Raw genomic sequence first — 557,437 nt, forward strand, 5'->3', positions numbered from 1 at the left:
TAAATGCAATATTTGACTGAGAGCAACATCAAGGGAATCTACCAAAATTGAAGACAATGGAAATCTACTGTCTGGAGTCCTATCCAGTGCAGAAGAAGATGGTTATGGTGGTTGGAGACTAATCATCTCAGTTCCGGGACATCACTGCAGGAGTTTCTCAGGGCAGTTTCCTCAACCCAATCATCTTCAGCTGCTTTATCAATAGTCTTCTCTCCATCATAAGGCCAGATTAGTGAGTTTGCTTGCAGTGTCCTGTCCCATTCATAACTCCTCAAATGCTGAAGCTGTCTATGCCCTTGTACAGCAAATTGTAGACTGTAAAGCAGCCAGTAACAATCCCGCCATGTAATTGCCAGACAATCACCATCCCCAACAAGAGAGAACCTGCGCATTTTCCCTCGACATTCAACGGCATTACCATCACTGAATACTCCAACTTCTTGGGGTTACCTTTGACCACAAAATTAACCAGACAAGCCTCATAGATAGCCTGACTACAAATGCAGGTCAGATTGTGAGAATTGTGGGGAGTAACTCACCTTTTCATAGAATCCATAGAGTTCCTATAGTGTAGAAGGAGGCCATTTGACCCATCAAGTCCGGACCGATGATCTGAAAACACACTACCCAGGTCCACTGCCCCACCCTATCCCCATAACCCTGTACCCTAACCAGCACATCCCTGGACACTAAGGTACAATTTAGCATGGCCAATCCATTTAACCAGCACATTTGTGGGTGGAAACTGCAGCACCCGGAGGAAACCCATTCAGACACGGGGAGAACGTGCTAGCTCCACACAGTCACCCAAGGCTGGAATAGAACCCAGGTCCCTGCCGCTATGAGGCCGCAGTGCTAACAACTGTGCCACCATGTTGCTCCAAAGCCTGTCCACCATCTACAAGGCACAAGTCAGGAGTGTATTGGAATACTCTCCACTTGCTTGGATGAGTGCAGCTCCAACACTCAAGAGATTTGATCTCAACCGAGACAAACCTTGATCAGCACTCAATTCACCACCCAATCCCTCCCCATATTCACTCCCTTTACCACCAGCGCACAGTGGCAGCAGTTTGTTCCATCAACGAAACACACAGCAGCAAATTGTCAATGCTCCTTGAACCTCACCTTCCTTACGCTGAACCATTTATAGCCTAACAAACAAGGAAATATGGGAACACCGCCATCTGTAAGTTCCCCTCCAACCTATAAATTTGAGCAGTACACTAATAATGTTACATATATCCAACCCTTGGATGATCAGTCCAGCATAGCTTGTAGGCCCTTGTAGGTGAGGTGACAGGCCGGGCCACCTCTTTCAGTGTAACCCTGATATCCATTTGTCACTACCTTTTATACAGTTCTTGTTATGCTCATTCCCATCTTGCAGAGGCTGTAAAGGGCATTCCTCTTCCCCATCCCCACCAATGGACTTACGTTGTCGTGTTGTTTGAATTGTCAATCTTTCAAAGCTACACATCCTGTGTGTACCGTTGATGTCCATTGATATCTAGCTTCATCAGATCCACAAGTTGCAAAACTCATTAACTGTGCCCTGTGTTACAAATCTCCTCTCAGCTGCAGATGTCGAGTTTCATAACCTCTGTGGTGCCATCTGAATTATTTACATTGCCTGCTTTACCAACATTTCAAATTATTTACATTGCCTGGCTTTATTAGCCATTCATTCTGATTGCATGATCTACAGCTTCGTAATACATTAGGTTATCTAAAATAAACTTCACCTTGAGCATTGCATAACACTTCTCAAAGCTTGCTGGTGAATTTTGTAGACGTTGTGGTCTTTGTCCATCAAGATTTGTTACCTGCCTCTGTTAAACTTTCAGAATAAGACTTAAAGAATGCTCTTGTTCTACTTTTATCAATGAAAGGCAGATTGTTACATTCAGCAGCTTCATTTTACATCAAAACATCTTTTGACCTTGTAATATTCTTGTCGGATGGCCTGATTTATACAAGAACACGTGTAACTAAAACTCTAAATGATTTATTAACCTTACCTGTGGGTAAACTGTATACAAGACAACAGATGAATAACAATAAGACCAAGCACAAGCAACCTCTCTCTTCAGCTTCCTCCAGCCAGTCTGCGTTCAGCTGACTTTAACATTCACTTATATACTAGTAAGACTCCTAGTGGTCAGTCGGTGAATTACAACACACCCATGATATCACTACAGACCTGATGAAGCATTTTAATATCCACAAGAGCTAAGAGTGTGCACATCCCTACAGTGCACCTTCAGGTTTGTGTGCACCCAGATTTAAGGTTACAGAAACTTACTCAAGCGTATTCTGCTGTTTCTCCTGCAGCCTGGCTGTTTCTTGTTACTGACACCAATTGAATGAATTCCTCTTGCTATCTGTCTGGAACTATCCACTTACCACCTTCAGCTAGGGCTACCAGCAAGAGATAACGTGGGAAAGGAAAAGAAAGATGGAAAAGACACAGACGGACACTATTGAGCTTGGAGTGTTCAAATAATAAGGGTATAGATGCAGAGAGTTCCAGAGAAGGTATGCTAGACCATAAGACTATAAGGCGCAGGAGTAAAAGTAGGTCATTCAGCCATCGAGTCTGCTCCACTATTCAATGAGATCAGTACTGATTTGATATGATCCCCATATCACCTTATCCCTATAACCTCCCATACAGGGAGGTAGAGAGAAAATGGGGAATTATAGACCAGTCATCTGATGTTAGTAGTGGGGAAAATGCTAGAGTCCATTAAAAAAAAATTAACAGCAGAGCACTTAAAAAACAATGGCAGGATCGGACAGAATCAGCATAAATTTACGAATCAAATATGCTTCACAAATCAACTGGAATTCTTCGAGAATGTAACTAATAGAGTCAACGAGGGGGAGCCAGTGGATGTGGTTTATTTGGATCTTCAGAAGGCTTTAAACAAGCTCCCACATAAGAGATTAGCCTGTAAAGTTAAAGCGCATGGGATTAGGGATAGTGTATTTGGATGGATAGAAAACTGGTTGACAGACAAGAAACAAAGAGGAGGAATAAATGAGATTTTTCCATGTGGCAGACAGTGACTAGAGGGGTACCGCAGGGAACAGTGCTGGGACCCAGCTATTCACAATATATATTAATGATTTAGATGAGGGAACAAAATGTAATATCTCCAAATTTGCAGATGACACAAAATTGGGTGTGAGGAGGATGCAGAGATCCTTCTGTGTGATTTGGACAAGTTGAATGAGAAGGCAAATGAATGGCAGATGCAGAAAACGTTGGATAAATGTGAAGTTATCCACATTGGTAGCAAAAACAGGAAGGCAAACGACTTTCTGAATGGCTATAGATTGAGAGGGGAATGTGCAACAAGACCTGGGTGTCCTCATATACCAGTCACTGAAAGTAGGCTAAAAGCAAATTACTGCGGATGCTGGAATCAGAAACAAAAACAGGAAATACTGGACAATCTCAGCAGGTCTGACAGCATCTGTGGAGCGAAAGGGAGCTAATGTTTCGAGTCTGGATGACTCTTTGTCAAAGCTGGAGAGAACTGGAAATGGGGTCAGATTTATACTGTTGTGGGGGAGGCATGAAGCAGTAGGGTTAGATAGAGGGCCAGCAATACATGGAGATTGACAAAGATGTCATCAACAAAAAGACAAAGGGAATATACTAATGACTAAGAAGGGTGCTGGATAGTGGCACATTAAGAGATCAGAATGTGTTAATGGCAAGACAACTTGGAACAGGGAACAGATGACCCGGGTGGGGTGGGGTCGGAGGCACAATGATGATGGGAAAACAGATCTATGGAAGGAATGAAAGTAGATTGATATAAATAAAAATGGGGTGAAGATGCAGGAGAAAGTTCACAGTCTGAAGTTGATGAACTCAATATTAAATGAAGAAGGCTGTAATGTGCCGAATCATACAATGTGGTGCTGTTCCTCCAGTTTGCGCTGGGCTCCACTGGAACGTGAGTTGAAATGGCAAGCGTCAGGAAGGTCTGGGTCCTGCTTGCAGACAGACCGAAGGTATTCTGTAAAGTGGTTACCTAGTCTGTGTTTAGTCTCTGCAGTGTAGAGTACACCGCATGGGTGCAGCAAATGCAATAGACCAGATTGAAGGAGGTGCACGTGAAGCGTGCCTCACCTGGAAAGAGTGTTCAGACTGTTGGATGGTGAGCAGGGAGGAGGTATAGGGGCAGGCGTTGCACGTGGGAATATAGGGGAAGGTGCCGTGGGAAGGAAACATGTGGGCACAGCAGGTGGTAAAAAAGGCAGATGGCATGTTAGCCTTCATAGCAAAAGGATTCATGTACAGAAGCAGGGATGACTTGCTCCAGTTATACAGGGACTTGGTGAGACCATACCTGGAATATTAGTGCAGTTTGGGTCTCCTTATCTGAGGAAGGATGTTCTTGCCATAGAGGGAGTGCAGCGGAGATTTACCAGCCTGGTTCCGGGTCTACAGAGCTGACGCAGGAGGAGAGATTCATAGAATTGTAGAACCTTAGAATTTACAGTGCAGAAGGAGGCCATTCGGCCCATTGGGTCTGCACCGGCCCTTGGAAAGAGCACCCTACTTAAGCCCACGCCTCTACCCTTTCCCTGTAATCCATTAACCCCACCTAACCATTTTGGACACCAAGGGGCAATTTAGCATGGCCTACACATCTTTGGACTGTGGGAGGAAACCGGAGCAGCCGGAAGAAACCCACGCACACACGGGGAGAAAGTTCAACCTCAATACAGGCAGTCACCCAAGGCTGGAATTGAACCCTGGCCCCTGGAGCTGTGAGGCAGCAGTGCTAACCATTATGCCACCGCACCACAGAAACCAGTTGAGACCAAAACATTGTGGGCGGGATTCTCCGGCGGGGTTCTCCATTGCGCTGGCAGTGCACCCACGGCCATGGGTTTCCTGGCAGTGTGGGGTGGCCACAATTGGAAATCCCATTGGCAGGTGGCGGAAACGGAGAATCCCGCTGCTGTCGCTGGCGCGCCGCCGAGGAAGACGTAGTTGGCAAATGGGAGAATCTCGCCCTGTATGTCTTCAATTTAGCTCTTGGGGTTAAAGAGAACACAGGATATGGGGGGGAAAGTGGGAACGGGTTACTGAGTTGGATGATCAGCCATGATCATAATGAATGGCGGAGCAGTGGCGAAGGACTGAATGGCCTCCTCCTGCTCCTATTTTTTATGTTTGGAACTCTTGACCCTTACTGATTAAAAGCCTGCCTATTTCAGCCTTGAACATACTTAACGGCCTAACTTCTACAGCACTCTGTGTTAAAGAATTCAACAGATTCCACAGGTTCACTACCCTCTGAGAGAAGAAATTCCTCCTCATCTGTTTTATTGGGCGACCTCCTATTTTGAGATTATGCCTTCTGGTCCTTGACTCTCCCACAAGGGTGGTATGGTGGCACAGCGGTTATCACTGCTGCCTCACAACACCATGGACCCGGGTTCAATTATGACCTTGGGTGACTATGTGGAGTTTACACATTCTCCCCGTGTCTGCATGGGTTCCCTCCGGGTGCTACGGTTTCCTCCCACAGTCCAAAGATGTGCAGGTTAGGTGGATTGGTCATGATAAACATTGCCCCTTGGTGTCCAGGGATGTGTAGGTTAGGTTAAGGAGTTATTGGGAAGTGGATTTGGGTGGAATGTTCTTTCAGAGGGTCGGTGCAGACTCGATGGACAGAATGGCCACCTTCTGCACTGTAGGGATTCTATGATTCTATGATTCCATGAACCTCTCAGCATCAACCCTGTTAAGCCCCCTGAGAAACCTATTTGACTCAATAAAGTCACGTCTCATTCTTCTAAACGCCAGTGAGTCCAGGCCCAACCCATTCAACTCTCCTCATAAGAAAATCTTTCCATACGTGAGATTAACTGAGTTAACCTTATCCGAACTATATCCAATTCCCATAAATTTTTCCTCAGATAAGGGGACCAAAACTGATCACAGTATTCCAGGCGTGGTCTAACTCATACCTTGTATAGTTTTAGTAAGGTTTCCCTATTTTTATACTCCACTCCCTTTGAAATAAAGGTCAATATTCCATTTGCCTTCCCTGTTACCTGTTGAACTTGCACGCTATCTTTTTGTGATTTATGCATGATGAACCTCAAATCCCCCCGCACTCTTTCTCCTTTTAAATAATACTCAGCTCCTTTATTTTTCCTACCAAAGTGCATAACCTGTCTGTATCCCTTTGTAGACTCTTTGTGTTATCCTCACCACTTGCCTTCCCACCTATTTTTCTGTCATCCGCAAACCTGGTGATAATATATTCACTTCACTTGTCCAAGTCATCAAAATATATTGTAAATAATTATGGACCCTGCACTGACCTCTGGGCACTCCACAAGTTACAGGTTGCCATCCTGAAAATGCCCCTCTAATCCCAACTCTGTCTTCAATTGGTTAGCCAATCCTTTATCCATGCAAATGTGCTACCCCCAACACCATGGGCTTTTATTTTATTAAGCAGCCTTTTTGTGTGGTACCTTATTGAACCACTATTTGGAAATCCAAGTAAATTGCATCTACTTGTTCCCCTTTATCCCTCCTATTCATTACCGCCTCAAAGAATTTTATTACATTTACCAGGCATTATTTACCCTCCATGAAGCTATTCTGACTTTACTTGATTGTATTATGCATTTCTAAATGCTCTGCTTTGACATCCTTTGTAATGGACTCTAATATTTTCCCGATGACAGATGTTAAGCTAACTGGCCTATGGTTACCTGTTTTTCTCTCCCTTCCTTTTTAAATAAGGGTGTTACACTGCCAGTTTCCCAATCCTTTGGCTCTTTTCCAGAATTTTAGGATTCTGTCAGTGCATCCATTATCTCTGTAGCTACTTCCTTTAATTTTCTCGGATGCAACCCATCAGGTCCAGGGGACTTATCGGTCTTTAGCCCCATTAGTTTCCCTGGCACATTTTCTGTAGCGATAGTTGTAGCCATTTCCATCTCCCCTTTTGCCCCTTAATTATTTGGTATTTTTTGAATGTTTTAAGTGGTTTTCACCGTGAAGACTGACGCCACGTATTTAGTTAACTCCCTGCCATTTCCTGGTTCCCCATTATTATTTCCCCAGTCTCATTCTCTATGGGGCTTATGTTTACCTTGGCCTCTCTCTTCATTTTGTATATTTAAAAAGAAGCTCCCAATCCTCTGGCTCACCACCAATCTTTGCCGTATTGTGTGTTTTTTCTTTCAGTTGAATACTATCCTTAACCTCCTTGGTTAACCATAGTTAACTTACCCCCTTCCCAGAATCATTCTTCCTCACTGGGATATGTCTTTGTTGTGAGTTATGAACTATTTTCATAAAGGTCTGTCATTGTTGGTTACCCATCTTTTCTGCCAAAGCCTTTTCCCAGTCCACTCCAACAAACTCTGCCCTCATTCCTTTATAATTATCCTTATTTAAGGTGAGCACAGTTGTTTCTGACCCAAGTTTCTCACTCTCAAACTGAATGCTAAATTCTACCATGTTATGGTCACTGTTTCCTAGGAGTTCTTTTACTCTGAGATTGTTTATTAAAGCTATCTCATTACACATTACCAGATCCAAACATTCCTGATCCCTGGTTGGTTCCACAATATATTGTTCAAAGAAACTGTCCTGAATACACTTGACTATTTTTTTCCTCATCTCTACTTTTGCCAATTTGATTTTTCCAATCCACATGAAGATGAAAACATTCACGATTATGGCACTACCTATTTTACATGCCCTCATTATCTCCTGATCTATTTTCCATCCTACAGTATAGCTACTGTTAGGGAGTCTGTAAACTACTCTCACCAGTATCATCTTCCCCTTGTATTTTTCTTACCTCCACCTATTTAGATTCTACAGCTTCTGATCCAAGATCATTTCAAGCTATTATACTTATTACATCTTGTACTAACAAAGTTGCCCTCCTACCCTTTCCTTCTTGCGAGACCTTACGAAAAGTCACATAACCCTGAATATTTAGTTCCCAGCTTTGATATCCCTGTAACCATGTCTCAGAAATGGCTATAGGATCAGAGAATAGAATCACTACAGTGCAGAAGGAGGCCATTTGGCCCATCGAGTCTGTACTGATCCTCCAAAAGAGCACCCTACCTGGGCCCACTCCCCTGCCCTATTCCCGTAACCCCACCCAACCTTTGGACACTAAGGGCAATTTATCCTGGCCAATCCACCTAATCTGCACATCTTTGGACTGTGGGGGGAAACCAGAGCACCCAGAGGAAACCCACACACACACGGGGAGGATGTACAAACTCCGCACATACAGTGACCCAGGGTCGGAATTGAACCTAGCTCCCTGGCGCTGTGAGGTAGCAGTGCTAACCACTGAGCTACTGTGCCACCCCATTAATCCATTAACCTCAATTTGAGCCATGAATTAATTTATTTTGCGTTTTTTACCATTTTTTTCCCCCTTTGACCCTTTTTGCTGCTTTTTAAATGTTTGTACACTCTGTCCCTTCATGTCACACTCTGGCTATCATTATCTAATTAGCTGCCTATATTATTTTGCTTTGTGAGCCTGCATTATCCTCTCTCCAGAAACAGCCCCATCTCTATTAAGTTTAAAGCCTTCTTTACTTTCTTAGTTATGTGGTTTGCAAGAACACTGATCCCAGCACAGTTCAGATGTAGGCCCTCCCAATGGTACAGTCCCCACTTTCCCCAGTACTGATGCAAGTGCTCCACAAACCAAAATCCACTTCTCCCACACCAGTCTTTGAGTCACGTATACATCTCTCCAATTTTATGTAACCTATACCAATTTGCATACGGCTTGGGTAATAATCCAGAGATTATAGCTGTTGTTTAATTTAGTGCCTAGCTCCTCATCCACTCCATGCAGAACCTCTTTCCTCACTCCACCTATAACGTTGATACCTACATGGACCATGACATTGGGACCCTTCCCCTCCCACTGCAAGATCCTTTCCAGCTCAGAACATGTCCCAGCCCCTGGCACTAGGCAGGCAACACAGCCACCTGGACTCTGGCTCTTTGCTGCAGAGAACAGTGTCAAATCCTCACTATACTGTCCCCTATTACCACTGCATTCTTGTGCGATTACCTCCACTTGAATCGTGCCATGGCCAGTCAGAAGCCCCCCACTCTCATCCAAACAATCTGAGAGAATCTCAAGCCTGTTCCTGCACCTCTGGGTCCCCATACCTGCTGCAGTCACCTCTCCCGTTCCTGACCCCCTTCCAAACCAGAAGATCTGATCTGAAAGGATGAGACTGCCTCCTGAAACAAAGTTTCCAGGCAACTCTCTTTACCTCGATGTGTCACAGTGTCTGCAGCTCAGCCTCCAGCTCAATGACTCTGAGCTGAAGCTCTTCAAGCCGCCGTCTCCGACTGCAGACATGTTTGGGCAGGATCACATTGCTGTCCAGGAGCTCCCACATGCTGCAGCCTTGACCAAAGAGACCCCACAGTGGACAAGGAGGCCATTTGGGCCATTCTGTCTGCACCAACCCTCTGAAAGAACCCACCTCCACATCTAACCTGCACATATTTGGTGTGTGGGAGGAACCCAGAGGAAACCCACACAGACACGGGGAGAAAGTGAAAACTCTACACTGAAAGTTGCCCAAGTCGGAATTCAACCCGGGTCCCTGGCACGTGAGGCAGTAGTGCTAACCCCTGTGCCACCATGCTGCCACGGCACATCATCTGTCCCGCCATCCTTAATGCGTTTGAAATAATTACTTAATTATATTTTTTACTTATTTATGTTAGTTTTAATATATTTTATTGAATAACCACCAAGTTGTGCACTGTTTTAAATCCTAGTGAAAGAGTAGAACTTGGGGCGGCACGGTGGTGCAGTGATTAGTGCTGCTGCCTCACGGTGCTGAGGACCTGGGTTCGATTCGGCCCCGGGTCATTGTCCTTGTGGAGTTTGCCCATTCTCCCTGTGTCTGCGTGGGTTTCACCCCCACAACCCCAAAGATGTGCAGGTTAGGTGGTTTCGCCACTCTAAATTGTCTCTTAATTGGAAAAATAAATAATTGGGCACTCTAAATTTATTTAAAAAGAATAAAGAGTAGAACTTCCCACCAAACAAATTCACTTTTCCCTTCCGTAGAATAACAACTAATCCAAACTCCAAGCTTGCACTTTGATCCTTGGCGCACTCCGTTTATTTATCTTATGTTAACTCTGTTCTGTTTTGGATTACTTGCATCCCCTTACTATATTAGGCCCTTGTAGTGATTTTTGTATATGTAGATACATAAAGTGTGAATGTGTAGTCAGTACAGTCAGATGATCACTAGAGGGCAACACTAACAGGGAGTATAAATACAAGCTCAATTTGTTTTCCCGCTCTCTTCGGGTGTGTTGTGACTAGAGAACAGAAGTGTATAGTTAGCTCAGACTGCAAGTATAATATTCATAGTTTAATCTAATTCTACCTTGTTTAATTTAACTGCTCGTAAAAGTATTGAAGAATCAAACTCACAAGTTCACTGATCCTTTGGGCAGCACGGTAGCATAGTGGTTGGCACAATTGCTTCACAGCTCCAGGGTTCCAGGTTCGATTCCCGACTTGGTCACTGTCTGTGCGGAGTCTGCACATTCTCCCCGTGTGTGCGTGGGTTTTCTCCGGGTGCTCCGGTTTCCTCCCACAGTCCAAAGATGTGCAAGTTAGGTGGATTGGCCATGCTAAATTGCCCTTAGTGTCCAAAGTTGCCCTTAGTGTTAGATGGGGTTACTAGGTTATGGGGATAGGGTGGAGGTGTGGGCTTGGGTAAGGTGCTCTTTCCAAAAGCCCGGTGCAGACTCGATGGACCGAATGGCCTCCTTCTGCTCTGTAAATCCTATGAAATTAATCTATGAAATCAATACATTATTTGTCATCACTGGATGACTTTGAGTATTCATCATCATCAAAGTTAAAAACTTGTCGGCATAAGCAAATGAGTAACATATTTTACTTCAAGTAATATAACAGCCCCATCTTTCCTTTATTCCAGACGCAGGTTTCTCACGCTTCACCCCTGACATCGAGCACTTACCGGCTAATCAACTGACCAGTTTCTTGTGAATTCTCAGTTGTCTTTTTGTTCCTCTGTTGGTGCCTCACAGCAGCTGAAATCCTCACCAAATAACTCGCCTCTTCGCTTGCAGCAGTGGAAGACCATTTTTCGGATAGTTCGATTCTTCAATACAGGATAAGGCCTCTCCCACTGCTCGTGCGCCCACTTACTGATCATTTGATTACATCAAGACACAATGTAAATATGAAAAGATGTTGTTTTGCACAGAGAAAAAGTTGTTTTTGCATTTTTAAATATACTTTACAGATACTTTATAAAGATTACTTGAGTACTCCCAGTGAGTTCTCCCAGTGAGCCAGAGAGAAGACAGAGCCAGGAGTGAGACACAGCAAAGAGTGAGTTTGGGAATTTGAATTGAGGTGGGAATTGAATTGAATTGAATTGAATTGAATTGGATACAAAAGGTGTGGCTGAAGTGCCTTTAGAAGCGGAGTGCTGGAAGCAAACAGAGTGTATCTGAGTTTGGGTAAGGCTGAGTTCGGGTAAGAGGTGAGTCAGGGCTGTGTTTTTTTTGGAGTTTGGTGTTTGGGGTTGAGTTTCCCCCCCCCCCCCCAAAAAAAACAATTGATTAAGTAAATTAATTAACTGGTTAAGGGAATTTGGTGCTCATCTCAAGGAGGTGCAGAGAAGCAGACCTGTGAGGGAGTCTCGGGAGCAATTACATCACAGCCAGCAGGTAAGTGATTGGCTTGTGACTGGTAAGTGATTTTTTTATCTTTTCTCTCTTTGACTTTCTCTTAGCTGTGTAGTGTAGTTCAAATTTAACTTCAGGTTTAAGTCATGGCAGGAGAGCTCAGACCCGTGTCATGCTCCTCTTGTGAGATGTGGCAATTCAGGGACCCTTCTGGTGTCCCTGACTCCTTCATCTGCAAGAAGTGTATCCAACTGCAGCTCCTGTTAGACCGCTTGACGGCTCTGGAGCTGCGGATGGACTCACTTTGGAGCATCCGCGATGCTGAGGAAGTTGTGGATAGCACATTCAGTGAGTTGGTCACACCGCAGATTAAAATTACTGAGGCAGATAGGGAATGGGTGACCAACAGACAGAGGAAGAGTAGGAAGGCAGTGCAGGGATCCCCTGCGGTCATCTCCCTCCAAAACAGATTTACCGTTTTGGAAACTGTTGGGGGAGATGGCTCACCAGGGGAAGGTGGCAGCAGCCAGGTTCATGGCACCGTGGCTGGCTCTGCTGCACAGAAGGGCGGGAAAAAGAGTGGCAGAGCTATAGTGATAGGGGATTCAATTGTAAGGGGAATAGACAGGCGTTTCTGCGGACGTAAACGAGAATCCAGGTTGGTATGTTGCCTCCCTGGTGCAAGGGTCAAGGATGTCTCGGAACGGCTGCAGGGCATTCTGGAGGGAGAGGGTGAACAGCCAGCTGTCGTGGTGCATATAGGCACCAACGATATATGTAAAAAACGGGATGAGGTCCTACAAGCTGAATTTAGGGAGTTAGGAGTTAAACTAAAAAGTAGGACCTCAAAGGTAGTAATCTCAGGATTGCTACCAGTGCCACGTGATAGTCAGAGTAGGAATGATAGGATAGCTAGGATGAATACATGGCTTGAGAGATGGTGCAAGAGGGAGGGTTTCAAATTCCTGGGACCGGTTCTGGGAGAGGTGGGACCTGTACAAATCGGACGGTCTGCATCTGAGTGGGACCGGAACCAATGTTCTCGGGGGTGTGTTTGCTAGTGCAGTTGGGGAGGGTTTAAACTAATATGGCAGGGGGATGGGAACCGATGTAGGAAGTCAGTGGGGACGGAAACAAAAGGCAGGAAGGGAGAGTGTGTAAAGCATGATCAGAGAAAGCAGGGCAGAGAGCAAGGAAAGTCTACATTAAACTGCATTTATTTCAATGCAAGGGGCCTGACGGGCAAAGCGGATGAACTCAGGGCATGGATGGGCACATGGGACTGGGATATTATAGCTATGACTGAAACATGGCTAAGGGAGGGGCAGGACTGGCAGCTCAATGTTCCGGGGTACAGATGCTATAGAAAGGATAGAACAGGAGGTAAGAGAGGAGGGGGAGTGGTGTTTTTGATTAGGGAGAACATCACGGCAGTACTTAGAGGGGATATATCCGAGGGTTCGCCCACTGAGTCTATATGGGTGGAACTGAAAAATAAGAAGGGAGAGATCACCTTGATAGGACTGTACTACAGGCCCCCAAATAGTCAGCGGGAAATTGAGGAGCAAATATGTCAGGAGATTACAGATAGCTGCAAGAAAAATAGGGTGGTAATGGTAGGGGACTTTAACTTTCCCAACATTGACTGGGACAGCCATAGCATTAGGGGCTTGGATGGAGGGAAATTTGTTGAGTGTATTCAGGAGGAATTTCTCATTCAGTATGTGGATGGACCGACTAGAGAGGGGGCAAAACTTGACCTCGTCTTGGGAAATAAGGAAGGGCAAGTGACAGAAGTGTTAGTGAGGGATCACTTTGGGACAAGTGACCATAACTCCATTAGTTTTAAGATAGCTATGGAGAATGATAGGTCTGGCCCAAGAGTTAAAATTCTTAATTGGGGCAAGGCCAATTTTGATGGTATCAGACAGGAACTTTCAGAGGTAGATTGGAGGAGACTGTTGGCAGGCAAAGGGACGGCTGGTAAATGGGAGGCTTTTAAAAATATGTTAACCAGGGTTCAGGGTAAGCACATTCCCTTTAGAGTGAAAGGCAAGGCTGGTAGAAGTAGGGAACCCTGGATGACTCGAGATATTGAGACTCTGGTCAAAAAGAAGGAGGCATATGACGTACATAAACAACTGGGATCAAGTGGATCCCTTAAAGAGTATAGAGATTGTCGAAATAGAGTTAAGAGGGAAATCAGGAGGGCAAAAAGGGGACATGAAATTGCTTTGGCAAATAATGCAAAGGAGAATCCAAAGAGCTTCTACAGATACATAAAGGGAAAAAGAGTAACTAGGGACAGAGTAGGGCCTATTAAGGATCAACAAGGACATCTATGTGCAGAGCCACAAGAGTTGGGTGAGATCCTGAATGAATATTTCTCATCGGTATTCACGGTGGAGAAAGGCATGGATGTTAGGAAACTAAGGGAAATAAATAGTGATGTCTTGAGAAGTGTGCATATTACAGAGGAGGAGGTGCTGGAAGTCTTAAAGCGCATCAAGGTAGATAAATCCTCGGGACCTGATGAAATGTATCCCAGGATGTTGTGGGAGGCTAGGGAGGAAATTGCGGGTCCCCGAACAGAGATATTTGAATCATCGGCAGCCACAGGTGAGGTGCCTGAAGATTGGAGAGTAGCGAAAGTTGTGCCCTTGTTTAAGAAGGGCAGCAGGGAAAAGCCTGGGAACTACAGACCGGTGAGCCTAACGTCTGTAGTAGGTAAGTTGCTAGAAGGTATTCTGAGAGACAGGATCTACAAGCATTTAGAGAGGCAAGGACTGATTCGGGGCAGTCAGCATGGCTTTGTGCGTGGAAAATCATGTCTCACAAATTTGATTGAGTTTTTTGAGGGGTGACCAAGAAGGTAGATGAGGGCAGTGCAGTAGACATTGTCTACATGGACTTTAGCAAAGCCTTTGACAGGGTACCGCATGGTAGGTTGTTGCAGAAGGTTAAAGCTCACGGGATCCAGGGTGAGGTTGCCAATTGGATTCAAAATTGGTGGTTGTAGAGGGTTGTTTTTCAAACTGGAGGCCTGTGACCAGTGGTGTGCCTCAGAGATCGGTGCTGGGTCCACTGTTATTTGTGATTTATATTAATGATTTGGATGAGAATTTAGGAGGCATGGTTAGTAAGTTTGCAGATGACGCCAAGATTGGTGGCACAGTGGATAGTGAAGAAGGTTATCTAGGATTGCAACGGGATCTTGATCTTGATCAATTAGGCCAGTGGGCCGACGAATGGCAGATGGAGTTTAATTTAGATAAATGTGAGGTGATGCATTTTGGCAGATCGAATCAGGCCAGGACCTACTCAGTTAATGGTATGGCGTTGGGGAGAGTTATAGAACAAAGAGATCTAGGAGTACAGGTTCATAGCTCCTTGAAGGTGGAGTCGCAGGTGGACAGGGTGGTGAAGAAGGCATTCAACATGCTTGGTTTCATTGGTCAGAACATTGAATACAGGAGTTGGGACGTCTTGTTGAAGTTGTGCAAGATATTGGTACGGCCACACTTGGAATACTGTGTGCAGTTCTGGTCACCCTATTATAGAAAGGATATTATTAAACTAGAAAGAGTGCAGAAAAGATTTACTAGGATGTTACCGGGACTTGATGGTTTGAGTTATAAGGAGAGGCTGGATAGACTGGGACTTTTTTCCCTGGAGCGTAGGAGGCTTAGGGGTGATCTTATAGAGGTCCATAAAATAATGAGGGGCATAGATAAGGTAGATAGTCAACATCTTTTCCCAAAGGTAGGGGAGTCTAAAACTAGAGGGCATAGGTTTAAGTGAGAGGGGAGAGATTCAGAAGGGCCCAGAGGGGCAATTTCTTCACTCAGAGGGTAGTGAGTGTCTGGAATGTGCTGCCATAGGTAGTAGTAGAGGCGGGTACAATTGTGTCTTTTAAAAAGCATTTAGATAGTTACATGGGTAAGATGGGTACAGAGGGTTATGGGCCAAGTGCGGGCAACTGGGACTAGCTTAATGGTAAAAACTGGGCGGCATGGACTGGTTGGGCCGAAGGGCCTGTTTCCATGCTGTAAACTTCTATGATTCTATTGCTGAAAAAAGAGAAATGCCGTCGAAGCTTTTTGTCTTGCACTCATCCGGACAGATTGCAAGGTTACCAACAGTAAAGGGAATAATAATCATGATAATAATAACAATATGCATGCAGTATAAATTGTTGGACTCTTTACTGTTGGCATTCTTACATCTGTTCTGGATGGCATTGTGGCACTGCTGCCTCACGGCGCCGAGACCCAGTTTAGATCCCGGCCCCATGTGGAGTTTGAACATTCTCCCCATGTTTGTGAGGGTCTCACCCCAACAACCCAAAGATATGCAGGCTAGGTGAATTGACCATGCTAAATTGCCTCTTAATTGGAAAAAAGGAATTGGGTACTCTAAATTTATATTTAAAAAAATTCTTACATCTGTTCTGATGAGTGCAAGATGAAAAGCATACACAGCATGTTTCTTTTTTCAGCAATACTTAAGGTCTGTTCTCCCAAACTACTGTAAATATTACTTGTTCAAAGAAAAATATCACTGATGTTCATGTACTCAAAAGGTCATTTATTATTTTTACAAGAATTGCAAAAATGGTTTCAAATCATTAAAAGCACAATTTGCACAGCTGACAAGATAGGTATCCTCCCTTTTCAGAGAGTGTTTAACCGTGCTTCCTGCACCTTGTAAGCTTCCGGAAGGCTAACTTGAAATCTTCATTGAAACTTGTGTACAAGAGAGGGTTAATTACTGAATTGACATAGCCCAGCCATGTTAGACAATCAGCCACCAGGGCAGAAGCAGCCCAAAGGTGAAGACCAACAAGAAGCTCTTTGATGAAAAAGGGCAACCAGCAGATAATGAAAGCCCCGAGAATGAGTCCCAGGATGCGAGCTGCTTTCCGCTCCCTTGAGCTGGAGATCTGCTGGCGCTCACACGTGCTCCCCACCCCGTTGTCAAGCGCCGGGATCCTGACTGTCACATGATCGTTTTGAAACTTCAGTGCGGGCTCAGAGCTGGGTAGATCGGACACACAGAAGGTGTGTGTCAGTTTGTAGCTCATATAAGTGGAGATTTGGCTGTCACTATTGCGACCACTGAAGTGGCGGCTGGAGCCACGCTTCTGGTAAAGGTTCTTGGCTGCGTGGTAGATGCGGTAGTAAAGGATAAGAATTAAAGCTAATGGAACATAGAAGGCTCCAAAGGTTGAGTAAATGGTGTAGATCACGTGGTCGTGCTGTATGATGCATTTCTCCCCAGTACTGTTAACATTGTGGCTCCTCCAGAACAGGGGAGGCACGGATATGAAAACGGAAATGGCCCATACAGCCAGGATCATGACTCCTGCACGCTTTGCAGTTCTTTTTCTAGTATATTCTACGGCATCTGTGATGGCCCAGTATCTGTCCAGAGCAATCACGCACAGATGGAGGATTGAGCATGTGCACAACGTCATGTCCAAGCTCAGCCATGCCTCACAAACAATATAGCCCAGAAACCAGGTCTCTGTAGTAATGTACATAATACTGACAGGCATTAGTAAAATGGCAACAAGGAGGTCTGTCAGAGCTAGGGAACATATGAGATAGTTTGCAGGTTGGTGCAGTTTCTTTGTAATACAAATAGCAGCTATTACAGCAGTGTTCAACAAAGTGGCCAATATTGTAATCAAGGACAGGACCAAAGCAATGACACACCTTTCAGTGAATGTTTTTGTTTGTCCTGCGCAAGATTCATATGAGCAGTTTGTGAAGTTCATTGTTTTAAATGTCCAGAACACTAATGTTTACAATTTCCAAAACATAACAGAAGCTGCCACTTTCCCAATCGACTTATTCTTTGAAGAGTAGGATTTATTATTTTTATTGCTACAATGCCAAGTCACAGAATCAAAATCCTGGGTGTTCATCTCAAACAATCTTGCTGTTGTTTAAGACCGATCCAATTCTTTTCCTAAAAGAGAGAAAGAAAAAAAATCAGTCTAAATCTCTTGCTGGATAAAATTACCACACCATTTCCTCAGTGTTATGATGCAGGGTGTCCACCCAAAACCAGACTCCTTTGTTCTCTCCACGGATGCTGAGTGATTCCGAGTGAGGTGGACACATGACCGTGCTTGTGAATTTGAGCATGTTATCAGAGGTGCAATCTCCAACAGGTCGACCTTGTGCATGTGTGCAGATTGGGCAGTTCTTTTGCAGATGTGCACATCTGTAAATATGTACAATGACACTATTGAGCATGTCCCCTTGTGATAACATCACAGATGTGGGGATATGAACCTACATTTGGAGGGAGTTTCAAACTCTTGATCTTGCACACTCAACAAAAAGATTGCACGAGAGAGGCTAAAAATGTTTAAATCATGATTACTTGAGCATTATCTACTCTTTATTGTGCACCTTTACCTTCCCTTATTTTACTTATTTTCAGAACGTTTAGTACTTTTTGCAAGAGGTTGCATAACTGCGCCTGCTGTGTTCCTTTCCTGTAAACGTGAGTCCTCCTCCGCTCTATCGCTCACAATCTCTTCTCTTTCATTGCCTAAGTTCCTCTGCCTCTAAAAATAAATGTATTTTAGCCAAACAGCAATTCAAGTTTAATGTTAATTGTGCCTGATGTGTTTGGTGTTCTGGATCACAAACAGGTCACCAACACTGGAAGTGGTGCAACTCTATTTTATTATAAGGTTAACTATATTAACATACTTGAACTGTGGGTAAATGCAATACCAGCTTTAACTGTTGACCCTTGCCTAGTCCTAACCAGGTGATGCACTCAGCACATGGTGAATGTCTGTGTTGCAGGTTGTGAGCTCTGTGCTCTGAACTGGCTGCTACTAGAATGAGCGGGAACTCTCCTGTCCCCTGTCTTTATAGTGCGTGTGCTCTCACTGGTGATTGGCTGTGGTGTTGTGTATGCTGATTGGTCCCACTGCATGTCCATCAGTGTGTGTCTGCACCATAATATACTAGTGTATATTATGACATCCCCCCTTTTATATAAAGAACATGTGCCTGCGTGACAATAAATATCGTGTAGTGAATGGACCTGACTATGTGAGTGCGTGTTATTTACATGACTATGTACATGAGGCTAATCTATTTACACGGGAAGGTGCCTGGTGCAGAGTAGGGTGTCACACCAACAACGAAATGAACATTATATACAAACTACTGGAACGATGAAACAGGATAACAGAACAGATCAAAGAGTCCAACATTGTAAAACTCGTAAGTCAAGTCTCTGAGGTGGGCGACAAATTCTGGTTGACCGCCTCAAGGGTGGGTCAGGAGCCACCGGCTGAGGAACGGGCTGGGCCACGGCAGAGTGAGGAGGATGCAGAGTATTCGGAATCTCCACATAGTCCAGGTTGGGGACAACAGGAGGGCGTGGTACCGGTGGAGGATCACGTAGCGAGCGTGGAACAAGACGAGGGGCACGCCGATTGCGGCGGCGAATGGAACCATCTGGCAGACAAACCAGGAAAGAGCGGGGAGACACCTGCCGAAGAACCACAGCAGTTGCAGACCAGCCACCCTCCGGAAGATGGATGCAGACGTTGTCATCCGGCGCCAGAGCAGGGAGATCAGTCGCCCGAGCGTCATGCACCGCCTTGTGTTGTGCACGAGACTGTTGCATCCGCTGAAGGACCGGAATGTGGTCGAGGTCTGGGACGTGAATGGACGGCACCGTGGTCCTGAGGGTGCGACCCATGAGCAGTTGGGCTGGCGATAGGCCCGTGGAGAGTGGGGCCGAACGATAGGCCAGCAAGGCGAGGTAGAAGTCGGATCCTGCATCGGCAGCCTTGCAGAGGAGCCATTTGACGATGTGGACGCCCTTTTCCGCTTTGCCATTGGATTGCGGGTGCAGGGGACTGGATGTCACATGCACAAAGTTGTACCTGCTGGCAAAGTTAGACCATTCCTGGCTCGCGAAGCAGGGGCCATTGTCCGCCATCACAGCGAGTGGGATGCCGTGACAAGCAAAGGTCTCCTTGCAGGCACGGATGACCGCCGATGATGTGATGTCGTGCAGGTGTACAACCTCCGGGTAGTTCGAAAAATAGTCTACAATTAGAACATATTCCCTGCCGAGTGCATGGAACAGGTCAACGACTACCTTAGATCAAGGGGACGTAACCAACTCATGGGGCTGTAGGGTCTCACGTGGTTGGGCCGGCTGGTACCGCTGACAGGTGGGGCAGTTGAGCACTGTGTTGGCGATGTCCTCATTGATGCCGGGCCAGTACATAGCCTCTCGGGTCTCCGTCGGCACTTCTCCACACCAAGATGGCCCTCGTGAAGCTGTTCCAAAACGAGCTGGCCCATGCTGTGCGGGATCACGATGCGGTCCAGCTTTAGGAAGACACCATCGATTACTGCCAGATCATCTCTGATATTGTAGAACTGCGGGCATTGGCCCTTGAGCCACCCGTCCGTCATGTGGCGCATGACACGCTGTAGTAGGGGGTCAGCCGCAGTCTCGCAGCGAATGTGGATAAGGCGTTCCTCCGTGGCCGCTGATTGGAGGCCGTGAAGGCCACATGGGAGTCAACCTGGCAGATAAACCCCTCTGGGTCACATGGGGTGTTGACTGCCCTGGACAGAGCGTCGGCTATGATCAGGTCCTTGCCCGGGGTGTATAGGAGCTGGAAATCGTACCGCCGGAGTTTAAGCAGAATGCGCTGGAGGCGAGAGGGTCATATCATTCAGGTCTTTTTGTATAATGTTGACTAGCGGGCGATGGTCGGTCTCGACAGAGAATTGGGGGAGGCCGTACACGTAATCATGAAATTTGTCGACCCCAGTCAACAGGCCCAGGCACTCCTTTTCGATCTGCGCGTAGCGCTGTTCCGTGGGGGTCATGGCACATGACGCATATGCAACGGGGGCCCATGATGAGGCCTCATCGCGTTGCAGGAGCACCGCCCCAATGCCAGATTGGCTGGCATCCGTTGAAATTTTTGTTTCCTTCGTGGGATCAAAAAATGCCAATACCTGGGCCATGGTAAGCTTGGTCTTAAGCTCCTCCAATTCGCGCTCGTGGGCGGGAAGCCATTGGAAGTCTGTCGTCTTCCTGACCAGGTTCCGGAGAGCTGTGGTATGGGAGGCGAGGTTGGGGATGAACTTCCCCAGGAAGTTGACCATGCCCAAAAAGCGGAGGACCGCCTTCTTATCCGCTGGCTTCTGCATGGCCGTGATGGCTGCCACTTTGTCCGCATCCGGCCGCACACCCAACCGGGAGATGTGGTCTCCTAGGAACTTGAGTTCCGTCTGGCCGAAGGAATATTTGGCTCTGTTGAGGCGAAGGCCTTGGTCCCGTATTCGTCTGAAAACGCGCTGGAGGCGACTGATATGCTCCTGCGGTGTGGTCGACCAAATGATGATGTCGTCAACATAGACGCGCACACCCTCAATGCCCTCCATCATTTGCTCCATGATCCGGTGGAATACATCTGATGCCGATGTAATCCCAAACGGCATCCTGTTGTAGCAGTATCTGCCAAACGGGGCATTAAAGGTACACAGATTTCTGCTGGACCTGTCTAGTTGAATTTGCCAGAATCCTTTCGAGGCGTCAAGTTTGGTGAAGATGTTGGCCCGATCCATCTTGCACGTGATCTCTCTTGGGGATATGGTAATGCTCCCTCATTATGTTGCGATTCAGATCCTTTGGGTCAATGCAGATCCGGAGCTCGCCGGAAGGCTTCTTTACGCACACCATGGAACTGACCCAGTCGGTTGGTTCTATCACTCTGGAGAGCATTCCTTGGTCCTGGAGGTCCTGCAGCTGCTGTTTGAGGCGGTCCTTGAGGGGTGCTGGGACTCTGCAAGGTGCATGAACAACAGCCCCAATGGGCCGAGTGGCCGTCCAGCTTTGGCCAGTTCTGCCGGTGTGAATTACTCACCTCACGCACAACGGGACCTGGCAGGCAAGTGTGCGGGGGTGGTCCTGGGGAGGGGCGCAGGGAATCCGACCCCAGGGGTGCCTCCACGGTGGCCTGGCCCGCAATCGGGGCCTACCGATCCTGCGGGTGGGCTGTTCCCGTGAGGGCCTTCTTTCCTCCACGCCGGGCCCCTGTAGGGCTCCGCCATATTGCCCGGGGGCCGGCGCGGAGAAGAGAACCCCCGCGCATGCACGGTAATATGCCGGGCGGTCTGCGCATGCACGGAGATACGCTGGCTGGTCCACGCATGTGCAAGATCACACCGGCCGTTCTGAGCATGGGCAAATTCGCACCAAATTCTCCAAAGTTGACACCGGAGTGGTGGGTGCCGGTTTTTCCCACTGGCGTGGGGACTTAGTCCCCAGAAGGGATCATCCCGCCCAAGGTTGGTGGAATTGCGGATAGTGATGAGGACCTCGCCAATGGCTGGCAGAAAGTGCAGTGCCCTCAATTTTACAATGTAAAGGACGACCTGACGGTGATTTATGGTATCCTCCTCAAGCTGGACTGGATTGTCATTCCACTCAGTCTCCAGAGCTTGGTGCTCCGCCAAATCCATGAGGGACACCTGGGCGTCGAGAAGTGCAGACGCAGAGCCAGGCAGGCTGTCTACTGGCCCAGTATTAGCCAGGACATCTCGAACATGGTCCTCAACTGTGTGACCTGTCAACGCTTCCAGCCATCGCAGAGCAAGGAGACGCTCCAGCAGTATGAAATCGAGACAGCTCCGTGGTCCAAGGTTGGCATCGACCTCTTTCGTGCGAATGGTCGTGACTACGTGTTGATTATTGACTATTTCTCCAATTACCCTGAAGTCGTGAAGCTCTCAGACCTCACTTCTCGGACCGTCATCAAGGCCTGTAAGGAGACGTTCTCCAGGCATGGTATCCCATTCAGTGTCATGAGTGACAATGGCCCGTGCTTCAACAGCCCGAGTGCTCTATGTTTGCCAAGTCATACCATTTCAAATATGTACTACAGGCCCCCAAATAGTCAGCGGGAAATTGAGGAGCAAATATGTAAGGAGATTACAGATAGCTGCAATAAAAATAGGGTGGTAATAGTAGGGGACTTTAACTTTCCCAACATTGACTGGGACAGCCATAGCATTAGGGGCTTGGATGGAGGGAAATTTGTTGAGTGTATTCAGGAGGAATTTCTCATTCAGTATGTGGATGGACCGACTAGAGAGGGGGCAAACTTGACCTTGTCTTGGGAAATAAGGAAGGGCAAGTGACAGAAGTGTTAGTGAGGGATCACTTTGGGACAAGTGACCATAACTCCATTAGTTTTAAGATCGCTATGGAGAATGATAGGTCTGGCCCAAGAGTTAAAATTCTTAATTGGGGCAAGGCCAATTTTGATGGTATCAGACAGGAACTTTCAGAGGTAGATTGGGGGAGACTGTTGGCAGGCAAAGGGACGGCTGGTAAATGGGAGGCTTTTAAAAATGTGTTAACCAGGGTTCAGGGTAAGCACATTCCCTTTAGAGTGAAGGGCAAGGCTGGTAGAAGTAGGGAACCCTGAATGACTCGAGATATTGGGACTCTGGTCAAAAAGAAGAAGGAGGCAGATGACGTACATAAATAACTGGGATCAAGTGGATCCCTTGGAGAGTATAGAGGTTGTCGAAATAGAGTTAAAGGGGACATGAAATTGCTTTGGCAAATAATGCAAAGGAGAATCCAAAGAGCTTCTACAGATACATAAAGGGAAAAAGAGTAACTAGGGACAGAGTAGGGCCTCTTAAGGATTAACAAGGACATCTATGTGCAGAACCACAAGAGTTGGGTGAGATCCTGAATGAATATTTCTCATCGGTATTCACGGTGGAGAAAGGCATGGATGTTAGGAAACTAAGGGAAATAAATAGTGATGTCTTGAGGAGTGTGCATATTACAGAGGAGGAGGTGCTGGAAGTCTTAAAGCGCATCAAGGTAGATAAATCCCTGGGACCTGATGAAATGTATCCCAGGATGTTGTGGGAGGCTAGGGAGGAAATTACGGGTCCCCTAACAGAGATATTTGAATCATCGGCAGTCACAGGTGAGGTGCCTGAAGATTGGAGAGAAGCGAATGTTGTGCCCTTGTTTAAGAAGGGCAGCAGGGAAAAGCCTGGGAACTACAGACCGGTGAGCCTGTAGTAGGTAAGTTGCTAGAAGGTATTCTGAGAGACAGGATCTACAAGCATTGAGAGGCAAGGACTGATTCGGGGCAGTCAGCATGGCTTTGTGCGTGGAAAATCATGTCTCACAAATTTGATTGAGTTTTTTGAGGGGGTGACCAAGAAGGTAGATGAGGGCAGTGCAGTAGACATTGTCTACATGGACTTTAGCAAAGCCTTTGACAAGGTACCGCATGGTAGGTTGTTGCAGAAGTTTAAAGCTCACGGGATCCAGGGTGAGGTTGCCAATTGGATTCAAAATTGGCTGGACGACAGAAGACAGAGGGTGGTTGTAGAGGGTTGTTTTTCAAACTGGAGTCCTGTGACCAGTGGTGTGCCTCAGGGATCGGTGCTGGGTCCACTGTTATTTGTGATTTATATTAATGATTTGGATGAGAATTTAGGAGGCATGGTTAGTAAGTTTGCAGATGACACCAAGATTGGTGGCACAGTGGATAGTGAAGAAGGTTATCTAGGATTGCAACGGGATCTTGATCAATTAGGCCAGTGGGCCGACGAATGGCAGATGGAGTTTAATTTAGATAAATGTGAGGTGATGCATTTTGGCAGATCGAATTAGGCCAGGACCTACTCAGTTAATGGTATGGCGTTGGGGAGAGTTATAGAACAAAGAGATCTAGGAGTACGGGTTCATAGCTCCTTGAAGGTGGAGTCGCAGGTGGACAGGGTGGTGAAGAAGGCATTCGGCATGCTTGGTTTCATTGGTCAGAACATTGAATACAGGAGTTGGGACGTCTTGTTGAAGTTGTACAAGACATTGGTATGGCCACACTTGGAATACTGTGTGCAGTTCTGGTCACCAAAGTATAGAAAGGATATTATTAAACTAGAAAGAGTGCAGAAAAGATTTACTAGGATGTTACCGGGACTTGATGGTTTGAGTTATAAAGAGAGGCTGGATAGACTGGGACTTTTTTTCCTGGAGCGTAGGAGGTTAGGGGTGATCTTATAGAGGTCTATAAAATAATGAGGGCATAGATAAGGTAGATAGTCAACATCTTTTCCCAAAGGTAGGGGAGTCTAAAACTAGAGGGCATAGGTTTAAGGTGAGATGGGAGAGATTCAGAAGGGCCCAGAGGGGCAATTTCTTCACTCAGAGGGTAGTGAGTGTCTGGAATGTGCTGTCAGAGGTAGTAGTAGAGGCGGGTGCAATTGTGTCTTTTAAAAAGCATTTAGATAGTTATATGGGTAAGATGGGTATAGAGGGTTATGGGCCAAGTGCGGGCAACTGGGACTAGCTTAATGGCAAAAACTGGGCGGCATGGACTGGTTGGGCCGAAGGGCCTGTTTCCATGCTGTAAACTTCTATGATTCTATGATTCTATGTCACTTCCAGCCCACACTATCCGCAGTCCAATGGGAAGGTTGAAAAAGGGGTGCACATTGTGAAACAGCTCATCTGCAAGGCTGCGGATTCTGCTTCTGACATCTACTTCGCGCTGCTTCCGTACAGGGCGACCCTACTGTCCACTGGCTTGTCGCTGGCTCAAGTTCTGATGAACAGGGACCTGCGGACGACACTTCCAGCCATACACTTGCCCAATCTGGATCACCTCCCGGTGCTGCAGAAGGTGCAGCAGCTCCGAAACCAGCCAAAGCAGGACTATGATGCTTATGCAACCGATTTGCCCGTTATCCCCGGAAGACACGGTCACGATCAAGATACCGGATGGTGGTTGGTCTCCTCCAGCTGTCGTTGTTCGACAGGCTGCGCCCCACTCATATGTTGTGCGTATGGCTGATGGTTCTGTTGTGCGACGGAACAGACGGGCACTGCGCAAGGTTGCCTGCCCACAACTGCTTTCTTCTCCGTTTCCGTCTGTTGTTTTGCCACCTCCTGATACCTCGAACGACGAGGCCACCAGTCAGGCTTCCATCCTGCCTGTCAAGGCGCCGTCGACCCCACCACCATCTCTCCGGCGGTCGACAAGGATCAGACGCAAGCCCCAGAGACTGGACTTATGAACATTTGTTTTGTTTGCTATGTTCTGTTTTCTCACATTAGACAGCTGTCTTCACATGTAAATACGTTTACATATACCACCGCTTGTAAATATGTTAATATATGCCACCACATGTAAGTACGTTCCCATGTGCCAACAAAACATTAAAAAAAGGGGAGATGTCATGATATGCAGACATGCAGATAATGATATACAGACAGGCAGCTAATGAACACAGAGAACAGGACATGACCAATGAGCAGACAGGACACTCAGGGGTGGTATCTCACTATAAAAGGCACGAGGCACTCACATTCCACCTCTTTCCACTGATGAACATCTACAGAGTGAGTCAGGATGTTTGTACAGTATCACAACTCCAGCACATGGCTAAGAGCTAGTCTGGTAACTAGTAACCACACTTAGGTTAGCAGAGAGTCGAACTCATAGAGAACTGTGCTAACTGTGCTACTGGTTCAATAAATCAGATTGAACTAACTTCAAGGTCTGGAGTATCTTTTGGTTAAAGCTGCATCCACTTGCAGCCTGTGTTATCCCAGAGTACATAACACAACAAGTGCTGGGTTACATTCTTGTTAATTGGGGATTTGAATATGAAAATTACTTACCTGACAGCTCCAATGGGGTTTTCCCCACACCTATAAACCTGCCCAGGTTAAACTCGGATGTGGGTGGGATTGTGTCAAGTTTCTGACCTGAAATGAACCTGCCTCCCCTTACCATGTTTCTCCCTTCACAGCTCCTGTATTTTCAGTATTTTCAGTGAATACTTTTGAAGTTCCAACCAGCTACATGGTGACATAGATTTGAACTTGTGGTAGCGTGGCCCCTCTAAGGGGCCGAGCTCCACTGACCATGTGACCAACTCAGGCCAATCACGCAGGAGCGCGCAAACCCTGGCCAATGCGGAGTTTGCACCAAGCCCTGGAAGCAGGACCCCGGGCAGTGTTGAAAAGGAAAGACCTGTTGTGTAGTGCTCTTTGCCTATTATTGATCTGCCTTCGCCTTTCATCAATAAACTATTTTATTTCCTACTGGAAGCCTCCAGTGTATGTCTTGAGCCACCACATTGGTGATGAGGAAAAACATTTTGATTGCAGCAGACAGACGTCGTGCATCGAGGGGGGAAGAAAAGATTGGTTGAGAAAACAGAAGCTCCAGCAAGATTTGGAACCATTGAAACTGTGAGTGGAAATGCCTATCATCCAGAACCCAAAAGTGGGAAGGAATTGGTGCGGCAAACTGAATCCGAGGCGGACTGCTATCGTTCCTAGGGTGGACCATCCCCAAGAGACCTGCCATGTTTGGGAGTTCATGTGTTTTAATTGCAACCAAAGGGGCACATTCAGGCATGTTGCCGTGTGAGGCAAAACACGCCAATGCAAAAACAAAACAGCAGCAGCAGCAGTCCACAGTGCCACTGAACATAAGGGAGAAGAATTCTGGAGAAGAGAATTTGATGCATTGGTTGAATGCAGTGCGATTGAGAAAAACAGCTCTGATTGAAATTGTCTTAAGTGTGAATGGAAGACTCCTTAAAATGGAAGTCGACACTAGGGCTTCAGTGACCATAGTGAATGAACAGACCTTCTGATATCTCCGTGCAGGAGCACAGTCTTTAAGCTTATAAATATTACAGCCAAATGTCCGACTTACACCGGAGAGATTTTGAAGATCCTTGCTTGAGTGATTGGAATGTACTTGCCTCTCTTTGATGTGGTTAATGTTTGTATACATTGGGGTTTCAGCACTTAAGAGTCACTGATCCATGAAGGGAGATGAATGAATCAAGGCTGCAGCTGTTTTTTAGAAGCTTTCAATCACAGCCCACTGCTGAAAATGAATGAATGACTTGCAGCTAATGGATCTAAGGGGTTGAAACACAGGTCACAGCTGTTCTCCTTCCAGGAATGGACACGTGAAGCTGCCAGGTAAGTGTTACAGCTGTAATTTTTTTCACTGCTCCTGTGTGTAAATTAAAGCAGATGGGTTTAGGTGTAGTACATTGAGATGGATAGAAAACTGGTTGGCAGGCAGGAAACAAAGAGTAGGAATTAACAGGTCTTTTTCAAATTGGCAGGCAGTGACTAGTCAGGTACCGCAGGTATAGGTGCAAGGACAATACATATTAATGATTTAGATGAGGGAGCAAAATGTAATATCACTACATTTGCAGATGACACCAAGTTGTGTGGGTGGGTGAGCTGTGAAGAGGGTGCAACGATCCTTCAGCATAATTTGAGTGGGCAAATGAATGGCAGATGCAGTATAATTTGGAGAAATGCAAGGTTGTCTACTTTGGGAGCAAAAATGAGAAGGCAGATTATTATCTGAATGGCCATAAATTAGGAGAGGGGAATGTGCAATGAGACCTGAGTACTCCAGTCATTGAAGGTAAGAATGCAGGTACAGTAGGTGGTAAAGAAGGCAAATCTTATGTTGGCCTTCATAGTGAGAGGATTCAAGTGCAGGAGTAGAGATGGCTTGCTACAATTATACAGGGCCTTGGTGAGGCCACACCTGGAGTATTGTGAGCAGTTTTGGTCTCCTTTTCTGAGGAAGGATGTTCTTGCTCTAGAGGTAGTGCAACAAAGACTTACCTGGCTGATTCCTGAGATGGCGGGATTGCTGGACGAGGAGAGATTGAATCAGTTAGAATTGTATTTGCTGGAGTTCAGAAGAATGAGGGGGATCTCATAGAAACTTATAAACCGAAAGGACTAGACCGAGTTGATGCAGGAAGGATGTTCCTGATGGTGAGTGCATCCAGAACCAGGGGTTACAGTCTGAGGATGCGGGTAGACTAATTAGGATAGAGATGAGGAGAAATCTCTTCACACAGAGAGTTGTCGGCCTGTGAAATTTGTTACCACAGGAAGTAGTTGAGGCCAAAATATTGCATGTTGTCAAGTAACAGTTAAATGTAACACTTAAGGCAAAGAATATCAAAGGATACGGGGTAGGAAGCGGGATTAGGCTATTGAGTCGGATGATGAACCATGTTCATAATGAATGGTGGAGCAGGCTTGAAGGGCTGAATGGTCTTCTCCTGCTCCTATTTTCTATGTTCCCATGTCTGGATTGCTCGCTAGCTTCCAGATAGGGCTCTCTTTTCTAAGGAGGGGGCAGTGGAGGGGGTGCCTTCAGTCAGGGGATCCACATGGGGGTCCCTTTAGTTAGGGGTTCTTTGTGGGGGTCCCTTTAATTAGGGGATCTCTGTGGTGGATTCCTTTAGATAGGGATCCCTGGGGATGGTCTCCCTATTAAGGGTGTCCTTGTGGGGGTCTTCCTATTCAGGGTATCTTTTGGGAGCTTCCCCCATTTTGAGAGTCTCTGGGGGGTTTGGTAAAGGAAGGGTGGGCCGGGAGTGTATAGTGTGGGGTGAGGGTAGCCCTCGGATGGACTTTTCCCACCACGAGGTCCACCATGGCAGGCTTGCTTTTGGTGAGACCTGTAGTAATGCCCGGCCAGGTGATTCCCAGCCCGGGGGCGTGGAGCATCACGGAGAGCCGGAGAATAGAGCGCCGGGCCAGCTACATAGATGCAAATTGGTCATTAAGACCTATTTGCATTCATTTACATTCTCCCCTGGCGCACAGGCGTGAATCCCGATCCCACCGCCAGCAGGATATCGGAGCATCACGCTTGGATTGTGGCCTGCTGATGCCGATGCCAATTTTTCAATTCTCCATCCCATCGGGAAATACGCTTTGAGCATCACGGGGTGGAAAATCCACCATATGACCTCTTGACTGTCCCCACTTATAGTGCGAGTATTCAGGAAACACAATTTATTCTCTACACATGATGGGCGAGATTTAATGGGAAAAAAAGCAGAATCACGTTTTGGGTGCGTTTAACGGGGTATTTCCCGGTGCTTTCAGCGCCAAGTTCGATCCCACTATTAAGTGGGACTCTGCTTCTTTTTTGAGGAAGTCCACGCCAAGGATGCACTTAGATTAATTTCCTGCAGTAACAAACTCAGCTCGCCAGTGCAGGAAGAGATCGGAGCGCCAGTTTCAAACAGCACCCTGATCTCTTGAACCCCCTCCCCGCGGTCTCCGGACCCCCCCCCCCCGCCTTCTCCCCCCCCTTTCTCTATCCCCCCCCCCGCCTTCTCCCCCCCCCCTTTCTCTCCCCCCCCCCCCATGCTCTAGCTTACAATTAGGGAGTCCTAGAGCCCCACCTCATAAGAACAGGGCACCCCCAAGCCCGTGGACAACTGGCACATGGCACCTTGGCATAGTGTAGGTTAGATGGCTTTTGTTTCGGTGCAACATCGTGGGCCGAAGGGCCTGTACTGCGCTGTATTGTTCTATGTACCAGGGTGCCTTGGTTGCTGGGAATGCCAGGGTACCACACTGGCCAGAACCCGACCACCTGGGGACCTCCAATCACCTGGGAGCCCCCCTAGTGCTGTTACGCCTAGTCCACGTTTGTGGAAACCAGTGCTAAACGGCGCCATGGTAGGGTCTCCGAGACAAGGCTCTTGGGTAACTCTGGCGTAGATATATTCAAGTGAGACTAACTGGTCACTTGAATATGCAAATCTGGATCCCATCCATTTAGGGCTAGATCCAGATCCCGACATCTCATTGGATCTCGTGAGGTGTAACGAGCATCGTAAGTCTCGCGAGAGGCCTCTCGTGTGATTTAACGGCCTCGTCGCTTCACTGGGTCAGGCGCGACGAGGCCAGTCAATCGCGCACGATGTCTTGCATAACATGGCAGCCTCAGAGAAATGAGAAATAATTTTGGTTGTAGTGTTCCGCACTTTTGTGGAAAATAAACAGTGTGGTAGCTTTTGTGCACTTCCAGAGGGAGGACAGTTAAGATTCATGCTGCAGCAAGTGCTAAAGACACATCAATAAAAAAGAAATATAACAAGAAAACAAGAAATAGCGTGGGATAATGAGTCATAACTGGTGAATGGGAACAGCTGTTTGTACCTGAAATAAATGGAACACTTAAAACGCTCCAGTTGACAATTGTGAAATTGACGTTAGAGCAAATGACTGACGGTTATTTCTTTCAGGGCAATATAAGTAAGTGACCATTTTAAATGTAGACGTTTTAAGTAATGGGCACTTCACTCCAATCTTTTCAGGAGAACCATTCAAGAACTACCAATTGATGCATCTTAAAAGGGGATCAGAGGTTTATGGGGAGAAGGCAGGAGAATGGAGATGATCGAATGGCGGAGCAGACTCGATGGGCCAAATGGCCGACTTCTGCTCCTATGTCTTATGGTCTAAAATATAATTCTCAATCATACCTTTACAAATTGAGCCGCATGGGAACCTCATGTTTAGTAATACATTTTAAAGTCTAAATTAAGTCTGAGTAAAGTCTGTTGAAGTTAGCACATCACCAGAGACTTTTCATACACATCGTTTGACAAACAAATAACTCCACAATCTGGGAAGAAAATGCATTTCTCGGGAATTAAGAATAAACTCCATTTGGTGATGTCAGCTTTATCAGCTAGTGAGATTACTCTGCATCACAGCAGATTGAAGACATTGATGGACTGGTGTTGAAATGGAAGCAGAGGATGGATTGATGGACTGTTGTCAGCGGATCAGCCAACAACCCAACCCGAGATATTTAAAAATGGCATTTAATCTGTCATCAAAATATACAGGCTTAATGCATTTGTTGCAATCCCATTTATCTTGTCGCATTAGTTAGATCAGTTATCTTCTTTGGTGCACACTTCCACTAGTTTAAATTCTATGAGCATTTCAGAGAATGGAATCTTACAGCACAGAAGGAGGCCAATTTGGTCCTTCACACCCATGTTGGCTCATTGAAAGAACTGCCCAATTAGTCCTGAACATCCATTCTTTCCTCATAGTCCTGCGGATTTTTCCTTGTCACCTTTATTTCCAGTTCTTATTTGAAAGTCACTTGATCGACACTTTCAGATTCCAGGTTGTAATGACTGTACTACAACAAATCTCAATTTCTTTCTGGTTCTTTGGCTGATTACCTTAAATCTGGATCCTCTGATTATTCATCCTTCTGCCAGTGGAAACGATTTCTATTTATTTATTCTATCCAAACACTCCCGGATGTTGCCGGGACTTGATGGTTTGAGTTATAAGGAGAGGCTGGATAGACTGGGACTTTTTTCCCTGGAGCGTAGGAGGCTTAGGGGTGATCTTATAGAGGTCTATAAAATAATGAGGGGCATAGATAAGGTAGATAGTCAACATCTTTTCCCAAAGGTAGGGGAGTCTAAAACTAGAGGGCATAGGTTTAAGGTGAGAGGGGAGAGATTCAGAAGGGCCCAGAGGGGCAATTTCTTCACTCAGAGGGTAGTGAGTGTCTGGAATGGGCTGCCAGAGGTAGTAGTAGAAGCGGGTACAATTGTGTCTTTCAAAAAGCATTTAGATGGTTACATGGGTAAGATGGGTATAGAGGGTTATGGGCCAAGTGCGGGCAACTGGGACTAGCTTAATGGTAAAAAACTGGGCGGCATGGACTGGTTGGGCCGAAGGGCCTGTTTCCATGCTGTAAACTTCTATGATTCTATGATTCTATGATTCGTATTATTAAACCCTTCATATTCCTGAACACATCTATTAAATCTTCCACTATTTCTGTTGAGGAAAGAAATCCCAACATCTCCATTATAGTAAGTCTCTCAACCCCGATATATTCTAACGAATAAAAACATTGGGCAGAATTCTCCGTTACCCGATACCGAATGCAATCGCCGATTGGGCGGAGAATTCCTTCCGACGCCCAAATCGGGGGCGGTGCCGGCTTGATGCCAGTTTTTGAGTCTCCACCCTCTCCAAAATGGTGTCATCCTGTTGCGCGTCGCACGTTGGAACGGCGTTGGTGCGTCATTGGAAGGCCCTTTCCTGATGCTCCGCCACGATGGGCTGGGTTCCTGACCGCACGGTTGACATGTGGTCTGAGCGGTCAGGAACCTGGGGCGAAATTCTCTGTAATCGGCGCGATGTCCACCGACCGGCGCCAAAAACGGTGCAAATCAGTCCGGCATCGCACCGCCCCAAAGGTGCGGAATCCTCCGCATCTTGAGCGGCCGAGCCCTAACCTTGAGGGCTTTGGTGTCCCGCCAGCTGGCGCGGAAATGACATTGCCGGGCGGCGCATGCGCGGGAGCGCCAGCGGCCGCTCACGGCATCCCCGCGCATGCGCAGTGGAGGGGGTCTCTTCCGCCTCCGCCATGGTGGAGACCATGGCGAAGGCGGAAGGAAAAGAGTGCCCCCACAGCACAGGCCCGCCCACGGATCGGTGGGCCCCGATTGCGGGCCAGGCCACCGTGGGGGCATCCCCCGGGGCCAGATCGCCCCGCGCCCCCCCCCCCCAGGATCCCGGAGCCCGCCCGCGCCGCCTTGTCCCGCCAGTAAGAGAGGTGGTTTAATCCACGCTGGCGGGACAGGCATTCCAGCAGCGGGACTTCGGCCCATCCAGGCCGGAGAACGCCGGGGGGGGGGCCCGCCAACCGGCGCGATTCCCGCCCCCGCCAAATCTCCGGTGCCGGAGAATTCGGCAACCGGCGGGGGCGGAATTCACGCCAGCCTCCGGCGATTCTCCGACCCGGCGGGGGGTCAGAGAATCCCGCCACTGGTGTGGCAGCTGCGGACTGTGTCCAGCAGTGCCACAGTCATCTGGGAGCCATCTTTCCTAAAGTGCAGTACCCCAAATACTCCAGCTGAGGTCTAACCAGTGATTTATAATGGTTCAATTATCTTAATACTAATTACAGTAAAGGACTGTAATACTATTTCTAAAATTGGGTCTCTGCTGATGTGTTGTGAGTGCCATGAATGAGGCCCAGTGGCCCAGATTTCTGTTCCCAAGACAGGTAATGCGAGTTGGCAAATTTCCTGGCTCGCCATACCTGCCTCAGGAGAAACACCCCTGGTTGGCGCCATCTTTGTTTTGGGAGGGTGGGAATGGGATAGAATTGGGCCCATTACCCCACCAGATGCAGATCATAGGCGCTGTCTGGTGCCGAGGCAGCATGTTTAAAAGGTCTACCTTGGTTCTCTAGGGCTTTGTCCCAGTGTTTCATTACTTTTTAAGCCCTTTAGCCATCACGCCCCATTGCAACATCCACACCCTGTCCATATGCCGCCTCTACATCCCCCTGCCAACTTAAAGACAACTCACGCCTACCCGCCCATTACCCTTATAGCCACCATGCCACCCCATATCCACTGTAAGCAGACCTCAGGAACCAGATTGAGGTGAATAAAATGAAGGTCTAAATATCTGATACAGCCTTCACTATAGAAGTCATAGAAGCTTACAGCATGTAAACAGGCCCTTCGGCCCAACTTGTCCATGCCGCCCAGTTTGTATCATTGAACTACTATATTAAAAAAAAAATTCTCGTCATGAAATTCCAATTCTGTCCCTGCACCTAGTGGTGCACTAAGACAGACTTTTGTCTGTTTCCATCGCTAGTAATTCCCTTAATAGGTCGCTAGTCCATCACTAGGGGCGTATAGCTTGAGGGGCACCATTCCACATGACTGACCAGGGGTTTCTCCTGCTCTTATTGCCAGCCATTGGTGTGTTTGGATGGATTTGCAGGTTGACACACTCAACCTGTCTGACCATTTGATTTGATTTGATTTATTATTGTCACATGTATTAGTATAAAGTGAAAAGTATTGTTTCTTGCATGCTATGCAGACAACGCATACCGTACATAGGGAAGGAAGGAGAGACGACAGAATGTAATGTTACAGTCATAGTTAGGGTGCAGAGAAAAGATCAACTTAATACGAGGTAGGTCCATTCAAAAGTTGATGGCAGCAGGGAAGAAGCTGTTCTTGAGTCGGTTGGTACGTGACCTCAAATTTTTGTATCTTTTTCCTGACGGAAGAAGGTGGAAGAGAGTATGTCCGGGTTGCGTGGGGTCCTTAATTATGCTGGTTGCCTTTCTGAGGCAGCGGGAATTGTAGACAGAGTCAATGGATGGGAGGCTGGTTTGCGTGATGGACTGGGCTACATTCACGACCTTTTGTAGTTTCCTGCGGTCTTGGGCAGAGCAGGGGCGTCATTCTCCGCCGGCGGGAGTCTCCGTTTTGCCGGCGCCCGGGGGTTTCCCGACGGCATGGGGCTGCCCCACAATGGGAAACCCCATTGACCGGCCGGTGTTACGGAAACTCCCGCCGGCCGGTCGGAGCAGAAATGTGGCGGGGCGGGTAGGAGAATTTCGCCCCAGGAACCATACCAAGCTGTGATACAACCAGAAAGGATGCTTTCGATGGTGCATCTGTAAAAGTTGGTGAGCGTCGTAGCTGACATGCCAAATTTCCTTCGTCTTCTGAGAAAGTAAAGTCGTTGGTGGGCTTTCCTAACTATAGTGTCGGCATGGGGTTCCAGACCAGGTTGTTGGTGATCTGGACACCTAAAAACTTGAAGCTCTGGACCCTTTCTATTTCGTTCCCATTGATCCAGACCACGGTATGAACTTACCTTCCTGGGCCACTAAGTCCTGTGGTGGGACTTGAACCCAAAGCTTCTGACTCAGAGGCAGCGATGCTACCCACTTTGCCACAAGACCGCCATCCCATCCATGAAAGATTATTCAAAACTATTATATTTCCTCAAGTGCTTAATCCCTTATCAAAAGAAACAAACTGCTATTAATAACCTCATATCAAAGACAGTGAATCCTTTTAGCTCTCAAACTGCTGAGATAATTATTGATTGTGGAAAGAAGTCAACCTTTGACAATGCCACATATATAGCCTTTGGGGAATGTTAATAAACTGCTATTGCAACAGCTAGAATAGATTTTTTTCAACTCTCACTGACACAGGTAGCCTTTCTTTTAAGGGGTAGGGTTATGAATGGCTTCACATCGTGACAGTTCTACAGATCTTATTCTCCCTTCAAGATAACTCATGTCTAGTCTAAAAATTCAGCCCTGCCTTCAAATGACCTTGCTGAGTTCAGGGCTGGGATTCTCTGGTCTGAATTTGCCCCGCTACCATTGCCAGCAAGTATTTTGCACTGAGCCAAAACTCCATTCACCGCAGCGGGAATGGAGAATCCCACCAACATGAATGGGCGGATAATTACGGCTCATGTGTGAATCATGTCCAGCCCCTTTCCCCAACTGGTGAAAATGGGATATGGGAAGTATTTCCACATCCAGATCCCGCCATCCTTGGAGTCTCCAGGACGACACCTGTAGCCATCGGGGATGGCCACTTACGACAGGAAACATGGACGTTCGCAAAGCCTAAAGGGAAATGTGGGCAATGTAAGATTCAGGCAGGCTCAGAGCCTGAATGTATATTTGTGAGCAAAGAATCCAGACAGCATCGAAACCCCCAACCGATTAGCATTTTGATGGCCCATCTCTGTAAGACAAAGGACTGATACTTGAGTAATCGATACAATCCCAGACATTTCGGCGCCACTCCCATACTCAGGAAACCTAAACAACAGGGTCAATGACCGTTTAGGACACGCTCGGCCATCAAGGCACTGCCCCTTTATTGGCTCAGATCAAATACAGTGATCGGGAACTACCCAATTAATGGGGCCCAAACCGAAGGACCACCCAAAAGAGCGCGAAACTCCCCAAGGATAAAGAGAGAGACTGTCATGTGTTCGATCTCTCTTGGACCTGGCGCTCCAGCAACATCCACCTCCAATTGCAGCACCACCAGAAGCAAGTTCAAGTTCAACGCCCGCTACCAGACAGATGAGCCCAGCTGAGCAGCAGTTACTTCTTCAGACCCAGTAGATCCAGATTCGAACAAAGGCCACTGTTCCTCTGACCTAAGCCGGGTGCCTGAAGTTAAGTACAGGTTGTCATTGTTGTTAGGTGTAGTTTAACTTTATGTTGCATGATTAATCTTGTGTGTAAATAAAGCACCATTGATCTTGAACTAACTAACTGGTGTTTGGCTCTTTGATTGATATCCGGTTGAACCTTGTGGTGGTATCGTTTGATACCTGGCGACTCTGAGCAATATAATGTCGATAGGGCAGCACGGTAGCATTGTGGATAGCACAATTGCTTCACAGCTCCAGGGTCCCAGGTTCGATTCCGGCTTGGGTCACTGTCTGTGCGGAGTCTGCACATCCTCCCCGTGTGTACGTGGGTTTCCTCCGGGTGCTCCGGTTTCCTCCCACAGTCCAAAGATGTGCAGGTTAGGTGGATTGACCATGCTAAATTGCCCTTAGTGTCCAAAATTGCCCATAGTGTTGGGTGGGGTTGCTGGGTTATGGGGATAGGGTGGAGGTGTGGACCTTGGGTTGGATGCTCTTTCCAAGAGCCGGGGCAGACTCGATGGGCCGAATGGCCTCCTTCTGCACTGTAAATTCTATGAATCTGTAAATTCTATGATATCTAAAAAAAAGGCAACCTTATTGATTGCCATATTTACAGCAGGTAAAAAAGGCAACACACCAAAATCTGGGCTAGTGAGTTCTAATCTAATGTCTGAGGTATAAGAATGGTAACTGTAATGGTGCAGCGTGGTATTAACACTGCACTAGTAATCCAGGGGTCCGGGGTCATTCCCCCGGAAACACAAATTTGAATTCCATAACAGGATCTGGTGAAAGTTCAATTTAATTAATTAATCTGGAATAAAAAGCCAATCTCAGTACTGAATGGTAACCATGAAACATCAGTTTTACATAAATTCCCATCTGACTCAGCAATATACTTCAGGGAAGGAAATCTACTGACCTTAGCTGGGTCTGGCCTGCGTTTGACTCCAGACAACAGCAATGTTATCAACTCAGCTGCCCTCAGAAACGGCCTAGCAAACTACTCAGTTGTATAAAACTGCAACAGAAGAGTTGAAAAAAAATAAAACCAGTTGTAACACCTGGCATTGACCTCTTCATTAATATATGGGGATTTGTGCCTAAATTTGGAGAGCTGTCCCACAGACTAGTCAAGCAACCTCCTGAAATAGTCATACTCATGGAACCATACTGTACAGAAAATGTTCCAGAATCTTCTATCACCATCCTTGGTTATGTCTTGTCCCACCAGCAGGACAGGCCACCAGATATGGTGACACAGTGGTTGTACTGTTGGAAGGGAATGGCCCTGGGAGTCTGCAACATTGACTCTGGACCCCAGGAACTCTCATGGCATCAGGTCAAACATGGGCAAGGAAACCGCCTGCTGATTACCACTCACTGCCGTCTCTCAGCTGGTGAATCAGCAACCCCCGTGCTAAACACTGCTTGGAAGCAGAAGCAATGTGGGTTGCAAGGTCACAGAAATGAACTCTGAGGGGGGACTTCAGTACCAATCACCAGAAGTGGCTCAGCAGTACCACGACTGACTGAGAAGACCAAGTTGTAGGGTCATAGAGGTTTACAGCATGAAAACAGGCCCTTTGGCCCAGTTTTTACCACTATGCTAGTCCCAATTTCCCGCATTTGGCTCATATCTCTCAAGATCCAGCTTTCCCATATAACTGTCTAAATGTTTTTTAAAAGACAAAATTGTACCGTCTCTACTACTGCCTCTGGCAGCTCGTTCCAGACGCTCACCACCCTCTGTGTGAAAGAATTGCCCCTTTGGACCCTTTTGTATCTCTTCCCTCTCATCTTAAACTCTAGTTTTAAGGAACTCTACCTTTTGGAAAAGATAGACTATCTACCTTATCTATGCCCCTCATTATTTTATTGACCTCTATAAGATCACCCCTAAGCCGCCTACGGTCCAGGGAAAAAAGTTCCAGTCTATCCAGCCTCTCTTTATAACTCAAACCAGCAAGTCCCGGTAGCATCCTCGTAAATCCTTTCTGCCCTTTTTCTAGTTTAATAATATCCTTTCTATAATAGGGTGACCAGAACTGTACACAGTATTCCAAGTGTGGTCTTACCAATGTCTTGTACAACTTCAGCAAGACGTCCCAATTCCTGTATTCAATGATCTGACCAATGAAACCAAGCATGCCGTTGCATTCTTCACCACCCTGTTCATCTGCGACTTCAAGGCGCTATGAACCTGTACTCCTAGATCTCTTTGTTCTATAACTCTCCCTAACTCTCTGCCATGAACTGAGTAGGTCCTGCTCCAATTTGATGAACCAAAATGCATCACCTCACATTTATCTAAATTAAACTCCATCTGCCATTCATGGGCCCACTGGCCCAATTGATCAAGATCCCGTTGCAATCCTAGATAACCTTCTTCACTGTCAACTATGCCACCAATCTTGGTGTCAGCTGCAAACGTACTAACCATGCCATTTAAATTCTCATCCAAATCATTAATATAAATAACAAATAACAGTGGACCCAGCACCGATCTCTGAGGCACACCGCTGGTCACAGGCCTCCAGTTTGAAAAACAACCCTCTACAACCACCCTGGATATATTCGTCAGGCTGGGCCTGGGAAAAGTGGAAATAAACCTACTTGACCTCATCCTCAGTAATCTAATCTACTTGTTCCAGATGCATCTGTCCATGACAACATTGGTAGAAGTGGCCACCGCATAGTTCCTGTGGAGGACAAGTTCTGTCTCTACACTGAGGATGTTCTCCACTGTGTTGTGTGGCATAACCACCATGCTAAATGGATAGTTTAAGAACAGATCCAGCAGCTGGAAAGAAGTAGAAGGCATACATCGGATAAGTAAGGTCGATGTAAGCGAGGTAGAAAAGGAGAATTTAGACTTGAGAAGGAAGCAAAAGATGGAGAGGTGGATGACGCCAAAAGGGCTCACCAGTCTTGCCTGGCGCACTTAAGCAGCTCCCAGTCTCAATACGAAAAGGCCTATCAGGAAACGCAACGTGCAGTCCTGGTACGAGAAGAAACAGAAAAACAGGTAGAGGCATTACAGAAACAGTGTAGTGACCTGAAGGCAGCATTAAGAGCACTCCATGCTGCCACCACAGAACAAAGACAAAGCACATTAGACCACGCAAAGTGCCGGAAGCAGATTGCAGAGCTGCAATCACTGCTTTCTGTTCAAAAAGGTTTTCAGGAAATCTTTGGAGAAAGATTAGATCAGGAAGACGGCCCTGATTGGGAAGAGTTGAATGAAACAGCGCAGAGATATGTTCAGGGAACATGTGCGCAGGGAAAGCCACAAAAGAGAAAAGCGCCCCAACCCCCCACACAGCAGATAGTTCACGCTCCAATGAACCCAGTAACCACCCGCCACACAGCCATAGTAGACGACACGGAATTTCTATACTACACCCCCTTAACAGTGACCCAATTACGGGACGCGTGCGATAAGATCACACCGTTCCTCCCCACCTCAGACCCCCACCATTTCTTTGCCACAGTCAAGCATCAGGCGACCATGTACGGCCTGGATGAGTGAGAGCATGTAAAGCTCACAGTTTTAAGTTTAAATCCGTCGGTAGCAGCAGCCCTTCCCGACCCACAGAATGTAGGAGGAGGCACCCTTGCAGAAATGCATACCGCGATCCTGGATGCGATCGGGTATAACCGGGGTGACCTCGTAGATGGCCTTAACAAATGCAGGCAGAAGAAATCCGAGCACCCCACAGCGTTTGCTGCACGCCTGTGGATCCACTTTGCAGCAGTCTTTGGAGACGTAGACCGTGCCCATTTGGCCCCAGACAACAACATCTCCCATGCCACAGAAACAGGACAGAAAGCTTGTACGAGTTATGATCCCTCAGAGGAGGCCCATAACGAGAAGTGGGTAGTGAAAAGATAGTCCCGCGCTTGGGAACAATCTGTTCAGAGCAAACCCGCAGTTAAGGATAGCGAGGAAAAGCAGGCCAGCGCTGATATGCAGGCAGTAAAAACCCACCAGAACCCCGCATGGGTGAATGAGGGAAAGAACAGCCCCCCACCCAAGTCACAGGAGTGTTACAACTGCGGACAGTTGGGACACTTCGCAAGAGAGTGTAATGCCCCTAAAAAGCCACAGAGAGCCCAGCAGACGGGCACTCTGAGTAAGAAAAAGACAGAGCCCATTCATAGCGTTAGCGCCCGTTCAGATCAGACGGACTTGACCGGAACGGACTGACGGTGTACGGGCTCCCCAGTGGGTCTGTGACACCCTTTGGGATAGGTTAGGACGACCGGTAGTTGCAGCAAAAATTCGGGGACAGCCCATCGAATTTCTCTGGGACACAGGAGGGTCCCGCACCACAATCAATTCCCCCACCCTGTTTCAAAAAGACACGTGGCCCACTACAGCCACTATCACCCTCAGCGGCTTTACAGGCCACTCACAGCAGGGACACATCACAGCCCCTGTACCCATTCAAATCGGTACCATCACCACCAAGCACCCCGTAGTTTTAGTTGACCTGCCCCACACAGCGGAACACATTCTGGGAATTGATTTCATGAATTCCCACCACCTTTCATTCGATCCAGTCAACCAGTGTGTCTGGAAGATGGCAAAATCCGCAAGAGCCCCCGCAACGCTCAACATAGGAGAGTATATGAACAAAATTAGCGCCATAGGCGAATTTTGGTTCAATCCGACCACGCTGAGTACAGACAAGCAGGTTAGGGCAGTTCTGCAAAAGAACAGGGCAGCATTCGCGACCCACAAGCACGACTGCGGATGGATGACTGGCTCCGTACAAGTAACAGGACCTGACCCTAGACCCCAGAAACAGTACGGATTTCCCCAAGAGGTAGAGGGACAAATCTCCAAGGTAATAGAGAGCTTATTAGAGCAGGGCGTACTTAGATCAGTAGCCTCCACTAATAATGCCCCGATTTGGCCAGTGAGAAAGCCCGATGGATTATGGCGACTGACCATCGATTACCGGGAACTCAACAAAGTCACCCCCGCAGCAGCCCCCACAGTAGCAACAAGTCCCGAGACCATGCTCAAGCAATTCCCGATACTTCACGGTTTTGGATGTCAGTAATGGATTCTGGTCCATTCCATTGGCAAAGGCGTGCCAGTACAAATTTGCCTTCACCTTTAAAGCACAGCAGTACACGTGGACATGTTGCCACAAGGATTCTACAACTCCCCCTCCATTTTCTACCGACAGCTGGCAAATGGTTTAGCCAAATTCTCTCGCCCACAGACTGCAGCAGCAGAGACAGCGACTGTGAATCGGACGATAGCCACAGCACACCTCCCTACTATCCCCATGCAACAGAACCCACACCCAGCGATTCCGACTACGATCACTTTCCTGAACAAACCCCACCACCGACCACCGAACCACACTGACGACCCTGATTTTGTCCCCACACAAGACACCAATTACTGGCACCGTGACAACTCATACCGACTCGTCCGCAACGACGAGAGCAACCCCACCTCACACCATGCAGCCCTTTCAGCCCTAATCCACTCCAGAGTTTGGCACCCGGGAGAAGAGGACGACCTTGGGTCTGACTCCCAAACCAAGAACCCCTTTGCGACCCTGTTCGCAACTAAGAACTGAGGTGGCCAGATGATGTTTTAAAGGAACCGCTTGGGAGAAGTGTTGTCCTTTCTGATGGAACCTGCAGAATGTTTTATGTTGATTGTATGTTTGTTAAATGTTGTATGTCCGACGGAGAATTTTTTCTCACTGCCCCACGCCTATTCGGCCGAAACCTCTGAGGACTTGCCTACAGAGACTCACCAGTTCAGCAGAAACCTCTTGAGAGCTTGTCTGCAGAGAATGGTTACGCAACCAGATGCCCGTTCGTAACTGCCCTTCTTGTTCGAAGGATAGAACCACTACGGCAGCCCCACCACGATGACTACATTGTTTGCCCGTTCTTGTCGGTTGCTCAGGCAGTGCAGAAACGGCTTGAGACCCGCCCTGCCTGGGAACCCCCCCCTCTGGTCAATTATGCTCGGGTAGGAGAGACACGGCATTGGTAGCCCTCCTACCCGGGGACTCCATCCAAATCGTACCCGTCGCGTCCCATACGCACCTCATTTTGGCATTTTTTATTTCAGAAAGTTTTGTTTTGTTTAGGTCACCTTTAGGTTGCCGGCCATCTGCTATTTACATCCTAGAACATTTGGATGCTAAATCAGCACTGGTCCGTCATTGGGAAGTGTGTCGTGTCCTAAAATTTGTTTTTTGAAAAAAAAATGAGGGAGTCACACATAGTGACCAATTATAAAGGGAATAATTGGCACCAAAGGACAGACACACTAGCGTACAAGATATTAAACAAAGATAGTTACAGAAACTATGCTTGTTTCTGCAGAACTCCAGAAGCTCCAGGACCGGAGAAGACAAAGAAAGAAAAGGAAAGAGAAGAGCCATGAGGACTTCCTTCAAGTGGATCACCCTTGTGCTTTTGGACATTTGGTTGCGCGTGACCACGAACACCATGACTTCAAGCCCCCCAGCCGTTAATGTTTCACTATCCCGCAGTACCCAGAGCCCAGTCACCAGCGACACTACAGCATCTTGGTGTGCCAGGTTTATAACCTGGTTCTCTGTCCTATGTAATTGAAACATTACTAGCATTAGCGATACTCTGCTGCTTAGTGCAGACTATGCGTCTACAGAAATGGAGAAGGAGAGCCTACCGCGCTCGAACCCCGGTATATAGGATCAGATCCCCTATGTTCGGTTACGACCAGACCCCCGACTCCCGCGATCTATAATAAAGTGCATTCACTTGCATTTATTGTTATTGTAAATAAAGAACTGTAAAGAACTTTTTCATGAGCAAATTGTATGATCCTGAGCTTGACTGCCAAGCCAGGAACGACTGTATGAAATGCTATGATTTTGTTGTATGATTGAGGAAGGTAGGATAATGGAATGTTTAAGTGAGTGTAGTGTATTAAGAATAAGTTAGAGGTTCCCAGTTTATTGATTTGTAATGCATGTCCCTGTCTGACATAGCGCCCTTAGAATTGTTAGTTAAAATTTCTTTGCATAGCTATAGTCAGTGCAGAGGCCATGAAGGAAGTGTCCCGTCCCCCAGGTCAGGGAATGGGAAGCAACATAGTGATGTGATCCTTCACGCTTTGCGTTAGGATCACAAGGAGGGTATGTAGCCAGTTAAAATGGCCAACTCCCAATTTAGAATGGCTAACCCCGATTTAACATGGCGAACGGCAAAGGTTGTTGGGAAAATCAGCCAACAGGACTAAAACAACCAGCTACAGGTAGACTGTGTATTCACCTCTGGGAAGGCCAGACAAGATCGATACCGGAAACCATCAGCACAACAAAACACCAGCCATCAGCATACTAATGAGCAATCCCCGGGAACAATGTGCAACATTTTAGACACAAAGCCAACCCAGACTCATCGGCACCAACAGAAGCCTACACAAAGGGAGGTGAATGATCACCTCAAGACCGCCCATCGATCAAGGAATAGCTCCAGCATTGGAGAATATCGAACCAAGTGATTGGGACAAAGTCCAATCACTTGGAACCAGGTACAGGGTCCGCCCCGAAAGGCAGGAAGCCCCTGGGGACTATAAGAAGAGAGTCCAAGTTCAAATCGACCCTCCTGCACACCTTCAGCATCCTCCTGCACCCTTCTGCTTCTTCTTCTGACCGGGTCACTCAGCAACGCAGACCAACCCTTGACAGTGACCGGTCCAGCCATCGCGAAACATCCCGTAAGTCTTACTTCAACGCTCGCAACGAGATAGACGCTCCTAGCTATCAATCTGCACCAGCTTTGAATCCCACAGGCTCAGAACCCGAATGAAAGGCCATTTGTTTCCCTGACCTGGTGGGCCATTTCCAAGTTAAGTATTGGCCTGTTAGTTGTAGGAAGTAGCTTAGACGTAGAATTTATGCATGAGTATTGATTACTGTATGTAATAAATGTGCTTTGATTTAACTCTTACTAAGCGGTGTATTGGATTATTGATCATTACTCAGACTTGAACCACGTGGCGGTATCAGAAAGATACCTGGCAACTCAAGAGCAAAGGTGATAGAACAGAGCAATTAAACTAAGGCTAAAGTTAGCAACAACACACCATACCTCAGGCAAGGGGCAAGGTCGAGAAGGCAGAGCATTCATGAATAACCTTAAAGTAAATTATGTTTCACTAACTTGAGTTTTCGTTCTTTGATAAAGTAAAATAAAAGGTTGATGAAGGTAGTATGGTAAATTTATGTACTTTGATTTGCAAGAGGCATTTGACAAAGTTCCAAAAGTTAGCAAAATTAAAGCTATGGATTATATGGACAGAGGCAGTATAGATTAAATTTTAATTTCTAATTAACTTTTAACTAACTGGAACAGAGGTCAAAGAGTAATGATGCATGGTTTATGAGACTAGAGGGAAGTATATAGTTGTGTTCCTTTTGTAAGGGCCACGAAGAATCCAGCACGAGTTTTAAGGATACAAAGTAATAACATTTATTTACCAATACATATATACATAACAGTAGCAGTAACTTCCCTTGCTACATACTCCTTCCTGCTGGTTCCTGAACTGGCCAGCTTTATTTATACTAGGAGTTTACGCGTGGTTTCTCCGCCCCCCTCATTGGGGAAGCTCATACTCCCACAGGATTGTGGGATAGTCATTAGTCCCCAGCCAATGGTAAGTAGGCAGGTTATAACATCCCTCCCCCCCGCAAAGTCCAAGGAATCCACCGAAGACCCTGGCGAAGGAGGGCGTCGGACTCGTTTGGCCGCAGGCCGGACACCATTTGCACGCGGCGTTGGATCAGGCGGCGTGTAACGAGATGGAGACTGGCGCTTCCGTGATGAACGGCGCAACGATTGTACATCCACGGCCCGTGGACCCGAGGATTCCCCCTCTGATGCATCCTGTGTCTCCATCTCGGAGTCAGAGTCTGCTGCTGCCGTCATGTCAGCGTCTCTATCTCCATTCGGTCCCGTAACGACCTGCGCAGGCTTCGAGTGAGGCACGAGTGTAAGATTGTGAGGATTACCTTCCCTTGTCTCTGGTCTCTGCGGCTGTTGAAATGAGCTCCGGGGGCAGGGAATCTTTTCAGGGGATAGTCTTCTGGACCGAACATGGTCTACATGTTTTCGCTGGAGATGACCCTGGGCTTGCACTTGGTAAGATATAGGGCCCGTTTGGCGAAAGATTACACCAGGAACCCATTGGGCACCACCAGCAAAATTCCGAACGTACACTGGGTCACCGGGTGCAACCTGCCGAATCGGCCGATGCCGAGAAAATCCCTGTCCCTGCCGTTCTTGTGTGCGGCGTACTTTTGCGCCAATGTCCGGGAAAACCATACTAAGGTGGGTGCGAAGTCTCCTGCCCATTAGGAGTTCTGCGGGAGCTACCCCAGTCACTGAATGGGGGGGTGGTCCTGTACGTAAACAAAAAGCGAGCCAGTCTCGTGTCCATTGATCCGGAAGACTGCTTCTTTAGGCCTCTTTTGAATGTCTGCACTGCGCGCTCTGCCAACCCCTTTGAAGCCGGGTGGTAAGGGGCAGTGCGGATATGGCGGATGCCGTTCATCGTCGTGAACCTCGCAAACTCCTCACTCGTGAATGGAGTGCCGTTATCCATGACCAGCACCTCGGGGAGGCCATGCGTACTAAACGATAAACGCATCTTTTCAATTGTTGCGCAGGACGTTGTCCCCTGCATCTTATGCACCTCTAGCCATTTAGACTGGGCGTCAATTAGTAGAAGGAACATGGATCCTTGAAAAGGGCCTGCGAAATCTGCATGCAAGCGTGCCCAAGGCCGCCCTGGCCATTCCCAGTGATGTAGGGGCGCGGCCGGCGGAAGCTTCTAATGCTCCTGGCAAATGGAGCAGTTTTGGGCCACCTTCTCAATGTCGGTGTCGAGGCCTGGCCACCATACATAACTCCGGGCCAACATTTTCATTTTGGTCACGCCTGAATGCCCATTGCGCAAGTCTGTTAGTATCAGCTCCTGGCCTTTTTCCGGGACAATCACACGCGTCCCCCACAAGAGGATGCTGTCTTCCATGCTGAATTCTGACAGCTTGGAGGAAAATGCCCGCAACTCGCCTGGGAGCTGTCTATGCTGCCCACCATACAGGACTATGTGCCGAACCTTTGACAGGATTGGCTCCGTCTGGGTCCACTCACAGATCTGTGATGCCGTGACAGGCAAGGTGTCCATAAAATTTAGGGTTGCAACCACCTCACCGGTCGTGGGGGTCGACATGGGGCCGGTCGATAAAGGCAATCGGCTCAGTGCGTCGGCATTTGCTATCTGCGTACCTGGTTTGTGCTCCAGAGAATACTTGTATGCAGCAAGCAACAAAGCCCAGCGCTGGATCCGTGCAGAAGCAATGGGCGGTATTGGCTTATCCTCTCTGAAAAGTCCCAGCAGGGGCTTATGATCAGTCACGATAGTGAAATGGCGGCCGTACACGTACTGGTGGAAGTGTTTCATCGCAAAAACCACTGCCAGGCCCTCCTTCTCAATCTGCGCGTACTTTTTCTCCGCTGCAGTCAATGTGCGGGAGGCGAAAGCTATCAGTCGCTCGGCCCCGTTCTCCATCTTGTGGGACAGGACGGCCCCAATACCATACGGGGATGCATCACATGTGACGAGCAAAGGCTTTCCCGGACCATAGTGGGTTAGTAACCCAGACGACGACAATTGTTGCTTTACCCGCCGGAAAGCGGTTTCTTGCGGCTGACCCCAAACCCAGGTGTGATTTTTCTTCAGCAGAAGGTGCAAAGGGGCCAGCGTAGTTGCCAGATTGGGGAGGAACTTCCCGTAATAGTTTACGAGGCCGAGAAAAGAACGAAGATGCGAAGTGTCAGTCGGGGCGGGGACATGTTGAAATGCACGCACCTTCTCTGTGACGGGGTGTAGACCTTCGCGGTCCACCGGATAACCTAGGTAGACTACTTCCTTTGCCTGAAATACGCACTTTGTGCGACGTAAACGGACTCCAGCCTCCAAAAGGAGTCTAAGAACAACCTCCAGATTTTCCAAATGTTCCTGCTCCGACGTCCCTGTAATCAAAACGTCATCTAGGTAGACAGCCACACGTGGTAAACCTCTCAAAATGCCCTCCATAACACGTTGAAAAATTGAACAGGCAGAGGATACTCCAAAGGGCAACCGTGTATATTCATACAGGCCCCGGTGTGTATTAATCGTTACATATGGTCGGGAGGCAGGGTCCAGCTCCAACTGCAGGTAGGCGTGACTCATATCTAATTTTGTGAACGAGAGTCCACCTGCAAGTTTCGCGTAGAGATCCTCTATGCGAGGCATTGGACATCGGTCGAGTCGGGAAACCGTATTCAATGTAAGTTTATAGTCACCACACAAGCGAACTGTGGCATCTGGCTTCATTACAGGTACAATTGGTGCTGCCCAGTCAGCAAAACGGATGGGCCTGAAAATACCCAAACTCTCCAAACGAGTGAGCTCCCCTTCTACCTTCTCGAGCAAGGCGTAAGGCACTGGGCGCGCCCGGAAATAGCGTGGCGTGGCTCCTGGTTCAACTTGGATACGGGCTACGGCCCCTTTTATTTTCCCCAAACCAGGCTGGATTACATCTGTGTATCGTCCTAGCACCTCAGTCAACCCTCCAGAAACTGTTTGGAGGATGTGCTGCCATTGCAACCGCAAATGGCGCAACCAGTCCCGACCCAACAGGCTGGGCCCATGGCCGTGCACCACGATAAGTGGGAAACGCCCCTCCTGGCACCCATAGACAACAGGGGTCATTGTAGTTCCTGCAATGTCCAGTGGTTCCCCCGTGTAGGTGGCCAACCTGGCCTGTGAGTCTGTATACCCTGCTTGATGCGGTCGAATGTCCTCTGGGCGATCACGGAGACCGCTGCGCCAGTATCCAACTCCATCTCAAGCGGGTGGCCATTGACGCGTACTGTCACCTTAATGGGGGCCACACGGGGAGCTGCCACACAATGCAGCTGCAGGCAGTCGTCCTCCGTCTCCACGTCCTCAGGAGTAGTCGCCGCAGGTTCATCCACATGGAAGGTACGGCCTCTGGGCTGGTTCCAGTTACGGCCCCTGGGCTGGTCCCAGTTTCGGTCGGAACGATGGCGCCCCCAGGACCGCCGTCCGCGACGGGGTCGGCGCCTACAAGTCTGACATGGACATGGCTCCTCATCCATTGGCTCTGGAGAAGGCTCCCTTCGGGGAGGAATGTCCGACGGCCACTGGCGTTGATCCGGACGTTGCCTCGCCCAAGGTACCGCAGGAGTGCGGGGGGGCGTTTTCGGATGGAAGGGGTTGCGCCCCAAGGCATGCACTTCCATTCCCTGTAGCTCCTCGCTCTGCGCTCTCTTGGGACAATACTATTTGAATGGCCTGTTGAAAAGTCAATGTTGGCTCCGCTAACAACTTTCTCTGGGTGGCCGCATTGTTAATACCACAAACCAAACGGTCGCGTAACATTTCTGACAAGGTCTCACCATAGTCACAGTACTCCGCAATCCCGCGAAGCCTGGATAAAAAATCGGCAAGGGATTCTCCAGGGGTCCTCTCAGCGGTATTAAACCGGTAACGCTGGACTATCGTGGACGGAGTTGGGTTAAAATGTTGCCCCACTATATTCACAAGTTCATCAAACGTTTTGGTGTCCGGCGCAGCTGGGTACGTAAGGCTCCTAATCACCCCAAACGTATGCGGCCCGCAGGCGGTGAGCAATATGACCACCTGGCGCTCGTTTTCGGTGATATTGTTTGCCTGGAAATAGTAACGCATCCGTTGTGTGTACTGGTTCCAGCTTTCCAGCGTAGCATCAAAAACATCCAAACGTCCGTACAGAGGCATGGTATAATAGAAAACAACTTCCAACCTGTATCCAACAAAAATCCAGGGAGGTGGCTTCAGCAGTGTAGATAGCAATTCACTTTAACCTTCGTCGCCAGTTTTGTAAGGGCCACGAAGAATCCAGCACGAGTTTTAAGGATACAAAGTAATAACATTTATTTACTATAACATATATACATAACAGTAGCAGTAACTTCCCTTGCTACATACTCCTTCCTGCTGGTTCCTGAACTGGCCAGCTTTATTTATACTAGGAGTTTACTCGTGGTTTCTCCGCCCCCCTCATTGGGGAAGCTCATACTCCCACAGGATTGTGGGATAGTCATTAGTCCCCAGCCAATGGTAAGTAGGCAGGTTATAACAGTTCCCCAGTGAGCAGTATAAGGACAGCTGCACCTCTTGATATTTATAAATGACTCGTGTGTGTGCAGTGCATTATTTCAAAGTTTGTGGAGTTTGTGGAGACTCATACATTATAAATAATGAGGCAAATAGTAAAATTCAGAAAAATCACAGACAGGTGAAATGAGCAGACACATGGCAGGTGAATATTAACATAGAGAAGTTAACACAGAAATGTGGTTGACTCTTAACTGCCGTTGAAATGACCTAGCAAAGCACTCAGTTGTTTCAAATCACCACGAGACCTTAAAAAAAGAATGAAACTGGATGGAACACCCTGGCATCAACCCAGGAACCAAAAGTGGCAAGGGCACAACCAACGCTTTTGACCCTGCAAATTCCTCCTTACTAACATCTTAAGGCTTGTGTCAAAGTTGGCAGAGCTGTCTCTCAGACTAGTCAAGCAACAGACTGACATAATCATAGTCACAGAATTATACCTTACAGACAATGTCCCAGACACCACCATTACCATTTCTGGGTATTTCAGAGATGGCAGCAGACTGCTGAACAGTCGAGAGGGAGTTGCCCTGGGAGTTCTCAACATCAACCCCGGACCCAATGAAGTCTCATGGCATTAGCTGTCAAACATGCGCAAGAAAACCTACTGCTGGTTACCACCTATCGTGCATCCCCTCCTATAGCACATAGCTGCTTGACTGGGTCTGCAGCAGGTACTAAGAGAACCAACAAGAAAAAAAAAACATGCTTAACCTCGTTCTCACCAATCTGCCTGCTGCAGATGCATTTGTCCATGACAGTATCGGTAGGAGTGACCACTGCACAGTCGTTGTGGGGACAAAGTCCCGTCTTCACATTGACGAAACTACAACACAGGACTACTTGCATGCCAAAGTAATAGTCAGCATTCCCACAACCAATGGATCAGATCTAAGCCCTGCAGTCCTGCCGCATCCAGTTTGTTTTTTAATAATTCACTCATGGGATGCTGTTGCCAGGTCAAAATCCTGTAACTCGTTGGTTAGGCCAGCATTTATTGTCCATTCGTAATTGTGGTGGGGAGCTGACTTCTTGAACCGCTGTGGTCCATGTGGTGTAGGTACACCAGCAGTGCTGTTAGGGAGCGTGTTACAGGATTTTGACCCGGCATTAGTGAAGGAACATCGATATATTTCCAAGTCAGGATGTTGAGTGATTTGGAGGGGAACCTCCAGGTGGTGGTATTCCCATGTATCTGCTGCTCTTGTCCTTCTAGATGGCAGTGGTCGTGGGTTTGAAAGGTTTTGTAGATGGTACACACGGCTTCTACTGTGCGTCGGTGGTGGAGAGAGTGAATGTTTGTGGAAAGGGTGCCAATAAAGGTGGCTGCTTAGTCCTAGATGATGATGAATTTCTTGAGTGTAGTTGGAGTTGCACTCACCAAGGCAAGTGGAGAGTATTCCATCACACTCCTGATTTGTGCCTTGTAGATCGTGGACAGATTTAGGAGGTGAACTGCTCGTCGCAGGATTCCTAGCATCTGACCTGCTCTTGTGGCAACAGTATTTATCTGACTGGTCCAGTTCAGTTTCTGGAGTTAATGATAACCCCCAGGACAATGATAATCGGGGATTCAGGGTGGTAATGCCATTGAATGTCAAGGCGTGATGGCAAGATTCTGTCTGGGAGATGGTCATCATCAGCTTCTCAAGGGCAATCAGGGTGGGCAATAAATGCTGGTCCAGCCAGCCATGCTCATGTTGAGTGAAAGAATTTTTAAAATGTCCAGTAATACATTTTGAAAGGATGAATGAGGAGAAACTAAATACTACAATTTTAACATAGTTGCAGAGAAGAGTCCAGTTGTCTATGTACACAAATCCATGAGGATGCCAGGATTGTTCAGAAAGTTGTTAAAAGAGCACACAATACCCCAGGTTTTCTTTATAGAAGAATGAAATACATAGTATTGAAGTTACACTTAAAAGATACACATAAAATATTGGTTAAGCCTCAGATGGAGTATTGTGTTCAATTTTGGCACTAAATGCTTGGAAGGATATCATGGAAGAGGGTGTGGAAGAGTTTACTGAATCATCGCAGTTATAAGAGATTTCAGTTAGGTAGAGCACCTGGAGAAGTTGGGAAGGTTCTCACTAGAGCTCAGAAGGTGAAGTGATTTTATAGAGATGTTCAAAATTCTGAAGGATAGAGTAAAGAAAGAGAAATGCCTGAGGCCGTAGGACCACTAACCAGAAGACATAGGCTTAAGGGATCATGAAAACAAAGTAATTGTAATATTATTCTGTTGGTAATATAATAATAATCACTTATTGTCACAAGTAGGCTTCAATAAAGTTACTGTGAAAAGCCCTTAGTCGCCACAGTCCAGCGCCTGTTCGGGAAGGCCAGTACGGGAATTGAACCCGCGCTGCTGCCTTGTTCTGCATTACAAGCCAGCTATTTAACCCACTGTGTTAAACCAGCTCTTATCTATTTCTTAAAATATTGGGGATTTGTGTGTTTAAAATAATTATAGTTTAACAACTTACTCGGGCTATAACTTATTGAGCAGTCAAAGGGCCAAAGATTCTGTGAATTTTATATGAATTATTGGTTAATTCACTTGTGTTGGGACTCCAGGGTCTGTGGGGCTGGAATTGATCACGCACTAGCCCAGAGTGTCATAACGAGACAGAAAATTATCAAAATGTAAGACTGACTTAAGGAAGCAAAAGACCTAGAATTCGTTAAAAAAGCCAGAGCTTTAAAAGCTCTGTGAATGGATGGGGTCTTCCTTACTATCTGGCTTTTTTGTGAGTTCTTACTGTTATTTGAGAATGATTAGGGCAGCACAATGGTGCAGTGGTTAGCATGGCTGCCTCACACCTTCGAGGACCCGGGTTCGATCCCGACCCCAGATCCGTGTGGAGTTTGCACATTCTCCTGTGTCTGCGTGGGCCTCACCCCCACAACCCAAAAAGATGTGCAGGGTAGGTGAATTGCCCCTTAATTGGAAAAATAAGAATTGGGTACTCTAAATTTATTTAAATTTTTTTAAAAAAGAGAATGATTGAGCAATCTTTCCACTAAACAGCAAGTGCGGAAGTACGTATCTGGGGCACGATCCAATGGTCACCCATGGCCGATAAAAGCTGGGCGACTTGTTCCCAGAATCTGAAACCAAGAGAAAAAATGCTGGAAAATCTCAACGGGTCTGGCAGCATCTGTAAGGAGAGAAAGAGCTAATGTCTCGAGTCCCGGAATCTACCCGGTTCACAATGCCATTGTGGGCGGGATCATATTTTGGCAAATCTACATATTAAAGCGAGACAGCTGGTCTCACTCTAATGTGCAGATTCCTGAGGTACCTGAGGCCTTGGAATTTATCCTCTTCGCCTTGGAGACATCGCGCGAGCACCGTTTGTTTTTGGTCTCCCCAAATGGGAGCCAGATAGAATGGCATTCATGGGGGTGTTCCAGAAGATCAGCGGCCCCCAGCTGCATGCCCTTTGGGAATGGTGGTGCCCTGGCACTGCTGGTGCCACCTGGGTACCCTGGCAGTGCCACTTGGGGCCTGCATGGCACTGCTAAAGTGCCCTGGTGGCACTTCCAGCTGGAAGGGGCACTGCCAAGGTACCAGGTTGGCACTGCCAGGGTGGCAGGTTGGCACTGCCAAGGTGATAAGCTGGCATTTTTTTATGTGCGTGCAATTGGGCTGGGGGTGGTCTGCGTGGGTGTTGGGGGGGTGGGGTCGAGGTTGTTTCAGGGGCTCGGACGCCATTTTTAAATGGAGCCCCGCTCTCTCGCCACACTGGGCATTTCTGACGAGTGGAGCTTCCCACTTTACAAAACGGGGCTATGTGGGGCCTCGGCCGCACGTTCTCTGCTGAGGCCCTTGTACAACGTGAGTTGCGTTGTATAACCATGTGTTTTTGGCGCTACGAGTGCCGGGAAACATGCGGCTGAACACACTCGCGATGGGACTTTGTTCCCAATTAGTTGAATCACACCCCTGGTTTCAGAAACAAATCATCAGTAGGACTTTAAGCTCCTATCATGGGACAATAATTTAGTTTATAAGCCCTATATTTCTCGGACAATAATTATTGTCCGAGAAATACAGGGCTTATAAACTGCTAGGGTTCTAACAATGTTTCTGAATAGGGCACGTTAAATAGTGAAGTGACACCAAATATATGAGTTAATGGGGATTATTTTGATCTTTGATGATAGGATAAAAACAATCTGTTACATATTTTCGAGCTTGATGTTAAGAAAATGAAGAGAGATGGATATAGCAAGCAACTGATTCAGTATCATCCATTTTATACTACCAGCCAAAGTCACAATTACTCCGGCCTTCCAGCTATTGAGCTCCAGCCTGGTGATCTCTGGACAACACAACATTGCAGCTCTGTATTTTTTAAACTAATTAGTGTGACGGCTGGACTAATGGCAGCTATCAAATACTGTAAACATCGAGAAGTAACTCCCGGAGGAGTGAATATGTCGGGCATTACTTAATCTGTCCTCTGCCACCAAAGCAGCAGCCTGTTATGCCTGTGGCGATGAGGCATCAACCCTGTTCCAGGTCACTTATAGGTGAATGGCTGTTGCGGAATCCAATGAAGTTTCATTGATGTCTGAACCAAGTTAAAAGTCTCTATGATTTCCTGCTAATGAAGGCTGTGTACTTAAACACCACTCCTGTTGGAAGCTGACTGCACAGCCTGTATTGTAGGTGTGATGTTTCTGGGCAAGTACTCATGAGATCTTGATCATAGAACTTCAAAGTCACCGGATGCTTACAGCTCTGATATTTGAAAAGGTGGCACATCCTCAACCCTCTTGTTCTCAATGAGTCACCAGTGCAAGATCCGTACTGATACTAAGCTAATCATTAGCCACCCCCCTCCCACCCACTGGATGATAATATCTATGGGAGTGCGTGGCACTGACAAGCTAGAGATGAAGGAGGTAAATTTGAGATGGTTATAGCAAAGGAACCTGGGGGAGCAACATGTCATCAACATCTTCTTCCTCTGTATCGTCATTATTATTGGTGATGAAGAAGAATCTTCTTCCTTCCTGGTTCTCCTTATCACCAATATTGTTTTCCTCTTCATCTTTCTTATTCCCCTTCCTCATTGCTGTTATAATAATGTTTATTAGTGTCACAAGTAGGCTTACATGAATACTGTAATGAAGTTACAAACACAGATACAAATAATTGTTATGGGCCAGGGTTTAGAGAACATCAAAGTATATCAAGGAGTTCACCTTTTAATAGATTTTGGTTATGGGGAGCACAAGGGCTCACTTTCCAGGTGTGATGCAACAGTATTTTTAAACAAAACAATGTTTATTCTGTGAATCCAGTTAACATTTTATAAACACACAGAAAACATCTTATCAACTACCAACACTGATATCCCCCCCCCCCCCCCCGCGCAAAGATACAGTACTCTATAGGTAACCCTTAGTAACTTTCCTAACAATATCCATAAGCCAACCACCCCTTTTTCCTACAAAAACAGTAGGTTTGCATTCCTTACAGAAACAGGTATTACTTTGAAATTATCAAGTGATCTGGAGACATTCTTTAGCATGCAGAACAAGACCAAAATACACCTTCTTGGTTTGGATGCAGCTCCCAAACTGAAAACCGAAAGTAAAACTCAGTGATAGAAACAGTTTCCAGCTCAAAACGAAAGTGAAAAGCAGAGCCAGAGTCCAGCTCCACCCACACACTGACAGTACTGCAGCCACTTGAGAAGACAAACATTTCTTAAAGTGACATTCCCATGACATAATCTTTACTGTCACAAGTAGGCTTACATTATAATACTCCAATGAAGTTACTGTGAAAAGCCCCTAGTAGCCATATTCCGGCGCCTGTTCGGGTACTCAGAAGGAGAATTCAGAATTTCCAGATGATCTAGTAGCATGTCTTTTGGGACTTGTGGGAGAAAACCGGAGCACCCGAAGGAAACCCACGCAGACACGGGGAGAATGTGCAGACTCCACACAGGCAGTGACCCAAGCCGGGAATCAAACCTGGTACGCTGATGCTGTGAAGCCATAGTGCTAACCACTATGCTACCGTGCTGCCCTGTTACTGTGAAAGTTACTGTGAAAACCCCCTAGTCACCACACTCTGGCGCTTGTTTGGGTACACAGATGGAGAATTCAGAATGTCCAATTCACCTAACAGCACGTCTTTCGGGACTTGTGGGAAGAAACCGGAGCACCTGGAGGAAACCCACAATGACACAGGGAGAACGTGCAGACTCCGCACAGTGACCCAAGTGGGAATCGCACCTGGGACCCTGGTGCTGTGAAGCAACAGCACGAACCACTGCACCATTGTGCCACCCATAGATCCACGGGAAAGGAGAACATAAACTAAAATTGAGTCAGGATCAATTCTTTGGGATTAAGGAGACAGAGAGAAATTTTGCTGGATGTTTGCTGCTTCAGAAAGATGCCATGGAGGCTATATAAATGTGCACTCTGGGGGTAGGCAGTGTTGGTATGGATGAGCAATCTAGAGGTCTATAATAATAATAATCTTTATTGTCACAAGTAGCCTTACATTAACACGGCAATGAAAATCCCCTAATAGGCTAATGCTCTGGGGACATGGGTCAAATCCCAACACAGCAACTGGTGGAATTTAAAATCCAATTGGTAAATCCAGAGTTAAATGATAGTCTAAGTAACAGTGACCGCAAAACCATTCTTGTGAAAACCCATCTGGTTTATCAATGCCCTTTAGGGAAGAAAATTTGTCACCTTTTACCTGGCCGGCCTACATGTGACTCCAGACCCACAACAATCTGGTTGACTCTTAACTGCCCTCTGAAATGACCCAGCAAGCCACTCAGTTGTTTCAAATTGCTACGAGTCCTGAAAAAATGAATGAAACTGAACATACCAGCCAGCACCGCTAGGCACCGGAAGTGACAAAGACACACCCAGCAGGACTGGCAACTCAATATTCCAGGGTATAGAAGCTTCAGGTGTGATGGGGAGATGCAAGAAAGGAGGGGGATTGCATTATTGATAAAAGAGACCATCACAAGGAAGTAACAAGGAAGGATGTCATAGGAAGCTCTTCAAATGAGGTCAGATGGGTGGAGTTTAGAAATAAAAATGAGGCAATCATTTTGCTGGGATTATACTGCAGGAATCCCAGCAGTTAGAGGGAGATAGAGGAGTCAACTTGGAGGCAAATCACAGAGAGGTGTGAGAGGAATAGGCTTACAGTAGTAGGGGATTTCAAATTCATCAATATTATCTGGAATCACCTTTGTGTGAAAGGACTAGATGGGGTGGAATTATTAAAGTGCATCAGGAGAGCTTTTGTGTCAGTACGTGGATAGCTCAACGAGGGATGGAGCAATGGTAGACCTAATTCTCGGAACTGAAGCTGGGCAAGTAATCGAAGTGTTGTTTGGCGAGCATTTGGGGGATAGTGACCAGAACTCTGGAAGTTTCAAAGACATTACGGAAAGGATAGTCCAGAAATCAAGGATGGAAAAAGGCTAAAGTGCTGTTTCGGATGGGTTTGGTAGGGGTGTTTCTCGGCGGCTGCAGCACAGAGAATAATGGTTCATAGAATATAGAACATAGAACATAGAAAATACAGCGCAGTACAGGACCTTCGGCCCACGATGTTGCACCGAAACAAAAGCCATCTAACCTACACTATGCCATTATCATCCATATGTTTATCCAATAAACTTTTAAATGCCCTCAATGTTGGCGAGTTCACTACTGTAGCAGGTAGGGCATTCCACGGCCTCACTACTCTTTGCGTAAAGAACCTACCTCTGACCTCTGTCCTATATCTATTACCCCTCAGTTTAAAGTTATGTCCCCTCGTGCCAGCCATATCCATCCGCGGGAGAAGGCTCTCACTGTCCACCCTATCCAACCCCCTGATCATTTTGTATGCCTCTATTAAGTCTCCTCTTAACCTTCTTCTCTCCAACGAAAACAACATCAAGTCCATCAGCCTTTCCTCATAAGATTTTCCCTCCATACCAGGCAACATCCTGGTAAATCTCCTCTGCACCCGCTCCAAAGCCTCCACGTCCTTCCTATAATGCGGTGACCAGAACTGTACGCAATACTCCAAATGCGGCCGTACCAGAGTTCTGTACACCTGCAACATGACCTCCCGACTCCGGAACTCAATCCCTCTACCAATAAAGGCCAACACTCCATAGGCCTTCTTCACAACCCTATCAACCTGGGTGGCAACTTTCAGGGATCTATGTACATGGACACCTAGATCCCTCTGCTCATCCACACTTTCAAGAACTTTACCATTAGCCAAATATTCCGCATTCCTGTTATTCCTTCCAAAGTGAATCACCTCACACTTCTCGACATTAAACTCCATTTGCCACTTCTAAGCCCAGCTCTGCAACTTATCTATATCCCTCTGTAACCTGCTACATCCTTCCACACTATCGACAACACCACCGACTTTAGTATCGTCTGCAAATTTACTTACCCACCCTTCTGCGCCTTCCTCTAGGTCATTGATAAAAATGACAAACAGCAACGGCCCCAGAACAGATCCTTGTGGTACTCCACTTGTGACTGTACTCCATTCTGAACATTTCCCTTCAACTACCACCCTCTGTCTTCTTTCAGCTAGACAATTTCTGATCCACATCTCTAAATCACCCTCAATCCCCAGCCTCTGTATTTTTTGCAATAGCCTACCGTGGGGAACCTTATCAAACGCTTTGCTGAAATCCATATACACCACATCAACTGCTCTACCCTCGTCTACCTGTTCAGTCACCTTCTCAAAGAACTCAATAAGTTTTGTGAGGCATGACCTACCCTTCACAAAGCCATGCTGACTATCCCTGATCATATTATTCCTATCTAGATGATTATAAATCTTGTCTCTTATAATCCCCTCCAAGACTTTACCCACTACAGACGTGAGGCTCACCGGTCTATAGTTGCCGGGGTTGTCTCTGCTCCCCTTTTTGAACAAAGGGACCACATTTGCTGTCCTCCAGTCCTCTGGCACTATTCCTGTAGCCAACGATGACATAAAAATCAAAGCTAAAGGTCCAGCAATCTCTTCCCTGGCCTCCCAGAGAATCCTAGGATAAATCCCATCAGGTCCCGGGGACTTATCTATTTTCAGCCTGTCCAGAATTGCCAACACTTCTTCCCTACGTACCTCAATGCCATCTATTCTATTAGCCTGGGGTCAGCATTCTCCTCCACAACATTATCTTTTTCCTGAGTGAATACTGACGAAAAATATTCATTTAGTATCTCGCCTATCTCTTCAGACTCCACACACAATTTCCCATCCCTGTCCTTGACTGGTCCTACTCTTTCCCTAGTCATTCGCTTATTCCTGACATACCTATAGAAAGCTTTTGGGTTTTCCTTGATCCTTCCTGCCAAATACTTCTCATGTCCCCTCCTTGCTCGTCTTAGCTCTCTCTTTAGATCCTTGCTCGCTACCTTGTAACTATCCATCGCCCCAACCGAAACTTCACACTTCATCTTCACATAGGCCTCCTTCTTCCTCTTAACAAGAGATTCCACTTCCTTGGTAAACCACGGTTCCCTCGCTCGACGCCTTCCTCCCTGTCTGACCGGTACATACTTATCAAGAACACGCAGTAGCTGATCCTTGAACAAGCCCCACTTATCCAGTGTGCCCAACACTTGCAGCCTACTTCTCCACCTTATCCCCCCCAAGTCACGTCTAATGGCATCATAATTGCCCTTCCCATGCTATAACTCTTGCCCTGCGGTGTATACTTATCCCTTTCCATCATTAACGTAAACGTCACCGAATTGTGGTCACTGTCCCCAAAGTGCTCTCCTACCTCCAAATCCAACACCTGGCCTGGTTCATTACCCAAAACCAAATCCAACGTGGCCTCGCCTCTTGTTGGCCTGTCAACATATTGTTTCAGGAAACCCTCCTGCACACACTGTACAAAAAACGACCCATCTATTGTACTCGAACTATATCTTTTCCAGTCAATATTTGGAAAGTTAAAGTCTCCCATAATAACTACCCTGTTACTTTCGCTCTTGTCCAGAATCATCTTCGCCATCCTTTCCTCTACATCCCTAGAACTATTAGGAGGCCTATAAAAAACTCCCAACAGGGTGACCTCTCCTTTCCTGTTTCTAACTTCAGCCCATACTACCTCGGAAGAAGAGTCCCCATCTAGCATCCCCTCCGCCACCGTAATACTGCTCTTGACTAGCAGCGCCACACCTCCCCCTCTTTTGCCTCCTTCTCTGAGCTTACTAAAACACCTAAACCCCGGAACCTGCAACATCCATTCCTGTCCCTGCTCTATCCATGTCTCCGAAATGGCCACAACATCGAAGTCCCAGGTACCAACCCATGCTGCCAGTTCCCCTACCTTGTTTCGTATACTCCTGGCATTGAAGTAGACACACTTCAAACCACCTACCTGAACACTGGCCCCCTCCTGCGACGTCAAATCTGTGCTCCTGACCTCTATACTCTCATTCTCCCTTACCCTAAAACTACAATCCAGGTTCCCATGCCCCTGCTGCATTAGTTTAAACCCCCCCAAAGAGCACTAACAAATCTCCCCCCCAGGATATTTGTGCCCCTCAGGTTCAGATGTAGACCATCCTGTCTGTAGAGGTCCCACCTTCCCCAGAAAGAGCCCCAGTTATCCAGAAATCTGAATCCCTCCCGCCTGCACCATCCCTGTAGCCACGTGTTTAAATGCTCTCGCTCCCTATTCCTCATCTCACTATCACGTGGCACGGGCAACAACCCAGAGATAACAACTCTGTTTGTTCTAGTTCTGAGCTTCCATCCTAGCTCCCTGAAAGCCTGCCTGACATCCTTGTCCCCTTTCCTACCTATGTCGTTAGTGCCAATGTGGACCACGACTTGGGGCTGCTCCCCCTCCCCCCTAAGGACCCGGAAAACACGATCCGAGACATCACGTACCCTTGCACCTGGGAGGCAACATACCAAACGTGAGTCTCTCACGCTCCCACAAAATCTCCTATCTGTGCCCCTGACTATAGAGTCCCCAATTACTAATGCTCTGCTCCTCTCCCCCCTTCCCTTCTGAGCAACAGGGACAGACTCCGTGCCAGAGGCCCGTACCCCATGGCTTACCCCGGTAAGTCGTCCCCCCCACAAGTATCCAAAGCGGTATACTTGTTTCTCAGGGGAACGACCGCAGGGGATCCCTGCACTGACTGCTTTTTCCCAGTCCCTCTTACAGTTACCCATCTATCTCCAATCTTTGGTGTAACTAATTCCCTGAAGCTGCTATCTATGACCCCTTCTGCATCCCGAATGATCCGAAGTTCTTCCAACTCCAGCTCCAGTTCCCTAACTCGGTCTTGGAGGAGCTGGAGATGGCAGCACTTCCTGCAGGTATAATCAGCAGGGACACTAACTGCATCCCTCACCTCAAACATCCTGCAGGAGGAACATTGCACTCCCTTCCCTGCCATTCCTCTAACTTTCTACCAAGATCTGGCTAACAACTAAATTAAATTTTTATAAAAAATAATTATAATATAATAAAATATGGTACTTACCTCAGACCTCTCAAACTTATTAGGTTAGAGGAGGAGGGGGGGTGGGAGACACTACACGTGTAGTGTCTCGGGTTTCCTCTCCACCAGAATTTATTGGTGAGGGTCTTCCCAGACGTCCGCGGGTCGACTTCCTGTTCCCGCCTAAAAAACTAATTTAAAAAAAAAGAAAAATTCTCAGCTCCTGCTGAAATTGACTAACCAGCCAGCTCCACTCCTGCCGAAATCGACTGGCCTGCCCCTGCAAAGACAAGTGCTTTTAAAGGTTGACTTACCTCCCAGCAACCTCCTTCCGCAATGCTCCCGCTGAAACTGACTCACCAGCTGTTCTCACGCCGAAATCGACTGGCCTGCCCCTGCAAAGACAAGTGCTTTTAAAGGTTGACTTACCTCCCAGCAACCTCCTTCCGCAATTCTCCCGCTGAAACTGACTCACCAGCTGTTCCCACGCCGAAATCGACTGGCCTGCCCCTGCAAAGACAAGTGCTTTTAAAGGTTGACTTACCTCCCAGCAACCTCCTTCCGCAATGCTCCCGCTGAAACTGACTCACCAGCTGTTCTCACGCCGAAATCGACTGGCCTGCCCCTGCAAAGACAAGTGCTTTTAAAGGTTGACTTACCTCCCAGCAACCTCCTTCCGCAATGCTCCCGCTGAAACTGACTCACCAGCTGTTCTCACGCCGAAATCGACTGGCCTGCCCCTGCAAAGACAAGTGCTTTTAAAGGTTGACTTACCTCCCAGCAACCTCCTTCCGCAATGCTCCCGCTGAAACTGACTCACCAGCTGTTCTCACGCCGAAATCGACTGGCCTGCCCCTGCAAAGACAAGTGCTTTTAAAGGTTGACTTACCTCCCAGCAACCTCCTTCCGCAATGCTCCCCCTGAAACTGACTCACCAGCTGTTCTCACGCCGAAATCGACTGGCCTGCCCCTGCAAAGACAAGTGCTTTTAAAGGACAGACTTACCTCCCAGCAGCCACTTCCGCAATGCTCCCGCTGAAACTGACTCACCAGCTGATTCTCCCGCCGAAATCGACTGGCCTGCCCCTGCAAAGACAAGTGCTTTTAAAGGTTGACTTACCTCCCAGCAACCTCCTTCCGCAATGCTCCCGCTGAAACTGACTCACCAGCTGTTCTCACGCCGAAATCGACTGGCCTGCCCCTGCAAAGACAAGCGCTTTTAAATATGGCAACATAGAGGCCTTGGTACAACTTTATAAAACATTGGTTAGGCCACAGATGGAATATGGTGTGTATACCCTGTGGTCCAACACTAGACACTGGCTTCCAGTCATCAAAGCAGCCATTTGTCATCACTCTCTGTCTCCTACAGCTAAGCCAATTTTGGATCCACCTTATAAAGATAGCCTGTATCCAATGTGCATTTTCCTTCTTTATAAGTCTCTCATGTGGAACCTTGTCAAAGGCTTTGCTGAAATCTACGTAAACTACATCAACTGCACTACCCTCAGCTACACACCTGGTCACGTGCTCAAAATTTCAATCAAATTTGTTAGGCATGACCTCCCTCTGACAAAGCTTTATCTTTAAGGCAAGCAGCAGAATTCAGAAGTTAAATGAGAAGTTGCTCTGCAAGTCTCCAGAGGTTTAAGTCGGAGCTCCAGACTTGTTGGCACCAGAGAGAGATGGGGTGGGACTCAGTTTGATTGATTGGCTGGTGGCCAAAGAATTGGCCCAAAAAGCCGCACTCTGTCTGGTAACAGGTGGTGATCAGATCCTATCCCAGTGGAATTATTTTCAGAGTCTCAAGGAGTTTCCGTTTTCATCCTGGCAGCCCAGAGCCAAGATCCGGCTCTTTCCAGAAAGCTGAAGAGACCCGAACAAATCTATCTGCAGAAAAATCATTGCAGGCTGCAAACCAAGATTAGGACTTGCTTTCTCTCTTCAGAAAGGCTGTGACTGCTGTATTTCTGAAGTTGCAGAGAACCTGAATGAATGAATTTACAGAGGACACCATTACAGGCTGCATACCGAGACTTCAACCTGAAAGCTTGTTCTGAAGGAAGATGTGCTCACCATGATTCTCCCCTACCCAGCGGGGTGGGGGATCCCGGCGCAAAGGAGTGGCGTGAACCACTCCGGCGTCGGGCCGCCCCAAAGGTGCGGAATGCTCTGCACCTTCAGGGGCTAGGCCCGCCCAGGAGTGGTTGGCGCCCTGCCGGCCGGTGGGAAAGGGGTTTGGCGACACACCAACCGGCGCCGAAGGGCCTCCGCCGGCCGGCGCGAGTTGGCACATGCGCGGGAGTGCCAGCGCGTGCTGGCATCATCCCCATGCATGCGCAGAGGGATTCGCTTCTGCACCGGGAATGGCGGAAGACCACAGCCTCCGGTGCGGAACAATAGAGTGCCCCTACGGCACAGGCCCGCCCGCGGATCGGTGGGCCCCGAACCCCCAAGAGTCCCCGCGACCCCCCAAGAACCCCGGAGCCCGCCCGCGCTGCCATGTCTCGCCGGTAAGGGACCTACTCTAATTTACGCCGGTGGGACTGGGAAAGAACGGGTGGGACTTCGGCCCATCGCAGGCCGGAGAATTCTGTCAGCCCCGGGGCCCATTTAGTCGCGCCGGACCCCGTCATTCTCCGAGGCGGGCGGCGCGACTCACGCCGGGGCAATATTTGGGGGGGCGGGAGATTTAGGAGGACGACGGGGGCGGGATTCACGCTGACCCCCGCCGATTCTCCCACCCGGCGGGGAGTCGGAGAATCTCGCCCAAAGACTTTCCTTTACATTTGATTTTTTTTACTCCTTTCTTCCCCTCTGTGTTTGTCTGTCTTGTGTTTGTGTTGCGGGTGGGGAGCAAGTTAAATTGGAAATTAGGAATTATATAATAGTTAACCAGTTATATTTGTTGCATATTTCATTATAGTTCTTGTTATAAATACATAGTAGTTGTGCTTACATTTACAAACTGTAATGACTGTAATTATTGGGCCGCCAAGAGCCAAAGACTTCGGGTATTTTTCTAAGGATTATTGGTTAAGTCACTTATGTTGTGACTCCAGGCCACATGGGGCTGGAATTGACCGTGCATTACCCCAGGGTGTTGTAACAGGAATTACAATTGATGAGAAACTGAACTGGACTAGCCATATAACTACTGTGGCTGCAAGAGCAGGTCAGAGGCTGGGAATTCATCCAGAGGGCTGAAATTCTGTACCCTTATTTTCTGCCTCCTTCCAATGCTCTACTCTCTACTTTGAGCTTGTCTGCCAAGTCTTCCTTTGAAAACATCTTTGAAAATAGCACAATATCAAATCAGCCATCCATTACAGCTGGTGGACAGTAACTTACTGTCTCACTCTATTTACTTGCTGCTCCTCCAGCCTGCCGCTTAGCCTGCCGCTTAGCCATTCTTGTATTTTAAAGGCTGCATTCCTAATTTCCAACACATCACTGCACCCACAACCTACAAAATTTACAAGTAATTGATACCGTTTAACCCTCAATATGCTGGTTCCGCAGCTTGCAATTTCCCATCTGGCCCAGAAGCACAATACAGGCATGTGTCTGAAATTGTAACCAAGGGAGCCAAAATGTTTATTGTTACAGAACTCACTATGTGTTTTGTGTACTTGGTTTTTCCATGCTATCACCTACAATAAGCATCCAGTATCTACTGGAAGAAATGGGGCCTTTGACCTTGGAGCAACCTAAGGAATGTTGAGAGCTGAGAGTCATTGGGTGTTTATCTGCACCCATGCTGAGCTAGGTCGTGGCTTCCTCAGTGTTGGATGGACCTCCACAATGACTGTACTTGAATACCTGAGTAAGTGGGAGGAGACCTCAGCTGATGAATTTCGAGGGAGCTAAATATTTTGGGGACTGAAAATCCTCATCCCCATTGACAGAACTGGGGCATATGACGGGAAAAAGGTCCAACAGAAGGGCATTTTCTGACAATATTCTGCCAGCATTTCCCAATTTCGAATTTCCTCAGTCTGGATTTCCCCACTGCGAGAAACCCAGATGTGCAGCGGGATTCTCTGACCCCCTGCCGGGTCGGAGAATCCCCGGGGGTGGCGTGAATCCCGCCCCGCTGCCGGCTGCTGTATTCTCCGGCGCCGGTTTTTCGGGTGGGGGCGGGGTACATGCCAGGCCGGTCGGGAGCTGTTGGCAGCGGCCCCCCCGGCAATTATCTGTGCTCCGATGGGCCGAGCCCCGTCGGTTTTTGGCCAGTCCCGCCAGCGTGGGTTAGACATGGTCCCACACGGCGGGACCTGGCAGGTAAGTTGGCTGGGGCGGTCCTCGGGGGGGGGGGGGGGGGGGGGGGGGGGGGGGGAGATCCGGGCCACCATGGTCTCCTGGCCCGCGATCGGGGCCCACCGATCTGTGGGCGGGCCTGTGCCGTGGGGGCACTCCTTCCTTCCGTGCCGGCTCCTGTAGGGCTCCACCATGGCCGGCGCGGAGAAGACAACTCCCAGAATACCGGCTGGTCTGCGCATGCGCGAACCACGCCGGCGGTTCCGCGCATGTGCGATATCACGCCGCACTTTCGGGGGCTGTTGACGCCGGAGTGGTTCGCACTGGTTTTCCCGCCGGCGTGTAGACTTAGTCCCGCAAATGGAGAATTCTGCCCCCGATACAGAGAGATAGACTCAAAGGCATCAATCAGGTTTACCTCGGCATCTTGGAATCTAATTACATTATTGACATATGCCGCTAATAAAGAGAAACAGTTGGATTGATGGTAGCAGCTCGTCAGCCCTCTTTCCTGTTCAACCCCCCCTTGCTGTGGCAATTGCCCATAGTGACATTGGCTTCCGTTGCTTGCATGGAAAATTACAGACTCCGTTTTGACCTGGGTACATCAGCAAGGTCAAGAGCAGAGGTCATTAACTCTCCTTCTACTGAACTGCTATCAGTGGAATGGGCTTGAATTATTTTTAAACCCAGGGCCAAAATTCTGTCCTGGAGTTCGGACATCCCAACATCATAATCCTTCCTCCTGACCAGCAGTACCCAGTGAAGCTATTTTCATAGTGGGGAGTTGAGATCACTCTCTTTTGCTTGAGCATGGAGGTGGAAATCATGGGTGGAACTATGTCTGGTGTGGAGGTGAGCCCACTTTCTCTTGGGTGTGATAAAAGCCCTGCCTTTGCCGCCATCTTGGTGCCTCAATAATTGGAGGAACTTCATTGAGGAACTTAACGCCTGTAATACTGAAATGGTTGGCTGAATTCTGACCTCATGAGTCAAATTTTGACCTCCTGTCATTGCTGGTTAATAGATTATTGCTTCTGAGAAAATTGGCGCTGGACAAAGGAACGTTCAACAAACTCAATTGCTATCTTGATCTGTTGCCTGTGAAGTTCTGTACTATGTTGCAAGTGGCTATATTCTGCCAAGTGAGCATGCAGCAGGTCAAAGCACAGCTCTACAAATGGACACAGCAGCCCAGTTGAGGGGCAGCTCCCCAAGCTCAAACTTCAACTCTACAGTGCCTTACACTACCCCCTTCCCTACAACCACAACAGAGGAGGCCTAACACTAAGTATTCCCCTTGTTCTCCCCAGCTTTACCTCATCCCAAAGCATGTGTACCCCTAGGAAGCTGTATCCATTTACGATGTTGCTGCATTGTGTCAGTGCATGCCACCCTGGCATTCACACAAAGCAACAGTTGCCAAACCTCTGTACATGACAAACTCATCACTGGCATTCAGACCATTGAATACTATCTCCTCACTGTCAGGTCATCAATCCAAGCTGATGATGCATGACACCCGTGGGCAACACAGAAACTTTATCTATTCCACTGTCAGGATGGCTGAAACAGGATGCAACCAGGAGAGCTGTGACTTACCAACTCTACTCCTCAATGACTACAACCATCAATGCTCAGAGGAGCAGGCATGAAGCTGGGTGAAGTGCTGCAAATGATCAGTGATCTGTTACCTTCCAGGAAGGTAAATGAGACTTTGGCCTTAAATCAAAACGCGTAACACACAAAGAATTTTGGGGGGACGCAGAGTACATGATGCTCCCCAGCCTTGGAGGAGTGTGTGCTCAGGTCACTAATACAATGCCTAGTGCTGACAAGTAAGGCTGCTAAATAGGAGATGCTGTTTTGGACCATGTGGAGAAGATTTCCTTCTCCATGCAGTTTCCAAGCTAGTTGGTGAAGTCAAAATCAAGACAGTGTTTTTTTACTGAGAAGATTTATTGACTTTGCTTAGTCTCATAGTTCTCTTGTCACATGTCCTAGCTGTCCCCTATTTATATGTGCTTTGCTCAGATCATAAGATCATACGAGCAGAATTTGGCCACTCGGCCCATCGAGTCTGCTCCGCTCTAGTTTTTCCTACAAGTGGAAACATCCTCTCCAGGACCACTCTATCTAGGCCTCGCAGTATCCTGTACGTTCCAATAAGATCCCCTCTCATCCTTCTAAACTCCAATGAGTTCAGACCCAAGTCCTCAACCATCCCTCATATGACAAGCTCTTCATTCCAGGGATCATTCTTGTGAACCTCCTCTGAACCCTTTCCAAGGCCAGCATATCCTTCCTTAGATACAGGGCCCAAAACTGCTCACAATAGTTCAAATAGGGTCTGTCCAGAGCCTTATACAGCCTCAGAAGTACATCCCTGGTCTTGTATTCCAGCCCTCTTGACATGAATGCTAACATTGCATTTGCCTTCCTGGCTTCCGACTGAACCTTGTTATTGAAAATATGAAAAGATGTGTCATTTGAAACATGGAAGTCTGGCAATATCTGGTCTGAGCGAAACATGAGAGAATACAGGGCAAGATGCCACAAAGGGTTAACAGCAGCTGCAAAGAGCAGGATTGTAAAATGCAGAAAACCTTGGTCAAGCAGGCTTAGCAAACACACAGGATTTTGAATGAAGCCAAAAACAATGGCTCACACCTTCATTGAAAGTAACTATCTTAGTAAGCATCTGGAAAAGCATGGATGATAGTTTCAGTTGAGCTAGGTGATAAATGTAAACCTTTGAAGTTATAACCAAGTGGATTTTTAGCATACAGCTAAAAGCAATGTTTCACACCTTCGTTGAAATTAACTATCTTAGTAAGCAGCTGGAAAGGAAAGGATGAGGTTCAGTTGAATTTGGTGACAATTCTAGGTATGAAATTTTGCTAATACCAGGTAAATTAAAGAAAACTGGAGACTCAGTCTACGAGAAACATAATTTAAAGCCAAAATCAAAGTCAAAATTATGAGCTGAGCACACAATTTGAAAACAAAACTGTAGAAATGACAGGAATTAAAAGTAACACCTCTTGAAGTCAAAGCATTTTGAACATCACAAAGGACACAATGTAATCAGATCTATGAGATGAAGTCATGTCAAAATGAATACTAAGTTGTATTAGAATGTTTAGATCAAAGATACTTTTTACAATCAAAGTGATGAGTTACTTTACAATAAAGTCATAAAAATGTAACTGTTAGAAAGAGAATATAAACCGAGAGACCAGAGCAGGAACTACACAGAACCAGAACTCAGAGAGGAGCAGAGAGGCGGAGAAGCAGAGAAGGAACAAGCAGCTCAGAGTCAGATTACAGTCAGCTCGGCCATGGGAAAGGGACAGGGCATAGCAGCCGAGCTAAAACAGCTAATACATCTAAGGAAGACTAGAATTTAAAGAGGAGGCAGAGTCAGCTCAGAGTCAGCTCAGAGATAGCCAGCAGAGCCAGCTCTCACAGCTCGGTACATGGGAAAAATAGGACACAGCAACCGAGCTCACCATCGTTACATCTAAAGAAGACCAGATTTTAAAAAGATTGATTGTCAAGTTGGGCCTGAAGGTCCCTTCAACCAACCAGAAGGATCCAGAAGCAAGTTCTTTTTCCTTTCTGTAAAGAAAATATATAATAATAAATTAACTTAATTTAACATGAAATAGTGGTTATTCCAAAGTCTACTTTACTTACTTAGCAATGCGGGACCCAGGATCGATGCTACTAAGTGGTAAGTAGATGAAATCTTCGGTGAAGGTATGGATTATACCGGGGGATAACTTGAAAATATAGTTTGACCTGAATAGTACCCACTGAAGCCTGCATCGGAGTCAGGGAGTGGGAATCCCTGTTCACGATTTAGAATGTCGGCCCTTTTTGGTATAAGGGGACTTCTAAGAATAGTGGTGAGTTTTCAACAACAACCTGCATGTTAACCTTAAGAGAATCATAAACAAGGACCTCAAGTCCCTTTGTGCTTCTGATTTCCTAAGCATTTCCCAATTTAGAATATAGTCCAGGCCTCCATTCCTCCTTCCAAAGTGCATAACCTCACACTTTTCCACATTGTATTGCATCAAGGTAGCATAGTGGTTAGCACAGTTGCTTCACAGCTCCAGGGTCCCACGTTCGATTCCCGGCTGGGTCACTGTCTGTGCGGAGTCTGCACGTTCTCCCCGTGTGTGCGTTGGTTTCCTCCGGGTGCTCTGGTTTCCTCCCACAGTCCAAATATGTGCGGGTTAGATGGAATAGCCATGCTATATAGTGTAGCCACCTAAAATGGCCGATTCCCGAGTAAAATGGTCAAACCCCGATCTAAAATGGCCAACGAAAGAGGCTGATGGGAAAATCAGCCAACAGGGCTCAAACGGACAGCTGCAGGCAAAACAGTGTATTCGGCTCTGGGGAAGTCGGCCCAGACTGATACCTGAAACCATTAACAGCACATCAACCCAGCCATCTGCATAGTAAGCAGCCATCCCCGGGAACAATTGCTACACATTAGTGACAGAAAGCCGATCCAGACTTTTCGGCGCCAGCAGTGGCTGAGACAAAGAAAGGTGGACGACCACCCCCCGATCAAGAAATCGCCCCATTATGTCCAATCACTTGGAACCAGGGTCAAGGTCCGCCCCGAGAGGCGGGAAGCCCCTAGGGACTATAAAAATAGGGGCCAAGTTCAGATCGACCCTTCTTCTCCTACTCGCAACCTTCGAGACCCTTCGACGAAAGAACAAGTAAGTGTTACTCCAGCGATCGCTACCAGATAGGTGTTCCAGACTATCGACTCGTACCAGCCTTTTTGAATCCCGCAGGCCAGACCCAATTCGCTAGACCATTCGTTTCCCTGACCTGGTGGGCCATCACCAAAGTTAAGTATTGGCCTTTAGTGTTAGGTAATAGTCTAGGAGTAGGATTATTGTGTAAGTATTTATTGCTGTATATAATAAATGATCGTTGATTTAACTTTTACTAAGCGGTGTGCTGCATTATTAATCATTACTTGAGCTTGAACCACGTGGCGGTATCAGAAAGATACCTGGCGACTCGTGAGCAAAGGTGACAGAATTAGAGCTAATAAAACTAAGGCTAATAAGAGCAAGATTTTGGCGACATCCTGACGGGACCCGATCTAGAAGTGGAAAAGCACTCCGGGAGAACCCAAGAAATTTTGAATTAGCATCCAATTGGAAACAAAAAAAACCCACAAGTGTTCAAGCGGTTCTGATTAATAATTCATAATTCGGAAGTGTGTGTATGCATGCGAAACTAACAGGGCTATAAGGTAAAACTGATAGATTTTTGTTGCGTCAAAACTGTCGGAAGTCTGTATTTTCGGAAATTAGCGCAAGCCGTACCCGCATCTACGACACCACCTTAGCCCCCTGTTCCAAATTTAACCGAAGCAAGCGGATAGGAGAGATGGCCATGCAGGCAATGCAACGCCTCATGAACCCCGAGGAATTTGCGGTAGCAGCGACCGGCAGCAGTAGAGTGGGACAGTGCCCCACTTGGGAACAGGAAATTCGGAAATACCTCAAGGGCAAAGGATGGCCCATGTGGAATGATTTCTGTAATAATGACGACTCAGGTCCCGGAAGTATAGGGCATACTTGGTGTGAGAACATGAGTGAGATCCATAAAAAGAACATAACAAAAGCTCGCAAGCCGATGGCAATTGTGTCCTGTCTGGCACAATTGCGAGGCACAGAGGAGGTCGTCAGGACGCTCCGCAAAGAAGTAGAGGGCATACATCGTATGAGTAAAGTCGATGTATGCGAGGTGGAGAAAGAGAATCTGGAATTAAGGCAGAAATTAGCAGCAAAGGACGAAGAGGTGGCTGACGCCAAACGGGGTCACCAGTCTTGTCTGGCTCATTTGAGTAGTTTCCAGTCCCAGCACGAAAAGGCTTATCAGGACACGCAGCGCGCAGTCCTGGTAAAGAAAGAAACAGAGAAGCAGGTGGAGACGCTACAGAAGCAATGTAGTGATCTCAAGGCAGCCTTGAGAGCGCTCCACGCTGCAACCACAGAACAAAGGCAGAGCACCATAGACCATGTGAAGTGCCGGAAGCAAATTGCAGACCTGCAATCACTGCTTTCTGTCCAGAAGGGATTTCAAGAAACCTTTGGGGAAAAATTAGACCAGGAAGACGGCCCTGATTGGGAAGAATGGCAGGAAACAGCGCAGAGATATGTTCAGGGAACATGTGCGCAGGGAAAGCCCCAAAGGAGAAAAGCACCCCCACCCCCCACACAGCAGGTAGTTCAGGCTCCCATGAACCCTGTAACAACCCACCGCACAGCCACATCGGACGAGGCGGAATTCCTATATTCCACCCCCCTCACAGTTACCCAATTACGGGACGCGTGTGCAAAGATCACACCGTTCCTCCCCGCCGCAGACCCCACCATTTCTTTGCCACCGTCAAACATCAGGCGACCATGTACGGCCTGGATGAGAGAGAGCATGTAAAGCTCATGGTTCTAAGTTTAGATCCATCGGTAGAAGCACCCCTTCCCGACCCACAGAACGTAGGAGGAGGCACCCTTGCAGAAATGCATACCACGATCCTGGATACGATCGGGTATAACCGAGGTGACCCCGTAGATGGCCTAAATAAGTGTAGGCAGAAGAAGTCTGAGCACCCCACAGCGTTCGCAGGACGCCTGTGGATTCACTTCGAAGCCGTTTTTGGAGACGTAGACCATGCCCATTTGTCCCCAGACAATATGGCCAAATGGACCCGCACCCTTATCTCCCATGCCACAGAGGCAGGACAGAATGCCTGTAGTAGTTATGATCCCTCGGAGGAGGCTCATAACGAGAAGTGGGTGGTCAAAAGATTGTCCCGCATTTGGGAGCAGTCTGTTCACAACAGACCCGCCGCTAAAACCACCGAGGAAAAGCAAGCCGCCGCAGACATGCAGCCAGTAAAAGCCACACCTCACAACCCCGCCTGGGTAAATGAGGGGAAGAACAGCCCCCAACCCAAATCGCAAGTATGTTACAACTGCGGACAGTTGGGACATTTTGCAAAAGAGTGCAATGCCCCTAAAAAGCCACAGAGAGCCCAACAGACAGGCACTCTGAGTAAGAAAAAGGCAGAGCCCATCCATAGCGTTAGCGCCCGTTCGGATCAGACGGACTTGACCGGAACGGACTGACGGTGTACAGGCTCCCCCAGTTGGGTCTGCGATACCCTTTTAGATAGGTCAGGACGACACGTAGTCGCAGCGAAAATTCGGGGACAGCCTATCGAGTTTCTTTGGGACACAGGAGGGTCCCGCACCACCATAAATTCCTCCACCCTTTTTCAGGACACGTGGCCCACTACAGCGACTATCACCCTCAACGGCTTTACAGGCCACTCACAGCAGGGACACATCACAGCCCCTGTACCCAATCAAATAGGAAACATTACCACAAAACACCCCGTAGTTTTAGTAGACCTGCCCCACACAGCAGAACACATTCTGGGAATCGACTTTATGAATTCCCACCACCTATCCTTCGATCCAGTCAACCAGTGTGTCTGGAAGATGGCGAAATCCGCTAGAGCCCCTGCAACGCTCAACATAGGGGACTATATGAACAAAATTAGCGCAGTAGGCGAGTTTTGGTTCAACCCCACCACACTCAGCACGGACCGGCAGGTTAGGGTAGTCCTGCAAAAGAACAGGGCAGCATTCGCGACCCACAAGCACGACTGGATGGATGACTGGCTTCGTACAAGTAACAGGACCGGACCCTAGACCCCAAAACAGTACGGATTCCCCCTGGAAGCAGAGGGAGGAATCCTAAAAGTTATAGAGAGCTTATTAGAGCAGGGCGTACTAAGACCGGTAGCCTCTACTAATAATGCCCCGATTTGGCCAGTGAGAAAGCCCGACAGGAACTCAATAAAGTCACCCCCCGCAGCAGCCCCCACCGTAGCAACAAGTCCCGAGACCATGCTCAAACAGGGACTCAATTCCCGATATTTCACGGTTTTGGACGTCAGTAATGGATTCTGGTCCATTCCATTGGCAAATGCGTGCCAGTATAAATTTGCCTTCACTTTTAAAGCGCAGCAGTACACGTGGACATGCTGCCACAAGGCTTCCACAACTCCCCCTCCATTTTCCACCGACAGCTAGCAAATGGACTAGCAAAATTTTCTCGCCCCGAATGTCTGGTACAGTACGTAGAAGATCTACTACTGCAGACAGACACTAAGGAAGAACACATTGAGCTTCTGTCCGAACTCCTGGAATTGTTACATTCCATTGGCTGTAAAGTAAACCTCAAAAAGGCCCAGATTTTTGAATAAAAAGTGGTATATTTGGGTACAATTATCACACATGGCAAACGCGAGATCGAGCATAAAAGAATTGACTCGATCGCTAAATTGCCCCTTCCCCAGAACGTTTCAGCCCTCCGGTCGTTTTTAGGACTGGTTGGCTACTGCCGAAACCACATTGACGGTTTTGCCAGCAAGGCAGCGCCTCTCTCAGACCTCCTAAAGAAAGGAGCCCCCTGGGGGTGGCTTCCGCAGCATACAGATGCTGTGGAATCATTAAAACAGGCGCTCATAGCCGCCCCCGCACTACAAGTTCCAGACCTGCTTGCCCCTTACGCCATAGAGGTAGCGACCACAGACCGCACCCTTTCAGCCGTGCTCCTGCAGGAACGGCACGACCAGTTAAGACCCGTGGCTTATGCCTCCCGAATTTTGGATGCTGTGGAGCAGGGATTTTCAGCCTGTGAGAGGCACCTGCTCGCAGTTTTCTGGGCAGTCCAGAACTTTTAGTACTTTTCCTATATGACCGGACTGAACCCCATCATCATTCTGACCGAGCACACCCCCACCCAACTTTTACTGGACGGACGACTTAAGGACGGTACCGTCAGCCAAATACGCGCAGCTAGATGGACCCTTCTCTTACAAGGACGGGACATCACAGTCAAACGGACAAAGACCCACACATACTTAGCGGACAATTTACAGTACCCGGGAACCCCCCATGAATGTGAAATCATCTCTCCACACCATAACACAGGCCCCTTTATAGCAAAAACACCCCCCAGGAAAATAGGTACTCCATCTCAGAGCCCCCCTCACCCGGACTCGTGAGACCCCATTAAGATTTATGTGGATGGATCTTCCACAGTCTTAGATGGGCAACGCATTACAGGTTGGGGGTTTATGTTGAGGACGCACAGGGACGCGCCCTCGAGGAGATAGCATTAAAACTCCCCGGACACTTAGGCGCGCTGGCAGCAGAGCTTGCGGCCATCGCCAACATAGTAGACCACCCAGATTCCTTCCCCAGCCCAGCAGATATATACTCGGACAGCCTATATGTCTGCAACAGCCTTACAGAATTTCTGCCCCTGTGAGGATTTGTTTCCGCGGATGGGAAACCCCTCCCCTCAGCCCCATTACTCCGCCATGTTTTACCAAAAGCCCAGAACAGGACATTTGGCATCATAAAAGTCCACAGCCACCATCGTTCCTCCCCCCCTGGAAATGTAAAAGCCGACGCACTGGCTAAGGCAGGATCCAGGCATGGGTATTTCTGGAAACTCCCCGAAAGCATGCCACTGCCAGTGAGTGCAGTTCAGGTCACGCAGACTAGGATCGAGGATCTAGTAGAGGCCCAGAAGCAGGATAGCGCTCTCACTGAGATTGTGAAAGGGAAGTTTCCAGCCTCCTACGAGAGGTTCAGAAATACACTGACCACACATGACGGTGTGGTGTTAAAGGACACCCTTTATATAGTTCCTGAGCAGGATAGGAACCAATTAATCTGTTTATTCCATGATGGTCATGGGCACCAGGGAATCGATCCCACCACAGCCCACCTCAAACAGCTTTGTTGGTGGCCAAATCTCAAGAATGATGTAAGCCATTACATTGAGAATTGCCTTATCTGTGCGCAGAACAACCCCGATAGATATGCCAAAAAGGCCCACCTCAGCCTCACACGACCCGTTAACGGCCCCTGGACTAACCTCCAGATTGATTTTATAGGTCCATTGCCCCCTTGCAGGAATGGCTATAAATATGTTCTGGTGGTCATAGACATTTTTACAAAGTGGGTGGAAGCATTTCCAGCCCGCACCAACACCGCGAAAACCACAGCCAAGATCCTAACCCACCACATCTTTACAAGATGGGGACTCCCCCGCAGTATTGAATCGGACCAAGGTTCTCACTTTACAGGACGGGTCATGCAGAACGTCCTCACGATATTTGGCATTACCCCAAAATTCCACATTGCGTACCACCCACAGTCGAGTGGTATAGTGGAGCGCATGAATCGGACCCTAAAAACAACCCTCCGAAAAATGGTCCAGCAGAACACCACCACTTGGGACTCAGTCCTCCCTTTTGCGCTGATGTTTTTGCGTAACACTGTTTCCATCTCCACAGGTTACACCCCACACACTCTTATGACCGGACGCCCCATGAAAGGGACAGAATACTTGTTAGGTTTAGACCTGACCAGCCCTGTAGGTCGGGCCCTCACCCACGAGAAAGCCGTGGAGCAATTAGTTGGTAATGTAAAAACGGCTCAGTTAGCAGCCGCAGTTAAATTGGGCACCAAAAGGAAACAAGGCCTGTTTCGATAAGGCAGTGCATGTCACGGAGTATGATATAGGACAGCAAGTGATGTTGTCCGGAAAAAACCCCAGCACATTCCTGTCTCCAAAATACTCGGGTCCGTACTCCATTACGGATAAAGTAAGCCCATCGGTATACAAAATACCCAAATGGTAAGACTGCGTGGTTTCATATAAACCAGTTAAAGGCTTATGGAACACAGTCAAACCACGCCCACCACGTCATGCTAGACGCAGCAGACCACACCCCGCCCACAGCCAACGTCCGATGTCCCCTTGCTGTGCATGTCAACTCGAGATCCGTCCCTTTTCCCATGCCAGTGATAAAGGGCGGTGCTGGAAATGGGGGCCAGAATTCCGGACTGGCCGACATAATTCTGCCCCACATCAGCATTGGAAAAACACTTCAGTGTTCAAGAATAAAATCCAACAAATATTTCTCTGAACATAAACATTTAAAAAAAGCCTGACTATTGGAAGTTGGATGTAAAATGTTAAAGTAGTAGTAAATCCTGGAAATACTCAGTAGGCCAGGGAGCATCAATACATAGGGAAAGAGGTTAATATTTTAGGATTTCCAGCATCAGCTGTATTTTGCTTTTATAAAAGCTAATATTGTGGAATAAACAGCACTGAGACCTGAAAAAGAGTTTCTGCCCAAATTGTTAACCTAAGGCTTCTCTTTACAAGTACTGATGTATATTTCTAGCATTTTGTTTCCTTAATATTGGAAAACATGTAAAATTAATTTATTTTGAACAAACCCACTCCTAAATGTTTACCCCTCCCCCTTTCCCAAACTCATAATCCTGGATACTAATTTCTACTCATTTAGTGTTGAAACGGTTTGTATTTGAACTATAAATATTTTTCTCTGCCTTGCTCTGACACTGTCATTCCACTTGCCATCTACATGTCTACATTTACCATCAACATTACAAAGTAAAAAATTATGCAGTCTGAACTTGTGACAGAAAGTCAATCGAGATAATTAATGTTGCATTAAGCTGAAAGTTTAAACAATGTTTCCTCACATTCTCTTCACAGTTCAATGGAAATAATTAGTTTAATATTTCAAACTTTGGGAATACACTGCAATTTCGAGTGGGCGCAGTTTCTGCTTTGAAGCTGGGTTACCAAGTTCAGAAATCCAGCAGGAAATAACTGACTGATTTTTAAAATCCTTTGTCTACACATGACATTTTGAAGTGTATTTGCACTAGATGCAAGACTCTTAAGAATACAGAACTACCACTGATATCTATATCTTCCCTTCCAGCTTTACTCAGCATTCTTGTCTGCTCTTCTCTCCTGAAGGTACTCTTTTGCAGAATTCTTTTGCATGGGCACCACGATAGCACAGCGGTTAGCAATGTTGCTTCACAGCGCCACGGTCCCAGGTTCGATTCCCGCTTGGGTTACTGTCTGTGCGGAGTCTGCACATTCCATCGTGTCTGCGTGAGTTTCCTCCGGGTTCTCCCATCTCCTCTCTCAAGCCCCGAAATACATTCTGAATTCTCCCTCTGTGTACCTGAACAGGCGCCGGAGTGTGGCGACTAGGGGATTTTCACAGTAACTTCATTGCAGTGTTAATGTAAGCCAATTTGTGACACTAATAAGATTATTATAAATACAGAGCAGTGGTCAATATTCTTCCAAATGTACAACCTGTGAATCTAAGCAATGAGAGTCAATAGGCACCACAGCCACGGACTAAAGCTGATACTATCCCTACACAACAGGGGCAATTTTGAGCAAAAACCAAAAATCAAACAAAGCGATTCTCTCTGGCATAATTGAAATTTTCACATCCCCTCTCCGGTGGAGTAGGGTGAATCACACCATGCGAGCCTGGGTACCTCATTTTAATACATTAACACGTTATCAGCGAGCGCGTGCTCCAGACCTTCCCCCCTCATGGAATATTCACTGGGAACACTGGCGTCATTTACAACAGGTTCACAAAAGCTTGAACCTTGCGGCCTCACCTCTGAGAGAGATATTGGAAGAGAGCCCTCAGGCAGCTTTGGGTGCATTGAAGGGGACGTGAGGGACATAGATGTTCAACGTGGGGCAGGGGCTGGGATTCAGTCACTCATTCTCGGGGCGGTGGGGGGGGGGGGGGGTTGCTGGGAGATCTTACTTTCCATTAATTTCAGGGTGCCTCTTGTTTTAAGGGGGTCTGGAGGGTGGCATGCAGGTACCGCTTCCTATTTCCTCCTTGCTGGGCTTGTGACTAAATCACTGCTGAGGGAGTGCCTGGTCTTAGTGGGAGCTGGAAAGGGAGTGGGAGGAGGTGAATACTGAGGGTCAGGACTGGGGGTGGCTGTGCGGTTCCTTGGTGGGGCCCCTTGAGAGGCTAGACTCTGCTACATCCCTGCTTCATAAGGAATGAAGACCCTCTCACTAGGGAAAGCACAACTGAACAGTGAGTAGAACCCCTCAGGCAGCACTCTGAAACCAAGGGTTAAGCTCTTGCGAATTACAATTCCTTTGTCTAGGAGGTTTGTCTCTCAGGAGTTAGTGTGCAGGGCTGTGAAATGGGAGAATGAGGGTGCCCTCTAGATTTATGCTTGTCATGTTAATTTCAGGCTTCATTCTAATCAGTTGTGCCTCATCTGTCTCAAGAGGCAGTCATTTTCTTGATATTCTATTTCGCCCTTCATTGACAAGTCAATTGTGTCAATGAAATATGCAGAGCTAAAGTTCACTGCCCCTGATTGGAGTCCCAAGCATTGAACCCCAATGCTCAGACAAGAGTTTACATCACACAGGATACACTTATGTGGACCCCAATGTAAGGCTTCATGGTGAAATCTGTCATCACTCACCCCATTACAGGTCCTGATAGGGAGGTTCTTTGAGGTGCCCCGTGAGGATTCAGGTGCTGGTCCCTTGCACCCACTCAATTGCCCTGTCACCTAATGCAAGGATTGAGGAGGAGATAGGTTGGGAATGGCCGGGAGAAATGTGTCAGTGAGACTCTTGAGTGTCCAGATGCATAATCCTGATGGACTTGCGAGGGACAGGTGTTGGGATATTCCAGTGTGAGAGGGGAGGGTGTGAGACTCAGTGGAGAGACACTCACTAAAGGGGGAAGCACATGGTGGAGATCCCGAAGGAGTAGAGGGTTGAGGGGCAGGGCTTTCTCAGGAAACTTCACCACTCACTTTGGGTTTCTTTTCTTTTCAGTGAATGATTGTGGCGAATCATGGAGCCTGTCGAGTTGGCTTTTCTACTACTTGTCACGTGGCCAGGACAGCACTGTGCTGAGGAGGGGTAGGCTGTGCCTGATGCACGATCAATTGCACAAAGACTAAAGTTGGGTACAACTGTGGCTTTATTACAGTCAGATGCGTGGCCTCCTGCTGCTGCTGGCGAAATGGCAGGGCACTGGAGGTCTGTGGTAGTATGCATTAGGGGTCATGTGGGACTGTGAAGCCGTGATGTCATTGGCTGACAGATCCCGGGTCCTGGTTGGCTGTTGATCCCTAGCTCCGCCCTGAAGGCGGAGTATAAGAACCAGGAGTTCTCCCCCGCAGGCCAGTCTGTTGCTGAACTGCGGGGAACAAGTCACGCTTAATAAAGCCTCATCGACTTCATCTCTATTTTGGAAGGACAAATATGAATGCGGAATACAGGGTTAACGGTAGAGTTCTTGGCAATGTGGAGGAGCAGAGAGATCTTGGGGTCTATGTTCATACATCTTTGAAAGTTGCCACTCAAGTGGATAGAGCTGTGAAGAAGGCCTATGGTGTGCTCGCGTTCATTAACAGAGGGATTGAATTTAAGAGCCGTGAGGTGATGATGCAGCTGTACAAAACTTTGGTAAGGCCACATTTGGAGTATTGTGTACAGTTCTGGTCGCCTCATTTTAGGAAGGATGTGGAAGCTTTGGAAAAGGTGCAAAGAAGATTTACCAGGATGTTGCCTGGAATGGAGAGTAGGTCTTACGAGGAAAGGTTGAGGGTGCTAGGCCTTTTCTCATTAGAGTGGAGAAGGATGAGGGGCGACTTGATAGAGGTTTATAAGATGATCAGGGGAATAGATAGAGTAGACAGTCAGAGACTTTTTCCCCGGGTGGAACACACCATTACAAGGGGACATAAATTTAAGGTGAAAGGTGGAAGATATAGGAGGGATATCAGAGGTAGGTTCTTTACCCAGAGAGTAGTGGGGGCATGGAATGCACTGCCTGTGAGTCGGAAACATTAGGGACCTTCAAGCAGCTATTGGATAGGTACATGGATTACAGTAAAATGATATAATGTAGATTTATTTGTTCTTAAGGGCAGCACGGTAGCATTGTGGATAGCACAATTGCTTCACAGCTCCATGGTCCCAGGTTCGATTCCGGCTTGGGTCATTGTCTGTGCGGAGTCTGCACGTCCTCCCCGTGTCTGCGTGGGTTTCCTCCGGGTGCTCCGGTTTCCTCCCACAGTCCAAAGATGTGCGGGTTAGGTGAATTGGCCAATGATAAATTGCCCTTAATGTCCAAATTGCCCTTGGTGTTGGGTGGAGGTGTTGAGTTTGGGTAGGGTGCTCTTTCCAAGAGCCGGTGCAGACTCAAAGGGCCGAATGGCCTCCTTCTGCACTGTACATTCAATGATAATCTATGATTAATCTAGGACAAAGGTTCGGCACAACATCGTGGGCCGAAGGGCCTGTTCTGTGCTGTATTTTCTATGTTCTATATTCTATGTTCTATTCGTCTCTCGTGAGTCTTTGTGCGCTACAATTTATTAAGCGTGCTTAAAGGACTATGGAGCTCAGGATCATCCCGGAATGCCTGAGGATCAGCCCCCACGCAGTGAACTCAGCAGCAGTTTTTAAACACTGGCAGACTTGTTTCGAAGCATACCTCCGAACGGCCCCCGGCCGGGTCACAGAAGACCAGAAACTACAGGTCCTGCACTCGAGGGTAAGCCCGGAAATTTTCCCTCTCATCGAAGACTCACGAGGATTTCCAGACGGCGTTCGCAGCACTAAAGAGCATCTATGTTCGCCCAGTGAACCAGATCTACGCACGTTACCAACTTGCAATGAGACGGCAAAGTCCCGGAGAATCACTAGACGAATTCTACGCCGCGCTGCTAATTTTGGGACGGGCCTGCAGCTGCCCGCCGGTAAACGCGATTGAACACACGGACATGTTAATTCGCGATGCTTTTGTGGAAGGTATGAACTCTCCCCAAATCCGCCAAAGACTTTTAGAAAAAGAGTCGCTAGGACTCTCAGAGGCACGGGCCCTTGCAGCCTCCCTAGATGTGGCCGCGCAGAACGCCCGCGCATACGGCCCCGACCGCGCGGCAGCCCCTTGGGCTCCGTGGACCCCCGTCGCGACAACCCCCCCCCCACCCCACAGGCTTGCGCGGTTCAGACGCCAAGTCGTCCCGGGGGGGGGGGGCCCGCTGCTGTTTCTGCGGCCAGGCGAAACACCCCCGGCAGCGCTGCCTGGCCCGCGCAGCGATTTGCAAGAGCTGCGGGAAAAAGGGCCATTTTGCGGCTGTGTGCCGGTCCCGGGAGGTCACCGCTGTCCCCGGAGAAGAAGGAGTTCTGCGCGTTTCTAACGCTCCCCAACCCCCCCAGCGCCCCATGTACGACCCGCAGGCGCAGCCATTTTGGGTCCCGGCCACCACTGTCCCCGGAGAACATGGAGTCCTGCGCGTTTCAAACGTTCCCCAACCCCCCCAGCGCCCCATGTGCGACCCGCAGGCGCCGCCATTTTGGGTCCCGGCCACCACGAGGGGAGGAGGGGCGCCGCCATCTTGGGACCCCCCAGCCCTGTGCGACGCATGGGGGCGGCCATTTTGTCCACCCCCGCCGCCATATTGGGACCCCCCAGCCCTGTGCGATGCATGGGGGCGGCCATTTTGTTCACCCCCGCCGCCATCTTGGACGGCAACAATGGACCCCAGCATCGACGGCTCAACGGGGTTCGAGGAAGACGCTTAAGCACTACGACCACGTCTGGCCTCAATGACGCTGGACCAAGCACGGCCCCGGACGCTCCAGACGACGACAACAACGGTGCTGATCAACGGGCACGAGACACCATGCCTGGTCGACTCCGGGAGCACAGAAAGCTTCATCCACCCCGACACGGTAAGACGCTGTTTTTTGACCATCCATCCCAGTGCGCAAAAGATTTCCCTAGCTGCAGGATCCCACTCCGTACAGATCAAAGGCTTCTGCATAGTGACTCTAACGGTGCAAGGGAGGGAGTTTAAAAACTACAGGCTCTACGTCCTTCCCCAACTCTGCGCGCCCACATTACTGGGATTAGACTTCCAGTGCAACCTGCAGAGCCTAACCTTCCAATTCGGCGGCCCAATACCCCCACTCACTAAGTTCAAAAACTACAAACTTAACGTCCTTCCCCAACTCTGTGCCCCCACCTTGCTGGGATTAGATTTCCAATGTAATCTACAGAGCCTTACGTTCAAATTCGGCGGCCCCATACCCCCACTCACTATCTGCGGCCTCGCAACCCTCAAAGTGCAACCCCCGTCCTTGTTTGCGAACCTCACCCCGGATTGCAAACCCGTCGCCACTAGGAGCAGACGGTACAGCGCCCAGGACCGGACCTTCATTCGGTCCGAAGTCCAGCGGCTACTAAAGGAGGGCATAATCCAGGCCAGCAATAGTCCCTGGAGAGCGCAGGTGGTAGTAGTGAAGACGGGGAGAAATAAAGGATGGTCATAGACTATAGCCAGACCATCAACAGGTACACACAACTAGACGCGTACCCTCTCCCCCGCATATCCGACATAGTCAATCGGATTGCCCAATATAAAGTCTTCTCCACCGTGGACCTCAAGTCCGCCTACCATCAGCTCCCCATCCGCCCAAGTGACCGCAAGTACACAGCCTTCGAGGCAGACGGGCGATTATACCACTTCCTAAGGGTCCCATTTGGCGTCACAAACGGGGTCTCGGTCTTCCAACGAGAGATGGACCGAATGGTTGATCAACACGGGTTGCAGGCCACGTTCCCGTATCTCGACAACGTAACCATCTGCGGCCACGATCAGCAGGACCACGACGCCAACCTCCAAAAATTCCTCCAGACCGCTAAAGCCTTGAACCTCACATACAACGAGGACAAGTGCGTTTTTAGCACAAACCGGCTAGCCATCTTGGGATATGTAGTGCGCAATGGGATAATAGGCCCCGACCCCGAACGTATGCGCCCCCTCATGGAATTTCCCCTCCCTCACTGCTCAAAAGCCCTAAAACGCTGCCTGGGGTTCTTTTCATATTACGCCCAGTGGGTCCCCCAGTACGCAGACAAGGCCCGCCCCCTAATACAGACCACGACCTTCCCTCTGTCGACAGAGGCTTGCCAGGCCTTCAGCCGCATCAAAGCGGATATCGCAAAGGCCACGATGCGCGCCATCGATGAGTCCCTCCCCTTCCAGGTCGAGAGCGACGCATCCGACGTAGCTCTGGCGGCCACCCTTAACCAAGCGGGCAGACCCGTGGCCTTTTTCTCCCGAACCCTCCACGCCTCAGAAATCCGCCACTCCTCAGTGGAAAAGGAAGCCCAAGCCATAGTGGAAGCTGTGCGACATTGGAGGCATACCTGGCCGGCAGGAGATTCACTCTCCTCACTGACCAACGGTCGGTAGCTTTCATGTTCGATAATGCACAGCGGGGCAAAATTAAAAATGACAAGATCTTAAGGTGGAGGATCGAGCTCACCACCTTCAACTATGAGATCTTGTACCGTCCCGGAAAGCTGAACGAGCCGTCCGATGCCCTATCCCGCGGCACATGTGCCAATGCACAAATTAACCGTCTCCAAACCCTCCACGAGGACCTCTGCCACCCGGGGGTCACTCGGTTCTACCATTTTATAAAGTCCCGCAACCTCCCCTACTCCGTGGAGGAGGTCCGTACAGTCACCAGGAACTGCCACATCTGCGCAGAGTGCAAACCGCACTTTTTCAGGCCGGATAGAGCGCACCTGATCAAGGCTTCCCGTCCCTTTGAACGCCTCAGTCTGGATTTCAAAGGGCCCCTCCCCTCCACCGACCACAACACATACTTCCTGAACGTGGTGGACGAGTACTCTCGTTTCCCTTTCACCATCCCCTGCCCCGACATGACAGCGGCCACAGTTATTAAAGCCCTTAACACCAAATTCACACTGTTCGGTTGCCCCGCATATATCCATAGCGACAGGGGGTCCTCCTTCATGAGTGACGAGCTGCGCCAGTTCCTGCTCAGCAAGGGTATAGCCTCGAGCAGGACGACCAGCTACAACCCCCGGGGGAATGGGCAAGTAGAGAGGGAGAACGGCACGGTCTGGAAGACCGTCCTACTGGCCCTACTGTCCAGGGATCTCCCAGTTTCACGGTGGCAGGAGGTCCTCCCGGACGCTCTCCACTCCATCCGGTCGCTGTTGTGTACTACCACCAATCAAACGCCTCATGAGCGCCTCCTTGTCTTCCCCAGGAAGTCCTCCTCTGGAACGTCGCTGCCGACCTGGCTGGCGGCCTCAGGACCCATCTTGCTCCGGAAACATGTGCGGGCGCACAAGTCGGACCTGTTGGTCGAGAGGGTTCACCTCCTCCACGCGAACCCGCAGTACGCCTACGTGGCATACCCCGACGGCCGACAGGACACGGTCTCCCTGCGAGACCTGGCGCCCGCCGGCAACACGCACACCCCCCCGACACCAATCACCCCCTCCCTGCCACCGGCGCACCCCGCGACCGCCCCCTTCCCGGGAGGATCGTTCCTCCTCCCATGTCCGACCAGGAGTGAAGCAGAAGCAGACACCGTAAAGCTCCCGGAGACGACAACACTGGAACAAGCACCACCACCACCGGGGCTGAGGCGATCGACAAGGACGACCAGACCGCCCGACCGACTCGTGGCATCGGTGTAACACTAGAATGTTGTGGACTTTCACGAGAATTTTTTTTCCTTTTTTTTCCCTCTTACGAATACTGTAAATAGTTCAAAACAAAAAACCCTGTACATAGCCCAGTGTAGGGCACTGTGATGACATGCAAAAGTTTTTTTTCCTCCCAGGACCAGCCTTGTAAACCCCTACCACCATGCGAAGCACCACCCCGCCGGGTTCATTTTTAACAAGGGGTGAATGTGGTAGTATGCATTAGGGGTCATGTGGGACTGTGAAGCCGTGATGTCATTGGCTGACAGATCCTGGGTCCTGGTTGGCTGTTGATCCCTAGCTCCGCCCTGAAGGCGGAGTATAAGAACCAGGAGTTCTCCCCCGCAGGCCAGTCTGTTGCTGAACTGCGGGGAACAAGTCACGCTTAATAAAGCCTCATCGACTTCATCTCTATTCGTCTCTCGTGAGTCTTTGTGCGCTACAAGGTCATGCATATTTATACAGTTCCCCGTGGGCGGAGCCAGCCGGCAGGAGCTACCGGCGAACCTGTAGTGCAGGTCCTACCTTACATCTCCTATTACAGTGGTTGACCACATTCACCCCGTTAAAAATGAGTCCGGCGGGGGTGAGGTGAAACTATATACAATTAGTACAATTATGTACAGTGGTAGGGAAAGAAAAGTCCATGTTGATGGTCCGGAGTCCGTCAAAGGTTCAGCCGGTCTGGTGTTTTGGTGCTTTGTTGGGAACAGCGTAACGGTGGCGGCGAAGTCGGTGCTGGCGGTGCTGATGCTGGCCAGTCATTGGGGAACTCCGGGAGCATGCCAAAGTCCTCTTCGTCCTCTTGCGCGGAAAAGGGGAGGAGGGGGGGTTGGTCTGGTGGGGTCAATATTGACGGCGCGGTGGGAGGTGGGGAGGTGCATTGGTGGGGTGGGGGTGTTGTGGTGGGACCTGACGGTGCCAGGTCCCTGAGTGAGACAGTATCTTGGCAGCCGTCGGGGAACTGAACGTAGGCATGTTGAGGGTTGGCGTGGAGCAGGTGAACCCTGTCCACCAAAGGGTCAGCCTTGTGGAGTCGGACATGCCTACGGAGAAGGACCGGTCCTGAAGCAGCGAGCCAAGTCGGGAGCGACATACCGGATGTGGACTTCCTGGGGAAGGTAAAAACACGTTCATTGGGTGTGTTATTAGTGCCGGTGCACAATAGTGACCGGATGGAGTGTAGAGCATCAGGGAGGACCTCCTGCCAGCGAGAGGCTGGGAGGTTCCTGGATCGTAGGGCCAGCTGGACGGCCCTCCAAACCGTCCCATTCTCCCGTTCTACTTGCCCGTTTCCCCGGGGGTTGTTGCTGGTCATCTTGCTGGAGGCTATACCCCTGCTGAGCAGGAACTGACGCAGCTCATCGCTCATGAATGAGGATCCCCTGTCACTGTGGATGTAGGCGGGGAAACCGAACAGAGCGGAGATGGTGCTGAGGGCCTTGATGGTGGTGGCAGACGTCATATCGGGGCATGGGATGGCGAAGGGGAATCTGGAGTACTCATCGACCACACTGAGAATGTAGGTGTTACGGTCGGTGGAGGGGAGGGGCCCTTTGAAATCCACGCTGAGGCGTTCAAAGGGGCGGGAAGCCTACACCAGGCACGCACGGTCTGGCTTGCACTCCGCACAGACCTGGCAGTCCCTGGTGACTGTCCTTACTTCCTCGACGGAGTAGGGCAGATTGCGAGCTTTGACCAGATGGTACAATCGAGTGACTCCCGGTTGACAAAGGCTGTCGTGTAGGGCCCGGAGTTGGTCCACTTGTGCGCTGGCACATGTACCTTGGGTTAGGGAGTCTGGGGGCTCATTGAGTTTACCGGGGCGATACAAGATCTCGTAATTATAGGTGAGAGCTCGATTCTCCACTGCAAGATTTTATCATTTTTGATCTTGCCCCGCTGTGTGTTATTGAACATGAAGGCTACCGACCGTTGGTCCGTAAGGAGAGTGAATCCCTTAGCGGCCAGGGAATGCCTCCAATGCCGCACAGCTTCAACGATAGCTTGGGCCTCCTTTTCGACGGATGAGTGTTGAATTTCAGAGGCATGAAGGGTGCGGGAAAAGAATGCCACGGGTCTGCCTGCCTGGTTTAGAGTGGCGGCAAGGGTGACGTCTGAAGCGTCGCTTTCTACTTGGAAAGGCAGTGACTCGTCCACTGCGCGCATCCCGGCCTTGGCGATGTCTGCTCTGATGCGGGCGAAAGCGTGTTGTGCCTCGGCCGCGAGGGGGAATTGGGTGGACTGAATGAGCGGGTGGACCTTGTCCGCATAGTTTGGGACCCACTGAGCGTAGTAGGAAAAGAACCCCAGGCAGCGTTTGAGGGCCTTGGGCAGTGGGGGCGGGGAAGTTCCATGAGGGGGCGCATGCGGTCGGGGTCAGGGCCAAGAAGTCCGTTTTGGACTATATAGCCGAGAATGGCTAACCGGGTCGTGCTGAACACACACTTCTCTTTGTTATAGGCCAGGTTGAGAAGAGTGGCAGTGCGGAGGAATTTATCGAGGTTGGCATCGTGGTCCTGCTGGTCATGGCCGCAGATGGTGACATTATCTAAGTACGGAAAGGTGGCCCGCAAACCGTACGGGTCGACCATTCGGTCCATCTCTCTTTGGAAGACCGAGACCCCATTTGTGACACCGAAAGGGACCCTAAGGAAGTGGTAGAGGCGACCGTCCGCCTCGAAGGCCGTGTATAGCCGGTCCGGCTTCTGGATGGGGAGCTGGTGATAGGCGGATTTCAGGTCAATTGTTGAGAAGACCCGGTACTGTGCAATCTGATTGACCATATCAGATATTCATGGGAGGGGGTACGCGTCGAGCTGCGTGTACCGATTGATGATCTGGTTGTAGTCCACGACCATCCTGTGTTTCTCCCCAGTTTTAACCACTGCCACTTGGGCTCTCCAGGGGCTGTTGCTGGCCTCGATAATACCCTCCTTAAGTAGCCGCTGGACTTCGGACCTGATGAATGTCTTGTCCTGGGTGCTGTACCGTCTGCTCCTAGTGGCAACGGGCTTGCAATCCGCTGTTAGATTGGCAAAAAGGGAGGGGGGATCGAACTTGAGGGTTGCGAGGCCGCAAACGGTAAGGGGGAGTAAGGGCCCGCCGAATTTGAGGGTGAGGCTCTGGACGTCCAGGCCCAACAGGAGTGCAGTGCAGAGATTAGGAAGGACATAGAGGTGGAAGTTACTAAATTCTACGCCCTGGACCGTGAGGGTGACTGTACAAAAGCCTTGGATCGGGATGGAGTGGGATACAGAGGCTAGGGAGATTCTTTGATTGGCAGGGTGGACCGCGAGGGAGCAGCGCCTTACCGTATCTGGATGAATGAAGCTTTCGGTGCTCCCGGAGTGCAGCAGGTACGAGGTCACGTGGCCGTTGATTTTAACCGGCGTCGACGCGGTAGCCAGGTTGTGCGGGCGAGATTGGTCCAGCGTCATCGAAGCGAGCTGCGGGTAGCTATCGGATGCTTCGGGTGGTGAGCGTGTGCAGTTCCAATGTTGGGATGTCCGGAGACCCTGTGGGGGACAAGATGGTGGCGCCCATGGTGCGCACATTGCGGGGTCGGGACAAAATGGCGGCGCCCATGGCCGAAGGGGGACAAGATGGCGGCACCCATTGGTCGCACATGGACCCGGGAGGAGAAGATGGCGGGTCCCATTGTGCGTCTGGCAGGGGGGGGGGGGGGGGGGGGGGAGGGGGCGATAGCGGGCGCGATCGCAGCGACTGCGCGGGCCTGGCACACAGCCACGAAGTGGCCCTTTTTACTGCAGGCTTTGCAAACTGCAGTGCGGGCCAGGCAGTGTTGGCAGGGGTGCTTCTGCTGACCGCAGAAGTAGCAGCGGGGACCCCCGGGGGTGCGCGGATCGGCGTGCGGCACAGGCATATTGCGAAGGCAGGGCCCCGGCTGAGGAGGTCGTCGGCGGGGTCCAGGAGGGGTAGGAAGGAGTAGAAGGGTGAGCAGCGCGGTGGGAGGGGTACGATTGTACGTTTCGGGATGCGACCATCATGGAGAGCGCCAAGGTTTTCGTCTCCGCCAGTTCGAGCGTGGCCCCTTCCAGTAATCATTCTCGGATGCGGTCCAACGCAATCCCCGTCACGAAGGCATCGCGCATGAGGAGATTCGCGTGTTCGGCGGCCATAACGGTCTGACAGTCACAGTCCCGGACGAGTGGAATTAGCGCCCGCCAGAAGTCTTCGATGGACTCACCAGGTAGTTGCGAGCGGGTGGGGAGTACATGCCTGGCGAAGAGCGTGTTCGCCTTCTGCGCGTAGTGTTCCTTAAGGAGTTCCGTTGTTTTTGTGTAATTCGTGGCGTCTTGGATCAACGGGAACACGCTGGAGCTCAGTCTGGAGTACAGGATGTTTATCTTCTGAGCATCCGTTGGCGCGGGGTCCGCCGCGTTGATGTAGACCTCAAAACATGCTAGCCAGTGAGCAACGTCTTTCCTGACGTCGGGCGAGTGCGGATCCAGTTGCAGGCGATCGGGCTTAATTCGGATATCCATTCTGTGGAAAATCTGACTGTAATAAATTGATGCACGATCAATTGCACAAAGACTAAAGTTGGGTACAACTGTGGCTTTATTACAGTCAGATGCGTGGCCTCCTGCTGCAGCTGGCTCAATGGCAGGGCACTGGAGGTCATGCATATTTATACAGTTCTGTGGGCGGAGCCAGCCGGCAGGAGCTACCGGCGAACCTGTAGTGCAGGTCCTACCTTACATCTCCTATTACAGTGGTTCACCACAGTGCCCTTAGCTGTACAGGGAGCAGCACCATAAAGGGAACATCCCCGTTTCAGACTGTGCCCCGTTTCAGACCGCAAAGGGTCTTCCGAATTCAGACTCCATGGGCAGGATTCTTCGTTCTTGAGACTAACTGTTGACCCCGGCTCAGGATTCATGGAGTTTCATGACAGCAAAACTGGCGCATCACCTGGACCAATTCAGCAACCGTGGAGGGACTAGCACCGGTGCCATGTGGAACACAATCGATTCCAATTAGAAACAGTGTGGAATTTGCCGGGTCCGTGATTGACACTCGGGAGACTGACAAGCTGCAGCCGCATATACACACTTCACTTTCCAGGAAAACCATCCTAGCCAGCAAGTTGGCATTGGTCGCACTGGAGCGCATCCATCCACTGTTGGGTTGGCTGGGGCCAGAGGACATCTAGGGGAGTGCCCTGGGAGAACACCCATAAAACTCGTGGGCTGTTAGCGGTGTGCGTAGCTTCATGGCTGCCTTGCAGGCCATAGCAATAGTGTTCTATGGCCATCCACCCCGAACACACAGCCCACCTCCTGGCCACATGCCTCTACTCCCCCGACCCTGGTAGAAGCCCCCTGGCCAGCTGCATGACTGTCAGCAAACTATAGCAATGTTGGACACTTTCCGTACCCCCTCTCTCCCTCAGCAGCCAGGAGGCTGGTTTAACGATTTTTAAAAGCACAAGTGAACCTCGCCATTGGGAATTCGCCGCAGTGGAGGCGGAGCATCATGGAGGCCCCGGAAAATACCGGGTCAGGCCTGCTAATGATATGCCAATGGCATTTACTGTACGTGCGTTCTGGAGCGCATTAACACCATTGTCGAGGCACGGGAGAATTGCGATTTGCCGTGAAACCGGCGCCTGGTACGATTTTGGGGTCAAAACCGATTCTCCGCCCAATTGCATTTCCCGATTCTGCCGTCTGCCGATGGAGACCCCATATCTACCGATATCAGCGATACAGTGCTGCAGAATGTGCCTTTCCACGTCCAGGGAGACGGTGGACCACTTTTGTCCTGCAAGAGCTGACACCCCTTGAAATGGAAGGACACCCACTGCCCTTAAAATCCCCGCTACTCTGAATTTCTATATGAGCAGCTCGTTTCAGGGCAGTATTGGTGATCTGTGAGGTATCTCACAGTCAGCCACACACAGATGCATTAGGGAGGTTACACATGCAATTTATGCGAGGGCCCACATGTATATAAAGTTTGACTAAGACCAGGAGAGCCAAGGTGCCAGGGCCAAGGGCTTTGCCCGATTAGATGGCATGTCCCGAGTACAGGGTTTGATAGACTGCATTCGCGTGGCCCTGTGATTTCCATGGCATCATACGCTGCCATTTATGAATTGCATGGGATTCCGCTCTTGCAATGTCCAGATTGTCTGTGACCACATGATGCGCATAGAACATTACAGCGCAGTACAGGCCCTTCGGCCCTCGATGTTGCGCCGACCTGTGAAACCACTCTAAAGCCCATCTACACTATTCCCTTATCGTCCATATGTCTATCCAATGACCATTTGAATGCCCTTAGTGTTGGTGAGTCCACTACTGTTGCAGGCAGGGCATTCCACGCCCTTACTACTCTCTGAGTAAAGAACCTACCTCTGACATCTGTCTTATATCTATCTCCCCTCAATTTAAAGGTATGTCCCCTCGTGCTAGACATCATCATCCGAGGAAGAAGGCTCTCACTGTCCACCCTATCCAATCCTCTGATCATCTTGTATGCCTCAATTAAGTCACCTCTTGACCTTCTTCTCTCTAATGAAAACAGCCTCAAGTCCCTCAGCCTTTCCTCATAAGATCTTCCCTCCATACCAGGCAACATTCTGGTAAATCTCCTCTGCACCCTTTCCAATGCTTCCACATCCTTCCTATAATGCGGCGACCAGAATTGCACGCAATACTCCAAATGCGGCCGCACCAGAGTTTTGTACAGCTGCAACATGACCTCATGGCTCCGAAACACAATCTCTCTACCAATAAAAGCTAACACACCATATGCCTTCTTAACAACCCTCTCAACCTGGGTGGTAACTTTCAGGGATCTATGTATATGGACACCGCGATCTCTCTGCTCATCCACACTGCCAAGAATCTTACCATTAGCCCAGTACTCTGTCTTCCTGTTATTCCTTCCAAAATGAATCACCTCACACTTTTCTGCATTAAACTCCATTTGCCACCTCTCAGCCCAGCTCTGCAGCTTATCTATGTCCCTCTGTAACTTGTAACATCCTTCTGCACTGTCCACAACTCCACCGACTTTAGAGTCATCTGCAATTTACTCACTCATCCTTCTACACCCTCCTCCAGGTCATTTATAAAAATGACAAACAGCAGTGGCCCCAAAACAGATGCTTGTGGTACACCACTAGTAACTGGACTCCAGTCTGAACATTTCCCATCAACCACCATCCTTTGTCTTCTTCCAGCTAGCCAATTCTAATCCAAACTGCTAAATCACCCGGAAATCCATATACACCACATCAACTGCTTTACCCTCATCCACCTGTTTGGTCACCTTCTCAAAGAACTCAATAAGGTTTGTGAGGCAGGACCTACCCTTCACAAAACCATGTTGACTATCTCTAATCAAATTATTCCTTTCCAGATGATTATACATCCTATCTCTTATAAACCTTTCCAAGATTTTGCCCACAACAGAAGTAAGGCTCACTGGTCTATAGTTACCGGGGTTGTCTCTACTCCCCTTCTTGAACAAGGGGACAACATTTGCTATCCTCCAGTCTTCTGGCACTATTCCTGTAGGCAAAGATGACTTAAAGATCAAAGCCAAAGTCTCAGCAATTTCCTCCCTAGCTTCCCAGAGAATCCTAGGATAAATCCCATCCGGCCCAGGGGACGTATCTATTTTCACACTTTCCAGAATTGCTAACATCTCCTCCTTATGAACCTCAAGCCCTTCTAGTCTAGTAGCCTGAATCTCAGTATTCTCCTCGACATGATTGCCTTTTTCCTGTGTGAAACTGAAAACTGACGAAAAATATTCATTTAGCACCTCTCCTATCTCCTCGGACTCCAAGCACAACTTCCTGCTACTGTCCTTGACTGGCCCTACTCTTACCCTAGTCATTCGTTTATTCCTGACATATCTATAGAAAGCTTTAGGGTTATCCTTGATCCTACCTGCCAAAGACTTCTCATGTCCCCTCCTGGCTCTTCTTAGCTCTCTCTTTAGGTCCTTCCTAGCTAACTTGTAACTCTCGAGCGTCCTAACTGAACCTTCATGTCTCATCTTGACATAAGCCTCCTTCTTCCTCTTGACAAGTGTTTCGACTGCTTTAGTAAACCACGGTTCCCTTGCTCGACCACTTCCTCCCTGCCAGACAGGTACATACTTATCAAGGACACGCAGTAGCTGTTCCTTGAACAAGCTCCACATTTCCATTGTGCCCATCCCCTGCAGTTTTCCTCTCCATCCGATGCATCCTAAGTCTTGCCTCATCGCATCAGAATTGCCTTTCCCCCAGATATAACTCTTGCCCTGCGGTATTGTAGAAGCCAAGTATTTCAAATACAACTAGTATAGGTAAAAGATAGCTGTTTAAGCATAAATGTTGAGCCCCAGTTTTTAATACCCATTTATACAGCATAATTCACTTTTACTGAAGTCCATTGTTCTGGCAAATGCATATTTTCAAAAACAGTGTGACATTAAAAAAAGCACAGTTGCAAGATAATTTGACACTGTCTTGTGCTAATTGTCAAGGACAGGGACTGAATACACAGCACCATTGTTCATAATGCAGATAACAGCTAGGCCAAAAAAGCTGATGTTGCACATTGAAGATGGACGGCTTGCCATCAAATCAAATGTGTTTGAGTCTAACCCAAACCAATTAGGATTATATTGGGGTGTAATTAGACGACTTAAGACAGATATGAAAGTGTATAACTAAAAAGTTTCTCCCGGCCATTTTAGGTTTGTTAGGTTGGGTTAGGTTAGGTTAGGTTATTTTAGGTTAGGTTAGGTTGGGGTTTTGTTGTCTTTGTGAGTATTGTCTTTGTAAGTTTTGTTTTAGTGTTTAGTTTTTCGTGTGTTGTCTGTGTTTTTATTGTCTTTGAAGGTGTGTTGTGCTTAAGTTTTGTCTTTCTGTTAGTTTAGTCAGTTTTTGCCTTTGATTCTAGTCTCCATTTTAGTTTATGTCTTTTGGGTTCTGTCAGTCTAACAGTCTGTGTCAGTGATGTTAGTCCACTTTTGACTTTGAGTTTGAGTTTAGCTGAAGATTAGCTTTCTCTCTCTCTTCATGTTTCATTGCCAGACTTTGACCTTTTAAAAGTTACTTTCGAGCTGTCTGCCTAAGCAAAGAAAGATAATGTCTGTAATTCTCTGAAAGCTTCGAATTGTCTACGAATTGCCTTTTAAATGACTTTCAAATTGTAATCAAGCGACTACAAATAAAACAATTCTTTTTGGCACCTGAGGAGTTTATACTGCAAATTTCTGCTGAGTTCCAGTATTCGCAAAGTGCTACTGATAACCGAATAGCAGAGATGATATAAATTCCTTCAACTTTACACAGTCGAATAATACAAGGAATCGAATAACAACTTAACACAGTCTACAAATAGTACAAATCTTATAACTTGTCGTATTGCGCCAGGACTTGATTCATCAACTAAGCTTCCCCCAAACTTGGCGTAGTTCGACAGGTTAAGATTCTTATAAATTAAAGATTCCTTTAATTGGCGAGCCAGCCAGGAGTCGAACCTAGAATCTTCTGATTACAAGATCCTACAGTTTAAAGTTTCCTATAATTGGCGTAGTCAGGCAGTCGGGGGGGGGGGGGGGGGGGGGGGGGGAGTACTGAGGACGACCTTCGGAGGCCCAGGTGACGACGGAAAGCTTCGAAGATAATCGGAGGAGGTCGGGAACCTTCGGGAAGCTTCGGAGATAATCGGAGGAGGCCCAGAAGACAGCAGGAACCTACGGCTAGACTGGGGTAAGAAATATCTTTTTCACCCATTAAAAGTCTTAAAGCCGCATCAATCAGTACTTCGACCCTTGAAAAGAACATTTTTTATAGACTGTGTTAAATAAATCAAGTGCCAGTCGGTCGGTCAGACTATCAGACGTGACTGGAAGATGAGTCACTGCAGTAACTAAAATAAAACGTCAGTCAGCGGTCAAGAAAAGTTATGGCTGATCCAATTCAAAGTGTAGATTCAGAGCCTTTAGCAGGCAGAAAATTACTCCCCACTACATCCAAGGGGGGTGCTGGAATACCAGATGTTTCTGTTGAAGATATGTTGGGGGATTGTAGATCTTTCACTCGTAGACATTTTAACCTATGTGAAACCTCAAAAAAAATTGAATCAAAGTATGATATCCCCAGAGGACAGTGGTCCTTCAATAATATCAAGAGAGCATGGGGAAAATGCACACGATTACACGGTGCAGAACGTGTAAAATGGTCCCTGGTAATTACGGGACAGATACACAGTCAGCAAGAGATCATTGTTAAAAATAAAAGTGATCAGCAGCTTCAGTCCACTAAAGACCAACTAAGTGCAGTTCTTGAAGATTTGCAAGATGCTAAATCCAAACTTGAGCATTATGATGAAATTAGAACAGATTTGCAAAATAAAACCTCTGAACTCCAGCAGTTAAATGTTCAAATCGCAGAATTTCAAAATCAAGTTTTTAAAGTGGAGTCAGAATTCCAAAATCAAGTTTTTAAAATGGAGTCAAAATACCAACAGCTGCAATTAAATACTGAACGAAGTGATGATGAGTATAGGTCCACGAAAAAACAATTAATTACAGTTGTTGAAGAATTGCAAGATGCAAAATCCAAACTTGAAACAGATTTGCAAGATGCAAAATCCAAACTTGAGCATTCTGATGAAATTAAAACAGAATTGCAAGATGCAAAATCCAAACTTGAAACAGATTTGCAAGATGCAAAATCCAAACTTGAGCATTCTGATGAAATTAAAACAGAATTGCAAGATGCAAAATCCAAACTTGAAACAGATTTGCAAGATGCAAAATCCAAACTTGAGCATTCTGATGAAATTAAAACAGATTTGCAAGTTGCAAAATCCAAACTTGAAACAGAATTGCAAGTTGCAAAATCCAAACTTGAAACAGAATTGCAAGTTGCAAAATCCAAACTTGAGCATTATGATGAAATTAGAACAGATTTGCAAAACAAAACCTCTGAACTCCAGCAATTTCAAATCCAAGTTTTTAAAGTGGAGTCAAAATACCAACAGTTGCAATTAACTACTGAGCGAAGCGATGATGAGTATAGGTCCACTAAAAAACAATTAATTACAGTTGTTGAAGAATTGCAAGATGCAAAATCCAAACTTGAAACAGATTTGCAAGATGCAAAATCCAAACTTGAGCATTCTGATGAAATTAAAACAGAATTGCAAGATGCAAAATCCAAACTTGAAACAGATTTGCAAGATGCAAAATCCAAACTTGAGCATTCTGATGAAATTAAAACAGAATTGCAAGATGCAAAATCCAAACTTGAAACAGAATTGCAAGATGCAAAATCCAAACTTGAAACAGATTTGCAAGATGCAAAATCCAAACTTGAGCATTCTGATGAAATTAAAACAGAATTGCAAGATGCAAAATCCAAACTTGAGCATTATGATGAAATTAAAACAGATTTGCAAGTTGCAAAATCCAAACTTGAGCATTATGATGAAATTAAAACAGAATTGCAAGATGCAAAATCCAAACTTGAAACAGAATTGCAAGTTGCAAAATCCAAACTTGAGCATTATGATGAAATTAAAACAGATTTGCAAGATGCAAAATCCAAACTTGAAACAGATTTGCAAGTTGCAAAATCCAAACTTGAGCATTATGATGAAATTAAAACAGAATTGCAAGATGCAAAATCCAAACTTGAAACAGAACTGCAAGATGCAAAATCCAAACTTGAGCATTCTGATGAAATTAAAACAGGTTTGCAAGTTGCAAAATCCAAACTTGAGCATTATGATGAAATTAAAACAGATTTACGAGTTGCAAAATCCAAACTTGAGCATCATGATGAAATTAAAACAGATTTGCAAAACAAAACCTCTGAACTCCAGCAGTTATCTTTTCAAATAACAGAATTCCAAAATCAAGTCTTTAAAGTGGAGTCAAAATACCGACAATTGCAATTAAAAACTGAGCGAATTGAACTTGAAAATTGCAAGTTAGTGAAAGAAAGATGTGTTTTAGAAAGAAATATAACCAGCGTGAATGAACATTGTAAATCTTTGACAAACATGCTTTCTGTACAAAAGATTGAACAAACTCAGAAAGCAGTCCAAGCCACCCACCTAGTGGCACAATCGGCAATTGCACAGCCGAGATCAATTGTTAAAAATAAATCATTTTCTCTGTCGGATGAATCAGACGAAGATAGTGTTCCTACAATACAAAATACTAAAGCAATTCGACTAGCCCCTTTAAAACGCAAACGGGTTAGAGTTGGAAGCAAAAAAATAGAAGAAGATGGTGAAACTATCACTAGAAACATATTTGACCACCAATGGGTTCATGAACAAATTGATCCTTCTAAAATTGACGAATGGTCCAAGGGTCTTCCACACCCTAAAAAGGGTGGTAAGATCACATGGGATGGAATTCACAGATTACAAGCCATTTACAGTCTCCACCCATTTGATGGAGTACAAATTCTGACTATCATGCTAGGTACTCGTATAAGTTCAACCCTTAGAAATGAAGTAGAAGTTGCCCTTGGAGACGATTTGCAAAATTTAGAAGCTGGTTGGCTAACAATCAAGAATTGGCTATTACAATTTCGCCCCCCGAGGACCAATTGGTCTAAGATCACAGCTTGCTTTCAAAAAAAGAATGAAGATATTCAGGATTTTGAGGAAAGATTTTTACGTACTTGGATGGAATATTCAGGGATGACACTCGACAAGGAAAATGACACATGGGATGCAAGCACTTTAAGTCCATTAAAAACGGCTTTTATAGCCGGTGTTAAACCTGGAGTTTCTGCTGCCTTGAATTTGGTTTTACCAGCTTGGGCCACAGCTGGCACATACCGAGACATAGTTGACCGATGCATTCAGATAGATCGTGGTTTGCACAATTGACGAATGTGATATAAAATAGTTACTTTAGAGTTACTAGTTAATGTAATGTAGAAATAAGCCACTTTGATTTTTGCAGTTAGGGACAAAGGAATTTGAGACCGCATGGAAAAAGCAGGAAGAGGTGTGTCTATGAGAGTGAGACTGCATTGATAGGGGCCAGAGAAAGGGATTGGAAGTGAGCCAATCAGAATAGATCGAACAGGTCAGGAGGGACATAGGCTGACCTATGTCCGTCGAGTATGTGAAACTTGATACCATTTGAATTGATTTTGCAGAGATCTCTTTGTCTTTTAGTCAGTCGTTTTCTGGAGTGTAAGAGGCAGGATGTCCTGTTACATTTCTGTAAGATGATTCAAGCTTGCAAGCTAAATAAATAACTTCTGTTTACGTGCGAATCCGTCTCAACTTTTATTGAGGCCAGACTGACAGAGAAAGAAATTTGGAGAGATCAACACAATCAGGCAACTTTTAACACTGCAGCTGCTCAAATCCGGCCTATTGCTCAAATCCAGCCCATGTTACCTGCTGCTCCAGCGGCGGCTGTTGCAGCACCTGCAGGAATATCAGCAGTAACTACAATTTCACCACCAGCGCTAGAACAAACATGTACCCTTGCTCCATTAAAATCACGTAAGAAAATACCACAATGTCTTTCCTGTGGTAGAGTAGGACACTGGATGGCAAAATGCTATCAAAAACAACGGATGGATTCGAGAGATGATAATGAAGTAGACAATGTTCACTACAATACATTTCCACCTCATGGTCAACCATGTAACACGTACCAACAAGACACACCCAGTTTGGCTTCTGGTCAGCAACACTGGCTAAGCAACTACAACCATGGTTTGCTTTTACAGTTAATCAACAACAGTATCATAATAGCCCAACTGTTTACCACATGGCTTTACAGAATCATCTCAGGCAACTGCCTGTTCGGCCTTCCACCATTATCCAATATGAAGATGATGTTCTGATAACCTCTATCAATAAAGATGATCATGACAAAGATTTACGGATGGTCTTGAACCACCTCAGTACTAACAGTCGCAAAGCTAGCTTTCACAAAGCACAAATTGCCCAGAAAGATGTTTACTTGGACAGAAAATTTCCAAACGAAAAAGGGAACTTACTCAGAAGAGAACGGCTGCCATCAAAGCAGCTAAAGAAACCTCAATGTATCGCTAAAAAGTTGCCAAGAACTGTCAACTTAAGAAAACTGTCATTCTGAACGTTGCTTTATTAATTTAAAGAAATTAACATATCTTGTTAGCTGTGTTTCCTTTAACAGAATCGGCAAATTCATCTACAGAAAATCAAGATACAGCACAAGATTGGTTCAGTTATATATTTAATAAGTTATTGTATTTGATATTTTAAAATAAATGTTTGGAATTAGCCTGGAAATTAAAACTTCAAACAATGTGGAAGCTGGTTTAAAAAAAAAAACAACAATCTTTGATTAAAAGCCAAAAGAACAGGTTGTTCAAAGAAATTTGATAATGGGAATTTGGCAGCAATCCAACTTTTACTCCCAGTCCATTTGAGTGACAAAAAAAAGTTTAAAGATGCGAATGGCATCATTCCAAGCTATACGCCTCTTTTTGTCTCTGCAAGAAAATTAACCCTTTCAACAAGCTTTTGTGTATTATCCAGAAGATGTCAAAGACTTGACATCAATTTTGATAATCATTTTACCATTTATTACTAGATCATATGTTCAACTTTTATTGTATAATCATTTTACAAGAAGTTATTATTAATTACCAATGTGATCAAATTTGATTAATTTATTAATTATAATAATTATTTTGAAATGCCTGTTGCAATGTTAATTCCATTTTATTGTTTAAAACTGCAATGATTCTTTGCGCTTTTACCTATCCTATCGCATTAATGATGTATTTTAATCTTTTCTGATATATCTCAATTTTTCGATTTATCAAAGGGCCGACTGTAGAAGCCAAGTATTTCAAATACAACTAGTATAGGTAAAAGATAGCTGTTTAAGCATAAATGTTGAGCCCCAGTTTTTAATACCCATTTATACAGCATAATTCACTTTTACTGAAGTCCATTGTTCTGGCAAATGCATATTTTCAAAAACAGTGTGACATTAAAAAAAGCACAGTTGCAAGATAATTTGACACTGTCTTGTGCTAATTGTCAAGGACAGGGACTGAATACACAGCACCATTGTTCATAATGCAGATAACAGCTAGGCCAAAAAAGCTGATGTTGCACATTGAAGATGGACGGCTTGCCATCAAATCAAATGTGTTTGAGTCTAACCCAAACCAATTAGGATTATATTGGGGTGTAATTAGACGACTTAAGACAGATATGAAAGTGTATAACTAAAAAGTTTCTCCCGGCCATTTTAGGTTAGGTTAGGTTGGGTTAGGTTAGGTTAGGTTATTTTAGGTTAGGTTAGGTTGGGGTTTTGTTGTCTTTGTGAGTATTGTCTTTGTAAGTTTTGTTTTAGTGTTTAGTTTTTCGTGTGTTGTCTGTGTTTTTATTGTCTTTGAAGGTGTGTTGTGCTTAGGTTTTGTCTTTCTGTTAGTTTAGTCAGTTTTTGCCTTTGATTCTAGTCTCCATTTTAGTTTATGTCTTTTGGGTTCTGTCAGTCTAACAGTCTGTGTCAGTGATGTTAGTCCACTTTTGACTTTGAGTTTGAGTTTAGCTGAAGATTAGCTTTCTCTCTCTCTTCATGTTTCATTGCCAGACTTTGACCTTTTAAAAGTTACTTTCGAGCTGTCTGCCTAAGCAAAGAAAGATAATGTCTGTAATTCTCTGAAAGCTTCGAATTGTCTACGAATTGCCTTTTAAATGACTTTCAAATTGTAATCAAGCGACTACAAATAAAACAATTCTTTTTGGCACCTGAGGAGTTTATACTGCAAATTTCTGCTGAGTTCCAGTATTCGCAAAGTGCTACTGATAACCGAATAGCAGAGATGATATAAATTCCTTCAACTTTACACAGTCGAATAATACAAGGAATCGAATAACAACTTAACACAGTCTACAAATAGTACAAATCTTATAACTTGTCGTATTGCGCCAGGACTTGATTCATCAACTAAGCTTCCCCCAAACTTGGCGTAGTTCGACAGGTTAAGATCCTATAAATTAAAAATTCCTTTAGGTATACACCTATCCCTTTCCATCACTAAAGTAAATGCAATGGAATTGTGGTCACTATTACCAAAGTGCTCACCTACTTCCAAATCTAACACCTGTCCTGGTTCGTTACCCAGTACCAAATCCAATATGGCCTCGCCTCTCATTGGCCTATCTACATACTGTGTCAGGAAACCCTCCTGCACACATTGGACAAAAACAGACCCATCTAAAGTACTCGAACTATAGCATTTCCAGTCAATATTTGGAAAGTTAAAGTCCCCCATAACAACTACCCTGTTGCTTTCGCTCCTATCCAGAATCATCTTTGCAATCCTTTCCTCTACATCTCTGGAACTTTTCGGAGGTCTATAGAAAACCCCTAACAGGGGGACCTCTCCTTTCCTGTTTCTAACCTCAGCCCATACTACCTCAGTAGACGAGTCCTCATCAAACGTCCTTTCTGCCACCGTAATACTGTCCTTGACTAACAATGCCACCCCTCCCCCTCTTTTATCACCTTCCCTGAGCTCACTGAAATATCTAAACCCCGGCACCTGCAACAACCATTCCTGTCCCTGCTCTATCCATGTCTCTGAAATGGCCACAACATCGAAGTCCCAGGTACCAACCCATGCCGCAAGTTCACCCACCTTATTCCGGATGCTTCTGGCATTGAAGAAGACACACTTTAAATCACCTTCCTGCTTGCCGGTACACTCCTGCAACTTTGAAACCTTACTCATGACCTCACTACTCTCAACCTCCTGTATACTGGAGCTACAATTCAGGTTCCCAAGCCCCTGCTGAACTAGTTTAAACCCTTCCGAAGAGCATTTGCAAATTCCTCCCTCACGATATTGGTACCCCTCTGGTCCAGGTGTAGACCAACCCGTTTGTAGAGGTCCCACCGATCCCAGAATGAGCCCCAATTATCCAGAAATCTGAAACCCTCCCTCCTGCACGTGTTCAACTCCTCTCTCTCCCTATTCCTCGTCTCTCTATCACGTGGCACGGGTAACAATCCAGAGATAATAACTCCGTTTGTCCTAGATCTATGTTTCCACCCTAACTCCCTGAATTCCTGGCACCTAGGAGGCAACACACCAACCACGAATCTCTCTCGTTCCCACAGAATCTCCTATCTATCCCCCTAACTATGGAGTCTCCAATGACTAATGCTCTACTCCTCTCCCCCCTTCCCTTCTGAGCAACAGGGACAGACTCCGTGCCAGAGACCTGTACCCCATGGCTTACCCCTGGTAAGTCCCCCCCCCCCCAACAGTATCCAAAGCGGTATACTTGTTACTAAGGGGACGACCACAGGGGATCCCTGTACTGACTGCTTCCTCCCAGCCCCTCTCACCGTCACCCATCTATCTTTATTCTTCGGAGTAACTACATCCCTGAAGCTTCTATCTATGACCACCTCTGCCTCCCGAATGATCCGAAGTTCATCCAGCATCGTGCAGATGTGTGCCCGTTTCCTGGGGAACGTTTGTGATAATTACATCTTGGGGGTCTCACAGATTCCAGATGTGGTTGAGGGAGAGCAGCCTCTGGAGGGTGGTTCCTCGGGTGCAAGGGGCACCCAATAAGGAGGTGGATGATGATGCCAGTATGAAGGCCATAAACAGAGACAGAGACTCTCTACACGAGGCTCATGTTTCAATGTGCGTGCCAGTCGAGCCGGCGATTCGACAGCTGAAGATGCGGTTCCAGTGCCTGAACACTAATGTGCCCTCCAATAGAGCCCCCAGAGCGGGTCCCACATTATTGTGGTCTTCTGCGCACTCCTCAGCTCGGCACTGCAGAGGGAAAACCACCTGGAGCAGGAGGAGATGGAGAAGCACCACACCCCTTAGGATGTTGAGAAGGGGAGGCAAGGGAAAACCCACGGAGAGGAGGAGGAAGGAATTTTGGCCACGGCCAAGGCTCACATGGGCCATTGGACTAGAGGCGCCCTCAAGTCCGCTAGATTTGGGGATGAGCAGGACCAAGGGTGAGGATATCTCCTACCGTGGGGGCTGTTACCTCAGTGCTGCCAGTGGTAGGTTTCCGTGATGGTGCCCAATTCCATGGGCAGGGCACTAAAGCCATTGGCCAAACTCTGCAGAATGATGATGACTTGCATTGAGGACAGAGCCATGCTCCTCTCTTCCTCAGCGACATGTCTGAGTCCTGCCTGTTGGAGAGCTGAACAAGTCTGCCACGGTACAGACTTATCTGGGGGTTCAGAGATGTGGGATGAGCTCTCACCTGCTACAGCTCCCGCCGAGGTCAGGGATCCTGTTGTGTTTCTTCAACTAACCTCCGAGGTGGGCAGCCTCTCTGCACGTTGTCAGGCCATGGCATCCTCATCACTGGATGCTGGAGGGAGGGCCCCCCTTCCCCGTGGATGAGGGGCTGACGTCAGCAGCGGGTCTACACTGTGGGACGCGGCAGAGACACAGTGCTGCCATTCTTTAAAAAAATATATATATTTATTAAAGTTTTTTAACACAATTTTTCTCCCTTACAAACAATAACCCCCCCGCCCGTAACAAGAAAAAACGAGAAATCGCGAAGAGCAAGATATATACATGGCAAAATGATATATTTACACAGCTTTGTACACTGACCCTCACCCGTACGTGCCAGTTTCCCCAACCCTTCATGTTATCTCTTGCTCATCCAACCTCCCAGGCAGTCCCCCCTCTCCCCCCCCCTCCCAGGACGTCCCCCCGCCCCCCCCCCCCCCCCCAAGGTTGCTGCTGCTGCTGACCGACCTTCCTCTAACGCTCCGCGAGATAGTCTAGGAACGGTTGCCACCGCCTGTAAGACCCCTGCGCAGACCCTCTCAAGGCAAACTTAATCCTCTCCAACTTCATGAACCCAGCCATATCATTTATCCAGGCTTCCAGGCTGGGGGGCTTCGCCTCCTTCCACATTAGCAAGATCCTTCGCCGGGCTACTAGGGACGCAAAGGCCAGAATGCCGGCCTCTTTCGCCTCCTGCACTCTCGGTTCGTCCACTACTCCAAATATTGCTAGCCCCCAGCTTGGCTTGACCCGGACTTTTACCACCTGAGATATTGCTCCCGCCACTCCTCTCTAGAACCCCTCCAGTGCCGGGCATGACCAAAACATGTGGACATGGTTCGCCGGGCTCCCTGAGCACCTTCCACATCTGTCCTCTACCCCAAAGAACCTACTCAACCTCGCCCCCGTCAAGTGCGCTCTGTGGACCACCTTAAATTGTATCAGGCTGAGCCTGGCACACAAGGAGGAGGAATTAACCCTACCTAGGGCATCAGACCTTCCTCGATCTCCTCCCCCAGCTCCTCCTCCCATTTACCCTTCAACTCTTCTACCAGCGCTTCCCCCTCTTCTTTCAACTCCTGGTGTATTTCCGACACCTTGCCCTCCCCGACCCATACACCCGAGATCCCCCTATCTTGAACTTCTTGTGCCGGGAGCAACGGGAATTCCCTCACCTGTCGCCTCACAAAAGCCCTCACCTGCATATATCTAAAGGCATTTCCCGGGGGTAACTCGAACTTCTCCTCCAGTGCCCCTAGGCTCGCAAACGTCCCGTCGATGAACAGGTCCCCCATTCTTCCAATCCCCGCCCGATGCCAGCTCTGGAACCCCCCGTCCATCTTCCCCGGGACAAACCGGTGGTTACCCCTGATCGGGGACCACACCGATGCTCCCATTGCACCCCGGTGCCGTCTCCACTGGCCCCAGATCCTTAGCGTTGCGGCCACCACCGGGCTCGTGGTATACTTTGTCGGCGAGAGCGGCAGCGGTGCCGTCACCAACGCCCCCAGGCTTGTTCCTTTACAGGACGCTATCTCCATCCTCTTCCATGCCGCCCCCTCTCCCTCCATAACCCACTTGCGGATCATCGCCACATTTGCTGCCCAGTAGTAGCTCCCCAGGTTTGGCAGCGCCAACCCTCCTCGGTCCCTACTGCGTTCCAGGAACCCTCTCCTTACTCTCGGGGTCTTATTCGCCCACACAAACCCCATAATACTCCTGGCTACTCTCTTAAAAAAGGCCTTAGTGATCACGATGGGAAGGCACTGAAACACAAACAGAAACCTCGGAAGGACAACCATTTTGACCGACTGCACTCTACCCGCCAGCGAGAGCGGTAACATGTCCCATCTTTTGAAATCCTCCTCCATTTGCTCCACCAACCTCGTCAGATTCAGTTTATGTAGGGTCCCCCAACTCCTGGCTATCTGGATCCCCAGATACCGAAAGCTCCCCTCCGCCCTCCTCAGCGGTAGGTCCCCTATCCCTCTTTCTTGGTCCCCCGCCTGTAATACAAAGAGCTCACTCTTCCCTACATTGAACTTATAGCCCGAAAACTCCCCAAACTCCCTTAGAGTCTGCATGACCTCCACCATCCCCTCCATTGGATCCGCCACGTACAGCAACAGGTCATCCGCATATAGCGACACCCGATGCTCTTCTGCCCCTCGGACCACCCCCTTCCATTTATTAGACTCCCTCAATGACATGGTCAATGGTTCGATCGCCAATGCGAACAACAGGGGGGACAGGGGGCACCCCTGCCTCGTCCCTCGGTACAGTCGGAAGCACTCCGACCTCCGCCGGTTCGTCACTACACTTGCCATCGGGGCTCTGTAAAGGAGCTTAACCCAATTGATAAACCCTACCCCGAACCCAAACCTGCGCAGCACCTCCCAGAGGTACTCCCACTCTACTCGGTCAAAGGCCTTCTCCGCGTCCATAGCTGCCACTATCTACGCTTCTCCCTCCTCCGATGGCATCATTATCACGTTTAAGAGCCGTCGCACATTGGTGTTTAGTTGCCTACCCTTTACAAATCCCGTCTGGTCTTCGTGGATTACCCCCGGGACATAGTCCTCGATCCTCGTGGCCAGCACTTTTGCCAGCAACTTTGCATCCACATTGAGGAGCGAGATCGGCCTGTACGATCCACATTGCAGTGGGTCCTTGTCCCGCTTTAGGATCAAAGAAATTGTCGCTTCCGACATTGTCGGGGGCAGGGTCCCCTCCTCTCTTGCCTCATTAAAGTTCCTCACCAGTAGCGGGGCCAACAGGTCTGCGTACTTCCTGTAGAACTCCACCGGGAATCCGTCCGGTCCCGGGGCTTTGCCCGCCTGCATGCTCCCCAAACCCTTGCTCAGCTCCTCCAACCCAATTGGTGCCCCCAAACCAGCCACCTCTTGCTCCTCCACCCTCGGGAATCTCAGCTGATCTAGGAATCGTCTCATCCCCTCTTCCCCTGCTGGGGGCTGGGATCTGTACAGCTCTTCATAAAAGGCCTTGAATACCTCGTTTATTTTCGTCGCACTCCGAACCGTGGCTCCCCTTCCATAGAACATAGAACATAGAACAATACAGCGCAGTACAGGCCCTTCGGCCCACGATGTTACACCGAAACAAAAGCCATCTAACCTACACTATACCATTATCATCCATATGTTTATCCAATAAACTTTTAAATGCCCTCAATGTTGGCGAGTTCACTACTGTAGCAGGTAGGGCATTCCACGGCCTCACTACTCTTTGCGTAAAGAACCTACCTCTGACCTCTGTCCTATATCTATTACCCCTCAGTTTAAAGTTATGTCCCCTCGTGCCAGCCATATCCATCCACGGGAGAAGGCTCTCACTGTCCACCCTATCCAACCCCCTGATCATTTTGTATGCCTCTATTAAGTCTCCTCTTAACCTTCTTCTCTCCAACGAAAACAACCTCAAGTCCATCAGCCTTTCCTCATAAGATTTTCCCTCCATACCAGGCAACATCCTGGTAAATCTCCTCTGCACCCGCTCCAAAGCCTCCACGCCTTCCTATAATGCGGTGGCCAGAACTGTACGCAATACTCCAAATGCGGCCGTACCAGAGTTCTGTACAGCTGCAACATGACCTCCTGACTCCGGAACTCAATCCCTCTACCAATAAAGGCCAACACTCCATAGGCCTTCTTCACAACCCTATCAACCTGGGTGGCAACTTTCAGGGATCTATGTACATGGACACCTAGATCCCTCTGCTCATCCACACTTTCAAGAACTTTACCATTAGCCAAATATTCCACATTCCTGTTATTCCTTCCAAAGTGAATCACCTCACACTTCTCTACATTAAACTCCATTTGCCACCTCTCAGCCCAGCTCTGCAGCTTATCTATATCCCTCTGTAACCTGCTACATCCTTCCACACTATCGACAACACCACCGACTTTAGTATCGTCTGCAAATTTACTCACCCACCCTTCTGCGCCTTCCTCTAGGTCATTGATAAAAATGACAAACAGCAACGGCCCCAGAACAGATCCTTGTAGTACTCCACTTATGACTGAACTCCATTCTGAACATTTCCCATCAACCACCACCCTCGGTCTTCTTTCAGCTAGCCAATTTCTGATCCACATCTCTAAATCACCCTCAATCCCCAGCCTCCGTATTTTCTGCAATAGCCTACCGTGGGGAACCTTATCAAACGCTTTGCTGAAATCCATATACACCACATCAACTGCTCTACCCTCGTCTACCTGTTCAGTCACCTTCTCAAAGAACTCGATAAGGTTTGTGAGGCATGACCTACCCTTCACAAAGCCATGCTGACTATCCCTGATCATATTATTCCTATCTAGATGATTATAAATCTTGTCTCTTATAATCCCCTCCAAGACTTTACCCACTACAGACGTGAGGCTCACTGGTCTATAGTTTCCGGGGTTGTCTCTGCTCCCCTTTTTGAACAAAGGGACCACATTTGCTATCCTCCAGTCCTCTGGCACTATTCCTGTAGCCAATGATGACATAAAAATCAAAGCCAATGGTCCAGCAATCTCTTCCCTGGCCTCCCAGAGAATCCTAGGATAAATCCCATCAGGTCCCGGGGACTTACCTATTTTCAGCCTGTCCAGAATTGCCAACACCTCTTCCCTACGTACCTCAATGCCATCTAATCTATTTACCTGGAGCTCAGCATTCTCCTCCACAACATTATCTTTTTCCTGAGTGAATACTGACGAAAAATATTCATTTAGTATCTCGCCTATCTCTTCAGACTCTACACACAACTTCCCATCCCTGTCCTTGACTGGTCCTACTCTTTCCCTAGTCATTCGCTTATTCCTGACATACCTATAGAAAGCTTTTGGGTTTTCCTTGATCCTTCCTGCCAAATACTTCTCATGTCCTCTCCTTGCTCGTCTTAGCTCTCTCTTTAGATCCTTCCTCGCTACCTTGTAACTATCCATCGCCCCAACTGAAACTTCACACCTCATCTTCACATAGGCCTCCTTCTTCCTCTTAACAAGAGATTCCACTTATTTGGTAAACCACGGTTCCCTCGCTCGGCACCTTCCTCCCTGCCTGACCGGTACATACTTATCAAGAACACGCAGTAGCTGATCCTTGAACAAGCTCCACTTGTCCAGTGTGTCCAAAACTTGCAGCCTACTTCTCCACCTTATCCCCCCCAAGTCACGTCTAATGGCATCATAATTGCCCTTCCCACAGCTATAACTCTTGCCCTGCGGTGTATACTTATCCCTTTCCATCCTTAACGTAAACGTCACCGAATTGTGGTCACTGTTCCCAAAGTGCTCACCTACCTCCAAATCCAACACCTGACCTGGTTCATTACCCAAAACCAAATCCAATGTGGCCTCGCCTCTTGTTGGCCTGTCAACAAACTGTGTCAGGAAACCCTCCTGCACACACTGTACAAAAAACGACCCATCTAATGTACTCGAACTATATCTTTTCCAGTCAATATTTGGAAAGTTAAAGTCTCCCATAATAACTACCCTGTTACTTTCGCTCTTATCCAGGATCATCCTCGCCATCCTTTCCTCTACATCCCTAGAACTATTTGGAGGCCTATAGAAGACTCCCAACAGTGTGACCTCTCCTTTCATGTTTCTAACCTCAGCCCATACTACCTCGGAAGATGAGTCCCCATCTAGCATCCTCTCCGCCACCGTAATACTGCTCTTGACTAGCAGCGCCACACCTCCCCCTCTTTTGCCTCCTTCTCTGAGCTTACTAAAACACCTAAACCCCGGAACCTGCAACATCCATTCCTGTCCCTGCTCTATCCATATCTCCGAAATGGCCACAACATCGAAGTCCCAGGTACCAACCCATGCTGCCAGTTCCCCTACCTTATTTCGTATACTCCTGGCATTGAAGTAGACACACTTCAAACCACCTACCTGAACACTGGCCCCCTCCTGCGACGTCAAATCTGAGCTCCTGACCTCTATACTCTCATTCTCCCTTACCCTAAAACTACAATCCAGGTTCCCATGCCCCTGCTGCATTAGTTTAAATCCCCCCAAAGAGCAATAACAAATCTCCCCCCCATCTTTGACTCCCCCTATTTCCCTCGCTGCCATCCTCTTACGGAGCTGGTGTGCCAGCATCCGACTAGCCTTTTCCCCATACTCGTAGGTCGCCCCCTGCGCTTTCCTCCACTGTGCCTCCGCCTTCCCTGTGGTCAACAGGTCAAACTCCGTCTGGAGCCGTTGTCTTTCCCCAAGTAATCTTTCCTCCGGGGCCTCTGCGTATCTCCTGTCCACTCTCAAAATCTCCCCCACTAACCTCTCCCTTTCCATACCCTCTGTCTTCTCCCTCTGAGCCCTAATGGAGATTAGCTCTCCCCTGATCACCGCCTTCAACGCCTCCCATACCACCCCCACCCGTACCTCCCCGTTGTCGTTGGCCTCCAAGTACCTTTCGATACACCCCCTCACCTTCCCACACACCACCTCGTCCGCCAGCAGTCCCACATCCAGCCGCCACAACGGCCCCTCTCCTCTCCCAGCTCCAGTTCCACCCAGTGTGGGGCATGGTCCGAAACGGCTATAGCCGAATACTCCGTCCCCTCCACCCTCGGGATGAGTGCCCTACCCAGAACAAAGAAATCTATCCGGGAGTAGGCTTTGTGTACATGGGAGAAGAAAGAAAATTCCCTGGCCTGCGGCCTTGCAAACCGCCATGGGTCCACTCCCCCCATCTGATCCATAAACCCCCTAAGTACCTTGGCCGCCGCCGGCCTCTTTCCAGTCCTTGATTTGGAGCGGTCTAGTGCTGGATCCAACACTGTATTGAAGTCCCCTCCCATTATCAGGCCTCCTATCTCCAGGTCCGGAATGCGCCCCAACATGCGCTTCATGAATCCTGCATCATCCCAGTTCGGGGCGTATACGTTTACCAACACCACCCACATCCCTTGCAGCCTACTGCTCACCATTACATATCGCCCTCCATTGTCCGCGACAATAGTCTTGGCCTGAAATGACACCCGCTTTCCCACCAATATTGCCACCCCTCTATTCTTCGCGTCCAGTCCCGAGTGGAATACCTGTCCTACCCATCCCTTTCTTAGCCTGACCTGGTCCGCCACCTTCAGGTGTGTCTCTTGGAGCATGGCCACGTCCGCCTTCAGTCCCTTTAAGTGCGCGAACACTCGAGCCCTCTTTACCGGCCCATTCAGGCCCCTCACATTCCGCGTTATCAGCCGGATTGGAGGGGATCTCACCCCCCCACGCCCCGCCGACTAGCCATCTCCTTTTCTGGGCCAGTCCCGTGTCCACGCCTCCCTCACCCTCCAGTCCCCCAGAGGGGGGATCCCCGTCCCGACCACCTCTTCTGTGTCCCATTCCCTTTCGGCCAGTGCAGCAGCAACCCTTTCCCCCCCCCCCCCCCTTCCCCCCCCCGGCTAGACCCCTGTCTAGCTTTTTTGCTCCCCCCCATGTCACTCCCGTAAGTCAGCTGACGCCTGCTGACCCCGGCTTCCCCCGCTGTCCCATTGACCTCCCCGCGTGGGAGTCTCCCAATCCATATGCATTCCTTCGTTCCCCTTCCTGCCTTTCTTCCCGCGCGCGGGAAAACACCCCGCGCTTTCCAAAGCCCGCTCCGCCCCCTCTGGCGCAGCTCCTGTCGCGGCCTTGTCTTTCTCCCCCAGCCCATGTAACATTTCCTGCGCGTGCTTGACCCCCTATATACAACAACCATTACACATCAAACCTCAAACATCCCCCCTACCTTCACAAACCCTCAGTTAGAGTCCAACATTTCGGCTTGTACAAAGGTCCACGCCTCTTCAGGCGTTTCGAAGTAATAGTGTTGGCCCTTGTATGTGACCCACAGTCGCGCTGGCTGCAGCATTCCGAATTTCACTTCTTTCCGGTACAACGCCGCTTTGGCCCGGTTGAAACCCACTCTCCGCTTTGCAACCTCCGTGCTCCAGTCCGGGTATATTCGGATCTCTGCATTGTGCCACTTACTGCTCCGCTCCTTCTTGGCCCATCTCAGGACCCACTCTCTGTCCGTGAACCGGTGGAACCTCACCACCATCGCCCTTGGCGGCTCATTTGCCTGGGGCTTCTTCGCCAGCACCCGATGTGTCCCGTCCAACTCCAGCGGCCTCCGTGCCCATCATCGCCTCGAGCATCGTGCTCGCGTATGCCCCGGCATCAGCCCCCTCCACTCCCTCAGGGAGACCCAGGATTCGCAGATTCTTTCTCCTCGACCTGTTCTCCAGGTCTTCGAGTCTTCCCGCCCACCTCTTGCGTAGCGCCTCGTTCTGCTCCACTCTCACCGCCAGGCCCACAAGCTCGTCCTCGTTCTGACTGACTCTTTTCTGTACCTCCTGGATCTTAGCTTCGTGGACTTCTGGGTGATCCCGAGTCCTTCAATTGTCGAAAGCATAGGTGCCAACATCTCCTTGCGCATCTCCTCGCGCTGCTCCTCGAAGCAGCGCTTGATGAACTCCTGCAGCTTCCCTTTGTCCCTGGCCGCCGCCATTTTGTTTTCTTTCCCTCGCTTCTCCCGTTGCTCCAGTGCCGCTCCTTTGGCCGTTACACTTCTGGTCCGTTTAAATAGTCTATGGAAACTCCTGAAAAAGGTCTGAGAGTCAGTTCCAGATGGGAGCTGCCGAATGCGCGACCTACTCCTCCATGACCGCCACCGGAAGCCTCGTCCCTGCTTCTTCAATGGCCTTGGTAGATCTTTTCACAGTTGTTCCCTCTGCTGCTAGAATTCACCTTTGATAGAGTCAAGTCAGATTGCAGCTTTAAGCTTGCCCTTCCCCCACCTGCATGCTGGAAGAGGCTTTTGTCTAAACCTGCAGCCAAATCCTTTACTGTTTCTGCCGGGTCTGGTAGCCAAAAGACATAACATTCCTGGGGGACACTGTCAGGGGAATGCTGTAGTCTTCTTGCCACACCAGGAAATGTCAAACAAATGCCGTGGGGGCCCTGTAAAAGAGCCCAAAAGTCCGTTCCAAGCGGGAGCTACCGAATATGCGACCTAGCTCTGCATAGCCGCACCCGGAAGTCCAGTGCTGCCATTCTTACACGCTGCACATGGATTATACACTGAGTAGGTGCTGGGATTTACGGAGCACGATGCCATGAAATGACAGGGAGGAGGATCAAATGGTGAACAAAGTGATGTTTATTTACATGTGCTTTTTTATAGTGGACATCTATCCACTATATAAATGGATTGGCCATGCTACAACTGCCCCTTAGTGTCCAAAGGTGTGCAGTTTAGGTGGGGTTATAGGGTTATGGAGATCGGGCAGCGTAGTGGACCAACGTAAGGTGCTCTTCCAGAGAGTTGGTCCATACACGATGGGCCAAATGGCCTTCTTCTGCAGCGTAGAGATTCTATGGATCTTAATGGGTACCTCTGCTCACCCATGCCCATGAGGTGCCTACAGTCTCTTACTCTTCCTCACCCTCCCACAATGTCTAGGTGTCTGCCTAGGATCCACAGTTGAGGTTGAGGTGTCCTGTTCTCGTCCATGGCCTGTTACCTCAGATGACATTGGCGGGTGTCCCCTGGACCTCGAGGGTCCGGGTGTACTCTTGAGCAGCGTGGTGTTGCGGTGCTGCCCTACTTGGTGCTCGGGACTGGAGGTGTGTCACTCACAGGGAGGAGGCTGTCAGATGGGCTGGACAACCCCGACGACGCTGGATAGAGTGCCTCAGGTTCCACTCCTGCTGATCCTCTTTCCTTCAGATACCCTTGTGCTCCTCTCGATAGTTAGATCCAGAAGCCCTGCTATTTTCTGGTGCAGACACCCATAGGTTCCAACTAGTGCCTGCACCATGCAGTTGAAGATCACTCCCATGGGGTTCAATCCCTCAGATATGGAGGTCATGAGTTGAGCCCTGGAGCAGACGTTCCCCGCCATGGACTGCACATCCTGCACCAAAATCTCCACTGCAGACACCACACTCACAGTGTTGGCCCATTGCGATGCAGAAGGCGATTGGAAGTGTCCAGTCAGCCTTGCAGTCTGAGGATGGATGCTGTCATACCTTCCTGAACCTCACAACACTGGCTTTGCAGTTCCATCAACTCAAGGTTGACTGAAACAAGGGGCATGTCATCGGCCAGGGACTCAGCAGGGTCCTGAGCCCCTACATCCCTCTGAGTGCCAGATCCCTGGGACGTTCTTGCCTCCACTTGCTGTGGATCATCAGCTGTGAGGTGCTCACCAGTGAGTGACTGAGAAAACTGCCTGCGACTTAATCCCAAATTAGGTGTGTGTATCTGGGCTGGTGTGGGGTGCGGGTGTCAGATGTAATGCCTCCTCGATGGTTATGTCTGAGAATTCCCCTTCTCAGCTGCTCGTGTCTGTGGTTTCCAGGGGGTGCGAGGATGGTCGGGCTGCTCTCCTGATTTCCCTGTAAGCGAAGGGAGATGGCATTAGTACATCACGGGGGATAACTGATGCCAGATGTTTACTTATGTGAGGTTTGAGGAATGACCCTTTGTCTTTAGGGTTCTTACTTTTTCTCGCTGCCCCCCACTTCACCTTCAGCACAGGCGGGTTCATGTTCTTCCCCGGCCAGTTAAAAGGCTCCTTCCTCATAGGGGTGAGGATGCGGAGCTCCCGCATGACACTGAGTGGCTGTACCCACTCACGACAATTGTGCTCAATTGTGTCCTGTAGGGACATAGATGGGGAGAGTGTAGGTGGTTGAGGAGCGGGCTGCATGGGACTGCAGTGGGAGCAGGATGTGAGGAGCAGAGTTGACATGGGGTGGGGGCACCAAGATGGTTGGAGAGGGGAGGGGGGCAGGGGGACGAAGAAGGCCTCGTGACAGGTGGGTAAGCCATGAGGAGGCTGGGTGAGAGATCTCTCTGGAGGTGTGAGGGGAGGGTGAGGGAGCGCATTGAGAGACTACAGGTCGCAGACTTACCCTGGCTGTGCAAAGAAAGTGTTTTTTTTTTCTGTCACGGTTACCCCTTCCGCAGAGCGCTGGTACTGACTAAAGCTGTAATGCCCTCCCAGACCAGGCGGGGGTGGTCACCTTGATGGTTGGCCACTTTCTAGAATGAGAATACAGGACGTCCCTATCATATTACCTTACGTAATATATACATGGATACATAGAAGATAGGAGCAGGAGGCCTTTTGGCCCTTCGAGCCTGCTCTGCCATTCATCACGATCATGGCTGATCATCCAACCTAATCCTGCTTTCTCCCCACAGCCTTTGATCCCATTCTCCCCAAGTGCTATATCCAGCCGCCTCTTAAATATATTCAAAGTTTTAGCATCAACTACTTCCTGTGGTAATGAATTTGACAGGCTCACCACTCTTTGTGTGAAAACGTGTCTGCTTATCTCTGTCCGAAATGGTTTACCCTGAACCTTCAGGCTTTGATCCCTAGTTCTGGACACACCCATCATTGGGAACATCTTCCCTGCATCTACCCTGTCTAGTCCTGTTAGAATTTTATAAGTCTCTTTGAGATCCCCCCTCATTCTTCCGAACTCCAGCGAGAACAATCCCAACCTAGTCAATCTCTCCTCATATGTCAGTCCCGCCATCCCTGGAATCAGTCTGGTAAACCTTTGCTGCACTCCCTCGAGAGCAAGGACATCCTTCCTCAGAGAAGGAGACCAAAACTGCACACCTAGGGTGGCCTCATCAAGGCCCTGTACAATTGCAGCAACACATCCCTGCTTCTATACTCGAAACATAAGAACATAAGAACTAGGAACAGGAGTAGGCCATCTGGCCCCTCGAGCCTGCTCCGCCATTTAATGAGATCATGGCTGATCTTTGTGGACTCAGCTCCACTCTCCGGCCTGTACACCATATCCCCGAATCCCTTTATTCTTTAGAAAGGCATCTATCTTTCTCTTAAAAACGTTTAAAGGAGCCTCAACGGCTTCACTGGGCAAGGAATTCCAGAGATTCACAACCCTTTGGGTGAAGAAGTTCCTCCTACACTCCGTCTTTAATCTACCTCCCCTTATTTTGAGGCTATGCCCCCTAGTTCTGCTTTCCCCGACCAGTGGAAACAACCTGCCCGCATCTATCCTATCTATTCCCTTCATAATTTTATATGTCTCAATAAGATACCCCCGCATCCTTCTAAACTCCAATGAGTACAGTCCCATTTATCCCCACTCTCTGCTTTCTGTTAGTTAACCAATCCTCTACCCATGCTACCACTTTACCCTCAATGCCATGCATCTTTAGTTTATGCAGCAACCTTTTGTGTGGCACCTTGTCAAAAGCTTTCTGGAAATCCAGATATACCACATCCATTGGCTCCCTGTTATCTACTGCACTGGTAACGTCCTCAAAAAATTCTACCAAATTAGTCAGACACGACCTACCCTTTGTGAACCCATGCTGCGTCGGCCCAATGGGACAATTTCCCTCCAGGTGCCCCGCTATTTCCTCCTTAATGATAGATTCCAGCATTTTCCCTACAACCGAAGTTAAGCTTACCGGCCTATAATTACCCGCTTTCTGCCGATCTCCTTTTTTAAACAGTGGTGTCACGTTTGCTACTTTCCAATCCTCTGGGACCACCCCAGAGTCTAGTGAATTTTGATAAATTATGACTAGTGCGTTTACAATTTCCCTAGCCACCTCTTTTAACACTCTGGGATGCATCCCATCAGGGCCAGGAGACTTGTCTACCTTTAGCCCCATTAGCTTGCCCAATACTGCCTCCTTAGTGATTACAATCATCTCAAGGTCCTCACCTATCATATCCTTATTTCCATCAGTCACTGGCATGTTATTTGTGTCCTCCACTGTGAAGACTGACCCAAAAAACCTGTTCAGCTCCTCAGCAATTTCCCCGTTGTAGCGCACAATGACTTACGGGACGAGAAGTGATGAAGTCGATTCAGGCTTTCTTCAGCGAGACTTGTCCCCAGCAGTTCAGCAACAGAATGAAGCGGCGGGGAGAAGCTCGGGTTCTTATACTCCGCCTTTAGGGCGGAGCCAGGAGTCAGCAGCTAACCAGGACCCGGGATCTGTCAGCCAATAGCATCACGGCTTCGCAGTCCCACATGACCCCTAATACATACCACCACATTCACCCCTTGTTAAAAAGGAACCCGGCGGGGTGGTGGTTCGCATGGTGGTAGGGGTTTACAAGGCTAGTCCTGGGAGGAAAATTTCGGACATGTTACTACAGTTTTAGCCCTACACTGAGCTATGTACAAAGTTTGTGAAACTATTTACAATATTAGTAGAAGAATCATAGAATCATAGAAGTTTACAGCATGGAAACAGGCCCTTCGGCCCAACCAGTCCATGCCGCCCAGTTTTTACCATTAAGCTAGTCCCAGTTGCCCGCACTTGGCCCATAACCCTCTATACCCATCTTACCCATGTAACTATCTAAATGCTTTTTAAAAGACACAATTGTACCCGCCTCTACTACTACCTCTGGCAGCCCATTCCAGACACTCACTACCCTCTGAGTGAAGAAATTGCCCCTCTGGGCCCTTCTGAATCTCTCCCCTCTCACCTTAAACCTATGCCCTCTAGTTTTAGACTCCCCTACCTTTGGGAAAAGATGTTGACTATCTACCTTATCTATGCCCCTCATTATTTTATAGACCTCAAAAAGATCACCCCTAAGGCTCCTACGCTCCAGGGAAAAAAGTCCCAGTCTATCCAGCCTCTCCTTATAACTCAAACCATCAAGTCCCGGCAACATCCTAGTAAATCTTTTCTGCACTCTTTCCAGTTTAATAATATCCTTTCTATAATAGGGTGACCAGAACTGCACACAGTATTCCAAGTGTGGCCGTACCAATGTCATGTACAACTTCAACAAGACGTCCCAACTCCTGTATTCAATGTTCTGACCAATGAAACCAAGCATGCCGAATGCCTTCTTCACCACCCTGTCCACCTGCGACTCCACCTTCAAGGAGCTATGAACCTGTACTCCTAATCTCTTTGTTCTATAACTCTCCCCAACGCCATACCATTAACTGAGTAGGTCCTGGCCTGATTTGATCTGCCAAAATGCATCACCTCACATTTATCTAAATTAAACTCCATCTGCCATTCGTCGGCCCACTGGCCTAATTGATCAAGATCCCGTTGCAATCCTAGATAACCTTCTTCACTATCCACTGTGCCACCAATCTTGGTGTCATCGGCAAACTTACTAACCATGCCTCCTAAATTCTCATCCAAATCATTAATATAAATCACAAATAACAGTGGACCCAGCACCGATCCCTGAGGCACACCACTGGTCACAGGCCTCCAGTTTGAAAAACAACCCTCTATAACCACCCTCTGCCTTCTGTCGTCCAGCCAATTTTGAATCCAATTGGCAACCTCACCCTGGTAAGAGAAAATTTTTTTTTTTGTTACAAAACAACATTCTTGGTGTCACGCGGATGCCACGAGTCGAGCGGGCGGTTTGGTCTTCCTCGTCGATCACCTCAGCCCCGGTGGTGGTGCAGGTGCTTGTTCAGGCGTTGTCGTCTCCGGGAGCGTTTCGGTGTTCGTTCCTGTTGCACTCCTGGGCGGGCACGGGAGGAGGACCGATCCTCCCGGGAAGGGGGCGGTCGCGGGGTGCGCCGGTGGTAGGGAGGGGATGATCGGTGTCGGGGGGTGTGTGTGTGTTGCCGGCGGGCGCCAGGTACCGCAGGGAGACCGTGTCCTGTCGGCCGTCGGGGTACGCCACGTAGGCGTACTGAGGGTTCGCGTGGAGAAGGTGAACCCTCTCGACCAACAGGTCCGATTTGTGCACCTGCACATGTTTCCGGAGCAAGATGGGTCCTGGGGCCGCCAACCAGGTCGGCAATGACGTTCCGGAGGAGGACTTCCTGGGGAAGACAAGGAGGCGCCCATGAGGCGTTTGGTTAGTGGTGGTACACAGCAGCGACCGGATGGAGTGGAGAGCGTCCGGGAGTACCTCCTGCCACCGGGAAACTGGGAGATCCCTGGACCGTAGGGCCAGCAGGACGGTCTTCCAGACCGTGCCGTTCTCCCTCTCTACTTGCCCGTTCCCCCGGGGGTTGTAGCTGGTCGTCCTGCTCGAGGCTATGCCCTTGCTGAGCAGGAACTGGCGCAGCTCGTCACTCATGAAGGAGGACCCCCTGTCGCTATGGATATATGCGGGGGGGCAGGGGATGGCGAAGGGGAAACGAGAGTACTCGTCCACCACGTTCAGGAAGTATGCGTTGCGGTCGGTGGAGGGGAGGGGCACTTTGAAATCCAGACTGAGGCATTCAAAGGGGCGGGAAGCCTTGATCAGGTGCGCTCTATCCGGCCTGAAAAAGTGCGGTTTGCACTCTGCGCAGATGTGGCAGTTCCTGGTGACTGTACGGACCTCCTCCACAGAGTAGGGGAGGTTGCGGGACTTTATGAAATGGTAGAACCAAGTGACCCCCGGGTGGCAGAGGTCCTCGTGGAGGGCTTGGAGACGGTCTATTTGTGCGTTGGCACATGTGCCGCGGGATAGGGCATCGGACGGCTCGTTCAGCTTTCCGGGGCGGCACAAGATCTCGTAGTTGAAGGTGGAGAGCTCGAACCTCCACCTTAAGATCTTGTCATTTTTAATTTTGCCCCGCTGTGCATTATCGAACATGAAGGCGACCGACCGTTGGTCGGTGAGGTGAGTGAATCTCCTGCCGGCCAGGTAATGCCTCCAATGTCGCACAGCTTCCACTATGGCTTGGGCTTCCTTTTCCACTGAGGAGTGGCGGATTTCTGAGGCATGGAGGGTTCGGGAGAAAAAGGCCACGGGTCTGCCCGCTTGGTTAAGGGTGGCCGCCAGAGCTACGTCGGATGCGTCGCTCTCGACCTGGAAGGGGAGGGACTCGTCGATGGCGCGCATCGTGGCCTTTGCGATATCCGCTTTGATGCGGCTGAAGGCCTGGCGAGCCTCTGTCGACAGGGGGAAGGTAGTGGTCTGTATTAGCGGGCGGGCCTTGTCTGCGTACTGGGGGACCCACTGGGCGTAATATGAAAAGAACCCCAGGCAACGTTTCAGGGCTTTGGAGCAGTGGGGGAGGGGAAATTCCATAAGGGGGCGCATGCGTTCGGGGTCGGGGCCTATTATCCCATAGCGCACTACGTATCCCAGGATGGCCAACTGGTTTGTGCTAAAAACGCACTTTTCCTCTTAGTATGTGAGGTTCAGGGCGTTAGCGGTCTGGAGGAATTTTTGGAGGTTGGCGTCGTGGTCCTGCTGATCGTGGCCGCAGATGGTTACGTTGTCGAGATACGGGAACGTGGCCTGCAACCCATGCTGGTCAACCATTCGGTCCATCTCCCGTTGGAAGACCGAGACCCCGTTCGTGACACCAAATGGGACCCTTAGGAAGTGGTATAGACGCCCGTCTGCCTCGAAGGCTGTGTACTTGCGGTCACCTGGGCGGATGGGGAGCTGGTGGTAGGCGGACTTGAGGTCCACTGTGGAGAAAACCTTATACTGGGCAATCCGATTTACCATGTCGGATATGCGGGGGAGAGGGTACGCATCTAGCTGTGTGTACCTGTTGATGGTCTGGCTATAGTCTATGACCATCCTTTGCTTCTCCCCGGTCTTTACTACTACCACCTGGGCTCTCCAGGGACTATTGCTGGCCTGGATTATGCCTTCCTTCAGCAACCGCTGGACTTCAGACCGAATAAATATCCGGTCCTGGGCGCTGTACCGTCTGCTCCTAGTGGCGACGGGTTTGCAATCCGGGGTGAGGTTTGCAAACAAGGACGGCGGTTCAACCTTGAGAGTTGCGAGGCCGCAGATAGTGAGTGGGGGTATTGGGCCGCCGAATTGAAATGTTAGGCTCTGCAGGTTACACTGGAAATCTAATCCCAGTAATGTGGGCGCGCAGAGTTGGGGAAGGACGTAGAGCCTGTAGTTCTTAAACTCCCTCCCTTGCACGATGCAGGGATGCAGAACCCTTTGATCTCTACGGAGTGGGATCCTGCAGCTAGGGAAATCTTTTGCGTACTTGGATGGATGGTCAGAAAACAGCGTCTTACCGTGTCTGGGTGAATGAAACTTTCGGTGCTCCCGGAGTCGATCAAGCATGATGTCTCGTGTCCGTTGATCAGCACCGTTGTTGTCGTCGTCTGGAGCGTTCAGGGCCGTGATTGATCCAGAGTCACCGAAGCCAGTCGTGGTAGTAGTGTCGCGGCGTCTTCTTCGGACCCCGTGGAGCCGTCGATGCTGGGGTCCTTTGTTGTCATCCAAGATGGTGGCGTCCATGAATCGCACGCGGTCGGGGGTGGACAAAATGGCCGCCCCCATGGATCGCACGTGGTCGGGGGTGGACAAAATGGCCGCCCCCATGAATCGCACGTGGCTGGGTGGTCACAAGATGGCGGCGCCCATCCTCCCCTCGTGGTGCCCGGGACCCAAAATGGCGGCACCCGCGGGTCGCACATGGGGCGCTGAGGGGGTTGGGGAGCGTTCGGGCTATGCTGGGCTCGTTCTTCTCCGGGGATTGCAGCGACCCCCCGGGACCGGCACAGAGCCGCGTAATGGCCCTTCTTGCTGCAGCTTTTACAAATAGCTGCGCGGGCCGGGCAGCGCTGCCGGGGGTGTTTTGCTTGCCCGCAGAAATAGCAGTGGGCCCCCCCGGGATGGTCTGGCGCTTTAACCGCGCAAGCCTGTGAGGGGGGGGGGTTTGTCGCGACGGGGGTCCACGGAGCCCAAGGGGCTGCCGCGCGGTCGGGGCCGTAGGCGCGGGCGTTTTGAGAGGCCACATCTAGGGAAGCTGCAAGGGCCCGAGCCTCAGAGTCCTAGCGACTCTCTTTCTAAAAGTCTTTGGCGGATTTGGGGAGAGTTCATACCTGCCACAAAAGCATCGCGAATTAGCATGTCCGTGTGTTCGATCGCGTTCACCGGCGGGCAGCTGCAGCCCCGTCCCAAAATTAGCAGCGCGGCGTAGAATTATTCTAGCGATTCTCCGGGACTTGGCCGTCTCGTTGCGAGTTGGTAGCGCGCGTAGACCTGGTTCACGGGGTGAACGTAGATGCTCTTCAGTAATGCGAACGCCGTCGGGAAATCCTCTGCGTCTTCTATGAGAGGGCAAATTTCCGGGCTTACCCTCGAATGCAGGACCTGCATTTTCTGGTCTTCTGTGATCCGGCCGGGGGCCGTTCGGAGGTAGCCTTCAAAACATGCTTGCCAGTGTTTAAATACTGCTGCCGAGTCTACCTTACTCTTCTTCATGGCTTTTTTAGTAGCTTTCTGTTGTCCCCTAAAGACTTCCCAGTCCTCTAGTCTCCCACTAATTTTTGCCACTTTGTATGTTTTTTCCTTCAATTTGATACTCTCCCTCACCTCCTTAGATATCCACGGTCGATTTTTCCCCTTTATACCGTCTTTCTTTTTTGTCGGTATGAACCTTTTCTGAACACTGTGAAAGATCGCTCGGAAGGTTCTCCACTGTTCCTCAACTGCTTCACCATGAAGTCTTTGCTCCCAGTCTACCTTAGCTAGTTCTTCTCTCATCCCATTGTAATCGCCTTTGTTTAAGCACAAAACACTAGTGTTTGATTTTACCTTGTCATCCTCCAACTGTATTTTAAATTCCACCATATTGTGGTCGCTCCTTCCAAGAGGATCCCGAACTATGAGATCATTAATCAATCCGGCCTCATTACACAGGACCAGATCTAGGACCGCTTGTTCCCTTGTAGGTTCCATTACATACTGTTCCAGGAAATTATCCCGGGCACATTCTATAAACTACTCCTCAAGGCTGCCTTTACCAGCCTGGTTAAACCAATCGATATGCAGATTAAAATCTCCCATGATAACCGCTGTACCATTTTTACATGCATCCGGTATTTCTTTGCTTATTGCCTGCCCTACCATCCTGTTACTATTTGGTGGCCAATAGACTACTCCTATCAGTCACCTTTCCGCCTCACTATTCCTGATTTCCACCCAAATAGATTCAACCTTGACCTCCATAGCACCAATATCATCCCTTACTATTGCCCGGATGCCATCCTTAAACAACAAAGCTACACCACCGCCCTTACCGTCCATTCTATCCTTTCGTATAGTCTGATACCCTTGGATATTTAACTCCCAGTCGTGACCATCTTTTAACCATGTTTCAGAAATGGCCACTAAATCATAGTCATTCACGATGATTTGCGCCATCAACTCATTTACCTTATTTCGTATACTACGAGCATTCAGGTAAAGTACACTTATGCTGTTTTTTAATGTCTTTGTTATGAATCCTAACACGTTGATCAGTAACTTTTCGCAATTTATTTTTCCTCTTACCCTTTCTCCTAATTTTCCTCGTCTTTGAACCCATATCTCTACATAATAACCTGCTGCCTTGATCTCCATTAACCATTATACTGTCCATAGCTTTACACTCCCATTCCCCCCAACTTGCTAGTTTAAAGTCCTTGTGACCAACCTATTTATCCTATTCGCTAGAACACTGGTCCCAGAATGGTTCAGGTGAAGACTGTCCCAACGGTACAGGTCCCTCCTGCCCCAGTACTGATGCCAATGCCCCATGAAATGGAATCCCTCTTTCCCGCACTACTCCTTTAGCCACTTCTCTAATTTTCTCAACCCTATGCCAATTGGCACGTGGCTCGGGTAGTAATCCAGAGATTATAACCCTGGAGGACCTGCTCTTTAATTTAGTCCCTAGTGTTTGATAATCCCCAAACAGGTCCTCTTCCCTAGTCTTACCTATGTTGTTAGTCCCAACGTGGACCACAACAACTGGATCCTCCCCCTCCCTCTCCAAAATCCTTTCAAGCCGATCAGAGATGTCCCTCACCCTGGCACCGGGCAGGCAACATACCATGCGGGCCTCTCGATCTGGCTTACAAAGGATGCCATCAATCCCCCTAATTATAGAATCCCCTACAACTACCACTTGTCTTTTTGCTCCCCCCTCTTGAATGGCTTCCTGTACCACGGTGCAGTGGTCAGTCAACGCATCCTCCCGACAGCCCTCTTCCTCATCCACACAGGGAGCAAGTACCTCATACCTGTTGGACAAGGTCAAGGGCTGAGGCTCCTAAACTCAGGATCCCCCTACCTGCCTCCCTTGCAGTCACACCACTCTGTCCCTGACCACTGTCCGAATTAACAGAACTTATTCTACCGGGTGTGACTGCCTCCTGAAACAAAGCGTCCAGGTAATGTTCCCCCTCCCTGATGTGCTGCAGTGTGTGCAGCTCGGTCTCCAGCTCATCAATTCTGAGCCGAAATTCCTCGAGCAGCCAACACTTGCTGCAGATGTGGTCACTGATGGTCTCAATGGGATTCACCAATTCCATCATCATACAGCAACAGCACATCACCTGTCCAGCCATATTCAACTAGTTAATTAATTTAAATATTTAAAAAAAAATATATAACCTCAAGGATAAACCCGAACACCAACAAAAACACAGCCCTCTCTGGCCACTCACCCGAACTCAGTCACTCACCTAAACTCAGGTGCACTCTGTTCCAATCAGCACTCCGTGACTAAAGGCACTCCTGCCACACCTTTTGTGCACTCACCTCTCCCAGCACTGTCCCGGCTCTCTCCCCCCGCGCTTTTTAAATCTCCCGGCTCTCTCCTCCGGCGCTGTTTTTGCTGTCCCGGCTCTCTCTGCTCCTGCGCTGTTTTCGCTGAAACCTCTCGCAATGAAGGCCAACATACCATTAGCCTTCTTTACCACCTGCTGTACCTGCATGCTTACCTTCAGCGAATGGTGCACAAGGACACCCAGGTCCCACTGCTATCTATTACTCTTTTGAACCAGTCGAGTTGTTGAAATGAGTCTTCTTGTAAAGATAAACTAATTTATTGAGTAATATAAATAAATATTGTGAGTTATTTTACTTAATACTCAACTAGTAAAATAAAGAAACAATTGTAGAGATAACTAATTAAATTATACAGTACAATACTTTGATAACTAATAATAGGGGGACATGGCGGACTCACACCATGGAGCAATGTAAGTCCCCCTGAGATCGCGTGTGCCCGCTGATCGGTGCCGCCTGATTGCTGCCTGGCCGTCTATGAGGCCCCCCTTTGGGAAAGATCCCCCCCCCCCGCAACCAGGGAGGCCGCGGACTGATTCGTGATGATTTTCCGGGGACCGCGATTTCGGCGCGGAGGCTCGGAGAATCCCGCCCCAGGTTTTTATTTGATTTTTCAAGCACTTTGCCTTATTTGACGGATTAACCTTTGAATAAGCAGACTTTTACTAGCGCCTTACTGCCATTGAATGAACTCATTTAAATTGAGCTAGCTAACATTACACTTTAGATGAGGACAGCCTGTTGATCCAGTGAAAAGCAAGGGTAGTACAGTCTGTCAGTTGATGACTCCAGCACATCGAGCAATTACTCAATCGTCAGTTTTGTAATACATAATAGATATCTAGTAGTAGAAATCTAGTACGGCACCAACTGATTATCATACTATGATGCATTGATTTTGAATTAGCGGGAGTGTAAATTCAAATCAGCTACAAAATAGGCAACCCCAATTGTGGTCACTGGAACTATACCGACTGGAGCATGTGGCAGAGTGGTGATGTGAAACTACTACAGTAGAAATGACTGCTGCTCAACAAAAACATCCCCTGTGATCCTTCAATATTAACCATGACCTAAAGCCTCAAAAGACAATGAATCATTAATCATAAGATAATAATGGAAGTAGATATTAAAAGGAAAATTTATAATCAATCACAGGCTTAATTTCATGAAACTACTTCTGAAGATTTTCAGACATGTATTTTCTGGGAGCCCAACATCCCCCTGGGAACATAACATTCCTCCGGCAACACAGCATTTCGCCCTGGGAACACAGCATCCTCCTGGGAACACAGCTACCCCCTGGGAACACAGCATTTCCCCCTGGGAACACAGCATTTCCCCCTGGGAACACAGCATTTCCCCCTGGAAACACAGCATTTCCCCCTGGAAACACAGCATTTCTCCCTGGAAACACAGCATTTCCCCCTGGGAACACAGCATTTCCCCCTGGAAACACAGCATTTCCCCCTGGGAACACAGCTTCCCCCTGGGAACACAGCTTCCTCCTGGGAACACAGCATGTCCCCCTGGGAACACAGCATGTCCCCCTGGGAACACAGCTTCCCCTTGGGAACACAGCTACCCTGTGGGAGCACAGCTTCCCCCTGGGAACACAACATTTCCCCCTGGGAACACAGCTACCCCGTGGGAGCACAGCTTCCCCCTGGGAATGCTGAATTTCCAGTATCACTCTCACAAGAGAACTTGTAAGTCCCAATTTCGTGAAGTTGGTGTCAGGTCTCATAAGGGGAATGCAGGCATTTTTTTGTTTCAAGAAGCTAGGTCCCCTTCAAGTGACACAGCGTTGCTGGGATCTATTTCCACATCATTTCATCGCCACCCAGTCAGTATCCTGGAATTCTTTCAGCGTGGAAGCCGCATCACTGCATGGATTGCAGCAGATAAAATATCCACTCTCACCTTCTCCAGAGATTTTGAACGAGGGATGGCCAATAAATAGTAGCCTTGCCAGTGATGTTTGAACCTGAGAAGCAATTTTAAAAGGTCATAAGGCACTCCAATTTAAAAGAGTTGACTGAACAGTAGTTTTGTTGCTGGGTCATATCCGACTCCTTGGAATGGTTGGACCCTGGTATTTATTTATTTTTTGTTACGAATTTAGACTACTCAATTCGTTTTTTCCCCATTATGGGGCAATTTAGCATGGCCAATCCACCTACCCTGCACACCTTTGGGTTGTGGTGGTGAGACCCACACAGACATGGAGAGAATGTATAAACCCCACATGGACTGTGACTCGGGGCTGGGATCGAACCCAGGACCTCGGCGCCGTGAGGCAGCAGTGCTAACCACTGCGCCGCCATGCTGCCCTTGCCCATGGGAATAAACTCTCCTGTTGAAATGAGAAATATTTTCACAGTCCACCCCAGCACAAACTCCTCTCTTATAAAATGGTGCAACATTGGACTGGTTTGCTAAAATAGACTTTCCAAACCATTCCTAAAGTTGACGCGAAGTTAATATGAAATGAAAATTGTTTATTGTCACAAGTAGGCTTCAATGAAGTTACTGTGAAAAACCCCTAGTCGCCACATTCCGGCACCTGTTCAGGGAGGCTGGTACGGGAATAATATAGAAGTGGCAATATTTTATTGCATTTCGCTCTTTGTTTTAGTTTATTTCTGGTGGAGGACACAACCTTTGCAAAATAACATTGTTTACTTTCATGTAGTACCCAGAAATGCAAAACAGTCATTTCTAAACATCTATTTTGACAAAAAGCCATCGACTATTCATTCCTGGAGGAATGACCTGGAGGAGGGCGTAGAAGGAAGAGTGAGTAAATTTGCAGATGACACTAAGGTCGGTGGAGTTGTGGACAGTGCGGACGGATATTACAAGTTACAGAGGGACATAGATAAGCTGCAGCGCTGGGCTGAGAGGTGGCAAATGGAGTTTAATGCAGAAAAGTGTGAGGTGATTCATTTTGGAAGGAATAACAGGAAGACAGAGTACTGGGCTAATGGGAAGATTCTTGGCAGTGTGGATGAGCAGAGAGATCTTGGTGTCCATGTACATAGATTCCTGAAAGTTGCCACCCAGGTTGAGAGAGTTGTTAAGAAGGCGTACGGTATGTTAGCTTTTATTGGTAGAAGGATTGAGGTTCGGAGCCATGAGGTCATGTTGCAGCTGTACAAAACTCTGGTGCGGCTGCATTTGGAGTATTGCGTGCAATTCTGGTCGCCGCATTATAGGAAGGATGTGGAAGCATTGGAAAGGGTGCAGAGGAGATTTACCAGAATGTTGCCTGGTATGGAGGGAAGATCTTATGAGGAAAGGCTGAGGGACTTGAGGCTGTTTTCATGAGAGATAAGGTTAAGAGGTGACTTAATTGAGGCATACAAGATGATCAGAGGATTGGATAGGGTGGACAGTGAGAGCCTTCTTCCTCGGATGGTGATGTCTAGCACGAGGGGACATACCTTTAAATTGAGAGGAGATAGATATAAGACAGATGTCAGAGGTAGGTTCTTTACTCAGAGAGTAGTAAGGGTGCGGAAAGCCCTGCCTGCAACAGTAGTGGACTCGCCAACACTAAGGGCATTCAAATGGTCATTGGATAGACATATGGACGATAAGGGAACAGTGTAGATGGGCTTTAGAGTGGTTTCACAGGTCGGCGCAACATCAAGGGCCAAAGGGCCTGTACTGCACTGTAATGCTCTATGTTCTATTCTGTTTCTGGGTCGTTCTGGTCTGTCTGTTCAACAGCCAGATGCAGCCCCAATATGGCAAATGTCATAATTTCAGGGTTTTGAAGAATTCTGCGTGATCCTAAATAAGCCCATGAACTAACTCAGGTAGCCTGACTTTTCAATTCCCCAATAAATCTCATGTTGTGATGTACATGGGCATTGCAATGGTAACTCATCTATACTCATGTGTCAGGAGTTCACATACCACTGCAATTCAGTAAAATTACTGAAGCAATAATTGACATAACTGAAATGGGCACAAATATTGCACATTGCTAATACTGACATGTATAATTTCACATACACTTCCCAAAATTCATTTCACATGTGACTAATCTACCCCCAAAGCCTCCGATTCCTGATTATTTACATTATGGGCTGCATTTTGCTCTGACAGTAATTGAATGGCATCAGCTTCTTCTCTGCCCATGGCTTTCCCTCTTCAGCTGCTACAACTGCCCTTTTGATTCTTGGAACTTGAAACACAACAGTTGCTGGTGAGAAACTAAAAGCAAAGACACTCCATAGAATCCCTATCGTGCAGAACGAGGCCATTCGGCCCATCGAGTCTGCACCGACTCCACCAAGAGCACCCCACCTGGGTCCACTCCCCCACCCAATCACCGTAACCTCACCTAACCTGCACTTTTTTTGACTGTTGGAGGAACCCGGGGCACCCGGAGGAAACCCACGCAGACACGGGGAGAACGTGCAGAGTCCGCACAGTCACCCAAGGCCGGAATTGAACTTGGGACCCTGGAGCTGTGAGGTAACAGTGCTAACCACTGTGCTAAGCACTGAGCCACCATGCTGCCCCTAACTACAGGGGTCCTAAAGTTTAGGCATCGTGTGATTCAATGTCACATGGTTAGAATGCCACAGAATCAAACCTCCAGCCAGAGTTGGCAAACCTAAGGAAGGCTGTCAGTGGAAGTCGATTGTTGTCCACTGAGCACCTATTGGATGATTTTATGTAACTCATACATGGAAACTGCTTCATTGTGCATATCACTTATTGGCAGAATGATCGAAACAAAGCCAATGTTGCAAAATTAACTGTTACGCTACTCAAGAGAGGGGGATGGGGGAAAGGCAATGGTTATATCACAGCTGCAACTGCCCTTGTTATCAGATGATTCGGGCAGATCAGGGATAACATTCAAGACCTTTCAGCCTGTATGGTTCACTGGTGTACAGGAAGACAGAGATAGTTAGGTTCTTGATTAATAAGGGGATCAGGGGTTGTGGGGAGAAGGCAGGAGAATGGGGATGAGAAACATATCAGCCATGATTGAATGGCGGAGCAGACTCGATGGGCCGAATGGTCTAATTTTGCTCCTATGTCTTATGGTCTTATAAGATGTGTTTACTTTGCTGAGCCATTAGGAGAGCTTTGTCGATGTTCTTTCCATTATCATTCTAATCCTGCAACATGTTACACTGAATACAAGAAAATTCTGCGGGCATTGGATATTCCCCCCGGAGGTAGAAAGCAGAAGTTGGAACTATTACCAATTCCTGAATCGGGCCTTGGGGTGTAATGGTCGCTCATTGAGATTTTCAGAGGAACACCTCCCAATCAGCATGGACATTTTCCATCCAATGGTGGGCTCTTGAAACTGGAAGGCCAATCAGAAATCTTCCAGCTTCAGAGGAGCAGCAAGCTGTAGTGTATGTAACAGGAATGGTGCTTCAACATGGAGGTGCACTTTCTTCAATTTAAAAAAATATCTTTAAGTAAAAGATAGATTCAGCAGCCAGATGACCTTTGACACCGGAGGGCATGGAGGGACGGGGCAGGGGAGGGACTCCCTCTACAGGGCAGCTTGTGACTACACCCACACCCTTTCTGGCCTGCCAATGTCTAAACTGTGGCCCCCGTCACTGCTGGAAACTGACTGGAAAATACCAGTAAATCTCCTTTCATTGGCCTTAATTAGGCACTTAATACTGGACCTGGTATTGGGGAATGAGCCCGGCCAGATGGTAGAAGTTTCAGTAGGGGAACATTTCGGGAACAGTGACCACAATTCAGTAAGTTTTAAAGGGTTGGTGGACAAGGATAAGAGTGGTCCTAGGGTGAATGTGCTAAATTGGGGGAAGGCTAATTATAACAATATTAGGTGGGAACTGAAGAACCTAGATTGGGGGCGGATGTTTGAGGGTAAATCAACATCTGACATGTGGGAGGCTTTCAAATGTCAGTTGAAAGGAATTCAGGACCGGCATGTTCCTGTGCGGAAGAAGGATAAATATGGCAAATTTCGGGAACCTTGGATAACGAGAGATATTGTAGGCCTCGTCAAAAGAAAAAGGAGGCATTTGTCAGGGCTAAAAGGCTGGGAACAGACAAAGCCTTTGTGGAATATAAGGAAAGTAGGAAGGAGCTTAAGCAAGGAGTCAGGAGGGCTATAAGGGGTCACGAAAAGTCATTGGCAAATAGGGTTAAGGAAAATCCCAAGACTTTTTACACGTACATAAAAAGCAAGAGGGTAGCCAGGGAAAGGGTTGGCCCACTGAAGGATAGGCAAGGGAATCTATGTGTGGAGCCAGAGGAAATGGGTGAGGTACAAAATGAATACTTTGCATCAGTATTCACCAAGGATAAGGAGTTGGTGGATGTTGAGTCTGGAGAAGGGTGTGTAGATAGCCTGGGTCACATTGAGATCCAAAAAGACGAGGTGTTGGGCGTCTTGAAAAATATTACGGTAAATAGGTCCCCAGGTCCTGATGGGATCTACCCCAGATTACTGAAGGAGGCTAGAGAGGAAATTGCTGAGGCCTTGATCAGAAATCTTTGGATCCTCACTGTCTTCAGGTGATGTCCCGGAGGACTGGAGAATAGCCAATGTTGTTCCTTTGTTTAAGGGTAGCAAGGATAATCCAGGGAACTACAGGCCGGTGAGCCTTACGTCAGTGGTAGGGAAATTACTGGAGAGAATTCTTCGAGACAGGATCTATTCCCATTTGGAAGCAAATGGACGTATTAGCGAGAGGCAGCATGGTTATGTGAAGGGGAGGTCGTGTCTCACTAACTTGAGAGTTTTTCGAAGAGGTCACAAAGATGATTGATGCAGGTAGGGCAGTGGATGTTGTCTATATGGACTTCAGTAAGGCCTTTGACAAGGGCTCTCATGGCAGACTGGTACAAAAGGTGAAGTCACACGGATCAGGGGTGAGCTGGCAAGATGGATACAGAACTGGCTACGTCATAGAAGGCAGAGAGTAGCAATGGAAGGGTGCTTTTCTGATTGGAGGGCTGTGACTAGTTCCGCAGGGATCAGTGCTGGGACCTTTGCTGTTCGTAGTATATATAAATGATTTGGAGGAAAATGTAACTGGTCTGATTAGTAAGTTTGCAGACGACACAAAGGTTGGTGGAATTGCGGATAGCGATGAGGACTGTCAGAGGATACAGCAGGATTTAGATTGTTTGGAAACTTGGGCGGAGAGATGGCAGATGAAGTTTAATCTGGACAATTGTGAGGTAATGCATTTTGGAAGATCTAATGCAGTTGGGAATATACAGTGAATGGTACAACCCTCAAGAGTATTGACAGTCAGAGAGATCTAGGTGTACAGATCCACAGGTCACTAAAAGGGGCAACACAGGTGGAGAAGGTAGTCAAGAAGGCATACGGCATACTTGCCTTCATTGGCCGGGGCATTGAGTATAAGAATTGGCAAGTCACGTTGCAGCTGTACAGAACCTTAGTTTTAGGCCACACTTAAGAGTATAGTGTTCAATTCTGGTCGCCACACTACCAGAAAGATGTGGAGGCTTTAGAGAGGGTGCAGAAGAGATTTACCAGGATGTTGCCTGGTATGGAGGGCAATAGGTATGAGGAGCGGTTGAATAAACTCGGTTTGTTCTCACTGGAACGATGGAGGTTGAGGGGCGACCTGATAGAGGTCTACAAAATTATGAGGGGCATATACAGAGTGGATAGTCAGAGGCTTTTTCCCAGGGTAGAGGGGTCAATTACTAGGGGGTATAGGTTTAAGGTGTGAGGGGCAAGGTTTAGAGGAGATGTGCGAGGCAGGTTTTTTTACACAGAGGGTTGTGAGCTGTGAGTGCCTGGAACTCGCTACCGGAGGAGGTGGTGGAAGCAGGGACGATAGTGACATTTAAGGGGCATCTTGACAAATACTTGAATAGGATGGGAATAGAGGGATACGGACCCAGGAAGTGTAGAAGATTTTAGTTTAGGCGGGCAGCATGGTCGGCACAGGCTTGGAGGGCCAAAGGGCCTGTTCCTGCGCTGTACTTTTCTTTGTTCTTTGTTAATAAGCCCAAGTGACTACAATTGTCATGGGGGTAGGTAGCTCTACTGGTCCTGAATCACCTTTGTAAAAATGGACAGGGCCAGGAATTATTTTGAGAGACTGGTATGCTGGTTGTATTATAAAGGGTCAACAGATGGGATATGCTAATATATGGCATAAATGATGGTGTGTCGCTGACACTAGTCAGTCATATGTTAGACTGTTAGTAGAGGGGTTGGAATCATGCCAAAGAGCTAGATCCTACTCTGTAACCAGTCTCCATGTAGTACTAACAAACGAGTGTTGAATAATTATCAAGAGTATGTCAATAGTCTGTCTAGGAACCAGATCCCATGCCGAGAGTCCAAGGCAGAGGACCCAATCTCAGAATATGGTGGCAGCTCAGAACATCCGCTGGCGCCTGTATTTCCACGTCCTGTCCGTCCCTATTTCCACCTCCAGTAAGGACAGACAATTCACCCCACAGTGTCTGCTGTGGCTCAGAGTCAGAGGTTCATGGGTTCAAGTTCCAATCCTGAGTCTTGGGTGCAGAATCTCAGCTGTTGTTCAGTGCAACAGTGAGGGAGCAGTATTGAGGGTAGTGCTTCTTTGAGATGAGCCAGCAAACCAAGGCCCCTTCAGCAGGGTATAAAAGATTGTAAGACACTTTTTGAGGAACAGCCTGATATTCTGGCTAAAGTTCACCCTGACTGACACCTAAAACAGATTAACTGGTCATTAATTGGGATCTTGCTGTGCACAAATTGGCTGGTACATTTCCTAGTTTAAAACAGTGACTACAGTTTAAAAATAATTAATTGGCTGAAAGCACTTTGGGACATCACGAATCATCTACATCCCAGTGTGATGAAAGAGGTTGCTATGGGGATAGAAGTTGCATTGGTGATCATTTTCTGAAATGCAATAGATTCTGTAATGGTTCCTGCAGATTAGAAGGTAGCAAATATCACTCCATTATTTAAGAAGGGAGGGAGAGAAACGGGGAACTACAGACCTATTACACTTATATCAGTGGTAGGGAAAATGCTAGAATCTGTTATAAATGATCTGATTTGGCACAGTCAGCATGAATTTATGAATGGGAACCATGTTTAATAAAGCTGTTGGAGTTTTTGAGGAGATTACTAACACAATTACTAAAGGGGAGGCAGTGGTGTGGTGATATGCCTATGGGCAATATCATAGATGGATGGTGTACTACCTCCAACCAGCAGGTGGCGTTGCAGACACACCATGCGCTGTCAAGACCATGGTCAGGTGACTGTCGGAACCGATTCTCTGCCCAATCGCGTTTCCTGATTCCTCCATCAGCTGACAGAGAATCCTGCCCCATGCATTTTGAACTTCTTGACCTTGAAAGTAGGTACAGTACGAAGTCTTACAACACCAGGTTAAAGTCCAACAGGTTTGTTTCGATGTCACTAGCTTTCGGAGCGCTGCTCCTTCCTCAGGTGAATGAAGAGGTATGTTCCAGAAACACATATATAGACAAATTCCAAGATGCCAAACAATGCTAGGAATGCGAGCATTAGCAGGTGATTAAATCTTTACAGATCCAGAGATGGGGTAACCCCAGGTTAAAGAGGTGTGAATTGTCTCAAGCCAGGACAGTTGGTAGGATTTCGCAGGCCAGATGGTGGGGGATGAATGTAATGTGACATGAATCCCAGGTCCCGGTTGAGGCCGCACTCATGTGTGCGGAACTTGGCTATAAGTTTCTGCTCGGCGATTCTGCGTTGTCGCGGGTCCTGAAGGCCGCCTTGGAGAATCTGTTGGAGAAAGTAGGTGGCTTGGAGCTTAGAAATGCATAAAAATTAAGCAACAGCGATAAATAAAATCTGATACACCAATTGTAGATATGTAGGCAAGTGGACGGATGCTTGAAATAGTGTGTGGTTTACAAAAGCCTTGAAATGGACTTTTACGAAAAGCCATGATGGCTATGGAATTTGCCAAACAGGTTAATTATCAACTTGTAAATCCTTTTGGTGTAGCAGAGTGTCCGAGTTCATAGAATCATAAAATCATAGAATTTACAGTGCAGAAGGCCATTCGGCCCATCAGGTCTGCACCGGCCTTTGGAAAGAACACCGTACTTAAGCCCCTATCCCCGTAACCCAGTAGCGCCACCTAACCTTTTTGGACACTAAGGGCAATTTAGCATGACCAATCCACCTAAACTGCACATCTTTGGACTGTGGGAGGAAACTGGAGCACGCGGAGGAAACCCACGCAGACACGGGGAGAACGTGCAGACTCTGCACAGACAGTGACCCAAGCACGTAATTGAACCTGGAGCTGTGAAGCAAATGTGCTAACCACTGTGCTACCGTGCTGCCGAGTTAGCTATGCTCAATGCAGAGTGGTGCCCGTCAAGCGAAAGCTACCCGTTCGAGGGACAACAACTAGCCATTGAAGCTAACATATGCATGCGTTTTGTCTGCTTCATGTGGAAAGAATACGCCTCAGCATCTAGTGTAGACTGATGACTCGGATGGTTTCAGGCTGGGCTACGTGGTCGCTCCGGATTCAGTGACAAGTTTAAAGATGTTGATCTCGCTCATGACCCGCCAAACGCGCCCAAACCATGAAATGTTTCCGTTGAACCGTTCCCGTTGATGGGACGGATCCTCGGGAACCAGCAACTGCTGCGTTGATTCTTGAAACCCTGCCTGCAGTGGATGGTCAAACAACAGACAGGGCTCAGGTTTGCTGGCCGAATGGAGAGTGAGAAAGAGCGCGAGAGAGTATGCACTCAGGGTCCTGCTTCTTGTGTTCTCGCCTTCTTCTACCCCCTTGTCTTGGGAAAGGCAGTTTCTCAAAAACACCAGAGCGTCAGTTTGCTTTCACATGATTCCCCTCTCACCAATGGACCAGCTATGGCAGACCTGGTCTGAACAAGTCGATTCCACATCCAGGATTTAAACATGATTAGACTGGACTCCTTACCCAGGGGGAGTCCATTTTCTTCTCCACCCGGTTGAATACTCAGATCAAGCCTGGATGTTTCATGAATGGGTCACAATTCTCTGAGGTGATTGTCTTTGATAGATTCTTCTAGAGTGTTCTTCAAACTCGGGGGCGCGACTGGCGGGCGGGTGTCCGCGGGGGGCGCGATCGCGCAAATCCCCGCGCCCCAGCCGGATTCTAATAACGCCGGCTGCAAGCTCCCTTTAAAATGGACCCCCATAATAGTCGGCCGTATTGCGCATGCGCGTACGATCATCGACACGCACGCGCAAAACTATGCGCATGCGCAATGCGGCAACAAGTTCCCTGGGTGGGGCTCTCAGTGTGAAGGTTTACGGGGTGAGTGCCCCTCCCTCACTCCCCGGGGGAAGCACGCTGTTGGCGGGGTTTGTTTGACGCGGTGACGCTGCAGCGGGCTGTGCGAGGCGGGGTTTGGAGCGGGGAGGCTGCCTGGGGAGCTCGGGCTGCAGTTTGTGGTGAGCGAAGCCTCGGTGCAGAATTGTGTTGGGTTTGTCCCGGGCGCGGCCCCGCAGCTCCCCCGCCCCAAACACACCGGTCTCTCGGCGGGGCTGCTCCCCCTCTCTGCCCGGATCAGCCACCCGGCCCGGGTAGAATTAAGCGCCCCTCACCCCCACCCCGTGTGCCCTTTGCCCCCCCACCCCGTGTGCCCTTTGCCCCCCAACCCGTGTGCCCTTTGCCCCCCAACCCGTGTGCCCTTCGCCCCCCCACCCCATGTGCCCTTCGCCCCCCCACCCCGTGTGCCCTTCGCCCCCCCCACCCCGTGTGCCCATCGCCCCCCCACCCCGTGTGCCCTTCGCCCCCCACCCCGTGTGCCCTTTGCCCCCCACCCCATGTGCCCTTCGCCCCCCCACCCCGTGTGCCCTTCGCCCCCCCACCCCGTGTGCCCTTCGCCCCCCCACCCCGTGTGCCCTTTGCCCCCCAACCCGTGTGCCCTTTGCCCCCCCACCCCATGTGCCCTTTGCCCCCCCACCCCGTGTGCCCTTTGCCCCCCACCCCGTGTGCCCTTTGCCCCCCCACCCCGTGTGCCCTTTCCCCCCCGTGTGCCCTCCTCCCACCCTGTGTGCCTTCCCCCCACCCCTGTGTGTCCTCCCCCCACCCCCGTGTGCCCTTTGCCCCCCACCCCGTGTGCCCTTTGCCCCCCCACCCCATGTGCCCTTTGCCCCCCCCACCCCGTGTGCACTTTGCCCCCCCACCCCGTGTGCCCTTGCCCCCCCCCGTGCGGCTCCCCCCTGTGTGCCCTCCTCCCCCACCCTTTGTGCCTTCCCCCCACCCCTGTGTGCCCTCCCCCCACCCCCGTGTGCCCTTTGCCCCCCCACCCCGTGTGCCCTTTGCCCCCCACCCCGTGTGCCCTTTGCCCCCCACCCCGTGTGCCCTTTGCCCCCCACCCCATGTGCCCTTTGCACCCCCACCCCGTGTGCCCTTCCCCCCCACCCCGTGTGCCCTTCGCCCCCCCACCCCGTGTGCCCTTCGCCCCCCCACCCCGTGTGCCCTTCGCCCCCCACCCCGTGTGCCCTTCGCCCCCCCACCCTGTGTGCCCTTTGCCCCCCCACCCCGTGTGCCCTTTGCACCCCACCCCGTGTGCCCTTCCCCCCACCCCGTGTGCCCTTCGCCCCCCCACCCCGTGTGCCCTTCGCCCCCCCACCCCGTGTGCCCTTCGCCCCCCACCCCGTGTGCCCTTCGCCCCCCCACCCCGTGTGCCCTTCGCCCCCCCACCCCGTGTGCCCTTCGCCCCCCCACCCCGTGTGCCCTTCGCCCCCCACCCCGTGTGCCCTTCGCCCCCCACCCCGTGTGCCCTTCGCCCCCCCACCCCGTGTGCCCTTCGCCCCCCCACCCCGTGTGCCCTTCGCCCCCCCACCCCGTGTGCCCTTCGCCCCCCCACCCCGTGTGCCCTTCGCCCCCCACCCCGTGTGCCCTTCGCCCCCCCACCCCGTGTGCCCTTCGCCCCCCCACCCCGTGTGCCCTTCGCCCCCCCACCCCGTGTGCCCTTCGCCCCCCCACCCCGTGTGCCCTTCGCCCCCCCACCCCGTGTGCCCTTCGCCCCCCCACCCCGTGTGCCCTTCGCCCCCCCACCCCGTGTGCCCTTCGCCCCCCCACCCCGTGTGCCCTTCGCCCCCCCACCCCGTGTGCCCTTCGCCCCCCCACCCCGTGTGCCCTTCGCCCCCCCACCCCGTGTGCCCTTCGCCCCCCCACCCCGTGTGCCCTTCGCCCCCCCACCCCGTGTGCCCTTCGCCCCCCCACCCCGTGTGCCCTTCGCCCCCCCACCCCGTGTGCCCTTCGCCCCCCCCACCCCGTGTGCCCTTCGCCCCCCACCCCGTGTGCCCTTCGCCCCCCCACCCCGTGTGCCCTTCGCCCCCCCCACCCCGTGTGCCCTTCGCCCCCCCCACCCCGTGTGCCCTTCGCCCCCCCACCCCGTGTGCCCTTCGCCCCCCCACCCCGTGTGCCCTTCGCCCCCCCACCCCGTGTGCCCTTCGCCCCCCCACCCCGTGTGCCCTTCGCCCCCCCACCCCGTGTGCCCTTTGCCCCCCACCCTGTGTGCCCTTTGCCCCCCACCCCGTGTGCCCTTTGCCCCCCCACCCCGTGTGCCCTTCGCCCCCCCACCCCGTGTGCCCTTCGCCCCCCACCCCGTGTGCCCTTCGCCCCCCACCCCGTGTGCCCTTCGCCCCCCACCCCGTGTGCCCTTCGCCCCCCACCCCGTGTGCCCTTCGCCCCCCCCGTGTGCTCTTCGCCCCCGCCCCGTGTGCCCTTCGCCCCCCGCCCCGTGTGCCCTTCGCCCCCCGCCCCGTGTGCCCTTCGCCCCCCACCCCGTGTGCCCTTCGCCCCCCACCCCGTGTGCCCTTCGCCCCCCACCCCGTGTGCCCTTCGCCCCCCACCCCGTGTGCCCTTCGCCCCCCACCCCGTGTGCCCTTCGCCCCCCACCCCGTGTGCCCTTCGCCCCCCCCACCCCGTGTGCCCTTCGCCCCCCCACCCCGTGTGCCCTTCGCCCCCCCACCCCGTGTGCCCTTCGCCCCCCCACCCCGTGTGCCCTTCGCCCCCCCACCCCGTGTGCCCTTCGCCCCCCCACCCCGTGTGCCCTTCGCCCCCCCACCCCGTGTGCCCTTCGCCCCCCCACCCCGTGTGCCCTTCGCCCCCCCACCCCGTGTGCCCTTCGCCCCCCCACCCCGTGTGCCCTTCGCCCCCCCACCCCGTGTGCCCTTCGCCCCCCCCACCCCGTGTGCCCTTCGCCTTCCCCACCCCGTGTGCCCTCCGCCCCCCCACCCCGTGTGCCCTCCGCCCCCCCACCCCGTGTGCCCTCCGCCCCCCCCACCCCGTGTGCCCTTCGCCCCCCCACTCCGTGTGCCCTTCGCCCCACACCCCGTGTGCCCTCCGCCCCCCCACCCCGTGTGCCCTTCGCCCCCCCCACCCCGTGTGCCCTTCGCCCCCCACCCCGTGGGCCCTTCGCCTCCCCACACGCGTGCCCTTCCCCCCTCACCCCGCGTGCCCTTCCCCTCTCACCCCGCGTGCCCTTCCCCTCTCACCCCGCGTGCCCTTCCCCTCTCACCCCGCGTGCCCTTCCCCTCTCACCCCGCGTGCCCTTCCCCCACTCACCCCGCGTGCCCTTCCCCCCTCACCCCGCGTGCCCTTCCCCCACTCACCCCGCGTGCCCTTCCCCCCTCACCCCGTGTGCCCTTCGCCCCCCCACCCCGTGTGCCCTTCGCCCCCCCACCCCGTGTGCCCTTCGCCCCCCCACCCCGTGTGCCCTTCGCCCCCCCACCCCGTGTGCCCTTCGCCCCCCCACCCCGTGTGCCCTTCGCCCCCCCACCCCGTGTGCCCTTCGCCCCCCCACCCCGTGTGCCCTTCGCCCCCCCACCCCGTGTGCCCTTCGCCCCCCCACCCCGTGTGCCCTTCGCCCCCCCACCCCGTGTGCCCTTCGCCCCCCCCACCCCGTGTGCCCTTCGCCTTCCCCACCCCGTGTGCCCTCCGCCCCCCCACCCCGTGTGCCCTCCGCCCCCCCACCCCGTGTGCCCTCCGCCCCCCCCACCCCGTGTGCCCTTCGCCCCCCCACTCCGTGTGCCCTTCGCCCCACACCCCGTGTGCCCTCCGCCCCCCCACCCCGTGTGCCCTTCGCCCCCCCCACCCCGTGTGCCCTTCGCCCCCCACCCCGTGGGCCCTTCGCCTCCCCACACGCGTGCCCTTCCCCCCTCACCCCGCGTGCCCTTCCCCTCTCACCCCGCGTGCCCTTCCCCTCTCACCCCGCGTGCCCTTCCCCTCTCACCCCGCGTGCCCTTCCCCTCTCACCCCGCGTGCCCTTCCCCCACTCACCCCGCGTGCCCTTCCCCCCTCACCCCGCGTACCCTTCACTCCCTCACCCCGCGTGCCCTTCACTCCCTCACCCCGCGTGCCCTTCACTCCCTCACCCCGCGTGCCCTTCACTCCCTCACCCCCCGTGCCCTTCACTCCCTCACCCCCCGTGCCCTTCACTCCCTCACCCCCCGTGCCCTTCACTCCCTCACCCCCCGTGCCCTTCACCCCGCGTGCCCTTCACCCCGCGTGCCCTTCACCCCGCGTGCCCTTCACCCCGCGTGCCCTTCACCCCGCGTGCCCTTCACCCCGCGTGCCCTTCACCCCGCGTGCCCTTCACCCCGCGTGCCCTTCACCCCGCGTGCCCTTCACCCCGCGTGCCCTTCACCCCGCGTGCCCTTCACCCCGCGTGCCCTTCACCCCGCGTGCCCTTCACCCCGCGTGCCCTTCACCCCGCGTGCCCTTCACCCCGCGTGCCCTTCACCCCGCGTGCCCTTCACCCCGCGTGCCCTTCACCCCGCGTGCCCTTCACCCCGCGTGCCCTTCACCCCGCGTGCCCTTCACCCCGCGTGCCCTTCACCCCGCGTGCCCTTCACCCCGCGTGCCCTTCCCCCCCACCCCGCGTGCCCTTCCCCCCCACCCCGCGTGCCCTTCCCCCCACCCCGCGTGCCCTTCCCCCCCACCCCGCGTGCCCTTCCCCCCCACCCCGCGTGCCCTTCCCCCCCACCCCGCGTGCCCTTCCCCCCCACCCCGCGTGCCCTTCCCCCCCACCCCGCGTGCCCTTCCCCCCCACCCCGCGTGCCCTTCCCCCCACCCCGCGTGCCCCCTCTCCCTCCCCCAGTGTACCCCCTCTCCCCTCCCCCCGTGTGCCCCCTCTCCCCTCCCCCAATGTGACCCTCCCCCAGTGTGCCCCCACTCCCATCCTGCTCTCTCCCCCATCCCCATTCTACCCTCTCCCCCCCCCCCCCCCGTCCCAATCCTGTCCTCTCTCCCCCACCCAGTGTGTGCCCCCCCCCCCCTGGGGTGCCCATTCTGGTGCCCGCTCCCTCTGTGACTCTGGCCCCTCCCGTGTCACTATTTTTAAACGGCCGCAGCTTTTTGTTTTTCAAGTTTGGGGGGGGGGGGGTGTTTATTCATTTATTTAATTTATTTAATTTTTATTTCTTTCCTTTATTTTACTCTTTTTTTTACAAGTTCCGGGGGGCGGGGGTTATTCATTTTTTTCATTTATTTTATTCATTTTATTTTTTATGTGTACAAGTTCAGGGGGGTGTTTTATTTGATAACATTTTACAGGATAAAAATGCAGAACTTTGGACAGATGGAGATTCCATACTTTCCGACACCGGAAGGCTTCACCTTCATCCAACAGGTTCCATTGGAGGAGCGTGTACGAGGGCCAAAGGGACCCAAAACCATTTCCTCCATTTTTATCAGCAGCAAACAAGGTAAGAGAAAATGGTGGGTCGCTCAGATCGGCTGGCGTGGGTCGCGAAGGTTGGCTGGTTGATAAAAATGGGTCCCCGGAAAAATAGTTTGAAGGTCACTGGTCTACAAGACAGTGTACATTGTCACATTGTACACTGACATTGACATTGATTAAAAATGGCTTCATCCATCCTCCCACTTTGCAACTTATTTGTGTATATGTATGAATCCTTGAATGCACGTGTGTGAGAGAGAGTTGGAGCAAGTTTTGTTGTTTTTCTTTAAACTGGGTGTTAAGTACTATAAATACAATTCTCTTTCCTTTTTGAAAACTTAAATTAAGCCTGTCTTGTGTGTGTGTTTTTTCACAGTGACAACAAGCAAACAGTTAAACACTCGCACAATTGGTAAGCAGATTCGTTAAAAAACAAACCTGTTGTGGGAAACAAGAGTGGGAGGAGTCATCCTACCCGTCCTCACCTAATCTTGTCACATTTGAGAGGCATTGAGATGCTGTGTTGGGGCACTGTAGGCTTTTCTGGATGAATGAGTTATGCTGAATCAAATGGTTCGCTCATTATCTTGTGATGATGGGTTCCAAGGAACTATCGCACATTTGTATCAAGTCTTTGTTTGAACAGATGTTTCCTCCTATCATAAAAGGGATTTTGTGAATTCATGTGACTAACCAGTGAGATAGATTTAATGAATCCAAGTGAAAGTGCAGGTGAATGCTAATCAGGCGTATTCTCTGGCTGACTGAAGATAAAGATTATATTTGACGAGTTATATTGAAACCTTTACATTACTAAATGGTTAGCATTGAGTAAACACCTTTTCTCATCATGGATTAGTGTTAAAATACTAAATGTACTAAAACTGATCACAGCAGTCACTTCAACTGAGGGCACATTGGCACAGTTATTAGCACTGTTGCCTCATGGTACCAGGGACCTGGGTTCAAATCCAGCCTTGGGTGACTGTCTTTGTGGCGTTTGTACTTTCTCGCTGTGTCTGCGTGGGTTTCCTCCGGGTGCACTGGTTTCCTCCACAGTCCAAAGATGTGCAGGTAAGCTGTGTTACAGGGATAGCCTTAGGCCTCTCTGCTTCTACCTTCAACAGAGACCCGCCCAGTCCCCATCCTTTACCATCCTCTTCCACCTGGCTGAATTTGTTCTTAAATTGGACAATATCTCCAATGTCCCTTTAATAAAGATGAGGAGAGTCAGAAGAGTAAACGAAGAAGACATTTATTTATAATGCATACTATTTACAAAGGGGCCCAGTTGAACATCACCCGGTACTCTCTCTCTCCTGAACGTTGGTTCCTATTTGGCTGAACTAATATACAACATGGTTATTAGCCCCGTAGTTAGCGGGGGAACTCGTACTCCTCGATCCCTCCCCGTGTATCCTGTGCAGATTATTATACCCCTCCCCTCCCAAAGTCCGAAGGTCCGCAGAGGGAATGATGAGGATGATGAAGAAGAAGAAGAGGTTAAGAATACCAATGATGAGGAAGGAACAGAAGAAATGGCGCAGTCCCGGCGGATGACGCAGGCGCTTTAGCTTTGGCACATCGCTGCCTGGTAGTGGGACTGGATTAGCCAGAATATAGAGAGCCGGAAACAATGCTTGCAGTTGGACCGTCTGGGCGGAGCGCCCTCCGAAGGCGTTGTACGACAGCGTCCGAGTCAAAGACCACAGAGATCTGTGCCTCCATATCGGAATCAGACGACCGATATCAGGCATCTCGGTATTACAAGAAAAAGATGATGGAGCCAGATGCACAGGCTTCGGAACCGGAGCAATCTGCAGGTCTGGGGAGGAGGTCCCCCGAAGAGCCTACGAGTGGCAGACCCCCCTGTGCTGCTTCATGACCTCAAACACGGACTTGGTATGATACTGGGCCAGTTTGATTGCCGACAACGCCCGGAAGACAGCGAGGACCTTCACCAAAGTTACGGGTGTGGACTATCTCATCAAGTGTGAAGCATCGTAGAAGATGATGCCTAGTCGGGCAATGGACTTGTAAATCTTGTGTGCGGCTACTTTTTCACCAATGCTGGGAAGCAACAAACCTAACCGAGTCCCAAATCAGTGACTCATCAACATTTCGGCCATGGCCACCCCGGTCTCCGCATGAGTCGTCGTTCTATACAAGATCAGAAAAGGTGCCTGCCGGGTATCCATGGAACCTGCGGTTTGTTTCTCCAATCCCTGGCTTCACTGTCTGCATGTCTTCCTATCCATTCGATGCTGGGTGATAAGGAATGGTGTGAACATGGCGAATGTCTTTCACTTTCGCGAATTCAGCAAACTCCTCACGAGTAAATGCGGCCCCATTATCTGTAAGGAGCACCCCTGGTAAGCCATGGGCCATGAAAAAGAGGCACAACCTTTCGCTGGTTGCGCGGGAGGTGATGGACGCCATTTTGTGGACCTTCATCCACTACGAGTGCACTTCCTCGAAGATGAGAAACATGGATCCTAGAAATGGGCCAGCGGAAACGGTGTGAAAGCAAGCCAAGGGATGCCAGGCCGCTCCCATGGGTGCAGAGGCGCTGTTGCCAGAAGCTTCTGATGTTCCTGTCAAACGGGGCAGTGCTGGGCAACAACTCGAGGTCCGGAATTCCCAGCCACTAGGTGTAAATCCTGGCCAGAATTTTCATCTTGGAGACACCTGGATGTGTCGCATGTAGGTCCTTTAGAACTGTTATGGGCCAGGGTTTAGAGAACCCCAAAGTGTATCATGGAGTTCACCTGACCCACAACTTTTAATAGTTTGTGGTATGGGGGGCACACGGCCCACTTTGCAGGTGTGGTACAGCAGAAATGGAAAAGTATTTTTTAAAAGCAAAACAATGTTTATTCTATGAACTCAAGTTAACCTTTTTAAAACATACAGTGAACATCTTAGCAACCATCAATTCAAATACAACCCCCAAAGAATACAATACTAAGTAATGCTTACGCTATCCTTTTAACATCCAGAAGACTTACAAAAAACATAACCTTTAACAGAAGCACATCAAGTTTGCATTCACTACTGAGAACATTTCTAATTCTGAATTCACCAAATGATCAAGAAGATAGTCTTTTCATGGCAGAGAGAACAACAGTACACCTGCTTTGTCTGGCTTCAGCTCCAGCACTGAAAACAAAACCAAAAAGGCACAGACACACCCAAGCTTTTCTCAAAGTGAAACTAAAAAACAGAGCCAGGCTCAGCTCCACCCACACTCTGACATCACTGCAGTAACATGAGTAGCCAAACATTTCTTAAACACCCATTTCTTAAAGGTACTCTCACATGACACCTCCCCCCAAGAAAAAAAACCCTTCAACTTCAAAATGGTTTTATTTTACACCATTTCACTATCCTTTAATAAATGCACACAGTAAATATACTTTTTCTTATTAAAAAAAACAACACACGCAAACGGGTATAATAATATAGTCCATTTTTTTTTTGTTCTCCAACTGAAATTCCTTCTCGATTGACAGTCTCTTTGAACAAGAAGGTCCTTGCACGATCCGTCCATTTCTCTTATGCCTCAGCATTTCTCTTTAAATTCAGATACTTTAGTTCAATCTGATCACAGAGTCCCTTGTAATTCTCCAACGCAGGAGCATTGGTTATCACAGCTTTCAGGCAGTCAAATGCCTGTTGAAACTCCACTGTCCACCGGAATTTTTTACGTTTCTTCAAGTCCATCAGTGGAGCTTTCACGCTACAAAACCTTTGCACAAATGTTCGATCAAATCCATTCACGCCAAGAAATCGCATTATTTCCCTTCGTCTCGAGGGTATCGGAAACTCCTCAATAACTGTTGGTTTCACATCCTGTGTGACCATTCGACCCTGTCCGATTGTATGGCCAAGGAAAGTGATTTGGGCTTTTCCAAATTCACTTTTGGCTAGGTTTATCACCAAACCCGCCTCCTGAAGTCGATTGAATAACTCCATCAGGTGTTATAAATGTTCTTTCCATGTCTCGCTGAAAATTACCAGATCGTCGATGTATACCGCACAATTGGGTAATCCTGAAACAACTTTGGTTTTTCATGCCAAATGGCATAACTTTGAATTGGTATATACCATCTGGAGTCACAAAAGCTGAAATCTCCTTCACCCTTTCGGATAAAGGTATCTGCCAGTAACCTTTAAGTAAATCCAGTTTGGAAATAAAAGCTGATTGTCCCACTTTCTCAATGCAATCCTCCAAACATGGGATAGGATAAGAGTCCGTTCTTGTAACTGCATTAACCTTTCTATAGTCCACACACAACCGTTGGGCCCCATCTGGTTTTGGTGCCATCAACCCACTTCAACTATGCCATTTTTAAGCATACTCTCAATCTCTTTGTTAACCTGTGCAATTTTAAAGAGTTAAGTCTGTATGGCTGTTGTTTGATTGGAACAGCATTTCCCACAACTACATCATGTTTAGCCATTTTAGTACTTCCCAATTTATCTCCACAAACTTGACCACGTGATATCAATAACTCTTTCAGGTCAGTTCGTTTTTCCTCTGGAAGGTAACTCAACAATTTATCCCAATTTTTAAGAACATCCTCATTTTCCAATTTAATTTGAGGTATGTCAAATTCACAGTCATCTGGATTTGGTTCGTCACTTTGAGTTGGAATCATTAAAACCTCCTTTTTCTCGCCTTCCCTTTCAAAGTACCTTTCAAGCATATTCACATGACACACTCGGTGAGTCTTCCTTCTATCTGGTGTTTGTACCACATAATTTACCTCACTTAATTTCCTTTCAATCTGATAAGGTCCACAAAATCGAGCTTTTAAAGGTTCACCTACCACTGGTAACAACACTAAAACATTATCCCCACTGGCAAAACTACGAACTTTGGATTTCTTGTCCGCTACCCGTTTCATCACATTTTGTGCAACTTTTAAATGTTGTCTAGCCAATTCACCTGCTCTATTTAATTGTTCCCTAAAATTTGACATGTAATCCAATAATGTAATTCCCGATTCCTCACTCACCAATTTTTCCTTAATCAATTTATGTGGTCCTCTTACCTCATGACCAAAAATTAGTTCCAAAGGACTGAAGTTGGTTGACTCATTAGGTGCATCCCTAATTGCAAACAGTACGAATGTAATTCCTTTATCCCAAACCTCTGGATAATCTTGACAATAAGCCCTCAACATTGTCTTTAATGTCTGATGCTCCCTGCGATTCTGGATGTACCAGAATCTGGATGATTCTGCGTACCGCAGTTACATAGAACATAGAACTGTACAGCACAGTACAGGTCCTTCGGCCCACGATGTTGTGCCGAACAAGTCTGAAATAAGATCAAATCAACCTACTCCCAATCATTCTAGTGCATTCCATATGCCTATCCAATAACCGCTTGAAAGTTCCTAAAGTGTCCGACTCCACTACCATAGCTGGGAGTGCGTTACATGCCCCAACCACTCTCTGAGTAAAGAACCTACCTCTGACATCCTTCCTATATCTTCCACCATGAACCTTATAGTTATGCCCCCTTGTAATAGCTACATCCACCCGAGGAAAAAGTCACTGAACGTCCACTCTATCTATCCCTCTCATCATCTTATACCCCTCAATTAAGTCACCTCTCATCCTCCGCTCCAATGAGAAAAGCCCCAGCTCCCCCAACCTTTCCTCATAAGACCTACCCTCCAATCCAGGCAGCTTCCTGGCAAATCTCCTTCCCACCCTTTCCAATGCTTCCACATCCTTCCTATAATGAGGTGACCAGAACTGCACACAATACTTCAAATGTGGTCTTGTACAGTTGCAGCATAACCTCACGGCTCTTAAACTCAATGCCCCTGTTAATAAATGCTTACACACTATAGGCTTTCTTCAAGGCTCTGTCCACTTGGGTGGCAACTTTCAGAGATCTATGGACATGAACTCCGAGATCTCTCTTCTCCTCCACATTCTTCAGAATCCTGCCGTTAACCCTGTAATCCGCATTCAAATTTGTCCTACCAAAATTAATCACCTCACACTTATCAGGGTTAAACTCCATCTGCCACTTTTCAGCCCAGCTCTGCATCCTAACAATGTCTCTTTGCAGCCTACAACAGCCCTCCACATTATCCACTACTCCACCAATCTTGGTGTCATCAGCAAATTTACTAACCCAACCATCAACTCCATCATCCAAGTCATTGATAAAAATCACAAATAGCAGAGGACCCAGCACTGATCCCTGTGGTACACCGCTGGTGATTGAGCTCCAGGATGAAAATTTACCATCTACCACCACCCTCTGTCTTCTATGTGATAGCCAGTTACTGATCCAATTGGCCAAATTTCCCTCTATGCCATGCCTCCTTACGTTCTGCATGAGCCGACCATGGGGCACCTTATCAAACGCCTTACTAAAATCCATGTATACGACACCAAACTGCTCTACCTTCATCTATGTACTTAGTTACCTCCTCAAAGAATACAATCAGACTTGTGAGGCAAGACTTATATCTCACAAATCCGTGCTGACTATCGTATCTTTCCAAATGATCATAAATCCTATCCCTCAGGACCCTTTCTAATAATTTACTGATGACCGAAGTGAGACTAAAACCGGCCTATAATTCCCAGGGTTATACCTATTCCCTTTCTTGAATTTGGGGACAACATTCGCCTCTCTACAGTCTTCTGGCACTATTCCTGTAGACAGTGAGGACATAAAGATCAAAGCCAAAGGCTCTGCAATCTCATCCCTCGCCTCCCAAAGAATCCTAGGATGTATCCCATCAGGCCCAAGGAACTTATCTATCCTCAGGCTTCTCAAAATTTCTAACACATCTTCCTTCCGAATATCTACCTCCTCCAGCCTGTATCACACTATCCTCCTCAACAACATGGCCCCTCTCCTTTGTGAACACTGAAGAAAAGTATTCATTTAGGGACTCTCCTATATCTTCAGACTCCATGCACATGTTCCCGCTACTGTCCTTGACCGACCCTAACTTCACCTCGGTCATTCTTTTATTCCTCGCATAAGTGTAAAAAGCCTTGGGGTTTTCCTTGATCCTACCTGCCAAGTACTTCTCGTGCCCCTCCTAGCTCTCCTAAGCCCTTTCTTAAGCTCCTCCATAGCTATCTTGTATCCCTCAAGTGCCCTAACTGAACCTTGTTTTCTCATCGTTACATAAGCCCCCTTCTTCCTCTTGACAGGATATTCAACCTCTTTTGTAAACCATGGTTCCCTCACTCGACCATTTCCTCCCTGCCTGACAGGGACATACATATCAAAGACACGCAGTATTTGTTCTTTGAACAAGCTCCACATCTCAATTGTGCCTGTCCCTGGCAGTTCCTGTTTCCACCTTATGCTCCCCAATTCTTGCTTAATCGCACCGTAATTGCCCTTCCCCCAGTTATAAACCTTGCCCTGCCGTATGTTCCTATCCCTCTCCATTGCTATAGTGAAAGTCACCGAATTGTGGTCACTATCTCCAAAGTGCTCTCCCACAACCAAATCTAACACTTGGCCCGGTTCATTACCCAGTACCAAATCCAAAGTGGCCCCGCCTAGTGTCGGTCTATCCACATATTGTGTGAGGAAACCCTCCTGCACACACTGGATAAAAAACAGCCCCATCCAAACTATTCGAATTATAGTGGTTCCAATCAATATTTGGAAAGTTAAAGTCACCCATGACAACTACCCTGTGACTACCGCACCTATCCAAAATCTACATTGCAATCTTTTCCTCCACATCTCTGTTACTGTTTGGGGGCCGATAGAAAACACCTAAGAAAGTGACCGCTCCTTTCCTATTTCTAACTTCAGCCCACACTACCTCAGTAGACAGATCCTCCTCGCACTGCCTTTCTGCAGCCATTATACGATCCTTGATTAACAATGCTACTCCTCCACCTCTTTTACCACCTTCCCTAATCTTACTGAAACATCTAAACCCCGGAACCTCCAACAACCATTCCTGCCCCTGTTCTATCCACGTCTCCATAATGGCCACAACATCGTAGTCCCAGGTACCAATCCATGCTTCAAGCTCACCAACCTTATTCCTGATGCTCCTTGCATTGAAGTAGACACACTTCAAACCACCTTCATACCTGCAGGTCCACTCTTGTGACCTTCGTACCTTCCTCAGTACTGCACTACCCTCAACTTCCTGAACTCCAGCAATGCTATCTCCTGAACTACAAATCAGTTCCCCATCCCCCTGCCAAATTAGTTTAAACCCCCCCCGAAGACCTGTAGCAAATTTCCCTCCCAGGATATTGGTGCCCCTCTGGTTCAGGTGTAACCCATCCTGTTTGTACAGGTCCCACCTTCCCCAGAATGTGCTCCAATTATCCAAGTAACTGAAACCCTCCCTCCTACACCATCCCTGTAACCAGGTGTTTAACTGCACTCTCTCCCTGTTCCTCACCTCGCTAGCACGTGGCACTGGCAGCAAACCAGAGATGACAACACGGTCTGTCCTGGCTCTCAGCTTCCACCTTAGCTCCCTGAATTTCTGTTTGACATCCCCGCCCCTTTTCTTACCTATGTCGTTGGTACCGATGTGTACCATGACTTGTGGCTGCTCTCCTTCCCCCTTTAAGGATCCTGAAAGCACGATCAGAGACGTCATGGACCTTGGCACCCGGGAGGCAGCACACTAACCGTGAGCCTCTTATTGTTGCCACAGAACCACCTATCTGTACCTCTAGCTATAGAGTCTCCAATAACTAATGCTCTCCTGCTCTTCCCCCTTCCCTTCTGAGCCACAGGGACAGAATCCGTGCCAGAGACCTGCTCACCATGGATTGCCTCTGGTAGGTTCCCCCCCCGCCCAACAGTATCCAAAATGGTATACTTGTGTATAATTGAGGGGAACAACCTCAGGGGATTCCTGCACTGACTGCTTCTTCCCCCTCCTTTTATACGTCACCCAGCTACCTTCATTTTTAGGAGTAACTACATCCCTGTAGCTTCTATCTATAACCGACTCTGCCTCCCGAATGATCCTCAGTTCATCCAGCTCCAGTTCCCTAACACGGTCTTTGAGGAGCTGGAGATGGGTGCACTTCCCGCGGGTGAACTCAGCAGGGCCACTGACGGTGTCCCTCACCTCGAACATCCTGCAGGAGGAACATTGCACTGCCCTGTCTGCCATCCCTTCCATTTATCCACTTGACAATTACAGAGAGAAAAAAAAAGCTGACCTGATTTTCACACTTCCCTGCAGGTTAGAGGTGTGGAAGGGTGGAGAGAGGAAAAGGAAAGAAAAGCTTAACTCACCACACAGTCTTTTTTTTTGGTTCGAGGAGGAGGATGGGTGGGAGACACTACCTGTGGAGTGTCTCTGGTTTAGCCACTGCCTGAAATATATTAGTTCTAGAACCTCACCCGACAGCAGCTTTCCACAATTCACTCCCCGCAACAGCCAATCAGCGTTGCCGCTCTGCCACCCTCTGCAGGATACTTGCCTCAATTTGTCCCCACAGTCTTTCCTCACTGAGAGCTCCTTCTAGTTGCAGTGGCTGCACCTCAGGCAAATCACTGCCCGCAACAACCAATCAGTGTTGCCGCTCTGCCGCCTTCTGCAGGATCAGAGCAGTTGATTTAAATTGTTTTATTCCTAAGCTATCCATAACTTCTTTGAATAACCTTGAGGTAAAATTTGATCCTTGATCCGATTATATTTCTGTGGGTAGTCCATATCTAGTAAAGAATTTATGTAATTCCTCCCCAATCTTTTTAGCTGTAATATTATGTACTGGAATGGCCTCTGGAAACCTAGGAGACACATCCATTTATAGTCAAAAGATATTGATTCCCACTTTTTGTTTCAGGAAGCGGTCCTATGCAATCAATTAGGACCCTTGTAAAAGGTTCCTCAAATGCTGGAATGGTTATTAAGGGTGCTGGTTTTATCACTGCTTGAGGTTTCCCTATCACTTGACATGTGTGACATGATTGAAAAAATGTAACCACATCTTTATGTAGACCAGGCCAATAAAAATGTTTTTGGATTTTAGCTTGAGTTTTCCTTATTCCCAAATGACCTCCCACTGGTACCTCATGTGCAACTCGCAACACCTCCTTTCTATACCCTACCGGCAATACTACTTGATGAACTTCTGCCCACTTTTCATCCGCCTGCATATGTAAAGGTCTCCATTTTATCATCAAGACATTACTTTTACTGTAATAACACTCTGGTATACACTCAGATTCCTCTTCGGTGTATGCTTTCTGATACATCTGTTTTGTTTCTACATCTTTCTGTTGTAACTGCTAATTTTCCTGAACTAAAAATATCCGCCTCATCCTCCACCTGTTTTTCAACGATCTGATCAAAAATCGTTTCTGATAATTGCACTTCAACTTCATCTTCACTCGTTGATTTCTCCTCTTGTCTTAACCTGTAACTTTGCGATCTTGTTACTACACAATCCAGAAAAATCCCAGGATATTCGTCCTTCAACACTTCAGTTGTCTGATTCTCCACTGGCTTATCAACCACAGTAGGCATCACTCCCACCTGCAATCCAGCTATATCATTACCCAAGATAAACTGTATTCCTGGGCAAGATCGCTTCTCTATTACTCCGACTACCACTTCACCGCTCTTCACTGGACTTTCCAACCTTACCTTATATAATGGAACACTACTCCTCTCACCCTGAATTCCATTTATTACCACCTTTTCTGGCAACTTTCTTCCCAAACTACATAACTCCTCATCTCTTCGGCACAACATCGTGGGCCGAAGGGCCTGTTCTGTGCTGTATTTTCTATGTTCTATGTTCTTACCATTAAAGATTGACTAGCTCCCGTACCTCTTAAAATTGTGACTTCTTTACCTGCTCCTCCTGATGCACATGAGTAAACATTACCCACACAAGTACATTCTTTAAAGACATCTGCCACTTTCTTATCAATCACCTCTTGATCAGGCTGTACAATCTTTTACACCTCCTTCGCTTCACTTGGGCTTTCCTTTACCACTTTAACAAACTGCACTGTCTTTTACCACATCAGCCTTTCCAGTGCTTTTCTTCAACCACCAACACTGTGACTTTACATGGTGTAGTTTATTGCAGTGAAAACATTTGAAATTTTTCATGTCTCTTCCACCCTCCTGGATTTCTTTTTTAATCTGAGGTACACTCTCCTTATCATCTCCCATCAGATCACCTTTACCTTTACCACTTGAGTATTTCTCATGCCCCCAGTTTCTATCCCTCACAGGCTGAAACTGATGTCGGAAACCAAACTTTGATTTATGAACTAATTCATAATCATCTGCCATTTCTGCTGCCAACCTCGTAGTTTTAACCCTCTGCTCTTCCACATGAGTTCTCACTACACCAGGAATTGAATTTTTAAACTCCTCCAAAAGTATAATTTCTCTTGAGAGCTTCATGCGTTTGGTCTATTTTCAAAGCCCTTATCCACCTATCAAAATTACTCTGTTTGATCCTTTCAAACTCCATGTATGTTTGACCAAATTCTTTCCTTAAATTTCTAAACCTTTGTCTGTAGGCTTCAGGCATTCGTTCATATGCACCGAAGGTGGATTTTTTCACCTCCTCATATGTCCTAGATACCTCCTCCGGTAGTGATGCAAACACTTGACGAGCCCTACCTATCAGCTTTGTTTGAATCAGTAATACCCACATGTCCTGTGGCCATTTCATTTGTTTAGCTACCTTCTCAAATGAAATGAAAAAGGCTTCTACCTCCTTCTCATCAACCTCGGCAATGCTTGGACATATTTAAATAGATCCCCACCAAGCCTTCGACTATGACGCTCTTTCTTACTATCCTCATCGCTATCATCCAACTGTACATTTCCCTTTACACTTGCCAATTTTAACTGACTGTTATGTTTCATGGCCATTTTTTGAAGTTCAAACTCCCTCTCTTTATCTTTTTCCCTGATCTGTATCTCCCTTTCCCCTTCTTTTTCCTCTCTATCTCTTTCGTATTCAAGCTGCTTTAATTGTTTCTCATGTTCCATTTGTTTAAGTTGTTACTGAATTTTTGATATTTCCAATGAGTCAAACTGTATCTCAGGCATCTTTAAATGCTTAGCCATAATTGCCTCTTTTCGCATTTTGTCAGGTAATGTTAACTGCAATGTTTTTGCCAAATCTAACAGTCTGCTTTTAGTCTCTGTCCGTAAGGTACTGCGTGTGACCGTCTCCACCCCCAAAAACCTCAGAGCTTCTGAAAGAGCCATTGTCCACAACGCACTCCCTACTTAAACTAGAATACCACACCTGAAAAACAAAAACAATATGCTCACACCTCACTGTCTTTAAGTTCACTAAGCCAATCCAATAGATAGACTTTTATCCCCCTCGAGGCCCCAATTTGTTATGGGCCAGGGTTTAGAGAACCCCAAAGTGTATCATGGAGTTCACCTGACCCACAACTTTTAACAGATTGTGGTATGGGGAGCACATGGCCCACTCTACAGGTGTGGTACAGCAGAAATGGAAAGTATTTTTTAAAAGCAAAACAATGTTTATTCTATGAACTCAAGTTAACCTTTTGTAAAACATACAGTGAACATCTTGGCAACCATCAATTCAAATACAACCTCCAAAGAATACAACACTAAGTAATGCTTACGCTGTCCTTTTGACATCCAGAAGACTCACAAAAAACATAACCTTTAACAGAAGCACATTAGGTTTGCATTCACTACTGAGAACATTTATAATTCTGAATTCACCAAATGATCAAAAGATAGTCTTTTCATGGCAGAGAGAACAACAGTACACCTGCATTTTCTGGCTTCATCTCCAACACTGAAAACAAAACCAAAAAGACACAGACACACCCCAGCTTTTCTCAAAGTGAAATTAAAAAACAGCCAGAGCTCAGCTCCACCCACACTCTGACATCACTGCAATAACATTTCTTGAACACCCATTTCTTAAAGGTACTCTCACATGACAACCAAAGCTTGCCCTTTTGCAGGGATGACAACCCTCGTGCCCCACAGAAGGACCCTGTTCTCGACGGTCAGCTCTGATAGCTTGGTAGAAAATGCCTTTAACTCCACTGGAAGCTATCGTCGTTCACCTGACAAAACCAAATTTTGCATCTTAGCCAGTACTCGATCGTACTGCGTCCACTTGCGGATGCAGGTAGTCATCATGGGCTAGTTACATGGAATGTGGGGTTGCCACAATTTCATCTGACATGGGCGGATTCACCGTAACTAGGGGAAGACGACTCAACATGTCCGTATTCGCTCTCAGCCTTCCTGGCGGTGTTCGAAAGAATACTGGTACGCAGACAGAAGCAGGGCCCACCTCTGGATCTGGGCTGGAGCGATTGGTGGAACTGCCTTATCTTCATGAAACAGAAGATTTATGATCAGTAATGATGAAACAATGGTGGCCTTAAAAATACTGATGAAAATGTTTGACCCCAAATACGACCGTCAGACCCTCTTTCTCTTTGTGCACATAGTTATGCTCCGTAGCCATTACCATCCTGGAGGAAGACTATTGGATGGTCGTGGCTGTCACCCATCCAATGGGAGAGGAGCCACCGGTGCCATACGGTGAGGTGTCGCATGTCAGATACAGGGGCCTTAGTTTCGTCAAAATGGGTCAGTGTTCTTGACAAACCAATGTCTGCTTCACGAGCCGTAACGCAGCCTCCTTTTCATCGCCCCAAACACTGGGCAGGCATTTCTGCAGAAGAAAGTGAAGGGTAGCCAGGACCGTCGACAAGTTTGGAGTAGAACAACCATATTAATTGACCAGGCCTAAGAAGGAGGGAAGTTCTGTAACATAACGTGGCAGGGGGGCCATCTTGATCACCTGTACTTTGTCGGCGACTGGACGCTGGCCATCCCGGTCGACCTGGTAGCCCAAATGCCCCACTTCTTTAGCATTGAAAGTGCATTTTGTCTTACCCAGGTGGACGCATATTCTGAAAGTCTCTACAATACCACTTCAAAGGTTTTGCAGGTGCTCAGCCTCTGTGGCTCCCCTTAACAACACATCATTGGGATAGACAGCAACGTGTGGAAGACAACGTAATATCCCTTCCATTACACGTTGAAACATGGCATAAGCCGAGGATATGCCGAATTGAGGCTGGGTGAACACATACAATCCTTTGAGTATTAATAGTATATCTTCTTGAGGTCCTATATAATTTAGCATTGCTCATATTTAACTTGGAGAATTTAGAACCGCCTGTCAGCGTGGTGCGGAGATGTTTAATTTGATTTAGCGAACGTGAGGCCGCATTGACAGTTAACTTTAAATCAACGCAAAGGCAGACAGTCCGATCCGGATTCATCACCTGAACCACTGGCACGGCCAGTCAACGAAACAAACTGATCAAATTATACCGAGGTTCTCCAATCACTGCAGTTCGGCCTCGATCTTACCGTCAATAGCATAAGGGACCGGTCAAGCACGAAGAAAACCGGGCCGGGCCTGCGGATCCATGTGGACTTTTGCCACGGCCTCCTTACTTTTCCCAAAGCTTGGCCTGAAGACATCTGGAAGCATTTGCAATGTCATATATAAGTGCCCCCCCACCCCCCCGTATCCCCTTGGAGGATATGTTGCCAGTTGATACGGAAATGGTGCAGCCAATTCTGACCCAGCAGATTGGGACTTCTCCCTGAACCACAATGAGGGGAAGGTGTAAGGATTGACGCCTGTAGACAACCGAGGTGAGCGTGGAACCTAATATAGTCAAACATTCCCCTGTATACGTGGCAAAGCCACTGTCTCCCCCTTCTGACCTTTCTCCATATTGAATCTGCACCGTTGCACAATGATGGACGGAATCGGGTTGAAATGATTCCCCGCCAGCACGATGAGTTGGTCAAAACACAAATCATAAAATCCCAAAGTGCAGAAGGAGGCCCCTAATTATGCCAAACGTGTACGCTCTACAGGCCGTCAATAGGATCATTCTCTGGAACTTGTTTTCAGTAATGTTGTTTGCATGGAAGATGTATCTGTGTAATGATTCCAGGATTCAACAGCGGGGTCAAAAGCATTCAATTGACCAAACAAAGGCATAGTGATGTTTTAATGCCATAGCTTAGTCTCAGGGAGAAGCAAAGTCATGGAGAGGCGACATAGTCGGCTGAGTTGCATGTCAACCATTCCAGTTTATCCTTGTCACAACTTTAATAAAGACGAGAAGAATAAACAAGAGAAGATGTTTATTTATAAGAACGTACTATTTCCAAGGGCCCGGTGAAACCTCACTGGGTCCTCTCTGTGTCGGTCAATTCCTATCTGGCTGATACTTTACACAACATGGTTAGCAGCCCCATAGTTAGGGGGGGACCTCATACTCCTTGAGCCACACAGGGAAAACAATCATACCTGCCCCGTATGTCCCGTGCAGGTTATTACAGTCCCCACTCCCATCGTCCACCGAATAGGTGTTGTCATGGGAAGCCATTTAAGTCCTCACGATGTCTGGCTTTTTGTTCCCGATCCACTCGGGTTAATCTTTTTTCCCCATATATTGATGGCTGTATTGCCACCTTGTGCTCTTGCCCCAAATTAGAAATGTTCATCAACTTTGCTTCCAATTTCCATCCATTCCTTGCCTTCACATTATCCATCTCTGATTCTTCCCCTCCTTTCTTTGACTTTTCTATCTCTTTTTCTTGAGATAGGCTGTCTACTAATATCTACTATAATTCCACTGATTCCACAACTGCCTTGGTTACGCACCCTTGCACCCCTGAAGCTCTGTGTCCATCCCCACTATCCTATGAAGTGAAATGTGGCAGAGGACAAGGTAGCAGCTGATGTTGGGACTGCAGCTTTTTCATAAGATTACATCGGATATGTACCATGATATGCGAAGTGAGGGAGGAGCAGCACATCTCACACTGGACTCTCCGCACTTTTCAGAGTAGCTCGCTTTGTATTGGTCCTTCTCTTTACTCAGCTCTCACCTGTGGCTCCAAGTAGTTGTTAGCGGGTGACAGTGGCCACACCTCAGTTAACTGAGATGGACCAAACCAGGTGAAGTGAAAGTGAAAATCGCTTATTGTCACAAGTCTGCTTCAATGAAGTTACTGTGAAAAGCCCCTAGTTGCCACATTCCGGCGCCTGTGCGGGGAGGCTGGTACGGGAATTGAACCGTGCTGCTGGCCTGCCTTAAAAGCCAGTGGTTTACTCCAGTGTGCTGTTGCCATTGGGTTTCCAATCCTCCACCACTTTGGGATTTGTGAAGGATGCTTCCGGCAGACTGGATGGGTGAGGCCAACTTCAGATCCAATGGTCTTCAAAAGTCGGTCAGCACTGTTTTGTGAAAACACTGAGCTTGACAAGACACAAAAAATATTTGTTGCCCACTGTATCCATTCTATCTTCAGCCATCTAAATTCACCTTGTCAAGATAGGTCAGGATGAGAGAGTGAGGCTGACGATGTACAACTCTCCCTTACTATAAGCCAATTCATGTGCAGTTGATGTTCATCATCTTTCTATCATCCATCATTCACCTGTCACAGGTCCTGTGGTGATGGGCAACCTATTAGCAGCAGTTGTGGATTCTGTGGTAGCCATAAATCGGCTCAGGACACAGGGTCGTTTTTCACTGGAATGAAGCAGAAGTGGAATTCAGCACTTCTGGGCAACTGAGCAGCCCTTTTCATTGCCACAGTGGGTACAGTTGTGAGATTTCTGGGATTATTATGTTTTAGGATTATGGTTATTGAGATTTAGTATAGTCCAGGATGGTATCTTTAAATGTAGGTTAAATGAAAGGAGTCATGTGCCCTATACTGGAGTCTGTCAGACAGTAAACCTGTGTGGTTTAGTAGTTAGATCAAAACGAGGTGTTGTTGCGAGGGAGCTGCCAAATGTTAACACCTTGGGATAATGACAGCTGTTTCTATGTCACAATGGGAAGGCATTCTGGGGAGGCAGTGGCTGGACTAATAATCCAAAATCTCAGGCAAATGCTCTGGGCACCCGGGTTCGAATTCCACCATGGCATTTGAATTCAATTAAAAACATCTGGAATTAAAGTCTCATGATGACCATTAAATCATTGTTGATTGCCCTAAAAACTCATCTGGTTCACGAATGTCCTTTAGGGAATGAAATCTGCCATCTTTACCTGCTCTGGCCTACACTTGACTCTAGACCCACAGCAATGTGATTGACTTTGACAGGGAAGTCAGGGAAGGGGTACGGTGTGCCGTAAAATCCGCCTCTAGGACTCCTAAACCCAGAGAGGTGTTTTCAAGTTGAAATAGTTGTGCTGGAATCTGTCCCTTTGTTTTAAGATGAAAAACAGTGATAATTAGCAATAGCAGATTAACATTTCTACTTCTATACAGGACTAGTGTGTTTTCCGTTGCCATGGAGTGAAGGGTACTGGAAGCCATTTTTACATCAGATTACCAGTTTTGCTATGCAAGAAGTCGTACAACACCAGGTTAAAGTCCAACAGGTTTGTTTCAAACACTAGCTTTCGGAGCACTGCTCCTTCATCACCTGAGGAAGGAGCAGTGCTCCGAAAGCTAGTGTTTGAAACAAACCTGTTGGACTTTAACCTGGTGTTGGAAGACTCCTTACTGTGCTCACCCCAGTCCAACGCCGGCATCTCCACCGGCTATAACTGAGAGATGATAGAGAAAAAAGGGCAGATGCAATTTGTTCTTTGTTGATCTGCAGTGACTCGCAGTAGGGGAGCAAAAAGACAGATGTTAACCTGGCCTGCACCGTAAACAGAGAATTTGCTGACATTGTTTGCCATGCAGAATGCAGGTGGGAGCTTGTTCTCAGTATGGAAACCTAATTCATGAGAAGATAAAACAAGCTTGGAGACTTTGCTGAGCTGCAAGTAAAGGGAGAATCCCCAGGACAATCTCACGGTGGAAGGTAGTATTAAGAAAAGGAGAGTAGAAATAAACCCTTGGGAGCTGACAAACTTTCTGAACTGTCTCCAGGAGATTGAATGTCTACTGAAGAGACTGAATACCATAACAAAATTGGGGTTTTCTGTTGTTATTGAAAGTAGAAATGGTTTTACTCTTTTTGTAGTTTGAAGGTTAAGTTGCTTACAAAAAGTGAATAGTGTTGAATTAATAATGTTTTATCATTAGTCATTGTTAAAGTTAAAGTACATCTTTTCAGCTCTGAATCCTTGTGCACAGCAGAATGCCACATATGTTCTCTGAAGGGAGAAGGAATGACTTTCACCAAGACTTCTTTAAGGCAGCTAAGTCTCCTTCTCTGAGAACTGGATACCAGTTAGTACCAGTTGTCTGCCCATATTTATTAACTTGAAAAGGCATTGTGTACATCTTGTTGGTTTCATTGAGGATTTCTCTTAGAAAGTTCAAACTTTCAACACTATCCAACTGATTGGCATCCATCTCAGAAAATACCTTGGGCAGGATTCTCCGTTTGGGAGATGTTGTCCTGCAGAAGCTGAATTGCACCTGATTTCAATCAGGAAGTGATTCCCAGCTGTGAGCCATGCAAACTTTTGCATGGTGTGTATTGCGAGGGATTTCCTACGGAATCTCACTATTGGCCCGCCAATTTGAGCAGACGGCCCGATAGCGAGGTCTGACGGCTGGTCTATCCCCCCCCCCACCCAATCCTCACCTCGCAGCGCAATTCCGCACCACCCCCATGGGATTTTCTGGGTAACCCTTGTCCCCTCCCCCAGTACGGGGGTGACCTGACCACCCCACCAGAGACCCCCTAATTAAAGAGACCCCCCAGAGACCCTCAAATTAAAGATACACCTCCGGGATCCCCTAATTTAAGAGCCCCAGAAACCACCAAAATAAAGAGACCCACCCCAGAGACCCCTCTCTGATGGACTAAAGAGTTACCCCTTGGCGCACCCTAAGGTCTACCGCGTCAGTGACTCGCTTGTCAGGACCTGCACTGATTCTCGCCCATGTGATTCCTGGCCCAGAGCACAGAGAATCACCAGGGCCCAGAGACAATGGTGCCCAGCATGTTAATAGGATGTAAATGGGTCTTAGGCCCTCGCCCTAGACACCAATACCCTTTGACCCAGACTCCTATAGTCCTGCCCCGGACTCCAATACCCTTTGGCCCAGACTCCTATACCCTCGCCCCAGACTCCTGTACCGTCCACAGCGGGGGGCCCAGTGGTTAACACTGCAGCTTCACAGAGGCAGGGACCCAGGTTCAATTCCGACCTTGTGTTACTGATTGTGTGGAGTTTGCACTTTCTCCCGTGTCTGCGTGGGATTCCTCCGGGTGCTCCGGTTTCCTCCCACAGGCCAAAGATGTGCAAGTTAGGTGGATTGGCCATTGTAAATTGCCACTCAGGGTGGGGTTGCAGGAATAGGGCGGGGTTTGGGCCTGAGTAGGGTGGTCTATCAAAGGATCAGTGCAGACTCAATGGGCCGAGTGGCCTCCTTCTGCACTGTAGAGATTCTATGATTCGAATACCCCCACCGTGGATTCCAATACCTTCGCCCCGGGGTTGGATTGAACCCGGGTCCGTGGGACGAGGAATAATTTCTCTTTCAAGCTGATGTCCACGTAAGGAAGCAGATTAATATCTATCGACTTGCATTCCCAAACATTTGTACCGAACAGAGCCAAAACTTTCTTCAAAATAATCGTTCCTGCTGTCGGTGAATCTACCCTTATATCTCGCTTAACCGAGAGCACAATGCGGTCGGTAGATGCCGGAGAGGCCACCTGCAGGATTCGCGGCAACCTTCACACTTCGCGGGAAATACCCAAGTCGCGTGAGGCATTGGAATCAGAATCCCGCCCAAAATAGGCAAGACCAAACGGCACACGCCTACGTAGGTTTTACACCTACATAGGTAAGCGTACCCGGGATCTGCCAGAATGGGATCTACCAGCCTCCCGGGATCTACCAGCCTCCCCAACGAAGCTGCAGCTGGGTGCCATTCAGTACTGGTCCACACAAACGTGGACTAGGTGGAACAGCACCCAGTTCTCCAAAGCCATCAGAGGCCCCTGAGTGGCCAGGGATAGTGCATTGTGGCCCCCTTGCAATCCCATGGAAGGCAGACACCTTGGTGGCATTGCCAAGGGTCAGTGTGTGATGGGGACCATGCTCATGAAAAGAGAGTGAAGAGGGTATGAACTGGGGGAGAGGGTGCAGGGCAGGTAAATAAGGGCCTCTGGGAGGTTGGGGTAGTAACAGGTGGGGGTCTTGGGGGTGGGAGGGGGTGGGGGCTTGAAGAGGGGGCCGCCCAGGGACCTCAAAGTGGGATATCCTGGAGTGGTGAGGGGTAATGCCCATATGTGTGGGGTGTGACATTGCCCATGTGTGTGGAGGACCCACTCGCTCCTTTAGAGATCAGGGCACCCTTTCATAATTCTATAACATGTCTATGAGCAATACCCTGGTTCCTCAGCATGTTCAATAACCCCTTTTGAATATGCAAACTTTTAACCTGTGCCCTCTATTCTTGCCAAATGTACCCAAACAGACTGGTTTCTATGCTGCAAAATGATTCTTTTACCATCTGTGCCTATAATCTTTACTGGACATTTCCACTCGTTGAATCCATCTTTTATCGTAGGTCATGCCTGCCTGTTTGAAAATAGTTCCCGATAGTCGTACATTGTGCCTAAAAGCTCTCTGAATTCTTTCTGAGATTTCTGCTTTGAGGAATGCTCTTCTTCCCATGTGCAATAGAACATTACAGCGCAGTACAGGCCCTTCAGCCCTCGATGCTGCGCCGACCTGTGAAACCACTCTAAAGCCCATCTACACTATTCCCTTATTGTCCATATGTCTATCCAATGACCATTTGAATGTCCTTAGTGTTGGCGAGTCCAGTACTGTTGCAGGCAGGGCATTCCACGCCCTTACTACTCTGAGTAAAGAACCTACCTCTGACATCTGTCTTACATCTATCTCCCCTCAATTTAAAGGTATGTCCCCTCATGCTAGACATCACCATCCGAGGAAAAAGGCTCTCACTGTCCACCCTATCCAATCCTCTGATCATCTTGTATGCCTCAATTAAGTCACCTCTTAACCTTCTCTCTAACGAAAACAGCCTCAAGTCCCTCAGCCTTTCCTCATAAGATCTTCCCTCCATACCAGGCAACATTCTGGTAAATCTCCTCTACACCCTTTCCAATGCTTCCACATCCTTCCTATAATGCGGCGACCAGAATTGCACGCAATACTCCAAATGCGGCCACACCAGAGTTGTTTTGTACAGCTGCAACATGACCTCATGGCTCCGAAACTCAATCCCTCTACCAATAAAAGCTAACACACTGTACGCCTTCTTAACAACCCTCTCAAATTGGGTGGCAACTTTCAGGGATCTATGTACATGGACACCGAGATCTCTCTGCTCATCCACACAGCCAAGAATCTTACCATTAGCCCAGTGCTCTGTCTTCTTGTTATTCCTTCCAAAATGAATCACCTCACACTTTTCTGCATTTAGCTCCATTTGCCACCTCTCAGCCCAGCGCTGCAGCTTATCTATGTCCCTCTGACTTCCGGGTGCGGCGATGACCAGCTAAGTCGCACGTTTCGGCAGCTCCCGGTGGAACGGACTTTTGGGCTCTTGATAGGAGCCCCAACGGCAATTTTAACGGCTAGAAGCACTGTGCGGTAAACCAGAAGGGAATTCCCCCTGGACACGGATGGAAAAAGGAGAGGAAAGTGGCCGGATTGCAGCGGATCCTTTGGAACAGCGGCAAGGAAGGCAAGCAAAAACCAAGATGGCGTCGGAAGGTGGCAGTTTCATATGGGGCCCTGAACAACAAGAGTTCTTGAAATGCTGCGTGGAGGAGATAAAAAAGGAAATGAAGAAAGAGCTGTTGGCCCCGATACTACAGGCGATCGAAAGGCTAAAGGAGGAACAAAAGACCCAGGAGCAGGAGCTTCGGGTCGTGAAGGCGAAGGCAGCCGAGAATGAGGACGATATACAGGGCCTGGTGGTGAAGACGGAGATACAGGAGGCACATCAGAAACGATGTGTGGAGAGGTTGGAGGCACTGGAAAACAACGCAAGGAGGAACAACCTGAGGATTCTTGGTCTCCCTGAAGGTGTGGAGGGGGCGGACGTCGGGGCATATGTGAGCACGATGCTGCACTCGTTAATGGGAGTGGAGGCCCCGACGGGTCCGTTGGAGGTGGAGGGAGCGTACCGAGTTATGGTGCGAGGATCGAGAGCAGGAGAAACTCCCAGAGCCATAGTGGTGAGATTCCTCCGTTTTAAGGATAGAGAAATGGTCCTTAGATGGGCGAAGAGAACTCGGTGCAGTAAATGGGAGAACGCGGTGATCCGCGTTTATCAAGACTGGAGTGCGGAGGTGGCGAGAAGGAGGGCGAGCTTTAATCGAGCCAAGGCGGTGCTTCATAAAAGGAAGATAAAATTTGGAATGCTGCAACCGGCAAGACTGTGGGTCACATATCAAGGGAGGCACCACTACTTTGAGACGGCGGATGAAGCGTGGACTTTTATTGTAGAAGAAAAACTGGAATGAGTGGACTATTAAAAAGAACGTTTGGACAAAGTGGTGGGGCGAATGTGGGGGGCGAAGAGGGGTTTTATGTTCTAGTCCTGCGGTATGGTAACTTTTCTCTCTCCCACAGGTGGTGATGGGGGGAGGTGGGGAGGGAGAGGGGATGGGGCGTTGGCCATGGGGGGCGGGGCCAAGGGAGAAGCGCGGGCTTGGTTCCCGCGCTATGATAATTATGGCGGGAATAGAGAAGCAGGAAGGAGGGGGCGTCGCACGGTGCGAGCCGTGGTCACGGGGGGAAGCCGAGGTCAGCCAGAGTTTGCTGACTTCTGGGAGCAACATGGGGGGAGTAATTACGCTAGCGGGGGGTCTAGCGGGGGGGGGGGTGGGAGGGGGGAATTACTGGGTTGCTGCTGCTGGGGAAAGGGGGGAGTGGGTACGGGAGAGGATGGGCGGGGGGGGCACCGCCTGGGGGAGATACAGCTGCGTGGGAACTGGGTGAGAAGCTGGAAAAAGATGATGGCTAATCGGCAAGGGGGGGGGGTGGGAAGCCCCCCAACTCGGCTGATCACGTGGAACGTGAGAGGGCTCAACGGGCCGATAAAGAGGGCACGGGTACTCGCACACCTTAAGAAACTTAAAGCAGATGTGGTTATGTTACAGGAAACGCACCTGAAACTGATAGACCAGGTTAGGCTGCGCAAAGGATGGGTGGGGCAGGTGTTCCATTCGGGGCTGGATGCGAAAACCAGGGGGGTGGCTATATTAGTGGGGAAGCGGGTAATGTTCGAGGCAAAGACTATAGTGGCGGATAACGGGGGCAGATACGTGATGGTGAGTGGCAAACTACAGGGAGAGATGGTGGTTTTGGTAAACGTGTATGCCCCGAACTGGGATGATGCCAATTTTATGAGGCGAATGCTAGGACGCATTCCGGACCTAGAGACGGGAAAGCTGATAATGGGGGGAGACTTTAACACGGTGTTGGAACCAGGGCTGGATAGGTCGAAGTCCAGGACTGGTAGGAGGCCGGCAGCAGCCAAGGTGCTTAAAGATTTTATGGAGCAGATGGGAGGTGTGGACCCGTGGAGATTCAGTAGACCTAGGAGTAAGGAGTTCTCTTTTTTCTCCTATGTCCATAAAGTCTATTCGCGCATAGACTTTTTTGTGCTGGGTAGGGCATTGATCCCGAAGGTGAGGGGAACGGAATATACGGCTATAGCCATTTCGGATCATGCCCCACATTGGGTGGACTTGGAGATAGGGGAGGAAACAGGAGGGCGCCCACCCTGGAGAATGGACATGGGACTAATGGCGGATGAGGGGGTGTGTCTAAGGGTGAGGGGATGTATTGAAAAGTACTTGGAACTCAATGACAATGGGGAGGTCCAGGTGGGAGTGGTCTGGGAGGCGTTGAAGGCGGTTAGGGGGGAGCTGATATCAATAAGGGCACATAAAGGGAAGCAGGAGAGTAAGGAACGGGAGCGGTTGCTGCAAGAACTTTTGAGGGTGGACAGACAATATGCGGAAGCACCGGAGGAGGGATTGTACAGGGAAAGGCAAAGGCTGCATGTGGAATTTGACTTGCTGACTACAGGCACTGCAGAGGCACAATGGAGGAAGGCGCAGGGTGTACAGTATGAGTATGGGGAGAAGGCGAGCAGATTGCTGGCACACCAATTGAGGAAAAGGGGAGCAGCGAGGGAAATAGGGGGAGTGAGGGACGAGGATGGAGAGATGGAGCGGGGAGCGGAGAGAGTGAATGAAGTGTTCAGGACATTTTATAAAAAACTATATGAAGCTCAACCCCCGGATGGGAGGGAGAGAATGATGGACTTTTTGGATCGGCTGGAAATTCCCAAGGTGAAAGGGTGGGACTGGGAGCACAGATCGAGGTAGAAGAAGTGGTGAAAGGAATTAGGAACATGCAGACGGGAAAGGCCCCGGGACCGGACGGATTCCCAGTTGAATTCTACAGAAAATATTTGGACTTGCTCGCCCCGGTACTGACGAGGACCTTTAACGAGGCAAAGGAAAGGGGACAACTGCCCCCGACTATGTCTGAAGCAACGATATCGCTTCTCTTAAAGAAGGAAAAGGACCCGCTACAATGCGGGTCCTACAGACCAATTTCCCTCCTAAATGTGGATGCCAAGGTCCTGGCCAAGGTAATGGCAATGAGAATAGAGGAATGTGTCCCGGGGGTGGTTCACGAGGACCAAACTGGGTTTGTGAAGGGGAGACAGCTGAACACGAATATACGGAGGCTGTTAGGGGTAATGATGATGGCCCCACCAGAGGGTGAAACGGAGATAGTAGTGGCGATGGACGCCGAGAAAGCATTTGATAGAGTGGAATGGGATTATTTGTGGGAGGTGTTGAGGAGATTTGGTTTTGGAGAGGGGTATGTTAGATGGGTGCAGCTATTGTATAGGGCCCCAGTGGCGAGTGTGGTCACGAATGGACGGGGATCGGCATATTTTCGGCTCCATAGAGGGACAAGGCAGGGATGTCCTCTGTCCCCATTACTGTTTGCACTGGCGATTGAGCCACTGGCGATAGCGCTGAGGTTCCAAGAGATGGAGGGGAGTACTTAGGGGAGGAGAAGAACACCGGGTATCTTTGTATGCGGATGATTTGCTACTATATGTGGCGGATCCGGCGGAGGGGATGCCAGAAATAATGCGGATACTTGGGGAGTTTGGGGATTTTTCAGGGTATAAATTGAACATGGGGAAGAGTGAGCTGTTTGTGGTGCATCCAGGGGAGCAGAGTAGAGAAATAGAGGACCTACCGTTGAGGAAGGTAACAAGAGACTTTCGTTACCTGGGGATCCAGATAGCTAAGAACTGGGGCACATTGCACAGGCTAAATTTAACACGGTTGGTGGAACAGATGGAGGAAGATTTCAAGAGATGGGATATGGTAGCCCTGTCAATGGCAGGGAGGGTGCAGGCGGTTAAGATGGTGGTCCTCCCGAGATTCCTCTTTGTGTTTCAGTGCCTCCCGGTGGTGGTCACGAAGGCTTTTTTTAAAAGGATAGAAAAGAGCATCATGGGTTTTGTTTGGGCCGGGAAGACTCCGAGAGTGAGGAAGGGATTCTTACAGCGTAGTAGGGATAGGGGGGGGGCTGGCACTACCGAGCCTAAGTGAGTACTATTGGGCCGCTAATATTTCAATGGTGAGTAAGTGGATGGGAGAGGAGGAGGGAGCGGCGTGGAAGAGATTAGAGAGGGCGTCCTGTAGGGGGACTAGCCTGCAGGCTATGGTGACAGCCCCATTGCCGTTCTCACCGAGGAACTACACCACAAGCCCGGTGGTGGTAGCTACACAAGATTTGGGGACAGTGGAGACGACATAGGGGAAAGACTGGAGCATTGGGGGGGTCCCCGATAAGAAACAACCATAGGTTTGCCCCGGGGGGAATGGATGGGGGATATGGAATGTGGCAAAGAGCGGGAATAACGCAACTGAAAGATCTATTTGTGGATGGGAAGTTCGCAAGTCTGGGAGCGCTGACCGAGAAATATGGGTTGCCCCAAGGGAATGCATTCAGGTATATGCAATTGAGGGCTTTTGCGAGGCAACAGGTGAGGGAATTTCCGCAGCTCCCGACACAAGAGGTGCAGGACAGAGTGATCTCAAAGAAATGGGTGGGGGATGGTAAGGTGTCAGATATATATAGGGAAATGAGGGACGAAGGGGAGACTATGGTAGATGAACTAAAAGGGAAATGGGAAGAAGAGCTGGGGGAGGAGATAGAGGAGGGGCTGTGGGCAGATGCCCTAAGCAGGGTAAACTCGTCGTCCTCGTGTGCCAGGCTAAGCCTGATTCAGTTTAAGGTAATACACAGGGCGCATATGACTGGAACACGGCTCAGTAAATTTTTTGGGGTGGAGGATAGGTGTGCGAGGTGCTCGAGAAGCCCAGCGAATCATACCCATATGTTTTGGTCATGCCCGGCACTACAGGGGTTTTGGATGGGGGTGACAAAGGCGCTTTCAAAAGTAGTAGGAGTCCGGGTCGAACCAAGCTGGGGGTTGGCTATATTTGGGGTTGCACAAGAGCCGGGAGTGCAGGAGGCGAGAGAGGCCGATGTTTTGGCCTTTGCGTCCCTAGTAGCCCGGCGCAGGATATTGTTAATGTGGAAAGAAGCCAAGCCCCCGGGGGTGGAGACCTGGATAAATGACACGGCGGGGTTCATAAAGCTAGAGCGGATTAAGTTCGTCCTAAGGGGGTCGGCTCAAGGGTTCACCAGGCGGTGGCAACCGTTCGTCGAATATCTTGCGGATAGATAGATGGGGGAAAAAAGAAGGCAGCAGCAGCAGCCCAGGATTTGGGGGGGGGGAGGGATGGGGGGGGGGGGGTGGTGGGCGGGGGGGGTGTAGCTTGTGACAAGGCAGTTGCCAATTAGGGCTAGTTTTTATTTTTGTTATTTAATATTTATTTATTTTTTGTTTATATAAAATAGGTCATTGTTATCTGTATTGTTATAATGTTGTGTAAAGGATGCACAATGTACTGTGTTGGTTGACCAAAAATTCTCAATAAAATATTTATTAAAAAAAAAAATCTATGTCCCTCTGTAACTTGTAACATCCTTCCGCACTGTCCACAACTCTACCGACTTTCGTGTCATCTGCAAATTTACTCACCCATCCTTTCACGCCCTCCTCCAGGTCATTTATAAAAATGACAAACAGCAGTGGCCCCAAAACAGATCCTTGTGGTACACCACTAGTAACTGGACTCCAGTCTGAACATTTCCCATCAATCACCACCCTTTGTCTTCTTCCAGCTAGCCAATTTCTGATCCAAACTGCTAAATCACCCTGAATCCCATGCCTCCGCATTTTCTGCAGTAGCCTACCATGGGGAACCTTATCAAACGCTTTACTGAAATCCATATACACCACAACAACTGCTTTACCCTCATCCACCTGTTTGGTCACCTTCTCAAAGAACTCTATAAGGTTTGTGAGGCACGACCAACCCTTCACAAAACCGTGTTGACTATCTCTAATCAAATTATTCCTTTCCAGATGATTATACATCCTATCTCTTATAAACCTTTCCAAGATTTTTCCCACAACAGAAGTAAGGCTCACTGGTCTATAGTTACCGGGTTATCTCTACTCCCCTTCTTGAACAAGGGGACAACATTTGCTATCCTCCAGTCTTCTGGCACTATTCCTGTAGACAAAGATGACTTAAAGATCAAAGCCAAAGGCTCATCAATCTCCTCCCTAGCTTCCGAGAGAATCCTAGGATAAATCCCATCCGGCCCAGGTGACTTATCTATTTTCACACTTTCCAGAATTGCTAATACCTCCTCCTTATGAACCTCAAGCCCTTCTAGTCTAGTAGCCTGAATCTCAGTATTCTCCTCGACAACATTGTCTTTTTCCTGTGAGAATACTGACGAAAAATATTCATTTAGCACCTCTCCTATCTTCTCTGACTCCAAGCACAACTTCCCACTACTGTCCTTGACTGGCCCTACTCTTACCCTAGTCATTCTTTTATTCCTGACATATCTATAGAAAGCTTTAGGGTTATCCTTGATCCTACCTGCCAAAGACTTCTCATGTCCCCTCCTGGCTCTTCTTAGCTCTCTCTTTAGGTCCTTCCTAGCTAACTTGTAACTCTTGAGCGCCCTAACTGAACCTTCATGTCTCATCTTTACATAAGTCTCCTTCCTCTTGACAAGTGTTTTGACTGCTTTAGTAAACCACTGTTCCCTCACTCGACCACTTCCTCTCTGCCTGACAGGTACATACTTATCAAGGACACGCAGTAGCTGTTCCTTGAACAAGCTCCACATTTCCATTGTGCCCATCCCCTGCAGCTTTCCTCTCCATCCGATGTATCCTAAGTCTTGCCTCATCGCATCATAATTGCCTTTCCCCCAGATATAACTCTTGTCCTGCGGTATATACCTATCCCTTTCTATCACTAAAGTAAACGTAATCGAATTGTGGTCACTATCACCAAACTGCTCACCTATCTCCAAATCTAACATCTGTCCTGGTTCATTACCCAGTACCAAATCCAATATGGCCTCGCCTCTCGTTGGCCTATCTACATACTGTGTCAGGAAACCCTCCTGCACACATTGGACAAAAACGGACCCATCTAATGTACTCTAAGTATAGCGTTTCCAGTCAATATTTTGAAAGTTAAAGTCCCCCATAACGACTACCCTGTTGCTTTCGCTCCTATCCAGCATCATCTTTGCAATCCTCTCCTCTACATCTCTGGAACTTTTCGGAGGCCTATAGAAAACCCCTAACAGGGTGACCTCTCCTTTCCTGTTTCTAACCTCAGCCCATACTACCTCAGTAGACGAGTCCTCATCAAACGTCCTTTCTGCCACCGTAATACTGTCCTTGACTAACAATGCCACCCCTCCCCCTCTTTTACCACCTTCCCTGAGCTTACTGAAATATCTAAATCCCGGCACCTGCAACAACCATTCCTGTCCCTGCTCTATCCATGTCTCCGAAATGGCCACACCATCGAAGTCCCAGGTACCAACCCATGCCGCAAGTTCACCCACCTTATTCCGGATGCTCCTGGCATTGAAGAAGACACACTTTAAACCACCTTCCTGCCTTCCGGTACACTCCTGCAACTTTGAAACCCTACTCATGACCTCACTACTCTCAACCTCCTGTATACTGGAGCTACAATTCAGGTTCCCAAGCCCCTGCTGTATTTAAATGTTCAGAAAAAGTAGATCTGGACTTCCGGGTGCGGCGATGACCAGCTAAGTCGCACGTTTCGGCAGCTCCCGGTGGAACGGACTTTTGGGCTCTTAATAGGAGCCCCAACGGCAATTTTAACGGCTAAAAACACTGTGCGGTAAACCAGAAGGGAATCCCCCCTGGACTCGGATGGAAAAAGGAGAGGAAAGTGGCCGGATTGCGGTGGATCCTCTAGAGCAGCGGCAAGGAGGGCAAGCACAAAGCAAGATGGCGTCGGAAGGTGGCCGTTTAATATGGGGCCCTGACCAACAAGAGTTCCTGCGGCGCTGCGTGGAAGAACTTAAAAAGGAGATGAAGAAGGAGCTGTTGGCCACGATATTACAGGCGATTGAAGGGCTAAAGACCCAGGAGCAGGAGCTTCGGGTCGTGAAGGCAAAGGCTGCTGAGAATGAGGACGAAATACAGGCCTGGTGGTGAAGACAGAGATGCACGAGGCACAACACAAAAGGTGTGTGGAAAGGCTGGAGGTGCTGGAGAATAATGCAAGGAGGAAGAATTTAAGGATTCTTGGTCTTCCCGAAGGTGCAGAAGGGGCGGACGTCGGGGCATATGTGAGCACGATGCTTCACTCGCTAATGGGATCGGAGGCCCCGACGGGCCCGTTGGAGGTGGAGGGAGCTTATCGAGTTATGGCGCGAAGACAGAGGGCTGGAGAAATTCCTCGAGCCATAGTGGTGAGATTTCTCCGATATAAGGACAGAGAGATGGTCCTCAGATGGGCAAAGAAAACTTGGAGCAGTAGGTGGGAGAACGCGGTGATCCGTGTATATCAGGATTGGAGTGCGGAGGTGGCGAGAAGGAGGGCAAGCTTTAATCGGGCCAAGGCGGTGCTGCACAAAAGGAAGATCAAATTTGGAATGCTGCAGCCGGCAAGACTGTGGGTCACACATCAAGGGAAACACCACTACTTTGAAACGGCAGAGGAGGCGTGGACATTTATTGTCGAGGAGAAACTGGAATAGGCGGGCTAGAAAAAGAACGTTTGGGACAAAGTGGTGGGGTGATTACGTGGGGTGAAGGGGGGGGAAAAGGGGGAAGGGATGATTTCCCAAGTTGTTAATCCTGCGACCCTGTAACTTTTCTCTCTTCCCCATGTCGTGGGGGAGGGAGGATGAGGAGCTGGGGGCGCCGGCCATTGGGGGCGGGGCCAAATGGGAAACACGGGCTTTGTTCCCGCGCTATGGTAATCATGGCGGGAACAGGGAAGCAGGAAGGAGGGGGCCTCGCACAGAGGGGTCCGAGGTCACGGGGGGGAAGCCGAGATCGGCCAGAGTTTGCTGACTCTGGGAGCAACATGGGGGGTGCAATTACGCTAGAAAAGGATCTGGCGGGGGGGGGGAGGGGGGGTTAACTGGGTTGCTGCTGCTGGGGAGAAGGGGGAGCTGGTACGGGGTGGGGCGGGAGGGCGCCGTTGGGGGGAGATACGGCTACGTGGGAACCAGGTGAGGAGCTGGATTGAAAAAGGAGATGGCTAGTCGACAAGGGGGGGGGGGGGGGTAAAGAGCCCCCCAACCCGGCTGATCACATGGAATGTGAGAGGGCTGAACGGGCCGATTAAGAGGGCACGGGTACTCGCACACCTAAAGAAACTTAATGCAGATGTGGTTATGCTGCAGGAGACGCATCTGAAACTGATAGACCAGGTCAGACTACGCAAAGGATGGGTGGGGCAGGTGTTTCATTCGGGGTTAGACGCAAAAAACAGGGGGGTGGCTATATTAGTGGGGAAGCGGGTAATGTTTGAGGTAAAGACCATAGTGGCAGATAGTGGGGGCAGATACGTGATGGTGAGTGGCAGATTGCAAGGGGAGGCGGTGGTTTTAGTGAACGTATATGCCCCGAACTGGGATGATGCCAATTTTATGAGGCGTCTGTTGGGACGCATCCCGGACCTAGAGGCGGGAAAGTTGGTAATGGGTGGAGATTTTAATATGGTGCTGGACCCAGGGCTGGACAGATCGAGGTCCAGGACCGGAAGGAGGCCGGCTGCAGCTAGGGTGCTCAAGGACTTTATGGAGCAGATGGAAGGAGTAGACCCCTGGAGATTTAGTAGGCCTAGGAGTAAGGAGTTTTCGTTTTTCTCCGATGTCCACAAAGTTTATTCACGGATAGACTTTTTTGTTTTGGGCAGGGCACTGATCCCGAAGGTGACAGGGACGGAGTACACGGCTATAGCTATTTCGGACCACGCTCCACATTGGGTGGACCTGGAGATAGGGGAGGAAAAAGAACAGCACCCACCCTGGAGAATGGACATGGGATTATTGGCAGATGAGGGGGGGTGTTTAAGGGTGAGGGGGTGTATTGAAAGGTACTTGGAACTCAATGACAATGGGGAGGTTCAGGTGGGAGTGGTCTGGGAGGCGTTGAAGGCAGTGGTTAGAGGGGAGCTGATATCTATCAGGGCACATAAAGGAAAGCAGGAGGGTAGGGAAAGGGAGCGGTTGTTGAAAGAACTTTTGAGGGCGGACAGACAATATGTGGAGGCACCGGAGGAGGGCATGTACAGGGAAAGGCAAAGGCTACATGTAGAATTTGACTTGTTGACTACGGGTAATGCAGAGGCACAATGGAGGAAGGCACAGTGTGTACAGTACGAATATGGGGAGAAGGCGAGCAGGTTGCTGGCCCACCAACTGAGGAAAAGGGGAGCAGCGAGGGAGATAGTGGGGGTGAGAGCTGAGGAGGGAGAGATGGAGCGGGGAGCGGAGAGAGTGAATGGAGTGTTCAAGGCATTTTATGAAAGATTATATGAAGCTCAGCCCCCGGAAGGGAAGGAGGGAATGATGTGCTTTCTGGGTCAGCTGGAATTTCCTAAGGTGGAGGAGCAGGAGAGGGCGGGACTGAGAGCACAGATTGAGACGGAGGAAGTAGTGAAAGGGATTGGGAGCATGCAGGCGGGGAAGGCCCCGGGACCAGACGGATTCCCAGTGGAATTTTATAGGAAGTATATGGACTTGCTGGCCCCGCTACTGACGAGAACCTTTAATGAGGCTAGGGAAAGGGGGCAGCTGCCCCCGACTATGTCAGAGGCAACGATATCGCTCCTCCTAAAGAAGGAAAAAGACCCGCTGCAATGCGGGTCCTACAGGCCCATTTCCCTCCTGAATGTGGATGCTAAGATTCTGGCCAAGGTAATGGCAACGAGGATAGAGGATTGTGTCCCGGGGGTGGTTCATGAGGACCAAACTGGGTTTGTGAAGGGGAGACAGCTGACCACGAATATACGGAGGCTGCTAGGGGTAATGATGCCAGAGGGGGAAGCGGAGATAGTGGTGGCGATGGATGCCGAGAAAGCATTTGATAGAGTGGAGTGGGATTATTTGTGCGAGGTGCTGAGGAGATTTGGCTTTGGAGATGGGTATATCGGATGGGTACAGTTGCTGTATAGGGCCCCGATGGCGAGCATGGTCACGAATGGACAGGGGTCTGATTATTTTCGGCTCCATAGAGGGACGAGGCAGGGATGTCCCCTGTCCCCGTTATTGTTTGCACTGGCGATTGAGCCCCTGGCCATAGCACTGAGGGGTTCCAGGAAGTGGAGGGGAGTACTCAGGGAAGGAGAAGAACACCGGGTATCTCTGTATGTGGATGATTTGTTGTTGTATGTGGCGGACCCGGCGGAGGGGATGCCAGAGATAATGCGGATACTTGGGGAGTTTGGGGATTTTTCAGGGTATAAATTGAACATGGGGGAAAAGTGAGTTGTTCGTGGTGCATCCGGGGGAGCAGAGCAGGGAAATAGAGGATTTACCGTTGAGGAAGGTAACAAGGGACTTCCGGTACTTGCGGATCCAGATAGCCAAGAATTGGGGTACATTACACAGGCTTAATTTAACGCGGTTGGTGGAACAGATGGAGGAGGACTTTAAGAGATGGGACATGGTGTCCCTGTCACTGGCAGGTAGGGTGCAGGCGGTTAAAATGGTGGTCCTCCCGAGATTCCTTTTTGTGTTTCAGTGCCCATCAGTAATGGTCACGAAGGTTTATTTCAAGAGAATCGAGAAGAGTATTATGAGTTTTGTGTGGGCCGGGAAGACCCCGAGAGTGAGGAGGGGATTTTTGCAGCGTAGTAGGGACAGGGGGGGGTTGGCACGACCGAGCCTAAACGACTATTACTGGGCCGCCAATATTTCAATGGTGTGTAAGTGGATGGGAGAAGGGGAGGGAGCAGCGTGGAAGAGATTGGAGAGGGCGTCCTGCAGGGGGACTAGCCTACAAGCTATGGTGACGGCACCGTTGCCGTTCTCACCGAAGAAATACACCACAAGCCCGGTGGTGGTGGCTACATTAAAAATTTGGGGGCAGTGGAGACGGCATAGGGGAAGGACGGGAGCCTCGGTGCGGTCCCCATAACAATATCCATAACAATAAGAAATAACCATAGGTTTGTTCCGGGGAGAATGGATGGGGGATTTGGAGCATGGCAAAGAGCTGAGGTAGTACAATTGAGCGATCTGTTCGTAGATGGTACGTTTGCGAGTCTTGGGAGCGCTGACGGAAAAATATGGGTTGCCCCAAGGGAATGCATTTCGGTATATGCAACTGAGGGCTTTTGCGAGGCAACAGGTGAGGGAATTCCCGCAGCTCCCGACGCAGGAGATGCAGGATAGAGTGATCTCAGAGACATGGGTGGGGGATGGTAGTGTGTCGGACATATATAGGGAAATGAGGGACGAGGGGGAGATCATGGTAGATGAGCTGAAAGGGAAATGGGAAGAAGAGCTGGGGAAGGAGATTGAGGAGGGGCTGTGGGCTGATGCCCTACGTAGGGTAAACTCATCGTCCTCGTGTGCCAGGCTAAGCCTGATACAATTTAAGGTGTTACACAGGGCGCATATGACTGGAGCACGGCTCAGTAAATTTTTTGGGGTAGAGGATAGGTGTGGGAGATGCTCGAGAAGCCCAGTGAATCACACCCACATGTTCTGGTCATGCCCGGCACTACAGGGGTTCTGGGTTGGGGTGGCAAAGGTGCTTTCGAAGGTGGTGGGGGTCCAGGTCGAACCAAGCTGGGGGTTGGCTATATTCGGGGTTGCAGAAGAGCCGGGAGTGCAGGAGGCGAGAGAGGCTGATGTTTTGGCCTTTGCGTCCCTAGTAGCCCGGCGCAGTATATTGTTAATGTGGAAGGAAGCCAAACCCCCGGGTGTGGAGACCTGGATAAACGACATGGCAGGGTTTATAAAGTTAGAACGGATCAAGTTCGTATTAAGGGGTTCGGCTCAAGGGTTCACTAGGCGGTTGCAACCGTTCGTCGACTACCTCACAGAAAGATAGAGGGAATGGAAAAGAAGAAGACAACAGCAGCAACCCGGGGGGGGGAGGGGGGAGGAGGAACCGGACGGACTCTCAGGGATGTCATTGTATATGTATAGACACTTGTTATAGGTAATGTATATTGGATTGTTGGATTGTATCTTTGGAGAGTAACTATTTTTGACAAGGCAGTTGCCACTCAGTTTTGGTTTTGTTTTTGTTTATATATTATTTATTTATTTGTTTAAAACTGGCCACGGTTATTTATATTGTTTTATTGTTGTTCAAAAGAGGAACTATGTACTGTTATGTTTGGCCACAAAATTTTGAATAAAATATATTTAAAAAAAAAAAAGAAAAAGTAAATCTAATCGCTGTCCCCTCCCAAGCTGGAAAATGATCATTCATGACCGAAGGAATTTTGGGATTTGTCCCCAAAACCAACCAATATGAACTGTAGCCCCCAACCATCCATAATGAATTCTTTGCATGGACGGCCCATGCTATAGCCGAAGTTAATTGACAATTTGGCCTCTCTTCCAAAGTTTTACGAAGCATCTCATCTCTCACAGCATGATTTATTTCGCATATCCTGTTACTAAATGGGTTTTCCGCAGCTGTATTGATAATTATTATGTTTATGTTCTCACACATATCCTGAAATTCATTGTTAGCAAATTCCCCCTCCATTATCAGGGAGGAAGTTTGTCGGTGGCCTCAGTCTGGCCCTAATCATTTTTTCCATTATCTGCTCCACAATTGTTTTAGTTTCTTTACTATTATAATCATCGACTGACTAGACCTAGTTACCTTCATTAAAATCTCTCGCTAGGGGCATACTCATTATGGATCATGATGGTGTTCCTCCATATTTCTTACATATATTGCTTATCTGTTTGTATAAATTTGCTGTATTCTTCATCTCTTAAACCTGTCTCCCTGAGCAACATTTTAATCTTTGGAAAGACAGATAGGCAACTTTCCGATGCAACTTTAACACAATCAACTTTTTGTTTTCTAGACGACTATTCATAAAATCCTACAGTGCAGAAGGAGAGCATTAAGCCCATCTCCAAAAGAGGTCCCTATCTAGGCACACAACCCACTCAATCCCCATAACCCCATCTAACCTGTACACCTTTGGACACCAAGGCGCAATTGATCAGTGCCAATCCACCTAACCGGCACATCTTTGGACTGTGGAGGAAACCGGAGCAGCCAGAGGAAACACGCAGACACTGGGAGAACGTGCAAACTCCACAGACAGTAACCCGAGGCCGGAATTGAACCGAGTTTCCTGGTACTGTGAGGCGACTAAAATGATTCCTTCCAGCAACTTTACAAGGAATCACTACTCTTCAGTGATTTAAGAGTATTTTTACCCCAAAATCTGAAACTCGTGAAACTTCCAAATTCCTTTGTTCCATTCTTTGTCACTTGAGTCCAGGTAACATTTCAACCAGTCCACTCCACATACTAATGTACATCTGCTAATATGGCACAATTGAAGGCCTCTGTGACCTGCACTTTCATCACCAGACTGAATTTTCTCATTACTAAGGCAATGCCTTCTCTTTGGTTAATATCTTCCGCTTCTTCTTCAGAACCTTTGGTTTCATGTTTGGTTTCAAATACCCTGGGTGGGATTCTCCATTCGATGACGGCGAAAGCACGAAATGCGATTGGGCGAAGAATAGGTTCCGACTAAAATCGCGGTGGGCGCCGATTTGACACCAAATCACTATTCTCCGTCACCTCGACAGCGGCGTCAATGCGGTCCAGAATGCATGTACAGTAAACACCGTTTGCATATCATTGGCAGCCTGACCCGGTGCTTCCGATGGGCCGAGTTCCTGATGGCGAAGCTCACTTGTGCTTTTAAAAGTCGTGAAACCGGCATCATAGTTGCTGAGGGAGAGGGAGGGGGTATGGAAGGTGCCCAACATCGCCATAGTTTGCTGACAGTGGTGTCCCTGGCCAGGAGGCCTCTGCCAGGGCTGGAGTGAGTAGTGGGTAGTGACCAGGAGGTGGCTGTGGGGTTGGGGTGGACAGACACAGAACACTATTGCCATGCAGCTGCACACGCCGCTGACAGCCCACTGTGAACCTAGGGCCACGAGTTGTATAGGTGTCCCCCCAGGCCACCCCCGTAGGTGCCCTCTGGCCCCAGCCAACCCATCAGCTGCAAGGGCGCTCTCCAGCACAACCAGCGGCATCTTGTTGGCTGGGCTGAGTGTGTGGGGATTGTAATGTGTATATGCGGCTGCAGCTTGTCAGCTTCCCAAGTGTCAATCACGGACCCAGCGAATCCCACACCATTTTTCATGGAATCGATTGTTTTCCACGTCATACCGCTGTTGGACCCTCCACAGTTGCTGAATTGATACAGGTTTGGCGCTAATTTTGCTGTCGTGAAAGTCCACGAACTCTGCGTTGGCATCAACGCTGGATTCTCCGATTTTGAGGCTATGTCCGGAGGAAGTGTCTAGTTTTACAATGAAAAGTCGTCGCCGCCCCCGCACCGATGCTCCGCCCGGTGGGGGGCTAGCAGCTGCGCCACATAAAGCTTTACCTGCAGATACGGATGGAGAACTGCCGGGTTCAGTGGCTGCCCCCGATTTCGGTGCAAAAACGGATTCTCCGGGCAATCGCTGAACGCGATTTCAGCGTCGGCAATTGGAGAATCCCACCAATTGTCTCAGAAACAGAGAATCCAGCCCTCTATTATATATATTGCTTAGGCCAGTTTATTGCATAATGGAATTTTGAATCACACCTAAAATACCGATTGACCATTCCCTGGACATTTCTGGGGTTTATTTTTCTTTTGAAATGTCCCAATTAATTCCTCCTGCTATAATTGAAAAGATGTTTCTATCATGGATATTTTTAGTTATAAATTTACTTTCGTATTGACGCGGCCTGCTTCTGGACCACCTCGCCATCCTGTTAACAGCGAATCCTCCATACTCTGTCTTATTGCCGATCGGCCCATTTGTGTTATGAAGGAATATCTGCCCAGGAAGGCTTTTTAGGGCCACTAATATTTGTTCTAGCAGGATGTGCCTTTCTGAAAATTTAACTCCCATCAAAACTAGAAACCTATTCATATTTGAAACTTTGGGAAAGTTTAATGGCCAGGATTCTCCGATCCCGCGGCCAAATTCTTACGCTGGCGTCAAAAGCGGCGCGAGCCACTCCGACGTAAACGGGCCTCCACGTCCAGTTATTCACCCCTTCCTAGGTGGCTAGTATGGCGCGGGAGTGTTTTCCGCTGTTCCGGCGTGCGGAAGCCGGCACATTACGGCTGGCATGAGTCCGCGCGTGTGCGCGGGTTCCCGTCTCTGCACCGGCCCCCGGGCAATATGGCGGAGCCCTACAGGGGCACGGCGCGGAGGATCACAGGCCTCCCATGGAACTAGCCCACCCGCCTATTGGTACACCCCGATCGTGGGCCAGGCCACCGTTGAGGCCCCCGCCCCCCCCGGAGTCGGATCCCCCCCCCCCCCCCCCAACCAGGACGGCCCCCGCAGACAGAACACTGAGGTCCCGCTGGGTGGGACCAGATGTAAACCACGCCGGCGGGACTTGGCCGAACTCGGCGGGCACTCGGCCCGTCGCGGCGCGGAGAATCGCTGGGGGGGGGGGGGCGCTTTCAATGGCACCCGACCGGCACAGCGGGAATCCCACGGGCACCCGAGAATCGGCGGTGGAAAATCGGTGGACTGGCGTCGGCGTGGCGGGTGCGATTCCCGCACCCCACCCCCCCCTCCCCCCGCCGATCCTCCGACCCGGTGCGGGATCAGAGAATCCCGGCCAATAACTTGAACATCAGCACAATTGAGGAATTTCCAGACTGAAGTTTTGCAGCCTTGTATACAGTCTCCTAAATTCCATTCCATACTCTTCTATGAGGTAGCCTCTGTCTTTCAAAATTTGTCAAAATCTGACCAAGCCTTATAAGCACTTAATAAGTTACCTTTTCTGTAAATCTTATCCATGAAAGTCAATGCTGTATCCAAATCTTCATCTGAGTTTAACTGCTCCGACTCAAATTCTGAAAGCACGTTGCAACTTACCTTTCAAACGGTAGAAAAAGTGCCAAGGCCATTTCTGTGTCTTTCCTTGGGCAAAGACATAACCCTTGTCCACAGGTAACTTCATTCTTCAATTGGTCATAGGGTTAGATCCAGCCATTTGTTTTCCAAGTTACTCTAAATCATTCTTCAGGTTACAGTTCAGAATATAGGGCGGGATTCTCCGTCCAGTGACGCTGAAATTGTGAATCGTGATAGGGTGGAGAATCTGGCGTCAGCCAAAGTTCGAGGTTGGCACCGAGCACCCAGTGGAGTGCCATGCTCCAGCACCTTGTCCACGTGAATGCATTCCATGCCAGCATGAGCATGCAAATCATACAGTAGCACTCATTAACATGTCATTAACGGGCCCAACCTGGTAGTCTCTGGCTTCCCGCGAAGCTCCACCAGGTGGAAGTGACGCTGGCATGATTCACTTGTGGTATTTAAAAACGTGGACCAGGTGCCGTGGCTGCTGAGGGAGTGTGAGGAGGGAAGAAAAGTTTTTGAAGGCACAACAGTGGGCTGAAAGCTTGCTGGGCTGGGGGGGGGGGTGGTGCGGCGGTGTGTGCCAGGGCGGGAGGGAGTAGTGGGGGGCAGCCAGGAAATGGCCGTGGGTTTGGGGCATTCCCCCGGAACCGGGGTGTCTGGGCATGGACCGCCATTTCTGCGGCCTGCAAGGCAGCCATCTGGCTGTGCACTCTACCAATGGCCCACTGCCCCCCCCCCCCCCCCCCCCCTCCCGGCCACTCTCCTAGGAACTCGCAAACCCCAGCCAACCCACCAACGGGATGGTCCAGCACAGCTAGTGGCCCACCAGCAGCTGGCACTTCAGTGCACCATTCCAAGGCGCTGCCCCACCCACTGCAGGGAGAGCAGAGGAAGTGCAAGGCTCACACCGAATAGTGGACGCAGGCACTGCGGTCCTTGCCACACTCCCTGGCACACCGCCCCCAGGGTGGATACCCTCCCAGTAACATTATCAGCTAGCCCACTCCAGTAGGAATACTAGCCGTCATCAAGCAATGCCTGCCTATTGTACCTGTGCGTTGCACACAGGACCCACAGCACACCACTACTATGGTCTCAACCGCATCCATGGGCCCTGCCACACGCATGTCATCAGGCATGGCGCCCTCCCATCTCGCGACAAGGTGCCACCCTGCTGGTGAGGTATCACATGGACCACCCAAGGAGGGCACCCACGGTAGACCCCAAAGGAGGGTTCACATTGACGTTGTAGTGATCTCTGTATATGTTGATACATGGTTAGTTAATGTGCAGTCAGTACAGACAGATGATCACTAGATGGCAACACTAATCAGACTTATGTAAGGAGTTTCCCGCTCTTTCTGTAGGTTAGTACGTGTGTAGTGCAGCTAGAGCAAAGATGTGACAGATCAGAGTGTAGTGTATTATTATAATTGATAGCTTAATCTAATCTTAGTTAATTATATTACTAGTCAAAGTATTAAAGTATTAAAGAACTCAAGTATATTATTTTGTTAATAAATAATTTGTTATCAACTGGAAGACTTTGACTGTTTATAATCAAGTTAAATACAACTCGGCAAGACAAATGAGTAATATTTATATTACATTTTGTAATATAACGGACATTACATTGGTATGAATATTGAGTGAGGAGGGATCATGTGGGCAGGAGGGCTTGTAAATTACATTACAATGTATTCAAATGTTTAACAATGCGGTTCTTGCTCTTTGTGGATGAAAACCTCGTTATACCATCAACTCGGGGCATGGAAAATCGTGAAACACGATCTCACCGGCGGGGATCCCGTTTCTAGACACGTGTCGCCATTCTCGCTGACCGTGTTAGTGTCAAAATACTAATTCTCAGCCAGGGATATAAAAGCAAATTACTGCGGATGCTAGAATCTGAAACCAAAAGAGAAAATGCCAGAAAATCTCAGCAGGTCTGGCAGCATCTGTAGGGAGAGAAGAAAGAGCTAATGTTTCGAGTCCAGATGACCATTTGTCAAAGCTAAAATGCATAGAAAGTGGGAAATATTTATACTGTAGGGTGAGGGAATGAAAGATGAGTCACAGCCACAGAAACCAAGGGAAAAGAGTGCTAATGGCAGTCCCCAGAGAGAATAAAAGATGTGAAAGGCCAAACAGTAGATAAACTACAATCAGAGGGTAAACTGTGACAGATGTAGATGTGGGGGGATGGGGGACATGGGTGGGAGAGAGTTGAAATGAGAAAAAGAGGAAGGGGGAAGGAAAGGATTTCAGGGATATAAAAGTACGTGAGAACTACAAAAGTACTACTTCCTTTAGATTTGGCAATGACAACGCATTGAGATCGAAAACATTTGAAGTTTGCTGTTTCACACCACTATGAGACAAAGCAGAAAGTTCCGAGTGGTGAAAATGTGTCGAGGATGGACAGTGAACATTTGTGAAGGATAATTGTGAAAAGATGTGTGGAAGAGAGCACTGGGAGGAGGGTGAGTGCAGTGTCAGCTGTACAGCTGGAAATTTGAGGAGGTGCCTGGAGTGAGGGGAAAGTATTGAACTGCAAGTCTTGTTTGTCAGAGGAATTCTGTGCAGAAGGAGGCTAGGGAAGTCAGAGAATGGCGGATGCTACCTGCAAGTGCTCTGACCTTCACCTTTGCTGATGTAAGGAGGTCATTAAACTTTTACCGGCACTGAATGTATGTCCTGGTACCACAGTTCAGATGCTCTCATCACTCTAACTCCCGCTACACCTGCTTTGTTTGGCTGGCTGACCCTTCTGGCTGGCCACAGGTAGGGCTGCGAGTGTCATACAAGCTTTTAAAAGTAGTAATGAAAAATGAGTTAGAAATAAACTTTTGCTGCTCAAGGTTGATGCTTAAGGCAGAGAGATTTCAGGGGAGTATTAAAAAGATAGGTGGAGCACACAATTAGGATATTTTGAATCTGTGCAGTGACAGTTTGAACATCACTTTCTCATTTGCATGTCTTTATGCTCCTTTTAAGGCAAAGCAACAAAATAAGAAGGCCCATTATTTGGCAGCATCGCAGCATCAGAGATGGTCACATTCCCTGAAAGGAACTCAGATCCACCCAGTCTGACTTCTTATTTAAACATTATTAGTAGGGCTGCAGGAAATGATGTCCCGAAGCGTGGCACATTAGCAAGACCTTGCAGACGCTGCGACAACGGATGAACGGACATCACGCGACAATCGCCAGCAGGAATGTTCCCTTCCAGTCGGGGAACACTTCAGCAGTCAAGGACATTCAGCCTCTGATCTTCGGGTAAGCGTTCTCCAAGGCTGCCTTCAGGACACGCGACAACGCAGAATGGCCGAGCAGAAACTTATAGCCAAGTTCCGCACACATGAGTACGGCCTCAACCGGGACCTTGGATTCATGTCGCATTACATTCGCCCTCCAGCATCGGGCCTGGGCTTGTGAAATCCTATCAACTGTCCTGGCTTGAGACAATTCCCAGCTTTTTAACCTGGGATTACTCCTCGCTCTGGATCTGTAAAGACTTAATTACCTGCAAATGCTCGCATTCAAAGTATCGTCTTGCATCTTTGACTCTGTCTAAATATATATGTTTCTGGAACCTACCTCTTCATTCACCTGAGGAAGAAGCAGTGCTCCGAAAACTAGTGATTTGAAACAAACCTGTTGGACTTTAACCTGGTGTTGTAAGACTTCTTACTGTGCTCACCCCAGTCCAACGCCGGCATCTCCACATCATCGATTGTTAAAGGCAAGTGTCCCATATGCCTTTTTCACCACCCTATTAACCTGACCTGCCTTCAGAGATCTATGTACAAACATGCCCAGGTCCCTTTGTTCCTTGATACTTCCCAGTGTCAGGCCGTTCATTGAATACTTCCTTGTCACATTACTCCTTTCAAAATGTATGACCTCACACTTTTCAGGGTTAAATTCCATCAGCCACTTTTCTGCCCATTTGACCATCCCGTCTATATCTTCCTGTAACCCAAGACACTCAAACTCACTGTTAACCACCCGGCCAATCTTTGCCATCCGCAAACTTACTGATCATACCCCACATAATCATCTATGTCATTTAAATAAATGACCAACAATAGGGGACCCAGCACAGATCCCTGCGGTACGCCACTGGTGACTAATGCAGCAGTCTGTCATCACCCTCTGAATCCTACAAGTAAGCCAATTTTGAATCCACCTTTTCAAGTTACTACATGAATATGAAAGGCAGACTCTTCAACCATGTTTGGATAAGGTATGAGAATTTTGTTGTCAGAATGGTGCTGCTTTGTGTCCGAGCTGGAAGCTAATTTGAAGTGGAATAGACTTACAGACCACCTCCCTATCCCCAACCTTTCCTCATCTTTCAATGAATGTGCTGTCAAATCTGTGTCCATTTTTCCTGAAACTCCTTATTTCAATCTTTCTAATAGTTGCTTGACAGACCTTTAGATATTGAATGACACACATCTTGACAACAAAAGGCCCCCAAAAAGTTAGAACTTTGAGTATGCTACAGGGCAGTTTAAATGTGGAGTTTATTATTATAGCTGAAGGTTATATTGCCATCTTTGGTTATAGAAAGTATAATCAAGGATTTTCTTGCCATATAAATGTGATATGAATCTCCTGCCAATATTTTGCAGCAAGGCAATAAAAGAGCACTTAGGTCAGACACATTTTGTTTTTCTGTGTAGAAGGATGGACATTTTTAAAGTAGTTTCTTGTATTTATATTTCTGAACTGCTTTCACTCAGTATGTTCTGTAATAGTTGCAGCTACCGATGGTATTAAATTCACTGCGGGATATTTTCCCATCCCTTTTAGGTGGTCAGGCTCGGTGGGAGGGGAAGAGAGTCCCAAAGCACTTTCATGCCAGCAGGATTTCCCCAATCGAGTGTCCTCCCCTCTCGCCAATGGCGTAATGGAAATCCTGACTTTAAAAGTTGGTATTCCCATTTGCATATATTTAAATATGGCACTACGGTAGCATTGTGGATAGCACAATTGCTTCACAGCTCCAGGGTCCCAGGTTCGATTCCCGGCTTGGGTCACTGTCTGTGCGGAGTCTGCACGTTCTCCCTGTGTGTGCGTGGGTTTTCTCCTGGTGCTCCGGTTTCCTCCCACAGTCCAAAGATGTGCGGGTTAGGTGGATTGGCCATGCTAAATTGCCCATAATGTCCAAAATTGCCCTTAGTGTTGGATGGTGTTTCTGGGTTATGGGGATTAGGTGGGGTTATTGGGTTATGGGGATAGGGTGGAGGTGTGGACCTTGGGGGTAGGGTGCTCTTTCCAAGAGCCGGTGCGGACTCGATGGGCGGAATGGCCTCCTTCTCCTCTTGGAGTTTCAGCGGGAGCGGAGTGCGGGGGCTGCTGCTGGGTGAGTATTTAAGTAAACACTTACCTGGTCCCGCTTCTGTCCCTCTTTGCTGTTGTTTTTTTTTAAAAAAAAATATTTTTTAAGGTTGGAACAGGAAGTTCGACCCGCGGACTTCTGGGAAGTGGAGTGCAGGGGTTGCCAGTAGGTGAGTATTTAGGTTTAAAAGAACTTACCTTACAGGGGAAATCAGTTGGAGTTTCAGCGGGAGCGGAGTGCAGAGGCTGCTGGTGGGTGAGTACTGAAGTTTAAATTAACTTACTTGCAGGGGCAGCTCTTGGAGTTTCAGCGGGAGCGGAGTGCGGGGGCTGCTGCTGGGTGAGTATTTAAGTAAACACTTACCTGGGACGAAATTCTCCCCCAATGGCGCGATGTCCGCCGACTGGCACCAAAAACGGCGCCAATCAGACGGGCATCGCGCCGGCCCAAAGGTGCGGAATGCTCCGCATCTTTGGGGGCTGAGCCCCAACATTGAGGGGCTAGGCCAACACCGGAGGGATTTCCGCCCCGCCAGCTGGCGGAAATGGCGTTTGTTGCCCCGCCAGCTGGCGCGGAAATGCGGCGCATGCGCGGGAGCGTCAGCGGCTGCTGACAGTTTCCCGGCGCATGCGCGGGAGCGTCAGCAGCCACAAAGTTTCCCGTGCATGCGCAGTGGGGAGACTCTCTTCTGCCTCCGCCATGGTGGAGGCCGTGGCGGAGGCGGAAGGGAAAGAGTGCCCCCACGGCCCAGGCCCGCCCGCGGATCGGTGGGCCCCGATCGCGGGCCAGGCCACCGTGGGGGCACCCCCCGGGGTTAGATTGCCCCGCGCCCCCCCCCAGGACCCCGGAGCCCGCCCACGCCGCCTGGTCCCGCCGGTAAATACTAGGTTTAATTTACGCCGGCGGGACAGGCAATTTCTGGGCGGGACTTTGGCCCATCCGGGCCGGAGAATTGAGCGGGGGGTCCCGCCAACCGGCGCGGCCCAATTCCCGCCCCCGCCCAATCTCCGGTACAGGAGACTTCGGCGGGGGCGGGATTCACGGCGGCCAACGGCCATTCTCCGACCCGGCGGGGGGGTCAGGGAATGACGCCCCGGTTCTGCTTCTGTCCCTCTTTGCTGTTGTTTTTAAAATTTTTTTAATTTTTTAAGGCGGGAACAGGCAGTTCGACCCGCGGACTTCTGGGAAGTGGAGTGCAGGGGTTGCTGGTAGGTGAGTATTTAGGTTTAAAACAACTTACCTTGCAGGGGAAATCAGTTGGAGTTTCAGCGGGAGCGGAGCGCAGAGGCAGCTGGTGGGTGAGTACTACAGTTTAAATTAACTTACCTTACAGGAGCATCTCTTGGAGTTTCAGCGGGAGCGGAGTGCGGGGGCTGCTGCTGGGTGAGTATTTAAGTAAACACTTACCTGGTCCCGTTTCTGTCCCTCTTTGCTGTTGTTGTTTTTTCAAATTTTATTTTTTAAGGCGGGAACAGGAAGTACGACCCGCGGACTTCTGGGAAGTCCCTCACCAATAAATTCTGGTGGAGAGGAAACCCGAGACACTACACGTGTAGTGTCTCCCACCCGCCCTCCTCCTCTAACCTAATAATAAAACCCATTGTTGTGAGGTAAGTACCATATTGTATTATTATTATTATTTTTTTGTTTTAAATTTAGTTGTTAGCCAGATCTTGGTAGAAAGTTAGAGGGATGGCAGGGAAGGGAGTGCATTGTTCCTCCTGCAGGATGTTTGAGGTGCGGGATGCCGTTAGTGTCCCTGCTGATTTTACCTGCAGGAAGTGCTGCCATCTCCAGCTCCTCCAAGACCGAGTTAGGGAACTGGAGCTGGAGTTGGAAGAACTTCGGATCATTCGGGAGGCAGAGGGGGTCATAGATAGCAGCTTTAGGGAATTAGTTACACCAAAGATTGGAGATAGATGGGTAACTGTAAGAGGGACTGGGAAGAAGCAGCCAGTGCAGGGATCCTCTGCGGTCGTTCCCCTGAGAAACAAGTATACCGCTTTGGATACTTGTGGGGGGGGGACTTACCAGGGGTAAGCCATGGGGTACGGGCCTCTGGCACGGAGTCTGTCCCTGTTGCTCAGAAGGGAAGGGGGGAGAGGAGCAGAGCATTAGTAATTGGGGACTCGATAGTCAGGGGCACAGATAGGAGATTTTGTGGGAGCGTGAGAGACTCACGTTTGGTAAGTTGCCTCCCAGGTGCAAGGGTACGTGATGTCTCGGATCGTGTTTTCCGGATCCTTAAGGGGGAGGGGGAGCAGCCCCAAGTCGTGGTCCACATTGGCACTAACGACATAGGTAGGAAAGGGGACAAGGATGTCAGGCAGGCTTTCAGGGAGCTAGGATGGAAGCTCAGAACTAGAACAAACAGAGTTGTTATCTTTGGGTTGTTGCCCGTGCCACGTGATAGTGAGATGAGGAATAGGGAGAGAGAGCAATTAAACACGTGGCTACAGGGATGGTGCAGGCGGGAGGGATTCAGATTTCTGGATAACTGGGGCTCTTTCGGGGGAAGGTGGGACCTCTACAGACAGGATGGTCTACATCTGAACCTGAGGGGCACAAATATCCTGGGGGGGAGATTTGTTAGTGCTCTTTGGGGGGGTTTAAACTAATGCAGCAGGGGCATGGGAACCTGGATTGTAGTTTTAGGGTACGGGAGAATGAGAGTATAGAGGTCAGGAGCACAGATTTGACGTCGCAGGAGGAGGCCAGTGTTCAGGTAGGTGGTTTGAAGTGTGTCTACGTCAATGCCAGGAGTATACAAAATAAGGTAGGGGAACTGGCAGCATGGGTTGGTACCTGGGACTTTGATGTTGTGGCCATTTCGGAGACATGGATAGAGCAGGGACAGGAATGGATGTTGCAGGTTCCGGGGTTTAGGTGTTTTAGTAAGCTCAGAGAAGGAGGCAAAAGAGGGGGAGGTGTGGCGCTGCTAGTCAAGAGCAGTATTACGGTGGCGGAGAGGATGCTAGATGGGGACTGATCTTCCGAGGCAGTATGGGCTGAGGTTAGAAACAGGAAAGGAGAGGTCACCCTGTTGGGAGTTTTCTATAGGCCTCCAAATAGTTCTAGGGATGTAGAAGAAAGGATGGCGAGGATGATCCTGGATAAGAGCGAAAGTAACATGGTAGTTATTATGGGAGACTTTAACTTTCCAAATATTGACTGGAAAAGATATAGTTCGAGTACATTAGATGGGTCGTTTTTTGTACAGTGTGTGCAGGAGGGTTTCCTGACACCATGTTGACAGGCCAACAAGAGGCGAGGCCACGTTGGATTTGGTTTTGGGTAATGAACCAGGCCAGGTGTTGGATTTGGAGGTAGGAGAGCACTTTGGGGACAGTGACCACAATTCGGTGACGTTTACGTTAATGATGGAAAGGGATAAGTATACACCGCAGGGCAAGAGTTATAGCTGGGGGAAGGGCAATTATGATGCCATTAGACGTGACTTGGGGGGGATAGGTTGGAGAAGTAGGCTGCAATTGTTGGGCACACTGGATAAGTGGAGCTTGTTCAAGGATCAGCTACCGCGTGTTCTTGATAAGTATGTACCGGTCAGGCAGGGAGGAAGGGGTAGAGCGAGGGAACCGTGGTTTACCAAAGAAGTGAAATCTCTTGTTAAGAGGAAGAAGGAGGCCTATGTGAAGCTGAGGTGTGAAGTTTTAGTTGGGGCGATGGATATTTACAAGGTAGCGAGGAAAGATCTAAAGAGAGAGCTAAGACGAGCAAGGAGGGGACATGAGAAGTATTTGGCAGGTAGGATCAAGGAAAACCCAAAAGCTTTCTATAGGTATGTCAGGAACAAGCGAATGACTAGGGTAAGAGTAGGACCAGTCAAGGACAGGGATGGGAAGTTGTGTGTGGAGTCTGAAGAGATAGGCGGGATACTAAATGAATATTTTTCGTCAGTATTCACTCAGGAAAAAGATAATGTTGTGGAGGAGAATGCTGAGACCCAGGCTATTAGAATAGATGGCATTGAGGTACGTAGGGAAGAGGTGTTGGCAATTCTGGACAGGCTGAAAATAGGTAAGTCCCCGGGGCCTGATGGGATTTATCCTAGGATTCTCTGGGAGGCCAGGGAAGAGATTGCTGGACCTTTGGCTTTGATTTTTATGTCATCATTGGCTACAGGAATAGTGCCAGAGGACTGGAGGATAGCAAATGTGGTCCCTTTGTTCAAAAAGGGGAGCAGAGACAACCCCGGCAACTATAGACCGGTGAGCCTCACGTCTGTAGTGGGTAAAGTCTTGGAGGGGATTATAAGAGACAAGATTTATAATCATCTAGATAGGAATAATATGATCAGGGATAGTCATAATGGCTTTGTGAAGGGTAAGTCATGCCTCACAAACCTTATTGAGTTCTTTGAGAAGGTGACTGAACAGGTAGACGAGGGTAGAGCAGTTGATGTGTATATGGATTTCAGTAAAGCGTTTGATAAGGTTCCCCACGGTAGGCTATTGCAGAAAATACGGAGGCTGGGGATTGAGGGTGATTTAGAGATGTGGATCAGAAATTGGCTAGCTGAAAGAAGACAGAGGGTGGTGGTTGGTGGGAAATGTTCAGCATGGAGTTCAGTTACAAGTGGCAAGGATCTGTTCTGGGGCCGTTGCTGTTTGTCATTTTTATCAAGACCTAGAGGAAGGCGCAGAAGGGTGGGTGAGTAAATTTGCAGACGACACTAAAGTCGGTGGTGTTGTCGACAGTGTGGAAGGATGTAGCAGGTTACAGAGGGATATAGATAAGCTGCAGAGCTGGGCTGAGAGGTGGCAAATGGAGTTTAATGTAGAGAAGTGTGAGGTGATTCACTTTGGAAGGAAAAACAGGAATGCGGAATATTTGGCCAATGGTAAAGTTCTTGGAAGTGTGGATGAGCAGAGGGATCTAGGTGTCCATGTACATAGATCCCTGAAAGTTGCCACCCAGGTTGATAGGGTTGTGAAGAAGGCCTATGGAGTGTTGGCCTTTATTGGTAGAGGGATTGAGTTCCGGAGTCAGGAGGTCATGTTGCAGCTGTACAAAACTGGTACGGCCGCCTTTGGAGTATTGCGTACAGTTCTGGTCACCGCATTATAGGAAGGACGTGGAGGCTTTGGAGCGGGTGCAGAGGAGATTTACCAGGATGTTGCCTGGTATGGAGGGAAAATCTTATGAGGAAAGGCTGATGGACTTGAGGTTGTTTTCGTTGGAGAGAAGACGGTTAAGAGGAGACTTAATAGAGGCATACAAAATGATCAGGGGGTTAGATAGGGTGGACAGTGAGAGCCTTCTCCCGCGGATGGAAATGGCTGGCACGAGGGGACATAGCTTTAAACTGAGGGGTAATAGATATAGGACAGAGGTCAGAGGTAGGTTCTTTACGCAAAGAGTGGTGAGGCCGTGGAATCCCCTACCTGCAACAGTAGTGAACTCGCCAACATTGAGGGCATTTAAAAGTTTATTGGATAAGCATATGGATGATAATGGCATAGTGTAGGTTAGATGGCTTTTGTTTCGGTGCAACATCGTGGGCCGAAGGGCCTGTACTGCGCTGTATCGTTCTATGTTCTATGCACTGTAAATTCTTTGTAAATATAATTATCAGACCTTTATGCCTGATGGTCTCCTCATGTTCACAACAGGCCCCCCTCGACGTGCACCTGGTGAGCATAACATGCCGGAAGTGCACAGGTGAGAGAACCTCCTAGGGGAAAGAAGGTTATGCTCTGGCATTGTCCTTGGCACTGCCCCGGCACTTCACCCTGGCAGTGGGGTACAGGGCGGGTGCTGGGGTAGGAGACTATCCTGCCCTTCCTACCCCCCCCACAGATGACACTTTGCCAAAAAATGGAAAATTCCATCCTTTGACTCTTTTCAGTTCCTTCCAGACTCCCTTTCCGACTCCCTTTTTCCTCATGCTGAACTAATGCCGCCCATGGGATGCTCCACCTCTTCATCCCAATCCCACTAAACTGCTGACTGCCAAACTTCCATTCAGATCTCCATGCTAGCCGATGTTATAAACCCTCTCAATAACTCATGTTCCCACTATTTGAAAAGTACAGATATCATCCCCCTTCTCAAAGAATCCACCTTTGTGCCCTTTGGCTTGCCGACCACTTCCCTATCTGCAAACCTTCCTATCCTATTCAAAGTCTTTGTATGTGTTGTCATTTCCCATACCTGCGTCAATTTTCCCTGAAACTCCTTAGTGCAATTTTTCCAATCAGGTCTCTACCACTCACAGCACAAAAATGGCACTAACTAAAGTTACATGATTGTGTCACTCTTGATTCAGTGTTGGCACTCTCAGCTATCAAATCAAAAGGTTAGTGCCTCAAGCCCCACTCACTCCAGAGACATACGTATGTAGTCTAGGCTACCAATTCAGTACAATGCTTGGGGAGTCCCTAAATTGACTGCCTTTTGGATGATACATCAAACCATGGCCCATCTGCTGTCTCAGGTGGATACAAATAAATCTCATGGGACTGTTTGAAAAATCCTGGCCAACTTTTACACAGGATATAAGGTACAGAAACATTCCACCCAAACCAGTCCAAGCAGGTGTTTATCCTTCACCCCAGCCTCCTCCCATCTTTTCTCCTTTAAATCTACCACCACACCCATCTGTTCCCTTCCCCTTCATATGCTTGTCTAATATTCCCCTTAAATACTATTCATTTCAGCCATTCCCTATGGTAACAGCTTCACCTGAATTCCCTGTTGGATTTCTTTGTGACTCTCATATTGATGGCCTCTAGTTATGCTCTTCCCCACAAGTGTTTTTAGTCATCTATTTCTTTGATTATCCTGCCTTCCTTCTTCCCTTCCACTTTCCTACTTTCCCTCCTTTCCTTTCTTCCTCCCTACCATCCTTCCTTCTTGTTTTCTCTCTCTCCGTCTCTTCATGCTGCTGTTTCAGCATCGCGTCCCCAGTTCCTTTGGGAGGCCTGATGCCACTGCACGCCACAGTTTGTATCTCAGCACTACCACTGGCATTAAAGCTGCTGTTTTTGTCAGTTTGGTTACAAAAGAGGGCAAAGGTGTTGTCTCCCTCCCTTTGAAAGGGCATTGCGATGAGTGATCTGAGTTCTATAAAAAGCTACAACTGAGAAGCATTTTCCTTTCTTCCTGAAATCACAGTTTAGCATCTCATCCAAAAGATGGCACCTCTGACGGTGCAAAATCCTGTCTGCACTACACTGGAATGTCAGACTACACTGGAATGTCAGACTGAGTTATGTGCTCAAATCCCCGAGTGGGACTTGTACCCTCAACTTTCTTATCCAGGGTGGTTAAACTGAGTCACAACTGACACTGTTGCCAAAACTGAAATCCAAACTGGCATCAGAAGCATTGCTGCAAAACCGCACACAACACAACATGGAGGGCAGTCACTACATCACGGAAAACCAGTTCTTGTTTCCAAACCTTATGGGTTGGTGTTCTATTTTAAATTAATTAAAGGAGTAATCTAATGATTCTTTTCCATTTGCTCAGTGCAAAATTTCAAGTCATAAATCTTATCCATTCAATTGTATCACTGCATTCTGATGAATAGGCATTATTGCTAATGAGAAAATGGAAATTACTCGAAATGATGTATAATTTATTTTTGTAAAATGGAGCAATCAAAACCCTCCATCATGTTCCTATAATCAGAATCAATGAAATATGCCAAGGTCAATGAGGATCTGACATCCTAGAGGCTATATGTGCTATGTATACGTTTGTACTGCCAAATCGTGACTCCTACTTCGAGATAAATGTAAAAAAAAACAAGGAGTGTAATAGACATGAGATAGGAGTAATTTATTTTGTTGCAAAGTTGATAGAGCACTTATGTGATAAATCATAAGATAAAACACTTTATATGAAATCAACACTAAATCCGTTCAAGTAAATATATTTTAAATGCAGAAAATTCTCATATATGGATAGCTGTATTAAACTGTAATGGTTGTGTCAATAGTTGATACCACTGAGGAAAAAAAGACTGGGCCTTCAGCTGTGATCACAATAACACAAATCTCACGTAGTGAACAGACCTTGGACAGTTAGACATTGGGAGTCATGGACTGATTCTTGATGGGGCCTCACAGAATCACGGTTTTGAGCACCCAAACATGCATTGGATCCTTGACCATCTGCATCGTGACAGCTGGATATAACTAGGGGTGGGTAAAAAAGATTGCTAGATAAAAAAATCCCAAGGTCCATCGATCTAGTTCACCTTCTACCATCTGGTGGTCACCCGATACAAGAACAAAGAACAATACAGCACAGGAACAGCCCTTCGGCCCTTCAAGCCTCCGCCAACCATGGTACCTGCTTAAACTAAAACCGTCTGCACTTACGGAGTCAGTATCCTTCCATTCCCGCCCTATTCATATTTATGTCTAGATGCCCCTCAAATGCCACTATCGTACCTGTTCCCACCACCTCCCCAGGCAGCGCATTCCATATATTTATCACCCACTGAGTAAAACATTTGCCACACACATCTGTTCTAAACTTTTCCTTATGCACTTTAAACCTATGTCCCCTAGTACTTGACTCTCCTATCCTAGGAAAGAGCATCTGACTATTCACTCTGTCCATACCACTCATAATCTTGTAGACCTCTATCAGGTCGCCTCTCAGTTCCAGCGAGAACAGTTCGAGTTTGTCTAACCTCTCCTCATAGCTAATACTCCTTACCAGGCAACATCCTAGTGAAACACTTCGGTACCGTCTCCAAAGCATCCACATCCTTCTGGTAGTGCGGCGACCAGAATTGTGCACCGTATTCCAAATTAGTCCAAACAAAGGTCCTGTACAGCTGCAACATGACTTGCCAATTTTTATATTCAATGCCCTGACCGATGAAGGCCAGCATGCCGTATGCCTTCTTGACCACCTTATCCACATGTGTTGCCACTTTCAGTGATCGGTGGCCATGCGCGTGCAGATCTCTCTGCCTGACAAGTACTCGCAAGAGTTCTACCATTGATTGTGTAATTCCTACATGCATTGGACCTTCCAAAGTGCATTACCTCACACTTGTTCGGATTAAACTCCATTTGCCATTTCTCCGCCCAAGACTCCAACCAGTTTATGTCCTGCTGTATCCTCTGACAATCGTCTGCGAACTTGCTAATCGGACCAGCTACATTTTCTTCGAAATCATTTTTTTTTAATAAATATTTTATTGAAAATTTTTGGTCAACCAACACAGTACATTGTGCATCCTTTACACAATATTATAACAACACAAATAACAATGACCTATTTTATAAACAAAAATGAATAAATAATAAATAACAAAAATGAAAACTAACCCTAATTGGCAACTGCCTTATCACAAGTAACACTCTCCAAAAATATAATTTAACAGTCCAATATATAATTATCTGTAGCAACGACCTATACATACTATACAGTATATATTAACAACCCTGAGAGTCTTTCTGGTTCCTCCTCCTCCCCCCCCCCCCCCCCCCGATCCTGGGCTGCTGCTGCTGCTGCCTTCTTTTTTCCATTCCATCTATCTTTCTGCGAGGTATTCGACGAACGGTTGCCACCGCCTGGTGAACCCTTGAGCCGACCCCCTTAGAACGAACTTAATCCGCTCTAGCTTTATAAACCCTGCCATGTCATTTATCCAGGTCTCCACCCCCGGGGGCTTGGCTTCTTTCCACATTAACAATATCCTGCGCCGGGCTACTAGGGACGCAAAGGCCAAAACATCGGCCTCTCTCGCCTCCTGCACTCCCGGCTCTTGTGCAACCCCAAATATAGCCAACCCCCAGCTTGGTTCGACCCGGACCCCCACTACTTTTGAAAGCACCTTTGTCACCCCCATCCAAAACCCCTGTAGTGCCGGGCATGACCAAAACATATGGGTATGATTCGCTGGGCTTCTCGAGCACCTCGCACACCTATCCTCCACCCCAAAAAATTTACTGAGCCGTGCTCCAGTCATATGCGCCCTGTGTAATACCTTAAACTGAATCAGGCTTAGCCTGGCACACGAGGACGACGAGTTTACCCTGCTTAGGGCATCTGCCCACAGCCCCTCCTCGATCTCCTCCCCCAGCTCTTCTTCCCATTTCCCTTTTAGTTCATCTACCATAGTCTCCCCTTCGTCCCTCATTTCCCTATATATATCTGACACCTTACCATCCCCCACCCATGTCTTTGAGATCACTCTGTCCTGCACCTCTTGTGTCGGGAGCTGCGGGAATTCCCTCACCTGTTGCCTCGCAAAAGCCCTCAGTTGCATATACTTGAATGCATTCCCTTGGGGCAACCCATATTTCTCGGTCAGCGCTCCCAGACTCGCGAACTTCCCATCCACAAACAGATCTTTTAGTTGCGTTATTCCTGCTCTTTGCCACATTCCATATCCCCCATCCATTCCCCCCGGGGCAAACCTATGGTTGTTTCTTATCGGGGACCCCCCCAAGGCTCCAGTCTTTCCCCTATGCCGTCTCCACTGTCCCCAAATCTTCAGTGTAGCCACCACCACCGGGCTTGTGGTGTAGTTCCTCGGTGAGAACGGCAATGGGGCTGTCACCATAGCCTGTAGGCTAGTCCCCCTACAGGACGCCCTCTCTAATCTCTTCCACGCCGCTCCCTCCTCCTCGCCCATCCACTTACTCACCATTGAAATATTAGCGGCCCAATAATACTCACTTAGGCTCGGTAGTGCCAGCCCCCCCCCCCTATCCCTGCTACGCTGTAAGAATCCCTTCCTCACTCTCGGGGTCTTCCCGGCCCACACAAAACCCATGATGCTCTTTTCAATCCTTTTTAAAAAAGCCTTCGTGATCACCACCGGGAGGCACTGAAACACAAAGAGGAATCTCGGGAGGACCACCATTTTAACCGCCTGCACCCTCCCTGCCAGTGACAGGGATACCATATCCCATCTCTTGAAATCCTCCTCCATTTGTTCCACCAACCGCGTTAAATTTAACCTATGCAATGTGCCCCAATTCTTGGCTATCTGGATCCCCAGGTAACGAAAGTCCCTTGTTACCTTCCTCAACGGTAGGTCCTCTATTTCTCTACTCTGCTCCCCTGGATGCACCACAAACAACTCACTTTTCCCCATGTTCAATTTATACCCTGAAAAATCCTCAAACTCCCCAAGTATCCGCATTATTTCTGGCATCCCCTCCGCCGGGTCTGCCACGTATAGTAGCAAATCGTCCGCATACAAAGATACCCGGTGTTCTTCTCCTCCTCTAAGTACTCCCCTCCACTTCTTGGAACCCCTCAACGCTATCGCCAGGGGCTCCATCGCCAGTGCAAACAATAATGGGGACAGAGGGCATCCCTGCCTTGTCCCTCTATGGAGCCGAAAATATGCAGATCCCCGTCCATTCGTGACCATGCTCGCCATCGGGGCCCTATACAACAGCTGCACCCATCAAACATACCCCTCTCCAAAACCAAATCTGCTCAACACCTCCCACAAATAATCCCACTCCACTCTATCAAATGCTTTCTCGGCATCCATCGCCACTACTATCTCCGTTTCCCCCTCTGGTGGGGCCATCATCATTACCCCTAACAGCCTCCGTATATTCGTGTTCAGCTGTCTCCCCTTCACAAACCCAGTTTGGTCCTCGTGGACCACCCCCGGGACACATTCCTCTATTCTCATTGCCATTACCTTGGCCAGGATCTTGGCATCTACATTTAGGAGGGAAATAGGTCTATAGGACCCGCATTGTAGCGGGTCCTTTTCCTTCTTTAAGAGAAGCGATATCGTTGCTTCAGACATAGTCGGGGGCAGTTGTCCCCTTTCCTTTGCCTCATTAAAGGTCCTCGTCAATACCGGGGCGAGCAAGTCCACATATTTTCTATAGAATTCGACTGGGAATCCATCCGGTCCCGGGGCCTTTCCCGCCTGCATGCTCCTAATTCCTTTCACCACTTCTTCTACCTCGATCTGTGCTCCCAGTCCCATCCTTTCCTGCTCTTCCACCTTGGGAAATTCCAGCCGATCCAAGAAGCCCATCATTCTCTCCCTCCCATCTGGGGGTTGAGCTTCATATAATTTTTTATAAAATGTCTTGAACACTCCATTCACTCTCTCCGCTCCCCGCTCCATCTCTCCTTCCTCATCCCTCACTCCCCCTATTTCCCTCGCTGCTCCCCTTTTCCTCAATTGGTGTGCCAGCAACCTGCTCGCCTTCTCCCCATATTCGTACTGTACACCCTGTGCCTTCCTCCATTGTGCCTCTGCAGTGCCCGTAGTCAGCAAGTCAAATTCTACATGTAGCCTTTGCCTTTCCCTGTACAGTCCCTCCTCCGGTGCTTCCGCATATTGTCTGTCCACCCTCAAAAGTTCTTGCAGCAACCGCTCCCGTTCCTTACTCTCCTGCTTCCCTTTATGTGCCCTTATTGATATCAGCTCCCCTCTAACCACCGCCTTCAGCGCCTCCCAGACCACTCCCACCTGGACCTCCCCATTATCATTGAGTTCCAAGTACTTTTCAATGCACCCCCTCACCCTTAGACACACCCCCTCATCTGCCATTAGTCCCATGTCCATTCTCCAGGGTGGGCGCCCTCCTGTTTCCTCCCCTATCTCCAAGTCTACCCAGTGTGGAGCGTGATCCGAAATGGCTATAGCCGTATACTCCGTTCCCCTCACCTTCAGGATCAACGCCCTTCCCAGCACAAAAAAGTCTATTCGCGAGTAGACTTTATGGACATAGGAGAAAAACGAGAACTCCTTACTCCTAGGTCTGCTAAATCTCCACGGGTCTACACCTCCCATCTGCTCCATAAAATCTTTAAGTACCTTGGCTGCTGCCGGCCTCCTTCCAGTCCTGGACTTCGACCTATCCAGCCCTGGTTCCAACACCGTATTAAAATCTCCCCCCATTATCAGCTTTCCCATCTCTAGGTCCGGAATGCGTCCTAGCATCCGCCTCATAAAATTGGCATCATCCCAGTTCGGGGCATATATGTTTACCAAAACCACCGTCTCCCCCTGTAGTTTGCCACTCACCATCACGTATCTGCCCCCGTTATCCGCCACTATAGTCTTTGCCTCGAACATTACCCGCTTCCCCACTAATATAGCCACCCCCCTGTTTTTCGCATCTAGCCCCGAATGGAACACCTGCCCCACCCATCCTTTGCGTAGCCTAACCTGGTCTATCAGTTTCAGGTGCGTTTCCTGTAACATAACCACATCTGCCTTAAGTTTCTTAAGGTGTGCGAGTACCCGTGCCCTCTTTATCGGCCCGTTCAGCCCTCTCACGTTCCACGTGATCAGCCGGGTTGGGGGGCTTCCTACCCCCCCCTTGTCGATTAGCCATCCCCTTTTTCCAGCTCCTCACCCGGTTCCCACGCAGCTGTATCTCCCCCAGGCGGTGCCCCCCCGCCCATCCCCTCCCATACCAGCTCCCCCCTCTCCCCAGCAGCAGCAACCCAGTAATTCCCCCCTCCCACCCCCCCCGCTAGATCCCCCGCTAGCGTAATTACTCCCCCCATGTTGCTCCCAGAAGTCAGCAAACTCTGGCTGACCTCGGCTTCCCCCCGTGACCTCGGCTCGCCACGTGCGACGCCCCCTCCTTCCTGCTTCTCTATTCCCGCTATGATTATCATAGCGCGGGAACCAAGCCCGCGCTTCTCCCTTGGCCCCACCCCCAATGGCCAACGCCCCATCTCCTCCACCTCCCCTCCTCCCCCCATCACCACCTGTGGAAGAGAGAAAAGTTACCACCTCGCAGGATTCGTACATAAAACTCTTTTCCCCCCTTTTTAACCCCCCTCTTCGCCCCATCACTTTGTTCAAACGTTCTTTTTAATAACCCGCTCATTCCAGTTTTTCTTCCACAATAAAAGTCCACGCTTCATCCGCCGTCTCAAAGTAGTGGTGCCTCCCTCGATATGTGACCCACAGTCTTGCCGGTTGCAGCATTCCAAATTTTATCTTCTTTTTATGAAGCACCGCCTTGGCCCGATTAAAGCTCGCCCTCCGCACTCCAGTCTTGATAAACGCGGATCACCGCGTTCTCCCATTTACTGCTCCGAGTTTTCTTTGCCCATCTAAGGACCATTTCTCTATCCTTAAAACGGAGGAATCTCACCACTATGGCTCTGGGAATTTCTCCTGCTCTCGGTCCTCGTGCCATCACTCGGTATGCTCCCTCCACCTCCAACGGACCCGCCGGGGCCTCCGCTCCCATTAACGAGTGCAGCATCGTGCTCACATATGCCCCGACGTCCGCTCCCTCCGCACCTTCAGGAAGACCGAGAATCCTCAGGTTGTTCCTCCTTGCGTTGTTCTCCAGTGCCTCCAACCTTTCCACACATCGTTTCTGATGTGCCTCATGCGTCTCCGTCTTCACCACCAGGCCCTGTATGTCATCCTCATTCTCGGCTGCCTTTGCCTTCACGACCCGAAGCTCCCGCTCCTGGGTCTTTTGTTCCTCCTTTAGCCCTTCGATCGCCTGTAGTATCGGGGCCAACAGCTCCTTTCTTCATTTCCTTTTTGAGCTCTTCCACACAGCATTTCAAGAACTCTTGTTGTTCAGGGCCCCATGTAAAACTGCCACCTTCCGACGCCATCTTGGTTTTTGCTTGCCTTCCTTGCCGCTGTTCTAAAGGATCCACTGCAATCCGGCCACTTTCTCCTCCTTTTTTCCTCCGTATCCAGAGGGGATTCCCTTCTGGTTTACTGCACAGTGTTTTTAGCCGTCAAAATTGCCGTTGGGGCTCCTATCAAGAGCCCAAAAGTCCGTTTCACCGGGAGCTGCCGAAACGTGCGACTCAGCTGGTCATCGCCGCACCCGGAAGTCTCTCTTCGAAATCATTTATGTACACCACAAACAACAAAGGCCCCATAACTGACTCTGTGGAACGCCGCTAGTCAGAGCCTTCCATTCAAAAAAACACTCTTCTACTGCTACCCTCTGTCTTCTGTTCCCAAGCCAGTTCTGTATCCAACTTGCCAGGTCTCTTCTGATCCCATGTGACTTCACATTTTGTACTTGTCTAGCATGAGGTACCTTGTCAAAAGCTTTACTGAAGTTGGGCAGCACGGTGGCACAGTGGTTAGCACTGTTGCCTCATGGCGCCGACGTCCCAGGTTCGATCCCGGTTCTGGGTCACTGTCCATGTGGAGTTTGCGCATTCTCCCCGTGTTTGCGTGGGTTTCGGCCCCACAACCCAAAGATGTGCAGGCTAGGGGATTGGCCACGCTAAATTGCCCCTTAATTGGGAACAAAAAATGAATTGGGCACTCTAATTTAAAAAAAAAAGGCTTTACTGAAGTCCATATATTAAAACATCTACTGCCTTTCCCTCATCCATCATCTTTGTCACTTCCATGAAAAACTCGATCAAATTAATGAGGTATGACCTCCCCTTCACAAAACCATGCTGTCCGTCACTAATAAGTCTATTTGTTTCCAAATGTGAGTAAATCCTGTCTCTTAAGAATCTTTTCCAATAATTTCCCAACCACTGACGTAAGGCTCACCGGCCTATAATTTCCTGGATTATCCCTGCTGCCCTTCTTAAACAATGGAACAACATTGGCTACTTTCCAGTCCTCTGGAACTTCACCTGTAGCCAATGAGGATACAAATATTATTGTCAAGGCCCTAGCAATTTCCTCCCTTGCCTCAAGTAGCCCTCCAACTGCTGAATATTCATTGGAATCAATCTCGATCCACTTCCCCGCAACTGACACAGACACAAAATGAGGGATCCCCATGCCACAAAGCTTTGAGACCGGTCCAAAACCACCTGTTGCTCCCAAGCAAGCTGCACTTGCCATATGCCAAGGCTTATGTACGGTATCCCTAAATGGAATGAACTGTTTCACACAATAATGTCTGGAGAGACATTCATTGAAAAATGACATAATGAATGTGTCATAATATCCACTCGTATATAATGAGATGCAGACAGGCAGTGGTTGACACATACGATGACCAGTATGCATACAACACAGAACAGCCAATCACCAGACAGGACACAACCACTATAAAACCAGAGGGCACTAGGTTTCCCACTCGGAACCCAGCTACTGAGACAGTCAGAGTCCACGAGCTAGCAAGCACAAACACCATGCGGTAGCTAGTAAGTCCGGTCAGGCTACTACAAAGTCACTAGTCACATCAGTATAGTGTCGACCCACAGCTGAATATGTACAGCCATTCATCTAGTTGAATAAAATAGTGTTGGATCTTCTCCTGTGTTAGACGTCTTTTTCTAACTTCCCTGCATCGAGTGCAGTCCCCATCGAACCAACCTGCCTAACACATCATGGTACCAGAGTGATATTGATCTTGACGGACCATCAGGGGATCTCCGCATTTGCGTTGATCCCAAGGATCTAAACCGCAACATCATGCGGGAGCACTACCCGATCCCGAAGCGTGAAGAGTTAACCAGTGAGATGGCTCAGGCCAAATTCTTCACTAAGCCTCCCGGGGTTTTTGGCAAATACAGCTGGACGCGTCCAGTCGCAAGCTGTGCACGTTCAACACCCCGTTCGGTCGCTACTGTTACAACCGCATGCCTTTCGGTATCATATCTGCCTCCGAAGTGTTTCATCGCATCATGGAGCAGATGATGGAGGGCATCAAGGGGGTACGAGTGTACGTGGACGACGTGATCATCTGGTCCACAACGCCCCAGGAACACATCGCTCGCCTCAAGCAGGTCTTCCAGCGAATTCATGAACATGGTCTCCAGCTCAACAGGGCCAAGTGCTCATTTGGTCAATCTGATATGAAGTTTCTAGGTGACCACATCTCGCAACAGGGTGTGCGGCCAGACGCCGACAAGGTCTCGGCGATTAACGCCATGAAGACCCCAGAGGACAAGAACGCGGTCCTCCGCTTCCTTGGGATGGTCAACTTTCTCGGGAAATTCATTCCCAGTATGACATCCCACACCACGGCCCTCCGCCATCTCGTCAAGAAGTCAACGGAATTCCAGTGGCTGCCCACACATGAAGCAGAATGGCGTGAACTGAAGGCAAAGCTCACCACAACCCCAGTTCTAGCGTTCTTCGACCCAACCAAGGAATTCAAGATATCAACTGATGCAAGCCAGGACGGCATTTGGGCGGTGCTCCTCCAGTGAGATGACTCCTCGTCCTGGGCTCCAGTGGCATATGCCTCCAGGGCCATGACGCCCACTGAGTAACGGGGTATGCCCAGATCGAAAAGGAGTGTCTGGGTCTCCTGACAGAAATAGTCAAGTTTCATGACTATGTTTACGGCCTGCCGAAATTCACGCTGGAAACGGACCATAGGCCTCTAGTCCTCATAATCCAGAAGGATTTAAATGACATGACACCTCGGTTACAGCAAATTCTTCTTCGACTCCGCCACTATGAACAAAGAAATGTACAGCACAGGAACAGGCCCTTCGGCCCTCCAAGCCCGTGCCGACCATGCTGCCCGACTAAACTACAATCTTCTACACTTTCTGGGTCCGTATCCCTCTATTCCCATCCTATTCATGTATTTGTCAAGATGCCCCTTAAATGTCACTATCGTCCCTGCTTCCACCACCTCCTCCGGTAGCGAGTTCCAGGCACCCACTACCCTCTGCGTAAAAAACTTGCCTCATACATCTACTCTAAACCTTGCCCCTCTCACCTGAAACCTATGCCCCCCCAGTAATTGACCCCTCTATCCTGGGGAAAAGCCTCTGACTATTCACTCTGTCTATGCCCCTCATAATTTTGTATACCTCTATCAGGTCACCCCTCAACCTCCTTCGTTCCAGTGAGAACAAACCGAGTTTATTCAACCGCTCCTCATAGCTAATACCCTCCATACCAGGCAACATTCTGGTAAATCTCTTCTGCACCCTCTCTAAAGCCTCCACATCCTTCTGGTAGTGTGGCGACCAGAATTGAACACTATACTCCCAAGTGTGGCCTAACTAAGGTTCTATACAGCTGTAACATGACTTGCCAATTCTTATACTCAATGCCCCGGCCAATGAAGGCAAGCATGCCGTATGCCTTCTTGACTACCTTCTCCACCTGTGTTGCCCCTTTCAGTGACCTGTGGACCTGGACTCCTAGATCTCTTTGACTTTCAATACACTTGAGGGTTGTACCATTCACTGTATATTCCCGACCTGCATTAGACCTTCCAAAATGCATTACCTCACATTTGTCCGGATTAAACTCCATCTGCCATCTCTCCGCCCAAGTCTCCAAACAATCTAAATCCTGCTGTATCCTCTGACAGTCCTCATCGTTATCCGCAATTCCACCAACCTATGTGTAGTCTGCAAACTTACTAATCAGACCAGTTACATTTTCCTCCAAATCATTTATATATATACTACAAACAGCAAAGGTCCCAGCACTGATCCCTGTGGAACACCACTGGTCACAGCCCTCCAATTAGAAAAGCATCCTTCCATTGCTACTCTCTGCCTTCTATGACCGAGCCAGTTCTGTATCCACCTTGCCAGCTCACCCCTGATCCCGTGCGACTTCACCTTTTGTACTAGTCTACCATGAGGGACCTTGTCAAAGGCCTTACTGAAGTCCATATGGACAACATCCACTGCCCTACCTGCATCAATCATCTCAGTGACCTCCTCGAAAAACTCTTATCAAGTTAGTGAGACACGACCTCCCCTTCACAAAACCATGCTACCTCTCACTAATACGTCCATTTGCTTCCAAATGGGAGTATATCCTGTCTCGAAGAATTCTCTCCAGGGCAGCACGGTAGCATTGTGAATAGCACAATTGTTTCACAGCTCCAGGGTCCCAGGTTCGATTCCGGCTTGGGTCACTGTCTGTGCTGAGTCTGCACATCCTCCCCGTGTGTGTGTGGGTTTCCTCCGGGTGCTCCGGTTTCCTCCCACAGTCCAAAGATGTGCAGGTTAGGTGGATTGGCCATGATAAATTGCCCTTAGTGTCCAAAATTGCCCTTAGTGTCCAAAATTGCCCTTAGTGTTGGGTGGGGTTACTGGGTTATGGGGATAGGGTGGAGGTGTTAACCTTGGGTAGGGTGCTCTTTCCAAGAGCCGGTGCAGACTTGATAGGCCGAATGGCCTCCTTCTGCACTGTAAATTCTATGATCTATGAATTTCCCTACCACTGAAGTAAGGCTCACCGGCCTGTAGTTCCCTGGATTATCCTTGCTACCCTTCTTAAACAGAGAAACAACATTGGCTATTCTCCAGTCCTCCTGGACATCACCTGAAGACAGTGAGGATCCAAAGATTTCTGTCAAGGCCTCAGCAATTTCCTCTCCAGCCTCCTTCAGTATTCTGGGGTAGATCCCATCAGGCCCTGGGGACTTATCTACCTTAATATTTTTTAAGACACCCAACACCTCGTCTTTTTGGATCTCAATGTGACCCAGGCTACCTACACACCCTTCTCCAGACTCAACATCTACCAATTTATTCTCTTTGATGAATACTGATGCAAAGTATTCATTTAGTACCTCGCGCATTTCCTCTGGCTCCACACATAGATTCCCTTGCCTATCCTTCAGTGGGCCAACCCTTTCCCTGGCGTGTAAAAAGCCTTGGGATTTTCCTTAACCCTATTTGCCAATGTCTTTTCGTGACCCCTTCTAGCCCTCCTGACTCCTTGCTTAAGTTCCTTCCTACTTTGCTTATATTCCACACAGGCTTCATCTGTTCCCAGCCTTTTAGCCCTGACAAATGCCTCCTTTTTCTTTTTGACGAGGCCTACAATATCCCTCGTTATCCAAGGTTCCCGAAAATTGCCGTTTTTATCCTTGTTCCTCACAGGAACATGCCGGTCCTGAATTCCTTTCAACTGACACTTGAAAGCCTCCCACATGTCAGATGCTGATTTGCCCTCAAACATCCGCCCCAATCTATGTTCTTCAGTTCCCTCCTAATATTGTTATAATTAGCCTTCCCCCAATTTAGCACATTCATCCTAGGACCACTCTTATCCTTGTCCACCAGCACTTTAAAACTTACTGAATTGTGGTCACTGTTCCCGAAATGCTCCCCTACTGAAACATCTACCACCTGGCCGGGCTCATTCCCCAATACCAGGTCCAGTACCGCCCCTTCCCTAGTTGGACTGTCTACATATTGTTTTAAGAAGCCCTCCTGGATGCTCCTTACAAACTCCGCCCCGTCTAAGCCCCTGGCACTCAATGAGTCCCAGTCAATATTGGGGAAGATGAAGTCTCCCATCACCACAACCCTGTTGTTTTTACTCTTTTCCAAAATCTGTCTACCTATCTGCTCCTCTATCTCCCGCTGGCTGTTGGGAGGCCTGTAGTAAACCCCCAACATTGTGACTGCACCCTTCTTATTCCTGATCTCTACCCATATAGCCTCACTGCCCTCTGAGGTGTCCTCCCGCAGTACAGCTATGACTTTGAACTTGTCTACACGCCAGGCAAAGAGCTGATCATTGCAGATGCCCTATCCCGGTCCATCACCACACCGTGTGAACAAGGCGACTTTATCTGCCACATAGAAGCGCAAGTGCAATTGGGTGCCACCAACCTCCCAGCCTCTGACGAACGGGTGGTCCAAATTTGTGAGGAAACGGCCAAGGATCCTTTACTGCAGCGTGTGATGCAGCACCTTACCCATGGCTGGCAGAAGGGACAATGTCCCCAATTCTTTAATGTTAAAGACGAACTGGTTGTGGAGGGAATCCTTCTGAAACTCGACAGGATCGTTATTCCTCAAAGCATGCAGACGTGGAATGCCCTACCTGCTACAGTAGTGAACTCACCAACATTGAGGGCATTTAAAAGTTTATTGGATAAACATATGGATGATAATGGCATAGTGTAGGTTAGATGGCTTTTGTTTCGGTGCAACATCGTGGGCCGAAGGGCCTGTACTGCGCTGTATTCTATGTTCTATGTTCTGGTGCTGGGTCAACTCCATGAGCGTCACCTTGGAGTCAAGAAATGCCGACGCTGAGCTCGGGAGTCGGTTTACTGGCTGGGCATTAACCAGGATATTGCCAACACAGTCCTCAACTGCCCCACCTGTCAGAAGTTTCAACCGGCTCAACCCAAGGAAACACTGCAACAGCACGGGATCGTGACCTCTCCGTGGTCCAAAGTAGGTGTAGACCTTTTTCACGCCAAGGCGCGTGACTACGTACTCCTGGTCGACTACTTCTCCAGTTACCCAGAAGTGGTGAAACTGTCCGACCTCACGTCAAAGGCGGTCATCAAAGCCTGCAAAGAAACGTTCGCCAGGTACAGGATACCGCTCACGGTAACGACCCGGGTTCGATCCCCACTCCTGGTCACTGTCCGTGTCGAGTTTGCACATTCTCCCCGTGTCTGCATGGGTCTTACCCCCACAACCCAAAGATGTGCAGGGTAGGTGGATTGGCCACAATAAAATTGCTCATTAATTTAAAAAAAGAACTGTCTTAAAAGCTATGATGGTTGAAGAAGGAAGTCACCTAACAACAACCTCACATGTAGAACAAACCTTGTATCATGCTGTCAGGTGACCAAAGGCAGAGAAGGACCCTCCAGAGTCTGGAGGGCTGCATGAGGTTAGATATATCTGTGTTGTCCTAACAATTCTCCAACTTCATATCAGAAACAAAAATACAGCTACATAAACAGGTCAATATTGTGGAAATATTGCTTTATTGTCTCAAAGACACACAAAGAAGTGGGAGTACATTCTGATGTGTTAGGCGGGTTGGTTCGGTGTGGACTGAACTCGATAGACTACACTCGATACAGGGAAGTTAGAAACAGACATCTAAGGACAAGATCCAACACGGTTTTATTCAACTAGATGAACGGCTGTACATATTCAGCTGTGGGTCGACACTATACTGATCTGACTAGTGACCTTGTAGTAGCCTGACCAGACTTACTAGCTACCGCATGGTGTTTGTGCTTGCTAGCTCGTGGACCCCCTTTTTTTTTTTTAGTTAAATAAATACTGAGGTGTGTGTATATATATATGCCTGACTATATACAAACGGTGACTGAACAAACGTACATACATGGGAAGGTGTCGATAGTGCAGATACATGGCAAACTAAGCAATATTTACAAGAGTTAAGTCGATGGATTCAGTCACAAAATTTTACAAAAGTTAAGTCTACAGATTCAGTCTTTGTGGTGGGCGACAAATTCTTGTCGATCGCCGCAGAGATGGATCAGGAGCCGCCTGCACATGGAGAGGTGGGATAGCTGCCATTGCGGTGGTCGCGTGGGCCGGCAGGATAATCGGTGGCCTCGTGGCAGGGTACGTCCGGAGGAAGCATGATAGCCAGCGGAGCACTGCGGTCAGATGGTGGGCGTGGAACTCTTCGCAATGCCTGTCTGTTGCGCCGTAGCAGGAAGCCATCAGTCATGCAAACCATGAAAGACCTCGGGGCAACTTGTTTGACAACAGTTGTGGCTGACCAACCGCCCTTAGGCAACTGGACCCGAACATGATCGGCTGGAGCCAGCTCAGGTAAATCCGTGGCATGAGCATCATTTGTGGCCTTCTGTTGGGCCCGGGACTGCTGCACCTTTTGTAGTACTGTAAGGTGGTCAAGGTCTGGAACATGGATGGCTGGAACTGTGATCCTCAGCTCCTCACCCCCCACTCCACCCCCTCACCCCATTCCCTTCCCACTGCACCCCCTCACCCCATTCCCCTCCACTCCATACCCTCACCCCATTCCCTTCCCACTCCACACCCTTAGACCATTCCCCCCCCCCCACTCCACACCCTCACCCCATTCCCCCCCCCACTCCACCCCCTCACCCCAGTCCGCGTGTCTTAACGATACATGCTGTCTTGTGTATTCCAGGAACTGCCGCCGGTCGTACCTCGCCCAAGACCAGTGCCAGGTCCAGAGACCCCCCCAGGGACGCACGCCACAGCGGGGAGGGCAGATGGCAAGGAAGCCCTCCCACGGACACTGAGACCCAGGACACTGATGCACAGAGGACGGTCACCCAGGACACTGATGCACAGAGGACGGACACCCCGGTCACTGATGCACAGAGGACGGAGACCAAGGACACCGACAGCCAGGACACAGAGACGCAGGACACAGATGCACACGACACCCAGGACACTGACACACAGAGGTCGGGAACCCAGTTGACGGACAGACCGGACAGTGACCCTCAGACGGGGGCGAGACAAAGACCGTCGGTGCAGGAGACCCCTGACTTTGGATCCGATGAGGACCTGGACCTCGCGTCACTGCTGTCTCCCACACCCTCCACCATCGCAGAGATTATCATCTCAGTTGGGCTCTTTAGTGATGAGGCTTCTGGGACACTCACTGGTGAGCACCACACAGCCACTCCGGTACAGCAGGTGGAGGTAGGAGCAGCCGAGGGACAGGACTGTCGGAGAGCAGACTGGCCCCAGCAACCAGCTGCCGCCCAGACGGTTCCTGGGTTCCTGGAGTTACCACGCCCACCCATAGACACAACTGACACACAGCGACTAGACAACGGGATGACGGCCGGCTGCCAGAAGCTGCAGACGCAGTTGGAGGAGTCCATCCGCATCCAGGAGCTGGGAGTGGTGCCGGTCATGGCTGCCACCCATGCCGACACTGCACGGGTGGCGTCCGCGGTGGACGCAATGGGGGCAATGGTGTCGGACATGGGTTAGGTCATGCAAGGTCTGGGGCTTCATGTGCATGCGTCATCCGTGGCCTAGGATAGGGCTGCCCTCTCACAGGCAGCCATGTGCCAGAGCCAGCTGGACATCTCAGCCGCTCTCCGCAGTTTGGCCGCGTCTCAGCAGGCCTTCGCTGAGAGCATCGGCGGCCTGACCCAGATGCTGGGTGGCGTCGCACAAGCCCAGAGGGAGGTGGCGCAGTCCCAGACAGGGATAGCCCACTCCCTGAGCTCCATCACAGCTGATGTTAGGGCCCTGGTCGATACCACAGCGGGCCTCCAGGACTGGTAGCGCCTGGTGTCGGTGGTGCCTCGGGGCTTGTCCCCGCTCGCACCCCCGTCCCATAGAGAGGCCCGGGGGCCATCGGGCACCCCAAGGGAGGAGGAGGTTATGGGGCCCGTTCCGGTGTCCCCTGCAAGGGAGGGCCCGGAACACCGCGGCACCTCGGACTACCCCAGTTCTGTCCCTGGTGCATCTGGTGGGCAGAGGGCAGACCAGGGTGGCGCCACGCCATCCAGCACATCCGCGGAGCAGCCTGGCCCATCCAAGCTGGGCCGCCCCAGGAAACGAGCGCCAACGGGGAGCCAGGTCACAGGGCAGGAGTCCCAGCAGTCCATCTCTGCTGTACCGCCTGGGGAGGCACAGAGACGTAGTGGTAGGGCCCGTAAGGCCAGGAAGTTAGACACCTAGTAAGTTGGCACGGGTGCAGGGCACAGTTTAGTTATAGGGGATAGGGCACGTGTATGTTACCCTTCTAATTAAACTCACTGTTGCACCAATGCAAGCTGCCTCTGTGCTATGTCCGATGCCTGCGGGGTCGGTTGGGGGACTGAGTGCCACTGTGGTCGAGGGGCGATGGAACGTTGAGCCCAGGTGGGTATAATTCCGCCCCCCCCCCCCCCCCCCCCGACGTCCACGGCACCCTGCCATCACCGATTCAACATGGCCACATGATGGAGTGCACATCTCACATACAGGTACCACCCAGGTGGAGGGTGCAAATGTCGCCATGAGTCAGATAATGTCTAACGATTCTGAGCTCACAGCTCATCGCAGAGCGGGTTGTCATCATCCTCCATGGCATTGTGCACATCCGCTTCCACAAGCAACCGTGTGAGCCCAGCCCGTTGTGCCGCAGGTGGATGTGTAGTAGGGGTGTTGTGCATGTGGTCGTGTGGGAGCTAAAGGTGGTGGGTGGTGTGGGAGGTGGGGTTGTGAGGTGGTGAGGTGGTGCCGTACAGTGGGGTCAGTGCCCGTGCTCAGCGAGCTCCTAATTGGTAAAACGTGCGGCGATCAACGGCTCGTGTGCTCGCTGGCCAAGCCGATGGCGGTGTGCAGCCTTGCGTCCGTATCCAGCCCCCATGTCGCGTAGATTGCCCCCCTCCCCATCCTCCTCATCTGGAGAGGCGGCCCCTTCCTCGGGCTCGCCCTCTGCCTCCTCCAGCACATCACCCCTCTGCTGGGCTACATAGTGGAGGACACAGCAGACCACAATGATGCGGCCGACCCTCTCCGACTGGTACTGGAGAGCCCCTCCAGAGCGGTCCAGGCACCTCAAGCGCATCTTCAGCAGGCCAAAGCACCTCTCCAACACACCCCTGGTTGCTCCATGGGCCTCATCGTAGCGGTTCTCTGCGTCAGTCTGTGGCCTCCGTATAGGCGTCATGAGCCACGACCGCAACGGGTAACCCTTGTCGCCCAGCAACCAGCCCCTCAGCCGGGTGGGTGTCGATTTGAGTCGATTTCAGCGGGAGGGGTGCGCAAGTGATTTCTGGGAGATCTTCACAGGAGCAGGCTAGTCAATTTCAGCGGGAGCAGTGCGCAAGTGATTTCTGGGAGGTAAGTTTCTCCTTTAAAAACACCTACACAGGAGCAGGCCAGTCGATTTCAGCGGGAGCGGTGCGCAAGTGATTTCTGGGAGACCTTCACAGGAGCAGGCTAGTCAATTTCAGCAGGAGCAGTGCGCAAGTGATTTCTGGGAGGTAAGTTTCTCCTTTAAAAACACTTACCTTCACAGGAGCAGGCTAGTCAATTTCAGCGGGAGCAGTGCGCAAGTGATTTCTGGGAGGTAGGTTTCTCCTTTAAAAACACTTACCTTCACAGGAGCAGGCCAGTCGATTTCAGCGGGAGCAGTGCGCAAGTGATTTCTGGGAGGTAGGTTTCTCCTTTAAAAACACTTACCTTCACAGGAGCAGGCCAGTCGATTTCAGCGGGAGCGATGCGCAAGTGATTTCTGGGAGACCTTCACAGGAGCAGGCTAGTCAATTTCAGCGGGAGCAGTGCGCAAGTGATTTCTGGGAGGTAGGTTTCTCCTTTAAAAACACTTACCTTCACAGGAGCAGGCCAGTCGATTTCAGCGGGAGCGGTGCGCAAGTGATTTCTGGGAGACCTTCACAGGAGCAGGCTAGTCAATTTCAGCGGGAGCAGTGCGCAAGTGATTTCTGGGAGGTACGTTTCTCCTTTAAAAACACTTACCTTCACAGGAGCTGGCCAGTTGATTTCAGCAGGAGCGGTGCGCAAGTGATTTCTGGGAGACCTTCACAGGAGCAGGCTAGTCAATTTCAGCGGGAGCAGTGCGCAAGTGATTTCTGGGAGGTAAGTTTCTCCTTTAAAAACACTTACCTTCACAGGAGCAGGCCAGTCGATTTCAGCGGGAGCGGTGCGCAAGTGATTTCTGGGAGACCTTCACAGGAGCAGGCTAGTCAATTTCAGCGGGAGCAGTGCGCAAGTGATTTCTGGGAGACCTTCACAGGAGCAGGCCAGTCGATTTCAGTGGGAGCGGTGAGCAAGTGATTTCTGGGAGGTAAGTTTCTCCTTTAAAAACACTTGCCTTCACAGGAGCAGGACAGTCGATTTCAGCAGGAGCGGTGCGCAAGTGATTTCTGGGAGACCTTCACAGGAGCAGGCTAGTCAATTTCAGCGGGAGCAGTGCACAAGTGATTTCTGGGAGGTAAGTTTCTCCTTTAAAAACACTTACCTTCACAGGAGCAGGCCAGTTGATTTCAGCAGGAGCGGTGCGCAAGTGATTTCTGGGAGACCTTCACAGGAGCAGGCTAGTCAATTTCAGCGGGAGCAGTGCGCAAGTGATTTCTGGGAGGTAAGTTTCTCCTTTAAAAACACTTACCTTCACAGGAGCAGGCCAGTCGATTTCAGCGGGAGCGGTGCGCAAGTGATTTCTGGGAGACCTTCACAGGAGCAGACTAGTCACTTTCAGCGGGAGCAGTGCACAAGTGATTTCTGGGAGGTAAGTTTCTCCTTTAAAAACACTTACCTTCACAGGAGCAGGCCAGTCGATTTCAGCGGGAGCGGTGCGCAAGTGATTTCTGGGAGACCTTCACAGGAGCAGGCCAGTCGATTTCAGCGGGAGCGGTGCGCAAGTGATTTCTGGGAGACCTTCACAGGAGCAGGCTAGTCAATTTCAGCGGGAGCAGTGCGCAAGTGACTTCTGGGAGGTAGGTTTCTCCTTTAAAAACACCTTCACAGGAGCAGGCCAGTCGATTTCAGCGGGAGCGGTGCGCAAGTGATTTCTGGGAGACCTTCACAGGAGCAGGCTAGTCAATTTCAGCGGGAGCAGTGCGCAAGTGATTTCTGGGAGGTAAGTTTCTCCTTTAAAAACACTTACCTTCACAGGAGCAGGCCAGTCGATTTCAGCGGGAGCGGTGCGCAAGTGATTTCTGGGAGACCTTCACAGGAGCAGGCTAGTCAATTTCAGCGGGAGCAGTGCGCAGGTGATTTCTGGGAGGTAAGTTTCTCCTTTAAAAACACTTACCTTCACAGGAGCAGGCCAGTCGATTTCAGCGGGAGCGGTGGCAAGTGATTTCTGGGAGACCTTCACAGGAGCAGTCTAGTCAATTTCAGCGGGAGCAATGCGCAAGTGATTTCTGGGAGGTAGGTTTCTCCTTTAAAAACACCTTCACAGGAGCAGGCCAGTCGATTTCAGCGGGAGCGGTGCGCAAGTGATTTCTGGGAGACCTTCACAGGAGCAGGCTAGTCAATTTCAGCGGGAGCAGTGCGCATGTGATTTCTGGGAGGTAAGTTTCTCCTTTTAAAAAAAAACACCCTTCTTTTCTGTTTTATTTTTTTTCGACCCGCGGCCTTCTGGGAAGACCCCCCCGCCCCCAACCAATAAATTCTGGTGGAGAGGAAACCCGAGACACTACACGTGTAGTGTCTCCCACCCCCCCTTCTCCTCTAACCGAATAATAAGACCCATTGGTGTGAGGTAAGTGCCATATTATATTATTATTATTAGCATTATTATATTATTTTATTAGCATTGCGCAGGTCAAGGAGACACAGCCGGAGTGAGAGAGATACAGACGGTGAGAATTTGCTAGTTTGGTGCAGTAAGGTAACCAGGAAAGGTAAGTGGTTAATCTAATTGTGCTGTTTTCAGTTAAAAGTGCAGGGTAGTGTCTGATTGGCTGAAGCAGCCCCCACCATAAACTTAAATTAAACTAATTAATTAATTGGTGATGGCTGGTCAGGTGATGTGCTTGAGCTGCTTGATGTGGGAGCTGGCATATCCCACTGCGAGCTGCAGCGACCACATCTGCAGTAAGTGTTGGCTGCTCGAAGAGCTCCGGCTCAGAGTTGATGAACTGGAGTCTGAGCTTCAAACACTGAGGCACATCCGGGAGGGGGAGACTTACCTGGACACTGTGTTTCAGGAGGCAGTCACACCTGTCAGAGTAAGTAGTTTAAATCCTGCTAGTGGCCAGGGACAGCAGGGTGTGACTGCAAGTCAGGCAGGTAAAGGGAACCAGCAGTCAGGAACTCAGGAGCCTCAGCCCTTGACTCTGTCCAACAGGTATGAGGCACTTGCTCCCTGTGTGGATGGCGAACAGGGTTGCAGGAAGGATGAGTCAGCTGACCAAGGCACCATGGTTCAGCAGGCCATTCAAGGGGAGGGAGTAAATAGGCAAGTTGTAGTTGTAGGGGATTCTATTATCAGGGGGATAGATAGTATCCTTTGTGAGCAGGATAAAGAGTCCCGCATGGTATGTTGCCCGGTGCTAGGGTGCGGGACATCTCTGACCGGCTTGAAAGGATACTGGAGAGGGAGGGGGAGGATCCAGTTGTTGTGGTCCATGTTGGTACCAACAACATAGGCAAGTCTAGGAAAGAGGACCTGTTTCGAGATTATAAAGAGCTAGGATTCAAATTAAAAAACAGGTCCTCAAGGGTCATAATCTCCGGATTACTGCCCGAGCCACGTGCAAATTGGCATAGGGAGGCAAGAATAACAGAAGTTAACACGTGACTGAAAGAGTGGTGTGGGAATGAGGGGTTCCTTTTCATGGGACACTGGCATCAGTTTTGGGACAGGGGGGACCTATACTGTTGGGATGGTCTCCACCTGAACTGAGCTGGGACCAGTGTTCTGGCGAAAAGAGTAAATAGGGTGGTCAATAGGACTTTAAGCTAAAGATTGGGGGGGAAGGGAAAGTCAGGGAACCAAGAGGTGAAGTAATCAGTGGGAAGCGTAGCTGCTTAGGAATACAAAAAAGCACGAAAAGACAGAACTCAGGAGAGGTTACAATAGTCCCCATCCCACAAAATATGACACAGTGTATGGAAAGGCTCAGTAAACCAAGGTCCACCACACTAAGAAAACAAAAAGGGACGGTCAATAGAGAATTAAAGGTGCTATATTTAAATGCGCGCAGTGTACGGAACAAGGTAGATGAGCTTGTGGCCCAGATTGTGACTGCCAGGTATGATGTGGTAGGCATCACAGAGACATGGTTGCAGGGGATTCATGACTGGCATTTAAACATCCAGGGATTCACAACCTATCGAAAAGACAGAGAGGTGGGCAGAGGGGGCGGGGTTGCCTTGTTAATTAGGAATGAAATTAAATCAATAGCACTAAACGACATGGGGTCGGATGATGTGGAGTCTGTGTGGGTAGAGCTGAGGAACCACAAAGGCAAAAAAACCATAATGGGAGTTATGTACAGGCCTCCTAACAGTGGTCAGGACCAGGGGCACAAGATGCACCACGAAATAGAAAGTGCATGTCAGAAAGGCAAGGTCACAGTGATCATGGGGAACTTTAATATGCAGGTGGACTGGGTAAATAATACTGCCAGTGGACCCAAGGAAAGGGAATTCATTGAATGTTTACAGGAGGGCTTTTTGGAACAGTTTGTGATGGAGCCCACGAGGGAACAGGCCATTCTGGACTTAGTGTTATGTAATGAGCCAGACTTGATTAAAGATCTTAAAGTAAGGGAGCACTTAGGAGGCAGTGATCATAATATGGTCGAATTCAATCTCCAATTTGAAAGAAAGAAGGTAGAATCAGATGTAAAGGTGTTACAGTTAAAGGTAACTACAGGGGCATGAGGGAGGAACTGATGAAAATCGACTGGGAGCAGACCCTAGTGGGAAAGGCAGTAGAACAGCAATGGCAGGAGTTTCTGGGTGTAATTGAGGACACAGTACAGAGGTTCATCCCAAAGAAAAGAAAGGTTATCAGAGGGGGGATTAGGCAGCCATGGCTGACAAATGAAGTTAGGGAATGCATCAAAGCAAAAGAGAAAGCCTATAATGTGGCAAAGAGTAGTGGGAAGTCAGAAAATTGGGAAGGCTACAAAAACAAACCGAGGATAACAAAGAGAGATAAGGAAAGAGAGGATCAAATTTGAAGGTAGGCTAGCCAGTAACATTAGGAATGATAGTAAAAGTTTCTTTAAATACATTAAAAACAAACGGGAGGCAAAAGTTGACATTGGGCCGCTCCAAAATGACGCTGGTAATTTTGTGATGGGAGACATGGAAATAGCCAAGGAACTGAATAAGTACTTTGCGTCAGTCTTCACAGTAGAAGACATGAGTAATATCCCAACAATTCCGGAGAGTCAGTGGACAGAGTTGAATATGGTAGCCATCACAAAGGAGAAAGTGCTAGAGAAACTAAGAGGTCTAAAAATTGACAAATCTCCAGGCCCAGATGGGCTACATCCTAGAGTTCTAAAGGAGATAGCTGAAGAAATAGTGGAAGCGTTGGTGATGATGTTTCAACAGTCACTGGAGTCAGGGAAAGTACCAGAGGATTGGAACATCGCTGTTGTAACCCCACTGTTCAAGAAGGGAACAAGGAAAAAGATGGAAAATTATAGGCCAATTAGCCTGACCTCGGTTGTTGGCAAGATTCTAGAATCCATTGTTAAGGATGAGATTTCTAAATTCTTGGAAGTGCAGGGTCGGATTAGGACAAGTCAGCATGGATTTAGTAAGGGGAGGTCGTGCCTGACAAACCTGTTAGAGTTCTTTGAAGAGATAACAAATAGGTTAGACCAAGGAGAGCCAATGGATGTTATCTATCTTGACTTCCAAAAGGCCTTTGATAAGGTGCCTCACGGGAGACTGCTGAGTAAAGTAAGGGCCCATGGTATTCGAGGCAAGGTACTAACATGGATTGATGATTGGCTGTCAGGCAGAAGGCAGAGAGTTGGGATAAAAGGTTCTTTTTCGGAATGGCAACCGGTGACGAGTGGTGTCCCGCAGGGTTCAGTGTTGGGACCACAGCTGTTCTCTTTATATATTAACGATCTAGATAACGGGACTGAGGGCATTCTGGCTAAGTTTGCCGATGATACGAAGATAGGTGGAGGGGCAGGTAGTATGGAGGAGGTGGGGAGGCTTCAGAAAGATTTAGACAGTTTAGGAGAGTGGTCCAAGAAATGGCTGATGAAATTCAACGTGGGCAAGTGCGAGGTCTTGCACTTTGGAAAAAAGAATAGAGGCATGGACTATTTTCTAAACGGTGACAAAATTCATAATGCTGAAGTGCAAAGGGACTTGGGAGTCCTAGTCCAGGATTCTCGAAAGGTAAACTTGCAGGTTGAGTCCGTAATTAAGAAAGCATATGCAATGTTGTCATTCATCTCAAGAGGCTTGGAATATAAAAGCAGGGATGTACTTCTGAAGCTTTATAAAGCATTAGTTAGGCCCCATTTAGAATACTGTGAGCAATTTTGGGCCCCACACCTCAGGAAGGACATACTGGCACTGGAGCGGGTCCAGCGGAGATTCACACGGATGATCCCAGGAATGGTAGGCCTAACATACAATGAACGTCTGAGGATCCTGGGATTATATTCATTGGAGTTTAGGAGGTTGAGGGAAGATCTAATAGAAACTTACAAGATAATGAATGGCTTAGATAGGGTGGACGTAGGGAAGTTGTTTCCATTAGCAGGGGAGACTAGGACCCGGGGGCACAGCCTTAGAATAAAAGGGAGTCACTTTAGAACAGAGATGAGAAGAAATTTCTTCAGCCTGAGAGTGGTGGGTCTGTGGAATTCATTGCCACAGAGGGCGGTGGAGGCCGGGACGTTGAGTGTCTTTAAGACAGAAGTTGATAAACTCTTGATTTCTCAAGGAATTAAGGGCTATGGAGAGAGAGCGGGTAAATGGAGTTGAAATCAGCCATGATTGAATGGTGGAGTGGACTCGATGGGCCGAATCGCCTTCCACTCCTATGTCTTATGGTCTTATGGTGTCCCTTGAAAATGGCGGGGATGAACGATTGTGCCAGGATAAACGCATCATGTACATTGCCCAGGTACTGGGCGCAGACGTGCAGGATCTTCATCTGGTGGTCACAGACCACCTGAATGTTCATGGAGTAGTACTCCTTCCTGTTCATGAACACGTCCCTGTTCTCCGCTGGTGGCCGCATGGCGATGTGCACCCCGCCGATCGCCCCCTATACCATGGGTATCCTGGCCAAGGCAGCGAATCCCGCTGCCCGGGCATCCTGGTGGGCCCAGTCCGCAGGGAACTGGATATAGCGGTCTGCGATGTCATACAGGGCGTCAGTCACTGCACGGATGCGCTGATGCCTGGGAGATGCCGGACAGGTCCCCACTCGGCGACTGGAACAACCCCGTGGCATACAAGTTCAGAGCCACCAGCACCTTAACGCCCACCGGGAGAGCATGTCTTCCCCAGTTCCACACGGTGCCAGGTGTGCCATCAGGTGGCAGATGTGGGCGACTGTTTCCTGGCTCATCCGGAGTTTCCTCCTGCATGCCCTGTCCGGCAGGTCCTCAAAGGACATGCGGCACCGGTCGACACGAGGCCTCATCGGGCGCCTCCGGTGCCCTGGCACCACCCCCTCCTCCTGCTCCTCATCCACATGGTATCCTTATCCTGTGCCTCGCCCTCGTTGTTGTCCTCCTCCTCCTCCTCCTGCACCTGTAGGGCAGGCGGCCCTGCTGCCTGAGCGGGTGCCACTGGCCCTCTGCAGCCCGTCCCTTTGCTGCAGTCGCCACTGCCGCAGCCTCTCTGAGCTGCCTGCGCCGACGCTGCCACAGGGCTGCATGGAGGGCAGCGGCCCCTGCCACGGCGGCCAACATCGCTGGCTGGTGCCAAACATTATGTTCTGCAGGGGGGCCATACAACATGTTTAACGATGGCGCATGGCCCCCCTCTACAGCCATGTGCCATGGGCTACATGTCTGCCCCAGTTGGCTGATTGCGCCACATGCACCCAGATCCCTGTCCACACCCTCAGTGCTCCGACCACTATTGCCCGTCCCTCCTGATAGCACCACCATTGGATGGCAGTGCCCTCACGGGGGGCTGCCATGGGTGCGGCCCTGGACCTACCCGCCAGTGGGTGCCGCCGGCTGGGTGGGCTGCCTCCTGGGGGAACTGGCACCCATGGCGTCGCCCTGCCATGGCGGGCCGTTCCAGGCCGGCGGCCCTGTCGTCCCCCCGTCCTCCCCCACCCCCAACATAGCGGACCTCCCACCTCGCCCCCAGCCACGGCCGTGCCCGTGTCGCCAGCCTTAGGTCCCCTACACGTCGGCCCCTCACCTCCTGCACCCTCATCGTCAGCCAGCATGACCGGCTGACGATTTTTATTAGCAGGTTAGAAAGGCGCCGGCGTGAGCCTGGGGTCACACCGTCGGGACTTTGTCCCATCCGGGCTGCAGAATCCCCGGGAGCCCGGAGAATCGATGAATGGACCCCCTTGGGCGATTCTCCGGGCAGCGCAGCGCCGATCACGATCACGCCATTTTCGCCAGTTGCGAGAATCGCGAAACGGTGTTTGACCGGTGTCGCGCGAAAAAACTGCGATTTCCGATTCTCCGAAGCGGCTCTGCCTGAGAGAATCCAGCCCAGGATTCCGTTTTACTCTCAGTTCAGAGTGGACTATGATAAACTGAGGACGGCATCAGAGTGAGAATTTTGAACAATGCTGCGCGAAATGTTTGATCAATCAAATGGTGCCAATCCATTATTTACGTATGCATTAAAACATTTGTATCAGTGCAAATCTTATTGCACAACACATTATAACAGCAAAGTGCAGTGACAGAATATAGGTTGATAAAATATAACAGCAAAGTGCCAACTTTAAATGTCCTATGTGGACACAACCTGGATTCCAGACCCGAAAATGAGGTGATTACTAATCTCAAGGTACAGCAGACAATCTCATAATAAATGCATGCATACAATCTGTCTCCAAGGAAAGCACTAAACTCACAATATGTAAAAATGATAGTTGCAACTCATTCACTCATTGTTCATGCATATCAGGCACAATGTGTTCAAGAACCTGCAATCAAAGAAGCTTTTTTGTTTTGAAGGTGGCTTGTACCACGGGAAGGAACAAAAAATACAATGCAGGTCTCAGTGAAGATAAATGAACAAAGTAAGATACTCAAAAAATTGCAATGAATTACCATGAAAAAATGCTGAAATTCTGGTTGCTGTTTTAAGACTGTCTAAATAACAGTCTTAGGAATAGATTTTGTAACTTGAAGATGGGTCAGATGAACATTTTCTGAGCAGTTATAAAAGATTGAGGAGAATTGGGTGGGATGTTATATCGGCAATTGGCTTACTCCCAAAGTTCTGTGCTTTTTAAGGCACGCGTTTGGTTGATACCTCAGTTAAACCTGCCTCTGTGCACGTATTTGTTTAGCTTGTTCTTGCGATAATAGTTTTGTGGCTGAACAGTCTGCACTGCGAGCACTGGTGTCTCTGTCCTCAGAAATGGCAGTAAACTCTACCACAAAAAAATCAATACAATTGTGACTCTTTGGGTTGTGTTCAGTGCTGTTGGCACAGGTCCCACTGCCAGACCTGGAAGGGGGGTGGTGGCAATGACCCTGTTTGAACCAATCAGGGGGTTGGATAGGGTGGACAGTGAGAGCCTTCTCCCGCGGATGGATATGGCTGGCACGAGGGGACATAACTTTAAACTGAGGGGTAATAGATATAGGACAGAGGTCAGAGGTAGGTTCTTTACGCAAAGAGTAGTGAGGCCGTGGAATGCCCTACCTGCTACAGTAGTGAACTCGCCAACATTGAGGGCATTTAAAAGTTTATTGGATAAACATATGGATGATAATGGCATAGTGTAGGTTAGATGGCTTTTGTTTCGGTGCAACATCGTGGGCCGAAGGGCCTGTACTGCGCTGTATTGTTCTATGTTCTATGTTCTATGAACAGTCAGTGAGACCCATGCTCCAGCAGCAGCCAATTAATTTGGAAGTTGCCATATTAAGGACAACCACTCACCCCGAAAACTGCCAGCCAATCAAAGGGCTGGCAGCTGAGCCTCCTCAAAAGCGCCACAGTGAGTGGTGGTTAATACTAGGACTGTGTCATGATATGCAGACAAGCAGATAATGATATACAGACAGGCACAGACAGGCAGCTAATGAACACAGAGAACAGGACGTGACCAATGAGCAGGCAGGACACTCAGGGGTGGTATCTCACTATATAAGGCACGAGGCACTCACACTCCGCCTCTTTCCACTGATGAACATCTACAGAGTGAGTCAGGGTGTATGTACAGTATCACACCTCCAGCACATGGCTAAGAACTAGTCTGGTTCAGTCAGAGTAACCACATTTAGCAGAGAGTCAAACTCATAGAGAACTGTGCTCACTGTGCTACTGGTTCAATAAATCAGATTGAACTAACTTCAAGGTCTGGAGTATCCTTTGGTTAAAGCTGCATCCAGTTGCGGCCTGTGTTATCCCAGTGTACATAACACAACAGATTGCACCTGGAAGAGGACCACATCAATGGACTTGTGCCTTCACAACCAGGTATGTGGGGACTGGGGATGCCAGAACCAGTCAGGCAGGTCCCAGCAAGGGGACGGGATGGGGGCATTGCTTGTTGAGGGGAGATGTTATTGTTGCTGCAGGGGAGTCCATTGTCACTGAATGGTTCCTCCGTAGGCTAAAGAATGCCTGAATAGGTTGGCTCCTCCCGTGAAGCCTGCAAGGGATTACCTGGCAGTCTCTGCATGTGGTAAAGGACCCTCTGCTGACCATTGAATGCCAATGGAGACAGGACGAAGCCCTTAATGGAGAGCACGGTGGTTAGCACTGCTACCTCACAGCGCCAGGGACACGGGTTCAATTCCAGCCTTGGCTGACTGTGCAGAGTTTGCATGTTCTCCCCATGTCTGCGTGGGTTTCTCCTGGGTGCTCCGGTTTCCTCCCACAGTCCAAAGATTTACAGGTTAGGTGGATTTGTCATGAGAATGTTGCTTTACGAAATGGTTAGCTGCTCATGTTACTGCAGTGATGTCAGAGTGTGGGTGGAGCTGAGCTCTGGTTCTGCTTTTTAGTTTCACTTTGAGAAAAAGCTTGGGTGTGTCTGGGTTTTCCAGTGAGCTGCAGCTGAAGTTAGACAAAGAGCTGTCCTGTTGATCTTTGCCATCCAAAGACTATCTCTGGATCATTTGGTGAATTCAGAATTATAAATGTTCTCAATAGTGAATGTGAACCTAATGTGCTCCTGTTTAAAGGTTTGCTAAGTCTTTTGGATGTTAAAAGAACAGCTTAAAGGATTACTTATTGCTGTATTATTTGGGGGTTATCTTTGAATTAATAGTTGCAATGATATTCACGGTTTGTTTTAAAAAGGTTAACTTGTGTTCATAGAATAAACAATGTTTTGTTTTAAAAAATACTGATTTATTTCTGCTGTACCATACCTGTAGAGTGGGCCGTGTGCTCCCCATACCACAATCTATTAAAAGTTGTGGGTCAGGTGAACTCCATGATACACTTTGGGACTCTCTAAACCCTGGCCCATAACAGATTGGCCATGCTAAATTGCCCCTTAGTGTACAAAGATATGCAGGTTCGGTGGATTGACCATGCTAAAATTGCCCCTTAATGTTCAAGGATTAGTTTGGGTTACAGGTTACAGGGTGTGGTAGTCACCACTGATGTATATATTGTATATATAGGATGTTGATATAGGTGCTTTACGGTAAGGCCCCTGTTCTACAGGTACGGGGTAGATCCCTGCCTGTTGGTTCCGCCCAGAAGGCGGAGTATAAATATGTGTGCTCCTCGTACAGCAGCCATTTCGTCAGCTGCTGTAGGAGGCCACACATCTCGGTGTAATAAAGCCTCGATTACACCCTACTCTCGTCTTTGTGTAATAATCGTGCATCAATTTATTACACTGAGTTTTTCAGAAGATGGGCCTCTGCATCAAGCCGGATCGCCTGCAGCTGCATCCGCAAGCAGACAACGCCAAAAAGAACTTTGAACATTGGCGAGCCTGTTTTGAAGCGTACATCGGGTCTGCGCTAGACGAAATTCCAGAAGCACAGAAGCTCCAGATCCTTTACACGCTGCTGAGCTCCAACGTCTTTCCACTTGTCCAGGACGCAGCAACCTACGCAGAGGCCATGGCGCTACTGAAGGAAAACTACCCTCAGTGGACTAACACACTCTACGCCAGGCACCTCCTCTCCACGTGGCGTCAACTTCCCGGTGAGTAGGTGGAAGATTTCTGGCGCACCCTGCTCCTCCGAGTTAGAGACTGTGACTGTCAGGCCGTTTCGGCCACGAAACACTTGATTCTGCTAATGAGAGACGCATTTGTTACGGGCATTGGGTCTGACTACATCTGCCAGCGCCTCTTAGAGGGGGCCACGCCCGACCTCGCGGCGACCAAAAAACTAGCGCTTTCACTTACGGTCGCATCACGCAACATTCAGGTCTATGCCCCCGACCGCGCTGCCCACCCCCCCTATGCATCGTGGACCCCATCAGCGACCGCCCTCAGCCAATCCCAAGCCTGTGCCGCGTGGCAGCCAACCAACCCCGGGGGGTCCAAATGCTACTTCTGTGGGCAGTCAAAAAACTCCTGACAGCGCTGCATGGCGTGGAGCGCCCTCTGCAAGGCCTGTGGCAAGAAGGGAAATTTCGCTGCAGTGTGCCAGGCACGCTCAATTGCCGCTATTGTCCCGACACCCCCCACGTGCAGCCAGTGGGCGCCACCATCTTCACCTCCGAGGACCACGTACGGCCAGTGGATGCCGCCCATCTTGCCCGACTCCCAACACGTGCGGCCCGAGGGCGCCACCATCTTGTTCCTCCCAGGACCAACGGGTGCTGCCATTTGCTTCCCCCACGACATGTGTGACCCGTGGGCGCCACCATCTTACCCGACTCAGGACCCATGACCTCATCTGGCCGCTCATCGCCTGCAACCACCAACGATCAGCCGAGTCTCGCCTCGGTCACGATTGACCAGTCTCGACCACACAACCTCGCGACTGCTTCAACTAAAGTGAAGGGCAAAGGGCATGAGATCTCCTGCCTGCTGGACCCCGGGAGCACTGAGAGCTTCATTCACCCTGATACAGTAAGGCGCTGCGCCCTCGCGGTACACCCCGCTAACCAGTGAATCTCCCTGGCCTCCGGATCCCACTCTGTGGCGATCCGGGGGTACTGCATCGCCACTTTCACTGTCCAGGGCGTGGAGTTCAGCGGCTTCCGCCTCTACGTCCTCCCCAACCTCTGCGCTGCCTTGCTACTCGGCCTCGACTTCCAGTGCAACCTCCAGAGCCTAACCCTGAAATTTGGCGGGCTCCTACCACCCCTTACTGTATGCGGCCTCGGGACCCTTAAGGTCGACCCACCTTCCCTTTTTGCAAACCTAACCCCAGATTGCAAACCCGTCGCCACCAGGAGCGCCCAGGACAGGACCTTCATCAGGTCCGAGGGCCAGCGGCTGCTTCGGGAAGGCATCATCGAGGCCAGCAAGACCCCTGGAGAGCACAAGTGGTAGTGGTGAAAACTGGGGAGAAAAACAGGATGGTTGTTGACTACAGTCAGACCATCAATCGGTACACACAGCTCAACGCGTACCCCCTCCCACGCATATCTGATATGGTCAATCAGATTGCACAGTACCGGGTCTTCTTGACAGTAGACCTGAAATCGGCCTACCACCAGCTCCCCATCCGCAAGGCGGACCGCCCATACACCGCGTTCGAGGCAGACGGCCGCCTTTACCACTTTCTTAGGGTTTGCTTCGGCGTCACCAACGGGGTCTCGGTCTTCCAACGGGAGATGGACCGAATGGTTGACCGGTACGGGCTGCGGGCCACTTTCCCGTACCTGGATAACGTCACCATCTGCAGCCACGACTAGCGGGACTATGACGCCAACCTTGCCAAATTTCCCCACACCGCCACTCTCCTCAACATCACTTACAACAAGAAGTGCGTGTTCAGCACGAACCGTTCAGCCATCCTCGGCTAAGTGGTCCAGAACGGAGTCCTGGGGCCCGACCCCGATCGCATGCGCACCCTCATGGAACTCCCCCTCCCCCACTGCCCCAAGGCCGTCAAACGCTGCCTGGGGTTAATTTTGTATTACGCCCAGTGGGTCCCAAACTATGCGGACAATGCCCGCCCACTCATTCAATCCACTGTTTTTCCTCTGATGGCCGAGGCTCACCAGGCGTTTAACCGTATCAAGGCCAACATTGCCAAGGCCACGATGCACGCCGTCGACGAGATGCTCCCCTTCCAAGTCGAGAGCGATGAATCATACGTCGTCCTGCCGCCACCCTCAACCAGGCAGGCAGGCCCGTGGCATTCTTTTCCCGCACCCTCCAAGCCTCCGAATTTCGGCAGTCCTCTGTTGAAAAAGAGGCCCAAGCCATCGTTGAAGCTGTGCGGCATTGGAGGCATTACCTGGCCGGCAGGATATTCACTCTCCTCACTGACCAACGGTGGGTTGCCTTCATGTTTAATAACACACAGCGGGGCAAGATCAAAAACGATAAAATCTTGAGGTGGAGAATCGAGCTCTCCACCTACAATTACGAGATTTTGTATCGCCCCGGTAAGCTCAACGAGCCCCCCGATGTCTCATCCCGAGGTACATGTGCCAGCGCACAAATGGACTGACTCCGGACCCTGCACGACAACCTCTGTCACCCAGGGGTCACACGTTTTTACCATTTCATCAAGGTCCTACTCCATCGAGGCAGTCAGGGCGATCACCAGAGACTGCCAGGACTGCGCGGAGTGTAAACCGCACTTCTACCGGCCAGACCGTGCACGCCTGGTGAAGGCCTCCCACCCCTTTGAACGCCTCAGCGTGGACTTCAAAGGGCCCCTCCCCTCCACCGACTGCAACACGTACTTTCTCAGTGTGGTCGATGAATATTCCCATTCCCCTTTGCCGTCCCATGCCCCGACATGACGTCTGCCACCGTCATCAAAGCCCACAACACAATCTTCGCTCTGTTCGGCTTCTCTGCCTACGTCCACAGCGACCAGGGATCCTCATTCATGAGCAATGAGCTGCGCCAGTACCTGCTCAACAGGGGCATTGCCTCGACCAGCTACAACCTGAGGGGAAACGGGCAGGTGGAGAGGGAGAATGGGACGGTCTGGAGGGCCATCCAGCTGGCCCTACGGTCCAGAGATCTCCCGGCCTCCCGCTGGCAGGAGGTCCTCCCCAATGCACTTCACTTCATTCAGTCGCTCCTGTGCACCGTGACTAATGAAAACTCCCATGATCATATCTTTGCCTTCCCTAGGAAGTCCACCTCCGGGGTTTCGCTCCCAACATGGCTGGCAGCCCCAGGACCCGTTCTCCTCCGTAGACACGTTTGACTCCACAAGGCGGACCCGTTGGTTGAGCGGGGACAGCTACGTCACGCCAACCCGCAGTATGCCTACGTAGCGTACCCTGACGGCTGTCAAGACACAGTCTCCCTCAGGGTCCTGGCACCAGCTGGTTCCCCCCCCTGCCCCGGCGCCACCCTCCCCTCCCCTGGCGCACCCCACCGCAGCCCCCGATCCGGAACAATCCGTCCTCCCCTTGCTTACACCCAGGGATGAAGAGGATTTCGACACACTCCCGGAGTCACCGAAGACTAAGCCGCCGCCGGAGTCGCCACCAACATTGCGGCGCTCTCAACGACAGATCAAGGCACCGGACCGCCTGAATTTGTAATATTATTTGTACTTTTAAAGCACAAATTTCTGTATATAGTTCTCCACCACCCCCGCTGGACTCATTTTTATTAACGGGGTGAATGTGGTAGTCACCACTGATGTATATATTGTATATATCGGATGTTGATATAGGTGCTTTACGGTAAGGCCCCTGTGCTACAGGTACGGGGGTAGATCCCTGCCTGTTGGTTCCGCCCAGTAGGCAGAGTATAAATATGCGTGCTCCCAGTACAGCAGCCATTTTGTCAGCTGCTGTAGGAGGCCACGCATCTCAGTGTAATAAAGCCTCGATTACATCCTACTCTCGCCTTTGTGTAATTGATCGTGCATCACAGGGATAGGGCGGGGAGTGGGCCTAGCTTGACTGCTCTTTCAGAGGGTCAGTGCAGGCTTTATGGGAAGAATATCCTCCTTCTACACTATAGGGATTCTATGGATTCTAATAACAATAATCTTTAGAATAATCTTTATTGTCCCAAGTAGGCTTACATTAACACTGCAGTTGAAAATCCCAGAGTCGCCACACTCCGGCGCCTGTTCGGATACACTGAGGGAGAATTCAAAATGTCCAAATTACCTAACAAGCACGTCTTTGGACTGGGAGGAAACCGGAGCACCCGGAGGAAACCCACGCACACACTGGGAGAACGTGCGGACTCCGCACAGACAGTGACCCAAGCCGGGCATCGAACCTGTGACCCTGGCGCTGTGAAGCAACAGTGCTAACCATTCGATGAGTTAATTGGTATGTAAGCCGCTCAGTTGGGCTCTCGGTGGGAGGGCCGTCCTCCCCCTTTGCTGCTTCTGGCAAGGTGGTGGAAAGACAAAGAACACACACCCCCTGCCTTCCTGTGCTATTTTATAATCATCCACCCCATCTGTCTCCAACCTTTCTCTAAATGGCTCACTAAAGTTCTAGTCTTTCCTTCTGCAGTGTGAAGCTGCCTTTTACTGTCCACAGTCCGTGCAGAAAGTAAAAATGTGCAACTTGTACAATTGGCTAAATTCCAACAATTTTAGCATTAACCTGCTGATTTTTGGATATGTAATTTTCTTATTGTATCAGAGATTTGGATGGAATGAGCTCAGGGAATATAATCCATTCAAATTCTCTTCCACCCAATCTGGAAAATAGCCCCCCCCATATTTGCTCAGTTAGATATTAGTGTCTTGGCCAACACCTAACTTAGAATCTAGTTGTTTATTTCCGTTTTTGTGGTGTCTTGCTGTGCACAAATGGCTGCTGCATTTCCTGTATTGCAATAGCCAATACGGTTCAGAACCACTTATTTGGCTGTAAAACATTTTAAGAACGCCTCAGGTCAGAAATGATGTGTAAATGTCTTCCTTTTTTAAGATGGAATGTATACTGGGGATATCAGGGGAATCTACAAAAAATCTATAAAGCATAAAATAATGCTGAGGCTTGGAAAAGGGATTTTTAACTTGTTAAATATAAACTTAATTTTGAGGGACGTAAGATTTTCTTTCAAGAAATAGCTTTCAAACAGATACTTTGAGGGGGAATAGTACAAAAAAATGATTTGCATTTACATTGTGTCTTTCACAGCCTCAGCATGTGTACTTGAGTCACTGTTGTAACGTAGGAAGCATTCACTTTTCACGCAGAAAAGGTGTCACAAACAACAATGAGATAATGAGCAGATAATTAATTTTTTAGTAATATTGGCTGAAGGATAAATATTGATCAGGATACTGGAACGAATACCCCGGCTCTTCATCAAAAGAGTGCTTGAGGGACCTGATGGTGGATTGGCTTAATGTTTTATCTGAATAATGACATCTCTGGCAGTGCAGCACTCCTTCATTACTCAGAGGGATATAGAGTCAGAGGTTTACAGCACAGAAACGGTCCTCCTGCTCATCACGATTCTGATCCCACTTTCCAGCGCTTGGCCCATTGTATGCCTTGGCATCGCAACTGTACACCTAAATACTTCTTAAATGTTATGAGGGTCTCCGCCTCCACCAACCTTTCAGGCAGAGAGTTCCGGACTCCCACCACCTTCTGGTCAAAAGGTTCCTCACATCCCCTCAAAACCTCCTGCCCCTTACTTTAAATCTATGCCACCTGGTCATTGATCCCTCCACCAAGGGGAAAGGTTTCTTCCTGTCCACTCTATCTATGACCCTCATAATTTTATACATCACAATCATGTCCCCCTCCGTCTCCTTTGCTCCAAGGAAAACAACCCCAATCTATCAAATCTCTCTTCATAACTAAAACTCTCCAGTCCAGGCAACATCCTGGTAAATCTCCCTGTGCACCCTTTCCAGTGCTATCACATCCCTCCTAGAATGTGGATTCCAGAACTGCACACAGAGGGCGCGATTCTCCGGAACAATTTGCAAGTGCTGTACCGAGCTGGAATTACAGCCAGCTTCCCGGAGCTCAGCCCGGCGAGGCCGGCAACACTATTCAATGTTAATTGGTCCACTTAACGAGGCTTCCCGCCTCAAATGCTGGCTCACCAGCTGATTCGCCGTGACGGCGCTCGCCAGCCTCCCCCCCCCCCTCCCGCTAACAATGTAGAGCAGCACTTAGGCTGCACTTACTCAGCCAACCCCAGCCAGCTCACAACAATGGCGCCGAGGAGACTGGCCCCAAGATTCAGGAATGCTGACCTGGGGAGGTTCCTGGAGGCCAGGAGGGATTTTTTTTTTTTAGAAGATAGGAGCAGGAGGAGGCCTTTTGGCCCTTCGAGCCTGCTCCACCATTCATCACGATCATGACTGATCATCCAACTCAATAGCCTAATCCTGCTTTCTCCCCATAGCCTTTGATCCCATTCTCCCCAAGTGCTATATCTAGCCGCCTGTTGAATATATTCAAAGTTTTAGCATCAACTATTTCCTGTGGTAATGAATCCACAGGCTCACCACTCTTTGTGTGAAAGAAGTGTCTCCTTATCTCTGTCCGAAATGGTTTACCCTGAATCCTCAGACTGTGACCCCTGGTTCTGGACACACCCATCATTGGTAACATCTTCCCTGCATCTACCCTGTCTAGTCCTGTTAGAATTTTATAAGTCTGTATGAGATCCACCCTCATTCTTCTGACCTCCAGCGAGAGCAATCCCAACCTAGTCAATTTCTCCTCATATGACAGTCCCGCCATCCCTGGAATCAGTCTGGTAAACCTTCGCTGCACTCCCTCGAGAGCAAGAACATCCTTCCTCAGAGGAGACCAAAACCAAAACAATACTCCAATGTTCTGTTCTGTTCTGTTCCCCCGAGGGTCCTGGAGGGTGAGCCACAAGGCAGCCAGTGCTGCCTGGGATGAGGTGGGCAGCTGGTTGCCTCCACCTCTGATGACATCCTGGGGTCAGAACTAGATGTAGTGGTAGAGCTATGAGGGCAAAGCACATCGTGGATCACTGAAGGCACTAGGCAGTGGGGACCGGGTAGATAGGGGCTGAAGGGTGAGTGGGGGGGGGGGGGGGGGGGTGTTGTAGCCAGTTAAAATGGCTAACTCCTGATTTAGAATGGCTAACTCCCGATTTAAAATGCCGAACGGCAAAGGCTGATGGGAAAGTCAGCCAACAGGACACAAACGAGCAGCTGCAGGTTGAGTGTGTATTTACCTCTGGAAAGACCAGACAAGTACGATACCAGCAACCATCAACATAACAAAACACCAGCCATCTGCATATTAATGAGCAATCCCCGCGAACAATGAGCAACATTTAGAAACATAAAGCCAAACCAGAATTTTTGGCGCCAGCAGAAGCCTACACAGGCAGGAGTGAGACTATGGCATTGATTGAGGAGAACCAGTGCCCAGCTCTCTGCGGGTTATCATCACCCCCCTGCCCCTGACAGTGACCCGCTGATGGTGCCGACACAGGCCCAGCACACTGGGGTGATGTGACACATACCCTGCAAGGGCGGAAGATGGGGATGGCGGGTGGGTAAGAATGCAACGATGGACCAGGCCACGTCTTCGGTGAGTCAGGCCAGTATGAGGGCCTCCCTGGCCCTCCAGGCTTTCCGGGTCCTCACTGCCGCCGCATGTCCTGCAGCCTCCGGCTGGGCCTCTGGTTCCTCCCCGGCCTCGTACTCCAGCCCCTGCTGGACCGCCGCCTCATCATCATCCTCATCCCCCTCCTCCTCCGAGGTGGCCACATGTTCCTTGTCACCAACCTCCAGCTCGTCACCCCGCTGCTGTGTGAGGTTGTGGAGGACACAGCAAGCCACAGCAAAGCGGGCGGCCTTCCGGGAGGTGTACTGGAGTGCACCTCCGGAGCAGTCAAGGCATCGGAACCGCATCTTGAGGAGTCCGATGCACCGCTCAATGACAGTCAAGGTGATTGCCTGGCCCTCATTGTACCGGGTCTCCACTTCAGTCTCCGGCCTCCGTACTGGCATCATTAGCCAGGTCCTCAGCAGATATCCCTTATCCCCCAAGAGCCAGTCATCCATCCTGGGGTGCTCCTCGAAGAGGGCAATGATGACCAACTGCCCCAGGATGTAGCTGTCGTGGACACTCTCCGGGAGGCGGACGCACATGCGCATTATCTGCATCTGGTGTTCGCACATGAGCTGTATTTTGAGGGTTGACATAGGGCATTTCCAGATGGCCCGGTGAGTGCAGGGCAACATGCGTGGCATCTATTACCCCCTGGACCTGGGGCACCCCAGCGATGGCGGAGTAACCTGCTTCCCAGACATCCTATTAGGCCTGGTCCATGTCAAAAACGATGTAGTCTTCTGCCCGGGCATACAGGGCATTCGAGATCTGCCGGATGCACCTGTGGTCTGTGGCCTGCGAGATACCACACAGGTCCCCACTCGAGCGCTGGAATGATCCTATGGCATAAAAGTTCAGTAAGAAGTCTGACAACACCAGGTTAAAGTCCAACAGGTTTGTTTCGATTCACTAGCTTTCGGAGCGCAGCTCCTTCCTCAGGTGAATCCTCCTTCCTCACCTGAGGAAGGAGCAGCGCTCCGAAAGCTAGTGAATCAAAATAAACCTGTTGGACTTTAACCTGGTGTTGTCAGACTTCTTACTGTGCCCACCCCAATCCAATGCCGGCATCTCCACATCATAAAAGTTCAGGGCTGCAGTGAACTTGACGACCACTGGGAGCAGGTGACCTGCTCCTCCACGTGGTGCCAAGCCCGTAAGGAGGTGGCACAGGTTTCGCACCATCTCCTTGTTGAGACGGAGCCTCCTTTGGCATGTGCTGTCCATCATTTGTTCGAATGACTAGCGGCGCCATAACACCTTTGGTCATCACGGGACTCCGCTTCTGGGTCCCTCTATGGCCTGATGGGTCCTCAGGGTGTGGGGCAGGGTCCGGCAAATGGTCCGTAGCCGCGAGCATCTGCAGACGTCCGGCATCTGACCGTATCGCGTAGCACCAGCACCACTAGGGCAACTTCTGCGACCAACATCCCTGCCATAGCGTTCAATATCAGAAAGGCATTGGGAGATGTTGCTAGACCGACAAACAGCAGTGGCTCTCACCCCGGGACCCTCCATTCCCCATTGATTGCTCCCCCCTCCACCACCACCCTACTCGGAATGCCCTCCCCATGTAGCCCAGGCCGCAGCTGGCCCCCCTGACCGGGCCCCAGACCCTGTACCCTATACACCCGCACTCAACACCACCCGGATTAGGTGCTGGCTCCCTCCCCGTGGCACTCACCCACCCTCCAAATGTGGACATGTCACTGGAGCTGTGCCCCATCCCCTGGGTGTTCAGATGTTGATTGCTGCGTGTGTGGTGTTGCCTCCCGCAGAGATCAGGTATACGGTCCAGGCATCGCGGTCTGTTTGGGATGCCAGGCAATGACTCCCGCATGCTACATAGCCCGCCCACCCACGGGAATACACTTGGGTTGTGTGAAGTGCTCAGTTAACCCTGATTGCCAATTTCTGGTTGGCAGTAGCCTTCAACTGCACGGCCAGAGGCCTCGGCAGCCAGTGGGGGTTATGGGTGGTCCAGGGGCAGATGGGCACGAACAGCCCCAGGAATGGGTACACATGATCCAGGGATTGGCATGATGGTGCACCGAATGGTTGCCCCCTGGTCTCCCCCCCCCCCCCCCCATTTGTCCCCCCCACCCTCCTATGGCGGCCCACCCCTGAAGAAGGTCCCCCACCCCTAGCCGGCGGTCCTCCATCCCCAAAGAGCACAAAGGCAGCAAGCACAGCACCCTCGGGCTCTGTGCCTGTAAGCAGAGATGGCTACTCACCTCATCGGCTCCCACAGAAGCCCTTCCGCCAGGTTCACGTTTTTCAAAAGGAGCACTAATCGGGGAGGCCATGAATGATGGGAGGCCCTTGGATAAAGGGTGGCTCTCGTTAATTGTATGGAAATGGGGCTTAAGTAGTGATAATTGGTTTCTCGCCACTATGGTGAGATTCCGAATTCGCCTACGGGTGCAGACTGGTTGCATCGCAAACTGTTTAGCACCTGGCGCAGTTCCCATTTTTGGCCTCCCGCTATTCACCAGTCTCATTACGCTTGAGCCCGAGTGTAATGCGGCCAGAAGATCGCACCCAATACTCTTGCAGTGGCCTAGCCAACGTTTTATATATTTCCAACATAACCTCCCTACTCTTAACCTCTATGCCTCGGCTAGTAAAGACAAGTGTACCATAGGTCTTCTTAACCACTGCATCCACCTGTTATGTTAAGGGACCAATCTACATGCACACAAAGCCCTCTGATCTTCGGTGCTTCCCAAGGTCCTGCCATTTATCATGCATTCCATTGCCTTGTTTGTCCTGCACGAGAGCATCACCACATACTTATCTGGATTGAATTCCATTTGCCACTTATTTGCCCATCTGATCAGCCCGTCCATATCCTCCTGTAATCAAAGGCTGTCCTCATTTTTTACCATCCAACAATCTTTGTATCGCCCGCAAACTTACTGATCAACCCTCCTACATTTATTTATATAAACCACAACAGCAAGGGCCCAACACTGATCCCTGCGGGACCCCACTGCACATAGGCTTCCAGTCAGAAAAAAAGCCCCCAACCATCACCCTTTGCTTCCTGACACTCAGCCAATTCTGCATACAGCATCAGCCTGGGTTACGCAGATAAAGTTTCTGGAGTTGAACTTTGAAGTCACAAGATCTTGTTTCAGGGCCAAAGGTGCTCCCAACTGAACCAGTTAAATATTCTTTTTGTAAGTGGTAAGATACAGCTCTTGCACAAATTGCCCGGACATCATTCCAGTTCATGTGCATTTGATAAAAAGTAAACAAAACAGAGCACATTTTTGAAAGGACAACAAGGTGTTAATGAAGGAAGAAGAAATATTTTTGGTTGCTGTCTCAGATAACAACATCTGATATGAACATCATTTTTATACAAAGCTTTTAATCATAGCCTTATTTTCAGTTCTATTATAGAGAGGGCTCCAGTTCTGTCTGCAGATTGTCACGACTTCTGCTGCTTCTGTTTCCCTGACATTCCAACCAGCTCCCTCAAGCAATTATTGTTCCTGTTGGCATGGGAATTCTTGTGGGTTTTTTGTTCAAGATTCAAGGTTTTCTTAGTTTAATTAAAGCTGGGATGTCACTAATTCTGGAAGACAGCAGTGGATCAACCTCAGTTATAGTTTGGATTACATTTTCTAATGGCTAATTTTGTATCCAGAAATCCCTGGGCACGGTTCTCCGGAAAGATTTCGAAGTGTGGTAGCAAGCAGGAACTGCTGCGAGCTTCCCGGCGCTTGGCCCAGTGAGGCCGGCAATGCTACTCAACGTTAATTGGCCCACTTAACAAGGCCTCATGGGCTTCCTGCCACAGATGACGGCTAACCAGCTGATTCACCGGCACCGCGCTCGCCAGCCCCCCCCCCCCGCTACCAAGGTTGAGCAGCACTTAAGCTGCATTTGCTCAGCCAACTCCAGCAGCTCGCAATAATGGCGCCGACGAGACCAGCCCCAAGATTCAGGAATGCTGACCTGGGGAGGCTCCTAGACACAGTGGAGGCCAGGAAGGATGTTTTATTCCCCCGAGGGTCCCGGAGAGTCAGCCACAAGGCTGCCAGTGCTGCCTGGGACAAGGTGGCAGCAGCTGTAAGCAGCAGGAATGTGAGAAGGAGAACTGGCCTCCATTGCCGATAAAAAGTCAATGACCTACACTGGGCAGCACGAGTGAGGAGGCATCAACGCCTCCCACTCCCCCCAAGAGAGTATCCATCTCCAACTCGCCATCTGACCCCCAAACCTTCCTCCACCCTCCCCACTTCAACCTCCCCCCACCCCCCCACCCCCAACCATCACTTCCCACCCCCTTCCCACCACTGTGAACCACGCGTGTGGCTAACGATGCCCCCTCTATGCATCCTCAGGAAAAACTCTCCCATAATCGGCGGGAGAGGGTCCAGACTGGTGGAGGGGTACCAGACCTAAGAATCCTCACCACCTTCGAGGAGTGTGTCCTGGAGGTGACTGGGGTGGCCGAGGACAGAGCGGTCACCATCGCGGAGGCTGGCGGACGCCGCAGATGTGAGGAACCAACGCAGATACACACACCTCGATGGAACATGTTAGTAGACAGGCTTCTGGAGCATAATCTGGTGAGCACCACACTACTGACAATGCACATCAGGTGGAGGCAGGAATTCCCAGGCGAAACAACAGTCAGAGGTCTGCTGGATCCCAGGACCCAGCTGGGTCCCAGCCTGATGCTGAGTCTCTGGCACAGAGTTACCCGGAGCTGATGGAGATGATAGAGAGCAGCCGGGATATTCAGAGGGAGACCTCGGCGTCACTCCAGCATATCCATTGCTGCTTGGAGGTGTCCCAGAGGCTACTGGCGGAGGAGATGGCACCACACTACTGGCAATGCGTGGCACCGAGGCCAACACTGCTAGGGTGGTGACTGCAGTGGAGAGCCTGGTACACAACATCGGCACCATTAGTGAAGGTGTACAAGGTGTCGCGCAGTCTGTAATGGCTATGGCTGAGGGAGGGTCTCGGCAGAATGTCTGCCTCGCTGGGGGATGTCACCCAGCACCATGACAGCTGGGAATCTCAGATGGGAATGGCTGAGATGCTGCGGAGTTTGTCCCAGTCGCAGGTGGGCATGGCTGAGGCACTGCAGAGCATGGCCCACTCACTGAGGAGCATCGCCGAGGCCATTGACACGATGGTGCAGACCATGGGAACCACCAAGGCTGGTAGAGCCAGATGATACAGGGACAGCCGGGGCTCAAATGAGCTGCCCTTCCATTCCAAGGTGAACCCCAGCGCCCTATGCGCACCGAGCGGGAGGAGGGGCTGCTGGGTGCTACCCCAGTCATGTCCCATGGAGTGGCAACGGCCACCTGCTCCCTCGAGTTCCACCCCTCTGATGCAGCTACGTCTCGAAGTCCGCACACGGGACAGGGTGGCACGGATGTGTATGTGCCGGCGACAAGTGAGCCGGGGCCTTTGGGCTGCAGTGCCCCCATAGGGCGCCCGCCAGGGGCATCGAAGGCCACGGGATGTGGTAAGCAGCTGGCAGTCTCCACCTCTGATGTGCATCCTGGGGAGACACCTAGACATAGCGGTAGAGCTAGTACTTGGGGGTTGGGGGAGCGGCACCGACGGGAGAGTGGGGGCTTGTATTAAACATGAAACACTTTTGTGCACAACCATTATGACGCTTCTGTCACTTTCTTCTGCAATGCGGCTGACCTCTGGTACTTGGGCCATCTTTCCAGGCATCCCCCCCACCCCGTGGCACCAACCACCCTCCGGCCATGGACATGCTTCGGGAGCTGTGTCACATTCTCCGGTTGTTCGGATGTTGGCTGCTGCATGTGTGGTGTTGCCCCCCTGCAGTGTTCAGGCACAGTGTCCAGGCATCAAGGTCTGATTGGGATTCTAGGTGATGACTCCCACATGCTACATGGCCCATCCACTGGAATCCACTTGGGTTGTGTGAAGTGCTCACTTAACCATGATTACCAATTCCCTATCAGCAATAGCTTTCGGCCGCACGGCCAGAGGCCTCTGCAGTCGGTGGGGGTTATGGGCGGTTGTTGGGGCCGACGGGCAGGGACAAGGGTTGCCCCCGGAATGGGTACACAATCCAGAGTTGGCATGGTGGCGCCGTGAGCGGTTGCCCCCCAGTCCCCCCCTCCCCAGTGCCTCTCCCCACCCTCCTATGGTCACCCACCCCTGCGGAGGGTCCCCCACCCACAGCTGAGGGTCCCCATCCCCCGCCGAGCACCCACGGGCTCTTTATTTGTGAGCAACGATGGCTCCCATCGAAGTGCTCACCTCCTCGGCTCCCCACAGAAGCCCTGCTAGGTTCACGTTTTTAAAAAGGAGTTCTAATCGGTGCCAGTGTGACCACTTGCTGGGGAGGCCGCTGAATGAGGGGAGGCCGTTGGATAAGGGGTGGCTCTCGTTAATTGTATGGAAATAGGGCTTAAATGGTGCTAATTGGTTTCTCCTATGCTGCAGCAAGGTCCCGATTTCGCCTACGGGAGCGGCCGGTTGCATCGCAGACTGTTTGGTGCCTGGCACAGTTCTCGTTTTTGGCCTCTCACGTTATTTACCGGCCTCGTTTTGCTTGAGCGAGATTGTAATGAGACCAAAGATTCACCCTCCTGTCGTGCAAATTTCTGCAGTGACGTTTCTCCCTCCCTCCCCGCACCCTGTGCCTCCAAAACTAGCTTCATCACCCACTCAGAATATTTTAGCTCTTCTCTAAAAAGGGGAATGAACTGAAGTCAACGGTAAACCAAATGATCAGTACAATGAAGATTCATTGCCCTTATGATAAACATCTGAGTCTGTACTTTAGAGATCTGTGTCTGGAGGTAGTCAAAGATCATGCTATCAGTGTTGTTCATCAGGGAACTCCATATAAGTGTAAAAGAAAGTTGCACTTTGTGTATTGCATTAAGAACTCACCGTGTGGATTAAAAGCAGACAGCCATCGTTTAACTAACTTTATTTACACCTCCCCAACAGAGACAGCAGCAAAGAATACTTTACACTATGCTCACTCCCCATGATTTATACATGAAAATGCAAATTGGTGCATGTACATGATCTCCCAGAAATTAACAATGCCTGAAATGTAACATGTTAAGTTGCTAATGTAAGGCTCCTTCCTGTTTATTCCCTTATTTCCCCTTTCTTGTATTTTTGCTGTTACATTTTTCATCAATGGGTGATTAATGGGCATGTGTCTTTAAAGCAAGCAACTTGTATCTTTAATTCAAGCAGATGAATCCAGAAGCCTGTGCTGGTTTAAACTGGAGTTGCAGAATTGCCAGCACCTGTAAGAGAAATGAGCTGGGACTTGGTTTGATTGATTTGGCTGGCAGCCAATGAATTGTCCCAAAAGGCTGTGTTCTGTCTGGTAACAGGTGCTGATTAGATTTTATCCCAGTGGAATGGTTCTCAGAGACCTGGGGCTGAATTCTCCCCATTGGGATTTTCCATTTTGCCGACAGCCCGGGGGTTTCCTGACGGCGTGGAGCTGCCCCACAATGGGAAACACCATTGACCAGCCGGAGAAATGGAGAATCCTGACGGCGCGCCGCACCAAAAATCTGGGGCAGCGGGACGGAGAAACCCGCCCCTGATATTTCATTTTGATTCTGGCAGTATAGGGAACAGACCCAGCTAATTCTCTCTCTGCCCTTGCAAATGGAAAGTTGTTTCATGTGGTGTTCCACAGAGCTCGGTGTTGGAACCCTTCCTGTTTGTGTTATATATTAACGATTTGGATATGAATGCGGCGGGAATTATTGGGAAATTTGCACAAAGATTGGTGGACAGTTTAGAAAACAGCTATAATCTTCAAAATGATATAGATGGGTTTGTGGATGATAAAATGGCAGATAAAATTTAACACCGAGAAGTGTGAGTTCATGCATTTAAGGAGGTCAAACAATTATAGGGAGTACACAATAAATGGGAATATACTAAGAGGGTAGGTGAAGTGAGAGATCATGATGTAAAAGTACACAGGTCCCTTAAGACAGCAGTTCAAGTAGGCACGGTTAAGAAAGCATGGAATGCTCTCCTTCATTGGCAGACGTATAGAATATAAAATTAAGGATATAATGTTAGAATTGCATAAAACACTGTTGAGGCCACAACTGGAGTATTGTGTGCAGTTCTGGTCACCACATTACAGGAAGGATGTTATTGCTCTGGAGAGAGTGCAGAGGAGGTTTACAAGAATGTTGCCAGGGCTAGAAATATGTAGCTATGAGGAGAGATTGGATAGGTTGATGTTATTTTCCTTGGAACAAAGAAGGCTGAGGGGGTGATTTAATTGAGGTGTGCAAAATTAAAGGGAAGAGAGAGAGTGGACAGGATAAAATTGTTTCCCCTGGTGGAGAATTCTAGAACCAGGGGACATAGAGTCAAGATAAGTGGCAGAATATGTAGAGGGAACATGAGGAAGAACTTTTTATTACGCAGAGGGTATTGGGATCTGGAATTCACTGCTCGAGTTGGTGGTGGAGGCAGAGACCCTTGGCCAAGATCGAATACACTGAACGCAGACAGACTGCCAGGACATGTCTGGACTTGCCTTGTCAACAGCACATCAGGAGATAATCGCTCCTATTTATATGGATTGATTGTTTTCGGTCGCCCAGATAGAGCTAGACATTCTGGCACCCAGTTCTCTCACTGTTAGCATATATGGAGAGAGGTTAGAACAAAGAAGAAAGGTTACATGGGAACAATACACCTAGAGATGGACCCCTGAGGGTGGGTTCACGGTCTCCTCTAGAGTTGCAAACGGCAACTCCATTGGGTGTTGCAATCCCGGCCCTGAGATCTCATTGGCTGAGGGCCAGAGAGATTTCTGGAAAGGCGCGAAGAGGGGGATAAAGAGTGACCTCTATGTCCCTCCCCAGCAAAGACTCGGCATCGAGGTCACAAAGAAGATTCAACACCAGACCAGAGGACGGAAGGAAGCAATGTGCAAGACCCAGCTTTACGGAAAAAGGCCCTGAGACATCCGAGACTCAGAGAATTGGATCCACAGCTCGACCGAGTTCATCGGCACGGGTAGTATTAAGAATCTTGAGATTATTGTAGTTGAGATCATTTAAAGGGGATAGTTGTTTTACTGTGTTTAATATCAAATTTTTTGAATCATAAACTTGTATTTGTCCTTTGTTCATCTCGCAAATGAGGGCGCCTGGGTAATAAACTGTTGAAGTGTCTGAGGATTCACAGACAAAACCTTTCTGGATTCTTTCACTTTCTGTGTGGGAATCTCCTTCCATTTCTATCAGCTTGACTCTACTCTCAACATCTGTAACTACATCAAACCTGAACTTTAACTTTGACTGCCAACTCCACTTAATGATCAGGACTGTGATATGGATTGATTTGTCTTGACTCACTTTGCTTTATAGATGGATTCTGTGAAACTGGCAAACTTTCAGTTTCTTACTGACTTTCACTTTGGTCTGTGGGAGGAAGCTAGATTACAGGAGGTTTATCATGCTCTCTCTTTGACAGATATTCTCTTCTAAGCAAATGATGTACATGAGCCTGATGGAACCTCTCCCCAACCTTCACTTGATATTTGAACTCACCTAGCCTCATTCTCAAAACACTAGTTTTTGCACTAGTGGTATTGTGCATAGACACAACATTTATCTACTTGTTATCGTTATCAACTGAAACAAAGTGCTCAGAATCAGAATTACAGAATAATACAGGGCAGAAGAAGCCATTCGGCCCATTGAGACTGCACCAACCCATGAAATACACCTGACCTGCCTACCTAATCCCATTTGCCAGCATTTGGGCCATAGCTTTGAATGTTATGGCCTGCCAAGTTCTCAACCAGGTACTTTTTAAAGGATGTGAGGCAACCCGCCTCTTCCACCCTCCCAGACAGTGCGTTCCAGACCGTCATCGCTCTCTGGGTAAAAAAGCTTTTCCTCAAATCCCCTCTAAACCTCCTGCCCCTGATCTTGAACTTGTGTCCCCTCGTAACTGACCCTTCAACTAAGAGGAACAGCTGCTCCCTATCCACCCTGTCCATGCCCCTCATAATCTTATACTCCTCGATCAGGTCATCCCTCAGTCTTCTCTGCTCCAGAGAAAACAACCAAAACCTATCCGACCTCTATTCATAACTTAAACGTTCCATCCCAGGCAACATCCTGGTGAATCGCCTCTGCACCCCCTCCAGTGCAATCAGATCCTTCCTGCAATGTGGTGACAGAATTGCACACAGTGGCCTCACCAAAGGGTGGCATGGTAGCACAGTAAGGGCGGCACAGTAGTTAGTACTGTGCTTCACAGCGTCAGGGTCCCAGGTTCGATTCCCGGCTTGGGTCACTATTCGTGTGGAGTCTGCATGTTCTCCCCCTGTCTGCGTGGGTTTCTTCCGGGTGCTCCAGTTTCCTGCCACATGTCCCGAAAGACGTGCTGTTAGGTGAATTGGACATTCTGAATTCTCCCTCAGTGTACTGAACTGGCGCTGGAGTGTGGCAACTAGGGGATTTTCACAGTAACAGTTTAATGCAGTTTAATGTAAGCCCATTTGTGATACTAATAAACATTATTATAAAGTTCTTTCCAACTTCAACATGACCTTCCTGTTTTTGTAATCTATGCCTCGATTGATATAGGCAAGTGTCCTTCATTTCCACTTCAGAAATCGACATGTACTTATTCCCATCGGTTTCTTGTTATTGACCATGGAATGAAAGAAAGCTCGGCTAGATTATTTCTCATTCTGCGACACACTTCGTAACATTTCAGCAATTCGTCAATATCTCCATATAAATTCACATACTAAAAATATATTTTTCTGCCGCTTTTATATGCACAACCACTGTGTGCTCTTCATGAATTTCCTCTAACAATCTCTGTCTAAACCTTGACCGAATAAGGGCTCTTCAACCCACAAGAAACTGCCTTGAGCTACATTCCATTCATTCCTATGTGTGAATTACCCTTGCAATGTCTTGTCATCACACGGTTTAGGTCAGCCTTTGATGATATAATTGAACACATTACTGAGCACCACTTTCTTATTCTTGAGAGTTTCTTCGCTGATTTATCTGGCACACACTGGCATGTCATTTGTGTGTGTAAAGTAATTCACAGGTAATTTTGGTTGGCAAATGGGGTGCCATAGGGTCTGGCCGTTGGGCCCCAGCTATTTACAATCTATATTAACGACTTGGATGCAGGTAAAGAAGGTTCTGTGGCCAAATTTACAGATGTCACTAAAATTGACGGGGCAGTAAGTTGCAATGAGGAAATAAGAACCTTACAAGTGAATAGATAGGTTAGGAGAGTGGGCCAAAATTTGGCAGATAGATTTTAACGTGGATAGATTTTAACGTGGATAGTGAGGTCGGCAAAATGGAAAGGCAACTTAATATCTAAATGGAGAGACACTTCAGAGTGCTTCAGCGATCTAGGTGTTCTTGTCCACGAATCGCAGAAACCTAGTATGCAGGTCTTCCTGATCTCTCCAGTAAATAACTTGTCCCAATTTAACAGTATTTTCTTAAGGCAGTTCATTCCTATCAGAATGACTTTGTTCCCTCCTACTGCTGTTAATGACAAGTAATAGGATGTATCATATTTCACACGGTTTTAAAAATTATTTTATGAGATGCATTTATTGCCCATCCCTAATTGCCCTTGAACTGAGTGGCATGATAGGCCATTCACAAGTCAACCAAATTGCTGTGAATCTGGGGTTATAGGTATGCCAGACCAAGTAAGGCTGGCAGATTAGTGAACCAGATGGCTTTTTATAACAATCAATGATGGTTTCATGGCCAGCAATAGACTTTTAATTCCATATTTTTATTGAATTCAAAATTCAAACCCGGGTCCCCAGAGCATTATCGCTGAGTCTCTGGATTACTAATCCTGTGACAATATCATCACCTCCCACTGACACCAACACCAAAATAAGGGAATAAATAAGTGGCGCGATTCTCCACTCCCACGCCGAAGTGGCGGCGCCGTCGTGAAGGCCGTCGAGGTTCATGACGGCGCAGAACGGCCCCGATCCCGACGGATTCAGGGCCCGAAAAAGGGCTAGGATCGGGGCCGCGAGAACCTCGGGGGGGCGTTCCGCGAAGGCCGCGTCGTCAACGTGCGACGCCCAAATGACGCATCGCTGCGTCATAAATTGCACGAACTGCGCACAGAGGACCCGGAGGAGAACTGAGGAGACGGCTGAGCCCCAAAGAGCCGCACCGAGGTTCCGGGATACGGACCTGGACACCCTGGTGGATGAGGTGGAGCGGAGAAGGGACACCCTCTGCCCAAGACGTGGGCATCGCCAGCCATCCAGCGCGGTGAGGCGCGGGAGGTGGGCACTGCAGTCAGTGCTGTGGGGCAGACCCCCCGGACGGGGGAGCAGTGCCGCAAGAAGCTGCACAACCTCACCCGGGCTGCCAGGGTAAGTGCCATGAGGGTGCCCCCAGGCTCCCCCCCCCCCCCCCCCCGGCATGGGGGGGGGGGGGAAGTGGGGTTGGGGGGGGCGTTGGGAGTGTTGGGGGGGACTGGGGCATCAGGGGCGATGTTGGTGGGGGGTCACAGTGCCCAACTATCTACTCGACCCACATGAGCCCCGGGACCCCCCCTGGAGCGAAGCCATGGCGTGCTGTCTCCTGAACCAGCAACAATGTTGTCAATATCTGCATGCCCTGATGATACCCGCCTAATGGTGATGCTTTATCCAACCCCCCCCCCCCCCCCCCCCCCCAGGCCAAGACAGCGCACAACCATGCGCATGAGAACCGGAGGGGGTTCTCCGGTCCTGCACCCCCTAACTATTCACAAGCAGAGGGCCCTGGACCTCGCTGGGGGATCCGCCACCCGGGAGATCGCGCCTTGCCAGGTCGGAGGCGCAGAAGCAAGTGAGAGAATCCTGCATGTCCTCTCCACCCCCAACCCGCCATCGCCCCCCTCACACTCTGGCCACTGCACCCCAGATCACATCCCCCTCACACTCTGGCCACTGCACCCCAGATCCCATCCCCCCTCACACTCTGGCCACTGCACCCCAGATCCCATCCCCCCCTCACACTCTGGCCACTGCACCCCAGATCCCATCCCCCCTCACACTCTGGCCACTGCACCCCCGATCCCATCCCCCCTCACACTCTGGCTACTGCACCCCAGATCCCATCCCCCCTCACACTGTGCACCCACCACCACCATACACCCGGGCCACCGTGTCTAACGAACCCCGAATCTGTTATGTTCCCCAGGGCCATCCGCCGAACCTTCAGGGACATCTCGCCCAGGAAGAAGCGCAACGCCACCCACCGCAACGGCACCCAGGGACGCACGCCAGAGGTTGGCAGTTGGTCGGACAGGAGGGCAGACCTCACAGTCTGGGACACAGGACCAGGACGCTGAGACCTCCGGGACAGACATTAGTCAGGGGCACAGGGTGGACAGTAATGCCGAAGCCCACATCACGGCCACACACCCGCTGGATCGAACTGGAGGTCAAGACGACATGTCCCGCATGGAGCTTGCGCCGGGCCATGAGGGGGACCAGTACACACCAGACTTCTTGACGGATGGTGACCTCGAGCTTGCGGCACTGCTGTCTCCCACACCGTTCACCATCGCAGAGACACTCACCTCGGTTGGGCATATAAGTGATGAGGCTCCCGGGTCACGGTCTGGTGCGCACCCCACAGCCGAGCCGGTACAGCAGGTGGAGTTTGGAGCAGCCGAGGGGCTGGACGGTCGGAGGGCAGCTCAGGCCCAGCAACCAGCTGCCACCCAGACGGTTCCCAGGTTCCTGGATGTAATTGACCCACCCGGACAACCGATGCGTATGGACACCCAGGGACTGAGTAACGGGATGAGGGCCATCTTCACTCCGGGGCGATCCGGAGCTCCATATTCCTTTTTAATTCTGCTCAATAAATTGTAGCACCATCGATCACACACGAGGCGAGACGTAGAGAACTTCAATCGAGGCTTTATTGAGCAGACTTGTTCAGACTTGTTCCCCAGCAGCTCAGTCACAGAATGCAGCTGCGGGGAGTAAACCGGGTTCTTATACCCCGCCTATCTGGGTGGAGCCCAGTAGGCGGCGGATCCAATCGGGACCCAGCGGCTATCCTCCAATAGCTCCTCGGCATTCATGGTGTACCGTATTACCCCTAATACATACCACCACACCCTCATTACTCTTGACCTCCCCAAATATCACCATTCCTCTCCCGTCTGTCACCCTTGAAACATTCCTTTTACCCTGGACCCTATTATAATCCACCTCCACATGCCTCTCCTCCCTCAGAGCCCTTTAATAAGGGCACCGGGAGCCAAACCGAATGAAATAATAAACTTTGATTTATTTACAAATATGATATATATCCCTGCGGGTCTCTTCACGGTCGGTGCCTTACAGGCTGACCTTTTATATAATGCTAAATGGAGTTCCCCTGCCCCTCAGCGGGGGAACTCGTACTCCATGAGAACCACAGCGGAGATGATCATTCCCACTCCATAAGTCCCGTGCGGGATATTGCACACCTTTATCATTCCCATGTCTACTTTGATCCTGCTCCCTCATGTTGTCCGAGCCGCCTGTCTCGACCCCCTCCATGACCCACCCAATGAGACCTTCACCTACCAGACATTCATCCTGGGCTTGCCGCATCCCATTCCCCCCTCTGTCTGTGACTGTTCCCTCCTATTGATAGTCCCCTGAGTCATATCCCAGGACCACATCATAGACACCACCGACCCAGACACTCTCTTCCCTGCCTTCCCTGGACATTTTCTCACCTGCCCCAATTTCAGACAGTCTTACCCCCCCCTGCACTTCCCCAGACACTCACCCCTTCTCTGGACTCTCCCCCCTTCCCCCCCCTTCCCTGCTTCGCCTGCCTCTCATGTCCCACCATGGCACAACATTTGCTATTGGCACTCGAAATGAGTGAAGTAAGTCCACAAGAAAGAGAAAGCAGCATCTACTGGCTTCAAAGTCATGGAAGGCGTCACGCCACATTCTAAATTCTCACTAGCCGGGAACTTCAACTGGAGAGTGAATGTAATTCTGGTGAAATGGCCTTTTAATGAGCATACATGAGATGCTAATACATGCAAATGGCACTCTCAACATTGTTCATTGGGAGGTCCTTAACGTGCCTTGAAAGCCGGGAGAACAAAATTCAAACAGTTTACCCCACTGTCAGTAAACAGATTTTTGTCTCCCGCCAAATTAAGTGCCATTGCCTGCCAAGGTTCCCAATGCTGGCGGGAGTGGAAAATTCAATCCTAAATTTCTGACTCTTAGAACTTGGCTGCCGTGGCCTGGGTCCCACTGAAATCCAGTGGGCTTCCCCTCCCTTACAATTCAGGAAGAGATGGTGGTGTACCGTTAACGAAGTGAACCAGAGACCCAGCCTAATGCGCTGGGGACAGGGATCAAATCCCACCATATTGGTGGAATTTAAATTCAATTAATAAATCTGGAAATCAAATAAAAGCAATCTGAGTAATAAGGATCATGAAACCATTGCCAATTATAAAGATCTAATTTTGTTCAAATCTGCTGTCCTTACCTGGTCTGGCCTACATGTGACGCACAAATCCACAACAATATGATTGACTCTTAAATGGCCGAGCAAGTCACTCATTTCTATTAAACTGCTCTCAACAGTCACTCTTGCCTCAGGTGGCTTCAGCTGTCTGTAACTGACATTTTACCATGAGTAATGCTGGAGAACTTTGGGTTGTTGAATGTGTTGTGTTCCTGTATGTCATCAGGAATTGGCTCAGTTGTTTAAACAATGATCCTTGCTCATGACTTATCTTCAATGAGAATACTTCATTATCTGAACAAACCTTTCAGCCAGCCCATTTGTGGCAGGATGATAAGGAGCGGATCAGATGTATTGGATTCTGTTCTTGAGATAACTTGTGAATTCTTGCGAAATGAACTGTGGCCCATTATCACTAACAAATTGTTCAGGGTAACCAAATCTTGCAAAAATCTCACCCAGTCTTTCTATTGTTCTCTCCGAGGATGTTCTCTTCATAATGACGGCTTCAGGCCATTTTGAGTGTGCAGATACCACAAGGAGATACATTTGTCCGGCATAATCTATATGAACTCGATGCCATGGCCCTTCTCGCCATTCGCATTGGTTTAATGGCGCTAGTGGCCCAGGCTTTGAACCTTTGAACAAACTGAACATATGTCCACTTTCTCCTTGATTTCGCTAATGAGTCCTGGCCACTAAAAACAATTCTGCTATCTCCTTCATCCTTACTATCCCACAATGACCTTCATGAAGTTGGTCTTCAACATGCTTCTCAACAATGGCAGAATGGTGATCTTTATTCCCCAGAGGAGACAGCCTGAATGAATAGTTTGAAACTTCAGGTAGTAGATGGCTTCAACTCTGGGTGTGTTACCGTGGTCTTGCCACAAAGTACCATGGGCGGGATTCTGTGTTTGAGAGACTAAATGGTTTTGCCAGGACTGAATCGGTGGTGTTCCCGGAGCAATTCAGAATCCGCAATGGGCTAGCACCGGCGTCACGTGGAACTACTGCAATTCCAATGTAAAATGGTGTCCGATTCGCCAGGGTCGGGATTGGCTCTCAAGAGGCTGACAAACTGCAGCTTCATTTAAGTACTCCATTCCCCACACACATTCATTCCAGCCAACAAAATGGCAGCACGGAGAGCGGCACCGCGCTTCGCAGATGTGGAGCTCGAGACCCTGCTGGATGCCGTGGAGAAGAGGCGGGGCACCTGTATTCTGGGGTGGGAAGGAGACTGCCACCCGCCGCCATACACTGAGCCTGGGTGCAGATGGCAGAGGCCGTGAGCTCCGTGAGCCCCACCGCCAGGACCGGTCAGCAGCGCCGGAAAAAGCTGCACAACCTCAGGGCGGCCAGGGTGAGTAGCCAACACCATGCCCCTGCCGCCAACTCCCGTCCCACACACCTGTATCCTCCCTCCCCACCCAGAGGACGACTGAACCCCATCCGTCAGCCCGTCTGCTTGTCGTTGCGTAGTGGTATTGTCATTGGACTAGTAAACCAGAAACCTCAGGTAATGCTCTGGGGACCCAGGTTCAAATCCCACAACTACAGATGGCGAAATTTGAATTCAATAAAAATCTGGAATTAAAAGTCTAATTATCATCAAACCATTGCCGATTGTCGTAAAAACCCATCTGTCCTATTGGGGAAGGAAATCTGCTGTCCTTATCTGGTCTGGCCTATATATGACTCCAGACTCACAGCAATGTGGTTGACTCTTAACCGGTCCATCAAGGGCAATTTAGAGATGAGGCAATAAATGCTGGCAAGCCCATGTCCCATGAATGAATTTAAAAAAACATCCTGCATCATATTCAAACACTCATACCGCCCATCATGGCCGGGTGCCTTGTCCACACATGCCACCATTTGCCCACCCCTGTGCTGCCCACGTCGGACTGTTTAATACTCTACACTTTCTGTCCCTGTCCCCCCACAAGGAGAAGGTGGTGCACAACTGCAGGGAGAGAGAGACAATTGGGGGAGGGGCCCGCTGGACCCGTGGAGCGGTAGACACTGGACTTGGTTAGTGGGCACGAAGAGTGGGCAGCCGCCGAGGCGGAGGTTGGCATCGGGGAACCCCTCTGAGTTGCAGAGCCCCATGGCATGCATGGGACAATCTCCACACCACCATCCCCCACAATCCCACCACTCCCATTCCACCCCTCCACCACCCCAACACCCCGCCACATACACCCCATCCCTCCACCACCCCACCCTATGATCCAACCATGCGTCATGTCTTATGTCTTACAGGATCACCTGGCGGAGAGGCGGGACCTTCTGTTGTCCCCTACCCCCGGCCACAACCCAAGGACATGCCAAGCAATGAGGCAGCAATGGACAGTGACATGAGCCCCCTAAGCCAGCCCGCGACACCCCGGGGACCACACCGACTTCCCGCCACAGCTTTCCCCAACACCCTCCGCCATCTCAGAGACACTCACCTCAGTTGGGCATGTTAGTGAAGAGGCTCCGGGGGCACTATTTGATGTGCACCAGACACATGCAGTGGTGCATCAGGTGGAGGTAGGACTCCCTGAGGGGGCAGAAGGTCGGAGGGCGGCGGGCCCCAGGAACTAGCTGCTGTCCAGATGGGTCTCGGGCTTCTGGAAGGGCGGTCCCATCGATAATGGAGATGCAGACCGGAGCTCCCATGAAAGCCCAACCTTTTCCTCCAAAGGGTGCAACCCGTCATTATCGGCGCAGTATCCCAAATATGTGACCTCTTTCACCTGGAAGACGCACTTGCCCCTTTTCAGGCAAACACCCACATCGCAAAACCATCAAAGGACCTCGTCTAGGTTGCCAAAGTCTTCCTTCTCGGTGGCTTATGTGATAATTCATAGAATTTATTTCATAGAATTTACAGTGCAGAAGGAGGCCCTTTGGCTCATCGAGTCTGCATCGGCCCTTGGAAAGAGCACCCCATTTAAGCCTATCCTCTCTCCGTAACCCAGTAACCCTACCTAACCTTTTTTGGACACAAAGGGCAATTTATCATGGTGAATCCATCTAACCTGCTCACCTTTGGACTGTGGGAGTAAACCCACGCAGACACGAGGAAAACGTGCAGACTTCACACAGTCTCCCAAGCCGGGAATCGAACCTGGGACCCTGGAGCTGGGAAGCAACTGTGCTAACCACTGTGCTACCGTGCTGCTCTAAGTACAACATCAAGGTAGACAACCACCCTGGGGAGCTCTTGGAGGATGTTTTCCATCACTCGCTGGAAGATTGCACGCGCTGATGACATCCCGAATGGAAGCCGGTGTACACGTACAGCCCCTTGTACAGACGGTGACATATTTTCTAGACGCTGCGTCTAACTCCTGCTGAAGGTACTGTTCATGTTCAGCGCCATGAAGGAGTGGCCCACAACCAACTTAATGTCTAGATCCTCTACATGTGGCACGTGGTACTTGTCCAGTCAAGCGGTCTTGTTGATGGTCACCTTATAGTCACTACACAGGCAAACGGACTTGGCTGGCTTCAGCACCGGGACCATTGGTGCTGCCCACTCTGAACTTGACCGGGCGTATGATGCCCAGGTTCTCCAGGCAGCTCAGCTCATCATCCACCTTCAACAGCAGGCTGTATGGGACTGGCTAGGCCCTAAAGTATTTGGGCTGGGCTTCTGGAATTACGTTGATTATGGCCATAGCCCCTTTTTATCTTTCCCAGACCATCCGCAAAAACGTTTTCTGAGGACTTTGTACAAAGCGCCATTACCCACCTGGAAGTTTTGTTGCCAGTCCAAGAGGAGTCGCTGTAACTAGTCATGGCCAACAAGGGTGGGCCCGGGTCCCTGCATCACTACCAGAGGTAACCAGACTGACTGCTGTCCATGGATAATGGTTTCCCAGTGTATGTTGCCAACCGAGCCTTTGGTATCCTTCGAGCCCAGGTGCTGGAGCCCCAGAAGGAGGTTATGGAATCTCTGTTGTCCAATAACTGAAACAGCAGACCCAGTATCAGCTTCCATGTCCAAAGGTGACCATTAATTTGGAGCATTAGTCCTATTGGGGCTACTTTGAGAGTCTTAATGCAGTTTGAATGCATGAGGTCGTTTTCCCTGGGCATGGCAATGTGCAAAGCCCTGGCAAGGGGTGTTTCTGTCAGCTGGCCATGGCAACAAGCTCATTGGCGATTCTGGTGGCCTCGAGTGCCACACTTCCTGTGACCCCAAGCGCAGTACAGATGTGGGTATTCCTTGCCATTCTCTGGGGAGATGTCCCAACGGGCTGTGGCACCACTTGGCCAGCGGGCCTCACCACGGCGCTGTTTTGAAGGAGATTGGATTGTACAAGTCCTATTCTTGGAGGGTGCTGCTCGTAGGAATGGGGGCCAGCCAGCTCTGTGCACGTCGTAGTCTATGGTACCCTGGAGTTCCTGAACCACTTTTTCCGCACCCTCGCGGGAGAGCGAGAACTCTATGGCACGTTTCAGATCTAAGGATGGTTCCACTAACAGCTTCCCTGGGTCGCCGTATTGTTTATTCCACACACCAACGGATCTCTCAACATCTCAGTGAGGGATGGGCCATGGGCACAGTGCTCAGCTAACCTGCGAAGGCGTGTCAAAACTCCATAAACAATTCTCCAGGGTTTCGCCCAGCCACGTAAACATTTTATTCCTGCATGATTACCGATGGCTTGGGGGTCGTAATGATTTTCAACAAGTTCTACGCGTTCATTAAAGTTTTTTGAGTCTGGAGTTGCCGGGTAAGTGAGGCACTTAGTTACGTTGAATGTCGGGCCCCCACAGGTGGTCAGGAGTATTACCTTTTGCTGGTCCTCTCCAACAACACCATTTGCCTGGAAGAAATCCCACATCTATTCAGTGTACTGGGCCCAGTCTTCCACGCCTGCGTCAAAGGCCCCTAGCTTTCTGAAAAGTGGCATTTTTAAAGTTTCACCGACTTTGTTCTTGTGCTGGGGAATTCCAGTGTGGTCAGTCCGTCCAGGACCGCAGCCATTGTTTTCTTTGGGGCCAGTATAATAGCTCAGGAGACCCGAGGAGGTAAATTCAAAACAGGTTTAATTTGACAACAAAAGTAAAGGCTGCAACGTGGCTTACAGCACCAAGGTTCAAGCAGGACTAGCCAGTCTCAGTCCAGGCCAATTTCTGTAAGTCGATTTCCACGAGCCCCAGCTGATGGGCCTCCGCCATGGGGGAGCTCCATGGGATATCAATTGGGGTGCCCAGTGGGACTCGTGAGGGTTATTACACTTGCTGACCAAAACAAAAGGTAATTCTGAAACTATTGCCCAACCGTAATACTATAGACTCTGCCCGGCACATTTGACACGGTCTACTGATTCGGAATTTGATTTGTTTTATTTCTTTTCACATCACATGATTTGTCATTTTAAGCACTAAAGCCTTTCTCAATTTTATTTGTATTTGTGAAAGCTATCTTATCTTCCTATCTGCAGTGCTTTCTCACATTAACATTTATCTGCTAATGTTCTGCACTTTATTGATTCTATATAACTCCTAACATCATAGTTTATATCATAGAATTTACAGTGCAGAAGGAGGCCATTCGGCCCATCGGGTCTGCACCAGCTCTTGGAAAGAGCACCCTATCCAAGGTCAACACCTCCACCCCATCCTCATAACCCAGTAACCCCACCCAACACTAAGGGCAGTTTTGGACACTAAGGGCAATTTATCATGGCCAATCCACCTAACTGGCACATCTTTGGACTGTGGGAGGAAACCGGAGCACCCGGAGGAAACCCACGCACACACGGGGAGGATGTGCAGATTCCGCACAGACAGTGCCCCAAGCCGGAATCGAACCTGGGACCCTGGAGCTGTGAAGCAATTGTGCTATCCACAATGCTACCGTGCTGCCCTTGTCAACTACTTGTCAACATGTCAACCACTGACTCAATTCTCTATCTCAATTGCTTTGCATTCAATGTCCTCCTCCATCTACCCCTGGGAACAATTTTGTGTTATCTGGAGGTCTGATCGAAGTTTGTTTTGGGTTTTTTCAGTCCATCTCTATGCATAAAGTTTATTGATTAAGGAGGTCGACCATTGGCCCTGACATTCTTGAAGGTGCCATTGTCTTCATGCATTGTCACTGAAAGATATTGTTATATTTCAGTGGAAATTACAAATTGAGATTACAAAACCTCTGTACATTAGTGTTCAGCTCTGTACGTTCAATGAAAAAACACCATTGCAAGAAACTCTAACCTTATCCTTTAAAAGGTCGTGCGCTTGAATTGAAAATATCCACACTGATTTAACTTTTCAGATGTACAATTATTTTTATTGGAAGTATATTGCTGGAACAGGATCACATAGCATTGTGTAACTGCATCTTTTACATCAGAGTTCTCTACCGCAGGTTTATGCTGACCCATTAACATTCATCTTATTGTTTCGATGAGAATTTAATAGTTTTCATCTGTCTTCACAAAAAGGTACAATATAGATATTGTTGTGAAGGAGGTGGGATCAAGCATGGAATGGGGTAAACATAGTGTGGTAGTATGTATTGGGGGTCATGTGGGACTGGAAGCCCTAATGTCATTGGCTGACAGATCCCGGGTCCTGGTTGGCCGTTGACCTCTAGCTCCGCCCTGAAGGCGGAGTATAAGAAGCCGGAGTCTTCCCCCGCAGGCCAGTTTACTATCGAGCTGTGGGGGAACAGACACGCTTAATAAAGCCTCATCAACTTCACTCTATTCGTCTCACGGAGTCTTTGTGCGTTACACATAGTGAGGGAGGAAATATTAAGTTTAGCATCTTTGAACATGGATAAGTCATCATGTTCGGTTAAAAAAAAGCAATTGATTAAATAGCGGAGGCTTTGATCATCATTTCCTAGTCCTCGATGACTGTCGGCATGGCGCCAGTGGACTAGAAGACAGCTAACATTGTAATGTTGTTTAGAAAGGGGAATTACAGGTCAGTCACTCTAATGACAATGATGGGCAAATTATTGGAAAAAGATTGAGTGGCCGTATAAATTGTAATTTAGAAAGACAAGGACTAATCACAAACAGTCAGCATGGATTTGCTAAAGAAAAGCTGTGTCTGACTCACTTGTTGGAATTTTTGAGGGGAAATCGATGATAGTCAATGAAGGTAACATATCTGATGTAGTTTACATGGATTTTTAGAAAGGCTTTGATAAGGTCCTACTTCATTATATGGTCAGAAAGTAAAAGTCCAAGGGATCCAAGGCAAGTGGTAAACTGGATCCAAAACTGGCTCAATGGCAGGAAGCAAAGGGCAGTGGTCAAGAGCTATTTTTGTGACTGGAAAGCTATTTCCAGTGGGGTCACACAGCGCTTGTTACCAGGTCCATTGCTATACATGTTATACCGTACATCAAAGGTTTGTAAATGATACAAAAGCTGATGTGCTTAATAGTGTGGAAGAAAGCTCTGCACTGTGGGAAGGTATCTGTGGATTGGTAGGTGGGCAGATAAATGGCAAATTGAATTTAATCTGGCGAAGCTTGAGATAATGCATTTCATGGGGATAAACAAGACAGGGGAATACAAATAAATTATACGATACCAAGAATTGTAGAAGAATAGGGACTACAGAGTGCACCCACACATATCTCTGAAGATAGCAGGACAATTGGATAAGGTAGTTAATAGAGTCATAGGGTCATAGATGTTTGCAGCATGGACACAGGCCCATTGGCCCAGCTGGTCCATGACTCCGAGTTTCTATCATTAAGCTAGTCCCACTTGCCTGCATTTGGCTCATATAATAATAATAATCGCTTATTGTCACAAGTAGGCTTCAATGAACTTACTGTGAAAAGCCCCAGCCCATGTAACAATGCAAAAAGCATATTTCTTTTTATTAGCTCTTCGGCATGCTTCCATCTCATGTGACGATGGCTTGCGCCATGATGGTCAACTCTGGCTTAAACACCTGATTTGGCTCCGGAGCCTCGCTCTGGCATTGCCGGCTCCGCTACATTTGTTACAGAGGAAGTCAGTGGGCTGAGAAGATGCACAAATCTCTGACCTTTGTTTTCTGTGGGCCCTCGCCTCCTTCAGTTGAGCTTTTCGGTTCTGCTCACCTCTACCAGTGCCCTTCCAATCAGTCAGCCTCCAGAGGTCATGGTAATCAGCAACTGCCTCCCAAATGTCAGTGTCAATGTCCACCTCTTCAAATCTTGTTACAGGTGTCTTTGTAGCGGAGGTATGGATATCCAGCAGGTTGTGACCCAGTCGTCAGTTCACTGTTTACAAGGTCTTTGTGTATGCAGCTGACACCCATTTGATTAACATGGCTAAGCCAGCACAGAGGTTCTCGGCTTAGCAATGAGTTTATGAGTGGCAGGGACAGGATGGATAGGGAGCAGCTGTTCCCCTTAGCTGAAGGATCAGTCACGAAGGGGACACAAGTTCAAGGTGAGGGGCAGGAGGTTTAGGGGGCATCGGAGGAATGACTTTTTTACCCTGAGGGTGGTGACAGTCTGGAATGCACTGCCTGGGAGGGTGGTAGAGGCAGGTTGCCTCACATCCTTTAAAAAGTACCTCAGAATTTACAGTGCAGAAGGAGGCCATTTGGCCCATCGAGTCTGCACCGGCTCTTGGAAAGAGTACCCTACACAAGCCCACACCTCCACCCTATCCCTGTAACCCAGTAACCCCACTCCACTCTAAGGGCAATTTTGAACACTAAGGGCAATTTAGCACGGCCAATCCACCTAACCTGCACATCTTTGGGCTGTGGGAGGAAACCAGAGCACCCGGAGGAAACCCACGCACACACGGGGAGAAAATGGAAACTCCACACAGACAGTGACCCAAGCCAGGAATCGAACCTGGACCCTGGAGCTGTGACGCAATTGTGCTATCCACAATGCTACCGTGCTAGCTGGATGAGCACTTGGCGCATCATAACATTCAAGGCTATGGGCCAAGTGCTGGCAAGTGTGATTAAGTGGGCAGGTCAGGTGTTCTTCATGCATTAGGGGCTGGTTTAGCACAGGGCTAAATCGCTGGCTTTGAAAACAGACCGAAGCAGGCCAGCAGCATGGTTCAATTCCCGTACCAGCCTCCCCGAACAGGCGCCAGAATGTGGCGACTAGAGGCTTTTCACAGTAACTTCATTTGAAGCCTACTTGTGACAATAAGCAATTTTCATTTCATGCGTTGGTGCAGACTCGATGAGCTGATGGGCCTCTTCTGCACTTTATTGTTCTGGGGGCTGGATTCTTCAAAACGCGATTGGCCGGAGAATATGATTTGACGCCGAAATTGGCTCCGACGACGGTTCGCCGCTGATTTTAGATTCTCTGCACCCCCAAAAATGCCGTGATTGTGGTGGGCGTGGCCCGGTGAATCGCGGGAGATGCCCTGACGACCGATTCTCCGGGCCCTCACACATACTGCGCCCCGGATGGGCCGAAGTCTTGACGGCATGGTTCTAACCACATATGAAAAATCGGCAACCAGTTGTACTGACTGTTGAGGCGTCTGGAGGAGGTAGGGGTCGGCGTGGGGAGGGGGGGACCTCAGGCTCCTAAAACGGACATGGCGCAGCTGCTGCGGGGGGGGGGGGGGGGGGAGGCCTATGGTCGGGGGAGTGTTGGGGATGGGGGAGGGGAGACAGTCTGGGCGGCCGGAACCACCCGCCATCACAGGGCTGTCCAACGCAATGGATGCCATTACGGCGGCCATGTTGAAGTGCACCCACCCCGGGCGCTGGCTCAGCGCAGCCCTCTCGGCTATTTGGGTGGGTGTCGGACTCCTCACGGGGCACCCCACTCAGCCGGCGGCACCCACCGGGGGGAAGACCCAGGGCCACACCCACAGCAGCCCCCAGTGAGGGCAGTGCCATTAAATGTTGGCCTTGGCAGGAGTGACGGGCGACAGGAGCTGAGGCGCCGACGGGGTGGGGGTGGGGGCCATGCGTAGCTGGGGCACGTTGCCAACCAGGGCGACCATGTAGCCCATGGCACCTGGTTGTGGAGGGGTGTATGCGCCATGATAACATTTTGTGTACCCTCACCCCCTGCAGTTTAGGCACCAGCCAGCGACGTTGCCCATCTTGGTGGGGGCCGCGGCCCTGCATGCAGCCCTGTGAGAGCTGGAGCAGGGGCGTCACAGAGAGGAGACGGAGGCTGGAGCAGAGGAGCGGGCCACAGAGGGGCAGATGCCAGTCGCCCAAGCTGGAGGGCCGCTTGCTCGACAGGCGGAGGAGGATGAGGAGGACAAAGACGAGGGGGAGCCACACAATGAAGATTCCGATGAGGAGGAGGAGGAGGAGAGGAAGGGGGTGGAGGAGGAGGTGGAGCCACGGAGGCGCCCGATGAGGACTTGTGTGTACCGGCGCCGCATGTCCTTTCTGGAACTCCTGGACCGGGCATGCAGGAGGAGAATGCGGTTGAGCCGAGAAACCGTCGCCCATATCTGCCACATGATGGCACACCTGGCACCATGAGGGAATGGGGGAGGACACCCACTCCCGGTGGCCGTCAAGATGACGGTCGCACTAAACGTCTACGTGATGGGGTGGTTCCAGTCACCGAGTGGAGACCTGGCCGGCATCTCCCAGGCATCGATGCACTGGCGCATCCCGTGCCATGACAGATGTCCTGTATGACCATGCGGACCGGTACAGACAGTTCCCTGTGGACCGTGCCCACCAGGATGCCCGGGCAGCGGGCTTCGCTGCCGTCAACAATGGTTCAGGGGGTAATTGATGGGGTGCACGTCGCCCTGCGGCCCCCAGCGGACAACAGGCCGATGTTCATGAACAGGAAGAGGTACCACTCCATGAATGTTCAGGTGGTCTGTGACCACCAGATGATTAGCCTACACGTCTGCACCCGGTACCCGGGCAGTGCGCAAAACGCATTCATATTGAGACAATCATTAATCCCCAGCATGTTTGAGGGACCCCCCCCCTTCCCCCCCAGACTGCGGGGCTGGTTGCTGGGTGACAGGGGTTACCCGTTGAGGTTGTGGCTAATGACGCCTATACGGAGGCCACAGACCGCAGCGGAGACCCGCTACAATGAGGCCCTTTGAGCGACCAGGAGTGTGGTCGAGAGGTGCTTTGGGGTCCTGAAAATGTGATTCAGGTGCCTGGACCGCTCTGGAGGGGCCCTCCAGTACGACTCAAGGAAGGTCGGCCGCATTGCTGCGTCCTCCACAATATAGCCCAGCAGAGGGGCGATGTGCTGGAGGAGGAGGAGGAGGATCATGAGGAAGGGCAAGGCTTTCCAGATGAGGAGGAGGAGGGAGAAAGGGACAATGTACGGGACGTGGGGGCTCGACATGGATGGGAGACCGCATTATGCCACCAGCAGGGCCAGCGAGCACGGGACGATTTAACCGCTGCGCGTTTTACCAATTAGGGGAGTTGGTTTGCTGAGCAGGGGCACGGACACCACAAGACGGCACCACCTCACCACCGACCACCCTCACCTCCCACAACACCAATGAGACTCACCTCCCCCACCACCGACCAGCCTTACCTCGCCCACCACCTGCATGCAACCACCCCTCCAGTACACATCCACCTACCCCACAAAGAGCTGGGGTCACAGGGTTGCCCGTGACAGCGGGTCTGATCCATGGCATGGAGGATGATGACAACCCTCTCTGCGATGAGCTCTGAGCTCCACATCGTTAGACAATGTCTGACTCGTGCTCCACCTGGGTGGTCCCTGCATGCGGGCTTGACACTCCATCACATGGCCCTGTGCCACTGGCAGGGCCAGCGAGCACGGGACGATTTAATTGTTTCGCTGGGGGGGGTGGTCCGGGGGGGTGGGGGGCACGTCACCCCCACCGGGGCTCAACATTCCATTGCCCCTCTCCGGCTGGTGTGGTGCCGCCCTGTTCTGCCCGCATCCCACCAGATGCACCAGGGACAGAAGACAGCATGTATGGTTAGACAGATGGACGGGGGTGAGGGGGTGGGGTGAGGGGGTGGGGTGCAGGGGGTGGGGTTGGTACGAATGTGTTGTGAGGAGCTGCGGCCAGGCAGGGGGTTCTCACTTCGTGGCGCGCCTCCGATCTTGGCATTGTCAACCTCCCGTTCCTTGGGTCCGCCAACAATGGTCAGTGCCCTCTGCTCGTGCACGGTGATTTGATTTGATTTGATTTATTGTCACATGTACCGAAGTACAGTGAAAAGTATTTTTCTGCGGCCGAGGGAACGTACACAGTACGTACATAGTAGACACAAGAATAATCAGCAGAGAACATTGACAAATGGTACATCGACAAAACAGTGATCGTTTACAGAGCAGAACAAGGGGCCAAACAAAGCAAATACATGAGCAACAGCAGCATAGGACGTCATGAATACTGTTCTTACAGGGAACAGATCAGTCCAAGGGGGAGTCGTTGAGGAGTCTTGTAGCTGTGGGGAAGAAGCTGTTCCTATGTCTGGATGTGCAGGTCTTAAGACTTCTGTACCTTCTGCCTGATGGAAGGGTCTGGAAGAACGCAATGCCTGGGTGGGAGGGGTCTCTGATAACGCTGTCTCTGATAATGAGGGGACGCAATTCAGGTGCTCCCCCTCCAGTTTTCCCCCGCTCCCTACGGTTATGGGCAGGCTTCTCCTGGTGGTGGGGGGGGCACACAAATATCAACAGTGTTAGACGGTCCGACGCATGCAGCCCAGCAATTGGGTCTGTGATGGCATAGGGCACCCGGCCATAGCGGCCGGCATGGGGGGATGCAGCCATGTGGGTCAGAGCGGGGGTTAGACCGTCCCCCTGGGGGGCGGCGGTGTGTGTTGTGTCACATGTGTGGGACGTAGGGGGTTTGGTGCCGGGGCACAGTGCTGGGTCACTGTCTGCACGTTCTCCCTGTGTCTGCGTGGGTTTTCCTCCGGGTGCTCCGGTTTCCTCCCACAGTCCAAAGATGTGCAGGTTAGGTGGGTTGGCCTTGCTTAATTGCCCTTAGCATCCAAAAAGGTTAGGTGGGGTTACTGGGTTACGGGGATAGGGTAGGCTCTTTCCAAGGGCCGGTGCAGACTCAATGGGCCAAATGGCCTCCTTCTGCACTGTAAATTCTATGAAGTGTGGAATTGTAGAGAAAGAAGGCTTCAGAATAAGAGTTGCCCACGTAAGATGGAGGGGCGGGATTCTCCGTGAATCCCGCGCTGGCTGCCGTATTCTCCGGCGCCGGGGTTTTGGCGGGGGTGGGAATCGCGTTGCGCTGGTCGGCGGCCGCTGGCCGAGGTCCCCCACAGCGATTTTCCGCCTCGCGATGGGCCGAGCGGCTGCCTGTTTTCGGCCGGTCCTGCTGGCGTAAATCGAACCAGGTCCGTACCGGCGGGACCTGGCTCTACGGGCGGCTTGCAGAGTTCTCAGGGGGGCGCGGGGGGATCTGGCCCCGGGGGGTGGCCCCACGGTGGCCTGGCCACGATCGGGGCCCAGTGCCGTGGGGGCACACTTTCCCTCCGCGCCGGCTGCTGTCAACCTCCGCCATGGCCGGCGCGGAGAAAACCCCCTCTGCACATGTGCTGGAATGACGCCAGCACATGCTGGCGCTCACGCGCATGTGCCAACCTGCGCCGGCTGGCAGAAGCCCTTCGGTGCCGGTTGGCATGGCGCCAACCCCGCTGGCACCGGCCTAGCCCCTGAAGGTGCAGAGGATTCCGCACTATCCGGGCAGCCCGATGCCGGAGTGGTTCACGCCACTCCTCGGCGCCTGTATGGCCCGCCCCGCCATGTAGGGGAGAATCCCGCCCAAGGTGAGGAAGTATTTCTTTCCTCAGAGAGTCATGAATCATTGGAATTCTCCAATTCTCCAAAGGGTTGTTGCTTCTGGATCATTCAATATATTCAAGACCGTGTTTAACAGTTATTAGCTACAGGAAAGACAAGAGGTTATGGGACAGGAGCAGAAAAATGAAGTTGAAACCAAGGTAAGATCTTCTGGTTTGATGGAGAGTGCTCGGTTAGGGGGCGTGGCGGGAGGCGAGGGGGATCTGAATCGCCTATTCCTGCTCCAATTTCTCAGGTTCCTAAAACCACAAATCAGGAATTAGGATGAATGGCCCTCTGCCCGTGGAAAGAATTGAAATGAGAAAGACTGTCAGTTGAAGTGCCTACCAATAAACCCATTTTAGCAGGTGCCCTCTGGTTAACTTTGAAACTTATTCATTATTGTATAGACATAAGGAATAAAAACCCAAGCACTGCAGTAAGTATGGAATGCAATAGATTGGTATTAATATGGGGGAAGATGTGTTTAACATGGTCCATCTCGAACATTTACCTTCCTTTCCTTGCACCTCTCTGACTCCATTTCCGGTGATAGTCTGACCACCCACCAACTCCGACAGCCACCTCGACTGCAGCTCCTCTCACCCTGCTACTTTAAAAAAATAAATTTAGCGTGCCCAATTCATTTTTCCAATTAAGGGGCAATTTAGTGTGGCCAATCCACCTACCCTGCACATTTTTGGGTTGTGGGGGCGAAACCCACGCAAACACGGGGAGCATGTACAAATTCCACATGGACAGTGACCCAGAGCTGGGATGGAACCTCGGCGCCGTGAGGCAGCAGTGTTAACCACTGCACCACTGTGCTGCCCCGCTCACCCTGCTACTTGTGAGGACTCAAACCCATTCTCCCAGTTTCTCCGCCCGATCGGCGATTTCGAAATGGAGAATCTCACCCAACTTTGTGCAAGACTTCTCTTTTCCTGCCCTATTGCTATGTTGCAACATAGTTGACATGTTTGCCGATTTAAAAGGGGCATTAAATTCAGGCAAGATATTGCCTGCTGTAGAATTTTGGGAAACTGGTCTTAAAATTTTGGATGCAGTTTAAATACTTTGTAAGTGGCATATTGTGCTGTTTATAATCTGCATATGCATGCTTGGCTTCATCTCACCTCATCCTGATTGGTTGAGCAGCAAGTGTTGGAAACCTGATGAACCCAGAACCCTTTGCACTTTTCAAACCCACAATGGCAACCCTTCCACGTTCACAATTAACCTTTGCAATTTGTAATCTATGTTAAAATTATAGTTTTCACAAGTAATCGCCCTGTTGATGTGAGACTATTCATCACCACATGTACATCCACCAGCTGCATAAGCAAGGCAAACCAGGAGGTGAAAGTGAGATCGGATAGTTCAACATGTGGAAAGAGTATTTTATCCTGCATGGTAACACAAAGAACATGCAATTAAATTGTACTTCTGAGGTCAGGGCCACAAAATCTCACTCAAAAGCCTCACAGATTTCTGCACTAAAGAAGCTGTCGATGTGCTTTTGAGGTTTTATGCTATCCTCTTCACAGTTCACAATACTACCAGGTTTTGTGTCGTCTGCAAATTTTGAAATTGTGCCCCGTACACCAGGACCTAGGTCAGCAACATACAACGGGAAGAGCAGGGGTCCTAACACTGACCCCTGGGGAACTCCACCATGAATCTTCCTTCAGCCGACGAACTATCATTCACCACTACTCCCTAGGCTGGAAATAATGCTTTGCTGCTAGTGGATTTGAAAACAGGGAGGATATGCTAAATCCAGCAGATTCCCAGCTCCTCACCTATCCAGCCGAGGGGCGGCGCTATATCAGTGGTGGGTTGGCATTGGGCAGTCTGCCCACTAGTGGGACAATTTTTGGGATTTAACGGGAGAGAGAGACTCGCGCTCTCAACCGGTCAGCTTGGCTGGTTTTTCAGCGCGGTATTATGGTGGGTGTGTGAGACCCTCCCTTTGCGAGCACCCTGGGCTCATCATAGCCCCCCCCGCAAGTAGTAACCACCGGCCGAAGATTGCCTTGCCCTCACGGTCTCTCAAACCTGTCCCCACCCACCACACTGGCCCCAAAGCCTTACAACCTTCTGATCCGTCGCTGTTCACCTCATCCCACGAGTGCAGGAAAAGCACTGGCCACCGCTCTTGCTGAAGTTACCTATACATCTGCTGCTTTCTGATTGGCTAGCAGTTCTCTGTGGCAGGACGCACTCTCTCTGAGGGGTGGAAATCTTCCTCCTCCAGTCTTCTCCAATTGACCGTTAAATGACTCCGGATCAGCCATTTTCCCCCTGGGTAGATTCCCCTTCTTTTAGTCCGGGGAGAGTGGGGACTATGGCTGCTTATATAATTAAACTCTGTTACTCAGCCAACTCCATATCTATGTTTCTATTGTCCCTTTTATTCCATGACCTAGTCTGTTGTGTGGCATTTTATAAAATGTCATTTGGAAGTCCATGTCTACCACGTTAGCGGTATTACTCCCACCAACCCTCTCTGTTACCTCATCAAAAACTTCAACAAGTTAGTTTGTTATGGGCCAGTGTTTAGCGAATCCCAAAGTGTATCACGGAGTTCACCTGACCCACAACTTTTAATAGATTGAGGTATGGGGAGCACACGGCCCACTCTACAGGTGTGGTACAGCAGAAATGGAAAAGTATATTTTAAAGCAAAACAATGTTTATTCTATGAACTCGTTAACCTTTTTAATGATTTTTAAAACCTTTTTAAAATAAATCATTAGCAACCATTAATTCAAAGATAACCCCCAAAGAATACAACTAAGTAACCTGTATGCTGTCCTTTTACACCCAAAAGACTTAACAAACCTTTAAACAGGAGCACATTAGGTTAAACTCATTACTGCAAGCAGTTATTAGTTTTAAATCACCAAAGGATCCAGAGATAGTCTTTCATGGCCTTTATTGGTAGAGGGATTGAGTTCCGGAGTCGGGAGGTCATGTTGCAGCTGTACAGAACTCTGGTACGGCCGCATTTGGAGTATTGCGTACAGTTCTGGTCACCGCATTACAGGAAGGATGTGGAGGCTTTGGAGCGGTTACCAGGATGTTGCCTGGTATGGAGGGAAAATCTTATGAGGAAAGGCTGATGGACTTGAGGTTGTTTTCGTTGGAGAGAAGAAGGTTAAGAGGAGACTTAATAGAGGCATACAAAATGATCAGGGGGTTGGATAGGGTGGACAGTGAGAGCCTTCTCCCGCGGATGGAAGTGGCTGGCACGAGGGGACATAACTTTAAACTGAGGGGTAATAGATATAGGACAGAGGTCAGAGGTAGGTTCTTTACGCAAAGAGTAGTGAGGCCGTGGAATGCCCTACCTGCTACAGTAGTGAACTCGCCAACATTGAGGGCATTTAAAAGTTTATTGGATAAACATATGGATGATAATGGCATAGTGTAGGTTAGATGGCTTTTGTTTCGGTGCAACATCATGGGCCGAAGGGCCTGTACTGCGCTGTATTGTTCTATGTTCTATGTTCTATGGCAGAGAGAACAGCAGTAGAGCTGCTTTTTATGACTTCAGCTGCAACACACTGAAAAACGAAACCAAAAAGACAGAGACACACCCAAGCTTTTCTCAAAGTGAAACTAAAAAGCAGAACCAGAGCTCAGCTCCACCCACACTCTGACATCACTGCAGTAACATGAGCAGCTAACCATTTCTTAAAGCGACAGTCTCATGACACCTCCCTCCAAGAAAAAAAATAAACCATCAACTTCAAGATGGTTTCATTTTTCACCTTTTCAACATCCTTTAAGAAATGCACACAGTAAATATACTTTTTTGTTTAAAAAAAAACCAAACGCAAACAGGTATAATAATATAGTTTTTTTTTTTGTCTTCTTCCTCCAACTGAAATCTTCTCGATTGACAGTCTCTTTGAACAAGAAGGTCTCTGCATGACCCATCCATTTCTCTACGCCTCGGCATTTCTCTTTAAAGTCAGAAACTTTAGTTCAATCTGATCACAGAGTCCCTTGTAATTCTCCAACACAGGAGCATTTGGTTGACTACATTTGGTTGACTCATGAGGTGCATTCCTAATTGCAAACAGTACGAATGGAATTCCTTTATCCCAATCCTCTGGATAATCTTGACAATAAGCCCTCAACATTGTCTTTAATGTCTGATGCCACCTTTCTAACGTTTCCTGTGATTCTGGATGGTACGCAGTTGATTTAAATTGTTTTATTCCTAAGCTATCCATAACTTCTTTGAATAACTTTGAAGTAAAATTTGATCCTTGACCCGATTGTATTTCTGTGGGTAGTCCATAGCTAGTAAAGAATTTAAGTAACTCCTCCACAATCTTTTTATAATATTTTTTTTTTCAATTTAGAGTACCCAATTCATTTTTTCCACTTAAGGGCCAATTTAGTGTGGCCAATCCACCTAGCTTGCACATTTTTGGGTTGTGGGGACGAAACCCATGCAAACACGGGGAGAATGTGCAAACTCCACACAGACAGTGACCCAGAGCCGGGATCGAACCTGGGACCTCAGCGCCGTGAGGCAGCAGTGCTATCCACTGCGCCACTGTGCTGCCCCACAATCTTTTTAGCTGTAATATTACATACTGGAATGGCCTCTGGAAACCTAGTAGACACATCCATTATAGTCAAAAGATATTGATTCCCACTTTTTGTTTTAGGAAGCGGTCCTACGCAATCAATTAGGACCCTTGTGAAAGGTTCCTCAAATGCTGGAGTGGGTATTAAGGGCACTGGTTTTATCACTGCTTGAGGTTTCCCTATCACTTGACATGTGTGACATGATTGACAAAATTTAACTACATCTTTATGCAGTCCAGGCCAATAAAAATGTTTCTGGATTTTAGCTTGAGTTTTCCTTATCCCCAAATGACCTCTCACTGGTACCTCATGTGCAACTCGCAACACCTCCTTTCTATACCCTACCGGCAATACTACTTGATGAACTTCTGCCCACTTTTCATCCGCCTGCATATGTAAAGGTCTCCAATTTCTCATCAAGACATCACTTTTACGGTAATAACACTCTGGTATACACTCAGATTCCTCTTCAGTATATATTTCTGATACATCCATTTTATTTCTACATCTTTCTGTTGTAACTCTGCCAATTTTCCTGAACTAAAAATATCCGCATCATTCTCCACCTGTTCTTTTTCAACCATCTGATCAAAAATCCTTTCTGATAATTGCACTTCAACTTCATCTTCACTTTGATATTTCCTCTTGTCTTAACCTGTGACTTTGCGACCTTGTTACTACACAATACGGAAAAATCCCAGGATATTCGTCCTTCAACACTTCAGTTGTCTGATTTTCCACTGGCTTATCAACCACAGGAGGCATCACTTCCACTTGCTATCCAGCTGTATCGTTACCCAAGATAAACTGTGGGCGGGATTCTCCACTCCTGCGCCGAAGTGCCCACGTCGTCGTGAACGTCGTCGAGGTTCACGACGCCGTGAAACGGCCCCTATCCCGACCGATTCAGGGCCCAATAATGGGCTAGGAGCGGGGCCGCGTCATTTACACACGCCAGGCCTTGTCGCCACGTAAAGGCGGCGCCGCATACATGACGCGGCTGGCGCCGCATACATGACACGGCTGGCGCCGCATACATGACGCGGCTGGCGCCGCATAACTGGCGTCACCCGCCCATGCGCGGGTTGGCCAGTGCCAACCCGCGCATGCGTGGTTGCCGTCCTCTCCGAGTCCACCCCTCAAGAAGATGTTAGACGGATCTTGCGGGGCTGCACAAGAAAGGAGGTCCTCCTTCAGAGAGGACGGCCCGACGATTGGTGGGCACCGATCGCGGGCCAGACCCCATTTGAGGCCCCCCCCGGTGCGGGATGCCCCCTCCACCCCCCCCGCAGGCGGCCCCCCCAGCTTTCCCACGCTGTTCCCGCCGGCAGCGACCAGGTGTGGACGGCGCTGGGGGGAACCCGCCGTTTTGGCCTGGCCGCTCGGCCCATCCGGGCCTGAGAATTCAGGGGTGCCGGAGAATCGCCATTTTGGGTGTCTCGGGCGATTCTCCGGCCTGCGCCGCGCGGAACTCGATGGGGCCGATCTCGCTGCTTGGGAGAATCGCGGGAGGGCGCCGGACCGGCGTCGCGGGAAAATTCGGCGACCCAGGCGATTCTCCCAACCGGCGTGGTAATGGAGAATCCCGCCCTGTATTCCTGGACAGATAGTTTCTCTAATACTCCTACTACCACTTCACCACTCTTCACTGGACTTTCCAACCTTACCTTATATATTGGAATGCTACTCCTCTCACCCTGAATTCCACATATTACCACCTTTTCTGGCAACATTCTTCCCAACCTACATAACTCCTCATCTCTTACCATTAAAGATTGACTAGCTCCCGTATATCTTAAAATTGTGACTTCTTTACCTGCTCCTCAGTCTGTACAATCTTTTGCACCTCCTTCGCTTCCCTTGGGCTTTCCTTTACCACTCTAACAAACCCCACTGTCTTTTCCTGTTTTACCGCATCAGCCTTCCCAGTGCTTTTCTTCAACCACCAACAATGTGACTTTACATGGCCTAGTTTATTTTAGTGAAAACATTTGAAACATTTCATTTCTTTTCCACCCTCCTGGATTTCTTTATTAATTTGAGGTGCACTCTCCTTATTATCTCCCATTAGATCACCTTTACCTTTACTACTTAAGTATTTCTCATGTCCCCAGTTTCTATCCCTCACAGGCTGAAACTGATGTCGGAAACCAAACTTTGATTTATGAACTAATTCATAATCATCTGCCATTTCTGCTGCTAATCTCGCAGTTTTAACCCTCTGCTCTTCTACAAGAGTTCTCATTACATCAGGAATTGAATTTTTAAACTCCTCCAAAAGCATAATTTCTCTGAGAGCTTCATACATTTGGTCTAGCTTGGTAGCATTGTGGGGGGGCAGCACGGTAGCATTGTGGGGGGTAGCACGGTAGCATTGTGGGGGGCAGCACGGTAGCATTGTGGCTAGCACAATTGCTTCACAGCTCCAGGGTCCCAGATTCGATTCCGGCTTGGGTCACTGTCTATGCGGAGTCTGCACGTCCTCCCCGTGTGTGCGTGGGTTTCCTCCGGGTGCTCCGGTTTCCTCCCACAGTCCAAAGATGTGCAGGTTAGGTGGATTGGCCGTGATAAATTTCCCTTAGTGTCCAAAATTGCCCTTCGTGTTGGGTGGGGTTGCTGGGTTGTGGGGATAGGGTGGAGGTGTTGACCTTGCTCTTTCCAAGAGCTGGTGCAGACTCCATGGGCCGAATGGCCTCCTTCTGCACTGTAAATTCTATGATAATCTATTTTCAAAGCCCTTATCCACCTATCAAAATTACTCTGTTTGAGCCTTTCAAACTCCATGTTATGTTTGACCAAATTCTTTCCTTAAATTTCTAAACCTTTGTCTGTAGGCTTCAGGCACTAATTCATATGCACCTAAGATGGATTTTTTCACCTCCTCATACGTCTCAGATACCTCCTCCGGTAGTGATGCAAACACTTCACTAGCCGTATCTATCAACTTTGTTTGAATCAGTAATACCCACATGTCATGTGGCCATTTCATTTGTTTAGCTACCTTCTCAAATGAAATGAAAAAGGCTTTGAATTCCCTCTCATCAAAGCTTGGCAATGCTTGGACATATTAAATAGATTCCCACCACGCCTTCGACTATGACGCTCTTTCTCACTATCCTCATCACTATCATCCAACTGTACGTTTCCCTTTACGTCTGCCAATTTTAACTGACGGTCATGTTTCATGGCCATTTTCTGAAGTTCAAACTCTCTCTCTTTATCTTTTTCCCTGATCTGTATCTCCCTTTCTTTTTCTTTTTGTTCTGCTAGGGCTATTTTTCTTTTCTCCTTACTTCTCTCTCCTTTTCTTTGTCCTCTCTATCTCTCTCTCTTTCTTTTTACTTTTCCTCTCTTTCGTATTCAAGCTGTTTTAATTCTTTCTCATGTTCTATTTGTTTCATCTGTAACTGAATTTTTGCCATTTCCAATGAGTCAAACTGTATCTCAGGCAACTTTAAATGCTTAGCCACCACCATAATTACCTCAACTTTTCGCATTTTGTCAGGTAATGCTGACTGCAATGTTTTTGCCAAATCTAACAGTCTGCTTTTAGTCTCTGTCCGTAAGGTACTGCGTGTGACCGTCTCCACCCCAAAACACTTCTGAGCCTCTGAAAGAGCCATTGTCCACAACACACTCCCTACTTAAACTAAAATACCACTCCTGAAAAGCAAACACAATATGCTCACCCCTCACTGTCTTTAAGTTCACTAAGCCAATCCAATAGATAGACTTTTATCCCCCTCGGGGCCCCAATTGTTATGGGCCAGGGTTTAGAGAACCCCAAAGTGTATCACAGAGTTCACCTGACCCACAACTTTGAATAGATTGTGGTATGGGGAGCACACGGCCCACTCTACAGGTGTGGTACAGCAGAAATGGAAAAGTATATTTTAAAGCAAAACAATGTTTATTCTATGAACTCAAGTAAACCTTTTCAGAACAAACAGTGAATATCTTAGCAACCATGAATTCAAAGATAACCCCCAAAGAATACAACACTAAGTAACCTGTATGCTGTCCTTTTACACCCAAAAGGCTTAACAAACCTTTAAACAGGAGCACATTAGGTTAAACTCATTACTGCAAGCAGTTATTCGTTTTAAATCACCAAAGATAGTCTTTCATGGCAGAGAGAACAGCAGTAGAGCTGCTTTTTATGACTTCAGCTGCAACACACTGAAAAACGAAACCAAAAAGACAGAGACACACCCAAGCTTTTCTCAAAGTGAAACTAAAAAGCAGAACCAGAGCTCAGCTCCACCCACACTCTGACATCACTGCAGTAACATGAGCAGCCAAACATTTCTTAAAGCGACAGTCTCATGTCAAGTTAAACGTGGTTTTCCCTGAACAAATACATTGTGGTTTTCCTTAATTCACCTGCATGGCTCATATTTAAGGAATAAATGTATGCATCGTAACAGTTATACATTTCTTTCTGCCAGAAAAACCAAACAAGAAAAGCGGACCAACCATGGCTTAAAAAATAAATTAAGGATAGTATTAGATATTAAGAGGAGTCTTATAAAGTTGCAAGAAAACTTAGCGGGGGGTCGGAGAATCGCCGGGGGGCGGCGTGAATCCCGCCCCCGCTGGCTGCCGAATTCTCCGGCGCCGGGGATTTGGCGGGGGCGGGAGGATTCCGCACCTTTGGGGCAGCCCGATGCCGGAGTGGTTCACGCCACTCCTCGGCGCCGGAGTTGCCCACCCTGCCGATTCCCGTAGAATCCCGCCCAGTAAGTCTGAGGATTGGAAGAATTTATTATTCAGCACGGTGGCAACGTGGTTAGCACTGCCGCCTCATACAGCAGGGTCCCGGGTTTGATTCCAACTTGGGTGTCCCTGTGGAGTGTGTACATTCCTCCCCGTGGTCTGCGTTGGTTTCCTCCGGGTGCTCCGGTTTCCTCCCTCAGTCCAAAGATGTGCAGATTCAGTGGGGTTACAGGGTTGTGGGATAGGGCAGGGGAGTGGGCCTAGGTAGGGTGTTCTTTCAGTGGGTGGTGCAGACTCGATGGGCCGAATGGCCTCCTTTTGCACTGTAAGGATTCTAGGATTTCCCTCTTTGATTAAGAGGATAAATATAAAGTATGAGAGTAAACTTGCAAGAAACTTAAAAGCGAACTGTTAAATCTTCTGTAAGTATTTTAAGGGTCAAAAAAGGAGAATTTATAATAGAGAGAAGAAAATAGCAGAGTAATTAAACAATTCCTTTAGTTCTGTCTTCACAGAGGAAGACACAAATAACTTCATAGAAATGCTAAGGAATCAAGGGTCCAGTGAGAAGGAGGAATTGAAGGAAATTAGTATTCCTAGAAAAATAGTGCTGGAGAAATTAACGGGATTCAAAGAAATAAATCCCGAGGGTCTGATAATCTACCTCCCAGGGTACTAAAGGCAAATAATGGATGTGTTGATTGTCATTTTCCAAAATTCTGTAGATTCTGGAACAGTCCAAGCAGATTGGACAGTGGCAAATAAAACTCAGCCATTTAAAAAAGAACATAGAACATAGAACATAGAACAATACAGCGCAGTACAGGCCCTTCGGCCCACGATGTTGCACCGAAACAAAAGCCATCTAACCTACACTATGCCATTATCATCCATATGTTTATCCAATAAACTTTTAAATGCCCTCAATGTTGGCGAGTTCACTACTGTAGCAGGTAGGGCATTCCACGGCCTCACTACTCTTTGCGTAAAGAACCTACCTCTGACCTCTGTCCTATATCTATTACCCCTCAGTTTAAAGTTATGTCCCCTCGTGCCAGCCATATCCATCCGCGGGAGAAGGCTCTCACTGTCCACCCTATCCAACCCCCTGATCATTTTGTATGCCTCTATTAAGTCTCCTCTTAACCTTCTTCTCTCCAACGAAAACAACCTCAAGTCCGTCAGCCTTTCCTCATAAGATTTTCCCTCCATACCAGGCAACATCCTGGTAAATCTCCTCTGCACCCGCTCCAAAGCCTCCACGTCCTTCCTATAATGCGGTGACCAGAACTGTACGCAATACTCCAAATGCGGCCGGACCAGAGTTCTGTACAGCTGCAACATGACCTCCCGAGTCCGGAACTCAATCCCTCTACCAATAAAGGCCAACACTCCATAGGCCTTCTTCACAACCCTATCAACCTGGGTGGCAACTTTCAGGGATCTATGTACATGGACACCTAGATCCCTCTGCTCAGCCACACTTTCAAGAACTTTACCATTAGCCAAATATTCCGCATTCCTGTTATTCCTTCCAAAGTGAATCACCTCACACTTCTCTACATTAAACTCCATTTGCCACCTCTCAGCCCAGCTCTGCAGCTTATCTATATCCCTCTGTAACCTGCTACATCCTTCCACACTATCGACAACACCACCGACTTTAGCATCGTCTGCAAATTTACTCACCCACCCTTCTGCGCCTTCCTCTAGGTCATTGATAAAAATGACAAACAGCAACGGCCCCAGAACAGATCCTTACCCTAAAACTACAATCCAGGTTCCCATGCCCCTGCTGCATTAGTTTAAACCCCCCCAAAGAGCACTAACAAATCTCCCCCCCAGGATATTTGTGCCCCTCAGGTTCAGATGTAGACCATCCTGTCTGTAGAGGTCCCACCTTCCCCAGAAAGAGCCCCAGTTATCCAAAAATCTGAAACCCTCCCGCCTGCACCAGCCCTGTAGCCACGTGTTTAAATGCTCTCTCTCCCTATTCCTCATCTCACTATCACGTGGCACGGGCAACAACCCAGAGATAACAACTCTGTTTGTTCTAGTTCTGAGCTTCCATCCTAGCTCCCTGAAAGCCTGCCTGACATCCTTGTCCCCTTTCCTACCTATGTCGTTGGTGCCAATGTGGACCACGACTTGGGGCTGCTCCCCCTCCCCCCTAAGGACCCGGAAAACACGATCCGAGACATCACGTACCCTTGCACCTGGGAGGCAACATACCAAACGTGAGTCTCTCACGCTCCCACAAAATCTCCTATCTGTGCCCCTGACTATAGAGTCCCCAATTACTAATGCTCTGCTCCTCTCCCCCCTTCCCTTCTGAGCAACAGGGACAGACTCCGTGCCAGAGGCCCGTACCCCATGGCTTACCCCTGGTAAGTCGTCCCCCCCACAAGTATCCAAAGCGGTATACTTGTTTCTCAGGGGAACGACCTGAGAGGGAAAAATCAGGGAATTACAGACTGGTTAACCTAAAATCAACAATGGGAAAAATGCTTGAGTCTATTGTAAAGGATGCAATAACAGGACACTTAGAAAATATCAATGGGATTAGACAAAGCCAACATGGAATTTTGAAAGTGTAACTATATCTGACAAACTTACTGGAGTTTTTTGAGGATGGAACTAGTAGAATAGATAAGGGTGAACCAGTGGATGTGGTGTATTTGGATTTTCAGAAAGCTTTTGATCAAGTCCTACAAAAGGGATGGAATTTTCATTTTATCTTCTAAATGCTGGACCAGGCGAGAAACGTGGCGTGGAGCTCACCAGCTGCACAGCCAGCTTTTCTCGCCATATTGTCCACTTAGAAGAAAAACATCCTGGAGGTGTTGCCATGCCAACACGCTGATGGGCAGGGTCTGTAAAAGCCAGCAATATCAGCGTCCCAGAGATCTGGGCTGGTTTAAAAAAAGGAGAACACACCTATGCGCATATGAAGACCACCCCACATGCACATGGGGAACCCTGCTCCCCCGCAAAGGGGACCCATGCACCTACCATTTTGAAGGTCGAGGCTGACATTAAGGATGGAAAGTTTGCTTTAACCTGTACTAATGTTGCATGGAGTTGGGACGCCTTGTTGAGTGTGCAACCAGGCAGCAGGATGATCATTGAACTGAACCCATTTTCATCAATGTCAGCACGCACATGAAATTTGTGTGCTGCCTGCATAACTGCTATTGGGCACAGAGTAATAGAATGATACAGCCAAAAAGGTGTCCATTTGGCCCATCGTCCCTGCAGCAGCTCTTTGGGACAACCATCAAATTAATCCCATTATAGTGAGATGAGGTTGAATACAAACCACCAAATGGATCTAATTTACGTATAGTTCATGAATGAACAGAATACGATCTTCCAGTGAGCTACATCAATTTCTTGCAAATAATTTTGCCAGAAAATTACAAAGCAGCATTCCTGCTATTGTTCTATGTAGACCTTAATTTACAAGGTAATTGCTCCTCAGCTAATGGTGGCTCTAATTGACAGACTCATTGGTCTGAGAAATCCTCCTCTATCTCTCACTGGTTCACAATTCCCTCTCCAGAAAAAACAAAAAACATCCTCAGATCCTTACCTCAACTTGAATTGTCGAGAATTGGTTATCTGAGCCACCTGTCAAAAAGATCACCTTGAAATCAAACTTGTCCCTTTGGTGTGAAATCTTCCAGCATCTGTCATTTGAGGTAAATCTAATGCTGGACATCTTAAATTAATCCATCTGCCATCAGAGTGCAAGTTATCAGAGGATATCCACAATCACTTCACATTATTTTCTAATTGCCTTCATAAATGTCTCTAAATGTTAAACAACTTTGTATCTCTGATGCTTAATCCTTTCTAAATTAATTATCCCTAAATTGTTTAATTAATATCATAGACTGAATTAAAAATGTAACAATGTGGTAAAAATCCCAAAATGTTGTATTCATTTTCACAACATCCTATTCATTTTGGTGTTCTGATATCAACTTTAAACAAATGAATAGACACATTTGTTATGTAAAATACAAGGTTGCAGGATGTTGCTCATGGCCCTTTTAGAAAGCTTTAAACAGGATAAATGTGAATTAGACTTGCAGGTATTCTTGATCTTGACAATGGCTCACACAAAGTAGCTCTTTTTGGTGAAACACTGGGGGCGAAATTCTCCTACCCGCCCCGCCACATTTCTGCGCCGACCGGCCGGCGGGAGTCTCCGTAACACCGGCCGGTCAATGGGGTTTCCCATTGTGGGGCAGCCCCACGCCGTCGGGAAACCCCCGGGCGCCGGCAGAACGGAGACTCCCGCCGGCGGAGAAGATGTCAGCTCAAGCTTTGTAAATTTGAAATGAATGTTTCAAGTATTTTACCTTGATAAACCTACCATTATTTATTTTATCCTTCTTATTAAGGGATAGTTTAATATTTCTCTAGTTTTGTTAAAGAAAGCACTGACTGCATGGCCAGCTCCAGTGATTGTAGTTGTTGAAGGCCAATTATCATAGTCCCAGGACATCATTGTAGGAGCTCCTCAGGGTAGTGTCCCAGATGCAACAATCCTCAGTTATTTCATCAATGATGTTCCCCCCAAAGTTTAGAAATGAGGATCTTCGCTGCTGATTGGTCAGTGGTTAGTACCATTCACAACTCCTCAGATACTGAAACTGTCCATACTAATAGGCAGTGAAACCTGGACAGTATGCAAACTTTGGCAGATAATTGTGGCAAGTATCATTCATGCCACACAAGTGCCAGGCAATGACCATCTCCAACAAGAAAGCATCTAAGCACTTACCATTGCTTAGATCAATTCCAGCCTCCTCTGACCCAGAGTCACACACAATTGAAGTAACCAATAATTCTTAGAAAAATACCCAAAGTATTGGACCCTTGGCTGACCAATAATTACAGTTACCAGGTTTGTAAGTTTAAACACAATTACTGTTTATTTATAACAGGAACGACAATGAAATATACAGCAAATACAATTCCTATCATCTAATTCCTCATCCCCCACTTTAACTTTCCCCCACCCTTTACACACACACACATGACAAACAACCACAGAGGGGAAGCAAGGGGTGAAAATTATAAGGATGAAGGTAAAAAGATAAGAATATTTGTTTCAGATGGTTGTTTCTAGCCCTTTCTTCTCTTCAAACTTTACTTTCAATCTGAGGTTTTCACTGTAGATTCACGTCTCTGCAGTTTCAGAAACACAGCGGCTTTTCTGGAGAGAACACAACTGAGACAGAGCAGGTCATTTCCTTTGAGTGTCCTGGGTTCCAACTCTTCTTTCCTTAGGTCTCTTGAAAACATCCCACACAAGCAGGATCCAATCACCACCTGTTACTAGGCAGAATAAGACCTTTTGGCCAATTCATTGGCCAACCGATCGAACCAAGTCCCACCCCATCTCTTGCATGCCACAAAGTCTGACCTTTAATATCCAAGTCTAGCAAAGTACTTTCTTTTGTAACTTTTGAATTCCTCATTTCCTCTGCTCGACTTAAAGGTCCATTAGGTATCTATGGATCAAAATTTATAAAAGCAAAGATAAAGAGATGTAAATGAGGGAATCAACAGCGAGGAGCCTTACACTTACCATCGCTGAATCCCTCACCATCAATATTATGGGGATTGTCATTGACCAGAAACTTAACTGATTCAGTTGTATAAACATTGCAGCTCCAAGAGCAGGAAAATAACCCACCTCCTGACTTTCCACAGTCTTTCCATTACCTACAAGACATAAGTCAGGAGTATGATGGAATACTCTCCGTTTGCCTGGATGAGTGCAGCTCCACAACACTTAAGAAGCTCAACACCATCCAAGACCAAGGAAGTTGCTTGATTGGCACCCCATCACCAAATTAAATACTCACTTCCTCCAGCACCAGTGTTCAGTGGCTCTAGTGTGTACCACCTACAAGGTGCAACAATTCACAAAGGCTTCTTCAACATTTCCTTCCAAACCCATGCTCTCTAGCATGTAGAAGAACAAGGGCAGCAGATGCATGGGAACATTACCACCTCCAGATTCTCCTCCAAGTCACACAACATCCTGGCTTGGAACTATATTGCTGGGTTTGATTTTATAGACCCCTGCCAGCATGCATTTGGTGGAGGGGCACATCAAATATGGACGGGTAGCCCATCACCTTCCTGTCCACTCCTGAACTGTCCCCTACAATAAGTGAGGTGACAGGTACCGAAGTCGGCAGCCTTCCCACCAATTTTAAAAAGATAATTAATGACCAATTGAGCTTGTTAACAAGACAATTGATCTGTATATTACACCGCCCATGCCAGAATACAGTTGTTATGGGAAGACTGGTGGGAATGGTAAGCTGTCTTTATTAGCCCAACAGGTTCAAAGGTGGGAAGAAATGGCATTATATCTTTTGGGGAGTGCCCTGTGCACATTTGGGGAAGCCACCCAAGATGTGAAGAACATAGATTGGGGGCGGATGTTTGAGGGCAAATCAACATCTGACATGTGGGAGGCTTTCAAGTGTCAGTTGAAAGGAATACAGGACAGGCATGTTCCTGTGAGGAAGAAAGATAAATACGGCAATTTTCGGGAACCTTGGATGACGAGTGATATTGTAGGCCTCGTCAAAAAGAAAAAGGAGGCATTTGTCAGGGCTAAAAGGCTGGGAACAGACGAAGCCTGTGTGGCATATAAGGAAAGTAGGAAGGAACTTAAGCAAGGAGTCAGGAGGGCTAGAAGGGGTCATGAAAAGGCATTGGCAAATAGGGTTAAGGAAAATCCCAAGGCTTTTTACACTTACATAAAAAGTAAGAGGGTAGCCAGGGAAAGGGTTGGCCCACTGAAGGATAGGCAAGGGAATCTATGTGTGGAGCCAGAGGAAATGGGCGAGGTACTAAATGAATACTTTGCATCAGTATTCACCAAAGAGAAGGAATTGGTAGATGTTGAGTCTGGAGAAGGGGGTGTAGATAGCCTGGGTCACATTGTGATCCAAAAAGACGAGGTGTTGGGTGTCTTAAAAAATATTAAGGTAGATAAGTCCCCAGGGCCGGATGGGATCTACCCCAGAATACTGAAGGAGGCTGGAGAGGAAATTGCTGAGGCCTTGACAGAAATCTTTGGATCCTCGCTGTCTTCAGGGGATGTCCCGGAGGACTGGAGAATAGCCAATGTTGTTCCTCTGTTTAAGAAGGGTGGCAGGGATAATCCCGGGAACTACAGGCCGGTGAGCCTTACTTCAGTGGTAGGGAAATTACTGGAGAGAATTCTTCGAGACAGGATCTACTCCCATTTGGAAGCAAATGGACGTATTAGTGAGAGGCAGCACGGTTTTGTGAAGGGGAGGTCGTGTCTCACTAACTTGATAGAGTTTTTCGAGGAGGTCACTAAGATGATTGATGCAGGTAGGGCAGTAGATGTTGTCTATATGGACTTCAGTAAGGCCTTTGACAAGGTCCCTCATGGTAGACTGGTACAAAAGGTGAAGTCACACGGGATCAGGGGTGAACTGGCAAGGTGGATACAGAACTGGCTAGGCCATAGAAGGCAGAGGGTAGCAATGGAGGGATGCTTTTCTAATTGGAGGGCTGTGACCAGTGGTGTTCCACAGGGATCAGTGCTGGGACCTTTGCTCTTTGTAGTATATATAAATGATTTGGAGGAAAATGTAACTGGTCTGATTAGTAAGTTTGCAGACGACACAAAGGTTGGTGGAATTGCGGATAGCGATGAGGACTGTCTGAGGATACAGCAGGATTTAGATTGTCTGGAGACTTGGGCGGAGAGATGGCAGATGGAGTTTAACCTGGACAAATGTGAGGTAATGCATTTTGGAAGGGCTAATGCAGGTAGGGAATATACAGTGAATGGTAGAACCCTCAAGAGTATTGAAAGTCAAAGAGATCTAGGAGTACAGGTCCACAGATCACTGAAAGGGGCTACACAGGTGGAGAAGGTAGTCAAGAAGGCATACGGCATGCTTGCCTTCATTGGCCGGGGCATTGAGTATAAGAATTGGCAAGTCATGTTGCAGCTGCATAGAACCTTAGTTAGGCCACACTTGGAGTATAGTGTTCAATTCTGGTCGCCACACTACCAGAAGGATGTGGAGGCTTTAGAGAGGGTGCAGAAGAGATTTACCAGAATGTTGCCTGGTATGGAGGGCATAAGCTATGAGGAGCGATTGAATAAACTCGGTTTGTTCTCACTGGAACGAAGGAGGTTGAGGGGCGACCTGATAGAGGTATACAAAATTATGAGGGGCATAGACAGAGTGGATAGTCAGAGGCTTTTCCCCAGGGTAGAGGGGTCAATTACTAGGGGGCATAGGTTTAAGGTGAGAGGGGCAAAGTTTAGAGTAGATGTACGAGGCAAGTTTTTTACGCAGAGGGTAGTGGGTGCCTGGAACTCACTACCGGAGGAGGTAGTGGAGGCAGGGACGATAGGGACATTTAAGGGGCATCTTGACAAATATATGAATAGGATGGGAATAGAAGGATACGGACCCAGGAAGTGTAGAAGATTGTAGTTTAGTCGGGCAGTATGGTCGGCACGGGCTTGGAGGGCCGAAGGGCCTGTTCCTGTGCTGTACATTTCTTTGTTCTTTGTTCTTTGTTGTTTGTTGCCCTCCCCCGAATTTATTCCTTCTCACTTGGCCCCCCAAACCACCCCACCCACCTCATTCTACTCCCTAGGTTGTCCATTTCCTCCTGCCTTTAAAGCCCAGCACGCTGTCATTCCAGATATTGTAGCTCTTTGCCATGGACCTGCTTGAAGTCCCAGCAGTACTCGCCACTGAATTCTGGTGCTGCTGAGGGCAATTAGGGATGAAACAACTGCTGGCCTTACCAACAATGCTCACACCCAATGAAAATGTGTTTAAATAGTTGATAATCTCCATTGGTCACATTGCTGCATATTGTATTTTCATGGCAGTTGGAATAGAACAAAGAGCAAAGAACAATACAACACAGGAATAGGCCCTTCGGCCCTCCAGGCCTGTACCGGTCATGATACCAACCTTTGCCAAAACTCTCAGCACTTCCTTATGCCGTATCCCTCTATACCCATCCTATCCATGTGCTTGTCAAGATGCCTTTTGAACGCCGTTAATGTATCTGCTTCCACATCCTCCCCTGGTAGCGCGTTCTAGGCACTCACCACCCTCTTCGTAAAAAACCTGCCTCGCACATCTCCTCTAAACTTTGCCCCACAGACTTTAAACCTATGCCCCCTGCTGACTGACCCCTCCACTCTGGGAAAAAATGCCTGCCCATCCACTCTATCCATGACCCTCATAATCTTGTAAACCTCTATCAGGTCACCCCTCAACCTCCGTCTTTCTAATGAAAACAGTCCAAGTCTATTCAGCCTCTCCACATAGCTAGCACCCTCCAGACCAGGCAACATCCTGGTAAACCTCCTCTGCACCCTCTCCAAAGCCTCCACATCCTTCCAATAGTGTGGCGACCAGAATTGTGCGCAATATTCGAAGTGCAGCCGTACCAAGGTTCTATACAACTGTAGCATGACTTGCCAGTTTTTATACTCGATGCCCCATCCAATGAAGGCAAGCATTCCATATGGTTTCTTGACTACCTTGTCTACTTTTGTTGCCACCTTCAAAGATCTGTGTACCTGCACAAGCAGATCTCTCTGACTTTCTGTATTCCTAAGAGTTTTACCATTTACAGTATATTTCCCCTCTATGTTAGACCTACCAAAATGCATTATCTCACCGTTGTCCGGATTAAACTCCATTGCCATTTCTCGGCCCTAGTCTCCAACCTATCTATGTCCTGCTGTATCCTCTGACAATCCTCAACACTGTCTGCCACTCCACCACCCTTAGTGTCATCCGCAAACTTACTAATCAGACCAGCTATATTTTCCTCCAAATCGTTTCTGTATACTACAAACAACAGAGGCCGAAGCACCGATCCCTGTGGAACACTACTAGTCACAACCTTCCATTCAGAAAAACACCATTCTACTGCTACCCTTTGCCTTCTGTCACCGAGCCAGTTCTGTATCCATCTTACCACCTCATCTCTGACCCCATGTGACTTTACCTTTTGTACCAGTCTTCCATGAGCCACCTTGTCAAAATCTTTACTAAAGTCCATGTAAACAACATCCACCGCCCTCCCCTCATCAATCATCTTTGTCACCGCCTCAAAAAACTAGATCAAGTTAGCGAGGCACGATCTCGCCTTCACAAAACCATGCTGTCTATCGCTTATGAGTCCATTTGTTTCCAAATGGGTATAAATCCTGTCCCTGAGCATTCTCTCCAATAATTTACCTATTACCGACGTGTGGCTCACCGACCTGTAGTTTCCAGGATTATCCCTGCTACCTTTCTTAAACAGGGGTACCACATGAGCTACTCTCCAGTCCTCTGGGATCTCACCTATAGCCAATGAGAATACACAGATGTCAGTCAAGGCCCCAGCAATTTCCTCTCTTGCTTCCCTTAGTATTCTGGGATAATCCCATCTGGCACAGGAGACTTATCTACCTTAATATCTTTTAAAAGACCCAATTGTGGTGTTAACATGATCCACACACCCTGAATAGTTTATATTCAGTATTCTCTCCTCAACTGTTCCGATGTAATGCTACATTTTCAACATTTAGATCTCCAAGTGTTTGCCATCACCTCCTGTTTACTCATGGACATTATCAGGTTGAGTGTCAATCCAGATAATGGGAATGATACAACACAACTTGGCACAAAGTGGCCTTTATTTCAAACCACTCAGTTGTTCTATCTTTCACTTTATAGAATTCTATAATGCTGCTAACATAATTCTGTGGAAATCCACTCCATAGTATGACATTAAATAATGTGAATTTTAAGGAATTCTAAGTTATCCAAACCAATTTTGAAAATTAATGACGTTACCATTGAAATGCATTCCTTGCTTTCTCTGTGATAGTGCAGAACACAAAAGTGTAACTTCTATGATTTTCTGTTGGTAATTTCAGCTTGTCCTTTGTGTATTCTCTTATCTGCATCTTTACTAAACCCAATCAATAGCATGATCAATGTCATTCCTGCAAATGATCGCAAATTCACCGCTTGGCACAGGAGACAATCTGATAGTTTTCTGTTTGCTTGAAACACCGATGCAATTTTTGGAATTTTTTGTGTGTCCAATGCAAGATTTTAAAACATTACTTTCACATGATTAATCTAATTATGCTAGGGAGGGATGGTAATGAAATGTAACTCCTACTTCCGTGAGTTGAGACCTAATATGATTATAGTCTGAAATAGGAAATCAAATTCATATTTCACTGCTGGTCATTGTGCATTATTTTTGTAGCTCACTCTACATCTTTCAATTGTTTTAACTTGTTTTGTTTCCGCTTATATGTAGCAGTTTTTGCCAAACCTTGTGGTAAAACTCTGAATGGTTGGTTGCCAGATTATATCTAACACAAAACCCTCTTCATTTTTTTGAATAAGTATTTGGAGCAATAATCCCAATTTGACACAAGCACTAATGTGTAACAAACCCAGTGTAATAGTCGAGAGGAATCACCATAATTTCAGCCTGTCACTATTAAAGAAATACTACAGACCCTTACTTTCAAATTTCAATCACCAGCGTTCACAAGTCAAAACGACCCAGGATTAAGTTTGACTTGCTCAGCTGACGTTACGACACATTAAATTGGTTTCTGTCCCAACAATTGGTGTAGGAGTAATTTAAGAGTGCTACAAGTATAGCTGACGTCCATTTTAAGGCAGATAATTTGGGTGATGCGGTTTAATGGTTGTGCCCCCTGTGTAGGCGATGTATTTTTCTCAATGAACCACTTTAGACATCTGGAGAAATTGGTCTACTCCTTTGAATTGCTGATAAGTGCTGCTAATCATAACCAGCAAAGTACAGCTTGATGCATTTTCTTAACATCACATTCTGCTTGATGCTATTTTTAATTTGCAAATTGCCTTGGCAGGTCCTGCTTCAAACATTAAAAATACGATAGTCCCCAAATATTAACCTGAATGAATGATTAGAATTTTTAAAAATCTCATCCATTTATTTATTTCCATAATCATAAATGGAGGTTAAGAAGTCTACATATACGATGACGGCATGTCAAAATCATTGATAAATTATCAGTATACAGTGCCCTGGCAGTAACTGGTGTCTGAAATATGAAGTTATTCTTGTTTTCCTCATTATCGCAAATACAATTAATATATTCCTTTGAAAGATAAGCTTTTTGATTACACCTCTGTACTTGTTTATCAGAGCTGCACACAAAATAACTCCAACGTTCCAAATATTCTGAGACCAGAAGTAACATTTTATCCTTTAAATTATTTGGGAGTCTTTCCAGCCCAGTTTAAAGAGTTTTAAAACCTCTTATATAAACTGTTTCACTAGAGGAGAAAGGAGAACATTACCTTGATTGGGTTCATCACTGGAACGATTTAATGTGCTTCCAAAATAACATCTGGCGTTCCAGATCATTTTGTCATACATTTAATTTAATAATTGCAAAAACAAGTACAACTGCTTTTTTCAAAATGCAGTTAGATATGGCACTTGGGATGAAGGGGATCAAAGGATATGGTGGGGAGGCAGGATTAGCCTATTGAGTTGGATGATTAGCCCTGATCATAATGAATGGCAGAGCAAGCTCGAAGGGCTGAATGGCCTCCTCCAGCTGGTGTGTTCTATGATTCTATGTAACTGAATTCAGTATAATTGACCTTCTGATGTTATTCTCTACATGTGAGAGTGGCTTTTCACCCATCCTGCCTCACCCAATGAGAACCCAAGGTTCCCACATCATACAACCGACTGGTTCTTAACTGTGCCCCTTATAAAGTGCAACCCAGTCCACTATTTACAACCATTCAATTATTTGAATCCTTTAAGTCCTCAACACAGAGAGGACTGGACTAAACTCCACCAATCTTTCCCCGCCACTGGTCTTCACTGACCAGTTGAAGTGACTAGCAAACAGGATACTGCAATTAACCAAACACTGCCTTTCCAAGGTCACTCAGTGGACACTACCTGACCCAATCCTCCCGTTCTCCCTCCTTTCTTCCTGATCTTCAGATTCCCTTTTGGAGTTATGTTTTTGTTTTCTGTCCTCTGGTTAGGCACCGTTGGCTTTGCAGCCAATAATTTGTTGAAACTCCAACTCGCTGCAGTGGCAGATGGAGAATCTGCATTTCTCCTCACCAGCTACCATGTTCATCCTGAACCATCTACTCGCTCTTCCCCCCCCCCCCCCCCCCATCTGATCTCATTTCAACACTTCAATGTCATTCACCAGCCGCCTCCCCCCCCCCCCCCCGCAACCCCAGTCCGAAAAGAAAACTTTCCACAGGGAGAAATGTCAGCTGGAACGAAGCCTTTGTCCTTGTGTTTCTTTCTCGTCACACCAAAGGGACAAGGGCAGTGTTTATTTAAACAGGTAGCTTAGGTGCCATCTGAAGGTGAGCTATTATTACCCTGCTCATTGGTGCATTGGGATATGCTGAATCATGCTCCAAACATCAGTCCCGAGGAATCTTCCCTTGCACATACAGCTCTCACTCAAGGTCACAATATAAATCAGAGGGGCGGAATTTTCTCAATCAATTCCCAATCACCAGACTTTAAAAAAAAATTAACCACACGTCAATAAAATATTAGGGGGGGGGGGGGGGGGGGCGGCGGCGGTGTGAGGTCCAAAGAGATTTTAAACACAAATAACATTAAATTTACCGTGACTATTTTTTGGAAACAAAATAAACTCATACACAGGGAACTAAAAGCCCACATCTATTGTCACACATCACCAATCTTATTTATTCTGCTAAAGAATAATCGTGCTTTATATATAACAGAACTTTACATAGCTCACCAGCTCGCCCAGCTTCAATCTCCAGTTAATTCATGCCACCTTGAAATGTTACTGAGTCCATTGCCAGGATCAGGAGGCAGAGAGAGTCTCTCAGCTGCAGACAGATATGACACAATTCAGAGTTGGACTTCTTGCCCCTTCAGAAAACACCCTGCTGTCTAACTGTCAATCAAGCACGTTTTCTCCAGTGATCTGTAATCCCCCCCCCCCCCCCCCCGCCCCAAGCAACGTTTACAACTCGGGTCGAGAAGCTGTTCAGTTTAAAGATTCTGCTCAGTCCCATCAACGAGCAGTCGCTTCCTTCAACACGGTGAGAGACTGACATTTAGGAGCATCGTCCTAGGTGCCGGATATGATATTTCTATATATATATATTTTAATGGAGCTGGCTACACACTTAGTGCAGAGACCGATAATCCCGCCAAACTCGAAATGCAGAGGAGGAAGAGCTGGAGTTTGGATGCTGGAGTAAAAAGCAGCGGTTCCCAGAAGCTCTGGTCAGTGCCGAGCAGGTTGAATGAATGAATGAATGAAGGAGTCACCTGCAGGACGCCACAGGGAGCACCAGGGGGCAGACGCAGTCTCTTCCAGTCATCCTGGACTCCGGCTGCACCTCTCTCTACGCCTCAATGAAGGTGGCAGTCTAGGAGATATGGGCAAACCAATCCGAGAAATGTAAAACACATATTCAGGAAGACAGCTCCGTGCTCCAACATTCCAGACATCCAGAAAGTCATTTTAGAGGGTGGCCTTTTGCCGATCATTTTAACTTGGTTCGACCCCATCAACATTCCTGATGAGACCTGGGGTGCATTACAGAAATTGTAAAGGATAAAGGGATATTCTGATCGCTGGAAGAAGCAGTTGACTGTATGATTATTTTCTACCTATCATAATAAAAGTCGGTTTTCGAAATGGTGTCTAGAGAGCTAGGACCAAGTGTAGTTTGGTGAAGAACAGAATCAATTCAATAGGTACTTTTTAGTCACTAAAATATAGTGTACTTCGATCTGATACTATCTGGGACAAACTGGAAACATGATTGATTTTGTTATTCATGGAATGTGGCCGTCCCTGGCTAGACAAACATTCATTGCCCTATGTTACCTTCTTGAACGGCTGCAGTCCATGTAGTGTAGGTACACCCATAGAATCATAGAATCCCGACAATGCAGAAAGAGGCCATTTGGCCCATCAAGTCTGTACCGACCCTCTGAAAGAGGGCCTATACAGGCCCATTGCCTTGTAACCTAACCTGCACATCTTTGAACTGCGGGAGAAACCAGAGCACTCAGAGGAAACCCACACAGACACTGGGAGAAAGTGAAAACTCCCCACAGTCACCCAAGGTCAGAATTGACCCCTGGACCCTGGCGTTGTGAGGCAGCAGTGCTAACTAGTGTGCCACCGTGCTGCCCCACAGTGCTGTTCGGGAGTGAATTCCAGAATGTTGACCTAGGGACAGTGAAGGAACAGCAATGTATTTCCAAGTCAGGATGGTGAGTGACTTGGAGGGGAACCTACAGGTGGTGGTGTTCCCAGCTATCTGCTGCCCTTGTCCTTCGGGATGGTAGTGGTCATGGGTTTGGAAGGTGCTGCCTAAGGAGACTTAGTGGGCTCCTGCATGAACATAGAACATACAGTGCAGAAGGAGGCCATTTGGCCCATCGAGTCTGCACCGACCCACTTAAGCCCTCACTTCCACCCTATCCCCGTAACACAATAATCTAACCTTTTTGGCCACTAAGGGCAATTTAGCACAGCCAATCCACCTAACCTGCACGTCTTTGGACTGTGGGAGGAAACCGGAGCACCCGGAGGAAACCCACGCACACACGGGGAGAACGTGCAGACTCCACGCAGACAGTGACCCAGCGGGGAATCGAACCTGGGACCCTGGTGCTGTGAAGCCACAGTGCTATCCCCTTGTGCTACCGTGCTGCCCATCGTAGCTTACAGTGCTTATTGTAAATGGTGCCCACTGTTGCTACTGTGTGTCAGTTGTGGAGGGAATGAATGATCAGAAGCTCAGGGTCCTGCTTGTGGACTGAATTAAGGTGTTCTGCAAAAGAGGTTACTTGATCTGCATTTGATTTCCCCAATGTAGAGCAGACCACATTGTGAGCAGTGAATAGCTCATATTAACTTAAAAGTACACATAACTCACTGTTTCACCTGGAAGGAGTGTGTGGAGAGAGGAGGCAGAAAGGCAGGTCTCCCTGTACTTGTAGGGAAAGCTGATATGAGAAGGAACGAGGGTGCTGGGCGACTCAAAGCTTCTGGTAATTTGAGATTTTAATTCTGCACCTTGCTCTCATCTTTCTGTCTTGGCTTCTTGCAGTGACCCAGTGAATCTCAGTATAATTTTGAGAAACATCAACTCACCTTTGGACTTTGCACCTTCGAATCTTCCAAACTCAACAATGAGTTCAGGAATTTCAAATGAAATACTCTTCCCCCATTTTGTTTCCTTTATCATTGAAAGTTTTGGTTTCACTCTTTTTCCTCTTTTTTACTTTCTGACAGCAGCTTTTCATCATTGGAGTCATACCATGCACAAAGGAAGATGGTTGTGGTGGTTGGAGGTCAATCATCTCAGCTCCAGGACATCACTGCAGGAGTTCCCCAGTGTCAGTGTCCTAGCTCCAACCATCTTCAGCTGCTTCATCAATTACCTCCTTTCCATCATAAGGTAAGAAATGGGGTGTTTACGGAAGACAGCACAATGTTCAGCACCATTCACGACTCCTCAGATAATGAAGCAGTCCATTGCCAACTGCAGCAAGACCTGGACAATATCCAGTCTTGGGTTAACAAGTGGCAAGTTACATTCGCACCACACAACTGTCAGGCAATGACCATCTCCCAGAAGAGAGGATCTAACCACCACCCCTTGACATTCAATGGTATTACCATCGCTGAATCCCCCACAATCAATATCCTGGGTTTCACAATTGATCAAAAACTGAACTGGACTAGCCACATTAATACTGTGGCTACCAGAGCAGGTTAAAGGCTAAGAATCCTGCGGCGAGTAACTGAACTCCTGACCCCAAAGTGCCTCTCCAGGAAAAGCTGTGAGTAATGCATTTCTAAACTACAGAGAAACCTGAATAAATAAATCTATAAAGAAGGCCATTACAGGCTTTTAAAAAAGGTGTTAATCTGCAAGCTTGCTGTGAAGCAAAGTGTTTAAGACAATAATCTGAAACAAAGACTCTCTCTTCCCTCCACTTATTTTTTTTAACCCCTTTCCACCCCTCTGTGTTTGTTTGTCTCGTGTGTGTAGAGAGATTGGAGGCAAGTTACAGTGGGTATTAGGTATTAGCTTGTCATTAACCTGTTGTGTTTACTGCATATTTCATGATGATTCTTGTTATGAATATACAGTAATCGTGTTTACATTTATAAACCTGGTGATTGAGATTATTGGGCAGTCAAGGGCCAAAGACCTTGGGTAATTTTATCAGAATGATTGGTTAATTAACTTGTGTTGTGAGTCTGAGGCACGTGAGGCTGGAATTGACCGCACACTCGCTCAGGGTGTCGTAACAAGGGGAAAATGTGTTTGGTGGTGGCACCATGCTGGAGGTGGGGGATATGGCAGAGGGTGATCAGTTGAATACAGAGACTGGTGGGGTGGGGGGTGGGGTCTGCTGCTCCAGTATCACCTATGGATTCTGCCTCCCACCGGTCTTGCTCCAAACAGCTTTTTTGAACACATGTGAATCTCTCACCATGCTGCCACCAAACCAATGCCAATATCCCTTTAAATGAGCCACGCGGCCAGACAGCTCCCCCCCACTGGACATCCTGCCCAATTGTCTTCAGAGTCCTGCTTCACACAGCGAGGTGGCTGCTTTCCTGCCTTAGTTGTCAGATGTTTGTTTCTCTGTGATGAGTTGGCGGGAGCTGGAGTGAGCAGAGTGGGCACTTACTATTCCACCTTCCTCGGCCTGCCCGAAACCATAAAGCCCAATGCTAAAATACACAGCGATAAAAGCAAGTCACCTTCCATTTTGTAAATGACCTTGGTGTTATCGCAACTCTGCTTCTTAGCAAAATATATTTTTAATTGGAGAACTGCATAATGATGTCATTCTGAATCTGCCAGGCAAACTGCAGCTGATTAAGATCGGAGTGTGACAGATACGGTGTCAGTGATATAATGTCTCCTGGTCCACTACCAAACTGCACAAATCCCAGATCTAATTAAAACAAATCATTCCTATGAATGAGATTGTAATTCTGCAGAAAAGGTAACCAGGCTGGAGAAAAATCACAAATGATTATTATCCCTGACTGAAAATGATGATCACTCACGGGCAACATATCTGAAATGTTCTATTTCTTTGTTGCTTTATTATAGATTTCTGTTATGTTCAGCAATAAATCAAAAATTCTTATTGCTTTTATTTAATTGTTGCTGGGAAGAAAAACGTAACCATGATAAAGCATGTGAGTTGGACGAAGCTCTAGGACTGAATGAAAACAGCCTTAACACAGGTTGTTACAACAGTTATTGAGGTATAGGGAGAGTTTAACCGAACAATGAAGGGTAGCACAGTGGCACAGTGGTTAGCACTTCTGCCTCACAGCGCAGGGATCTGGGTTCAATTCTGAGCTTGGGTGACTGTCTGTGTGGAGTCTGCACGTTCTCCCAGTGACTGCATGGGTTTCCTCCGGGTGTTCCCGTTTCCAGTCCAAAGATGTGCAGGTTAGGTGGATTGGCCATGCTAAATTGACCCTTGATGTGCAGGTTAGGTTCTGGGGATAGGGTGGGGCGGATGGGGGAGTGGACCTGGCAAGAGTGCTCTTTCAGAGGGTTGGTGAAGACTCGATGGACCGAATGGCCTCCTTCTGCAATGTCGGGATTTAATGATGTGGCTGGGTTTGCAAACAGGCAGCCAGGGCTAAAAGAGCTGAAATTGCTGTCAAGTCAGGAAGTCTGCAGGGATCCGCCTGCCTTTGCTTTTAACCTGAGTGTGGTCCACAGCTTGTGCGACCCCCATAGGACAGCCATGTTGGATATTTGCATAGGTAGCATGACAATTATCTGCTTCTTTAACACTGAATTCTGAATGTAACTGTATCTCTGTGGGTTTTCCAGGTTTCCTTGGACGCACCAGGGGATCAAAGTGACAGACATGTCGTGTTGAGGGGTTGAGTGATGAACAGGAAGAAAGGCTTCAAATATTGAGATCTCAGATCCAACTTTCTGGCCTAGGTGAAAGGCTTTCACTCACAAACTTTCTTCTAACATTGTGCTTTCCTTGCTTTTGGTGGCAATTTCCAATACTTTGGCATAGCTTCTACTCATTTGGAGGCTGAATATGTGATAATATGCATAAAACAAGTTTCTACATAATGTTATGCACGACCTCCGACCACTAAGTGGCAGTGTAAACCCACCATGTGACCCTGTAGCCTGGGAGTTGGGAGTAAGTCGTGCTGGAGGATAGATGTATTTTGCAGTAGCTCTATCATAGTTGATTAGTGTTAGTAGTTTATTATTTTATTTATCCTAGTTATCTTATCACGCAGTTGTTCCATGATAGGATACTTCAACTAGATGTTCTGTAGTTCATCATTCACTTCAGTCAGTCTACAGAACATGACATGGTACCAGGATTGATGATTTACTAAGAACTTGAAGATTCTGTACGAAAAAATCCGAACCACTAAAGATAACTTTGAAGAATAAGGAAGAAAATGCATCTTTGCTACTAACCTTGCAAGCTACTGGCATCTGGTGCTCAAAGCGCGGTAAAACCTCGAAGTCTGGGATGGAAGGCATCAAGACACCTGATCAGCTTCGAACTGCCGGTAATGTAGACAGGAATTGGAGGGTGTTTAAGCAACAGTTTAAACTCTATGTTGCAGCCCTTGGTTGACAGGCACAGCCCGATGAGAGGTGTATAGCATTGCTGCTCATTGTAGCAGGTCCCCAAGTAATTGAAATTTTCAACACTTTTGCCTTTGAAAACGAAGCTGACAGCAAAAACTTCAAAGAAATGCTTAAACAATTTGATCGGCATTGCTCCCCTAAAAAAAATAAATTAAACCTTTGAGTGCTATACATTCCGTACGTGCACCCAGAACGTGGGAGAGGCATTCAATAGCTTTCTCACTAACTTGCGATTGAAGGCGCAGTTATGCAACTTCAGCATACTCCAATCGTCAATGATACAAGACCAGATAGTTTTCGGAATGTCCAATGATAACGTGCTCGAGCGGCTTCTGCGGGAAACAGACCTGCAACTTGATAGCGCAATTCAAATATGTCATGCTAGCGAGATTGCAACAAAGCAGCTCAGCACGCTGAATTTCCGGCATTTTGGCGCAAAGGCAGAAGAGGTGGCAGACGCCATTAGTGTGGTTATGCAGATGAATAAGAAACGTGCTCCCAGCGCGGGAGGCCATTTTGAGTGGCCGACCCGATCCTTCATTTTGTATCCGCAGTGTGGCAAACGGCATTTGCCACGGCAATTCCCATGCTTATGGAAAAGCATGTGCCATTTGTAATGGCAGGAATCATTTTGCAATGCAATGTTATTCAAGGAGAAAGCCTGAACAAACAAAGAGTATCAGCGCTATTGATGACGTGTGCCTAGAGGACGCATTCTTTGTAGCCATGATCTTCAGCGAAAAGAAGGAGATTCTCAAGTCATACCAAATAACAAAGTATTTGTACCTATCTGCAGCAATAGTGAATTGAAGGCAGATAATCATAAAGATAAATGGACAGTGCCATTAAAAAAAATGGCACAGTGTTAACAGTCAAGCTCGACACCGGTGCGAGGGCCAACCTCATCAACCTGTCCGATGTAAAAAAGCTGCGGATTCAACCAAAAATAGTTACCAGAGCGGTATTGTTAAGAGATTACAATGGGGATGAAATCTCGTCGTTAGGAGCATGTGAGCTTGATGCCGATGCCAAAAACAAAATTCACAAGTTGAAATTTTCTGTGGCGGCAGCGGACTGCGAGTCTTTAATTGGAGTTGAGGCGGGTGAGGAGCTACAGCTCGTCCGATGGGTCTCCAGTGCAGACAATGCGGCAACAGGCCCTCATCCCTCAGGACACTCCATACTGAATGATTTCCCTGAGGTTTTCCAAGATTTTGGTATATTACCATACACGTACAAGATTCAGTTGAAGGAAGATGCAAAGCCCGTGATTCATGCGCTGAGACGTGTGCCGGCGCCATTAAGGGATAAACTAAATGTTGTGGAGGAGAATGCTGAGCCCCAGGCTAATAGAATAGATGGCATTGAGGTACGTAGGGAAGAGGTGTTGGCAATTCTGGACAGGCTGAAAATAGATAAGTCCCCGGGACCTGATGGGATTTATCCTAGGATTCTCTGGGAGGCCAGGGAAGAGATTGCTGGACCTTTGGCTTTGATTTTTATGTCATCACTGGCTACAGGAATAGTGCCAGAGGACTGGAGGACAGCAAATGTGGTCCCTTTGTTCAAAAAGGGGAGCAGAGACAACCCCGGCAACTATAGACCGGTGAGCCTCACATCTGTAGTGGGTAAAGTCTTGGAGGGGATTATAAGAGACAAGATTTATAATCATCTAGATAGGAATAATATGATCAGGGATAGTCAGCATGGCTTTGTGAAGGGTAGGTCATGCCTCACAAACCTTATCGAGTTCTTTGAGAAGGTGACTGAACAGGTAGACGAGGGTAGAGCAGTTGATGTGGTGTATATGGATTTCAGCAAAGCGTTTGATAAGGTTCCCCACGGTAGGCTATTGCAAAAAATACGGAGGCTGGGGATTGAGGGTGATTTAGAGATGTGGATCAGAAATTGGCTAGCTGAAAGAAGACAGAGGGTGGTGGTTGATGGGAAATGTTCAGAATGGAGCACAGTCACAAGTGGAGTACCACAAGGATCTGTTCTGGGGCCGTTGCTGTTTGTCATTTTTATCAATGACCTAGAGGAAGGCGCGGAAGGGTAGGTGAGTAAATTTGCAGACGATACTAAAGTCGGTGGTGTTGTCGATAGTGTGGAAGGATGTAGCAGGTTACAGAGGGATATAGATAAGCTGCAGAGCTGGGCTGAGAGGTGGCAAATGGAGTTTAATGTAGAGAAGTGTGAGGTGATTCACTTTGGAAGGAATAACAGGAATGCGGAATATTTGGCTAATGGTAAAGTTCTTGAAAGTGTGGATGAGCAGAGGGATCTAGGTGTCCATGTACATAGATCCCTGAAAGTTGCCACCCGGGTTGATAGGGTTGTGAAGAAGGCCTATGGAGTGTTGGCCTTTATTGGTAGAGGTATTGAGTTCCGGAGTCGGGGGGTCATGTTGCAGCTGTACAGAACTCTGGTGCGGCCGCATTTGGAGTATTGCGTACAGTTCTGGTCGCCGCATTATAGGAGGGACGTGGAGGCTTTGGAGCGGGTGCAGAGGAGATTTACCAGGATGTTGCCTGGTATGGAGGGAAAATCTTATGAGGAAAGGCTGATGGACTTAAGGTTGTTTTCGTTGGAGAGAAGAAGGTTAAGAGGAGACTTAATAGAGGCATACAAAATGATCAGGGGGTTGGATAGGGTGGACAGTGAGAGCCTTCTCCCGCGGATGGATATGGCTGGCGCGAGGGGACATAGCTTTAAACTGAGGGGTAATAGATATAGGACAGAGGTCAGAGGTAGGTTCTTTACGCAAAGAGTAGTGAGGCCGTGGAATGCCCTACCTGCTACAGTAGTGAACTCGCCAACATTGAGGGCATTTAAAAGTTTATTGGATAAACATATGGATGATAATGGTATAGTGTAGGTTAGATGGCTTTTGTTTCGGTGCAACATCGTGGGCCGAAGGGCCTGTACTGCGCTGTATTGTTCTATGTTCTATGTTCTAAAGCTAGAGAGAATGACTGCCTTGGGTGTCATTAAGTGTATTGGAGTTCCTACTGACTGGGTTAATTTATGAAGAAGCTCAATAAAGAACCTCCACAATGGATGACCTGTATTGATAGTGTCAAACTAAGAGAAGAAACAAAGAAGGACCAAATGTTGCAAACATTGAGAAAATATCTTCACGAAGGATGGCACAGAGAATCCTGCTTTGGTTTCCACAATGTGAGAGCAGAGTTGAGTGTTGCAGATGGAGTTTTGCTGCGAAAACTAGTGATTAATAATTCTGAAATCTTTTAAGATCGATGGTTCTGAGCGAACGCCATGAAGAGCACACTGGAAGAAAAAAATGTAAAAAGAGAGCCGAAGACACGTTCTATAAGCTGGGCATCCTCCAGGATATCTACACAATGGTATGAAACTGCACACCGTGCAGGAGAGTGAACTCTGCATACAGTGCAGGGAGCAGACCAAGGGCACACGTTGCAAACTGCTTCAGTTCCAAGTGTTGGAGAACTCTGCTATTCCAGAAGCAGAGATTTCAAGCCAAATCCACAAAAGGTTTGCCGATGAGTCTGCGAAACGCCTCAAACCATTTGTGATGCAACCACCAGAAGAAGCATGCAACAGTCCCAATACATCTGAAGAACATACGGAACAAACACAGCAAGAGGATGATACATCGATACATGAGGAACATTAAACTCAAGCAACAAACACTAAAGAACCTGAAGAACCTTTGCAAGTTCAACAGACACTGAGAAGGTCTACAACGATTAGGTGCAAGCCAGAAAGACTGAACTTGTGAAAGAATAAAAACTCTGAACATGTAAATAGTTATGCATATCATGTTGAAATTTAAAAAAGCAATTTAAAGTATGTAAATAATTTTATTTTTCAAAGGAAAGGGGATGTGATGATATGCATAAAGCACGTTTGTACATAATGTTATGCACGACCGCTGACCACTAGGTGGCAATGTAAACACACCACGTGACCCTGTCGTCTGGGAGTTGGAAGTAGGTTGCACTAGATGATAGACATATTTTGCAGTAGCTCTACCATAATTGATTAGTGTTAGTAGTTTATTATTTTATTTATCCTAGTTATCTTATCACATACCCCAGTTATTCCATAATAAATTATTTAAACTAGATGTTCTGTAGTTCATTGTTCACTTCGGCCAGTCTTCAGAACATGCCAGGATCCACTAATGTTCACTACATAGCTGTCTCTTCAGGTCAGCATACAGCTATAAGCAGCTCTACCTTGGACCTCAGATTAGGAACAGCTGTAACACCAACAGCAGCAGGAAGAGCACCGGCAACAACAGCTGCTTTCTCCCTGGCATCCTGCTGCTCCACAAGATAAGAGGGGACAAGCACAGTGTTCCTGCTTAAAGGAGGTGATATGTCCAACATAAGGGTCTGAGATTTATGCTGCTTGGTGACGGGCAGGAGGCCGAATTGGAAGTGCATGGATCAGTGACTCATCCTCCCACCTTTGATTGACGTTTGGTAATGTGCCTTACAGCCAATTAACGGTCGCCAGGCAGGAAACTGGCCAATAGCAGAGAGGAACGGTGGGCAGCCCAACCAACTAGGAATGGAAATGTGGGACATGTGGAGGCAGGAGGGGGAGCTGGAAGTCAGTCTCCACCACCCATTTGAAGATACCCCTGGCACGGGACTGTGACAGCTGCAGCAGAAATCAACATTTGGAGACTGAAGTTGTTACATGATTGTTAAACCCATTGAAACATTGCAGCACTGCCAGTAGGAGCTGGGTTTTAAATGTGGATGACTTTTGTGCCAGAATTCAATGAATCTATGATGAATCATTCAGGACCCTTGCCAGGACATTTGAATTGAGCTGATCCATTCGCCTTACCAATAGCAAGTGTCTAAGAAAAGACTCAAATTCAAACATTTGGCTCTCTTTGTCCCACCGCAGATGAGAGACAGAATGGATCCACTAGCCGGTGAGGGGACCAGGATGCCCCACATTTTGATGATGACTCCCTACAAGTCCTCCTCCAGGCTCGTTGTTCATTGCACGTGATGTCTGGTTGCATTGCAGCATTAACTGGGTGTCATGTTATAGATTTGATTGGGATACACTAGATGCTTTTCTGGGAGTTTGTGTTCATGTGGGTCCCTCTGCCCACCATTATTTGGTAACTCCATATTGTCCTTTGCAGACATGAACCTGGTATTCAGGAGAGAGCAATTACAGGAAAAGGTGAGAAGGGGAAAGAAGGTGCCACTGAGCTGGAGCCACATTGCAGTGTTAGAGAATCCCCTGGGCATCCAGCACCTCCTGTGAACTGGCAGGCACAACTGGCTGGCATGGCTTAGCCTCCTCATGATCAGACTCTTTATCAAAGGATAGGGCTGCTTCCATTGAAACAGCCTCTGCCAGGATGACCCCTTTCCAGAGGGCCATGTTGTGCAAGTCACAGCAGACAATGATCACAAGTGACACTTACATAGCTGCTTTTTGCAGAGTACCACCTGATCTGTCCCGACATCACAATCACATTTTGAGCAGACCAGTGAAAACCTGTCTCTCAATCCTCCCTATCCCCATTCAGCAATGTCTCTCTATCTCTCTACTTTAAGGGTGCAATTCAGCCAAAACATTACTAAGTGTAATTTTGGCCGAGTTTGGCGGGGCGATACGTGCCTGCTTTTTGGGTGAAATCCAAACCTGAATTCACCACCCCCACACTTGGTTTTTCTTTGGACAACCTCCAGCGTTTTCTCACAAGTCAATCCCACACTTGGGGCAGGATCTATTGCCAGCGTCAAACTCGAATGGGAGCGCAAAATGACCGGTAGGCGCCGGGTGAAACCTCCCGCAGGCTTCTTGGCAGCCACTATGCCTCATGGGATCTACCCAAGTCCTGCGAGGCGTGGAATCAGGAACCAGCCCAGAGTGGGTGGGACCAAGCCACGCTCGTGTAAGGAGGCCTTAAGCTTACTAAGGCATACTTACGCCCCAATCTTCCGTACTCCTGGCATCTAACGGCCTTCCCAGGGAGTCCCCAGCCAGGTGCCATTCAGTACTGGTCCACACAACACCAGACTGAACAGCACCTGAAGGTCTCCCAGGCCATGGAGGCCTTGGTCGGCCAGGGAGAGTGCCTGGTGGACCCCTGGCCCTTGCCCTGGAACATGGGCACCTGGCACTGCCCAGCTGGCACCTTGGCACTATCACACTGGCACTGCTAAGATGCCCAGGTGGCATTGTCAAGCTGGCAACAGTGCCAGGGTGGCAGTGTAAGAGTGCCCAGGTGCCAGGGTGGCACTGCTAAAGGTCAGGGTGTAAGAGGGGCCAAGCCCATGAAAGGAGGGTGATGGGGTATGAAGGGTGGGGGGTGTGCAGGGCAGGTAAGGAGGAGCCTCTTGGAGGTTGGAGGCATGACGTGTGGTGGTCCTCAAAGGGGGCCCTGTAAGGAGGTGTGGGGTGCTTGAAGAGGGGGGCCCCCAGGGACCCCAAAATGTGGTTTCCTCGTTTGGGAGGTGTGAGGTAGAGCTCATGTGTGTGAGGGGTGTCATTTCTCAAGGGTGGGGAGTGTGGGGGTCCCACAAGCTCGCTTAGAGAGCGTAGCACCCATTCAAAATGGCGGCTCGGTCTCTGAGTTCAGCTCCCAGTGATGAAAATTGGGCCAAACCGGTGAGAAACCCCCCAGGGCCCAAGAAAGTAACTAGGAGCTGGATTCTCCAGTTCCCCAACTGTGTGTTACTTGGCCGTGCACTGGTGGCGGGATTCTTCGTTGCCATAGCCGGAAAATGAGATTTCCATTGTGGCCACCAAACCACGACTCAGGGAAACACGTGGGCAGGGGTACGATGCCAGCGCAACAGAATCTCTGCCGGCGGAGAATTCACCCCAAAGTGTCATTAGATAGCGGTGGGGAATTCAACGGCAGAGCCGGCGGGAAACTCCCAGCAAAACCCACCACAAACGTTAGAATCGAATCTGTAGCGGGGAACTAAACTCACCGCAAGACCAGCTCCTCAGAGATTGGGGTGCCGTTTTGAAAGGGTGCCCCAATCTCCAAATGAGGTTGAGAGTCCCCCACACACTCCACCCTCAGACAATGTGACCCCCCCCCCGCAGACATGTGCAACACCCTCAACCATTGAACCCAAAGGGCAAGCTACCCCAATTCCAAAATGTTAGGGTTAGCCCCCACCCCCCACAGGAGGATGACCCTGCCCCACACCCGTCCACTGCCCCCCCCCCCGTCATCCCAAGTGAGAAAGTGAGTAGACAGCACTATGGGGTCGCTTAGAGCTCCTTTCAGACCCCCCTTTCAAAAAGGCACTGCCCGGGTGCCCTGGTGCCAGGTTGGCTGTGCTATGGTGACTGCCTGTCCTGTCCCCGACCACATGAGAGTCTCCAATGGCCTCCGAGCCCCCGGCATGGCCATCGCTTCTCGACTCCGTTTGTGGAGTCCAATACTAATCTGTGTCAATGCGAGGTCTCGCTGGTGATTTCCAGGAGCCGGGAGAATGAGGCTTCAAACGGGCCGTGCATATTCAGATTAGCCTAATGGCACATTTAAATATGATTATCTGGATCACAGCCAGCGAGGGCATGATCCAGATGGCGCTGGGCGTAGCGAATCAGGTGACTTGTGATCGGCTCAGCGCTCGGCACAAAGCACATTTTGGTCTCTCCTGTGACGCACCCGGCATAACGGGATGGGTGCCGGGTGGAACACTGTGGGAAAATCACATCCTAAGTCTCTCTCTCTCACTGTGTACCCTCCCCAGTCTCCACCCTCCCTTCTCCTGTGTCCCCTAAACATTATTCTATGTCTCTCCTGGTGATTGAAGTGATTTCTTAATGAAAATCCATTTGACAAGCATTGTCTCATCTTTTAAAATCGTTTTCGTGCAGAAGCAAAATTGCAAGAATTATATAGGTGAAAATTTCAATGGAAATTTGCATGTGTTAAAATGATTGTCTTATTTTAACTGGCTCTTGAGAATAAATTTGCTATTTATGTGAACATTGACAAAATTGCATATCACAAAACAATAAACAGATTATTTCATGATCTCAACCGCAGACTTTGTTATGCATTTTATTCCATTATTATTGACCAGGTTTGCATTTACCCTTGCACCCACCAGGCGCTTTGTGAATATTTCTTGGGTTTAATAACTTGGCCAACAAATTTACCTGCCCGAGAGGGGTCCGGTCCATCCGGGGGCCCCGCCCCTGGCCAGTGCCAGGGCCGGTGCCCCAGAAGGCAGAGCACTGACGGGGAGAGCAGCCGGAACACCAGCCCTCTGTCCGAGACCCAGGAGGCCCCACAGTTCGGGTCAGAGGAGGACAAAGACTTTCCTTCACTGCTATCTCCGCTTCCTCCACCATCTCAAGAGACTATCACCTCAGTTGGGCACATTAGTGAAGAGGCTCCTTGGGACACTCACTGGTGCGCACCACACATCGCATCCGGTACAGCAGGTGGAGGTAGGAGCAGCCGAGGGACCAGACGGTCGGAGGGCAGCCCGGCCTCAGGAACCGCCCAGATGGGTCCCATGCTCCTGGAAGATCAATTCCCACCCATAGTGCAGGTGCAGACAGAGACCCAGGGACTGCAGGAGGGGTTGACGGCCAGCGTCCAGCACCTGCAGACGCAGGTGGAGGAGTCCATCCACGTGCAGGAGCATTGGGTGGTGCCAGTCATGCGTGCCACCCAGGCCGAAACTGCAAGGGTGGCGTCCATGGTGGAGGCAATGTGGATGACAGTGTCAGATATGGGTCAGCGTGTGCAAGGCCTGGGCATTCTGTGCAGGCGGGGGCCATGGCCCAGGACAGAGCTGCCCTCTCACAGGCAGCCATGTGCCAGAGCTACCTGGGCATCGCAGTGGCGCTCCTCAGCGTCGCCCAGTCACAGCAGGCCATGGCTGAGAGCGTCGGTGGCATTGCCCAGGTGCTGGCTGGCATGGTGCAAACACTGGGCAGGGTGGCCGAGTCTCAGAGGGTGGTGGCCCAGAACTAGAGGGAGGTGGCCCAGTCAGTGGCTGATGTGGCAGAAACCTTCAGAGTGGTGGCACAGTCACAGTGTGATGTGGTCCAGTCCCAGACGGAGATTGGCCACTCCCTGTGCTCCATGGCCGCAAACGTGCAGACCCTTGTGTGGTAAACACCACTAGTGGTATATTGTATGTATTACGGCACTGCCCGTATATTACAGGTGCAACGGTAAATCCCTGCCTGCTGGCCACGCCCAGCACGTGGCGTATAAAAGGGTGTGCTCTCCTGCGCTGCAGCCATTCTGGTTCCAGCTACAGGAGGCACAACATCTTGTTCAATAAAGCCTTGATTGTTCCACCATTCTCGCCTTGTGGCTATTGACGGTACATCAATTTATTGAACAAGATTTTTAAAAATGGTTTCCTCATCAAGCCTGATCGCCTGCAGCTGAGCCCTCAAGCAGCCAATGCCACGTCCACCTTTGACCACTGGCTAGCCTGCTTCGAAGGCTACCTCAGAGCAGCCACTGAAGAACCCTTGGACTCGCAGAAGCTCCAAGTCCTCTACTCACGTGTGAGCCCTGACATTTGTCCCCTCATCCGGGATGCGCCCACCTACTCCAAAGCGATGACGCTCCTGAAGGGACATTACGTTAAACCGGTGAATCAAGTGTACACCAGGCACCTCCTGGCCATGTGACAGCACTCCCCGGGGAGACTCTGGACGATTTCTTACGGGCCCTACAGATTCTTGGTAGGAACTGTGACTGCCAGGCAGTTTCAGCAGTCCAACACACCGAACTTTTAATTAGAGACGCTTCTGTCATGGGCATGAAGTCTACGTACGTCCGCCAGCGATTATTGGAAGGGGGTACGCTCGATCTCGCGGGGACTAGGCAGCTTGCTAATTCATGAGAAGTGGCATCCCGTAACCTGCAGTCCTACACCCCCGACCGCGTGGCACCCTTGTGGGCATCGTGGGCCCCACCAGCTGCCAACTCTAGCTCACCGCAAGCCTGCGCCACGCGGCAGCCAACCAACTCTGGGGGGCCCCAAGTGTTACTTTTGTGGACAAAGCAACACCCAAGGCAGCGCTGCCCGGCGCGGAGCGTGACCTGCAACGGGTGTGGGAAGAAAGGGCACTTTGTTTCCGTTTGCCAGGCTCGGTCGGTTGCCGCTGTTTCCAGGCCCGGCATTTCTACACCCGCCACGTGCGACCCAGGGGCGCTGCCATCTTCCCCTCCGCAAGCCATGTGCGCCCCGTGGGCGCTGCCATCTTCGGCGCCATTTTGGACCGCGTCTCAGGACCCCTGCTCATCTGGCCGTTCGCCGCCTACTGCTACCTCCGCCACCGCTGATCAGCCCGGGACCTCCCAGCATCTTCCGCAGCTCGCCTCCATCACCCTGGATCAGTCTCGGCCCCACAACCTCGCGACCGCTACGACGACGGTGAAGATCAAGGGGCACGAGACGACCTGCCTCTTTGACTCCGGGAGCACAGAGAGTTTCATCCACCCCAGTACGGTAAGGCGCTGCTCCCTCCCGGTACACCCCATCACCCAGAAAATCTCGCTGGCCTACGGATCCCATTCCGTTGAAATCCGGGGGTACTGTATCGCGACCCTCACCGTCCAGGGCGTAGAGTACAGCAACGTCCGGCTCTACGGCCTCCCCCACCTCTGCGCTGCCCTGTTACTCGGCCTGGATTTTCAGTGCCATCTCCAAAGCCTTACTTTGAAATTCGGCGGACCCCTGCCCCCCCTCACCGACTGCGGCCTCACGACCCTTAAGGTCGATCCACCTTCCCTGTTTGCGAACCTCACCCCGGACTGCAAACCCTTCACCACCAGGAGCAGATGGTACAGTGCCCAGGACAGGACCTTCATCAGGTGAGAGGTCCAACGGCTTCTGCGGGAGGGGATCATCGAGGCCAGCAACTGCCCCTGGAGAGCTCAAGTAGTGTTAGTGAAAACTGGGGAGAAGCACAGGATGGTCATTGACTACAGTCAGACCATCAATCGGTACATGCAGCTCGATGCGTACCCCCTCCCACGCATATCTGACATGGTCAATCAGATTGTGCAGTATCGAGTCTTTTCCACAGTAGACTTGAAGTCCGACTACCACCAGCTCCCCATCCGCCCGGAGGGCCGCCAATACACTGCGTTCGAAGCAGATGGCCACCTCTATCACTTCCTTCGGGTTCCCTTTGGCGTCACCAATGGGGTCTTGGTCTTCCAGCGGAAGATGGACCGAATGGTTGACCAGTACGGGCTGTGGGCCACCTTCCCGTACCTAGATAACATCACCATCTGTGGCCACGATCAGCAGGATCACGATGCAAACCTCCAAAAATTCATCCATACCGCCAAACTCCATAACCTCACCTACAATAAGGAGAAATGCGTGTTCCGCACCAACTGCTTAGCCATCCTTGGCTACGTAGTGGTAAATGGAGTCCTAGGGCCCGACCCCCACCGCATGCGTCCCCTCCTGGAACTCCCTCTCCCCCACTGCCCCAAGGCCCTGAAACGTTGCCTGGGGTTTTTCTCATATTACGCCCAGTGGGACCCTAATTATGCGGACAAGGCCCGCCCACTCATCACGTCCACAGTTTTTCCCTGACGGCTGAGGCCCACCAGGCCTTCAACCACATCAAGGCGGACATCGCCAAGGCCACGATGCATGCGGTCGACGAGTCCCTCCCCTTCCAAGTGGAGAGCAATGCATCGGACGTGGCTCTGGCCGCCACTCTCAACCAGGTGGGCAGGCCCGTGGCCTTCTTTTCCCGCACCCTCCATGCCTCCGAAATTCGGCACTCCTCTGTCGAGAAGGAGGCCCAAGCCATTGTGGATGTGTGCGACATTGGCGGCATCACCTGGCCAGCAGGAGATTCACTCTCCTCATTGACCAACGGTCGGTTGCCTTCATGTTTAATAATACACAGCGGGGCAAGATCAAAAATGACAGGATCTTGAGGTGGAGGATCGAGCTCTCCACCTATAACTATGAAATTTTGCATCTGAACGACCTGAACAAGATGACCTCTCGCCTCCAGCGCATCCTACTTAAACTCAGGAGGTATGACTTCCAACTGGTCTACACCCCGGGAAAGGACCTTATCATTACGGATGCCCTATCTAGAGCAGTGAGCACACCGCCAGATTCGGAGGGGTTCGTCTGTCAGGTCGAAGCGCAGGTGGCCTTCACATCAGCAAATCTGCCAGCTGCCGACTCCAGTCTGGCCCGTATTCGCCGAGAGACTGAGGCTGACCCCCTTCTACAACGTGTGATGCACCACATGACGGGAGGGTGGCTCAAAGGGCAGTGCCCGCAGTTATACAATGTCCGCGACGACTTGGCCGTCATTGATGGTGTCCTCCTAAAGCTGGACCGGATTGTGATTCCGCACAGCATGCACAAGCTGGTCCTCGACCAACTACACGAAGGCCACCTGGGGGTCGAGAAGTGCAGACGGAGGGCCCGAGAGGCGGTATACTGGCCGGGCTTCAGTGATGACATTGCCAATATGGTGCTCAACTGCCCCACCTGCCAAAGGTTTCAACCGGCGCAACCTCCTGAGACGCTTCAGCCCCATGAGCTGGTGACGCCCCCTTGGGCGAAGGTGGATGTGGACCTTTTTCACGCGCTCGGCAGGGACTATGTAATTGTCATTGACTACTTTTCCAACTACCCAGAGGTCATACGCCTGCACGATTTGACATCGTCCGCTGTCATAAGGGCCTGCAAAGACACCTTCGCTCGCCACTGCATTCCGATTACTGTCATGTCGGACAATGGGCCCTGTTTTGCCAGCCAGGAATGGCCGTCCTTTGCTGCTTCGTATGGCTTCACACACGTGACATCCAGCCCTCTGCATCCCCAGTCCAATGGAAAGGCGGAGAAGGGCGTTCACATCGTCAAGCGGCTCCTCTGCAAGGCTGCTGCTGCCGGATCGGATTTCTGCCTAGCCCTGCTGGCCTATCGCTCGGCCCCACTAGCCACTGGCCTCTCACCAGCCCAGCTGTTGATGGGTCGTGCCCTCAGGACCACTGTGCCATCCATTCTGGTACTCACAACCAACAATGCTCCGGTACTACACAGAATGCAACAGCAGCGCGTTCGTCAGAAGATGGCATATGACACACGGGCAACTGATCTTCCCGCCCTGGCCCCTGGAGACGAAGTCCGCATCAACCTACCAGAAGGTGGCTGGTCAGCACCTGCCGAAGTTCTCCGACACGTGGCTCCCCGCTCGTTCCTGGTTCGCATTCCTGATGGATCCATTGCCACTCGCTACGGGAACTTACGCTGGCACCACGCCCGCCTGTTGTTCCTGATATCGACTTTGTGGAGCTTCCTGCCACCATGCCCCTTCCGTCGTCGCCCGTGGCCAGGCCCATTCCTCAGCCGGTGGATCCAGACCCACCCTTGAGGCAGTCAATCCGAATTCGTCACCCACCTACTAGACTGGACTTATGAGCCTGTTTGTACATTGAACTCACAATACCACTGTGTTAATATGTTTCTGTTCTTCCTTGTCGTTACAGGAGTTCGTTCAGCATTTCCTCGTTCTTTGTTTATGGTACAACCTCGTTGCTATGTTGCACCCGACATCGCCCCTTGTATATAGTTTAGCCCCATGTACATGCTGTAGATATTGCACACACACACACATTCAGCTGCACTCAGTACACATCTCTATTTATAACCACATAGGCACATGTTCTTGTAAAAAAAGAGGGATGTCATGATATTCAGGTAAACATCATGGTACAAACATACATACATACTGATGGACAGATCAACGGACCAATCAACACACACACAACACCACAGCCAATCACAGGCAAGAGCATACACACTACAAAACAGGGAACACGACACTTCCTGGGCATTCCAGCAGGAGACAGCTCAGGGCACAGAGCTCACAGCAAGCCACTCAGACATTCACCATGTGCTGAGTGCCACTCCAAGATAGTATTAGGAATAGGTCCACATATTCTAGGGTTAGGATCGAACCTCAGTAACCAGTTTACCACTGTAAATAAATGTAGTAATAAAACTGAGTTGTACCATTCGCAACCGTGTTGGTTCATCTGTGTAGCAGAGTACCCAACACATCAGTACTGAGGGGATGGTACCCTATTTCTCCAACACAAAATTAGTGTTTGTACCGTTTGGCCTTGTATAATTTTTTTTACTGTTTTAATGAAAAGATATGACCAATCCACCTAACCTGCACATCTTTGGATTGTGGGGGTGAGACCCATGTAGACATGGGGCGAATGTGCAAACTCCACAGTGACCCAGGGCCGGGATCAAACCCAGGTCCTCAGCACTGACAAGTCACCACTGCACCACCGTACTGATCCCAACACCGCAGCCAATATGTGTGCTTAAAGGGATTTTGTGTCAATGAGAATATTGTAGTTTAAGATGTACTTGTAATTTGTGGTAATCTTAAAATAAGACCATAAGACATGGGAGCGGAAGTAAGGCCATTCGGCCCATCGAGTCCACTCCACCATTCAATCATGGCTGATTTCAACTCCATTTACCCGCTCTCTCTCCATAGCCCTTAATTCCTTGAGAAATCAAGAATGTATCAACTTCTGTCTTAAAGACACTCAACGTCCTGGCCTCCACCGCCCTCTGTGACAATGAATTCCACAGTCCCACCACTCTCTGGCTGAAGAAATTTCTCCTCATCTCTGTTCTAAAGTGACTCCCTTTCATTCTAAGGCTGTGCCCCCGGGTCCTAGTCTCCCCTTCTAATGGAAACAACTTCCCTACGTCCACCCTATCTAAGCCATTCATTATCTTGTAAGTTTCTATTAGATCTCCCCTCAACCTCCTAAACTCCAATGAATATAATCCCAGGATCCTCAGACGTTCATCGTATGTTAGGCCTACCATTCCTGGGATCATCCGTGTGAATCTCCGCTGGACCCGCTCCAGTGCCAGTATGTCCTTCCTGAGGTGTGGGGCCCAAAATTGCTCACAGTATTCTAAATGGGGCCTAACTAATGCTTTATAAAGCTTCAGAAGTACATCCCTGCTTTTATATTCCAAGCCTCTTGAGATAAATGACAACATTGCATTTGCTTTCTTAATTACGGACTCAACCTGCAAGTTTACCTTTAGAGAATCCTGGACTAGGACTCCCAAGTCCCTTTGCACTTGTGTTTGTTGAACTAAGGGGGGGGGGGAGTAAAGGGGTATTGTATAATAATACAATTTTTTATGTTTAAGAAAAAAAAAATTCTTGTTGTTAAAACTAATTAGTGGTCCTGTGACGTTTTATGAAAAAAATTATAAGTTACTAGGCAGAATTCTCCATTTGAGAGATTAAGTGCTGACGCCGGGATTGAATGGTGGGTGTTCCACAGTCCCAATGGAGGGCCGGTTCAGGAGCAATTCAGGACATATAAATGGGCTAGCAATCGTGCCATGTGAATCTCGTGCGCTTACAACTTACGCCGGCGTCGGATTCGCTGCGCTCAGGATTGGTACTTGAGAGCCGAATAAGCCACAGTTGCATTTCAGCACTCCACTCCCCACACACTCTCATTCCAGCCAAGATGATGCCACCCTGGAGCGGTCCCGAGATTTGCAGATACAGAGCTGGAGATACTACTGGATGTCATGGAAGAGAGGCGGAACACCCTGTTTCCTGGGCTGGGAAGGCGGCTACCACCGGCCGACGTCAACCGGGCCTTGGTGCAGGTGGCAGAGACTGTGAGCGCCGTGGGCCCCACTGCAACGATAGGGCAGCAGTGCCAGAAAAAACTGCACAACCTCTTCAGGGTGGGCCAGGTGAGTCACCATCCCCGTGTCTCTGGCACACCCCACCCCACCCCTCACCCATCAGGCCCTGCCACCACCATGCAGCACCCACCAGTAGACAGTGCTGTGTTAGGATGGGCACCTCCCCTGGCCAGACTGTTGTAAATCCTTTGTCTGTTCTGTGTTTACATTTTAACCCCTGTCCTGTTGACTGCCTTTAATTTACAGTTCATGCTGTCTACTGCCACACTGAGACTTTTGCTTAAACTACAGACTTTAGGCCAACTGAAACACCCCTGGTCTAATGGACTAGCCAGGACTCCCCATTTGGGTTCTGTGGCAGAGCCCATGATGGCAGTTTGATAGATTTTTCAAGAAGATAATTAGTTGGTCTGGTAAGCTAAGTCAACTCCTGTTGTTGATTGTGATTGGTGGAGTCATTCGGAATCTTCCGTAAGAAAGGCAGGTCATGTGAAGAGTCATTTTGTCTGAGTTCTGTGAGAAGAGATTCAGCCAGGAAGCAGCTGGAAAGCACTCTGGATCTGCTCTCATATCTCTGTCAGGCATTTAAAAAAAAAACTCCTCATAAGACCTGGGAAGTCACTTCTATTTAAAAGAAAGACAGAAAGGTGGAACTTTGAAGGGACCTTCTGGAATGAACGATTGCAGACAGTTTCTCATCAGGTCTGTAATACTATAATCCTCTGTCTGAATGGCTGGGAAGAACCCTAATGAGAACTCTCTTTATAACACAGCTAGAGTCCCTGAACACAGAACAGACGAAGGGAAAAGTCTGTAGAATTCTCAGGTATAAAGCTGCAGTAATATCTCAGGAGATGGAGGCTCCCTCTGATGGTCGGACATCGGGCGACATTCTCCGACCCCCCGCCGGGTCGGAGAATCGCCGGGGGCTGCCGTGAATACCGCCCCCGCCGGTTGCCGAAGTCTCCGGCACCGGATATTCGGCGGGGGCGGGAATCGCGCCGCGCCAGTTGGCGGGCCCCCCCGCTCGATTCTCCGGCCCGGATGGGCCAAGGTCCCGACGATAAATTGCCTGTCCCGCCGGCGTAAATTAAATCACCTACCTTACCGGCTGGACAAGGCGGCGTGGGCGGGCTCCGGGGTCCTGGGGGGGGCGCGGGGCGATCTGACCCCGGGGGGTGCCCCCACGGTGGCCAGGCCCACGATCGGGGCCCCTCCGATCCGCGGGCGGGCCTGTGCCGTGGGGGCACTCTTTCCCTTCCGCCTCCGCCACGGTCTCCACCATGGCGGAGGCGGAAGAGACTCCCTCCACTGCACATGCGTGGGAAACTGTCAGCGGCCGCTGACGCTCCCGCGCATGCGCCGCCCGGAGATGTCATTTCCGCGCCAGCTGGCGGGGCACCAAAGGCCGTTTCCGCCAGCTGGCGGGGCGGAAATTCCTCCGGCGTCGGCCTAGCCCCTCAATGTTGGGGCTCGGCCCCCAAAGATGCGGAGCATTCCGCACCTTTGGGGCGGCGCGATGCCCGTCTGATTGGCGCCGTTTTGGGCGCCAGTCGGCGGACATCGCGCCGTTTCCGGAGAATTTGCCCCAGAATTGTGCTGATCTGAATCTCCTGTGTAAAGCTCCATCTGGTGGTCAAAGTTCAGAATTGGACCGACTTGAATCTCTTGCATAATTTGGAAAATACTGGTGCCTTCAGAGGCCGCAACCACAGCAGCAAAGATTAACCTCAAACCTATTCTATTCATTCCCATTATTCTAACCCTTTTCCTATCTCTTGACCATCTGTCTGTTTTGTGTGTGTCTGAGTGGAAGGTGGGATGGTTTTTTTGTGAATAGGTAGACTAGCAGACCATAGTGCCAGTTATTTCCTTTATATTTAGAAAAATTCAAAGTGCCCAATTCTTTTTTCTCCAATTAAGGGGCAATTTAGCGTGGCCAATCCACCCTATCTTGCACATCTTTGGGTTGTGGGGGTGAGACCCCCACAGACACAGGGAGAATGTGCAAACTCCACTCGGACAGTGACCCGGGGCCAGCTCCGCATTGAGGGAGTGGGACCCCATCATGCGCCGCTGCTCATTGGGGAACATGAGTCCCGTCGATCACCGAGAATCTCAGAATCACAGAATAATACAGCACAGAAGAGGCCCTTTGGCCCATCAAACCTGCACCAACTCATGAAAAGCATCTAACTTACCTACCTAATCCCATTTGCCAGCATTTAGCCCATTTTCTTGAATGTAATGAGGTGCCAAGTGCGCATCCAGATATTTTTTAAAGGATGTGAGGCAACTCGCCTCTACCACCCCTCCGGACAGTGCATTCCAGACCGTCACCACCCTCTGGGTGAAAAGGTTTTTCTTCAAATCCCCTCTAAACCTCCTACCGCTGACCTTGAACTTGTGTCCCCTCGTAACTGACCCTTCAACTACGGGGAACAGCTGCTCCCTATCCACCTGTCCATGCCCCTCATAATCTTGTACTCCTCGATCAGGTCACCCCCTCAGTCTTCTCTGCTCCACAGAAAACAACACAAGCCTGTCCAACCTCTCTTCATAACTTAAATGTTCCATCCCAGGCAACATCCTGGTGAATCGTCTCTGCACCCTCTCCAGTGCAATCACATCCTTCCTATCATGTGGCGACCAGAATTGCACACAGTACTCCAGCTGTGGCCTCGCTAAAGTTCTGTACAACTCAACATGACCTCCAAACTATTGTAACCTCCCTGGACCTGGGGCATGGCATGCCTCCAATGGTGGCGATCCCCACAACCTGGGCAACCTGCTGGGCTCGGTCCACGCTAAAGGCAATGTATTGTGCCGCCGGGTATAGGGGGCATCCGTTACGGCGCGGATGCACTTGTGAAATCCCAGACTCGGTGCTCAAAGGACCCCATGGCATAGAGGTCTCCCATCCAGGCTGATTAGGGGGAATGTGAGAGGTTTGAATGGGCCGGTCAAAAGGGCTCGCGTTTTCACGCATTTAAAGGGGCTGAATGCAGACGTAGCAATGCTTCAGGAGACACACCTAAAGATTATTGATCAGACGAGATTGAGAAAGGGGTGGTTGGTCAGGTGTTTCACTCGGGGCTGGACTCAAAGACCTGGGGGGTAGCAATATTGATCAGCAAGCGGGTGGCGTTTGAGGCTGGAAGAATTGTGGCAGATAAGGGGGGTAGATATATAATGGTGAGTGGGGAGTTGGAGGGTGTACGGGTGGTGCTTGTGAACGTATATGCGCCGAAGTGGGACGATGTAAGATTTATGAGACGGGTGTTAGGCAAGATCCTGGACTTGGAGTCTCACGGCCTGATCATGGGAGGGACTTTAACACGGCCATGGATCCCGATCTGGACCGGTCAAAATCCAGGACTGGAAGGAGACTTGCCGTGGTGAAGGAGTTGAGGGGTTTATGGAGCAGATGGGGTGTGTAGACCCGTGGAGATTCGAGCGGCCGAGGGTGAAGGAGTTTTCGTTTTTTTCGCATGTCAATAAAGTTTACTCCCACATTGATTTCTTTGTTCCGAGTAGGGCGCTAATTCCGAAGGTGGTGGGGACGGAATATTCGGCAATTGCAGTCTCTGATCATGCCCTGCATTGGGTGGATTTGCGATTGAGTGAGGAGAGTGGGTAGTACCCGCTCTGGAGACTGGATGTGGGGTTGTTAGCGGATGAAGCGGTCTGCGGGCGGGTGAATAAGTCCATCCAGAATTACCTGGAAACAAATGATACGGGTGAGGTAAAAGCAGCGACGGTGTGGGAGGCTCTGAAAGCAGTTGTAAGAGGGGAACTAATTTTGATTCGGTCCCACAGATAAAAGGTGGAACGAGCAGAGAGGGAGAGATTAGTGGAGGAGATACTTCGAGTGGATAGGAGATATGCGGAGGCCCCGGACGCGGGGCTCCTGAGGGAGCATCGTAAACTACACGCAGAGTTTGAGTTGATGATCACAGGGAGGGCGGTGGAGCAGTTGAGGAGGGCAAGGGGGGCGGTCTACGAATATGGGGAAAAGGCGAGCAGGATGTTGGTGCACCAGCTTAGGAAGAGAGAGGCGGCCAGGGAGATTGGGAGAGTAAGGAATAGGGAGGGCAACATGGTCTTGGACCCACGGGCGGGTGAACGACGTTTTTAAAGAATTTTATAGCAAATTATATGAGTCGGAGCCCCCACCTGGTGTAGAAGGGATGAGGCAGTTCCTTGATCAGTTGAGGTTTCCGAGGGTGGAGGAGGACCTGGTGGAGGGGCTGGGTGCCCCGATTGAGGCAGAGGAAATTGTTAAAGGACTGGAGGGCATGCAGTCGGGCAAGGCTTCGGGGCCGGACGGTTACCTCGTAGAATTTTATAAGAAGTTCTCAGCGGCGTTGTGCCCACTGCTGATGAGGACCTTTAACAAGGCCAGAGAGAGGGGAATCTTCCCCCCAACAATGTCGCAGGCCTCGATTTCACTTATTCTTAAACGAGAGAAGGACCCGGAGCAATGTCGGTCATATAGGCCGATTTAGCTTTTAAACATAGATGCCAAGCTGCTGGCTAAGATTTTGGCCGTTAGGATAGAAGACTGTGTCCCGGGGGTGACAGGGGAGGACCAAACCGGATTTGTTAAGGGCAGACAGCTCAATGCTAACGTTCAGAGGCTTTTGAACGTAATTATGATGCCCTCAGAAGGAGAGGATGCGGAGGTGGTGGTTGCGATGGATGCGGAGAAGGCCTTTGATCGGGTGGAGTGGGAGTATCTATGGGAGACGCTGGGAAGGTTTGGGTTTGGTGAGGGCTTCATCGACTGGGTGCGATTGCTCTACCAGGTGCTGGTAGTGAGTGTGTGCACCAACCAGCTGAGGTCGGGGTACTTTAAGCTACACCGAGGAATGAGGCAGGGGTGCCCCCTCTCCCCGTTGCTGTTCGCTCTGGCTATGGAGCCGTTGGCCATGGTGCTGAGAGCAACAAGGAAGTGGCAGGGGCTGGTTCGAGGTGGGGGAATGGAGGACTGGGTTTCGCTGTACGCGGACGATCTGCTCTTGTACATCTCGGACCCGGTGGAGGGGATGGGGGAGGTTCTGCAGATCTTGGGCGAATTTGGCAGTTTTTCGGGATACAAATTGAACATGGGAAAAAGTGAATTGGTCGTGATCCAGGCAAAGGGGCAGGAGAGGAGACTGAAGGAACTGCCGCTCAGGATGGTAGAGAGGAGCTTTCGCTACCTGGGAATACAGGTGGCTCAGAAATGGGAGACATTATACAGGCTCAACCTAACCCGGCTGGTGGAGGAAATGGAGGCGGACTTTAAAAGATGGGATATGCTCCGCTATCGCTGGTGGGGAGGGTGCAGACCATGAAAATGACAGTCCTCCCCAGATTGTTCTTTGTCTTCCAGTGCCTTCCCATCTTCAGCCCTAAGACCTTTTTCTAGCGGGTAAACAAGAATATTTCAGGCTTTGTGTGGGCAAATAAAACTCCGCGCGTGAAGAAAACGTTGTTGGAGAGTAGTCGGTGGGAGGGCGGGTTGGCGCTGCCGAACGTCTGCAACTGCTACTGGGCGGCGAATGTAGCGATGATTAGGAAGTGGGTAATGGGGGAGGGGTCGACATGGGAGCGGAAGGAGGCGGCGTCATGCAAAGGCACCAGTTTGGGAGCACTCGTAACGGCACCTCTGCCGTTCTCGCCGGCCCGTTACTCCACTAGCCCTGTGGTGGTGGCGGTATTGAGGATCTGGGGGCAATGGAGGAGGCATAGGAGGGTGGAGGGTGCGTCGGTCTGGACCCCGATTTGCAATAACCACATGTTCGCACCGGACAGGATAGATGGTGGGTTCCGGAGTTGGCAGAGAGCAGGAATCAGACGGATGGGAGATTTATTCATAGACGGGAGTTTTCCCAGTCTGAAGGCCCTGGAGGACACGTTCAAGGTGCGGCCGGGGAATGGTTTCAGATATCTGCAAGTGCGGGACTTTCTGAAGAAACAGGTGTTGGCTTTCCCGCTGATCCTGCCACGGGAGATACAGGACAGAGTAGTGTCCGGTACATGGGTGGGGGAGGGGAAAGTGTTGGATATCTATCAGGAGTTGTTGGAGGCGGAGCAGATCCCGGTGGAGGAACTGAAGGGCAAGTGGGAGGAGGAGCTAGGTGGGGTGTTTGAGGCGGGTCTGTGGGCGGACGCCCTAAGCAGGGTTAATTCCTCCTTATCATGTGCCAGGCTCAGTCTAATACAGTTTCAGGTGGTACACCGGGCACACATGACGGCAGCGAGGATGAGCAAGTTTTTCGGGGTAGAGGTGTGCGGGAAGCCTAGCAAACCATGTCCACATGTTTTGGGCATGCCCGAAGCTTGGAGGGTCCTGGCAGGGGTTTGCCAAGGCAATGTCCATGATCCTAGGTACGCGGGTGGTGCCAAGTCCAGAGATGGCAATTTCTGGAGTGTCAGAAGACCCGGGAGTTCAGGGAGTGAAAGAGGCCGACGTTTTGGCCTTTGCCTCCCTAGTAGCCCGGAGACGGATCCTTTTAATGTGGAGGGACTCGAAACCCCCGAGTGTGGAGACTTGGGTCAGTGACATGGCTGGGTTTCTCAAGCTGGAGAAAATAAAGTTTGCCTTGAGAGGGTCAATGTTGGGGTTCTCTCGGAGGTGGCAGCCGTTCGTCGACTTCCTCGGGGAAAATTAAAATGTCAGCAGAAGCAGCATTCTGAAGGGGGGGGGGGGCGGCGGGTAGGTGCAATATGGTTAAGGGATGTACAGAAGGGGTTGGGTGGGAAATGTCTAGTTTACCATGTTGATGTTTATGTTATTATTGTTTTGTTTGTTATTGTTATAAAAATGTTGCAAATACTTCAATAAAAATATATTTTTAAAAGAGCCATGGTGCATGCATGCGCTGGTCGGGGTGCGATCTGCTCTTCCCCTGTTACCCCTGCAGTGGGGCAGCACCTTGGATGGGTGCACTGAGGGGTGCCAACACCTGGTGTACCACTGGCTGCGCTGGACCACGTCCATTCCGTTGATGGGTCTGGGGGATCCTGTGGGGGGAAGCCTGGGTGGGGGGTGGCATCCAGATGGCCGATGGCATTCTGCATGTTTATGGGACACAGTGGGCAGTCAGTGGAATGGGCAGCCAGATGGCCCCATGGCAATGGCGGTCCTTGACTGGACACGCCAGTCCCGGGATGGCACCCCAGGCCCATGACCCATTTCCTGCAAATGTGACCCCCCTCCCCCCCACCCCCACCCCGCCCCGGTCAGTGACACAACTGTCAGCCCACCAATGCGCCTTTGGAAACTTTTCTACCATTCCTACCTCCTCTCTCTCCCTCAGCAGCCAAGGTGCCCGGTTTCATAGAACATAGAACATAGAAAAATACAGCACAGAACAGGCCCTTCGGCCCACGATGTTGTGTCGAACCTTTGTCCTAGATTAATCATAGATTATCATAGAATTTACAGTGCAGAAGGAGGCCATTCGGCCCGTCGAGTCTACACCAGCTCTTGGAAAGAGCACCCTACCCAAACTCAACACCTCCACCCTATCCCCATAACCCAGTAACCCCACCCAACACGAAGGGCAATTTTGGACACTAAGGGCAATTTATCACGGCCAATCCACCTAACGTGCACATCTTTGGACTGTGGGAGGAAACCGGAGCACCCGGAGGAAACCCACGCACACACTGGGAGGACGTGCAGACTCCGCACAGACAGTGACCCAAGCCGGAATCGAACCTGGGACCCTGGAGCTGTGAAGCAATTGTGCTATCCACAATGCTACCGTGCTGCCCTTAAGAACAAATTAATTTACACTACATCATTCTACGGTAATCTATGTACCTATCCAATAGCTGCTTGAAGGTCCCTAATGTTTCCGACTCAACTACTTCCACAGGCAGTGCATTCCATCCCCCCACTACTCTCTGGGTAAAGAACCTACCTCTGACATCCCCCCTATATCTTCCACCATTCACCTTAAATTGATGTCCCCTTGTAATGGTTTGTTCCACCCAGGGAAAAAGTCTCTGACTGTCTACTCTATCTACTCCCCTGATCATCTTATAAACCTCTATCAAGTCGCCCCTCATCCTTCTCCATTCTAATGAGAAAAGGCCTAGCACCCTTAACCTTTCCTCGTAAGACCTACTCTCCATTCCAGGCAACATCCTGGTAAATCTCCTTTGCACCTTTTCCAAAGCTTCCACATCCTTCCTAAAATGAGGTGACCAGAACTGTACCCAGTACTCCAAATGTGGCCTTACCAAAGTTTTGTACAGCTTCATCATCACCTCACGGCTCTTAAATTCAATCCCTCTGTTAATGAACGCTAGCACACCATAGGCCTTCTTCACAGCTCTATCCACTTGAGTGGCAACTTTCAAAGATGTATGAACATCGACCCCAAGATCTCTCTGCTCCTCCACATTGCCAAGAACTCTACCGTTAACCCTGTATTCCGCATTCATATTTGTCATTCCAAAATGGACAACCTCACACTTTTCAGGGTTAAACTCCATCTGCCACGTCTCAGCCCAGCTCTGCATCCTATCTATGTCTCTTTGCAGCCGACAACAGCCCTCCCCACTATCTACAACTCCACCAATCTTCGTATAGTCTGCAAATTTACTGACCCACCCTTCAACTCCCTCATCCAAATCATTAATGAAAATCACAAACAGCAGAGGACCCAGAACTGATCCCTGCGGTACACCACTGGTAACTGGGATCCAGGCTGAATATTTGCCATCCACCACCACTCTCTGACTTCTATCGGTTAGCCAGTTTGTTATCCAACTGGCCAAATTTCCCACTATCCCATGCCTCCTTACTTTCTGCATAAGCCTACCATGGGGAACATTATCAAATGCCTTACTAAAATCCATGTAGACTACATCCACTGCTTTACCTTCATCCACATGCTTGGTCACCTCCTCAAAGAATTCAATAAGACTTGTAAGGCAAGACCTACCCCTCACAAATCTGTGCTGACTATCCCTAATCAAGCAGTGTCTTTCCAGATGCTCAGAAATCCTATCCTTCAGTACCCTTTCCATTACTTTGCCTACCACCGAAGTAAGACTAACTGGCCTGTAATTCCCAGGGTTATCCCTAGTCCCTTTTTTGAACAGGGGCACGACATTCGCCACTCTCCAATCCCCTGGTACCACCCCTGTTGACAGTGAGGACGAAAAGATCATTGTCAACGGCTCCGAAATTCCATCTCCTGCTTCCCATAGAATCCTTGGATATATCCCGTCAGGCCCGGGGGACTTGTCTATCCTCAAGTTTTTCAAAATGCCCAACACATCTTCCTTCCTAACAAGTATTTCCTCGAGCTTACCAATCTGCTTCACACTGTCCTCTCCAACAATATCGCCCCTCTCATTTGTAAATACTGAAGAAAAGTACTCGTTCAAGACCTCTCCTATCTCTTCAGACTCATTTTTTCATTTTTATATACCACTAGCAAGTCGTACCAGCTTCACGTCCACCTGGCAGAGGCGTAGCATCGCGGGAGGCCGGAGACTAGCAGGTCGGGCTTGTTAATGATATGTTAACAGGTGCTACTGCATGATTTGCATGCCCACGTAGGCGTGGGGGAGTGTAACACATTCCCGCTGCTATTGAGGCACTGGTCGCCCGGCTCCGCCCTCAATTTTTGGGTGACGCCCGATCCCTACCCCATCTGAATTGCGATTCCTGCATCGCAGGACGGAGACTCCCGCTGACTGTTCTTTGAGCCAGTGTTCCATTCTGGAGTCTGCCTGTCCAGTTATAACATCAACTGGGACTGTAACAAAAGAAGAGGCTCTTGCAGGATTTCAAAATGTGGAGAAAGGGTTATTGGTTGCTGATTAGTAATAATTTGTTGCGATATTTTGAAAATGTTGTATGGATAAACTTGGTCTGGGATTCATTATTAAAATAGTGGGATCTGTAAATCCTTAAAAGTGTAAGTGAGGTACTGGACAAAGAAATCTGAGTTACTGAGAGGTTTATTGTATGGGTTAGAATCCAAAATGGTAAGACTTTTCTAAAGATGGAAGATGTAACTCTGATTGGTTTACAGAAAGAGTCAGTTCACTGAATTGGCTGAAGAATTAGAATTGAGATTACCCGCAGGGGTAAGAAAGCTGACATCACTGAAAGTTACCAAAACATTTAACATTTCACGGGTTGTCTGATAAATCAAGTTCTCTGAAAAATGAGGCAATTGAATGAGCTAAAATTCAATTACACATGAAACAATTAGAAATGAGGGAAAAAGCGAAAGAAATAGGAATAAAAAAATGTGAAATTCAGGAAAAAGAGAGCTTTTCAAAAGGAATTGGAAATGGAGCAGTTAGCAATGACAGAAAGTGAAAAGGAAAAAGAGAGAGCATTTCAGCTTAAAATGCAAGAAGTTATAAAATATACTCTCGAGCAGGTTGAGGAAGGACGTAGTTCTAGACATGAAGCTAGTCAAGAGATGTTTCACTTTATACAAGCTTGTCCCAAATTTGAGGAAAAGGACGTGGATTTTATTTTTTTTGAAATGGTAGCTAAACAGATGAAATGACCGAAAGAAATTAGGACTTTATTTTTACCAAGTAGACTGGTAGTTAGAGCTAGTGAAGTGTATGCTTCTTTGTCGGAAGAGGTATCGGTAGATTATGATGTAATAAAGAAAACTATCCTAACTGCATATGGGTTGGTTCTTGAGGTGCAGAGGCAGAAATTTCAATACACAAGAAAACAGCCTGGACAAACTCACATTGAATTCAAGAGGGTGAAGCAAAATAATTTTGACGGTTGGATATAGGCATTAAGGATAGAGAAAATGTATGAAGCCGTGATAGAGGTGATTCTTTTAGAAGGATTTAAAGGTTTGGGGTGAACCCTGAAGAACCGGGGGCTTCGGTTTCCTACCACAGTCCAAAGATGTGCAGGTTAGGTGGATTGGCCCTTAGTGTTCAAATGTAAAGGTGGGGTTACTGGGTTAAGGGGATAGAGTGGGGGGCATGGGCCTAGGAAGCATAAGAAAAAGAAATGGCTGTTAAAACTGTAGCAGTGGTTCAGGTGAAATGTGCTCCTTCAGAATCAATATGAACGTTCAGAGATTATTTAAATACTGGTGAACGAAGTCAGGCGATTTGAAGTTCTGGATGTTTTGTTTCAAAGGGAGAAGTTTTCCCTTAGTCGTCTCACAAAATAAATAAACTAATTAAAATTGTAAGAGATACAGAGGCAGATCAATCAGATCAGAAAAAGGTTTTAGTAAGAGGTATTAATGGAAGGGATGAATTATTTCTTTGTCATAGAGTGATAGAGTCATACAGCATAGAAAAGGCCCTTCAACAGGTCGAGCCTACACTGACAAAACTACACTAAGTCTACACCAAAACCTCTTTCCAGTACTTGGTTGCTCATTCAACATGGCCGCCCTGAGGAGGTTGTGCAGTTTTTTACAGCACTGCTGTCTGGACTTGGAGGTGGGCCCCTCGGCGCTCATGGCCTCTGCCACCTGCGCCCAGGCCCGGTGTATGGCAGTGGGTGGCAACTTCCTTCCCACCACGAGGTACAGGGTAGCCCGTCACTCCCCCATGGCGTCCAGCTGGGTCTCGAGCTCAGTATCCATGAACCAGGGTGCCACTCTCAGTGCTGCCATCATGTTTTCTGGATGAGTGTGTGTGGGGAGTGGAGTGCGAACATGCGGCTGCAGCTTGTCACCCTCTTGAATGTCAATCCTGACCCCGGCGAATCCAACACCGTTTTTCATTGGAATCGCTCGTGTTCCACATGGCGTCGGTGCTAGCCCATTAACCGTTGTAGAATTGCCCCATGAGCGGCACCAATTTTGCTGTCGTAGAAGTCCACTAATTCGTTTCGGACATATACAGGGAATTGCTAGAGTGGGAAGGGGCCCCTATCAGAGAGGTGAAGAGGAAGTGGGAAGAGGAGCTAGGAGGGGAGCTGGAAACTGAACTGTGGGGAAAAGCCTTGAAAAGGGTAAATGCATCCTCATTCTGTGCTAGACAAGGTTGATCCAGTACAAGGGCCGGGATTCTCCCCTACCCGGCGGGGCGGGGAATCCGGTGTAATGGAGTGGCGGGAACCACTCCGGCGTCGCGCCGCCCCACAGGTGCGGAGACCGCACCTTTGGGGCCAAGCCCTCACCTTGAAGGGCTAGGCCCACGCTGGAGTGATTCCCGCCCCGCCGGCTGGCGGGAAAGGCCTTTGGCGCCACGCCAGCTAGCGGCGAAAGGACTTCGCCGGGTGACGCATGCGCGGGAGCGTCAGCTGATGTTCACGGCATCCGCGCGCATGTGCAGTGGAGGGGGACTCTTCCGCCTCCGCCATAGTGGAGACCATGGCGAAGGCAGAAGAAAAAGAGTGCCCCCACGCACAGGCCCGCCCGCCGATCGGTGGGCCCCGATCGCGGGCCAGACCACCGTGGGGGCACCCCCAGGGCCAGATCGCCCCATGCACGCCCCAGGACCCCGGACCCCGCCCGTGACGAATGTGATATAAAATAGTTACTTTAGAGATATTAGTTACTGTAATGTAGAGATAGGCCAGTCTCATTCTGGTGAGTTCACAGACAAAGGATTTCAGACCGCATGGCAAAGCAAGGAGGAGGTGTGTCCAGCAAAGGAGGAGAAAAGGATGCTGGTCAGGAGGGGTATAGGATGACCTATGGGAATCGTGTATGTGAAACTTGATACCATTTGAATTGATTTGCAGAGATCCCTTTGTCTCTTTGTTCATTCGCTTTCCGGGGTGTAGGAGACTAGATGTGTCTTATGCCTCTGTAAAATGAATCAGGCTTGCAAGCCAAATAAAATAACTAATGCTGTACCTGCAAATCCATCTTGACTTTTATTGAGGCCAGACTGACGGGTAAAGAAATTTGGGATTTGTCACCCGTGCCATCTGCTCCCACCGGTATGGTAGGTGGTTCAATCCACGCCGGGACTTTGGCCCATCGTGGGCCGGAGAATCGCCGGGGGGAGCCCGTCGACCGGCGCGATTCCCGCCCCCGCCGATTCTCTGGTGGTGGAGAATTTGGGACACGGCGGGGGCGGAATTCACGCCAGCCACCGGCGATTCTCCGACTCGACGGGGGGTCGGAGAAGCGCGCCCCAGGTAGTCCACAGGGCCCACATGACGGTAGCTCGGATGAGCAGGTTCTTTGAGGAGGTAGAGGACAGATGTGGGCAGCTTGGGGGTAGCCCGGCCAACCATGTTCATATGTTTTGGACATGTCCAAAACTGAGGGAATTCTGGCAGGGATTTGCAGATGTTATGTCGGAAGTCCTGGAAGGTAGGGTAACTCCGAGTCTAAAATTAGCAATATTTGGGGTGGCGGTGGATCCGGGGGCAAAGGGGGGGGGAGGGAGGCCGATATCCTGGCCTTCTCCTCCCTGGTGGCCCGGAGACGGATCTTGCTGAGATGGAGGGAATCGGAGCCCCCGGAATCAGGAGTGTGGGTCAGCAATATGGTAGGGCTGGAGAAAATCAAATTCGCTCTGTGAGGATCAATACCGGGATTCGCCCGGAGTTGGCGGCTGTTCATCGATTTCTTTAACAAAAACTGAACGTCAGCAGCAATGGGGGAAATGGAAAAGGGGGGTGGGGGAGGAAAACAGGAGGCAGGGTAATGTTAAATAAGGACACGGAATTTAGTATAGGTTACAAGTTACAGGGGAACATAGATAAGCTGCAGCGCTGGGCTGAGAGGTGGCAAATGGAGTTTAATGCAGAAAAGTGTGAGGTGTTTCTTTTTTGGAAGGTATAACAGGAAGGCAGAGTACTGGGCTAGTGGTAAGATTCTTGGCAGTGTGGATGAGCAGAGAGATCTCGGTGTCCATGTACATAGATCCCTGAAAGTTGCCACTCAGGTTGAGAGGGTTGTTAAGAAGGCGTACGGTGTGTTAGCTTTTATTGGTAGAGGGATTGAGTTTCGGAGCCATGAGGTCATGTTGCAACTGTACAAAACTCTGGTGCGGCCGCATTTGGAGTATTGCGTGCAATTCTGGTTGCCGCATTATAGGAAGGATGTGGAAGCATTGGAAAGGGTGCAGAGGAGATTTACCAGGATGTTGCCTGGTATGGAGGGAAGATCTTATGAGGAAAGGCTGAGGGACTTGAGGCTGTTTTCGTTAGAGAGAAGAAGGTTAAGAGGTGACTTAATTGAGCATTCAAGATGATCAGAGGATTGGATAGGGTGGACAGTGAGAGCCTTTTTCCTCGGATGGTGATGTCTAGCACGAGGGGGACATAGCTTTAAACTGAGGGGGGATAGATATAAGACAGACGTCAGAGGTAGGTTCTTTACTCAGAGAGTAGTAAGGGTGTGGAATGCCCTTCCTGCAACAGTAGTGGACTCGCCAACACTAAGGGTATTCAAATGGTCATTGGATAGACATATGGACGATAAGGAAATAGTGTAAATGGGCTTTAGGGTGGTTTCACAGGTCGGCGCAACATTGAGGGTCAAAGGGCCTGTACTGCGCTGCAATGTTCTATATTCTATAACATAAAGACCCCATGCAACTACAGTAATCTATGTATAACCCTTAATGAATTCTTCCCTATCTGTTCCAATTCAATAACAAAATCCAAGTAAAACCAGAAACTCTTTTTAAAAGGGTTGGCTAAGCACACGGCATTCTTACTGGTTAGTGATACTTGTTAGTGATACTCTGTTCCCCTTCTCAACCAGCAGATTTGAATTCCTTCCAGAAAGCAATTATTTCTTTTAAGTTGCAAAGTAGTCTGGAAACAGCTTTTAAAATGAAGATAGAGAAACACTTCTTTCAACCTGTGCAGTTCAAACCAGTCCAAACTCAAATTAAAAATGAAACTCAGAGCCACAGCCCAGCTCCACCCACACATTGACATCACAGAAGCCATATGATATGACAAAAACATTTCTTAAAGGGACACTCGCATGTCACTCCCCCCTCAAAAGAAAATAAATCATAAACTTCAAAGATGGTTTCATTTGTCACCTTTTCACTTGCCCATTAATACCAATTGACAATAAATATACATTTTTTAAACAAAAACAAAACAGGCAAACATTGATAATAATGCAGTCCATTTAGTTCTTCTTCTTGCACCATTGAACCTGCTTCTCTTCATCACATTCGTGGTAAAGCATAGGCGATCACATTTTCTCATCCTGCCACAGATATAATTTTTAAATGAGATGGCTGTAATATTAAACTCCATCGAAACAGTCTGGTATTTTTATTCCTGAATTGCTCCAAAAACGTCAATAGATTATGATCAGTATATATAATTGTTTCAGCTGAATTGCTGGCAACATAAATGTTAAAATGTTGCAAAGCCAGTGCCAAGCTCAAAGTCTCTTTTCAATTGTTGAATACTTCCTCTGGTGATCATTTAATTTCTTGGATAAATATCCAATCGGCCGCTCTATTCCTTCGTCATCTTCTTGTAAGAGCACCGCACCTACGCCCACATCACTCGCATCGACAGCCACTTTGAATGGTTGTGTGTAATTTGGGGTGGCCAACACAGGAGCAGTGGTTAACATAGCCTTCAGGCAGTCAAATGCCTGTTGACACTCCGCCGTCCACTGAAATTTAGTACGCTTCTTCAGCAAGTCTGTCAGTGGAGCAACCGCACTACTAAACTTCGGCACAAATGTACGGCAAAAAACACTTATGCCAAGAAATCGTATTATTTCCCTTCGTGTCGAGGGTATTGGAAATGAAATGAAAATCACTTATTATCACAAGTAGGCTTCAAATGAAGTTACTGTGAAAAGCCCCTAGTCGCCACATTCCGGCACCTGTTCGGGGAGGCTGGAATGGGAATTGAACCGTGCTGCTGGCCTGCCTCGGTCTGCTTTCAAAGCCAGCGATTTAGCCCTGTGCTAAACCAGCCCTAATAACTTTTGTTTTCACATCACATGGGACAATTTGTCCACGTCCAATTGTGTGGCCAAGGAACGTGACTCGGGCTTTTCCAAATTCATTGTTGGCTAGGTTTACCACCAAACCCGCCTCCTGAAGTCGATCGAATAACTCCATCAGATGCCTCAAATGTTCTTTCCATATCTGACTAAAACTCACCAGATCGTCTATTACCGCACAATTGGATAATCCTGAAATTACTTCGTTATTTAACTGTTGAAATGTGGCTCGGGTGTTTTTCATGCCAAATGGCATTACTTTGAATTGGTATATACCATTTGGAGTCACAAAAGCAGAAATCGTCGACACCATTTTGGATAAAGGTAACTGCCAGTAACTTTTACGTAAATCCAGTTTGGAGATAAAAGCTGATTGTCCCACCTTCTCAATGCAGTGCTCCAAATGTGGGATAGGATAAGAGTCTGTTCTTGTAACTGCATTAACCTTTCTATAGTCCACACACAATCGTTGGTTATCATCTGGTTTCGTTACCATCGCTATGGATGAGCTCTATTGGCTGCAACCCATTTCATTTTTAAGCATACTTTCAATTTCTTTTTGAACCTGTGCCAATTTTAGAGGGTTTTGTCCAAATGGATGTTGTTTAATTGGAACAACATTTCCCACATCTACATCGTGTATAGCCATTTTAGTACTTCCCAATTTATCTCTACAAATTTGCCCATGTGATATTAATACCTCTTTCAGGTCAGTTCATTTTTCCTCTGGAAGGTAACTCAATAATTTATCCCAATTTTTTTAAATTTAGAGAACGCAATTCATATTTTCCAATTAAAGGGGAATTTAACATGGCCAATCCACCTTGAGTGGCTGAGCTGCTCTCTGTCTCTGTTGCTGACTTACCTGCAGGAAGGAGAGAGAGAAGGAGGAGAGAGGAAGGAGAGAAGGAAGGAAGGTGGAAGGAAGGAACAACAACAATAACAACAAGAACAGGAAGGTGACTGCAAAACAAGGTGAGAGTAAAGCCCCTTTGTACTGTTTGTTTGCTGGGCCCCTCGCGGGCTGAGGGCCCGGCCCTGCCCAGTTTTCCCAACTGCCAGGCTTTCCTCATTCCATCTGGTGAGCTTGTTCCAGGACGGGGACATTGAGTGGTTGCTTGGCCCTCCCCGGGCTGAAGATCCCTTACACCAGCAGGGAAGAGTTCGGTTCCTTTGGGTGGTTGTTCTGGGTGGAGCACAGACTGTATTTTGCTGAGCCTTCATTCCATCTGGTGAGCTTGTGGGTGGGGATATCGAGTGGTTGTTTGGCCCTCCTGGGGTGGGAGGAGGTCGGTTGCATTGGGCGGTCGTTCCAGGGTGGGAACACAGACTGTATTTTGCTGAGCGAGCCCTACTTGGGCCGAAGACTTCTTTAAAGCAGCATCACTTACCTCAATGTGGAGCACGGACTGTGTTTTTTGCTGGGCCCCTCCTGGGCTGAAGATCCCCAATCCTCCCACCCTCCAGCTTCACCTGGAGTCTCAGGAGTCTCTCACCTTGGGCACCATTCCATCTACGGTGCCCCACCCTCCTGTGTTGCTGACCTCCTCTCACAGTGCTCCTTGTTCTCTCTTCTTTTCCCTTCCCTGCTTTGCTCCCCTGTATACCTTCCAAGGGGGAGAGTACATCATTCCACCTCGCTCTTCCCCTGACAACCCCCTCCCCACTATCTATTTCATAAATTAGATTCCAACGCAACAAAGCCCACATTGGGGTGGGCGTGGCATTTGCCTGACGCCCACTTCACCTACACCAGTGGCGGGGCCGACCAGAGCCACCTATGCGGGGGTAGTGGCCTCTTCGATTTGATTTGATTTGATTTATTATTGTCACATGTATTAGTATGCAGTGAAAAGTATTGTTTCTTGTATGCTGTGGAAACAATGCATACCGTACATAGGGAAGGACAGAGAGACTGCAGAATATAATATTACAGTTATAGCAAGGTGTAGAGAAAAGATCAACTTAATACAAGGTAGGTCCATTCAAAAGTCTGATGGCAGCAGGGAAGAAGCTGTTCTTGAGTCGGTTGGTACGTGACCTCAAACTTTGGTATCTTTTTCCTGACGGAAGAAGGTGGAAGAGAATATGTCCGGGGTGCCTTTCCGAGGCAGCGGGAATTATAGATAGAGTCAATGGATGGGAGGCTGGTTTGCGTGATGGATTGGGCTACATTCACGACCTTTTGTAGTTTCCTGCGGTCTTCGGCAGAGCAGGCTCCATACCAAGCTGTGATACAACCAGAAAGAGTGCTTTCTGTGGTGCATCTGTAGAAGTTGGTGAGAGCCGTAGGTGACATGCCAAATTTCCTTCGTCTTCTGAGAAGGTAGAGTCGTTGGTGGGCTTTCTTAACTATAGTGTCGGCATGGGGGGGGGGGACCAGGACAGGTTGTTGGTGACCTGGACACCTTAAAAACTTGAAGCTCTCGACCCTTTCTACTTCGTTCCCATTGATGTAGACAGGGGCGTGTTCTCTACTACACTTCCTGAAGTCGATGACAATCTCCTTCGTTTTGTTGACATTGAGGGAGAGATTATTGGCGTCGCACCAGTTCACCAGATTCTCTATCTCATTCCTGTACTCTGCCTCATCATTGTGTGAAATCCGACCCACTACGGTGGTGTCATCAGCAAATTTGAAAATCGAGTTGGAGGGGAATTTGGCCACACAGTCATAGGTGTATAAGGAGTATAGTAGGGGGCTGAGGACACAGCCTTGAGGGGCACCAGTGTTGAGGATGATCGTGGAGGAGGTGTTGTTGCCTATCCTTACTAATTGTGGCCTGTGGGTTAGAAATTTCAGGATCCAGTCGCAGAGGGAGGAGCCGAGGCCAAGGTCACGGAGTTTGGAGATGAGTTTCGTAGGAATGATGGTGTTGAAGGCTGAGCTGCAGTCGATAAATAGGAGTCTGACATGGGTGTCTTTGTTATTTAGCTATTCCAGGGTAGAGAGCAGGGCCAGGGAGATGGCGTCTGCTGTGGACCTGTTGCAGCGGTAGGCAAACTGTAGTGGATCAAGGCAATCGGAAGGCTGGAGTTGATTCGTGCCATGACTAACCTTTCAGAGCACTTGATGATGATGGATGTCAGAGCCACTGGACAATAGTCATTAAGGCATGCTGCTTGACTTTTTCTTCGACTTACTGCTCCCGCAGCCCTGCCGCCTTTCCGGTTGCTGAAAGTGCTACGCTCACCCCACCGTCACCATAGAGGCGTGCGTTCGCGGAATGGCCAGTGTCCTCGGCCCCTCGGCTATTGTGGCCGTCTCTCGAATGTACGGGAAAGTCGTGTTTTTCCTGAGGGCTGAGAGGGCGGTTCACCTCGTCTTTGAAAAGGGGCTCGCGGTGGGCGGGACCTACATGGCAGTGGACCCTCTTGAGGCCACTGCCGAGCGGGTCATATTGTCCAATGTCCCACCTTACCTCCCTACCGAGCTCCTCCTCCCCCACCTCCAACTATTGGGGGAGGTTCATTCTGAGGTAGCGCCGCTCCCTCTCGGCCTGAAGGATGTCCCCTTCGGGCACATCTACTCCTTCCGGCGCCAGGCTTTCATTCACTTGGCCCGGGAGGATGTAGTAGAGGGGGGGGGGTTCGAGGTCTCCCATCTAGGCATGCGGTGCCACGACTGCAAGAAGGTGGGGCACGTGTGGAAGAACTGCCCTGTTTCCAAAGCCACCACTGACACCAAGGTGGCTGCAAGTGGCACCGCCGGCCCCTCCCCCTCCATTGGCATTACCACCCCGACCCTACAGGGGGACACCGGGCTGGCGCAGACTGGTCAGTCGGCTGCCAGAGTTGAGGAGGGAGGGCATCCACCAGGTCGCAAGGCCCAAAAGAAGGCAAGGCGGGGTTCGACTCCAAATGCCCCGACCCCATCAGCCTGGAGATCTCTGCGCCCCAATGTGCTTTTTACTGGAACAGCTTTTAAAATGAAAACAGAGAAAAACATAGAAAACACCTCTTTCTCCGTCTTCAGTCTAAAGCAGTCAAACTGAAAATTAAACCTTAAAAAAAACCTCTCACCTGACAGCCACAGCCCAATGTTTTACAAGTCACATGATAAGAGACTAAACCTTTCTTAAAGGGACACTCACATGACAATGTGTGTGCATGTGTGTGTGCATGTATGTGTACGCTTGTGTGCACATGAAAATGAAAATTGCTTATTGTCACAAGTAGGCTTCAAATGAAGTTACTGTGAAAAGCCCCTAGTCGCCACATTCCGGCGCCTGTTCGGGGAGGCTGGTACGGGAATTGAACCGTGCTGCTGGCCTGCCTTGGTCTGCTTTAAAAGCCAGCTCTTTAACCCTGTGCTAAACGAGCCCCATGTCTGTGTGCACATGTGTGTGAGCTTGTGTGCACGGGTGTGTGTGTGTGTGTCTGTGTGCATGTGTGTGTGTGATTATGTGTGCACGTGTCTGTGTGTGTGTGATGAATGCCGGGATGTGTTTAAAACATCTTTATATCTTTACCTGTGTGAGATTTTAGCTGAATAAAAACTAAACTCTTTGTTTTAAATTCAAGAAAGCCTATCAGATTTAGTTCAATCAGCATGCAAATAGTTAAGTACAGACACTGAATTAATACCTCCATCCTTATAAATAACAGAAAATCTAGTCAATATTAATTGAGGAGTGGGAAAAAGGTCAGGTTTTGACACAAGTCCTCACCAGTCATAACAATATGGGCAGTCAAAACAGAAGTGAGTGTGTAATCAGCATTAGGTAACAGCCTCTGCGATTCACAATAGCAGCTGGCCATTCCCAGGGAACTTTATTGGCCTCATGATTGCATTCGATGATACCGCGCACTCGAGGAAATTGAATATTGACACATCCATCTTCATCAATGGGAAAGTGAATAAATTCCTTGGCAAGTGAAATCTCTGAGAAATAAGAAGGGAGAGATCACCTTGATAGGACTGTACTACAGGCCCCCAAATAGTCAGGAATGCCCTACCGGCTACAGTAGTGAACTCGCCAACATTGAGGGCATTTAAAAGTTTATTGGATAAACATATGGATGATAATGGCATAGTGTAGGTTAGATGGCTTTTGTTTCGGTGCAACATCGTGGGCCGAAGGGCCTGTACTGCGCTGTATCGTTCTATGTTCTATGTTCTATCTGCCACAGTTTTGTCCATTCGAGTCTATCAATATTCATTTGTAATGTTTATGACCCCCTAAGGGGTCTGAACCAAATTGTATCAGATTCCCCTCTTACACCTTGGAAAATGAACTCCCCAGGTGATTAGGGGGGAGAGCTTCCTCCCAATTCGAGGAAGCGCCACAGGTTATAAACCACGGCCTGGGAGCAGGTTGGGGAAGACGATCCTGAGGGGAGTGGAGAAAGAGTTATTGTATTGCGGAGTAGTATAATAAAACTTGTTGTATCCTGTCTATCTGGCTCCGTGTGGAGTCCTTGCCTTCGGTCACCACAGTAATTTTATGCTTTCATCTACAGTCCACTGTGCCATCAACAAATTTGGATATATGACTTTCTATGATATTATCCAAGTCGTTAATGAACAATCTGAACAATTGATGCCCTAACACGGATCCCTGTGGGATGCCACTGGTCACATCCTGACAATTATAGTACTTACCCATTATCCCTACCTTCTGTCGCCTGCCACTCAACCAATTTCCCAGCCATGCCAGTACTTAGCCACCAGTTCCACAGGCTTCTACCTTAGTTATCAGTCTCTTATGTGAGACTTTATCATATTCCTTCTGGAGGACTAAATAAACACATTCATAGACATTCCCCTGCCTACCTTAGTCACCTCTTCAAATAATTCAATGTGGTTCATCAGGCACACCCTAGTAGCCACAGCTGGTGTAGAAATTGAGTACCACTAACTTTGAGAGCCACTGGCATGGGGTATCCACCAAACCTACTTGCTGCATGTCTTGATGAACAATCCGACATGTCTCAGTGATCACTTCCAGAACATTCTCAGACATAAATGAGGCACAATAGAGTAAGATTACTTTTAACAATATAGTAGGCATAAAGTAAAAATAAAGTTGATCAATTCTGAGAAAAACAACTTCTAAAGGATTGTAGGAAACAATATTATGTAAGATCACAATATTGTGTAAGAGGGGAGGCACAGTGGCACAGTGGTTAGCACTGCTGCATCACAGCACCAGAGACCCGGGTTCGATTTTGACCTCGGGTGACTGTGTGGAGTTTGCACATTCTCCCCATGTCTGCGTGAGTTTCCTCTGGGTGTTCCAATTTCCTGGTGCATCTGTAAAAATTGGTAAGAATCAATGTGGACATGCCGAATTTCCTTAGTTTGCTCAGGAAGTATAGGCACTGTTGTGCTCTCTTGGTAGCAGCTTCGATGTGGGTGGATCAGGACAGATTTTTGGTGATGTGTGTGGTGATACGCATCACTGTAAATACAGAAGGGGTTAATGTAGGTACACTGCAACTAAGTGAACACTAGAGGGAGCACCAGAGACATCATGACACACAGACATTCAACCAATAGGTCAGTAAGGTAGGACACGACCAATGGGCAGTCAAGACACACCCAGAGGTGACACTACCACAAGGGGGCTACCCATATAAAAGGACAGGGCACACATGCTTTTTCTCTTTCCATAGGTGACACTCAGAGAGACAGGGGCTGATCAGGGGCTGGTTTAGCACAGGGTTAAAGAGCTGGCTTTTAAAGCAGACCAAGGTTACCAGCAGCAGGGTTCAATTCCCGTACCAGCCTCCCCGAACAGGCGCCAAAATGTGGCGACTAGGGGCTTTTCACAGTAACTTCATTTGAAGCCTACTTGTGACAATGAGCGATTTTCATTTTCATTTCATCAGGAAGCATCACACCCACCGCATGGATTAGAGCAGACTGGTTAGTTAGATTGAGTTACTATAGCAAGATCAGCAGGAGAGTTGAGCTCAAGTAGGAGAATTGTTAACTGTTCAATAAATGCGTTAAACCTATCTCCAAGTCTGAATCTTCCTTTGTCAGAGTATACATCAAGGAAGCAACTTATGCTACATGAAGAAGCATAACACAACATGGTACCAGTTAGTGACCTGTTAAATCCCTCCCTATAGTTCAACTCAACAAATCCGTGACAATCAGCAACAGCACCCAGGCAAGATGTTCGAGATTCCAGTTCCACAGCAGCTCAGATACCACTGCAATCTCAGTGCAAACTCAGTGCGTTCAGGCAGAGATTAGCGATCTACCTGGTAGCGTCTAGAACATATAGAACATAGAACAGTACAGCACAGTCTGACCTAGATGGTGTGGCGGATGCAAAGAAAATAAAGCTGTTACTCACCATCGCGGGTGCAAGAGCAGCAGAAATCTTCGAGACCTTCAAGTACTCGTAAGGGCAAGAAAAGAGAGACTTCCAGTCAGTCCTGGACAAGTTTCAAGGATACTGCAAGGAACACACAAGAGAGAACAGTAAAAGAGGCTCCAATACTCACCACGAGGCGAAGGTAGGCCTGCAAATACAGAAAACGGCAGTTTTGATTAGCAGCCATCTTGGGAAAGAAGCCGCACATGTGCAGTTCCCCCAAAATGCGTTCTGATGCGCATGCGCGAGGAGCCGCGCATGCGCAATTGCGCATAGAGCGCAAAGTAAAGGAGAAGCGATCTGCGCATGCGCAATCCATTCCCACGCTCTATGTCACCAGTGTCACGACGTCCACTTAAAGGGGAAATGTCCCAAAACAGTAAAAGAAAATTAAAAGCCGGAAAACACAATTCTTTCACCTGGAGCGACAGCACAATGCCTGAACTTCGACCAGTCGCTGAAAGTAATCTCCACAGAACCCTGCAACAAGCAGTTAGCACCACCCTAAGAGATGATTTAGTCCTTGAAGACTACGACTCAGATGTTGACTACTTCTTTGGACATCGCGAGGACAATCACAGCTCCGACACAAAAAGTGATGACATGGTCCTTGAAGACTATGACTCAGATGAAGATTTCATCTTTGGAGACCCCAGTACCAAATCCGAACCGCAACACGATGTGTTGTACAGTGAAGAATCCGACACAGATCTGGACGAGTTCTTCGGATTTGAGGATCTTCCTCCCAGCATATATGACATCCTGACTCGTGAGTGCAGGATTATGCTGCGGCCTGATGCCAAGAGACAGAGAGCGGCACAAGCCCACAGAGAGCGGCCGCACAGAGAGTGGTCCACGCGCCGCAAAGAGACCCCGACTCCACATAGAGAGTGGTCCACGCACCACAAAGAGTCCGCGACTCCACACAGAGAGTGGTCCACGCACCACGAATGGTCCCAGCCTCCACACAAAAGGACTCCACAGCGCGACCACTGCTCGACTCCGTTGAGAGCGCACAGATTGACTCCACAGCGAGACCACTGCATGACTCCACACAGGGAAAGATGCCAGACTCCACAAAGAGAGCGATACAAGCCTCCACAGCGAGCTCGTGGACAGACTCCACGATGGAAACAACGCAAGACTCCAGAGCGCAGTCCTTGCATGAACAAAACCAGACTATGACAGTCTACCACGCTCAAGTGCACAGCAAGAAGACTATGATAGTCTGCCACGCTCAAGTGAACGACAAGAAGACACTGAGGCTCTGCCCACTGTTTGTGCGACAAGTGACGACGGCATCCCACTTTCCATACAGATGTGCAACGTGACAGACCTCAGCTAGTGTGTACATAGGCACTCGACACTCACAGTGAGACTACTGGTGACTCCGGTGACACCACGTTAATTCAAACCTCATCCGCTCGAGCCTCTCCACAAGCAAATGTATTCCTGAACGTTTTGACTCCGGACGGGGAGCATCAAGAAACCTCAGCTGACACAGGTGAACCAGAAAGGGCTCCAGACGGGGAGCATCGACAAGCCAAAGCTGATTCAAGTAAGCCGGGGAGCGCCGAGGAATCAGAGACGGCACGTTCAATGGAACAGCAGATGCCACAAAGGACACTGACACAAGTAACTTTGTGAAGGACTCAAATTCTCCACTCGGTGTGGTCAATGAGCGCAACAAACTCACGAACCCACGAAAACAACAACAAAGACAACAGCAAGAAGCGTACCAAAGGCACCGACGTTAACAACAAACATAACAAAACAAACAACACTGGAACAACGACTGGTACGACATGGTACATCTCTGCAAATGAGGGACACTGTTACTGCTCAGCTCAGTACAATGACATACCATGGCAGGACGACACAGATTACATACATCGCTACCACAAGCATCGAAAGAAAAAAGAGTCCAAATCAGACAACAAAGTGATTTGACCACTTCTTGGTTCCCTCAGGGACACTGACGGCATTCACAAGGCCATGCCACCATCAACATCACCACTTCACCAACAAAACAAGAAAGCCACTTGACCATATTAATTCATGAACTTTGGACTCATACATATTATTTGGTATTGTGTAATCATCACTGTCATCATGATTTGTACATGTCATCACTTGTCTACCGATTTTGTTAAATTTTCTTTAACGTAGTACAGAAAATATGTAACACGAAAAAAAGGGGGATGAGGTGATATGCATCACTGTAAATACACAAGGGGTTAATGTAGATACACTGCAACTAAGTAAACACTAGAGGGAGCACCAGAGACATCATGACACACAGACATTCAACCAATAGGTCAGTAAGATAGGACACGACCAATGGGCAGTCAAGACACACCCAGAGGTGACACTACCACAAGAGGGCTATCCATATAAAAGGACAGGGCACACATGCTCTTTCTCTTTCCATAGGCGACACTCAGAGAGACAGGGGCAGATCAGGAAGCATCATACCCACCGCATGGATTAGAGCAGACTGGTTAGTTAGATTGAGTTACTATAGCAAGATCAGCAGGAGAGTCGAACTCAAGTAGGAGAATTGATAACTGTTCAATAAATGTGTTAAACCTATCTCCAAGTCTGAACCTTCCTTTGTCAGAGTATACATCAAGGAAGCAGCTTATGCTACATGAAGAAGCATAACCCAACAATGTGCACGCCTAGGAATTTAAAGCTGTATAGGGAGTATAGAAGGGGATAAGTACACAGCCTTGCAGGGCCCCGGTATTGAGGACTATCGTGGAGGAGATGCTGTTGTTTATCCTGACTGTTTGTGGTCTATGGGTCAGGAAGTCGATCCAGTTGCAGAGGAGGAGCCAAGTCCTAGGTTTTGGAGTTTTGATATGTTGATATGTTGCCATTATTTCTCTGGCCCAATCGCCCTGGTTCCTCCTGGTTCTTGATCCTTCCATTAATGATAACAGTTTTTACTGAGCTACTTTATCCAGACGCTTGAGATTTTGATCACAAATCTGCTCTTAACCTTTTTCTTTCCCATGGAGAACAGTTCCAACTTCCCAAATCTACCTATGTAATTGAATTTCCTCATTTCTGGAAGCATTCTTATGAATCTTTTGGTTTCACATCCATCCTAAAGCATGGTATTAGAACAAAGAAGAACAATACAGCACAGGAACAGGTCCTTCGGCCCTCCAAGCCTGTAGCAGTCATGATACAATGCTTGGCCCAAAGCCCTCAGCAGTTCCTTGTGCCGTATCCCTCTATACCCATCCCTCTATGCCCATACCCATGTATTTGTTGAGTTGCCTTTTGAATGCTGTTAATGTATCTGCTTCCTCAACCAACCCTGGCAGCATGTTCCAGGCACTCACCACTGTCTGTGTAAAAAAACCTGCCTCGCACATCTCCTCTGAACTTTGCCCCATGGACCTTAAACCTATGCCCCCAGTGACTGACCCCTGGAAAATAATGCGTGGCCATCTACTCTATCAAGTGGCAACGCAAGTGGACAAGGTAGTCAAGAAAGCATATGGAATGCTTGCCTTCATTGGATGGGACATCGAGTATAAAAACTGGCAAGTCATGCTACAGTTGTATAGAACCTTGGTAAGGCCGCACTTGGAATATTGCGCACAATTCTGGTCACCACACTACCAGAAGGATGTGGAGGTTTTGGAGAGGGTGCAGAGGAGGTTTACCAGGATGTTGCCTGGTATGAAGGGTATTAGCTATAAGGAGAGGCTGCATAAACTCAGTGTATTCTCACTGGAACGACGGAGGTTGAGGGGCGACCTGATAGAAATTTACAAGATTATGAGGGGCATAGACAGAGTGGACAGTCAGAAGCTTTTTCCCAGGGTGGAAGAGTCAATTACTCGGGGACGTAGATTTAAGCTGCGAGGGGGAAAGTTTAGAGGAGATATGCGAGGGAAGTTTTTTACAGAGGGTAGTGGGTGCCTGGAACTTGATGCCGGAGGAGGTGGTGGAAGCAGGGACGATAGTGACATTTAAGGGGGGTCTTGACAAATACATGAATAGGATGGGAATAGAGGGATACGGACCCCGGAAGTGTCAAAGGTTTTAGGTTAGATGGGCAGCATGGTCGGTGCAGGCTTGGAAGGCTGAAAGACCTGTTCCTGAGCTGTACTTTACTTTGTTCTTTGTTCTTTGACCTGTTTTGTTTTAGGGATAATGAAATTAGCTGAGTTCCCTACCCCTGAAAAGAAGATTTTTCTTTTCCCCACTAAAAAGCTTCAAATAATTGTCTGAAAAAGAACTGATAAAACAGTTAAAGTAACCAAGTATAAACCTTAATGAACCAACAATCAGATTGCCTGAATGGAAACCTAGTCCTCTGCTGCTTGGACAGGACAGAGCAATGTATAAATTCTTACATCGGAATTATTTTAGATTATACTTGCAACCACACATATTCAATTTGACACAGGCTGTGAACTGTGACAGCTGCAAAAGAAGAGTTATGTGTTGTTAGGTTTATCATTCAATTGCAAGAATTTCCTTGCTCGTATATAGGTAATCCATTACTATTTTGTAAAGTACCTACTTAAGTCTTACAAGATATTAACTGGCATATTTTCCCAAGGCTTATCTGGACAATGAAGTGAAAAGGAGCTGATGTTTGTGTGCAAGATGACTGCGCCTGTAAATAAATATAACTAATATCTATACAATAAGACATTTATTAAATATAATTATAAAAAGATAAGTAAATTCAATGTATTTTCTAATGTTCCTTTCAAATCAGTATATAAAACGCAAAGCCCTTTCAAGCATGGTTTGTGAGGAGCTGGAGATGGTGGGCAGCATGGTAGCACAGTGGGTAGCACTGTTGCTTCACAGTTCCAGCACAGTGGGTAGCACTGTTGCTTCACAGTTCCAGGGTCTCAGGTTTAATTCCCGGCTTGGATCACTGTCTGTGCGGAGTCTGCACATTCTCCCCATGTCTGCGTAGCTTTCCTCCGGGTGCTGCGGTTTCCTCCCACATGTCCTGAAAGATGTAATATTAGGTAATTTGGACATTCTGAATTCTCCCTCAGTGAACCCGAACAGGTGCCGGAATGTAGCGACTCAGGGATTTTCACAGTAACTTGATTGCAGTGTTAATGTAAGCCTACTTGTGACAATAAAGATTATTTATTTAATATTGCATACATAAGAGAATGGAGGTAGTCATGGGTCACAGATTGGATTGGATTTTGTTTATTGTCATGTGTACCGAGGAACAGTGAAAAGTATTTTTCTCTGAGCAGTTCAACAGATAATTAAGTACATGAAAATGAAATAAAATAAGATAAATACATAATAGGGTAACTCAAGGTACACAATGTGAACACAATGTGATGCATACAGGGGTGGAGCGTTAATCAGGTCAGTCCATAAAACATACCCCTACACCTTAATTATTCGAAAGGGAGAATAGTTTGTATGCAGGAAAAAGCAGTGTAGAGGCTACATTATCAAGCAAATTTCAGCTTGTGAAATTCATAGTTGTGTAGTGATTACATTATTGAACTGTTAATCCAGAGGTTTGAAGATATGGGGTAGTAGAATTCTAACTGCCAAGGGTGAGAGGAGATGGAGGAGATGGGAGGGGGGGGGGGGCGGGGGGGGGGGGGGGGGGGAGATGCTGTTAAAGCCCAGAAAGGTGGATTTGGGTCATAAACATGATATGGTCTTACTCGCTTCCACATTTAAGGCCAGTCGAGTTTGTAAACATGCAGGAAACCTCCATGGAGCTGTCAGATAAGTGAATTCAATATAGAAATAGACAATTATTTCCAAAATTAATTTGATAGGTGGTGAGGGAACCAACAAGGGGGAAAATATTTCTTGGCCTCACCCTCACCAACATATCTGCCACAGATGCAGCATCTCCACACTGAGCATATCTTCCATCTTGTTGTATGGCTTTACCACTGTTTTAAATGGGATAGATTTGGAACAGATCGAGCAACTCAAGACTGGACAACCGTGAGGTGCTATGGGCCATCAGCAGCAACAGAACTGGATCCAAACTAGAAGCTGCATCGCCTCATGACCCAGCATACCCCCACTCTACCATTCCATCAAACGGGGGTTCAATCCTGGTTCAATTAAAAGTGAGCATGCCAGAAGCAGCAGCAGGCAAACCCAAAAATGAGGTGACAACCTGATGAAGCTACAACTACTACTTGTGTGCCAAACAGCATAAGCAACAAGTAATAGACAGAGTTAAGTGATTCCACAACCAACGCATTAATTGTCCACCACCATTCACATCCAGCTGTGAATGGTGGTGGACAATTAAACAACTCACTGGAGGAGGAGGCTCCGCAAATATCCCCATCCTCAATGATGGAGGAGCTCAGCACATATGTGGAAAAGACAAGGCTGAGGCATTCGCAACAATCTTCAGCCAGAAGTGCCAAGTGGATGACCCATCTCGGTCTCCTCCGGAGGTCACCAGCATCACAGATGTCAGTCTTCAGCCAATACGATTCAATCCAAGAAACTGCTGGAGGCACTGGATCCTGCAAAGACTATGGGTCCTGACAATATCCCAGCAATAGTGACGAATGTGATATAAAATAGTTACTTTAGAGATATTAGCTACTGTAATATCTCTAAAGTAACTATTTTAAGGAACTTAAGCAAGGAGTCAGGAGGGCTAGAAGGGGTCATGAAAAGTCATTGGCAAATAGGGTTAAGGAAAATCCCAAGGCTTTTTACACGTACATAAAAAGCAAGAGGGTAGCCAGGGAAAGGGTTGGCCCACTGAAGGATAGGCAAGGGAATCTATGTGTGGAGCCAGAGGAAATGGGCGAGGTACTAAATGAATACTTTGCATCAGTATTCACCAAAGAGAAGGAATTGGTAGATGTTGAGTCTGGAGAAGGGGGTGTAGATAGCCTGGGTCACATTGTGATCCAAAAAGACGAGGTGTTGGGTGTCTTAAAAAATATTAAGGTAGATAAGTCCCCAGGGCCGGATGGGATCTACCCCAGAATACTGAAGGAGGCTGGAGAGGAAATTGCTGAGGCCTTGACAGAAATCTTTGGATCCTCGCTGTCTTCAGGGGATGTCCCGGAGGACTGGAGAATAGCCAATGTTGTTCCTCTGTTTAAGAAGGGTAGCAAGGATAATCCCGGGAACTACAGGCCGGTGAGCCTTACTTCAGTGGTAGGGAAATTACTGGAGAGAATTCTTCGAGACAGGATCTACTCCCATTTGGAAGCAAATGGACGTATTAGTGAGAGGCAGCACGGTTTTGTGAAGGGGAGGTCGTGTCTCACTAACTTGATAGAGTTTTTAGAGGAGGTCACTAAGATGATTGATGCAGGTAGGGCAGTAGATGTTGTCTATATGGACTTCAGTAAGGCCTTTGACAAGGTCCCTCATGGTAGACTAGTACAAAAGGTGAAGTCACACGGGATCAGGGGTGAACTGGCAAGGTGGATACAGAACTGGCTAGGCCATAGAAGGCAGAGGGTAGCAATGGAGGGATGCTTTTCTAATTGGAGGGCTGTGACCAGTGGTGTTCCACAGGGATCAGTGCTGGGACCTTTGCTCTTTGTAGTATATATAAATGATTTGGAGGAAAATGTAACTGGTCTGATTAGTAAGTTTGCAGACGACACAAAGGTTGGTGGAATTGCGGATAGCGATGAGGACTGTCTGAGGATACAGCAGGATTTAGATTGTCTGGAGACTTGGGCGGAGAGATGGCAGATGGAGTTTAATCCAGACAAATGTGAGGTAATGCATTTTGGAAGGGCTAATGCAGGTAGGGAATATACAGTGAATGGTAGAACCCTCAAGAGTATTGAAAGTCAAAGAGATCTAGGAGTACAGGTCCACAGGTCATTGAAAGGGGCAACACAGGTGGAGAAGGTAGTCAAGAAGGCATACGGCATGCTTGCCTTCATTGGCCGGGGCATTGAGTATAAGAATTGGCAAGTCATGTTGCAGCTGTATAGAACCTTAGTTAGGCCACACTTGGAGTATAGTGTTCAATTCTGGTCGCCACACTACCAGAAGGATGTGGAGGCTTTAGAGAGGGTGCAGAAGAGATTTACCAGAATGTTGCCTGGTATGGAGGGCATAAGCTATGAGGAGCGATTGAATAAACTCGGTTTGTTCTCACTGGAACGAAGGAGGTTGAGGGGCGACCTGATAGAGGTATACAAAATTATGAGGGGCATAGACAGAGTGGATAGTCAGAGGCTTTTCCCCAGGGTAGAGGGGTCAATTACTAGGGGGCATAGGTTTAAGGTGAGAGGGGAAAAGTTTAGAGTAGATGTACGAGGCAAGTTTTTTACGCAGAGGGTAGTGGGTGCCTGGAACTCACTACCGGAGGAGGTAGTGGAAGCAGGGACGATAGGGACATTTAAGGGGCATCTTGACAAATATATAAATAGGATGGGAATAGAAGGATACGGACCCAGGAAGTGTAGAAGATTGTAGTTTAGTCGGGCAGTATGGTCGGCACGGGCTTGGAGGGCCGAAGGGCCTGTTCCTGTGCTGTACATTTCTTTGTTCTTTTGTTTGTTCTTTGTAATGTAGAGATAGGCCAGTCTCATCCTGGTGAGTTCACAGACAAAGGATTTCAGACCGCATGGCAAAGCAAAGGAAGAGGTGTGTCCAGCTACGGAGGGGAAAAGGATGCTGGGTAATAGGGGCCAGAGGAAGGGATTGGAAGTGAGCCAATTAGAGTGTATGGATAGGTCAGGAGGGGTATAGGATGACGTATGGGAATCGTGTATGTGAAACTTGATGCCATTTGTGTTATTAGTAGAGATCCCTTTGTCCTACATACTCACTTGATTCTAGAGGTGTACGAAGCAAGATGTGCTTTGTACTTGCTGTGAATTGAGAAAGACTTGCAAGTCAAATAAAATAACTAATGCTGTACCTGCAAATCCATCTCGACTTTTATTGAGGCCAGACTGACGGGTAAAGAAATTTGGGATTTGTCATTTGGTGCCGAAACCCGGGATTTCTCAAGACGGTTCTGAGCAACTGCGAAATCAGAATTAGACTGATTATGAACAGGAGGATGGGAAAAAGGGCCCCACAATGTACAGCTGGAAAATGACCGCACATTGATTTTTCCCCTCTTCTTATCATCTGATTAGTCTGGTCACTCACGGTTGGTACGGAAAGATTGTCTCGACGAAATCAAAGGTCAGTCTGGGGATTAGAAATTTAATTGATGGGATTTCAGATTGTTGATTCGGCTTGGGTTAGGTTTTGGGTTGATGTGACATCTAAAACGATGATTCAATTCCATGTATAAGTGTTTTTAAGACTGATGTGACTTCAACAGATGGAGGTTCAGTTAAGTAAGTGTTTTTAAGACTGATGGGACTTCAGCAGATGAAGGTTCAGTTCAATGAGTGTTTTTAAATCTGAAGATGATTCAATTCCATGTGTGAGTGTTTTAAATCTATAGTTGATTAAGCTAAAATTGTACCCTTGGACTGTAGTGGCGGAAAACGCAGTTCTGAGGACTAGTTGAGATTATGGGGAATTCCTTGGATAGCACAAATGATCCAGGCATGTCATTGCAAATATTATGCGATATGTATCCGGATAAAGCAAAAGATTTCAGGAAAATGTCAGCAACGTTAAGGAGTAAAATGGGTGATGAATGGCCACTAGGGGGCACCAAAGACCTAGAGATTATTAAGAAAATTCAGGGACACATCTGGAAAAAGAGTCAAAGTATGAAAGCAAAAGAATTAATTGGATTATGGAGACAATATTGTCAAGAGGAAAGAGATAAGATTATGTTATCAAGTTGGCAGGACAATGCCCTTAAAATGGGAATTCCAATTAGTGAACAGGGTAACCAAAAAACATTACAGGTCTTGAAAAAGGAATGTGCATTCAAAAAACGCGCAAGTAAAGACAGGAAAGGCTCGGGTCAAACAAAAGATGGGCTACGTAGTTCAATGGCTGGCCTTGAATTGACAGAAAATGATCAATTCAATGATTTGAAAATGTCAGCAAAAGTTCCGACTGCACCTGTAGCATTGTCTGCACTAATTCCAGAACCACCAGAGTATAATAATTTATATCCAGTCACTGCTCCCCAGATTCCAATCAAGCCAGTAACTCCAGCCCTTTTGGTTGATAGCGTGGGTCCCGATTTACCATCTTCACGATCAGTAGGGGAAGAGGAGCTCTGTTCCACAAGCCCAGTTAACTCTAGGACCCGATCTCGGACAGCGAGAGAAGGGCTTGATCCTAACCAGAAACAATTAAGCATACCACCTAAATCCCTTCAGACCAAGGGGAAACCGCAAATTTTGAGAACAAAGGGAGATGCCAGGGATGATTTTGAAGAGAAAGAACTCCCTTTAGTGACAGGGAGGGACGTCAAAGTCTTGGAAGAACCAGAGGAAACAGCTAGAGTGCCCCCTGGTGAGACTCGGAGACAGTTGCCGATTAGGAAGATACCAAACCCTGACGCGGTGACTGCCGGGGCGCAGCCCACGATAGACGTTTACTTCCCATGGACACCCAGTGAAATGATGGCTATTATGGCTACAATCCCAGATAGAAAAAAATCTCCTGCTGCTTTCGTGGATTCCCTGAGAACTACCATCTCAATTTATCACGCTGATTCTAGGGACCTCTGGGCCCTAGTCCAGCAGGTTTTAACCCCAGCAGAGTACCGCAATTATCTTAATCACTTGAATTATGCTAGCCACGCCACACTTCAGCAAGCCCATGCGTTGGACGACGATAGACGGACACAAACCCTGAATGCGTTGAATAGCACATTTCAAAAGCTCATAAATATTTCTGCTATCTTAGACCTAAAACCTAAGAAGATTGAAGAGCCAGAGGAATTTCTTGAACGTTTTAATGAAATCTACCGTGGGCAGTCAGGCGACTTGCTATATCAAAATGGTCAGAATTCCCCTCAATATTGTGCTATGTTAATGCATTGCCTACCACCTTCTGTGGCTACTGCTGTGAAATGTAATAACATGAGTTGGACAGAGAACGACCCTTCCCAGATGGCAAGGGCAGTCAGATTTTATTGGAAGAAGGGTGTAGGCCAGGAAGGAGGCTCAGTTACAAAGGTTAAGACTGAGTATGTAATGAAAAAGGATGATCTGCGAGCCCAACAAGCGGCAGAAATGGTAGCTTACCAGTTGGAGCCCCAATATTGTGACTTTGGGTGGGTGGATCAGCGAGGGGGAGGATATCAAACCCACCCAAAGGGACCCTCAGCTCCTTTTTATGGCCCACCGTATGCACCAACAGCTTTACAACTGCTGCCCCCTCTGAGGGGCCATTGGTCTACTGGGAGAAGAGGACGGGGCAGATATAGAGGGAGCAATGCATGTTTTAATTGCGGCCGTGCAGATCACTGGCAACAGGAATGCCCATTTAAAAGACAGGCAGCAGAAGGAGATTATCCAACCCAAAGGGGGGGGGGGGGGTACCCACCAAGGGGAGGACAGACGAGATACACTGACTTCTCCCAGGCAAACCCTTTCCCAACACAGGATTGACTAGCTAATTTAGTCATAAGGACTCTCCAATCAGACAGGGAACCTATTATTTCTCTGCAGATAGGAGATCAACATCACTCATTTGTAATCGACACTGGAGCAGCCATGTCTTCTGTGCAATCAGAACTTCGACTACCATTATCCGACCACATGCAGCAATTGTCGGGGTTCCAAGGACAGGTATGTGAGTATCCTATTTCTGAACCTGTGACAGTCACTTACGAGAATAAGTCTGCAGATCATCAGTTTGTAGTGACTACTGGATTGGACTGTAACTTGTTGGCCCGAGATTTACTGTGTATCTTCCAGCTACAGCTAGAGTGCGGAGACGAGGGGGTAACGGTTAAATCATGGAGGATGAGACAACAGTGCTATATTTCTATCACCCCCCCAGTGGTGGACGTTAGACATTGAACATTCACTGCATCACGTTACCCTGGCCTTTGACAGAACCGGACAAAACAAGGAGTTGGAGGACAAATACCGGCCATTAATTGGGACCGAATGGCCAGTCAAGGTTACAGCCACAGTCACGGGAAAAGAAGGTACAGCCGATCTTGTTACAATATCACCACATTTATGGCCACAGTCAGTTTCGGTAAGCCCTCATATTACACGTCAGGTCCACGACCAGTACCGTGCCAGGGATCTGGGGCCTATGGTAAGGAGGGCAGTGGATCATTCTGATCCAACAGAGTACGCACTTCAAGTCACGCCGGACGGCACTGCCATAAAATATTTTGAGGTCCCTGAAACGATTAACACTCGACTGCAGCATCACCGGGGACATGATGTTTTGGAATATGTCAATCCACAGGTCTGGGCGGAATACCCATCACAAGTGGGAAAGACAAATGTTACACCTATTAAGGTAACGATTAAGGATCATGTAACGCTACCTTCCATTCGGCAATACCCCCTGAAATCCCAAGCTGCTCCGTCTATAGACAAATTAATTCAAGAGCTGTTGACACAGGGTATTTTGGTCCCTTGCCAATCAGAATGTAACACCCCCATACGTGCTGTGCCTAAACCAGCCAAACCAGACCAGTACCGATTGGTGCAGGATTTACGTTCAATCAATGCCATTGTACAGCCGTTACATGCTCTCGTCCCTAACCCTGCCCACATACTGGCTCAAATTCCAGCTCAAGCCCGGGTCTTCGCCATAATTGACCTTCAGCACGCCTTCTTTGCCCTCCCACTTGCAACTGAAAGCCAATATTTGTTTGCCTTCACTTACAATGGACAGCAGTATACCTGGACCCGACTGCCACAGGGGTTCGTCAACTCACCTACACTCTTCTCCAGATGTCTGCAGACCCAACTCCAGGCCTTGACATTGGAGCATGGTTCCACTCTAGTGCAGTATGTAGATGACATATTGGTAGCAAGTCCTGACGAGCCCAGTAATAGGGATGATGTGATCCAATTATCAAACCACCTATCCTCGTTGGGTTATGTTGTCTCACAATCAAAGGTCTTGGTGGCTCAGAGAAAGGTTAAGTTCTTAGGAGTTTTACTTACAGCCACAGAAAGAAGTCTCGAACCCAGTAGGATTGAACCAATATGCCAATTCCCCGCCCCTACAATAGCCAAGGAGGTCCGTCATTGGCTGGGTATGGTGAATTATTGTCGGCAGTGGATACCAAACATCGCTGTCTATACAAAGCTGCTGACGCCTTACACTAGTGAAGGGGGGAACTTTACTCTCACCACCGAGGCACTCGAGGCCTTCCGTTGCCTGAAGCAGGCCTTGTTACAAGCACCGGCCCTCGGGAGGCCCTTGTACAACCGACCATTCCAGATATACTGTACTGTTCTGGAAAGATGTTCAACAGCGGTACTCACCCAGCAACATGAGTACAAGCACCGGCCCGTAGCATATTACTCTTCCAAACTCGACCCAGTGGCGTTGGGCCACCCTATTTGCACCCAGATCTTGGCAGCGATATACAGTAGTTTGCAAGCTGCTGCCAATATCACTCTCCAACAGGATATTACGGTATATAGCTCCCACTCGGTAATCGCACTATTGGGGCAACTTCAAACTCAACATCTTACCGCAGCTCGTCAGAATAGGTATGAGATATACCTTTTGAACAATCCACGTCTGACATTTAAATACTGTACCACTATCAATCCAGCCTGTTTTCTTAGCGGTCCCCCTGTCCATGAGGACGCACCTGGTCACGACTGTTTAGCCTTGATTCAGGAAACTACCACAATAAGGGACGATCTGAGTGATATTCCGTTAGAACAACCTGACATGATTATGTATGTTGATGGCAGTGCATTAGTAAGCCCCACTGGCCGGAGATTGTCCGGTTATGCAATCGTAGAACAGGATGGTCTGATTCTAGAAGCGGCAGCTTTCCAGACCCCTTATTCAGCCCAACAAGCCGAACTTTTTGCCCTCACCCGTGCATGTATACTTGGGGTAGATCGTCGGGTAAATATTTACACTGACTCCCGATACGCTTTCGGGGTAGTTCATGACTTCGGACAACTCTGGAAGAATAGGGGATTCCTTACCTCGGCAGGCACGGAAATATCCCACCGGGGTTTAGTTAATGACCTACTGCAGGCCCTCCTTATGCCCGCGCAGATTTCCCTTATTAAATGCGCTGCCCACACAAATGGTAAGATCCCAGTTGACGTTGGTAATGAACAAGCAGATTGTGCAGCGCGGACAGCCGCGCAAATTCAGCAAGTGATGGTGCCTAAAATGTTAAGTCAGACTAAACGATCTACTATAAATATGTCTGCTTCTGACAAGTCAATGCCAACCATCCAAGACGTCATAAGGTTACAGGAGGACGCTCCTGAGAATGATAAACAAATGTGGAAACGGTTAGGTTGTACATATGATTCTGTTTCCTCTCTATGGACCACGCCAGCACATCAGACTTGTATGTCTGATGTACTGGCTTTATGGGTCATCGAATGTGTACACTTTGCAACTCATTGTGGGGCTCGGGGGACTAGTGATTTGTTGCTGGACACTTGGTGGCACCCTAAAATGCAGGGGTTGGCCCAGAGTATCAGTAATCGGTGTTTGATTTGTCAGCAATATAACACCGGAAAAGGTATCCCTTGTGGGATGGGGCAAACCCCGTTGCCCAGTGGTCCCTTTGAGACGCTCCAAATGGATTACATTGAGTTGGAAAGGTGTCAATGTTATAAATATGTTTTGGTCATTGTGGATGTGTCCAGCAGGTGGGTCGAGGCGTATCCGACTAGCGATAATAAAGCTGCTACTGTGGTTAAAGTTTTGATGCGGGAAATCATTCCCCGGTACGGTATACCAGCTCAGTTAAGTTCTGATAATGGGCCTCATTTTATTGGACAAATTAACAAGGAGTTTTGCTCCCAGTTGGGCATACGCCAGCAGTTACACTGTGCTTATAGACCGCAGGCGGCCGGGTTGGTTGAGAGACACAATCAGACCCTCAAAACTAAATTGGCTAAATTAAGAGCAGACACGGGACTGACATGGCTTAAGTTGCTCCCCGTTGCCCTCTTCCAGCTGCGGGTTACACCTGCGGGACCAGCCTGGCTCTCTCCTGCCGAGATTCTTTATGGCAGGCCTCTTAGAACTCCCTAGGGCCTGCATGCTTCCAGACTGGTTCAGTTTCACCATATGACTGAAGAGATGACCACCTATGTTCTAGCCCTCACGCAGGTACTCAAGGAGCTCCATGGGCCAGGTCCGCGCGGCTCACCAGCCATTGCCCCCAGTACCTAGCTCACTTTCAGTCCAGCCCGGCAGTTATGTCATGGTCAAAAATTGGACCAGGAAGGGGTCGGAGCCGCGATGGGACGGGCCCGTCCAAGTTCTCCTTACCACCCCCCACAGCAGTTAAAGTGGAGAGGCGAAGTGCTTGGGTCCACCTCCATCACTGTAAATTGGGTCCATCTCCACTACTGTAAAAGGTCGGTTACTAACCTGCCTCCCTTCCCCAGCGCTATTTTACAGGTGTGGAGCATGATGGGGTGGCTACGCACCGCCTGTGTGATCTACAGCCTCACCTCACTTGGAGTGTTATTGGCGACGGACATGGAAAAGGGGAATATTATCTACATTTGTAACCCCAACCAATCTACAAGGATATTTCATTTATGCAAAGGTGATGTTCTTCGCTGCCCCCATATACGAGGACATGGTATCGACTCATGGAAGATCGTCAAAGTTAAGGAAAATGTAGGACTCATGAAGCAATTCCACCGGTCCCGGCGATGGGAAGGGAACATTATATGGACATTGCCTTGTTTTTGGAGTACATGTAAATTTGATTTTGGATGTGTTAAGATTGGTGCGATAAAGGTAACATCAGACCGTCAGGAGAGCGTAGGAAGAGGCTGTGAGAGAGAGAGGGGGACTAGAGAGAGGACGGGGCATGTGAGAAGGGAAGTACAGCTAGAACGTAGGTTATCAGGAGATACACTTGTGGTAGTATGTATTAGGGGTCATGTGGGACTGTGAAGCCGTGATGCTATTGGCTGACAGATCCCGGGTCCTGGTTGACTGTTGACTCCTGGCTCCGCCCTGAAGGAGGAGTATAAGAACCCGAGCTTCTCCCCGCCGCTCCATTCTGTTGCTGAACTGCTGGGGACAAGTCTCGCTTAATAAAGCCTCAATCGACTTCATCTCTACTCGTCTCTCTCGTAAGTCATTGTGCGCCACAATTTATTAAGCGAGCTTAAAGGACTATGAAGCTCCGGATCGCCCCGGAATGCCTGCGGATCAGCCCCCACCATGCGAACTCGGCAACAATTTTTAAACACTGGCAAGCTTGTTTTGAAGGCTACCTCCGAACAGCCCCCGGCCGGATCACAGAAGACCAGAAAATGCAGGTCCTGCATTCGAGGGTAAGCCGGGAAATTTACCCTCTCATAGAAGACGCAGAGGATTTCCCGACGGCGCTCGCAGCACTGAAGAGCATTTAAGTTCGCCCCGTGAACCAGGTCTACGCACGCTACCAACTCGCAACGAGACGGCAAAGTCCCGGAGAATCGTTAGAGGAATTCTACGCCGCACTGCTAATTTTGGGACGGGGCTGCAGCTGCCCGCCGGTGAACGCGATCGAACACACGGACATGCTAATTCGCGATGCTTTTGTGGCAGGTATGAACTCTCCCCAAATCCGCCAAAGACTTTTAGAAAAAGAGTCGCTAGGACTCTCAGAGGCACGGGCCATTGCAGCTTCCCTAGATGTGGCCTCGCAAAATGCCCGCGCCTACGGCCCCGACCGCGCGGCAGCCCCTTGGGCTCCGTGGACCCCCGTCGCGACAAACCACCACCCCCCCTCCCTCACAGGCTTGCGCGGTTAAAGCGCCAGATCATCCCGGGGGGGCCCGCTGCTATTTCTGCGGGCAAGCGAAACACCCCCGGCAGCGCTGCCCGGCCCGCGCAGCTATTTGCAAAAGCTGCGGCAAGAAGGGCCATTACGCGGCTGTGTGCCGGTCCCGGGGGGTCGCCGCAATCCCCGGAGAAGAATGAGCCCAACGCATCCCAAACGCTCCCCAACCCGCGGGCGCCGCCATTTTGGGTCCTGGCCACCACGAGGGGAGGATGGGCGCCGCCATCTTGTGACTCCCCAGCCACGTGCGATTCATGGGGGTGGCCATTTTGTCCACCCCCGACCACGTGCAATCCATGGGGGCGGCCATTTTGTCCACCCCGACCGCGTGCGATTCATGGACGCCGCCATCTTGGATGACAACAAAGGACCCCAGCATCGACGGCTCCACGGGGTCCAAAGAAGACGCCGAGACACTACGACCATGACTGGCTTCGGTGATCTGGACCAATCACGGCCCCGGACGCTCCAGACTACGACAACAACGGTGCTGATCAACGGACACGAGACATCATGCCTGATCGACTCCGGGAGCACCAAGAGTTTCATTCACCCCGACACGGTAAGACGCTGTTTTCTGACCATCCATCCAAGTATGCAAAAGATTTCCCTAGCTGCAGGATCCCACTCCGTAGAGATCAAAGAGTTCTGCATCGCGAACCTAACGGTGCAAGGGAGGGAGTTTAAGAACTACAGGCTCTACATCCTTCCCCAACTCTGCGCGCCCACATTACTGGGATTAGATTTCCAGTGTAACCTGCAGAGCCTAACATTTCAATTCGGCGGCCCAATACCCCCACTCACTATCTGCGGCCTCGCAACTCTCAAGGTTGAACCGCCGTCCTTGTTTGCAAACCTCACCCCGGATTGCAAACCCGTCGCCACTAGGAGCAGACGGTACAGCGCCCAGGACCGGATATTTATTCGGTCTGAAGTCCAGCGGTTGCTGAAGGAAGGCATAATCCAGGCCAGCAATAGACCCTGGAGAGCCCAGGTGGTAGTAGTAAAGACCGGGGAAAAGCAAAGGGTGGTCATAGACTACAGCCAGACCATCAACAGGTACACACAGCTAGATGCGTACCCTCTTCCCCGCATATCCGACATGGTAAATCGGATTGCCCAGTATAAGGTTTTCTCCACCGTAGACCTCAAGTCCGCCTACCACCAGCTCCCCATCCGCCCAGGTGACCGCAAGTACACAGCCTTCGAGGCAGACGGGCGTCTATACCACTTCCTAAGGGTCCCATTTGGTGTCACGAACGGGGTCTCGGTCTTCCAACGAGAGATGGACCGAATGGTTGACCAGCACGGGTTGCAGGCCACGTTCCCGTATCTCGACAACGTAACCATCTGCGGCCACGATCAGCAGGACCACGACGCCAACCTCCAAAAATTCCTCCAGACCGCTAACGCCTTGAACCTCACATACAACGAGGAAAAGTGCGTTTTTAGCACAAACCGGTTGGCCATCCTGGGATACGTAGTGCGCAATGGGATAATAGGCCCCGACCCCGAACGTATGCGCCCCGTCATGGAATTTCCCCTCCCCCACCGCTCCAAAACCCTGAAACGTTGCCTGGTTTTTTTTTCATATTACGCCCAGTGGGTCCCCCAGTATACAGACAAGGCCCGCCCGCTAATACAGACCACTACCTTCCCCCTGTCGACAGAGGCTCGCCAGGCCTTCAGCCGCATCAAAGCGGATATCGCAAAGGCCACGATGCGCGCCATCGACGAGTCCCTCCCCTTCCAGGTCGAGAGCGACGCCTCCGACGTAGCTCTGGCGGCCACCCTTAACCAAGCGGGCAGACCCGTGGCCTTTTTCTCCCAAACCCTCCACGCCTCAGAAATCCGCCACTCCTCAGTGGAAAAGGAAGCCCAAGCCATAGTGGAAGCTGTGTGACATTGGAGGCATTACCTGGCCGGCAGGAGATTCACTTCAGTAGCCTTCATGTTCGATAATGCACAGCGGGGCAAAATTAAAAATGACAAGATCTTAAGGAGGAGGATTGAGCTCTCCACCTTCAACTACGAGATCTTGTACCGTCCCGGAAAGCTGAACGAGCCGTCCGATGCCCTATCCCGCGGCACATGTGCCAACGCACAAACAGACCGTCTCCAAGCCCTCCACGAGGACCTCTGCCACCCGGGGGTCACTCGGTTCTACCATTTTATAAAGTCCCGCAACCTCCCCTACTCTGCCCGTACAGTCACCAGGAACTGCCACATCTGCGCGGAGTGCAAACCGCACTTTTTCAGGCCGGATAGAGCGCACCTGATCAAGGCTTCCCGCCCCTTTGAACGCCTCAGTCTGGATTTCAAAGGGCCCCTCCCCTCCACCGACCGCAACACATACTTCCTGAACGTGGTGGACGAGTACTCCCGTTTCCCCTTCGCCATCCCCTGCCCCGACATGACAGCGGCCACAGTCATTAAAGCCCTTGGCACCATATTCACTCTGTTCGGTTGCCCCGCATATATCCATAGCGACAGGGGGTCCTCCTTCATGAGTGACGAGCTGCGCCAGTTCCTGCTCAGCAAGGGCATAGCCTCGAGCAGGACGACCAGCTACAACCCCCGGGGGAACGGGCAAGTAGAGAGGGAGAACGGCACGGTCTGGAAGACCGTCCTACTGGCCCTACGGTCCAGGGATCTCCCAGTTTCCCGGTGGCAGGAGGTCCTCCCGGACGCTCTCCACTCCATCCGGTCGCTGCTGTGTACCGCCACTAACCAAACGCCTCATGAGCACCTCCTTGTCTTCCCCAGGAAGTCCTCCTCCGGAACGTCGCTGCCGACCTGGCTGGCGGCCCCAGGACCCATCTTGCTCCGGAAATATGTGCGGGCGCACAAGTCGGACCCGTTGGTCGAGAGGGTTCACCTCCTCCACGCGAACCCGCAGTACGCCTACGTGGCGTACCCCGACGGCCGACAGGACACGGTCTCCCTGCGAGACCTGGCGCCCGCCGGCAACACACACACCCCCCCGACACCGATCATCCCCTCCCTGCCACCGGTGCACCCCGCGACCGCCCCCTTCCCGGGAGGATCGGTCCTCCTCCCGTGTCCGCCCAGGAGTGAAACAGGAACAAACACCAAAACGCTCCCGGAGACGACAACGCCTGAACAAGCACCTGCACCACCACCGGGGCTGAGGCGATCGACGAGGAAGACCAGACCGCCCGCTCGACTCGTGGCATCGGCGTGACATTAGGAATGTTGTTGGACTGTAACAACATTTTTTTCTCTTACTAATATTGTAAATAGTTTCACAAACCTTGTACATAGCCCAGTGCAGGGCTAAAACTGTAATGACATGCCCGAAATGTTTTTCCTCCCAGGACCAGCCTTGTAAACCCCTACCACCATGCGAACCACCACCCCGCCGGGTTCATTTTTAACAAGGGGTGAATGTGGTAGTATGTATTAGGGGTCATGTGGGACTGTGAAGCCGTGATGCTATTGGCTGACAGATCCCGGGTCTTGGTTGGCTGTTGACTCCTGGCTCCGCCCTGAAGGCGGAGTATAAGAACCCGAGCTTCTCCCCGCCGCTCCATTCTGTTGCTGAACTGCTGGGGACAAGTCTCGCTTAATAAAGCCTCATCGACTTCATCTCTACTCGTCTCTCTCGTAAGTCATTGTGCGCTACAACACTTAATTTAGTTAAAGGCCAAACTGAGGAAAACCCGGGTAGTATGAATCTCTTCTACCAGATTTACCACCGCTTGTATGGCCACGGACGGGTTGTCTGCTACCCGAACCCTGCAGCGGTGTCTAGGTTATTTTCAGTTTCACCGCTTTGGGGAACTCCCCAAACGGTGGTTCATTGTCAGCATTCCGAGCCACCGCCCGAGCAAGTCACTCTTCCTTACGATCCGGGTTCAGCACCACCGGCTATTTGCCTTCCCCTTCCTTGGGATAATTCCCACTCACAGTATGATAGGCTGCAACGGTGGAGGGCATATATACCTAGCCACTTCACTCCCAATAGGGATTCCTGGTCGTACGAGAATTGTTTCAGCAGTGAAGGATACGGCTGTTTGCTGGTAGAGGTGGAAACGAATATAACATGTCTGTTCCCCACTTGTACGGACAGGAGGTGTCATATCACCCAGGCGTCTGGCCAGTGCGTTTGTTACAACACCACTTGCGTTCCATTGAACGCCGGCCTCCAGCTCCTTTGTGGCTGGGCGAATGTCTCTCATATCACTGTTGGGACTAGGGCTTTCCGCATTGCTAGGCGGCCCGAATGGGCGTTTCGAAGCTGGATAAACTGGGCTACTGGGGGATCCTTACGCAACCGATATACTGATTGTGATGCTAGCCTGCACACGGAGCAAGGATAATACTTTTTATTTAATGGCACAGTGACCAATGTTTTGTCACCCCCATTTCCCCGCCAAATTGCTATTGGGACTCTAGTCCCTATCACAGTCCCCTGCCCTTCGGCGTGGATGCTGCATAATCAGTTAGCATGCCGGGCAGTCTCTGCTGAATTTTGCGAGAACTGGAAAAAACCTCAGGTTCTCGCACCCAACCAGGGCCACTCAGCCGGGTGGGGGATTCTGAGCGTCTTGACACTGGGAGGTGTGGGGGGTTCCTTGGCTGTCAGCAATAGGAATTATTTTATTTGTGGCCTTACCGTCTTGGGAAATGAAACCTTGGGAGCCCTCGGGGCAATAACCAAGGAATTGTCTCAGCTGCGGTTGTTTGCAATGCAGAACCGGTATGCTCTTGACTATCTTCTGGCCCGTGAGGGTGGGGTATGCGCCATAGTACAGGGCTAGTGTATCATGGGAATTCAGGACTTGACCGCTAACATCACTAAATTTATGGATCACATACGGGATCACCTGGACGGAATGCAGGATCCTGGCTCTTGGGGTAACTGGGGATTTGGAGGTTGGAAGGACTGGTTGATAAATATGGCCATGTATTTAGTGGTGGCTATCGGCTGCATCTTTGTGGGCCTAGCCATCCTTAAATGTGTGATGGGTAGAATGCGGGGTGCACTGGAACAGATCAACGCCCCTAAAATCTTGGCTGTCAAAATCCATGAGGGTGCAGCAGATGAAGGGGGGCTATGCCAGGAATTGGAAATGCAGCGACGGATCCTTTTAGATGAGGGACCGTAGCTATGGATTGGATAGTTCGGTTATCATGGAATGATAAAAGGAGGGAATGACGAATGTGATATAAAATAGTTACTTTAGAGATATTAGTTACTGTAATGTAGAGATAGGCCAGTCTCATTCTGGTGAGTTCACAGACAAAGGATTTCAGACCGCATGGCAAAGCAAAGGAAGAGGTGTGTCCAGCTACAGAGGGGAAAAGGATGCTGGGTAATAGGGGTCAGAGGAAGGGATTGGAAGTGAGCCAATTAGAGTGTATGGATAGGTCAGGAGGGGTATAGGATGACCTATGGGAATCGTGTATGTGAAACTTGATGCCATTTGTGTTATTAGTAGAGATCCCTTTGTCCTACAGACTCACTTGATTCCGGAGGTGCACGAAGCAAGATGTGCTTTGTACTTGCTGTGAATTGAGAACGGCTTGCAAGTCAAATAAAATAACTAATGCTGTACCTGCAAATCCATCTCGACTTTTATTGAGGCCAGACTGACGGGTAAAGAAATTTGGGATTTGTCAATTGTACTGAAGACTTATGCTCCAGAACTTGCCACACCCATAGCCAAGCTTTCCAGTACAGTTACAACACTGTCACCTACCGGCAATGTGGAAAATTGCCCAGGTGTGTCCTGCACACTAGAAACAGGACACATCTAACCTAATAAATTACTGCCCCATTAGTCTACTCTTAATCATCAGCAAAGTGATGGAAGGAATCATCAACAGTGCTATCAAGCAGCATTTACTCATCAATAACCTGCTCATGGATGCTCAGTTTGGGTTCCATCAGGGTCACTCAGCTCCTGACCTCATTACAGCCTTGGTTCAAACATGGACAAAAGAGCTGAGTGCCAGAGGTGAGGTGAGAGTGACTGCTCTTAACATCAAGGCAGCATTTGACCGAGTATGGCTTCAAGGAGCCCGAGCAAAACTTGAGTCAAAGGGAATCAGGGGGAAAAAGCTGCACTGGTTGGAGTCATACCCGGCACAAAGGAATATGAATGGCGTTGTTGGCGGTCATCCCAGGAGACCACACCAGGCGTTCCTTAGGGTAGTGTCTTAAACATAACCATCTTCAGCTGCTTCACCAATAACCTTCCCTCCATCATAAGGTCAGAAGAGGAAATGTTCACTGATGATTACACAATATTCAGCACCATTTGCGACTCCTCAGATACTGAAACAGTCTCTGCCCATATGTAGCAAGACCTGGACAACATTCAGGCTTGGACTGTTAAGTGGAAAGTAACATTCAAGTAACACACAAGTTCCAGACAATGAGCATCTCAAACAAGAGAGAATCCAACCATTTCACTTTGACATTCAATATAATTTACCATGGCTGAATCCCCCACGTATCAACCTCCTGGGATTACCATTGTCCAGAAGCTGAACTGGACTAGCCATATAAATACCATAGCTACAAGTGCAGGTCACAGGCTGGAAATTTTGTGGAGATTAATTCGCCTACTGACTTTCCAAAGCCTGTCCACCATCTGCAAAGCACAAGTCCTGAGCGTGATGGAAAACTATCCATTTGCCTGTGTGAGTGCAGCTCCAACAACACTTGAGGAGCTTGACATCATCCAGGACAACGCAGCCCATCCACCACCTTCAACATTCATTCCCTCCACCGCTGATGCACAGTAGCAGCCGTGTGTACCATCTACAGGATGCACTGCAGCAAGTCACCAAGGCTCCTTTGACAGCGCCCTACAAACATATGCTGCAGAATTCTCTGTTTCTGAGACTAAGGGCTGGATTCTCCAATTTTGAGGCCATGTCCGGAGGAAGTATCTAGTTTTACGATGAAAAAGTCAGCCGTGCCCCCGCACCGATGCTCCACTGGTGGATCTGTATTTTGTTAATATATTTACGTGTAGCTGCACTGATACATCAATCATACAGAACTCGAGACTGAGCTTCTTGAGTGAAGTCAAGTATCTTTATTTATGAAGATTCAAAGTCTATTGATCAAGTCAAATTTTATATGCGTACAGAATTTAAAAGTTGCTTGTCCAACGCAAATACAGATGATTGAGTTGCAATTCAATTTGGGGTCATTTCTTCAGATCAAAATTCACAATACAAAACTGGAACAAAAGTAAATAACTAGTTGCAAAGCAAAGTAGAAATAGGTTTCAAAGGTTAGCTTAAAATGAATTCCTAGAGAGAGAGAGAGAGATGAGAGCTTAAACATGATTTTGGAGAGTGTGAGAGAGAGAGAGTTCTCTCCCTGTCTCATAAGTAAAACATAATCGTTAAGGTTCTATCCCCTTTTTAACTGTGATTGGGTTAACCTAATTATAATTCATATAATTCGATGAAATGTCTATCTATCAAGTTGTAAGAGATAATGTGGCATGGGAAAACTTTCTAATGTTGCAACCAGCTTCACACCATGTTTATAACAATGGATCTATTCCATAACTTGGCTAGTCAGTTTTAACACTGGCTTTCTGATCAGATCTTTCTCATGCTGTCAGCATTGTCTGCTGTTATAGTTTAATATGATTTTTAATAATAAAATGTGACTAAATCATTTCTTCCCTTAAATGTTTATTACCTAAAATAAAGTAGGTTTCTATCATCCACCCAGTGGGGGGCTAGTAGCCGCACCACGTAAAACCTCCGGCGTTCCCGACAGAAACGGCCCGGAAATTGCCGGGTCCGTGGCCGTGCATGCACATGGCGACGACCTCCAGCGGCCTCGCCGTACAACATTCCGCCGGCCGCGTGCGGACCTGGCCTGCCAGTTAGTGCCCCCCTGTAACACCCCTCGCCACCCCAGGACCACCCCCCACCAGTCCCCCTACCCCCTCTGAAGCCCCCCGCCCATGGCCAGCGGCTCCCCCCTCGACTGCGGCGGCGCTGGACATAGTCCGCAGCTGCCACCTGAGGTTGACCAAAACTCAGAGCACATGTGTCACGCGTCATCAGGAATTTGGCCCATCAGGGGAGGGCCTTCAGGTCACGTCCTAAGGCCATCCCAACGGTGTGAGATGTACTCCCTGATGATTCCGTTTTGAAGGGGCCGAGCATCTGAAAACAGGCGCCGCCTCCGATTTCAGCATCAATAGGGATTTTCCGCCCAATTGGCAAATACAATTTTGGTATCGGCAAGCGGAGAATCCTGCCCTATGTCATGACGTTGGTGCAGGATTCATGGAGTTCTACAAAGGCAAAACTGCTGCCGCACTTGGAACGATTCAGCGACGTTTAGGGGCTGGCACCAATGGGAAATGGTGCAGTATTTGCCGGATTCGTGATTGACCCTCAGGAGGCTGACAAGCTGCAGCCACACATACGCACTGCACTCCCCACACACACCATCCCAGCCAACAAGATGGCAGCGAGGAGTGTAGCACCACGATTCACAGATACCGAGCTGGAGACCCTGCTAGAGGCCGTGGAGGAGAGGCTTACCACCCCGTACCCCGACCCCTGAGAAGGAGGCTGCTAGCCGCCGCCGTTCGCTATGCCTGGGTTTAGGTGACAGAGGTGGTGAGCGCTGTTGGTAACACAGTCCGGACAGGACACAACATCCTTAGGGAGGCCTGGGTGAGTGGACAGCACTGTGCCCCTGACAACAACCTCCATCCCACACACCCATAACTCTACCCTCCCTCCACCCCGGAGACCGGCTGCACCCCCAGCCTGCACCACATGCCGACACTCAGACCAAGTGCCCTGGCCACTGAGGCCACCAGCCACCCTTCCACTGGGCTGCATGTATCGGACTATCTGGCACTGTGCGTTTTCTGTTTCCGTCCTCGCCAACCAGGAGAAGGCCAGCCATAACCGCCGGGAGCGGGAGAAGACTGGAGGGCGGTAGAACAGCAGGCCCTGGTTGTGGTCGGCGGGCCCGAGGACAGGGCAGTCATTGGGGTGGAGATCAGCCTCGGGCGAAGTAGTGAGACTCCGCTGAGTTACGGTTCCCCGTGATACGTTTGTTGTACCCCCGCCCCACACTACCCTCACACCACACTCACTCTCACACCCACACCACCCTCACCCCCACACCACCCGCACACCACCCTCATACCCACACCAACATCTCATCCCCGCTCCGCACATCCCACCACTATTGTCTTGTGTCTTGCAGGACCTGCAGGTCATAGGGGGGCCCTTCTGGTATCAACTGCCCCCAGCCACATCTAGTGCCAGAGCCTTGGGTGCTGAGGAGCGACAAGGACACCAACACGGACTGCAACCATGAACCTGAGACACAGAACACCCCGGAGCTTGAGTCTGGGGATGACACAGATTCCCATCACAGCTGTCTGCAACACCTTCCACCATCCCAGAGACACTCACCTCGATTGTCAGAGGCTACAGCAGGACATAGATATGTTGGATACAGCAGGACATAGATAGGTTGGAGACTTGGGCAGACAAATGGCAATGGAGTTTAATCCGGACAAATGTGAGGTAATGCATTTTGGTAGGTCTACCATAGAGGGGAAATACAATAAGTGGCAAAACTCTTAGGAATATAGAAAGTCAGAGAGATCTGGGCATACAGGTCCACAGATCTTTGAAAGTGGCAACACAAGTGGACAAGGTAGTCAAGAAAGCATATGGATTGCTTCCTTCATTGGATAGGGCATCGAGTATAAAAACTAGCAAGTCATGCTGCAGTTGTATAGAACCTTGGTAAGGCCACACTTGGAATATTGCGCACAATTGCGCACAATTCTGGTCGCCACACTACCAGGATATGGAGGCTTTGGAGAGGGTGCAGAAGAAGTTGACCAGGATGTTGCCGGGACTGGGGGGTGTTAGCTATGCGGAGAGGCTGAATAGGCTCAAACTGTTTTCATTAGAATGACGGAGTTTGAGGGGTGACCTAAAAGAGGCCTACAAGATTGTGAGAGGCATGGATAGAGTGGATGGGCAGGCACTCTTTCCCAGGGTGAAGGGGTCAGTCACCAGAGGGCATGGTTTAAGGTCCTTGGGACAAAGTTTAGAGGAGATGTGCGAGGCAGGTGAGTGCCTGCAATGTGCTGTCAGGGGAGGTTGTGGGTAACGCACACAAAAAAACAAATCATTTTTACAAAATACCCCAGATTCAAATGGTGACATCGTACGTTCAGAATGTTTAATTTATCTCCTTTCAAACAACGAAAGGATTTTGAAACTCAAAAACCCGTACAGGCTAACTCCCATTGCCCTTTATTTGTCAACAATTTAAATTTATTTATTATCCCCTTTTATATTGAGTTGCTATTTTCATTTAATTGCTATTTATTTAATCAATTGGATCTCGAGAGTAATTATATCCTGAAATTATCAGACCTACAATTGGTGTGGAGGTGAATCACAAACACTTTAATTCAAAGGACAACAGCTAAGTCTGAATCTGCTGACCCTTTACTCAAAAGGCAAAGCCTTTAGGTCTCAATGTTGTGATAAAGCAAGCGTGGAAGTCTTGAAGTTGCTCAATCTGTTGGCGGTGACTGGTGATTCATCTGTATTTAAAATAAAAACGCAAAGATATACTTGGCCTGGCACCAAATGAGTTAATTTGGGCTAGATGTATCTGTCAATTTAAAAGATATTAAAATCCATAATCTCCGCTATATGAAAATTCCCGATCAGCAAATTTGATGTGTCATGAACATAGAGAAAATAGTGAAATCTCTGCCAGTTGGGGAAAAAAAACAGGACAGAGGTTTTCAAATGTAGTTACATCATCACTGCCCTTAACCAATACAGGGAGCAGAGCACATTGGGCTCCTTAAACAAAGAACACTTGCCTTTAAATTCCAATTTAGGTTACTTTGTTTTTTCCAATCTGAGCTAAGAAGGGAGGGTAATAGGGGACTCTATAGTCAGGGGCACAGATAGGCGCTTCTGTGGACGTGAAAGAGACTCCAGGATGGTATGTTGCCTCCCCGGTGCCAGGGTCCAGGATGTCTCCGAACGGGTAGAGGGCATCCTGAAGGGGGAGGGCAAACAGGCAGAGGTCATTGTACATATTGGTACTAACGACATAGGCAGGAAGGGGCATGAGGTCCTGCAGCAGGAGTTCAGGGAGCTAGGCAGAAAGTTAAAAGACAGGACCTCTAGGGTTGTAATCTCGGGATTACTCCCTGTGCCACGTGCCAGTGAGGCTAGAAATAGGAAGATAGAGCAGCTAAACACGTGGTAAACAGCTGCTGTAGGAGAGAGGGTTTCCATTATCTGGACCACTGGGAGCTCTTCCGGGGCAGGTGTGACCTATATAAGAAGGACGGGTTGCATCTAAACCGGAGAGGCATAAATATCCTGGCCGCGAGGTTTGCTAGTGTCACACGGGAGGGTTGAAACTAGTATGGCAGGGGGGTGGGCACGGGAGCAATAGGTCAGAAGGTGAGAGCATTGAGGGAGAACTTGGGAAAAGGGACAGTGGGGCTCTGAGGCAGAGCAGACAGGGAGAAGTTGCTGAACACAGCGGGTCTGGTGGCCTGAAGTGCACATGTTTTAATGCAAGAAGTATTACGGGTAAGGCAGATGAACTTAGAGCTTGGATTAGTACTTGGAACTATGATGTTGTTGCCATTGCAGAGACCTGGTTGAGGGAAGGGCAGGATTGGCAGCTAAACGTTCCAGGATTAAGATGTTTCAGGTGGGATAGAGGGGGATGTAAAAGGGGAGGCGTAGTTGCGCTACTGGTTCGGGAGAATATCACAGCTGTACTGCGGGAGGACACCTCAGAGGGCAGTGAGGCTATATGGGTAGAGATCAGGAATAAGAAGGGTGCAGTCATAATGTTGGGGGTTTACTACAGGCCTCCCAACAGCCAGCGGGAGATAGAGGAGCAGATAGGTAGACAGATTTTGGAAAAGAGTAAAAACAACAGGGTTGTGGTGATGGGAGACTTCAACTTCCCCAATATTGACTGGGACTCACTTAGTGCCAGGGGCTTAGATGGGGCGGAGTTTGTAAGGAGCATCCAGGAGGGCTTCTTAAAACAATATGTAGACAGTCCAACTAGGGAAGGGGCGGTACTGGACCTGGTATTGGGGAATGAGCCCGGCCAGGTGGTAGATGTTTCAGTAGGGGAGCATTTCGGTAACAGTGACCACAATTCAGTAAGTTTTAAAGTACTGGTGGACAAGGATAAGAGTGGTCCTAGGATGAATGTGCTAAATTGGGGGAAGGCTAATTACAACAATATTAGGCGGGAACTGAAGAACATAGATTGGGGGCGGATGTTTGACGGCAAATCAACATCTGACATGTGGGAGGCTTTCAAGTGTCAGTTGAAAGGAATTCAGGACCGGCATGTTCCTGTGAGGAAGAAGGATAAATACGGCAATTTTCGGGAACCTTGGATAACGAGAGATATTGTAGGCCTCGTCAAAAAGAAAAAGGAGGCATTTGTCAGGGCTAAAAGGCTGGGAACAGACGAAGCCTGCGTGGAATATAAGGAAAGTAGGAAGGAACTTAAGCAAGGAGTCAGGACGGCTAGAAGGGGTCACGAAAAGTCATTGGCAAATAGGGTTAAGGAAAATCCCAAGGCTTTTTACACGTACATAAAAAGCAAGAGGGTAGCCAGGGAAAGGGTTGGCCCACTGAAGGATAGGCAAGGGAATCTATGTGTGGAGCCAGAGGAAATGGGCGAGGTACTAAATGAATACTTTGCATCAGCATTCACCAAAGAGATGAAATTGGTAGATGTTGAGTCTGGAGAAGGGTGTGTAGATAGCCTGGGTCACATTGAGATCCAAAAAGACGAGGTGTTGGGTGTCTTAAAAAATATTAAGGTAGATAAGTCCCCAGGGCCTGATGGGATCTACCCCAGAACACTGAAGGAGGCTGGAGAGGAAATTGCTGAGGCCTTGACAGAAATCTTTGGATCCTCACTGTCTTCAGGGGATGTCCCGGAGGACTGGAGAATAGCCAATGTTGTTCCTCTGTTTAAGAAGGGTAGCAAGGATAATCCAGGGAACTACAGGCCGGTGAGCCTTACTTCAGTGGTAGGGAAATTACTGGAGAGAATTCTTCGAGACAGGATCTACACCCATTTGGAAGCAAATGGACGTATTAGCGAGAGGCAGCATGGTTTTGTGAAGGGGAGGTCGTGTCTCACTAAATTGATAGAGTTTTTCGAGGAGGTCACTAAGATGATTGATGCAGGTAGGGCAGTGGATGTTGTCTATATGGACTTCAGTAAGGCCTTTGACAAGGTCCCTCATGGTAGACTAGTACAAAAGGTGAAGTCACACGGGATCAGGGGTGAGCTGGCAAGGTGGATACAGAACTGGCTAGGTCATAGAAGGCAGAGAGTAGCAATGGAAGGATGCTTTTCTCATTGGAGGGCTGTGACCAGTGGTGTTCCACAGGGATCAGTGCTGGGACCTTTGCTCTTTGTAGTATATATAAATGATTTGGAGGAAAATGTAACTGGTCTGAATAGTAAGTTTGCAGACGACACAAAGGTTGGTGGAATTGCGGATAGCGATGAGGACTGTCGGAGGATACAGCAGGATTTAGATTGTTTGGAGACTTGGGCGGAGAGATGGCAGATGGAGTTTAATCCGGACAAATGTGAGGTAATGCATTTTGGAAGGTCTAATGCAGGTAGGGAATATACAGTGAATGGTAGAACCCTCAAGAGTATTGAAAGTCAAAGAGATCTCGGAGTACAGGTCCACAGGTCATTGAAAGGGGCAACACAGGTGGAGAAGGTAGTCAAGAAGGCATACGGCATGCTTGCCTTCATTGGCTGGGGCATTGAGTATAAGAATTGGCAAGTCATGTTGCAGCTGTATAGAACCTTAGTTAGGCCACACTTGGAGTATAGTGCTCAATTCTGGTCGCCACACTACCAGAAGGATGTGGAGGCTTTAGAGAGGGTGCAGAAGAGATTTACCAGAATGTTGCCTGGTATGGAGGGCATTAGCTATGAGGAGCGGTTGAATAAACTCAGTTTGTTCTCACTGGAACGAAGGAGGTTGAGGGGAGACCTGATAGAGATTTACAAAATTATGAGGAGCATAGACAGAGTGGATAGTCAGAGGCTTTTCCCAGGGTAGAGGGGTTAATTACTAGGGGGCATAGGTTTAAGATGAGAGGGGCAAGGTTTAGAGTAGATGTACGAGGCAAGTTTTTTACGCAGAGGGTAGTGGGTGCCTGGAACTCGCGACCGGAGGAGGTGGTGGAAGCAGGGACGATAGTGACATTTAAGGGGCATCTTGACAAATACATGAATAGGATGGGAATAGAGGGATACGGACCCAGGAAGTGTGGAAGATTGTAGGTTAGTCGGGCAGCATGGTCGGCATGGGCTTGGAGGGCCGAAGGGCCTGTTCCTGTGCTGTACATTTCTTTGTTCTTAAGCGCACCCAGGATTATGCCAAGCTTCAACTAATCATATCCAAATCCCAATTAATATACTTTGATTTTTTTCATTTACTTTCTGAGGATTGTGTTCCAAGTAACTTCCACTATATTGATCTCTATATTTTTTTTATTTTTATGGAATTTCAAACACCCCATTTCAAATTGTACTTCAAAAAAATATTTTTATTGGCATTTTTCAGTTTTTACAGAATAATCAATCAACTTAACAGAAAGTGCACCTGATGATTACATGTTGTGACATTTCTTATTTACAAATTTTTACTATATTCTCTCTGTCTGCCCTCCCCAACCGCCCCCCCCCCCCGAATCCCCCCTCCCCTCATTGGTAGTCTGGTTCTTCCCTGGTAACAACTTTCGCCCTGGGTGTTGATGCACTATCAATTACGACGCAACGAGAGTAGAGAGTAATCGAGGCTTTATTGTGTGGCCTCCTGCAGCTGCTACCAGAATGGGAGCAGCTTGGTGTGCACACACATTTATACTCCGCCTACTGGGCGGAGCCAGTAGGCAGGGATCTACCCCCGTACCCGTAGTACAGGAGCCTTACCATATTACCTCTCATAACAACTATTATACAGTCAATGGTGACTACTGATGCACTATCAATTACGACGAGATGAGAGTAGAGAGTAATTGAGGCTTTATTACGCAGAGATGTGTAGCCTCCCGCAGCTGCTGCCAAAATGGCTGCAGCTAGGAGAGCCCACACATTTATACTCCGCCTACTGGGCAGAGCCAGCAGGCAGGGATCTACCCCCGTACCTGTAGGAAAGGGGCCTTACCCTTGTATGCGGTATATACAGTACAAGAGTGGTGACTACCACATTCACCCCCTGTTAGAAAAGAGTCCAGCAGGGGTGGTGGAAAACTATTTACATTCAGGTGTTTAACATTTTAAGGAAAAGTTTACAACTTCAGACGATCGGGCGCCTTGATCCGTCGTTACGAGTGCCGCCATTCTGGTGGTGATTCTGCCGTCGGATCGGTCGTCGGTGACTCTGGGAGTGTGTCGACCTCATCTTCATCCCCGGGTGGGACCAAGGGGGGGACGGATCGTCCTGGAGCCGGGGCTGTGGTGGGGTGCGCTGGGGGGAGGGTGGGTGGCACCGGGGCAAAGGGGGGCGGCGTGGGGACCCAGCTGGTGCCAGGTCCCTGAGGGAGACTGTGTCTTGGCGGCCATCGGGGTACGCTACGTAGGCGTACTGCGGGCTCGCGTGAAGGAGCTGTACCCTCTCAACCAACGGGTCAGCTGGACGGCCTTCCAGACCGTCCCATTCTCCCGCTCCACCTGCCCGTTTCCCCGGGGTTGTAGCTTGTCGTCCTGCCCGAGGCAATGCCCCTGTTGAGCAGGTACTGGCACAGCTCATCGCTCATAAATTATGATCCCCTGTCGCTGTGGATGTTCGGGGAAACCAAACAGAGCGAATATGATGTTGAGGGCTTTGATGACGGTGGCAGACATCATATCGGGACATGGGATGGCGAAGGGGAATCTGGAATATTCGTCGACCACATTACGAAAGTACGTGTTGCGGTCCATGGAGGGGAGGGGCCTTTTGAAGTCCACGCTGAGGCATTTAAAGGGGCGGGAGGCCTTCACCAGGCACGCATGGTGTAATTGCAAATATGGAAAGATGTGTCATTTGAAACAAGGAAGTCTGGCGATATCTGGTCTGTGAGAAACATAAGAGGATACAGGGAAAGATCTCACGAAGGGTTACCAGCAGTTGCAAAGAGCAGGATTATAAAATGCAGATTCCTTCTTCCAAACAGACAAACAAACAGGATTTTTGTATGAAGCTAAAAACAATGGCTCACACCTTCATTGAAATTAACCATCTTAGTAAGCATCTGGAAAAGCATGGATGAGAGTTTCAGTTGAGTTAGGTGCTAAATGTAAACCTTTCAAGTTATAACCAAGTGGATTTTTAGAATTACGTTAAAAGCAATGATTCACACCTTCATTGAAGTAAAATCAGCAGATAGAAAAGAATGACTAGGGAAACAAATATATTGATGTGAAGCTCTGCTGACATCAGGTAAATTAAAAGAAAATCGGAGACTATCAGTCTACGAGAAACATAATTTAAAGCCAAAATCAAAGTCAGAATTTTGAGCTGGGGACACAATTCGATAATAAAACTATAGAAATGACAGGAACCAAAATTCACACCCCTATTGAAATCAAATCATTTTGAACATCACAAAGGAAACAAGATAATCAGAGATCGATGAGCTGAGGTCATGTCAAAATGAATACTTAGTCGTGTTAGAAAAATTTAGATTAAGGGTACCTTTTACAGTCCAAGTATAAATAAAAGTTACTTTACAATAAAGTCATAAATACTTAATAACTGTTAGAAAAATATATAAACCCAGAAAAAGGGGCAGAGAAGGAGAGAGGGGTATAAGGAGAGGGGCACAGAAGCAGAGAAGGAACAAGAGAAGCAAGCAGAGTCAGCTTACAGTCAGCTCGGTCATGGGACAGAGGAAAGCAGCCGAGCTAAAACAGCTAATACATCTAAGGAAGACCAGAATTTAAAGCGGAGGCAGAGTCAGCTCAGAGTCAGCTCAGAGACAGCCAGCAGAGCCAGCTCTCACAGCTCGGTACATGGGAAAGATAGAGTATAGCAACCGAGCAGAACAGCGAATACATCTGAGGAAGACCAAAAGAATTTAAAGAAGATTGATTGTCAAGGTTGGCCTGAAGGTCCCTTCAACCAACCAGGAGGGTTCAGAAGCAAGATCTTTTTACCTTTCTGTAAAGACAGTGATTGCATCTTTTAAAAGAAAAAAAATATATATAATAATAAAATAACTTAAAAGTTTTAACCTGAAACTGTGGTTATTCCAAAGTCGACTTTACTTACTTAGCAATGCGGGACCCAGGATCGATGCAACAAAGTGGTAAGTAGATGAAATCTTCTGTGAAGGTATGGGTTATACCGGGGGAGAACTTGAAAACATAGTTTGACCTGAATAGCACCCACCGAAGCCTGCATAGGAGGCAGGGAGTAAGAATCCCTCTACACCATTTAGAATGTCGGCCCTTTTTGGTATAGGGGGACTTCTAAGAATAGTGGTGAGTTTTCAACAACATGGCGCCCAACGTTTAATTAAAACCGTGTTAATTATGCCTAGCGTGTTTTCGGGATCCTTAAGGGGGAGCAGCCCCAAGTCGTGGTCCACATAGGTACCAACGGCATAGGTAGGAAAAGGGATAGGGATGTAAGGCAGGAATTCAGGGAGCTAGGGTGGAAACTTAGATCTAGGACAAACAGAGTTATTATCTTTGTGTTGTTACCTGTGCCATGTGATAGCGAGACAAACAATAGGGAGAGAGAGAGGAGTTGAACACGTGGCTACAGGGATGGTGCAGGAGGGAGGGTTTCAGATTTCTGCATAATTGGGGCTCATTCTGGGGTCGGTGGGACCTCTACAAACAGGATTGTCTACACCTGGACCAGGGGGGTACCAATATCCTGGGGGGGAAATTTGCTAATGCTCTTCGGGAGGGTTCAAACTAGTTCAGCAGGGGCTTGGGAACCTGAATTGTAGCTCCAGTATACAGGAGGTTGAGAGTAGTGAGGTCATGAGTAAGGTTTCAAACTTGCAGGAGTGTACCGGCAGGCAGGAAGGTGGTTTAAAGTGTGTCTTCTTCAATGCCAGGAGCATCCGGAATAAGGTGGGTGAACTTGTGGCATGGGTTGGTACCTGGGACCTCGATGTTGTGGCCATTTCGAAGACATGGATAGAGCAGGGACAGGAATGGTTGTTGCAGGTGCCGGGGTTTAGATATTTCAGTAAGCTCAGGGAAGGTGGTAAAAGAGGGGGAGGGGTGGCATTGTTAGTCAAGGACAGTATTACGGTGGCAGAAAGGACGTTTGATGAAGACTCGTCTACTGAGGTAGTATGGGCTGAGGTTAGAAACAGGAAAGGAGAGGTCACCCTGTTAGGGGTTTTCTATAGGCCTCCGAAAAGTTCCAGAGATGTAGAGGAAAGGATTGCAAAGATGATTCTGGATAGGAGCGAAAGCAACAGGGTAGTTGTTATGGGGGACTTTAACTTTCCAAATATTGACTGGGAATGCTATAGTTCGAGGACTTTAGATGGGTCCGTTTTTGTCCAATGTGTGCAGGAGGGTTTCCTGACACAGTGTGTAGATAGGCCAACGAGAGGCGAGGCCATATTGGATTTGGTACTGGGTAATGAACCAGGTGAGCACTTTGGTGATAGTGACCACAATTCGATGACGTTTACTTTTGTGATGGAAAGGGATAGGCATATACCGCAGGGCAAGAGTTATATCTGGGGGAATGGCAATTATGATGCGATAAGGCAAGACTTAGGATGCATCGAATGGAGAGGAAAACTGCAGGGGATGGGCACAATGGAAATGTGGAGCTTCTTCAAGGAACAGCTACTGCGTGTCCTTGATAAGTATGTACCTGTCAGGCAGGGAGGAAGTGGTCAAGCAAAGGAACCGTGGTTTACTAAAGCAGTCGAAACACTTGTCAAGAGGAAGTAGAAGGCTTATGTAAAGATGCGACATGAAGGTTCAGTTAGGGCGCTCGAGAGTTTCAAGTTAGCTAGGAAGGACCTAAAGAGAGAGCTAAGAAGAGCCAGGAGGGGACATGAGAAGTCTTTGGCAGGTAGGATCAAGGATAACCCTAAAGCTTTCTATAGATGTGTCAGGAATAAACGAACAACTAGGGTAAGAGTAGGGCCAGTCAAGGACAGTAGTGGGAAGTTGTGCTTGGAGTCCGAGGAGATAGGAGAGGTGCTAAATGAATATTTTTCGTCAGTATTCACACAGGAAAAAGACAATGTTGTCGAGGAGAATACTGAGATTCAGGCTACTAGACTAGAATGGCTTGAGGTTCATAAGGAGGAGGTAGCAATTCTGGAAAGTGTGAAAATAGATAAGTCACCTGGGCCGGATGGGATTTATCCTAGGATTCTTTGGGAGCTAGGGAGGAGATTGCTGAGCGTTTGGCTTTGATCCTTAAGTCATCTTTGTCTACAGGAATAGTGCCAGAAGACTGGAGAATGCCAAATGTTGTCCCCTTGTTCAAGAAGGGGAGTAGAGACAACCCTGGTAACTATAGACCAGTGAGCCTTACTTCTGTTGTGGGCAAAATCTTGGAAAGGTTTATAAGAGATAGGATGTATAATCATCTGGAAAGGAATAATTTGATTAGAGATAGTCAACACGGTTTTGTGAAGGGTAGGTCGTGCCTCACAAACCTTATTGAGTTCTTTGAGCAGGTGACCAAACAGGTGGATGAGGGTAAAGCAGTTGATGTGGTGTATATGGATTTCAGTAAAGCGTTTGATAAGATTCCCCTTGGTAGGCTAATGCAGAAAATACAGAGGCATGGGATTCAGGGTGATTTAGCAGTTTGGATCAGAAATTGCCTAGCTGGAAAAAGACGAAGGGTGGTGGTTGATGGGAAATGTTCAGACTGGAGTCCAGTTACGAGTGGTGTACCACAAGGATCTGTTTTGGGGCCACTGCTGTTTGTCATTTTTATAAATGAACTGGAGGAGGGCGTAGAAGGATGGGTGAGTAAATTTACAGATGACACTAAAGTCGGTGGAGTTGTGGACAGTGCGGAAGGATGTTACAAGTTACAGAGGGACATAGATAAGCTGCAGAGCTGGGCTGAGAAGTGGCAAATGGAGTTTAATGCAGAAAAGTGTGAGGTGATTCATTTTGGAAGGAATAACAAGAAGACAGAGTACTGGGCTAATGGTAAGATTCTTGGCAGTGTGGATGAGCAGAGATCTCAGTGTCTATGTACATAGATCCCTGAAAGTTGCCACCCAAGTTGAGAGGGTTGTTAAGAAGGCGTACAGTGTGTTAGCTTTTATTGGTAGAGGGATTGAGTTTCGGAGCCATGAGGTCATGTTGTACAAAAACTCTAGTGCGGCCGCATTTGGAGTATTGCGTGCAATTCTGGTCGCCGAATTATAGGAAGGATGTGGAAGCATTGGAAAGGGTGTGGAGGAGATTTACCAGAATGTTGCCTGGAATGGAGGGAACATCTTATGAGGAAAGGCTGAGGGACTTGAAGCTGTTTTCGTTAGCGAGAAGAAGGTTAAGAGGTGACTTAATTGAGGCATACAAGATGATCAGAGGATTGGATAGGGTGGACAGTGAGAGCCTTTTTCCTCGGATGGTGATGTCTAGCACGAGGGGACATAGCTTTAAATTGAGTGGAGATAGATATAAGACAGATGTCAGAGGTAGGTTCTTTACTCAGAGAGTAGTAAGGGCGTGGAATGCCCTTCCTGCAACAGTAGTGGACTCGCCAAAATTAAGGGCATTCAAATGGTCATTGGATAGACATATGGACAATAAGGGAATAGTGTAGATGGGCTTGAGTGGTTTCACAGGTTGGCGCAACATCGAGGGTCGAAGGGCCTGTACTGCGCTGTAATGTTCTATGTTCTACGTTCTAGCGGGTTGCTTTATTTTCCACATGACACCCGACGTGTTAACACCGTGTTAATTACGCCCAGCCAGATGTTTTGCTTTCTCCATAGCACCCAGCGTGGAGGCCTAGAATATTAGAAGTTTCTATCTGAGCAGAATGGGGGCTAGAGTTGGGGCTAGAATATTAGAAGTTTCTAGTTCCCAAGAAACGGTTGGAATATTAGAAGTTTCTAACCGGCCCAAAGGCTAGAATATTAGAAGTTTCTGGTCTATGTGTGAGTCAGACTTTACCTGCCGAGTTTAGTCTGGAAGGTCATGTGTGATTGACTTTTGTAAGGATTGAGGGGACAGAAAACTCAGGTTGGGTGTGAAAATCAGCAGACTAGAAGATGCTGACCCTGAGAAAAAGTCTGCAAGACATCTTGGTGACAGCACTAAAAATCTTGCATTCATTACTGGTAAAAGGAGGCCAAAAAATAAATCATCCTTAGAGTAAGGCAGATTGTGAGGATGCATCCTAGAGGAATAGGGACACCTAGAAACCTTTAGAGACCAATGACCAATTGACCCTTAACTAAAACAGGAAGATAGTGCCTTAGTTAGCCTTGGATAGGGCCCAGAAAGGGTACTTATCCTTAATTTCAGATTGCAACTGAAAGGGACAACCAGGAACAGAAGTTAGAAATCCGAAAATTAGCAATTAGAATAATTCTCTTGCCCTGAAACACGGTCAAGAGAGTTGAAGCAATGAAACAAGAGTGGAAAAGATTAACAGGGGCAAAAAACTCCTGCATAAGAGAGACTTATCAGCACGGAGGGGTCTCAATTTTTGTTAAGAGTACCTAAAACCCTACAGAGTAGAGGTCCAAGATCTCAGTGGATAAATCTGTGTGTGTGTTTAGTAAGGATTTGTGAAGCCCTACAGAGTAGAGACCCTAGATCTGAGTGGATGAATGAGTGTGTGTATGTTTAATAAGGATTTGTGAATTTCCTTTGGTGTTTGAGGTTTTTAAAATGTTGTATTTTTCAAAACCGAGTTTCATATCAATTAGAAATTATAAACGGCAGGTAGAAATGTGATCAGTATTATGAGGTAGTAAATCAGTATGTTCAGAACTAAATTGGTCTCAGAGTAAACAGATAAAGAAGTTTTTACTGGGCAGCAGTCAGCTGTGTGCAGGTAATTACTTTGAAACTGATGCATTGAAATTGACACTGCATAGCTCCACAGGTTCCTAGTGCCGGAGGACCACAAGAATGTCAATGGCAAAAAAAAAAATTATGTTTAGAACGTTAAATACATTGAAGAAGGAGCTTTTGAGAATGAAGATATTGGACCGAAAGTTAGATTAAGAGAATTACTTGCAGTATCAGGAAATGAGAATCTGATGGCAGAGAAAGATTTAATAAAAATAGATGCAGGAACAATTAAGATATTAAAAACAATTGATAATACAGAGCAAGTTTGGGTGAAGCTACCAACTAAAACTGCAGGAAAAATAATCAGTGAAGCTGTAAAATATAACAACAAGATTGTTCATAATCTGGATAAACATACAGTTGAATTAGAGTAGCATGGTGTCCGGAGCACAAGAAAGTGTATCACAATTAAAACACATGACCCAATTGGTGGGAAGATAGTGAATTAAAACTCATTGCAGCATTGATTGGACAGATGATCAAGTTAAAATGTCATGTTTGGAACTTACCTTCGTAAAAATCCGGTCGTAATCAAAATAAAGTAATTAAAGTAAATGCAGTAGCAATATCAGGAATGTATCAAGGTAAGGTTTTGACCAGGTTGGATCACTGAGTGAGCAAAAGGGGAGGAGTTTGAGATTCTTTGAATCTCACTCAGGGGTGCAATGACAGAAGGAGGAAGCTTAACAGGCCTTAATTGTATGATGTACATCAATGATAAGGAAGATCAACCAGTTCAAAATGAAAAAGGAAAGAAATGGGGGCAAAAGAAATCCGGAAGTCCTGGAGAGGGCACTTCTGTAGTATCCAAACGAAAATAGAAAGTACAAATTAAAGAATAGGGCCCTCTCCACCCTTTACCTGTACATTTGATTTTTCAGATGGAAAAAATAATACAGACATGCTTGTTCGGACAAAGAAAGAGAACTACACTCCAGAGAAGAATGTTTTAAGCAGTATTGGGGGGAAACTAATGATACAATTGGCTACATATTTGAGAGAATTAAATGACAGAGCCCGGAGGAAAACTTTATGGGTTAGAAACAAATCAAAATATCAAATTATTACTGAACAGTGAAACCTCCGGTCAGACATCTCTAACTGGACATCAGCTGATGGATGATCTGCGGTCTCCACGGGGTATGTACTACGCGGTGGAGTTATTAAGGGTCTCAGCAGACAGCAGCAACTGACGAGAAACCCCAATATGCTAAATGACAATAGTTTAAGAATTTTTGTAGCTTGATGCCACGATGGGAAAATTGTTACCAATGCAGCAAACAATATTGCTTTGGAGAGCTGGAATAGTTATTAAGGAAGAAATGTCATGTAAATTGTTAGGCACTGTTATGTATGTATGATAATGGGGGTATCTGTGCCGTTCAAGAACTTGATCAGCATTTCTAAACTGTGTGAATGTTTTAATAGAGGGGGAATAGTGGTAGTTTAGTGTGTTTTCTTGATTTAACTGCATAGAACATCACAAATAATATTGATGTTGTTAACACGCCATATTTAGTATGTAATGACTATTGGTCCCAAAGCCACGAAGGGATGTGTTGATATTGTACTTTATTTTTAGTGTTGAAATTGTGATAACATTTGCAAATATATAAAGTTGTAACACACGGTCTATTTGTGTGGTTAGGTAATGAGTAATGTATTAAGATAAGACTTACATTTATTTGGAAAAAGAAAAGTGATCGTTCGATGTGGTTTTGCGAATACTGTTGGCATATTATATTGCAAATGTTGTAATGGAAAATATACACTTCATGTTGTAAGGGAAATGATGACAGACGAAAGGGATTTGAAGGAAATTTGTCAGAAAGATATTCTCTCATGTACACCAGGGGCTGGCAGACATACATGGTTCAGTACAATGTTATACATTATTGTGAGGAAGTCAGGAATAGAAGCAGGATCAATTGAACCCTTCAAATTAATGAAGCAAGTGAATCAGTGGGTGGTACATGATATCATAATTTACCATTCCAATGAGAAACGGAAAGCAATTTGGATGAAGGAAAAATGGGACGCTAGACAGCCAGGGATGGACAAAAGACCTTTTTGGTTACTGATGGACTGAGTTGTGTGCTGTTTCTGAGGGACATGAGGAAGCTTCTATGGTGCTTCTATCCCAAGGAAGTAAAATGCTTTGGAGGTAGTGGAATACACGGATATAGCTATTGCGTTACCTTCCTGAGCAGCTACAGCTATGGTTCAAGGTAATTGGACTTGAAGGAAGAACGAAAAAAGAGTCTATCAACACTGGTCTGTAATATGGATACATTTACAAATTGATTTTGGTGCACAATTTAAAATCACAGCACATACACGCAAATGACAAAGATCGGGGATAAATGTTAGTCAGTACAATTAGATGAGGGGGATAATTGACCAAAAGATATAGTTATGTTTCAAATGTCAAGACGGGGTGTAATTGAAAATATGGAAAGATGTGTCATTTGAAACATGGAAGTCTGGCAATATCTGGTCTGAGAGAAACATCAGAGGATACAAGGAAAGATCCCACGAAGGGTTAACAGCAGCTGCAAAGAGCAGGATTATAAAATGCAGATTCCTTTTTCCAAACAGGCTTAGCAAACAAACAGGATTTTTGTATGAAGCTAAAAACAATGGCTCACACACACCTTCATTGAAATTAACCATCTTAGTAAGCATCTGGAAAAGCATGGATGAGGGTTTCAGTTGAGTTAGGTGATAAATGTAAACCTTGCAAGTTATAACCAAGTGGATTTTTAGAATTACGTTAAAAGCAATGATTCACACCATCATTGAAGTAAAATCAGCAGATAGAAAAGAATGACTCGGGAGACAAATATATAGATGTGAAGCTCTGCTGACATCAGGTAAATTAAAAGAAAATTGGAGACTATCAGTCTACGAGAAACATAATTTAAAGCCAAAGTCAAAGTCAGAATTATGAGCTGGGGACACAATTCGATAATAAAACTATAGAAATGACAGGAACCAAAATTCACACCCCTATTGAAATCAAAGCATTTTGAACATCACAAAGGAAACAATATAATCAGAGATCTATGAGCTGAGGTCATGTCAAAATGAGTACTTAGTCGTGTTAGAAAAATTTAGATTAAAGGTACCTTTTACAATCCAAGTGAAATAAAAATTACTTCACAATAAAGTCATAAAAACTTAATAACTGTTAGAAAAATATATAAACCTGGAGAAAGGAGCAGAGAAGGAGAGAGGGAGAGAAACAGAGCAGCAGAGAAGGAACAAGAGAAGCAAGCAGAGTCAGTTTACAGTCAGCTCGGTCATGGGACAGAGCAAAGCAGCCGAGCTAAAACAGCTAATACATCTAAGGAAGACCAGAATTTAAAGTGGAGGCAGAGTCAGCTCAGAGACAGCCAGCAGAGCCAGCTCTCACAGCTTACATTGGAAAGATAGAGTATAGCAACCGAGCAGAACAGCGAATACATCTGAGGAAGACCAAAATAATTTAAAGAAGATCGATTGTCAAGGTTGGCTTGAAGGTCCCTTCAACCAACCAGGAGGGTTCAGAAGCAAGATCTTTTTACCTTTCTGTAAAGACAGTGATTGCATCTTTTAAAAGAAAAAAATATATATAATAATAAAATAACTTAAAAGTTTTAACCTGAAACTGTGGTTATTCCAAAGTCGACTATACGTACTTAGCAATGCGGGACCCAGGATCGATGCTACTAAGTGGTAAGTAGATGAAATCGTCTGTGAAGGTATGGGTTATACCGGGGGATAACTTAAAAGCATAGTTTAACCTGAATAGCACCCACCGAAGCCTGCATAGGAGGCAGGGAGTGAGAATCCCTGTTCACCATTTAGAATGTCGGCCCTTTTTGGTATAGGGGGACTTCTAAGAATAGTGGTGAGTTTTCAACAACATGGCGCCCAACGTTTAATTAAAACCATGTTAATTACGCCTAGCGTGTTTTCGGGATCCTTAAGGGGGATGGGGAGCAGCCCCAAGTTGTGGCCCACATAGGTACCAATGGCATAGGTAGGAAAAGGGAATGGGATGTAAGGCAGGAATTCAGGGAGCTAGGGTGGAAACTTAGATCTAGGACAAACAGAGTTATTATCTTTGGGTTGTTACCCGTGCCATGTGATAGCGAGACTACGTGGCTACATGGATGGTGCAGGAGGGAGGATTTCAGATTACTGCATAATTGGGGCTCATTCTGGGGTCGGTGGGACCTCTACAAACGGGATGGTCTACACCTGGACCAGAGGGGTACCAATATTCTGGGGGGGGAAATTTACTAATGCTCTTCGGGAGGGTTTAAACTAGTTCAGCAGGGGCTTGGGAACCTGAATTGTAGCTCCAGTATACAGGAGGTTGAGAGTAGTGAGGTCATGAGTAAGGTTTCAAAGTTGCAGGAGTGTACCAGCAGGCAGGAAGGTGGTTTAAAGTGTGTCTTCTTCAATGCCAGGAGCATCCGGAATAAGGTGGGTGAACTTGCGGCATGTGTTGGTACCTGGGACCTCGATGTTGTGGCCATTTCGAAGACATGGATAGAGTCAGCTCAGAGACAGCCAGCAGAGCCAGCTCTCACAGCTCGGTACATTGGAAAAATAGAGTATTGCAATTGAGCAGAACAGCGAATACATCTGAGGAAGACCAAAAGAGTTTAAAGAAGATTGATTGTCAAGGTGGGCCTGAAGGTCCCTTCAACAAACCAGGAGGGTTCAGAAGCAAGATCTTTTTACCTTTCTGTAAAGACAGTGATTGCATCTTTTAAAAGAAAAAAATATATATAATAATAAAATAACTTAAAAGTTTTAACCTGAAACTGTGGTTATTCCAAAGTCTACTTTTCTTACTTAGCAATGCGGGACCCAGGATTGATGCTATTAAGTGGTAAGTAGATGAAATCTTCTGTGAAGGTATGGGTTATACCGGGGGATAACTTGAAAACATAGTTTGACCTGAATAGCACCCACTGAAGCCTGCATAGGAGTCAGGGAGTGAGAATCCCTGTTCACCATTTAGAATGTCAGCCCTTTTTGGTATAGGGGGACTTCTAAGAATAGTGGTGAGTTTTCAACAACAACGGTCTGGCTGGTAGAAGTGCGGTTTACACTCCACGCAGACCTGGCAGTCTCTGGTGATAACCCTGACTTCCTCGATGGAGTAGGGCAGATTGCAGGCCTTTATGAAGTGATAAAAGCGGGTGACCCCTGGGTGACAGAGATCGTCGTCCGGAGTCGATCCACTTGTGCGCTGGCACATGTACCTCGGGATAGGGCATCGGGGGGCTCGTTGAGCATACCGGGGCAATACAAAATCTCATAATTGTAGGTGGAGAGATCGAACCTCCACCTCAAGATCTTATCATTTTTGATCTTACCCCGCTGTGTGTTGTTAAACATGAAGGCAACCGACTGTTCGTCAGTGAGGAGAGTGAATCTCCTGCCGGCCAGGTAATGCCTCCAATGCCGCACAGCTTCAACGATAGCTTGCGCCTCCTTTTCGACAGAGGAGTACCGAATTTTGGAAGCATGGAGGGTGCGGGAAAAGAATGCCACGGGCCTGCCTGCCTGGTTGAGGGTGGCGGCCAGAGTGACGTTTGATGTATCGCTCTCGACTTGGAAGGGGGGCGTCTCGTTGACCGCGTCCATCACGGCCTTGGCAATGTCGGCCTTGATATGGTTGAAGGCCTGGTGAGCCTCGGCCGTGAGGCGAAAAACTGTGGAGTGGATGAGTGGGCGGGCCTTATCCGCATAGTTAGGGACCCACTGGGCGTAGTCGAGAAGAACCCCAGGCATCGCTTGAGGGCCTTGTGGTTGTGGGGAAGGGGGAGTTCCATGAGGGGGCGCATGCGATTGGGGTTGGGCCCTAGAACTCCGTTCTGAACCACATAGCTGAGGTTGGCAAATCGGTTTGTGCTGAACACGCACTTCTCCTTGTTGTAGGTTAGGTTGAGGAGTTTGGCGGTGTGGAGGGACTTGGAAAGGTTAGCGTCGTGGTCCTGCTGGTTCTGGCCGCAAATGGTGACGTTATTCAGGTACGGGAAAGTGGCCCGCAGTCCGTACCTATCAACCATTCGGTCCATCTCCCGTTCGCAGACCGAGACCCCGTTAGTGATGCCGAAAGGAACCCTAAGAAAGTGGTAACGGCGGCCGTCCGCTTCAAACGCGGTGTATGGGCGGTCTGCCTTGCGAATGGGGAGCTGGTGGTAGGCAGATTTCAGGTCCACTGTCGTGAAGACCCGGTACTGAGCAATCTGATTGACCATATCAGATATGCGTGGGAGGGGGTACACGTCGAGCTGCGTGTACCGATTGATGGTCTGACTGTAGTCAACGACCATCCTATTTTTCTCCCAAGTTTTCACCACTACCACTTGGGCTCTCCAGGGGCTGTTGCTGGCCTCGATGATACCTCCCCGCAGCAGCCGCTGGACCTCAGACCTGATGAAGGTCCTGTCCTGGGCACTGTACCATCTGCTCCTGATGGCGACGGGTTTGCAATCTGGGGTGAGGTTCGCAAACAGGGAAGGTGGGTCGACCTTAAGGGTCGTGAGGCCGCAGACAGTAACGGGCGGTAGGGGCCCCCCAAATTTCAGGGTTAGGCTCTGGAGGTTGCACTGGAAGTCCAGGCCGAGTAGCAAGGCACCACAGAGGTTGGAGAGGATTTAGAGCCGGAAGCCACTGAACTCTATGCCCTGGATGGTGAGGGTGGCGGTGCAATACCCCCGGATCGCCACGGAGTGGGATCCGGAGGCCCGGGAGATTCTCTGGTTGATGGGGTGTACCGTGAGGGAGCAGTGCCTTACCGTATCGGGGTGGATGAAGCTCTCAGTGCTCCCGGAGTCCAGAAGGCAGGATATCTTGTGCCCGTCGACCTTCACTGTCGTCGATGCGGTCGCGAGGTTGTGCGGTCGGGACTGGTCAATCGTGATGGAGGCCAGACGTGGCTCATCGGCGGCGGTTGCAGGCGATGAGTGGCCCGATGAGGTGCGCAATGAGCTGGGATCCTGAGACGGGGAAGATGGCGGCGCCCACGGGCTGCACGTGTTGTGAGGGGAGCAAGATGGCGGCACCCACGGGCTGCACGTGGTCTGAGGCGAGGAAGATGGCGGCGCCCGCGGGTCGCACATGGGGGGTGCCGGGACAATAGCGGCGACCGAGTGGGCCTGGCACACTGCAGTGAAATGTCCTTTCTTCCTGCAGGCCTTGCAGAGCGCGCTCCGTGCCGGGCAGCACTGTCGGGGGCGTTTTGAGTGTCTGCAGAAGTAGCACTTGGGTCCCCCGGGGTTGGTTGGCTGCCGCACGGCGCAGGACTGGGGTTGGCTGGGGGAGGTCGCTGATGGGGTCCACGATGGGGTGGCCACTGGCGGGGTCTTCGATGCCCAGGAGGGGTGGGCCGTGCGGTTGGGGGCATACGCCTGTATATTGCGTGAGGCGACTGTGAGCGAGAGTGCTAGTTTCTTGGTCGCTGTGAGGTCGAGGGTAGCCCCTTCTAAGGGGCGCTGGCGGATGTAGGCCGACCCTATGCCCGTAACGAACGCGTCTCTAAGTATCAGGTCAGAATGTTCAGCGGCCGAAACGGCCTGGCTATCGCAGTCTCTCACCAGGAAGTGCAGGGCACTCCAGAAATCTTCCACAGACTCACCGGGGAGTTGGTGCCTCGTGGACAGGAGGTGCCTGGCGTAGAGCTTGTTGGTCTGCTGAGCGTAGTTCTCCTTCAGTAGCGCCATGGCCTCAGCGTAGATCAGCGCGTCCCGGATGAGGGGAAAGATATCGGAGCTCAGCCACGTGTCGAGGACCTGGAGCTTCTGTGCCTCTGAGGGTGGGTCTGTCGCAGATCCGATGTCGGCTTCAAAGCGAGCTGGCCAATGTGCGAAGGCCGACTTGGCATTGTCTGCTTGAGGGTGCAGCTGCAGGCGATCCGGATTGATGCGGAGATCCATCGTTGTAAAATCTCTGCGTAATAAATTGATGCATTATCAATTACGACGAGATGAGAGTAGAGAGTAATCAAGGCTTTATTACGCAGAGATGTGGAGCCTCCTGCAGCTGCCGCCGAAATGGCTGCAGCTCGGAGAGCCCACACATTTATACACCGCCTACTGGGCGGAGCCAGCAGGCAGGGATCTACCCCCGTAACTGTAGTACAGGGGCCTTACCGTAATACCCTCGTATGCAGTATATACAATACAACAGTGGTGACTACCACAAGTCTTTCGAGGAACTGTTTCATCTCTGCGTCTCTGTCAGGGGCTCAGAGGTGTACAGCCCTCGGTTGAAGGCCTCAAATACTTGGTTGACCTTTTTTGGTTCGGCTATCAGGACGCCTCTGCTATTCTTTACCTGCACTATCTCCCTCGTGGCTGCCTGCTTTCTGAGCTGGTGAGCCAGCAGGCAGCTAGCCTTTTCTCCATATTCATAGAATGTCTCCCGTGTCTGGCGAAGTTGGTGCACTGCTTTCCTGTTGGATAGCAGGTTAAAGTCCATTTGTAGCTTTTTCCAATCTGCCACAAGCTCTACAATTGGGGCCTCGGAGTATTTTCTATTAACCTCCAGGATGGAGTCGATCAGTTGTTGCCTGGCTGCCCTCTCTTCCCTATCTCTACATGCCTTGTAGGCTATAATCTCTCCCCTAATCACAGCCTTCAGCGCCTACCAGAACGTGGTAGGTGAGACTTCCCTGTTCTGGTTGTTAGTGGAGTATTCGGCTATGGCCTGTGATTTTTTCAAATTGCACTTTTAATCCAGTTTATAACACCCATTTGATTTAAAACTCAGTTTTGCAAAATCACCATTTAGGGAAAACAGCATTAAAACGGGATAGTTAGAAACACAACAAAGGAAATCCACACAAATGCTTTATTAAACACATATTCATTCGTCCACGGGAGCTCCAGTCAAACAAAGGGAATTCAAAGCGTGTTACTTTCATTCGATCTCAGCAAACTGAAAATAATATTCGAATTCTCAAAGAAAACAAAGTGGATTAAGACAGTTGTCTTCATTCTTCGTTCTTCGGAAGCTGTAATTAAAATTCCAAGAAAAGGTAAATTCTCCAGCAGAAATATAGTGGGCTGGATTCTCCGTTTCTCAGAATAAGTATTGATGCCAACACAGAATCCGTGGACTTTTACGATAGAAAAAGCAGCGCGGCACCTGGACCGATTCCGCTACCACGAAGGCGCCACGTGGAACACAATCGATTTGAATGGGAAATGGTACCGCATTCACCGGGTTCGCGATTGACACCCAAAGGCCTCCGCAGCCGCATATAAACAATTCTCCCCCAACACACGCCATCCCAGCCAACAAGATGGCAGCGAGGGGTGCAGCCCCGAGGTTCACAGACGCCGAGCTGGAGACCCTGTTGGGCGCAGTGGAGGAGAGGCCGATGACCCTGTCCCCCGGCCCGGAAGGAGGCTGATAGCTACCGCCATTCGTCGTGCCTGGGCGCAGATGTCAGAGGCCCTGAGCGCCACCAGCAACACCATCCAGACGGGCCAGCTACACAACCTTCTCAGGGCGGCCAAAGTGGGTAGGCAGCAGTGTGCCTCTGGCACCAACCCCTGTCCTGCACACCCGTAACCCTACCCCTCCCTACCCCAGAGGGCAGCCGAACCTCCACCCTGCACCACATGTGGGTACCCATACTGGCTGCTATGGCCGGGTGACCTGGCCTCTGAGGCCATTATCTACACACTGCATGAATCGGATTGTCTAACTGTGTGGTTTTATGTATTCCCGCCCCCGCCACCCACCGAGGAGAAGGCCGCACCCAACCGCCTGGAGCGGAGAAGATAGGAGGGGGAACGCAGGACTTGCAGCCCCTCACCGTGGACATGGTGGCAAGCCTGGAGGAATGTGAGGTTGCCGAGGTGCAGCTCGGCGCGGACCTCGCGGTGGAAACACAGTACGCGAGGAGAGCGGCGGAGACACAGTGAAAGAGCGCGAGGAGAACGGCGGAGACACAGTGAAAGAGCGCGAGGAGAGCGGCGGAGACACAGTGAAAGAGCGCGAGGAGAACGGCGGAGACACAGTGAAAGAGCGGGAGGAGAGCGGCGGGGACACAGTGAAAGAGTGCGAGGAGAGCGGCGGGGACACAGTGAAAGAGCGCGAGGAGAGCGGCGGAGACACAGTGAAAGAGCGGGAGGAGAGCGGCGGGGACACAGTGAAAGAGCACGAGGAGAGCAGCGGGGACACAGTGAAAGAGCACGAGGAGAGCGGCGGAGACACAGTGAAAGAGCGCGAGGAGAGCAGCGGGGACACAGTGAAAGAGCGCGAGGAGAGCGGCGGAGACACAGTGAAGGAGCACGAGGAGAGCGGCGGAGACACCGTGAAAGAGCGCGAGGAGAGCGGCGGAGACACAGTGAAAGAGCGCGAGGAGAACGGCGGAGACACAGTGAAAGAGCGGGAGGAGAGCGGCGGGGACACAATGAAAGAGCGCGAGGAGAGCGGCGGAGACACAGTGAAAGAGCGCGAGGAGAACGGCGGAGACACAGTGAAAGAGCGGGAGGAGAGCGGCGGGGACACAGTGAAAGAGCACGAGGAGAGCAGCGGGGACACAGTGAAAGAGCACGAGGAGAGCGGCGGAGACACAGTGAAAGAGCGCGAGGAGAGCAGCGGGGACACAGTGAAAGAGCGCGAGGAGAGCGGCGGAGACACAGTGAAAGAGCACGAGGAGAGCGGCGGAGACACCGTGAAAGAGCACGAGGAGAGCGGCGGAGATGTAGTGAAAGAGCGCGAGGAGAGCGGCGGAGATACAGTGAAAGAGCGCGAGGAGAGAGGCGGGGCCACAGTGAAAGAGCGCGAGGAGAGCGGCGGAGACACCGTGAAAGAGCACGAGGAGAGCGGCGGAGATGTAGTGAAAGAGCGCGAGGAGAGCGGCGGAGATACAGTGAAAGAGCGCGAGGAGAGCGGCGGGGCCACAGTGAAAGAGCGCGAGGAGAGCGGCGGAGACACAGTGAAAGAGCACGAGGAGAGCGGCGGAGACACAGTGAAAGAGCGCGAGGAGAGCGGCGGAGACACCGTGAAAGAGCACGAGGAGAGCGGCGGAGACACAGAGAAAGAGCGCGAGGAGAGCGGTGGGGACACAGTGAAAGAGCGCGAGGAGAGCGGCGGGGACACAGTGAAAGAGCGCGAGGAGAGCGGCGGGGACACAGTGAAAGAGCGGGAGGAGAGCGGCGGAGACACAGAGAAAGAGCCCGAGGAGAGCGGTGGGGACACAGTGAAAGAGCGCGAGGAGAGCGGTGGGGACACAGTGAACGAGCGCGAGGAGAGCGGCTGGGACACAGTGAAAGAGCGGGAGGAGAGCGGCGGGGACACAGTGAGAGCGAGGAGAGCTGTGGGGACACAGTGAAAGAGCGCGAGGAGAGCGGCAGGGACACAGTGAAAGAATGGGAGGAGAGCGGCGGGGATACAGTGAAAGAGCCCGAGGAGAGCGGCGGGGACACAGTGAAAGAGTGCGAGCAGATCAACATGGACAAAGTGAGAGCGAGCAGAGCAGCGGGGACACTGAGAGCGAGGAGAGCTGTGGGGACACAGTGAAAGAGCGCGAGGAGAGCGGCGGGGATACAGTGAAAGAGTGGGAGGACAGCAGTGGGGACACAGTGAAAGAGCGCGAGGAGAGCGGTGGGGACACAGTGAAAGAGAGCGAGGAGAGCGCGGGGACACAGTGAAAGAGCGCGAGGAGAGCGGCGGGGACACAGTGAAAGAGCGCGAGGAGAGCAGTGGGGACACAGTGAAAGAGCGCGAGGAGAGCGGTGGGGACACAGTGAAAGAGCGGGAGGAGAGCGGTGGGGACACAGTGAAAGAGCGCGAGGAGAGCAGCGGCGACACAGTGAAAGAGCGCGAGGAGAGCAGCGGGGACACAGTGAAAGAGCGTGAGGAGAGCGGTGGAGATACAGTGAAAGAGTGCGAGGAGAGCAGCGGGGACACAGTGAGAGTGAGGAGAGCAGCGGGGACACAGTGAGAGCGAGGAGAGCAGCGGGGACACAGTGAAAGAGTGCGAGGAGAGCGGTGGGGACACAGTGAAAGAGCGGAAGGAGAGCAGCGGGGACACAGTGAAAGAGCGCGAGGAGAGCGGTGGGGATACAGTGAAAGAGCGCGAGGAGAGCAGCGGGGACACAGTGAGAGCGAGGAGAGCAGCGGGGACACAGTGAGAGCGTGGAGAGCGGTGGGGACACAGTGAAAGAGCGCGAGGAGAGCAGCGGGGACACAGTGAGAGCGAGAAGAGCAGCGGGGACACAGTGAGAGCGAGGAGAGCTGTGGGGACACAGTGAAAGATCACAAAGACACAGTGAAAGAGCGCGAGGAGAGCGGTAGGGACACAATGACACAGTGAAAGAGCGCAAGGAGAGCGGTGGGGACACAGTGAAAGAGCGCGAGGAGAGCGGCTGGGACACAGTGAAAGAGCGGGAGGAGAGCGGCGGGGACACAGTGAGAGCGAGGAGAGCTGTGGGGACACAGTGAAAGGGCGCGAGGAGAGCGGCAGGGACACAGTGAAAGAATGGGAGGAGAGCGGCGGGGATACAGTGAAAGAGCCCGAGGAGAGCGGCGGGGACACAGTGAAAGAGTGCGAGCAGATCAACATGGACAAAGTGAGAGCGAGCAGAGCAGCGGGGACACTGAGAGCGAGGAGAGCTGTGGGGACACAGTGAAAGAGCGCGAGGAGAGCGGTGAGGATACAGTGAAAGAGTGGGAGGACAGCAGTGGGGACACAGTGAAAGAGCGCGAGGAGAGCGGTGGGGACACAGTGAAAGAGAGCGAGTAGAGCGCGGGGACACAGTGAAAGAGCGCGAGGAGAGCGGCGGGGACACAGTGAAAGAGCGCGAGGAGAGCAGTGGGCACACAGTGAAAGAGCGCGAGGAGAGCGGTGGGGACACAGTGAAAGAGCGGGAGGAGAGCGGTGGGGACACAGTGAAAGAGCGCGAGGAGAGCAGCGGCGACACAGTGAAAGAGCGCGAGGAGAGCAGCGGGGACACAGTGAAAGAGCGCGAGGAGAGCGGTGGAGATACAGTGAAAGAGTGCGAGGAGAGCAGCGGGGACACAGTGAGAGTGAGGAGAGCAGCGGGGACACAGTGAGAGCGAGGAGAGCAGCGGGGACACAGTGAAAGAGTGCGAGGAGAGCGGTGGGGACACAGTGAAAGAGCGCGAGGAGAGCAGCGGGGACACAGTGAAAGAGCGCGAGGAGAGCGGTGGGGATACAGTGAAAGAGCGCGAGGAGAGCAGCGGGGACACAGTGAGAGCGAGGAGAGCAGCGGGGACACAGTGAGAGCGAGGAGAGCTGTGGGGACAGAGTGAAAGGGCGCGAGGAGAGCGGTAGGGACACAGTGAAAGAATGGGAGGAGAGCGGCGGGGATACAGTGAAAGAGCCCGAGGAGAGCGGCGGGGACACAGTGAAAGAGTGCGAGCAGATCAACATGGACAAAGTGAGAGCGAGCAGAGCAGCGGGGACACTGAGAGCGAGGAGAGCTGTGGGGACACAGTGAAAGAGCGCGAGGAGAGCAGTGAGGATACAGTGAAAGAGTGGGAGGACAGCAGTGGGGACACAGTGAAAGAGCGCGAGGAGAGCGGTGGGGACACAGTGAAAGAGAGCGAGTAGAGCGCGGGGACACAGTGAAAGAGCGCGAGGAGAGCGGCGGGGACACAGTGAAAGAGCGCGAGGAGAGCAGTGGGCACACAGTGAAAGAGCGCGAGGAGAGCGGTGGGGACACAGTGAAAGAGCGGGAGGAGAGCGGTGGGGACACAGTGAAAGAGCGCGAGGAGAGCAGCGGCGACACAGTGAAAGAGCGCGAGGAGAGCAGCGGGGACACAGTGAAAGAGCGCGAGGAGAGCGGTGGAGATACAGTGAAAGAGTGCGAGGAGAGCAGCGGGGACACAGTGAGAGTGAGGAGAGCAGCGGGGACACAGTGAGAGCGAGGAGAGCAGCGGGGACACAGTGAAAGAGTGCGAGGAGAGCGGTGGGGACACAGTGAAAGAGCGCGAGGAGAGCAGCGGGGACACAGTGAAAGAGCGCGAGGAGAGCGGTGGGGATACAGTGAAAGAGCGCGAGGAGAGCAGCGGGGACACAGTGAGAGCGAGGAGAGCAGCGGGGACACAGTGAGAGCGAGGAGAGCTGTGGGGACAGAGTGAAAGAGCGCGTGGAGAGCGGTGGGGACACAGTGAAAGAGCGCGAGGAGAGCAGCGGGGACACAGTGAGAGCGAGGAGAGCAGCGGGGACACAGTGAGAGCGAGGAGAGCTGTGGGGACACAGTGAAAGATCACAAAGACACAGTGAAAGAGCGCGAGGAGAGCGGTAGGGACACAGTGACACAGTGAAAGAGCGCAAGGAGAGCGGTGGGGACACAGTGAAAGAGCGCGAGGAGAGCAGCGGGGACACAGTGAGAGCGAGGAGAGCTGTGGGGACACAGTGAAAGAGCGTGAGGACACAGTGAAAGAGCGCGAGGAGAGCGGTGGGGACACAGTGAAAGAGCGGGAGGAGATCGGCGGGGACACAGCTGCCGGAGAAGCGTCCTTCAGATTTTCGGCAGGGGCAGTGGCCAGGGGTCTGTCAGGAAGAGTGACATCACGGCAAAGCAGTGACCTGATTGGCTGGTAAGGAAAGTGCTCCAATGAGCAATAGCTGGGAGAAATTCAACTCTTCGTGTGTTGGTAAGTATTGTGATTGATAAGTAAAATCTTTATTCCTTTCACTTATTCATTATTTGATATTATGCTTGTAATCAGTTAAGGTAAAGTGCAAAATGGCAGGAGATCCCAGACCCGTGTTATGCTCCTCGTGCTCGATGTGGGAGTTCAGGGGCGCGGCCGATGCCCCTGACTCCTTCATATGCGGGAAGTGTGTCCAGCTGCAGCTCCTGTTAGACCGCATGACGGCACTGGAGCTGCGGATGGACTCACTTTGGAGCATCCGCGATGCTGAGGAGGTCGTGGGTAGCACGTTCTGTGAGTGGGTCACACCGCAGATTAGGATTGGTGAGGGAGACAGGGAATGGGTGACCAAAAGGCAGAGAAAGAGTAGGAAGGCAGTGCAGGTGTCCCCTGCGGTCATCTCCCTCCAAAACAGGTTTACCGTTTTGGATACTGTTGGGGGAGATGGCTCACCAGGGGATGGCGACAGTAGTCAGGCTCATGGCACCATGGCTGGCTCTGCTGCACAGAAGGGCGGGAAAAAGACTGGCAGGGCTATAGTCATAGGGGATTCAATCGTAAGGGGAGTAGACAGGCGTTTCTGTGGTCGAAAACGAGACTCCCAAATGGTATGTTGCCTCCCGGGTGCACGGGTCAGGGATGTCTCAGATCGGCTGCAGGACATACTGAAGGGGGGGGGGTGAACAGCCAGTTGTCATGGTGCATATAGGCACCAACGATATAGGTATAAAACAGGATGAGGTCCTACAATCAGAATTTCGGGAGTTAGGAGATAAGTTAAAAAGTAGGACCTCAAAGGTAGTAATCTCAGGATTTCTACCAGTGCCACAAGACAGTCAGAGTAGAAGTTCAAGAATAGTCAGAATGAATACGTGGCTTGAGAGATGGAGCAGGAGGGAGGGGTTCAGATTTTTGGGACACTGGAACCGGTTCTGGGGGTGGTGGGACCATTACAAATCAGATGGTCTACACCTGGGCAGGACTGGAACCAATGTACTAGGGGGTGCTTTTGCTAACACTGTTGGGGAGGTTTTAAACTAATGTGGCAGGGGTTGGGAGCCAGATTAGAAAGTTAGAGGTCAGTAAAGAGGCAGCAAATAAAGCCAGTAAGGTGCTAGATAATAAACTCAATGTGACTAAGGGGAAGAGTAGACAGGGAAGAGATGTTGAATGCAAAGGGACAGATGGTCTGAGGTGCATTTGTTTTAATGTGAGAAGTGTAACAGGTAAGGCAGATGAACGTAGGGCTTGGATTAGTACCTGAGAATATGATGTTATTGGTATTACTGAGACTTGGATGAGGGAAGGGCAAGACTGGCAACTAAATATCCCAGGGTATAGATGCTTCAGGAGGAATAGAGAGGGAGGTAAAAGGGGTGGAGGAGTTGCATTATTGGTCAGAGATGATATCACAGCTGTGATTAAGGAGGGCACGATGGAGGATTCGAGCACTGAGGCAATATGGGTAGAACTAGGAAATAGGAAGGGTGCAGTAACATTGTTGGGACTTTACTACAGGCCTCCCAAAAGTGAGCGTGAATAGAGGTACAAATATATAGACAGATTATCGAAAAATGTAGGAACAATAGGGTGGTCGTGATGGGAGATATTAACTTCCCCAACATTGAATGGGTCTCATGTATTGTTGGAGGCTTAGATGGAGCAGAATTTGTAAGGAACATCCAAGAGAGCTTTTTAGAGCAGTATGTAAATAGTCCAACTCGGGAAGGGGCCATACTGGACCTGGTATTGGGTCAATGATCCCGGCCAGGTGGTTGAAGTTTCAGTCGGTGATTACTTTGGGAATAGCGATCACAATTCCGTAAGTTTTAGAATACTCATGGACAAAGACGAGAGTGGTCCCAAAGGAAGAGTGCTAAATTGGGGAAAGGCCAAGTATAACAAAATTCGGCAGGAGCTAGGGAATGTGGATTGGGAGCAGCTGTTTAAGGGTAAATCCACATTTGAAATGTGGGAGTCTTTTAAGGAAAGGTTGATTAGAATGCAGGACAGACATGTCCCTGTGAAAATGAGGGATAGAAATGGCAAGATTAGGGAACCATGGATGACGGGTGGAATTGTGAGACTAGCTAAGATGAAAAAAGAAGCATAAATAAGATCTAGGTGACTTAAAACTGATGAAGCTTTGGAGGAATATCGGGAAAGTAGGACAAATCTCAAACGTGCAATAAGGAGGGCTAAAAGGGGTCATGGAATATCTTTAGCTAACAGGGTTAATGAAAATCCCAAAGCCTTTTATTTGTAGATAAGAAGCAAGAGGGTAACTAGAGAAAGGATTGGCGCACTCAAAGACAAAAGAGGGAATTTATGCGTGGGGGTAGAGGAAATGGGTGAGATTCTTAATGAGTACTTTGCATCGATATTCACCAAGGAGAGGGACATGACGGATGTTGAGGCTAGGGATGGATGTTTAAATACTCTAGGTCTGGTCGGCATAAGGAAGGGGGAAGTTTTGGGTATTCTAAAAGGCATTAAGGTGGACAAGTTCCCAGGTCCGGATGGGATCTATCCCAGGTTACTGAAGGAAGCGAGGGACGAAATAGCTGGGGCCTTAACAGATTATCTTTGCAGCATCCTTGAGCACGGGTGAGGTCCCGGAGGACTGGAGAATTGCTAATGTTGTCCCTTTGTTAAAGAAGGGTAGCAGGGATAATCCAGGGAATTATAGACCTGTGAGCTTGACGTCAGTGGTAGGCAAACTGTTGAAGATACTGAGGGATAGGATAAAGGATCTGGATCGAGGCAGGCTGGAAGGGCTGAGGGGCCTGTTCCTGTGCTGTAATTTTCTTTGTCCTTTTGTTCTAGTTGCGATTCCCTATGACTCGTCTGTCAACCCCCTTCTTCCAACACATCCCCACACCACCCTCATGCCCACACCATCCTCACCCCCACACCACCCTCACCCCCACCCACACCCTCACCCTACACCACCTCCACACTACCACTCCCCACCCCCACAGTCACCCACATTCACCCCTCGGCCCGCGGACGAATAATGCGTTTTGTCTTGTGTCTTGCAGGAGCTGCTGGAGATGGGGCAGGTCCATCTGGTGCCCCCCGCCTCCAGCCAGTGCCACAGCCAGAGGCCCCCCCCCCTGTGAGATAAGCAGTGATGGAAGCAGATCGACACCAGCCCTCCACCCGAGACTCAGGACACCCCCGGGCTCGGGTCGGTGGAAGACAGTGAATTTCCGTCATAGCTGTCTCCAGCACCATCCAACATCCCAGAGGCACACCTCGGTTGGCCATGTCAGTAAAGAGGCTCCTGGGACATTCTCTGGTGCGCACCACACAGCTGACCCGGTACAGCAGGTGGAGATAGGAACACCCGAGGCGGCGGACCGTCGGTGGGCAGGCCGACCCCAGGGGCTAGCTGCTGTCCAGATGGGTCTCGAGCTTCTGGAATAGACAGTCCCATCCATAGTGGACATGCCCATAACACATAGAAACAGAATTAGGCCACTCAGCCCCTCGAGTCTGGTCCACCATTCAATCATGGTTGGTATGTTTCTCATCCCCATTCTCCTGCCTTCTCCCCATAACCCCTGATCCCCTTATTACTCAAGAACCTATCTATCTTTGCCTTAAAGACACTCTGTGATTTGGCCTCTGCAGCCTTTTGCGGCAAAGAGTTCCACAGATTCACCACCCTCTGGCTGAAGAAATTCCTCCTCATCTCTGCTTTAAAGGATCGTCCCTTTAGTCTGAGATGGTGTCCTCTGGTTCTAGTTTTTCCTACAAATGGAAACATCCTCTCCACGTCCACTCTATCCAGGCCTCGCATCCTGTAAGTTTCCCCCCCTCATCCTTCTAAACTCCAACGTGTACAGACCCAGAGTCCTCAGCCATTCCTCATATGACGAGCTCTTCATTCCAGGGATCATTCTTGTGAACCTCCTCTGGACCCTTTCCAAGGCCAGCACATCCTTCCTTAGATATGGGGCCCAAAACTGCTCACAATACTCCAAATGGGGTCTGACCAGAGCCTTATACAGCCTCAGAAGTACATCCCTGGTCTTGTATTCTAGCCCTCTTGACATGAATGCTAACATTGCATTTGCCTTCCTAAATACCGACTGAACCTGCACGTTAACTTTAGGAGAATCGTGAACAAGGACCCACAAGTCCCTTTGTGCTTCTGATTTCCTAAGCATTTCCCCATTTAGAAAATAGTCCATGTCTAAATTCATCTTTCCAAAGTGCATAACCTCACACTTTTCCACATTGTATTTCATTTGCCACGTCATTGCCCACTCTCCTCGCTTGTCCACATGAGGGATTGTCGGTGAGCACGCAGTACCTGCAGTTGCACATGGAGGGGTCCAACCATGTGCAGCAGCAGGAATGGTGGCATGCTTGCCACCCAGACCAACACCACACGGTTGGCGTCTGTGATGGAGGCATTGGGGGCGAGGGCTTTGGCTATGGATCGGCAGGTCCAAGGCCTGGGGAATTCTGTGCAGGTGCTGGCCGAGGCCCAGGACAGGTGACCTTGTCCCAGAGCCACCTGCAAATCGCAAGGGCGCTCCTGAGCATGGCCCAGTCACAGCAGGCCATGACTGTGAACATCGGCAACATTGTCCAGGTGCTGGTCGACGTGGCGTAGGCACAGAGGGAGGTGGACCAGTCCCAGAGGGAGATGGCCCATCCAGGCCCGGTCGCCCAGAAGATGCCCGCCAACGGGACCCAGGTCGCAGGGCAGGAATCACAGCAGGCTGCCTCCACTCCAGCTGTACCGTCTGGGGACCAACCTAGACATAGTGTTAGGGCCTGTAAGGCCAGAAAAGTAGACACCAGTTAAGTTGGAACTGGCACAGTTTAGTTATAGGGGCTAGGGCACAAACCTATATATATTTGTTCACAATAAACACCTGTTACCACTGTTACAACCTGCCTTGCTGGTCTGTCTGATGGGTGTGAGGGGTGAGCTGTTCTGGGCTGGGCGGGGGTGGGGGTGGGGGGGAATGGGCGGATGTTGGGGGGGTAGTGGGCAGACCCTATGGGTGGCCCGTGCTTCCCCCCCTTCACCATCCCCACCACCGCCACCCCACGGTTCTAATGGCATCATGTGATGGAATGGCCAGCTCGCATGCAGGGATCACCCAGGGGGACAGTGGAAAGTGCTACCGTGAGCAAGAGTCAGACATTTTTGGATGATGAACACCAGAGGTCATCGCAGAGCGGGTTGTTATCATCATTCATCCCATGGACCTGACCCGGTGTTACTGCCAACCCAGGGCCCCCACCCCGTAGTGTGACAGGTATGTATCACAGAGGGGGTTGCAGACGGGGCTGGCCGGTGGTGGGGAGTGAGGGGGTGTGGGGTTGGGATGCGGTGTCCGTGCCCCTGACCAGTTTCCCCACTTCTAGCCTCCTCCTTGTCGGTGAACCAGGAGCCGATCGGAGGGGCCCGTGCCCGTTACAGAGGGGGTCGTGCAGCCTCCTGTGCCTGCCTGGGCTCCATGTTCTGCCCACCCTCACCCTCCTCCACATCCTCCTCAACGGATGAGGCTTGGGGTTCATCCGCAGCCTCCAGCACATCTCTCCTCTGCTGTGCGATGTTGTGGAGGACGCAGCAGGCCACCACGATCTGGGCGACCCTTCTCAGCATCATGATGGAAGGCCCCTGCAGAGCAGTCCAGGCACTTGAATCACATCTTCAGGAGGACAAAGCACTGCCCAATCACGTCTCTGATTGCTGTGTGGGAGTCATTGTAGTGGGTCTGCTCATCATTCTATCACCTCCGGATAGGCGTCAGCAGGCACAGCCATAGCGGATAACCCCTGGCAGGAGCCAACCCCCAGTGGGGCGGGGGGGGGGGGGGGCATGTCGAACGAGTCAGGAATCGTTGAGTGCGCCAGGATGAAGGCATCGTGCACACTGCCCGGGTATCTGGCGCAGACTTGGTTGATGCGCAGCTGATGGTCACATTTAGACATAGACATAGAATTTACAGTGCAGAAAGAGGCCATTAGGCCCATCGAGTCTGCACTGACCCTTGGAAAGAACACCCCACACCTCTACCAATCCCCGTAACCCAGTAACCCCACTTAACCTTTTTGGACACTAAGGGCAATTTAGCATGGCCAATCCACCTAACCCGCACATTTTTGGACTGTGAGAGGAAACCGGAGCACCCGGAGGAAACCCACGCACACACGGGGAGAACATGCAGACTCCGCACAGTCAGTGACCCAAGCCGGGAATCGAACCTGGGAACTTGGAGCTGTGAAGCAACTGCGCTAACCACCGTGCTGCTCACATTAGCTGCACATTCATCGAGTGGAACCCCTTTTGGTTTGTGTAGAGCAGCCTGTCATCTGCAGGTGCTCGTGGGGGACATGCATCCCGTCGATCACCCCCTGGACCTGAGGCATCTTGGCGATGACTGCGAACCCCGCTGTACGGGCATTCTGGTGGGCTCGGTCCACATTGAAATAGATGTATTGAGCTGCCTGGGCATATAGGGCCTATGGCACCATGGTCTGTGAGATCCAGGACAGGTCCCCACTCGGTGCCTGGAAGGACCACGTTGCGTAAAGGTTCAGGATGACTGGCACCTTGATGACCACTAGGAGCGGGTGTCCTCCCCCATACCCCCGCAGTGCCAGTTGTGCCATCATCTGGCATATATATCTCACTCTCTCTCTGCTCAACCGGAGTCTTTGACGGCATGCCTGTTCCGACAGGTCCTCGAATGCCAGACGGTGTGGGTACACACGAGGCCTCATGTGGCGCCTCCCTGCCACTTCCTCCTCCTAGGCCTGTTGGGCAACTCGATCTCCATCCTGCCCCTCTGCTGCACGCTCCTCTACTGCCCGCTATGCTGCTGCAGCTTCCTCCTCCTCGAACAGTGCCCGCTCATACAGCCGCAGGGCTGCGGCGACGAGCAGGAAGGCCACCATTGCTGGTTGTATTCCAATATCCATTGTCTGCAGGAGGTGAAAGATTGACGAGTTAGCAAGGAGCGTACACCCATGCCCAACTTGGTCCACTGGGCTACATGGTGGCCCCAGTTGGCACTGTGAGATCTGCCCCCGCATGTCCGTTTCCCCACCCCCATCCCTGCACCTGTTGATCTCCTATTTTCTTTCTCTGTCAGTCTGGCCTCAATAAAAGTTGAGACGGATTCGCACGTAAACAGAAGTTATTTATTTAGCTTGCAAGCTTAATCATCTTACAGAATGTAACAGGACGTCCTGCCTCTTACACTCCAGAAAACGACTGAACTACCAGACAAAGGGATCTCTGCAAAATCAGTTCAAATGGTATCAAGTTTCACATACTCGACGGACATAGGTCAGCCTAGGTCCCTCCTGACCTGTTTAATCTATTCTGATTGGCTCACTTCCAATCCCTTTCTCTGGCCCCTATCAATGCATCCTCACTCTTATAGACACACCTCTTCCTGCTTTTTCCATGCGGTCCCAAATTCCTTTGTCCCTAACTAAAAGAATCAAAGTGGCTTATTTCTACATTACATTAACTAGTATCTCTAAAGTAACTATTTTATATCACATTCGTCATTCCCTCCTTTTATCATTCCATGATAACCGAACTATCCAATCTATAGCTACGGTTCCTCATCTAAAAAGATTCGTCGCTGCATTTCCAATTCCTGTCTTAGCCCCCCTTCATCTGCTTCACCCTCATGGATTTTAACAGTTAAATTTTTTTTCTCGGTGATTGGGGCGGTGATCTGATCCAGTGCACCCCGCATTTTACCCATCACACATTTAAGGATGGCCAGGCCCACAAAGATGCAGCCGATAGCTACCACTAGATACATGGCCATATTTATCAACCAGTCCTTCCATCCTCCAAATCCCCAGTTACCCCAAGAGTCAGGATCCTGCATCCCGTCCAAGTGATCCCGTATGCGATCCATAAATTTAGTAATGTTAGCAGTCAAGTCCTGAATCCCCATAATACACTTGCCCTGTACTATGGCGCATACCCCACCCTCACGGGCCAGAAGATAGTCAAGAGCATACCGGTTGCGTAAGGACCTCCCAGTAGCCCAGTTTATCCAATTTTGAAATGCCCATTCGGGCCGCCCAGCAATGCAGAAAGCCCTATTCCCAACAGTGATATGAGAGACATTCGCCCAGCCACAAAGGAGCTGGAGGCCAGCGTTCAATGGAACGCAAGTGGTGCTATAACAAACGCATTGGCCAGACGCCTGGGTGATATGGCACCTCCTGTCCGTACAGGTGGGAAACAGACATGTTATATTTGTGTCCACCTCTACCAGCAAACAGCCATATCCTTCACTGCTGAAGCAATTCTCGTACGACCGGGAATCCCTATTGGGAGTGAAGTGGCTAGGTATGTACGCCCTCCACCGTCGCAGCCTATCGTACTGTGAATGGGAATTATCCCGAGGGAGGGGAAGGCAAATAGCCGGTGGTGCTGAATCCGGATCGTAAGGAAGAGTGACGTGCTCGGGCAATGGCTCGGAACGCTGACAATGAACCACCGTTTGGGGAGTGCCCCAAAGCGGTGAAACAGAAAATAACCGAGACACCGCTGCGGGGTTTGGGTAGCAGACAACCCGTCCCTGGCCATACAGACGGTGGTAAATCTGGTAGAAGAGATTCATACTACCCGGGTTTTCCTCAGTTTGGCCTTTAATTAACTTAAGTGTATCTCCCGGTAACCTACGTTCTAGCTGTACTTCCCTTCTCACACGCCCCGTCCTCTCTCTAGTCCCTTTCTCTTTCTCATGGTCTCTTCCTACACTCTTCTGACAGCTTGATGTTACCTTTATTGTACCACTTTTAACACATCCAAAATCAAATTTACATGTATTCCAAAAACAAGGCAATGTCCATATAATGTTCCCTTCCCATCGCCGGGACCGGTGCAGCTGCTTCATGACTCCCGCATTCTCCTTAACTTTGATGACCTTCCATGAGTCGATACCATGTCCTCGTATATGGGGGCAGTGAAGAACATCACCTGTGCATAGGTGATGTATCCTTGTAGATTGGTTGGGGCTACACAGATACATAATATTCCCCTTTTCCATGTCCATCGCCAATAACACGCCAAGCGAAGTGAGGCCAAATATCAGACAGACGATGCGTAGCCACTCCATCATGCTCCTCACCTGTAAAATAGCACTGGAGAAGGGAGGCAGGTTAGTATCCAACCTTTTACAGTAGTGGAGATGGGCTCAATTTACAGTGATGTAGGTGGACCCAAGCACTTCGCCCCTCCACTTTAACTGCTGTGGGGGTGGCAAGGAGAACTTGGAAGGGCCCGTCCCATCGCGGCTCCGACCCCTTCCTAGTCCAATTTTTTGACCATTACATAACTACCGGGCTGGACTGAAAGTGAGCTAGGTACTGGGCAATGGCTCGTGAGCCGCGCGGACTTGGCCATGGAGTTCCTTGAGCACTTGCGTAAGGGCTAGAACATAGGTGGTCATTTCCTCAGTCATCTGATGAAACTGAACCCGTCTGGGAACCTGCAGGCTCCAGGGAGTTCTAAGAGGCCTGCCATAGAGAATCTCGGCGGGAGAGAGCCGGGCCGGTCCCGCAGGTGTAACCCGCAGCTGGAAGAGGGCAACGGGGAGCAACTTAAGCCATGTCAGTCCCGTGTCTGCTCTTAATTTAGCCAATTTAGTTTTGAGGGTCTGATTGTGTCTTTCAACCACCCCGGCTGCCTGTGGTCTGTAAGCACAGTGTAACTGCTGGCGTATGCCCAACTGGGAGCAAAACTCCTTGTTAATTTGTCCAATAAAATGAGGCCCATTATCAGAACTTAACTGAGCTGGTATACCGTACCGGGGAATGATTTCCCTCATCAAGACTTTAACCACAGTAGCAGCTTTACTATAGATAGTCGGATACGCCTCAACCCATCTGCTGAACACATCCACAATGACCAAAACATATTTATAACATTGACACCTTTCCAACTCAATGTAATCCATTTGGAGCGTCTCAAAGGGACCACTGGGCAACGGGGTTTGCCCCTTCCCACAAGGGATACCTTTTCCGGTGTTATATTGCTGACAAATCAAACACCGATTACTGATACTTTGGGCCAACCCCTGCATTTTAGGGTGCCACCAAGTGTCCAGCAACAAATCACTAGTCCCCCGAGCCCCACAATGAGTTGCAAAGTGTACACATTCGATGACCCATAAAGCCAGTACATCAGACATACAAGTCTGATGTGCAGGCGTGGTCCATAAAGAGGAAACAGAATCATATGTACAACCTAACCGTTTCCACATTTGTTTATCACTCTCAGGAGCGTCCTCCTGTAACCTTATGACGTCTTGGATGGTTGGCATTGGCTTGTCAGAAGCAGACACATTCATAGTAGATCGTTTAGTCTGACTTAACATTTTAGGCACCATCACTTGCTGAATTTGTGCGGCTGTGCGCGCTGCACAATCTGCTCGTTCATTACCAACGTCAACTGGGGTTGTACCATTCGTGTGGGCAGCACATTTAATAACGGAAATCTGCGCTGGCAGAAGGAGGGCCTGCAGTAGGTCATTAACTAAACCCCGGTGGGATATTTGACCACACATAATCATGTCAGGTTGTTCTGACGAAATGTCACTCAAATCGCCCCTTATTGTGGTAGTTTCCTGAATCAAGGCTAAACAGTCGTGGCCAGGTGCGTCTTCATGGACAGGGGGACCACTAAGAAAACAGGCTGGATTGATAGTGGTACAGTATTTAAATGTCAGACGTGGATTGTTCAAAAGGTATATCTATTCTGACGAGCTGCGGTAAGATGCTGACCATTCGCCCCATATCCCTGGCATGGTACTGGTCATGGACCTGACGTGTAATATGAGGGCTTACCGAAGCTGACTGTGGCCATAAATGTGGTGATATTGTAACAAAATCGGCTGTACCTTCTAACATCAGGCTGTACCTTCTTTTCCCGTGACTGTGGCTGTAACCTTGACTGGCCATTCGGTCTCAAGTAATGGCCAGTATTTGTCCTCCAACTCCCTGTTTCGTCCAGTTCTGTCATAGGCCAGGGTAACGTGATGCAGTGATAGTGGCTGTTCAATGTCTAACGTCCACCACTGGGGGGTGATAGAAATATAGCACTGTTGTCTCATCCTCCATGATGTAACCGTTACCCCCTCATCTCCGCATTCTAGCTGTAGCTGGAAGATACACAGTAAATCTCGGGCCAACAAGTTACAGTCCAATCCAGTAGTCACTACAAACTGATGTTCTGCAGACGTATTCTCGTAAGTGACTGTCACAGGTTCAGAAATAGGATACTCACACACCTGTCCTTGGAACCCTGATAATTGCTGCGTGTGGTCGGATAATGGTAATTTAAGTGTTGATTGCACAGAAGACATCGCTGCCCCTGTGTCGATGACAAATGAGTGATGTTGATCTCCTATCTGCAGAGAGATAATAGGTTCCCTGTCGGATTGGAGAGTCCTTATGGCTAAATTAGCTAGTCAATCCTGTGTTGGGAAAGGGTTTTCCTGGGAGAAGTCAGTGTATCTCATCTGTCCTCCCCTTGGTGGGTACCCTCTCCTTTGGGTCGGATAATCTCCTTCTACTGTCTGTCTTTTAAAGGGGCATTCCTGTTGCCAGTGATCTACACGGCCGCAATTAAAACATCCATTGTTCCCTCTATATCTGCCCCGGCCTCGTCTTCCAGTAGACCAATGGCCCCTCAGAGGGGGCTGCGGTTGTAGAGCTGTTGATTCATTCAGTGGACCATAAAAATGGGGTGAGGGTCCTTTTGGGTGGGTTTGGTATCCCCCTCTTCGCTGATCCACCCACCCAAAGTCACTATATTGGGGCTCCTGCTGGTAAACTACCATTTCTGCCCCTTGTTGGGGTCGCAGATCATCCTTTTTCATTACATACTCAGTCTTAACCTTTGTAACTGAGCCTCCTTCTGGGCCTACACCCTCCTTCCAGTAAAATCTGACTGCCCTTGCCATCTGGGAAGGGTCGTTCTCCGTCCAATTCATGTTATTACATTTCACAGCAGTAACCACAGAAGGTGGTAGGCAATGCATTAACATAGCACAGTATTGAGGGGAATTCTGACCATTTTGATACAGCAAATCGCCTGACTGCCCCCGGTAGATTTCATTAAAACGCCCCAGACATTCCTATGGCTAATCAATCTTCCTAGGTTTTAGGTCTAAGATAACAGAAAGATTTATGGGCCTTTGAAATGTGCTATTCAACGCATTCAAGATCTGTGTCCTTCTTTTCTCTATTTGCTCTCTTTTTTTTTTTAAAACTTAAAAATGTTTGAAAATTCAAATTGAATTACTGCAACTTGCAAGCTTAGCTCTGATCTCAACTCAGAACTAAATTTACAATTTGCTTAACACAAACTTGTATAACATTTACAACTTAATTATTTCTTTATCTTAACAATTTTTTCTTTTAACAAGTTTTTTTTTTCTGTTACATACACATAAGTATTAGCAAAATCAACTATCATAAGTATTAGCAAAATCAATTATCATCTTCAGATTGACACTTTTTAATATGGTGTCCATGATCTTCTTTAAGTTTCTATTAATCTCCAGATAAAATGAGATAAACCTTATTTCAAGTAAGTAAAATTTAAGATTCTGGCAATTTCAATCAATTGCTTTCGAAGATAATAACTTTTATCAAAGAGGTAGAGAAACCCACTGGTTTCCTTTAATTAATTCAAAACGTAACTTTGCTGGTGTTCACTGACTCAAAGGAAAGGTATCCGATTACACTGCAGACTGTTATCTCAAGGCCTGAGTGAGAAGCACTGTCTGTTTTCAACTCCGCCTGCTGCTGTTAACCCTTTGAGAGACTTCTGCTTCAACCTCACAATCTCAACTAGACCTCGGAACTTTACAGTCCAAGGAGACAATTTTAGCTTAATCAACTATATATTTAAAACACTCACACATAGAGTTGAACCATCTTCAGATTTAAAAACAGTTATACTGGACTGAACCCCCATCTATTGAAGTCCCATCAGCCCCTGAACCCATATAATAGACTGAACCTTTATTATTTAAAGTCCCATCAGCCTCTGAACCCTAATAATAGACTGAACCTTTATTATTTAAGTCACATCAGCCTCTGAACCCCGATAATAGACTGAACCTTTATTATTTAAAGTCACATCAGCCTCTGAACCCCGATAATAGACTGAACCTTTATTATTTAAAGTCACATCAGCCTCTGAACCCCGATAATAGACTGAACCTTTATTATTTAAAGTCCCATCAGCCCAAAACCCTAACCCAAGCCGAAACAACAATATGAAATCCCATCAATTAAAGTGCTAATCCCCAGACTGACCTGTGATTTCGTCGAGGCGGTCTTTCTGTGCCAACCGCGAGTGACCAGACTAATCAGACGATAAGAAGAGGGGAACAATCAATGCTGGTCGTTTTCCATTTCTACATTGAGGGCCCTTTGTTCCCGTCCTCCTGTTCATAATCAGTCTAATTCTGATTTCGCAGTTGGAACAGGATCGCCCAGAGAAATCCCGGTTTTCGGCACCAAATGTTGATCTCCTATTTTCTTTCTCTGTCAGTCTGGCCTCAATAAAAGTTGAGACGGATTCGCACGTAAACAGAAGTTATTTATTTAGCTTGCAAGCTTAATCATCTTACAGAATGTAACAGGACGTCCTGCCTCTTACACTCCAGAAAACGACTGAACTACCAGACAAAGGGATCTCTGCAAAATCAGTTCAAATGGTATCAAGTTTCACATACTCGACGGACATAGGTCAGTCTAGGTCCCTCCTGACCTGTTTAATCTATTCTGATTGGCTCACTTCCAATCCCTTTCTCTGGCCCCTATCAATGCATCCTCACTCTTATAGACACACCTCTTCCTGCTTTTTCCATGCGGTCCCAAATTCCTTTGTCCCTAACTAAAAGAATCAAAGTGGCTTATTTCTACATTACATTAACTAGTATCTCTAAAGTAACTATTTTATATCACATTCGTCACACCCAGGCTCCTGTCCCTGATACCAAGGGTACCATTGGCTGGCACTGCCCTTGTCAGGGGCTACTGTGGATGTTTGCACTGGGTGGTCTGCCGCTGGGTGACGGCTGGGTGGGGAAGGGGGTTGGGACGGGGAGGGTGGTGGTGGGATGGGGGTGTAGCATATGGGGATGGGGGCACTCATACGGCCGGTTTTATACTGCAGAACCAGGGACCAAGGTGAGCGGTCAATGGGTGCACAGCAAGATGGTCACCGTAATGGTGGTTCGTGCCTGGACTCCGCCCCGGTCCCATGTGGGAGGTGACCCCGGCTACTCGACCTGCTCTGCCCAACTTCCCCCACCTCCACCTGACTTGGCAGATCCTCCCGGACCCCAGCCAGCCCGGCCAGTGACCGGCCTGGCAGCCTGCAGTCGCTCCTCTCCGGGTCCTATCTCCTCTCTCTCCCTCAGCAGCCTCAACGCCAGTTTTTTAAAACTTGGCTCATTGAAGGCGGAAAATCACAGAGGCCTCGGAAAATACTGGGTCGGGTCCGCTAACGACATGCAAACAATGTCTACTGTACACGCATTCTGGAACACATTGTCGCCGCTGTCGAGGTGACGGAGAATTGCGATTTGGCGCCAAATTGGCGTGACTATAGGCCACATTGGGTGGTCAATGGGGTGCTCAGCAAGATGGCTACGTTGCAGGCTGCGGCAATGGCGGTCTGTGCCAGGAAGCCCTGGTCCCCGGGTCACCCCGATGGCCATGGCCCATCCTCTGGTCATTGCCCCCCCCCCCCCCCCGCTACTCACCCTGGCCCAATCTCTTTTCACGATTCCGGCGTCGCTGGATGGAGAATCCCGCCCAAGTTTTGTGTTCAGCTGCCAGCAGTTCTGAATGAGTTGATTAAAGTTCTGTGTGTTTTGCGTGTTTGGGTGGAGGGTGGGGCAGTTACAAAAGAAAGTCAGGTTTTAGCTTGTCCTTTAGCAGCTGTATTCGCTGTATGTGTCATATTTGTTCTAGTTATAAAGAAACAGTAATTGTGTTAAACTGACAAACCTGGTGACAGAAATTATTGGACAACCAAAGGCCAAAGATTTTATGTATTTTTGTATGAATTATTGATTAATTCACTTATGTTGTTACTCCAGAGCCTGTGGGGCAGGAATTGACTGCACTCTAGCCCAGGGTCTCGTAACATTTTAAAAAACTCACGTCTTTCTTTTTTTCCCTTGGGAGAATCCCTGATATTCAACACTGGCTTCTAAAACCTCGTAGACCAAGACTCACGGGCAGGATTCTCCCATCGGGCGGCTAAGTGCCGACGCTGGCGTAAAAACGGGAGTGTTTTACTCCGGCATCGACACCCGTCCTGAGACCCCATTCTCCGGGCCACAGTGGGCCACGCCGCTCCAGCTGCCGATTCAGGGCCTGAACCCGGCGCCGGCCCTGACGCCAAATGGCACAGGGCTACAGGAGCCGGCGCGGAGGAAAGGAGGCCGGGGAACAGAGAGGTCGGCCCACTGATCGGTGGGCCCCAATCGCGGGCCAGGCCACTACGGAGGCCCCCTCCGGAGTTGGACCCCCCCCTCCCCCCCCACCCAAGAGGCTGCCCCCGGACCCTTTAACGCTGAGGTCCCGCCGGCTTAGAGGGTGTTCGAACGGCGGCGGCGGGACTCGGCTTTCTGATGACGGCCGCTCGGCCCATCCGGGCCGGAAAATCGGCGCGCCGGCCTGTGCCGGCATGTCGTCGCATACCCCGACTGGCACCGCGTCGACTGCAATGGCGCCAATTCTCCGCGTCATCCCGGCATCGGGGCGGCGTGGCGCGAATCGCACGGCCCGCCGGCGATTCTCCGACCCGGCGGGGGATCGGAGAATCTCGCCCCACATCTTTCTTTTTTTCTCCCTGACTATCTGGAGCCCAAATTTCCACACTGACTTCTTGTAAAACTCATATCCTCCTCCCCCCTTTGACACAAAGGGTCCCTCGAGGAGCCTTTTGTCACTGGCTACCTTACATAAGGTGGTTTGAATATCCTTTCCCTATTCAAATACTGATTTCCGCCCCGCCAGCTGGCGGGAAAGGCCTTTGGTGCCCCGCCAGCTGGCGCGGAAATGACAGTGCCGGGCGGCGCATGCGCGGGAGGGTCAGCAGCCGCTCACGGCATCCCCGCGCATGCGCAGTGGAGGGAGTCTCTTCCACCTCCGCCATGGTGGAGACCGTGGTGAAGGCGGAAGGAAAAGAGTGCCCCCACGGCACAGGCCCGACCGCGGATCGGTGGGCCCTGATCGCGGGCCAGGCCACCGTGGGGGCACCCCCCGGGGCCCGATCGCCCCGCACCCCCCCAGGACCCCGGAGCCAGCCCGCGCCGCCTTGTCCCACCGGTAAGAGAGGTGGTTTAATCCACGCCGGCGGGACAGGCATTCTAGCAGTGGGACTTCGGCCCATCCGGGCCGGAGAATCGCCGGGAGGGCCCACCAACCAGTGCGGCGCGATTCCCGCCCCCGCCGAATATCCGGTGCCGGAGAATTCACGCCAGCCCCCGGCGATTCTCCGACCCGGCGGGGGGTCGGAGAATCTCGCCCCATTTCTCTACTCTTTACTTATTCTCTCTCTCTCTCTGTCTCTCTAGGGTTTGTCACGAGTTCATAGAATCATAAAATTTACAGTGCAGAAGGAGGCCATTCGGCCATCGAGTGTGCACCGGCCCTTAGAAAGAGCACCCTACCCAAGCCCACACCTCCACCCTGTCCCCGTAACACAGTAACCCCATCCAACCATTTTGGACACTAAGGGCAATTTAGCAAGGCCAATCCACCTAACCTGCACATCTTTGGACTGTGAGAGAAAACTGGCGCACCCGGAAGAAACCCACGCAGGCACTAGAACATGCAGACTCCGCACAGACAGTGACCCAAGCCAGGAATTGAACCTGGGACCCTGGGACCCTGAAGCAACTGTACTAACCACTGTGCTACCGTGCTGCCCTTCATCCAATTCCCTTGATTATCCTAGTTCTGACTACGTAGTTTGTTCACCTCGTGTTACAGACACGTGATTTGTGGCCCAATTTAATGATCGGATGCCTGTACTCTTGTCCACCCACTTGAATCTTGGCTGTCACGTGGGGTGATTGCCCCCTTAATTCAGGCTCAGGCTGGATGTTGGTGAATACTGGGTTGTTGGGTTTTAATTTGTAGCAACTGTGTCAATTCTTATCGAAGACCACCCAGAGCAATGCCAAATGTTGCCTGTAAGTTATCAGACACTTTGAAAAGTTTATTCCTAAAACATTTTACCCAGGAGCCCTTAATTGTGAGATGAACAAAGGGCAAACACAGGTTCATGGTTTAACCCAAATTTATTCACAATTCTCCCACTTAGACTCACAGCTACCCTCTAGGTATAATATAATAATAATAATAAACTTTATTGTCACAAGTAGGCTTACATTAATATTACAATGAAGTTACTGTGCAAAGCCCCTAGTCGCCACATTCCGGCGCCTGTTTGGGTAAACAGAGGGAGAATTCAGAATGTCCATATTACCTAACAGCACGTCTTTCGGTATTTGTGGGAGGAAACCGGAGCACCTGGTGGAAATCCACGCAGCCACGGGGAGAATGTGCAGACTCCCGCAGACAGTGACCCAAGCAGGAATCGAACCTGGGACCCTGGCGCTGTGAAGCCACGGTGCTAACCATTATGCTACCATGCTGCCAATATTACCCACCAGGTATTACCCACATTTAGGAAAGGAGGCTTGCCAGGCTACGTTCACTTGATGTGGAATCTTCTCTGGGCTCAGAGCCCATGGTCCCTTCTTCTTGAAATTCGTCTGCCTGGGGGACTCTCAGGTTATTGCTGAAGATCCATTCCACTGTTCCTTCTTTTATACCGGCTTGCTAGCACTGAGTCATAGGTATATTCCCACACCTGGCCTGAGTTCTATTGTCCAGTCCAGAATTAAACTTGCTAATGGGAATAAACAGGATACTCCTGTTCAGCCAGGGCGATTCAATCAAGTTCCATTGTCCTCTGAAACACTCTTCTGACCAGCTATTAGCCCATTTTGCAATTTGATGGCCTCTTCGTCTGTCCTTCACCCTGCTGCAAGTTGATCATGTCTGACTGGAAGCTAGTTGCATATTCATAGCCTGTCTTTTTCATTTGTGTAAATGTGATACATACTGTGAGTGGGTCATCACAAAGTCCATTCAGCAATAGTGAGTTTATGTGGTGACTTGAGTGCTCTTGCAGACGGCCAGTATTAATTCCAGCCAAGGCCTCATTTGGCAGTTTCTGTTCCCGGCCTATGTGTCTTGTCAGCTTGTTCCCAGTACCACACTATGAACATGTGGGCCCTGGATGAATGTAGGGTTGACAAATGAGCTACATTTATTTTTTTATCGAGTGAGTCATTGGCAGACTCATAAATTACACAATATGTACTCCTATCCATATGAGGAATGTTTAATTTATCCACTAATTAATAATTGAGAAGTCAATCATTCTCAAATTGATTCAGTGGACACAAGCTGTGCCTTAAGTGCTGGTTTGTGAAGTATACAAATTACAGACAACTATCAATGAAGCATGACTGCAGAAAGCCAACTAATTTAATTCACCTCCATGTCAGGTCAAGCTTCTGCTGATGGCTTATAAGGTGGTATGGGCTGCTAGGCAGTAGCTGCCAGAGATCATATGCATGCTCTTGTTGAGTACTAGATAAAGGCTACAAGCAACTATCTAGAATGTCATAGAATTTACAGTGCAGAAGTAGGCCATTCGGCCCATCGAGTTTGCACCGGCTCTTTGAAAGAGCAGCCCTCCACCCTATCCCCATAACCCAGTAACCCCACCCAACACTCAGGGCAATTTTGGACACTAAGGGCAAATTAGCATGGCCAATCCATCTAACCTGCACATCTTTGGACTGTGGGAGGAAACCGGAACACCCAGAGGAAACCCACGCAGACACGGGGAGGACGTGCAGACTCCGCACAGACAGTGACCCAAGCTGGGAATCGAACCTGGGACCCTGGAGCTGTGAAGCACTTGTGCTAACCGCTATGCTACCGTGCTGCCCCAGCAGTAATTCTTGAAGAAAGACGTGTCCTGAGTACTAAGCCAGAATGCATGACTACCATCAACATTGTGCTGTCCTCTTATTTCTGTGAATGAATCATTGATTAATGAATTTTAACAGTTCACAATTTGAAAGTGTGTGAAAATAATCATCAGCACAGATATGTGCTGAATGGCTTGTCTCTGTCAAGTGAGATTATTCAATTTATCAGCGCGAGTCTCGCTGCAGGAAACCCCAGTTTAATTGATGGCCAAAACGCAGATGATCAGCTTCAATCCTTAATTTTGAAGAAGAAGATGTGGGCCAACATCCCCACACACATTATAGAAACTGATAACACTTGGACTGACTTCTACTTGTTATCAGCAAGGTCATTAGATGGATTATCACATCACAGAATGCTGACATCCATTCTAACTGCCCTCCAGGGAGCTGCTCCCATTCTGCAATGCAGCAGAATAGGACAGACGAGAGATCATCACGAGCTCACTGAAGGATATCACCCTGAGAAGAAAGAAAAGATTATTTTGGATTAATAAACGTCTGAGACTCCACATGTTTAATCATTTCCCAAAAAACTACTGCCTTTTTTTGAAGAAAAAATAAGTGATATGTTCACATCCTACATTAAAAAGCATTTTAGAAAAATGTCAATAGAAATAATCTGATATGTTATTCATCCACTGCAGTTTAATGAAACATTCCATGTGTAAGAAAAGTGGATAATTTAATATTGAGGTAATGAGCTAGATTAGATTTAAAGTAACAGAGACGTTGTTAGCCTGTACCTTCCTCAGAGTGGCAATCAGCGGCGAATGTCACTCTGCTGAATTACCTGCACAATTCCAAAGCTCCGGGGCGGAATTCTCCGACCCCCCGCCAGGATGGAGAATCGGCGCGGTACCGCGCGAGTCGTGCCACGCCGTCCCACGCCGGGACGCAATTCTCCGCAGTGCGGAGAATCGGCGCTATTGGCGCTGGTGTGGTCGGCGCGATGCCGGTCGGGGTATGGGCTGACTCTCTGGCCCCGGGCCGGCACAGGCTGGCGCGTCGATTCTCCTGCCCGGATGGGATGAGCGGCCGTCATCAAAAAGGCAAGCCGTTCCGACATCCTCTGAGCCGGCGGGACTTCGGCCTTGAAGAGTCTGGGGGCGGCCTGTGGGGGGGAGGGGCGCCTCCGTAATGGCCTGGCCCGCAATCGGGGCCCACCAATCAGTGGGTCGGCTTCTGCGCCCCCCCAGCCTCCGCGCCGGCTCCTGTAAGCCCTGCGCCATTTGGCGTGGGGCCGCCGCGGGGCAGAAGGACTAGTGTGTGCTAGTTGGCGCTGTCCCAACTACGCATGTGCGGACCCCGCGGCACCGAGTTCAGGCTGGGATCGGCAGCTGGGGCGGCGGAGGCCACTCCAGTGCCGTCCTAGCCCCGTGGGCCGCAGAATGGGGTCCCAGAACGGGTGCTGACGCCGGAGTAAAACACTCCCGTTTTTACACCGGCGTCGGCACTTAGCCGCCCGTTGGGAGAATCCCGCCCATCCTGTCTGGCCATAGATGCCTCCCCACATGCTGCCTCACAGCGTCAGGGACCCGGGTTCGATTTCAGCCTTGGGTGACTGTCTGTGAGGAGTTTGTACTTTCTCCCCGTGTCTGCGTGACTTTCCGCTGGGTGCTCCGGTTTCCTCCCATTTTTCAAAGGTGGGTCATTAGGTAGACTGGCCACGCTAAATTGCCCCTTAGTGTCCAGCAATGTTCAGATAGGTTACAGGGTTAGGGTGGGGTGGATGTGGGAGAGGAATAGGGTAGGGTGCTCTTCCAGAGGGTCAGTGCAAAGTAAATGGGCCAAATGGCCTCCTTCTGCAATGTAGGGCTCCTATGATTCTATGATGTTCTTTCTATCGAGTGAGTGCAGCAAAGGTTAACAGACTGATTCCTGGGATGGCGGGGCTGAGGTATGGGGAGAGTTTGAGTCGATTCAGATTATATTCGCTGGAGATTAGAAGAATGAGGGGGAACCTCATAGAAACCTATACAATTAAACCAGGACGAGACAGGGTAGATGCAGGAAGGATGTTCCCGATGGCAGGAGAGTCCAGGACCAGGGGTCATAATCTAAAGATATGGGCTGAACCATTTAACCATTTAGGACTGAGATGGGGGAAATTTATTTACCCAGAGAGCGGTGAAAGAGGGGAATTCGGTACCACAGAAAGCAGTTGAGACCAAAGCATTGTGGATGTGTTTCACCGTTGGCCTATGCCGGAATGAGGAAAGGCGATTGGGTGGAGAATCGGTCGTGAGGCCGAAATCGTGGCCGGAGCCAGGCACCCGACAGAATGCCATGATCCGCTGCCTCGACAGCGGCGTCAATGTGTTCTACTCCGTATGTACAGTAAACACTGTTCGTACATCAATAGCGGGCCTGACCCGGTATTCTCTGGGGCCTCCGCGATTCTCCACCTACGGCAGGAGGAATTTCACTTGTGGTTTTAAAAATCGGGAAACAGGGCCATAGCTGATGAGGTAGAGAGAGGAGGTAGGACAGTTAGAGGCATAACCATGGGCTGCCTGGCCTGTCACTGGCATGACTGCCTGGGGGGTGCCTCTGTCAGGCCCACAGCGATGGGCAGCGTTGGGTGACAGGGGGTGACCAGGAGATGGGCCTTGGGGCCGGGGTGACAGCCCAAGGGACCGGGGTGTCCAGGCACAGACCGCAATTGCCATGGCTGAAAGGCAGCCATTTTGCTGCGCCCCCCACTATCTTCCCTTCATAGCCCCTGATTGAGCAGAGAGACACCGGCCGTATGGGTGCTCTCACATCACAACTCCCCGTACCCCAGCCCCACCCTCCATCCCATCACCCCCGCACCCCAACCTCCACCCTCCACCCCACCAGCCCCGCATTCCACACTCCCCTCCACCCCTCGAAACCCGCACCTCAGCCGCCACCCCAACAACCCCTCCAACTGGCCGTCACCCGCCGGGGGTCATCATGTGGCCCACCCAAGATAAAAGCTCACAGTAGCCCCTGAAGGTGGGTGCTGGAGGGGGAGCCATAGAATAACCCCAACCAACGGTACCCCCTGGCAGCAGGGGGGGTGCCAGGGCAAGAAGCTTCTTCGGTGTCGGGCACCGACGGGGCCAGTAACGGCCAGGGTTGAGTGTGTGAATGGGGGAGGGAGGGGGACATGCGGGGGCAGAGGTTGCAATGCAGACCGGGACCACCATGTTGCCCGTTGGACCTGGTTGGGAACGGGGTTATGCAACATGCTAACATGTCTGCCTTTAACCCCCTGTAGACAATGGCTCTCAGAATCCAATCAGGAATGGTGGCCTTCACCCTGGTTACTGCAGCCCAGGGGGGATATACTGAAGCTGTACGAGCTGGAGCTGCTCGAGGAGAACCCTGCAATGATGGAGCCTGCCCCAGAGGAATAGGAGGCAGCCGGTGAAGATGGAGAGCCGGCCACCCAACAGGCCGAGGAGGAAGTGGGAAGGGGATACCATATCAGGCCAAAAATGGCTGTTGTTCGAGGACCTGCTGGACCGGGCATGCCATTGAAGACTCAGGCTGAGCAGGGGGACCATGCGGCACATCTGCCGGATGACGGTGCACCTGGCACTGCGGGGGAATGGGGGAAGGGCACCCGCTCCCGATGGCCGTCAAGGGGGTGGGGGTTATAGGGTGGAGCGGGATGGGGGTTGAGCACCAGAGCGCTGGCTGAAATGGGGCCCCTAGCCAATACCCACCCCCAATGTCCGCCCATCTCCCCCTTTCCCCAGCACCCCCTCTGCAGCCATCCCTCACACCCTTCTGTCAGAGCGCTGAGCAGGTGGAATTGTTCTGAACAGGTGTTTATTGGGAAATGGTGAGCATATACATACAGGTTTGTGCCCTAGTCCCTAATGCTATACTGAGCTCCAACCGTGCCAACCTTTCTGGCCTTACGGACCCTAATGCTATGTCTAGGTGGATCCGCAAGCAGTAGACCAGGAGTGGAGATGGCTGCGGTTCCCGCCCTGTGACCTGGATCTACTTTAGCAGCCGTCTTCTGGGGCGACCAGGCCTGGATGGGCCCAACTGCTGCTCAGGTGTCCCAGGTGGTATGGTGCCGCCCTGTTCTGCCCGCTGCCCATCGGTTGCACACGGACGAAGTGGGGTGTGCGAGGCTCTGTGGTGTTCCAGCACCACCCCTGCGGGAGTCACCAGCACGGGCCCCATCACCTCCTTCTCCCCCGGGGTGCCCGATGGCCCAGTGCTACTCCATGGGACGGGGGCTCGAGTGGAGCTATTCCCTGAGGCTCCCCTGGCAGTCCTGGAGGCCCACTCCAATCTCAACCTGGGTCTCAATGCTCGCGGCCATAGAACACAGGGAGTGGACAACGTCCCTCTGGGATGTGCCACATCAGCCGGTGACTGTGACACCTCCCTCTGTGCCTGGCTCAGGTCAGCCAGTGCTAGGGCAATGCCGCCGATGCCCTCAGCCATGGCCCCCTGTGGTTGGGCCAAGCTCTGTAATGTCCAGGTGGTCCAGGTGCATGGCTGCCTGTGACAGGGTAGCCCTGTCCTGGCCCTCGGCCACCACCCGCACAGAGTGCCCCAGGCCTTGGATATCCTTAGCCATGGTGGATACCTATGCCCTGAAGGCCTCCACCACAGACGATACCCAGGTAATGGATGGTTGCAGTCATCCCCTCATGCTCTGTGACTGCATCTCCACGATCGATAGTACTGTCTGTTCCAGAAGCCCAAAACCCAAGTGAACAGCAGCCAGTCCCTGAGATCGGGCCGCCCGTCAAATGCCCACCCCCTATGTGATTCCTATATCCACCTGATGTATCTCAGCGCTTCGCTAAAGTGCCCAACCGAGGTGAGTGTCTCTGGGATGGTGGAAGGTTATTGGCGATAGCTGTGTCTATTCCCCACCAGTCCCCCTAGCCCCCGCCAAAGTCCCCCTCCCGGCCAGTGGAAGGGCTCCCCCTCCCCCCGCCCCTGACTGTGGCGGCGCCGGACACAGTCCGCAGCTGCCACGCGGGGTTGACGAAACCTCAGACCACAAGTTATCCATGCCGTCGGGAAGTCGGCCCATCGGGGGAGGGCCTTCAGGCGACACCCTGAGGCTGTCCCAATGATGTGTGGCATACTCACCGATGACGCAGTGTTGGAGGAGGCGGAGCAACCGACGCCCTGATTTCGGCGTTGGTAATTTTCCAGTCCCTTTGGCAACAAGCTTGGAGGCAATGGGTGGGAGTGAGGAATATTGCGCAGGAAGACGTTGGCCTGAAAGCCTGAAGTTGTCACATTGTTAGCAGATTTTCCTGATGGCGGGGGGACATGCACATGAACATGGCAGGAAGGTAGTTCAGACAATTAATTGGCCAATTCAGAGGAATTTTATGGAGGGGTTCACGCCGACTTTCCTGTCGTGAAAACAAGTTAAACTTAAGAGGAGAGAAATTCTAGACTTCCTCTGATTTCCAGCAAACTTTGTTGGGAGTAAAGGTTGCAGAGAAATGGATGTTTATGCTCTTTCTCCAAGGTTTCCAAGGAGATTAAAAGAATCCTTCTCAGAAAATCTATTCCAGGGTGTTTGTGTTTAACAAAGAATTATCTGTACAAAATCCATTTCTATTGGGCCATTAAATTTAATTATAAAAGGGTCTTTATGATGTATCAAAGTATATTTTATTGATATCCTACTGTTTTGCATTTCCACAAAGTTTTTGTGCGGCTGATTATTCTTCAGGGAATTAAATACGTTAAATTTCCTTGTTGATTTTTGCTTTGAATTATGTACAAGCCTTGCTTCCTTTATTAAAGTGGCTGATTGAATAATGGTAACTGCAGGAACTACTTTATTCCCTGCTGAAAAATGTTTTTCAGTCATAAAGAATATAAGAATATGGGGCGGGATTCTCCGACCCCCCGCCGGGTCGGAGAATCGCCGGGGGGCAGCGTGAATCCCACCCCCGACGGCTGCCGAATTCTCCGGCTCCGGGGTTTTGGCGGGAGCTGGAATCGCGGTGTACCGGTCGGCGGCTGCTGGCAGTGCCCCCCCCGGTGATTCTCCGGCCCGCGATGGGCCGAGTGGCAGCCTGTTTTCGGCGATCCCGCCGGCGTAAATCACAACAGGTCCTTACCGGCAGGACCTGGCTCCACCGGCGGCCTGCAGAATCCTCGGGGGGGTGCGGGGGGATCTGGCCCCGGGCTGTGCCCTCACGGTGGCCTGGCTCACGATCGGGGCCCACCGATCCGCGGGCGAGCCTGTGCCGTGGGGGCACTCTTTTCCTCTGCACCGGCCACTGTCAACCTCCGCCATGGCCGCTGCAGAGAAGTGCATGCGCTGGGATGATGCCAGCACACGCTGGCGCTCCCGCACATGCGCCAACTCGCGCCGGCCGGCAGAGGCCCTTCGGTGCCGGTTGGCATGGCGCCAAGCCCTTCTGCGCCGGCTGATGCGGCGCCAAACTCTCCGGCGCCGGCCGAGACCCTGATGGTGCGGAGGATTGCGCTCCTTTGGGGCGGCCCGATGCCGGAGTGGTTCATGCCACATATCGGCGCCGGAGTGGCCCGCCCCGCCGGTTCGCGGAGAATCCCACCCATGATTTATCTGTATAAAAGAACATGATGTGGAGATGCCGGCGTTGGACTGGGGTGAGCACAGTAAGAAGTCTTACAACACCAGGTTAAAGTTCAACAGGTTTGTTTCGAATCACTAGCTTTCGGAACGCTGCTCCTTCCTCAGGTGAATGAAGAGGTATGTTCCAGAAACATATATGTATAGACAAAGTCAATGATGTAAGACAATGCTTTGAATGTCTTTACAGATCTAGAGATAGGGCTAACCCCAGGTTAAAGAGGTGTGAATTGTCTCAAGCCAGGACAGTTGGTAGGATTTCGCAGGCCAGATGGTGGGGGATGAATGTAATGTGACATGAATCCCAGGTCCCGGTTGATGCCGTACTCATGTGTGCGGAACTTGGCTGTAAGCTTCTGCTCGGCGATTCTGCATTGTCGCGCGGCCTGAAAGCCGCCTTGGAGAACGCTTACCCGGAGATCAGAGGCTGAATGCCCTTGCACAGACATGGGTTGGCATTGTTCAAATGCTATGATGTTGATTTTCGCTGCAGACATCTTGGTGGCAGAGAAATCCAGCAGGGTAGCTGCTCCCTGAGAGCTCTTACAATTTTCCAAAGGAGGTTTGTGGCTTCATTCGGGAACCCTAGATTCTCTGATACAACCATTGAGGTGTAGAGCAAGTGACCAGCCGAGAGATTCTCATTCCCTCCAATGAGTGATGGCTGCTTGGATAGATGTCTCTAAGGAATCACTGGGCGGGTTTCGCCGTCCAGCGACGCAGGAATCGGGAAATGTGATTGGGCGGAGAATCGTGTGTGAGGCAAAAATCGTGGCCGGCGCCCGGCCCCTGGCGGAATGCTATGCTCCTCGACAGCGGCGTCAACGTGTTCCACTTCGCACGTACAGTAAACCCCGTTGGCATATCACTAACAATAATAATAATAATAATCGCTTATTGTCACAAGTAGGCTTCAATGAAGTTACTGTGGAAAGCCCCTAGTCGCCCTAGTCACCTAGTCTGGTACGGGAATTGAACCCGCGCTGCTGGCCTTGTTCTGCATTACAAGCCAGCTCTTTAGCCCACTGTGATAAACCAGCCCCTAACAGGCCCGGCATTCTCCGGGCCCCCGCATTCTCCGCCTCTGCCAGGAGGAATTACCGATGGCAAGTTTCACTTTTGGTTTTAAAAATCAGAAAACAGGCGCAGTGGCTGCTGAGGGAGAGAGGAGGTAGGGCATGTTCCCAGAGGCGCGGTCATGGGCTGCCGGTCCTGCCGCTGGCATGGCTGGCTGGGGAGGGCATCTGCCAGGGCCGGGGGTGGGGGGGATCACGGCAAGTGACCAGCGGATGGGCCGTGGGATCGGGGTGACCCCGCGGGGTTAGGGGTGTCCAGGCGCGAATCGCCACTGCCACAGCCTGCAAGGCCCATTTTGCTACAGAACCCACTGACCGCCACCATGGCCGTGCTTGCGCAGAGTGACACCGGCCATTTGCGCGTTCCCACCCCATCATCCCACCCCCAACCCCTCCCTCCTCCACACCTCCACCCCATAAATCCACCCCCATAACTGGTGGTATTAGAAGTTACCCTGTAATGCCAGGGTAAGACCATTGGTGTAGGAGGTACTGTTTTCATTGGTTAAGCCTGCCTGCTGGCTCCGCCCAGTAAGGCGGAGTATAAGAGCCCGTGTCTCCCTAGCAGCTGCCTTCTGTACCTGCGCTGCTGGGGGAAACATCGAGTGTAATAAAGTCTTCAATTGTCTCCAATCTCGCTTCTGGAGTTATTGAACAAGAATCACCGCCACCATGGCCATGCTTGCGCAGAGTGACACCGGCCATTTGCGCATTCCCACCCCACCATCCCACCACCCCACCCCCAACCCCTCCCTCCTCCACACCTCCACCACATAAATCCACCCCCTAACTGGATGCCACCCGCCAGTGGGGCATCATGCAGCACACCCAAGGGCAATGTCTATGACAGCCCCTACAGGAGGGTGCCGGATAGGGGCCACAGAGCATATTGCTGGCATGGGTAGAGCCAGCAACCGGTACTGCTGCGGGCAGAGCTGGGTGCAGTGCGGAGGGCAGAGTGCTGCGGAACGGCCGGAGGTGGGGGTGAGGGAGCAGGGTCTGCGGTGCAGGCCGGGCCACCGTGTAGCCCAGTGGACGTGGTTACGCATGGGGATACGCACCATGCTAACATGTCTGTCTTTCACCAACTATAGAAAATGGTCTTCGGAATCCAACCAGGATTGGTGGCTTTCATCCTGGCTGCCGCAGCTCTGGGGAATGCTGTACAAGTTGGAGCTGCTCAGGAAGCGTCCTGCAGTAGCGGAGCCTGCCCCAGAGAAAATGTGGTAGTTGAGACACTTGAAAGGTTTATATTGATAAGGAGGAGATACTGGTTAGGCTCTCTGTACTTAAACATTGCTAAGACTACTACTACTGGACAGACTACTGACTGCGAGCGAGCTAGGAGACAGCTAGGAACTGTGCAGACATGTCCGGATGATTATTGGAAGAAACGCGCTCACCCCTGGATGAGACAAGGGAGAAATGGGAGGAAGAACTAGGCAGGGAGATTGAGGGATGATTCTGGATCGTAGCTCCACACGACCTCCATGTGCGCAGGGCTGAGCCGAATGCAACTAAAGGTGGTACACAGGGCACACCTAACCGGGATGAGAAGGAACGGGTTTTTCCCAGAGGTGGAGAACAAATGTGAATGGTGCCAGGGAGGCCCGGCCAACCACTCCCACATGTTCTGGTCTTGCCCCAGACTTGCGGGTACTGGGCATTCTTTTTCGGGGTGATGTCCAGGGTTGCGGGCGTGAGGGAGAAGCCTTGCCCACTGGTGGCACTTTTTGGGGTATCAGAACAGCCAGAGCTGTTCATGGGGAGAGGGGTGGACGCCATGGCCTTTGCCTCCCTGATCGCCCACTGGAGACTCCTCCTCGGCTGGCGATTGGCAGCACGACCCAAGGCTGCAGACTGGATGTCCGACCTGGCAGAATTTAGCAAGCTAGAGAAAACAAAATATGCTATCAGAGGATTGTAGGAAGGCTTCCACAAAATGTGGCGGCTGTTGACCAACTTGTTCCAGGACCTGTTCGTAACCAGTGCCCAGTAAAGAAGGAAGGGAGGAATGGTGGGGGAAGTAGGGGGTGGGGGGACGCAGGACAGGCCACAAAATAAGGGAGAGAAAGGGGAAGGGGAAGAGCAGTAGGGGAGGCATGATGGGGTTGGGGGGAATAAAAGCACCAAAGGGAAACGCAGAAAAGATGAGAGACAAGGGGCGAAATTCTCGTTATCGGCGGAAAGTCCGCCGATCGGCGCAAAAAACGGCGCAAATCCGACTTGCGTCACGTCGGAAAAATGGGTCGAAAGTCTCCGGCCCGAAATGGGCTAGCAGCGACGGAACGGGATCCACGCTTGCGCACGTGGTTGACGCCGTGCAGTGTCATATGCGCCGCACGGCGTGACGGCTCATAAGGCCGCGCTGCTCCCCCCCACCCGACCGGAACACCCGACCGGAACACCCGACTGGATGGCTGGCCGCCGCTCAGCCCCGAGGTTCGAGTCACGGGATGTGGAGGCGCTCCTGGACGCAGTGGAGCAGAGGAGGGACGCCCTGTATCCCGGGCACGGCCGCAGAGTTGCCCCACACCACAGCCGGCGTCTGTGGAGGGAAGTGGCAGAGGCCGTCACCGCTGTGGCCCTGACACCACAGACAGACACCCAGTGCCACAAGAAGGTGAACGACCTCGTCAGAGCAGGCAGGGTGAGCCTCCCCATATCCCCCCTCCCCCATATCCCCCCCGCCCCCATATCCCCTCCCCCATATCCCCCCTCCCCATATCCCCCTCCCCATATCCCCCCCTCCCCCATATCCCGCCCTCCCCCATATCCCCCCTCCCCCATATCCCCAAGTGAATCCAGCCCTAACCTTAACCTCTGCAATGCACGCGCAACCGATGGCGTGCATTCATATACCTGCCTAACGATGTTGCCTTTTACCACTACCACCACCCCCCCCCCCCCGCCCCCCCCCCCACCACAGGAGAAGCGTGCACACAACAATAGGGAGCATGTGAGGACTGGAGGAGGCCCCGCTGATGAGAGGCCACTGACCGAACACGAGGAAAGGGCCCTGGAACTGGCTGGCGGACCTGAGGACCGGGAGGTTGCTGATGCAGAGGTCGGGGGCGTACTAGCAAGTGAGCCACCGACAGCCCGTCCCCATATCCCCCCTCCCCTATATCCCCCTCCCCCATATTACCTGATCACTGCCTGATGTCTAACCATGCATGCTTCATTGTGTATCGCAGGACCAAACGTCCAGGCACCCATCCCCGCAGATGCAGACCGCCCGCAGGATGCCCCTCGGAGGCCACGGGAGACAGAGAGACCCGGACCCTCCAGCATGCGACGCCCGCAGGATGCCCCTCGCACACCACGGGAGACGGAGAGACCTGGAGCAACAGGGAGACGACACCCCCGTCACGTGTGGGAGCGACCACCCAGCGACGAGGGGGGCAGCCACAGGCCCCCGACACATCCGAGCCAGGACACCACTACCCAGGACACCACTACCCAGGACACCACTACCCAGGACACCACTACCCGGGACAGCACTGCCCAGGACACCCCTACCCGGGACAGCACTGCCCAGGACACCCCTACCCGGGACAGCACTACCCAGGAAGACGAAATACCGGACAGTGACTCAGAGTGGATGGGTGGAGACGAACCCCCACCCCAAAGTGCCATGGACTCAGAGTGGGACGAAGAGCACGACACAACGCCACTGCTGTCACCAACACCCTCCACCATCGCAGAAACACTCACCTCAGTTGGGCACTTTAGTGATGAGGCGTCTGCTACACTCACTGGTGCGCACAACACAGCCGTCCCGGTACAGCAGGTGGAGGTAGGAGTACCAGAGGGGCCGGGCGGTCGGAGGGCAGCCCAGCCCAAGCGAACATCTGCCGCCCGGATGGATCCCGGGTTCCTGGAGTTTCCACACCCACACATAGATCCGATGCAACCACCGACCCGGAGACGAGCGAAGAGGGTGACGGCCGGCTTGCGGCGGCTGCAGTCGCAGGTGGAGGAGTCCACCCGCGTCCAGGAGCTGGGAGTGGTGCCGGTCATGCGTGCCACCCAGGCCGACACCGCACGGGTGGCGTCCGCGGTGGAGGCAATGGGTGCGACGGTGTCAGACATGGGGAACAGTTTGCGAGGCCTGGGGCTTTCCGTGCAGGTGGCGTCTGTGGCCCAGGACATGGCTACCCTCTCACAGGAGGCCATGAGCCAGTGCCAGCGCCAGATGGCAGAGGCGCTCAACACCATAGCCCAGTCTCAGCAGGCCATAGCCCAGTCTCAACAGGCCATGGCCCAGTCTCAGCAGGCCATGGCCCAGTCTCTGCAGGCCATGGCCCAGTCTCTGCAGGCCATCGCTGAGGGCATCGGCGCCAGTGGCCATGTGCGAGCCGGCGTCGCACTGTCACAGACAGGGTTTGCCAACCCCCTGGGCTCCATGGCTGCAAACCTGCAGACCCCTGTCGATACCAGCACGGGCCTCCAGGACTGGCAGCTCCAGATGTCGGGGGGGCGTCGGATGGCCAGTCCGTTCGCATCCCCCACCCATGTAGAGGCCTGGGGGCCATCGGGCACCCCGAGGGAGGTGGAGGTGGTGTGGTCCGTCCCGGCTCCCCCTGTAGGGGAGGTCCCGGAACACCGCGAAACCTCGGACTCCCCCCCTTCCGTCCCAGGTGCGTCAGGTGGGCAACGGGCAGGACAGGCTGGCAGCTCGCCATCCCAGTCGCCCGGGCCGCAGCCTGGCCCATCTAGGCCAGGACGCCCCAGAAACGGCCGCCAAAGGGATCCAGTGTCAGAGGGCAGGAATCACAGGAGTCCACCTCCAGTTCTGCTGTACCGTCTGGGGAACCACGTAGATGTAGTCAAAGGGCCCATAAGGCCAAACAATTAGACACTGAGTAAGTTGGCACGGGTGCAGGGCACAGATGAGTTTTAGGGGCTAGGGCACGTGCATGAACTCCTTTCGTTATTAAAATCAATGTTACACCTACAGAAGCTGCCTTTGTGCTCTGTCCAAAGCGTGCGGGGGTGTCATGTACGTTGAGCGCAAGTGTGTGTGTGAGGGGTGGTCTTACCTCAGCCCCAGGTGAGTCTGCCCCATTCCCCCTGGGCCTCCATCAACATCCCCCCGGGCAGAGGACGGGACCGTGCGCTGCAGTGTCACAGCCGCATGCAGGGATGGTCCGGGTGGATGGTGGTACTGTGGCCATGGGTCAGACATAGTCCAACGATGTGGAGCCAGGAGCTCACCGCAGGGCGGGTTGTCATCATCCTCCATGGCCTGCAATAGACACGCATCCACCCGCAACTGTGTGAGCCCGGCCCGTTGTGCCGCAGGTGGATCGGCAATGGAGGGGGTGGTGTGCATGCGGGTGGGGTTGGGGAGGGGGGTGAGGGTGCTGGGTGGGTGGATGTGTGTGGGGTGTGGGTGGTCGGCTGTTGCCATGGTGTGCGGTCTGTGGCCATACTACCCGATTCCCACGCCCATCTAGTCAGTGAAGCGGGCGGCTATCAGTCTGTCCCATGCCCGCTGGGCCAGCCGGTAACGGTGGACAGCCACCCGCCTGTGTCTACCCCGTCTGCCCTGACCATTACACCCATCCCCCTCATCTGGGGAGGACTGCGCCTCTTCCTGCTGCTCCTCCACTCCGCCCTCCTCTGCCTGCGGCACATTGACCCTCTGCTGGGCTACGTTGTGCAGGACGCAGCACACCACAATGATGCGGCCGACCCTATCTGACCGATACTGGAGGGCGCCCCCAGAGAGGTCCAGGCACCTGAAACGCATCTTCAGCACGCCAAAGCACCTCTCTATCACTCCCCTTGTCGCAACATGGGCATCATTGTAGCGGTTCTCCGCCTCATTGCATGGCCTCCGTATCGGCGTCATCAGCCACGATCGCAATGGGTAGCCCCTGTCGCCCAGCAACCAGCCCCTCAGCCGGGGATGGCGTCCCTCGTACATGCCGGGGATGGATGACCGCGACAACACGTATGAATCATGTACACTGCCTGGGTAACGGGCGCAGACGTGCAGGATCATCATGCGGTGGTCGCAGACCACCTGTATGTTCATCGAATAGGTCCCCTTCCTATTGGTGAACACGGCCCTGTTATCTGCAGGTGGCCGCACGGCGACGTGCATCCCATCAATCGCGCCCTGGACCATGGGGAACCCGGCCACGGCAGAGAAGCCCACGGCCCGGGCATCTTGGCTGGCCCGGTCCACAGGGAAGCGGATGTAGCGGTGCGCCATGGCATATAGGGCATCTGTCACTGCCCGGATGCACCGATGTCTGCGATATGCCGGACAGGTCCCTACTCGGTGCCTGGAATGACCCTGTTGCATAAAAGTTCAGGGCCACCGTAACCTTGACGGACACGGGGAGAGGGTGTCCCCCGCCAGTGCCACGCGGTGACAGGTGTGCCAGCAGGTGGCAGATGTGTGCCACGGTTTCCCGCCTCATCCGGAGACTCCTCCTGCATTCCCGGTCCGTGAGGTCCTGGTATGACTGCCGGGGCCGGTACACACGGGGCGCCCTCGGGTGCCTCTGTTGCCGTGGGGCCGCGACATCCTCCTCCCCCTCCTCGTCCTGTCGGTCAGGTGTCCCTCCAGCCTGGGCGGCTGCCGCCTGTCCCTCTGCGGCAGCCTGCGCCGCCTCTCTGGCACGCTCCTCCTCCTCATCCAGGGCAACATAGACATTAGCGGCTGCCGCCACGGCGGCCAACATCGCTGGATGATCGGAAAACATGACGGCCTGGTGGGGGGGGGGGGGAGGGGAACGACGACATGTCATCATTGCCCGTATCCCCTCCTCCCCCCAGCCAGGTGGCATGGACCGCATGGGACCAACTGTTGGAGGCTGGCACCTGGCCAGGTGGACCAACTCACTTGCCCTCGCATCCCCCTCCCCGGCACGGACCCCCCCATCCCCCTCCCCGGCACGGACCCCCCCCATCCCCCTCCCCGGCATGGACCCCCCCATCCCCCTCCCCGGCACGGACCCCCCCAACCTCCTCCCCGGCACGGACCCCCCCATCGCCCTCCCCGGCACGGACCCCCCCATCCCCCTCCCCGGCACGGGCCCCCCCATCCCCCATCCCCGGCACGGACCCCCCATCCCCCTCCCCGGCACGGACCCCAACCTCCTCCCCGGCACGGACCCCCCATCCCCCTCCCCGGCACGGACCCCAACCTCCTCCCCGGCACGGACCCCAACCTCCGCCCCGGCACGGACCCCCCATCCCTCTCCCCGGCACGGACACCCCCATCCCCCTCCCCGGCACGGACCCCCCATCCCCCTCCCCGGCACGGACCCCCTATCCCCCTCCCCGGCACGGACCCCCAATCCCCCTCCACGGCACGGATCCCCCATCCCCCTCCCCGGCACGGACCCCCCATCCCCCTCCCCGGCACGGACCCCCTATCCCCCTCCCGGGCACGGACCCCCAATCCCCCTCCACGGCACGGATCCCCCATCCCCCTCCCCGGCACGGACCCCCCCATCCCCCTCCCCGGCACGGACCCCCCTCCCAGCACTCCCGAGAGACGCCCGAGAGGGCAGCAAAAGAAAGAGCGCATTCAGCGGACACGGCCATTCCCCTCCCTATTCAGCGGACACGCCCACTCCCCCCCTATTCAGCAGACACACCCACTCCCCACTATTCAGCAGACTCGCCCACTCCCCCCCTATTCAGTGGACACGCCCACCCACCCCCTATTCAGCGGACACGTCCACTCCCCCCCTATTCAGTGGACACGCCCACTCCCCCCTATTCAGTGGACAGGCACACTCCCCCTATTCAGCAGACACGCCCATTCCCCCCCTATTCAGTGGACACGCCTACTCCCCCCCTATTCAGCAGACACACCCACTCGCCCCCTATTCAGCGGACACGCCCGCTCCCCCCTATTCAGCAGACACGCCCACTCCCCCCTATTCAGTGGACACGCCCACTCCCCCCCTATTCAGTGGACACGCCCACTACCCCTTATTCAGAGGACACGGACACTCCCTCCCCTATTCAGCGGACACGCCCACTCTCCCACTATTCAGCAGACACGCCCAACCCCCCCTATTCAGTGGACACGCCCACTCCTCCCTATTCAGCAGACACGCCCACTCCCCCCTATTCAGCGGATACGCTCATTACCCCCCTATTCAGCGGACACACCCACTCCCCACTATTCAGCGGACACCCCACCCCCTATTCAGCGGACACGCCCATTCTCCCCTCTATTCCGCGGAGACGCCCACTCCCCCCTATTCAGCGGACACGGTCACACCCCGCCTATTCAGCAGACACGCTCACTCCCCCCTATTCAGCGGACACACTCACTCCCCCCTTATTCAGCAGACACACCCACTCCCCCCTTATTCAGCAGACACACCCACTCACCCCTATTCAGCAGACACGCCCACTCACCACTATTCAGCAGACACGCCCACTCTCCTCTATTCAGCGGACACGCCCACTCCCCCTATTCAGCAGACACGCCCACCCCCCCTTATTCAGCGGACACGCACACGCCCCCCTATTCAGCGGACACGCCCACTGCCCCCTATTCAACGGACACGCCCACTCCCCCTATTCAGCGGACACGCCCACTCCCCCCCATTCAGCGGACATGCCGACTCCCCCCCTATTCAGCGGACATGCCCACTCCCCCCTATTCAGCGGACATGCGCACTCCCCCCCATTCAGCAGACAGGCCTACTCCCCCCATTCAGCGGACACTCCCACTCCCCCCTATTCAGCGGACATGCGCACTCCCCCCCATTCAGCAGACAGGCCTACTCCCCCCATTCAGCAGACACGCCCACCCCCCTTATTCAGCGGACACGCCCACTCCCCCAATTCAGCAGGCACGCCCACTCCCCCTATTCAGCGGACACGCCCACTCCCCCCTATTCAGCAGACATGCCCACTCCCGCCTATTCAGCGGACGCGTCCACTCCCGCCTATTCAGCGGACATGCCCACTCCCCCCCATTCAGCGGACATGCGCACTCCCCCCTATTCAGCGGACACGCCCACTCCCCCCCTATTCAGTGGAGACGCCCACTCCCCCCTATTCAGAGGACACGGCCACTCCCTCCCCTATTCAGCGGACACGCCCACTCCCGCACTATTCAGCAGACACGCCCACTCCCCCCTATTCAGTGGACACGCCCACTCCCCCGCTATTCAGCAGACTTGCCCACTCCCCCCTATTCAGCGGATACGCCCACTCCCCCCTATTCAGCGGACACACCCACTCCCCCCTATTCAGCGGACACCCCACCGCCCTATTCAGCGGACACGTCCATTCTCCCCTCTATTCCGCGGACACGCCCACTCCCCATATTCAGCGGCCACGGTCACTCCCCGCCTATTCAACAGACACGCCCATTCTCCCCGCTATTCAGCAGACACGCCCACTCCCCCCTATTCAGCGGACACGCTCACTCCCCCTCTATTCAGCGGACACGCCCACTCCCCCCTATTCAGCGGACACGCCCACTCCCCCCTATTCAGTGGACACGCCCACTCCTCCCTATTCAGCAGACACGCCCACTCCCCCCTATTCAGCGGATACGCTCCTTACCCCCCCTCTTCAGCGGACACACCCACTCCCCACTATTCAGCGGACACCCCACCCCCTAGTCAGCGGACACGCCCATTCTCCCCTCTATTCCGCGGAGACGCCCACTCCCCCCTATTCAGCGGACATGGTCACACCCCGCCTATTCAGCAGACACGCTCACTCCCCCCCTATTCAGCGGACACGCTCACTCCCCCTCTATTCAGCGGACACGCCCACTCCCCCCTATTCAGCAGACACACCCACTCCCCCACTATTCAGCGGACACGCCCACTCCCCCTTATTCAGCAGACACACCCACTCCCCCCCTATTCAGCGGACATGCCCACCCCCCTTATTCAGCAGACACACCCACTCCCCCCTTATTCAGCAGACACACCCACTCCCCCCCCTATTCAGCGGACATGCCCACCCCCCCTTATTCAGCAGACACGCCCACTCACCCCTATTCAGCAGACACGCCCACTCCCCTCTATTCAGCGGACACGCCCACTCCCCCTATTCTGCAGACACGCCCACCCACCCCTTATTCAGCGGACACGCCCACGCCCCCTATTCAGCGGACACGCCCACTGCCCCCTATTCAACGGACACGCCCACTCCCCCTATTCAGCGGACACGCCCACTCCCCCCCATTCAGCGGACATGCCGACTCCCCCCCTATTCAGCGGACATGCCCACTCCCCCCTATTCAGCGGACATGCGCACTCCCCCCCATTCAGCAGACAGGCCTACTCCCCCCCATTCAGCGGACACTCCCACTCCCCCCCATTCAGCGGACATGCCCACTCCCCCAATTCAGCAGGCACGCCCACTCCCCCTATTCAGCGGACACGCCCACTCCCCCCTATTCAGCAGACATGCCCACTCCCCCCATATTCAGCGGACACGCCCACTCCCCCCTATTCAGTGGACACGCCTACTCCCCCCTATTCAGTGGACACGCCCACTACCCCTTATTCAGAGGACACGGCCACTCCCTCCCCTATTCAGCGGACACGCCCACTCTCCCACTATTCAGCAGACACGCCCACTCCCCCCTATTCAGTGGACACGCCCACTCCTCCCTATTCAGCAGACAAGCCCACTCCCCCCTATTCAGCAGATACGCTCATTACCCCCCTCTTCAGCGGACACACCCACTCCCCACTATTCAGCGGACACCCCATCCCCTATTCAGCGGACACGCCCATTCTCCCCTCTATTCCGCGGAGACGCCCACTCCCCCCTATTCAGCGGACACGGCCACACCCCGCCTATTCAGCAGACACGCTCACTCCCCCCCTATTCAGCGGACACGCTCACTCCCCCTCTATTCAGCGGACACGCCCACTCCCCCCTATTCAGCAGACACACCCACTCCCCCACTATTCAGCGGACACGCCCACTCCCCCTTACTCAGCAGACACACCCACTCCCCCCCTATTCAGCGGACATGCCCACTCCCCCCTTATTCAGCAGACACACCCACTCCCCCCTTATTCAGCAGACACACCCACTCCCCCCTATTCAGCAGACACGCCCATTCACCCCTATTCAGCAGACACGCCCACTCCCCTCTATTCAGCGGACACGCCCACTCCCCCTATTCAGCAGACACGCCCACCCCCACTTATTCAGCGGACACGCCCACGCCCCCTATTCAGCGGACACGCCCACTGCCCCCTATTCAACGGACACGCCCACTCCCCCTATTCAGCGGACACGCCCACTCCCCCCCATTCAGCGGACATGCCGACTCCCCCCCTATTCAGCAGACATGCCCACTCCCCCCTATTCAGCGGACATGCGCGCTCCCCCATTCAGCAGACAGGCCTACTCCCCCCCATTCAGCGGACAATCCCACTCCCCCCCCATTCAGCGGACATGCCCACTCCCCCAATTCAGCAGGCACGCCCACTCCCCCTATTCAGCGGACACGCCCACTCCCCCCTATTCAGCAGACATGCCCACTCCCGCCTATTCAGCGGACGCGTCCACTCCCGCCTATTCAGCGGACATGCCCACTCCCCCCCATTCAGCGGACATGCGCACTCCCCCCTATTCAGCGGACACGCCCACTCCCCCCCTATTCAGTGGACACGCCCACTCCCCCCTATTCAGAGGACACGGCCACTCCCTCCCCTATTCAGCGGACACGCCCACTCCCGCACTATTCAGCAGACACGCCCACTCCCCCCTATTCAGTGGACACGGCCACTCCCCCCCTATTCAGCAGACTTGCCCACTCCCCCCTATTCAGCGGATACGCCCACTCCCCCCTATTCAGCGGACACACCCACTCCCCCTATTCAGCGGACACCCCGCCCCCCTATTCAGCGGACACGCCCATTCTCCCCTCTATTCCGCGGACACGTCCACTCCCCCTATTCAGCGGCCACGATCACTCCCCGCCTATTCAACAGACACGCCCATTCTCCCCGCTATTCAGCGGACACGCCCACTCCCCCCCTATTCAGCGGACACGCTCACTCCCCCTCTATTCAGCGGACACGCCCACTCCCCTCCTATTCAGCAGACACACCCACTCCCCACTATTCAGCGGACACGCCCACTCCCCCCCTATTCAGCGGACACGCCCACTCCCCTCCTATTCAGTGGACACGGCCACTCCCCCTATTCAGCAGACACACCCACTCCCCCACTATTCAGCGGACACGGCCACTCCCCCTATTCAGCAGACACGCCCACTCCCCCACTATTCAGCGGACACGCCCACTCCCCCCCATATTCAGCGGACACGGCCACTCCCCCTATTCAGCAGACACACACACCCCTATTCAGCGGACACGCCCAATCCCCCCTATTCAGCAGACACGCCCACTTCCTCATTATTCAGCAGACACGCCCACTCCCCCCTATTCAGCGGACACGCCCACTCCCCCTATTCAGCTGACACGCCCACTCCCCCCTTATTCAGCGGACACGCCCATGCCCCCTATTCAACAGACACGCCCACTTCCCCTAATCAGCGGACACGCCCACTCCCCCCATTCAGCAGACATGCCTACTCCCCCCCATTCAGCGGACACTCCCACTCCCCCCATTCAGCGGACACACCGCCCCCTATTCAGCGGACACGTCCACTCACCCCCTAGTCAGCGGACACGCCCACTTCCCCATATCAGCGGACACGCCCACTCCCCCCCATTCAGCGGACATGCCCACTCCCCCTCTATTCAGCAGACATGCCCACTCCCCCCCCTATTCAGCGGACATGAGCACTCCCCCCTGTTCAGCGGACACGCCTACTCCCCCCCATTCAGCGGACACGCCCACGCCCCCCTATTCAGCTGACACACACCCCCCTATTCAGCGGACACGTCCACTCACCCCCTAGTCAGCGGACACGCCCACTCCCCCTATTCAGCAGACACACCCACTCCCCCCATTCAGCGGACGCGCCCACTCCCCCCATTAAGCAGACACGCCCACCCCCCCTCTATTCAGCGGACACGCCCACTCCCCCTCTATTCAGCGGACACGTCCACTCCCCACTATTCAGCGGACACACCCACTCCCCCCTATTCAGCAGACACGTCCCCTATATAGCGGACACGTCCACTCACCCCCTAGTCAGCGGACACGCCCACTCCCCCTATTCAGCGGACATGCCCACTCCCCCCCTATTCAGCAGACACACCCACTCCCCCCTTATTCAGCAGACACACCCACTCCCCACTATTCAGCGGACACACCCACTCCCCCCTATTTAGCAGACATGCCTACTCCCCCATATTCAGTGGACACGCCAACACTCCCCTCTATTCAGCGGACGCGCCCACTATTCAGCGGACATGCCCACTCCTCCCCTATTCAGCGGACGTGCACACTCCCCCCCATTCAGCAGGCACGCCCACTCCCCCCCATTCAGCAGACACGCCCACTCCCCACCTACTCAGCGGACATGCCCACTCCCCCCCTATTCAGCGGACACGCCCACTCCCCCCTATTTGGCGAACACGCCACTCCCCCTATTCAGCGGACACCCCACCCCCTATTCAGCGGACACGCCACTCCCCCCTATTCAGCGGACACCCCACCCCCTATTCAGTGGACACGCCCACTCCCCCTATTCAGCGGACACGCCCACTCCCCCTATTCAGCGGACACATCCACTCCCCCCCATTCAGCGGAGAAGCCCACTCACCCACTATTCAGCGGACACGCCCACTCCCACTCTATTCAGCAGACACGCCCACTCTCCCCTATTCAGCGGACACACCCACTCCCCCCTATTCAGCAGACACGCCCCCTATATAGCGGACACGCCCACTCCCCCCTACTCAGCGGACACCCCACCCCCTATTCAGCAGACACGCCCACTCCCCCCTATTCAGCAGACACCTCCACTCCCCCTATTCAGCGGACACACACAGCCCCTATTCAGCGGACACGCCCACTCACCCCTATTCAGCGGACACCCCCACTCCCCTTATTCAGCGGGGACACACAACCTCTATTCAGCGGACACGCCCACTCCCCCCTATTCAGTGGACACGCCCACTCCCCCCTATTCAGCGGACACGCCGACTCCCCCTCTATTCAGCAGACACGTCCACTCCCCCCTATTCAGCGGACACGCCCACTCCCCCTCTATTCAGCAGACACGTCCACTCCCCCCTATTCAGCGGACACGCCCACTCCCCCCTATTCAGCGGACACGCCCACTCCCCCCCAATTCGGCGGATACACCCACCTTCCCCTATTCAGCGGTCACGCCCACTCCCCCTATTCAGTGGACACGCCCACACCCCCCTCTTCAGCGGACATGCCCGCTTCCCCCCTATTCAGCGAACACGCCCACTCACCCCTCTATTCAGCGGACGCGCCCACTCCCCCCCTATTCAGCGGACATGCCCATTCCCCCCTATTCAGCGGACATGCCCACTCCCCCCTATTCAGCGGACATGCCCACTCCCCCCATATTCAGCGGACACGCCGGCTCCCCCCTATTCAGCGGACATGCCCACTCCCCCATTCAGCGGACACGCCCACTCCCCCCTATTCAGCGGACATGCCCACTCTCCCCCATTCAGCGGACACACCCACTCCCCCCTTTTCAGCGGTCACGCCCACTCCCCCTATTCAGCGGACAAGCCCACTCCCCCCCTATTCAGCAGACACGCCCTCTCCCCCCAGTTCAGTGGACAGGCCCACTACCCCCCCAATTCAGTGGACACGCCCTCCCCCCCTATTCAGCGGACTCCCCCCCTATTCAGCAGACACGCCCTCTCCCCCCAGTTCAGTGGACAGGCCCACTACCCCCCCTATTCAGCAGGCACGCCCTCTCCCCCCAGTTCAGCGGACACGCCCACTCCCCCTATTCAGCGGACACGCCCAATCCCCCCATTCTGCGGACACGCCCACTCCCCCCTATTCAGCGGACATGCCCACTCCCCCCTATTCAGCGGACACACCCACTCCCCCCTATTCAGCGGACACGCCCACTCCCCCCCTATTCAGCAGACACGCCCACTCCCCCTATTCAGCGGACACGCCCACTCCCCCCTATTCGGCGGACACGCCCACTCCCCCCTATTCCGCGGACATGCCCACTTCCCCCCTATTCAGCGGAGAAGCCCCCCTATATAGCGGACACGCCCACTCTCCCCTCTATTCAGCGGACGCGCCCACTCCCCCCCTATTCAGCGGACATGCCCATTCCCCCCCTATTCAGCGGACATGCCCACCCCCCCCTATTCAGCGGACATGCCCACCCCCCCCTATTCAGCGGACACGCCCACTCCCCCCTATTCAGCGGACATGCCCACTCCCCCTATTCAGTGGACACGCCCACTCCCCCCCTATTCACCGGACACGCCCACTCCCCCCTATTCAGCGAACACGCCCACTCTCCCCTCTATTCAGCGGACGCGCCCACTCCACCCCTATTCAGCGGACATGCCCATTCCCCCCCTATTCAGCGGACATGCCCACCCCCCCCTATTCAGCGGACATGCCCACCCCCCCTATTCAGCGGACACGCCCACTCCCCCCTATTCAGCGGACATGCCCACTCCCCCCTATTCAGTGGACACGCCCACTCCCCCCCTATTCACCGGACACGCCCACTCCCCCCTATTCAGCGGACAGGCCCACTCCCCCCTCCTCCGGCATGACTAAGTGCCAGGGGGAATCCAGGGCGGGGGGGGGATGGTAACCCACACAACAGTAATGACCGACCGCCGGGGGCATCCAAACAGGGATCCCATCCCAGGGAGACACAGCCAGATACTGGCCTCACACGACCGAGTGGGGATACTGCAGGCCATGGTCTGGCCCAGCAAATGCTCAGCAGCATTTTCATTGTAAACTACCTTTATATGGATCGTGCACGATTACCTTATGACTGAAGCCAACACATTGTGTATGACAAGCTCCACGTATCGAGAGGATACATCCTACGGAAATTGCTAAATCTACAGCTGCTATATTCTTATAGGTACATGTTCTGATTTTGTCTTGTTGTGTAACTTATGATATGAAATGTCAAAACTCCAATAAAAATATTTTTTTAAAAGTTGATAACATGCCGGGTCCAGATGAAATGCATCCAAGGGTGTTAAGGGAAGCAAGAGTGGAAAGCCAGAGAAAATTGCTGAGCCGCTGGCCAGAATTGTAGCCTTCTTTGGACTCAGGGATGATGCCTGAGTTATGGAAAATTGCAAATGTTACACCCTTGTTGAGCAAACATGATGTAACGATAACTCCAGAAACTATAAACCAGTCAGTTTATGAATAGTGGCAGGAAGCTTTAGGAAGGATAATTCAGGGGTAAAAAAATAGTCACTTGGGAAAATGCAGGTTAATTGAGGATAGCCCACAGGATCGTTATACTCCAGTTTTCAATCTTAGCCTGGCACTTTGCCAAATTCTGGTATGATTCCACCCATTATCTGTAAGGTATGATTCCATGAGTATGACTATGTCAGGCTTAACTCGTCTCTGAGACAGCTCTCCCATTTTTGGCAGTAGCCCCAGATGTTAGTCAGGAGGGCTTTGCAGGGTCGATAGGGTGGAGCGTGCCATTGTCGTTTCTGGTGCCTGCGTTGATGCCAGTTGACCACCCAGTTTCATTCCTTTTAGACTTTGCCGCGGTTTGATACACATGAATAACTTGCTGAGACAATTCAGAGGGCCTTTAAGGGTCAGCCACATTTGTCCAAGTCTGAGGTCATATGTAGTCCAGACCAGGTAAGGACAACTGATTTCCTTCCTAAAGGGCATAAGTGAACCAGGTGGGTTTTTACAATAATTGACAATGGTTTTATGGCCATCGTTAGACTTTTAATTCCAGATTTGATAATTGAAATTAAATTCTCCCAGTGGTCATGGTGACATTTGAATCTTTGACCCAAAGCATTAGCCTGGGCCTCTGGACTACTGGTCAAGTGCCATTACCGCTATACCACTGCCTCCCCAAAATTACGACTTCATTGACGAATGCTTCCTACCACTTGAGGTATTGACAAGCTTCTCAGCTCCTTTCCACCCCTGCCAAACACTGCCCACCTGCACATACATGGGGGAGAGTGGGGTCGTAAGGACAGCATGTCAGATACCAGCTGAGTTATGGCAACAGACCAGAAGTAGTAGTGCCGTGAGTGGTATCCCCAATTCCTTACTCCCTTTAACTATCACCCTTCCTGTGCCAGCACCAAGTCACTCCTACCACTCTGTTGCAGGGCAGATTGGCAATGATCAATGATGCATTGTAAGGCCACAAATGTCAGTTGACTTGTAGATTTCCCCCCCTTTAAATTCCACTCCTCTCAGTCCCTACCCTTTGGGGAGCCAGCTTCAGGTTAATATCTGCTGGAATAATAATAACAAAATGAAGCAAAATAAATTATTGATGCCATTGATTGCAGCGGAACTGAATATCAGATGCTGCGAACAATGGGCAGCCGATTCAATACTTTCCGCTCTGATCCTGGTTTGGATTTGTGTGCACACAGTGATGTTGGTCTGTAGGACATATCTCAACTCCATTATCTCATGCACCAAATCAAAGATTATATATGGCCATGAGCATTGCCGGTCCCGAGGCCGCGCATGCGCACGGCGGTAGCCTGCAGCGGCTACGGCATACTACATGGCGAACTCAGCCTGCGGACCTGGACTGCTAAAGTAGTGCCCCCCTTCGGCCGCTCACGCGCCCCGGACTGCCCGCCAAACCCCGACATGCTCCCAACCCCGAATGAAGCCCCCGCTGCCTGCGGATCGGCCCTCCCCCAACTGGCAGCTCCGGACTGATTCCGCAGCCGATACGTGAGGTTCTCGAATGGGTGAGACCATGAGAGTTCCACGCCGTCGGGAATCCGGCTGGTCGGGGACGAAGCATCGCAGGGCGGGCCTCAGGCAATGGCCTGGGGCGGTAGACAATCGGCGCAGCGTACTCCTGGAGGACGCTGCTTTTCAGGATGCGGAGAATACAAAAACCAGCGACGTTCCCGATTTTGGCGGCCAAACGGATTTTCCGCCCTGTCGTCGAATGCGATTTTGGTGTCGGGGAGCAGAGAATCCAGCCCCTGGAATTTAAAAGTCTATTGATGACCATGAAATCACGGTCGTTGGAAAAACCCATCTGGTTCACGAATGCCCTTTAGGCAAGGAAATCTGCCATCCTTGCCTTGTCTGGCCTACATGTGACTCCAGACCCACAGCAATGTAGTTGATTCTGAAATGCCCCTCAAGGGCAATTAAAGATGAACAATAAATGCTGGCACAGTTTGCAATGCCCATGTTCCATGAACACATTTTTAAAAAGCCACTGGAACAGCTGCGCAAGCCAAGGGCCCCCAGGCAGCAATAAGCACAACATCAGCAGACAGCAGGCAGGAGGAGAAGGAGCAAAGAATACCCTGCGCATCATGTGTACTGCAATAAGCTGACCTTCCTGGAGACGCCTGAGGAAGACTCTGGCTGTTCTGGGAGATAGTAAGCGCGATCTGTTCCCTTCTAAATGAAGACCTGGCCCCTAGAACCACACGTCCCCAGGCCCTTCCGGTAGCACCGAAGGTCACCATGCTCCTCCACGTCTTCACCTTGGGCTCAGTTCAGGGGTCTGCTGCTGAGTTGTGTGACATGTCTCAGGTAGCTGCCCACTGCTACATCTGTCCAATAGAGGTGCCCTCTTTGCAAGGGTCACTGACTCCATCAGCTTCCCAACTGATCCAGCCTTAGAAAGATGTACTGGTTTAACATCAATAGCTGGCTCCCCTCCCCCCTCTGAGTCCAGGACATTGTGGCTTGCAGCCATGTGGTCATTAAGGCACAGAAAAATCAGACAGGGCTTTTCAACAGGAAGGGATTCCATTCCATAAATGTCCAACTGGTCTGTGATCATAGGAAGAACATCCTACATATTTGAGAATGCTTTCCAGTTCGCTTCCACGATGCATTTATACTCCAAGATTCTTCTACTCAAACGCAGGTGTGCAGATGGATCTTGGGCAACAAATGATGTACCATCTGAAGAGGAGGCTTTTAACCCCGCTGAGGATTTCTCAGAGTCATAGAACCATTGAGTGCAGGAAGAGGCCTTTTGGCCCATTGGGGTCTGAACTGACCCTCCGAAAGAGCACTCTACCTAGGCCCACCCCCTGCCCTATCCCTGTAATCCGTGCATTGATCTGGTCTAAGGGTACATCCTGTTTATTCCCATTATTTACCTTTTATTTTGCCGTTCTTATTTTGATCCAAGGATGATTAATGGACATGTCTCTTTAAGGCAAGCAGTCTATACCTTTAATTCATGGTGAAGAATCCAGAAGTTTAAGGAGAGATCACATCCTGGTTTAAACAGGAGGTGCAGACATTTAGGCACCAGTGAGGGAGATGGGCTTGGACCTGGTTTGATTGATTGACTGGGCTAATGAATTGGTCCGAATGGCTGTACTTTAACTGGTCATGGGTGGTGATTGGATCTTATCCCAATGGGATCGTTCAAAGACTTGAAGATTTCAGTTTGACTCCTGGAAACTTAGTGAGAAGACCCACTCTTTTCCCTTCCTGTTACTCCAGAATGGCTGTATTCCTGGGGCGGCAGTGAAACTGAATGAGTGAATCTACAGGAAAACCATTACAAGCTGCAGAAAAGGTAAGATCTTCACTCTCCCACTCTCCAGAAAGGCTGCGGGTGTTGTTTTCTTGAAACTACAGAGACTGGAATGAACATAGACTAAAAGCCCGACCTGGAAGCAAGGTTTGAAGAGAAGTTAATTGCCTCCCCATGAAAGTTGTGAGTAATGCATTTCTAAATCACAAAGAACCTGAATGAGTGGATCGACAGAGAAGACCACGACAGGCTGCAAACCAAAGACTTTAATCTGCAAGTTTCCTGTGAAGAGAAGTGTACTAAAACCATCATCTGGACAAAAGACTCTTTTACCTTTCAGTTAAGATCTTTACCCTTTTCCACCCCTCTGTGTTTGTCTGTCTGCTGCGTGTGTGTGTGTGTGTGTGTGTGTGGAGTTAGGAATTCATAGAATCATATGGCGGGATTCTCTCAACCCGGGCCGGGGAGTCCCCGCGACCGGCAAGAATCGTGCCACGCCGCCCCGACGCAGAAGCGGAGAATCGTTGCCATTGGCGCCGGCATGGGTTGGCATGGCACCAGTTTGGGGCCACTCTACGTGGCCCCCCTGCCAATTATCGGCCGGGGATGGGCCGAGCGGCCGTCGTTCAAAATCCCGAGTCCCGCTGGCGCTGTCCACACCTGCTCTCAGCCGGCGGGAGCTCGGTCAGAGGATGGCCTGTTGGGGGGAGGGGGTGTCCGACCCCGGGGGGGGGAGCCTTTGATGTGGCCTAGCCCACGATCGGGGCCCACCGATCGGCCTCTCTGTTTGGGGGCCTCCTTTCTTCCGTGTCGGCCCCTGTAGCCCTGTGCCATGTTGCGTCAGCGCCGGCGTTGGTGCCACTGCGCGTGTGCATGTTGGCATTGGCGTCACTGCGCATTGGCGTTGGTGTCACTGGGCATGTGCGCGTTGGCGTTGGTGCCACTGCGCATGCCCAGATCCCGTGAACCACGTGAACTGCTCCAGTGCCATGCTGGCCCCCTGTAGTGGCCAGAATTGCTGATCCTGAGGCCGTGTTGACGCCGTCGAGAAACGCGACGGTGTTTCCGTCGGCGTCAACACTTAGCCTCAGGATCACAGAGTCCCGGCCATAGACTTTACAGCGCAGAAGGAGGCCATTCGGCCCAGCGAGTCCGCAACAGCCCTTGGAAAGAGCACCCTACCCAAGCCCACACCTCCACCCTATCCCCATAACTCCACCTAACCTTTTTGGACACTAAGGGCAATTTAGCGTGGCCAATTCACCTAACCTTCACATCATTGGACTTTGGAAGGAAACCGGAGCACGTGGAGGAAACCCACGCAGACACGGGGAGAACAGGCAGTGAACCAAGCTGGGAATCGAACCTGGGACCCTGGAGCTGTGAAGAAACTGTGCTAACCACTGTGCTACCTTGCCACCCACTGGAGTTAGTTTATAGTTAACTAGTTATATTTGCTACATAATTCATCATAGTTCTTGTTATAAATAAACAATAATTGTGTTTCAAGTTATAAGCCTGGTGACTGTGATTATTAGGCAGCCAAGGACCAAAGATGTCAGAATTTTCAAAGAATTATTGGTTAATTCATTTGTGCTGTGACTCCGGAATCAGGAATTAACAGCCCAGGGTGGCATAACATTGCACATCTTTGGGGCAATTTAGCATGGACAATCCACTTAACCTGCACATCTTTGCATTGTAGGAGGAAACTGGAGCACCAAAAGGAAACCCACACATGCACAGAAGAGCATGCAAACTCCACACAGTCACCTAATGCCAGAATCGAACCCAGGTCCTGCTAATCTCTATGCCACCATTGGATGTGGCTGTCGCTGGCTGGGCCAACATTTCTTGCCCATCCCTAATTGCCGTTGAACTGAGTAGCTTGCTAGGCCTTTTGAGAGAGCTGTTTAGGGTCAACCACATTGCTATGGGTCTGGAGTCACATGTAGGCCAGACCAGATAAGGAAAAGCAGGTTTTCACCCTTAAAAGGACATTCATGAACCAAGTTGTTTTTTTACGACAATCGACAATAGTTTCATGGTCATCGGTAGACTTTTAATTCCATATTTTTTTTATTGAATTGAAACTTCAACATATGTCGTGATGGGATTTAAAACCCAGGTCCCCAGAGCAATACAAAGAGTTGGGAGTTTACTCACTTCACACTGGGCCAACTTTCACAGGGGAAACAATCTATTAGGCAGCAATAACAGAGGTCAATGTTTAGTCAGCAATTCCAGCACTATTGCAGAGTAATAAATCCACACAGATCGTCTTATGATGACAGCACTCAGCTTCTTCACAATATCAGTTCGATCAAAACTATGGCCCAATATTACAGGGAAGTAAAATTAGCAGAAACATTAAACGTTTTCCCTTAGGTTTCCTGCCTAATATCCTGATTGACAGTTAAATAAAAGCAAAATACTGCAGATGTTGGAAATCTGAACAAAAACAGAAAGAGTTGGAAAAACACAGCAGGTCTGGCAGCATTCGTGGGGAGAGAAACAGAGTTTTGTGAGGGCCATGAAGAATCCAGCACAAGTTTGTCGAGTCAAACAGAAAGTAACTTTATTTACAACGATATGGACACAGCAGCAGCAGCAGTTGTTCACCACTGCTTCCTTCACTAGATGGTACCTACTGGCCAGCTCCATTTATACAGCTGCAACTACTAATGAGGGAGCTCACAATCCACCTGAGTAGCTCATGCTCTGAGGTGCCAGACGGGAATCTGTCTCTGAGCTCCTGCTGCCTGTCTGTAGCCCTGCTTCTGGACCTGCTATTCCGTATGCTGGATGCCTTTTTGAATGCTGAATACAGGGTTAAAGGCAGGATTCATGGAAGTGTGCAGGAACAGAGGGAGCTTGGCTTACACGTACATAGATCCCTCAAAGTTGCCACCCAGGTTGATAGGTTTGTTAAGAAGGCGAATGGTGTGTTGGCTTTCATTTACAGGGGGACTGAGTTTAAGAGCCGCGTGGTTTTGCTGCAGCTTTATAAAACTCTAGTTCGACCACACTTGGAATATTGTGTCCAGTTCTGGTCGCCTCATTATAGGATGGATGTGGATGCTTTGGGGAGTACAGAGGAGATTTACCAGGATGCTGCCTGGACTGGAGGGCATGTCTGATGAAGAAAGATTGAGGGAGCTAGGGCTTTTCTCAGTGGAGCGAAGAAGGAAGAGAGGTGACTTGATAAAGGTGTACAAGGTGATGAGAGGCATGGATAGAGTGGATAGCCAGAGACTTTTCCCCAGGGTGGAAATGGCTGTCACGAGGGGACATAATTTTAAGGTGATTGGAGGAAGATATAAGGAATGCACTGCCAGCAGAGGTGGTGGAGTCAGAGTCATTAGGGACATTTAAGCGACTCTTAGACAGGCACATGGACAGCAGTAAATTGAAGGGGTGTAGGTTAGGTTGATCTTAAATTAGGATAAATGATCGACACAACACTGTGGGCCGAAGGGCCTGTACTGTGCTGTACTGTTCTATGTTCTATGTTTTCTGGACTTTGAAGCATGGACTACGCAAGGGGGAACCGTGCTATGGCCGGTTGAATGGAGGGAAAGGCGAGCCTATTGCTGTTACCAGTTGCTTGCAGGGGAGAGAGAGGAGCTTGCCTGCAGTTGCCATGCCTGGGACTCGTACTTGTCAGTGGCTGCCTTTCTGCTTATTGGCTTGGAGTGGAGCGAGGAGTGGATCTTGATTGGCCTACTGCTAGGCTGAAAGTGGAGTGGAATGGACTCGCTCTTGCAATTTTGTACTGGGATGGTGGCTGGAGACCGGATGGCGGGACTGTGAGAGCAGTAGGGCGATGGCTCAATTCACTATGTGTACAGTTTGTACTGATGTTGGCTGCGTTTTACTATTGGGGGATTGTATGGTTATTATTGTATTGTTATTTTGGGCTTGCGGGCGCCTCTTCACCTATGTGGGGCTGTTGCTGGAGCCGGGGGAGGGTGGGGGCGGGGGGAGCAGCACTGGCTTGAGTGCTGGCAGCTTTGATTTATATTTAATTGTCTGTTGGGTTTGTTGTGGTTGCTGTGTGCTTGTTTTTGTAAAGGGACATCCCTCTCTCCCTCTCTTCTACCATGCCCCGTATCGATGTGTCCTTTTCCGGTGGTCTGTGCCCATTTGGGCGCCTTTCCACCTTTTGTAAGGGCCCCGAAGAATCCAGCACGAGTTTTAAGGATACAAAATAATAACGTTTATTTACTATAACAATATATACATAACAGTAGCAGTAACTTCCCTTGCTACCTTCTCCTTCCTCCTGGTTCCTGGACTGGCCAGCTTATTTATAGTAGGAGTTTCTCCGCCCCCCTCATTGGGGAAGTTCATACTCCCATAGGATTGTGGGATAGTCATTAGTCCCCAGCCAATCGTCAGTAGGCAGGTTATAACATCCCTCCCCCCCAAAGTCCAAGGATTCCACCGTAGGCCCTGGCGAAGGAAGGCGTCAAACTCGTTTGGCCGCAGGCCGGACGCCATTTGAACGCGGCGCTGGATCTGGCGGCGTATAACGAGACGGAGACCGGCGCTTCCGTGATGAACGGCGCGGTTGTACATCCACGGCCTGTGGACCCGAGCATTCCCCCTCTGATTCATCCTGTGTCTCCATCTCGGAGTCAGAGTCTGCTGCCTCCGTCATGTCAGCGTCTCTATCCCCATTCGGTCCCGTCACGACCTGCGCAGGCTTCGAGTGAGGCACCCGTGGAAGATTTGGAGGACTACCTTCCCTTGTTTCTGGTCTTTGCCGCTGTTGAACTGAGCTCCGGGGGCGGGGAATCTTTCGCGGGGATGATCTTCTGGACCGGACGTGGTCTACATGTTTTCGCTGGAGACGACCCTGGGCTTGCACTTGGTACGATATAGGGCCCGTTTGGTGAAAGATTACACCAAGAACCCATTGGGCACCACCAGCAAAATTCCGCACGAATACTGGGTCACCGGGCGCAAACTGCCGAATCGGACGATGCCGAGACAATCCCGGTCCCTGCCGTTCTTGTGTGCGGCGTACTTTTGCGCCAATGTCCGGGAAGACCATACTAAGGCGGGTGCGAAGTCTCCGGCCCATTAGGAGTTCTGCGGGAGCTACCCCAGTCACTGTATGGGGGGTGGTCCTGTACGTAAACAAAAAGCGAGCCAGTCTCGTGTCCATTGATCCGGAAGACTGCTTCTTTAGGCCTCTTTTGAATGTTTGCACTGCACGCTCTGCCAACCCATTTGAAGCCGGGTGGTAAGGGGCAGTGCAGATATGGCGGATGCCGTTCATCTTTGTAAACGTAGCAAACTCCTCACTCGTGAATGGAGTGCCATTATCCGTGACCAGCACCTCGGGGAGGCCATGCGTACTAAATGATAAACGCATTTTTTCAATTGTTGCGCAGGACGTTGTCCCCTGCATCTTATGCACCTCCAGCCATTTGGACTGGGCGTCAATTAGCAGAAGGAACATGGATCCCTGAAAAGGGCCTGCGAAATCTGCATGTAAGCGTGCCCAAGGCCGCCCTGGCCATTCCCAGTGATGTAGGGGCGCGGCCGGCGGAAGCTTCTGATGCTCCTGGCAAATGGAGCAGTTTTGGGCCACCTTCTCAATGTCGGTGTCGAGGCCTGGCCACCAGACATAACTCCGGGCCAACATTTTCATCTTGGTCATGCCCGGATGCCCATTGTGCAAGTCTGATAATATCAGCTCCTGGCCTTTTTCCAGGACAATCAAACGCGTCCCCCACAAGAGGATGCCGTCTTCCACGCTGAACTCTGACAGCTTGGAGGAAAATGCCCGCAACTCGCCTGGGAGCTGTCTATGCTGCCCACCATACAGGACTATGTGCCGAACCTTTGACAAGACTGGCTCCGTCTGGGTCCACTCACGGATCTGTGATGCCGTGACAGGCAAGGTGTCCATAAAATTTAGGGTTGCGACCACCTCACCGGTCGTGGGGGTCGACATGGGGCCGGTCGATAAAGGCAATCGGCTCAGTGCGTCGGCATTTGCTATCTGCGTACCTGGTTTGTGCTCCAGAGAATACTCATATGCCGCAAGCAACAAAGCCCAGCGCTGGATCCGTGCAGAAGCAATGGGCGGTATTGGCTTATCCTCTCTGAAGAGTCCCAGCAGGGGCTTATGGTCAGTCACGATAGTGAAATGGCGGCCGTACACATACTGGTGGAAGCGCTTCACCGCGAAAACCACTGCCAGGCCCTCCTTCTCGATCTGCGCGTACTTTTTCTCCGCTGCAGTCAATGTGCGGGAGGCGAAAGCTATCGGTTGCTCGGCCCCGTTCTCCACCTTGTGGGACAGGACAGACCCAATACCACACGGGGATGCATCACATGTGACGAGCAAAGGCTTTCCCGGATCATAGTGGGTTAGTCACCCAGACAACGACAATTGTTGCTTTACCCGCCGGAAAGCGGTTTCTTGCGGCTGACCCCAAACCCAGGTGTGATTTTTCTTTAGCAGCAGGTGCAAGGGGGCCAGCGTAGTTGCCAGATTGGGGAGGAACTTCCCGTAATAGTTTACGAGACCGAGAAAAGAACAAAGATGCGAAGTGTCAGTCGGGGTGAGGGCATGTTGAATTGCACGCACCTTCTCTGCGACGGGGTGCAGACCCTCGCGGTCCACCCGATAACCTAGGTAGACTACTTCTTTTGCCTGAAATACGCGCTTTGTGTGACGTAAACGGACTCCAGCCTCCGAAAGGCGTCTAAGGACAGCCTCCAGATTTTCCAAATGCTCTTGCTCCGACGTCCCTGTAATCAACACGTCATGTAGGTAGACAGCCACACGTGGTAAACCTCTCAAAATGCCCTCCATAACACGTTGAAAAATTGCGCAGGCAGAGGATATTCCAAAGAGCAACCGTGTATATTCATACAGGCCCCGGTGTGTGTTAATTGTTACATATGGTCGGGAGGCAGGGTCCAGCTCCAACTGCAGGTAGGCGTGACTCATATCTAATTTTGTGAATGAGAGTCCGCCTGCAAGTTTCTCGTAGAGATCCTCTATGCGAGGCATTGGGTATCGGTCGAGTCGGGAAACTGTATTCACTGTAAGTTTATAGTCGCCACACAAGCGAACTGTGGCATCTGGCTTCATTACTGGTACAATTGGTGCTGCCCAGTCAGCAAAACGGACGGGCCTGATAATACCCAAATTCTCCAAACGAGTGAGCTCCCCTTCTACCTTCTCGAGCAAAGCGTAAGGCACTGGGCACGCCCGGATATAGCGCGGCGTGGCTCCTGGTTCAACTTGGATACGGGCTACGGCCCCTTTTATTTTCCCCAAACCAGGCTGGAATACCTCTGGGTATCGTCCTAGCACCTCAGTCAACCCTCCAGAAGCTGTTTGGAGGATGTGCTGCCATTGCAACCGCAAATGGCGCAACCAGTCCCGACCCAACAGGCTGGGCCCATGGCCACGCACTACGATAAGTGGGAAACGCCCCTCCTGGCGTCCATAGACAACAGGGGTCATTGTAGTTCCTGAAATGTCCAGTGGTTCCCCCGTGTAGGTGGCCAACCTGGCCTGTGAGTCAGTTAATGTAAGGGTCTGTATACCCTGCTTGATGCGGTCGAATGTCCTCTGGGCGATCACGGAGACCGCTGCGCCAGTATCCAACTCCATCTCCAGCGGGTGGCCATTGACCCATACTGTCACCTTAATGGGGGACACACGGGGAGCTGCCACACAATGCAGCTGCAGGCAGTCGTCCTCCGTCTCCACGTCCTCAGGAGTGGTCGCCGCAGGTTCATCCACATGGAAGGTACGGCCTCTGGGCTGTTCCCAGTTACGGCCCCTGGGCTGGTCCCAGTTTCGGTCGGAACGAAACGACGGCGCCTCTGGCGTCCCCAGGACCGCCGTCCGTGATGGGGTCGGCGCCTACAAGTCTGACACGGACATGGTTCCTCATCCATTGGCTCTGGAGAAGGCTCCCTTCGGGGAGGAACGTCCGATGGCCACTGGCGTCGGTCTGGTCGTTGCCTCGCCCAATGTACCGCAGGAGTGCGGGGGGACGTTTTTGGGCGGAAAGGGTTGCGCCCCAAGGCATGCACTTCCATTCCCTGCAGCTCCTGTACTCCTCGCTCTGCGCTCTCTCGGGACAAGACTATTTGTATTGCCTGTTGAAAAGTCAATGTTGGCTCCGCTAACAACTTTCTCTGGGTGGCCGCATTGTTAATACCGCAAACCAAACGGTCGCGTAACATTTCTGAAAAGGTCTCACCATAGTCACAGTATTCCGCAATCCCGCGTAGCCTGGATAAAAAATCGGCAAGGGATTCTCCAGGGGTCCTCTCAGCGGTATTAAACCGGTAACGCTGGACTATCGTGGACGGGGTTGGGTTAAAGTGTTGCCCCACTATATTCACAAGTTCGTCAAACGTTTTGGTGTCTGGCGCAGCTGGGTACGTAAGGCTCCTAATCACCCCAAACGTATGCGGGCCGCAGGCGGTGAGCAATATGACCACCTGGCACTCGTTTTCAGTGATATTGTTTGCCCGGAAATAGTAACGCATCCGTTGTGTGTACTGGTTCCAGCTTTCCAGCGCAGCATCAAAAACATCCAAACGTCCATGGTATAATAGAAAACAACTTCCAACCTGTATCCAACAAAAATCCAGGGAGGTGGCTTCAGCAGTGTAGACAGCTATTCACTTTTACCTTCGTCGCCAGTTTTGTAAGGGCCACGAAGAATCCAGCACGAGTTTTAAGGATACAAAATAATAACGTTTATTTACTATAACAATATATACATAACAGTAGCAGTAACTTCCCTTGCTACCTTCTCCTTCCTCCTGGTTCCTGGACTGGCCAGCTTATTTATAGTAGGAGTTTCTCCGCCCCCCCTCATTGGGGAAGTTCATACTCCCATAGGATTGTGGGATAGTCATTAGTCCCCAGCCAATCGTCAGTAGGCAGGTTATAACACCACCGATGTGGGGCAACCATTGGGGAGGGTTCGGGAGGGGGGGGCGGAGAGAAGTGGCCATATGCTGGCTTTGTAGCTGGTGGCTTGTTTAAAGGAACTGTTGTGGATTGAAACGGTAGCCCCTTCTTGGGAATGGAGAGGTGTTCTCCCTCTTGCTCTCGCTTTCTCTCTCAAATTGTGCCTTATACTGGTGTGTACTTTTCCGGTGGACTGTGCTGCTCGCTGGGCACCTTTCGTTGGGGACAGGGGGTGGTTGTGAGTGTGTGTGCTGGCTTGAGAGCTGGTGTTTTTTGTATCTTGTAAATGCTTTTGGCATATTACTGCTTTTCGTGACTGTGTTTTCTTTGCATGTTGCTGATTCTTTTGTATTTTTGAGTTGTCAATAAACTAAAATATATTATGGGATAACCAATAGTCCCCAGCCAATAGGATTCAGGCAGGCTATAAACACAGAGGTAATGGGGGCGATTCTCCGAGCCCCGCGTCGGCCCGGAGAATCGAACCGCGCCACGATGCCGGCGCGCGATTCTCCGAGGTGCGGAGAATCGGTGCCATTTGCGCCGGCGCGTTTGACGCGGCGCTGGCCGCGGGCCGCTGGAATCGGCGGGGCCGCCGATTCTCCAGTCTGGATGGGCTGAGCGGCCGCTCCAATACGACAGAGTCCCGCCAGCGCCGTTCACCCCTGGTCTCTGCCGGCGGGAATTCTGCGGGGACGGTTGGGGCGGCCTGTGGTGGGGGGGCGGGGGAGGGGGCTCCTACACCGGGGGGGGCCTCTGATGGGGTCTGGCCCGCAATCGGGGCCCACCGATCAGCGGGCCGGCCTCTCCCCCCCCCACCCCGGGCCTACTTTCTGCCGCGGCTGGCCCCTGAACACCAACTCCATCTTGAGTCGGGGCACAGGATTGAGCTGGCCCAACTGCGCATGTGTGGGTTGGCGCGGCGCCGATTTGGCGCCCCGAGAGGAGGCTGGAGCGGGGTGAACTGCTCCAGTACCGTGCTGGCCCCCTGTGGGGGCCAGAATCGTACGTAACGGGCCCGGTTTGCGCCGTCGTGAAAGGCGACGGCGTTCACGACGGCGCAAACTCTTGGGCCCAATATTGGAGAACCGCCCCCAATGTTTTGGGTCTGAGAGCACGATTCAGCCACCGTGTTGTGCCCGACTTACCTGAAAGGGCCCCAAACTGGCTCCACGCCAGGTGGTGGGCCGATTGCGACTCACCCGACTCGCTCTGCCCGGTGCGATCTGCCCAATGCGATCTGCCTAACGAGGGTGAGATCCAGAGCAACATATTTAAATGAGTCATTTAGCTCATTTAAATTCCCAGACACGATATGCACCCGGCGCCAATGAGTCAATTGCAGCGACTGCGAAGCTTCAACCGGGAGCCGTTCAGCCATAGTGTCAGGCTGGCAGTGCCAGGGTGCCCAGATACCAAGTTGGCACTGCCAGGGATTGGGCCTAGTGGGGCTTTGCCATAGAGTCATAGATGTTTACAGCCTGGAAACAGGCCCTTCGACCCAACTTGTCCATGTTGCCCAGTTTTTACCACTAAATTGGTCCCAATTGCCCGCATTTAGCCCATATCCCTCTCTACTCATCTCATCCATATAACTGTCTAAATGCTTTTTAAAAGAGAAAATTGGACCGCCTCTACTACTGCCTCTGGCAGCTCATTCCAGACACTCGTCACCCTCTGTGTGAAAGAATTGCCCCTCTGGACCCTTTTGTATCTCTCCCCTCGCACCTTAAACTTATGCCCTCTAGTTTTAGACTCCCCTACCTTTGGGGAAAAGATGTTGACCATCTACTTATCTAAGCGCCTCATTATTTTATAGACCTCTATAAGATCACCCCTAAGCCTCCTACGCTCCAGGGAAAAAAGTCCCAGTCTATCCAGCCTCACCTTTTAACTCAAACCATCAAGTCCTGGTAGCATCCTCATAAATGTTTTCTGCACTCTTTCTAGTTTAATAATATACTTTCTATAATAGGGTGACCTGAACTGGACACAGTATTCCAAGTGTAGCCTTACTAATGTCTTGTACAACATCAGCAAGATGTTCCAACTCCTGTATTCAATGTTCTGACCAATGAAACCAAGCATGCCGAATGCCTTCTTCACCATCCTGTCCACCTGCAACTCCACTTTCAAGGAGCTATGAACCTGTGCCCTTAGATCTCTTTTGTTCTGTAACTCTCCCCAACACCCTACCATTAGCTGAGTAGGTCCTGCCCTGATTAGATCTCCCAAAATGCATCACCTCACATTTATCTAAATTAAACTCCACCTGCCATTCATCGGTCCAATGGCCCAATTGGTCAAGATCCCATTGCAATCCTAGATACACTTCTTCACTGTAGACTATGCCACTAATCTTGGTGTCATCTGCAAACTTACTAACCATGCCTCCTAAATTCTCATCCAAATCATTAATATAAATAACAAATAACAGTGAACCCAGCACAGATCCCTAAGGGACACCCCTGGTCACAGGCCTCAGTTTGAAAAACAACCTTCTACAACCACCTTTTGCCTTCTGTCGCCAAGCCAATTTTGTATCCATTTGGCTACCTCACCCTGGATCCCATGAGATTTAACCTTGTGTAACACCCTATCATCACCTCGTCAAATGCCTTGCTAAAGTCCATGTAGACAATGTCAACTGCACTGCCCTCATCTACCTTCTTGGTTACCTCTTCAAAAAACTCAATCAAATTTGTGAGACATGATTTTCCACTCACAAAGCCACGCTGACTGTACTTGCCCCTCTAAATGCCTGCAAATCCTGTCTCTCAGAATACCTTCTAACAACGTGCCCATCACAGGCTTACCGTGCTGCAATTCCCAGGCTTTTCTCTGCGGCCCTTCTGAAACAAGGGCACAACATTTGCTCCCCTCCAATTTTCAGGCACCTCACCTGTGGCTGTCGACAATTCAAATTTCTCTGGTAGGGGACCCACAATTTCCTCCCTAGCCTCCCACAACATCTTGAGGTACATTTCATCAGGTCCAGGGGATTTATCTATATAGATAAGCTTTTAAGACTTCCAGAACCTCCTTCTCTGTAATATGTACACTCCTCAAGACATCATTATTTATTTCCCCAAGTTCCCTAACATCCATGCCTTTCTCAACAGTAAATACCGATGAGTAATATTCAGTTAGGATCTCACCCATCTCTTGTGGATCCGCACATAGTTGACGTTGTAGATCCTTAAGCTGCCCAACTCTCTCCTAGTTACTCTTTTGCCCTTTATGTATTTGTAGAAGCGCTTTGGATTCTCCTTTGCCTTATCTGCCAAAGCAATCTCATGTCCCCTTTTTGCCGTTGTGATTTCTCTCTTAACTCTACTCCAACAAGCCCAATATTCTTCAAGGGATCCACTTGATCCCAACTGCCTACGCATGTCATATGCCTCCTTATTATTTTTCACCAGGGCTTCAATATCCCAAGTCATCGAGGGTTCCTTATTTCTTCCAGTCTTGCCCTTCATTCGAAAAGGAATGTGCTTATCCTGAACCCTGGTTAACACACTTATTGGGAGGACTTCCGGTGGCATTCGCGAGTGGAGCGGCCGCGTTCAGGAGAAGCTCCCGCCTGTCCACGATATCGCGGTCTTTTTCGGGGGGTTCCCTGCTGATTTTTTGAAAAACTAAACCTCTCTGGGGTCGGCCCTGCCTCCCTCGCCCTGTGATAGCGTCAAAGCTCCGTTTCACGGAGCCAGAGGGTTGAAAGGGTGGGAGGGGAGAGACTGGTCCCGGTGGGTTCGTCGGAGCGGCTGCACGTGGAGGAGGAGCGGGGATCGCGACTTTGTTCCCCAAGGAGCATCCTGAAAGCCAAAGGGCTTAAAGAGCACGGAGAGGAAAGGAGAAAACTTTTTTCTCTCTCCTGAAAACTTGAAGGAAGCAGCAGGGGCGGAGCCAAGCGGAGGCTGAGGCAGCAGGCCAGAAACCAGGGTGCGATGTAGGTGAGATGTCCCACATCAGATGGCTCCCGCCTAGAATGTGGTAAGAAGACTGAAGCCCGGTCCCAGGGAAATTCTGGAGGTATACAAAAAAAAAGAAGAGAAAGAAGTTTTTAAGAAATTTGAGATTGAAGAAGGAAGGAAGAGTGAGAAAAAGGAAAAATAATAATCTGTTAAAGGATGCGAAAAGCAGCGTCGAGGGAGGGAGGAAACGCGACTCGCCGTGGAATGAGAGGACGAGCAAAAGTGCTGACAAGATGGCGGAGGCCGGACCGCATGGTGGGGCCGCACTACTTACAGTGGAGAAGATGACCGAGGTGATGACGGTGGAGCTGGAAAAGCAGTTTGCTAGGCACATGGAGGCTTTGAGGAAGGAGATGGCGGTCACATTGAAGTCATTGGTGGAGGAGGCAATCGCCCCGGTGAGAGTAGCTGTGGCAAAGACATTGGCCGAGGTGAGAGAGCTGGGCGAGAAGATGAAGGAAGTGGAGGTCACCTTGATGGGGGACGAGCTGCGGAGGGCGGTGGAGGTCAACAGAGGGCTCCGAGCAAAGCTTGAGGGCTTGGAGAACCGCTCGAGATGACACAATCTAAGAATTGTGGGCTTGCCCGAAGGGATAGAAGCTCCAAGGCCAACAGAGTACTTTGTTAAGAAGTTGGCGGAGCTGATGGGGGAGGGTGAGAACCCCGCTCAGTACAAACTGGACCGAGTTCATCGGTCGTTAAGGCCGAAGCCCAAAGTGAATGAGCCGTCAAGAGCAGTAATCATCTGTTTCAATAAGTACTACATGAAGGAGAAGGTGTTGAGCTGGGCAAAGCAGAAGCGCAAGGTGCAGGAGTTCGGATCTACCAGGACTTGACGGTGGAGTTGGCAAAAAGATGAGCGGCGTTTGGGCAAGTGAAGGCGGCACTGTACAAGAAGGGGGTGCGATTTGGTATGGTATACCCGGCGAAGCTGAGGGTGACGTATGGTGACAAAGACTTTTATTTTAAGACAGCGGATGCGGCTGAGGCGTTCGTGAGGGCAGAAGCTTGGGATAGATGTGAGGAGCGGAGCTGGAAGAGAGACTGTGGACTGTGATTGGGGAGCTGGAAAATGTATAAATGCTATTACTTTCTTTTTACTGACATGTATTGTAATTTACTTCTCGTCACATTGTTACAGAGTTCAAGTTATTGGTTGGGTTGATTGGCATTCTGTGTTGCGACGGTTATATCTTAGTTTAGTGAATTGTATGGGTTGGATTGTTGGTTTTGTTGCTTCTTTCTCTGGGACTGGGTGGGAGGGGACGGTATATCTTGGTGGGGGGAGCCACCCGCGCGAGCTAACTATAGTCGGCTAGTGAACGTAGGTGAGGTGAGAGGAGGGTTGCGGACATTGGAGCCTGGTTAGCAGGTTTTGATGAGCCAACGAGGGGGACTAGGGGGGGAGAAGGGATTGATGCTGGGAGATGTTTTTTCGAGAGGAAATGTAGGGGTTTTTTTTGGGAGGGGGGGAAGGGGTTCGATGTTAATATTGGATAGGGGCGGGTCAGGCTCATGGGCAGGGCCCAGTGGTATGATGATGGTGGATAAGAAGGGTGGGGGGGGGGGGGGTTGAGAGACCCCCAGTTAGGATAGTCACGTGGAACATGAGGGGGTTAGAAGATCCGGTCAAGAGGTCAAGGGTGCTTGCGCATCTTAAAAGTTTGAAAGCCGATGTAGCAATGCTGCAGGAGGCTCACTTGAGGGTGAAGGACCAGGTGAGACTTAAAAAGGGCTGGGTTAGTCAGGTGTTTCACTCTGGACTTGACGGAAGGGCTCGCGGGGTAGCGGTAATGGTCAGCAAAAGAGTACGCTTCCAGATGGAGAAAGTGGTGGCAGATCAGGGGGGTAGATATGTGATTGTGACAGGGGCGCTGGAGGGGAGGTTAGTGGCGCTGTTAAGTGTATATGGCCCCAATTGGGACGATGTGGGATTCGCAAAGTAAGTGTTTGGGGCCATCCTCGACTTGGACACACACAAACTGATAGTGGGGGGGGGACTGGAACTTGGTGCAGGAGCCAAGGTTGGACAGGTCACGGCCACGCTCGCTGGTCCCATCAGGGGGGCGAAGGCGTTAGCTGGGCTAATGGTGGAAATGGGAGGGGTGGACCCTTGGAGGTTTCTGCACCCGAGGGAGCGGGAGTACTCGTTTTTCTCAGCAGTCCATAAGGTATATTCGCGGATCGACTTTTTCGTGGTGGGGAAGGCTTTGCTGGCTGGGGTTAAGCTGGCTGGCTCGGCAATTACAGTGTCAGATCATGCTCGCATTGGGTGGATATGGTGCTGGAGAAGGGGGTAGCGCAGAGGCCAGGGTGGAAATTAGATGTGGGACTTTTGGGGGACCAAGTGTTCTGTGACAAAATTGAAAAGGTAATTAAGGAATATGTTGGTTTCAACGGGTGAGGTGTCGAAGGCGGTCGTCTGGGAGACTCTAAAGGCGGTGGTGAGGGGGTAGGTGATTTTGTTTATGGCCAGGGCGGACAAAAAGGAGAGCTTGGAGTGGCAGAGGGTAATTGATGAGATGTTGGAGGTAGATAGGAGTTATGCATAGGATGGGGACCCAGCAAAGCTGGAAAAGAGGAAGGAACTACAGGCGAGCTTTGACCGACTATCTAACAGGAAGGCGTTGCGCTAACTGAGATGAGCATGGGGTGCAGTTTACGAACATGTGGAAAAGGTATATTAGTAGGTCAGCTCCCGGGGGAAGCAGCGGCAAGGGAGATTGTGCAGGTGAGGGATAGGGCAGGGAAGTTGATGGTGGCTCCGGATCTGATTAACAAGGTTTTTGAGGAATTTTATGAAAGGTTGGAAAGGTCAGAGCCACGCGAGGGAGATCGTGGGATGCAGGAATTTCTAGCTGGGTTGGAGTACCCGAGGTTAGGGGAGGGGGACAGGGCTACATTCGAAGTAGCGATAGTGGAGCAGGAGATAAAGGATGCGATTGGAGGATGCAGTCGGGGAAGGTGGCAGGGCCGGATGGGTTTCCGGTGGAATATTATAAAAAATTCAAGGATAAGCTGGCACCCCTGATGGTGGGGATGTTTGAGGAGGCGATAGGGAAGTGGGTGTTGCCACAAACCTTGGGGCAGGCATCGATTTCCCTGTTGCTAAAAAAAGATAAAGATCCGACGGAGTGTGGGTCGTTTAGGCCCATATCACTTCTGAATGTGGACGCAGAAGTATTGGCGAAGGTACTGGCGGGTAGGCTGGAGGAGTGCCTCCCGAAGGTGATAGGTGAAGATCAGACGGGGTTTGTGAGAGGGAGGCAGCTCTTTTCAAACATTAGAAGGGCATTGAACATCGTTATGGTACCGGCAGAGGGGAAGGAAACAGAGGTGGTTGTGGCATTGGACGCTGAGAAGGCGTTCGACCGGGTAGAATGGGGGTACTTGATGGCACTTCTGGAGCGGTTTGGGATTGGACCAAGATTTGTGAACTGGGTAAAGCTACTATATAAGGAGCCGAGGGTGAGTACCCGCACAAACAATATCAGCTCGAGATACCTTTCTCTGCACCGTGGGACTCGGCAGGGATGTCCTATGTCCCCCCTGCTGTTTGCACTCGCGATTGAGCCGTTGGCCTTCGCATTAAGAAGTTCGGGGGTATGGAAACGAACAGTGCGGGGGGTGGATAGAGCATAGGGCGTCCTTATATGCCGATGACTTCTTGTTATACGTGTCGGAACCGAGTGTGTCTATAGGCGGAATATTGGAGCTGCTTCGAGTGTTTGGGTCTTTCTCAGGGTACAAGCTGAATCTAGACAAGAGTGAGTATTTTGTGGTGTCTTGGCCGGGGGTGGGGGAGCTGCCATTCCGTAGATCAGGGACTCACTTTAGGTACCTGGGGGTGCAGGTTGCCTGGGAGTGGGGGGGCTCCGTAGGTACAACATTTCTAGTTTGGTGGGGAGAGTGAAAGCCGATCTGGCAAGGTGGGATGGTCTCCCTCTGTCACTGGCGGGTCGGGTACAGGCGATTAAAATGTATGTGTTGCCATGATTTCTGTTTATTTTTCAATGCCTACTGATTTTCAGAGAGATTGAGGGAAGGATCACCTCGTTCATATGGGAAGGGAAGGTGGCCAGAGTTAGAAAGGTGCTGCTACGAGGGGAAGGCAGGCAGGGGGTTTGGGTCTTCCGAACCTGATGTATCACTACTGGGCGGCGAATGTGGAGAAGGTGCGGAGCTGGGTCAAAGGGGTGGATTCCCAGTGGGTCAGAATGGAGGAGAGTTTGTGCAGGGGGTTGGGATTGAAAGCACTAGCAACAGCGTCGCTCCCGATAGCCCCGGGAATGTACTCAGGGAGTCCGGTAATAATAGTTTCATTGAGAATTTGGAGGCAATTTCGCCAACATTTCGGGTTGGGGGCAGGGTCAAAGGAAATGCCGATTCAGGGGAACCACAGATTTCAGCCAGTGAGGTGGGATGGAAGTTTTCGGAAATGGGAGGAGAAGGGGATTAAGGCACTGAAGGATTTGTTTCTTAGGGGTCGGTTTGCAGGATTGAAGGAGCTGGAAGCGAAGTATGGGCTGGAGCAGGGGGAAATGTTTAGAAACATGCAGGTTCTAGATTTTGCCAGAAAGGAGATACAGAGCTTCCCGGAGGAGATGACCTCCACATTGCTGGAGGAGGTGCTGACGACAGGGGGACTGGAGAAGGGGGTGGTGTCAGCGTTTTATGGAGCTATTTTGGAAGAGGAGAAGGCACCACTGGAAGGGATCAAAGCAAAGTGGGAGGAAGAGTTGGGAGAGGATATGGAGGAGGGGTTCTGGTGGGAGGTGCTCCGGAGAGTGAATGCCTCCACCTCGTGTGCGAGGTTGGGGCTGATACAGCTGAAGGTGGTATACAGAGCACACCTCACGAGGGCGAGGATGAGCCGATTCTTTGAAGGAGTAGAAGATGTGTGTGAACGTTGCGAGGGGGGGGGGGGGGGGCGCTAATCACGTTCATATCTTTTGGTCCTGTCCAATGCTAGAGGATTACTGGAAGGAGGTTTTTAGGGTAATTTCTAAAGTGGTGCACGTGAAACTGGACCCAGAGGTCATATTCAGGGTGTCGGACCAGCCAGGGTTGGAAACGCATGCGGAGGCAGATGTTGTAGCCTTCGCCTCGTTGATCGTCCGAAGGCGGATCCTGTTGGGGTGGAGAGCAGCCTCTCCACCCTGAGCCCTGGCGTGGCGGGGGGATCTGTTGGAATTCTTGACTCTTGAGAAGGTTAAGTTTGAACTGAGGGGAAGGATGGAGGGGTTCTCCAATTCATGGGCATTATTCATTATGCACTTTCAAGAACTGTGCCATACAACCTGAAGGCTTCTCAATTCACCGGGCGGACCGCACGGCATCATCAGGCAAAGCGAAGGGTGGAGGGGTTTGCCTCCTCATCAACTCCTCCTGGTGCTTGGATGTGGCGACTCTGGCGACCGACTGCTCCCCAGACCTGGAATACCTGACCGTGAAGTGCCGCCCATATTATCTTCCACGTGAGTTCACTTCAGCCATTATCACAGCGGTCTACATCCCACCCCAGGCAGAAGTGAGGAAGGCGCTGGACGAACTATACACAGTAATAAACAACTATGAAACAGAACACCCGGAGGCCTTGTTCATCGTGGCCGTGAACTTCAACAAGGCCAACCTCAAGAGTGTACTGCCACAATTCCACCAGCGCATCTCCTGTCCCACCAGGGGCGACAACACTCTTGGCCACTGCTACTCAAAAATCAAGGGCGCCTACCGTTCCATCCCCCGACCGCACTTTGGGAAATCAGACCATAAGACCGAGTTAGGGAACTGGAGCTGGAGTTGGAAGAACTTCGGATCATTCGGGAGGCAGAGGGGGTCATAGATAGCAGCTTTAGGGAATTAGTTACACCAAAGATTGGAGATAGATGGGTAACTGTAAGAGGGACTGGGAAGAAGCAGTCAGTGCAGGGATCCCCTGCGGTCGTTCCCCTGAGAAACAAGTATACCGCTTTGGATACTTGTGGAGGGGGGGACTTACCAGGGGTAAGCCATGGGGTACGGGCCTCTGGCACGGAGTCTGTCCCTGTTGCTCAGAAGGGAAGGGGGGGAGAGGAGCAGAGCATTAGTAATTGGCCAGGGAAGAGATTGCTGGACCTTTGGCTTTGATTTTTATGTCATCATTGGCTACAGGAATAGTGCCAGAGGACTGGAGGATAGCAAATGTGGTCCCTTTGTTCAAAAAGGGGAGCAGAGACAACCCCGGCAACTATAGACCGGTGAGCCTCACGTCTGTAGTGGGTAAAGTCTTGGAGGGGATTATAAGAGACAAGATTTATAATCATCTAGATAGGAATAATATGATCAGGGATAGTCAGCATGGCTTTGTGAGGGGTAGGTCATGCCTCACAAACCTTATCGAGTTCTTCGAGAAGGTGACTGAACAGGTAGACGAGGGTAGAGCAGTTGATGTGGTGTATATGGATTTCAGTAAAGCGTTTGATAAGGTTCCCCACGGTAGGCTATTGCAGAAAATACGGAGGCTGGGGATTGAGGGTGATTTAGAGATGTGGATCAGAAATTGGCTAGCTGAAAGAAGACAGAGGGTGGTGGTTGATGGGAAATGTTCAGAATGGAGTTCAGTTACAAGTGGCGTACCACAAGGATCTGTTCTGGGGCCGTTGCTGTTTGTCATTTTTATCAATGACCTAGAGGAAGGTGCAGAAGGGTGGGTGAGTAAATTTGCAGATGACACTGTTGTCGACAGTGTGGAAGGATGTAGCAGGTTACAGAGGGATATAGATAAGCTGCAGAGCTGGGCTGAGAGGTGGCAAATGGAGTTTAATGTAGAGAAGTGTGAGGTGATTCACTTTGGAAGGAATAACAGGAATGCGGAATATTTGGCTAATGGTAAAGTTATTGAAAGTGTGGCTGAGCAGAGGGATCTAGGTGTCCATGTACATAGATCCCTGAAAGTTGCCACCCAGGTTGATAGGGTTGTGAAGAAGGCCTATGGAGTGTTGGCCTTTATTGGTAGAGGGATTGAGTTCCGGAGTCGGGAGGTCATGTTGCAGCTGTACAGAGCTCTGGTCCGGCCGCATTTGGAGTATTGCGTACAGTTCTGGTCACCGCATTATAGGAAGGACGTGGAGGCTTTGGAGCGGGTGCAGAGGAGATTTACCAGGATGTTGCCTGGTATGGAGGGAAAATCTTATGAGGAAAGGCTGACGGACTTGAGGTTGTTTTCGTTGGAGAGAAGAAGGTTAAGAGGAGACTTAATAGAGGCATACAAAATGATCAGGGGGTTGGATAGGGTGGACAGTGAGAGCCTTCTCCCGCGGATGGATATGGCTGGCACGAGGGGACATAACTTTAAACTGAGGGGTAATAGATATAGGACAGAGGTCAGAGGTAGGTTCTTTACGCAAAGAGTAGTGAGGCCGTGGAATGCCCTACCTGCTACAGTAGTGAACTCGCCAACATTGAGGGCATTTAAAAGTTTATTGGATAAACATATGGATGATAATGGCATAGTGTAGGTTAGATGGCTTTTGTTTCGGTGCAACATCGTGGGCCGAAGGGCCTGTACTGCGCTGTATTGTTCTATGTTCTATGTTCTATAATGGCATAGTGTAGGTTAGATGGCTTTTGTTTCGGTGCAACATCGTGGGCCGAAGGGCCTGTACTGCGCTGTATCGTTCTATGTTCTAAGACGGTGCTCCTTCTCCCGGCATAAGCAGAAACTCAAGCGGGAGAATCCAGCTAAGAAGGTTGTGCAGTGCTGGTCCGAGGAGACAGAAGAGCTCTTACGTGACGTGACTGCTTAGAGACAGTGGACTGGTCCATATTTAAGAACTCAGCGACCAACTTAAATGAGTATGCCACCACCGTCACAGACTTCATCAGCAAATGTGTGGACGACTGCGTGCCAAAGAAAGCAGTACGTGCGTTCCCCAACCGGAAACCATGGCTCAATCGCGAGATTGGCTCCTACTGAAGGACAGATCTGAGACGTTCAAGGCAGACGACCCTGACCTATACAAGAAATCCAGGTACGACCTCCGCAAAGCCATCCGAGATGCCAAGAGAGAATATCAAACCAAGCTAGAGTCACAGACAGACTCTCGGCGGTTGTGGCAAGGACTAAACAACATAACAGGCTACAAAGCGAAGCTTAACAGTATCTCTGGCAGCAGCGCACCCCTCCCCGATGAACTCAATGCATTCTATGCTCGGTTCGAGCAGGTAACCAACAATCCGCTGGCGAGTGCCCCAGCAGCCCATAATTCACCCATACCCACCATCACAGCTTCCGAAGTCAGATTGGCCTTCCTGAAAGTGAACCCTCGGAAGGCAACGGGCTCGGACGGGATCCCTGGTCGTGCACTCAGAGCCTGCACGGACCAGCTGCCAGAGGTATTTGCGGACATCTTTATCCTGTCCCTACTACACTCCGAGGTCCCCACCGGCTTCAAGACCACCATCATACCGGTACCAAAGAAGAACCAGGCTACGTGCCTCAATGACTACCGACCAGTGGCCCTGACTTCAGTCATAATGAAGTGCTTCGAGAGGTTGATCATGAAGCGCATCACCTCCATACTCCCAGAACGCCTTGATCCACTGCAATTCGCATACCGCTGCAACCGTTCCGCATCAGACACCATTTCCCTGGCCCTACACGCATCCCTAGAGCATCTCGAAAACAAGGACTCCTACATTAGACTCCTATTTATTGACTACAGCTCTGCCTTCAACACCATAATCCCAGCCAAGCTCAGATCAAAGCTCCAAAACCTAGGACTTGGCTCCCCACTCTGCAACTGGATCCTCGATTTTCTGACCAACAGACCACAATCAGTAAGAATGAACAACAACACCTCCTCCACAATAGTCCTCAACACCGGCGCCCCGCAAGGTTGTGTACTTAGCCCCCTACTCTACTCCCTGTACACACACGACTGCGTGGTGGCAAAACCTGGTTCCAACTCCATCTACAAGTTTGCTGACGATACGACCACAGTGGGCCGGATCTCGAATAACGACGAGTCCGAATACAGGAGGGAGATAGAGAACCTAGTGGAGTGGTGCAGCGACAACAATCTCTCCCTCAATGCCAGCAAAACTAAAGAGTTGGTAATTGACTTCAGGAAGCAAAGTACTGTACACACCCCTGTCAGCATCAACGGGGCCGAGGTGGAGATGGTTAGCAGTTTCAAATTCCTCGGGGTGCACATCTCCAAAAATCTGTCCTTGTCCACCCACGTCGAAGCTACCACCAAGAAAGCACAACAGTGCCTATACTTCCTCAGGAAACTAAGGAAATTCGGCATGTCCACATTAACCCTTACCAACTTTTACAGATGCACCATAGAAAGCATCCTATCTGGCTGCATCACAGCCTGGTATGGCAACTGCTCAGCCCAGGACTGCAAGAAACTTCAGAGAGTCGTGAACACCGCCCAGTCCATCACACGAACCTGCCTCCCATCCATTGACTCCATCTACACCTCCCGCTGCCTGGGGAAAGCGAGCAGCATAATCAAAGATCCCTCCCACCCGGCTTACTCACTCTTCCAGCTTCTTCCATCGGGCAGGAGATACAGAAGTCTGAGAACATGCACGAACAGACTCAAAAACAGCTTCTTCCCCACTGTCACCAGACTCCTAAATGACCCTCTTATGGACTGACTTCATTAACACTACACCCTGTATGCTTCATCCGATGCCAGTGCTTATGTAATTACATTGTATATGTTGTGTTGCCCTATTATGTATTTTCTTTTATTCCCCTTTCTGTGGACTCGCCAACACTAAGGGCATTCAAATGGTCATTGGATAGACATATGGACGATAAGGGAATAGTGTAGATGGTCTTTAGAGTGGTTTCACAGGTCGGCGCAACATCGAGGGCCGAAGGGCCTGTACTGCGCTGTAATGTTCTATGTTCTCATGTACTTAATGATCTTTTGAGCTGCTCGCAGAAAAATACTTTTCACTGTACCTCGGTACACGTGACAATAAACAAATCCAATCCAATCCAATCCAAATAACATCGAACATTAGTTGGGGGGGTGGGTGGGAGGGTTGGGGGGTGATGGGTGTTAATGGTGGCTATGGGTGATTCCTGATTCCTTTTTGTCATTTGTTTATGTGAACATGTGGGCAAATGTTTTGGGTTTGGTGGGAGGATGGGATCGTTGTTATTGATATGGGCAGCACGGTAGCATAGTGGTTAACAGAATTGCTTCACAGCTCCAGGGTCCCAGGTTCGATTCCCGGCTTGGTTCACTGTCTGTGCGGAGTCTGCACGTTCTCCCCGTGTGTGCGTGGGTTTCCTCCGGGTGCTCCGGTTTCCTCCCACAGTCCAAAGATGTGCAGGTTAGGTGGATTGGTCATGCTAAAATTGCCCTTAGTGTCCAAAATTGCCCTTAGTGTTGGGTTGGGTTACTGGGTTATGGGGCTAGGGTGGAGGTGTGGGCTTGGGTAGGGTGCTCTTTCAAAGAGCCGGTGCAGACTCGATGGGCCGAATGGCCTCCTTCTGCACTGTGAATTCTATGAATCTATGAATATGGGGATTGACATATTTGTTACTGATTATTGTGTTTTGTTGGTGGGTGTAAATTTGGGAGAAAATGTGAAAAAGGAGAATAAAGAAATATTTTTATAAAAAGCACACTTATTGGGAGGAGTGGACCCACGAGGGAGAATCAAGAGCAAGTGAGAGGTATAAAGAAATCAAACCATGACATCACCGACGGCAGGTAAGTGATTGGCTGGTGACATGGTAAGTAGTTTTTCTCTTGGCATTGTAGTTTTTGTTGTAAATTAACATAAGTCATGGCAGGAGAACCCAGACTTGTGTCATGCTCCTCCTGAGCGATGTGGGAATTCAGGGACCCTTCCCGTGTCCCTGGCTCCATCACATGCAAGCAGTATGTCCAACTGCAGCTCCTGTTAGACCGCGTGACGGTTCTGGGTGCTGGCTGTGCTGCCAGCCCTGGGGCTTTCGCGAGGGCTGGGGTACAGGTGGGGGATGGCCAGGGGGGCACTATGTAGCAGGTCGGGTCCACGCATGGTCAGCGCCATGTTTTATGGCACAACCGTTGCAGGTCGTCGCCGTGTGCATGCACGGCCACGGACCTGGCCATTCTCAGGCTGTTTATATTGTGGGAGCCAGGGATTTTATGCGGCATGGATGCCAGCCCCTCACTGGTCGCAGGATCGGTGAGGAGGCGCTGCCGATTTGTTTCACGTAAAATGCCACAGATCCTCCACACGTAGCCTCAGAAACAGAGAATCCAGCCCAGTAAATGTGGAAGAGGAGTTTAGTGAGATTCCCAGAAGAGTGTGTAGCTTAAGAAAAAGTCAAAATCTTCAAATTAAATAATTGCTTATTTAAAATGGCATTAAATCCATTTGTTAATAGTGTAAGAAGTGAAAGTACAACTAATCAGTATAATTCATTAGATGTAAGGCAATAAAATAAGAGATACGGAAATTAAAGACTCTGGAATTGTATGAAATAAGAATCGGGCATAGGTGATTATTGAATAAATAATAAATGGTGTTAATGAGCTCGATAATAAAACATAAATTACATGAGAAGCATATATATATATATATAGAGAGAGAGAGAGACATTAATTAGAATGGAGGGACAGCCTGCAATCCTGCACCATGGGGGAATTCATGTCAGTGTCTGCAAATGTTTCAGATTGAGTTCAAGGTTTCTGAATTTGAGGAGGATCGGGTCAACTCACAGCCACAGGAAACTCAGGACAAGTGGGTGGCCATCTGGCAGGGTAAGAAGATGGTGGACGGTGCAGCAATTCTCTGGGAATATTCTGCTCATGTACTGGTTTTCACTTTTTTTTTAATAAAAAATGTTTTTATTAAGAATTTTTCAACAATATTCCCCACCTTAAAAACAAACCACCCCCCCGTCCCCCGTAACAAAGAAAAGAAAGAGAACTCGCGTGGCAAGACATGAACATGGCAAGTCAATAAGATACAGAACTTTGTACATTGGATTCATCCCGTACATGTCAGTTTCCGGGTCATTCATGTGTTTTCTTGCTCAAATGCCCCCCAAACTCCCCTTTCCCCCCCCCCCCCCCCCCCATGAACGATGTCCCCCCCTCCCCCCCCTCTGGGTTGCTGCTGCTGCTGTCCGACCTTCATCTAACGCTCCGCGGGATGGTCTAGGAACGGCTGCCACCGCCTGTAGAACCCCTGCGCAGACCCTCTCAAGGCAAACTTTATCCTTTCCAACTTGATAAACCCTGCCATATCATTTATCCAGGCCTCCACGCTGGGGGGCTTCGCCTCCTTCCACATTAGCAAGATCCTTCGCCGGGCTACTAGGGACGCAAAGGCCAGAATGCCGGCCTCTTTCGCCTCCTGCACTCCCGGCTCGTCCACTACTCCAAATAGTGCTAGCCCCCAGCTTGGTTTGACCCGGACTTTCACCACCTTAGATACTGTTCCCGCAACTCCCCTCCAGAACCCCTCCAGTGCCGGGCATGACCAAAACATATGGACATGGTTCGCCGGACTTCCTGAGCACCTTCCACATCTGTCCTCCACCCCAAAGAACCTACTCAGCCTCGCCCCCGTCATATGCGCTCTATGAACCACCTTAAATTGTATCAGGCTAAGCCTGGCACACGAGGAAGAGGAATTAACCCTACTTAGGGCATCAGCCCATAGCCCCTCCTCAATCTCCTCCCCCAACTCCTCCTCCCATTTACCCTTCAGCTCCTCTACCAAAGCCTCCCCCTCTTCTTTCATCTCCTGGTATATCGCCGACACCTTGCCCTCTCCAATCCATATGCCCGAAATCACCCTATCTTGAACCCCCTGTGCCAGGAGTAGCGGAAATTCCATCACCTGCCGCCTCACAAACGCCCTCACCTGCATGTACCTGAAAGCGTTTCCTGGCGGTAGCCTAAACTTCTCCTCCAGCGCCCCTAAGCTTGCAAACGTCCCATCGATGAACAGGTCCCCCATTCTTCTAATCCTTCCCGATGCCAGCTCTGATACCCCCCGTCCATCCTTCCTGGGACAAACCGATGGTTGTCTCTGATTGGGGACCACGCCGAGACTCCCGTCACACCCCTGTGTCGTCCCCACTGCCCCCAGATCTGTAGCGTTGCCGCCTCCACCCGGCTCGTCATGTACCTTGTCGGCGAAAGCGGCAGCGGTGCTTTCACCTGCGCCCCGAGGCTCGTTCCTTTGCAGGACACCATCTCCAACCTCTTCCACGCCGCCCCCTCTCCCTCCATCACCCACTTACGGATCATTGCCACGTTGGCTGCCCAATAGTAACCCCCCAAATTCGGCAGCGCCAACCCTCCTCTATCTCTGCTACGCTCCAGGAACTCCCTCCTTACCCGCGGGGTCTTGCTCGCCCACACAAATCCCATAATGCTCCTACTTACCCTCTTAGTAATCACAATTGGGAGGCATTGGAATACAAAAAGAAACCTCGGGAGGACCACCATTTTAACCGACTGTACCCTACCCGCCAGCGAGAGTGGCAACATGTCCCACCTTTTAAAATCCTCCTCCATCTGTTCCACCAACCGCGTCAAATTAAGTTTGTGCAGTGCCCCCCCCAGCTCCTAGCTACCTGAATCCCCAAGTATCGAAAGCTCCTTTCCGCCCTCCTCAACGGTAGGTCATCTATCCCTCTTCCCTGGTCCCCCGGATGGATCACAAAGAGCTCACTCTTTCCCACATTGAGCTTATAGCCCGAAAAGTCTTTCAAACTCCCGTAGGATCTGCATTACCTCAACCATCCCCTCCACTGGATCCGTCACATACAGCAACAGGTCGTCTGCGTACAGCGACACTCGATGTTCCTCTCCCCCCTCGAACCGCCCCCCTCCATTTCCCTGACTCCCTTAACGCCATGGCCAAAGGTTCAATTGCTAATGCGAACAGCAGAGGGGACAGGGGGCACCCCTGCCTCGTCCCTCGAGACAGCCGGAAATACTCCGACCTCCGCCGGTTCGTGACCACACTCGCCACCGGGGCTTTATACAGGAGCTTAACCCAACTGATAAACCCTTCCCCGAACCCAAACCTCCTCAACACTTCCCAGAGATACTCCCACTCTACCCGATCAAAGGCCTTCTCCGCGTCCATGGCTGTCACTATCTCCGCTTCTTCCTCCACCGATGGCATATTATCACATTTAGGAGCCTTCGCACATTAGTATTTAACTGCCTACCCTTTACGAATCCCGTCTGATCCTCGAGAATCACCCCCGGGACACAGTCCTCAATCCTCATGGCCAACATTTTTGCCAGCAACTTAGCATCTACGTTAAGGAGCGAGATCGGTCTATATGACCCACATTGCAGTGGGTCCTTATCCCGCTTCAAGATCAAAGAGATCGTCGCCTTCGACATTGTCGGGGGGAGGGTCCCCCCCTCCCTTGCTTCGTTGAAGGTCCTTACCAGCAACGGGGCCAACAGGTCTACATACTTCCCATAAAACTCCACCGGGAACCCATCCGGCCCCGGGGCCTTCCCTGCCTGCAGGCTCCCCAGTCCTTTAACCAGCTCCTCCACCCCAATTGGCACCCCCAAACCAGCCACCTCCTGCTCCTCCACCCTTGGGAACCTCAATTGGTCCAAGAATCGCCGCATCCCCTCTTTTCCCCCTGGGGGCTGGGACCTATACAGCTCCTCGTAAAAGGCCTTAAAAGCCTCATTCACTTTCCCCGCACTCCGCACGGTAGTTCCCCTGCCATCTTTGATTCCGCCTATTTCCCTCGCTGCCATCCTCTTACGGAGCTGATGTGCCAGCATCCGACTCACCTTCTCCCCATATTCATATATCGCCCCCTGTCTTCCTCCACTGTGCCTCTGCCTTCCCTGTGGTCAACAGGTCGAACTCCGTCTGGAGACTTCATCTCTCCCTGAGTAGTCCCTCATCTGGAGCCTCTGCATAGCGCCTGTCCACCCTTAAAATCTCCCCCACTAACCTCTCCCTGCCCTCTCTCTTCACCCTATGAGCCCTGATGGAGATTAACTCTCCCCTGACCACCGCCTTCAGCGCCTCCCATACTACTCCCACCTGCACCTCCCCGTTGTCGTTGGCCTCCAGATATCTTTCAATGCACCCCCGCACCCTCCCACACACTTCCTCGTCTGCCAGCAGTCCCACATCCAACCTCGACAACGGGCGTTGGTCCCTCTCCTCCCCCAGCTCTAGCTCCACCCAATGCGGGGCATGGTCTGGAATGGCAATGGCCGAATACGCCGTTCCCTCCACTTTCGGGATCAATGCCCTGCCCAGTATGAAAAAATCTATCCGGGAGTAGGCCTTATGGACGTGGGAGAAAAAAGAAAATTCTCTGGCCAAAGGCCTGACAAATATTCACGGATCTACTCCCCCCATCTGGTCCATGAACCCCCTAAGCACCTTGGCCGCAGCCGGCCTCTTCCCCGTCCTTGATCTAGAGCGATCTAATACTGGGTCCAGCACCGTATTAAAATCCCCCCCCCATTATCAAGCTCCCTATCTCCAGGTCTGGAATACGCCCCAACATCCGTTTCATGAATCCAGCATCATCCCAGTTCGGGGCATATACATTCACCAGTACCACCTCCGTCCCCTGCAACCTACCACTCACCATCACGTATCGGCCTCCCTTGTCCGCTACTATGTTCTTGGCATCAAACGACACCCGTTTTCCCACCAGTATTGCCACCCCTCTATTCTTCGCATCCAGCCCCGAATGGAACACCTGTCCTACCCATCCCTTCCTCAACCTGACCTGATCTGCCACCTTCAGATGTGTCTCCTGAAGCATGACCACGTCTGCCTTCAGTCCCTTTAGGTGCGCGAACACTCGGGCCCTCTTCACTGGCCCATTTAGGCCTCTCACATTCCACGTGATCTCAGCCGTATTGGGGGGTTACCCCCCCCCCCCCCCCCCCCCCCCCCAGGCCGACTAGCCATCTCCTATCTTAGGCCAGTCCCGTGCTCACGCCTCCCGCACCCTCCAGTCTCCCAGGCGGGGAACCCCCGTCCCGACCACCTCTTCCATTTTCAGTTCCCGCTCGGACAGTGCAGCAGCAACCCTAAAATCCCCCCTCTCCTTCCCCCCCCCCCCCCCCCCCCCCCGCCAAATCCACATCTAGACCTTTTGCTCCCCCCATATTACTTCCGTGAGTCAGCTGACTTCTGCTGACCCCGGTTTCCCCCGCCTTCCCGTTGATCTCCCCTGTGTGGGAGTCTCTCCTCCTCCTCACCTTCCTCCATCCTCCCCCCCCCCCTTTGGCACGGGAAAAAGCCCACGCTTTCCTGAACCAGCCCCGCCCCCTGTGGCGCAGCTCCTGTTGCGGCCCTTATCCCAGTTCCCTCATCCCCGAGTCTCACCTCCCTCCAGCACCGACGCCCACATTCCCCATCATCATCATCTCGTCTACAGAAAAGAAAAAAGGAATTTTAGGAATTTTAACCAGAACTCTACCCACATCCCCATCCATCATCCCACCCATGAAGTATTCTTTGCCCATATTTACAACCCCATATACAACCGACATCTCCCCCTGCAACCACATCCCCTCAGTTCGAGTCCAGTTTTTCCGTCTGAATAAAGGTACAAGCCTCTTCTGGCGTTTCAAAATAATGGTGTTGGTCCTGATAAGTGACACAGTCGCGCAGGCTGCAGCATGCCGAACCTGTCTCTGTTTTTATGCAGCACCGCCTTGGCCCGGTTGAAACCAGCTCTCCTCCTTGCCACCTCCGCGCTCCAATCCTGGTAAACTCGGATCACCGCATTCTCCCATCTACTGCTCCGCACCTTCTTGGCCCATCTCAGCACGTTTTCTTTGTCCGCGAAGCGATGGAACCTTGCCACTATCACCCTTGGCGGCTCATCGGCCTTGGGTTTCCTCGGCAGGACCCGGTGGGCCCCTTCCAGCTCCCGGGGGCTCGGAGAGGCCTCCGCACCCATCAGCGAATGGAGCATCGTCCTCACATACGCCCCGGCATCAGCTCCCTCCACTCCTTCGGGAAGCCCCAGAATCCGGAAGTTCTTCCTCCTCGACCTGTTCTCCAGGACCTCAATTCTCTCGGCCCACCTCCTGTGCACCGCCTCGTGCGCCTCCATTTTTATCGCCAGGCCCAGGAGCTCGTCCTCGTTGGTATTCACTTTATCATTCACCTCACGAAGCTCCACCGCCTGGGTCTTCTGGGTCTCCTTCAACCCCTCGATCGCCAACAGCATTGGCGCCAGCACTTCCTTTTTCAGCTCCTCCACACATCGTTTGAGGAACTCCTGCTGGTCTGGCCCCCACGCTGCTCGCTCGCCGGCCTCCGCCATCTTGCTTTTTTCCCCTCGTTTTGGTCTCTGCTCCAGGGCCTCTTTTCTCATCGTTCCACCACTGATCTCGGCCATATATTGTAAGGGGAAACCTTACTGCACCTTCCCACACGGGATTAATTAAAAAAAAGCTCCGTTGGGGCTTCTCTGGAGAGCCCAAAAGTCCGTTGTCGCGGGAGCTGCCGAAACGTGCGGCTTAGCTCCGCATCGCCGCAACCGGAAGTCAGTGCCGTACTGGTTTTCACTTGACTACCAGTGAGTGCTGGCACCTTAGACAAATGGAGTCCAGTGCATGGCACTGTGGGACAAAGAGCTCTCACAGAGGGCAGAGATTTGATCTAACAATTGCATGTGACGACGATGTGTGCACATTCCGGCGACATCGTGCACATGCACGACATTCTGGTTGGCGAGCACAAAGCCAGACTGGTTGCATTCCCGCTGACAATGAGGGAGCTTATTGAAAGGATTCAAACTGCGCACGTCCAGAATATTATGTTACCCATGCTATCTTTAGGTCGGCGCTGAGGCAACATGGGCAGGCAGCCAATCCGTTTCTGTTGTTTTCACATCTAAGCGCAGGATAAAAGGTGGCTGTAGCATAGGCAGGCTGAGCTGGTTGGCGCCTTTTAGGAGTTTGGTGAGGTTTTGGAGTTTTGTGGCCATTTCCGCTGCTTTCTCTGGATGTTTGAATATCTAGTACGGAGCTTTTGGGACATTGCAGTCTTGTGACATCTGAAATTTGGATCTCTCTGGCATCCTCCATGCACGTGTCAGTCTCATTTGCCTCTCTGTAGGTGGGTCTAGTCTACTCAGCAGGGAGCACTTCCTCTGGGGAGGAAGATGGGACAGAGGGAGAGGAGACCGGTGGTCACATGCATCACCTCAGAGCAGAGGAACAGGCACAAGGTGCTCAGGGCCAGCAGAGAGGGCAAGGAGGACGTCCCTGCAGATGACACCATTACCCAGCTGCTAGGGTGTACAGGCAGAAATCTAACTGCCTAGACATGACAGAGGCCCAGTGCCGCAGGAGGCTCCAGCTTTCAAGGGAAGCCGGTCGCAACCATCTGCCAGATGATTGGGCCGGAGGCAGCCTCCAATTGTATGGATGGACACTCAGTCTTTCAAAATCACTATCGCAGTCAGTAATCTTTGTGGAATTTCCCAGTCAACTACACTAAGCTGGTGACTGACGCTCTGTTCAGGTGGGTGAGAACATTCATCCATTTCAGGATGGATCAAGCCAGCCAGGCTAAGTGAGCCAGAGTCTTCGCTGCAATTGCAGGCTTCCCCTGGAGTAAGGGTGCCATTGATTGCACCCATGCCATCAAAGCGCCAGCTAGCCAGCCGAGCACCTTTTGTCAGTAAGAAGGGGTTTCACTCCATGAATATTCATATTTTGTGACCACAAGACGCAGATTCCACAGGTCTGTACAAGGTACCCTGGCTGCTCCCACAATGACTTCATACTCTGCCCTCACAAGTGCCAAAGTTGTTCGTGGCTCCAGCTCGCCTCGATGGATGGGTGTTGGGTGACGAGGGGTATCCTTTGAAAGGGTGGCTGATGATGCCTCTCAAGCACCTGAGGACAGAGGCAGAGGAAAGATAAAGGGCGGGATTCTCCTTTCCGGGGACTAAGTCCCCACGCCAGCGGGAGAACCGGCGCCAACCACTCCGGCGTCAACAGCCCCCGAAAGTGCAGAATTCTCTGCACTTTCGGGGCTAGGTGGACGCCGGAGGGGTTGGCGCCGCTCCAACCGGCGCTGAAGGGACTGCGTGAGTTCGCGCGTGCACCGAAGGGCCGGCGAGATCTCGCGCATGCACAGAACCGCTGGTGTATTTTGCCATATGCGCAGGGTTGTCTTCTCCGCGCCGACCATGGCGGAGCCCAACAGGGGCCGGCGCGGAAGGAAGGAGTGCCCCCACGGCACAGGCCCGCCCGCAGATTGGTGGGTCCCGATCGTGGGCCAGGCCACCGTGGAGGATCCCCCCGCGACCCCCCCAGGACCGCCCCAGCCAACTTACCTGCCAGATCCCACAATGTGGGACCATGCCTAACCCACGCCGGTGGAACTGGCCTAAAACGGAGGCTGCTCAGCCCATCGGGGCCCGGAGAATTGTCGGGGGGGCCGCTGCCAACGGCCCCCGACCGGCATGGCGTGAACCCCGCCCGAAAACCGGCGCAGGAGAATACGGCAGCCTGCGCTGGGGCAGGATTCACGCCGTCCCCCGGGGATTCTTCAACCCGGCGGGGGGGGGGGTCAGAGAATCCCGCTGAAAGTATCCACAAGGGTGGAGAGAACAATAGTGGTAATATTAACTGTTAGTATACGATGATGGAATAAATACAGCAGTTTAGATTGTATGTTCTGCAACCAACTCGGCAGACATATAAACGCGGGCTGGATTCTTTGTTACAGGAGGGGGTAGTCCGAGGTGCTGTGGTGTTCCGGGACCTCCCCTGCAGGAGTCACCGGCACGGGCCCCAGCACCTCCTCCTCCCTCAGGGTGCCCGATGGCCCCTGGGCTTCTCCATGGGATGGGGGTGCGAGCGGAGCCATCCCCCGAGGCCCTCCTGCCACCTGACGCTGTCAGTCCTGGATGCCCGCTCTGGTATTGACAAAGGTTTGAACGTGAGCGGCCACAGAGCACAAGGAGTGGACCATCTCCGTCTGGGACTGGACCACCTCCCTCTGTATCTGTGCGACGCCGGCCAGCAACTGGGCTTTGCCGGTGATGCTCTCAGCAATGGCCTGCTGTGACTGGGCCATCACCTGGGCAATGACGCCGCACTCTCAGCAATGGTCTGCTGTGACTGGGCCATGCTGAGGAGCGTCGCAGCAATCTCCAGGTGGCTCTGGCACATGGTTGCCTGTGAGTGGGCAGCCCTGTCCTGGGTCACAGCCCCAACCTGCACAGAATGCCCCAGGCGTTGCACACGCTGACCCATCGAGACCCTCAAGATTATTTTGTTTAAGGGGCAGGTGGATAGCGAGGGGAGGGAGGTACGGCAATTGCTAATAGAGGAGATTTTGAAAGTAGATGGGAGGTATGTGGAGGACTCGGATCCAGACCTTCTGGTGAGGAGGGAGGAGTTACAGGCGAGGTTCGATCTTCTGTGTATCGGGAAGGCAGTTCGGCAACTGAGAAGGCTGAAGGGGTTATTTATGATCATGGGGAGAAGGCCAGCTGCATGTTGGCAGGTCAACTCCGCAGGCAAGCAGCGGCGAGGGTGATAGTTTGGGTCAGAGGTGGGACGGGTGAGCTGGTGATGGCGCCGGAGCAGGTGAACAAGAAGAGTTTTATAGGGACATGTAGAGGTCAGAGCTGCCGTAAGATGCATCGAATATGAGGGAGTCTTTGGGGCATTTAGAGTGCCAGGAGGTAGGAGAGGGCAGGTTTGGAGGAGCCAGTGGAGGTGGAAGAAGTGCCGGATGGTTTTGTCATGGAATTTTGGAAAAAATTGAAGGATAAGTTGGTGTCACTGTTGGTAAAAATTTTGAGGACGCGATGGTTAGGGGATGCTTGATGGAAGCTCTGGGCCAGGCTTAAAAAGGATAAGGATCCTGTATACAATTATACTGTTTTGGATGCTGTTGGGGGGGGGGGGGGATGACCAACCAGGGGAAGGCCCGTGGGGCCAGGTCTCTGGCACTGAGCCTGGCTCTGTGGCTCAGAAGGGAAGCGGGCAGAATAGAAAAGCAATAGTGATAGGAGACTCAATGGTTAGGGGAATAGATAGGAGATTCTGTGGTCGCGAACGAGACTCCCGGAAGTTATGTTGCCTCCCGGGCGCCAGGGTTAGGGATGTCTCGGATCGACTCTACAGGATTCTGAAGGGGGAGGGGGAGCAACTAGAAGTCGTGGTGCACATAGGCAACAACGACATAGCTGAGGAAAGGGATGAGGATCTAAAAAGTGATTTTAGGGAGTTAGGTTGGAAGCTAAAGAGCAGGACAATCAGAGTAGTGATCTCAGGATTGCTACCGGTGCCATGTGCAAGTGAGGCAAGGAACAGAGAGCGAGTGCAGCTGAACACTTGGCTACAGGGCTGGTGCAGGAGGGAAGGTTTCAGATATGTGGATCATTGGGATATCGTCTGGGAAAGGTGGGACCTGTACATGAAGGACGGATTGCACCTAAACTGGAGGGGCACCAATATCCTGGGTGGGAGGTTTGCTAGAGCGCTTCGGGAGGGTTTAAACTACTCTGGGATAACACAGGCTACAATTGGATGCAGCTTTGACTGCGTCCTGTTGGCATGTGGGAATGTATTTACATGTGGTGGCATATACTAACATATGTACAAGCGGTGGCATATGTGATCGTATTTACATGTGAAGACAGCTGTCTAATGCGAGAAAACAGAACATAGCAAACAAAACAAATGTTCATAAGTCCAGTCTCTGGGGCTTGCGTCTGATCCTTGTCGACCGCCGGAGAGGTGGTGGTGGGGATGACGGCGCCTTGATGGGCGGGATGGAAGCCTGACTGGTGGCCTCGTAGTTCGAGGTATGTTGCAGATCATGTTGCAGCTGTATAGAACCTTAGTTAGGCCACACTTGGAGTATAGTGTTCAATTCTGGTCGCCACACTACCAGAAGGATGTGGAGGCTTTAGAGAGGGTGCAGAAGAGATTTACCAGAATGTTGCCTGGTATGGAGGGCATAAGCTATGAGGAGCGATTGAATAAACTCGGTTTGTTCTCACTGGAACGAAGGAGGTTGAGGGGCGACCTGATAGAGGTATACAAAATTATGAGGGGCATAGACAGAGTGGATAGTCAGAGGCTTTTCCCCAGGGTAGAGGGGTCAATTACTAGGGGGCATAGGTTTAAGGTGAGAGGGGCAAAGTTTAGAGTAGATGTACGAGGCAAGTTTTTTACGCAGAGGGTAGTGGGTGCCTGGAACTCACTACCGGAGGAGGTAGTGGAGGCAGGGACGATAGGGACATTTAAGGGGCATCTTGACAAATATATGAATAGGATGGGAATAGAAGGATACGGACCCAGGAAGTGTAGAAGATTGTAGTTTAGTCGGGCAGTATGGTCGGCACGGGCTTGGAGGGCCGAAGGGCCTGTTCCTGTGCTGTACATTTCTTTGTTCTTTGTTCTTTGTATAGAAGATGGCAAACCAACGGACGGAAACGGAGAGGAAAGCAGTTGTGGGCAGGCAACCTTGCGCAGTGCCCATCTGTTCCGTCGCACAACAGAACCATCAGCCATACGCACAACATACGAGCGGGGCGCAGCCTGTCAAACAACGACAGCTGGAGCAGACCAGCCACCATCCGGTATCTTGATCCTGACTGTCTGCCGGGGATAACACGGGCAAATCGGTGGCATAAGCATCATAGCCCTGCTTTTGCTGGTTTCATAGCTGCTGCACCTTCTGCAGCACCGGGAGGTGATCCAGGTTGGGAAGGCGTATGGCTGGAAGTGTCGTCCGCAGGTCCCTGTTCATCAGGAGTTGAGCCGGCGACATGCCAGTGGACAGTGGGGTCGCCGTGTAGGCAAGCAGTGTGAGGTAGATGTCAGAAGCAGAATCCGTGGCCTTGCAGATGAGCTGTTTCACAATGTGCACCCCTTTTTCAACCTTCCCATTGGACTGCGGATAGTGTGGGCTAGAAGTGACATGTTTGAAATGGTATGACTTGGCAAACATGGACCACTCGTGGCTGCTGAAGCACGGGCCATTGTCACTCATGACAGTGAGTGGGATACCATGCCTGGAGAACGTCTCCTTACAGGCCTTGATGACGGTCCGAGATGTGAGGTCTGAGATCTTCACGACTTCAGGGTAATTGGAGAAATAGTCAATAATCAACATGTAGTCACGACCATTCGCATGAAAGAGGTCAATGCCAACTTTGGACCACGGGGTTGTCTCGATTTCATGCTGCTGGAGCATCTCCTTGCTCTGCACTGGCTGGAAGCGTTGACAGGTCGCACAGTTTATGACCATGTTCGAGATGCCCTGGCTAATACTGGGCCAGTAGACAGCCTGTCTGGCTCTGTGTCTGCACTTCTCGACGCTCAGGTGTCCCTCATGGATTTGGCTGAGCACCAAGCTCTGGAGACTGAGTGGAATGACAATCCAGTCCAGCTTGAGGAGGATACCATCAATCACCGTCAGGTCGTCCTTTACATTATAAAATTGAGGGCACTGCCCTTTCTGCCAGCCATTGGCGAGGTGGTGCATGACACGCTGCAAGAGGAGGTCTTTGGCTGTCTCCCCACGGATACGAACCACCTTCTCATCAGACGCTGCACCTGTAATTCAATCTGCCGGATGATTTCCAGCGGTTCACTAGGCAATGTGATGGAGCGGGACAATGCATCAGCGATAATGAGCTCCTTGCCAGGCGTCACTAAGTCAAAGTCGTGCCTTCTGAGTTTGAGGAGGATGCGCTGCAACCGAGGCGTCATGTCGTTCAGGTCCTTGTGGATAATGTGGACCAGAGGCCTATGATCCGTCTCGACAGTGAATATCGGCAGGCCGTAGACATAGTCGTGAAACTTGAGAATTCCAGTGAGAAGACCCAGGCATTCCTTCTCTATTTGCGCATACCGTGCTTCGGTGGGCGTCATGGCCTTCGATGTGTATGTGCCCTGGATGAAGTGTCATCGCGTTGAAGCAGCACCGCACTGATGCTACCCTGGCTCGCATCTGTCGAGATCTTTGTCTCCCTGTCGGGGTCGAAAAATGCCAAGACGGGTGCAGTGGTGAGCTTGGCTTTCAGCTCCAACCACTCTGCCTGATGTGCTGCCTTCCACTCAAAGGCAGTAGACTTTTTCACCTGGGCCGTGGTGTGTGAGGCCAGGTTTGGGGTGAACTTGCTCAGAAAATTGACCATGCCCAGTGTGGTAGTATGTATTAGGGGTCATGTGGGACTGGAAGCCCTAATGTCATTGGCTGACAGATCCCGGGTCCTGGTTGGCCGTTGACCTCTAGCTCCGCCCTGAAGGCGGAGTATAAGAAGCCGGAGTCCTCCCCCGCAGGCCAGTCTACTATTGAGCTGCGGGGGAACAGACACGCTTAATAAAGCCTCATCGACTTCACTCTATTCGTCTCTCGGAGTCTTTGTGCGCTAAAATTTATTAAGCGTGCCTAAAAAGGACTATGGAGCTCAGGATCATCCCGGAATGCCTGAGGATCAGCCCCCACGCAGTGAACGCGGCAGCAGCCTTCAAACACTGGCAGACTTGCTTCGAGGCCTACCTCAGAACGGCCACCGGCCGGGTCACAGAAGACCAAAAACTACAGGTCCTGCACTCGAGGTTAAGCACGGAGATTTTCTCCCTCATCGAAGACGCGGAGGATTTCCAGACGGCGTTCGCAGCACTGAAAAGTCTCTATGTCCGCCCAGTTAACCAAATCTACGCTCGCTACCAGCTCGCGACGAGATGGCAAAGTCCCGGAGAATCGATTGACGAATTCTACGCCGCGCTGCTGATTTTGGGACGAGCCTGCAGCTGCCCTTCGGTGAACGCAAATGAACACACGGACATGTTAATGCGCGATGCTTTTGTGGCAGGTATGAACTCCTCCCAAATCCGCCAAAGACTTCTAGAAAAAGAGTCGCTAGGACTCTCAGAGGCACGGGCCCTAGCAGCCTCCCTAGACGTGGCCGCGCGTAATACCCGCGCCTACGGCCCCGACCGCGCGGCAGCCCATTGGACTCCGTACGTACCCGTCGCGACAAACCCACCCCCCCCCGGACACCCCACAGGCTTGCGTGGTCCAAACGCCAAGTCGCACCGGGGGCGCCCACTGCTACTTCTGTGGCCAGGCGAAACACCCCCGGCAGCGCTGCCCGGCCCGCGCAGCAATCTGCAAGAGCTGCGGGAAAAAGGGCCATTTCGCGGTTGTGTGCCGGTCCCGCGAGGTCGCCGCTGTCCCGGGAGAACAGGGAGCCCTGCACGCCGCTTACGCTCCCCAACTCCCCCAGCGCCCCATGTACGACCCGCAGGCACAGCCACTCTGGGTCCCGACCGCCGCGGTCCCGGGAGAACAGGGAGCCCTGCACGCCGCTTACGCTCCCCAACTCTCCCCCCCGCGCTCCATGTATGATCCGCCGGCGCTACCACTTTGGGTCCCGACCACCGCTCTCCCCGGAGAAGAGGGAGTTCTGCGCGGCTCGAACGCCCCCCCCCAAACCCCCCCCCCCCGCGCCCCACGTATGACCCGCCGGCGCTACCAATTTGGGTCCCGACCACCGCTGTCCCCAGAGATGAGGGAGCCCCGCGCGTTCCTAACGCTCCCCAACCCCCCCAGCGCCCCACGTGCGACCCGAGACGCCGCCATTTTGGGTCCCGGCCACCACGAGGGGAGGAAGGGCGCCGCCATCTTGGACCACCCCAGACCTGTACGACGCATGGGGGCGGCCATTTTGTCCACCCCCGCCGCCATCTTGTGACCCCCCAGCCATGTGCGATGTATGGGGGCAGCCATTTTGTTCATCCCCGACGCCATCTTGGACGGCAACAACGGACCCCAGTGTCGACGGCTCCACGGGGTTCGAGGAAGACGCTCCACTACTACAACCACGTCTCGCTTCAATAACGCTCGACCAAGCTCGGCCCCGGACACTCCAGACGACGACGACAACGGTGCTAATAAACGGGCACGAGGCACCATGCCTAGTCGACTCCGGGAGCACAGAGAGCTTTATCCACCCCGACACGGTAAGACGCTGTTCCTTGACCACCTATCCCAGCGCACAAAAGATTTCCCTAGCTGCAGGATCCCACTCCGTACAGATCAAAGGTTTCTGCATAGTTACCCTAACGGTGCAGGGGAGGGAGTTCAAAAACTACAAACTACACGTCCTTCCCCAACTCTGCGCCCCCATATTACCGGGATTAGATTTCCAGTGCAATCTACAGAGCCTTACCTTCAAATTCGGCGGCCCAATACCCCCACTCACTATCTGCGGCCTCGCAACCCTCAAGGTGCAACCCCCATCCTTGTTTGCGAACCTCACCCCGGATTGCAAACCCGTCGCCACTAGGAGCAGACGGTACAGCGCCCAGGACCGGACCTTCATTCGGTCCGAAGTCCAGCGGCTACTAAAGGAAGGCATAATCCAGGCCAGCAATAGTCCCTGGAGAGCACAGGTGGTAGTAGTGAAGACAGGGGAGAAACAAAGGATGGTCATAGACTATAGCCAGACCATTAACAGGTACACACAACTAGACGCGTACCCTCTCCCCCGCATATCCGACATGGTCAATCGGATTGCCCAATATAAAGTCTTCTCCACCGTGGCCTACCATCAGCTCCCCATCCGCCCAAGTGACCGCAAGTACACAGCCTTCGAGGCAGACGGGCGATTATACCATTTCCTAAGGGTCCCATTTGGCGTCACAAACGGGGTCTCGGTCTTCCAACGGGAGATGGACCGAATGGTTGATCAACATGGGTTGCGGGCCACGTTCCCGTATCTCGACAATGTAACCATCTGCGGCCACGACCAGCAGGACCACGACGCCAACCTCCAAAAATTCCTCCAGACCGCCAAAGCCTTGAACCTCACGTACAACGAGGACAAGTGCGTTTTTAGCACCAACCGGCTAGCCATCCTGGGCTACGTAGTGCGCAATGGGATAATAGGCCCCGACCCCGAACGTATGCGCGCCCTCATGGAATTTCCCCTCCCGCACTGCTCAAAAGCCCTGAAACGCTGCCTGGGTTTTTTTTCATACTACGCCCAGTGGGTCCCCCAGTACGCAGACAAGGCCCGCCCCCTAATACAGACCACAACCTTCCCTCTGTCGACAGAGGCTTGCCAGGCCTTCAGCCGCATCAAAGCGGATATCGCAAAGGCCACGATGCGCGCCATCGACGAGTCCCTCCCCTTCCAGGTCGAGAGCGACGCCTCCGACGTAGCTCTAGCGGCCACCCTTAACCAAGCGGGCAGACCCGTGGCCTTTTTCTCCCGAACCCTCCACGCCTCAGAAATCCGCCACTCCTCAGTGGAAAAGAAAGCCCAAGCCAGAGTGGAAGCTGTGCGACATTGGAGGCATTACCTGGCCGGCAGGAGATTCACTCTCCTCACCGACCAACGGTCGGTACCCTTCATGTTCGATAATGCACTGCGGGGCAAAATCAAAAACGACAAGATCTTAAGGTGGAGGATCGAGCTCTCCACCTTCAACTACGAGATCTTGTATCGTCCCGGAAAGCTGAACGAGCCGTCCGATGCCCTATCCCGTGGCACATGTGCCAACGCACAAATTAACCGCCTCCAAACCCTCCACGAGGACCTCTGCCACCCGGGGGTCACTCGGTTTTTCCACTTTATCAAGTCCCGCAACCTCCCATACTCTTTAGAGGAGGTCCGTACAGTCACAAGGAACTGCCACATCTGCGCAGAATGCAAACCGCATTTTTTCAGGCCGGATGGTGCGCACCTGATTAAGGCTTCCCGCCCCTTTGAACGCCTTAGTCTGGATTTCAAAGGGCCCCTCCCCTCCACCGACCGCAACACTCTCGCTTCCCATTCGCCATCCCCTGCTCTGACATGACCGCGGCCACAGTCATTAAAGCCCTGAACACCATCTTCACACTGTTCGGTTGCCCCGCATACGTCCACAGCGACAGGGGGTCCTCTTTCATGAGTGACGAGCTGCGCCAGTTCCTGCTCAGCAAGGGCATAGCCTCAAGCAGGACGACCAGCTACAACCCCCGGGGGAACGGGCAAGTAGAGAGGGAGAACGGCACGGTCTGGAAGACCGTCCTACTGGCCCTACGGTCTAGGGACCTCCCAGTTTCACGGTGGCAGGAGGTCCTCCCGGATGCTCTCCACTCCATCCGGTCGCTGTTGTGTACGAGCACTAATCAAACGCCTCACGAGCGTCTCCTTGTCTTCCCTAGGAAGTCCTCCTGTGGAACGTCGCTGCCGACCTGGCTGGCGGCCCCAGGACCCAGCTTGCTCCGAAAGCATGTGCGGGCACACAAGGCGGACCCGTTGGTCGAAAGGGTTCACCTCCTCCACGCGAACCCGCAGTACGCTTACGTGGAGTACCCCGACGGCCGACAGGACACGGTCTCCCTGCGAGATCTGGCGCCCGCCGGCAACACACACCCCCCCCGACACCATTCACCCAACCCCCTCCTTCCTGCCACCGCCGCACCCCGCGACCGCCCCCTTCCCAGGAGGATCAGGAATAAAGCCCAAGCTGAAACCGTAAGGCTCCCGGAGACGACAACACCGGAACAAGCACCACCACCACCACCGGGGCCGAGGCGATCGACACGGACGACCAGACCGCCCGACCGACTCGTGGCGTCGATCTAAATCAATATATGGACTTTTCACAAGAACATTTTGCTTTTCTCCCGATACCTTCTGTAAATAGTTGAAACAGGACAAAATTGTACATACTGTATTGCCATATGAATGTTTTTCCTCCCAGGATCAGCCCTGTAAACCCTTACCACCATGCGAAGCATCACCCCGCCGGGTTCATTTTTGACAAGGGGTGAATGTGGTAGTATGTATTAGGGGTCATGTGGGACTGGAAGCCCTAATGTCATTGGCTGACAGATCCCGGGTCCTGGTTGGCCGTTGACCTCTAGCTCCGCCCTGAAGGCGGAGTATAAGAAGCCGGAGTCCTCCCCCGCAGGCCAGTCTACTATCGAGCTGCGGGGGAACAGACACGCTTAATAAAGCCTCATCGACTTCACTCTATTCGTCTCTCGGAGTCTTTGTGCACTACACCCAGGAAGCGCAACACCGCCTTCTTGTCTTCAGGGACCTTCATGGCTTCGATGGCCTTGACCTTGTCTGTGTCCGGACGCACGCCCTGCTGAGATTTCTGGCCACCTAGGAACTTGAGTGTCGACATGGCAAAGCAACATTTGGACCTGTTCAGCTTCAGGCCACTGGCATGGACACGGCAGAATACCTGCTGGAGACGGGAAACATGCTCTTCAGGGATCGTGGACCATGTGATTCATGGCTTCACAGCTCCAGGGTCCCAGGTTCGATTCCCGGCTTGGGTCACTGTCTGTGCGGAGTCTGCACGTCCTCCCCGTGTGTGCGTGGGTTTCCTCCGGGTGCTCCGGTTTCCTCCCACAGTCCAAAGATGTGCAGGTTAGGTGGATTGGCCATGTTAAATTGTCCGTCGTGTCCAAAATTGCCCTTAGTGTTGGGTGGGGTTACTGGGTTATGGGGATAGGGTGGAGGTGTGGGCTTGGGTAGGGTGCTCTTTCCAAGAGCCGGTGCAGACTCGATGGGCCGAATGGCCTCCTTCTGCACTGTAAATTCTATGAAATGATGATGTCGTCCACGTACACACGAACCCCTTCAATGCTCTCCATCATCTGCTCCATGATGCGATGAAAGATCTCCGATGCCGAGACAATGCCAATCGGCATGTGATTATAGCATATCTGCCAAACAGTGTGTTGAAGGTGCAGAGCCTTCTGCTGGACTCATCCAGCTGGATTTGCCAAAATCCATGTGACGCATCTAACTTGGTGAAAAAACGTGGGTGTGCCATCTCACTAGTGAGTTCCCCCCGCTTCAGGATGGGGTAGTATTCACGCATTATGTTCTTATTGAGATCCTTGGGTCTCCCGAAGGCTTTCTGACACATACCATCGAGCTGTTCCAGTCAGTCGGTTCGGTCACCTTGGAAATGATGCCCTGTTGCTGAAGATCCTTGAGCTGCGCCTTCAGGCGCTCCCTCAGCGGAGCCAGGACCCGGCGTGGTGCGTGGACCACTGGCTTGGCATCAGGCCGGAGCAGAATCTTGTATCGATATGGCAGCGTGCCCATCCCGTCGAACACATCCGGATATTGAGCGAGGATGTCGTCAATGCCAGCCTGAAGATCCACATTGGAGGATGTCATTGTGTAAACCCGCTGCACGAGGTTCAGCTGCTTGCAGGCATGCGTGCCAAGTAGGGATGCCCTGTCTGGTTTGACGATTTCAGAACGTAACCGAGCATGGGTGCTCCCGTTGGAGACGAGTAGATGGCAGGATCCCAGTGCCATGATGGCATTTCCGTTGTAGCCCAGGAGCCTGCAGGCTGCTGGAAGGACCTTGGGGGGCTTCTTGATGCGTTTGAAATCTGCCTGTGCGAGGAGGTTGGCAGAAGCACCTGTGTCCAGCTTAAACTGGATGGAGCAGTGGTTGACCTGCATCACCGCACGCCATTCGACCGCACAATCCACAGCGAGGATGGATTGAAGTTGTGATGAGTTGGATGTGACATATTCACATTTGGTAATGATGCCCTCACAGTAGGCGGAATCCGGGCATTCTTCCTCTGGATCCGTTGTGCTGCCAGGATCAGAATCCTGTAATCGTTGTTGCACACTCTGAACGCGCTGTCGTCGGAATTGGGAGCACTGGCCCCTGACTGGTGGTGCAGACATGTACAAGGCTGCACAGTGTCCAGGCTTCCTGCAGTTTAAACATTGCCTGCCTCTTGCAGGGCAGTGTTTCTTTAAGTGGGCGTTGCCGTAGTTCGATCACGTCATGACGTCGGCGTCCTGATGCTCTGCGCGTCATCGCACATGCGCAGTGCAGGTGTCGGCCGCTTCGTTCGCATCGCGCATGCGTGGGGCCCCGGGAAAAGCGCGTGAAATGGCCGCTTTCATCAATGCTGAGGCACTGCATCCGGGAGATGGCCTGCACACTCTCTGCCTCGTGGGAGGCAAGTTTCTAATTTTCAGCCGATTTGTACTGTGCATAGCGATTTTTGGCGTGCTCATGCACTGTACATGTTTCAATCGCGACTGGCAGGGTCATATTCTTGATTTTCAGTAGCTGCTCTCTCAGAGGATCAGAGTGAATTCCAAAAACGATTTGGTCTCTGATCATGGAGTCAGCAATATCACCAAAGTTGCAGCGCTAGCAGGCGGAGGTTAGTTAAGAAGGAGTTGAAAGATTCATCTTTACCTTGTAGACGCTGTTGAAATATGGAGCACTCGAAGATTTCATTGGTGTCCACTTCACAGTGACTGTCAGACTTGTCCAGCATGGTCTGAAACTTTGTCCTGTCCTGGCCTTCGGTGAAGTGAAAGGAGTTGAAGAGTTTGATTGCTTGATCACCCGCTGTTGAGAGGGCAAGCGCGATCTTCCTTGCATCAGATGCACCCACGAGGTCTGAAGCCTCGATGTACAGCAGAAACCTTTGCTTGAATGTCCGCCAGTTGCCACTGAGATTGCCGGAGGTCCTGAGCTGATGAGGAGCCTGAATATTCTCCATGGTGCCGGGATACATTCGCTGGTCATCACGGAACGGACTGAGGTAAACCACCTAGAGTAAGCAGTCTCCTGGTAGCATGATGTGTTTTGTGCTCTGGGATAACACAGGCTGCAACTGGATGCAGCTTTAACAAAAGATACTCCAGACCTTGAAGTTAGTTCAATCTGATTTATTGAACCAGTAGCACAGTGAGCACAGTTCTCGATGAGTTCGACTCTCTGCTAACCTAAGTGTAGTTACTCTGTCTGACTGAACCAGACTAGCTCTTAGCCATGTGCTGGAGTTGTGATACTGCACATACACCCTGACTCACTCTGTAGATGTTCATCAGTGGAAAGAGGCAGAGTGTGAGTGCCTCATGCCTTTTATAGTGAGATACCACCCCTAAGTGTCCAGCCTGCTCATTGGTCATGTCCTGTTCTCTGTGTTCATTAGCTGCCTGTCTGTATATCATTATCTGCATGTTTGCATATCACGACAGAAGTCAGAAACAAGGAAGGAGCAGTCACTATATTGGGAGTTTTCTATAGACCCTCCAATAGCAGCAGAGAGATGGAGGAACAGATTGGGTGGCAGATCTTGGAAAGGTGCAGAAGTAACAGAGTTGTTGTCATGGGTGACTTCAACTTCCCTAATATTGACTGGAACCTCCTTACTGCAAATGGTTTGGATGGAGCAGATTTTGTCAGTTGTGTACAGGAAGGATTCCTGACTCAATATGTAGATAGGCCGACTAGGGGAGAGGCCACATTGGATTTGGTGCTTGGCAACAAACCAGGCCAGGTGTCCGATGTTTCGGTGGGAGAGCATTTCGGTGACAGTGACCACAACTCCTTGACCTTTACAATAGTCATGGTGAGGGATCGGAGCAGACAGTATGGGAAGGTATTTAATGGGGGGAGTAGAAATTTTACTGCTATTAGACAAGAGCTGAGGAGCATAAAGTGGGGGCAGTTGTTCTTGGGGAAATGCACAGCAGTAATGTGGGGGTTGTTTAAGAAGCACTTGCTGCGAGTGCGGGATAGTTTTGTCCCACTGAGACGAGGAAGGAATGGTAAGGTGAAGGAACCTTGGATGACAAGAGAAGTGGAGCTTCTAGTCAAGAGGAAGAACGAAGCTTACGTAAGGTTGAGGAAGCAAGGATCTGGCATGGCTCTAGAGGGTTACAAGGTAGCCAGGAAGGAACTAAAAATGGACTTAGGAGAGCTAGAAGGGGGCATGAAAAAGCCCTGGCAGGAAGGATTAGGGAAAACCCCAAGGCATTCAACTTATGTGAGAAATAAGAGGATGATCAGAGTGAGAGTAGGGCCGATCAGGGATAGTGGAGGGAACTTGTGCTTTGAGTCTGAGGAGATAGGGGAGGCCCTAAATGCTTATTTTGCTTCAGTATTCGCTTGTTGCTCATGAGAACAGTGTGAACCAGGTTAATAGACTGAAACAGGTTGATATTAAGAAGGAGGATGTGCTAGAAATTTTGAAAAGCATCAGGATAGATAAGTCCCCTGGGCCTGACGGGAGATACCCAAGGTTACTACGGGAAGCGAGGGAGGAGATTGCTGCGCTGTTGGCGATGATCTCTGTGTCCTCACTCTCCATTGGAGTAGTACCGGATGATTGGAGGGAGGTGACTGTTGTTCCCCTGTTCAAGAAAGGAAATAGGGAAATCCTAGGGAATTACAGACCAGACAGTCTTATGTCTGTGGTGAGCAAAATATTGGAAAGGATTCTAAGAGATAGGATTTATGATTATTTAGAAAATCATAGTTTGATTAAAGATAGTCAGCATGGCTTTGTGAGGGTCAGGTCATGCTTCACAAGCCTCATTGAATTCTTTGAGGATGTGATGAGACACATTGATGAAGGGCAGGCAGTGGATGTGGTGTATATGGATTTCAGTAAGGCATTTGATAAGGTTCCCCATGGTATGCTCATTCAGAAAGTTAGGGGGATGGGATACAGGGAAATTGGGCTGCCTGGATACAGAATTGGCTGGCCGAAAGAAGACAGCGAGTGGTAGTGGATGGAAAGTATTCCGCCTGGAGGTCGGTGACCAGTGGTGTCCCGCAAGGATCTGTTCTGGGACCTCTAGTCTTTGTGGTTTTTATAAATGACTTGGATGAGGAAGTGGAGGGGTGGGTTAGTAAGTTTGATGTTGACACGAAGGTTGGTGGAGTTGTAGATAGTGTTGAGGGCTGTTGCCGATTACAACAGGACATTGACAGGATGCAGAGCTGGGCTGAGAAGTGGCAGATGGAGGTCAACCTAGATAAATGTGAAGTGATTTATTTTGGAAGGTCGAGTTTGAATGCTGAATACAGGGTTAAAGGCAGGATTCTTGGAAGTGTGGAGGAACAGAGGGATCTTGGAGTCCACGTACATAGATCCCTCAAAGTTGCCACCCAGGTTGATAGGGTTGTTAAGAAGGCGAATGGTGTGTTGGCTTTCATTAACAGGGGGATTGAGTTTAAGAGCCCAAGGTTTTGCTGCAGTTTTATAAAACCCTGGTTAGACCACACTTGGAATATTGTGTCCAGTTCTGGTCGCCTCATTATAGGAAGGATGTGGATGCTTTGGAGAGGATGCAGAGGAGATTTACCAGGATGCTGCCTGGACTGGGGGGCATGTCTTATGAAGAAAGGTTGAGGGAGCTAGGGCTTTTCTCATTGGAGCGAAGAAGGATGAAAGGTGACATGATAGAGGTGTACAAGGTGATGAGAGGCATGGATAGAGTGGATAGTCAGCACTTTTCCCCAGGGCGGAAATGGCTGTACTGTTCCATGTCTATGTTCTATGGATCCGGTTGAGGGTGGGCCAAATAGTCTCATATCTCTGTTGAATGTGGATGCCACAATACTGGCGAAGGTCTTAGCATTGAGGTTGGAGGACTGCCTTCTGAAGGTGGTTAGGTAGGATCAGGCAGGATTCGTTCAAGGCAGGCAGTTGTCGTTGAATGTGTGGCAACTGCTGAATGAGGTGCTTCCTCCGGTAGAAGGAAGGCAGTTGCGGCTTTGGGTGCAGAGTAAGCATTTGATCGGGTGAATGGAGCTGTCTCTTTGCAGTATTGGAGAAGATTGGGATTGGCCTAAGTTTGTGGCAAAGGTGAAATTGTGGTGTAAGGATCCAACGGCTTGTGTGTGGACACATTATATGAATTCTGGGTACTTTTTGCTGCATTGGGGAACGAGGCAGGGTTGCCCCATGTCTCGCCTTTTGTTTGCACTGGCAATAGAGCACTTGTTCATTGTGCTCGGATTTACGGAAGGGGATAATGAGAGCGGGTGGAGCACAAGGTGTCTCTGTACGGCGATTGTCTGTTGTTATACATTTCTGCCTCGAGCTCCTCGGTGGGGGCATAATGGTCTGCTTAGGAGATTTGGGGCATTTTCGGGATGCAAGTTGAGTTTGGGGAAAAAAATAAAATTAACATTTTGCCGTGGTTTTTAATCTTTTTTCAGTGCCTGTCGGTCTTTTTTGCCAAAGTCGTTTTTTAAAGGGGTGGATAGGTTGGTTTTGTCGTTTGTTTGGACAGGGAAGATGGCCAGGATAAGGAGGGCGGCACTTCAGAGTTGAGGGGGTTGGGCCTTCCAAAATTGTTGTGTCATTACTGGGCAGCGAGCGCGGCGAAGGTCAGGGCTGGAGTAGGGAAGCGGAGATTTAATGGGTGAGGATGGAGACGGGTTCTTGTAGGGGGTTGGGGGTTGCTGGCGCAGCCGACGGCACCGCTTCCGTTTGCCCCAGGGACGTAATCAGGAAGTCCTGTGATGGTTCCCACGTTAAAGGTTTGGTAGCAATTTCGGCAGCACTTTAGGTTGGGAGCAGGGTTAAGGCTGATGCCGATACAAGGGAATCATGGATTTAAGCCGGTGAGTCATGGATGTGAGGTTTCGGGGCTGGGGGGAGAGAGGGGTGAAGGAATGAAGGATTTGTCTTTGGATGGGCAAGCTTGGAGGAGTTGAAGAAGTTTGGTTTCTGCTTGAGAAGTGTTTTCAGTGTATACAGGTGCGGGATTTTGCTAGAAGGGTTTTTTGCGACCTTTCCGATAGTGTCTGCCTCCTTGTTGTTGGAGGGGTGCTGTCGATAACGGGGTTGGAGGATGGGGTCATCTTGCCGATTTATGGAATGATTTTGGAGCAGGATAGGGCATCTCTGGAGGAGTTTATGGCCAAGTGGAAAGAGGAGTTGGGGATGGCGCTGGAGGAGGGATTGGGATGTGAGGTACTGCAGGGAGTGAATGCCTCACCGTCGTGCGCAAGGCTGCTGCTGATGCAGTTCAAGATGGTGTACAGGGCGCATTTGACAAAGTAGAGGAGAAGCCGGCTTTTTGACACTGCCAGTATTTAAACTATCACGGCTCTGAGATCCCAGTAATTAAACTGTCGACGCTCTGTGATCCCAGTAATTAAACTGTCAACGCTCTTTGATCCCAGTATTTAAATTGTCGCCGCTCTGTGATTCCAGTATTTAAACTGTCACTGCTCTGTGATCCCAGTATTTAAACTGTCGCCGCTCTGTGATCCCAGTATTTAAACTGTCGATGCTCTTTGATCCCAGGATTTAAACTGTCGCCGCTCTGTGATCCCAATATTTAAACTGTCGCCGCTCTCTGATCCCAGTAAGTAAACTATCGCCGCTCTGTGATCCCAGTATTTAAACTGTTGCCGCTCTGCGATCCCAGTATTTAAAATATCGCCGCTCTGTGATCCCAGTATTTAAACTGTCACCGCTCTGTGATCTCAGTATTTTAATTGTCGCCGCTCTGTGATCCCAGTATTTAAACTGTCGCCGCTCTGTGATCCCAGTATTTAAACTGACAACGCTCGGTGATCCCAGTATTTAAATTGTTGCCGCTCTGTGATCCCAGTATTTAAACTGTTGCTGCACTGTTATCCCAGTATGTAAACTGTCGCCGCTCTGTGATCCCAGTATTTAAATTGTTGCCGCTCTGTGATTCCAGTATTTAAACCGTCGTCGCTCTGTGATCCCAGTATTTAAACTGTTGCCGCTCTGTTATCCCAGTGTTCAAACTGTCACCGCTCTGTGATCCCAGTGTTTAAAATGTCGCCGCTCTGTGATCCCAGTATTTTAACCGTCGTCGCTCTGTGATCCCAGCATTTAAACTGTCGTCACTCTGTGAGCCCAGTATTTAAACTGTCACCGCTCTGTGATCCCAGTATTTAAACTGTCGCCACTCTGTGATCTGAGTATTTAAACTGTAGCTGCTCTGTGATCCCAGTATTTTAACTGTCACTGCACTATTATCCCAGTATTTAAACTGTCGCCGCTCTGTGATCCCAGTATTTAAACTTGCACCGCTCTGTGATCTCAGTATTTAAACTGACAACGCTCTGTGGTCCCAGTATTGAAGCTGTCTCCGCTCTGTAATTCCAGTATTTAAACTGTCACCGCTCTGTGATCCCAGTATTTAAACTATCTCCGCTCTGCGATTCCAGTATTTAAATTGTCGCCGTTCTGTGATCCCAGAATTTAGACTGTCGCCGCTCTGTGATCCCAGTATTTAAACTGTCGCCGCTCTGTGATCCCTGCACTTAAACTGTAGACGCTGTGTGATCCCGGTATATAAACTGTCGCCGCTCTGTGATCCCAGTATTTAAACTGTCGCCGCTCTGTGATCCCAGTATTTAAACTGTCGCCGCTCTGTGATCCCAGTATTTAAACTGTCGCCGCTCTGTGATCCCAGTATTTAAACTGTCGCCACTCTGTGATCCCAGTATTTAGAATATCGCCGCTCTGTGATCCCAGTATTTAAACTGTCGCCGCTCTGTGATCCCAGTATCTAAACAGTCGCCGCTCTGTGATCCCAGTATTTAAACTGTCGCTCGCTCTGTGATCCCAGTATTTAAACTGTCTCCGCTCTCTGATCCCAGTATTTAAACTGTCGCTGCTCTGTGATCCCAATATTTAAACTGTCTCCGCTCTAAGATCCCTGTATTTAAACTGTCGCCGCTCTGTGATCCCAGTATTTAAACTGGCACCGCTCTCTGATCCCAGTATTTAAACTGTCGCCGCTCTGTTATCCCAGTGTTTAAACTGACGCCGCTCTGTGATCCCAGTATTTAAACTGTCGCCGCTCTGTGATCCCAGTATTTAAACTGTCGCCGCTCTGAGATCTCAGTATTTAAACTGTCGCCGCTCTGAGATCTGAGTATTTAAACTGTCGCTGCTCTGTGATCCCGGTATTTAAACTGTCGCCGCACTGTGATCTCAGTATTTAAACTGTCGCCGCTCTGTGATCTGAGTATTTAAACTGTCGCTGCTCTGTGATCCCAGTATTTAAACTGTCGCCGCTCTGTTATCCCAGTATTTAAACTGTCGCCGCACTGTGATCTCAGTATTTAAACTGTCGCCGCTCTGTGATCTGAGTATTTAAACTGTCGCTGCTCTGTGATCCCAGTATTTAAACTGTCGCCGCTCTGTTATCCCAGTATTTAAACTGTCGCTTCTCTGTGATCCCAGTATTTAAACTGTCGCCCGCTCTGTGATCCCAGTATTTAAACTGTCTCGGCTCTCTGATCCCAGCATTTAAACTGTCGCCGCTCTGTGATCCCAGTATTTAAACTGTCGCCGCTCTGTGATCCTAGTATTTAAACTGTCGTCGCTCTGTGATCCCAATATTTAAACTGTCTCCGCTCTATGATCCCTGTATCTAAACTGTCGCCGCTCGGTTATCCCAGTGTTTAAACTGTCGCCGCTTTGTGATCCCAGTATTTAAACTGTCGCCGCTCTGTGATCCCAGTATTTAAACTGTCGCCGCTCTGTGATCTGAGTATTTAAACTGTAGCTGCTCTGTGATCCCAGTATTTTAACTGTCGCTGCTCTGTTATCCCAGTATTTAAACTGTCGCCGCTCTGTGATCCCAGTATTTAAACTGTCGCCGCTCTGTGATCCCAGTATTTAAACTGTCGCCGCTCTGTGATCCCAGTATTTAAACTGTCACCGCTCCGTGATCCCAGTATTAAAACTGTATCCGCTCTGTGATCCCTGTATTAAAACTGTCGCTGCTCTGTTATCCGAGTATTTAAACTGTCGCCGCTTTGTGATCCCAGTATTTAAAGTGACAACGCACTGTGACCCCAGTATTTAAACTGTCGCTGCTCTGTTATCCCAGGATTTAAACTGTCGCCGCTCTGTGATCCCAGTATTGAAACTGTCGCCGCTCTGTGATCTGAGTATTTAAACTGTAGCTGCTCTGTGATCCCAGTATTTTAACTGTCGCTGCTCTGTTATCCCAGTATTTAAACTGTCGCCGCTCTGTGATCCCAGTATTTAAACTGTCGCCGCTCTGTGATCCCAGTATTTTAACTGTAGCTGCTCTGTGATCCGAGTATTTTAACTGTAGCTGCTCTGTTATCCCAGTATTTAAACTGTCGCCGCTCTCTGATCCCAGTATTTAAACTGTCGCCGCTCTGTGATCCCAGTATTTAAACTGTCGCCGCTCTGTGATCCCAGTATTTAAACTGTATCCGCTCTGTGATCCCAGTCTTTAAACTGTCGCGGCTCTGTGATCACAGTATTTAAACTGTCGCCGCCCTCTGATCTGAGTATTTAAACTGTCGCTGCTCTGTGATCACAGTATTTAAACTGTCGCCGCCCTCTGATCTGAGTATTTAAACTGTCGCTGCTCTGTGATCCCAGTATTTAAACTGTCGCTGCTCTGTTATCCGAGTATTTAAACTGTTGCCGCTCTATGATCCCAGTATTTAAAGTGACAACGCACTGTGACCCCAGTATTTAAACTGTCGCTGCTCTGTTATCCCAGGATTTAAACTGTCGCCGCTCTGTGATCCCAGTATTGAAACTGTCGCCGCTCTGTGATCCCAGTATTTAAACTGTCGCCGCTCTGTGATCTGAGTATTTAAACTGTAGCTGCTCTGTGATCGCAGTATTTTAACTGTTGCTGCTCTGTTATCCCAGTATTTAAACTGTCGCCGCTCTGTGATCCCAGTATTTAAACTGTCGCCGCTCTGTGATCCCAGTATTTAAACTGTCGCCGCTCTGTGATCCCAGTATTTAAACTGTATCCGCTCTGTGATCCCAGTCTTTAAACTGTCGCGGCTCTGTGATCACAGTATTTAAACTATCGCCGCTCTGTGATCACAGTATTTAAACTGTCGCTGCTCTGTGATCCCAGTATTTAAACTGTCGCCGCTCTGTGATCCCAGTATTTAAACTGTCGCCGCTCTCTGCTCTGAGTATTTAAACTGTCGCTGCTCTGTGACCCCAGTATTTAAACTGTCGCCGCTCAGTGATCCCTGTATTTAAACTGACAACGCTCTGTGATCCCAGTATTTAATCTGTCGGTGCTCTGTGATCCCAGTATTTAGACTGTCGCCGCTCTGTGATCCCGGAATTTAAACTGTCGCCGCTCTGTTATCCCAGTATTTAAACTGTCGCCGCTCTGTGATCCCAATATTTAAACTGTCGCCGCTCTGTGATCTGAGTATTTAAACTGTCGCCGCTCTGTGATCCCAGTATTTAAACTGTCGCCGCTCTGTGATCCCAGTATTTAAACTGTCGCCGCTCTGTGATCCCAGTATTTAAACTGTCGCCGCCCTGTGATCCCAGTATTTAAACTGTCGTCGCTCTGTGATCCCAGTATTTAAACTGTTGCCACTCTGTGATCCCAGTATTTAAACTGACAATGCACTGTGATCCCAGTATTTAAACTGTCGCTGCTCTGTTATCCCAGTATTTAAACTGTCGCCACTCTGTGATCCCAGTATTTAAACTGTCGCCGCTCTGTGATCTGAGTATTTAAACTGTAGCTGCTCTGTGATCCCAGTATTTAACCTGTCGCCGCTCTCTGATCTGAGTATTTCAACTGTCGCTGCTCTGTGATCCCAGTATTTAAACTGTCGCCGTTCTGTGATCCCTGTATTTAAACTGACAACGCTCTGTGATTCCAGTATTCAAACTGTCGCTGCTCTGTTATCCGAGTATTTAAACTGTCGCCGCTCTGTGATCCCTGTATTTAAACTGACAACGCACTGTGATCCCAGTATTTAAACTGTCGCTGTTCTGTTATCCCAGTATTTAAACTGTCGGCGCTCTGTGATCCCAGGATTTAAACTGTCGCCGCTCTGTGATCTGAGTATTTAAACTGTAGCTGCTCTGTGATCCCAGTATTTTAACTGTCGCTGCTCTGTTATCCCAGTATTTAAACTGTCGCCGCTCTGTGATCCCAGTATTTAAACTGTCGCCGCTCTGTGATCCCAGTATTTAAACTGTCGCCGCTCTGTGATCCCTGTATTTAAACTGTCGCCGCTCTGTGATCCCAGTATTTAAACTGTCGCCGCTCTGTGATCCCAGTATTTAAACTGTCGCCGCTCTGTGATCCCAGTATTCAAACTGTCGCCGCTCTGTGATCCCAGTATTTAAACCGTCGCCGCCCTGTGATCCCAGTATTTAAACTGTCGCCGCTCTGTGATCCCAGTATTTAAACTGTCGCCACTCTGTGATCCCAGTATTTAAACTGACAATGCACTGTGATCCCAGTATTTAAACTGTCGCTGCTCTGTTATCCCAGTATTTAAACTGTCGCCGCTCTGTGATCCCAGTATTTAAACTGTCGCCGCTCTGAGATCCCAGTATTTAAACTGTCTCCGCTCTCTGATCCCAGTATTGAAACTGTCGCTGCTCTGTGATCCCAATATTTAAACTGTCTCCGCTCTAAGATCCCTGTATTTAAACTGTCGCCGCTCTGTGATCCCAGTATTTAAACTGGCTCCGCTCTCTGATCCCAGTATTTAAACTGTAGCTGCTCTGTGATCCCAGTATTTAAACTGTCGCCGCTCTCTGATCTGAGTATTTAAACTGTCGCTGCTCTGTGATCCCAGTAATTAAACTGTCGCCGTTCTGTGATCCCTGTATTTAAACTGACAACGCTCTGTGATCCCAGTATTTAACCTGTCGCTGCTCTGTGATCTGAGTATTTAAACTGACAACGCTCTGTTATCCGAGTATTTAAACTGTCGCCGCTCTGTGATCCCAGTATTTAAACTGACAACGCACTGTGATCCCAGTATTTAAACTGTCGCTGCTCTGTTATCCCAGTATTTAAACTGTCGCCACTCTGTGATCCCAGTATTTAAACTGTCGCCGCTCTGTGATCTGAGTATTTAAACTGTAGCTGCTCTGTGATCCCAGTATTTAAACTGTCGCCACTCTGTGATCCCAGTATTTAAACTGTCGCCGCTCTGTGATCTGAGTATTTAAACTGTCGGCGCTCTGTGATCCCAGTATTTAAACTGTCGCCGCTCTGTGATCCCAGTATTTAAACTGTCGCCGCTCTGTTTTCCCAGTATTTAAACTGTCGCCGCTCTGTTATCCCAGTATTTAAACTGTCGCCGCTCTGTTATCCCAGTATTTAAACTGTCGCAGCTCTGTGATCCCAGTATTTAAACTGACAACGCACTGTGATCCCAGTATTTAAACTGTCGCTGCTCTGTTATCCCAGTATTTAAACTGTCGCCGCTCTGTTATCCCAGTATTTAAACTGTCGCCGCTCTGTGATCCCAGTATTTAAACTGACAACGCACCGTGATCCCAGTATTTAAACTGTCGCTGCTCTGTTATCCCAGTATTTAAACTGTCGCCGCTCTGTGATCCCAGTATTTAAACTGTCGCCGCTCTGTGATCTGAGTATTTAAACTGTAGCTGCTCTGTGATCCCAGTATTTTAACTGTCGCTGTTCTGTTATCCCAGTATTTAAACTGTCGCCGCTCTGTGATCCCAGTATTTAAACTGTCACCGCTCTGTGATCCCAGTATTTAAACTGTATCCGCTCTGTGATCCCAGTCTTTAAACTGTCGCGGCTCTGTGATCACAGTATTTAAACTGTCGGCGCTCTGTGATCACAGTATTTAAACTGTCGCTGCTCTGTGATCCCAGTATTTAAACTGTCGCCGCTCTGTGATCCCGGTATTTAAACTGACAACGCTCTGTGATCCCAGTATTTAAACTGTCGCTGCTCTGTGATCCCAGTATTTAAACTGTCGCCGCTCTGTGATCCCTGTATTTAAACTGACAACGCTCTGTGATCCCAGTATTTAAACTGGCGCTGCTCTGTTATCCGAGTATTTAAACTGTCGCCGCTCTGTGATCCCAGTATTTAAACTGACAACGCACTGCGATCCCTGTATTTAAACTGACAACGCACTGTGATCCCAGTATTTAAACTGTCGCTGCTCTGTGATCCCAGTATTTATACTGTCGCCGCTCTGTGATCCCTGTATTTAAACTGACAACGCTCTGTGATCCCGGTATTTAAACTGTCGCTGCTCTGTTATCCGAGTATTTAATCTGTCGCTGCTCTGTGATCCCAGTATTTAGACTGTCGCCGCTCTGTGATCCCGGAATTTAAACTGTCGCCGCTCTGTTATCCCAGTATTTAAACTGTCGCCGCTCTGTGATCCCAGTATTTAAACTGTCGCCACTCTGTGATCCCAGTATTTAAACTGACAATGCACTGTGATCCCAGTATTTAAACTGTCGCTGCTCTGTTATCCCAGTATTTAAACTGTCGCCGCTCTGTGATCCCAGTATTTTAACTGTCGCCGCTCTGTGATCTGAGTATTTAAACTGTAGCTGCTCTGTGATCCCAGTATTTAACCTGTCGCCGCTCTGTGATCCCAGTATTTTAACTGTCGCCGCTCTGTGATCTGAGTATTTCAACTGTCGCTGCTCTGTGATCCCAGTATATAAACTGTCGCCGTTCTGTGATCCCTGTATTTAAACTGTCGCTGCTCTGTTATCCGAGTATTTAAACTGTTGTCGCTCTGTGATCCCAGTATTTAAACTGACAACGCACTGTGATCCCAGTATTTAAACTGTCGCTGCTCTGTTATCCCAGTATTTAAACTGTCGCCGCTCTGTGATCCCAGTATTTTAACTGTCGCTGCTCTGTTATCCCAGTATTTAAACTGTCGCCGCTCTGTGATCCCAGTATTTAAACTGTCGCCGCTCTGTGATCCCAGTATTTAAAATGTCGCCGCTCTGTGATCCCAGTATTTAAACTGTCACCGCTCTGTGATCCCAGTATTAAAACTGTATCCGCTCTGTGATCCCTGTATTAAAACTGTCGCTGCTCTGTTATCCGAGTATTTAAACTGTCGCCGCTCTGTGATCCCAGTATTTAAAGTGACAACGCACTGTGACCCCAGTATTTAAACTGTCGCTGCTCTGTTATCCCAGGATTTAAACTGTCGCCGCTCTGTGATCCCAGTATTGAAACTGTCGCCGCTCTGTGATCTGAGAATTTAAACTGTAGCTGCTCTGTGATCCCAGTATTTTAACTGTCGCTGCTCTGTTATCCCAGTATTTAAACTGTCGCCGCTCTGTGATCCCAGTATTTAAACTGTCGCCGCTCTGTGATCCCAGTATTTTAACTGTCGCTGCTCTGTGATCCCAGTATTTAAACTGTCGCCGCTCTGTGATCCCAGTATTTAAACTGTCGCCGCTCTGTGATCCCAGTATTTAAACTGTCGCTGCTCTGTTATCCCAGTATTTAAACTGTCGCCGCTCTCTGATCCCAGTATTTAAACTGTCGCCGCTCTGTGATCCCAGTATTTAAACTGTCGCCGCTCTGTGATCCCAGTATTTAAACTGTATCCGCTCTGTGATCCCAGTCTTTAAACTGTCGCGGCTCTGTGATCACAGTATTTAAACTGTCGCCGCCCTCTGATCTGAGTATTTAAACTGTCGCTGCTCTGTGATCACAGTATTTAAACTGTCGCCGCCCTCTGATCTGAGTATTTAAACTGTCGCTGCTCTGTGATCCCAGTATTTAAACTGTCGCTGCTCTGTTATCCGAGTATTTAAACTGTTGCCGCTCTATGATCCCAGTATTTAAAGTGACAACGCACTGTGACCCCAGTATTTAAACTGTCGCTGCTCTGTTATCCCAGGATTTAAACTGTCGCCGCTCTGTGATCCCAGTATTGAAACTGTCGCCGCTCTGTGATCCCAGTATTTAAACTGTCGCCGCTCTGTGATCCCAGTATTTAAACTGTTGCCGCTCTGTGATCTGAGTATTTAAACTGTAGCTGCTCTGTGATCGCAGTATTTTAACTGTCGCTGCTCTGTTATCCCAGTATTTAAACTGTCGCCGCTCTGTGATCCCAGTATTTAAACTGTCGCCGCTCTGTGATCCCAGTATTTAAACTGTCGCCGCTCTGTGATCCCAGTATTTAAACTGTATCCGCTCTGTGATCCCAGTCTTTAAACTGTCGCGGCTCTGTGATCACAGTATTTAAACTATCGCCGCTCTGTGATCACAGTATTTAAACTGTCGCTGCTCTGTGATCCCAGTATTTAAACTGTCGCCGCTCTGTGATCCCAGTATTTAAACTGTCGCCGCTCTCTGCTCTGAGTATTTAAACTGTCGCTGCTCTGTGACCCCAGTATTTAAACTGTCGCCGCTCAGTGATCCCTGTATTTAAACTGACAACGCTCTGTGATCCCAGTATTTAATCTGTCGGTGCTCTGTGATCCCAGTATTTAGACTGTCGCCGCTCTGTGATCCCGGAATTTAAACTGTCGCCGCTCTGTTATCCCAGTATTTAAACTGTCGCCGCTCTGTGATCCCAGTATTTAAACTGTCGCCGCTCTGTGATCTGAGTATTTAAACTGTCGCCGCTTTGTGATCCCAGTATTTAAACTGTCGCCGCTCTGTGATCCCAGTATTTAAACTGTCGCCGCTCTGTGATCCCAGTATTTAAACTGTTGCCACTCTGTGATCCCAGTATTTAAACTGACAATGCACTGTGATCCCAGTATTTAAACTGTCGCTGCTCTGTTATCCCAGTATTTAAACTGTCGCCGCTCTGTGATCCCAGTATTTAAACTGTCGCCGCTCTGAGATCCCAGTATTTAAACTGTCTCCGCTCTCTGATCCCAGTATTGAAACTGTCGCTGCTCTGTGATCCCAATATTTAAACTGTCTCCGCTCTAAGATCCCTGTATTTAAACTGTCGCCGCTCTGTGATCCCAGTATTTAAACTGGCTCCGCTCTCTGATCCCAGTATTTAAACTGTAGCTGCTCTGTGATCCCAGTATTTAAACTGTCGCCGCTCTCTGATCTGAGTATTTAAACTGACAACGCTCTGTTATCCGAGTATTTAAACTGTCGCCGCTCTGTGATCCCAGTATTTAAACTGACAACGCACTGTGATCCCAGTATTTAAACTGTCGCTGCTCTGTTATCCCAGTATTTAAACTGTCGCCACTCTGTGATCCCAGTATTTAAACTGTCGCCGCTCTGTGATCTGAGTATTTAAACTGTAGCTGCTCTGTGATCCCAGTATTTAAACTGTCGCCACTCTGTGATCCCAGTATTTAAACTGTCGCCGCTCTGTGATCTGAGTATTTAAACTGTCGGCGCTCTGTGATCCCAGTATTTAAACTGTCGCCGCTCTGTGATCCCAGTATTTAAACTGTCGCCGCTCTGTTATCCCAGTATTTAAACTGTCGCCGCTCTGTTATCCCAGTATTTAAACTGTCGCCGCTCTGTTATCCCAGTATTTAAACTGTCGCCGCTCTGTGATCCCAGTATTTAAACTGACAACGCACTGTGATCCCAGTATTTAAACTGTCGCTGCTCTGTTATCCCAGTATTTAAACTGTCGCCGCTCTGTTATCCCAGTATTTAAACTGTCGCCGCTCTGTGATCCCAGTATTTAAACTGACAACGCACCGTGATCCCAGTATTTAAACTGTCGCTGCTCTGTTATCCCAGTATTTAAACTGTCGCCGCTCTGTGATCCCAGTATTTAAACTGTCGCCGCTCTGTGATCTGAGTATTTAAACTGTAGCTGCTCTGTGATCCCAGTATTTTAACTGTCGCTGTTCTGTTATCCCAGTATTTAAACTGTCGCCGCTCTGTGATCCCAGTATTTAAACTGTCACCGCTCTGTGATCCCAGTATTTAAACTGTATCCGCTCTGTGATCCCAGTCTTTAAACTGTCGCGGCTCTGTGATCACAGTATTTAAACTGTCGGCGCTCTGTGATCACAGTATTTAAACTGTCGCTGCTCTGTGATCCCAGTATTTAAACTGTCGCCGCTCTGTGATCCCGGTATTTAAACTGACAACGCTCTGTGATCCCAGTATTTAAACTGTCGCTGCTCTGTGATCCCAGTATTTAAACTGTCGCCGCTCTGTGATCCCTGTATTTAAACTGACAACGCTCTGTGATCCCAGTATTTAAACTGGCGCTGCTCTGTTATCCGAGTATTTAAACTGTCGCCGCTCTGTGATCCCAGTATTTAAACTGACAACGCACTGCGATCCCTGTATTTAAACTGACAACGCACTGTGATCCCAGTATTTAAACTGTCGCTGCTCTGTGATCCCAGTATTTATACTGTCGCCGCTCTGTGATCCCTGTATTTAAACTGACAACGCTCTGTGATCCCGGTATTTAAACTGTCGCTGCTCTGTTATCCGAGTATTTAATCTGTCGCTGCTCTGTGATCCCAGTATTTAGACTGTCGCCGCTCTGTGATCCCGGAATTTAAACTGTCGCCGCTCTGTTATCCCAGTATTTAAACTGTCGCCGCTCTGTGATCCCAGTATTTAAACTGTCGCCACTCTGTGATCCCAGTATTTAAACTGACAATGCACTGTGATCCCAGTATTTAAACTGTCGCTGCTCTGTTATCCCAGTATTTAAACTGTCGCCGCTCTGTGATCCCAGTATTTTAACTGTCGCCGCTCTGTGATCTGAGTATTTAAACTGTAGCTGCTCTGTGATCACAGTATTTAACCTGTCGCCGCTCTCTGATCTGAGTATTTCAACTGTCGCTGCTCTGTGATCCCAGTATATAAACTGTCGCCGTTCTGTGATCCCTGTATTTAAACTGTCGCTGCTCTGTTATCCGAGTATTTAAACTGTTGTCGCTCTGTGATCCCAGTATTTAAACTGACAACGCACTGTGATCCCAGTATTTAAACTGTCGCTGCTCTGTTATCCCAGTATTTAAACTGTCGCCGCTCTGTGATCCCAGTATTTTAACTGTCGCTGCTCTGTTATCCCAGTATTTAAACTGTCGCCGCTCTGTGATCCCAGTATTTAAACTGTCGCCGCTCTGTGATCCCAGTATTTAAACTGTCGCCGCTCTGTGATCCCAGTATTTAAACTGTCACCGCTCTGTGATCCCAGTATTAAAACTGTATCTGCTCTGTGATCCCTGTATTAAAACTGTCGCTGCTCTGTTATCCGAGTATTTAAACTGTCGCCGCTCTGTGATCCCAGTATTTAAAGTGACAACGCACTGTGACCCCAGTATTTAAACTGTCGCTGCTCTGTTATCCCAGGATTTAAACTGTCGCCGCTCTGTGATCCCAGTATTGAAACTGTCGCCGCTCTGTGATCTGAGTATTTAAACTGTAGCTGCTCTGTGATCCCAGTATTTTAACTGTCGCTGCTCTGTTATCCCAGTATTTAAACTGTCGCCGCTCTGTGATCCCAGTATTTAAACTGTCGCCGCTCTGTGATCCCAGTATTTTAACTGTAGCTGCTCTGTGATCCCAGTATTTAAACTGTCGCCGCTCTGTGATCCCAGTATTTAAACTGTCGCCGCTCTGTGATCCCAGTATTTAAACTGTCGCTGCTCTGTTATCCCAGTATTTAAACTGTCGCCGCTCTGTGATCCCAGTATTTAAACTGTCGCCGCTCTGTGATCCCAGTATTTAAACTGTCGCCGCTCTGTGATCCCAGTATTTAAACTGTATCCGCTCTGTGATCCCAGTCTTTAAACTGTCGCGGCTCTGTGATCACAGTATTTAAACTGTCGCCGCCCTCTGATCTGATTATTTAAACTGTCGCTGCTCTGTGATCACAGTATTTAAACTGTCGCCGCCCTCTGATCTGAGTATTTAAACTGTCGCTGCTCTGTGATCCCAGTATTTAAACTGTCGCTGCTCTGTTATCCGAGTATTTAAACTGTTGCCGCTCTATGATCCCAGTATTTAAAGTGACAACGCACTGTGACCCCAGTATTTAAACTGTCGCTGCTCTGTTATCCCAGGATTTAAACTGTCGCCGCTCTGTGATCCCAGTATTGAAACTGTCGCCGCTCTGTGATCCCAGTATTTAAACTGTCGCCGCTCTGTGATCCCAGTATTTAAACTGTCGCCGCTCTGTGATCTGAGTATTTAAACTGTAGCTGCTCTGTGATCGCAGTATTTTAACTGTCGCTGCTCTGTTATCCCAGTATTTAAACTGTCGCCGCTCTGTGATCCCAGTATTTAAACTGTCGCCGCTCTGTGATCCCAGTATTTAAACTGTCGCCGCTCTGTGATCCCAGTATTTAAACTGTATCCGCTCTGTGATCCCAGTCTTTAAACTGTCGCGGCTCTGTGATCACAGTATTTAAACTATCGCCGCTCTGTGATCACAGTATTTAAACTGTCGCTGCTCTGTGATCCCAGTATTTAAACTGTCGCCGCTCTGTGATCCCAGTATTTAAACTGTCGCCGCTCTCTGCTCTGAGTATTTAAACTGTCGCTGCTCTGTGACCCCAGTATTTAAACTGTCGCCGCTCAGTGATCCCTGTATTTAAACTGACAACGCTCTGTGATCCCAGTATTTAATCTGTCGGTGCTCTGTGATCCCAGTATTTAGACTGTCGCCGCTCTGTGATCCCGGAATTTAAACTGTCGCCGCTCTGTTATCCCAGTATTTAAACTGTCGCCGCTCTGTGATCCCAGTATTTAAACTGTCGCCGCTCTGTGATCTGAGTATTTAAACTGTCGCCGCTTTGTGATCCCAGTATTTAAACTGTCGCCGCTCTGTGATCCCAGTATTTAAACTGTCGCCGCTCTGTGATCCCAGTATTTAAACTGTCGCCGCCCTGTGATCCCAGTATTTAAACTGTCGTCGCTCTGTGATCCCAGTATTTAAACTGTTGCCACTCTGTGATCCCAGTATTTAAACTGACAATGCACTGTGATCCCAGTATTTAAACTGTCGCCACTCTGTGATCCCAGTATTTAAACTGTCGCCGCTCTGTGATCTGAGTATTTAAACTGTAGCTGCTCTGTGATCCCAGTATTTAACCTGTCGCCGCTCTCTGATCTGAGTATTTCAACTGTCGCTGCTCTGTGATCCCAGTATTTAAACTGTCGCCGTTCTGTGATCCCTGTATTTAAACTGACAACGCTCTGTGATTCCAGTATTCAAACTGTCGCTGCTCTGTTATCCGAGTATTTAAACTGTCGCCGCTCTGTGATCCCTGTATTTAAACTGACAACGCTCTGTGATTCCAGTATTCAAACTGTCGCTGCTCTGTTATCCGAGTATTTAAACTGTCGCCGCTCTGTGATCCCTGTATTTAAACTGACAACGCACTGTGATCCCAGTATTTAAACTGTCGCTGTTCTGTTATCCCAGTATTTTAACTGTCGCTGCTCTGTTATCCCAGTATTTAAACTGTCGCCGCTCTGTGATCCCAGTATTTAAACTGTCGCCGCTCTGTGATCCCAGTATTTAAACTGTCGCCGCTCTGTGATCCCTGTATTTAAACTGTCGCCGCTCTGTGATCCCAGTATTTAAACTGTCGCCGCTCTGTGATCCCAGTATTTAAACTGTCGCCGCTCTGTGATCCCAGTATTCAAACTGTCGCCGCTCTGTGATCCCAGTATTTAAACCGTCGCCGCCCTGTGATCCCAGTATTTAAACTGTCGCCGCTCTGTGATCCCAGTATTTAAACTGTCGCCACTCTGTGATCCCAGTATTTAAACTGACAATGCACTGTGATCCCAGTATTTAAACTGTCGCTGCTCTGTTATCCCAGTATTTAAACTGTCGCCGCTCTGTGATCCCAGTATTTAAACTGTCGCCGCTCTGAGATCCCAGTATTTAAACTGTCTCCGCTCTCTGATCCCAGTATTGAAACTGTCGCTGCTCTGTGATCCCAATATTTAAACTGTCTCCGCTCTAAGATCCCTGTATTTAAACTGTCGCCGCTCTGTGATCCCAGTATTTAAACTGTCTCCGCTCTCTGATCCCAGTATTTAAACTGTAGCTGCTCTGTGATCCCAGTATTTAAACTGTCGCCGCTCTCTGATCTGAGTATTTAAACTGTCGCTGCTCTGTGATCCCAGTAATTAAACTGTCGCCGTTCTGTGATCCCTGTATTTAAACTGACAACGCTCTGTGATCCCAGTATTTAACCTGTCGCTGCTCTGTGATCTGAGTATTTAAACTGACAACGCTCTGTTATCCGAGTATTTAAACTGTCGCCGCTCTGTGATCCCAGTATTTAAACTGACAACGCACTGTGATCCCAGTATTTAAACTGTCGCTGCTCTGTTATCCCAGTATTTAAACTGTCGCCGCTCTGTGATCCCAGTATTTAAACTGTCGCCGCTCTGTGATCCCAGTATTTAAACTGACAACGCACTGTGATCCCAGTATTTAAACTGTCGCTGCTCTGTTATCCCAGGATTTAAACTGTCGCCACTCTGTGATCCCAGTATTTAAACTGTCGCCGCTCTGTGATCTGAGTATTTAAACTGTAGCTGCTCTGTGATCCCAGTATTTTAACTGTCGCTGCTCTGTTATCCCAGTATTTAAACTGTCGCCGCTCTGTGATCCCAGTATTTAAACTGTCGCTGCTCTGTTATCCCAGTATTTAAACTGTCGCCGCTCTGTTATCCCAGTATTTAAACTGTCGCCGCTCTGTGATCCCAGTATTTAAACTGACAACGCACCGTGATCCCAGTATTTAAACTGTCGCTGCTCTGTTATCCCAGTATTTAAACTGTCGCCGCTCTGTGATCCCAGTATTTAAACTGTCGCCGCTCTGTGATCTGAGTATTTAAACTGTAGCTGCTCTGTGATCCCAGTATTTTAACTGTCGCTGCTCTGTTATCCCAGTATTTAAACTGTCGCCGCTCTGTGATCCCAGTATTTAAACTGTCACCGCTCTGTGATCCCAGTATTTAAACTGTATCCGCTCTGTGATCCCAGTCTTTAAACTGTCGCGGCTCTGTGATCACAGTATTTAAACTGTCGGCGCTCTGTGATCACAGTATTTAAACTGTCGCTGCTCTGTGATCCCAGTATTTAAACTGACAACGCTCTGTGATCCCAGTATTTAAACTGTCGCTGCTCTGTGATCCCAGTATTTAAACTGTCGCCGCTCTGTGATCCCTGTATTTAAACTGACAACGCTCTGTGATCCCAGTATTTAAACTGGCGCTGCTCTGTTATCCGAGTATTTAAACTGTCGCCGCTCTGTGATCCCAGTATTTAAACTGACAACGCACTGCGATCCCTGTATTTAAACTGACAACACACTGTGATCCCAGTATTTAAACTGTCGCTGCTCTGTGATCCCAGTATTTATACTGTCGCCGCTCTGTGATCCCTGTATTTAAACTGACAACGCTCTGTGATCCCGGTATTTAAACTGTCGCTGCTCTGTTATCCGAGTATTTAATCTGTCGCTGCTCTGTGATCCCAGTATTTAGACTGTCGCCGCTCTGTGATCCCGGAATTTAAACTGTCGCCGCTCTGTTATCCCAGTATTTAAACTGTCGCCGCTCTGTGATCCCAGTATTTAAACTGTCGCCACTCTGTGATCCCAGTATTTAAACTGACAATGCACTGTGATCCCAGTATTTAAACTGTCGCTGCTCTGTTATCCCAGTATTTAAACTGTCGCCGCTCTGTGATCCCAGTATTTAAACTGTCGCCGCTCTGTGATCTGAGTATTTAAACTGTAGCTGCTCTGTGATCCCAGTATTTAACCTGTCGCCGCTCTCTGATCTGAGTATTTCAACTGTCGCTGCTCTGTGATCCCAGTATATAAACTGTCGCCGTTCTGTGATCCCTGTATTTAAACTGTCGCTGCTCTGTTATCCGAGTATTTAAACTGTTGTCGCTCTGTGATCCCAGTATTTAAACTGACAACGCACTGTGATCCCAGTATTTAAACTGTCGCTGCTCTGTTATCCCAGTATTTAAACTGTCGCCGCTCTGTGATCCCAGTATTTAAACTGTCGCCGCTCTGTGATCCCAGTATTTAAACTGTCGCCGCTCTGTGATCCCAGTATTTAAACTGTCGCCGCCCTGTGATCCCAGTATTTAAACTGTCGCCGCTCTGTGATCCCAGTATTTAAACTGTCGCCACTCTGTGATCCCAGTATTTAAACTGACAATGCACTGTGATCCCAGTATTTAAACGGTCGCTGCTCTGTTATCGCAGTATTTAAACTGTAGCCGCTCTGTGATCCCAGTATTTAAACTGTCGCCGCTCTGTGATCTGAGTATTTAAACTGTCGCTGCTCTGTGATCCCAGTATTTAAACTGACGCCGTTCTGTGATCCCTGTATTTAAACAGACAACGCTCTGTGATCCCAGTATTTAAACTGTCGCTGCTCTGTTATCTGAGTATTTAAACTGTCGCCGCTCTGTGATCCCAGTATTTCAACTGACAACGCACTGTGATCCCAGTATTTAAACTGTCGCTGCTCTGTTATCCCAGTATTTAAACTGTCGCCACTCTGTGATCCCAGTATTTAAACTGTCGCCGCTCTGTGATCTGAGTATTTTAACTGTCGCTGCTCTGTGGTCCCAGTATTTTAACTGTCGCTGCTCTGTTATCCCAGTATTTAAACTGTCGCCGCTCTGTGATCCCAGTATTTAAACTGTCGCCGCTCTGTGATCCCAGTATTTAAACTGTCGCCGCTCTGTGATCCGAGTATTTAAACTGTAGCTGCTCTGTGATCCCAGTATTTTAACTGTCGCTGCTCTGTTATCCCAGTATTTGAACTGTCGCCGCTCTGTGATCCCAGTATTTAAACTGTCGCCGCTCTGTGATCCCAGTATTTAAACTGTCACCGCTCTGTGATCCCAGTATTAAAACTTTATCCGCTCTGTTATCCCAGTCTTAAAACTGTAGCTGCTCTGTGATCCCAGTATTTAAACTGTCGCCGTTCTGTGATCCCTGTATTTAAACTGACAACGCTCTGTAGTCCCAGTATTTAAACTGTCGCTGCTCTGTTATCCGAGTATTTAAACTGTCGCCGCTCTGTGATCCCAGTATTTAAACTGTCGCCGCTCTGTGATCCCAGTATTTAAACTGTCGCCGCTCTGTGATCTGAGTATTTAAACTGTAGCTGCTCTGTGATCCCAGTATTTTAATTGTCGCTGCTCTGTTATCCCAGTATTTAAACTGTCGCCGCTCTGTGATCCCAGTATTTAAACTGTCGCCGCTCTGTGATCCCAGTATTTAAACTGTCGCCGCTCTGTGATCCCAGTATTTAAACTGTCGCCGCTCTGGGATCCCAGTATTTAAACTGTATCCGCTCTGTGATCCCAGTCTTTAAACTGTCGCGGCTCTGTGATCAAAGTATTTAAACTGTCGCCGCTCTGTGATCACAGTATTTAAACTGTCGCTGCTCTGTGATCCCAGTATTTAAACTGTCGCAGCTCTGTGATCCCAGTATTTAAACTGGCGCCGCTCTCTGATCTGAGTATTTAAATTGTCGCTGCTCTGTGATCCCAGTATTTAAACTGTCGCCGCTCTGTGATCCCTGTATTTAAACTGACAACGCTCTGTGATCCCAGGATTTAAACTGTCGCTGCTCTGTTCTCCGAGTATTTAAACTGTCGCCGCTCTGTGATCCCAGTATTTAAACTGAAAACGCACTGTGATCCCAGTATTTAAACTGTCGCTGCTCTGTGATCCCAGTATCTAAACTGTCGCCGCTCTGTGTTCTGAGTATTTAAACTGTAGCTGCTCTGTGATCCCAGTATTTTAACTGTCGCTGCTCTGTTATCCCAGTATTTAAACTGTCGCCGCTCTGTGATCCCAGTATTTAAACTGTCGCCGCTCTGTGATCCCTGTATTTAAACTGTCGCCGCTCTGTGATCCCAGTATTTAAACTGTCGCCGCTCTGTGATCCCAGTATTTAAACTGTATCCGCTCTGTGATCCCAGTCTTTAAACTGTCGCGGCTCTGCGATCAAAGTATTTAAACTGTCGCCGCTCTGTGTTCTGAGTATTTAAACTGTAGCTGCTCTGTGATCCCAGTATTTTAACCGTCGCTGCTCTGTTATCCCAGTATTTAAACTGTCGCCGCTCTGTGATCCCAGTATTTAAACTGTCGCCGCTCTGTGATCCCTGTATTTAAACTGTCGCCGCTCTGTGATCCCAGTATTTAAACTGTCGCCGCTCTGTGATCCCAGTATTTAAACTGTATCCGCTCTGTGATCCCAGTCTTTAAACTGTCGCGGCTCTGCGATCAAAGTATTTAAACTGTCGCCGCTCTGTGATCACAGTATTTAAACTGTCGCTGCTCTGTGATCCCAGTATTTAAACTGTCGCCGCTCTGTGATCCCAGTATTTAAACTGTCGTCGCTCTCTGATCTGAGTATTTAAACTGTCGCTGCTCTGTGATCCCAGTATTTAAACTGTCGCGGCTCTGCGATCAAAGTATTTAAACTGTCGCGGCTCTGCGATCAAAGTATTTAAACTGTCGCCGCTCTGTTATCCCAGTATTTAAACTGTCGCCGCTCTGTGATCCCAGTATTTAAACTGTCGTCGCTCTCTGATCTGAGTATTTAAACTGTCGCTGCTCTGTGATCCCAGTATTTAAACTGTCGCCGCTCTGTGATCCCTGTATTTAAACTGACAACGCTCTGTGATCCCAGTATTTAAACTGTCGCTGCTCTGTTATCCGAGTATTTAAACTGTCGCCGCTCTGTGATCCCAGTATTTAAACTGTCGCCACTCTGTGATCCCAGTATTTAAACTGACAATGCACTGTGATCCCAGTATTTAAACTGTCGCTGCTCTGTTATCCCAGTATTTAAACTGTCGCCGCTCTGTGATCCCAGTATTTAAACTGTCGCCGCTCTGAGATCCCAGTATTTAAACTGTCTCCGCTCTCTGATCCCAGTATTGAAACTGTCGCTGCTCTGTGATCCCAATATTTAAACTGTCTCCGCTCTAAGATCCCTGTATTTAAACTGTCGCCGCTCTGTGATCCCAGTATTTAAACTGTCTCCGCTCTCTGATCCCAGTATTTAAACTGTAGCTGCTCTGTGATCCCAGTATTTAAACTGTCGCCGCTCTCTGATCTGAGTATTTAAACTGTCGCTGCTCTGTGATCCCAGTAATTAAACTGTCGCCGTTCTGTGATCCCTGTATTTAAACTGACAACGCTCTGTGATCCCAGTATTTAACCTGTCGCTGCTCTGTGATCTGAGTATTTAAACTGACAACGCTCTGTTATCCGAGTATTTAAACTGTCGCCGCTCTGTGATCCCAGTATTTAAACTGACAACGCACTGTGATCCCAGTATTTAAACTGTCGCTGCTCTGTTATCCCAGTAATTAAACTGTCGGCACTCTGTGATCCCAGTATTTAAACTGTCGCCGCTCTGTGATCTGAGTATTTAAACTGTAGCTGCTCTGTGATCCCAGTATTTTAACTGTCGCTGCTCTGTGATCCCAGTATTTAAACTGTCGCCGCTCTGTGATCCCAGTATTTAAACTGTCGCCGCTCTGTGATCCCAGTATTTAAACTGTCGCCGCTCTGGGATCCCAGTATTTAAACTGTATCCGCTCTGTGATCCCAGTCTTTAAACTGTCGCGGCTCTGTGATCAAAGTATTTAAACTGTCGCCGCTCTGTGATCACAGTATTTAAACTGTCGCTGCTCTGTGATCCCAGTATTTAAACTGTCGCAGCTCTGTGATCCCAGTATTTAAACTGGCGCCGCTCTCTGATCTGAGTATTTAAACTGTCGCTGCTCTGTGATCCCAGTATTTAAACTGTCGCCGCTCTGTGATCCCTGTATTTAAACTGACAACGCTCTGTGATCCCAGGATTTAAACTGTCGCTGCTCTGTTCTCCGAGTATTTAAACTGTCGCCGCTCTGTGATCCCAGTATTTAAACTGAAAACGCACTGTGATCCCAGTATTTAAACTGTCGCTGCTCTGTGATCCCAGTATCTAAACTGTCGCCGCTCTGTGTTCTGAGTATTTAAACTGTAGCTGCTCTGTGATCCCAGTATTTTAACTGTCGCTGCTCTGTTATCCCAGTATTTAAACTGTCGCCGCTCTGTGATCCCAGTATTTAAACTGTCGCTGCTCTGTGATCCCAGTATCTAAACTGTCGCCGCTCTGTGTTCTGAGTATTTAAACTGTAGCTGCTCTGTGATCCCAGTATTTAAACTGTCGCCGCTCTGTGATCCCTGTATTTAAACTGACAACGCTCTGTGATCCCAGGATTTAAACTGTCGCTGCTCTGTTCTCCGAGTATTTAAACTGTCGCCGCTCTGTGATCCCAGTATTTAAACTGAAAACGCACTGTGATCCCAGTATTTAAACTGTCGCTGCTCTGTGATCCCAGTATCTAAACTGTCGCCGCTCTGTGTTCTGAGTATTTAAACTGTCGCTGCTCTGTGATCCCAGTATTTTAACTGTCGCTGCTCTGTTATCCCAGTATTTAAACTGTCGCCGCTCTGTGATCCCAGTATTTAAACTGTCGCCGCTCTGTGATCCCAGTATTTAAACTGTATCTGCTCTGTGATCCCAGTCTTTAAACTGTCGCGGCTCTGCGATCAAAGTATTTAAACTGTCGCCGCTCTGTGATCACAGTATTTAAACTGTCGCTGCTCTGTGATCCCAGTATTTAAACTGTCGCCGCTCTGTGATCCCTGTATTTAAACTGACAACGCTCTGTGATCCCAGGATTTAAACTGTCGCTGCTCTGTTCTCCGAGTATTTAAACTGTCGCCGCTCTGTGATCCCAGTATTTAAACTGAAAACGCACTGTGATCCCAGTATTTAAACTGTCGCTGCTCTGTGATCCCAGTATCTAAACTGTCGCCGCTCTGTGTTCTGAGTATTTAAACTGTAGCTGCTCTGTGATCCCAGTATTTTAACTGTCGCTGCTCTGTTATCCCAGTATTTAAACTGTCGCCGCTCTGTGATCCCAGTATTTAAACTGTCGCCGCTCTGTGATCCCTGTATTTAAACTGTCGCCGCTCTGTGATCCCAGTATTTAAACTGTCGCCGCTCTGTGATCCCAGTATTTAAACTGTATCCGCTCTGTGATCCCAGTCTTTAAACTGTCGCGGCTCTGCGATCAAAGTATTTAAACTGTCGCCGCTCTGTGTTCTGAGTATTTAAACTGTAGCTGCTCTGTGATCCCAGTATTTTAACCGTCGCTGCTCTGTTATCCCAGTATTTAAACTGTCGCCGCTCTGTGATCCCAGTATTTAAACTGTCGCCGCTCTGTGATCCCTGTATTTAAACTGTCGCCGCTCTGTGATCCCAGTATTTAAACTGTCGCCGCTCTGTGATCCCAGTATTTAAACTGTATCCGCTCTGTGATCCCAGTCTTTAAACTGTCGCGGCTCTGCGATCAAAGTATTTAAACTGTCGCCGCTCTGTGATCACAGTATTTAAACTGTCGCTGCTCTGTGATCCCAGTATTTAAACTGTCGCCGCTCTGTGATCCCAGTATTTAAACTGTCGTCGCTCTCTGATCTGAGTATTTAAACTGTCGCTGCTCTGTGATCCCAGTATTTAAACTGTCGCGGCTCTGCGATCAAAGTATTTAAACTGTCGCGGCTCTGCGATCAAAGTATTTAAACTGTCGCCGCTCTGTTATCCCAGTATTTAAACTGTCGCCGCTCTGTGATCCCAGTATTTAAACTGTCGTCGCTCTCTGATCTGAGTATTTAAACTGTCGCTGCTCTGTGATCCCAGTATTTAAACTGTCGCCGCTCTGTGATCCCTGTATTTAAACTGACAACGCTCTGTGATCCCAGTATTTAAACTGTCGCTGCTCTGTTATCCGAGTATTTAAACTGTCGCCGCTCTGTGATCCCAGTATTTAAACTGTCGCCACTCTGTGATCCCAGTATTTAAACTGACAATGCACTGTGATCCCAGTATTTAAACTGTCGCTGCTCTGTTATCCCAGTATTTAAACTGTCGCCGCTCTGTGATCCCAGTATTTAAACTGTCGCCGCTCTGAGATCCCAGTATTTAAACTGTCTCCGCTCTCTGATCCCAGTATTGAAACTGTCGCTGCTCTGTGATCCCAATATTTAAACTGTCTCCGCTCTAAGATCCCTGTATTTAAACTGTCGCCGCTCTGTGATCCCAGTATTTAAACTGTCTCCGCTCTCTGATCCCAGTATTTAAACTGTAGCTGCTCTGTGATCCCAGTATTTAAACTGTCGCCGCTCTCTGATCTGAGTATTTAAACTGTCGCTGCTCTGTGATCCCAGTAATTAAACTGTCGCCGTTCTGTGATCCCTGTATTTAAACTGACAACGCTCTGTGATCCCAGTATTTAACCTGTCGCTGCTCTGTGATCTGAGTATTTAAACTGACAACGCTCTGTTATCCGAGTATTTAAACTGTCGCCGCTCTGTGATCCCAGTATTTAAACTGACAACGCACTGTGATCCCAGTATTTAAACTGTCGCTGCTCTGTTATCCCAGTAATTAAACTGTCGGCACTCTGTGATCCCAGTATTTAAACTGTCGCCGCTCTGTGATCTGAGTATTTAAACTGTAGCTGCTCTGTGATCCCAGTATTTTAACTGTCGCTGCTCTGTGATCCCAGTATTTAAACTGTCGCCGCTCTGTGATCCCAGTATTTAAACTGTCGCCGCTCTGTGATCCCAGTATTTAAACTGTCGCCGCTCTGGGATCCCAGTATTTAAACTGTATCCGCTCTGTGATCCCAGTCTTTAAACTGTCGCGGCTCTGTGATCAAAGTATTTAAACTGTCGCCGCTCTGTGATCCCAGTATTTAAACTGTCGCAGCTCTGTGATCCCAGTATTTAAACTGGCGCCGCTCTCTGATCTGAGTATTTAAACTGTCGCTGCTCTGTGATCCCAGTATTTAAACTGTCGCCGCTCTGTGATCCCTGTATTTAAACTGACAACGCTCTGTGATCCCAGGATTTAAACTGTCGCTGCTCTGTTCTCCGAGTATTTAAACTGTCGCCGCTCTGTGATCCCAGTATTTAAACTGAAAACGCACTGTGATCCCAGTATTTAAACTGTCGCTGCTCTGTGATCCCAGTATCTAAACTGTCGCCGCTCTGTGTTCTGAGTATTTAAACTGTAGCTGCTCTGTGATCCCAGTATTTTAACTGTCGCTGCTCTGTTATCCCAGTATTTAAACTGTCGCCGCTCTGTGATCCCAGTATTTAAACTGTCGCTGCTCTGTGATCCCAGTATCTAAACTGTCGCCGCTCTGTGTTCTGAGTATTTAAACTGTAGCTGCTCTGTGATCCCAGTATTTAAACTGTCGCCGCTCTGTGATCCCTGTATTTAAACTGACAACGCTCTGTGATCCCAGGATTTAAACTGTCGCTGCTCTGTTCTCCGAGTATTTAAACTGTCGCCGCTCTGTGATCCCAGTATTTAAACTGAAAACGCACTGTGATCCCAGTATTTAAACTGTCGCTGCTCTGTGATCCCAGTATCTAAACTGTCGCCGCTCTGTGTTCTGAGTATTTAAACTGTAGCTGCTCTGTGATCCCAGTATTTTAACTGTCGCTGCTCTGTTATCCCAGTATTTAAACTGTCGCCGCTCTGTGATCCCAGTATTTAAACTGTCGCCGCTCTGTGATCCCAGTATTTAAACTGTATCTGCTCTGTGATCCCAGTCTTTAAACTGTCGCGGCTCTGCGATCAAAGTATTTAAACTGTCGCCGCTCTGTGATCACAGTATTTAAACTGTCGCTGCTCTGTGATCCCAGTATTTAAACTGTCGCCGCTCTGTGATCCCAGTATTTAAACTGTCGTCGCTCTCTGATCTGAGTATTTAAACTGTCGCTGCTCTGTGATCCCAGTATTTAAACTGTCGCGGCTCTGCGATCAAAGTATTTAAACTGTCGCGGCTCTGTGATCAAAGTATTTAAACTGTCGCCGCTCTGTTATCCCAGTATTTAAACTGTCGCCGCTCTGTGATCCCAGTATTTAAACTGTCGTCGCTCTCTGATCTGAGTATTTAAACTGTCGCTGCTCTGTGATCCCAGTATTTAAACTGTCGCCGCTCTGTGATCCCTGTATTTAAACTGACAACGCTCTGTGATCCCAGTATTTAAACTGTCGCTGCTCTGTTATCCGAGTATTTAAACTGTCGCCGCTCTGTGATCCCAGTATTTAAACTGTCGCCACTCTGTGATCCCAGTATTTAAACTGACAATGCACTGTGATCCCAGTATTTAAACTGTCGCTGCTCTGTTATCCCAGTATTTAAACTGTCGCCGCTCTGTGATCCCAGTATTTAAACTGTCGCCGCTCTGAGATCCCAGTATTTAAACTGTCTCCGCTCTCTGATCCCAGTATTGAAACTGTCGCTGCTCTGTGATCCCAATATTTAAACTGTCTCCGCTCTAAGATCCCTGTATTTAAACTGTCGCCGCTCTGTGATCCCAGTATTTAAACTGTCTCCGCTCTCTGATCCCAGTATTTAAACTGTAGCTGCTCTGTGATCCCAGTATTTAAACTGTCGCCGCTCTCTGATCTGAGTATTTAAACTGTCGCTGCTCTGTGATCCCAGTAATTAAACTGTCGCCGTTCTGTGATCCCTGTATTTAAACTGACAACGCTCTGTGATCCCAGTATTTAACCTGTCGCTGCTCTGTGATCTGAGTATTTAAACTGACAACGCTCTGTTATCCGAGTATTTAAACTGTCGCCGCTCTGTGATCCCAGTATTTAAACTGTCGCCGCTCTGTGATCCCTGTATTTAAACTGACAACGCTCTGTGATCCCAGGATTTAAACTGTCGCTGCTCTGTTCTCCGAGTATTTAAACTGTCGCCGCTCTGTGATCCCAGTATTTAAACTGAAAACGCACTGTGATCCCAGTATTTAAACTGTCGCTGCTCTGTGATCCCAGTATCTAAACTGTCGCCGCTCTGTGTTCTGAGTATTTAAACTGTAGCTGCTCTGTGATCCCAGTATTTTAACTGTCGCTGCTCTGTTATCCCAGTATTTAAACTGTCGCCGCTCTGTGATCCCAGTATTTAAACTGTCGCCGCTCTGTGATCCCTGTATTTAAACTGTCGCCGCTCTGTGATCCCAGTATTTAAACTGTCGCCGCTCTGTGATCCCAGTATTTAAACTGTATCCGCTCTGTGATCCCAGTCTTTAAACTGTCGCGGCTCTGCGATCAAAGTATTTAAACTGTCGCCGCTCTGTGTTCTGAGTATTTAAACTGTAGCTGCTCTGTGATCCCAGTATTTTAACCGTCGCTGCTCTGTTATCCCAGTATTTAAACTGTCGCCGCTCTGTGATCCCAGTATTTAAACTGTCGCCGCTCTGTGATCCCTGTATTTAAACTGTCGCCGCTCTGTGATCCCAGTATTTAAACTGTCGCCGCTCTGTGATCCCAGTATTTAAACTGTATCCGCTCTGTGATCCCAGTCTTTAAACTGTCGCGGCTCTGCGATCAAAGTATTTAAACTGTCGCCGCTCTGTGATCACAGTATTTAAACTGTCGCTGCTCTGTGATCCCAGTATTTAAACTGTCGCCGCTCTGTGATCCCAGTATTTAAACTGTCGTCGCTCTCTGATCTGAGTATTTAAACTGTCGCTGCTCTGTGATCCCAGTATTTAAACTGTCGCGGCTCTGCGATCAAAGTATTTAAACTGTCGCGGCTCTGCGATCAAAGTATTTAAACTGTCGCCGCTCTGTTATCCCAGTATTTAAACTGTCGCCGCTCTGTGATCCCAGTATTTAAACTGTCGTCGCTCTCTGATCTGAGTATTTAAACTGTCGCTGCTCTGTGATCCCAGTATTTAAACTGTCGCCGCTCTGTGATCCCTGTATTTAAACTGACAACGCTCTGTGATCCCAGTATTTAAACTGTCGCTGCTCTGTTATCCGAGTATTTAAACTGTCGCCGCTCTGTGATCCCAGTATTTAAACTGTCGCCACTCTGTGATCCCAGTATTTAAACTGACAATGCACTGTGATCCCAGTATTTAAACTGTCGCTGCTCTGTTATCCCAGTATTTAAACTGTCGCCGCTCTGTGATCCCAGTATTTAAACTGTCGCCGCTCTGAGATCCCAGTATTTAAACTGTCTCCGCTCTCTGATCCCAGTATTGAAACTGTCGCTGCTCTGTGATCCCAATATTTAAACTGTCTCCGCTCTAAGATCCCTGTATTTAAACTGTCGCCGCTCTGTGATCCCAGTATTTAAACTGTCTCCGCTCTCTGATCCCAGTATTTAAACTGTAGCTGCTCTGTGATCCCAGTATTTAAACTGTCGCCGCTCTCTGATCTGAGTATTTAAACTGTCGCTGCTCTGTGATCCCAGTAATTAAACTGTCGCCGTTCTGTGATCCCTGTATTTAAACTGACAACGCTCTGTGATCCCAGTATTTAACCTGTCGCTGCTCTGTGATCTGAGTATTTAAACTGACAACGCTCTGTTATCCGAGTATTTAAACTGTCGCCGCTCTGTGATCCCAGTATTTAAACTGACAACGCACTGTGATCCCAGTATTTAAACTGTCGCTGCTCTGTTATCCCAGTAATTAAACTGTCGGCACTCTGTGATCCCAGTATTTAAACTGTCGCCGCTCTGTGATCTGAGTATTTAAACTGTAGCTGCTCTGTGATCCCAGTATTTTAACTGTCGCTGCTCTGTGATCCCAGTATTTAAACTGTCGCCGCTCTGTGATCCCAGTATTTAAACTGTCGCCGCTCTGTGATCCCAGTATTTAAACTGTCGCCGCTCTGGGATCCCAGTATTTAAACTGTATCCGCTCTGTGATCCCAGTCTTTAAACTGTCGCGGCTCTGTGATCAAAGTATTTAAACTGTCGCCGCTCTGTGATCCCAGTATTTAAACTGTCGCAGCTCTGTGATCCCAGTATTTAAACTGGCGCCGCTCTCTGATCTGAGTATTTAAACTGTCGCTGCTCTGTGATCCCAGTATTTAAACTGTCGCCGCTCTGTGATCCCTGTATTTAAACTGACAACGCTCTGTGATCCCAGGATTTAAACTGTCGCTGCTCTGTTCTCCGAGTATTTAAACTGTCGCCGCTCTGTGATCCCAGTATTTAAACTGAAAACGCACTGTGATCCCAGTATTTAAACTGTCGCTGCTCTGTGATCCCAGTATCTAAACTGTCGCCGCTCTGTGTTCTGAGTATTTAAACTGTAGCTGCTCTGTGATCCCAGTATTTTAACTGTCGCTGCTCTGTTATCCCAGTATTTAAACTGTCGCCGCTCTGTGATCCCAGTATTTAAACTGTCGCTGCTCTGTGATCCCAGTATCTAAACTGTCGCCGCTCTGTGTTCTGAGTATTTAAACTGTAGCTGCTCTGTGATCCCAGTATTTAAACTGTCGCCGCTCTGTGATCCCTGTATTTAAACTGACAACGCTCTGTGATCCCAGGATTTAAACTGTCGCTGCTCTGTTCTCCGAGTATTTAAACTGTCGCCGCTCTGTGATCCCAGTATTTAAACTGAAAACGCACTGTGATCCCAGTATTTAAACTGTCGCTGCTCTGTGATCCCAGTATCTAAACTGTCGCCGCTCTGTGTTCTGAGTATTTAAACTGTAGCTGCTCTGTGATCCCAGTATTTTAACTGTCGCTGCTCTGTTATCCCAGTATTTAAACTGTCGCCGCTCTGTGATCCCAGTATTTAAACTGTCGCCGCTCTGTGATCCCAGTATTTAAACTGTATCTGCTCTGTGATCCCAGTCTTTAAACTGTCGCGGCTCTGCGATCAAAGTATTTAAACTGTCGCCGCTCTGTGATCACAGTATTTAAACTGTCGCTGCTCTGTGATCCCAGTATTTAAACTGTCGCCGCTCTGTGATCCCAGTATTTAAACTGTCGTCGCTCTCTGATCTGAGTATTTAAACTGTCGCTGCTCTGTGATCCCAGTATTTAAACTGTCGCGGCTCTGCGATCAAAGTATTTAAACTGTCGCGGCTCTGTGATCAAAGTATTTAAACTGTCGCCGCTCTGTTATCCCAGTATTTAAACTGTCGCCGCTCTGTGATCCCAGTATTTAAACTGTCGTCGCTCTCTGATCTGAGTATTTAAACTGTCGCTGCTCTGTGATCCCAGTATTTAAACTGTCGCCGCTCTGTGATCCCTGTATTTAAACTGACAACGCTCTGTGATCCCAGTATTTAAACTGTCGCTGCTCTGTTATCCGAGTATTTAAACTGTCGCCGCTCTGTGATCCCAGTATTTAAACTGTCGCCACTCTGTGATCCCAGTATTTAAACTGACAATGCACTGTGATCCCAGTATTTAAACTGTCGCTGCTCTGTTATCCCAGTATTTAAACTGTCGCCGCTCTGTGATCCCAGTATTTAAACTGTCGCCGCTCTGAGATCCCAGTATTTAAACTGTCTCCGCTCTCTGATCCCAGTATTGAAACTGTCGCTGCTCTGTGATCCCAATATTTAAACTGTCTCCGCTCTAAGATCCCTGTATTTAAACTGTCGCCGCTCTGTGATCCCAGTATTTAAACTGTCTCCGCTCTCTGATCCCAGTATTTAAACTGTAGCTGCTCTGTGATCCCAGTATTTAAACTGTCGCCGCTCTCTGATCTGAGTATTTAAACTGTCGCTGCTCTGTGATCCCAGTAATTAAACTGTCGCCGTTCTGTGATCCCTGTATTTAAACTGACAACGCTCTGTGATCCCAGTATTTAACCTGTCGCTGCTCTGTGATCTGAGTATTTAAACTGACAACGCTCTGTTATCCGAGTATTTAAACTGTCGCCGCTCTGTGATCCCAGTATTTAAACTGTCGCCGCTCTGTGATCCCTGTATTTAAACTGACAACGCTCTGTGATCCCAGGATTTAAACTGTCGCTGCTCTGTTCTCCGAGTATTTAAACTGTCGCCGCTCTGTGATCCCAGTATTTAAACTGAAAACGCACTGTGATCCCAGTATTTAAACTGTCGCTGCTCTGTGATCCCAGTATCTAAACTGTCGCCGCTCTGTGTTCTGAGTATTTAAACTGTAGCTGCTCTGTGATCCCAGTATTTTAACTGTCGCTGCTCTGTTATCCCAGTATTTAAACTGTCGCCGCTCTGTGATCCCAGTATTTAAACTGTCGCCGCTCTGTGATCCCAGTATTTAAACTGTCGCCGCTCTGTGATCCCAGTATTTAAACTGTCGCCGCTCTGTGATCCCAGTATTTAAACTGTCGCCGCTCTGGGATCCCAGTATTTAAACTGTATCCGCTCTGTGATCCCAGTCTTTAAACTGTCGCGGCTCTGTGATCAAAGTATTTAAACTGTCGCCGCTCTGTGATCACAGTATTTAAACTGTCGCTGCTCTGTGATCCCAGTATTTAAACTGTCGCAGCTCTGTGATCCCAGTATTTAAACTGGCGCCGCTCTCTGATCTGAGTATTTAAACTGTCGCTGCTCTGTGATCCCAGTATTTAAACTGTCGCCGCTCTGTGATCGCTGTATTTAAACTGACAACGCTCTGTGATCCCAGGATTTAAACTGTCGCTGCTCTGTTCTCCGAGTATTTAATCTGTCGCCGCTCTGTGATCCCAGTATTTAAACTGAAAACGCACTGTGATCCCAGTATTTAAACTGTCGCTGCTCTGTGATCCCAGTATCTAAACTGTCGCCGCTCTGTGTTCTGAGTATTTAAACTGTAGCTGCTCTGTGATCCCAGTATTTTAACTGTCGCTGCTCTGTTATCCCAGTATTTAAACTGTCGCCGCTCTGTGATCCCAGTATTTAAACTGTCGCCGCTCTGTGATCCCTGTATTTAAACTGTCGCCGCTCTGTGATCCCAGTATTTAAACTGTCGCCGCTCTGTGATCCCAGTATTTAAACTGTATCCGCTCTGTGATCCCAGTCTTTAAACTGTCGCGGCTCTGCGATCAAAGTATTTAAACTGTCGCCGCTCTGTGATCACAGTATTTAAACTGTCGCTGCTCTGTGATCCCAGTATTTAAACTGTCGCCGCTCTGTGATCCCAGTATTTAAACTGTCGTCGCTCTCTGATCTGAGTATTTAAACTGTCGCTGCTCTGTGATCCCAGTATTTAAACTGTCGCGGCTCTGCGATCAAAGTATTTAAACTGTCGCGGCTCTGCGATCAAAGTATTTAAACTGTCGCCGCTCTGTTATCCCAGTATTTAAACTGTCGCCGCTCTGTGATCCCAGTATTTAAACTGTCGTCGCTCTCTGATCTGAGTATTTAAACTGTCGCTGCTCTGTGATCCCAGTATTTAAACTGTCGCCGCTCTGTGATCCCTGTATTTAAACTGACAACGCTCTGTGATCCCAGTATTTAAACTGTCGCTGCTCTGTTATCCGAGTATTTAAACTGTCGCCGCTCTGTGATCCCAGTATTTAAACTGTCGCCACTCTGTGATCCCAGTATTTAAACTGACAATGCACTGTGATCCCAGTATTTAAACTGTCGCTGCTCTGTTATCCCAGTATTTAAACTGTCGCCGCTCTGTGATCCCAGTATTTAAACTGTCGCCGCTCTGAGATCCCAGTATTTAAACTGTCTCCGCTCTCTGATCCCAGTATTGAAACTGTCGCTGCTCTGTGATCCCAATATTTAAACTGTCTCCGCTCTAAGATCCCTGTATTTAAACTGTCGCCGCTCTGTGATCCCAGTATTTAAACTGTCTCCGCTCTCTGATCCCAGTATTTAAACTGTAGCTGCTCTGTGATCCCAGTATTTAAACTGTCGCCGCTCTCTGATCTGAGTATTTAAACTGTCGCTGCTCTGTGATCCCAGTAATTAAACTGTCGCCGTTCTGTGATCCCTGTATTTAAACTGACAACGCTCTGTGATCCCAGTATTTAACCTGTCGCTGCTCTGTGATCTGAGTATTTAAACTGACAACGCTCTGTTATCCGAGTATTTAAACTGTCGCCGCTCTGTGATCCCAGTATTTAAACTGACAACGCACTGTGATCCCAGTATTTAAACTGTCGCTGCTCTGTTATCCCAGTAATTAAACTGTCGCCACTCTGTGATCCCAGTATTTAAACTGTCGCCGCTCTGTGATCTGAGTATTTAAACTGTAGCTGCTCTGTGATCCCAGTATTTTAACTGTCGCTGCTCTGTGATCCCAGTATTTAAACTGTCGCTGCTCTGTTATCCCAGTATTTAAACTGTCGCCGCTCTGTGATCCCAGTATTTAAACTGTCGCTGCTCTGTTATCCCAGTATTTAAACTGTCGCCGCTCTGTTATCCCAGTATTTAAACTGTCGCCGCTCTGTGATCCCAGTATTTAAACTGACAACGCACCGTGATCCCAGTATTTAAACTGTCGCTGCTCTGTTATCCCAGTATTTAAACTGTCGCCGCTCTGTGATCCCAGTATTTAAACTGTCGCCGCTCTGTGATCTGAGTATTTAAACTGTAGCTGCTCTGTGATCCCAGTATTTTAACTGTCGCTGCTCTGTTATCCCAGTATTTAAACTGTCGCCGCTCTGTGATCCCAGTATTTAAACTGTCACCGCTCTGTGATCCCAGTATTTAAACTGTATCCGCTCTGTGATCCCAGTCTTTAAACTGTCGCGGCTCTGTGATCACAGTATTTAAACTGTCGGCGCTCTGTGATCACAGTATTTAAACTGTCGCTGCTCTGTGATCCCAGTATTTAAACTGTCGCCGCTCTGTGATCCCGGTATTTAAACTGACAACGCTCTGTGATCCCAGTATTTAAACTGTCGCTGCTCTGTGATCCCAGTATTTAAACTGTCGCCGCTCTGTGATCCCTGTATTTAAACTGACAACGCTCTGTGATCCCAGTATTTAAACTGGCGCTGCTCTGTTATCCGAGTATTTAAACTGTCGCCGCTCTGTGATCCCAGTATTTAAACTGACAACGCACTGCGATCCCTGTATTTAAACTGACAACGCACTGTGATCCCAGTATTTAAACTGTCGCTGCTCTGTGATCCCAGTATTTATACTGTCGCCGCTCTGTGATCCCTGTATTTAAACTGACAACGCTCTGTGATCCCGGTATTTAAACTGTCGCTGCTCTGTTATCCGAGTATTTAATCTGTCGCTGCTCTGTGATCCCAGTATTTAGACTGTCGCCGCTCTGTGATCCCGGAATTTAAACTGTCGCCGCTCTGTGATCCCAGTATATAAACTGTCGCCGTTCTGTGATCCCTGTATTTAAACTGTCGCCGCTCTGTTATCCGAGTATTTAAACTGTTGTCGCTCTGTGATCCCAGTATTTAAACTGACAACGCACTGTGATCCCAGTATTTAAACTGTCGCTGCTCTGTTATCCCAGTATTTAAACTGTCGCCGCTCTGTGATCCCAGTATTTAAACTGTCGCCGCTCTGTGATCCCAGTATTTAAACTGTCGCCGCTCTGTGATCCCAGTATTTAAACTGTCGCCGCCCTGTGATCCCAGTATTTAAACTGTCGCCGCTCTGTGATCCCAGTATTTAAACTGTCGCCACTCTGTGATCCCAGTATTTAAACTGACAATGCACTGTGATCCCAGTATTTAAACGGTCGCTGCTCTGTTATCGCAGTATTTAAACTGTAGCCGCTCTGTGATCCCAGTATTTAAACTGTCGCCGCTCTGTGATCTGAGTATTTAAACTGTCGCCGCTCTGTGATCCCAGTATTTAAACTGACGCCGTTCTGTGATCCCTGTATTTAAACAGACAACGCTCTGTGATCCCAGTATTTAAACTGTCGCTGCTCTGTTATCTGAGTATTTAAACTGTCGCCGCTCTGTGATCCCAGTAGTTCAACTGACAACGCACTGTGATCCCAGTATTTAAACTGTCGCTGCTCTGTTATCCCAGTATTTAAACTGTCGCCGCTCTGTGATCTGAGTATTTAAACTGTCGCCGCTCTGTGATCCCAGTATTTAAACTGTCGCCGCTCTGTGATCCTAGTATTTAAACTGTCGCCGCTCTGTGATCCCAGTATTTAAACTGTCGCTGCCCTGTGATCCCAGTATTTAAACTATCGCCGCTCTGTGATTCCAGTATTTAAACTGTCGCCACTCTGTGATCCCAGTATTTAAACTGACAACGCACTGTGATCCCAGTATTTAAACTGTCGCTGCTCTGTTATCCCAGTATTTAAACTGTCGCCGCTCTGTGATCCCAGTATTTAAACTGTCGCCGCTCTGTGATCCCAGTATTTAAACTGTCGCCGCTCTGTGATCCGAGTATTTAAACTGTAGCTGCTCTGTGATCCCAGTATTTTAACTGTCGCTGCTCTGTTATCCCAGTATTTGAACTGTCGCCGCTCTGTGATCCCAGTATTTAAACTGTCGCCGCTCTGTGATCCCAGTATTTAAACTGTCACCGCTCTGTGATCCCAGTATTAAAACTTTATCCGCTCTGTTATCCCAGTCTTAAAACTGTAGCTGCTCTGTGATCCCAGTATTTAAACTGTCGCCGCTCTCTGATCTGAGTATTTAAACTGTCGCTGCTCTGTGATCCCAGTATTTAAACTGTCGCCGTTCTGTGATCCCTGTATTTAAACTGACAACGCTCTGTAGTCCCAGTATTTAAACTGTCGCTGCTCTGTTATCCGAGTATTTAAACTGTCGCCGCTCTGTGATCCCAGTATTTAAACTGTCGCCGCTCTGTGATCCCAGTATTTAAACTGTCGCCGCTCTGTGATCCCAGTATTTAAACTGTCGCCGCTCTGTGATCTGAGTATTTAAACTGTAGCTGCTCTGTGATCCCAGTATTTTAATTGTCGCTGCTCTGTGATCCCAGTATTTAAACTGTCGCCGCTCTGTGATCCCAGTATTTAAACTGTCGCCGCTCTGTGATCCCAGTATTTAAACTGGTGCCGCTCTGTGATCCCAGTATTTAAACTGTCGCCGCTCTGGGATCCCAGTATTTAAACTGTATCCGCTCTGTGATCCCAGTCTTTAAACTGTCGCGGCTCTGTGATCACAGTATTTAAACTGTCGCTGCTCTGTGATCCCAGTATTTAAACTGTCGCAGCTCTGTGATCCCAGTATTTAAACTGGCGCCGCTCTCTGATCTGAGTATTTAAACTGTCGCTGCTCTGTGATCCCAGTATTTAAACTGTCGCAGCTCTGTGATCCCTGTATTTAAACTGACAACGCTCTGTGATCCCAGTATTTAAACTGTCGCTGCTCTGTTCTCCGAGTATTTAAACTGTCGCCGCTCTGTGATCCCAGTATTTAAACTGACAACGCACTGTGATCCCAGTATTTAAACTGTCGCTGCTCTGTGATCCCAGTATCTAAACTGTCGCCGCTCTGTGTTCTGAGTATTTAAACTGTAGCTGCTCTGTGATCCCAGTATTTTAACTGTCGCTGCTCTGTTATCCCAGTATTTAAACTGTCGCCGCTCTGTGATCCCAGTATTTAAACTGTCGCCGCTCTGTGATCCCAGTATTTAAACTGTCGCCGCTCTGTGATCCCAGTATTTAAACTGTCGCCGCTCTGTGATCCCAGTATTTAAACTGTATCCGCTCTGTGATCCCAGTCTTTAAACTGTCGCGGCTCTGCGATCAAAGTATTTAAACTGTCGCCGCTCTGTGATCACAGTATTTAAACTGTCGCTGCTCTGTGATCCCAGTATTTAAACTGTCGCCGCTCTGTGATCCCAGTATTTAAACTGTCGTCGCTCTCTGATCTGAGTATTTAAACTGTCGCTGCTCTGTGATCCCAGTATTTAAACTGTCGCGTCTCTGCGATCAAAGTATTTAAACTGTCGCGGCTCTGCGATCAAAGTATTTAAACTGTCGCCGCTCTGTTATCCCAGTATTTAAACTGTCGCCGCTCTGTGATCCCAGTATTTAAACTGTCGTCGCTCTCTGATCTGAGTATTTAAACTGTCGCTGCTCTGTGATCCCCGTATTTAAACTGTCGCCGCTCTGTGATCCCTGTATTTAAACTGACAACGCTCTGTGATCCCAGTATTTAAACTGTCGCTGCTCTGTTATCCGAGTATTTAAACTGTCGCCGCTCTGTGATCCCAGTATTTAAACTGACAACGCACTGTGATCCCTGTATTTAAACTGACAACGGTCTGTGATCCCGGTATTTAAACTGTCGCTGCTCTGTTATCCGAGTATTTAATCTGTTGCCGCTCTGTGATCCCAGTATTTAGACTGTCGCCGCTCTGTGATCCCGGAATTTAAACTGTCGCCGCTCTGTTATCCCAGTATTTAAACTGTCGCCGCTCTGTTATCCCAGTATTTAAACTGTAGCTGCTCTGTGATCCCAGTATTTAAACTGTCGCCGCTCTGTGATCTGAGTATTTAAACTGTAGGTGCTGTGATCCCAGTATTTAAACTGTCGCCGCTCTCTGATCTGAGTATATAAACTGTCGCTGCTCTGTGATCCCAGTATTTAAACTGTCGCCGTTCTGTGATCCCTGTATTTAAACTGACAACGCTCTGTGATCCCAGTATTTAAACTGTCGCCGCTCTGTGATCCCAGTATTTAAACTGTCGCCTCTCTGTGATCTGAGTATTTAAACTGTAGCTGCTCTGTGATACCAGTATTTTAACTGTCGCTGCTCTGTTATCCCAGTATTTAAACTGTCGCCGCTCTGTGATCCCAGTATTTAAACTGTCGCCGCTCTGGGATCCCAGTATTTAAACTGTATCCGCTCTGTGATCCCAGTCTTTAAACTGTCGCGGCTCTGTGATCAAAGTATTTAAACTGTCGCCGCTCTGTGATCACAGTATTTAAACTGTCGCTGCTCTGTGATCCCAGTATTTAAACTGTCGCAGCTCTGTGATCCCAGTATTTAAACTGGCGCCGCTCTGTGATCCCTGTATTTAAACTGACAACGCTCTGTGATCCCAGTATTTAAACTGTCGCTGCTCTGTTCTCCGAGTATTTAAACTGTCGCCGCACTGTGATCTCAGTATTTAAACCGTCGCCGCTCTCTGATCTGAGTATTTAAACTGTCGCTGCTCTGTGATCCCAGTATTTAAACTGTCGCCGCTCTGTGATCCCTGTATTTAAACTGACAACGCTCTGTGATCCCAGTATTTAAACTGTCGCTGCTCTGTTCTCCGAGTATTTAAACTGTCGCCGCTCTGTGATCCCAGTATTTAAACTGACAACGCACTGTGATCCCAGTATTTAAACTGTCGCTGCTCTGTGATCCCAGTATCTAAACTGTCGCCGCTCTGTGTTCTGAGTATTTAAACTGTAGCTGCTCTGTGATCCCAGTATTTTAACTCTCGCTGCTCTGTTATCCCAGTATTTAAACTGTCGCCGCTCTGTGATCCCAGTATTTAAACTGTCGCCGCTCTGTGATCCCAGTATTTAAACTGTCGCCGCTCTGTGATCCCAGTATTCAAACTGTCGCCGCTCTGTGATCCCAGTATTTAAACTGTATCCGCTCTGTGATCCCAGTCTTTAAACTGTCGCGGCTCTGCGATCAAAGTATTTAAACTGTCGCCGCTCTGTGATCACAGTATTTAAACTGTCGCTGCTCTGTGATCCCAGTATTTAAACTGTCGCCGCTCTGTGATCCCAGTATTTAAACTGTCGTCGCTCTCTGATCTGAGTATTTAAACTGTCGCTGCTCTGTGATCCCAGTATTTAAACTGTCGCCGCTCTGTGATCCCTGTATTTAAACTGACAACGCTCTGTGATCCCAGTATTTAAACTGTCGCTGCTCTGTTATCCGAGTATTTAAACTGTCGCCGCTCTGTGATCCCAGTATTTAAACTGACAACGCACTGTGATCCCTGTATTTAAACTGACAACGGTCTGTGATCCCGGTATTTAAACTGTCGCTGCTCTGTTATCCGAGTATTTAATCTGTTGCCGCTCTGTGATCCCAGTATTTAGACTGTCGCCGCTCTGTGATCCCGGAATTTAAACTGTCGCCGCTCTGTTATCCCAGTATTTAAACTGTCGCCGCTCTGTTATCCCAGTATTTAAACTGTAGCCGCTCTGTGATCCCAGTATTTAAACTGTCGCCGCTCTGTGATCTGAGTATTTAAACTGTAGGTGCTGTGATCCCAGTATTTAAACTGTCGCCGCTCTCTGATCTGAGTATTTAAACTGTCGCTGCTCTGTGATCCCAGTATTTAAACTGTCGCCGTTCTGTGATCCCTGTATTTAAACTGACAACGCTCTGTGATCCCAGTATTTAAACTGTCGCCGCTCTGTGATCCCAGTATTTAAACTGTCGCCTCTCTGTGATCTGAGTATTTAAACTGTAGCTGCTCTGTGATCCCAGTATTTTAACTGTCGCTGCTCTGTTATCCCAGTATTTAAACTGTCGCCGCTCTGTGATCCCAGTATTTAAACTGTCGCCGCTCTGTGATCCCAGTATTTAAACTGTCGCCGCTCTGTGATCCCAGTATTTAAACTGTCACCGCTCTGTGATCCCAGTATTAAAACTGTATCCGCTCTGTGATCCCAGTCTTTAAACTGTCGCGACACTGTGATCACAGTATTTAAACTGTCGCCGCTCTGTGATCACAGTATTTAAACTGTCGCCGCTCTCTGATCTGAGTATTTAAACTGTCGCTGCTTTGTGATCCCAGTATTTGAACTATCGCCGCTCTGTGATCCCTGTACTTAAACTGACAACGCTCTGTGATCCCAGTATTTAAACTGTCGCTGCTCTGTTATCCGACTATTTAAACTGTCGCCGCTCTGTGATCCCAGTATTTAAACTGACAACGCACTGTGATCCTTGTATTTAAACTGACAACGCTCTGTGATCCCAGTATTTAAACTGTCGCTGCTCTGTTATCCGAGTATTTAAACTGTCGCCGCTCTGTGATCCCAGTATTTAAACTGACAACGCACTGTGATCCCAGTATTTAAACTGTCGCTGCTCTGTCATCCCAGTATTTATACTGTCGCCGCTCTGTGATCCCTGGTATTTAAACTGACAACGCTCTGTGATCCCAGTATTTAAACTGTCGCTGCTCTGTTATCCGAGTATTTAAACTGTCGCCGCTCTGTGATCCCAGTATTTAAACTGACAACGCACTGTGATCCCAGTATTTAAACTGTCGCTGCTCTGTTATCCCAGTATTCACACTGTCGCCGCTCTGTGATCCCAGTATTTAAACTGTCGCCGCTCTGTGATCTGAGTATTTAAACTGTCGCCGCTCTGTGATCCCAGTATTTAAACTGTCGCCGCTCTGTGATCCCAGTATTTGAAGTGTCGCTGCCCTGTGATCACAGTATTTAAACTATCGCCGCTCGGTGATCCCAGTATTTAAACTGTCGCCACTCTGTGATCCCAGTATTTAAACTGTCGCCGCTCAGTGATCTGAGTATTTAAACTGTAGCTGCTCTGTGATCCCAGTATTTTAACTGTCGCTGCTCTGTTATCCCAGTATTTAAACTGTCGCCGCTCTGTGATCCCAGTATTTAAACTGTCACTGCTCTGTGATCCCAGTATTTAAACTGTCGCCGCCCTGTGATCCCAGTATTTAAACTGTCACCGCTCTGTGATCCCAGTATTTAAACTGTCGCCGCTCTGTTATCTGAGTATTTAAACTGTCGCTGCTCTGTGATCCCAGTATTTAAACTGTCGCCGTTCTGTGATCCCTGTATTTAAACTGACAACGCTCTGTGATCCCAGTATTTAAACTGTCGCCGCTCTGTGATCCCAGTATTTAAACTGTATCCGCTCTGTGATCCCAGTCTTTAAACTGTCGCGGCTCTGCGATCAAAGTATTTAAACTGTCGCCGCTCTGTGATCCCAGTATTTAAACTGTCGTCGCTCTCTGATCTGAGTATTTAAACTGTCGCTGCTCTGTGATCCCAGTATTTAAACTGTCGCCGCTCTGTGATCCCTGTATTTAAACTGACAACGCTCGGTGATCCCAGTATTTAAACTGTCGCCGCTCTGTGATCCCAGTATTTAAACTGACAACGCACTGTGATCCCTGTATTTAAACTGACAACGGTCTGTGATCCCGGTATTTAAACTGTCGCTGCTCTGTTATCCGAGTATTTAATCTGTTGCCGCTCTGTGATCCCAGTATTTAGACTGTTGCCGCTCTGTGATCCCGGAATTTAAACTGTCGCCGCTCTGTTATCCCAGTATTTAAACTGTCGCCGCTCTGTTATCCCAGTATTTAAACTGTAGCCGCTCTGTGATCCCAGTATTTAAACTGTCGCCGCTCTCTGATCTGAGTATTTAAACTGTAGGTGCTGTGATCCCAGTATTTAAACTGTCGCCGCTCTCTGATCTGAGTATTTAAACTGTCGCTGCTCTGTGATCCCAGTATTTAAACTGTCGCCGTTCTGTGATCCCTGTATTTAAACTGACAAGGCTCTGTGATCCCAGTATTTAAACTGTCGCCGCTCTGTGATCCCAGTATTTAAACTGTCGCCTCTCTGTGATCTGAGTATTTAAACTGTAGCTGCTCTGTGATCCCAGTATTTTAACTGTCGCTGCTCTGTTATCCCAGTATTTAAACTGTCGCCGCTCTGTGATCCCAGTATTTAAACTGTCGCCGCTCTGTGATCCCAGTATTTAAACTGTCGCCGCTCTGTGATCCCAGTATTTAAACTGTCACCGCTCTGTGATCCCAGTATTAAAACTGTATCCGCTCTGTGATCCCAGTCTTTAAACTGTCGCGACACTGTGATCACAGTATTTAAACTGTCGCCGCTCTGTGATCACAGTATTTAAACTGTCGCCGCTCTCTGATCTGAGTATTTAAACTGTCGCTGCTTTGTGATCCCAGTATTTGAACTGTCGCCGCTCTGTGATCCCTGTACTTAAACTGACAACGCTCTGTGATCCCAGTATTTAAACTGTCGCTGCTCTGTTATCCGACTATTTAAACTGTCGCCGCTCTGTGATCCCAGTATTTAAACTGACAACGCACTGTGATCCCTGTATTTAAACTGACAACGCTCTGTGATCCCAGTATTTAAACTGTCGCTGCTCTGTTATCCGAGTATTTAAACTGTCGCCGCTCTGTGATCCCAGTATTTAAACTGACAACGCACTGTGATCCCAGTATTTAAACTGTCGCTGCTCTGTCATCCCAGTATTTATACTGTCGCCGCTCTGTGATCCCTGGTATTTAAACTGACAACGCACTGTGATCCCAGTATTTAAACTGTCGCTGCTCTGTTATCCCAGTATTTAAACTGTCGCCGCTCTGTGATCCCAGTATTTAAACTGTCGCCGCTCTGTGATCTGAGTATTTAAACTGTCGCCGCTCTGTGATCCCAGTATTTAAACTGTCGCCGCTCTGTGATCCCAGTATTTAAAGTGTCGCTGCCCTGTGATCACAGTATTTAAACTATCGCCGCTCGGTGATCCCAGTATTTAAACTGTCGCCACTCTGTGATCCCAGTATTTAAACTGACAACGCACTGTGATCCCAGTATTTAAACTGTCGCTGCTCTGTTATCCCAGTATTTAAACTGTCGCTGCTCTGTGATCCCAGTATTTAAACTGTCGCCGCTCAGTGATCTGAGTATTTAAACTGTAGCTGCTCTGTGATCCCAGTATTTTAACTGTCGCTGCTCTGTTATCCCAGTATTTAAACTGTCGCCGCTCTGTGATCCCAGTATTTAAACTGTCACTGCTCTGTGATCCCAGTATTTAAACTGTCGCCGCCCTGTGATCCCAGTATTTAAACTGTCACCGCTCTGTGATCCCAGTATTTAAACTGTCGCCGCTCTGTTATCTGAGTATTTAAACTGTCGATGCTCTGTGATCCCAGTATTTAAACTGTCGCCGTTCTGTGATCCCTGTATTTAAACTGACAACGCTCTGTGATCCCAGTATTTAAACTGTCGCTGCTCTGTTATCCGAGTATTTAAACTGTCGCCGCTCTGTGATCCCAGTATTTAAACTGTCGCCGCTCTGTGATCCCAGTATTTAAACTGACAACGCACTGTGATCCCAGTATTTAAACTGTCGCTGCTCTGTGATCCCAGTATCTAAACTGTCGCCGCTCTGTGATCTGAGTATTTAAACTGTAGCTGCTCTGTGATCCCAGTATTTTAACTGTCGCTGCTCTGTTATTCCAGTATTTAAACTGTCGCCGCTCTGTGATCCCAGTATTTAAACTGTCGTCGCTCTGTGATCCCAGTATTTAAACTGTCGCCGCTCTGTGATCCCAGTATTTAAACTGTATCCGCTCTGTGATCCCAGTCTTTAAACTGTCGCGGCTCTGCGATCAAAGTATTTAAACTGTCGCCGCTCTGTGATCACAGTATTTAAACTGTCGCTGCTCTGTGATCCCAGTATTTAAAATGTCGCCGCTCTGTGATCCCAGTATTTAAACTGTCGCCGCTCACTGATCTGAGTATTTAAACTGTGTCTGCTCTGTGATCCCAGTATTTAAACTGTCGCCACTCTGTGATCCCTGTATTTAAACTGACAACGCTCTGTGATCCCAGTATTTAAACTGTCGCTGCTCTGTTATCCGAGTATTTAAACTGTCGCCGCTCTGTGATCCCAGTATTTAAACTGACAACGCACTGTGATCCCTGTATTTAAACTGACAACGGTCTGTGATCCCGGTATTTAAACTGTCGCTGCTCTGTTATCCGAGTATTTAATCTGTTGCCGCTCTGTGATCCCAGTATTTTGACTGTCGCCGCTCTGTGATCCCGGAATTTAAACTGTCGCCGCTCTGTTATCCCAGTATTTAAACTGTCGCCGCTCTGTTATCCCAGTATTTAAACTGTCGCCGCTCTGTTATCCCAGTATTTAAACTGTCGCCGCTCTGTGATCCCAGTATTTAAACTGTCGCCGCTCTCTGATCTGAGTATTTAAACTGTCGCTGCTCTGTGATCCCAGTATTTAAACTGTCGCCGTTCTGTGATCCCTGTATTTAAACTGACAACGCTCTGTGATCCCAATATTTAAACTGTCGCCGCTCTGTGATCCCAGTATTTAAACTGTCGCCGCTCTGTGATCTGAGTATTTAAACTGTCGCTGCTCTGTGATCCCAGTATTTAAACTGTAGCTGCTCTGTGATCCCAGTATTTTAACTGTCGCTGCTCTGTTATCCCAGTATTTAAACTGTCGCCGCTCTGTGATCCCAGTATTTAAACTGTCGCCGCTCTGTGATCCCAGTATTTAAACAGTCGCCGCTCTGTGATCCCAGTATTTAAACTGTCACCGCTCTGTGATCCCAGTATTAAAACTGTATCCGCTCTGTGATCCCAGTCTTTAAACTGTCGCGACACTGTGATCACAGTGTTTAAACTGTCGCCGCTCTGTGATCACAGTATTTAAACTGTCGCCGCTCTCTGATCTGAGTATTTAAACTGTCGCTGCTTTGTGATGCCAGTATTTAAACTGTCGCCGCTCTGTGATCCCTGTATTTAAACTGACAACGCTCTGTGATCCCAGTATTTAAACCGTCGCCGCTCTCTGATCTGAGTATTTAAACTGTCGCTGCTCTGTGATCCCAGTATTTAAACTGTCGCTGCTCTGTGATCCCAGTATTGAAACTGTCGCCGCTCTGTGATCCCTGTATTTAAAGTGACAACGCTCTGTGATCCCAGTATTTAAACTGTCGCTGCTCTGTTATCCGACTATTTAAACTGTAGCCACTCTGTGATCCCAGTATTTAAACTGACAACGCACTGTGATCCCTGTATTTAAACTGACAACGCTCTGTGATCCCAGTATTTAAACTGGCGCTGCTCTGTTATCCGAGTATTTAAACTGTCGCCGCTCTGTGATCCCAGTATTTAAACTGACAACGCACTGTGATCCCAGTATTTAAACTGTCGCTGCTCTGTGATCCCAGTATTTATACTGTCGCCGCTCTGTGATCCCTGTATTTAAACTGACAACGCTCTGTGATCCCAGTATTTAAACTGTCGCTGCTCTGTGATCCCAGTATTTATACTGTCGCCGCTCTGTGATCCGTGTATTTAAACTGTCGCCGCTCTGTGATCCCAGTATTTAAACTGACAACGCACTGTGATCCCAGTATTTAAACTGTCGCTGCTCTGTTATCCCAGTATTCAAACTGTCGCCGCTCTGTGATCCCAGTATTTAAACCATCGCCGCTCTGTGATCTGAGTATTTAAACTGTCGCCGCTCTGTGATCCCAGTATTTAAACTGTCGCCGCTCTGTGATCCCAGTATTTAAACTGTCGCTGCCCTGTGATCACAGTATTTAAACTATCGCCGCTCTGTGATCCCAGTATTTAAACTGTCGCCAATCTGTGATCCCAGTATTTAAACTGACAACGCACTGTGATCCCAGTATTTAAACTGTCGCTGCTCTGTTATCCCAGTATTTAAACTGTCGCCGCTCTGTGATCCCAGTATTTAAACTGTCGCCGCTCAGTGATCTGAGTATTTAAACTGTAGCTGCTCTGTGATCCCAGTATTTTAACTGTCGCTGCTCTGTTATCCCAGTATTTAAACTGTCGCCGCTCTGTGATCCCAGTATTTAAACTGTCACTGCTCTGTGATCCCAGTATTTAAACTGTCGCTGCCCTGTGATCCCAGTATTTAAACTGTCACCGCTCTGTGATCCCAGTATTTAAACTATCGCCGCTCTGTGATCCCAGTATTTAAACTGTCGCCACTCTGTGATCCCAGTATTTAAACTGACAACGCACTGTGATCCCAGTATTTAAACTGTCACTGCTCTGTTATCCCAGTATTTAAACTGTCGCCGCTCTGTGATCCCAGTATTTAAACTGTCGCCGCTCAGTGATCTGAGTATTTAAACTGTATCTGCTCTGTGATCCCAGTATTTTAACTGTCGCTGTTCTGTTATCCCAGTATTTAAACTGTCGCCGCTCTGTGATCCCAGTATTTAAACTGTCACTGCTCTGTGATCCCAGTATTTAAACTGTCGCCGCCCTGTGATCCCAGTATTTAAACTGTCACCGCTCTGTGATCCCAGTATTTAAACTGTCGCCGCTCTGTTATCTGAGTATTTAAACTGTCGCTGCTCTGTGATCCCAGTATTTAAACTGTCGCCGTTCTGTGATCCCTGTATTTAAACTGACAACGCTCTGTGATCCCAGTATTTAAACTGTCGCTGCTCTGTTATCCGAGTATTTAAACTGTCGCCGCTCTGTGATCCCAGTATTTAAACTGTCGCCGCTCTGTGATCCCAGTATTTAAACTGTCGCCGCTCTGTGATCCCAGTATTTCAACTGTCGCCGCTCTGTGATCCCAGTATTTAAACTGTATACGCTCTGTGATCCCAGTCTTTAAACTGTCGCGGCTCTGTGATCAAAGTATTTAAACTGTCGCCGCTCTGTGATCACAGTATTTAAACTGTCGCTGCTCTCTGATCCCAGTATTTAAACTGTCGCCGCTCTGTGATCCCAGTATTTAAACTGTCGCCGCTCTCTGATCTGAGTATTTAAACTGTCGCTGCTCTGTGATCCCAGTATTTAAACTGTCGCCGCTCTGTGATCCCTGTATTTAAACTGTCGCCGCTCTGTGATCCCTGTATTTAAACTGTCGCCGCTCTGTTATCCCAGTATTTAAACTGTCGCCGCTCTGTTATCCCAGTATTTAAACTGTCGCCGCTCTGTGATCCCAGTATTTAAACTGTCGCCGCTCTGTGATCTGAGTATTTAAACTGTAGCTGCTCTGTGATCCCAGTATTTAAACTGTCGCCGCTCTCTGATCTGAGTATTTAAACTGTCGCTGCTCTGTGATCCCAGTATTTAAACTGTCGCCGTTCTGTGACCCCTGTATTTAAACTGACAACGCTCTGTGATCCCAGCATTTAAACTGTCGCCGCTCTGTGATCCCAGTATTTAAACTGTCGCTGCTCTGTTATCCCAGTATTTAAACTGTCGCCGCTCTGTGATCCCAGTATTTAAACTGTCGCCGCTCTGTGATCTGAGTATTTAAACTGTCGCCGCTCTGTGATCCCAGTATTTAAACTGTCGCCGCTCTGTGATCCCAGTATTTAAACTGTCGCTGCCCTGTGATCACAGTATTTAAACTATCGCCGCTCTGAGATCCCAGTATTTAAACTGTCGCCACTCTGTGATCCCAGTATTTAAACTGACAACGCACTGTGATCCCAGTATTTAAACTGTCGCTGCTCTGTTATCCCAGTATTTAAACTGTCGCCGCTCTGTGATCCCAGTATTTAAACTGTCGCCGCTCAGTGATCTGAGTATTTAAACTGTCGCCGCCCTGTGATCCCAGTATTTAAACTGTCACCGCTCTGTGATCCCAGTATTTAAACTGTCGCCGCTCTGTTATCTGAGTATTTAAACTGTCGCTGCTCTGTGATCCCAGTGTTTAAACTGTCGCCGTTCTGTGATCCCTGTATTTAAACTAACAACGCTCTGTGATCCCAGTATTTAAACTGCCGCTGCTCTGTTATCCGAGTATTTAAACTGTCGCCGCTCTGTGATCCCAGTATTTAAACTGTCGCCGCTCTGTGATCCCAGTATTTAAACTGTCGCCGCTCTGTGATCCCAGTATTTAAACTGTCGCCGCTCTGTGATCCCAGTATTTAAACTGTATCCGCTCTGTGATCCCAGTCTTTAAACTGTCGCGGCTCTGTGATCAAAGTATTTAAACTGTCGCCGCTCTGTGATCACAGTATTTAAACTGTCGCTGCTCTCTGATCCCAGTATTTAAACTGTCGCCGCTCTGTGATCCCAGTATTTATACTGTCGCCGCTCTCTGATCTGAGTATTTAAACTGTCGCTGCTCTGTGATCCCAGTATTTAAACTGTCGCCGCTCTGTGATCCCTGTAATTAAACTGTCGCCGCTCTGTTATCCCAGTATTTAAACTGTCGCCGCTCTGTTATCCCAGTATTTAAACTGTCGCCGCTCTGTGATCCCAGTATTTAAAATGTCGCCGCTCTGTGATCTGAGTATTTAAACTGTAGCTGCTCTGTGATCCCAGTATTTAAACTGTCGCCGCTCTCTGATCTGAGTATTTAAACTGTCGCTGCTCTGTGATCCCAGTATTTAAACTGTCGCCGTTCTGTGACCCCTGTATTTAAACTGACAACGCTCTGTGATCCCAGTATTTAAACTGTCGCCGCTCTGTGATCCCAGTATCTAAACTGTCGCCGCTCTGTGTTCTGAGTATTTAAACTGTAGCTGCTCTGTGATCCCAGTATTTTAACTGTCGCTGCTCTGTTATCCCAGTATTTAAACTGTCGCCGCTCTGTGATCCCAGTATTTAAACTGTCGCCGCTCTGTGATCCCAGTATTTAAACTGTCGCCGCTCTGTGATCCCAGTATTTAAACTGTCACCGCTCTGTGATCTCAGTATTAAAACTGCATCCGCTCTGTGATCCAAGTATTTAAACTGTCGCCGCTCTCAGATCTGAGTATTTAAACTGTCGCTGCTCTGTGATCCCAGTATTTAAACTGTCGCCGCTCTGTGATCCCTGTATTTAAACTGACAACGCTCTGTGATCCCAGTATTTAAACGGTCGCCGCTCTCAGATCTGAGTATTTAAACTGTCGCTGCTCTGTGATCCCAGTATTTAAACTGTCGCCTCTCTGTGATCCCTGTATTTAAACTGACAACGCTCTGTGATCCCAGTATTTAAACTGTCGCTGCTCTGTTATCCGAGTATTTAAACTGTCGCCGCTCTGTGATCCCAGTATTTAAACTGACAACTCACTGTGATCCCTGTATTTAAACTGACAACGCTCTGTGATCCCAGTATTTAAACTGTCGCTGCTCTGTTATCCGAGTATTTAAACTGTCGCCGCTCTGTGATCCCAGTATTTAAACTGACAACGCTCTGTGATCCCAGTATTTAAACTGTCGCTGCTCTGTGATCCCAGTATTTATACTGTCGCCGCTCTGTGATCCCTGTATTTAAACTGACAACGCTCTGTGATCCCAGTATTTAGACTGTCGCCGCTCTGTGATCCCAGTATTTAAACTGTCGCTGCTCTGTTATCCCAGTATTTAAACTGTCGCCGCTCTGTGATCCCAGTATTTAAACTGTCGCCGCTCTGTGATCTGAGTATTTAAACTGTCGCCGCTCTGTGATCCCAGTATTTAAACTGTCGCCGCTCTGTGATCCTAGTATTTAAACTGTCGCCGCTCTGTGATCCCAGTATTTAAACTGTCGCTGCCCTGTGATCCCAGTATTTAAACTATCGCCGCTCTGTGATTCCAGTATTTAAACTGTCGCCACTCTGTGATCCCAGTATTTAAACTGACAACGCACTGTGATCCCAGTATTTAAACTGTCGCTGCTCTGTTATCCCAGTATTTAAACTGTCGCCGCTCTGTGATCCCAGTATTTAAACTGTCGCCGCTCTGTGATCTCAGTATTTAAACTGGAGCTGCTCTGTGATCCCAGTATTTTAACTGTCGCTGCTCTGTTATCCCAGTATTTAAACTGTCGCCGCTCTGTGATCCCAGTATTTAAACTGTCACCGCTCTGTGATCCCAGTATTTAAACTGTCGCCGCCCTGTGATCCCAGTATTTAAACTGTCACCGCTCTGTGATCCCAGTATTTAAACTGTCGCCGCTCTGTTATCTGAGTATTTAAACTGTCGCTGCTCTGTGATCCCAGTATTTAATCTGTCGCCGTTCTGTGATCCCTGTATTTAAACTGACAACGCTCTGTGATCCCAGTATTTAAACTGTCGCTGCTCTGTTATCCGAGTATTTAAACTGTCGCCGCTCTGTGATCCCAGTATTTAAACTGACAACGCACTGTGATCCCAGTATTTAAACTGTCGCTGCTCTGTTATCCCAGTATTTAAACTGTCGCCGCTCTGTGATCCCAGTATTTAAACTGTCGCCGCTCTGTGATCTGAGTATTTAAACTGGAGCTGCTCTGTGATCCCAGTATTTTAACTGTCGCTGCTCTGTTACCCGAGTATTTGAACTGTCACCGCTCTGTGATCCCAGTATTTAAGCTGACAACGCACTGTGATCCCAGTATTTAAACTGTCGCTGCTCTGTTATCCCAGTATTTAAACAGTCGCCGCTCTGTGATCCCATTATTTAAACTGTCGCCGCTCTGTGATCTGAGTATTTAAACTGTCGCCGCTCTGTGATCCCAGTATTTAAACTGTCGCCGCTCTGTGATCCCAGTATTTAAACTGTCGCCGCTCTGTGATCCCAGTATTTAAACTGTCGCTGCCCTGTGATCCCAGTATTTAAACTATCGCCGCTCTGTGATCCCAGTATTTAAACTGTCGCCACTCTGTGATCCCAGTATTTAAACTGACAACGCACTGTGATCCCAGTATTTAAACTGTCGCTGCTCTGTTATCCCAGTATTTAAACTGTCGCCGCTCTGTGATCCCAGTATTTAAACTGTCGCCGCTCTGTGATCTGAGTATTTAAACTGGAGCTGCTCTGTGATCCCAGTATTTTAACTGTCGCTGCTCTGTTATCCCAATATTTAAACTGTCGCCGCTCTGTGATCCCAGTATTTAAACTGTCACCGCTCTGTGATCCCAGTATTTAAACTGTCGCCGCCCTGTGATCCCAGTATTTAAACTGTCACCGCTCTGTGATCCCAGTATTTAAACTGTCGCCGCTCTGTTATCTGAGTATTTAAACTGTCGCTGCTCTGTGATCCCAGTATTTAAACTGTCGCCATTCTGTGATCCCTGTATTTAAACTGACAACGCTCTGTGATCCCAGTATTTAAACTGTCGCTGCTCTGTTATCCGAGTATTTAAACTGTCGCCGCTCTGTGATCCCAGTATTTAAACTGACAACGCACTGTGATCCCAGTATTTAAACTGTCGCTGCTCTGTTATCCCAGTATTTAAACTGTCGCCGCTCTGTGATGCCAGTATTTAAACTGTCGCCGCTCTGTGATCTGAGTATTTAAACTGGAGCTGCTCTGTGATCCCAGTAATTTAACTGTCGCTGCTCTGTTATCCCAGTATTTAAAATGTCGCCGCTCTGTGATCCCAGTATTTAAACTGTCGCCGCTCTGTGATCCCAGTATTTAAACTGTCGCCGCTCTGTGATCCCAGTATTAAAACTGTCGCCGCTCTGTGATCACAGTATTTAAACTGTCGCTGCTCTGTGATCCCAGTATTTAAACTGTCGCCGCTCTGTGATCCCAGTATTTAAACTGTCGCCGCTCTCTGATCTGAGTATTTAAACTGTCGCTGCTCTGTGATCCCAGTATTTAAACTGTCGCCGCTCTGTGATCCCTGTATTTAAACTGACAACGCTCTGTGATCCCAGTATTTAAACTGTCGCCGCTGTCTGATCTGAGTATTTAAACTGTCGCTGCTCTGTGATCCCAGTGTTTACACTGTCGCCGCTCTGTGATCCCTGTATTTAAACTGACAACGCTCTGTGATCCCAGTATTTAAACTGTCGCTGCTCAGTTATTCGAGTATTTAAACTGTCGCCGCTCTGTGATCCCAGTATTTAAACTGACAACGCACTGTGATCCCTCTATTTAAACTGCCAACGCTCTGTGATCCCAGTATTTAAACTGACGCTGCCCTGTTATGCGAGTATTTAAACTGTCGCCGCTCTGTGATCCCAGTATTTAAACTGACAACGCAGTGATCCCAGTATTTAAACTGTCGCTGCTCTGTGATCCCAGTATTTAAACTGTCGCCGTTCTGTGATCCCTGTATTTAAACTGACAACGCTCTGTGATCCCAGTATTTAAACTGTCGCTGCTCTGTTATCCGAGTATTTAAACTGTCGCCGCTCTGTGATCCCAGTATTTAAACTGTCGCCGCTCTGTGATCCCAGTATTTAAACTGTCGCCGCTCTGTGATCCCAGTATTTAAACTGTCGCCGCTCTGTGATCCCAGTATTTAAACTGTATCCGCTCTGTGATCCCAGTCTTTAAACTGTCGCGGCTCTGTGATCAAAGTATTTAAAATGTCGCCGCTCTGTGATCACAGTATTTAAACTGTCGCTGCTCTCTGATCCCAGTATTTAAACTGTCGCCGCTCTGTGATCCCAGTATTTAAACTGTCGCCGCTCTCTGATCTGAGTATTTAAACTGTCGCTGCTCTGTGATCCCAGTATTTAAACTGTCGCCGCTCTGTGATCCCTGTATTTAAACTGTCGCCGCTCTGTTATCCCAGTATTTAAACTGTCTCCGCTCTGTTATCCCAGTATTTAAACTGTAGCTGCTCTGTGATCCCAGTATTTAAACTGTAGCTGCTCTGTGATCCCAGTATTTAAACTGTCGCTGCTCTGTTATCCCAGTATTTAAACTGTCGCCGCTCTGTGATCCCAGTATTTAAACTGTAGCTGCTCTGTGATCCCAGTATTTAAACTGTCGCCGCTCTCTGATCTGAGTATTTAAACTGTCGCTGCTCTGTGATCCCAGTATTTAAACTGACAACGCTCTGTGATCCCAGTATTTAAACTGTCGCCGCTCTGTGATCCCAGTATTTAAACTGTCGCCGCTCTGTGATCTGAGTATTTAAACTGTAGCTGCTCTGTGATCCCAGTATTTTAACTGTCGCTGCACTGTGATCCCAGTATTTAAACTGTCGCCGCTCTGTGATCCCAGTATTTAAACTGTCGCCGCTCTGTGATCCCAGTATTTAAACTGTCACCGCTCTGTGATCCCAGTATTTAAACTGTAGCTGCTCTGTTATCCCAGTATTTAAACTGTCGCCGCTCTGTGATCCCAGTATTTAAACTGTCGCCGCTCTGTGATCCCAGTATTTAAACTGTCGCCGCTCTGTGATCCCAGTATTTAAACTGTCACCGCTCTGTGATCTCAGTATTAAAACTGTATCCGCTCTCTGATCCCAGTATTTAAACTGTCGCCGCTCTCTGATCTGAGTATTTAAACTCTCGCTGCTCTGTGATCCCAGTATTTAAACTGTCGCCGCTCTGTGATCCCTGTATTTAAACTGACAACGCTCTGTGATCCCAGTATTTAAACCGTCGCCGCTCTCAGATCTGAGTATTTAAACTGTCGCTGCTCTGTGATCCCAGTATTTAAACTGTCGCCTCTCTGTGATCCCTGTATTTAAACTGACAACGCTCTGTGATCCCAGTATTTAAACTGTCGCTGCTCTGTTATCCGAGTATTGAAACTGTCGCCGCTCTGTGATCCCAGTATTTAAACTGACAACTCACTGTGATCCCTGTATTTAAACTGACAACGCTCTGTGATCCCAGTATTTAAACTGTCGCTGCTCTGTTATCCGAGTATTTAAACTGTCGCCGCTCTGTGATCCCAGTATTTAAACTGACAACGCACTGTGATCCCAGTATTTAAACTGTCGCTGCTCTGTGATCCCAGTATTTATACTGTCGCCGCTCTGTGATCCCTGTATTTAAACTGACAACGCTCTGTGATCCCAGTATTTAGACTGTCGCCGCTCTGTGATCCCAGTATTTAAACTGTCGTTGCTCTGTTATCCGAGTATTTAAACTGTCACCGCTCTGTGATCCCAGTATTTAAGCTGACAACGCACTGTGATCCCAGTATTTAAACTGTCGCTGCTCTGTTATCCCAGTATTTAAACTGTCGCCGCTCTGTGATCCCAGTATTTAAACTGTCGCCGCTCTCTGATCTGAGTATTTAAACTGTCGCCGCTCTGTGATCCCAGTATTTAAACTGTCGCCGCTCTGTGATCCCAGTATTTAAACTGTCGCCGCTCTGTGATCCCAGTATTTAAACTGTCGCTGCCCTGTGATCCCAGTATTTAAACTATCGCCGCTCTGTGATCCCAGTATTTAAACTGTCGCCACTCTGTGATCCCAGTATTTAAACTGACAACGCACTGTGATCCCAGTATTTAAACTGTCGCTGCTCTGTTATCCCAGTATTTAAACTGTCGCCGCTCTGTGATCCCAGTATTTAAACTGTAGCCGCTCTGTGATCTGAGTATTTAAAATGGAGCTGCTCTGTGATCCCAGTATTTTAACTGTCGCTGCTCTGTTATCCCAGTATTTAAACTGTCGCCGCTCTGTGATCCCAGTATTTAAACTGTCACCGCTCTGTGATCCCAGTATTTAAACTGTCGCCGCCCTGTGATCCCAGTATTTAAACTGTCACCGCTCTGTGATCCCAGTATTTAAACTGTCGCCGCTCTGTTATCTGAGTATTTAAACTGTCGCTGCTCTGTGATCCCAGTATTTAATCTGTCGCCGTTCTTTGATCCCTGTATTTAAACTGACAACGCTCTGTGATCCCAGTATTTAAACCGTCGCCGCTCTGTGATCCCAGTATTTAAACTGACAACGCACTGTGATTCCAGTATTTAAACTGTCGCTGCTCTGTGATCCCAGTATTTAAACTGTCGCTGCTCTGTGATCTGAGTATTTAAACTGGAGCTGCTCTGTGATCCCAGTATTTTAACTGTCGCTGCTCTGTTACCCGAGTATTTGAACTGTCACCGCTCTGTGATCCCAGTATTTAAGCTGACAACGCACTGTGATCCCAGTATTTAAACTGTCGCTGCTCTGTTATCCCAGTATTTAAACTGTCGCCGCTCTGTGATCCCAGTATTTAAACTGTCGCCGCTCTGTGATCTGAGTATTTAAACTGTCGCCGCTCTGTGATCCCAGTATTTAAACTGTCGCCGCTCTGTGATCCCAGTATTTAAACTGTCGCCGCTCTGTGATCCCAGTATTTAAACTGTCGCTGCCCTGTGATCCCAGTATTTAAACTATCGCCGCTCTGTGATCCCAGTATTTAAACTGTCGCCACTCTGTGATCCCAGTATTTAAACTGACAACGCACTGTGATCCCAGTATTTAAACTGTCGCTGCTCTGTTATCCCAGTATTTAAACTGTCGCCGCTCTGTGATCCCAGTATTTAAACTGTCGCCGCTCTGTGATCTGAGTATTTAAACTGGAGCTGCTCTGTGATCCCAGTATTTTAACTGTCGCTGCTCTGTTATCCCAGTATTTAAACTGTCGCCGCTCTGTGATCCCAGTATTTAAACTGTCACCGCTCTGTGATCCCAGTATTTAAACTGTCGCCGCCCTGTGATCCCAGTATTTAAACTGTCACCGCTCTGTGATCCCAGTATTTAAACTGTCGCCGCTCTGTGATCCCAGTATTTAAACTGTCACCGCTCTGTGATCCCTGTATTTAAAATGACAACGCTCTGTGATCCCAGTATTTAAACTGTCGCTGCTCTGTTATCCGAGTATTTAAACTGTCGCCGCTCTGTGATCCCAGTATTTAAACTGTCGCTGCTCTGTGATCCCAGTATTTAAACTGTCGCCGCTCTGTGATCCCTGTATTTAAACTTTCGCCGCTCTGTGATCCCAGTATTTAAACTGTCGCTGCTCTGTGATCCCAGTATTTAAACTGTCACCGCTCTGTGATCCCAGTATTTAAACTGTCGCTGCTCTGTGATCCCTGTATTTAAACTGACAACGCTCTGTGATCCCAGTATTTAAACTGTCGCTGCTCTGTTATCCCAGTATTTAAACTGTCGCCGCTCTGTGATCCCAGTATTTAAACTGACAACGCACTATGATCCCAGTATTTAAACTGTCGCTGCTCTGTTATCCCAGTATTTAAACTGTCGCCGCTCTGTGATCCCAGTATTTAAACTGTCGCCGCTCTGTGATCTGAGTATTTAAACTGGAGCTGCTCTGTGATTCCAGTATTTTAACTGTCGCTGCTCTGTTATCCCAGTATTTAAACTGTCGCCGCTCTGTGATCCCAGTATTTAAACTGTCGCCGCTCTGTGATCCCAGTATTTAAACTGTCGCCGCTCTGTGATCCCAGTATTTAAACTGTCGCCGCTCTGTGATCCCAGTATTAAAACTGTCGCCGCTCTGTGATCCCAGTCTTTAAACTGTAGCGGCCCTGTGATCACAGTATTTAAACTGTCGCCGCTCTGTGATCACAGTATTTAAACTGTCGCCGCTCTCTGATCTGAGTATTTAAACTGTCGCTGCTCTGTGATCCCAGTATTTAAACTGTCGCCGCTCTGTGATCCCTGTATTTAAACTGACAACGCTCTGTGATCCCAGTATTTAAACTGTCGCCGCTCTCTGATCTGAGTATTTAAACTGTCGCTGCTCTGTGATCCCAATATTTAAACTGTCGCCGCTCTGTGATCCCTGTATTTAAACTGACAACGCTCTGTGGTCCCAGTATTTAAACTGTCGCTGCTCAGTTATCCGAGTATTTAAACTGTCGCCGCTCTGTGATCCCAGTATTTATACTGTCGCCGCTCTGTGATCCCTGTATTTAAACTGACAATGCTCTGTGATCCCAGTATTTTAACTGTCGCTGCTCTGTTATCCGAGTATTTAAACTGTCACGGCTGTGATCCCAGTATTTAAACTGACAACGCACTGTGATCCCAGTATTTAAACTGTCGCTGCTCTGTTATCCCAGTATTTAAACTGTCACCGCTCTGTGATCCCAGTATTAAAACTGTATCCGCTCTGTGATCCCAGTCTTTAAACTGCAGCTGCTCTGTGATCCCAGTATTTAAACTGTCGCCGCCCTGTGATCCCAGTATTTAAACTGTCGCCGCTCTGTGATCCCAGTATTTAAACTGTCGCCACTCTGTGATCCCAGTATTTAAACTGACAACGCACTGTGATCCCAGTATTTAAACTGTCGCTGCACTGTTATCCCAGTATTTAAACTGTCGCCGCTCTGTGATCCCAGTATTTAAACTGTCGCCGCTCTGTGATCCCAGTATTTAAACTGTATCCGCTCTGTGATCCCAGTCTTTAAACTGTCGCTGCACTGTTATCCCAGTATTTAAACTGTCGCCGCTCTGTGATCTGAGTATTTAAACTGTAGCTGCTCTGTGATCCCAGTATTTAAACTGTCGCCGCTCTGTGATCTGAGTATTTTAACTGTAGCTGCTCTGTGATCCCAGTATTTAAACTGTCGCTGCTCTGTTATCCCAGTATTTAAACTGTCGCCGCTCTGTGATCCCAGTATTTAAACTGTCGCCACTCTGTGATCCCAGTATTTAAACTGACAACGCACTGTGATCCCAGTATTTAAACTGTCGCTGCACTGTTATCCCAGTATTTAAACTGTCGCCGCTCTGTGATCCCAGTATTTTAACTGTCGCTGCTCTGTTATCCCAGTATTTAAACTGTCGCCGCTCTGTGATCCCAGTATTTAAACTGTCGCTGCTCTGTGATCCCAGTATTTAAACTGTCGCCACTCTGTGATCCCAGTATTTTAACTGTCGCTGCTCTGTTATCCCAGTATTTAAACTGTCGCCGCTCTGTGATCCCAGTATTGAAACTGTCACCGCTCTGTGATCCCGGTATTTAAACTGTCGCCGCCCTGTGATCCCAGTATTTAAACTGTCGCCGCTCTGTGATCCCAGTATTTAAACCGTCGCCGCTCTGTTATCTGAGTATTTAAACTGTCGCTGCTCTGTTTTCCCAGTATTTAGACTGTCGCCGCTCTGTGATCCCAGTATTTAAACTGTCGCCACTCTGTGATCCCAGTATTTAGACTGTCGCCGCTCTGTGATCCCAGTATTTAAACTGTCGCGGCTCTGTGATCCCAGTATTTAAACTGTCGCCGCTCTGTGATCCCAGTATTTAAACTGTCGCCGCTCTGTGATTCCAGTATTTCAACTGTCGCCACTCTGTGATACCTGTATTTAATCTGTCGCCGCTCTGTGATCCCAGTATTTAAACTGTCGCCGTTCTGTGATCCCTGTATTTAAACTGACAACGCACTGTGATCCCAGTATTTAAACTGTCGCCACTCTGTGATCCCAGTATTTAAACTGTCGCTGCTCTGTGATCCCAGTATTTAAACTGTCGCCGCTCTGTGATCCCTGTATTTAAACTGACAACGCTCTGTGATCCCAGTATTTAAACTGTCGCCGCTCTCTGATCTGAGTATTTAAACTGTCGCTGCTCTGTGATCCCAATATTTAAACTGTCGCCGCTCTGTGATCCCTGTATTTAAACTGACAACGCTCTGTGATCCCAGTATTTAAACTGTCGCTGCTCAGTTATCCGAGTATTTAAACTGTCGCCGCTCTGTGATCCCAGTATTTAAACTGACAACGCACTGTGATCCCTGTATTTAAACTGACAACGCTCTGTGATCCCAGTATTTAAACTGACGCTGCCCTGTTATCCGAGTACTTAAACTGTCGCCGCTCTGTGATCCCAGTATTTAAACTGACAACGCAGTGATCCCAGTATTTAAACTGTCGCTGCTCTGTGATCCCAGTATTTATACTGTCGCCGCTCTGTGATCCCTGTATTTAAACTGACAATGCTCTGTGATCCCAGTATTTTAACTGTCGCTGCTCTGTTATCCGAGTATTTAAACTGTCGCCGCTGTGATCCCAGTATTTAAACTGACAACGCACTGTGTTCCCAGTATTTAAACTGTCGCTGCTCTGTTATCCCAGTATTTAAACTGTCACCGCTCTGTGATCCCAGTATTAAAACTGTATCCGCTCTGTGATCCCAGTCTTTAAACTGCAGCTGCTCTGTGATCCCAGTATTTAAACTGTCGCCGCCCTGTGATCCCAGTATTTAAACTGTCGCCGCTCTGTGATCCCAGTATTTAAACTGTCGCCACTCTGTGATCCCAGTATTTAAACTGACAACGCACTGTGATCCCAGTATTTAAACTGTCGCTGCACTGTTATCCCAGTATTTAAACTGTCGCCGCTCTGTGATCCCAGTATTTAAACTGTCGCCGCTCTGTGATCTGAGTATTTAAACTGTAGCTGCTCTGTGATCCCAGTATTTAAACTGTCGCCGCTCTGTGATCTGAGTATTTTAACTGTAGCTGCTCTGTGATCCCAGTATTTAAACTGTCGCTGCTCTGTTATCCCAGTATTTAAACTGTCGCCGCTCTGTGATCCCAGTATTTAAACTGTCGCCACTCTGTGATCCCAGTATTTAAACTGACAACGCACTGTGATCCCAGTATTTAAACTGTCGCTGCACTGTTATCCCAGTATTTAAACTGTCGCCGCTCTGTGATCCCAGTATTTTAACTGTCGCTGCTCTGTTATCCCAGTATTTAAACTGTCGCCGCTCTGTGATCCCAGTATTTAAACTGTCGCCGCTCTGTGATCCCAGTATTTAAACTGTCGCCACTCTGTGATCCCAGTATTTTAACTGTCGCTGCTCTGTTATCCCAGTATTTAAACTGTCGCCGCTCTGTGATCCCAGTATTTAAACTGTCACCGCTCTGTGATCCCGGTATTTAAACTGTCGCCGCCCTGTGATCCCAGTATTTAAACTGTCGCCGCTCTGTGATCCCAGTATTTAAACCGTCGCCGCTCTGTTATCTGAGTATTTAAACTGTCGCTGCTCTGTTTTCCCAGTATTTAGACTGTCGCCGCTCTGTGATCCCAGTATTTAAACTGTCGCGGCTCTGTGATCCCAGTATTTAAACTGTCGCCGCTCTGTGATCCCAGTATTTAAACTGTCGCCGCTCTGTGATTCCAGTATTTCAACTGTCGCCACTCTGTGATACCTGTATTTAATCTGTCGCCGCTCTGTGATCCCAGTATTTAAACTGTCGCCGTTCTGTGATCCCTGTATTTAAACTGACAACGCACTGTGATCCCAGTATTTAAACTGTCGCCACTCTGTGATCCCAGTATTTAAACTGACAACGCACTGTGATCCCAGTATTTAAACTGTCGCTGCACTGTTATCCCAGTATTTAAACTGTCGCCGCTCTGTGATCCCAGTATTTTAACTGTCGCTGCTCTGTTATCCCAGTATTTAAACTGTCGCCGCTCTGTGATCCCAGTATTTAAACTGTCGCCGCTCTGTGATCCCAGTATTTAAACTGTCGCCACTCTGTGATCCCAGTATTTTAACTGTCGCCGCTCTGTGATCCCAGTATTTAAACTGTCACCGCTCTGTGATCCCGGTATTTAAACTGTCGCCGCCCTGTGATCCCAGTATTTAAACTGTCGCCGCTCTGTGATCCCAGTATTTAAACCGTCGCCGCTCTGTTATCTGAGTATTTAAACTGTCGCTGCTCTGTTTTCCCAGTATTTAGACTGTCGCCGCTCTGTGATCCCAGTATTTAAACTGTCGCCACTCTGTGATCCCAGTATTTAGACTGTCGCCGCTCTGTGATCCCAGTATTTAAACTGTCGCGGCTCTGTGATCCCAGTATTTAAACTGTCGCCGCTCTGTGATCCCAGTATTTAAACTGTCGCCGCTCTGTGATTCCAGTATTTCAACTGTCGCCACTCTGTGATACCTGTATTTAATCTGTCGCCGCTCTGTGATCCCAGTATTTAAACTGTCGCCGTTCTGTGATCCCTGTATTTAAACTGACAACGCTCTGTGATCCCAGTATTTAAACTGTCGCCGCACTGTGATCCCAGTATTTAAACTGTCGCCGCTCTGTGATCTGAGTATTTAAACTGTAGCTGCTCTGTGATTCCAGTATTTTAACTGTCGCTGCTCTGTTATCCCAGTATTTAAACTGTCGCCGCTCTGTGATCCCAGTATTTAAACTGTCGCCGCTCTGTGATCCCAGTATTTAAACTGTCGCCGCTCTGTGATCCCAGTATTTAAACTGTCGCCGCTCTGTGATCCCAGTATTTAAACTGTCGCCGCTCTGTGATCCCAGTATTTAAACTGTCGCCGCTCTGTGATCCCAGTATTTAAACTGTCGCCGCTCTGTGATTCCAGTATTTCAACTGTCGCCACTCTGTGATACCTGTATTTAATCTGTCGCCGCTCTGTGATCCCAGTATTTAAACTGTCGCCGTTCTGTGATCCCTGTATTTAAACTGACAACGCACTGTGATCCCAGTATTTAAACTGTCGCCACTCTGTGATCCCAGTATTTAAACTGACAACGCACTGTGATCCCAGTATTTAAACTGTCGCTGCACTGTTATCCCAGTATTTAAACTGTCGCCGCTCTGTGATCCCAGTATTTTAACTGTCGCTGCTCTGTTATCCCAGTATTTAAACTGTCGCCGCTCTGTGATCCCAGTATTTAAACTGTCGCCGCTCTGTGATCCCAGTATTTAAACTGTCGCCACTCTGTGATCCCAGTATTTTAACTGTCGCCGCTCTGTGATCCCAGTATTTAAACTGTCACCGCTCTGTGATCCCGGTATTTAAACTGTCGCCGCCCTGTGATCCCAGTATTTAAACTGTCGCCGCTCTGTGATCCCAGTATTTAAACCGTCGCCGCTCTGTTATCTGAGTATTTAAACTGTCGCTGCTCTGTTTTCCCAGTATTTAGACTGTCGCCGCTCTGTGATCCCAGTATTTAAACTGTCGCCACTCTGTGATCCCAGTATTTAGACTGTCGCCGCTCTGTGATCCCAGTATTTAAACTGTCGCGGCTCTGTGATCCCAGTATTTAAACTGTCGCCGCTCTGTGATCCCAGTATTTAAACTGTCGCCGCTCTGTGATTCCAGTATTTCAACTGTCGCCACTCTGTGATACCTGTATTTAATCTGTCGCCGCTCTGTGATCCCAGTATTTAAACTGTCGCCGTTCTGTGATCCCTGTATTTAAACTGACAACGCTCTGTGATCCCAGTATTTAAACTGTCGCCGCACTGTGATCCCAGTATTTAAACTGTCGCCGCTCTGTGATCTGAGTATTTAAACTGTAGCTGCTCTGTGATTCCAGTATTTTAACTGTCGCTGCTCTGTTATCCCAGTATTTAAACTGTCGCCGCTCTGTGATCCCAGTATTTAAACTGTCGCCGCTCTGTGATCCCAGTATTTAAACTGTCGCCGCTCTGTGATCCCAGTATTTAAACTGTCGCCGCTCTGTGATCCCAGTATTTAAACTGTCGCCGCTCTGTGATCCCAGTATTTAAACTGTCGCCGCTCTGTGATCCCAGTATTTAAACTGTCACCGCTCTGTGATCCCAGTATTAAAACTTTATCCGCTCTGTGATCCCAGTCTTTAAACTGTCGCGGCTCTGTGATCACAGTATTTAAACTGTCTCCGCTCTGTGATCACAGTATTTAAACTGTCGCCGCTCTCTGATCTGAGGGTTTAAACTGTCGCTGCTCTGTGATCCCAGTATTTAAACTGTCGCCGCTCTGTGATCCGTGTATTTAAACTGACAACGCTCTGTGATCCCAGTATTTAAACCGTCGCCGCTCTCTGATCTGAGTATTTAAACTGTCGCTGCTCTGTGATCCCAGTATTTAAACTGTCGCCGCTCTGTGATCCCTGTATTTAAACTGACAACGCTCTGTGATCCCAGTATTTAAACTGTCGCTGCTCTGTTATCCGAGTATTTAAACTGTCGCCGCTCTGTGATCCCAGTATTTAAACTGACAATGCACTGTGATCCCTGTATTTAAACTGACAACGTCTGTGATCCCAGTATTTAAACTGTCGCTGCTCTGTTATCCGAGTATTTAAACTGTCGCCGCTCTGTGATCCCAGTATTTAAACTGACAACGCACTGTGATCCCAGTATTTAAACTGTCGCTGCTCTGTGATCCCAGTATTTATACTGTCGCCGGTCTGTGATCCCTGTATTTAAACTGACAACGCTCTGTGATCCCAGTATTTAAACTGTCGCTGCTCTGTTATCCCAGTATTTAAACTGTCACCGCTCTGTGATCCCAGTATTTAAACTGTCGCCGCTCTGTGATCTGAGTATTTAAACTGTCGCCGCTCTGTGATCCCAGTATTTAAACTGTCGCCGCTCTGTGATCCCAGTATTTAAACTGTCGCCGCTCTGTGATCCCAGTATTTAAACTGTCGCTGCCCTGTGATCCCAGTATTTAAACTATCGCCGCTCTGTGATCCCAGTATTTAAACTGTCGCCACTCTGTGATCCCAGTATTTAAACTGACAACGCACTGTGATCCCAGTATTTAAACTGTCGCTGCTCTGTTATCCCAGTATTTAAACTGTCGCCGCTCTGTGATCCCAGTATTTAAACTGTCGCCGCTCTGTGATCTGAGTATTTAAACTGTAGCTGCTCTGTGATCCCAGTATTTTAACTGTCGCTGCTCTGTTATCCCAGTATTTAAACTGTCGCCACTCTGTGATCCCAGTATTTAAACTGTCGCCGCTCTGTGATCCCAGTATTTAAACTGTCACCGCTCTGTGATCCCAGTATTTAAACTGTCGCCGCTCTGTGATCCCAGTATTTAAACTGTCGCTGCCCTGTGATCCCAGTATTTAAACTATCGCCGCTCTGTGATCCCAGTATTTAAACTGTCGCCACTCTGTGATCCCAGTATTTAAACTGACAACGCACTGTGATCCCAGTATTTAAACTGTCGCTGCTCTGTTATCCCAGTATTTAAACTGTCGCCGCTCTGTGATCCCAGTATTTAAACTGTCGCCGCTCTGTGATCTGAGTATTTAAACTGTAGCTGCTCTGTGATCCCAGTATTTTAACTGTCGCTGTTCTGTGATCCCAGTATTTAAACAGTCGCCGCTCTGTGATCCCAGTATTTAAACTGTCACCGCTCTGTGATCCCAGTATTTAAACAGTCACCGCTCTGTGATCCCAGTATTTAAACAGTCACCGCTCTGTGATCCCAGTATTTAAACTGTCGCCGCTCTGTTATCTGAGTATTTAAACTGTCGCTGCTCTGTGATCCCAGTATTTAAACTGTCGCCGTTCTGTGATCCCTGTATTTAAACTGACAACGCTCTGTGATCCCAGTATTTAAACTGTCGCTGCTCTGTGATCTCAGTATTTAAAATGTCGCCGCTCTGTGATCCCAGTATTTAAACTGTCGCCGCTCTGTGATCCCAGTATTTAAACTGTCACCGCTCTGTGATCCCAGTATTAAAACTGTATCCGCTCTGTGATCCCAGTCTTTAAACTGTCGCGGCTCTGTGATCACAGTACTTAAACTGTCGCCGCTCTGTGATCACAGTATTTAAACTGCCGCCGCTCTCTGATCTGAGGATTTAAACTGTCGCTGCTCTGTGATCCCAGTATTTAAACTGTCGCCGCTCTGTGATCCCTGTATTTAAACTGACAACGCTCTGTGATCCCAGTATTTAAACCGTCGCCGCTCTCTGATCTGAGTATTTAAACTGTCGCTGCTCTGTGATCCCAGTATTTAAACTGTCGCCGCTCTGTGATCCCTGTATTTAAACTGACAACGCTCTGTGATCCCAGTATTTAAACTGTCGCTGCTCTGTTATCCGAGTATTTAAACTGTCGCCGCTCTGTGATCCCAGTATTTAAACTGACAACGCACTGTGATCCCTGTATTTAAACTGACAACGTCTGTGATCCCAGTATTTAAACTGTCGCTGCTCTGTTATCCGAGTATTTAAACTGTCGCCGCTCTGTGATCCCAGTATTTAAACTGACAACGCACTGTGATCCCAGTATTTAAACTGTCGCTGCTCTGTGATCCCAGTATTTATACTGTCGCCGCTCTGTGATCCCTGTATTTAAACTGACAATGCTCTGTGATCCCAGTATTTAAACTGTCGCTGCTCTGTTATCCGAGTATTTAAACTGTCGCCGCTCTGTGATCCCAGTATTTAAACTGTCGCCGCTCTGTGATCCCAGTATTTAAACTGTCGCCGCTCTGTGATCTGAGTATTTAAACTGTCGCCGCTCTGTGATCCCAGTATTTAAACTGTCGCCGTTCTGTGATCCCTGTATTTAAACTGACAACGCACTGTGATCCCAGTATTTAAACTGTCGCCACTCTGTGATCCCAGTATTTAAACTGACAACGCACTGTGATCCCAGTATTTAAACTGTCGCTGCACTGTTATCCCAGTATTTAAACTGTCGCCGCTCTGTGATCCCAGTATTTTAACTGTCGCTGCTCTGTTATCCCAGTATTTAAACTGTCGCCGCTCTGTGATCCCAGTATTTAAACTGTCGCCGCTCTGTGATCCCAGTATTTAAACTGTCGCCACTCTGTGATCCCAGTATTTTAACTGTCGCCGCTCTGTGATCCCAGTATTTAAACTGTCACCGCTCTGTGATCCCGGTATTTAAACTGTCGCCGCCCTGTGATCCCAGTATTTAAACTGTCGCCGCTCTGTGATCCCAGTATTTAAACCGTCGCCGCTCTGTTATCTGAGTATTTAAACTGTCGCTGCTCTGTTTTCCCAGTATTTAGACTGTCGCCGCTCTGTGATCCCTGTATTTAAACTGTCGCCACTCTGTGATCCCAGTATTTAGACTGTCGCCGCTCTGTGATCCCAGTATTTAAACTGTCGCGGCTCTGTGATCCCAGTATTTAAACTGTCGCCGCTCTGTGATCCCAGTATTTAAACTGTCGCCGCTCTGTGATTCCAGTATTTCAACTGTCGCCACTCTGTGATACCTGTATTTAATCTGTCGCCGCTCTGTGATCCCAGTATTTAAACTGTCGCCGTTCTGTGATCCCTGTATTTAAACTGACAACGCTCTGTGATCCCAGTATTTAAACTGTCGCCGCACTGTGATCCCAGTATTTAAACTGTCGCCGCTCTGTGATCTGAGTATTTAAACTGTAGCTGCTCTGTGATTCCAGTATTTTAACTGTCGCTGCTCTGTTATCCCAGTATTTAAACTGTCGCCGCTCTGTGATCCCAGTATTTAAACTGTCGCCGCTCTGTGATCCCAGTATTTAAACTGTCGCCGCTCTGTGATCCCAGTATTTAAACTGTCGCCGCTCTGTGATCCCAGTATTTAAACTGTCGCCGCTCTGTGATCCCAGTATTTAAACTGTCGCCGCTCTGTGATCCCAGTATTTAAACTGTCACCGCTCTGTGATCCCAGTATTAAAACTTTATCCGCTCTGTGATCCCAGTCTTTAAACTGTCGCGGCTCTGTGATCACAGTATTTAAACTGTCTCCGCTCTGTGATCACAGTATTTAAACTGTCGCCGCTCTCTGATCTGAGGGTTTAAACTGTCGCTGCTCTGTGATCCCAGTATTTAAACTGTCGCCGCTCTGTGATCCGTGTATTTAAACTGACAACGCTCTGTGATCCCAGTATTTAAACCGTCGCCGCTCTCTGATCTGAGTATTTAAACTGTCGCTGCTCTGTGATCCCAGTATTTAAACTGTCGCCGCTCTGTGATCCCTGTATTTAAACTGACAACGCTCTGTGATCCCAGTATTTAAACTGTCGCTGCTCTGTTATCCGAGTATTTAAACTGTCGCCGCTCTGTGATCCCAGTATTTAAACTGACAATGCACTGTGATCCCTGTATTTAAACTGACAACGTCTGTGATCCCAGTATTTAAACTGTCGCTGCTCTGTTATCCGAGTATTTAAACTGTCGCCGCTCTGTGATCCCAGTATTTAAACTGACAACGCACTGTGATCCCAGTATTTAAACTGTCGCTGCTCTGTGATCCCAGTATTTATACTGTCGCCGGTCTGTGATCCCTGTATTTAAACTGACAACGCTCTGTGATCCCAGTATTTAAACTGTCGCTGCTCTGTTATCCCAGTATTTAAACTGTCACCGCTCTGTGATCCCAGTATTTAAACTGTCGCCGCTCTGTGATCTGAGTATTTAAACTGTCGCCGCTCTGTGATCCCAGTATTTAAACTGTCGCCGCTCTGTGATCCCAGTATTTAAACTGTCGCCGCTCTGTGATCCCAGTATTTAAACTGTCGCTGCCCTGTGATCCCAGTATTTAAACTATCGCCGCTCTGTGATCCCAGTATTTAAACTGTCGCCACTCTGTGATCCCAGTATTTAAACTGACAACGCACTGTCATCCCAGTATTTAAACTGTCGCTGCTCTGTTATCCCAGTATTTAAACTGTCGCCGCTCTGTGATCCCAGTATTTAAACTGTCGCCGCTCTGTGATCTGAGTATTTAAACTGTAGCTGCTCTGTGATCCCAGTATTTTAACTGTCGCTGCTCTGTTATCCCAGTATTTAAACTGTCGCCACTCTGTGATCCCAGTATTTAAACTGTCGCCGCTCTGTGATCCCAGTATTTAAACTGTCACCGCTCTGTGATCCCAGTATTTAAACTGTCGCCGCTCTGTGATCCCAGTATTTAAACTGTCGCTGCCCTGTGATCCCAGTATTTAAACTATCGCCGCTCTGTGATCCCAGTATTTAAACTGTCGCCACTCTGTGATCCCAGTATTTAAACTGACAACGCACTGTGATCCCAGTATTTAAACTGTCGCTGCTCTGTTATCCCAGTATTTAAACTGTCGCCGCTCTGTGATCCCAGTATTTAAACTGTCGCCGCTCTGTGATCTGAGTATTTAAACTGTAGCTGCTCTGTGATCCCAGTATTTTAACTGTCGCTGCTCTGTTATCCCAGTATTTTAACTGTCGCCGCTCTGTGATCCCAGTATTTAAACAGTCACCGCTCTGTGATCCCAGTATTTAAACAGTCACCGCTCTGTGATCCCAGTATTTAAACTGTCGCCGCTCTGTTATCTGAGTATTTAAACTGTCGCTGCTCTGTGATCCCAGTATTTAAACTGTCGCCGTTCTGTGATCCCTGTATTTAAACTGACAACGCTCTGTGATCCCAGTATTTAAACTGTCGCTGCTCTGTGATCTCAGTATTTAAAATGTCGCCGCTCTGTGATCCCAGTATTTAAACTGTCGCCGCTCTGTGATCCCAGTATTTAAACTGTCACCGCTCTGTGATCCCAGTATTAAAACTGTATCCGCTCTGTGATCCCAGTCTTTAAACTGTCGCGGCTCTGTGATCACAGTACTTAAACTGTCGCCGCTCTGTGATCACAGTATTTAAACTGCCGCCGCTCTCTGATCTGAGGATTTAAACTGTCGCTGCTCTGTGATCCCAGTATTTAAACTGTCGCCGCTCTGTGATCCCTGTATTTAAACTGACAACGCTCTGTGATCCCAGTATTTAAACCGTCGCCGCTCTCTGATCTGAGTATTTAAACTGTCGCTGCTCTGTGATCCCAGTATTTAAACTGTCGCCGCTCTGTGATCCCTGTATTTAAACTGACAACGCTCTGTGATCCCAGTATTTAAACTGTCGCTGCTCTGTTATCCGAGTATTTAAACTGTCGCCGCTCTGTGATCCCAGTATTTAAACTGACAACGCACTGTGATCCCTGTATTTAAACTGACAACGTCTGTGATCCCAGTATTTAAACTGTCGCTGCTCTGTTATCCGAGTATTTAAACTGTCGCCGCTCTGTGATCCCAGTATTTAAACTGACAACGCACTGTGATCCCAGTATTTAAACTGTCGCTGCTCTGTGATCCCAGTATTTATACTGTCGCCGCTCTGTGATCCCTGTATTTAAACTGACAATGCTCTGTGATCCCAGTATTTAAACTGTCGCTGCTCTGTTATCCGAGTATTTAAACTGTCGCCGCTCTGTGATCCCAGTATTTAAACTGACAACGCACTGTGATCCCAGTATTTAAACTGTCGCTGCTCTGTTATCCCAGTATTTAAACTGTCGCCGCTCTGTGATCCCAGTATTTAAACTGTCGCCGCTCTGTGATCTGAGTATTTAAACTGTCGCCGCTCTGTGATCCCAGTATTTAAACTGTCGCCGCTCTGTGATCCCAGTATTTATACTGTCGCCGCTCTGTGATCCCAGTATTTAAACTGTCGCTGCCCTGTGATCCCAGTATTTAAACTATCGCCGCTCTGTGATCCCAGTATTTAAACTGTCGCCACTCTGTGATCCCAGTATTTAAACTGTCGCCGCTCTCTGATCTGAGTATTTAAACTGTCGCTGCTCTGTGATCCCAGTATTTAAACTGTCGCCGCTCTGTGATCCCTGTATTTAAACTGACAACGCTCTGTGATCCCAGTATTTAAACTGTCGCCGCTCTCTGATCTGAGTATTTAAACTGTCGCTGCTCTGTGATCCCAGTATTTAAACTGTCGCCGCTCTGTGATCCCTGTATTTAAACTGACAACGCTCTGTGATCCCAGTATTTAAACTGTCGCTGCTCAGTTATCCGAGTATTTAAACTGTCGCCGCTCTGTGATCCCAGTATTTAAACTGTCGCCGCTCTGTGATCCCAGTATTTAAACTGTCGCCGCTCTGTGATCCCAGTATTTAAACTGTCGCCGCTCTGTGATCCCAGTATTTAAACTGTCGCCGCTCTGTGATCCCAGTATTTAAACTGTCGCCGCTCTGTGATCCCAGTATTTAAACTGTCGCCGCTCTGTGATTCCAGTATTTCAACTGTCGCCACTCTGTGATACCTGTATTTAATCTGTCGCCGCTCTGTGATCCCAGTATTTAAACTGTCGCCGTTCTGTGATCCCTGTATTTAAACTGACAACGCACTGTGATCCCAGTATTTAAACTGTCGCCACTCTGTGATCCCAGTATTTAAACTGACAACGCACTGTGATCCCAGTATTTAAACTGTCGCTGCACTGTTATCCCAGTATTTAAACTGTCGCCGCTCTGTGATCCCAGTATTTTAACTGTCGCTGCTCTGTTATCCCAGTATTTAAACTGTCGCCGCTCTGTGATCCCAGTATTTAAACTGTCGCCGCTCTGTGATCCCAGTATTTAAACTGTCGCCACTCTGTGATCCCAGTATTTTAACTGTCGCCGCTCTGTGATCCCAGTATTTAAACTGTCACCGCTCTGTGATCCCGGTATTTAAACTGTCGCCGCCCTGTGATCCCAGTATTTAAACTGTCGCCGCTCTGTCATCCCAGTATTTAAACCGTCGCCGCTCTGTTATCTGAGTATTTAAACTGTCGCTGCTCTGTTTTCCCAGTATTTAGACTGTCGCCGCTCTGTGATCCCAGTATTTAAACTGTCGCCACTCTGTGATCCCAGTATTTAGACTGTCGCCGCTCTGTGATCCCAGTATTTAAACTGTCGCGGCTCTGTGATCCCAGTATTTAAACTGTCGCCGCTCTGTGATCCCAGTATTTAAACTGTCGCCGCTCTGTGATTCCAGTATTTCAACTGTCGCCACTCTGTGATACCTGTATTTAATCTGTCGCCGCTCTGTGATCCCAGTATTTAAACTGTCGCCGTTCTGTGATCCCTGTATTTAAACTGACAACGCTCTGTGATCCCAGTATTTAAACTGTCGCCGCACTGTGATCCCAGTATTTAAACTGTCGCCGCTCTGTGATCTGAGTATTTAAACTGTAGCTGCTCTGTGATTCCAGTATTTTAACTGTCGCTGCTCTGTTATCCCAGTATTTAAACTGTCGCCGCTCTGTGATCCCAGTATTTAAACTGTCGCCGCTCTGTGATCCCAGTATTTAAACTGTCGCCGCTCTGTGATCCCAGTATTTAAACTGTCGCCGCTCTGTAATCCCAGTATTTAAACTGTCGCCGCTCTGTGATCCCAGTATTTAAACTGTCGCCGCTCTGTGATCCCAGTATTTAAACTGTCACCGCTCTGTGATCCCAGTATTAAAACTTTATCCGCTCTGTGATCCCAGTCTTTAAACTGTCGCGGCTCTGTGATCACAGTATTTAAACTGTCTCCGCTCTGTGATCACAGTATTTAAACTGTCGCCGCTCTCTGATCTGAGGGTTTAAACTGTCGCTGCTCTGTGATCCCAGTATTTAAACTGTCGCCGCTCTGTGATCCGTGTATTTAAACTGACAACGCTCTGTGATCCCAGTATTTAAACCGTCGCCGCTCTCTGATCTGAGTATTTAAACTGTCGCTGCTCTGTGATCCCAGTATTTAAACTGTCGCCGCTCTGTGATCCCTGTATTTAAACTGACAACGCTCTGTGATCCCAGTATTTAAACAGTCACCGCTCTGTGATCCCAGTATTTAAACAGTCACCGCTCTGTGATCCCAGTATTTAAACTGTCGCCGCTCTGTTATCTGAGTATTTAAACTGTCGCTGCTCTGTGATCCCAGTATTTAAACTGTCGCCGTTCTGTGATCCCTGTATTTAAACTGACAACGCTCTGTGATCCCAGTATTTAAACTGTCGCTGCTCTGTGATCTCAGTATTTAAAATGTCGCCGCTCTGTGATCCCAGTATTTAAACTGTCGCCGCTCTGTGATCCCAGTATTTAAACTGTCACCGCTCTGTGATCCCAGTATTAAAACTGTATCCGCTCTGTGATCCCAGTCTTTAAACTGTCGCGGCTCTGTGATCACAGTACTTAAACTGTCGCCGCTCTGTGATCACAGTATTTAAACTGCCGCCGCTCTCTGATCTGAGGATTTAAACTGTCGCTGCTCTGTGATCCCAGTATTTAAACTGTCGCCGCTCTGTGATCCCTGTATTTAAACTGACAACGCTCTGTGATCCCAGTATTTAAACCGTCGCCGCTCTCTGATCTGAGTATTTAAACTGTCGCTGCTCTGTGATCCCAGTATTTAAACTGTCGCCGCTCTGTGATCCCTGTATTTAAACTGACAACGCTCTGTGATCCCAGTATTTAAACTGTCGCTGCTCTGTTATCCGAGTATTTAAACTGTCGCCGCTCTGTGATCCCAGTATTTAAACTGACAACGCACTGTGATCCCTGTATTTAAACTGACAACGTCTGTGATCCCAGTATTTAAACTGTCGCTGCTCTGTTATCCGAGTATTTAAACTGTCGCCGCTCTGTGATCCCAGTATTTAAACTGACAACGCACTGTGATCCCAGTATTTAAACTGTCGCTGCTCTGTGATCCCAGTATTTATACTGTCGCCGCTCTGTGATCCCTGTATTTAAACTGACAATGCTCTGTGATCCCAGTATTTAAACTGTCGCTGCTCTGTTATCCGAGTATTTAAACTGTCGCCGCTCTGTGATCCCAGTATTTAAACTGACAACGCACTGTGATCCCAGTATTTAAACTGTCGCTGCTCTGTTATCCCAGTATTTAAACTGTCGCCGCTCTGTGATCCCAGTATTTAAACTGTCGCCGCTCTGTGATCTGAGTATTTAAACTGTCGCCGCTCTGTGATCCCAGTATTTAAACTGTCGCCGCTCTGTGATCCCAGTATTTATACTGTCGCCGCTCTGTGATCCCAGTATTTAAACTGTCGCTGCCCTGTGATCCCAGTATTTAAACTATCGCCGCTCTGTGATCCCAGTATTTAAACTGTCGCCACTCTGTGATCCCAGTATTTAAACTGTCGCCGCTCTCTGATCTGAGTATTTAAACTGTCGCTGCTCTGTGATCCCAGTATTTAAACTGTCGCCGCTCTGTGATCCCTGTATTTAAACTGACAACGCTCTGTGATCCCAGTATTTAAACTGTCGCCGCTCTCTGATCTGAGTATTTAAACTGTCGCTGCTCTGTGATCCCAGTATTTAAACTGTCGCCGCTCTGTGATCCCTGTATTTAAACTGACAACGCTCTGTGATCCCAGTATTTAAACTGTCGCTGCTCAGTTATCCGAGTATTTAAACTGTCGCCGCTCTGTGATCCCAGTATTTAAACTGTCGCCGCTCTGTGATCCCAGTATTTAAACTGTCGCCGCTCTGTGATCCCAGTATTTAAACTGTCGCCGCTCTGTGATCCCAGTATTTAAACTGTCGCCGCTCTGTGATCCCAGTATTTAAACTGTCGCCGCTCTGTGATCCCAGTATTTAAACTGTCGCCGCTCTGTGATTCCAGTATTTCAACTGTCGCCACTCTGTGATACCTGTATTTAATCTGTCGCCGCTCTGTGATCCCAGTATTTAAACTGTCGCCGTTCTGTGATCCCTGTATTTAAACTGACAACGCACTGTGATCCCAGTATTTAAACTGTCGCCACTCTGTGATCCCAGTATTTAAACTGACAACGCACTGTGATCCCAGTATTTAAACTGTCGCTGCACTGTTATCCCAGTATTTAAACTGTCGCCGCTCTGTGATCCCAGTATTTTAACTGTCGCTGCTCTGTTATCCCAGTATTTAAACTGTCGCCGCTCTGTGATCCCAGTATTTAAACTGTCGCCGCTCTGTGATCCCAGTATTTAAACTGTCGCCACTCTGTGATCCCAGTATTTTAACTGTCGCCGCTCTGTGATCCCAGTATTTAAACTGTCACCGCTCTGTGATCCCGGTATTTAAACTGTCGCCGCCCTGTGATCCCAGTATTTAAACTGTCGCCGCTCTGTGATCCCAGTATTTAAACCGTCGCCGCTCTGTTATCTGAGTATTTAAACTGTCGCTGCTCTGTTTTCCCAGTATTTAGACTGTCGCCGCTCTGTGATCCCAGTATTTAAACTGTCGCCACTCTGTGATCCCAGTATTTAGACTGTCGCCGCTCTGTGATCCCAGTATTTAAACTGTCGCGGCTCTGTGATCCCAGTATTTAAACTGTCGCCGCTCTGTGATCCCAGTATTTAAACTGTCGCCGCTCTGTGATTCCAGTATTTCAACTGTCGCCACTCTGTGATACCTGTATTTAATCTGTCGCCGCTCTGTGATCCCAGTATTTAAACTGTCGCCGTTCTGTGATCCCTGTATTTAAACTGACAACGCTCTGTGATCCCAGTATTTAAACTGTCGCCGCACTGTGATCCCAGTATTTAAACTGTCGCCGCTCTGTGATCTGAGTATTTAAACTGTAGCTGCTCTGTGATTCCAGTATTTTAACTGTCGCTGCTCTGTTATCCCAGTATTTAAACTGTCGCCGCTCTGTGATCCCAGTATTTAAACTGTCGCCGCTCTGTGATCCCAGTATTTAAACTGTCGCCGCTCTGTGATCCCAGTATTTAAACTGTCGCCGCTCTGTGATCCCAGTATTTAAACTGTCGCCGCTCTGTGATCCCAGTATTTAAACTGTCGCCGCTCTGTGATCCCAGTATTTAAACTGTCACCGCTCTGTGATCCCAGTATTAAAACTTTATACGCTCTGTGATCCCAGTCTTTAAACTGTCGCGGCTCTGTGATCACAGTATTTAAACTGTCTCCGCTCTGTGATCACAGTATTTAAACTGTCGCCGCTCTCTGATCTGAGGGTTTAAACTGTCGCTGCTCTGTGATCCCAGTATTTAAACTGTCGCCGCTCTGTGATCCGTGTATTTAAACTGACAACGCTCTGTGATCCCAGTATTTAAACCGTCGCCGCTCTCTGATCTGAGTATTTAAACTGTCGCTGCTCTGTGATCCCAGTATTTAAACTGTCGCCGCTCTGTGATCCCTGTATTTAAACTGACAACGCTCTGTGATCCCAGTATTTAAACTGTCGCTGCTCTGTTATCCGAGTATTTAAACTGTCGCCGCTCTGTGATCCCAGTATTTAAACTGACAATGCACTGTGATCCCTGTATTTAAACTGACAACGTCTGTGATCCCAGTATTTAAACTGTCGCTGCTCTGTTATCCGAGTATTTAAACTGTCGCCGCTCTGTGATCCCAGTATTTAAACTGACAACGCACTGTGATCCCAGTATTTAAACTGTCGCTGCTCTGTGATCCCAGTATTTATACTGTCGCCGGTCTGTGATCCCTGTATTTAAACTGACAACGCTCTGTGATCCCAGTATTTAAACTGTCGCTGCTCTGTTATCCCAGTATTTAAACTGTCACCGCTCTGTGATCCCAGTATTTAAACTGTCGCCGCTCTGTGATCTGAGTATTTAAACTGTCGCCGCTCTGTGATCCCAGTATTTAAACTGTCGCCGCTCTGTGATCCCAGTATTTAAACTGTCGCCGCTCTGTGATCCCAGTATTTAAACTGTCGCTGCCCTGTGATCCCAGTATTTAAACTATCGCCGCTCTGTGATCCCAGTATTTAAACTGTCGCCACTCTGTGATCCCAGTATTTAAACTGACAACGCACTGTGATCCCAGTATTTAAACTGTCGCTGCTCTGTTATCCCAGTATTTAAACTGTCGCCGCTCTGTGATCCCAGTATTTAAACTGTCGCCGCTCTGTGATCTGAGTATTTAAACTGTAGCTGCTCTGTGATCCCAGTATTTTAACTGTCGCTGCTCTGTTATCCCAGTATTTAAACTGTCGCCACTCTGTGATCCCAGTATTTAAACTGTCGCCGCTCTGTGATCCCAGTATTTAAACTGTCACCGCTCTGTGATCCCAGTATTTAAACTGTCGCCGCTCTGTGATCCCAGTATTTAAACTGTCGCTGCCCTGTGATCCCAGTATTTAAACTATCGCCGCTCTGTGATCCCAGTATTTAAACTGTCGCCACTCTGTGATCCCAGTATTTAAACTGACAACGCACTGTGATCCCAGTATTTAAACTGTCGCTGCTCTGTTATCCCAGTATTTAAACTGTCGCCGCTCTGTGATCCCAGTATTTAAACTGTCGCCGCTCTGTGATCTGAGTATTTAAACTGTAGCTGCTCTGTGATCCCAGTATTTTAACTGTCGCTGTTCTGTGATCCCAGTATTTAAACAGTCGCCGCTCTGTGATCCCAGTATTTAAACTGTCACCGCTCTGTGATCCCAGTATTTAAACAGTCACCGCTCTGTGATCCCAGTATTTAAACAGTCACCGCTCTGTGATCCCAGTATTTAAACTGTCGCCGCTCTGTTATCTGAGTATTTAAACTGTCGCTGCTCTGTGATCCCAGTATTTAAACTGTCGCCGTTCTGTGATCCCTGTATTTAAACTGACAACGCTCTGTGATCCCAGTATTTAAACTGTCGCTGCTCTGTGATCTCAGTATTTAAAATGTCGCCGCTCTGTGATCCCAGTATTTAAACTGTCGCCGCTCTGTGATCCCAGTATTTAAACTGTCACCGCTCTGTGATCCCAGTATTAAAACTGTATCCGCTCTGTGATCCCAGTCTTTAAACTGTCGCGGCTCTGTGATCACAGTACTTAAACTGTCGCCGCTCTGTGATCACAGTATTTAAACTGCCGCCGCTCTCTGATCTGAGGATTTAAACTGTCGCTGCTCTGTGATCCCAGTATTTAAACTGTCGCCGCTCTGTGATCCCTGTATTTAAACTGACAACGCTCTGTGATCCCAGTATTTAAACCGTCGCCGCTCTCTGATCTGAGTATTTAAACTGTCGCTGCTCTGTGATCCCAGTATTTAAACTGTCGCCGCTCTGTGATCCCTGTATTTAAACTGACAACGCTCTGTGATCCCAGTATTTAAACTGTCGCTGCTCTGTTATCCGAGTATTTAAACTGTCGCCGCTCTGTGATCCCAGTATTTAAACTGACAACGCACTGTGATCCCTGTATTTAAACTGACAACGTCTGTGATCCCAGTATTTAAACTGTCGCTGCTCTGTTATCCGAGTATTTAAACTGTCGCCGCTCTGTGATCCCAGTATTTAAACTGACAACGCACTGTGATCCCAGTATTTAAACTGTCGCTGCTCTGTGATCCCAGTATTTATACTGTCGCCGCTCTGTGATCCCTGTATTTAAACTGACAATGCTCTGTGATCCCAGTATTTAAACTGTCGCTGCTCTGTTATCCGAGTATTTAAACTGTCGCCGCTCTGTGATCCCAGTATTTAAACTGACAACGCACTGTGATCCCAGTATTTAAACTGTCGCTGCTCTGTTATCCCAGTATTTAAACTGTCGCCGCTCTGTGATCCCAGTATTTAAACTGTCGCCGCTCTGTGATCTGAGTATTTAAACTGTCGCCGCTCTGTGATCCCAGTATTTAAACTGTCGCCGCTCTGTGATCCCAGTATTTATACTGTCGCCGCTCTGTGATCCCAGTATTTAAACTGTCGCTGCCCTGTGATCCCAGTATTTAAACTATCGCCGCTCTGTGATCCCAGTATTTAAACTGTCGCCACTCTGTGATCCCAGTATTTAAACTGTCGCCGCTCTCTGATCTGAGTATTTAAACTGTCGCTGCTCTGTGATCCCAGTATTTAAACTGTCGCCGCTCTGTGATCCCTGTATTTAAACTGACAACGCTCTGTGATCCCAGTATTTAAACTGTCGCCGCTCTCTGATCTGAGTATTTAAACTGTCGCTGCTCTGTGATCCCAGTATTTAAACTGTCGCCGCTCTGTGATCCCTGTATTTAAACTGACAACGCTCTGTGATCCCAGTATTTAAACTGTCGCTGCTCAGTTATCCGAGTATTTAAACTGTCGCCGCTCTGTGATCCCAGTATTTAAACTGACAACGCACTGTGATCCCTGTATTTAAACTGACAACGTTCTGTGATCCCAGTATTTAAACTGTCGCTGCTCTGTTATGCGAGTATTTAAACTGTCGCCGCTATGTGATCCCAGTATTTAAACTGACAACGCACTGTGATCCCAGTATTTAAACTGTCGCTGCTCTGTGATCCCAGTATTTATACTGTCGCCGCTCTGTGATCCCTGTATTTAAACTGACAATGCTCTGTGATCCCAGTATTTAAACTGTCGCTGCTCTGTTATCCCAGTATTTAAACTGACAACGCACTGTGATCCCATTATTTAAACTGTCGCTGCTCTGTTATCCCAGTATTTAAACTGTCGCCGCTCTGTGATCCCAGTATTTAAACTGTCGCCGCTCTGTGATCTGAGTATTTAAACTGTCGCCGCTCTGTGATCCCAGTATTTAAACTGTCGGCGCTCTGTGATCCCAGTATTTAAACTGTCGCCGCTCTGTGATCCCAGTATTTAAACTGTCGCCGCCCTGTGATCCCAGTATTTAAACTGTCGCCGCTCTGTGATCCCAGTATTTAAACTGTCGCCACTCTGTGATCCCAGTATTTAAACTGACAACGCACTGTTATCCCAGTATTTAAACTGTCGCCGCTCTGTGATCCCAGTATTTAAACTGTCGCCGCTCTGTTATCTGAGTATTTAAACTGTCGCTGCTCTGTGATCCCAGTATTTAAACTGTCGCCGCTCTGTGATCCCAGTATTTAAACTGTCGCCGCTCTGTTATCTGAGTATTTAAACTGTCGCTGCTCTGTGATCCCAGTATTTAAACTGTCGCCGCTCTGTGATCCCAGTATTTAAACTGACAACGCTCTGTGATCCCAGTATTTAAACTGTCGCTGCTCTGTTTTCCCAGTATTTAGACTGTCGCCGCTCTGTGATCCCAGTATTTAAACTGTCGCCACTCTGTGATCCCAGTATTTAGACTGTCGCCGCTCTGTGATCCCAGTATTTAAACTGTCGCAGCTCTGTGATCCCAGTATTTAAACTGTCGCCGCTCTGTGATCCCAGTATTTAAACTGTCGCCGCTCTGTGATCCCAGTATTTAAACTGTTGCCGCTCTGTGATCTGAGTATTTAAACTGTAGCTGCGCTGTGATCCCAGTATTTTAACGGTCGCTGCTCTGTTATCCGAGTATTTAAACTGTCGCCGCTCTGTGATCCCAGTATTTTAACTGTCGCTGCTCTGTTATCCCAGTATTTAAACTGTCGCCGCTCTGTGATCCCAGTATTTAAACTGTCGCCGCTCTGTGATCCCAGTATTTAAACTGTCACCGCTCTGTGATCCCAGTATTTAAACTGTCGCCGCTCTGTGATCCCAGTATTTAAACTGTCGCTGCCCTGTGATCCCAGTATTTAAACTATCGCCGCTCTGTGATCCCAGTATTTAAACTGTCGCCACTCTGTGATCCCAGTATTTAAACTGACAACGCACTGTGATCCCAGTATTTAAACTGTCGCTGCTCTGTTCTCCCAGTATTTAAACTGTCGCCGCTCTGTGATCCCAGTATTTAAACTGTCGCCGCTCTGTGATCTGAGTATTTAAACTGTAGCTGCTCTGTGATCCCAGTATTTTAACTGTCACTGTTCTGTGATCCCAGTATTTAAACAGTCGCCGCTCTGTGATCCCAGTATTTAAACTGTCGCCGCTCTGTGATCCCAGTATTTAAACAGTCACCGCTCTGTGATCCCAGTATTTAAACAGTCACCGCTCTGTGATCCCAGTATTTAAACTGTCGCCGCTCTGTTATCTGAGTATTTAAACTGTCGCTGCTCTGTGATCCCAGTATTTAAACTGTCGCCGTTCTGTGATCCCTGTATTTAAACTGACAACGCTCTGTGATCCCAGTATTTAAACTGTCGCTGCTCTGTGATCTCAGTATTTAAACTGTCGCCGCTCTGTGATCCCAGTATTTAAACTGTCGCCGCTCTGTGATCCCAGTATTTAAACTGTCACCGCTCTGTGATCCCAGTATTAAAACTGTATCCGCTCTGTGATCCCAGTCTTTAAACTGTCGCGGCTCTGTGATCACAGTACTTAAACTGTCGCCGCTCTGTGATCACAGTATTTAAACTGCCGCCGCTCTCTGATCTGAGGATTTAAACTGTCGCTGCTCTGTGATCCCAGTATTTAAACTGTCGCCGCTCTGTGATCCCTGTATTTAAACTGACAACGCTCTGTGATCCCAGTATTTAAACCGTCGCCGCTCTCTGATCTGAGTATTTAAACTGTCGCTGCTCTGTGATCCCAGTATTTAAACTGTCGCCGCTCTGTGATCCCTGTATTTAAACTGACAACGCTCTGTGATCCCAGTATTTAAACTGTCGCTGCTCTGTTATCCGAGTATTTAAACTGTCGCCGCTCTGTGATCCCAGTATTTAAACTGACAACGCACTGTGATCCCTGTATTTAAACTGACAACGTCTGTGATCCCAGTATTTAAACTGTCGCTGCTCTGTTATCCGAGTATTTAAACTGTCGCCGCTCTGTGATCCCAGTATTTAAACTGACAACGCACTGTGATCCCAGTATTTAAACTGTCGCTGCTCTGTGATCCCAGTATTTATACTGTCGCCGCTCTGTGATCCCTGTATTTAAACTGACAATGCTCTGTGATCCCAGTATTTAAACTGTCGCTGCTCTGTTATCCGAGTATTTAAACTGTCGCCGCTCTGTGATCCCAGTATTTAAACTGACAACGCACTGTGATCCCAGTATTTAAACTGTCGCTGCTCTGTTATCCCAGTATTTAAACTGTCGCCGCTCTGTGATCCCAGTATTTAAACTGTCGCCGCTCTGTGATCTGAGTATTTAAACTGTCGCCGCTCTGTGATCCCAGTATTTAAACTGTCGCCGCTCTGTGATCCCAGTATTTATACTGTCGCCGCTCTGTGATCCCAGTATTTAAACTGTCGCTGCCCTGTGATCCCAGTATTTAAACTATCGCCGCTCTGTGATCCCAGTATTTAAACTGTCGCCACTCTGTGATCCCAGTATTTAAACTGTCGCCGCTCTCTGATCTGAGTATTTAAACTGTCGCTGCTCTGTGATCCCAGTATTTAAACTGTCGCCGCTCTGTGATCCCTGTATTTAAACTGACAACGCTCTGTGATCCCAGTATTTAAACTGTCGCCGCTCTCTGATCTGAGTATTTAAACTGTCGCTGCTCTGTGATCCCAGTAATTAAACTGTCGCCGCTCTGTGATCCCTGTATTTAAACTGACAACGCTCTGTGATCCCAGTATTTAAACTGTCGCTGCTCAGTTATCCGAGTATTTAAACTGTCGCCGCTCTGTGATCCCAGTATTTAAACTGACAACGCACTGTGATCCCTGTATTTAAACTGACAACGTTCTGTGATCCCAGTATTTAAACTGTCGCTGCTCTGTTATGCGAGTATTTAAACTGTCGCCGCTATGTGATCCCAGTATTTAAACTGACAACGCACTGTGATCCCAGTATTTAAACTGTCGCTGCTCTGTGATCCCAGTATTTATACTGTCGCCGCTCTGTGATCCCTGTATTTAAACTGACAATGCTCTGTGATCCCAGTATTTAAACTGTCGCTGCTCTGTTATCCGAGTATTTAAACTGTCGCCGCTCTGTGATCCCAGTATTTAAACTGACAACGCACTGTGGTCCCAGTATTTAAACTGTCGCTGCTCTGTTATCCCAGTATTTAAACTGACAACGCACTGTGATCCCATTATTTAAACTGTCGCTGCTCTGTTATCCCAGTATTTAAACTGTCGCCGCTCTGTGATCCCAGTATTTAAACTGTCGCCGCTCTGTGATCTGAGTATTTAAACTGTCGCCGCTCTGTGATCCCAGTATTTAAACTGTCGGCGCTCTGTGATCCCAGTATTTAAACTGTCGCCGCTCTGTGATCCCAGTATTTAAACTGTCGCCGCCCTGTGATCCCAGTATTTAAACTGTCGCCGCTCTGTGATCCCAGTATTTAAACTGTCGCCACTCTGTGATCCCAGTATTTAAACTGACAACGCACTGTTATCCCAGTATTTAAACTGTCGCCGCTCTGTGATCCCAGTATTTAAACTGTCGCCGCTCTGTGATCTGAGTATTTAAACTGTAGCTGCTCTGTGATCCCGTTATTTTAACTGTCGCTGTTCTGTTATCCCAGTATTTAAACTGTCGCCGCTCTGTGATCCCAGTATTTAAACTGTCACCGCTCTGTGATCCCAGTATTTAAACTGTCGCCGCCCTGTGATCCCAGTATTTAAACTGTCGCCGCTCTGTGATCCCAGTATTTTAACTGTCGCCGCTCTGTTATCTGAGTATTTAAACTGTCGCTGCTCTGTGATCCCAGTATTTAAACTGTCGCCGCTCTGTGATCCCAGTATTTAAACTGACAACGCTCTGTGATCCCAGTATTTAAACTGTCGCTGCTCTGTTTTCCCAGTATTTAGACTGTCGCCGCTCTGTGATCCCAGTATTTAAACTGTCGCCACTCTGTGATCCCAGTATTTAGACTGTCGCCGCTCTGTGATCCCAGTATTTAAACTGTCGCAGCTCTGTGATCCCAGTATTTAAACTGTCGCCGCTCTGTGATCCCAGTATTTAAACTGTCGCCGCTCTGTGATCCCAGTATTTAAACTGTCGCCGCTCTGTGATCTGAGTATTTAAACTGTAGCTGCGCTGTGATCCCAGTATTTTAACGGTCGCTGCTCTGTTATCCCAGTATTTAAACTGTCGCCGCTCTGTGATCCCAGTATTTAAACTGTCACCGCTTTGTGATCCCAGTATTTAAACTGTCGCCGCCCTGTGATCCCAGTATTTAAACAGTCACCGCTCTGTGATCCCAGTATTTAAACTGTCGCCGCTCTGTTATCTGAGTATTTAAACTGTCGCTGCTCTGTGATCCCAGTATTTAAACTGTCGCCGTTCTGTGATCCCTGTATTTAAACTGACAACGCTCTGTGATCCCAGTATTTAAACTGTCGCTGCTCTGTTATCCGAGTATTTAAACTGTCGCCGCTCTGTGATCCCAGTATTTAAACTGACAACGCACTGTGATCCCAGTATTTAAACTGTCGCTGCTCTGTTATCCCAGTACTTAAACTGTCGCCGCTCTGTGATCCCAGTATTTAAACTGTCGCCGCTCTGTGATCTGAGTATTTAAACTGGAGCTGCTCTGTGATCCCAGTATTTTAACTGTCGCTGCTCTGTTATCCCAGTATTTAAACTGTCGCCGCTCTGTGATCCCAGTATTTAAACTGTCGCCGCTCTGTGATCCCAGTATTTAAACTGTCGCCGCTCTGTGATCCCAGTATTTAAACTGTCGCGGCTCTGTGATCCCAGTATTAAAACTGTCGTCGCTCTGTGATCCCAGTCTTTAAACTGTCGCGGCTCTGTGATCACAGTATTTAAACTGTCGCCGCTCTGTGATCCCAGTATTTAAACTGTCGCTGCTCTGTGATCCCAGTATTTAAACTGTCGCCGCTCTGTGATCCCAGTATTTAAACTGTCGCCGCTCTCTGATCTGAGTATTTAAACTGTCGCTGCTCTGTGATCCCAGTATTTAAACTGTCGCCGCTCTGTGATCCCTGTATTTAAACTGACAACGCTCTGTGATCCCAGTATTTAAACTGTCGCCGCTCTCTGATCTGAGTATTTAAACTGTCGCTGCTCTGTGATCCCAGTATTTAAACTGTCGCCGCTCTGTGATCCCTGTATTTAAACTGACAACGCTCTGTGATCCCAGTATTTAAACTGTCGCTGCTCAGTTATCCGAGTATTTAAACTGTCGCCGCTCTGTGATCCCAGTATTTAAACTGACAACGCACTGTGATCCCTGTATTTAAACTGACAACGTTCTGTGATCCCAGTATTTAAACTGTCGCTGCTCTGTTATGCGAGTATTTAAACTGTCGCCGCTATGTGATCCCAGTATTTAAACTGACAACGCACTGTGATCCCAGTATTTAAACTGTCGCTGCTCTGTGATCCCAGTATTTATACTGTCGCCGCTCTGTGATCCCTGTATTTAAACTGACAATGCTCTCTGATCCCAGTATTTAAACTGTCGCTGCTCTGTTATCCGAGTATTTAAACTGTCGCCGCTCTGTGATCCCAGTATTTAAACTGACAACGCACTGTGGTCCCAGTATTTAAACTGTCGCTGCTCTGTTATCCCAGTATTTAAACTGACAACGCACTGTGATCCCATTATTTAAACTGTCGCTGCTCTGCTATCCCAGTATTTAAACTGTCGCCGCTCTGTGATCCCAGTATTTAAACTGTCGCCGCTCTGTGATCTGAGTATTTAAACTGTCGCCGCTCTGTGATCCCAGTATTTAAACTG

At 49.4% G+C, this 557,437-nt stretch overlaps 2 protein-coding genes and 1 long non-coding RNA gene across 5 annotated transcripts; 2 read left to right on the forward strand and 1 right to left on the reverse strand.

Moving 5' to 3' along the window:
- Nucleotides 1–16,303: 16,303 nt before the first annotated feature.
- On the reverse strand, nt 16,304–282,112 carry LOC140419138 (5-hydroxytryptamine receptor 1E). Of its 3 annotated transcripts, none has more exons than XM_072502906.1 (3): nt 134,990–135,228; nt 133,242–133,809; nt 16,304–17,710 (listed from the first exon to the last, which is right to left on the reverse strand). In XM_072502906.1, exon 3 carries the CDS (start codon nt 17,514–17,516, stop codon nt 16,422–16,424), a length of 1,095 nt encoding a protein of 364 aa, XP_072359007.1. In that variant the 5' UTR covers nt 17,517–17,710; nt 133,242–133,809; nt 134,990–135,228; the 3' UTR covers nt 16,304–16,421. The 3 variants fall into 3 exon arrangements, 2 of the variants coding, with proteins under 2 accessions (XP_072359007.1, XP_072359015.1); XR_011945565.1 differs by lacking the exon at nt 16,304–17,710 and adding an exon at nt 124,395–126,021; XM_072502914.1 differs by lacking the exons at nt 133,242–133,809; nt 134,990–135,228 and adding an exon at nt 281,976–282,112.
- LOC140430157 (uncharacterized) lies at nt 93,532–94,409 on the forward strand. Its single transcript, XR_011949342.1, has 2 exons — nt 93,532–93,912; nt 93,952–94,409. It is a non-coding gene; the product is annotated as an uncharacterized lncRNA (long non-coding RNA).
- Nucleotides 96,818–100,957, forward strand: LOC140419129 (uncharacterized). Its single transcript, XM_072502903.1, has 2 exons — nt 96,818–100,459; nt 100,500–100,957. Exon 1 carries the CDS (start codon nt 97,233–97,235, stop codon nt 98,073–98,075), a length of 843 nt encoding a protein of 280 aa, XP_072359004.1. The 5' UTR covers nt 96,818–97,232; the 3' UTR covers nt 98,076–100,459; nt 100,500–100,957.
- Nucleotides 282,113–557,437: the final 275,325 nt, after the last annotated feature.

The sequence above is a fragment of the Scyliorhinus torazame genome, chromosome 1 (genome assembly GCF_047496885.1).
Source record: "Scyliorhinus torazame isolate Kashiwa2021f chromosome 1, sScyTor2.1, whole genome shotgun sequence".
Lineage (NCBI taxonomy): Eukaryota > Metazoa > Chordata > Chondrichthyes > Carcharhiniformes > Scyliorhinidae > Scyliorhinus > Scyliorhinus torazame.

Excerpts from the sequence above, each read along its gene's own strand:
- LOC140419129 (XM_072502903.1), top strand. The coding sequence starts at position 97,233 with ATGCTTTCTGTACAAAAGATTGAACAAACTCAGAAAGCAGTCCAAGCC.
- LOC140419138 (XM_072502914.1), bottom strand. The coding sequence starts at position 17,516 with ATGAACTTCACAAACTGCTCATATGAATCTTGCGCAGGACAAACAAAA.